Consider the following 576,716-nt stretch of genomic DNA (forward strand, 5'->3'; position numbering starts at 1 on the left):
CCTAATTGCACAAGGAAAGAAAAAAAAATTAAAAACATCACTTCAATCAATCACATAGAAACATCTTTATCATTATTTTTACCAACATATTATTCAAAATACATTTATCACAAATGTAAACTAATCAATTGTTTCTCTTCACTGTCCTCTCTACTCCTCACTGTCCTTTCTACTCATTTGCCATGTCGCTCATTTGTTCCGATTGGGCGCCTTCTGGGCTGATCATTTGTCATTGCCGGTTTCGTTCATTTCCATTTGCTGGATTATGTCTAGGGTTAGCCGGCCGAATTTCAACATCATGAGGTGCTCCGCCTACAGTCCTATTCCCACTGTATTCATCGTAGTATCGATTTTGGTTGCTGTACCTGTAGCGTTCACGATCTTGTCCACATCCTCGATCATTTCCGTTGTTCCACCTGTGTTCGCGACTGTTACCCCAGTTTCTATACGGCCGGTCCCGATTATTGTTCCGTTCGCGTCGCGACGACCAGTCACGCCGTTGATTAGTACTACGGCCACGACTGCGATCGCGCTGCTGTGCCCCGTAATAACTTTGTGCCTGATTAGGCGGGCATTCTGCTGTATTATATTCCAACTCTTGGAGAAGTGTCTTAAACGTTTCCACGTCCTCTTTGCATCGTCCCGCAAGAATGACGTGGCGCAAGTGCATCGGCAATTTGGTGATGCATATCCTAATTAGTTCCACAGGCCCATATGGGTCGTATAAAAATTGATTTGCCTTCAGCATGTGGTCGAATAGGCGTGCTGGGCTGCCGAAACCAGACTGGTTCAAATTTGGCAGCATAATTATGCCATGCTAGACCCTATCTTGTGCCGCTTCCGACCAATAGGCGGAGAGAAAGGATTGTCGAAACTCCCGAGTGGAGTGGCAGTGACGCGCTGCCGACCTCATGCGAATCGCTGGTTCGCCTTCCAAATAGCCACACATATATTTTATCTTATGTGAACTTGCTCAGTCGGGGGGAAGACAGAACTCAAATTGCTCGAGCCACGCTTGTGGATGTATTCCTTTTTGCGAATTTCGAAATATCTCAAACTTTCTCACCGTACGGAAATGTTTGAAATCAAATCCCCGCATTTCCTCCCGGCGAGGCCCTTGAATGTTTCTATTTTTCTCATGTCTGCCCCTCAAAATACATTCTTCCCTGTCGTCAAAATCTCCCTCATGGCCGGAGTCCCTCTCTGCACTGTTCGTATGGCTATTTTTAGTGCTATTGGCGAGTTCGGAATCACACCCAATGCGGCTTTCCAGATGCGCCACGCGTTCTTGTAATTCGCCTGTTACAGCTTTGTGCCGCCTGTTCAATTCGAACTGTCCCTTCTGAAATCTAAGAAGCAAACGCACTTCTTCGGTCTCTGCGAACGCTACTGGTGTAGTATAGTTATCGCTCTCCGTCACCTTCATCGTGCCTACGATGTCCGCTAATGCCGCAATCTTATCATGTATTTGTCTGTTGTCCTCCGCCCCAGTCTACTTCAATTCTTCTACTTGCTGTTCGAGTGCGTGAATCGCTTGACTGTTGTCCGCTACTGTGTTGCTAATGGACGCTGGACAATACGTTTCCCCCTCCTGGACCCTCGAGAGTACCTGCTGGCGTTCCCTTTGGCATTCTTCTCTCAGCGCTTGGAAATTCCTAAGTAGCTGTTCTTCACTCTCTTTCGATTCCGCATCGCGCCTCCGCTTGCCCTGTTCTAAGGCTTGCAGACGATCATTGATTTGTTCAAATGTACAGCCTAATTCTTTCATAATATCACTTTTTATTTCACTTGCCAGATTGTTTATTCTTTGTGAGATATCATCGGACACTCTCTGCATCGACTTGTCGACTTTATTTGTCTGCTGAATTAGTTTTCGTCTATTTGTTCGCCTAGCTCGCGAATCGATTTTTTAGATTTCTGCATCATTTTTTCGCCGAGATCGCGGATCGATTTTTCAGATTTCTGCGCCATTTGTTCGCCTAGCTCGCGGATCGATTTATCAGATTTCTGCGTCATTTGTTCGCCTAGCTCGCGGATCGATTTATCAGATTTCTGCGTCATTTGTTCGCCTAGCTCGCGGATCGATTTTTCAGATTTCTGCGTCATTTGTTAGCCTAGCTCCCGGATCGATTTTTCAGATTTCTCTACGTTTTCTTTATTTTGTTGCAATAAGGCTTTCATGAGTTCTGCCAAATCAATTTGGTTAGTTGGAGGCAAATTAATTTCTGGCTCTGATGTGAGCCCGTTCATCCTGTTTTGCATTTCCTCTGAAGTATTCCCCAATGCATTTTCGGAACCGTCCGATGCGTTAATATTCGAAATCAGTTTATCCCCTTGGTCCATGTTGCTTAAGTTATTGGACCACCTACTTTTAGCTTGGTTACGTGTCTGCATTCGTTCAATTTATACCTGGTACGCGACACACTAATCAAAATAAATATATCCCCGAAAATTTACGACAGTCACACGAAAGGTACCCAACCTAGTACGCACTTTTTCACACGCAAAACAAATTTATATCTTTGATCGAAGTCAATGCAATTTACAAGCGAGAAGAAAAACACATACATATAAAACACACAAATATAGAAAACAAAACAAGACAAACAACACAACGCCACTCAACAACGTGGTGAATCTTTTGAAAGTCTGCTCAGAAACAATGCAGAAGTTGAAACTTCCTGGCAGATTAAAACTGTGTGCCCGACCGAGACTCGAACTCGGGACCTTTGCCTTTCGTGGGCAAGTGCTCTACCATCTGAGCTACCGAAGCACGACTCACGCCCGGTACTCACAGCTTTACATCTGCCAGTATCTCGTCTCCTACCTTCCAAATTTTACAGAAGTTCTCCTGCGAACCTTGCAGGACTAGCACTCCTGAAAGAAAGGATATTGCGGAGACATGGCTTAGCCACAGCCTGGGGGAGGTTTCTGGAATGCAAAAGTTGTTTGAGCACTGCAGAGAAAAAAATTAAGATTATACAACGCTCGCAATCTAACGTTTCAGAGATTCCAGAGTCTAGCGGAATCACAGAATAGGGTCGCCAAGTGTAATGTTGTTGCATTGATTTGTTATGAAAGCGGTGCTGATGGGCAATAAAAGCGGTTTAAAAGCTGTGAGCTATGTGGGGAAGTTAACCTTGCATTACTGAGGAACTGTTTCACCAGGTATCCAGTCTAGCTTACCAAATTCCCAACCAGACTAACATTAATTATAATCTTTTAATAGTCATACGACAACCGGTGATTATATATATATATATATATATATATATATATATATATATATATATATATATATAAAGAATTTAAATAAAAAGAAATAAATCAGTTTATATTTGGAAATTTATTTTAACATTGATCATTGAAATTTCAGCATCTTAAAATTGATTCATAACTAAACTGGTGCCTTATTTAGGATTGTGAAAATGTGAGATTGTAATATTACGGAACACATCAAATATGGAGCCAAGATTGGGAGACTGCATACAACACTGCATTCATAAAATAACACACGAAGAACGTTGAAACATATGCAAGAGGAAATTAACCACAACCAACCGATTCAATTGTCACCCAAAGAAGTTACGTTCGTAGCACAATCCTGTCCGTCATGTACTAACCACACACTGGTATACTAAATTCATACTAACTCTCTGTGCAATCTTCCCGAAAAGAATAACTGAGGGCTACTTTGATGATTACACCACATGCTTCACGTGGTCAACTTGGTTTACACAAAGAGTGTAACTCCACAATAATTTTGATAGTTAAAATAAATTAGATCGAAGAGCAATTTACAAAAGAAAAACCTCGAACTGGTTACTATCGTCTTACTATTAACCTGATGAGCCAAACAATTGTATAAGCACGTGGTACTGATCTCACAAAGTACACCCCACGTGGGTTGAACATAAAGAAAATTTGCTATATTGAAAAATATTGTCAAGACGAGACGTTACAATCTCACGCACATTCGCATTGAAGATTGATGATGCTAGTTAGAGTTACTGATCAACACGTGGTTCCACTTTACTCACAAAGTAGTGACAAAGCAACTACCGGAATATATTCTGAACTTCACACTCGAATTACACTGCGTTGCAATTTAAGATAACATTAGATATTTTAGAGCTAAACCTGAAATAAAGGTGATTAAATTTTCAGTTAGGCTGATCTTAAGAAATCCATTGTCCTACGGACTTAGCAGACACGCGCTTAGCCGGAGATCTTACCACTTCAGACGCTCGCCGCGGACCGACTGCCGAGGTCCCTTCCTGAGGGTGGCTCACAAATACAAACGGAAGTGGCCAGAGGGGCAGCTTCCTATACCAACATGACAAGGGACAGACAGGACCATACTAAGAATAGAAACCTCTGCTTTTAGAAAGCGTAGCTACCTGTTCCGACGTTGGTCCTACTGTTCTCTAGCAGACAGGCTTGTCTGCTACCCTCAAGCATGCAACTAGAAATACATTTGCTCATTCATCCTCTCACACAGAAAGGAAGGGGGATGACAGTATCTTATCATATACAGTATATAAAAGAAAGCGGATTTAGGTTCTGTATGAGACTGTGTGACATGAATTACATATAAACTGTGTTTTAAAGTGTAGTAGTGTGACAGATCGCTCTTGTTTATGTGTAAAAGTAACACGTTCCACTACTCAGTCTCCTCCCAGATAGTCAGAAACGCCACAGTAAATTTAGAAGAGGAATTTATGTTGTAAATGAAAACAGATTTAAGAAATTAACATGAAAGGAATCCAACAGAGACCTTTCACTTTATATTAACCAGTGGAATACTAACATAAAGGGTATGCGGAATAAGGGGATTCTACTATTAATTTGTTACACATCGACTTACAGGTAGAAAATAGGAGGGTCATTCAATAATTAAAGAGACAAATTGGTCTAGAGAAAAAGCATTTATTTTTACAAAACAATACTTTTTCTACATTTCAACATAATCCCCTTGAACATTTATGCACTTGTTGCAGCGGGCTACAAGCTTTTTTATTCCGGAGGCAAATAACTCTTTATCTTGATGTTTGGACCAAGTTACCACAAACTTTTTCACATTCTCGTTGTCCCGGAACCTCTTCGCGCGAAATGCCTCCTTCAGTGCACCAAAAAAATGTAAATGAATACGAGCAAAATCAGAAATGTAAGGGGAATGAGGCAGTACTTTTAAGCCCATTTTGTCGATGGTTTCACGGGTTAATTGAACAATATGAGGACGTGTGTTGTTGTGCTGGAGAATTACACCGCTCCTCTGAGATCCAAGACATCTCTCTCTCATGGCTGGCTTCACCTTGTTCAAACGCAAATCCGAGTAATATTAGCTGTTCATTGTACGCTGCTCTTCGACATAATCACAAAAAAATACCTTTAGCAACCCAAAACACTGTCAACATGACTTTTGCTGCCGATGCTTTGGTTTTGAATTTTTTCTTGACAAGCGAGTTGGTGTGCTTCCTCTCCATGCTTTGTCTTTTTGATTCTGGCTCATAATAGTGAACCCACGTTCCATCACAAGTTAAAATTTTGTTGAGAAAGTGCTCACCTTCTCTTTCGTAACGTCTCTTTGGCTCTGTGCACGATCTCGACCTTGTTTCCTTGTGCAGCCGCGCCAACTCCTTTGGGACCCATCTTGCACATGTTTTGCGGTACTTCAGCTTGTTACAGATAATGTTATGAACTGTACCAGTACTAACTTGAACCTTATGAACTATCATTTCCACAGTCACACGGCGGCCGCACGAATAATGTCATCAATTCGACTTTGAAGTGAGGGAGTTGAAACTGCAACTGGTCGGCCAGAACGATGTTCGTCAGTCACTGACTCGCGACCATTTTTGAACTGCTCTACCCACTTGTAAAAATTTGCACGATTCATACAACCTTCACCATGAACTTTAGACATTCTACAGTATATATTAACTGGTTTCTTGCCTTCAGCAAGTAAAAAACGGATAACAGAACGTTGTTCAACTAATGTGGACGTTTCAAGCGGATTCGACATCTTGAAATGTATTTTTGAGGTTATAAACAAAACACTGTTGATAGATAACGTGATCAGGGTTCATCTCATTGATGCTATAAAAGTATCAAACTTGCCCTACTAACAGGTTTTCCCCCAGACCAATTTGTCTCTTTAATTATTGACTGACCCTCGTCGCAACCATATATTTAAAATTTTCCATAGAGACCCCTTTACTGACACATTCACCCCAGCTACCTATTTAAATCCAACAGCTCACAAAAATGCAGCATTCCACTGTATCCTCTCTATCCCATGTACCAAGAAGAATATGAACAGGGACTTAATTGAGTAACAACAATACTTACAAATAATGTACTTAAATCCAACATTGTAGATAACATTCTCAATAAAAAACTGAGGAAGCAAGACAAATCCCTACTGTACCTAGTAAACAACGTAGACCATAAAGGAAACGGTGCAGTGTACATCTTGTAGGTAAAATCACAAATAGGATAAGTTACATTTTAAAGACAAAGAGTTTTTCTTAGTTTCTCTGTGTCCCACAGATATCACGTTGACGTTTCGCCATTTCAAAGGACAAACAACTGGCCATCATGAGAAGTGGGGCTTATAAGATTTGCTATATAGGTCAGACTGGGAGGTAAATCTGTATTAGAACACCTTAGAAGCTGGAGATTAAAGAAAACAGATTCACACTATTCGGACACGTCTTGAATCAGAAAGAAAGCAAAAGTATTTCCTTTAGTTAATACAGTCACAAATAGTTGTAGAATTAGTCAGTTAATTTATGTTCTGACTTAAGGACTGTTTGAAACGTTGAAAACAAATGTGTCTGCATTTCCCAAGAAGTTGCTGTTTTAATCTGATATTGTGCAAAGAGACAACCACCTGATTTTAAGTATTCTACTTTCACCGATTTTCACAGCCGTATGAAGTTTTCGAGTGACAACACCTCGGAAAGAGTCAGCACGGTACCAGAAGGCAATTCATTATTTCATTAAGGCTGCGCAACTGCTCGGAAAAGATGTTTTATTAGAACTTTTATCATCTTACGTGAGTACGTTCCGACTGCTGGAGCTGAAAATAGGAAAGATATGATCTTATTGTGTAGTATTGTGACACAGTGAGCTAAAATTTATTAGTTGTGGAGTACCAATCACGAATGACAAACTAAAAGCCACTTGAGCGTTACTGACATTTCTCGAACGTGAATTTGACGGTGCAACACATGTGCAGCATAGCTACAGTACGCGACCCTGGCGTTATTCTTTGCCGATTTTGCGTTCACGTGATATGGCACGTAGCTGCCGTAAGTGCGATGCAGGAGCTCTGTAATTGGCTGTTGAGGACTAGACTGCAGAAACGTACCGAGGAAAAAAAAGAAAAAGAACTCAATTAAACCAAAGAAATTCTGGTTGCATGTAAAGGTCATGGGTGGCACGAAAACTGATGTCCGCACGCACGTGAATATGACATGAACTAAAATTGAGCGTAGTAAAACGGAAGCATAACTAACGACCAGTTTAAAATACTATTTTGCGACAAATATTTCTAGCGCTTCCAGCGTCTACAGTACACACAGTTTTTTACGTATATCACAGTTTTGCACAATCATTATAAACCCATCCCTTGTCTATTCTTATCTGTTCAGTTTTGCCTTTTAATATGTCGTTGAACTTACTTGCTTCTGATCGTTATTGTTACAGAGGATTTATTACAAGATCTTTCGGTCTATAACGATGAGGATTTAGAAGATGATGACAAGAAGTAATTCGACCTCACGCTGTTTGAAGAAGGTGGGTACTCATTTGTACACGTGGTTATAAAGGCGCATGCCATTACGTCATTTTTAAAAGCCATCAGACTTTCTACTAGTTTGATACACCCTTCATTTCTTCCCATTTTCGATGCGTTTCTTCAGTCCGAAGTCTGGTTTGTTACAGCTCTCCAATATAGTCTATCCTGTGCATAATTGTTGCAATCTACATCTGTTTGCATCCGTTTACTGTAGTCAAGGTTTGATCTCCTACAATTCTCCCCCCCCCCCCCTCTCCAATTTTCACCCTTCATCTTTATGAAATCGACTATTCCTTGACGTATCTTATCAACAGATCCTTTCTTGTAATCAAGTGGTATCATAAATTTTCCCCATTCAGTACGTACTCATTTGTTATTCGATCTCCCCGCCTAATATTCAAAATTCTCCTGCAGTCGCAAATTTAGAAAGCTTCTGTTCCCTTGTTCGCTGCATTATTTTCGTTTCACTTTCATATAATAAATACTTTCAGAAAAAACCTTACAGCACTTAAAATTGTATTTGATGTTACCACATTTATGTGTTTCGTATAAGCTTTCCTTCCTACTGCAGGTGCACATTTATATCCTCTAGACTTCGCCCAACGTCAGTTATTTCGTTCCCCAAATAGAAAAACTTTTGTAGCAGTTTCAGTGTCATATTCCTTATCCAGTTCCCTCAGCACCTCATTTATTCAAATAGATTCCATTTCCTTAATTTTACTTTTGTTGATGTTCTTCTAACAACTTCTTTTGAAGAACACTGCCCCTACTGTTCAAACTGATCTATTAAATACACAGCTGTAGGCGAAAAAATTAGATAAACCGCAGATCTTAACGTATTTATCTCTTCCTCTCGAATTTCAATTCCCTCTCCAAATTTCTCCTAGGTTTCCTTTACTGCTTGCTCGGTGTGCAAATTGAGTGACATACAGGATAGGTTACAACACTGACTCATTCGTTTCTCATCTAGTTTCGTCATTTGACGTCCTACGGCTGCAGTCTAGTTTCTGTACATGTATTAGATAATCATGAGCTATAAATCTACAAAAAATATGAATGTAGAGCTGCCTTTTTTAAATCTGTCACAGTTTCGGGACTCTTGCATTCGTAGCTCGAGCTTAGAATTGAAGTTGCCAAGTGTTAGAGCGTGGAAGGTAAGACTGCCGAACTTATTTAATTGCTGCGTCAGAGATATTCCTTGCGGACCCTGACGCGGTGTCTATGTAATATGCAGCCAGTTTTGGCGAAACGATAGTACGAATTAATAACAGTTTGTATTTGAGGCGGGGGCTTGCGATTTATGGTCTTGAATTGTCGCTGAACTGTAGTAGCGGATTTGGATCCAAGAAACTATAAACAACAGTGCGTGCGTTCTGCACTGTTATAGGACTCCATGACTGCTGAAATTACTTATTTACACATTAAACCTAGCGGGAACTTCGGGAACTGATAGTGTTCGGCGGGAATAAAACCTTAAGACGTACTACATACAATGATGTATTAAACATTTCTGTAAGTTATTCGCTTTTTTCACAGTTAAAGGTTATTTTTGTATAACTATTTTATAAGCACCCTGCATTTTTAATGGTTCCAAAATTTTGACACGAAATATTTACAGAATAATGGGGAAACTGGTAGAAGCTGATCTCGAGGAACATGTTCGGGTTCCCGATGAATGCAGGAACAGCCGAGACAACACTGACCCCACGACTTGTCTTGGAAGATAGATTTAAAAAAAGACTAGCATTCGTTTATCGGAATTGTAGACTTAGAGAAAACTTTTGACAATATTGAGTGGAATACACTCTTTGAAATTATGAAGGTAGAAGGGATAAAATACAGAGCGAAAAGTTGTCTACAGCTAGTACAAAGCCAGACTGCACTTATAAGAATCGAAGGATATGAAGGGGAAGCAGTGATTGGGAACGGAGTGAGGCAGGGTTGCAGCCTATACATTGTAGCCTATACGCAATGTTATTGTACATTGAGCAAGCAGTAAAGGAAACAAAACAAAAATTATTCAGAGACAAGAAATAAAAAACATTTGAGGTTTTCCGGTAACACTGTTATTCTGTCAGAAACAGCAAAGGGCTTTGAAGAGCAGTTGAACGGAATGGATAATGTTTTGAAAGAGAGGTTATAAGATTTAGCATTAACAGAAGTAAAAAAAGGGGTAATGTAGTGTAATTGAATCAAATCAGGTGATGCTGAGGGATTTAGAACATGAAGTGTGAGACTAAAAGCAGTGGATTAGTTTTGCAATTTTGACAACAAAATAACGGATGATGCCCAAGGTAGAGAGTATATAGAACCCAGATTGGGTACATCAAGGACAGAATTACTGAAAAAGTGTTATTTATTAAGGTCTAATGTAAACTGAAGTACGTGAAATGTATTTGTAGTTCTGAACACGAGCAACCATCAGCTGTATAAGGAAATAACGACAATGAAAAATTGTACTAGACCGGGACTCGAACCCGTGTTTCCCACTTTGCGTGAGAGGTCGTCTTAACTGGCTCGGATATCCGTGCATAAGTCCTGACTAGATCCAAATTTTCGTATGTCGTCGTTCCTGCGCCATGACTTGCACTCGTACACATTAATATCCGTACAGGGGAGGACATTTTAATTGAAAGTCGCCGCCTGGTATCGGCGGATAAATACGATACTGCACAAAGATGGAATGTTTCTTCGCAGTGCATAAATGCATGTCTGAAGTCTTAAAACCATTGCATCATTCTTCTTAACAACACAGGCACTGCAATATCGTATAAATTTAAGTGTTAGCAAGTCTTTCTCGAAGGTATTTGTCTGGAGCGTAGCCTTGTATGGATGTGGAACGTGGAAGACTAGCAGTTCAGACAAGAAGAGGTTTGAACCTTTCGAAATGTGATGCAATAGAAGAATATAAATTCAGTTAAAAAACTATCTAGATCGCAAACTAGAGCAGTTAGTAGAACTGCTTCATACAGATGTGGGTTACAGTAGTTATTCGGAGATACAGCTTGGACAGTATGGTGTAGCGTGGAGAGGTGCATGGAGTTAGTGTTCGATGCATGTTGGCAATATATCCCCCGCTGCTTATCTACTATGTACAACTTCGATGGTATGCAATTTCGAGTTTCTGTCTGGGTTGAAGATACCATTTTATGCACAGGTTTGTGACAACAATGTTGTCTTGTTCTGGTATTCTGCTTACGTCTGCTTGTCCTCCGGACTCCAACCTGTCAGTGTAAATATGAAATAACCAAATAGATTGGAGCGAGCAATATTTAAGAGCGACATTCGAATCTCCATCTCGTCATTCCCACGATGTTCATAAATCACTTAAGACTAATTCCAAGATGGTTAAATATACACGGACGGACGATTTCGTTCCTCAAACGGACGGCCGTTTTCATTCGTCAGGCGGACGGCCGATTTCATTCCTCACTTTCGTCCATTTCGTATCTGTACATCATATCTGATACTCTCGTCGTCGATGCAAAGTTAAATGCAAATTCTGTTGCTCTTCAACTAACTATTCATTTATCACTGCGAGTTTAGGGGCTACAAACTAATACAATCCTGGTCATCAAAGCTGTAACACAATGAAGGTGGCATGGAACAAATGTAAAACTGGCGTGAAGGTTTTAAGTACACTATCTCATAGCTATTTTGCTGCTAGCGTTAAATGTCTCTAGCACATTCTCACCAGCAAAGATATCACGCCCATATATCGCCACTCGACGTGATAACAAACTTGCTGGCGCCAAGCTAAAATGAAAGGACTTCATTAAGTGTATTAAATGTATTTACAGTTGCTTAAAGGAAGTGCCTCTAACTAAGGGCTCACCTCCAGAGGATGTAATGTTTCCTAGTAGAGAAGGAATTATCATATTTCATCAAAATATAAGAGGTATTAGAGATTAAGTTAGTGAACTGCCAATAGATGTTAACTCTGAAACTATTGGTATATCAGATCACCACTTAAATAATTTGATAATTCAGAGGCTTCCTTTACCAGGCTACAGATTAGCTGGCTGTTTCTCAAGGAGTTCCTTGCGGGGTGGGGGAGTGGCTACGTAAAAAACAGTATTTCATTTGAGTCCATAGACGTATCACGACACTGCACTGAACAGATATTTGAAAGTTGTGCAGCATTAGTTGAATTTAGTGAAACTAAACTTCTAATTGCTGTTGTTTATAGGTCCCCTAACTCCATAGCATTTTTGCTTAAGCTAGAGAGAGTTCTTGATTCACTTTGTAGGAAGTACCAGAAAGTAGTTCTATGTGGTGACTTCAATATTAATTTTGTACATGATTGTGTAAGAAAAAGGGTGTTGGTAGATCTCCTAAATTCATATGATCTGATGCAAACTGTGTTTTTTCCAACTAGGGTGCAGGGGAACAGTAGCACAGTCATAGACAATATTTTTATTCATTCTTCATTACTAGATGGGCATTCTGTTAGTGAAAGGGCGAATGGCCTTTCAGACCATGATGCACAAATTTTAACACTAAAAGGTTTTTGTACTCAAACCAATGTCGTATTTAATTACAAACTACGTAGGAAAGTTAATCCAACAGCAATAGAGAGTTTTTCAAAACTTGAAAAGGAACAAGATTGGCAAGATGTTTATAGTGCCGATAATATAGATGATAAATACAATGCTTTCCATAACACATTTCTCATGCTCTTTGAGAGTTGCTTTCCATTATAACATTCTAAACGGGGTACTAGCAGTAATGGACAGTCCAGTTGGCTGACTAATGGGATAAGGATATCATGTAGAACAAAGCGGGAATTATATCAAAATGTTAGAAGTAGTCACAATCAAGCTACGATAGCCCATTACAAACAGTACTGTAAGGTGCTTAAAAATGTTATTAGCAAGGCAAAAGGTATGTGGTATGCAAATAGAATAGCTAATTCACAGGATAAAATTAAAGCCATATGGTCAGTTGTGAAGGAAGTGTCTGGTCAGAAGCACAAGGGTGACGATATAAAGTCAGTTTGCAGTAATAATATTTCTGTTACTGATAAATCAGATATATGTACAGTATTTAACAAACATTTTCTGAGCATTGCTGGTGAATTAAATACAAATTTAGTATCTACAGGAAATCATATAAATTTCCTCGCAATTGCCTTTCCGAGATTGACGTCAGAAATACTTCTCTGTGATACAGACAAGTGGGAGATTGAGATAATAATCAAATCACTGAAGACTACGGACTCTCATGGTTATGATGGAGTGTCTAGTAGAATATTAAAGTACTGTGCTGTACATGTTAGCCCTGTATTTAGCCATATTTGTAATTTTTCCTTTAGGAATGGTCAGTTTCCTGAGCGATTTAAGTACTCAGTAGTAAAGCCGCTTTATAAAAAGGGAGAAAGGGATAATGTAGATAATTTTAGACCTATTTCTATGCAATCAGTGTTTGCAAAAGTTATCGAAAAGGCTGTGTATGTAAGGTTAATTGATCATTTTATATCACAAGATTTGCTATCAAATGTACAGTTCGGCTTTAGAAGTCGTTTGACAACTGAAAATGCTATATTCTCTTTTCTCTGTGAGGTACTGGATGGGCTAAACAGAAAGTTTCGAATGCTTGGCGTATTTTTTGATTTAACTAAGGCATTTGACTGTGTTGATCACACAATATTGCTCCAGAAGTTGGACCATTACGGAATAAGAGAAGTAGCTCACAATTGGTTCACCTCTTACTTTAGCAACAGGCAGTAAAAGGTCATTATTCACAATGTTGATAACGGCTGTGATGTGGGATCTGAGTGGGGTACGGTCAAATGGGGGGTGCCCCAGGGATCAGTGTTGGGGCCGCTCCTGTTCCTTATTTATATAAATGATATGCCCTCTAGTATTATGGGTAACTCTAAAATATTTCTGTTTGCGGAGGACACTAGCTTGGTAGTAAAGGATGTTGTGTGCAACATTGACTCGGTTTCAAGTAGAGCAGTACATGATCTAAGTTCATGGCTTGTAGAAAATAAACTAACGTTAAATCACAGGAAGACTCAGTTTTTACAGTTCCTAACACACAATTCAACAAAACCTGACGTTTTAGTGTTACAGAACGGGCATATGATTAGTGAAACTGAACAGTTCAAATTCCTAGGTGTGATCAAGATAGATAGTAAGCTGTCGTGGAAAGCCCACGTTCAGGATCTTGTTCAAAGACTTAACACTACCATTTTCATTACTCTAACGGTATCGAAAGTGAGTGATATTTCGACACGTAAATTAGTCTACTTTGCTTATTTTCATTCAATTATTTCGTATGGTGTTATGTTTTGGGGTAACTCTTCCCATTCTAGAAGGATATTTTTGGCTCAGAAACGGGCGGTTCGGGCAATATGTGGTGTGAGTTCACGAACCTCTTGTCGACCTCTTTTCACGAGTCTGGGTATTTTGACATTGGCCTCTCAATATGTATATTCCTTATTGTCCTTTCTTGTTACCAATATTAATTTATTTCCAACAATAAGCAGCTTTCACTAGGTTAATACTCGGCAGAAATCAAACCTACATTTGGATCGGACTTCCTTAACTCTTGTGCAAAAAGTGTGCAGGATACTGCTGCATCCATTTTCAATAAGCTGCCACTCGAATTAAAAAATCTTAGCAGTAATCCACGCGCTTTCAAATCGAATCTGAAGAGTTTCCTCAAGGGTCACTCCTTCTATTCTGTCGAGGAGTTCCTTGAAAAATTAAGCTGATTCTCATTGTATTGCTGATAGCGTTTGCTTAAACTTATGGACTGATTTTCTTTCAGGTTCATGAACATTTATTTTTATCTGTTAATACTTTTTATGTTGTAAGTTCATGTACTGACACGTTCCATGACCTTGGAGATTTGCTCCTCAATTTGGTCCTACGGAACTTGACATTTAAATAAATAAAATAAATAAATAAATATGGACTTCCATTAGCTGAATGATGGAATGACGACAACGAAAAATTGTCGGACCGGGAGTCGACCCCGGAATTCCGGCTTATCGCGATCAATCGCCTTACCATTTGCCTATTCGAGCTCGACACGGCCAGACTCAACCTGCCACACGTCATGAATCATGTGTCTACAGCCTGTACATCCAAATGTATATTCCCGTACAGGGGAGACATTTTACCTAAAAGTCGCTTCCCTGGTGATCGTAATTCGGAATAACATAGGCATCGCAATATCTTACTGATCCGCCGACCCCGTGCAAGCGACTTTTAATTAAAATATCTCCGCAGTACTGGAATACACGTAATGAATGTATGAGTACATGCTGTGGACACATAGTTCACGACATATGGAAATTTGGGTTTGGCCGTGAGTCGTGCTAGGATTGTTAAATAGTAAGGCGACCGCTCGCGGTAATCGGAATATTGGGGTTAGAGTCCCTCTCTGGTTCAAATTTCCAGTGTCGTCATTCTATTAGACAGCTGATGGTTGTCCATATTCGCAACTTCGAATACATGTAATGTATTTCGTAACGGCTGTAGTCGGCGCAGTGCCTGTTCCTTCGGACATGCATGTATGTCCGAGGAACTTTGCATCGCAATTCAGAATAACACAGGCACTGCAATATGGCATGAAACGACTGTAATCTTTTTTTCAGCAAAATCACTTACTATGCTAAGTTTATATCTCGATTAGCGCAAATCGCACACCCCTTAAATCTACTGCGTAAATAAGGTGTTAAATTTGTGTGGTCAGCAGCACCTCAACAGGCTTCTCATCTCTTTAATAACTGTCTGAAAACAGAAAAAAATGCTTGTTACCATAGACACTGGGCTTGCTGTTGATGTTTAAAACGAGAGTGTCACCCAGTGGGATTGTGGTTGCTAGTTTCCATAAAATGTCGGACAGATTCAAACGACCGATTGCCTACGCCTCGAAAATATTAACGGTAGTGCAACTGAATTATTCGCTAGATGAAAAGGAGTCTTACTTTTACTTTTAAAGGACCACTACACTCTTCAACAGTTGCCCTGTATACCCACTCGCCAACTGCACTGCCTGTACTCGAATTCTCTGCCATTTTCCGAGGGTCCCTCAAAAAAATGTGTGTGCATTCCTAAGGGGCCAAACTGCTAAGATCATCGCTCCCTAGACTTACACACTACTTAAACTAGCTTATACTAAGAACAACACACACACCCATGTCCGAGGGAGGACTCGAACCTCCGGCGGAAGAGACCGCGCAATCCGTGACACGGCGCCTCAAACCGCGCGGTCACTCCGCGCGGCGGTCCATCCTTCTGCACGATATTCATGTGTACTTTCAATTACTGTTTGTAGAATCCTTTTCTTTGGTTTTTCTTATACATTATCCTGCTCCACAGAACCCCACGTAGCATCTTAATTCCTCTTCTTGCGTGCTGGATCCTGCCTTCCTCACCTGCTTCACAGCTTTCCAAGGTATGGATAATCGAGCCTGCTTTAATATTTCATTGCGGCAGATGCTATGTCCCTTCCATCCTCTACCCCTACTAGATATTCTGTTTTGCTTGTATTTATTCTAAGTCCGCCTCCTTCAAGAGCTTCCATTAATTTCTTTATCGTGAACTTGGCATTCTCCCTACATTGTGCTAACAATACTTGATCACAGGCAGATCATAACGAATATGTAGTTCCATGGCAGAAAGGGTTTCCCCACATCTCTGCATGATTGATTCCATCATTTCGATGTGTATCGCATAAATATTTTAAACAGGTTCAGCTCTGTTTGGAATGGTTCACTCAATTTCCCCCATAGTTTAATTACTGCGTATGATTGCTGGTATGCGTTAATTAGGGATATTTTTTGTGCTTCTACACCTGTCTACTCCACTACTTCCCATACTACGTTGATGGTTACAGTCTCATACGCTGTTTCTGAATCCACCAATATTAGGTGTACTTCCTTAGCCTTAGAATACGTCTCCTCACGCATTTGTCTTAGGCTAAAAATATAAAGCATACACCATCGTCCAAGCGTAAAACGCCCGTCCTCTGGTATCTTTTCCCTCAGTCTCATTCTCCGAAATGTTTCTCAGTGTGGCGCTAAAACGTCTGCTGATAGCCAGTAACAACAGTAAGCCCCTGTAATTGCCTGGGTGCTTCATGTTTCCATCTTTACGGATAACAGATATGTATGATCACACCACTCTCCCGGTATTTTCTCCCCCTCCCCCACAGTCTGACAGAGCAATTTAAATATAAGTCTCGCCATTTGAGGAGACTTCCATTTCCTCAATTCTACTACAACTTCTCCACGTCCACTTGGCTTTCTATTCTTACCTTTTTCATCAACTCTTTTAATTTATCCCCTAATATTGGCTCTAAATTACCTAATGTACTGCTTATGTTGTAGACTTCTTTGTCTTGGTCTGCTCTTTCTTTTACAGAAGTTCTTCAAAGTGCTTTTGCCGCCGTCAACTCTGTAGAGGTTTAATTGTGGATGCAGGACTGCGAACATTTTTAATCTTACTTGTCCTCCACGCATCTCTCAGTCTCCTTTATCCAAGCGAATGATTTCCCCTCATTCTCTTTCCCATGCTCCTTCCTTAGGCTTTCTTATTAATTTCTTAGCCCCCTTTTTATATACCCAGTATCTGTTGTAAGGCGTACCCAGGAGCAGACATAGACTCAGATCACAATATAGTAGTGATGGACTCAGTACGCGTAGAAGTGGGACACAGAAGTACTAAGGAATGACGAGATACGGTTGAAGTTCGCTAAGGCTATAGATACAGCAATAAGGAATAGCTCAATAGGCAATACAGTTGAAGAGGAATGGACATCTCTACAAACGGCCATCACAGAAGTTGGGAAGGAAAGCACAGGTACAAAGAAGGTAACTGCGAAGAAACCTTGGATAATAGAAAAAATACTTAAGCAGATCGATGAAATAAGGAAATGCAAAAATGTTGAGGACACGAAATGGCTGGATGAAATATGTGAAGAAATCGAAAAAGAAATGATAGTCGGAATAACTGACTCAGTATATAGGAAAGTCAAAACAGCCTTCAGTGAAATTAAAAGCAAGTGTGATAACATTAAGCGTGCAGTGGGAATTCCACTGTTAAATGCAGAGGAGAGCAGATAGGTGGAAAGAGTACACTGAAAGCCTCTCTGAGGGGGAAGATTAGCTGATGTAATAGAAGAAAATGCAGGAGTCGATTTAGAAGAGATAGTACCAGAATCAGAATTTAACTGTGGAGATCAAATAAGGCAGAAGGGATCGATAATATTCCATCAGAATTTCTAAAATCATTGGGGGAAGTGGCAAGAAAACTACTATTCACATTGGTGTGTAGAATGTATGTGTCTGTCAATATACAGTCTGACTTTCGGAAAAATATCATCCACACAATTCCAAAGACTGCAAGAGTTGACAAATGCGAGAATTATCACACAATCAGCATTTTGTTTTTGGTCATCAGTCTACTGACTGGTTTGATGCGGCCCGCCACAAATTCCTTTCCTGTGCTAACCTCTTCATCTCAGAGTAGCACTTGCAACCTACGTCCTCAATTATTTGCTTGACTTATTCCAATCTCTGTCTTCCTCTACAGTTTTTGCCCTCTACAGCTCCCTCTAGTACCATGGAAGTCATTCCCTCATGTCTTAGCAGATGTCCTATCATCCTGTCCCTTCTCCTTATCAGTGTTTTCCACATATTCCTTTCCTCTCCGATTCTGCATAGAATCTCCTCATTCCTTACCATATCAGTCCACCTAATTTTCAACATTCGTCTATAGCACCACATCTCAAATGCTTCGATTCTCTTCTGTTCCGGTTTTCCCACAGTCCATGTTTCACTACCATACAATGCTGTACTTCAGACGTACATCCTCAGAAATTTCTTCCTCAAATTAAGGCCGGTATTTGATATTAGTAGACTTCTCTTGGCCAGAAATGCCTTTTTTGCCATAGCGAGTCTGCTTTTGATGTCCTCCTTGCTCCGTCCGTCATTGGTTATTTTACTGCCTAGATAGCAGAATTCCTTAACTTCATTGACTTCATGACCATCAATCCTGATGTTAAGTTTCTCGCTGTTCTCATTTCTACTACTTCTCATTACCTTCGTCTTTATCCGATTTACTCTCAAACCATACTGTGTACTCATTAGACTGTTCATTCCGTTCAGCAGATCATTTAATTCTTCTTCACTTTCACTCAAGATAGCAATGTCATCAGCGAATCGTATCATTGATATCCTTTCACCTTGTATTTTAATTCCACTCCTGAACCTTTCTTTTATTTCCATCATTGCTTCCTCGATGTACAGATTGAAGAGTAGGGCGAAAGGCTACAGCCATGTCTTACACCCTTCTTAATACGAGCACTTCGTTCTTCATCGTTCACTCTTATTATTCTCTCTTGGTTGTTGTACATATTGTATATGACCCGTCTCTCCCTATAGCTTACTCCTGCTTTTTCAGAATCTCGAACAGCTTGCACCATTTTATATTGTCGAACGCTTTTTCCAGGTCGACAAATCCTATGAAAGTGTCTTGATTTTTCTTTAGCCTTGCTTCCATTATTAGCCGTAACGTCAGAATTGCCTCTCTCGTCCCTTTACTTTTCCTGAAGCCAAACTGATCGTCACCTAGCGCATTCTCAATTTTCTTTTCCATTCTTCTGTATATTATTCTTGTAAGCAGCTTCGATGCATGAGCTGTTAAGCTGATTGTGCGATAATTCTCGCACTTGTCAGCTCTTGCCGTCTTCGGGATTGTGTGGATGACGCTTTTCCGAAAGTCAGATGGTAACAATCAGCTTAACAGCTCAATGTATCCAAGTTGCTGACAAGAATAGTATACAGAAGAATGGAAAAGAAATTTGAGGATGTATTAGATGACGATCAGTTTGGCTTTAGGAAAGGTAAAGGCACGAGAGAGGCAATTCTGACGTAGACTAAAGAAAAATCGAGACACGGTCATTTGATTTGTCGACCTGGAAAAAACGTTCGTCAGTGTTAAATGATGCAAGAAGGTTTTCGAAATTTTGAGAAAAGTAGGGTAAACTATAAGCAGAAACGGGTCATATACAATAGCTACAACAGCCAAGAGGGAATAATAAGAGTGGACGTCTAAGAACGAAAACTTGAATCACACGAAGAAAACTGATAAAAGATCTGTGTGGAAAAAGACGGACAATCTTATACAAATCTCGAGATATGTTACATAAGAACCAACTTTCATCAGCTAGTAAGCCGTGTCGGCTCGTCTGGCTCGTATAGATTTGTCTTCCGGGAGCCTTCCTGTGCTTGGCTTCTCCTCAAGTCGTCCGTTAGCATTACCACCGCTCCGCGGCCGGTGTACCGAATTTTCGCGACGTGCGAGTCTCGCTCGGACAGCGCTGTGAGGAAGTTAGGGCTCCGAGCGGAAGCGGTCGGGTCGACGGTTGGTCGATTGTGCGGCAAGTGACCAAGGGCTCTGTTCAGCGATAGGCTGATGGCTGTTGGTTTCCATCGAATGTGTGTTGCAGCTGTACCGATTGTGCTGCCATCCGTCGAAGTGACCTTTTGGTAACGAGCTGTCAGTTGGCGATTCACTTGCAACCTTTTCCCTTGCCTGTGATCTCATCGGGAACGAGCGTCGGTCGGTTGGTCGGTCGGTCGTCTCAGAGGACGACGTGTATTGGGTCTTTGGGCCATTTCTGGGTTTTGTGTGCCCCTGATTACTTGCAGTTCGTCCCTGTTGCTGCACAGTGACTGGTTTTAGTATTGTTTGAGTTACTTTTGGTATCGTTTTTTGGGTGGATCTTTGAAGGGGTCTAACTAGTAGGAGACCTACTGGGATAGCCAGGGCTATTGTCCCGAGTCGTTAAACTTCCTTAAAATTGTGTTTTAGAATTAAATTGGCCATCCATTGGGGGCGTCCATTAGCCTTAGCCGCACAGGGAGATAGCTGTCATGTAGCAGACACTGTGGACTGTTGATTAATGCCCTGTATTACTAAGGTGCAGTTTTTGTATCTAGAGAAGTTTTTCAATGAGCAGTCAATCTTAACACTGTCCGAGACTAGATTTTCCTCTTGTTTAAATGTTTGTCAGATTTCTGGGGACAAATGATAGTTTTATTGCAGTTATCTTTGATTAGTTGTTGGGGCTAAGTATTACAATGTCATTTAACAACTGGTCATTTTTTTAAAGAAAGAGAACAAATTTGCAGAAGGTTCAAGGGCGAATTATTCTTGTGATTTACATGGTTACTGTCTAGGCTGATCTGACACTGACATCAAATTGTCAGTTTTGCAGGCTGGGCTAGTTGGCTATATTGTATGCTGCCCCAGTACGTGGTTGTCCAAATAGTTCAAATGGTTCAAATGGCTCTGAGCACTATGGGACTTAACATCTGAGGTCATCAGTCCCCTAGAACTTAGAGCTACTTAAACCTAACTAACCTAAGGACATCACACACATCCATGCCCGAGGCAGGATTCGAACCTGCGGTCGTAGCAGTCGCGCGGTTCCGGACTGTAGCGCCTAGAACCGCTCGGTCACCGCGGCCGGCGTGGTTGTCCAATCGGCCAACAAATTGTTCCGGTGTACCTCACCAGCCAGCACAATTGACAGCGGGAAAGGAAGCTGGTGCAGTTGTGGGCGGAGACGTATACTAGAGCCGGTACTAGGACGCTATTGTGACCGCTATTCCATGCCGAGTTGCGGTTGCGGGTCGTCGGGCACCTACGCGAAGTTCTTTCACTTACGGCAACGCTCTGTCCCTGGGATCTTCTTAATTTTCTGTTCCTTATTAAATTTGCCCTTGCCTACCTTCCCCTCCCGGAATCAAGCCTGAAAATTGTGTAGCTAGGAATATAAAGTTTGGGATTTTCGCCAGTTTACCAAACGTTTAAGCCCCTACACGCTTGCTTGCTGTCATTGTTTTTACATTTGTTGTATTCCTGGTAACCACCACAGTGGGCTAATAGTTTTGAAGTGGGGCATTTACTCACTTAAATTGTTGTGGAACAATTGTAAAATATCTTATTTCTGTTAAAGGGTTTCTTTTTTATTTTTTTATTTTTTTTGAAAAGGAAATACTTCTACGGCTCTGTATTGATCCTGACTTTGTTGTAATACTTAAAAATTTCAAGACTTTTTCCAAGGCTTATGGCGCTTGGTGATTATTGATTTTGATCTTCTTGTAAATTTTTTAAGAGAGAATTTTAAAGTAAATTCTAAGCGTTCTGGCACTCTGTGGTTATTGCTGTTTATCGTGTTGTAATTTTATTTTAAAAAACCGGTAAAATTCAAAGGACGTTTTTAAGACTGTCTAGCACTATGTGATTATTGGTTGTTGTTAACTGGCTTTTCGCTACATTCCATCGTAAAGGAAAATTTTAAATGTTTTCATGAAATAAATCTAGATGTTGCCAACCACAAGTGAGGTTGAACCTGCAGCTTGCTCCTGCCGCCGTCAATGAAAGAACATTTTAATGGTAGCACAGGGTGGTTGTTGCATTATGTGAAAAGGTGGCGGGGAGTTCGTCTTCCCGCTGTTGACATTACTCGTGGTTTCATTATTGAATTGTATTACTGGTCAATATTCTTGAGTAATATTTTTGTGATTTTGTGGGGGTTTATTAGGGGAGATGGAGCCCAGAAGCTGCCTTGGCCTGGCTTACAATTCATATTCTTCCAACCTGATTGGTGAGCTAGGTACAGTGCTTTCTACTAGTTCTAGTGCTCTAAGTGAGCTTAGTAGCAATATTCGATTTCGTGAAGGGGATCAGCCGAGTCGCAAGCAGGTAGCGAGAGTTCATGCTCAACTTTTCAACTGGAGGAACTGTATCTCTGATTTGAGGGACCTCCCTCTTACTAAGCAATAAGATGACATAGTCAGTCAATTGTTTACTTGCGTCAAGGATTTACAAGTAACTACTAGCGCGATGAGTTTATAAGGAGAGGTGAGAGGCACAGAGAGGGATGGCGCCACGCAGGACTTGGCAGGAGAGGCTGATCAGGATGCTGATGCTTACTCTCCCAGTAGATCGTCTGTAGACTCGTTTGTTAAGTTGCCTAACCCAATTATGAATTGCTATGGGCGTTTCCGGTCTAGCCATTGACCAGCTGTCCCAAGCTGAAGAGCTGTTATGGCTGATTGAAAGTTTTGAGATTCATGCTGATGCCTTGCAGATTCCCTAGTCTGTTACATTGTGTTTATTATACTCTTTGACTCGAGGTTCACTCAGTAGTGTACTTTCGGAAACGCTTAGTAAACGAGGCACTCTAGGAGATCTGAGGAGTCCAGTGATACAGTTAAAGTTACCATCTCACGACCGCTATAAATTAGAGCACTACCATTATTGGCGGGTATAAAGATCTATTGAGAATTTGCTCGAATACATGAAACGTGTGTGCACAGCAGGCCGGCCGGAGTGGCCGTGCGGTTCTAGGCGCTACAGTCTGGAACCGAGCGACCGCTACGGTCGCAGGGTCGAATCCTGCCTCGGGCGTGGATATGTGTGATGTCCTTAGGTTAGTTAGGTTTAATTAGTTCTAAGTTCTAGGCGGCTGATGACCTCCGAAGTTAAGTCGCAAAGTGCTCAGAGCCATTTGAACCATTTTTTTTTGTGCACAGCAGTTGGCGCTTTGCAGGCGACAATCGTGGAACATGACAGTGTGCTCAACATTCTCCAGGGCAGGAGACTGGAAGATCGGTCACGGACTGCATGCGCCCAGAATTGTTGTCTTCCATGAAGGCTTTGAGATTCGCAGACGAGCAGCGCAACCAGGCAAAGGGTTAGATTGCAAGACAGTAAACCCCATTGATTACCATTTAAACCTTCTGGTCGTAAAGCGTGTTTCCCGTATGGAAAAGAGTATCATGTGGTGCGTGACTGTCCAGCGAGGCTAGAGACCTAATAGATGACACTATATGCGCCAAATTGAGACTGGTCGGCCCGAACCTACTAGCTGATGTGATAGTGTCCGCGGCATTAACGGTTGTTCCTTGCCGTACGTTTGAACACAGCCAGAAAGTGGTCCGAGGGCAGTTAGACAGATTCAGACAGTTCAATTTCTTTGTTAGATTACCATTGGTTATTTGAAATATGGCCCCGCCGCAGGCTGAGGGCTGAATTTTCACGGCGTGCGAGTCTCGTTTGGACAGCGCTGGGAGGAAGCTGGGGCTCCGAGCTAAAGCGGTTGGGAGGACTGTTGGCCGATTGTGTGGGAAGTGACCAAAGGCTCCGTTCTGCGAGAGGCTAATTGCTATTGGTTTCCTATCGAAAGTGTGGTGCCGCCGCCGTCGTCGCCGATTGTGTTGCCGTCCGTGGAAGTGACGTCTGGGTAACAAGCTATCAATATGCGATTCACTTGCAACATTTCCCCTAACCAGTGATTTCATCGGGAACGACCGTTGGTTGGTCGGTCGGTCGTCTCAGCGGACGACGTGTGTTGGGTGTTTTGGCCGCTTCTCGTTACTGTATACCGCTTGTTACTTGCGATTCGTCCTTGTTGCTGCACACTGACTGATTTTAGTATTGTCTGAGTTGCTTGTGGCATTGTTTTTAGGGTGGATATGTGAAGAGGTCCAACTAATACGGGTCCTACTGGCATGGACAAGGCAATTAATGCGCCGAGTTGTTAAACGTTGTTTAAATTGTCTTTTAGATTTATATTGGACATCCAGTGGGGATGTCCGTTAGCCCTAGCCGCAAAGGGAGATGGCTATCATCTTTTAGACACTGTGGACTGTCTATTATTGTCCTGTATTGGTAAGGTTCAGTATTTGTATCTAGTGGAATTTTTCAATGAGCAGTCAATCTTAACACTGTCAAAGAATCGGATTTTTTGGGCTTAAGTCAAAAATGGCTCTGAGCACTATGGGACTCAACTGCTGAGGTCATTAGTCCCCTAGAACTTAGAACTAGTTAAACCTAACTAACCTAAGGACATCACAAACATCCATGCCCGAGGCAGGATTCGAACCTGCGACCGTAGCGGTCTTGCGGTTCCAGACTGCAGCGCCTTTAACCGCACGGTCACTTCGGCCGGCTTGGGCTTAAGTATTATAATCTTATTTAAGTGTTGGTCATTTTTGTTAAAAAAAATGGAACAAATTTGCAGAAGGTTCAGGTCGTGAATTAGTCTTATGCTTTATGAAGTTACTGTCTTAGTTGATCTAATACTACTATCAGGTTGTCAGTTTTGCGGTCTGGGCTAGTTAGCCATATTGTATGCTGACCGAGTTCCTGATTGTCCAACTGACCAACAAATTATTCCGGTGTGCCTCGCCATCCGGCCGACTTGACGACGGGAGAGGAAGAGGGCGCGGTTCTGGGTGGAGGAATTCATTGGGACCGCTACTCCGTGGCGAGTTGCGCTTGCGGGTTTGTGGACATTCAAGTTAAGTTCTTATGCGTATTGCGACGCTCTGTCCCGAGGATCATCTTAATTTTCCGTTCCTTGTTAAATTTGCCCTTGCCTGCCTTCTACTCCCAGAATCAGGCCTAAAAATTGTGCAGATAGGAAGGTTTCAAGCCACCAGACAGTTATGAAATTTCACCAAGTTAACCTCTATTGCAAGTTTAGTTCACCATATATACGTTTGGAATTGTTGCCGATTCATCAAACTGTAATAGGCTGACCGGAGCGGGTGACCTGGTCGGGGCTGTAGGGCGTGGCTGGGTAAAAGAAGGTGGCTGTTTTTAGCAATCTTCCTCTTTATTGTTGGTTCTCCCAATACATTTTCCGGTAGCTCAGCCCCGCCGCTCGTGTCGTGGTGGAGACGTGCTGATGCGCGCAGCCCGGGGAACGCGACGCCGTGCTCGGTGAGCAGCTACGCAGGCGGTAGGAGGTCAGCAGCAGGAGGCCCAGCCTAGCTCGCCTCCTGCAGACGCTGAGGCTCGTGACGACGCCGGGAGTTGCCGGTGCAGCAGTGGGCAACGCCCTCCGCTGGCCGGTCCTTGGGGGCAACGTCACTGATGACGACGACTTAACAGCGACCGAACGCCCTTTCAGTCGAACTGATGCCGACGCCCACCTCTGATGCCTTTAAATAGTGCAGACCGCTGCTGAATCCACCGGTTACGCGGCTCCGTGTTTATTAGAATGTTCTCGATGAGTTGGCTAACGCAACCGCACCACACGCGGCCCATGCCTGCGTAATTCTGCTAATGCTGCATTCAGGCTGTTGATGGCTGTCATGCACGTACACACATACCGACGCTCGTTGCAAAACTGTGTCACCTGCATAACGCGCTGGCCGGCCTTCGTCCGCCGTTTGCCGTGAGGCTGGCTCATCACGCACTGAAACACACTAAATCACAATTTCGCACCATATTTCCTAAAAATTAGCGCTTGTCCTCTACAAAACTTTTAAAACCCTGCAGGCCTTCTTGCAGTCACTGATTTTACATTTGTTGTATTCTTGGTTGCCACCACAGTGGCCTAGTTGTTTTGAAGCGGAGCATTTACTCACTTAAATTGTTTTGGAATGTTTGTAAAATACCTTGACCTACTTCTGTTAAAGTGTCTTTTTTTTTAAATTTTGTTTGAAGTGAATATTTCTAAGCGTTCTAGGGCTCTATGTTAATCTTGACTTTGCTGTAATACTTAAAAATTTCAAGGCTATTTGTAAGCTTTATGACGCTTGGTTATTATTGATTTTGTTATAAATTTTTTTGAAGAGAGAATTTTAAAATAAATTCTAAGCCAGACTGGCGCTCCGTGATTATTGTTGTTGATATTACTGTAATTTTCTTTTTAAAAAAGCGCAAAATACAATGTAAGTTTCTAAGCCTTTCTGACGCTATGTGAATGTTGGTTGTTATTAACTGGCCTTTCGCTTGATTCCATTGTAAAGGAAAATTTTAAATATTTTCATGAAATAAACCTAGATGTTGCCAACTACAAGTGATGTTGAGCCTGTAGCTTGCCCCTTCCATGAATTCCTGCCGCCACCAATGAAACAACATTTGAGTGGTCGCAGAGTGCGGTTGTTCCATTGTGTGAAAGGGAGGGGGGTGTGGAGTTTGTCTTCCCCCTGCTGACACCTGTTCATTATAGAACTGTATTGTTGTCTAATATCTTGACCTATTTTCGTTAAAGTGTCTTCTTTAAAATTCTTTTTTAGAAGGAAATATTTCTAAGCCTTCTGGTTCTCTGTATTGATCTCGAGCTTGTTGTAATACTTCGAAATTTCTGGCTATTTCTAAGCCTTCTGGCACTAGGTGCTTACTGATTTTGATATTCTTGTAATTTTTTTAAAAATAAATTCGGAGCCTTCTGCGGTCTGTGATTATTGATATTGAATTTGTTGTAAATTTTTTTTTAAAGGGATAAATTCCAAATCAAATTTTTAAGCCCCTCTGACGGTCTATGAGTATTGGTTGTTGTTAACTGGCTTTTCACTTCATTCCATCGTAAAGAAAAATTTTAAATGTTTTCACGAACTAAATCTTGCTGTTGTCAACCACAAGTAATGTTGAACCTGGGGCTTGGCCATGCCGTGAATTCCTACCGCTGCCAGTGAAAGAACGTTTCACCTAGAATTTACATTCTGACGAACGAGGCAGTTTGCATCTGAAGTAATCGATTTGGATTTGGTCGATCGGTCGCAATCGAACTTTGATTTATGAGAAGAGCGCCGTGTTAAACAGAAATGTAGCACAGAGCGGTATGTGTGTGTGTCGGCAGGTGCCACGCAGAAGCGGATCTCTCGGAGTGTGGCCGGGCTGCTGATCCCTGTACTCAGGTAATGCGCGCCGTGATGGGCTCTTGCCTTGGCCGCTAGTATGGTAAGCTCCATACCCGTCTGACACAGCACATATCTCTCACGTTTACGCGCACTCGGATACTGCTAGCTAAGAGAAAATATAGTTACGTAATTTATAATAGGGGTGTGACAGTCACGTAGGAGGCCAGCGATCATTCTAGTAAATATGCTTAGAACTGTAGTTAAGCTGAATAGGTCGTGTAAGAGGTGATACAGCAGGTGAGGAATCTCTATTGATCACAAAGTGGGCTTCATGCGTTTCGGAATTATTTCCATCTTCAGAAATCGAAGTGCAAAGGTAGCACAAGGACAAGACTATTACCAGTTGTGTATAACATGACATGTCAGACAACTCTCATCTCTCGTGTCACATTACAAACACAACTAGTACTAGGCTTGACCTAGTGCTGTCTTTGCACTTGGATTTCTGAAGATGGAAATAATTCCGAAATGCGTTATACATATTCTGTGATCAACAGTCATTCTTTACCTGCTGTGTGACCCTTTGTACGGTCCAGTCAGCTGAACTACAGCTCTACGCATATTTACGTAATTTATGTTCTGGTTGTTTGCAGGTACTTCTCTGCAGTCATGCTTGACAATGAAACTCCACCGCCACAGTACCCTAGGCCACCATTAGAGGAACAAAGCAAAACGGCGAAGATCATTACTAAAGTGAGTATCGGTCGGTATTTCGTTTTACTATCGAATGATTCAAAAGTGGACGAAATAAAAGTTTAGAAATTAATGGCCTATTTTTGTCAATTGCTTACTAAGGAGGGAATAATTACCAGAGGGATGGAAAGAGCTAATGGGTTAAATGTTGTGCGTTGCCAATGACCTAGCGACCATTTTTGTACCTATCGCAAGAATGTGCATAGTGTAACGATCCCACTGTACAGGGTCAAAATTTCAACATTACACACGGCCTCCAGCACAGAAAAATTGAGCAAATCGATCGGTTCTGTTGCATTAGGTGCAGTCTAGGGTAGGCCTTAGGAGGCTTATAAAAGCACGTTTGTCCATGGGCTATTCCTGAGAAAAACGCAAAAACAGGTGTTTAGCCGTTTTTATCACCATGGGCCGCAATTTTCTTATCAGTTATCAAGACATACCCGAAAAACCAAGGTTTTTGGGCACTAGAACTACCAGTTCTGGGGACGGCTACTGCCATAATTTCTATTTATGGCAACTTGTCGAAATTTTTACCATAGCCCTATGTTATTAAGATGGTGTTCTCTCGGAACTTTGGAACTTTTTCCGATATCATTATCCATTACAGAGATCCAGTGATTTAAAATTGCTGTACTTAGGCACGTAATATATGCACTATTATCCTGTGTGAGGCGTAAGTGTAGTTTGTCATGCGACATTGTTTTTACTTGCAAATTAAGCACCGCAATTTTTGGTACCTTGTAAGCGTACCTTAAAAATGTTGCGTATTTTTATGTTGTGTGAAGTCAACTTGCGTAGGATGGGAGTCCTGCACTCACTTTAAATGTGTTGAAGAATGTGAATCAACTGTCAAACCGTCACTGTCCTATACAAGCAACACACCTTGCTGTAGAAGGGGAAAGAAGGGTACCAGGGGATAAATGCTCCTGCAAGAGCAGAAAAAAGGGGAATATGTATTTCTTTAAGATACTCTGCGAGAAAAATGGGGAACCAGCTGATTCACTCTTCATTCTTCCTTCCTTACCAACAATTTTGTCATGCAAACATATTCGCGCTTTTTTGTGCTGAAAGTGAGTAGAAGGGAGACAATAGAAGAGAGAGAAGACAGTGCTACTGGGAGAGAAAGACAGAGGAAACGATGAAGATGGGAGGGAAAGGGAGATAAGACAGTGATGGTGAGAAAGTAAAATTGCAGTGGGACAGAGAGAGAGAGAGAGAGAGAGAGAGAGAGAGAGAGAGAGAGAGAGAGAGACTGGTGAAGACAATAGCAGTGGGATTCAAAGAGAGAGGAGATAGTGATGATCAGTAAGAGACACAGACAGTAGAAGAGAAAGAGAAATCGATGGAGATAGAAGGAATGGGAGCAAAAGAAAGAAGAGACAGTGAAATTGTAAAGCGACATGAGTGGAGCCCATACATACATCCCGTCCCTGGGACGGGCGAACTTAAACAAGCAAGTAAAGGAGGGAGCATTGTGGACTGAAGTTTTAAACATGTGGGTACAGAAAATATAGGTTGGACCTCCCCTCCTTCCCCCCCACCCCCTCTGGAATTCTAGTTGCCAAGGTGTGATCGAAACAGAGTCAGTGGAAAAGAAAGACAAAAGAAGACAGTGTAAGTGAGAGCCACGTGTTAAAAGATCCCTGGTCTAGGGCTCAAAAGCACGTGTAATCCCTCCCCTAGGACGTGTTTGGAGAGTAGACAATGGTATTTGAAGAAAAAGACAGCAGACTGTAAGGGAGAAAGGAAGACACAGTGGTAATGCTAGAGAAAAAGAGTGAGACAAAAACAATGGCAGTCAACCAGAAAGAAAGTGAAAGTGACAGAAAAGGAGACAGTAATATAGAAGAGTAAAAGAAAGGGATGAAGATAGTGGCATTGGAAGAGACAGCCAGGGGAAAGCACACTAGGGGAAAAAGGAGAAGTGGTAGAGAGACGTGTGTAAACAGTAGCAGTGACAGGGAGATGCTGAGTATGAAGGCTGAACTACAAAGATACACTGTCGAATTTTTTTGGTGAGGAAGGCGGAAAGAGGATTCAGGCAGCTGGTTCTGCATTTTCCGTCAGAGTCTTTGAAAGAGGAACATATTCACCTTTTCTGAGCTCCAACAGCAGTATTTTTCCGCTGGATTAAATATACTCGAAATCTGCTTTAGGTTCAAATGGCTCTGAGCACTATGGGACTCAACTGCTGAGGTCATAAGTCCCCTAGAACTTAGAACTACTTAAACCTAACTAACCTAAGGACAACACACACATCCATGCCCGAGGCAGGATTCGAATCTGCGACCGTAGCGGTCGCGCGGTTCCAGACTCTAGCGCCAGAACCGCTCGGCCACCAGTGGCCGGCTCTGCCTTAGGCTATGAAGACATTCCTTCTCGTCGTATGATGAAAAGGTCTTTACTTTGTATTTTGGTGATGACCAAGTAATTGAGAAGAATGAGGATGACTGGAACCAATTGGTTAGGAAGTTACACAAACGATATCAGAATGGGGTTTAACCATTAATTTGTAGAAAACCGAATATTTGGTGCTGGGGAAGTGAGTCGAAACCCCAAATTAGATTTTGAGGAAGTAAGATTTGTGAACTCTTGTAATATTAACGAAGATGAATCCAGTGAAAGGGAAATTAAGAGGTGCACTGGCCAATACGAGAGGAAGCAACCAAATGGAAGGAAGGAAAGAAGATAAGGGTCTAATGTCCCGTCGACACTGAGGTCATCAGAGATGGGGCATAAGCTCGGATTGTTTCAAGGATGGGGAAGAAAATGGGCCGTGGCCTCTCAATGGAACCTTCCCGGCATTTTCCTGGAGCGATTTCGGGAAATCCTAAATCAGATGGCCGGATGCGGTTTTGAACCGTCATCCTCCCGAATGCAAGTTTAGTGTGCCAACTCGGTAATTTAGATAAAAACGAAGATCAGGACATTTAAAACTATTGTAAAAAGTACAGCAACATATAGAGCAGAAAACTGGGAAATAAGTAAAAGAATTAATATTACTTTTTGCCAGTGAAGATCAGATTTTGGGAGTGTTTCTGTAGGCTGACACTACGGGATGAAGTTAAAGATGAAGACATACGTAAGAGCACGAACCTGGGCACCACTATAACGGATACGATCGAAGCAAAACGATTGAGACAGTATGTGCATGTACGCCGTTTGAGCGATGGGAGATGACTTGAAAAGATAATGAATGGATTCCCAGTAAAAGAAGTCACTTGAAAATGTCATGGGAAGATGTGATAAGAAGAGCTATGTCAAAGAGAAATTTGCAGGCGAAAGTGTGGAAGACAAGCGACTTTGGAAGCAAGGGTGCGAGAAACAACTCGTATTGTGTTGTATTAAGTCTCAATAAAAATAAATTTCTTATTTACAGCATTTCGGAGAGGTAAATGCACAAGAGAGGTTGGTCTTACGGTGCTCTTGATAATGAAAGCGAGGCTAGAGAATGAGTTCGTAGGACTTGTCGAAATAGAAAAAGCACTGGAAAATGTAAAATGATGCAATATGTTCGAAACTCTCAGAAATAAATGTAAGTTGTAGGAAAAGACGGGTAATATGCAATATGTACAAGGCCGAAACGAAAAAATGAGAATAGAAGACTATGAACGACGTGCTTATATTATAGAAGGTGTAAGGTAGGGATGCAATCTTTTGCTCCTGTCGTTTAGTTCATACATAAAGAATAACGACGGGATTAAATGTTCCAGCGTTGGATTCAACGATAAGATTCCCTAATGACATTCCTGTTCTCAGTGAACGTGAGGAAGTATCACAGGAACTGCTGAATGGAATGTACAGACAGAGCACACAATTGAATGGAATATACAGATAGAGAACACACTATGGATTGAGAGCAAACCGAAGAAAGACGAAAATAATCAGAAGTAGCAGAACTGACATCAGCGATAAACTTAACATCAAAATTGATAGCCATGAAGTGGACGAACGGAAGGAATTCTGCTGCTCTGCCAGGAATGACGCATGGCAGACGAATTAAGAGGGACGTAAGGACTAGGTCAGGCAAAGAGGGAAATCCTCTCCAAAAGAAAGTGTATCAGACCTCGACATTAAAATGAGGAAGAAATTTCTGAGGATCTGAGAATGTTCTTTCTGAGCACAATATCGCATGCAAATGAATTCTAGACTTCGGGAAAACTGGAAAGGAAGAGAATAGAAGCGTTTGAGATGTGGTGCTACGGGAGTATTTTGAAAATTATGTGCACTGATAAGAAGTGTGGGGACTCCACGTGGAATCGGCGAAGAGAGAAACATGTGGAAACCATTGACATGAAGAAGAGACAAGATATGTGTTAAGACGTCGGGGAATAACTTCCATGGCACTACAGGGAAGTGTAGAGTGTGAAAACTGTAAATGAAGACAGAGAGCAAATAACTGGGGAAATTGGGTGCAAATGCTGCTCGCAGACGAAGAGGTTGGCACATGAGAGGAATTTCTGGTGGGCCACATCAAACATGCATGAAGACTGATGATTCAGAAAAAAAATGGACAGGTGTGACTAGGACTCTGAGGTTCCGTACAGCCTTAATTATGAATATAGACAGTCCGTCCGAAAGGGGATCGGGAACCTCAACGATTTTTGACTGCTATGGACACTGACACTGGCGAGATATCGGTCCCGGGAATTCCAAGTCTTTCGAAAATGTTTTAATTTTAAGCCAGAAGTCGCATAACAAATGAGAAACGAAATATTTTCAGTGTGACTTAATTATAAATAACAATTTTAAGATCTTTTCTTTTACTTGTACTATGAAACCTTTCTTCTTGTCCAGTTTCATGATTATAGGTCAATGGGAAGTACCCTACAGGTGATTATGAGTGAGTTTGTATCAAAATATGTGACAGGAATAGCTGCATCTTTTGATTTGTACTGGACAAGAAGCTTAATTCTTTACACCACCGAGGGACCGTAGATCTTAGCATCGGGTATAAATTACTAATTCACTGAAGCGCCAAAAAAACTGGTATAGACATGCGTGTTCAAATACAGATATATGTAAACAGGCAGAATACGGCGCTGCGGTCGGCAACGCCTATATAAGACAACAAGAGTCTGGCGCAGTTGTTAGATCACTGCTGCTACAATGGCAGGTTATCAAGATTTAAGTGAGTTTGAACGTGGTGTTACAGTCGGTGCACGAGCAATGGGACACAGCATCTCCGAGGTAGCGATGAAGTGCGGATTTTCCTGTACGACCAATTCGGGAGTGTACCGTGAATGTCAGGAATCCAATAAAACATCAAATCGCCGACATCGCTGCGGTCGGAAAAAGATCCTGCAAGAACGGGACCAACGACGACTGAAAAGAATCGTTCAACGTGACAGAAGTGCAACCCTTCCGAAAATTTGTGCAGATTTCAATGTTGGGCAAGTGTCAGCGTGCGAACAATTCAACGAAACATCACCGATATGGGCTTTCGGAGCCGAATGCCCACTCGTGTACCCTTGATGACTGCAAGACACAAATCTTTATGCCTTGCCTGGGCCCGTCAACACCGACATTGGACTGTTGATGACTGGAAACGTGTTGTCTGGACGGTCGAGTTTAGCTTCAAATTGTATCGAGCGGATGGAGTGTAAAGGTATGGAGACAACCACATGAATCCATGGACCCTGCCTACAGCAGCGGACTGTTCAAGCTGGTGGAGGCTCTGTAATGGTGGAGTGATGTGGGACCCCTGATACGTCTAGATTCGACTCTGACAGGTGACACATACGTATGCATCTTGTCTGATCACCTGCACCCATTCATGTCTATTGAGCATTCCGACGGACGGGCAATTCCAAAGGACAATGCGACATTCCACAGGTCCAGAATTGCTGCTGAGTAGCTCCAGGAACACTCTTCTGAGTTTCAACACTTCCGCTGGCCACCAAACTCCCCAGACATGAACATTATTGAGCATATCTGGGATGCATTGCAACATGCTGTTCAGATTTCCACTCCCTCTCACGGATTTATGGACAGCCCTGCAGCATTCATAGTGTCAATTCCTTCCATCACTATCTCAGACATTAGGCGAGTCCATGCCACGTCGTGTTGCGGCACTTCTGCGTGCTGACAGGGGCCCTACACGATATTAGTTAGGTGTACCAGTTTCTCCGGCTCTTCAATGTAGAAATGTCTCCACATTTGTGAGAAAAAGGGTTTTTAACAGTGGGACTGACAGCAAATATAGTGCGTGCAGTGGCTGCTAGATGCGCAGACAGCAGGGCGCGTGTGGGGAAAACGGTAGTGGTGGGGGCTATGGGCAGGCGCTGTAAGGGAAATGCCGAGTGCTGGAGGAGAAGTAACATTCTAAATTGAAGCCAACGCTCATATTTTCTGTAAATGGCAGACCATCTTCTTGAAGAACTGGCAATCTCATAGAAGTGCGGGTTCTGGTGCCTGGAGAATGGCATATCCTAATCGAGGCGACAGTGGAAAAAACAAATCGCACGTAAACCAGTTTTGAACCTCTTGCATGACATTTTCATGATCAAGGTCGCTGTCTGGTGGTTCCACGACTACTCACATCCATTCAAAAAGCACGCCATGCTGAGACAGTGGCGGAAATGTTGGAAACCAAGCCAATCAAGACGACTTCTTTAGGCGCGAGACCACGTCTACCCCTACAAGCAGTTTTTTTTCCTCAGCACCATGGCATCTACCAGGTGCACAATGCAATGTGTCACAACTCGCAGTGTATGTGCGTGATTCTAAGACCACCAGACGAGTTTACTATACTCACCTGGCCACCAGGCCAGCCCAACAAGAATCTGTGGCGCGACATCGGTCCGGCTGTTCGCGCCACGCGTCCTCAGAGGAGAAACCTAGGCAGCTGGCCATGGCAATGGAATCGGCATGGTTCGACGTCTCTGTCCGTACCTTCCACAACCTCACTCTCTTTCTGGACGTCTCGCAGTGGTAAGCGCTGCAAGAGGTGGTTGTTTAGGCTTCTGACAGCTTTGTGAAAACATCGACCAGCTGTGGAATATGGTATCCCAAGACAGTATTCGCTACATTTATGATCGACTGCAGTCCACAATGAGTGCCAGCATTGTCACCTGTGGTGCCTACACTGTTATCACTCTGGGTGTTTCAGCATGGTAGGCTTATCCAATTCATTCGGAATTTATTAGTCAGACAATACATATTGAGTGAATGGAACGGTTATAGTGTATTTACAGATCACGTTCAACTGGGTGCCAGCCTCAGGACGTCCTTAGAGAAGGGGTGAATCTCTCTCTCTCTCTCTCTCTCTCTCTCTCTCTCTCTCTCTCTCTCTCTCTCTCTCTCTCTGTGTGTGTGTGTGTGTGTGTGTGTGTGTGTGTGTGTGTGTGTGTGGTGGGGGGTGGGGGGTGTTTAGCAGTGTCGGATGTTCAACGTCGTCCTGTTTTCATCGCAATGATGTCATTTTCGACCGCGAAACGGGTGGGAAACAACATCCCAAGGGAAGGGATGGTTTCACTGAAGCCCTTTAGGCCGTCTCCTAAGATCTTTTCGTGTAGATCCTGAGCGGCGGTGTGTCTGAAACTTTTTCCTCAGCCATCCAGCCGTGTGATTTCAGCGCTGGACGTTGTAGTTCCGACCTACATCGCAGAGGCGTCAAAGGAAGGAGTGAAATTTGTGTAAGAGGGCGTTGACGACTTTCACATCTAGTGACACGCCCACAGTGACGTGGTAAAATATCGTGCCAATGTGACATCATTAACACGCCTCACAGCTCATATAAACCTCTCAGCTCTGGTGCTTTTCTCCCATAAGTCCTTACCTTGCTGTTTGAAATGCCGCGAGCCCCAGGATGAGATCGTAGGGCCCTATGCTTTTGCACCATTATAGAAGATTGTTGGCACATTTGAGGCAAATTTCAAACTTCTGCACGGTAATGGGTTTCAAAAAGAGACACTTTAATTACTCTGCGCAGTTTGTATACGAGTAGATACACTATGTGAACAAAAGTATCCGGACACCCCCAAAAACATATGTTTTACATATTAGGTGCATTGTGCTGCCACCTAATCCCAGGTACTTCATATCAGCGACCTCAGTAGTCATTACACATCGTGAGAGAGCAGAATGGGGCGCTCCGCGGAACTCACGGACTTCGAACGTGGTCATGTATTGGTTGTCACTTTTGTCATACTACTGTACGCGAGATTTCCACACTCCTAAACATCCATAGGTCCACTGTTTCCGATGTGATAGTGAAGTGGAAACGTGAAGGGTCACGTGCAGCACAAAAGCGTACAGGCCGACCTTGTCTATTGACTGACAGACACCAACGACAGCTGAAGAGGGTCGTAATGTGTAATAGGCAGACATCTGTCCAAACCATCACACAGGAATTCCAAACTGCGTCAGGATCCACCACAAGTACTGTGACAGGCGGGAGGTGACAAAACTTGGATGTCATGGTTGAGCGGCTGCTTATAAGCTACACATCACGCCGCTAAATGGCAAACGACACCTCGCTTGGTGTAAGGAGCGTAGGCATTGGGCGATTGAAAAGTGGAAAAACGTTGTGTGGAGTGACGAATCACGGTACACAGTGTGGCGATCCGATAGCATGGTGTGGATATGGCGAATTCCCAGTGAACCCTGCCAGTGTGTGTAGTGTCAACAGTAAAATTCGGAGGCGCTGGTGTTATGGTGTGGTCGTGTTTTTACTGGAGGGGGCTTGTACCCCTTGTTTTGCGTGGCACTATCAGAGCATAGGCCTACATTGATGTTTTAAGCACTTTCTTGCTTCCCACTGTGTAAGAGCAATTCGGGGAAGACAACTGCATCTATCAACTCGATCGAGCACCTTTTCATAATGCACTTCCTGTGGCGGAGTGGTTACATGACAATAACATCCCTGTAATGACCGAGCGAGGTGGCGCAGTGGTTAGACACTGGACTCGCATTCGGGAGGACGACGGTTCAATCCCGCGTCCGGCCATCCTGATTTAGGTTTTCCGTGATTTCCCTAAATCGCTCCAGGCAAATGCCGGGATGGTTCCTTTCAAAGGGCACGGCCGACTTCCTTCCCTACTCCGATGAGACCGATGACCTCGCTGTCTGGTCTGCTTCCCCAAACCAACCAACCAACCAACCATCCCTGTAATGGACTGCTCCAAACCAGAGGACTGTAATCAATCATGGGCACAACGCTACAAATAGACAGTTTAGCCTGCACCTCGCTCGCGATGGTAGTTGCCTTGAACAAATCATCCAAGTGCCGAAAGGAGCCGAGGATGCCCTCAGAAACCAAGTGGCAGGCGTCATTCCTGCCAATATATGCCACTATATGTAGCCGATTGCACCAAGTGCGCTCGATAGCCGTTGGCAGGCCTCCTGCACGCCACGGACGAGACCACAGGCAAACATAGCGAGTTCACACTGGCATTCTTTCCCGTCTTGCCTGTTATTTCCATGAGGGGCTCCGCCAGCCGTGTAACATTTGAGCTCCCAATGACAAGCACACCCACCCTCTGCACTTGTCCGGACTGGGTGGGAAAATTGTCCGCTGGCCCAACGTGCTTCCTCAGAGTTATCATGAACACTAGGTAGCACCTCGTACCTGTTGGAGTAGGGAGCCAGCAGCGCGACCAGCTCCCTCTTTCGCTTTCTGCGCAGTGACGCGCGAACTCTTCACTGTCTGCCACCCATTACTGAATGAGGATGTGCTGGTCAGATGTTGCGTATCAGAGGATGTAGCGACACCCGGGTCACCCTGGGATTCCAATGGCACCAAAGATGTCGAAGGTCTCGCCACCAACGCCCCGATGTCGCCACAACTTTGAGCATTAGCCAGGAGCATGTCGACGGTACCCAACGCAGTTTTCAGCTGTTTATGGATAGCAGCCAATTCTCTTTGTGTCCGCACACAACAAGCACAGTCCCTAGCCACATCGTACTGTGTAAAAAATGGATATAAGATCTCAAATGGCGCTACTGAGTTTGGAATGTACGTAAAATATAACAAGGAGAATAATGAAACGGTAAAAATTGCTCTGAAGTTTCTCACTATACCCTGAGATGGCAAGCTCTTAAACTTAAATAAATTTCTCTCCTGAAGTGAATGTATCTACAGTTACCTGTTTTTAGAAACTCTGCTTATCCAAAAGCTATTGCGCGAGATAAGTATGCAAACTAGAAAGTACTGATCAAAATTATATGCTGTGTACCAGCACGAGATTTAAAATTAGTGGCGTAACGTGGATCTTTTGGCGGCGGGAAAAATACACTAAGAAGCCTCCTTACGGAAATGTACCAATATTTACGCGAAAACAAAAAGTTAGCGTAATTTACTACCCACTAGACTATACAGTAAAATACACAGATATAGTTCACTTCTCGAAGTATGTTTGTGAAGTTCGTATCAGGTGACCCACCCATGCCGTTCTCCGCTGACGTTAGTTAATACCAGATAGCACAGACGCCGAAAGGTTTATCGAAGTAGGATAGTAAAGCGGATGCCATACCAAAAAAAGAGGAGACCCGGGTAAACGTAAAAGCAACCCTTGAAAACAAACGCTTTGCAGCTATAACTGGTCCCATTGCTCGTCACTAGAAACCCTGCTTGCTGTGGGAGGGGTATCGAGTAGAATAATGTCTGTGTAGAATGATTTTTCCTGACCCAAACAATACGCACTACGAAAAACCTTATTAATTATCTATTTCATGACAGCTAATTTATTAACAGCTCATAATGAACTGTGAAGAAAACATGGGCACGAGGAGAAATCATTTGATCGACGAAAGAAGGAAGCAGAAGAAGGTTTAGGGAAATTCAGGAATACAGAAATACTAGTCGCTTACGAATGAAAAAAATAGGATGTTCAGGGAAACTAAGACGAAATGACTGGGTGAAAAACGTGAAGCAATCGAAAAAGAAATTATTGCAGGAAGGACTGACTCAGCGTATAGAAAAGTCAAAGCAACGGCGGTAACATTGAGAGTACAACAGGAATTCCATTGCCAAATGCAGTGGAGATATCGGGGAGGTGGAAAGAGTATACTGAAGGCCTCTATGAGGGTGAGGAGTTGTCTGATGACGTGATAGAAGAAGGAAGAGGAATCGACAGGGAAGAGGTACGGGATTCAATGTTAGAATCAGCATTTAAAAGAGTTTTGGATGACTTAAGATCAAGTAAGGCAGAAGCGATTGATAACATTCCATGGGAATTTCTAAAATCGTCGTGGGAAGTGACAACAAAACGACTCACGTTGGCGTCTACTAGGTATGAGACTTGCAACATACCAATATATGTACACCATCCGTGGTCTAGGGGTAGCGTCTCTGATTCATAATCGTGTCCTCGGTAGCTCAGATGGATGGAGCTTCTGCCATGTAAGCAGGAGATCCCGGGTTCGAGTCCCAGTCGGGGCACACATTTTCAGCTGTCCCCATCGAGGTATATCAATAACACCTGTCGCCAGCTGATGGTTCAATTAATTATCAAAAGCTTAACTATTAGCCGGCACGGTAGCTCAGCGTACTATGTCAGGGAGCTTGTTGGCCTCTGTAATATAAAAACTGAGTGGAAGGATCAACAAACGAATTTGACCGGATGTCATGTGACGTCCGCAAAGACCAAACACAAGGATCAACAACGAACAAAACGAAAAAAAAAAATTACGTTCTCGCTCCCGGGTTCGAAACCTTTCACTGCTTATATTTTGACTATCAGCATTGGCGGCCGCAGACTTCCGGCATAAGAAGTCACCCTCACTCTGCCAATGGCCTCGTCAAAGAGGGCGGAGGAGCAGACAAAGATTCAGGGCACTCTCTTGCCCTTGGGGTGGGAAACTGCCCCGAAAGGCAGAAGAATCAGCAATGACCAACGGCAATGGAAACATCTGCATTAAAGACACATAACGTGTATCCAAAGCGCATATGGCCTGTAATTGAAAAAGTGTCATGATGATCTCTCCATTGACAAAAGATTCCGGAATACTCCCCCAATTGGATCCCTGGGAGGGGGCTGCCAATGGAGAGGTGACCATGAGAAAACGCGTGAATGATCAACGAAAGAATAACGTTCTACGAGTCGGGGCATGGAATGTCAGAAGCTTGAACGTGGTAGAGAGGCTAGAAAATATTAAAACGGAAATGCAAAAGCTCAATCTAGATATAGTAGGGGTCAATGAAATTACATGTAAAGAAAACAAGTATTTCTGGTCAGATGAGTATAGGTTGGTATCAACAGCAGCGGAAAATGGTATAACGGGAGTAGGATTATTATGAATAGGAAGGTAGGGCAGAGGGTATGTGATAGGATATTCTTGTCAGAATCGACAACAAACCAACACCGATATAGATAGTACAGGTATACATGCCGACGTCGTAAGCTGAAGATGTAGAGATAGAGAAAGCATATTGAAAGAGCGATAGAAAACGCAAAGGGAGATGGAGATCTAATAGTCATGGAGGACTAGAATGCAGTTTTAGGAGAAGGAGTAGAGGAAAAGGTTACATGAGAATACGGGCTTGGGACAAGCAACGAGAGAGGAGAAAGACTAATGGAGTTTTGTAATAAATGTCAACCAGTAATAGCGAATACACTGTTCGAGAATTATAGAAGAAGGAAGTACACTTGGAAAAGGCCGGGTGATACCGTAAGATTTCAGTTAGATTACATCATGGTCAGACGGAGATTCCAAAATAAGGTACTGGATCGTAAGGCGTACCAACGAGCAGATATAGACTCAGATCACAATGTAGTAGTGATGAAGAGTAGGCTGAGTTTATCACATTAGTCAGGAAGAATCAATACCAAAATAAATGGGTTACGGAAGCAATAAGGAACGACAAAATACTCTTGAAGTTCTCTAAGGCTGTAGATAGAGCAATAAAGAATAGTAGGCAGCACAGTTGAAGAGGAATGGACATCTCTAAAAATGGCAAGCACAGAAGTTGGAAAGAAAAACATAGGTACAAAGAAGGTAAATGTAAAGAAACAATGGCTAACAGAAGATTACTTCAGCTAACCCATGAAAGAAATGTTCAGGGAATTTCAGGAATACAAAAATACAAGTCGCTGAGGAATGAAATAAATAGGAAGTGCAATGAAGCTAAGACGAAATGCCAGCATGAAAAATGTGAAGAATTCGAAAAAGAAATGATAATCGGAAGGACTGACTCAGTATATAGGAAAGTGAAAAAAAAAACTTTCGGTGAAATTATAGCAAATGGTGGTAACATTAATAGTGCAACCGGAATTTCATTGTTAAATGCTGAGGAGAGAGCGGATAGCTTTAAAGAGTGCACTGAAAGCCTCTATGAGGGGAAGATTTGTCTAATGATAGAAGAAGAAACAGGAGTCGATTTAGAAGAGATAGGGGATCCAGTATTAGAATCAGAATTTAAGAGAGCTTTGGAGGATTTAAACTCAAATAAGGCAGAAGGGATCGGTAACTTATATCAGAATTTCTAAAATCCTTAGGGACAGTGGCAACAAAGCAGCTATTCACGTTGTGAATGTAGAATGTACGAGTCTGCCAATATACCGTTTGACTTCCGGAGGAAAGGTAAAGGCAATAGAGAGGCAATTGTGACGTTGCGGTTGATAATGGAAACAAGAATGAAGAAAAATCAAGACACGTTCACAGGATCTGTCGACCTGGAAAAAGCGTTCGATAATGTAAAATAGTGCAAGATGTTCGAAATTTTGAGAAAAATAGGGTAACCTATACGGAGAGACGGAACCAAGAGGGAATAATAAGAACGGACAACCAACAACGAAATGCTCGAATTGAAAAGGGTGTAAGACAGCGATGTAATTTTTCGCCCCTACTGTTCAATCTGTGCATCGAAGAAGCAATGATGGAAATAAAAGAAAGGTTCAGGAGTGGAACTAAAATTCAAAGTGAAAGGGTATCAGTGATAAGATTCGCTGATGACATTTCTATCCTGAGAGAAAGTAAAGAAGAATTACATGATCTGCTGAATGGAATAAACCGATTAATGAGTGCAGATTGAGGGTAAATCCAAGAAAGACGAAAGTAATGAGAAGTAGCAGAAATGAGAACCGCGAGAAACTTAACATCAGGACTGATGGTCACAAAGTAGATTTCTCTTGGCCAGGAATGCCCTTTTTGCCTGTGCTAGTCTGCTTTTCATATCCTCCTTGCTCCGTCTATCATTGGTTATTTTGCTGCATAGGTAGTTAACGCATTCTACTACCTATGCAGCAAAATAACCAATGACAGACGGAGCAAGGAGGACATCAAAAGCAGACTCGCTATGGCAAAAAAGGCATTCCTGGCCAAGAGAAATCTACTAACTTCAAACATAGGCCTTAATATGAGGAAGAAATTTCTGAGACTATACTTTCGGAGCACAGCACTGTATGATACAGAAATATGGACTGTGGGAAAACCGGAACAGAAGAGAATCGAAACATTTGAGATGTGGTGCTACAGACCAACGCTGAAAATTAGGTGGACTGATAAGGTAAGGAATGAGGAGGTTCTGTGCAGAATCTGAGAGGAAAGGAATATGTGGTAAACACTGACAAAGAGAAGGGACAAGATGGTAGGACATCTGTTAAGCCTGGAAAAACATTGGAGGATGTAAAATGGTGCAAGATGTTCAAAATTCTGAGGAAAATAAGAGTAAACTATAGGGAAAGACGGATAACATAAAATATTTACTAGAGAGGAAATACATCATTTTATGGCAATCAGAACTGAAGGCCCGCTTAAGCAAGAGTTAGCAGCTATGAATGTCGACCCAGTTCGTCACGAGAATGTTGAAGAGGTGTGTTGATCTTTGGCACCAGTCTCCACCACTAATCGAACGTGCTAGGAAGATTGGATTCGTACAACATAGACTTATGCTGCAGACAACAAATGACAACCCAGCATCCGTCTACCCTAGGTACAATGAACTCACTCTGTAGAAGAACAGACGTTCGGAGGACAGAGGAGAACACTCTGGCGTGTTTCTACTGTGGATGCCCTTGACAAGTCGTACTCTGTTGCACAGAATGAAGGTGCTTCAGTCTGGAACCGCGCGACCATTACGGTCGCAGGTTCGAATCCTTCCTCGGGCATTGATGGTTAAACCCCATTCTGATATCCTTTGTGTAACTTCCTAACCAATTGGTTCCAGTCATCCTCATTCTTCTCAATTACTTGGTCATCACCAAAATACAAAGTAAAGACCTTTTCATCATACGACGAGAAGGAATGTCTTCATAGCCTAAGGCAGAGCCGGCCGCTGGTGGCCGAGCGGTTCTGGCGCTACAGTCTGGAACCGCGCGACCGCTACGGTCGCAGGTTCGAATCCTGCCTCGGGCATGGATGTGTGTGTTGTCCTTAGGTTACTTAGGTTTAAGTAGTTCTAAGTTCTAGGGGACTGAAGACCTCAGATGTTAAGTCCCATAGTGCTGAGAGTCATTTGAACCATTTGAACCTTTCGTTGACACAAGAGATACACCGTCCATGACTTGACTTAAGCGTAGAGAACATCTTTGGAATGACATTACAATCTTTGACGCTGCCTTGTGACACCCATTTCCGTCTGGCCTTGTGATTGACTCACAACATACTGCCTAATGTACAAATCAGGTACGTTCCTCCATTATAGAATTCGGATGTCATTTATACGATCGTGGCTGCACACATATCTTGTCGTTAATGTTGCCTTTTGTAAGTATAGGTTATATAGCGAATGTATGATGATCGATTTTTTTTATTGTTCTAATTATGTTCTTTTTCATTGCATAGAGATACCTGAAAACGGACTGTTGTTTGACTGAAACTGGGAATTTTAATAAAGTGGCATATGCATACATCTTGTCAAATGAAGAACCGCAAAAGCTGTTAAATGATACTGTATTGAAACGGCCGTTTCACAGCTTATAGCTGCATCCTCAGTTACATACATGAGTAGAAAAATGGGGGAGAAAGTTAAATTAACTGTATTGACCAAATACCAAGTTAAAAAAGGGTGTAGTAAATAATGGATAAGTGTACTTGTGGTTTCGTCCAGAGATCGTGGTGCCATACTAGTCAGCAATGCGAATCGATATCGAAGGCATTAGCGAGAATTCGCTACAACCCGCAACAACAAACTGGAGGCACCCCTGAAGGCCATGCATCTTTCTCAGCATAGCAGTGCTCTCATGCTGAGTCAATATAATGTCGAGCATACAAGATCTCAGCTCCAGTTTAAGGCCTCAGATACAGCAGTCAGCATAATCATGTAAGAAAGTGACAAATTAAATTTATGACGAAATGAACTTTTGTAAACGTTGCATTTTGCATTGCAAGAGAACAGATTGTTATTCTGTGCAGCAAGATATGCTTTCATAGTCGATGACCGTTGTATATTATCGAGCAATTCTGTTGCAAAAATCTGTGTCAGAGTTAAGTAAATATTTAATTCATTTATGTCATAAAGTGAACTAATATTTTATGTGTTCTACTTTGACAAGCCTTCTCCCAGAGCAATCAAAGAAACCACAGTTATGTCCGGACGAAAGTAGTGTCGTCTGGTCACAACAGAACTCACTCAATTAATATAAAATCTAGACCGGGTTTAAATCGACGCCGGCCGAAGTGGCCGTGCGGTTAAAGGCGCTGCAGTCTGGAACCGCAAGACCGCTACGGTCGCAGGTTCGAATCCTGCCTCGGGCATGGATGTTTGTGATGTCCTTAGGTTAGTTAGGTTTAACTAGTTCTAAGTTCTAGGGGACTAATGACCTCAGCAGTTGAGTCCCATAGTGCTCAGAGCCATTTTTTAAATCGACGACCCAACATTCTTAGTCAAATCAAAACAAAAGGTTCCTTAAAGGAAAGTAGTCAGACAATAAAATCGGCAGAACGACTGAACCGACAACCGCAGTCACCAAGGGATCTGATAGGGTCTACAATTCAAAGACTGAAAAATGGAAATTAAAATTAAAGCAATTAATAAAACGGGAATATAATTACATAAACTCACCACTGAAGGAGCAACAGAATGCTATATAGACTCTTGTGGCAGTGGCACATGACGGTATGCAGGCAGAAAAACAGATCAGAATCACGATAAAATCAGAAGCCTAAAGCAAAAAAAAAAAAAAAAAAAATAAAATAAAATAAAATAAAAAGGCATTAATAACCGATAAAGATTGGTTGGGGAAAATAGATATTGAGAAACAGGCTAACCAAAAGACGCTGAAAACTGGAAGAAGGGAGGTATGAAGGAAAGCACCAGAATGTGAGACTCAGTTGTTAAGTAGCCGGAACAATCACAGGCAAGAGTCGATGTAACGTGGAACGCGCGGGATCATGGAACTGACCAGGAAAGCCAGCACGCACAGATTAGGTAATACGTGACACCACGCGAGATAAACAGAAACATTAAATACTACGAATGAACAAGTCAGAGAAAGTCAGGTGGCTGTCTTGCGTAACTGATCAATACAAAGATGGCAAAATATAATCAAACCTGCAACTTGAAATAAAAGCCACTAATCATCTGCTTAGAAGAATGATGAAAACTTTTAGTTCAAGGTGTTCAAGGTGGTGACAGATGTAAAGGAAAACTCAAGAGGAGTGGGGGGTCGAGGAAAATAAAAAAAATGGTAGAATAATATGGAAAGAGAAGTGAATCAAACGTAAATAGGGGAAAACAGAAGGAAATAGGAAATGGGGCGAAAATATGTAACATAAGAATGTATTATAATACTAAGAATGTGAATAAAACTAAGTAATTACATTTAGACAGTCAAAATTTGCAAGAAGATTGCGACGTCTTAATTCGGTTCGACCATTTAAGTGTGTTGTGGGAGACGATTCTTACGACGTATTATACAATTTTGTTCTATAACTTAGGATTTGACCTTTATTTTCATGGTGTAAAATTTTTAAATTATTATTCAAATTGGTGATGGTTGTCTGTTTAACCTCGGTCTGGATTTTATGTGAATTGGTTGTGAGCACTCTTATCCGTTATTTACTAGTTTTCTTTTTAAGTTTGGCGTGTAGACAACGCTGTTAATTAATTTTTCCCCCATTTTTCTACTCAGGCATATATCTGAGGATGCAGCTATAAGCTGCGAAACAGGTAGTTGCTGTGAAGGATCATTTAACAGCTGTTGCGCATCTTCATTTGTCAAGATGTACACTCCTGGAAATGGAAAAAAGAACACATTGACACCGGTGTGTCAGACCCACCATACTTGCTCCGGACACTGCGAGAGGGCTGTACAAGCAATGATCACACGCACGGCACAGCGGACACACCAGGAACCGCGGTGTTGGCCGTCGAATGGCGCTAGCTGCGCAGCATTTGTGCACCGCCGCCGTCAGTGTCAGCCAGTTTGCCGTGGCATACGGAGCTCCATCGCAGTCTTTAACACTGGTAGCATGCCGCGACAGCGTGGACGTGAACCGTATGTGCAGTTGACGGACTTTGAGCGAGGGCGTATAGTGGGCATGCGGGAGGCTGGGTGGACGTACCACCGAATTGCTCAACACGTGGGGCGTGAGGTCTCCACAGTACATCGATGTTGTCGCCAGTGGTCGGCGGAAGGTGCACGTGCCCGTCGACCTGGGACCGGACCGCACCGACGCACGGATGCACGCCAAGACCGTAGGATCCTACGCAGTGCCGTAGGGGACCGCACCGCCACTTCCCAGCAAATTAGGGACACTGTTGCTCCTGGGGTATCGGCGAGGACCATTCGCAACCGTCTCCATGAAGCTGGGCTACGGTCCCGCACACCGTTAGGCCGTCTTCCGCTCACGCCCCAACATCGTGCATCCCGCCTCCAGTGGTGTCGCGACAGGCGTGAATGGAGGGACGAATGGAGACGTGTCGTCTTCAGCGATGAGAGTCGCTTCTGCCTTGGTGCCAATGATGGTCGTATGCGTGTTTGGCGCCGTGCAGGTGAGCGCCACAATCAGGACTGCATACGACCGAGGCACACAGAGCCAACACCCGGCATCATGGTGTGGGGAGCGATCTCCTACACTGGCCGTACACCACTGGTGATCGTCGAGGGGACACTGAATAGTGCACGGTACATCCAAACCGTCATCGAACCCATCGTTCTACCATTCCTAGACCGGCAAGGGAACTTGCTGCTCCAACAGGACAATGCACGTCCGCATGTATCCCGTGCCACCCAACGTGCTCTAGAAGGTGTAAGTCAACTACCCTGGCCAGCAAGATCTCCGGATCTGTCCCCCATTGAGCATGTTTGGGACTGGATGAAGCGTCGTCTCACGCGGTCTGCACGTCCAGCACGAACGCTGGTCCAACTGAGGCGCCAGGTGGAAATGGCATGGCAAGCCGTTCCACAGGACTACATCCAGCATCTCTACGATCGTCTCCATGGGAGAATAGCAGCCTGCATTGCTGCGAAAGGTGGATATACACTGTACTAGTGCCGACATTGTGCATGCTCTGTTGCCTGTGTCTATGTGCCTGTGGTTCTGTCAGTGTGATCATGTGATGTATCTGACCCCAGGAATGTGTCAATAAAGTTTCCCCTTCCTGGGACAATGAATTCACGGTGTTCTTATTTCAATTTCCAGGAGTGTATTTCCATAGCTGTGGCTTCCAGGAGTATAAAGTGTAAAGTGACATGCACCTTATGCCAAATGATAGTTTTTTGAAACCAATTTTTTAATATTGTCGTGGTTTTTGTCGCAAGAAAATTCTCGGTTGACACTGTGTCTTTTTTTATTTCAGGAACAGTAGTAATACTAGAAGTGCTTGTTTATGTGCAGGTATCGGGCACCTTTCGCAGTCTGGTTAGCGGTGCTGCTAGGTTCGTCGGCTTTTATCCGAAACCGACTGCTGCTGCCACCGCTGCTACGAACACCACAGCTCGTCTGCCAGTCGGTGGGACGCATCTGACTACCAACTCCTCACTGTAGACTGGATACTAAACTAAAGTTGCCATTTGTTTCTAAAGTGAAAGTGTCAGTATGCGTGTCTTTGTGCACTAGTGCGTCCTCTCGCTGTAGACTTTGGTCAATCATAATATTTTACAGCCACGTTCTCACCTCCAACTGAAATGGAATGTTATGTATTAAAATATATTTTGCTATATTCAAATACATTTTGCAATACTTACTACAGAATTTAAATCATCAGGAGGCATTTCAAATATTTTCCACAAGAATTTACATAATGATAGTCGTCTTCCTTATAAGTGTCGATTCAGAGTGATATTTTTCAAACAGGTAAGTTCCTGCGCCTTGAAATCCTGGTTAGCGACATGTGGCGGTGGTTTGGGGATGTGGATTCTATGGAGGACTTATGGACTGATATACATGCACCTAATGGATTTGTACTACTGCTAGATTTTCACTTTCCAGTACTTAGAAGGAAGGGGTATCAACGTACTTGCTGAACCTTCACTCTCGAATCTCTGCTTCTGTATCTCACTATTATTTTTTGATCCATCGTTAATACCTGTTTAATGTCATTTTTTTCGTGGACTGGGCTACGTAACGAATATCCGTAGGACTATAAGATGTTTTTTACTTATTTCTCTCGTTGCACAGCAAACTTGATACCGGGTGAAATAATGAATTTTCGAAGCTAGTGCTCGACACAGATGGTAAAAAAAGTCAAGCCCAGCTCAGAGCATAAACTGGACCACGTAAAGAGTGACAGTTCTGCAAAAGCAGTGCAACGTGAATACTTCATCGCTAAAGAGCACGCAGGGCTGTAGCGAGCTTTCATGCGGACGATACGGCCTTTCTGACAACTGGACGACACTTGGACCAGCTAATCGCTAGGATGCAACGGCAACTTGCTGTAATGGAACGCTGGCCGCTGCAAAATAAGATAACGACCAACCCGACGAACACGGCAGCCGTTCTGTTCACACGGAGGAAACCAGTTCTGAACGACAGACTCCAAATAGCTGATCAATTTATCCCATGGTCGCCAGGAGTGAAGTACCTCGGTGTCTACCTTGACCAAAAATTACTGTTTACGCAGCATATTGACGACGAGAAGACGGCGGCCCAGAAGATGGCCAGGTCATTGATTCCGTTCCTGAAGAGTAAGGATCTTAACCCCAAGACTAAACTCCAATTGTATAAGGCAACGGTGGAACCCACAATGTTATATGGCTCCACCTCGTGGGGAACTACGTGCGTCTCCAACTACAACAAACTCCAAGCGCTGAAAACCATTTGCTATCGATGGATCACAGGAGCTTGAAACACGTATGTTGTGTGGCAGCGATGATGAGGCATTGTAGAATCTCTGACCAGAGCTGTTGCGCTCGAGGCGCAGTAGTGCTGTTGCAGTAGTAGCGAGCAGTAGTCGGTCGGCAGTTGTAGCCGAGTAGAGTTGCGATGTAGTTGCGAGAGAGTTCAGTAGTGGTAGCCCAGAGCAGTCGGCGGGCGTCGGCACCGCAATGGTCGAGATTCTGGATGAGGTATATTTTTATTAAATAAGTATTCATGCAGCTTTGCGCTCATCAGATAATCTAGTGTATATTCATTGTAATTGACTTTAAAGAATCGCCCCAATAATAATTTTGATTTCAAAACAATTTTTTAACAAAGAAAAAAAAATCATTTGATTCCCTTGCATTTCCTTAAAGAAAATTTTCAGATAACTTTAAAAAAAAAAATAGTTATTGCGATGCATTTCGTCCAAGCTGTGGCGCAGAATAAGAGCAGATATTTGTCATGCAGACATATTGAGGTAAGAAATTAATTCTGATTTCGCACAGGGCCAAAGACTGACATTCCGGTCTATTTGCATTTTCATTGTCACTGAGATTTTATTATCACTGAATTGACCTTCATTTTGTGAGAAACTTATACTTGGGTCAGATAGCTAATTTTTATTTAATTGTCTTTGTCATTAATGTTTTTGCGGGAAGGTTACACTTAGCTGTGGCTCCATTTCTATTAAGTATTGTCTTTCGAATATTTTTGTGGGGAGGTTACACATGGCGACACCCGGTCCAGGATCGTATTTCGTGAGAATCCTTTGAAAAACAGTCAGATATCTGCTCTTATTTGCTTAAATATAATTAGAAATTGGCGCAACGCTTTTACTAATTTTGTGACTTTCTTTCTACAGATCATCGGCAATTCGTTGCTCTGTTGTATTTGTGTGTTGCTTTTGCATTGTGCTTATTAGTTTTGTGATTAATTGTGACTATAGCAAAAATGCCGCGAAAGACTGTGAATAGTGTATCGCGAGGTATTATGAATGAATTTACCGACCTAAACAATGTGACCGATAGTAATTGTGACACGCAGTGTAATTATGACAATCTTGCGTTCACCGACAATCAGTGCGTTACAGCCACCAATAATGATGATTTTTGTCTTAATGATGAACAAACGAACTCGGTTATGTCCTCTGTTAATTTGACGACAGTCGATGACGCGGGACGCTCTATTGTAATGAGCGCTGCCCAGCTTAACACACCCGGTTTGGAAAATTCAAATAACGTACAGACAAATTTCTCTAATGAAAATGAGCAGGATACACAAAGTACGCCGGATTTATTTAATTCCGAAATAGTGTCTGACAGTGTACATCCAACTGATAAACCTTTTGGTAAATCTCAGAATAACCAAATGGTTACAGAAAACGCGACAATTGCAAATTCACAGACAAACAGTACAGAGAATAGAGTAGGTAATGTTACCTTGGAACAAATTATGGCAATATTGGTACAACAGGGTAAACAACAGAGTGAAAAATTAGATAACAATTCCAGACAGTTAAATGAAAAATTAGATAACAATTCCAGACAGTTAAGTGAACAAATTAGAGCCGTTGCCGCGCAGTGCCATGACACTAAGGAACAGTTACGCGAGGAAATAGAGGCTTGTTCAAAGAAAAATAGCGAAGAAATTAGATCTGTTGCTCAAGAATTAAGGGAAATGCAAACAGCCACAACAGAAACACTTAGAGCGGAAATCAGTACAGTCGCTAAACAATGCTCTGAAAAAGCTACACAATTACGCGACGAGTTTAAAGCAATGACAGTAGAACTTTCGCGCACAATGGATGAAAAGATTGACGCGAAATTCGAACAACAGAACACTCAAATTAACGAACGTCTTTGTCTTCACATACAAAACAGTGATACCCGTTTCCGCAAATTTATTGATGATCAAAATAAAGTAAAACGTCAAGTAATGGAAACAATCACTGCTCAGAGACAGGAAGGCAAACGTAAAATGTTTGCGAAGGCAAAAACATATGTAGACAATAATATTGCCACAGTGTCCGACGAAATTAATACATTCAAACAGTCGAACACAGAATTACGTGATGAAATTTCGGATCTTAAATCAAAAATAGATACACACACAATAGATATTCAAACAGTGACCGACAGACTCGAACAATTAGAACTAACACAGGATTCCGATGTCGTCAAAGCTGACGTTAGAAAACTGAACGAAACAACACGTAAATTGCAAAACCAGATTAATGCCACTGACACTAAAACCGATGATCAGGAAAAAATAATGACTGAAAAATATAATGAATTGGCCAGTCGTATTGATGCTATGGAAAGTAATAATGACAGCAAATCAGACGATACTTCACCGGTTTCATTTAACCAAACACCTGAATTTCAAAATTTACAGCAGACAATTAATGAGATTGATTCATCTAATAACACGTTGCGTAGAAAATTATCAAATTTACAGCAGGAGGTAACAGAGATAAAAAATATTTCAGTTAATAACACATCACAACAGACGCCACCTTGCGAACATTTGTCAGACTCGCGCAACGCGTATCATTTGGGTAATCTACAGAGAGTACGGGACTTGGATTCCGAACAACCACAGTTTAACAGATTCTCTTACAATCCTGATCCTGTTCCATCATACAGAGATGATAATTTCGATTACAAACATTTTCTGTCAGTAAGAAAATTTAAAGTGTTTAAAAACGACAGAACACAGATTCACCCGCTAGATTGGATCCAACAATTTAGCTTTGCTTTTCCACCGACTTGGCCTGTAACGCACAAACTGGAATTTATTTGTAGCTTTTTGGAAGGCGAACCGGCAACTCGTATGAGACCGATCGCGAGACAATGTTATTCAGTAGAGGAATTTCAGAATGCTTTTCTGTCAGCGTACTGGTCGAAGACGACACAGCGCGGAATTAAAGATCAGCTAATTAGTTTGCCAAATTATGAAAACACAAATTTTCCCAGTGTGACGCAATTTTTTGAGCACATGGTGCAGCAAAATCAGTACCTAAGTGAACCATACAGTGAATCTGCACTGATACAATTATGCATTTCTAAACTACCAAGGTCATTAAGGGTGTCACTTCTAACGGGTCAACAAAAAGAAAACATTTCGGCATTCAGGGATCTGTTACAGCTCTTGGAAGTACAACAATCTGATTATTCCTTTGTAAACAAAAACTTTTCATATAATAACCAAGGTCAACAAAAGTACAGCAATTACGATCAGCCACGTAATTTCAACAGTAGAAGTAATAGACGCTTTAGGACTGACAACCACCAGAACTTTGGTAGTAGACAAAATTCTAATTATCGATATCATCAAAATTATGAGCAACAGGAACCACATTTTAGTAACAATAGGCGTTTTCCACCACAACAGCATGAAAGTCAACCGGTTAGCATACCTAACCAACAATGGAATGCACAAGGTCAACCAGGCTTTAATGTTTCGCCGCGTGAACGTATAGTCCCTGGTACAACAAACAGTAACGCACGGCAGCAGAGAAACAACTACGTACAGAAAACACAGTATTTCAATTCCTATCGCAATGCACCGTATAGGAACGACTATTACGACAGACGTAAAAACGATGAGCACAATTTTCAGCGAACATCTAACAACAGTCGGTCATACCAACAGCAGAATTATCCACAAGAACATATTCTCGTGAATGAACCTGACAGTAGGTATCATCCAGAGCGTAATACGTCTGGAAGAAGTAATAGAACTGTTCAAATAGTAGAAATGCCACAACATCCTCCTGATAATAATAACACGTCAGATAGAATCTGACTAGATACTGTACAGGACGCCTCTTCCAATAACACAAGTACTACTTTTGACACGCAAAATGTTGTTCACGAAAATGTAATTACGTTTGACGACATCAGAGACACTCTTTTGCAGGAAAAACCAGTTGTCCAGAAAATTATTTCGCATCCTGTCATCGAAATTAAAATTGGTTCATCGAAATTTTCGGCAGTAATCGATTCCGGATCACCTATGTCAGTTATAAATGAGGAGACTTTTAACGAGTGCAACAAAGAGAATACTTATCCCACATTACCATTAGGCAAAACAAAAGTGAAAGGAGCAGTATCGAGTAAAGGAGTAGACGTTAAATTACAGACGCATTTATCATTTTGTATTGGAGGTCATACTTTTCACTCAAATTTTTGGATTGTTCCCTTATTGACAACAGACGTAATTTTAGGCACGAACTTTCTGGTACAACACGACGCAGTGGTTGATTTTCAGAATTCCTATTTAATGTTAAAAGATGAAAATGTCCAACTGGCTTTAGAATTTCAGCATTCACTATCTGCGGAAGAACAAACAATTAATTGTACTCAGGTCATTTCCGTGTTACGTAACATAGACTGTCATCCCACATTGTTCACGGATACGTACGTACACAACTATAATGCTCTAGACGAAGCTGACTACGACGTAATGCAGATGATTTCCGATAAGGTTAAACAAAGCAGTGCAAATACAGACGACGAACGAACGCAATTACACAAAATTCTTTTACAACAAGCTCCAGTTTTTGACAACATTCCTGGTACTATGTCCGGCTTTATGTATGAATTTCAAGTCAAACAGCACGACACATTTAAAGCAAAACACTATCCCATTCCATATATTCATAGAGAACAAGTTAAAAAAGAGTTGCAGGATATGCTCGATCAAGGAATTATAGAACCAGCAGTTAGTCCGTACATAAACCCGCTGCATATTGTTAAGAAAAAAGATGGCTCACTTCGCCTTGTACTTGATTCACGTCACATTAATGACATTATTATTAATGAAACAGATCGACCACAGACATTAGAGGAACTTCTACAGAAATTTCACGGTACAGCTATTTATTCCACATTAGATCTGAAATCGGGATTTTGGCAAATTCAACTTCATCCGAATTGCAGAAAATATACAGCTTTTCTCTGTTTTGGCGACTGTTATCAATTTTGCAAATTACCATTCGGCTTAACTATTTCTTCTGCAGCTTTTATTCGCGGTTTGAACACAATACTTCCGACAGAACTTAAAGACAGAATCACAACGTACGTAGATGACATTCTTATCGCAGAAGCTAACTGGTCTGAACATAATCTGATTTTAGAACGACTATTGCAAACTTTCCATGCACAAGGACTCACAGTTAACCTCAGTAAATCGCATTTTGGTAAAACTTCTATAAAATTTCTTGGACACGTAATTTCAGCAGAAGGCATTGCGCCTGATCCGGAAAAACTTCAAGCTTTACGTGACATTACTGTTCCTACAACGAAGAAGCAATTACGCAGTTTTTTGGGCTTAATTAACTTTTTTCGTAAATTTATTCATCACTCTGCTTTAGACACGCCTAGATTATGCCAATTAACAGGTAAAAACACTATTTGGTCATGGGATAAGCAAGCACACTCTGAATTCGTGAACTTGAAACATGCTTTGTTGAATGCTCCACTTTTATCGCACCCAGATCTTACCAGAAATTTTTCCATTGCCACCGACAGTTCCAACACAGCTTTAGGCGTACATATTTTTCAGGAAATTGAAAAAGATGGTTCTACAGTAATTAAAAACATCGCATTTGCAAGCCGCATTTTGTCACCTGCTGAACGAAATTATTCCGTTACTGAACTAGAAACATTATGTGTTGTATGGGCTTTTACGAGATTTCGACACTTTCTTTATGGCAGACATACGACCGTTTACACGGATCACAGAGCTATACAATTCTTACTTTCGGCTAAATTTACTCATGATAGATTAAGTAGATGGAAACTTTATTTACAGGAATTTAATTTTACAATAGTTCATATTCCCGGCACACAAAATGTAATAGCAGACGCACTTTCTCGTTCTCTCAGCAACAATCAGCAAGACGTAGCAACCAACTTCTGCAAAGCAAATTTCAGTGTCATGTACATTCAGCAAGTAGCATTTGAAAATTTTATTTCCTCGTCATTACAGGACATAGCACGAGAGCAAAGCAAAGACAATGTATGGAAAGAAATTAAACACCTTTGGCAAGATAAGAATAATGTTACGGTTAGAAACCACTACACTGTACGCAATGACATTGTTTCGCCGCTCTCATCCAGACAGCAACAACTGGTTATTATGCATTCCTGACGAACTGATTAACAAATTAATATGGTACACGCATTTAAGTTACGCACATTACGGAGCCAGAAAATGTTTTCTTATACTGAGACAGAACTGTTATTTTTCGAACATGGAAAAACGTATACGACGAGTTTTAGCGTCATGCAAAATTTGCCAGAAAGCTAAGTCTGACACAACTTCACACATTCCTCCATTATATCCCATTATACCTGTTAAATTAAGACATATGGCCGCAGTAGGCATTTTTGGTCCAATTCCGAGAACTAACAGAGGTTTTTGCTACATCTTTGTCGCTATTGAACTCACTTCAAAATTTGTTACCTTCACTCCGTTACGTAAAGCTACTGCTAAAACTGTTTCGAAAGCATTTGTAGAGCATTTTCTATTTCATGTAGGGCATGTGAAGAAAGTAATTTCTGACAATGGATCACAATTTCGTTCTGCTATATGGACACGCATGTTACGAGCTAGAAACATTTCTCCGATCTATATATCCAAGTACCACGCTTCTTCGAACCCTTGTGAACGATTAATGAAAGAAATTGGCAAACTGTGTAGAATATACTGCCACAAAAGACATGTTAATTGGGACACACACATACACTCATTCCAAGATGTAATTAATTCCATTCCAAATGAATCTACTATGCTATCTCCGTCTGTTATACTGAAAAACGTTGAACCACCAAACAAAATCAAAGAGTCAGTAAATTTTCCTAGATCACGTCGACTAAGACACCACGAAATAATTGACATTGCGCTGAACAACATCAAACGTGCCGCAGAGCGCCGGAGAAGACAGCAAAAACAGGTTTGTAGACGCCGAGACTTTCACGTTGGACAGAAGATATTAGTACGTACACACTATTTATCCAGCAAATTAAAAGGTAAGTGCAGTAAATTTGAACTTCTATACGCAGGTCCATATCGGATTCGCAGCATTCCTCACCCCAATGTTGTACACGTCGAAACTTTGAGAACCAGAAAATCGAAAGGCAATCACCATATCTCCAATGTTAAACCGTTTATTGAATGAACATACTTTATGATTTATCACACTGTAATACATTTTCCAGATATTTATGTGAACAATTATTGATGATTATCGTATTTTTTCTTGGCAAGTGCCCGGCAAGGTAAGGTTAGCAGGTCGCTCTTCTTGTCGTTACACATCAGACCGTGCATATTTTCCAGATGAACTTACACATTTTTATGACCACTTATTCACTTATATTTATGTGACTACTTATTGATGAATATCGTATTTTTTCTTGGCAAGTGCCCGGCAAGGTAAGGTTAGCAGGTCGCTCTTCTTGTCGTTACACATCAGACCGTGCACATTTTCCATTTTTTGTATGTATGATAGTTTTTACGTTTTGTTTGTATGCACTGTGAACGAGTTAAGGTATAACACACACCAGTTGACTTTGACATTTTTGCCCTATGATATCTCAACATCGTGACTGTTTTACATTTTCTTCTTTTTTGCTGCTGCATTGTGATATTCTCTGTACATTTTTTTTGCCTTTGAACACTGTCTATGCTTTTGACATATTACGTTTTTCTGTCATGTTATGCTGTATGCTTAATTGTGTCACCATTAACCAATCATTATCTAATGGGTATATGATTTAAATACAAGACATTAATCTTTGTTCATCAGTTTCAGAAAGAATTATGCGTAAAGGAAATAAATTAAACAGAAATGGGAATTTCAACTACGGAATAGATGAAAGAAGATACAAAACCTTATGAGGACGAGTAAATGGATCAGAATTAACAAGCATTAACAAGAATATACTATACACATCGCAGAATAGCAGTCTTAACTAATTTTTTTCTTTCAGAATACAAGGCGATTGATGCAAGCTGTCAGACAGAACTACACATCTTAGTTTTAAGTGATATAATATGCTAGAGATAAAGAATAGTTATGTAATGAGTAATGAAGTGACTTTTTGCAGATGATAATGAATGCTGATGAAGAATAAAGATGAAGAATATGCTACTATGAATAATGAAGTTTTTTCTTTACAGGTGATGATGATAATGATGGAGTTATGATGATATGAATAATGAAGTTTTTCTTTACAGATGAGGATAATGTTGAAGTTATGAATTTATGCTATGTAGTTATTTAAGTATTTGTTGCAGTTTGCTTTGACAGCAGGTGTTATATTGCATAGTAGGATGACTGAAGATTTTGGAAAGGACAGCTATGGAAAACATTTTTTAAACACATTTCACTACTTGTTAATTCGAAGTTCACTACTTTTCAGCATAGTCTACGTTTCTTCTTTCAGCTTAATAATCCATTTTGTATTTTCCAGCAGAAGCTTTTCATGATACTTACTAAACCTGTTACTTATTATACCGTTCTAATACTTGCATTTTTATTTTTTACCCATTTGTGTCTATAATTTATAAATGTGATCACATATACTGCCTTGTTTCATAACCTTGCTACAGCTGACTCATGACGAATGACGTTACCTATCCTCATTTGCAGCAATAGGTCAAAAGCAAATATTGTTATGCCTGAGCAATTAATTTTCGATCCCAACGCAATGCATTGCTAACAAAAATGTATTACCAGTCCCAAATAATGATAGCAGTTTAAGAGAATTCTGTGTAATGCTGATCAGCTATGAATAATGTCACCTGAAAAATGATTGCTACTGATTACTGTATTGAAATGAACATTAATTAATTATGCTTTGTAACTAGGAATTGAATGCTACTAATTATGCTTTGTAACTGGGAAAAGAATGCTACTGATTACTGTATTAAAATGACCAATGATTAATAATGCTTTGTATTTAGAAAATGAATGCTATTCATTGTTTTGTAAATAGGAAATGAATGCTACTGATTATGTTTTGTAATGCTACTAATTACGCTTTGTAACAAGTAAATGAATGCTACTAATTATGCTTTGTAACTGGAAAAGAATGCTAGTGATTACTGTATTGAGATGATTACTGTATTTAAATGACCAATGATTAATTACTAATGCTTTGTAACTAGGAAATTAATGCTACTAATTACGCTTTGTAACAAGGAATTGAATGCTATTGATTATGCTTTGTAATTTGGAAAAGAATGCTAGTGATTACTGTATTGAGATGATTACTGTATTGAAATGACCAATGATTAATTAATAATGCTTTGTAATTAGGAAATGAATGCTACTGATTACGGTATTGAAATAAGCAATGACAATGTTGTCTGTAAAACAATTTATGAACATTATTCTGTAATACTAAAATACTTGGTACAGAAATGTTCAATAACTAGGCTATGGATACCGCAAACTACTAATGTAATCAAAACTAGTCTGTGATACAATGTCCTTCACCTTCTGACCTAACTACCTGAAATTATTGTAACATCCATTTGTCTTGTCCATCCTCATTATCATGGAGCACTATATTTGGTTTTTGCACTAATTCTACGTTGGTGTGCCTCTTACGAGCGTGGTGTTGACACGACATGCTGTCCACCACCGTAAGCGACGAAGACGTTATTATGGTCCCACTGTTTGGTGTACCTGGCATACTGCCAAATGATAGCATGGAATATTACTACGACGTTTCAGTGTCTTGATACGCTGATAAATACTTCTGGGAACGGAACTGCAGATTGTATCACTTAGTGTTGTGACCCTGTGGAAAGATATGGACTTTCAGTGCAGCTGTGTGCAAACTAAAGTGCTACAACCATGATGCAATCCTTTCCTTTCCTATCCTAATAGTGAAAATCATTTTTAACTAACACCATTTATGTTCATGGCCTATACATTTTTTCGATTTGTGGAACTCCAGTGCGAGTACACTTATGTCACCTGTCGACATGATTTTTTTGCCATTATACTAAAGACATTTTTCGATTTGTTCTGAAGTGCAGTATGTGTGCACTCTTGTCATCTATATTGTATATACTTTTTGTGATTTGATGATTTTTCTACCCTTGCGTTTATTTGTTATAAAAATGTTCAAAAATTTTTCAGTGCATGTGCACTTATGTGAATATGTTTTCAACTGAACTTCAGTGCCTGTGCACTCTTCTCAATTTTCGATATGATTTGTGTTCATTCTGCATACTTTTATGATTTATGTCATTTGTTACTCGTTGTATATACATTTCGACTTTTGCTGATATGTTCTCCACTGCAGTGCATGTGCACTGATGTCCCTTGTCAACATGATTTTGTTCAGAAAATGCTACAGAATCTTACAGTGCGTATGCACTTTGTTATCTGTCAAATAATTTGTATATTTTTCTGATATGTTTTGTACTCACATTTTGTACTATAAGTGAATATTTTGTAAATTGTAAAAGTTAATTAGTTGAAAAAATTTGTTACGATGGCAAGTCCAAATGACTCACCATCGCTGCCAAATTTTTGCCCCCCCAGTGGAGGGTTATGAAACACGTATGTTGTGTGGCAGCGATGATGAGGCATTGTAGAATCTCTGACCAGAGCTGTTGCGCTCGAGGCGCAGTAGTGCTGTTGCAGTAGTAGCGAGCAGTAGTCGGTCGGCAGTTGTAGCCGAGTAGAGTTGCGATGTAGTTGCGAGAGAGTTCAGTAGTGGTAGCCCAGAGCAGTCGGCGGGCGTCGGCACCGCAATGGTCGAGATTCTGGATGAGGTATATTTTTATTAAATAAGTATTCATGCAGCTTTGCGCTCATCAGATAATCTAGTGTATATTCATTGTAATTGACTTTAAAGAATCGCCCCAATAATAATTTTGATTTCAAAACAATTTTTTAACAAAGAAAAAAAAATCATTTGATTCCCTTGCATTTCCTTAAAGAAAATTTTCAGATAACTTTAAAAAAAAAATAGTTATTGCGATGCATTTCGTCCAAGCTGTGGCGCAGAATAAGAGCAGATATTTGTCATGCAGACATATTGAGGTAAGAAATTAATTCTGATTTCGCACAGGGCCAAAGACTGACATTCCGGTCTATTTGCATTTTCATTGTCACTGAGATTTTATTATCACTGAATTGACCTTCATTTTGTGAGAAACTTATACTTGGGTCAGATAGCTTATTTTTATTTAATTGTCTTTGTCATTAATGTTTTTGCGGGAAGGTTACACTTAGCTGTGGCTCCATTTCTATTAAGTATTGTCTTTCGAATATTTTTGTGGGGAGGTTACAAGCTTCATGGTGGACAAGAAACGTCGATATCCCCACCGTACTCCACGAGACCACTATACAAGAGAAGGTCCGTGACAAGGCTCTACAAGTTTTTGACAAAATTGATGCCCTTAGGGACTCCACAGCAGATAGACATCACCAAAGACAGCAGGCTAAAGGACCCATTGAGTACCCAAGCCTAACTGAATGTGTAATAAATAAAGTGTTTTCCTTTTATCCTTACATCCCATCTTAGAAGAATAAATCATCAAGGATGATCTCTTCAGCCCACACTACACTGAAAAAAAAAAAAAAAAGCAGGCTGTAGCAAGCAGCAATAACGGTGCATCACGACAGCTCCCAGAACGTCATTCTGCAAACTCCAAACTCTACAATACGGAGTAATAACATGCAAGATACAAGTTCCACCACTCCGAGACGTGCTAGTACTGGGTACTGTTGAGTAATGCAGAAGGAAGGAAATCCGTCCGTACTTGAGACACCACAGTGCACACAGATCGCTGACACCTATGTTTAAACAACAGCGTATGGCCGCTTAACCTGCTACAACGAAGTGATTTTTTTAGTCATCAGTCTTATGATTGGTTTAAGGCGGCCCGCCACGAATTCCTCTTCTATGCTAACCTCTTCATCTCAGAGTAGTACGTGCAACCTACGTCCTCAATTATTTGCTGGATGTATTCCAGCCCCTGTCTTCCTCTATAGTTTTTGCCCTCTACAGCTCCCTCTAACAGCGTCAAAGTCATTACCTGGTTTTTTAACAGATGTCCTATCATCCTCTCCCTTCTTTGCATTTATATCGGGTCTCCAGCCGGAACATCTCGCCATCTGGACACAATATTTCAGCGGGCCATCTTCAGGTGAGTAGGCCGTCGCACTCTCTCGCTGGCACTGAAATCAAACACGCCGCGGCGGCTTCTTTATACACTGATCGTGAGTCGGCAACGCGTGTGCGAAAATAGCTGCCCTCTAGCTACAGGCACAACAGCGCACCGGTGGTGAAAGCTAGCGGAAACGATAAATCGATAAGAAACATTGCTGACAGTTTTGGAAGACCGAGACAAGGACCGTTGTTTCTTAACGTCAAACAGAACAGGGTTCCAACTCTTACTTAAAGGATACCCCTTATCTCTGTTTATAATATTGTCAGATAGCCGGATTTGAATGGTTTCTTTCACTACACAGTCCCAATACCACGACGCATGGGCAGCCACTTGTGTCTCACCGTACAACATTTATGCCCTTCCGTAAGACAATGTACCGCCACCGTAAATTTTTCTGGCTGAAATAAACGCATGTGGCGATGATACTCGACGCAGCGACCGTGGACCGTACGAAATGTTTGTCGAATATGGCAGCTAATCCTGTATATTCCGGGCTTTCTCAAACACAAATCATCCTTCACTGATCCCAGTGGAGCTCTGGTCTTAGCTGGCGGACGGAATACACTTTTAATATTAAATTTCTTTAAAATTCTACCTATTTTAGAAGTGCTCCCCGCAAAAGATAGGAATGCCACCGATTTGCTTGTATCTTCCGTTGGTTCCCGCGAAGGTCCAATCTGCAGAGCACATTGGTGGAAAGAGTTTACACCATCTTAGATGCAGATAGTCTGACACAAGAACTGGACCATCTAAAAGGTGTGTTCAAGCAGAATTGTTATACTTACAATCAGATTCGACGTGTTATACAGATTGGACCTTCGCGGGAACCAACGGAAGATACAAGCAAATCGGTGGCATTCCTATCTTTTGCGGGGAGCACTTCTAAAATAGGTAGAATTTTAAAGAAATTTAATATTAAAAGTGTATTCCGTCCGCCAGCTAAGACCAGAGCCCCACTGGGATCAGTGAAGGATGATTTGTGTTTGAGAAAGCCAGAAGTATACAGGATTCCCAACCACTGCAGGTAAGTCTATATTGGACAAACATTTCGTACGGTCCAGGATCATTGCGTAGAGAATCATCGCCCCATGCGTTTATTTCAGGCAGAGAAATCTACGGTGTCGGAACATTGTCGTACGGAACAACATAAAATGTTGTACGATGACATGCAAGTGGTTGCCCCTCCTTCGCGGTATTGGGACTGTGTAGTGAAAGAAGCCATTGAAATCCGGCTATCTGACAGTATTATAAACAGAGATAAGGGATACCCTTCTGTTCTGTTTGACATTAAGAAACAACGGTCTTTGTCTCGGTCTTCCAAAACTGTCAATAGTGTTTCATATCGATTTATCGTTTCCGCGAGCTTTCACCACCAGTGCGCTGTTGTGCCTGTCGCTAGGGGCAGTTATTTTCGCGCACGCAATGTGGACACACGGTCGGTGTACAAAGGAGCCGCCACGACATGTTTCATTTCAGTTCCGGCGAAATAGTGTGACGGCCTGCTCACCTGAAGTTGGCGGAAAGATGGACCACCGAAATATTGTGTCCAGACGACGAGATTTCCGATATGAACCCGATATGAATACAACGAATTACTATGCCGGGATAGTTTACAGAGCCCCATCCTCTCCCTTCTTCTTGTCACTGTTTCCCACATATCCCCTTTCTCTCCGATTCTGCGAAGAGCCCCCTCATTCCTTACTTTGTCGGTCCACCAAAGTTTCAACGTTCTTCCGAAGCAGCACATCTCAAATGGTTCGATTCTCTTCTGTTCCGATTTTCTCACAGTCCGTGTCGCATTACCATACGATACTGTGCTCCAAACGTATATTCTCAGAAATTTCTTCCTCAAATTAAGGCCTTTGTTTGGTATTTTTAGATTGCGCTTGGTCAGAAATGCCTTTTTCGCCAATGCTAGTCTGCTTTTGATATCCTCCTTGCTCCGTCCGTCATTGGTTATTTTGCTGCCTAGGTAGTAGAATTCCTTAACTTAGCTACTTCGTGACCTTGAATCATGATGTTAAGTTGCTCGCTGTTCTCATTTATGCTACTTCTCATTACTTTCGTCTTTCTTTGATTTATTCACAATCCATCTGATTGTTCATTCCATTTAGCAGATCATGCAATTCTTCTTCACTTTCACTCAGGATAGCTATGTCATCAGCGAATCGTGTCATTGATATCCTTTCACCTCGAATTTTAGTTCCACTCCTGAACCTGGCGGACGGAATACACTTTTAATATTAAATTTCTTTAAAATTCTAGCTATTTTATATCCATCATTGCTTCTTCGATACACAGACTGAACAGTGGGGGCGAAAGACTACGTCCCTATCTTCGGCCGTTTTCGTTCGAGCACTTCGTTCTTGGTCGTCCACTCTTATTTTTCCCTGTTGGCTCTTGTACATGTTGTATATTATTCGTCTCTTCCTATAGTTTACACCCATTTTTCCCCGAATTTCGAACATATTGCACCATCCTATGAACGTGTCCTGATTACTCTTTAGTGTTGCTTCCGTTATCAACCGCAACTTCAGAATTACCTCTGTCGTACCTTTACCTTTCGAAACAGATCGTTATCTAACATATCCTCAATTTTCTTTTCGATTCTTCTGTATATTAGTCTTGTAAGCAACTTGGATACATGAGTTGTTAAGCTGATTGTGTGGTAATTCTCGCACTTGTAAATTCTTGCAGTCTTCGGAATTGTGTAGATGATATTTTTCCGGAAGTCAGATTGTGTGTCGCCAGACTTACACATTCTACTTAACAACGTGAATAATCGTTTTGTTGCCATTTCTCTAACGATTTTAGAAATTCTGGTGGAATGTTATTTATTCCTTCTGCCTTAAGTTCTCCAAAGCTCTCTTAAATTTTGATTCTAATACTGGCCCCCTATCCCTTTTAAATCGAGTCGTATTTCTTCTTCTATCACATGAAACAAATCTTCTCCCTCATGTCGTCATACCTGGTTCTAAAGGGCTCCGGAACGCCCTATACTTGCAATGTTAAAATAACGCTTATAAATTACGTCTTTCCTCACAAAGTATTTGAGGTAGGAAGTTGAACTTTTTACAGATTATTTATTGGAATATGGGCTACAACTTAACACAGGGATTTTACAAAATTTTAGTTCAGTTATTAAAGATGATTTTTTTTTTCAATTGTAATGAAAATTCACAACATTTTTTGCAATTTTTTATTTATATATTCAAAAATATACAGTTTTTTGGAAAAAGGCTGTGTTAAATTATGCAGAAGGTACTGTGTAACATTTACTGAAAGTTTGAAACAAATATGTTTGGAAGATCCTTAGAAAACATGTAATTAGTATGAGAAAATAAAAGTTTTGGGAATCGAGCGACAAAGATTGGATTAACTTTTTAGTGCATTCCAGGTCCATAGGATGGATTATCTTCATCCTCTGCAAACTCCTCCTCCAGCTTCCTCTTGTTCCTCCTCCTGTTTACTCTCGCTTGTATTTCTAGACTCTTTACAGCCCTGTCTGCAGCCCGAAGGCGTTCCTTGTCTAAAGCAAGCATCGCTCGTACCATGTTAGAACCTATCTTCATTCCCATATTTCTAAATACCTTGCACCTTACAATGTTGCCATCATTGAAAGTCGCAACAGCATCATACACACCAAAGTGAAGTGTTTCTATTCCAACAAATACAGTCTTGGGGATTCTCGACCATATAACACTATTTACACTTTCATTGGGGTTTTGAGTTTTTCCGTAAATACACTTTTTCAACAGTTCAGGTGCTGCTAAGTCTCTGAAAATAGGTTTTATCACCTCCATTATTGCATGAGGCAGACTATGCTTATGAGTGTACACTTCACCAGTTAGCAATCCTTTGTTATATTTACACCAACTGTCTTCTTCTTTGGGACACAAGCTATGATGGGGATTTTCATCGTCTTTATTGTTTACAGTAATAACACATACCTTTGGCTTTCCAACATTTCTCCTTTTCTTAAAAGCCTTCAGAGGATTTCTAATAACTTTACTTTTACTCATTGTTATACTTCAACAAAACAGAGACTCAAGAAACAGAATTAATTACGAATATTTTCGAGATAACGACAGAGTAAATAAACATGAAACAATCGACAATCACACCAGCGATATATATTGAACCATCACAGGTTAGCCACAACACATACTTTATCTCACATCACTAAAATGTACCTGATGAACACGGACGTTAATAATAACACCATTTGACAGCAGTTTAACAGCGCCACAGTGGGTCACGCCCATGTAGAACACATTTCAAAAAAAATTTAAAAATAGTTGTAGTCTTCGGAATTGAATAAATTATATATCTATTAAAAGGTAATAGTCCGCAGATTCAGAAAACGCAAAAAAGTAAAAATTGAACTTTTCATGATTTTGAGCCTTTCCGGAGCTCCTTAAATACCCCTATTTCGGACTGCTCGTCCTTTGTGTGTCTGTTCATTATGACCCCATCACCGACCCCGACGGAACCACGTTTTCGCTAGTAACAGGTTGGCGCTGTTGTCGAACCACGATGTGTTGCTGGCCTCTGAAGACTCCAGCTACGAGACCGCACCCTGCCAGCTTCATCGCTTCACGCCGTCGCCCCTGACAGGTCGCAGCCGTGGCTGACAGTAAATGCAGACCTGAGGGGGCTTCTTCTGGTGAAGGGCATGGCCGATGGCCTGCAAGCTGCCATCTTCTACTTGCTGGGTGGGCGCCTGAGTGCTGCCTCCCAGGACGCACGTGTACCACCTTCCTGCTTGTTGAGGCAACCCTGCGGTTCCGCCTTCATGACAGCCGCCATCCGGAAGATGTGTGGATACAGCTATAAGCACATGTCCCTCTTCGAGTGCGCTGAGGTGTTCGAGTTGACCGCAGTGCGTCCACGGACTCCCGCACGGGGTCCCGCTGCCCCCTCCCCCCCCCCCCCCCTCTCCAAAGGGGCTGCATCTCTTTCTCTGTCAGGCAAGGTGCCTGACCTGCCGCACAGCGCACAAGCTGTTTGGGTGCTGTGCCCAGCATTTTCACCGACGCCTGGGCGAGCAGCCGAGCCTGTTCCCTGAGCACCGGGCAAAACAATTTTCTATGTAGCAAACACATTAATAAAATGTTATTTCAGAAACCGTTGTTTCTCTGGCACCGTCGGGCGTAAGACTGGCGCTCACCAGCCCTCGAAGCCGGGCCTCCGACACATTCTACAGTCACCGCCTGACCTGTCCACTCTCGAAGCCCACTGAACCCTCGGGTGACAGTTACACAGTGAAAGTTAATTTCCATGCAGCTATAACATTTATTTTTATATTTATCTCGTATATGCAGACTGCGCTGATACCAGCTTTCTCCTACCACTCTAATCTCCATCTAAAATGGAAAATTATGCAATGTATGAATACTATCGGTTTCAGGACAGTATTGTCTCTTGGGTGCGCGTCATGAATCGAACGTTGTAAGTACGATAACTGTTGTTCTGCCAATGGAGAATCGATGCAGAGGGTTTTTGAATTAACTTATCCAACCGTTTCGCAGATGTATGTATGTCTGGAGGTGGGAATATTCAGCCGCCAAATGATTGTTAAAATTGATGGTGAAACCTTGAGCTGTCATTTATTTTGCGCAATTCGCTACTAGTTTCGCCCAGTGACCATTATCAAGCTTAGCTGCTATAACGGCAGGAAAGTTATAACCTAAGTTACACAAATGTACTTTGCTCTTTTAAGGCCACCATAGTAGGTAAAAAATTTATCACAATTACAATTTGCGAAGATTTTCGTCGAGAAGCAAGTCCACATCGTCAGCTAGTAACACACGCAGCAGCTCTCGGAGCTCGCCTGACATGTACAGTCTCGACGCTCAATGAGCTGGGTTGACAGTTACACTGTGGAATTAAGTGTGTTACTAGCTGTCGACGTGGACTTGCTTCTTTAAGAAAATTATCATAAGTTATTATTGTGAGAAATTTGTCCTATGGTGGGCTTAAAAGAGCAAATTACTTTTGTTCAAAGCATGGTATACTTTTCCTGCCGTTTAAGTTTTAAGCCTGATAATGATTACTGACCGAAACTACTAGTGAATTGAGCAAAATAAGTGACAGTGAAGGTGTCACCATGAATTTTAACAAGTACGGCAGATATATTATTAAACGAAACTTCCTGGCAGATTAACACAATGTGTCGAATTCGAGTCTCGATCCGGCACAGAGTTTTAATCATCCAGGAAGTTTCATATCAGCTCAGACTCCGCCGCAGAGTGAAAATTTCAGTTTGGATATTATTACATATTTTCGAAAACATTTTGGGCTAAACAGCGATCGATTTTCACAAATGCATTTAGAAAAGATACAAGTTTATATGGAAACTACCTCCGCAGATGAGGAGGAGACAGGAAAGGCACGATGAGATAAAATAAATTATTCAGATAGTGAAGTGAAGCGAAAATTTAATAGTCATGGGGGACTGGAATTCGATAGTAGGAAAACGAAGAGAAGGAATAGCAGTAGGTGAATATGGACTAGGGGAAAGAAATGAAAGAGGAAGCCACCTGATAGAATTTTGCACAAATCATAATTTAGTCATAGCTAACACTTGGTTTAAGAATAATTAAAGAAGGCTGTATACGTGGAAGAGACCTGGAGACACCGGAAGGTTTCAGATTTATTATATAATGCTAATACAGAGATTTAGAAAACAGGTTTTAAATTATAAGAGATTTCCAGGGAAGATGTGAAATCTGACCACAATTTATTGGTTATGAACTGCAGATTAAGACTGAAGAACCTGCAAAAAAGGCACGTTTTAAGGAGATGGGACCTAAATAAACTGAAAGAACCAGATGTTGCAGAGAGTTTTAGAGGGAGCATTAGGGAACGATTGACAAGTACAGGGGAAAGGAATACAGCAGAAGAAGAATGGGTAGCTTTAAGACGTGAAATACTGAAGGCAGCAGAGGTTAAAGCAGGTAAAAAGATGAGGGCTAGTAGAAATCCCTGGGTAACACAAAAGACACTGAATTTATTTGATGAAAGGAGAAAATATAAAAATGCAATAAATGCAGAAAGCGAAAGGAAAACAAACGTCTAAAAAATTAGGCCGACAGGAAGTGTAAAATGGCTAAGCAGCAATGGCTAAGAGGACAAATGTAAGGATGTAGAAGCATGTATCATTAGGGGTAAGACAGATGCTTTCTACAGGAAATGTAAAGAGATCTTTGGAGAAAAGAGAACCACCTGTATGAATATCAAGAGCTCAGATGGAAAACCAGTCCTAAGCAAGGAACAGAAAGCAGAAAGGTGGAAGGAGTACATGGAGGGTCTATACAAGGGAGGTGTGCTTGGCAGTATTATGGAAGAGGACGTACATGAAGATCAGAAGGGAGATACGATACTGCGTGAAGAATTTGACACAGTGCTGACAGACTTAAGTCAAAAAAAGACCCTGGCTGTAGATAACTTTCCGTTAGAGCTACTGATAGCCTTGGGAGAGCCAGCCAGGACAAACTCTTCCACCTGGTGGGCCAGATGTATGACACAGTCGAATTACCCTCAGACTTCAAGAAGAATATAATAATTCCAATTCCAAAGAAAACAAGTGCTGACTGGTGTGAAAATTACCGAACTATCAGTTTAATAAGTGAAAGTTGCAAAACACTAATACGAATCCTTTACAGAAGAATGAAAAAATTGGTAGAAGCTGACCTCGGGGAAGATCAGTTTGGATTCACGAGAAATGAAGGAACATGCGAGGCAATACTGACTCCACGACTTCTCGCAGAAAGCAAGTTAAGGAGGGGCAACCCAGCGTTTATACTGTAGCATTCGTGGACTTACAGAAAGCTTTTGACAATGTTGACTGGATTACTCAATTTCAAATTCGAAAGGTAGCAGGGGTAAAATACAGGGAACGGAAATCTATTTATAATTTGTATGGAAACCACATGGCAGTTATAAGAGTCGAGGTTCACGAAAGGGAGGCAGTGGTTGAGAAGGGAGTGAGACAGGATTGTAGCCTATCCCCGATGTTATCCAATCTGTATACTGAGCAAGCAGTACAGGAAACAAAAGAAAATGATGGAGTAGGAATTGAAGTCCAGGGGAAGAAATAAAAACTTTTAAGTTTGCAAATGGCATTGAAATTCTGTCAGAGACAGCAAAGGACTTGGAAGAACAGTTCAACGGAATGGATAGTGTCTTGAAAAGAGGATATACGATGAGCATCGACAAAAGCAAAACGAGAATAATGGAGTTAAATCACGTGATTCTGAGGAATTTAGATTAGAAAACGAGACATTTAAGTAGTAGATGAGTTTTCTAGCTGGGAAGCAAAATAACTGATGACGGTCGATGTAGGGAGGATAAAAAAATGTAGACTGGCAATGGCAAGAAATGCTTTCCTGGAGAAGAGAAATTTGTTAACATCGAGTGTCAGGAAGTCCTTTCTGACAGTATTTGTCTGGAGTGTAGCCATGTATGGCTGTAAAACACGAACGATAAATAGTTTAGACAAGAAGGGAATAGAAGCCTTTGAAATGTGGTGCTACAGAAGAATACTCAAGATTAGATGGGTAGATCACGTAACTAATAAAGAGGTACTGATTAGAATTGGGGAGAAGAGAAATTTGTGGCACAAACTGACTAGAAGGGGGGACCGGTTGGTAGAACACATTGTGAGGCATCAAAGGGTCACCAATTTAGTACTGGGTGGAAGCTGGGGGGGGGGGGGATTCGCAGAAGGAGACCAAGAAATGAATACATTTAGCAGATTCAGAAGGATGTAGGTTGCAGTAGTTAGTCGGAGATGAAGAGGTTTGCACAGGATAGAATAGCATGGAGAGCAACATCAAACGAATCTTTGGATTGAAGACCAGAACAACAACATTTAGAAAAACATTCTACATCGCAGAAATCACATTTATTGGTGATCGGTTTTAGTCCAAAGGTGGACCATCTCAGACTGTTCTAAAAAGTTGATTTGGGCAGACGGATCCATAGAGTAGGTACTGCAGACGCCTCCAGTTTTTGTCAACAGAGAGGGAGAGAGAGAGAGAGAGAGAGAGGGGGGGGGGAGAGAGAGGGGGGTGTGTGTGTGAAGGGGTTGTGAAGAGAAGGTGCAGCGAAGAGCGGTTGACAGCGTCTGGAGACTTCTGCAGTTCATGTTCCTTACTCCGTCACCACACACAAACCTTGGACTATTGTCTGAAAATGTTTCGCCTATGGACTGAAACAGTTCACCAATAAATATGATTTGTGAGATGAAGACTGTTTTTCTAGGTACAGGTACATTATTGGTGCCTCCCTTGATGGAAACACGCTTATGGTACTTACGGCATTCGATTCGTGAAGTATGCCCAACAAGTACTTGAGGATGAGACAATATTCTCTTAAAATCAGTAGTGCATACGTGAGATAAATATCTAAATGAAATAAAAAAATACATGCCAGAAGATTTAATGTTTTGATAGTCTTAAAAACACTTTAATTTCTGGCATTCGTAATTGTATTCACTGTAATTATCTCTTGGAATCCACCAACAAACGGTAACGTAAGTGTCACCATATAATGTTACTTTGAAATTTTGTGGAGTATCTCGATAACTTCAAACAGCAGCTGTTTGAGTTTGGCCATTGTACACAACGAAACCATCGTCACAATGAGAACATCTTAGGTGCACAACAGGATATATTTGTTATTTATGGGTCGCATAATCATGGAAAAGTTGTAGGACAAATAAGGGATGTTGAAGTCTGGGTCAAGTATGAGTACAACAGATTTGTATTTACTCTTTATTATGCACTCATTTCACATAAAAGATCAATAGGAATTGTTGAAACTTTGTAAGTAGGCTTCCTCGGGACAGACTGCGTCTATCCGTAAGCATCTACCAGTTCTTTCAGCATCTCCGTAGCTCTCTTTCCCGGATCAAACAAACGTGTCAGTATTCGTGCTGCGCTTCTCTGTATGCTCTCAATATCTCCTTTACTCCCATTTGGTACGTCTCCACACACTTGGACAGTCTCCTTTGTAGAATGATTGCATTTCCCTAGTAATCTACCAACGAACGGAAGTTTGCCATCTAGTTTACCTACCATTGAGCCTACGTGATAGGTACATTTCATATCCCTACAAATTGTTACACGGAGTTATTTGTATGAGTAGACCAATTCCAGTTGTTACTCGTTGATAGTGTAGCATAGGATATTACAGGGTGACAATTATTTAACTATATGAAAAAAACCGTAAATTAGATACAAGCAACGGGGTGCACAGGCTTTATTCAATAAGTAAACGTCACTACAGATATTCTGATTTAGATTATCACTTGTTCGATATGTCTACCATCATTGGCGATGATGGGGCGCAGACGAATAGCGAAATTCCGCATGACCCGCTGAAGTGTCGGAACATCGATGCTGTCGATGACCTCCTGAATGGCTGTTTTCAGGTCAGCAATGGTTTTGGTGTTATTGCTGTACACCTTGTCTTAAATATAGCCTCACAAAAAGGAGTCTCATGTGTTCAAATCCAGAGAATATGGCGCTCAATCGAGGCGCATGCCAGTGGCCTCCAGCTGCATGAGAGCCAGAATGTGGCCCCCAAAGTGCACCTCCAGGACATAAAGCACTCTCGTACTTGCACGAACCACGTGCTGTCGAAATCAGGGCCACTTTGGATAATGGAGATGAAATCATCTTCCAAAACCTTCATGTGCCGTTCGGCAGTCACTATGTCATCAAAGAATATTGCACCGATTACTCCGCGACTGGACATTCCACACCACACAGTCACCCGTTGAGACTGAAGAGACTTCTCGATCGCGAAATTCGGCTTCTCAGTCCCCCAAATGCTCCAGTTTTGCTTACTGACGAACACATCACCTGCAAATGGCCGACATGAACAAGGCGCGTGCGCCTGCGCGTACTAATTCCTATAATGCTCCGAGGCCGACCGTGCAGTTTGAACGTCCTAGCGCAAACCGTTCAGAAGTTATGACGATTTTATTTCATATAGTTCAATAATTGCCATCCTCTACGTTTTTAGTTTTGCGAAGTGCATAGTTTTACATCTATCACCTTGTCGCAATGGTAACACCGACTCCCGTCAGATGACCGAAGTTAAGCGCTGTCGGGCTGGGCTAGCACTTGGATGGGTGACCGTCCGGTCTGCCGAGCGATGTTGGCAAGCGCAGTGCACTCAGCCCGTCTGAGGCAAACTGAGGAGCTAATTGATGGAGACATAGCGGATCCGATCTCGTCAATTGACATACGCCCAGAAGAGCGATATGCTGATCACATGCCCCTCCATATCCGTATCCAGTGACGCCCGGAATGAGGACGACATGGCGGCCGGTCGTACTGTTGGACCTTCCAAGGACTATCCGAACTGTGTGTAGATGTAATATTATACCAGTCTGTTTGTGTATTCTATCCGACATGAGATCGCGGTTGACGATGGGCAATCGGATAATTGATCGCTTCTTTTGTTGATACTGGGTAGCACCAAGCACTAACTTCTTCCTGTCGTGCTGCGTGCCTGGGGATCAATTTGAGATGTACGCCGACAACAGGAAGTGGTTACCGTTACGCATTCCTGAGGAGGCAGCGATCGGCGCAAAGGTGGTTTGCACAAGTAGATGTGTCGTGTTCGATCGAGAGGTGTATTCTTACTGCTCTATAGAAAACAGCGTGGAGGAAGCAGCGTTACTGCTCTATGGGCGGTCTGCCTGTAGACCGGTGAATTAAGGCTAGACGCACTCATGCCGCTAAAAGACAGCCAGAGGCTAGCAGCTGGGGATGGAGAGAGATAACCTGTTACAAGAGAAGAAGGCATCCGTTTAATACGGAGGAATGCTCGGGAGTCACGAACGGCGGACATGAGTCGACCTTTCGGCGATCTTCTCACGAGAAACGGCTAGCTACGTTTCCCGCCAGAAAGCAGATAGTGAGACTGGCAGAGTTTTAGAAAGTTCTAGAATTCTAGAATAGTGTTCTATGCGGAGTATGAACTGCAGGTGACTAGGTGGCTGCTTTATGACCCTTGTAGTGAGAGTCACTGCTTTTGTAACGGGCACGATGATTCGTTGCAGGCAGAGAATACGTGGACGTCGCAAGCCTTTCTTGGAAACCGGCGTGTGGCGTGTAAAAGGGCTCTGCTGCGAGTGTCGAAAGGGGTCGCATTGCCCGAGGAGCGGCATAGAGACTTCGCTGACAAGAACATAGGGTGAAGAGTCTCCCTGTTAGAATTTGCGTCACTGGGAGCGAATTAAGCCGTTTCTCTGTAAGCAGAATGGCGATTCTTTGTTTGTCTGTGGACTCTGAGGCACAGTGAAGTGCTTTTTTACGAACAAATACTTGAGTTTCTGTTCCTGGCTTATGAGCAGAAATCTTGACTCTTATCCTGTCTTGTACTGAAGTAGTTTCAGCTCAAGGAGTTTGCGGACGGTATAAAATGTCCATTGTGTAGACAGAATGTATAGGTGCGCAACGTACACTATGTGATCAAACGTATCCGGACACCTGCTGAAAATGACTTACAAGCACGTGGCACCTTCCATTGGTAATGATGGAATTCAGTATGGTGTTGGCCCACCCTTAGCCTTGATGACAGCCTCCAGGCAGCAATCAGATGCTGAAAGGTTTCTTGGGTAATGGTAGCCCATTCTTCACGGAGTGCTGCACTGAGGAGAGGTATCGATGTCGGTCGGTGAGGCCTGGCACGAAGTCGGCGTTGCAAAACATCCCAAAGGTGTTCTATAGGATTCAGTTCAGGACTCTGTGCAGGCCAGTCCATTACAGGGATGTTATAGTTGTGTAAGCACTCCGCCACAGGCCGTGCAATCTGAGCAGGTGCTCGATCGTGTTGAAAGATGCAATCGCCATCCCCGAATCGCTCTTCAGCAGTGGGAAGCAAGAAGGTGCTTAAAACATCAGTGTAGGCCTGTGCTGTGATAGTGCCACGCAAAACAACAAGGCGTGCAAGCCCCCTGCCTGAAAAACACGACCACACCATTACAGCACCGCCTCCTAATTTTACTGTTGGCGCTACACACGCTGGCAGATGACGTTCACCGGGCATTCGCCATACCCAAACCACGCCATCTGATCGCCACATTGTGTACCGTGATTCGTCACTCCACTCCACACAACGTTTTTACACTTTTCAGTCGTCCAATGTTTACGCTCCTTAGACCAAGCGAGGCGTCGTTTGGCATTTACCGGCGTGATGTGTGGCTTATGAGGAGCCGCTCGACCATGAAATCCAAGTTTTGTCACCTCCCGCATAACTGTCATAGTACTTGCAGTGGATCCTGATACGGTTTGGAATTCCTGTGTGATGGTCTGGGTAGGTGTCTGCTTATTACAAATTTGGACCCTCTTCAACTGTCGGCGGTCTCTGTCAGCCAATACAAGAGGTCGGTCTGTACGCTTTTGTGCTGTACGTGTCCCTTCGCGTTTCCACTTCACTATCACATCGGAAACAGTGGACCTAGGGATGTTTAGGAACGTCGAAATCTCGCGTACAGATATATGACACAAGTGACACCCAATCACCTGACCATGTTCGAAGTCCATGAGTTCCGTGGAGCGCCTCATTCTGCTCTCTCTCACGAAGTCTAATGACCACTGAGGTCTCTGATATGGAGTACCTGGAAGTAGGTGGCAGCACAATGCACCTAATATGAAAAGCATATGTTTTTGGGGGTGTCCGGTTACTTTTGATCACATAGTGTACATCGTCTGTATCGCAACCAAAGGCACAGAGCAGATAGTACGCACCATGTTTCGGCAGGTAGGGAAACAGGAGGAGGAGAAGGAGGAGAGGTTAGTGTTTAACGTCGCGTCGACAACATGGTCATCAGGAACGGAGCACAAGCTCGAATTAAGGAAGGATGGAGAAGGAATGCGGCCGTACTCTTTCAAAGGAACCGTCCCGGCATTTGAGTTAAGCCATTTAGGGAAACGCTGAAAACCTAAATCAGGATGGCCGGAAGCGGATTTGAACCGTCGTCCTTCCGAATACGAGTCCAGTGAGTTAAACACTGTGCTGCCCTGCTCGGTGATAGGTAAACAGTCAGAGTAAATGTGTCCATATAATGACCGGCGCCGAGATTTTGGGGAAATTCACAGATGTTCTCCGAACCTGAGAGCTAGATTAAGCGTAGAATTGAACATTCTGTATTGATTTTACACGTATTTGCAATTTGTTGTTGTTTGAGAATAAATAATTTTCCAATATCTATTGGTATCCCTTCTAGTAGGATATCCATTCAACGTTAGCGTTCTCCTAATTAAGTTAGAGTGGAATATGACCACGAGTAGAAACATCATCTAATGTATTCCTTTTGGCGTAGGATGTCAATGGCAGGGTTGTAATCAGTTCATTTACAGGCGTGATATTTTCGTTGCAGACACAACATCGGCAACCACACATATATACACCATATGTACACTAATAACAGCATCATCCGAGAAGGGTCCGAACACGTTTCCGAGAGTGCACCTGAAGCTACTTCTATGTCTGTCGATTACTTTCAATTCAAGATAACGTGCTGTGTTCTCGCTAGCAAGAAGTCCTCAGTCCGGTCACAAATTTCGGTTGATGCTCCATACTGTTCTAATATCGATAATATTTCATACGAATTTTGTAATAATTTTACAATGCATCGACTGTTATAATTAGCCGGTGAACTCCAAGTTGTGCTGGCCACGATGCCCCGCTACCTCCAGATGAGTCTGCCCCCACACTGTGTGAGGTGACTGTACGCGATAAGAGTCCTGTGTAGCAGAATCCTTGCTCATCTTCTGTTGGCACTAGGTCCTAGTTGAAACGTTAATTTCTGCTGTGTTCAGCCTTAAGTCATGTGGAGGTCCAGCAATAAAGCTGTAGGTCACTGACATCGGGAACTAGGACGACTAACCGTGTTTACATCTCTTGGACCACCTTTACCAACGTTGGTATACGTCCATCAGGTCATATCAATCGTGTTGGGCAATTCTCCAGAAGGGTCGATCGCCCTACCACAGGTCCATTCACAATCCAAACAATCCAGTTATTTAGACCACCCGTGGTCGTCCAAGCTGTTATGACATGTCTTCACCGTTCAGTATCCCTGTGCAATGCCCGAAAGAGAAATCCAATAAAGAGGCATTAGCATAGGTAATCACATAGCGGAGAGGGGAGCAAGTTGGCATAGGGGCACGATGGACAATTGGTATTATTTCGTTAAACTACCGTCAGAATACGCCACGGACCAAGGAGTTTGTTAGCGACAATCCCGTCTTCTTTCCACAAGCACGTCAACTCATTTAAAATGCGCGAGGATGGGCAAGCATTATATGTTTTCTTCTTAGTGAAACTAATTTTTCTTAGTCTATTTTGTTGTGTATCCCTAGACAAAACTCTTACTAAACAAGTAAGTACAATGATTAAAGTCCACAGTCTAAAGATTATTTTGACATTGTTAACAGCGATAAATGTTTAAAAAGTTTTCATAATGAAACAAAATATTCCAATGTGGCGATAGGGCACAACGAAGTACTTAAAAAAGGGTACGTCGGCCCAGCGGCCAAGCTGCTCCGCTGTCTTTATGTAAGTCTAAATCATATCCAATGCCATTTTTTTGGAACCAACTTGGGTCTTGTATTAATTTCAAACCGATGACGTGATGTGATTTTTATTTTTATTTCTATTTATTTTTTTTTGATTTTCACCGATGCCTTCAAACATAGCAGGTAGACCTGATCCTAATTCTGTAGGTTGTGGTTTCATTGCTGAAACATGTCCCTTAAATTGATCAAGAACACAATAGTAGGCCTATGTTCTCAAAACAGCGTCTACTAAAGTTTTGAACATGGCTGCGTGGTCAGCGACAATTTACAAAGTATAATTAAATTAATAGTAGCCCTCTGTCGCAAAAATGAAGTCTTTTGACCTAGGTTTCTGCACTGCTATGAGTGCCTTCATCAGAAAAAAGTTGAACGTCAATTTAGCTGACCAACCGTGCTACCCAATGCCTGAAGAAGTCCTGCCATTTGAGAAATGGCAACCAAGAAACAAAAGCCAGAAAACGAACGATAAAGAACTGCAACAGTACTGACAGACACTCTTGTGGTAGATGAGCTACAATGTGAACAACAAGCATCTATAGACGAAAAAAGAAAACCCTTCAAAGGTAAGTATAGATACTCTGCGTAAAAACCTATTTTTTAAAAAAGGTAATTATAGATACTCTGCGTAAAAACCTATTTTTTAAAAAAGTGCCCATGATCAAGCTAAATCATAAACTCCTCAAACAAAACTCAGTAAGGAAGTAGGCATTCCTGAGAAGGTTCTTCAAGATGAAGATAAGGATGAGGACGCCCTTTCTTTGAGGTGTATTAGACCATTTTCTCACAGGAATCCAGATAATGAAAGGATTCAATGGAGGAGTGGACACATCCGCCATGTGTTAAAAGTGACGTGAAAGAAACTTTTTTTAAGAAATGTTTGAACTATGAAGATATAATTGGCCATTCAGACGAAGACAGATAAAATTTCTGAACATACTTTTCAGTCACGGTGTTGTTATAACAATGATGACACAATTTATGATTGTAGTTTTTCTCATAAAGCTTTTGGAGCTTATATTAAAATACACTGTGAGTATTAAAGTCGATAGACTTTCAATCAAATTTAAATAGCCAATCTCATAACTAATTAACTGATAAAATCATATGGGTCAATTTGCCCCAACTGCTGAACCAACTTACCCTGTGCTGTGATCGACTGACCCATGTAGTATTACCATACTAAATTTTTTTTTACGAATACACAGTCAATGGGACGCCATAATTATTTAATTGTGAATGTGCTGAAACAATGCACTAATGTTCTCACATGAAAATATCAATGAAATATTTATAATACAGACTGGAAAATATCAAGGAAAAAAAGTGGCCAACTTACCCTGAACAAACCTAGATTTTACAGGAGACGCGAAACACGCTTATGAGCGCCTTCATTTAAGAGTGCTTTCAGCTGTACAAACCGGTTTCGGTACATATAAAAGTCATATGAACCATACTCATGTTCCTCAAACGCTCAGAACTTGGCCCAGTGCCGTCAACACACCGACACAGATTTTAATTTGTTAACCCTCTGGTATAAAATATATTTCAATGGGTCAACGGTGGAGTAATTTACACTGATGTTACAAAAGTCATGAGCTAGCGATATGCACATATGCAGATGCAGGTAGTATCGCTTACACAAGGTACAAAAGGGTTCTGAACTGATGGAACTGTCGTTCGTACACAGGTTATTCATATGGAACGGTGTGGCCGCACATTGAGAATTATCAGACTTTGAACGCAGATTGGTAGCTGGAGCTAGGCACATGGCATTACATTTCGGAAATCGTTAGGGAATTCAACATTCCGAAATCAACAGTGCCAATACTGTGCCGAGAGTACCAGATTTCAGGTATTACCTCTGACCAAGGACAGCACAGTGGCCGACGGCCTTCACTTAACGACCGAGAACAGCGTAGAGTTGTCAGTGCTAACAGACAAGTAACACTGCGTAAAATAACAGCAGAAATCAATGCGGGACATACGACGAACGTATCCGTTAGGACAGGGCGGTGAAATTTGGCGTTAATGGGCTGTGGCAGCAGACGACCGAAGATAGTGCCTTTGGTAAAAACTTGACATCACCTGCAACGCCTCTCCTGGGCTCGTGGTCATATCGGTTGAATCCTAAACGACTGGGAAACGTGGCCTGGTCAGATTAGTCGCAATTTCAGTTGGCAAGAGCTGATGGTAGGGGTCGGGTAGGCGCAGACCCCCCGAAGCCAAACTGTCAACAAAGCACTTTGCAAGCTGGTGGTGGTTCCACAGTGATGTAGGCTACGTTTACACGGAATAGGCTGGGTCCTCTGGACAAACTGAACCGATCATTGATTGGAAATGGTTATGTTCGGCTACTTGGAGACCATTTGCAGCCATTCAAGAACTTCATGTTTCCAAACAACAGTTTAATTGTTATGGACGCCACTGCACCATATCATTGGACCACAATTGTTCGTCATTGTTTTGAAGAACATTATGAAAAGTTCGAGCGAATGATTTGGCCACCCACATCGCCCGACATGATTCCCATCGAACATTTATGGACCATAATCGAGAGGTCAGTTCGTGCAAAAATCCTGCACCGGCAACACTTTTGCAATTATGGACGGGTATAGATTTACAGCAACTTGTTGAGTCCATGCCAAGTCGAGCTGCTGCTCTAGTCGAGCAAGAGGAGGTCCGACACGTTATTTGCGATATTAGGAGGTATCCCATGACTTGGTTCCTCGGTGTATTACCGGCAGCATGTCCATACGTGGTACACAAACGATGCGTGAATGCTCTCAAGACATGTCGCTTCCAAGATTTTCGCGACCTTCTCACCTTACCCAATCATCTCAGCTTCTCCGGTCCCACAACTATTCCCTCTTTCGTCGCCATTAGGTCACAAGCCGTCCAAGTATCTGAACGGACCTTTCTACTGAAAACAGCGATAGCTGAGCTGATCAGTGTTCGTTTTTGGGTGAACTGTCTGAAATGTACTGTACGTCCAGTACATATTAAAATCTGGGATTAAGAAGACTAACTGATTTTTGTCGTCCATAATGATATACTTATGCCGGGAAAGCGGAGAAACATGCTTTGATTAACCGATTCCGTACTCTGCGTTAATTCTTCGGAGACTTTGGTAAATGACAGTCCATCTCTTCTTTTGTTTATCAAGCTGTTAACTCAACTGTCAGCGAGCACAAGAAATGTTTATAAACGGCTGACCCCCTACGTAAGGGTGATTACGATTCATAGGTGGAATATAGTTTGAAACGTCCCCTTAGAAAAATTGTACATGACTGTGCTTAAACTGACACACAATGTTTTTTAGCGCAACGCAATCTGACTTTCAAAAATCCCTACAAAAGAATGGCCCTGACTAACATTAACCTATACCTTTCACAAATCACTTACCTCACAAAAATCTTCGTTACTCGAACTACTGCAATACAGCGAGTGCCACTACTGCCAGCTAAATAAAAGATTCAAACTACGGAAGGCACTAACTACTGATAGGCATAGTTAGCAAATGAAAGATTTTAATAGAGATCAAACAATGTATTTACCATAATAGTCATAATATATATAGCAGTTCATGACATCCAGTCTTACAAATTTCAAAACTCCGCCATCTCCCTCCCCACATCCACCACTGCTGGCGGCTCACCTCCAACTGCGCAACGCTACGCGCTGTTAACAGCCAACTGCCCAACGCTACAATGGCAGACAACAATGCAAACTAGCCACAGACTGCACACACCACAGCCAGTGATTTTCATACAGAGCGCTACGTGGCGTTACCAATAAGAAAACCTAAACAGCCTACTTACAAGTTGACTGTAACTTAGAACCTGCCTGATTTTATTACGGTAAATTGAGAAAGTATCTCGCGAAACAATTATTGGGAAAGCAACGATAAATACCTTTTATTATTATGAACTTCTCTTCTTTTATTTAATAATGGAAATTGCACTTCAAATACATCTACTTTCCGTTAAGTGAAAATATCATGATGTTAGGAATTATTATTCTGATATCAGATATATTTTTCTGATACGAAAAATTATCTCTGGTATGGATATTAAACATTTTTCTTTCAGACTCAAAATGAATTGAAAATTCTTTTAATTCTGAAATATTACCTCTTCAGGCTGAGGACAAATTTAATGCAAACTTTTGCTCCTGTGGTTTTACGTAAAGATAAATTTTCAACAATCAAGGATAATCGTGCTGTATTAACTGAAAATCGGACTATGTAAATAACCTGCCGGTTGTTCAGAATGTAGAGCGCAAGATATGAAAGAAAACTAATTTTAAGTTACTTTTGGGAATTAAATTAAAATACCACTTGAGCTTCCACCCGTACAAAGCATTGGCCATATTTACATAAATGGCAAGGAGAGGAAAAGGCTTCCATTTCACAGCAAGAAATTTTTTTTAAATTTAACGCTGATAATTATTATTTAACAGTAAGTCAACTTTCATGAATAGGCAGCAAGCCTCTATACATCGAATTGCGGGCAGCAAGATTAAAAAGACAAGCGATAACAAGAAAAGAACATGGCGTCTTTCCTTGATATAGTAATTCATGGAATCTTTGTATGTCACCGAGAAATCTAAACTTTCAATAAACTACTTGCGAGAAATATTCTTTGTAAAGCATACATCACTGTAATTACTTTTACCGTTAATTAGAGGCGTCACAATTGACAGCTATTCTGGAGAAGCCTCAGAATGGAGATTGCTACTAAAGCATCTTCTCCATTTTACCAGCACATTTTATATGAGCCCAAAAAGAAATGTCATATATTTTATATTCATTTCCAAAACTCACTATACGCCTGTCGAGTTCTTTTATGTCTCGATAGCTGTGGCATTACAAAAACAAATAATGAAGCTTTCTAGTGGATCATAGACAGGGCATGGTCACCCTGTAAGCCTAGTTTGGTACAAATTGCTTCAGATGTTACAGATGTGCAACATTACATCGAATGAGTAACGTGTCGCTGACTCTTCCTGCAGCAGGTAATTTACGTACATTGCTCCTGTAGGGGCCGTGACGCAATCTGCAAAGCAAAGCCATAGCGCATGAAATCCAATTGGACAGGCGGTGGTCTGCGCTATGCTTCTTTATCCTCCCTTTCCCACCCCCATCCTCTTCCCTATATGCAGGAAATTGGTTCTTATCTCCACACTATTCCGTTGTCATCCCGTTTTGAGCTATGTTTAAAATTTCAAGTCTCTAGCTTATCGAGAAGTCTGCTAAAATAATTACAAAATTCGTAACGAACAGACAGACAAGGAAGCGACCTACTAATAACATGGTAAAAAATAACACGAACTCACCTCTCTCAGGAACATAGTGCACCGAAAAGATTTTCATACGCTACAACTATAAGAACGGCGAAGCATCCTCGAAGGGCTTACACAGATCATCATGGATATTTATCAAACTGAAAAACTGCCAGAAGATTTTGAAAGTACCCACTCATACACCCATTCCACAAGAAAGATGACAGGACGGACGTAAATAACTACAGACGGATCTTTCTCCTTCGAGTCACGTAAAGGTATTCTCAGCATGTTTACTTCAAAGAACACAAGCATAGATTGAATACAAGATAGAAAAATATCAAGCGCGCTTTCGACCAGGGCACACGTATACGGAAAAAATTTTCAACCTGAAAACAATACTAAAATATGAGGCAAGCCGAAACAGCTCAATCAACTACACTTTCGCCAGCTTCGAGTAAGCGTATGGCTCGGCTGAATAACAGTCGCTTTATGACATCCTAGAAGGGCAGAGGTTAGATCTAAAGACAGGAAGCCTCATGAAGCAAAAAGTCGAAAGCAAAATTTGTGTGTTCGCCAAGAAGCTGGACTGTCACCATTCCTGTTCAAACTGACAGTAAGTAACATCATTAAAGAATGGGAAAAAGGAAAAACCAAAATCTCAGTTAGCCTATACAACTAGGACGGGCTTAGCTTTCGCAGACGATTTAGTGATACTAGCGGATAATAAAATCACAGCACTCAAAAAGGCAGAAGTCTTCAAAGAATGCGCAGAAAAAGATGGCCTGCAAATAAAAAAAAGGTCATTTACACTAAATGTAACTTCCAGAAACTAAGCGAAGTACAGGCAAATGAGGAGGGGCTATACATTTCAAGTATCACGGTGAGGTCTTAGAACCAAAGAAGCTACATAAAGGACAGAGCATTTCATTACAAAAACTCAAGAGAGATTACGACGGGAGAATGTATAGCATCTCAACAAGAAATGCTGGTCCATACATATGGTTGGGCACTACAACACGGTGAATAAACGTGAAGCTCTGTACGCAAGCGAAAAAATAACTTCTCAGCAGAAAAGGTGATCTGAAATACACCGTGAAGGATGAGTGAATGATTATGAGGAAAATTCTTGCCCCAGAAAACAAGAGGGGATGGATACAGCCTGAAATCACGTAAAGTAACAGGGAAGTTACGGAGCTTGGCAGCAGACATTACAAATGAGTACTGAAATTTGATGGATTATACACAAAGTTATGACATATGGAGGAAAATTAAGGAATGTAGCTGAATCCAACAAGCTATAAAGGTCCTAGAGAGCGTCCAGATAGATGCATTGGAAATAGTAAACGGAAAACTGTTCTGTCAAAAGGTAAACTGATGGATAGTACAGTAGGAGAATTATGTTACAAAATATGGACTGGAGAAGAAAAATAATGTACGGAGAGGAATGAGAGCCTTATAGAAGATCAGGTAAAATAAACTAAAAGTACTGCATGAACCAACAGGGTCCACACCCTACTTACAGATTTGATAAGATTCATTTTTCTTGACATGCTGTCTACTTCATCAAATGACACTGAAAAGTATAAAGTTTACTCTTGGCGCCACTGTTATTCTGTGACGTGGACTTCTTGACTTTTCCGTACCACGAACTTCACACCTGTCGATAATCCTATATTTGGAGAGCTGCTAGGCGGCCACATTCGCCGACAATGGTTATAATGCAGAACTGCGATTCTTCGCTAAAGATATCGCGGTCTATTCATCGGCAGACCATGCTTCCATGCAATGGCACTATTCCAAACGCAGCCTTTTGTATGTGATGTCAACGGCAGCTTGTGCATGGACGGTAACTCTCTAATCTGCCTGCTGCTAGTCTGCGCCCAATGGCACAGGGTGACAGAATGTAGCAGGGAATCTATTACTTGTTGTCGGATAACAAGCACGGATGCGAAGAGTTTACGATGTGCTTGGTCCACATTACAGCAGTTCTCGCTTATGGTGGCCAGACGTGGTCGACCATAAGCTTCACGTCGAGTTTTCCAGCCATCACATCCCACGCAGGCATACATTGGGCCACCGTCACATTCGAATGCCCCACAAATTTGGATATTGCACTACGCGAACATGCGGCCAAATGGGGAACCGCCATGACGCCCCTTTAAACTGAGTCAGATGCTGATAACAGTTTCACAAAGGTACGTGGCATTTCTATGCAGTATAAGCAATTGTTAAGCCTCTTATAAGCAAGGCGACAAGAAATATTTAAAAAATTATCACGTAATTTCCTTATTAAATTTTTTCAAAGTATTCAAAATATTAATGTACCCAAGGATAGTCTCACATGTAAGCAGAAACAATTTACTTAGCTTATTACAGTTTGGATTCGAGAAGCGTTATTCATCTGAGAATGCTACTTACACATCCACCCACCAAATATTACAAGCCTTAAGTAATAAGCTACCTATAGCTGGTATTTTTTATAATCTTTCCAAAGAGTTTGATTGTGTAGATTATTATAAACTCTTAGAAAAACTTAAGTTTTATGACCTTGTTAGATTTATACATACTTAACAGACATAATACAAAAATTTGTAATGAATAATTCAAGCACTGAAGATAAAATATCCTGGGTTATTAGGCTGCGTCATGTTTCTTCTAAAATGATCGACGTTTCGACCCCTCATCTGGGATCTTGCTCAGGATCTTCTGGTATCTACTACTACTAGAACACTAGCAGTAGTGGACACCAGAAAATCCTGGGGAAGATCCCAGCAGAGGGGTCGAAACGTCGATCATTTTAGAAGAAACATGACGCGGCCTAATAACCCAGAAGATTTTGTCTTCAGTGACAACGGTCACAAAAGCCTGCAGACTTACATAATTCAGACACTGTTGGAAAGGTAGAAAATTCTAGTGGCTGGGGGAAAGCACGAAGGATGTCCCACAGGGTTCAATTTTTGGTGCACCCCTATTCCTTATATATGTGAATGATCTTCTACTAAACATTAAACAAGGAAAATTGGCATTTTTTCACGTGGTACTAGTGTATTAATAAATCCCATTACAGAGAAACCCACAGACGAAATTTTTAATCGTGTTTTCCATGAATTATTAAGTGGTTCTCTGAAAATGGAATATCCCCAAATTTTGAGAAAAGACGCCATATTGAGAGTCGTACCAGCAACTGATGTAGCACATGCACAGGAGGCAATAAAGTAGGATAGAATGCTCCTGATTTTGGGTGTAAAAATTGATGAAAACTTGAACTGGAAGAAGCATATAACTGAGCTTTTCAAAAAACTAAGTTCAGCTACTTTTGCTCGCTGTATGATTGCTAGTCTTCGAAACAGGCGAATCAATCTCCTAACATAATTTTCATATTTCCACATAGTAATGTCTTGTGGAACAGTTTTCTGGGGTAAACATTCGCTTAGGAAGAGAGTACTGATTGCACAAAAGCGAACACTAAGAATAATATGTGGTGTTCACCAGCGTTCATCACGTATGTACCTCTTCAAGGAGTTGGCATTTTAACTGAACCATCGCAAGAGATGTACGGTAAGCGTTAATGAAATCCGTCACAAATAACCCATCGCAGTCTGAGAAGAACAATGCTGTCCACACTACAGGAAAAAAATGATCTTTATTACCCATCAGAAAGGATTGATTATTTTCCCAGTACTACAAAAGTCTGACAGGTAGCAAAGGAAGCTGTAATCCCAACCTAAATTCATTTCTCCTGAAAAGCTCCTTTCATTCACTGGACGAGTTTCTATTCTTTTTATTTGAAAACTGCTAGTCTGGGAAAAAAGGCCAACCTAGTCTTAAAGTGTAGTGGCATTAAAAGGACGAAAGTCTGTTTTCATTAATGCTAACTTTAATAATAGATACGTATCCTGTAAACTGATGGTTTCCACATCATTGCGATAAAAGATTCGGTCAAATGAGCTATGGAAAATACAAGTAACTAACTAAGTCATCACAATATCTGACACTGTTCACGCATGTTATATATCGTACCAGGCCTGGTACAACATTAAACACGAATGACACAAATGCACTTTGATGGGGTCATTCTGTGCCAGAGAACTGCAGCTCTAATGAGTGTCTTTCAGGCCATTACATTACACGAACGTAGTTTTTCATTTTAATTACCACTTTATCTATTCAATAGTATATGACTGTCTGGTTGTGAAAGACGTGTGTTCAGGCGGACGCAAATGCACGACTGGACGTGTTTCTGTTTTTTGTCCTGATTGCTACCTCTCTTGCTCAAATGCTCAGTGAAATACTGTCCATGAGAAAATGCTTCAGTAACTTTATCTCTCTTATGTTGACATGTTGCGAGTGCATATTCTGGAAGGGATAATTTTGTATATTTTCTTTGTCTTGTAGTGTGGTGTGTAACAGTGTTAGGGCAAGTTACAGGCAGCCCTTTTAACTGTTAACTACGGACAACAGCTTATCAGGGAGAAATAGAATCCGATGTGTGTTGCTGCACTCCAGTTTTCGACACACAACTATTAGCAACAGCTCGTGGTATTTCTGTTTAAGACAGTTTAGCGTCAGGTTAAGACCGTCAGTCTTTTAGTACGCAAACTGCAAATAAATGCTATTTGTGGCAAAAACTTTGTGATAAAGTTGCGTAGAAATTTAAGTTTCTTAAGAAGATGTTCCGCTACTGTCTTCGCACAGCACCATTTGACGTCCGCAAGGATCCTGCAAAAACGTAAAACCGTGTTATTGGTGGCAGTGGGACTCGAGGTGGTCGAAAGAGTGAAAATATGGAGCATGCGAGCAGTGGCGCGCTGCGCCGGTGTCTGGGCCCCGTGTGGCTGTCCTGAGCCCCTGGTGGGGGAGGCGCGACTTAAAAGATGCGGCCCCGCGCGCCGCCGGCAGATGTCCGAAGACACAGCAGACGGCCGTCCGCCGCTGACCGACCCAGCCGCAGCACGCAGCCGCGACAGTCCGTGAGTACGCGCGCGGGCTAGCGGCGGCAACTACCGAACGGAAGCAGTCGATTCAGTCGGCTGCCGCAAAACAATCTACTCATTCATCTGAAGTTTCACGTATCAGTTGAATTATTTACCCATTCTTTTGAGTGAAGCTAGCCAAATAGAAGCAATTGATTCAGTCTGTTGAAGGGGTGGTGCCTATCGCTGAAACAACTGGTTTTGGCTTATATCGTTTTTTTTTCAGTTTAACCTCACTGCTAAAACAGCTCAAAATAATCGGTTTCTGAAGTAACCGATTTTCGTTTTTTTTTATTCCTGTTATTTCCCGTGATTAAAGTACTAATCGAACAGAGATAGAAACATCCCCAGTCTCTCAGGTTAAAAATACATAGAATCATTATATTAAATTAAACAGGAAAATAAAAAGAAAAGTTAGTCCACTCTCCTTCGCTGCTTGCCTCGAAAAGTGATTAGTGGTTGAATAATACACTAATTTTTGAAACTGTGCTCAAAAATCATGTTGTAGTTGAGGATCATACAACTATTTGGGCATTACGAATGCCAAAGGGTGCAGACTAATTTTGAAGAACTCTGTTAATTTAGACGTTTTCAAAGACTGCAAGCAGATAAACACATATTACGTAGACACAGGAAGCAGATCAGCTCCTTTCTATTTTTGTTGTCCTCTACGAATGGACTGTTAATTTTTCAATTTATTACTGGTATAGTAATGTCTTTTCTCTTTTATTATTTCATAGAAATGGCAAACAAATCTTTAATCTTTTGAAGTAAATGAAGCACTGTACCCCATTGCTGCATCACTTCGCAAAATATTTCCCTACTAGGCTCAATGCCATTCTGCAATACCGTGGATGTCCGGCGGCGGTAGCGAATAAGTACCGTACTAGACCGCGTGGAGGTGAGTCTAGAACACTGCACGTACGCGCATACCATAAGCCAGTACACGGCAACAGGGACATTCTTGTCTCAACACTGCTGCGTCAATCCTTAACCTATGTGTTTGTTGCTCGTTTCTCTCGGCATTGTTATTAAAATAGCACAGATCGCTTTTTTTCATTTTCTTTAATAATGTAATATTTCAAACCAATGCAAATTTTACGAATAAAAATAACTCCTTTTTTAAGAAAGGAATCTTTAAAACTGAAAAATTTTAGCACTGCTTCTAAGACTAATCGATATTTCCTTTTTTTACTCAGTTATTAGTAAAAATGAAAAATGCCTGTTATAACCGAGACGAAACAATACCGAAAAATATCGGTTACTAAGTAGTAAAATACTGGTCGATTTTTCCCTGTTGTAGTTGGGTTGGACTAATCACTCATTCGTTTGAGTGAAACAAGCTTCTGGCAGCAACTGACGAAAACCGTTTAGCACATTCAACTCTGAGCGGGCATATTCGTTCGTTTTGCCACTGTCGAATCATTATTGCTGTCTGCACTCTGTTATCCCCTGACGTCCCTTTTATTGCCCTTCCGATTTCTATAGAGTGGCAATAATTAAGCTTTCAGTTAACTTTCTCGTCCATGAGTTTTTTTAATAGCGAACATTGTCTAATCAGAATGCCGAAACACTCAGTGGCGTGGGAATGGAAGAAATTATATGACTAAATGAAATGTGATCCTGAAAGCAGCGATGATTAATATTACGAAAATATATTAAAAAATGAAAAGAAAATTAACGAATGATGACAAATATTTCTGGCAAAAAAGAATGCTTTCGACAAGTGATATCTATGCTTAAGAAGCAAGTGACTGAGTCACTGAACAATTAAGAAAATTGTATTTCATATGCTTTCTATTCACGTCACCTTAGCAACTAGCGAGACAGAACTACCGGTGATCGGTGAAAACCAATGGGAAAAGAGAACGAGGACCAAAATAAATTTAAATTTTGCTTTTTATTGAGCGCCAACGAATAGCTTTCGGTACAGTTTTTCGTCCATGTTTATGAACAGGTAATTTCCGAATACTCTGGCTCAGAATGTCGAAACAATCAGTGGCGTGGGAACGGAAGCAATCATATGACTGGATCAAAAGTGATCCCCAAGATTCATTCAATGCGATTACAGTATCTGCAAGAATGGTTTACACTATGAAACTATATTAATTAAAGAAAATTAACGGATGATAATATATTTCTGGCAGCAAAGGCCACTTCCGATGGCAGTATATGCTTAAGAAGCAAGTAATTAAGTCACCGAACAATTAAAGAAATTGTATTTTATATGCTTTCTGCTCCACGTCACCTCAGCTGCTACCGAAACAGAAGTAATGGTAATGGCTGCAAACCAGTGAGAAAAGGGAGAGAGCTTCAGTAAATTGTTTACTTATTTAAACATAAACTGATAACGTAACAACTGTTATTCGTCTTCTGAACTAATCAAACATTCGTAATTAAATCGAGCAGTACGAAAAATTCGTATTTCACTATCTAAAAACAGAAATATTGAAAATACTTCATTTTTAGAAACACACTTTTTATTCACCTCTCCTTGGAATAAGATACGTTATTTGTCTCTAAGAAGTTGGTAACCCAAGTCATGGTTCACGTATAACCTAAAATACTCAAAAATTATGCAAATGAAATCACTCAAACCCGGCGTCTGAGTGAAAATATTTATATAAATGCCCTAACAGACTTGTGGCAGGGTCTCACATTAATCGGAACTACTCAAATCCAGAGAGTGAATGAAAACGATCATATAGATGACATGGTCACAGAGGCTCGTTTCGTTCGTTTGTTTCATTCGTCTAAAAAAGCCGACTGAACGAGAAAATAGTCAACTGATAGATAGGTTGCTAACACTAGTCGGTCGGTTGTCGCATCACTAGCAGAGGTACCGTGACGTGGAGCCGCCGACGGGGCTGAAAACATTGCCAAGCGAATCCGTCTCTGAAGTGGCCTACAATCTTTTGTTGGTGGAGAGGGAGTCGGGGCAAGAAAAAGGCGACTTGGTCGCCCGAAGAGCTGCACTGGGAATTGGGAAACTACTCGTCTAGGTCGTCGGGAAGATTCTTGATCGGTCGCTTCAAAAACAGAAATCTGAATTTTAAACAGACGTTGTGTCCACAAGTAAACAATTATCACTTCTCATCTCAACAGAATATTAATATATTTATTGCACGCCCAGCTCACAAAGTTCTTTTCCCGTTATCGGTCACGGCCTGTTCAACAACGGTGTACATGTCTTCCACTAGGATAATAATTGGTTTATTTTAAAAATATATGCTATTAGTGTGACGCAACATACCATATAAGGTGATTATTGAATACACTTAATTAAACAGACTGACTGCTGTCGTAGTGCACGATCTGGAACTAAATCCAAACCGGTAGTCTCCTGAATAAATAATTAAATAAGAAATAAAAATTCGTGTGACCTTGATGGAGAACATATTTTGTTGAACCTGACGTACGAATTTTATATTTTTTAAAGAAATAAGTCGCAGCATCCATTGCAAATTTCAAGGTAAATCAGAATACCAATCAAGCTGTTGATGAATCACACTTTTGTTTTTAAATTTCCGTCCTAGGTGGGATCTAATAACCAGTTCTTTAAATCTGCATCCCCTATACGACTTTTATCGTACATGAAAACCACTAGACAACCGCATCAAGAGCGTATGAGTATATCGCGTTTGCAGTGAACTAACAGACTTGAAAGCTCTCTCTAAATGGCGAACATGCAACGCTTGAATCGACTGAAGATGGGACTTTTAAATACCGGAACTGCTCACATGCGCTAAATAAGAAATGTATGAAGATCTGAAGGTAGAATCCCTCATTCGTGTTTCGCCACAAAATGTGAATTCTTAATATGATGATGAGGTCCCATACTCCGAGGAGCGTAGGGAACAATTCGGGAGACACGCACCGCCGACTAGGCAAGATCGTAGCGGAGGTCATTGCCTTCCTCCGACTGTAATGAGGATGAATGATGATGATGAAGACAACACAACAACACCCAGTCATCTCGAGGCAGGGAGGATCCCTGACCCCCCCCGGGAATCGAACCCGAGACCCCGTGCGCGGGAAGCGAGAACGCTACTGCAAGACCACGAGCTGTGGACTTCTTAATAAAACACCCACTATTTTTTCAACGTACTGCCAAAGTAATTTACAAGTAATGGCTACGTAACCCGAAAAGTACTGCTGGTAGAACATCGTGATAACATATAGTGACTTCCACAAAAATGCACAGAAATACCTGGGGATATTTTTTTGATAATGAAAACATGTTATTTTCTATAGGGCACAGTTGTGTGCAGTGGAAATCGTGACCTGTCTGGGTTGGGGGCCATTTGTTAAGACCAACTACAAATATCTTTTTTTCCATTTTTCAAAGCCGACGAAGCTGTTTGCATAATGTTTAATGGCAGCTTCGAGGACGTTGCACAGTCGTTTGATCATTAAAAAAATAGCAAGTAAGTCTGGTGTTTACGTGAAATTCACAACACACTCAGTAAAGGAAATTACAAATGTGCCATTTAAACATTTTTTGTTACTTATGAAGTAATCTAAAGATGAAATAATTCCAATTTAGTGGAGTATGCTGTGACTTCTTATTAAAGAGATAAATAAGGAATTACATTCAAAGGTAAATTAACCAAGTAGATCAAAAATAACTATTGACAATAAAACAGTTGAAAAAATTCTGTTTTAGGTATTTCAGATTCGGTGCCGGTTAAGACAACGAAAAATAGGTAATACAATACAAATTAGAAGTTATGTGCAGAACACGCCAAAGCAATCTGAAAGGAAAAACAATAACAACAACATAAATTTTATAAATATGTGGCTCTACTAGCACTTAGTTATAGAATGAGTAACGGTAAAAAAAGGAGACAGCAAAGATGACTATCCGTAGATCAATTAAATAACGTATATGGATCTGGATAAGATAAGAAACGACGTAACAAGAGAAGAGCTTAAAGTTTTTGGTATCAACGATAAAACAAAAAATGGCAGACAGAAGTGGAAGGATAATTTAAACAGGGCGGCAAATAGCAGAATATTGAAAATAGTTCAAGCCAACGGTTCGAAGCAATATTGGAAGACCTGGAAAGAGACAGAGTGGGTCCTGTGGAGTAAAATTCCTTGAAAGGTAAGAAGAAATAGGGAACTGTAATTATGGCGTTATCCACACAGATGTGCAACTTAAGTCGACGTGTTCAGAATATCAGTGGGTATAACTACGTAAATGAAAAAGTTATGGGTGGTTTAAACTCGTTCAGATCAAACTCTTGTAATGACAGTCACAAGGAAAGGAAAGCACTAGAATTAATTTTTTTCCTTTTCTTGATTGGTCCTTTTTTTTTTTTTTTTGAAATTTACTAGTTATGCTCACTAACCGTCGGCTTGTACATCACGGTCAAAAGAACACGGGCTCCAAAAGTGGTTTCTGCATTTCGTGACAAAGTAAACTAGACAACAAAGACATCATCAGAAAGCTATCCGGACCACTGCTCAAATGAAACTTAGCCTGTAGAAAGCTTCGACAAAATTGCAAGGATGGTTACCTGTGCAAGTCGGAATGAAAATATCGTCATGTCGAAACAGAGCCTACGTTTCCACCTCAACAAATTTTCTGTTGTGCATGTGTACAAGTTTCATTCCAATATGCGAATGTTAAGTTCTGCCGGTTCTGCTTCTAAGCGAAGTATTAGTATATTTGGACCCCCAGTTTTTCATTTATTCAGATGAGACGCGGTACAGCTTTTCCGGATATGTGAACTCACAGCCACTATGAATCAAATCAGACAATCCTCATCGCTACGGTGAACAGCTGTTCCATTTTGCAAAGACTGGTCTTGTCAGGTAGGCAACTTCCGCGAATAGTTGATCCTGGCCGCCCTGCAGAAACAGAGGCGACGGACAGACTATGTGAACTGCAAGAAGAGCTTACTGTTTCTTATATATTATTATATACAGCCCTGTAATAACATAGCTTCATCATCGCGAGAGATTAATTAGACAACAATAGTGTTTCAACTACAAAAACAGTCAGTACGTTCCGTTCCTTACATGTAGAAGTGATCCACTATAGTTGATCGGTACATTTCCTACGAGAGTGTCATGTACCTACACAGCGAATTTATGCACGAGAGGGAAGAATTATTAACATTGCGAAATTCTACGCGCCATATGATGTACAGACGTTGCTGTTGTGGTCTTCAGTCTGAAGATACAGCTCCACGTACTAGAATATCCTGTGCAGCCTCTCCGAATTTGAATCTGCTTACTGTACTCATCCCTTGGTCTCCCTCTACAATTTTTAGCCCCCAATTTCTTAATGCCGTAAGATTTGTTTTGTAAACCGACCCCTTCTTTACGTCAAGTTGTTCTACAAATTTCTTCTTTCCACAATTCGATTCAGTATCTCAGCATCTGCTATTCGACCTGCTTATCTAATTTTCAGAATTCTTCTACACCGCCATATATTAGAAACTTCTGTTTTTTTCTCTTGACTGAACTCATTATCGTCCACGTTCCAAATTTTGTACAAGAATACACTACAGGCAAATAGCTTCAGAAAAGATTTCCAAACACTTTAACTATTAATGAACATTAATAAAGTACTCTTTTTAGAAGTTCTGTGCTTACAATAGCCAGTGTGCATTTTATATCCTCTGTACTTCAGCCATCATCACTTCTCTTACTTCGCAAATAGCAAAAATCATCTGTTACTTTTAGTGTCTCATTTCCTAATCTAATTCACAAAGCATCATCTGATTTAATTCCAGTATATTCCATTGCCCATGCTTTGCTTTTTTATGATTTTCATCTTATACTCTCTTTTCAATACACTATCCGTTTCGTCCAATTGCTCTTCCACGTCATTTCTCGTTTCCAACAGAATGACAATACTCACAGTACCTTCTCCCTGCATTTTTATCCTTTTTAAATTTGTCTTTGGTTTCCTTGACTGTTTTCTCAATGTATAGACAGAATAACAGCAGGAATAGGTCTGATTCCCTTCTCAACCACTGATTCCACTTCAGTTCTTCGACTCTTGTAATTACAGCCTTGTTTCGGAACAACTTCTATGCAACCTTTCGGTAGCTGTATTTTATTTCTTAGAGTGTAATCCAGTCGACATGGCAGCAGCCTCTGTATATCTACTAAAGACATAAACGTAGGTCTGTCTTTCTTCATTTTATAGTAAACGCTATATCACGAAATAGTTTATTCTAGAACTGCTCTATACAGCACGTTACACGATTAGTCAAGAAGCAGTATGACCGTGTACGTACATTTCGCACAGTGAAAATCACGATAAAATCACAGATATTCGACTTAATACGCAGGCGTATCCATCTCGAATAGTATGAAAGGGAGAAAATGATTTCAATGCACAGGTATCATCCATCACATGCCGTGCTGCTGCTTGCAGAGTAGAGATGTAACCGGAATTAGACGAAGAAAAATCATTCGTTTTGTGACTTCTCTAGTTACATTTGAGCAACAAAATAGCACACTTTCAGGCTATACGAGTTATAAAAATAGTAAGAGTTAATTATTTGCGCTTTACTCTACTGATTATTCAAAATAAATTCAGAAATTCATCTTGTTTTTCGATTTTTTTCATTGGCTCACTTCTCTGCGTTAATAAATTGGACTTTCATCAGAATGCTGCTTATGGCCACGTTATAACTTTCCAGCATCACGTCTAGAATTTTTCTGCGGATTGGCTACAGCGTGGCTCGTCACTCATCTTTTTGTACAAAGCAGTTACAGATTATTTAATTTAATACCTAGTTCAATCCCTAATGTACAGGAATGTCACAATAGTTACGTAAAGAAAGACATCCTTTTTATGTACTGCAGCATTGTCTGCTTAAAGAATAGATAAGTTAATGTTTATATTTTAAAAAAGTGAAATACTTTTAACTTTAAAAAATTAATTTTTTTCCTCAAGAACCTAGATATCTGAGGAAAAATTTCATTTCTACAAATAACTTAACAGTAACTATGACGCATTAACTATAAGTTATTTATAAATCAACGTAAAACGAGACAAGCGAGATAAATACCAAAATTTTGATAAACCCTGATACAAAAAATTAAATCTGCTTTAACAAATTACATTACCAGCAAGTTATGCTGTAAGTTATTGGAAAGACTTTATCTGAGAACCGATTTATACGTAATGGGGCAGAAAAATTAGTGCCACGATTCTGAAGAATCCTAATGTCTTTTTGATTATGGTGTCCTGTATACCTGTTCGGTATGCGAGCGACATACGAGGGACAGTCATAAAGCTTCCATTATTAACTAAAAAAAGTTAGGAAGTAATTTCTTGATATGTTTGCAAGTACACGTGTGTAGTTCTGCAACATGCAAAAAAAGGGTGTGTGCGTGCGAGGAGGAGGGGGGGGGGGAGGGGAGGGGGATGCGGGGGGACAACTCATCTCCCCTGTATCAGTAGGCAGCGCCATTTCGTTTTGACTTCCTCTAGCGGCGCACTGTGATACCTGTGGACGGAACAAAACAGTATGTTTATGTTTTTGTGGTGATACCTGAAACTTCATAATAGCTCATCGAATTCGTACAATGTATACTTGACATTTACACTATTTTGTTGATTAATTAAGATTCGCACTTTGAATTAGTGACGTCACGTAAAGAGTAAATGAACACCTGATAATAGTGATCTTCTTGGGGTAGGAGGGGGGGGGAAGGGGTGCTTAGATTTAAGTTCCAGCAGAATAATTTAATGTAGCTTGTCCGTGGTTTATTTTGTGACGCTAAAAAGAATGAATCGTTTCATCACATTTTCAACGCTCTCACGGCCGACTATCTAACCTATCTTTGTCCAACTCGTCCTGTAGGTACATAAATGTCTGTATACTGAATTGTGTATTTTGATCTGAAACCGTAAAAGTGATCCACGGGTAAATAAATACTATTACTACTACTACTACTACTACTACTACTACTACTAAGGTGCTCAAAACATAAGGACGACATCAACATCCGCATGCTATGTCACAGCCAAGTAACATAACTTGCTGCTCTCACTGCCAAGTAACATAGCTCGATGAAACTTGGACCACGAATAGACAGAGTGTCATGCTATGGTATAGGAGGTAACTGAAAGAAATACCCAATGAGACGAACAGAAATGAGCCTTTCATTCAAAGTCAATAGTTACACTGAAATCAGCTTAATTTATGATGATCCCCTGAACATTACAAAAGACGGGAAATGGTTCTTAATAGTGTGGGCGATAACCAAGGACGCCGACGTATGCTCTATAACATTTTCCCGTGCTGGACACAGGTAAGCAGCTTTTGTGGTAGGAGCTCTATTTCTCCACCAGAGCTGCTGATAACTGCTGGAAGATCGTTGGTGGATGTGGATATGCGGTAATACGTCTCTCCAACGCATCCCACATGTGCCAGATGGTATTTAAGTCGGAAGAACAGGCAGGCCAGTCAATTGGCCGAATACCCTGCCGTTCCAAAAACTCCTTCACCTGCACAATTCGATGCGGTCGCGCATTGTCATCCATAAAAAGTCAGGGCGGAATGCGCCCCTGGTAAGACGCAAATGGGGGAGGAGTACAGTGTGCCAATAATGTTGACCGATGGCTGTATATTGTTCAAAGTCTTGGAGTTCAGTACGATATTGCAACATTATGCCTCTCCAAGCTGTAACACCTGGACCATCAAAACGATCATGTTCGAGAATGCAGGACGCAGTCTCATATGGGGAGAAGTGAGATACGTAATGCACCCACGGAACATTGTCTAACACGATCGGTTTTAGCATGGGTTTAAATGATGCTCAAAACAACGTACGGCAAATTTCACTAAACATTTCACACTCGTTTTTGTTTTCAAAATTTAGGTTAATTTTCGTCTTTTCCGTAGGAATCAATAAACAGCATAAATTTTATCGGTCAGAGTTCTATTATTTTTAGGTCTATACGGACCAAGAGAAAGCAGAGAAGTTTTAATGTCTGCTGTAATTTCTTTTCACCACGGAAGAAAGAATTCCACCAATTCCACACCAAAGTAATAACTTTCATGCGTAAAACAGCTAAGCCACGATGAGACTGATTTTTTGACACATCATTTACATAGCTAGCTGCGTCTGTTGGTTATATATTTCAATTTTCCCTTAAATCACTAATTCATGTTTTAGTAATTATTCTCAAGTAATTATACTCAAGCAATTAAATCCTATTTCGTAACACTGGATATCACGCTGGTTAATTTGATTCCAGATTTGTCCGTTTCCGACTCATTGTTTGGCTTTGAAAATTCGAACAAAAACCCATTGAGTAATTTCTAGAGGATCTCGTTTCCTCTCCGCTCATTTGATCAAAAACCTGCAGTAATGTCCAGTCAGATTGTGACAAGATTCCAGAGTGATACAAAGACTGTCAATTTCGTTTAGACTTTCAGAAATGTAAAATTTTGCACTTCAAAAAATGAAAAATGGTAGACTAGAACATCGGTGAGTCACAACTGGCATCGGTCAACTCATACAGATACCTGGATGTTGCAGTCTGTATGGATGAGAAACTGGAACAATTACATAGGCTCAGTAGTACCTGAAGCAGGTGGCAGACTTCAGTTCATTCGTAGATTACTAGGGAAATTCAATCAGCATATTTGTTATAAAACACTCAAGCGACCCGTTTTTCAATATTTCTCAACTGTGTGTGACCCATACCAAGTATTACTGTCAGTGTATATTGAATGTATAGAATGTTCACAGTTTTGTTCACCCATGGGAGAGAGTCGTGGAGATGCTTAGAAACTTGAAAACAGATGCAAACTATACTATGAAAGCCTACTTACAAAGCTTCGAGAATCAGCTTTAAGTGAAGAATCTAGGAGTATACAACAGCACCCTATTTATCACTCAAACGCTTTTGTACATCTTGTTCACGATATGTATTCGCTGACTGTGCCTAAGGCGTGTCGGATTTCGCCATTTTCATAGAATACAGAAATACTTAAACTGCTATCAGTCAAGTAACATTATCGTGATATCACAAGACACACATTACACGTTAGCATAAAACACTTTGTAGCAATATTGGACAGATCCATTTGGGTTAAGCACGAATGGTGAGTGCTTTATTCCAGTGTATTATGTTCGTACTTCGGCATTACCATAACCTTCCTTTACAGATACCAGTGTATGTATTTTTGTAGCCTTTGAAAATGGCGAAAGCCGAAGCACGTAACGCTTAATAAGTGTGTAAATACTGTGGTCAATTTATAAAAAAGTGTTTGAGTGCAATCAGTGAACGCACCATCGCATAGTGCATTTATGCAGTTTATAACCAGTACTTATAGGTACCGTAGGCATCGCCAAGACAGAGTTGGATAACTACATCACGTACCAAGACATTCAAGCAATCTTCATCCTGCGCCTCACTTGCGAATGGAACAGGAGGAACCCTAATAAGTACAGTGTGCCATGCATTTAACAGTGGTTTGCCGAGCTACTACTTGCTAAACTAGTTTTACCGACCATACAGATTGGTTGCAGCATACGTTGCTTTCAGTGCTTGAACAGTACGAAGCAGAAGATGCCATCAGCGATGAATAAACAGCCTTATTTTGCCGCCGCTTACTCAGTAAAAGTTTGTCGTTTAAGGGACAATAGGTTTCAGCGAGAAAAATCTTTAAGGAAAAAAAGTGACGTTTATAGGGTGCAATTCAATGGAACTACAAAATGTACCATTATTTATCACACCATAGATACTTTAAAAATGTTGGAAAGTAACTATTCGAATAAACGAAGAAAGAAAAAGCATGGATGGTGGCCGCTCTGTTCACCGATTGATTTATAAATTTTTATATAGAATAACAATTTATTTCAAATAATAATGCACTGTACACAGACTTTTAATGAACGGTACGTAGAGATAAGAGAGAAAATTTTATCACTAAATCGAATTATTGTACTGTGTTAAACTTTGACAAAATGGAATGCATAGTTTTAACAGAAATTCTTTTAGCACGCAAAAAATATTTCGGACTCGCCAGATTCGTTTTAATCATGCTTTAACCACATTAGCACGCAATCTCGGTCTACGACTTCTCCAGCCGATTTGTCTCCCCATCTTGGGCCACCCTTTAGAGTGGCAATTGCAGCAGGTGTGAACTAGATGGTTCTCAACATCTACACGTGACTCTCAGTGTTTCCATGCTGAGTCCTCTAAACTCCCCCATAACAGACAAAAAATTCCCAAAAATTCAGCAACTCTTCGCCAAGTATCTTAAGCACGATCATTCCTTTACATTATTATTTGTTATCAGTCTTGGAAACTTACAGAGATGGAATTATTTGTTCAGGGTCGCAAAATAATCGTACATATTAAAAAATTATACTACATAAACTAAAATTTTTAATTTGTTAATAAAAACAATAGTCGGACCAGAAAAATAAAAAACTGTTCTATGGGTACCACATTTGCTTCCTTCATGTTCTTTCCATTGTTCTATTTATTTACCGTTAGCGCACCACCTATATCTCACTTCGCAGTTCGCCACCGCGATCCACTACGCATTTCTTTTTACTTACACTTAACTGCCGCTCTGTCATTACCTTACGTGTAATTAGAACAAATCACACCAGGACCGGCGTGTTTCCGAGAGATCCTCAATATATGAAACAGCATATATTCGTAGGCCATACGTTGTAATATGAAATCCACCAAATACGAGCATCAATTAAGACGACGAAATCCATTGCAGCATCTCCTCAAAACTCGATAAGGCCATGAAAGTAGCAAGAGATCCCAAACAGTCGAAACTGGGCATGTACACGTCATAGTGATGTCACCGTGGCAAGCGCAACTTCTCCCACAAAAGATAAAGTGTGTCGGTTTATATGAAGAGAGAGTGATGTCTAGTGAAAAGTATGTGTAGTCTGAACTAAAATATGAGAGCTGGCATTAGTATTAAGGCTAGACAATTAAATACTTCCACAATTTCCCTGTTACCAAAATTTTCTTCCCCAAAAATTTTCCTTTCCCCAAAAGTTCTCCCAAACTGCGAAAAAAAAAAAAAACAGAAGTTGCCGGCATCTCTGTGCCTCCCCAAGAATAATCACGAAACAGCTAGAATGACAACGTACTGAATGCATTAGTAAAATATCTCATGGTCTGAGATAAATAAGCGCAGAAACCTGTAATTTAAAATGTTCATAAATGTAGCTTCTGTATTTCGATACATGTATTGAGGTGATGAATTAGCGACGTGTCACATTTCTGCTTCGAGATACAGCATATTTAAAACTTCTCTTCCGTGGCACGTGTGCAAGTGTGTCCGTTAAACAACCCAGCAAAAAGAATCAATTTAAAGTTATTTATTTCGTAATTGAAACAGCTTTCTGATAATAAGCGTCAGCGTCTCGAAACAGTAACCTTCGAACACGATTAACGTAACGCTGAGTTTCGGGGACGGGACTGCAATCCCTTGCAGCACCGTTGTAGTGAAGATGTCATCTGTTTCTCCCCGGACACTATAACCAAGTTTTTGATGCGTATCTGTGTCTAATTGATCATTACTATGAGTACTTGTCCAATTTAATATTATATTTACTTTCTTATAGATGATTTTGGAATTAATGAAGTAAGCGTAATTTGGCCGTGGGACGTAATTTGTTCGTGTTGAGTAGCACCTATGTGCCTGCTGGCCTTACCATCTCGATCTGAATAACTAATGTTCACATACCTTCATTCCACGATGTACTGCGGAGAAATTTGGAATTTAATCTACGACACTGACACATGGATTAACTGAAGCGTTCGATAACGCTTTGCCAACTCACAATCAAACCTAGATTTCGGTCAATGCTACAGATCACTGTTACCACAGCCTACATCCAAAAACCTAATACAGACGCAAAAGAAATAATATCAGTGCCTCGTCTTTCTGCTTGAGCACGTATGACGTCACATGCCACATCATCATTACTTTACGGCTCGAATTCTACATACAGTAGCGGTAGTCAGTTTTAACATCGGAATTCGTAACCGCTAGCTTTTGCTACTGTGCTACGAAACCAGTACGTGTTTATGATTTCATATCGAAGGAGGGCATACAATTCAAGTATGATCATTGAACAGTGATTGTTTAAGTTGTTTATTGATGTGCCTCGGTAATGCAGTAATCGGAGCCTAAACCTCATAATCTTAAGGTAGTGAGTTCGATCCTCACTCGGGGCATTTAATTTACTTTCGTTCACAGCTAAGTTGACAGCTCTGGGGTTGCCAGGAACGAAACACTTTGTCGTTTGCTATCCATAAGGTTTCAACTCCTCAGCGTGAAAATGTTTACGTCCTGTTATTACTGTTTACATTTCTTTCAGAGGCTCAGACGGTTCTGCGACCGTGTAGGGTGCAGATTGACTTGCGCCTAAGAGTGGTGTGGTTGGGTTTCGGGTTCCGCTGAATAGGTCAAGAGCTCACTATACGGAGGAGGCGGCTACACGGGTAGCCTGGGCTGTGTGGCGTGGACTGGGCGGTCTTTTAGGCTGGAAAACACAAGAAGGGCTTCAGTCACGAAAGGTGCAGGCCGAACACAGGAAGAACGTAGATACAGGAACCGTCGGCATAACAATTGTAAATTGTCGTAGCTGTGTTGGGAAAGTACCAGAGCTCCAAGCGCAAAAAGAAAGCACTGATGCTCAAATCGTTATAGGCACTGAAAGCTGGCTAAAGCTGGAGATAAGCTCAGCCGAAATTTTTACACGGTGGCGTGTTAGTTGCTGTTAGAAGTAGTTTATCTTGTCGCGAAATTGAAATAGATAGATCCTGTGAATTAATATGAGCAGAGGTCGTTGTGGGCAACGAGAATAAAATAATAATTGGAACCTTTTACCGACCTTCCACTTCAGATGATACAGTTGCTGAAAGGCTCAAAGAGTTTGATTTCAATCACGTACCGGACTCATACGATTATAGTTGGTGGTGGCTTTAATTTACCCTCGATGTGTTGGCGAAAATACATGTTTAATTTGGAGGTACCCATAAAACATCATCCGACATTGTGCTAAACGCATTCTCCTAAAAATTATTTCGAGCAGTTAGTTCATGACCCAACGCGAATAGTAAACGGTTGTGAAAACACACTTGACCTCTTAGCAACAAATAATAGTGAACATCAAAACGGATACAAGGATTAGTGAACACAGGGTTTTCGTAGCGAGATTGAATATTGTAGCCCCCAAACCTTCCAAAAGTAAACAAAAAATATACCTATTCAAAAAAGCAGATAAAAATTCACTTGACGCCTTCCTGAGAGACAATCTCCACTCCTGCCAAATTAATAATATAAGTGTAGACCAGATGTGGCTTGAATTCAAAGAAGTAGAATCGACAGCAATTAAGAGATTTATACCAAATAAATTAACAAACGACGGAGCTGATCCCCCTTGGGACACAAAACGGGTCAGAACACTGTTGCATAAACAATGAAAAAAGTGTGGCAAATTTAAACGAACACAAAATCTACAAGACTGGCGATCATTTACAGAAACTCGAAATTTAGAGCGAACATCAATGCGAGATGCTTATAACAGTTTCCGAAACGAAACTTTGCCTCGAATCCTGGCCGAAAATCCAAAGAGATTCTGGTCGTATGTGAAGTATGTTAGCGGCAAGAACCAATCAATGCCTTCTCTGCGCGATAGCAATGGAGGTACTATTGAAGAAAGTGCTGCCAAAGCAGAGTTACTAAACACGGCCTTCAGAAATGCCTTCGCAAAAGAAGACGAAGTAAATATTCGAATCAAGAACAGCTGCCAACATGAGTAACGTATTGTCCTCCGAGTAGTGAAGCAACTTAAATCGCTTAATAAAAGCAAGTCTTCTGGTCCAGACTGTATACCAATTAGGTTCCTTTCAGAGTATGCCGATGCATTAGCTTCATATTTAACAATCATGTAGAACCGTTCGCTCGACGAAAGATCCTTACCCAAAGACTGGAAAGTTGCACAGGTCACACCAATGCTCAAGAATGGTAGCAGGAGTAATCCACTAAATTACAGGCCCATATCGTGAACGTCGATATGTAGCAGGATTCTGAAACGTATATTGTGTTCAAACATTATGAACTACCGCGAAGAAAACGGTCTATTGACACACAGTCAACATGGGTTTAGAAAACGTCGTTCTTGTGAAACACGACTAGGTCTTTATTCGCATGAAGTGTTTAGTGCTACTGCCAATGAACTTCAGATCGATTCTGTATTTCTGGATTTCCGGAAGCGGCTTGTAGTGAAATTGTGTGCTTGTGGAATATCGTCTCAGTTATGTGACTGGATTTGTGATTTCCTGTCAGAGAGATCGTAGTAACTGACGGAAAGTCATCGAGTGAAATAGAAGTGATTTATGGCGTTCACCAAGGTAGTGTTATAGGTCCTTTGCTGTTCCTCATCTATATAAACGATTTGGGAGACAATCTGAGCAGCCGTCTTAGGTTGTTTGCAGATGACGCTGTCGTTTATCGACTAATAAAGTCATCAAACGATCAAAACAAATTGCAAAGCGGTTTAGAAAAGATATCTGAATGGTGCGAAAATTGGCAGTTGACCCTAAATAACGAAAAGTGTGAGGTCTTCCACATGAGTGCTAAAAGCAATTCGTCAAACTTTGGTTACACGATAAATCAATCAAACCTACAGGCTGTAAATTCAACTAAATACCTGGGAATTACAATTACGAACAACTTAAATTGGAAGGAACACACAGAAAATGTTGTGGGGAAGGCTAACAAAGACTGCATTTTATTGGCAGGACACTTAGAAAATGTAACAGATCTACTAAGGAGACTGCCTAAACTACGATTGTCAGCCCTCTTTTCGAATACTGCTGGGTGGTGTGGGATCCTTACCAGACAGGACTGACAGAGTACATCGAAAAAGTTCAAAGAAGGGCAGCACGTTTTGTATTATCGCGAAATATGGGACAGAGTGTCACAGAAATGATACAGGATTTGGGCTGGATATCATTAAAAGAAAGGCGTTTTTCGTTGCGACGGAATCTTATTACGAAATTCCAGTCACAATTTTCTCCTCCGAATGCAAAAATGTTTTGTTGACACCGACCTACATAGGGAGGAACGATCACAAAGATAAAATAAGGGAAATCAGAGCTCGTCGCGCTATACGTGGTTGGAACAACAGAGAATTGTGAAAGTGGTTCTATGAACCCTCTGCCAGGCACTTAAATGTGATTGTCAGAGTATCTATGTAGATATAGCTGTAGATGTAGATTGTAAAATCTGTAATTTCATTTACTACTACCAATCAGAGATATCTACGATATGTGTAAGACAGTCACATATTTTCGTAAAAGTTTTTTGATTAAAACAATAGAATATCGCATGCAAATTGTTAAAATTCTTTAATTTGTTGATCAGGTGACAGGTCTAATAATTTTTACGATTTCAACAACTTACATGGGATCTTAGATTGTTTTTATTTAAAAACTTTTTTTATAATTGCTCATCGCAGTTTCCCAGGAACAGTATTCCAAAAAACACATATTTTAGTGTTGATGAACAACGCACGAAGTAAAAAGGTGCTGACGTATCAACGAGGGAAAAAAACGGAAGAACCTGATAGTGGAAGAATGCACCAGTTGCAGAGGTGAGTGAGGAGGTACGAAACAATCAAATGAGGACGGGAATATCAATGCAGTGGGAGACGATTGTACAGATTACTGGATCCTTCGAGTATTACAGCAACAGAGAGATAAAGAATTTTACGCAGGGTATCATGTGGCTCGGCAGATAAGTTGGTAAGTGTCACAAAAATGTCAAGTAGTGCTATAGTTCGTAATAAACTATTGGTTCCCCGTAACTGCCTGAATGAATCAACTGAAAAGTTAGGGGAAGACAAGAGCATGTCACCTCCAATAGGACCACGTCAAGTAAAAAACGCTGAGCCCTTCAAATTGGTTGTGATAGCTTTAAAAAGAAATTCAAAGGAGAGTGTTGAGTCAGGTAAATGGCTGATAATTTCAAGATAACGCAAAAAATAACTGCACTTAAATTTAATCTGCATCGCGTGTTTCGAGTAGTACCTTACAGCTAGTTCCGAATATAAGAGATAATGTTTGTCACAGATTCACATTCAGCATAATATCTGAAAACTTCAGCTCCTTTTTCTTGGCTGATACGTTCGTGACCTACAATAATACAGGGGTGTCACGTACACTGCACCAAAAACCTACCGAAAAATTTCGTTATGTACTCATCTGGGTCACGTTTCTTTGAGCGGTATGTAAACCAGGCCAACCGCTATGCATTGTTGTTTGTGACACGTGCCCCAAGAGGAAGTTACTGCCTCTTGTGACTGTCAAAGGGAGCAAGAGGGAAAAAGAGTAGTCAGACATGGCTTCAGGCGTATCTTTTTGTTGGACGTATGGAACGCATTGAAAAATGGCGCTTGTCTTGTAGCAGTACGAAGACGCACGAACGCAGCCGAGACGAAACATTTTAATGGCTGTTCGTAGTTCCGTCTCATCCGACGATGATGCGTGGGGTGACTGGAGGAATAGAAGGAAAAAGCGGAAACGCTTCATCGGATGCAAACAATCGGCATGGAATTACTGGGTCACGGAGCTGAGTTTGTTTTGAGGGGAGACTAAGAAACAAGATTAATTTTTCTTACGAGAGCTGACGTAAAACAATTGAGATTTGATGAGCGTTCATTTCAATTGGACCACTCCGTTAGCTACAGACAAGGAGAAGATCGCGATACGGTCTAGCTTCCATCAGATATTTGTAGGCATCGCTCTCCTTTTGATGTGAATGTAGTTTGAGACGTCGTCCCGAAACTCAGCAGTGTGCTACAATATTTTACGGTTTTAATTTTTTATTTGGTCCGTTCACTTATTATATTAATTCAGGTAGACGTAGGATCACGGGAACTAGTTATTAATTGCACCCCTTTGCAACAACTTACTGAAGACAACGCAGTATTTTCTTTTAACTTCCATTTTTACCCGTACTATTTGTTTTTCTGTAAATATATGTTCACTGCGAAAAGTATATTAAGCCCAGATTGCCTTCCGTACATCTTGTTATGTTAAATAAATAAAAAATAAATAAAGAATTAAATTGAAACAGAGCATCATTGTAAGAGATACTACGAAGTATTAATTTGATGACTGGAATTATTTTATTGTAATAATACGATTTACCATGTCCTTTCAAAGTTTCCAAGTTTCTGAGGAAGTCATTTTTGGACTTAACACGTTTTACGCAGCATACTAACCTACCTTTCACCAGTATTATCATCGGAATTCAAGCACCTTATTTTATACTGTGAAAGTCTTTTAAGTCCAAAGTATGTAATGAGAACGATCTTGTTTTTTATTAATTCGTTAATACACTACTAACGGTGACCTTTATGTGCTTCTTTAGGACTTCCACAATTTCGATAACTCATGTATGAGTAATTTCCTGAGGTAAATTTCCTCCAACTAGAAGCAGATCTTTTTCATTTTCAATCTAAAGATACAACTCAAGTCTTGCTGTCACCGTCCATGTCAGACCGGCGCCTGAAGTGACAAATCTTTATTGATAAACTATTTTTTCTTACTGTTAAAATGATTGTTCTGTAAATTCTAAACGAATAACGAAAGAAATTTCATCAGTTCCATCAGTGGTCACAATACGCTGATGCCAATCATCTGTGACCTCCATATATTTTCCTTACAACGGTCCCTTTTTCTTCTTCGATATTGCTCGAAGTATGGTTCAATTCCAGCGACATTCTATTCCTAATCAATAGACAATTAATTTACAATCTAGCGATCTTGATTTCTAACGCCACAGTATTGTAGTGAAAAACCTTCCTGAACCAAAGGAGGAGTATGGTATTGTGGATCTTTACGCATAGAGTACATGCAATATTTAAAAATATCAGACAAGACACACTAATAAGCACATATATAAGGCAGACACGAAAAGAACAAATCTCTTGAAATATGTCGGATAACATAAGCTAATTTCTTCAAACTCTCAGTACCAAAACCATATTACGACGTAGGAACTCGGATCCCTTATATAACGACAAAAATACTTCACTGAATATTTAACACGTCAACAAGTTGCTTTGTGTGATAAATTTGACAACAAATTTTGTTATTACGGTTGGCTTATGAGGTTCATTTAGCGTACTTTTTGAGGCCTTAAGAAAGCAGCTGATCAGCCACAAGTTTTATTTTAAAAGGGATTACCCTAAAGGTAACCTTAGGCTTGAAATTCATATCTTGTGAGAGTTAATTACAAATATTTAATTTAAATGACACGAGGAAACTTTTAGATATTCAGTCTCTTACAGAATATTTTAGTGTCTCCACAAAAGAAACAGAAGAGTTATGACTGTAAATAAATATGCTTAAACGGTTCAGCTTAGATGCTGAAAAAATACTTCCGTAGCCTTCTACAGAAAGAAGTTTGCCGCGAAGAAAATATTTATTGTTCTTCAGGTCAGGAAATCTAAATACCGCAAATTGCACGTAACTGATGGAGTTATTTTATTTCTCTTATTATGAGAGATACTGTAAAGTGGTTTTATTCAACAAATTATTTTTTTGGAAAACTTTTACGGTAGCAGTTTTCTGCTGTCCATCACTATTCAGTGTCAATCCTCGTATTGTCTACACCGTGAATAGTTTGATTTTTGAAGTGTGATTCCAAGTGCATTCCGAGAATAACGTTTCTTTGCTGGAGTTGAGGACCATGGTTTGTCAATACAATACCAGCACATAGTGTGTAGATTGCAGCATAGATTAGTGAATTGTTATTGTGATGTGGGCTGCTGCTTCGGTACTTTGCAAAAACGTTTCTGTTGCCTTCAGTCAATGGTAGAAGATACCTAGGAAGGTAAAATAACATTTTACCTGTATGTCTGACAGTCTGTCTTGAAAAGTTATCTATTTTTTATATGACGAGCGTAATGTCTATTAAAAAATTTTACTCTGAATCAGATACTTTGCGACATAATTAGATCTATAGCGGTGTGCAATACATTACTAAGGACAGTGCACTGGGGTGACTGTTCGTGGTTATATTTTACTTGCTGCATTTTTTAAAGATTCCAATCTCCACAACTGGGTGTAAATTTATTTTGCCCACGTCGCTGGTGGATATCGGACTCACAACCTCGCAGGAGATAGACTCACCTTTTCGGGAACACGACCCATGCTCGTAACATAGTAGTACAGTTTTCTAGGAGTACTACAGGAAAGCATAAGAAGAGCCGATGTTAATGTCGTAGAAACGCGTGGCACCACCATGCACAAGACGCTTGTAAACTGTTCTACTGACTGTAGCTTTTTATAATTTTTGTTTACCTTATTTCGTATTGTACTAGGCCTCTTTGTCACTGCAACATGATCATGAGATACTGATGTACATTATATAACTGTTTTATACAGAATAGAAAAGAAGTACGGGATTTAGAAATTGAAATTAAAATTATGATGATAGTTGTTTACATCGCAGTGAGATCAGACACTGATACTGAAAAAGATATGAGGAGTTTTGATGTTGTGGTCCTCAGTCCGAAGATCTGTTTCACACTGCTCTCATCGCTAGACTTATCATGTGCGAATGTTTTCTTCTCTGAATAACTACTGCAGCCCTACAATTTTCCCCCGTCACATACACACAGACACAAACACACCCACACCCACACACACTTCGCTCCATTGCCAGATTTAATATCACTTGATGCCTCAGTATGTGTTCTGTATTCTGATAGGTCTTTCGATCCAGTAATGCCAAGAATTTAGTTTTTTCCAATTAGATTCGGAATCCTCTCATTAGTTATTCGATCTGCTCTTCTAATATTCAGCATCACCTTTCAAAACTTCTATTCTCTTTTTGATGAACTGCTTATCGTTAACGTTTACTTTCGCACAAGGCTACTCTCTAGTCAAATACATTAAGAAAAGACTTCCTAACACTCAAATTTATATTAAATGTTGAAAACTTTTTTACATAAATTCGTATCTTGGTAAAGCCAGTGTGCATTTTTTATCCTCTCTTCTTTGGCCATCGTCAATTATTTTAAGGTCTAATTTTCTAATCTCATTTCTAAACATCGCATGATTATTTCGACTACAGTCTACTACCCTTTCTCATCTATAATCTCTTATACAAATCTGGTTATACTAGATATGTACATAGTATAAAATTCTTGTCATAATAGGTAACCATATGTAACTTAGTTGAAGGATCGCTTGAATGTAACCATCTCCACTCTGTACTGTTTTCTTGTGAGGATGAAAATTTTGTGAACCAAGAGTGGAGCATGGGGAGTCAGTGTAGCTGATAAGTTCCTGCTTACACTAGCACATAAGTAAATAAAGGGTACACTAACAGGACCACAACCAATATACTAACTCAGATACTGTCAAGATCGAAAACTTTACTGCCTGTGATGAGTTACAAAACATTGATTAAACAAGACTAACAGAATAGAACTTACAAAAACGAGGTTTATGAGGTTAAATTCCTTCAGATAGAAATGAAAAGTATTAAACGTGTTTAATGAAAAGTGAAATGAAAAATTCCGTCTGCTGTTCCACAATGGCCTACTTTTTGTGGCCAGTGTGCATGTAGAAACACAGAATCATCTTCGTAGCCTTGCGGCGTAAAACTCACAAGGGAGAAACCACTTTGCGATATCATGAGCATAGAGGCAGCACTCACAGATACGTTTTTCCTTTAACATTGTAGTGAATGAGCTTCGGTAGCTGAAGTCCTGAAGAATCCGTGTTTATAAACGTATATTAGCCAACGAAATTTTTCATTTAAATTTCCTGTTATTTCATTGAGTTGCTTGGAACAGCCGCAACGGCTATCCTAAAGTTCTTTAAAATGAATGAGGTAAAGAAAATATAGCGACTGAAGTAATGCAACCTAAAGAAGAATAAACACTGTTACCAAAGACGCAACTGAACTGTAAGACAAAGGGAGCTATAGGACGGAGTAAGAAAAGAAAGAAACATCATAATATAGGATATCAGAACGAACCATAGATTGTTTGAGCACTTTCGCTGATCATAGGCACAAAAGAAAGAAAGAATCTTACACAATTGTTAGGAGACCTAAAGGAATCGTTCGGCCGCCTAGTAGGAAAAGGATGTCTTCAAATTGATTTCTTTCCCTGCGCAGTGTAAGAACCGTGTCTCAAGTGTGTAGACTCAAGGTGTCTGTAATGGCTATGGTGTCACATTTGTATAGTACAATGGTGAGAAAGGGAGAGCATGAAGCCCGTTGCTGGTACATAGCATACGCCTCTCGAGTAACACCAAGGAGACCATTGAGAGTAACCTTCCCATCCGACGGACGGATCACAAACATCGGTATCATATGACCTCACTTCATGAAACACTGGAGGGATGTGGCGCAAAGTCTGATAAGTAGGAACTTTCTTCGTCCACCATGACTGGAACCAGCTGTCTCCGTGATGACCGCCAGCTTTCAGGGGTGAATTATCGACCTCGGCTACTGAGGTGAGTATGACAGTGCTATAGTTACCACACTGGAGGATCAGGGGTACACCGTCACACAGATAGCAGTGCTACAGTACCGGAAGATGAAGCCGCAGTTGCTTCAAAATCGAATACAAATAAATTAAAACAATAAAAATAGCTGAGTGGAATAGTTGGAATATAGCACTGTTCTTCATAACGAGGTACAAAATTGGATATATTAGATGATGTTGCTGTATCAGATAAATAAAAGCTATGATGACCCCGAGTTGACGCATGCTTTAATTCAGAAACTGGACTTTTATTCGGAAGTATTTTGTGTAGTTTCTATAACGCTGTTAAGAAGAATGCCTGGAAGGTTGCCTCGATAAGGCTGTAACTTGTGGGACTGTGGAGTCAGATTTGGGTGAATAATGTGCAAAATGACGAGTTGCTACATTTATTAATGGTTCAAATGGCTCTGAGCACTATGGGACTTAACATCTGAGGTCATCAGTCCCCTAGAACTTACAAGTACTTAAACCTAACTAACCTAAAGACATCACACACATCCATGCCCGAGGCAGGATTCAAACCTGCTACCGTAGCACCCGCGCGGTTCCGAACTGAAGCGGCTAGAACCGCTAGGCCACCGTGGCCGGCGTTTATTAATGACACAGTCACTAAAATAAGAAATAATTCTTTCAAAGTGAAGAGTATAAGCTCACATTCCAAGTCAAACGTAGCCAGTCAACTGTACAACCCATTACACGTGATTTTAAAAACTAAAATTTTTTGTAAACCCTCGTCGCCAGTTTTGTAAACGGCTCGTCGCTACTGTTGTGGAGGCCGAGTCGCCACTGTTGTTACGGTAAGCCGAGTTTGTGAGTTCGTGAAACGACTTCTGGTGCAGTACACCGTTAACACAATTTCTCTCTGCCACTATGACACAGCTGTGCCCCAGGTTCAAGAAACAGGATAGGAGAACGAAAGTTCTACAACACTCCGACAAATTAGTAACGAACTTAAAAAGGTTTACTTATCTTTGTGACTAGTTGAATATTGTAGTCTGCAACACTCCTTGTAATATAACACAAAATAGGCCCTCAATGGCTAAGTGCAAATAATCGTAGGTAAACTTCACAGTACATAGCAAATGCAATTTACAACAACTGTCTGTTCTTAAATGAAACAACAAGTTCACTGTTACCAGTCACCGTTTTATTTATTTCCACGACGCGTTTCGAAGGTTTAAACCTCCATCATCGGGTGGATTTACATTAGTAAGTATTACATTTGTGTGTGTGTTGTGTTACGATTTTTGGAGGAACTTGTGGCACTGCCTAGTGGAGAAACGAGACGCTATTTCAGAATATGGTTTAGGGTTACTTTTGACGAAAAATTAAACTGATATCTAATGGTAAACATTAAATAAGTAAACTACAGTACCTTCAGTGATCACAGGTTCCTTTTGCTGTCGTAACACATCACATGTATACTGCCACATTTGTAAACAAATATGGCGTCTGGAATCAGCTGGGTGCAAGGTTCGTATAGCAGAAGTGAAGACATAATCGCAAAGTGCAAAGAATATACATCATAACAATATTATTACAGAATAATTGCTTTAAGCATTTAGCGGTGTTTGTTTTGAGGTGTCAAATATATGTGTGTGTACTTCAGGTGGTATATAAATCCAATTCTGACAAGTTAAAACAGCAAACATTCGTACTCGTTTATACAATCAGGTGAAATGTTAAAATGGCTTAAACTTCATACTTATTGATAACAATTAGGTGAAATGTTACAGACTATACTTACAATGATCATATTGGCTACAACAGTAAAATCATACATACATTACACGCTTTGATTGGGGTTAATAAACAGATGTGAAGTGAGGGGCTGGAGGCAGAAGGAGAGGTAGAGAGAGAGAAAAAGTGTGTGTATGTGTGTGTGTGTGTGTGTGTGTGTGTGTGTGTGTGAAAGGGAGAGGGGGGGGGAGAGAGAGAGAGAGAGAAAAGAGTGATTATATGAGAGGAAACATTTACATGGGAAGGAGTCTTAAGATTGCATGTTGCATATATTAGCTGCCTAAAGGTTGGGGTAATACATTGGTTAATGCTATAAAATATGCAGATAGATACACATTTGTGCCAGTAGTTGATGTACATACAGTTTTAAGCTGACAAGGGGTACAAGATGTTGGTGTGATGAATTATCTGTGAATGAGTTCAATCTCTTGTTGTCTTGGCAGCTGTCAATATTTATGGTAAATATTAGGTGTGTGTGTGTGTGTGTGTGTGTGTGTGTGTGTGTGTGTGTGTGTGTGTGTGTGTGTGTGTGCGTGCATTTTTATGAGTGTAGGCAGTTGCTGAAAACGGAGATGATACTATTGTAAATATTGTCATTTTTGTCATTTAAGATAGATTCTGGTTGTTTCATTTGATGTTTGTATATTTGGAGTGTTTCAAGGATGTCTAGTTTTTTGCCTTTTGGTTGGATGTGTAAGATGCTAATACTTGTGTTGTTAACATGGTGTTTTGTTTCATGCAGGTGGGTAGCTATTGCTGATGTGTGATATTTTTTGTTTTTTAGTGCTGCCATGTGTTCCTTGAACCTAATCTCAAATGATCTGCCTGTCTGGCCTATGTAGAAGCAGACACAGTCCAAACATTGTTATGATGTATATTCTTTGCACTTTGCGATTATGTCTTCACTTCTGCTATACGAACCTTGCACCCAGCTGATTCCAGACGCCATATTTATTTACAAATGTGGCAGTATACATGTGATGTGTTACGACAGCAAAAGGAACCTGTGATCACTGAAGGTACTGTAGTTTACTTATTTAATGTTTACCATTAGATATCAGTTTAATTTTTCGTCAAAAGTAACCCTAAACCATATTCTGAAATAGCGTCTCGTTTCTGCACTAGGCAGTGCCACAAGTTCCTCCAAAAATCGTAACACAACACACACACAAATGTAATACTTACTAATGTAAATCCACCCGATGATGGAGGTTTAAACCTTCGAAACGCGTCGTGGAAATAAATAAAACGGTGACTGGTAACAGTGAACTTGTTGTTTCATTTAATGTCAGTAACAGTCACGGTAAAGCCTAACCTAAAAATGTTCGCATTTAAAGTTAAACTGTCTGTTCACTTCTATGAGTTCACTAAACGACGTTCCCTGTGTAAGTCAGCCCTGGACGATGATCTGTAACCAAGTGGGCGAGAGCTGCTCTTCTACTTTTCGAGTAGGCTTTTGTCAGCTGTCGTCCGGTCATTGGCGTATTGTACTCGGCCGGCAATTAGCCGAGGCGAAGTCGATATCTTCATCCGCAGCACCTCCCGTGGCGTTGCTGGAACTCGTGCAAGTGGCGAGTCTCTACGGCACTGGTACCAGCTCGCATCTTTGCGTCTGTGGTGCTTTTGCCCTGGCTGTACCTTGCTCGGACGGAGCTGCAAAAATCATGATAAAGGTTTACTTTGTTAAGATGTAACTTTAGGAAAACTGAAAGGTGATAAAAAATTTACTTTATCGGTCGCTAGTTTATACTGAATTTAAAAGCAGCCGCTTACCAGATTAATGCTTTACAACAATCTAGATACACAAGTAGTTAAGAATGAACTGCAATATGAAGTAGTAGCTTGAATTTAAATTAAAAGAAATTACAGATCAATGATTTACAATTTTTAAAACAAACACAACACACAAATATTTACTAAATGACTTTAATTTCAACCAATAGTTAAATGGATGGAGCTAAGATATAGATGCATCAAGTAACTTTGACAGTTACGATATATAACAGAAGCAGAAATTCCAGCAACGAGATTGTTTATTGTATCGGTGGAGCCTACAACTGGTAACCGTTACAATGACACATAATATTACTAACTGGACAGCATCACAGGCCACGCGGTTCCTTACAGAACTGGCACTACATAACGGTGTTCACAATGCTACAGCTCAGATAACCTGAAAAAAATCTGAGTCAGTGCTCACCAATAGCCATTATAATTCTACCGTGGAATGGGTTTATTATGTTTACACTAAAGGGTCACAAATCTTAGCAACAACCAGCAACCGAAGTCAGCCGTTCTAGAATACAAAAAGCAGAGTATGTTTAACTTCTCGTGAATTGGCATAGCCCCTTAGTATACAGAAAAGAAAAAACAAACTGGTACATCTGCCTAATATCGTCGTCCTATAGAGCCAGCGCGAGCACGCAAAAGTGCCGCAACACGACATGGCATGAACTTGACTAATGTCTGAAGTAGTGAAACTTCCTGGCAGCTTAAAACTGTGTGCGGTACCGGGACCCGAAATCGGGACCTTTGTCTTTCGCGGGCAAGTGCTCTACCAACTGAGCTACCGAAGCACGACTCACGACCTCTCCTCACAGCTTCAGTTCTGCCAGTGCCTCGTCTCCTGCCTTCGAAACTTTACAGAAGCTCTTCTCCGAACCTTGCAGAGCTACAAATCCTGGAAGAAAGGATATTTCGGGGACATGGCTTAGCTGCAGCCTGGGGGATGTTTCCAGAATGAGATTTTCAGTATACAGCGGAGTGTGCGCTGTTATGAAACTTCCTGGCAGATTAAAACTGTGTGCCGGACCGAGCCGAAATAAAGCTATGAGGACGGATCGTGAGTCGTGTTTGAGTACCTCAGTTGGTAGAGCCCGTAAAAGGCAAATATCGTGAATTCGAGTCTCTGTCCGGCACACTGTTTTAATCTGCCAGGGAGATTCATATCAGTGCATACTCCGCTGCAGACTGAAAAATCTCATTCTGGACCGAAGTAGTGCTGGAGGGAATTGACACCATGAATCCTGAAGGGCTGTCCATAAATCGGTAATAGTACGAGGGGAGAGGGGAGGGGTGGAGATCTCTTCTGAACCACGTTGCAAGGCAATCCAGATATGCTCAATAATATTCATAACTGGGGAGTTTGGTGGCCAGCAGAAGTGTTTAAACTCAGAACAGTGTTCCTGCAGCCACTCTGTAGCAATTCTGGACGTGTGGGGTTTCGCATTGTCCTGCTGGAATTGCCCAAGTCCGTCGGAATGTACAATGGACATGAATAGATGCAGGAGACCAGACAGTATGCTTACGCACGTGTCACCTGTTAGAGTCGTATCTAGACGTAGCAGGGGTCCCATGTCACTCCAACTGCATACGCCCCACACCATTACAGAGTCTGCGCCAGCTTGAACAGTCCCCTGCTGACATGCAGGATCCATGGATTCACGAGGTTGTTTCCATACCCATACACGTCCATCCACCCGATACAATTTGGAGCGAGACACGTCCGACGAGGCAAGATGTTTCAAGTTCGAATGTTCGAATGTGTGTGAAATCTTATGGGACTTAACTGCTAAGGTCATCAGTACCTAAGCTTACACACTACTTAACCTAAATTATCCTAAGGACGAACACACACACCCATGCCCGAGGGAGGACTCGAACCTCCGCCGGGACAGCTGCACAGTCCACGACTGCAGCGCCTTTGACCGCTCAGCTAATCCCGCGCGGCGTAATGTTTCAAGTCATCAGCAGTCCATTGTCGGTGTTGACGGGCCCAGGCGAAGCTTAAAGCTTTGTGTTGTGTAGTCATCAAGGGTACAGGAGTGGGCAAGTCAATAGAGATGATGTTTCGCAGAATGGTTCGCACGCTGACACTTGTTCATTGCCCAGCATTGAAATCTGCAGCAGTTTGCGGAAGAGTTGCATTTCTATCACGTTGAACTATTCTCTTCAGTCGTCATAGTCCCGTTCTTGCAGGATCTTTTTCCGGCCGCAGCGATTTCGGAGATTTGATGGTTTACCGTATTCCTGATACGGTACACTTGTGAAATGGTCGTAGGGAAAATCGCCACTTCACCACTACCTCGGAAATGCTGTGTCCCTTCGCTCGTGCGCCGACTATAACACCACGTTCAAACTCATTTAAATCTTGATAGCCCGCCATTGTAGCAGCAGTAACCGATATAACAACTGTGTCAGACACTTGTTGTCTTATATAGGCGCTGCCGACCGCAGCGCCATATTCTGCCTGTTCACCTATCTTGATTTGAATACGCACGCCTACACCAGTTTATTTGGCGCTTCAATGTAGTTCCCCAAGCACTTCTAATGCGGGCCGTTAGATGTCGAGCCGGTGACAGGAAAAGTGTGTCGTACTCGACCCAGTCTACAATCTGGTGACCTGGCCACAGAACTATGTTGGATTGCAGCTGACGTTCCTGGTTGCTATTGACGAATGTGGAAACGATTACCGGACTGTAGTTGATTCAGTCACAGCTGGTAGGGTTATATTAGACAGACTACAGCAGTACCAGAAACTGTGAAATTAGCGGTACGTTTCTTCTAAATTTAGTGTTGACCGGGCTAAGTTATACTTCAGGGCTGTCTGTCCCATTAGTAACTTTAGTAACGGTGTTTCAGATGTGTGACTAATCCGATCGTTATGATAAACGATTTCGGTACTGTGCTCAAAGGCGGCGCCCCCGTTTAATGTTTGTGCAATTTGTTTAATCAGTAGTCGTTGGCATTTGTATTATGCATAAGTGCCGGTGAAATTACGTGCAAGTGCCCAAGACTAGTATATCATTTATTTACGTAAATCATCTGAAGCTCAGCGAATTTATGGCCAATTACTACTAAAGCGCTTGCGTAATACGGTTGACTGGATGTCCTTCGAATAGCTGCAGCCTAACTGCCAAGTGTTAGATGAGTAATATATACAGTATCTCGTTGTCGGCTACCACTGACTGCCTCGCTGGGGGCTTACGTCTGCCCACTGTTGGAACCAAAAGTAACTAATGTGCCAACAGTTGCACAAGGCCAGGGGTGAACCGGTCTCCTCACTTTTCTCGAACTAACCTAACGATACACGTCTTTAGCCACTTCTTTGTGGGCGGGAGAAACTGTAGCCTTTCTTCTTATCGTGTTCCTGTAGAACTCACTGTGTTATTCTTAGACTGAGATCTTTTGAGTTGCTGCTGCCAATTGAGAATCTGGAAAGCGCTGCAAACACCACATTTGAGAACAGCTGCCGCTTTGATTGTAATCGTCGATGGGCAGACAATCAATGAAGTGAATAAAATGTCGGCGGGCTACCAGAAGCGTCAATTGCTTAAAATGTCGCAAACTTTCGACCAAACAATCCTTGGCCATTGTCAAGTGCAATGGCTGCTGATGGTCGGCTGGTATCTTGGTAGTCTCTAACTGTGCAGTATCTGACATCACTTTTCCCGGGGTTATCGCCGTATGTGTGCGAGGTGCCGGGGCTAGCAGTGTATTTAACACTACATTCTTCTCGAGTCTTCATGTGGAAATGATGCACCAAGCCCCCCCTTTCCTAACTTCGACTTCTGCTGTTGCACATCGATTAAGAAGAAACGCGAACTGACTGTAATCGACCCCGCAAGTGGAGTAGAAAAGAGTTTGGCACCTGCAATAATTTAATTTGATAGAAATTAATTTGATAAAGGAAAGTTTCATTAACGTGGTGAGAAATGAAAGGGTTGCTCTACCGATCTACAGAATTTAAGTTCTGTCCAAAATAACAATTTGATTTATTACGACTAAACTCAAAGTAATGAATAAAACAAATGAAACATTTACAAAACGGCAAATTGGATACTCAAATAAATCATGTGAAGGTGAAGTTGTCCGTAAACTAGTTTGTGACATTTATGACCATGTGGTATCTGGGGACAATTCCTTGCACTCAAATCTTAAGAGAAACACCCAGCCAACCCAACATTAATTGCTGCTACAGTAGTGAGAACTCAGATAGTGAACACCCAAGACAGAACCACGTTAGAAAAGAGGAAACAGGCGCGCTCTGCTGAGCTCTGATTATCGCATAGCAAAATTCCCTAACCTGACGGTGCTGCGGACATACATTACCAAGCTGTCTTCTTAACTGCACGTACACGATCTGGAGGCGATGGCTGGTTGCTTCGACGTCCCGTCGTGGTGATGATAATGTCGCGAGTATAGCCCGAAACAAATTATCGTGGTCTGGTTGTTCCGGACTATAGACTTCCTAGCAATACAAATGCGCTTCTAAGGGCGACGAAGAAGGCTCGCCACCCAATCACTGACGGTACAGTGACTGATTTTAACAAGCGAAGTCACACAGTAACTCCGATACAGTCAACTTTAGCCAAAACTGCTCAAGACAGACAACATAGGCCGCTTGTACGGAGAACGCTCATTTGTCAACTGTACTCGGAAAGTTACGTTGAAGTCGAAACTTCAGCAACTTCGTCAAACAGTATATTAGACAGCCAACAGAAGGCAGGCTGTCCAGAGCAGCGAGAGCTCAGTCTTGTAACCTACCCCGACCGACAGGCGAGAGCCGACCCCTCAAGAGCACCCGTACAAGCCGAACACAGAACATTCCCGCCCCCACGACAGTGGCCGTGGTTAAACGTTCCAATCAGCAACTCGAAAACCGGCGGGTAATTCTACTCTATTGCCGAAGCACTACTTTTCCACCAATGGAGATACTTGGCGCCAATTTCTGCGCCGATTTTGCTATGGCACGGAGTTATCCCTGAGCAAGCCAATAACAGTTATGATTTTGCAGAAAACGCGGGAATTTGCCCGCCAAGACTGCCTGGGAACACAAGTCATTCCCACGCCTCGCAGGTAGCCCGTCAGAAAGTGTTTTCACTAAGTTTAGGCGAAGTAACGGAATCTCTAGCCCCAGCCGCTCCTTCAGGCCCCTGTGGGCGTGTCGCCCCTGCTCTTATGAAAATGGCGGCGTCTGGACAGCATCCACTCGACTCCCTTACACCTGTCGGCATAACCCTTTCAAGATCAGCGGAACCCGCCTGTCACCAGACCACCCGGGTGACGAGAGACGCTGTGTTGGAAGTCCGCATGTGAAGGAATAGCAACTTTTCGCCGCATGCAATTAGACACGAAAATATCCATATCTTCTGAGTTCTCAATACTAGCCTTGTAATGACAATACTCGACCACACTTCCCCAAATCGAATTACTCAGAGTAAGATGTAAATATGAGAAGGGGCAAGTCGCTGTATCTGACTTCACTTTTTCCCGAGGTATCGCCGTATATGGTCATACGTTGACTCTGTATTCGCTGCCCCGTCTTCATCCTCGCTGTGGCCGGATGCCACACTACCCATAACTGTAGGCCGCTGTTGTGAGTGATTTTAATTGTGATGGTTTCTTTAATCCCACTGTCCCAGGAGCCATTATCCACGAGCTACGTCAAGAGTTTCGTCAGCTGTGATTCGCTGACCGTTTTCTAGAGCATTTTCAGCTAAAATAGCTCTTTCGATGTAGTGTAGGCGATAACACCTTTTGTTACTCTACAGTGCCCTCGTTTTCCGACGTGAGATCTGCCGCAGTTGCAGGGTATTTTGAAACACCAAGTGTTCTGAGACCTGCCGCACCTCTAGCTGTGTCAATTTTCGATGAAAACACTTGGTTTTGCGTTTCTTCAGCAGGTGACTCATGTTACCCGGCAGGGATCCACAGAACGACAAGTATGCAGACTTCTTTTCCTACTCCTTGTGGCTGGTCTTATTGCGATTCTTGGAAATTTGGAAATTTGTGGTAAGTTCCTATAGAACCAAACTGCTGAGGTCATCGGTCCCTGGGCTTACACACTACTTAATCAAACTTAAACTAACTTACGCTAAGGACAATACACACACACACACATGCCCGAGGGAGGACTCGAGCCTCCGACAGGGGGAGCCGCGCGAACAGTGGTAAGGCGTCTCAGACCGCACTACTACACCGCACAGCTATTGCGATTCTTAGTTGAGATAATACCGGGTGATCAAAAAGTCAGTATAAATTTGAAAACTTAACAAAACACGGAATAAAGTAGATAGAGAGGTAAAAATTGACACACATTCTTGAAATGACATGGGGTTTTATTAGTATAAAAAAAAAACAAAGTTCACAAAATGTCCGACAGATGGCGCTGGACAGCAAAACGTCAGTGACTGCGCATGGCAATCGTGTATAAAAGGAGCTTTAATGAGAGAGAGAATCAGATGCTCCAGCAGTCGCAGCATGTTGACGTTACCTGAAAAGGCGCTTTTAGTGAAGCTGTATTATCAGAACGGGGAATGTGCTAGTTCAGCGTTACGATCCTATCGCCATAGGAAGGGGATTCGAACGGATAAAGGTCCGTTGACAAATGCAGCTGTGGCGAGAATGATTTCGAAGCCAAGGGGTTGTTTGGACGATAGACCCCGTAGTGGCCGACCGAGCACAAGGCGTAATGCTGCTGAGACAGTTCAGGAAGAAATGGAGACTATAGCGGGTTCGTCTATGCACGGGGAAGTCAGCGCTCGTGCAGTCGCACGTCGCACTGGCATTCCATACATTACTGTTTGGTTGACACTGAGGCGTACCCTCCGATGCTATCTGTACAAAATCCATCGGCATCATGAACTGTTACCTGGCGATTTAGTGAAGCGGAGGGCATTTGCGGTGTGGGCGTTTCAAAAGATGGCGGAAGATGATGATTGGTTGAGTAACGTGTTTTGGACCAACGAAGCTCATTTCACGCTCCCAGGGTCTGTCAACGCCGACAACTGCAGTCTTTGGGCTACCGAAAATCCGAGAACTGTCGTGGAAACTCAATTGCACGACGAGGAAGTCACGGTATGGGTTGGATTTACCACATCTACCTTTATTGGGCCTTTTTTCTTCGAGGAAATGCGTGATTCTGGTTTTGTAACTGTTACCGTGAAGGGTGAGAGGTACGCCGATATGTTACAGAATCGCATCATCCCCAGCCTGACTGATAAACACCTGCTGGAACGGACGATATTTAGGCAGGATGGCGCTCCACCCCATATTGCTAGACGTGTGAAAGATCTCTTGCGCGCTTCGTTTGGTGATGATCGTGTGCTCAGCCGCCACTTTCGTCATGCTTGGCCTCCCAGGTCCCCAGACCTCAGTCCGTGCGATTATTGGCTTTGGGGTTACCTGAAGTCGCAAATGTATCGTGATCGACCGACATCTCTTGGGATGCTGAAAGACAACATTCGACGCAAATGCCTCACCATAACTCCGGACATGCTTTACAGTGCTGTTCACAACATTATTCCTCGACTACAGCTATTGTTGAGGAATGATGGTGGACATATTGAGCATTTCCTGTAAAGAACATCATCTTTGCTTTGTCTTACTTTGTTATGCTAATTATTGCTATTCTGATCAGATGAAGCGCCATCTATCGGACATTTTTTTGGTTCTAACAAAAACCCATATCATTCCAAGCATGTGTGTCAATTTGTACCTCTCTATCTACATTATTCCGTGATTTATACAGTTTTCAAATTTATACTGACTTTTTGATCACCCGGTATATTTGATAGTCGTTGAAGACCTGCGTAGGCGGCTTACCTCATGGGATAAGTTATTGGCGTCAGGTATCGTACTTACACGATGTACCAACCTCTGCCTCACATTACACTTCTGTACTGGGCGATCATGGCTGATGGTGTGCAAATACACTTTTGCGTGCTTAAGATTTCCGTAGACGCTGTGGTCAAGGCTCTGATTCATTTGCGGTGCATAAGGACGTCGAGGAAGGGCAAGGCATTGTCTTCCTCTACTTTCGTAGTGCACTGGAGTTAATGTTTATGCTGCTTATATGTTCCAAGAACGCGGCAAGTTTTTCACCTCCCTGTGGCCAAATGACGAACGTGACGGCAATATATCGAAGGAAATAATTGGGCTTTATTGCGACCGTGTGTAAGGGAACGTCCTCGAACTTCCCCATAAAGAGACTTGCGACTGCCGGAGATAACGAGATTCTCATCGCAAAACCGTACGCCTCAACGTGGTGCTGGTCATCGTACGGAAAATAAGATGAAATACGAGTGTGCCTACGTAGCTCGACCACGTCACCCTCAAAGAACTGGGATGTGCACAGTGATCCACCAATCAAGTGCATGAGCGCTGTTGTTTGAGGGCGCTGCGGATTCTGAAAAGCCGGCCCGGCTACCCAGGCGTGCGCCGCCATTGTGGAGCGGACGGCGCATGCGCGGATGAGCGACACTGCAGGCGCCAGACGCGGTTCGCTCGTTACGGCCGCCTGTATAAGGAGCCTCTGAAAGGAACCGCTCCTCACCCGCAGGCTGACAACTGCCCGCCGCCGGCTCTTTGTCCCTTTCTTCTTGACTTCCTTCGCCGGTACTGTCCGCTTCGTAATCACGCGGGTCCGGCTACATAACGCTACTCATTGCCAAATGCGCTATACCCTTCTCCTTGCAAGCTAGTGCTAGGGAGCCCCATTTCAGTATTTGCTTCTGTTCGATGACGCAAGATGTATGTCGAACGGAAAGTCTACAACGAACATGTAAGGGTCCAAACGCTGTTTTACAACTTCTGCATCTACATACACTACTGGCCATTAAAATTGCTTCACCACGAAGATGACGTGCTACAGACGCGAAATTTAACCGACAGCAAGAAGATACTGTGATATGCAAATGATTAGCTTTTCAGAGCATTCACACAAAGTTGGTGCCGGTGTTGACTCCTACAACGCGCTGACATGAGGAAACTTTCCAAAAGATTTCTCATACACAAACAGCAGTTGACCGGCGTTGCCTGGTGAAACGTTGTTGTGATGCCTCGTGTAAATATGAGAAATGCGTACCATCACGTTTCCGACTTTGCTAAAGATCGGATTGTAGCCTATTGAGTTTGCGGTTTATCGTATTGCGACATTACTGCTCGCGTTGGTCGAGATCCAATGACTGTTAGCAGAATATGGAATCGGTGGGTTCAGGAGGGTAATAAGGAACGCCGTGCTGGATCCCAACAGCCTCGTATCACTAGCAGTCGAGTGACAGGCATCTTATCCGCATGGCTGTAATGGATCGTGCAGCCGCGTCTCGATCCCTGAGTCAACAGATGGGGACGTTTGCAAGACAACAACCATCTGCACGAACAGTTCGAGGACGTTTGCAGCAGCATGGCCTATTAGCTCGGAGACCATGGCTGCGGTTACCCTTGACGCTGCATCACAGACAGTAGCGCCTCCGATGGTGTACTCGACGACGAACCTGGGTGCACGAATGGCAAAACGTCATTTTTTCGGATGAATCCAGGTTCTGTTTACAGCATCTGTGTTTGGCGACATCGCGGTGAACGTACATTGGAAGCGTCTATTCGTCATCGCCATACTGGCGTATCATCCGGCGTGATAGTATGGGGTGCCATTGGTTATACGTCTCGGTCACCTCTTGTTCGCATTGACGGCACTTTGAACAGTGGACGTTACATTTCAGATGTGTTACGACCCGTGGCTCCACCATTCATTCGATCCCTGCGATACCCTACATTTCAGCAGGATAATCCACGACCGCATGTTGCAGGTGCTGTACGGGTCTTAATGGATACAGAAAGTATTCGACTGCTGCCCTGTCCAGCACATTCTCCAGATCTCTCACCAATTGAAAACGTCTGGTCAATGGTGGCCGAGCAACTGGCTCGTCACAATACGCCAGTCACTACTCTTGATGAACTGTGGTATCGTGTTGAAGCTGCATGGGCAGCTGTACCCGTATACGCCATCCAAGCTCTGTTTGACTCAATGCCCAGGCGTATCAAGGCCATTATTACGGGCAGAGGTGGTTGGTTTGGGTATTGATTTCTCAGGATCTATGCACCCAAATTGCGTGAAAATGTAGTCACATGTCAGTTCTAGTATAATATATTTGTCCAATGAATACCCGTTTATCATCTGCATTTCTTCTTGGTGTAGCAATTTTAATAGCCAGTAGTGTAAGTTAGAGGCAACAGAATCGTTCTGCAGTCAGCTTCAAATGTCGGTTCTCTAAATTTCCTCAATCTTGTTTCTCGAAAAGAGTGTCGCCTCTCCTCCAGGGATTTCCATTTAAGACCTCGAAGCACCTCCGTAATAGTTGGGTATTGTTCGAACCTACTGGGAACAGATCTAGCAACCCGCCTCCGAATTGCTTCGATGTCTTCCTTTAATCCTATCTGGCACGGAACGCAAACGCTCGAGCAGTACTAAAGATTAGATGACACCAACGTCCTACATGCGGTCTCCTTTTCAGATGAACCACATTTTCCTAGAATTCTTCCGATAAAACGAAGCCTTTCCTACCGCAATCCTCACATGCTCTTTCCATTTCATATCGCTTTGCAGCGTTACGCCCAGACATTTAAACGACTTGACTGTGTCAAACAGGACACTAATAATGCTGTATCCGAACATTATGGGTATAGTCTTCCTACTCATCCGCATGAACTTACAAAATGGTTCAAATGGCTCTGAGCACTATGGGACTCAACTGCTGAGGTCATTAGTCCCCTAGAACTTAGAACTAGTTAAACCTAACTAACCTAAGGACATCACAAACATCCATGCCCGAGGCAGGATTCGAACCTGCGACCGTAGCGGTCTTGCGGTTCCAGACTGCAGCGCCTTTAACCGTGAACTTACATTTTTCTACATTTAGAGCTACCTGCTATCATGACACCAATTAGAAATTTTTCCTAAGAGTAAGTCGTCTTGTATCCTCGTACAGTCACTCAACTTCGAGAGCTTATTATACACCACAGCATCATCAGCAAACAATCGCAGATTGCTGCCCACCCTGTCCGTCAAATCACTGATGTATGTAGAGAACAATAGCGGACCTATCATACTTCCCAGGGTCGCTCCTGACGATATGCTTGTTTCTGATGAGTATTCGCCGTCGGTGGCAACATACCGGGTTCTGCAACTTGACAAGTCTTCAAGCCACTCACATATCCGGACTTGGAGTTGTTTCTCTACGACGGGGATGCTTATTATTATGCCGGCCATAATGGAGTCTGTTCGATGGTCAAACGACGGTATGTTTGTACGATTCTCCTGCGTGAACGATTCCCTGAACGTGAAATTTGAAACTTCGGCTTTCGTTTTGCTGTCTTCAACTGCCACACCAAGCTGGGTAACAAGTGAGTGGATGGAAGCCCTAGACCCATTTAGCGATTTTACGTAGCCAGATCTTCTGCATGACGGTGGTAGCAGTTATATGCTTCGCGCATATATCTTTTCGGAGACTAACCTTATCTTGTCGTCATTTACGCGTTCTCTTTTGAACCGAGGGTGCAACTGCCTTTGCTTCCTCAGCAGTTTCCGAATCTCGTTATGAAACCACTTACTAGGCATATAATTCTCTAGACCACGGTTACAATCTGCTTAAACTTTGCCTATAATCCCTTCACCATGTAACACAATTCTGAATTAAAAGGTCAACCACTGAAATGGTTATCCGCCCGTCTTTTAATGGTCATCTTCTACAAATTTGGTAACAATTGTAGGACGGTTCCAGTCTTTTAAGGCCTCTACAATTGGGCCTTCAAAAGGAAAGTTAACGGAGGATACTGTAAACGAGGCAAGAAACTTTACAGGCAAATAAGTAGAGACTGTAATGATTAACTGTTGCTGGTGCTTTTTACCACCATTGTTGACCAGTGCTTCTCGATCGATTAGGGGAGTTGGACTGCTCGAGCTCTGTTCAACCCGGGTAAAATATTATCAAGGATAGAGGGGTAGAACTTACATGCCTAGATCAACATCTAACTAATAACATCTCCAAAGGCTGCCCACAAAGATCCATCTGTGTTCCTGCAGTCTGGGATCCGTCGTGCGAAAGCTGCTAAGAAATCTGTCACAGCCCTGGTGACATCTGCCGATGATTTAATGATGCTTGTGAGTGGCATCGTGAGAAACAGTCTGGAAAAGTTGCAATGTAGTTATTCAGAGAGGTACTCAATTGGTGTCTGTTATAGTGCCCAAAAACTACATCGTTTTTTTTTCTTTTCATTTTGTTGAAATGCCACCTGTTAAGAAGCTGACTCCAGTGTCCCAACTGGTGGAAGGGGACCTACAGTTTAACGTGGAATCCGAACCATTTGTCATTCCTGGCGACACCTCACCTCGTTGAGGGACGAAGGCTAGGAAAGTAGGAGAGAGGTAGTGAGGGAACCGAAAGGCGGAAGCGGTTCGTGAGCCATGCCTGGGTAGCTCAGCCAGTTAGAGCACCGGCCACAAAACGCAACGCTCAGCGTTCAACGCTCAGTTTTAATCCGCAAGGGACTGTCAGCATCGTCAGAATTGTACAGTGAAGCACTCACCATGCTTTAATTATTTAAATACCCGTTAGTCTAGACTTTAAAGGCAGTTTCAGTGCCTTTGCTGGTGTTTCTTGTGTCTTCAGCATATGGGGGCTGGTGCATGTGTGTTTCTGAGAAAATTACGGAAGTGAATATGTAAAGAAGTTAAAAATGTTTGCAGGTACAACAACGTACGCTGTTGGACTACATAAATAACGTCTGGAAACCTGAGGTCTCTGTAATAGCTGTTGTTTGAAGCTGTTGTTACCCGACCTGCGAATCGGTGTTGTAAATAATAGAAAGAAAGAAAACAGGACAAATTCATAGGATTTGGTAATGTTATAAAAGCGTTCAACAGTGAACAAGGGTAGGAGATGTTTGAAATTCTCACGAAAATAGGTGTAAGCTGTAGGGAAAGAACGGGCAATGTGTGATATGTGCAGAAACTAAGAGGGAAAAATAAGAATGGAAGAGCAAGAACGAAGTGCTCGGATTAGAATGGGTGTAAGACACGAATGTAGTCTTTCGCTCTTACTGTTCAATCTATGAGGGCTGTTCAGAAAGTAAGCTTCGATCGGTCGCGAAATGGACACCACAGTGAAAACCCGATGAAGCTTTGCACAGATGTGTTGGGTAGTGTCTCTAGTATGACCGTCGATCACATCAAGACGCTCTTTTCAGTTGTGAGCGCACTGTGAGCGAGTAAAGGTGCCTACAACAACGATGTCTCCCGCCAAGTAGGGGGGCCCGCTGACAGGCTTCGCCTTAATGAATGCAGCCCACCTAGCACAACTGCCATGCACTTCCTTCTTCATGGTAATTCTCAGCCGCGCTCTGCAGGGGCAGTGAAGACGCTCCAGCAGCCTTTTCGATGGGAGTGTTCGATCACCCACAACACAGCCCTAATTGACTCGTCCTGAGTATCATCTCTGTTCACACGAAACGCTGGATACGAAGACAGCACTTGGGCGCAGGCTACGCACTATAGACCAGCGCAGAGAATTACCGGAAAGCACAGGGGGCTGCCTTATATGACGACGGTGTTGGAAATTTGGTATAACGCTCCGACAAATGTCTAGGTCGGAGCGGAGATAATGTAGAGAAGTATCTGGAAAGTGTAGCTAACTCTTGCAAATAAAAAGTTTCTGATTTTCACTGTGGTTTCCATTAAGCGACCAATCGGAAATTACTTTGTGGGCAACCCTCCTATGTATCCAAGAAGCAAAGATAGATGTGGCAGTGGAAATAAAATTTAGGATGAAAGGATATCAACGATAACATTCGCTGATCAAACTGGTATCCTCAGCGAAAGAGATGAAGAATTGTAGGGCCTGTTCGAAACAGCGAACAGACAGATGAGCACGCATTTTAGTTTGAGAGTAAACAATGAAGGACAGAAATAATGAAAAGTAGCAGAAATGAGATTAGCAATAAACGTAACATGAAAACTGGTGACTACGAAGTAGACGAAGTTAAGAACTTCTGATACCTTGCAAACAACATGACACACGATCGCAGGATCCAGGACGTGGTAGGCTCCACTAAGGACGGGATGGATGCAGTACACACTGCAGGCGTGTACAAGGTGGAATGCGAATGTGGAGAGGCATACATCGGCGAGACTGGCAGGCCAATAGCAACGCGCATTCGAGAACACGAGCACTATATTCGTCTAGGGCAACACAACAAATCTGCAGTGGCAGAACATCAGCAAGGCTGCGGAAAAGAAATAAAATTCAGCGAAGCCTATGTCTTGGCCAAGCAGCCGGTTATGACGAAACGCAAAATCAGAGAGGCTATCGAAATACTTAAACACCCTAATAACATGAACAGGGAGGATGGGCTCAAGCTTGCCCCATCTTGGCTGCCAGCAATCAGAGCCCAACAGACCGCACTGTCAACACGAGGCGCGGACATTACCGGCGGGTAACTGCCGACGTCCAGCACTTGGTAAACTTCTCATTCGACGGTGACCACTAATCACGGCACATAACACAAGAGCCAACAGACAACAGACGTTACGTTCTCCCTCCCCCGCAATAATCCATTAAAATAAAATTCCCTCTCCTTCCTCCTTAAGCGATCAATGAAACGAACTATAGTTAAAAAGTTCTGGGTTATTAGGCAGCGTCATATTTCCACTAAAATGATCGATGTTTCGATCCCTCTGCTGGGATCTTCCTCAAGATCTTCTGATGTCTACTACTGGAGCCAGGACGTGCTAGGCTCCATTAATGAGAGGATCCTGCGAGAGTGTTTATTGGACACCAGAAGATCCCGAGGAAGATCGCATCAGAGGGGTCGAAACGTTGATCATTTTAGTAGAAATGTGACGCGGCCTAATAACCTAGAAGATTTTAACTACAGTGACAGCGGCCACGAAAGCCTGCAGAATTACATGCAACGAACTACCTTTTTAAAATTATGACGTAATGGCATGCGCAGTGAACAGTAACAACAAAATATAAGGTACACTGCATAGCTAGAAAGCACCAGTACACCCAGCAGAAAGCCGCTGCAACCGTGGCCGAAACGTTGGATTTTCTCCAGCAGCAGTAGTTTTATATATTATGACGCCGTACCATTGCCAGAAAACTTTTATGTCGACTGACTCTGGCCGCGGAAGCCTACGCAATTATAAACATGACACACGAAGGATGAAGCAAGGAGGACATAAAAAGCACAATAACTCAGGTAAAGAAGGCATTCCTGGTCAAAAGAAGTCTACCAGTATCGACCTTAATAATAGGAATGAGTTTATGAGACTGTACGATTGGAGCACATCATTGTGTGGTAGTGAATCATGGACTGTGGAAAAACTGCAAGAGGAGAGATATGGTGCTACAGAAGGATTCTGAAAATTAAGTGGCCTAATAAGGAGCCAGGGTGTTCTCCCCAAAACCATCGACGAGAGCAACATATGGAAACCATTGGCAAGGAGGGGTAGGATGACAGGACGTGTTAAGACATGAGGGAAAAACTAGCATGGTTCTAGATGGAACTTTAGAGGGTAAAAATTTTGGTGGGAACGGAGATTGGAATACATCCAACGAATAATCGAGGATGTAGGATGCATGTGCCACTCTGAGATGAAGACGTTGGTGCAGGAGAGGAATTTGTGGCGGTCTGCATCAAGCAACACAATACAGTGATGACAAAAAAGATACATGCATATCAATCGTGATTCGTTACAGTTTGGGAGTTTTAGCATCTCGTCCAAGATGAAGATTGCGCTCCTGTTGATAAAGGAAGAGGGTGAGTTCAAAAGAGCAACACGGCGGATTGCGTCTTTAGACACGGGTGAGCACTGGGAAGCCTCGCTGACGCTAATCGCTCGCTAAGCGGTTACGCTGCAAGAACGCGTTGCTCCGAGGAGGCGGCAACAGCAAGAAGGAAACCAGCTCGCAGAGATGAGCGAACTGACGCTGCCTACAATGTAAGCCCACTAACACATTACTCGTGCCTCACTGCAACGCAGCCCACCAACTAATTACCTATACGATTCTGTAACCATTGTTAATAAGACGGAAGCTTTTACCCTTCACACTGTTATTACAGGCGCGCCTATAAAGTTCGGCGAGTATTCCTGTGTACATGGTACAATGAACACATAGCATGCTAAATTACAAAACACAATCAATATCTTCACTCTTTGACAGCAATGGTAATGTTACTGTTGACAGCACCTCTAAAGCGAAGTTACAGAACACTGTTATATGAAATTGTTTCTACATCTACATATATACTCCGCTAGCCAATAAGCGGTGTGTGACGGATGGCACAATTCGCGCCAAAGTAATGTAACCCCCCCCCTCCCACCCCCCCACCTTTGTTCCACTCACGGATCGCACGAGGGAAAAACGACTGTCTTAACGCCTCAGTACGAGCTCTAATTTCCCTTATCTTTGAATGGTGATCATTGCACGATTTGAAAGTTGGTGGCAATAATATATGCTCTACATCCTCGGCGAAGATTGGATTTCGGAATTTAGTGAGCAGCCCCTTACGTTTAGCGCGTCATCTATCTGTAAGTTTGTCGCACTTCAAACTTTCTATGAGATTTGTAACGCTCTCGACGTGGCTAAATGTACCAGTCACGAATCTTGCCGCTCTTCTTTGGACCTTCTCAATGTCTTGAATCAGACCCAACTGGTAAGGGTCCCATACACACGAACAATACTCTAAGGCTGGACGAACTAACGTATTGTAAGCAATTTCCTTTGTTGAAGGACTGCATCGCTTTCTGCATAGAAACAGTTCTTGATCGTTAGGAGAGAAATTTATTTTGTACTTATTTGCTGCGCTTAGCTTTTAAATAGTTTTTCTGGGAAAACCTAGCGTAGTTTTCGCGTCTCGTATTTCAGTGAGTGTTTCTTGATTATCAGAGTAGCTCATCAGAAGATTATCTTGGGAATTTGTCACCGTATAGAGTAGGGTAAACATAGTCATGTGTAGGGACTGTGGTTGTTGTGAGCGGACGCAAGGAGAATTGGCCACTCTTCGGGGGCAGGTGGAGGCTTTGTCTGTTAGGCTCATCGAGCTCGAGGCGCAGGCGTCGGCTCGTAGTGGCGTTGGGGCAACTGTGGTGAGACCTATGCCTACTTCGGTGGCCTTGGAATCACATGGAACCCCTGATGTCGCTGCGTCTTCCGGCAGTGAGCATCTTACCGGTCAGCCATCACTCCAGGGTGGATGGCGGACAGTGGTGGGCTCGCGCGTGCCTGGCCGAAAGGCGAAGGTGGGATCTGGCCGCGTGGCAGCTGCCTTACCCCTTTCCAACAGGTACGGGGTGCTTCCTAGTGGTGATGACATGGTTTCCGAGCCACCACAGGATGCCTCGCCTGTTGGGCCAGTGGCCGATTCTCCGGCAAGGTCCCGACAGTCACAGAGGGCGGGCCTATTAGTTATAGGGAGCTCCAACGTTAGGCGGGTTATGGAGCCCCTCAGGAAAATAGCGGGTAGGTCGGGGAAGAATGCCAGTGTGCACTCGGTGTGCTTGCCGGGGGGTCTCGTCCGTAATGTGGAGGAGGCCCTTCCGGCAGCTATTGAACGCACTGGGTGTGACCGGCTGCAGATAGTAGCACATGTCGGAACGAATGACGCCTGCCGCTTGGGTTCTGAGGCCATCCTTGGTTCCTTCCGGCGGCTGGCTGATTTGGTGAAGACAACCAGCATCGCACGCGGAGTGCAAACTGAGCTTAATATCTGCAGCATAGTGCCCAGAGTCGATCGCGGTCCTCTGGTTTGGAGCCGTGTGGAGGGTCTAAACCAGAGGCTCAGACGACTCTGCGACTATAATGGTTGCAAATTCATCGACCTCCGTTATTGGGTGGAGAACTGTAGGGCCCCCCTAGACAGGTCAGGCGTGCACTACACACCGGAAGCAGCTACTAGGGTAGCAGAGTACGTGTGGCGTGCACACGGGGGTTTTTTAGGTTAGAGGGACCCCCCCTTGGGCGAAACGATAAAATACCTGACGGCTTACCAGAGAGAACATCAGCATCGTTGATAAAGAACGTCCGTCCTCAGAGACCAAAAACAGGAAAAGTTAACGTAATATTGGTAAACTGCAGGAGTATCCAGGGCAAGGTTCCTGAATTAGTATCGCTTATTGAAGGAAATAGTGCGCATATAGTATTAGGAACGGAAAGTTGGTTAAAACCGGAAGTGAACAGTAACGAAATCCTAGACACAGAATGGAATATATACCGCAAGGATAGGATAAACGCCAATGGTGGAGGAGTATTTATAGCAGTAAAGAATTCAATAATATCCAGTGAAGTTATTAGCGAATGCGAATGTGAAATAATCTGGGTTAAGTTAAGTATCAAAGGTGGGTCAGATATGATAGTCGGATGCTTCTATAGACCACCTGCATCAGCAACCGTAGTAGTTGAGCGCCTCAGAGAGAACCTGCAGAACGTCGTGAAGAAGTTTCGTGATCATACTATTGTAATAGGGGGAGACTTCAATCTACCAGGTATAGAATGGGATAGTCACACAATCTGAACTGGAGCCAGGGACAGAGACTCTTGTGACATTATCCTGACTGCCTTGTCCGAGAATTACTTCGAGCAGATAGTTAGAGAACCAACTCGTGAAGCTAACATTTTAGACCTCATAGCAACAAATAGACCGGAACTTTTCGACTCCGTGAATGTAGAAGAGGGTATCAGTGATCATAAGTCAGTGGTTGCATCAATGACTACAAGTGTAATAAGAAATGCCAAGAAAGGAAGGAAAATATATTTGCTTAACAAGAGTGATAGGGCACAAATCGCAGAATATCTGAGTGACCACCATCAAACGTTCATTTCTGAGGAAGAGGATGTGGAACAAAAATGGAAAAAATTCAGAAACATCGTCCAGTACGCCTTAGATAAGTTCGTACCGACTAAGGTCCAAAGCGAGGGGAAAGATCCACCGTGGTATAACAATCATGTACGAAAGGTACTACGGAAACAAAGAAAGCTTCATCACAGGTTTAAGAGTAGTCGAATCATAGCTGATAAGGAAAAGCTGAACGAAGCGAAAAAGAGCGTAAAGAGAGCAATGAGAGAAGCATTCAACGAATTCTAACATAAAACATTGGCAAACAATCTAAACAAGAACCCTAAAAAGTTTTGGTCATATGTAAAATCGGTAAGCGGATCTAAATCCCCTATTCAGTCACTCGTTGACCACGATGGCACCGAAACAGAGGACGACCGAAGAAAGGCAGAAATACTGAATTCAGTGTTCCGAAACTGTTTCACTGCGGAAAATCGTAACACGGTCCCTGACTTCAGCCGTCGCACGGACGCCAAAATGGAAAATATTGAAATAAACGATATCGGAATTGAAAAACAACTGCTATCACTTAGTAGCGGAAAAGCATCCGGACCAGACGAGATACCCGTAAGATTCTACAGTGATTATGCTAAAGAACTTGCCCCCTTTCTATCAGCAATTTATCGTAGATCTCTGGAAGAACGTAAAGTACCTAGCGACTGGAAGAAAGCGCAGGTCGTTCCCATTTTCAAGAAGGGTCATAAATCAGATGCGAATAATTATAGGCCTATTTCGCTTACGTCAATCTGTTGTAGAATAATGGAACATGTTTTATGTTCTCGTATTATGACGTTCTTAGATAATACAAATCTCCTTCATCATAACCAACACGGATTCCGCAAACAGAGATCATGTGAAACTCAGCTCGCCCTATTTGTCCAAGAAATTCACAGTGCCGTAGACACTGGCGAGCAGATTGATGCCGTATTCCTGGACTTCAGGAAGGCATTTGATACGGTTCCGCACTTACGTTTAGTGAAAAAAATACGAGCTTACGGAATATCGGACCAGGTTTGTGATTGGATTCAGGATTTCCTAGAAGAAAGAACACAACATGTCATTCTTAACGGTTCAAAATCTGCAGATGTAGAGGTAATTTCGGGAGTACCGCAAGGAAGCGTGATAGGACCTTTATTGTTTACAATATACATAAATGACTTAGTTGACAACATCGGTAGCTCCGTGAGGCTATTTGCAGATGACACGGTTGTCTACAAGAAAGTAGCAACATCAGAAGACTCGTACGTACTCCAGGAAGACCTGCAGAGGATTAATGAATGGTGCGACAGCTGGCAGCTTTCCCTAAACGTAGATAAATGTAATATAATGCGCATACATAGGGGCAGAAATCCATTCCAGTACGATTATGCCATAGGTGGTAAATAATTGGAAGCGGTAACGACCGTAAAATACTTAGGAGTTACTATCCGGAGCGATCTGAAGTGGAATGATCACATAAAACAAATAGTGGGAAAAGCAGGCGCCAGGTTGAGATTCATGGGAAGAATTCTAAGAAAATGTGACTCATCGACGAAAGAAGTAGCTTACAAAACGCTTGTTCGTCCGATTCTTGAGTATTGCTCATCAGTATGGGACCCTTACCAGGTTGGATTAATAGAAGAGATAGACATGATCCAGCGAAAAGCAGCGCGATTCGTCATGGGGACATTTAGTCAGCGCGAGAGCGTTACGGAGATGCTGAACAAGCCCCAGTGGCGGACACTTCAAGAAAGGCGTTACGCAATACGGAGAGGTTTATTATCGAAATTACGAGAGAGCACATTCCGGGAAGAGATGGGCAACATATTACTACCGCCCACATATATCTCGCGTAATGATCACAACGAAAAGATCCGAGAAATTAGAGCAAATACGGAGACTTACAAGCAGTCGTTCTTCCCACGCACAATTCGTGAATGGAACAGGGAAGGGGGGATCAGATAGTGGTACAATAAGTACCCTCCGCCACACACCGTAAGGTGGCTCGCGGAGTATAGATGTAGATGTAGATGTAGATTCTACCTATAAACCGCGATCTAGAGTTCGCCTTGCACGTTACTTGTGTAATACGATCATTCCATTTGAGATCATTTCGAATAGTCACACCCAGATACTTGACGGATGTTACTGCTTCCAAAGACTGGGCATTTTATTTTGTACTCGTACATTAACGGGGATTTTCGCCTTGTTATACGCAGTAGGTTACACTTACTAATATTGAAAGATAACTGCCAGTCATTACACCACGCATTTATTTTCTGCAAATCCTCATTGATTTGTTCACAACTTTCGTGTGATCTACTTTCCTGTAGACTACAGCATCATGGGCAAACAGTCTAATGCCGCTGTCAATACCATCAACCAGGTCGTTTATGTAAATCGTATAAAGCAGCGGAACTATTACGCTGCCCTGGGGCACACCTGATGTTACGCTTGTTTCTGTTGAAGTCACCTCATTCAGGACGACATACTGCTCTCTGTCTGTTAGAAACCTTCTATCCAACCGCATATGTCGTCGGATAGACCGTAAGCGCGCACTTTCTGGAGCAAGTGACAGTGCGGAACTGAGTCGAACGCCTTTCGAAAGTCGAGAAATATGGCATAAACCTGGGAGCCGGTATCTAGAGCCTGTTGTATATTATGCACAAAGAGCCCAGCTGTGTCTCGCATGACCACTGTTTCCTAAAACCGTGCTGGCTTCAGCAGATGAGCTTCTCAGAGTCTAGAAAGGTCATTATGTCTGAACACAAAATAAGTTCCATGATTCTACAACAAATCGACGTCAGTGAAATTGGCCGGTAATTATGTGCATCGGATTCATCATTGTGCAACATACTCTAGATTTACAATACCACCTGACAATTTGTAGTTATTTTGACGTTTAAAGAGATTGTTATTAAGGTTGTAGCTGACGGGTTTGGGAAATATAATGATTCGGGTGTGCTCAAGGATCTGTAAAGGAGCTCATTGGACTACAGCACGCATAGTTCCATAAACGGCATGAGGAGGTATCTAGTCATTCACTTCTGTATGCAGGCTGTAATCCGATTGTGCTTTCCATTCGCAAAAGCTAGTTTACGGAGATTAGAGCGCGAACAGAGCCAAAGAGGATCGGTTTTACCTCGCTCTACACAGCATTGGAACAGGAAATTGCCGGCCGTTGGTGGCCGAGCGGTTCTGGCGCTACAGTCTGGAACCGCGCGACCGCTACGGTCGCAGGTTCGAATCCTGCCTCGGGCATGGGTGTGTGTGTTGTCCTTAGGTTAGTTAGGTTTAAGTAGTTCTAAGTTCTAGGGGACTTATGACCTCAGCAGTTGAGTCCCATAGTGCTCAGAGCCATTTTTGGAACAGGAAAGTCAGTAATTAATACTGTCAAGTGAAGAGTTTCCTGAAAATTTAATCGTAAATGTAGCAGAAAAAGATAGCGAGAATAGGGTTTAATATCCAATCAACAACGGGGTCATCAGGGACGAAACACGGATGGGACACTGGGGAAGGAAATCGGCCATGTTCTTTTCAAAGGAACCATCTTCGTAGTCGCTTTAATAGAAAAAGAGAAATTACGGAAAACCCAAATATGACTAGCTGGCTGAGGGTCTGAACGCCGCTGTTCACTAGTGTGTTCCAATGCGTGAAAGAATCACCCAACAGCGCTCGACGCACCTGTAGCATAAAACAGGTTTCATAACAGATTTCTGTTAGTCATCTCAGTACTATCGCCAATTTTAGTTGCTGCCTAGTTACTCCAATACTCGTCGACCTGCTTGGTTACTCATCTAGAACAAAGTGATGCGACTGATTAAGTTATTCACCGCTGCCACTAAAACAGAGAAGTGTGAAAGACAGGGCACTGTTTGCGTGTAACATCTTGCATTGACGACTACTGGAGGTAAATCAACAGCCGGCAGGATCAGTACGAACACAGCGCCCTATACGAATTACCTGTTGCTGTTACCGCAGCATAAGGCAGCAAGACATCCTCGACGACCAATCCATCATTCACACAGACACCTTTCAGCGCCTAATTTATGCTCGTTGTGCAAAGAAACACTTCTGGCAACCTCCCTCGGACCGTACGCCATGACGCCAGCGTTTCTAATGAATGCTTCCCATTCAGACGTAACATCTGATTCCACCTGTCGAGTAATTCCTTTGCCGAATTCTACACCAGAGAAAATGTAGGTTACTGATGTCTTTTTCTGAATAGCTGGCTGGGTCCAGGAAGTGTGCAGAGTGTAGCAGACGTTCCACCGTCCTGTGACTGTCCGGCAAAGAGTTATAAAGGAGGAAGCTGCGCTTCATTTCTCAGCTCGCAGACAGTCTAACGACGGGTCTGCCGCCATGTGTTTCGGCTTTTCAAAGCACAAAATGCCCCTTAAAATGGCACTACCGTACGTTTTGCTTTTCCTTTTCTCTTGCGGCAATCTCGCCAGCAATTCAAAGGTGTCTCCTTGGGAACTCCGACATCAGCATTTCATCCAAGTCCGTTCCTTGCTGCTTCACGCAGTGGATTATTGTTCAGCAGCTACCGTAGTTTGCTGTGAGGTAAATGTGCCTCCAACACTCTTTCTTAGGAACGAAACAGCTTTATTAAAAGATTAATTGTGGTGTCTAATTACGTAGTGACAGGGTGTTTGTTAGAAAGGGGTTGGAAAAAATATGGAAACAGTAAAAACACATTACCACGTCTATTAAGGTGTTGAAAACCGCCCGCATTCAAAACAGCTTCCAGCCATCTCAGAATGCATAAATGCAGGAATTGTATGGGCTTCAAATCGTTCTTATACCAGTCTTCGTGCAAATTAGTGGCAAATTCGGGTAGCGATGATGGAGGTGAATATTGATCACGCACTATTGTCGCCAAAGTAGATCACAATGTTCAATAACACTGACATCTGATGACTGTGGGGGCCAGGGAAGATGCTACAGTCGATCCTCGCGCTCACAAAACCAATCCTAGACCACGTAACCTGCTTGAGAAAGAGTCTTGTCGTCTAGGAACACAGCATCAGCACTGGAGAACAAACATTGTACAATGAGATGGACCTGATTAGCCAAAAATGTCACACGATCCTCAGCAGTAACACGACCCTGCAGAGTAACCACGGGGCCCATGGCATACTACGATATGGCTGTCCAAATCATCACCGAACCCTCGCCACGTTTCACTCTTGGGACGTAAACAAGCCATAAATTGAAAACAGTGTGAAACAAGCCTCATCCGACCAAATTACTGTCTTTCAGCACCACATAGTCCAGATTTTATGGCTTCTTCAACACCTTCTCCTGTACCGAGCGCGATAGCGTAGTGCCTAGCACACTGGATTTGCATTCGGGAGGACGACGGTTCAAGCCCAGGTCCGGCTATCCCGATTTGGGTTTTCAGTGATTTCCCTAAATCACTTAAGGCAAATGCCGATATCTTTCCTTCGAAAGGGCATGGCCGATGTGCTTACGGTCTTGTGCTACGTCCCTAATGACCTCGTTGTCGACGCGACGTTGAACACTAATCTCCTCCTCTCTTCTCCTCCTCCTCCCGTTTTCCTGTACTGGGCATTTGCTTCACTGGTGAGGGACTTCGGAATCCAAGCTCGCCCTGCAATTGCCTGCTGATCGAGTTCTCTTGGTGTTGTTTTGGTGATGACAGGTTTCGCAAATGCGACACTCATCTCTGTAGTGCCTTTTGCTGTTGTTGTCTTATGTTTTTCGTCACAATCCGTTTCGACGTCCGTCTGTTACGATACCTCAACACACGCTTCCATCCTCGTTGTAACGGACGAAGTTTTTTTCCATTTTCCCTGTATGTGGTATAAATCTACGATGATATGCCTCTTGAAATACCATAAGCACCGACTACCTTGGTTATGGGATCACCCACCGTACGAGCACCAACAATTTACCCACGTTCGAATTCACTTAGCTCCAACACAATGCACTCACATCTACACACAACACTGTTCTGACGACGACTAACATTTTAAACGCATTGAGGATGCCGTTTACGGTCAAATACAACAGCATAAGCAGGAGGCCTGGTTATCATCTGCATTTATATGCAAGCATGCATTTCTCGCAGCTTTTCCATGTTTTCGTCCAACTCCTGTAAGTATCAACTACAGTAAATAATATTTCAGAACTGCATCAGACTAGTAAACAAAACTAATGTTTCACAAAATCGTTCACTAAAAACACAAATACTCTAAGTCCAGTGGGAAGTTGGTCTGTAACTCACGCTCTCGAAATTACACTGGCGGAAAAAAAATCGGAACACCAAGAAGAGTTGTGCGGCATAAACGAAAGTCGGTAGGCGTGTTTATACATCAGAAAGATGACGTCTATTCAGATTTCGCACCAGTCCCTTAACAGTCACGCTAGTAGTGCCACTACGATGATGCAGATCATGTTTACCTTAAATACACGCTGTAACGGACGTGAACGTTAGTTACCTTTGAAACTGGTAGTGGTGAGTTGATGTTAGTGAAGAGTGCCTTTGAGGCATCAAAGACGTCGTTATCAACACCTAACAGAGTTTGAAGGAGGTCGTGTAATAGGGCTACGAGAAGCTGGATGTTACTTCTTCGATACTTGGCAGGAATGTAGCCACTATACAAGATTCCTCTCTGCGGTGGTCACGTGGTCGCAAGAAGACGGGGCTGCGGATGGCCACGTGGCACTTAAGAGAGGCAAGACCGTCGTGTTCGGCATGTGGCTCTGGCGGAGAGTACTGCATCTGCAGCAGCAATTTGAGCAGCAGTTGGCACCACAATGACACAACGAACTGTCGCAGATTGGTTACTTCAAGGACAGTTCTGAGCTACACGCCTTGTAGCTTGCATTCCACTGACCCCAAACCAACGCCCTTTGCGACTTCAGTTGTGTCAAGCGAAGGCTCATTGGAGGGCAGTTGGAGGTCTGCTGTGTTTTCAGGTGAAGGCTCCTTCTGCCTCGCTACCAGTGATGGGTGCTGGTTTGAAGGAGGCCAGTTGAGGGCCTGCAACCAACCTGTGAGTGCGATAAATACACTGGACCAACACCTGGCGCTATGATCAGGGATGCGATATTGTATGGTGGTAGGAGCACTGTCACGGTTATCCTATCATGTAAAGCAGTACGTCCGCTGGAGATTCGACCTGTTGTGCTGACATTCATGAGAACCATTCCAGTGTTTTCTAACAGGATAACGCGCGCCCATATACTGCTGTTGTAACCTCACATGCTTTAGGGAGTGCAGAGATGTTGACCTGGCATGCTCGATCACTAGATCTGTCTCCAGTCGAATACATATGCGATATCATTGGGCGACAACTCCAGCGTCATTCACAAACAGCGTTAACCGTCCCTGTATTGACAGACCAAGTGCAATAAGCATCGAAATCCATCTCACAGACGACAGCCGTCACCTTGAAAGGTCTCTGTTGGATTCCTTTCGCCGGCCGCGGTGGTCTAGCGGTTCTAGGCGCGCAGTCCGGAACCGCGCGACTGCTACGGTCGCAGGTTCGAATCCTGCCTCGGGCATGGACGTGTGTGATGTCCTTAGGTTAGTTAGGTTTAAGTAGTTCTAAGTTCTAGGGGACTGATGACCACAGATGTTAAGTCCCATAGTGCTCAGAACCATTTCAACCATTTGATTCCTTTCATGTTAATTTCTTAAATCTGTTGTCATTTACGGCATACATTCCACTTCTAAATTTACTGTGGTGTTTCTGACTCTATCTGGGAGGAGATTGAGCAGTGGAACGTGTTACTTGTAAACATAAACAAGAACGATCCGTCACACTACTACACTTTAAAGCACAGTTTATATGTAATTCTTATATGTAATTCATGTCACACAGTCTCATACGGAACCTACATACGCTTTCTTTTATATAGTATATATGATAAGATACTGTCATCCCCCTTGCCTTCTGTGTGAAAGGATGAATGAGCAAATGTATTTCTAGTTGCATGCTTGACGGTAGCAGACAAGCCTGTCTGCTAGAGAACAGTAGGACCAACATCGGAACAGGTAGCTGCGCTTTCTAAAAGCAAAGAGGTTTCCATTCTTAGTACGGTCCTGTCCGTCCCTTGTCATGTTGGTATAGGAAGCTGCCTCTCTGGTCACTTCCGTTTGTATCTGTGAAGCACCCTCCGTAGGGGTCCACGGCCAGTCTGTCTGCGGCGAGCGTCTGAAGTGGTAAGATCTCCGGCTAAGCGCGTGTCTGCTAAGTCCGTAGGACCATGGATTTCTTAAGTTCAGCCTAACTGAAAATTTAATCACCTTTATTTCAGGTTTAGATATAAAATATCTAATGTTATCTTAAATTGCAACGCAGTGTAATTCGAGTGTGAAGTTCAGATTATCTTCCAGTAGTTGCTTTGTCACTACTTTGTGAGTAAAGTGGAACGACGTGTTGATCAGTAACTCTAACTAAGATCATCAATCTTAAATGCGAATGTGCGTGAGATTATAACGTCTTGACAATATTTTTCAATATAGCAACTTTTCTTTATGTTCAACCCACGTGGAGTGTACTTTGTGAGACCAGTACCACATGCTTATACAATTGTTTGACCCATCAGGTTAATAGTAAGACGATAGTAACAAGTTCGAGGTTTTTCTTTTGTAAATTGCGTTTCGATGTAATTTATTTTAATTATCAAAATTATTGTGGAGTTACATTCTTTGTGTAAACCAAGTTGACCACGTGAAGCATGTGGTGTAATCATCAAAGTAGCCCTCAGCTATTCTTTTTGGGAAGATTTCACAGAGAGTTAGTATGAATTTAGTATACTAGTGTGTGGTAATTTCATGACGGACAGGATTGCGCTATGAACGTAACTTCTTTCGGTGACAATTGAATCGGTTGGTTGTGGTTAATTTCCTCTTGCATTTGTGTCAACGTTCTTCGTGTGTTATTTTATGAATGCAGTGTTGTATGTAGTCTCCCAATCTTGGCTTCCTATTTGATATGTTCTGTAAGATTACAAACTCACATTTTCACAATCCTAAATAAGGCACCAGTTTAGTTATGAATCAAGTTTAATACGCTGAAATTTTAACGGTACAATGATCAATGTTAAAATAAATGTCTAAATATAAACTGATTTATTTCTTTTTATTTAAATTATGACTATTAAAAGATTATAATTAATGTTAGTCTGGTTGGGAATTTGGCAAGCTAGACTGGATACCTGGTGAAACAGTTGCTCAGTAATGCAAGGTTAACTTCCCCAGATAGCTCACAGCTTTTAACGCGCTTTTATTGTCTTGAATATCAGCATCGCTTTCAGAACAATTTAATGCATCAACATTACAACCTGTACAACACAACGCAAGCACGTTTGTGTGCTTGCATTAAACATTGTGGCGGTAACACCGGTTACTAATGTACCAGCATTTCGCATTTGCAGTGGCTTATCTCGCGCTTACGTTAACCAACGATACTGCAATGTTAATCTCTTAAATATGTCACCTAGACAAATATATACCCGAAATGTACGTCTGCAGGTTTTCGTGACTGTTGTCGCTAAAGTTAAAATCTTCTGGGGTGTTAGGTCGCGTCATATTTAAAATAATCGACGTTTCGAGCACTCTGCTGGGATCTTCTTCAGATCTTCCGGTGTCCACTATTGCTAGAACACTGTCACAGACCTGTATCGCGTTCTCTTATAAAGGGGAGTTTTCCCGCGTTTGTGCTGGAGAGTGGGAGTATTGGTTAAAATTCTTGTGGCTACCATTGGTAGGCCATCGTCATAGGCTAATATTCCCGTGCTGATGCAGAAGAAGGGGCGTTATTGGCTAAACTCTTGTGGATACTACTGGTGGCGCATCGTCATTGGATAGAAAGTCACAATTCTACACTAACGCTAGAGAAAGGTTATGGGTTGAAATTCCTCCTACTGCTATCGCTTGGCCGTCAGCATTGGCTAGGTGCGAAACTTTTAGAGCAAGAGAGAGGAAATGTTTACTCAAAATATTATGGTCCGCCGAGGTGACTTGCAGTGCGTTGTTTATGCTGCTTACACACCGCGGTCGCATATTCACTTCTTTGATGGCTGGGAGCCACGAAACCGGAAGATCCTGAAGTAAATCTCAGTAGAGGGGTCGAAACGTCGATTATTTGAGGCTATATGACGCTGCCTAACACCCCAGAATATTTAAACTTTAAATTCCTGAAATGTCATTACTCTACATAAATTATTTTTTGGTATCGAAATTTCTTTCCGTGCTTGTATTCTGAGTCCACTGAAATATTAAAGTATTTAAAGTGTTCACGGCTGTTTGGCTGCATGGCCTATCAACAATAACACACTCGCCAACATCAGAAATAGCACACTGGCAAAAGATCCCACGTGCTCGAACACTTGCCCTTAAATATTCTCCATGACGTCACACACAACTGGATCCAAGTTAGATAGTGAAATAATGACCACCATTTAAATTTAAAGTTAATTACACATTCATATAGTACCATACTATAGAACGGAGAAAATTACTGCTGTCACTTAGCGATGTCTCGTTAAACATCGACACGCGCAAGTCATTAAAAAAAGCTCATGAAGCATGGCTACATGTGATCTTGCAACGTGACTAGACTTAAAATACGCATCAAATAGCAGATTACGATTGCTATTTTAGTAGGAATATTAAATGGGGATTTGGGAAACTCATTTTACCTTCATAGTATGTGTAACTCAAGAGGATGAACAGCATTGGCACAGTTCCATATCGGCTTTCAGTAGCAGTAAAAACGAAGTTACGTGTTCTCGCCCTAGACGTGCGACCAACTACCGCGTTATCCTCTGTCAAATGGCTCCATTGGATGAGGTACGAATGGGCATGTTGTCAGCACACGTTTCTCCTGGCCGATGTTGGGTTTCTGAACTAGGGAACTCTAACCCGTCGAGCATCTCCTCAGTTTGCGTCACGTTGCTTAGTGCATCCTGTTCCAGTATTCCGACCAAGGATAAATCCCTGGTAGTACTGGGAATCGAACCCACGTTCCCCCAACATGGTAGGAAGCCGTGCTGAACACTCAGCTGCAAAGGCTGACCAAGTCTCGGCAAATCGCCTACAATTATTTACAGATATGCGTGATTCGAAAAGTAGGCCAAGCTCATTATGCTGTTTACAGACGTTGGCAGCATCCACATGACACATCATGTGATCAGATTGCTCCACTCGTTTATTAGTTATTAATTTTATAATTTATCGTAAGTAAAAACAACAGTAACTTTTTAATAACGGTTCTAGAGTCTTGCTTGAAGCTGTAACGAGCTCAACTCATCGATGCCATTTTTCTTATGTACTTCGTGCTTTTGTATCATGTTTGTAGCGTTTGTAATGTAATATCTGTGAAAATATATATAACTGTGTAATTGTAATTTCAAGTGCGTTGCAAAGTTTGGGGGCTCTTTACTCTTACAACAGGCCTATTACAGCTGTTCTGCCATCATCAAGTTGATTATAATTAATGGTACATGTTGTTGTTGTGGTCTTCAGTCCTGAGACTGGTTTGATGCAGCTCTCCATGCTACTCTATCCTGTGCAAGCTTCTTCATCTCCCAGTACCTACTGCAACCTACATCCTTCTGAATCTGCTTAGTGTATTCATCTCTTGGTCTCCCTCTACGATTTTTACCCTCCACGCTGCCCTCCAATGCTAAATTTGTGATCCCTTGATGCCTCAAAACATGTCCTACCAACCGATCCCTTCTTCTAGTCAAGTTGTGCCACAAACTTCTCTTCTCCCCAATCCTATTCAATACCTCCTCATTAGTTACGTGATCTACCCACCTTATCTTCAGCATTCTTCTGTAGCACCACATTTCGAAAGCTTGTATTCTCTTCTTGTCCAAACTGGTTATCGTCCATGTTTCACTTCCATACATGGCTACACTCCATACAAATACTTTCAGAAAATACTTCCTGACACTTAAATCTATACTCGATGTTAACAAATTTCTCTTCTTCAGAAACGATTTCCTTGCCATTGCCAGTCTACATTTTATATCCTCTCTACTTCGACCATCATCAGTTATTTTACTCCCTAAATAGCAAAACTCCTTTACTACTTTAAGTGTCTCATTTCCTAATCTAATCCCCTCAGCATCACCCGATTTAATTTGACTACATTCCATTATCCTCGTTTTGCTTTTGTTGATGTTCATCTTATATCCTCCTTTCAAGACACTGTCCATTCCGTTCAACTGCTCTTCCAAGTCCTTTGCTGTCTCTGACAGAATTCCAATGTCATCGGCGAACCTCAAAGTTTTTACTTCTTCTCCATGAATTTTAATACCTACTCCGAATTTTTCTTTTGTTTCCTTTACTGCTTGCTCAATATACAGATTGAATAACATCGGGGAGAGGCTACAACCCTGTCTCACTCCTTTCCCAACCACTGCTTCCCTTTCATGCCCCTCGACTCTTGTAACTGCCATCTGGTACATAATTTGACAAATTTTTCTAATTTTATAGGTAATTATTAAATGAATTTCATTGTTACACATTTTTACATACGTCTAATGGTTTTCACATTCATGCAATATCGGTTGTTCTGTCACTGTCTATTTGCTGGTTATTTACGTTACTTTGGTGTTATCGGATTGTAATGATTGGTTATCACCTTATCTGACTTATTACTTTATGTAGGTGTCAGATTATATTCTTCATATCAGTATTTTCGTGACAGCTTATTTCATAGATAGTCCAGCGATATTGCATGGTCACAGGCAGTTCTATCATTGCTGTTATGTAGGTGTTGATCCTGGCTATTGGTATACCTTTTCTTTTCCCTTGTGTTGTACCTATACCTATATTTTCTTAGATATAACACACAGAAAAAGAAAAGGTACAACAATAGCCCAGATCAGTACCTTCATAATAGCAATGATAAAAAGAACTACCTGTAACCACACAGTACGGCTGGATTATTTATCAAATAAGCTGTCACGAAAATGCTGATGTAAAGAATATAATCTGACAACTACATAAAGTAATAAGTCAGACAAGGTGATAACCTACCATTTGTTCAGTGACAGAACCACCGATATAGCATGTATGTCAAAACCATCAGACATACTAAAAATGTATAATATTGAAATCCATCGGATGATTACCCATAAAATTAGAAATAAGTACTAAAAATATATACCATTTACTCACAGATAACCTGGTGATGGTAGTTCAGCCGAAATAGGCCTATTGTAAAAATAAAACCTATCAAACTTAACAGTGTGCTTGGAATTATAATTGTACAATGTCCTTAAAAGACATATACTCGTCAAAAGACATAAACTACGTAGCGAGGACAGAAGAATATAAATTATTGAAAATATATATTATTACTTTTTCATTTCGTCCAGCTTAGCTGTCATTTTATCGTCTCCATCCCCTTAAGCCAGCATGCACGCGATGGCCCCATGAAATTCCGTCATCCAGTCACGCAGGCACCTAGATGCCTTGCATTCCTGGCCAAGCTTTCAAATACTCACCACTGTTTCTCGCGCTTTGAGATGGCTCTTCATAATGCAAATTCCACTGTGCACACGTCACTAAGAACGCTGAGATAGACAGCTGTTTGTCATGAAACGTAAGTAGTTTACAAAGGCAGGCTTCAAACACTTCTTATTGAATACCATGAGGCACCTGAAATATTCGCTTACGGCTATTCATTCCTTAGAGTAGTTCAGGGTCCGCTACCACCTATAATTTTGATGATAAAAGTAAAAAAGCACCTAAAGTTACTAATAACTTTCTCACTTGTCACTAATGTTTTGTTCTGCTCTGTTGAAACAATTCATGGACACTTAGTCTTTTGTTGTCGGCAGGTGAAGAAACGAGAGCAACCATGATCACGGCGCTGCTGTACCTGGTGCCTCTGTGGATGGCGATGGTCCAACCAGCTCATGTACAGAACCAGGCGACACAGCCTCTAGTCGGCGATTTCCTGAGGTCTCACTGGTCGCCAGTTCAGCTTCTGAACCACACGGCACAGCCTGTAGTCAGCACAATCTTGAGGGCTCGCTGGTCACCATCTCAAGCACAGAACCAGATGGCGCAGCCTCTGGTCAGTGCGAGGCCTCAATGGGCGGTAGCTCAAGGTCAAAACCAGACGGTGCAGACGCTGGTCAGCGCAACCTCGAGGAGTCGCTGGTTGGAAGTTCAAGAACAGAACCAGACTGCGCATCCTCCGATCAGTGCGACCTCTAGGTCTCACTGGTCGCCAGCTGAAGCACAGCACCCGATGGTGCAGCCTCCGAACAGCGCGATCTCGAGGCCTCAGTTTTCGCTGGCGGCGTCTGGTCGGAGCTATCACACTCTACCATCCAACAACGAAATGGACAATGATGTGGATAGCCAGAAGCCTTCAGTGGTGGTGGGAACTGCAGAGTACGCTCCGCTGACCTACAACCACGACTACTACAGGAACCGCTACTCTGGGAAGTACCAACCACAAGAGGGTGACTACAAGAAGACGTCAGTGTCGGGCAAGCAGGCAGACGGGGGCTACAAATACGGCGCTAAGAAGCGGAAGGATGCTGCCGAGGACTACCCAACAGGGCCGTCGCCACGAGACCGCCTCGGCTTCGAAGATGACGATGACTATGAGGACCATGAGGGAGGCTACGGCTATGGATATGTAGAGGAAGACGGTGAGTAAGCCAAAGTTAATAGTACGAGGGCAGTTCAATAAGTAATGCAACACATTTTTTTTCTCGGCCAATTTTGGTTGAAAAAACCGGAAATTTCTTGTGGAATATTTTCAAACATTCCCGCTTCGTCTCGTATAGTTTCATTGACTTCCGACAGGTGGCAGCCCTGTACGGAGCTGTTAAAATGGCGTCTGTAACGGATGTGCGTTGCAAACAACAGGCAGTGATCGAGTTTCTTTTGGGGAAAACCAGGGCATCTCAGATATTCATAGGCGCTTGCAGAATGTCTACGGTGATCTGGCAGTGGACAAAAGCACGGTGAGTCGTTGGGCAAAGCGTGTGTCATCATCGCCGCAAGGTCAAGCAAGACTGTCTGATCTCCCGCGTGCGGGCCGGCCGTGCACAGCTGTGACTCCTGCAATGGCGGAGCGTGCGAACACACTCGTTCGTGATGATCCACGGATCACCATCAAACAACTCAGTGCTCAACTTGACATCTCTGTTGGTAGTGCTGTCACAATTGTTCACCAGTTGGGATATTCAAAGGTTTGTTCCCGCTGGGTCCCTCGTTGTCTAACCGAACACCATAAAGAGCAAAGGAGAACCATCTGTGCGGAATTGCTTGCTCGTCATGTGACTGAGGGTGACAATTTCTTGTCAAAGATTGTTACAGGCGATGAAACATGGGTTCATCACTTCGAACCTGAAACAAAACGGCAATCAATGGAGTGGCGCCACACCCACTCCCCTACGAAGAAAAAGTATAAAGCCATACCCTCAGCTGGTAAAGTCATGGTTACAGTCTTCTGGGACGCTGAAGGGGTTATTCTGTTCGATGTCCTTCCCCATGGTCAAACGATCAACTCTGAAGTGTATTGTGCTACTCTTCAGAAATTGAAGAAACGACTTCAGCGTGTTCGTAGGCACAAAAATCAGAACGAACTTCTCCTTCTTCATGACAACGCAAGACCTCACACAAGTCTTCGCACCCGAGAGGAGCTCACAAAACTTCAGTGGACTGTTCTTCCTCATGCACCCTACAGCCCCGATCTCGCACCGTCGGATTTCCATATGTTTGGCCCAATGAAGGACGCAATCCGTGGGACGCACTACGCGGATGATGAAGAAGTTATTGATGCAGTACGACGTTGGCTCCGACATCGACCAGTGGAATGGTACCGTGCAGGCATACAGGCCCTCATTTCAAGGTGGCGTAAGGCCGTAGCATTGAATGGAGATTACGTTGAAAAATAGTGTTGTGTAGCTAAAAGATTGGGGAATAACCTGGTTTATTTCAATGCTGAATAAAACAACCCCTGTTTCAGAAAAAAAATATGCTGCATTACTTATTGAACTGCCCTCGTATATACAGCTGTTAGCAGCTGACTCTAAATGCAACGTGAGCCCGAAAATTAGTGCATTTCCTGAGGGCAGAGTGACGTTATTAACAGGTTGTCCTGCCAGTTTCATGCAGTTCACATTGTGTTAACTCGACAAACAGCCATCACTGCATAAGAGTCAACAATATTAGGAAAAGGATAGATAGCTACTCACTCTCAGTGGCCGAGCGGTTCTTGGCGCTTCAGTCTGGAACCGCGCGACCGCTGCGGTCACAGGTTCGAATTCTGCCTCGGGCATGGATGTGTGTTATGTCCTTAGGTTGATTAGGTTTAAGTAGTTCTAAGTTCTAGGGGACCTCAGATGTTAAGTCCGATAGTGTTCAGAGCCATTTGAACCATTTGCTACTCACTGTAAAGCTGAGCCACTGAGTGGGAAGCAGGCAGAACGAAAAGCTTATTACACATTATAGCTTCCGGCCAAAGCCTTCTTCAGCTATGAAAATCCGATCGGAGATGCCGGTGGTAGCTGTTATGTGTGCATGAGATGTGCTTGCTTGTGAGAATGTGTGTGTGCTTTCTTTGCAGAAGAACGCTTTGGCCGAAAGCTATGAAGTGTAACAGTCTTTTCGTCGTGCCTATTTGCAATTTAGCTGGTCATTTTTACGGTGAGTAACACCTTATCCTTTTCGTGTTCCAACTTGGAGTTTCCATTGTATAAGAGTCAGTTAGGACAGAGGGCTTGTACTTGTAAATGCTGTTTCATGAGTTTGGCGGTTTTTCAGTTCCACAGCTGACGAAACAATGTCTTAACGTAGACGTTTTGTCAAAAAGCTTCACATACGACGAAACGTGGTGTTATCACTTGATACTAGCCATTACTTTTATTTATTTATTTTTTGCGACACAATCCAATACGAAGTTTGTAATACTGCATGTTTATGTTTATTGTTCTACAAAATATGTGACGAACAAAATTAAATATGAGGAATTGCTACTGTGCTGGTGAAAGTTCACAATTAATTATATTTAAAACAGTACGCTTCAATAACTTCATTTAAATCAATGTTTCCTACTACCAGAAAAATATGTAAATGTCATTACAAGAATAAGTGTGTACGTCACATTAGGTTTTCAGGCAAAACAATTTTTTTAAAACTCTGGCAAGCGTTATGATTATTTTTATCTTGAGATTTTTTATTCCATTACAGAATTTGCAAAACTGTTTCATGTATAGTTTTACCAAAACTGAATTGCCGACTGGACAGCTACCTCCCTATCTGTTACATTTTTCCTTAGTGCATCTCTCTCATTAAGTTCGCGGTACTTCTATAAACGGCAATCTACTGCTAGCCCGCTCTCTGCGCTTGTGCTGTCAACACGGAGGGATAGTTTGAACCGACGGGAATAAAACATTATCTTTCCGTTCCCAGGTAACGTAGTTGTAATATTAGATTACAGTGTTAAATTTATGGAAAGGTAACGTCCAGCAGTTGGAAACAATTCTTTTTTGGAATGAGATTTTCACTCAGCAGAGGAGTGTGCGCTGATATGAAACTTCCTGGCAGATTAAAACTTAGTGCCGGACCAAGACTCGAACTCAGGACCTTTGCCTTTCGCGGGCAAGTGCTCTAACAACTTTTTTTTAAGTCTTACTTTGTTCGTTTTAGTTCATTACATGTGCTCGGGGCGGACGTCGCAAGACACCCGTTTCATTTCGTCGTTGACCCATTAACTCAGTTTTTTTATTACAGAGGGCAGCTAACCCTCTGACCGAACACGCTGAGCTACCGTGTCGGCTGACCAACTGAGCTACCCAATCACGACTCACGCCCCGTCCTCACAGCTTTACTTCTGCCAGTACCTCGTACTTGCCCGCGAAAGGCAAAGGTCCCGAGTTCGTGTCTCGGTCCGGCACATAGTTTTAATCTGCCAGGAAGTTTCATATCAGCGCACACTCCGCTGCAGAGTGAAAATCTCATTCTGGAAACATCCCCCAGGCTGTGGCTAAGCCATGTCTCCGCAATATCTTTTCTTTCAGGAGTGCTAGTTGTGCAAGGTTCGCAGGAGAGCTTCTGTAAAGTTTGGAAGTTTGGAGACGAGGTACTGGCAGAAGTAAAGCTGTGAGGAGGGGGCCTGAGTCGTGCTTGGGTAGCTCGGTTGGTAGAGCACTTGCCCGCGAAAGGCAAAGGTCCCGAGCTCGAGTCTCGGTCCGGCAGATAGTTTTAATCTGCCAGGAAGTTTCAATTCTTTTTTGATTTCACCAGTTCCCTTTCCCATTTTCCTTTTGCTATTCATCTTAATTTCCTTTTGGTAACAGATGCAGAAATTCGGTTGTAGCTTTGTGTTGCGTTTTCTCGAGCTGTTTCTTAGGCGAGCTTATCCGCGAACTCATTCCCAGGAGTTCCTGCATGGTTTTTGTGCATTCCATGTTAAGGTACTATTCCTCTGACCAGTACCATAATTTTGTATGTGATTTCTTTGATTAATTGCTTGTGATGACTAGATTTTTAAAAAATAAATCCATCTGACCCGTTTTGCTGTTGATGCTCCAGTTCTTGGCTGGTGTGATAGTAATGGTTATTGGCACCCCAGGACCCGTTCCTTACTTCATGTAACTCCCATCGAGCTTGTGGAAGACGTCTTAATTACCTCGAACAATAAAAGTAAGACCGTTGACAATCAAATTAAGAAATGTTTGGCTATTCTGATACTGAGCCGATAGTCCTCTGTGAGTTTGTTCCCCGAGGTACATCAGCTGACCACTATTACTACCTTCAGCTGCCAAAACCTTTTCGTTCGAATTACAGAAGAAAAATTGGCCTTCTACATCTCGACTACTCTCCTGGTCATGCAGTGTTGAGTGTCAGGCAGCTTTAGATCAAATCGATAATCACTACAGTTTTATATGAAGGTTCAAGGAAAGCATTTTCAGGACACAGAGAGGAGAGATACAAACATTCGGACAGATGAAACAACTTTACAAAAATAAGCACTCAGGCCCAACTGACGGTTCTACACAGATGACGAATGATGAATCAGAGTAAAAGAGAGTAGTAGAGGCCCGTAGTAGGAGAATCGATCACTATAGTCCTTCCACGCATGGAAATTGATTTCCAGTTATGTTAGAATCCACACTAATATCGCTATTAGTATCATCCATACACGAAGGACTTACCACTCCAATCTTGAATCTTAGTCAGCTACAGGCTCAGCGTCGTCGTTTAAGGCAAAGAGAGAATTCTGCGTTCCTGTACCTTGGGGATGCGGTCTCACACTGAGTTTCACCAGTATATGTACGATGTTGCGCTTGAATGAACGGAAGCAACTGTTACGGAAAGATAACGTTGTGCTTCCGTCAGTGTGAACGAGTACGGAATCTAACCACTGTATTTTTCAATGCTGTCGTACAAGCAGAGATTTTTTTTAAAAAAATTCTCCTATAGTTTTTTCGTGGTTTTAACCTCAATCACTAGATTCCTACACATTTTTTTTTTATTTTTATCTTATTCTAGTAATTGACTTGTCAAAATTGATCACATCCACTAATTCTAAGGTTTAGTGAGCTGGAGAACTATGACTTTCGATGTCTTGAAAGGTCTGTGGCTTTTCTGTTAGTGAAGTGTGACTCGCATAAAAATGACCCTCACTGCGATAGAACCATGTTCATGTCTCACATCATTTACCCTTTAGAACAACATAAGAAGGTACCCCATCATGTTTAGCTTTATGTACGGTTAATTCATCATGGCCGGCCGCGGTGGTCTAGCGGTTCTGGTGCTGCAGTCCGGAACCGCGGGACTGCTACGGTCGCAGGTTCGAATCCTGCCTCGGGCATGGGTGTGTGTGATGTCCTTAGGTTAGTTAGGTTTAAGTAGTTCTAAGTTCTAGGGGACTTATGACCTAAGATGTTGAGTCCCATAGTGCTCAGAGCCATTTGAACCATTTGCCAATTCATCATGAGTTTACACGAGAAGGACTACAATTAACCCATGACAGAAGAAATGCAATTAAGAATGATCTATGAAGCATTGCTATTCGAGAACATGAGAATTAGCACGGTACGGGGACTACAAGATAGACAAAATAAAACGGGCTCGGAAATTATTTACGATAAGACTGTTGCGGGACTAATCCTTGCTAATGAACAGCATAGCTTTCATTCGCTACAGAACCCGTTTTGCGCAATTTCGCCACTAAGTTTCTCATTTCAGACCTTGCTGGATGTCTAGCCAAAACCCTTCCTGTGTTAAACTCTTGCACAACACGATATTGCAGTGACTGTGTTGTTCCGAAGGAAACTTGCAACGTAATTCGAAATAACGCAGGCACTACAATACAGTATTTATCTACAGACACTGGACGAGCGACTTTCACGTAAAATGTCTTGTCTGTACGGGAATGTACATAATGGATGTACGAGTACAGGTTGTAGACACATAGAAGTTTGGGTGTGCCCGTAAGTAGTGCACAGATAGTGCACAGGATGTAGTGCACAGTAAGGCGACCGCTCGCAGTAACCGGGAAGTCCGGCTTCCAGTCCCGGTCCGGCACAAGTTTTCACTGTCGTCATTCCATCGTATAGCTGATGGTAGCCCGTATTCGCAACTGCGAGTACATTTCATCTACTTCCACAAACAGGTTGCCAGTAATTTTGCTTCGCATGACTCCTGACAATTAACACGTGAGTCCCACTATGTGCTGCATTTAATTGGACGCTAAACGAGTCTACTCTTTTTATTCACGCGAAGATAATGAGGCTGCAAAGCACTCGGGATGGAGCACGCGGAGATGTGCACGTGCCGGAATGTGACGGCAACCGATGGGTGTATCGAAGTCAAGGTTTCCAGCATTGTCTGTGGTGTGAAGTATTCTTGTTAATTAACAAGGGTCAGTTCCACGTCAGACTTATAAATATTTTCTTGTCCAGTTTTATAATAGTACAACAAGAGACCAGCGTGCATCCTATCAAAAAGCACCAAGGGAGTCCTCAAGCTAAAAATTCCTATTTGATGGATAGTTCGCAATCAATACCACATACTGTCATCATATACAGGGTGATTCAAAAAGAATACCACAACTTTAAAAATGTGTATTTAATGAAAGAAACATAATATAACCTTCTGTTATACATCATTACAAAGAGTATTTAAAAAGTTTTTTTTTCACTCAAAAACAAGTTCAGAGATGTTCAATATGGCCCCCTCCAGACACTAGAGCAATATCAACCCGATACTCCAACTCGTTCCACACTCTCTGTAGCATATCAGGCGTAACAGTTTGGATAGCTGCTGTTATTTCTCGTTTCAAATCATCAATGATGGCTGGGAGAGGTGGCCGAAACACCATATCCTTAACATACCCCCATAAGAAAAAAATCGCAGGGGGTAAGATCAGGGCTTCTTGGAGGCCAGTGATGAAGTGCTCTGTCACGGGCTGCCTGGCGGCCGATCCATCGCCTCGGGTAGTTGACGTTCAGGTAGTTACGGACAGATAAGTGCCAATGTGGTGGCGCTCCATCCTGCTGAAATATGAATTGTTGTGCTAGCTCTGCGAGTCGATTTTCCTGGGCTGCGAACAACTGCTTGCTGGATGCGTGCTACATTTTCATCACTCGTTCTCGGCCGTCCAGAACTGTTCCCTTTGCACAAACACCCATTCTCTGTAAACTGTTTATACCAACGTTTAATACACCACCTATCAGGAGGTTTAACACCATACTTCGTTCGAAATGCACGTGAACAACTGTCCTCGATTCACTTCTGCCGTACTCAATAACATAAAAAGCTTTCTGTTGAGCGGTCGCCATCTTAGCATCAACTGACGCTGACGCCTAGTCAACAGCGCCTCAAGCGAACAAATGTACAACTAAATGAAACTTTATAGCTCCCTTAATTCGCCGACAGTTAGTGCTTAGCTCTGCCTTTTGTCGTTGCAGAGTTTTAAATTCCTAAAGTTGTGGTATTCTTTTTGAATCACCCTGTATTTTGAACAGGTTTTAAACGTAGCCCAGGCTACTGCTGTGCTATCTGGTGACGAAAATTGGACTGGATACTGTCATCAACGATGCCTACGATTTTGGTTTATTTGTCGACATATGTCACAGAGGAGGAACTAAGTAGGAGCTACTCATCGAAGTTTAGAACAAGGTGTTAAGTCAGTGGTGCGATTTTCTATAATTCTTATTGCAGGCTACTATGAACACGGTGACGACTACCACCACCACCACGCTCGCCCCGTGCACCACGGCTACCATGGACCACCCGTGTACGTGCCACACCGGCATCATCACCATGGTGACAAGTACCTCAAGTTTGGCATCCTGGCGCTGCTCAAGCTCATCCTGGCCAAGCTCAAGGCCTTCGGGCTGTTTAAGCTCCTGCTGCTCTTCATCATCAAGCCAATTCTACTCTTCAAGCTCGCTCTCAAGTTCCTCTTCATTACAAAGGTAAGTGCGTGATTGCATCAGTGTGTGTCCTCGGAGTCTTTCATCGTGGCACGATTCAATAAAATATTCTCAGTTTACAAGCAGCGTCACTTCGGATAAATCAATTGAGCTTTCGATAGCTGTCTGTCGTCGTCATCAGGAGCTGAAATCCATACTGTGGAGCAATTACCAGCAAGATAGGGATCGTGATGAAGAGACATGGACTGAGACCAGTGTCCTGGCCCATCACCAAGATAAGAGATATGTTAACGTTAAAGACAATGTAGGTCTTAAATTAAGGCCGGTATTTGATATTAGTAGACTTCTCTTGGCCAGAAATGCCTTTTTTGCCATAGCGAGTCTGTTTTTGATGTCCTCCTTGCTCCGTCCGTCATTGGTTATTTTACTGCCTAGGTAGCAGAATTCCTTAACTTCATTGACTTCGTGACCATCAATCCTGATGTTAAGTTTCTCGCTGTTCTCATTTCTACTACTTCTCATTACCTTCGTCTTTCTCCGATTTACTCTCAAACCATACTGTGTGCTCATTAGACTGTTCATTCCGTTCAGCAGATCATTTAATTCTTCTTCACTTTCACTCAGGATAGCAATGTCATCAGCGAATCGTATCATTGATATCCTTTCACCTTGTATTTTAATTCCACTCCTGAACCTTTCTATTATTTCCATCATTGCTTCCTCGATGTACAGATTGAAGAGTAGGGGCGAAAGGCTACAGCCTTGTCTTACACCCTTATTAATACGAGCACTTCGTTCTTGATCGTCCACTCTTATTATTCCCTCTTGGTTGTTGTACATATTGTATATGACCCGTCTCTCCCTATAGCTTACCCCTACTTTTTTCAGAATCTCGAACAGCTTTCACCATTTTATATTGTCGAACGCTTTTTCCAGGTCGACAAATCCTATGAAAGTGTCTTGATTTTTCTTTAGCCTTGCTTCGATTATTAGCCGTAACGTCAGAATTGCCTCTCTCGTCCCTTTACTTTTCCTAAAGCCAAACTGATCGTCACCTAGCGCATTCTCAATTTTCTTTTCCATTCTTCTGTATATTATTCTTGTAAGCAACTTCGATGCATGAGCTGTTAAGCTAATTCTGCGATAATTCTCGCACTTGTCAGCTCTTGCCGTCTTCGGAATTGTGTGGATGATGCTTTTCCGAAAGTCAGATGGTATGTCGCCAGACTCATATATTCTACACACCAAAGTGAATAGTCGTTTTGTTGCCTCTTCCCCCAATGATTTTAGAACTTGAAGACCTACATTGTCTTTAACGTTAACATAACACAGTAGCGCATGGTGGCGGGGTTTGGACATTGAGCGAAAGCAAAGACGGAGGCTTGATGCTTGTAGGGACGCGGGAGCGGAGTTTCAAACGTAGTGCAGGCCGCCCGCGCCTTGTGACGTCACACGGTACCACGGCGCGACGAAGCCGCAGGGAGCTGTCCGACTTGCCTTCCTCTTACGTGCCACTTTGACCCTCTCTGGAAGGTTCCAGACGCTGCCATTGCATCTACATAAGTAGAACCCCGGGCCAGCAGCGGTAGACAGTGATTTTAACTCTTGATGACCGCTGGGACTGCTATCGAAAGCTGTGCTATTTTATTCGAAGCGACGTGGTTTGTATACCGAGAAGATTATATTGATACATCAGTGTTCTGTGTAGTTAAAAAGTATTTAGTGACGAAATACAATAGGTGGTGCCCCAGCATCCCAGTCACTAACAGTTTTGTAATGCGTCAATTAAGAACTGTAGCTGTGCTAGGACCATTTTCACTCTTAAATTTTATTTGAGAAATGTGGAATCAGGCAGTCGATGATCTCGAAACCATAAAAGTGCAACCTACTTCCGGTGCACTTAAAACTGAAAGTTGGATATTTCTGCTGTTTGCAGTTTCCGGCTTTTACAAAAAAAAAAAAAAAAATGGTTCAAATGGTTCTGAGCACTATGGGACTCAACTGCTGAGGTCATAAGTCCCCTAGAACTTAGAAGTACTTAAACCTAACTAACCTAAGGACAACACAAACATCCATGCCCGAGGCAGGATTCGAACCTGCGACCGTAGCGGTCGCGCGGTTCCAGACTGTAGCGCCAGAACCGCTTGGCCACCAGCGGCCGGCTCCGGCTTTTCCAGCTGTTATTGTATGTAAACATTATTTTGGCAGAAGTCGAATGATATCAGTCTCGTGGCAGGTACGTGTCGTAAATGGCTGAACAGAGTTTCCTAACTTCTAATAAAGCACTGCAATTGCGAAACCAAGCAACAGTCTGATTTCTGATATGTTTTACGCTGTCTACGAGGGCTGTTCGATAAAGAATGATCATAATTTTTTATGGTCGTAATTTATCGCGCTAAAATTTAATCCTATGATGTTCTGTTAGCTTAATATGCAACAAACCCGCCATAGTAGTTTCATTGTTCGGACTCCTGGTTCCAGCCTGTGAGAGGCAGGCAAGGTCAGACATGTTCAGTATCACCTACCGCTGCAATGGAGGTAACATGCGAGGAACAATATGCGGCTTTGTCTCAACAAATACAGCTGACGCCTATACAACGTTACAGGAGGGCTATGGAAAGTCTGTTCTTCCCTACAGCGCAGTTCTAAGGTGGTTTAATATGCGGGGAGACAATTAATTTCAGAGGGAGGTGGTCCCGGTCCTCCAGTTACTGCTCTTACGGAAGAAAACATCAACACTACAGCTGTCATTGTGAGAGAGGATCGACGAATTACCTTAAGATCACTTTTTGAAATACTGAACATTTCATTGGATGCCACTCACACGTTGCTGACAGAAAAATTACACATGGCACATGATTGTGCGCGATGGGTTCCAAGACTGTTGATTCCCCAACAAAAGGACATTCGCGTGCTGGTCTGCATGCAGTTAAAGTTGATGTTAGGGGAAGATCCGGAGTTTCTTTCAAATGTAATCAATGCTGTTGAAACTTGGCCACATCATTTTGATCCTGAGAGCAAGCAGCAAAGATCAGTAGTGTGGAAATCTAGTTCATCACCAACCCCCAAAAAAGCAAAAGTGTTTGCTTCCGCTGGGAAAGTTATGGTCGCCTTATTCTTTGATATTCATGGAATAGTTTTTGAGCATGTTGTACCTGCACACACATCAGTAACTGGACAATACTACAGGGATATCCTGAAAGCATTGCAAGTCCATATCAGCCGCGAAAGACCACGTTTCCGTGAAGCAGGCCGGATGCTGCACCACGATAATGCGCGGCCACATATTGCCAATGTTGTTGCTGAATATCTTGCAAAACTCAGCCTGAGGTTCATCCCTCACCCTCCCTATAGTCCGAATTAAGCCCCATGTGACTTTTCTTTATTCCCTAATATGAAGAAACGCCTTCGTGGGAGGCAGTATCAATCATCAGAAGCCGTGGTGTAGGCTGCAGAGGCGATTTTGAAGGACCTCTCAAAAAATGGTTTCCAGCATGTATTTGAAGACTGGCAGAAACGCTGGGACAAGTGCATCGCATTCATGGGAGACTACTTTCAGAAGGACCATCAAAATTATGAGTATGAGTAAAGGTATGGTGTCAAAAAAAAATCATTCTTTATTGAACAGCCCTCGTAGAAATCGTTGATTGGCAAGAGCTTAACGTCTGGTATCAAGTATTTAGTCTTGCACAGCACGTAACAAGATATGAAAGACTCAGAAATCACACTGTGCCTTGTTCGCAGAACAACGCTAATATACTCTTTAGAACACAGGGAAAAATTATATAAATATTTAGCAGTGCAACTTGTAACACAAGCCTTTAAACGTGCAAATAACTTCCTGAAACTGAATTGTATTATTTGTTCCTTTTACCTAACGTTAACTGAAAGCTGCATGTAGGAAATAACGAGAGAGTAAATGAATGGATATATAGCTCCATAGAGGTTCTCTCTTGATAATTTAACTCTCCGCTACATCCAGTAACTTGTACCTTCATAATTGTGGAGCTACAGGTCATTTTGTTCACATTCGCTATGAAACGATACAGCATTCGTGTTATTAGACGTGGACATTTAGTCCCTGTTATCCACTGCTTGTATATTCTAGTAGAGAAAAAGCGTCTTAATATAGATTAAACAGTGACAGCAATAACAATAAAATATATTAATGTTGACCGCTTTATGAATTATGGAGTGATAAAAATTCGTAGCAGAACAAGATAGTGCACTCTTCATGATATATAGGGTGGTCATAAACAGTATGAAAAGGTTGTAAGGATGTTGAAGGGTAGATTGCGCTGAGAAACAATTGTGAAGAAAAAAATTCGATAGATTGCGCCGTTTTCGAGTTAGCCAATCAGGCCGGTACGTGCGCGGATTCAAACAGCGTGCCAGAGATGAAGTCAAATGTGTTCTTCGTTTGGTTTCCAGCGATACAAATGTCGGACATGAGACTGTACTAACGACAGAAACCCCGAGCCAAAGGCTGAGCAGCCTCGTGCGCCGTCATCTACGCTATGAAAACAACTGACACATATTGTATCGGCGGGCCGATCGAATTTGCGCACGTCATGGCCTGATTGGCTAATTTCAATGCTAATTAAATCGGAAACGGGCCAACATATCGATTTTGTTTCTGAACAGTTATTTCTCCGCGCAATAGGTTGCTTTTCAGACTGTTTCTGACAACCCTATATACTGTATATAGCTGCGGTCTACGGTGAATGCTGCCAGTCAGGCAACTCTCAGTAGTAACTGCTGTTCATGTGTAGGGATTGTGCAAAGACGTACTAATAAATTGCAGATAAGTGGCGTCTTCATAATCCTAGATCACAGTAATTCTTGAGAACAATTTCCACTGCTCTTATCCTTTTGGTACCATTAATCCACCATACTGGGAGAGGTAGCACTCACAGTCAAGAGGAATAGGATTCAAATTCTATCTGGTTATCGAGTATCGGATTTTCATTAAACAACTGAACATAAAAGCTGGGTTAGTTTATTCGAATAGCATGTGGGGAGTGTACTTTCCTTTTCTTTTTTCACCATTCTTGAAGGTTCATTTGAAAATACGTGGCCAATTTCCAGGCCCTTTCTTTGACCATTCCGATCTTGTACTCCCTGTTAAACGATTCATCGATTACAGGACGATCTCCCTTTACTTCGTTCTAGAATTGCGTTTTACCAAAGCTACGGTTCTGTAGTTTTGCTACAGTACATAAACGTCGTAGTAAATGGTGGGATTACCGGTATTATTGGTAGCATTGGTAGGGAAAGAAACATAGATGAATGTGTAACAGAGAAACTGGGAGCTGATGGCTTCTTTTTGTTTTCCGTTTGTTTATTTGTTTTGGACATAATTAGAACTGCACGGCGTTCAGGGTTAGGCAACTGTGTATTTTATGTTCTTACAATATATAAACTGCGTTTTGTAAGTAGAACAATTATTGTTTCACTTCCGTGCTATTATGTAATCAGATGTAGGTACAGTTTACATGCACTAAAATGAAAAAAATTATGTAATTGTTGTTGTTATTTTATATTAATTAGAATGTTCTTCATCATGATGAATGCAAAAGTTTCATTTTATTGTTGATAAGTACAAAAAAATTTGACAAATATCAGAAACACGTTTTGTGTAAGCTCAACAAAGTGCTGAAGCGATGTCTAGTATGTTTTCGTTTTGCATTTTTTAAAGATTTACGTATTTTTTAGGAATTTTCGAGCGCTATATGATAAATCTGTGTTCTTTTAATTTTTAATACAACATCCCTTTGTTTCAGGTTACAAATCGACAATTTTCGAATAAAACCTGATTTAGACACTGACAATTTCGATGTTGCTATAAATACTGTTTACTTGCAAGTAACAGACAAGAGTATAACAATGTAGAACAAAACTGTCCCTTTATGTATCCCCACTCAGTTTCTAGATGGTTCTCCGCCTCCAGTTTCTCAGGGAATCTAGTAAGACACCGACCGCACACGCAAACAAAGGAATCGAAATGAACTAACGCCCAAAATATACGCAACACACCTAAAGTAGAGGTTATGCGGTCACGGTTTTCACCGACCAGCTACCAGGAGTACTGCCGTAGCCTGCACTTACTTATGACAGTCTACAGAAAACTGCGGTAGTTCTAGAACACTACTTCCTTTTCATAACCACCCATGCTAGCGTTGCTGCTCCTGGATTACAGGGTTCCGGGTTCGATTACCGGCCGTGTTGGGGATTTTCTCTTCCTGGGTCGAGTTGTCCCGAAGATTCTGTATCTTTTACTCTCCAATGCCATGCATTCAAAGATTAGGTGTGATGCAGTTTCCTCGCCCTCATCACATATCCTACATTTAGAGTCCTCTTCCATTATACCCATTGTGTGTAGGTGGTTTTTGAAGTTACCATGGCCGGTCATCAGTCCAGTCATGAGTTTGATCTCTTTCCTGTTCAATCCCAGGATTACAGAGCTTGTTTTAAAACATGGCTTGGGCATCATTACCTTACCATGTTTTTGTTTATGGACCTTGGTCCAATATCCTACGTGCTGTTTCCTAAGCCAGTTCCGTAGTTCTAATTTGTTCATAGCCTTGGTGATTGTCAAGATAGGTTCCGGTCCAATAAGTGGAGTTGTTGCTCCCACCCTAGCCAATCCATCGGCTTGTTCATTGCCACAGATCCCCGAGTGGACAGGGACCCACACTAGGTACACCCTACTGCTTCCCCCTAGCTCCACCAGAGCCCTGTGGCAATCTGCAACAATCTTAGATCTTGTTGCAGGAGCTGCCAATGATTTCATGGCTGCCTGGCTGTCTGAATAGATGTAGATGCCACGGTCATTGTAGCACCTACTCATATTCTCCTCCACACTTGCCCTGACTGCAGTAATTTCGGCTTGGAATACAGAGGCCAGTTTCCCTAGAGAGATGCTGCTCTCCAGTCTTGGCTGAACCCCATACAACCCCGCCCCAACGAGTTGATCTGTTTTCGACCCTTCAGTGAACCAAACGATGTCCCACTACGGTGTTGAACTGTTTTCTCCCACTGCTCCCTACTTCCAATTATTATGTTGTAAAGCTGGTCGAAGCAGTTCGGAGTATTATATAGTCAGCGGGCATTTCCCCAGCCATACCTATATTTACCTCACTCACTCCGTTAGTGTGTGATTCTGGATATCCGAATGAGACCCAGTTTTGCCAGTTTTAAGTCTGTATGCCCCAGCTGCTGCCTCCATCTTAACGCAAAGGTGAAGTGGAGGCATATCCAGCATGGCTTCCATTCCAGCGGTTGGTGTGCTGCTGATTCCGCCCGTTATGGCTAAGCAGGCCAATCTCTGCACCTTAGCAAGCTCTTTAGCAGCTGTCCTTAGGTTGCTTAGGTTTAAGTAGTTCTAAGTTCTAGGGAACGTTAACTGGAATACTCTCTTTCAAATTCTGAAGGTGGCAGGGGTAAAATACAGGGAGCGAAAGGCTATTTACAATTTGTACAGCAACCAGAGGGCAGTTATAAGAGTCGAGGGGCATGAAAGGGAAGCAGTGGTTGGGAAAGGAGTGAGACAGGGTTGTAGCCTCTCCCCAATGTTATTCAATCTGTATATTGAGCAAGCATTAAAGGAAACAAAAGAAAAATTCGGAGTAGGTATTAAAATTCATGGAGAAGAAGTAAAAAGTTTGAGGTTCGCCGATGACATTGGAATTCTGTCAGAGACAGCAAAGGACTTGGAAGAGCAGTTGAACGGAATGGACAGTGTCTTGAAAGGAGGATATAAGATGAACATCAACAAAAGCAAAACGAGGATAATGGAATGTAGTCAAATTAAATCGGGTGATGCTGAGGGGATTAGATTAGGAAATGAGACACTTAAAGTAGTAAAGGAGTTTTGCTATTTAGGGAGTAAAATAACTGATGATGGTCGAAGTAGAGAGGATATAAAATGTAGACTGGCAATGGCAAGGAAATCGTTTCTGAAGAAGAGAAATTTGTTAACATCGAGTATAGATTTAAGTGTCAGGAAGTCGTTTCTGAAAGTATTTGTATGGAGTGTAGCCATGTATGGAAGTGAAACATGGACGATAACGTTTGGACAAGAAGAGAATAGAAGCTTTCTAAATGTGGTGCTACAGAAGAATGCTGAAGATAAGTTGCGTAGATCACGTAACTAATGTGGAGGTATTGAATTGGATTGGGGAGAAGAGAAGTTTGTGGCACAACTTGACTAGAAGAAGGGATCGGTTGGTAGGACATGTTTTGAGGCATCAAGGGATCACAAATTTAGCGTTGGAGGGCAGCGTGGAGGGTAAAAATCGTAGAGGGAGACCAAGAGATGAATACACTAAGCAGATTCAGAAGGATGTAGGTTGCAGTAGGTACTGGGAGATGAAGAAGCTTGCACAGGATAGAGTAGCATGGAGAGCTGCATCAAACCAGTCTCAGGACTGAAGACCACAACAACAACAACAACAAGTTCTAGGGGACTGATGTTAATTCCCATAGTGCTCAGAGCCACTTGAACCATTTTGAGCAGCTCGGTAGTAGATGTATTTGTCTGCGTGTTGTTGCAGGCGTTCAACGCGCTGACGCTGCCGCTGCTGCTGCTGCCGCTGCTGCTGTTGCTGCTGCCGCTGCTGTTGCTGCCGCTGTTGCTGCCTCTGGCGCCGCTGCTGCTGCTGCCGCTGCTGCTGCCGTTGCTGCTGCTGTTCCTGCCCGTGCCCGTGCTGACACCCGGCGCTGGCGCTGGCGCCGCTGGCCGTCGCCGCCGTCGCAGGAGTGCAGCTGCTGTGCCCCCAGGCTCCGCCAGCCCAAACCTGCTCATGCTGACGCGCCAGGTGCTGGAGGCCGACCAGTGCCTCGAGAGGATCGCCTGCCATCTCGCAGCGCGCCGCTCCAGTCTCTACAACAGATTCGTCATTTGGTAAGCACTTCCATATACCTCTCACATCTTGCTCTAGGTATCAGCGTTATAAACGTCTGTACTTTTAACGAGCGAGGTGCCCGGGTCGTTAACACAATGGACTCGCATTCAGGACAGTTCAGATCTTCATGAAGCCACCCTGATTTAGGTTTCTCGTGGTTTACCTAAATCGCTCTAGATAAATGACAGGATTGTTCCTTTGCAAAAAACACTACTTATTTCTCTTCATATCCTCGAAACAATCCGAGCTTATGCAGCACCTCTGACGTTGATGTTGATGGGATGTTAAACCCTAGTAATCCTACCTGTCGTACTTACTGCATACATTTTTTTCTACTACTATTGTTTGTTCTATTGGACACATCGTTTGTGCAGTAAGATGCGTTGTGACACACCTAGTTGCAAGTACAGACGGGTCAGAGATTTCAGCTGGATAAGCCATTGGCAAGGAAAGCGTTTCCAAAGAAGAGAAATTTGTTAACATCGATTATATATTTGTCAGGAAGTCTTTTCTAAAAGTATTTGTATGGAGTGCTGCCATGTATGGATGTGAAACGTGGACGATAAATAGTTTCGACAAGATGAGAATAGAAGCTTTAGAAATGTTGTGCTACAGAAGAATACTGAAGATTAGATGGGTAGATCAAATAACTAATGAGGAGGTATTGAATAGAACTGAGGCATCAAGGGATCACCAATATAATATTGGAGGGCAGTATGGAGGGTAAAAATCGTAGAGGGAGACCAAGAGATGAATACACTAAGCAGATTCAGAAGGATGTAGGTTGCAGTAGGTACTGGGAGATGAAGAATCTTGCACAGGATAGAGTAGCATGGAGACCTGCATCAAAGCAGTCGCTGGACTGAAGACCACAACAACAACAACAACAACAACAACAACACTGTCCTTGTCCCACCATGTAGAGCAGGGCCAACGTCCCTGTTTAGTTATTTTTTTTCTCTTTTGTTTTGTCTTTTTATACAGTATTGTTAAATTTTAGCAAAGAATGTTATGAAAGTAAAAAATTATAAATGAAGTTATTGAATTAAGTACGGGAAAAAACAGATAAGACAGTTAAAAAGAAAGTGATATTGCAGTGCCCGTGTTGTTAAGAAGAAGGATGCAGTGTTCCTTCGGACATGCTTGCATGTCTCAAGGAACAGGCACTACGCTGACTACACCCATTATGGAATACGTGAAACGTATTCGCAGTTGTGAATACGAACAACCATCAGGGAATGAGGACAGTGAAAATTTGAGTCACACCAGGACTGCGTATCCGTGCACGACGGAACATAACATCGTTCTCATTAACAACACAGGCACTGCAATATCGTGTTTATCTGTCGATACTAGGCAGCGACTTTCAATTAAAATATCCTTCCCTGTACAAGAATTACATATCTGTGTACGAGTACAGGGAGTGACGCACCAGCCCGCATCTCGTGGTCGTGCGGTAGCGTTCTCGCTTCCCGCGCCCGGGTTCCCGGGTTCGATTCCCGGCGGGCTCAGGGATTTTCTCTGCCTCGTGATGGCTGGGTGTTGTGAGCTGTCCTTAGGTTAGTTAGGTTTAAGTAGTTCTAAGTTCTAGGGGACTGATGACCATAGATGTTAAGTCCCATAGTGCTCAGAGCCATTTGAAGTGACGCACCGAACGACCACGTATGGAAGATTGGGTCTGGCTGTGAGTCGTGCACGGATAGCCGAACGGTTAAGGTGACGCTTGCCTAAAGCGGTAAATCCGGGTTCGAGTCCCGGTCCGACGCAAATTTTCACTGTTGTCACTCCCTTATACAGATTTTAACAAAGAAGGTTGGATAGCCACACCACTAACCATGAGTGGAAATGAAGATTTCAGAATGCGACCATCGAGCTCTAGCATCTTCGGTTTGTGACCTCTCATTTTAGTATAGCTGTGCTCTGCAGTGATGGTGATTTCATGAATAGCCCATACTGCAACGACCTGCAGTGCTAGTAGGACAACGTAAGGTCGTTTTTCTAAATTTACAAGAGGCCGAAAAAGCTGCATATTGTTCCCAAATGGAGTAAAAAATATTTGCTACTCAAGTGTTATAACTAATTTCTGTTATACTGGTGATCGTGTATATTTACACTACTGGCCATTAAAATTGCTACACCAAGAAGAAATGCAGATGATAAACGGGTATTCATTGGACAAATATATTATACTAGAACTGACAAGTGATTACATTTTCACGCAATTTGGGTGTATAGATCCTGAGAAATCAGTACGCAGAACCACCACCTCTGGCCGTAATAACGGCCTTGATACGCCTGGACATTGAGTCAGACAGAGTTTGGATGGCGTGTACAGGTACAGCTGCCCATGCAGCTTCAACACGATACCACAGTTCATCAAGAGTAGTGACTGGTGTATTGTGACGTGCCAGTTGCTCTGCCACCATTGACCAGACGTTTTCAGTTGGTGAAAGATCTGGAGAATGTGCTGGACAGGGCAGCAGTCGAACATTTTCTGTATCCAGAAAGGCCCGTACAGGGCCTGCAACATGCGGTCGTCCATTATCCTGCTGAAATGTAGGGTTTCGCAGGGATCGAATGAAGGGTAGAACCACGGGTAGTAACACATCTGAAATGTAACGTCCACTGTTCAAAGTGCCGTCAATGCGAACAAGAGGTGACCGAGACTTGTAACCAATGGCACCCCATACCATCACGTCGGGTGATAAGCCAGTATGGCGATGACGAATACACGCTTGCAATGTGCGTTCACCGCTATGTCGCCAAACACGGATGCGACCATCATGATGCTGTGAACAGAACCTCGTGTCATCCGAAAAAATGACATTTTGCCATTCGTGCACCCAGGTTCGTCGTTGAGTACACCATCGCAGGCGCTCCTGTCTGTGATGCAGCGTCAAGGATAACCGCAGCCATGGTTCAAAAATGGTTCAAATGGCTCTGAGCACTATGGGACTTAACATCTATGGTCATCAGTCCCCTAGAAATTAGAACTACTTAAACCTAACTAACCTAAGGACATCACACAACACCCAGTCATCACGAGGCAGAGAAACTCCCTGCCCCGCCGGGAATCGAACCCGGGAACCCGGGCGCGGGAAGCGAGAACGCTACCGCACGGCCACGAGCTGCGGACGCAGCCATAGTCTCCGTACTGATAGTTCATGCTGCTGCAAACGTTGTCGAACTGTTCGTGCAGATGGTTTTTGCCTTGCAAACGTCCCCATCTGTTGACTCAGGGATCGAGACGTGGGTGCACGATCCGTCACAGGCAATCGGGTAAGATGCCTGTCATCTCGACTGCTAGTGATACGAGACCGTTGGGATCCAGCACGGCGTTCCGTATTACCCTCCTGAACCCACCGATTCCATATTCTGCTAACAGTCATTGGATCTCGACCAACGCGAGCAGCAATGTCGCGATACGATAAACCGCAATCGCGATAGGCGTGATGGTACGCATTTCTCTTCCTTACACGAGGCATCACAACAACGTTTCACCAGGCAACGCCGGTCAGTTGCTGTTTGTGTATGAGAAATCGGTTGGAAACTTTCCTCATGTCAGCACGTTGTAGGTGTCGCCACCGGCGCCAACCTTGTATGAATGCTCTGAAAAGCTAATCTTTTGCATATCACTGCATCTTCTTCCTGTCGGTTAAATTTCACGTCTGTAGCACGTCATCTTCGTGGTGTAGCAATTTTAATGGACAGTAGTGTAAGTTAGTATGTAAATCTGAACTAAATACTTCCTTAAATGACTGTGTTAGTACACAAATATTCATGATCTATAAATACTTTACACGTTTCTGATTCGACTTGAGTAGCAACAATAGTCACGATCTACAGAATGCTACGTGTGGTGTGCAAGTTCTTAGCTTGCAATGGTAAAGTTCTTTGTTGGCATTAGCTATGTAGTGGACTGACAAGGCAGCCAGTCCACAGTGACGGGTAACCGAAAGGCACGCGTACACACACGCCGACTGGCGTTAAGTCTGAAACAGGATACGTGATGAAAGCTATAAAGAAAAGAACGGAGCTTCTCGTATACTTAACTTTAATTCATTGTGGTACATTTCTCTTGATAATACAAGTGAGACTCTCTCCAGATATGGTTAATGGCGCCTTGCTAGGTCGTAGCCATGGATTTAGCTGAAGGCTATTATAACTGTCTCTCGGCAAATGAGAGAAAGGCTTCGTACGTGTAGTCGCTAGCAATGTCGTCCGTACAACTGGGGCGAGTGCTAGTAAGTCTCTCGAGACCTGCCGTGTGGTGGCGCTCGATCTGCGATCCTGACGGTGGCGACACGCGGGTCCGACATGTACTAATGGACCGCGGCCGATTTAAGCTACCACCTAGCAAGTGTGGTGTCTGGCGGTGACACCACAAGCTATGCGAGTTCTCATTTGTGTTATTCTTATGGACGTGTCTATCTGTATTCTTTGTGTAATGTGATCGATATTTTGTCAGCACGTTTTTGGAAGCCTGTCCAATGACTTTTATTTTTGTTGCCTTTATGCATCGTGTGTCACGTGATTGTGTTTAAGTTACCTGTAATCATTACAGTACAGAATAATGTGTTCAGCGGATCCTCATTTTGCACTCATTCTTCAGAATAGTGTCGACTGGCGGACTGTTGCAGGATATTGGAGAGGTTCGAGCGGTGGGTAGCTCCAGAAAGCGCGAAGCCGCGGCTGACGTCCTACCTGGGCGCGTACCGACAAGGAGCCGAGGTGCCCAGCCAGTGCAGACCACGCTACGAGTGCGACAGCGAAGTGCTGGGCCTGCCCAGGGGCAGCCTCCTGCAGCAACTTCTGTAGCTGCCAGCTGCACTACGCTGACGTCCAATCCTGCGGCCTACTACCAGCGCCTCCAGATGTCCAATCCATGCTGGTCTCCCAACGAGCGCCGATAAACGTAACCTCTGAAGGCCAGCTTCTGTAGCCCCTAACATCGATTTCTCCAGGGACTTACCTGCAGGAGTTTCTCGCCTCACTACATCTGATACTGGACCTCCATAACATAGTCTCCAGCAACAGACATCAGTGACGTCCAATGCTGCCACGCCTGTGGTGTGCAAATACAATTGTTTGGAATGGTTACATCATGGCTGGGATGTAGTGATCGCAGTATTGTTAGTAGTATAAATACTCTGTCTCGATTGCACAGTATATTTATCAACGTACGACCAGTTTGAATGCACGAGGAGTATTCAATAAGTAATGCAACACTTTTTTTCCGAAAGCAGGTTTCTAATACACCGTAATATTCCCCGCTCGTGTAGCCACGAACCCTAAATTTCAACATTATCTACGTTCAATGCAATGGACTTACGCTACCTTACTGTGTGTCGGCATGAGACCAAACTACTGGTTGACATCGGACCCAACGTCCTGCTGCATCAATAAAGTCCCCATCATCCACGTATTGCTCCCCGCCGAGTACATTTTGGGCCAAGCAGATGGAAGCTTTTTCTGGTCTTCTGTTAGGCGGTGAGGAACCCAGTGGGATCACACTTTTGGTATCCCTATTGGTGGACGGGTATGTCAGCGCTACCAACAGAGACGTCCAGTTGCGCAGCGAGGTGTTTGTGATCCGTCGATCATCTCGTTCCAAAATACCAGGAGTCACAGTTGTGTGGTGTTTTCTGGCACGCGAGAGATCGGACCTGTCTGTGCAACCTTGTTGTGATGATGACAGACGCTTCGCCCAACGACTCACCGTGCTTTTGTTCACTACCAGGTCCCCATAGACATTCTGCAACCGCATATGAAAATCTGCGATGTTCTTGTTTTCCGTCAGAAGAAACTCACTAACAGCTACTTGGAACGCTTCTCCGCTACAGACGCTATTGTGGATAGCGCCACCATCTATCGAAACTTCGTGACACTATTGGGGCTGAAGCGGGAATATTCCACAATGTCCCACAAAAAATTTCGCACTTTTGCAACCGAAATTGTCCGAGAAAAAGGTGTTGTATTAGTTACTGAACACTCCTTACATTGTTCACCATCATCACATACAAAACGCTTGTCTAGGAATAGCAGTGAATGAGAACACCTCTCTGCAACTTACGATATTGGCAGTTTACATGCTATTCGTAGGGAGTCACTTTGTGTTTGGTGCATAAGGAAACTGGTTATGCGTCAGTGAAAATATTTCGTGGTCGATACATTTCTTTTATACACTGCTAAAAACTATTAGCCTTATCCATAGATCGACTGTAGGAGCTCCTGTCTCGCTGGAAGACTGTGGTTATGTCCCCCCTGGGGTATGTTTGTACGGTACTAACACAGTGGAGCCCCTACTATATCACGAGAACAGGGCACCGTAGCAGCAGATATTATGGTCACACGCGACGGCTCCCCATTTCTGCCACCATCACTCATTGCGCAAAGGTGCCACTGATATTTCCACAACCAGGCATGTGATGTTAAAGAACAGCAATACGTCTACCACACAGTCCCATGAGCGTCCTTCCTAAGACAGTATCTCGAGTGCTTTGTAGATACTTGCTGAGTTGACGACTTCAGCGCATCACAGGGTCCAACTTTCTATGCACAAATTATGGAGATTATTTTCTCTAATACAGTCAGTAATACAGGGATTCACACAAAGCGTAGCTGTATATGACACAGCTACATTTATATACACACATTGACATTGTATTTCTAGTTATAGGTCCGTGCTGCTGCAAAAGTTAGATTGTCTTTATTTAAAAATATTTGCCGAAGTACTGTTTGTTTTAATTTTAAAGTATTCATGATCAGAAAGCTTATATTTTTGTAATTAGGGCAAAGTAAAGAATAACTACAACGAGAAAAGTGACTGCTGAGTTTGGTTACTTGCCATATAGCGTGTTCTTTGCTCACAATAGTTCTACGTGATTTTTTTCATATTTTCTGGCGGAAGAGGCCCCTGACGATGGCATTAGTTTGTCCAAAAATTTTTCAGTAAAGACAGATAACAGTTCTTTGTGGAACGTCGTCTTCTTCCACTAGTCATGGACCGATAAAAATAAAAGTGAGTAGTTTGGGCAAACTTCGATGTTGTATAATGCAACAGATAGCTAAAATATATATGCATACTTTGGATGCACTGTATGAGCGTGACTGACAGTTTCAAAATGTCGCTCGATACTAAAAAAAACACATCTACCTACTAATAAACTGGTCGTGGGACACCGCCATACGGTACCATTCTTTGGATGTCCTGTGTATGCTTAGTGTGAAGTGTACGAAACCTTGTCTGTCGCCTAACAGCTAAACGACGTTGAGATCTACTTTCTAATGTTGTGTTTAGCTATGAAATGGTAAATGAAATATCTGGTCGACACAAATATAATCGAATGTTCGTCCTTTTATTTATTTATTTATAAATGCTTTATTTACTGATTAATTAATTAATTTATTTATTTGAAGATGTATTTATTTATTTATTTTGTGTGTATAAAATGTACAAGAAATAAAACTTTTTATGCAAATAAACAATAACTGAAAAATGCTTTTTTGTGATAGACTAAATAAGACATCACCTCACAGGAAAAAATGTTTTCACAATACAAATTCACCATGTCGAAACTCTGTTTTAGTTGAGTCATAACTTACTGTTGAGCCAGCTTTCTTGTTGCGGCTCTGTTTGTTAGTCTGGAACTACTTTTGACCAGCAGATTCAAGAGTTGTTCCATGTGACAAAGTGCTTCTAATGTGCCACACACTTATGGGGTATTGGAAGTACCTGAAAGTAGACGAAAAAATCTTTTTACTGTAAATAGATACAAAAGCAAATACCAATTTACAGGGTAGATTCTAAAGTCTTAATTTGTTAACATTTGGTGAATCAATATGTTAAAGCTGTTAAACATGTGTTTTAACTGGAAGAAGAAATGTCTAAGAATGTACACCTCGAGCACATCATTGTAGAGAAGTGAATCATTGACCGTGGGTAAACTGGGAAAGAAGATGTTGTTTCAGATGGAAACTAAAAGTTAAGTGGACTGATGCGGTAAGAAATGAGGAGCGTCACCACGGAGTCGGCGAGGATAGGGATGTGTAGAAAACACTGGAAAAAGGGATATGATGATAGGACGTGTGTTAGGGCATTAGGGGTAATGGAGGACCCCGTAAACATCGAAATTTCAGGGTAATAGAGGAATTATACACACAAAAAGTAACTGTTAGATGCGACACTTACTTTAAGATGAAGAGATTGATCATACGAGAAAAAATGGTGGTGGTTCGCTTCAGCCAGAAATAATCCAGCACCCTAGTCAGGCTGGAGGCGTAAGATAAACTAAGGTGAAAGTGTTCAGTTATGTCGCATGTTGCGGCATAAATGCATTTTTTCTTTTTTGTTCGCTCAATAAAAAAAAAGAAAAGAAAGAAAATAGGGCGCACCAGGAAGGAATTATCTTAATAGGACGGAAATCGTCAGATATGATGCACATGTACAGGCAAAAAAAAAGAAAAGATACAATATCAGAAAAATTGAAAGTTTATTCAAGACAAAGAGCTTCACGAACTGAGCATGTCAATAACACTTTGGTCTGCCTCTGGCCCCTATGCAAGTAAATATTTAGCTTAGCACTGATAAGTAGAATTTTTGGATGTCTTCCTGAGGGATGTTGTTGTTGCTGTGGTCTTCAGTCCTGAGACTGGTTTGATGCAGCTCTCCATGTTACTCTATCCTGTGCAAGCTTCTTCATCTCCCAGTACCTACTGCAGCCTACATCCTTCTGAATCTGCTTAGTGTATTCATCTCTTGGTCTCCCTCTACGATTTTTACCCTCCACGCTGCCCTCCAATACTAAATTGGTGATCCCTCGATGTCTCAGAACATCTCCTACCAACCGATCTCTTCTTCTAGCCAAGTTGTGCCAGAAGCTCCTCTTCTCCCCAATTCTGTTCAGTACCTCCTCATTAGTTAAGTGATCTACCCATCTAATCTTCAGCATTCTTCTGTAGCACCACATTTAGAAAGCTTCTATTCTCTTCTTGTCTAAGCTATTTATCGTCCACGTTTCACTTCCATAAATGGCTACACTCCATACAAATACTTTCAGAAACGACTCCTGACATTTAAATCTATACTCGATGTTAACAAATTTCTCTTCTTCAGAAACGCTTTCCTTGTCATTGCCAGTCTACATTTTATATCCTCTCTACTTCGACTATCATCAGTTATTTTGCTCCCCAAATAGCAAAACTCCTATACTACTTCAAGTGTCTCATTTCCTAATCTAATTCCCTCAGTATCACCCGACTTAATTCGACTACATTCCATTATCGTCGTTTTGCTTTTGTTGATGTTCGTCTTATGCCCTCCTTTCAAGACGCTGTCCATTCCTGAGGGATATCGAGCCAAATTCTGTCCAGTTGGCGCGTTAGACTGTCAAAATCCAGATATGGTTGGAGGGCTCTGCAAAACAGGGAGCAAAATATCGTCGAAGTGCAGCTGCGCTGCAAGGGTGCCTCGGATGACAGCCGAAGGGGTGCTGCTACGAAAAGGAACCGCGTCCTAACCCATCACTCCCGCTAGGCGGGCCGTTTGGCGGGCGACATTCGGGTTGGTATCTCACCACTATCCGAGTCGTCTCCAGACAGGTCTCTACAGATCATCGGGTCTCATTTTGAAGCAGGGCTCATCACTTCAGACAATCCTATCCAGTCAATGATATTCCAAACCGAAGACGTGTCTGGAGACGCCGTGGACAGCACTGAAATTCCGACCTGATTGTTGCCCGCCATATGATACTCTGGGGTGTCAATTCATTTCACAGTAGGACCCCTTCGGTTGTCACCCGCGGTAGCCTTAAAGCTCTGCCGTACGTTGACGATATTCTACACCCCGTTTTGTTGCCATTCATGACAAGACAACCCGGGCTTACATTTCAGCAAAATAATGGCCTCCCACACACGGTGAGAGTTTCTACTGCTTGTCTTCGTACTTACCATACCCTACCTTAGCCAGCAGGTCGCCAGATCTCTCCCCAGTTGAGCTTATGTGCAGGGCCCTCCAACCAGCCTGGGATATTGAGAGTTTAACGCGCTAATTGGACAAAATATGGCTCGATATCCTCAGGAGGACATCCAACAACTCTTTCAGTTAATGCCAGGTCGAATAATTGTATTGGGGCCATCGGTGGACCAATGTTTTACTGACTAGCTTAATTTGTGTCGCTCTTTCTCTTGAGTAAATCATACAATTTTCCTGAAGTTGTAATCATTTGTTTGTCTGTAATGTACATCACATCTACCGATTTCCGTCCCATTCGGATAAGTTCTACGTGGTGCGCCGTTTTCTTTTTCTTATTTATTTTTGTCTTAGAGTGTAGTAGCAACTATGATTAGGTAAGTCAGAAATTCTACGTGTACGTTTTTCTAAGACGTTCATCCAATACGAAGACGCGTGTAACCAGTTCCCAATATCTCTGGTAATCCATCAAGGAAAGTGGGTCTGCAAAATGGTTCAAATGGCTCTGAGCACTATGGGACTTAACAGCCATGGTCATCAGTCCCTTAGAACTTAGAACTACTTAAACCTAACTAACCTAAGGACATCACACAACACCCAGTCATCACGAGGCAGAGAAAATCCCTGACACCGCCGGGAATCGAACCCAGGCGCGGGAAGCGCGAACGCTACCCCACGACCGTGGGTCTGCAGCCTGACACTAAGTACTTGAATAATAATAACAAAATCAGCGGCTGTATTTGAATCCAACGTCGTTTATTCTCTTTAACACGGGCTACCAGTTGCGACACCAAATGGTGTCATCTTCAGGCCACAGGCATAACCTGCCATCCACAATCGTTTTCATGTGCAATGAACAGAATCGTATGCAGCGGGCCGAAATTAACCGGATTCCGTACTCCAAGCTTGGAGTTCCAGTTGTTGTCTGACCGTGCTGCGCTTGTTATTGTCACACAAGGCACGGAATCCAGTTAATTTGCCCCGCAGCATACGATTCTGTTCACTGAACATGGAAATTGTTTTGGATGGCAGGTTGTGGTTCGGTCCTGAAGATGAGACCATTTGGTGTCGAAACTGGTAGCATGTGTTAAAAAGAATAAGCGACGTTGACTTCAAATATAGCCGCTGGTTTTGTTAGACTCTAATATATTTGTAAAACATGCATTTCGACGTGTCAGTCATGTGACTGTTGATATGGAATCCCAATTTCGGTGTCATTCTTTCGAAGTAGTTGTTACAAATACTTATAATAAACGAAGCTATAGTCACAAAATGTAAGTTAGTGACTATAAGTACTACTCCGAAGTCCAGAAGGATCGGTTCCCTCACCGAAACGTGAAAGGAGCTTAGCGTACCGAAGGAAGAGGTTGAAATCATGTATTGCTTTAAACCATGTGTGTTCCTGCTGCTGAAATATCACAGGCTGAAACACAGTATTGCGTCAACAAGGAACAGCTTTCTCACACGGTTTTTATCTTCCAAAAGGACCCATAGCGAAAACTGTTCGCAAGCCCTTCGCCAAATTTGAACACAGAAGAACAGTGAAGCGTTCCAGCATGCATACGATACTCAGAAGCCTCACAGATGTAGCACACTTCCACCTGATGGATTCGTGAATAAACAGAACTGGTGATTTGTGGGTCCCGAAAATCAGCATTTGTGTTAAACGAAACCACTGGTTGGACTGTGGTAAGTAGCAGAGGCACTATCGGGCCTTTTTTTATGCGAGAATCGATAACTAGTGAACGTTACGTAACATTTTTGGAACGGTTTTTCACCACAAAGCAGGCACCGAGTTGTTCAAGCAAGATGGGTCCTGTCCACATTGTGCTGAAGAGATAATTCACTTCCTTGATGAGTACTTCAAGAAAAGAGCTACTGAGATGGACCACCCCAAATTTACTGGCGCAAACATGGATTGGCCTCCATTTTAACGTGATCTGGTCCTTTGTGATTACTTTTTTGTGGGTGGCACTGAAAGACACTGTCTACTGCAACTATCCCACCACGCTGGACCAGCTTGAATCGTCGAGCTGTGTGGAAATTGAATTTCCGTTGAGACATTACAAGATGACAAATTATGTTGTTTGTTTGTGCCAGTTCTCTACTGTGAGCGGTGGACCTCTTAGAATACATTGCGAAACAATGTTCTGATGGAATTATATTTTTATAGAGACGTATGAGTCTCAACTTTATCTTAGATAAGGATAGAAGCTGAAGTAATGAATTAGAATTTGTGCCAAGTCCGTGAGGTTCTCTGAGGCACAATACCACGCTGATGTAGTGATTATCAATCTGCCTAGTAAGCTCGAAACTCGTGTTCAAGTCCAGGCCTTGCTATGAATTTTAATTAATTATTTCAGCTTCTATCCTTACCGAACATTGTGAAACAACTGCAAAGACTGCTTGCAGAGGAAGAGTTTATTTATGCGTCGTGACACTCTATGTACAGCGCACAGGGCCATAGGTTAGCAGCTTTTGTAAATAGTATTTCGAAACTTCTGCATAAAATTCTTATGACTTTTCCTACAAACATTTTTTTCCATCGACCTATGTTTTTATATTTCTTTTTTTTATCAGGTAGTCCTTTTCCGGACACACTGTAGTTAGATTTAAGCACTACGGGCCGCGACGGCAGTTATAACTTTCTGTCGGTGTTAAGTGTGTCAAGAGGAGCAAGCTGACGGCGGCTTCCATACGCAGCATAGGTAACATAGCACCATCAGCTTCAAAGACCTCCCCACAAGGAACGAGAGTTGATCGAGTTTTATGACGTAGAGTTCACGTTCTACAGGAGTTTGTAGCATGAAGAGCTGAGTAAAACAAGTCAGATTTTTACTTCGTGGAGAGGAATGTGGCCATTGACATGTAAGACCGCGGCCTGCATCACACGCAATACTTGGAAGATGCCATATTCCATTGCTTCGGTTTGAGTTGAAGCTCCTATTTTGCGAGTTTTATAACTTACGTCCCATGAATTTCATATCACCAGCACATCAAAAACGCATTCTTATATGTACGATTTGTTGTAATAAAATGACTAAACTCGTCATATTAGTGATTAAAGAATTTAGTATTATATCTTCCGTGTTTTTAAAATATCCCAATTCATCGGAACGGCACATGGAAGACTTGTCAGAAACATTCGTTAGTTAATGTCCGTTGCTGACATGACGACAGTTAAAGCCTTGAGATCCTAAAATGAAAGACATGGACCCAATTTCGTAAGTTTGCTGTAGTGTAGTGGAGCCGTGGAACTTGAAGTATGAAGGAATACCTTCGATTCCAGTTATGTGAAAATGTTTTTTTTATTAACCTTTGCGTTCTTAAAAGATTCTGCGACTTTGATTTAATAGATTTATATTCTGTAACATATAAGAGTACTCTATCAGAAATGAGTTTGTTCGATTTTGTGAACATGATAGGGAATTCGGACCAACGAACTGCAGCTCTGCTTTGTACACCACAGCTTGATTTGATCGCAATTCAGTATTCATTTATTCATTCAAAAAATACACACGCATGTACGCTCATGAATGTACACACACACACACACACACACACACACACACACTTACATGAAATGCAGAAAATACTTTTCTGACTTTATTTACAAGAAAGCTTGCTCTGCTAGCAGTGGGATACTTCGCATTTTCTTGTACAAAGTCTCATGTTTCACACGTTCTAAAAATTCTGCTACTAGGTAGAAGCACTGATATAATATAAGTTTTAGAAAAAAGTGACAGTGATTAAATAGTTGTAATTTTTATCTTATGTGGAAGACTGCTGTAAGTTTGCACCGCTTTATTTGTAATCGAAGTTTTAAAAGCTGATGTACTTACTGAATGAACATGAAATTTTTCGTTTTGCCTTAGGATATTGAAGTATTTATCTACAAACAAAGCAACATGGCTAGGAGATGGACAAGAGGGGAAACGTGCGCTAACGTAGCAGTTCTACGCCGTTCATTTTCGTAAACAAACTGTATGATTTGAGAGCCGGATACAGCAACAACTGCCTCTGGAGAACATTGCGATCGGAAATCATGAGGAGTACCATCTCTTTTCTAAGCGGGCACCGACCAAGATACAAACGAAATCTGGCATGTTTTCAGATGAGGTACCCATGGCTTAGCAGATAACACTAAGTAGACGAATACGTAGTCAGTTAGTTAGTTACTTAGATGTTCCATGGCTCATTTGAACGATCGAAATGACGTGTAACCAGTCAATTTACAGGGTTTGTATCCATAATTAGTGTCAACATTAAGGAACTCATTATTATTTTCAGTTCTGCTCATGCAACTACACTTATTATTGTTACTGTTTACCTTTTGTTTTACTGTCTACCAGTTTTTATTTAAAAATTCGCCAGTGGAATAGAAGGAATTGTCCAGGAGAAATTATTTTAAATTCTATTTAAAACTTGCTTAGCTACCTGTCAGACATCTTACGTTGTTGGGCAAATGATCAGAAATATTTTTTGTTCCGTATTGAACTCCTTTCTGAGCCAGTAACAGCTTTAACAATGGGTAATAAAGGTCATTTTTCCCTCTATTGTTATAGGTATGCAGACTGTTCTTCCCAAATTGTGATGCATTATTTACGACGAATTTCACCAGCGAAAATATGTATTGTGACACCACAGTTAAAATGTCTATAAGTGATGAGTTACCCCAGAAAATTATGCGACAAGACATTATTGTGTGAAAACATGCAAAATATGTCAGGAGATTGATACATTTATTTCCAAGATTTAAATTGCATGAAGAGGAAAAGTAGCCAAGCTAAATTTTTTTCAGAAGCTCAGTAATTTACTTCTGCCAGTTCAAGTTTTCATCAATATGTACACCAAAAAATTTAGAGCTTTCTATTTACTGACTGCTGATCATGTGGTACATCAATAGCTATTCTTACTTTATTTGTTATACAGAGCTGAATGTAGTATGATATTCTCAAACCTTGGATTCTCAAAACCCGTTTTCAGAGAACTACTTTATAATTCTTTGGAAAATATCATTCACCAAATCTTCTGCTGTTTTCTCTCTAATGAGTTTCATTATAAAGTTAATATAGTCTGCAAAAATACCAATTTTACTTGTAGAATGTTAAGTGGAAGCGTATTCAAATGTACAAGGAATAGGAGTGGACCAAAAATTGAACCCTGTGGGACTCCTTTCGTGATTATTTTTTTTCCCCTGTCACTGAAGTTTTCTACCTTTACTACAGTGTCAGTGTCGTTCAGTAGAGCCTTTTGGAGTCTGTTTGTTGAGTATTGATTCAAATTGTAATTGTATCACCGGCATGGTCAAGATAGAGTGTCTAACAGAGGATGCCACCAGTGCAGAGACGCCTGCCTGAGGCGCAGACCGGGAGAGCGCCATGTGGCCGGACTTCTTGCCCAGGTCTGGGCCGGTGTGAGCTCCGTCACGGTTCTTAGGGCCATCAACACCGGCAGACACGCCCAGACTGCTCACGACACGTCGCGCCCAACAGCCGCGACCAATGGGCGTTACGGCACGAGGGTCGGAAGTGTGTTTTTGGCCGACAGCCGTATCTGTACGGAGACCACCCGGGGTGTGGCCGGTTACACAGGCACCTGAAAAGAACGTGTTGAAACTAACTACTGCCAGACTTCAGAGAAGCACCAAGACGTGCTAGAAATCGACAGCTTCTCAGATCGACCACATTTCTAGTTACACAGCTGTGCAGTAAAGCTGCGCCACCTTGAAAGCAGCGTGAAACAAGCATGAAATTGGTATAAAGTGTACTACATGCTTGGGTATGTAAGTGGTTACAATATCAGCACAACTGCATAATGTAAGTAGGAGTAACACCATCTACAAGGTGTATCATAATCAATGGTTGAAGTTGAAAGTACACGATACTAGAAGCAAAAAAGTCTCAGTGAACATAGGGTCGAAAATGTATACCTTTAGAGCTACGAGCAACTTTTCATCTTCGATACTGTGAAACAAATCTCTTCTACTGCAAGTTCTTTGCTTTCCATATTTTGGTAAGTGGTAGTATGTGCTCTAAAACGAGTACGTTAAAAGTTACGAGCACTTGATCATTAGAAGAATTGTGTTTCAAAGTAGCAAAGATGAAAAACTGGTCATAGCTCTTAAGTAATGCATTTTAGAGCAAGTGTTTACTGGACTTTTTTTCTAGTTTTGGTCCATACTACCACTTCCCAAAATATGGAAAGCAAAGAACTTGCTGTAAAAGAGATCTGTTTTATAGTATCGAAGATGAAAAATTGCTCGTAGCTGTTAAGGTATGCATTTTCGACCCTATGTTTACTGAGACATTTTTGCTTCTAGTATCGTGTACTTTCAACTGTATACGTTTACGCCATTAATTATGATACATCCTGTATGTTCTGTATACAAGGAAAGACTCTGGACCGTATTTCTCGTTCAGAAATCACATTTTAATGGTGATTGTTTATAGGAAGATCGTGATGTGCCTCGTGTAAGAAACAGGAACGTCTATCAGCACTTGTCGGAATGGTTCAAATGGCTCTGAGCACTATGGGACTCAACTTCTGAGGTCATTAGTCCCCTGGAACTTAGAACTAGTTAAACCTAATTAACCTAAGGACATCACAAACATCCATGCCCGAGGCAGGATTCGAACCTGCGACCGTAGCGGTCTTGCGGTTCCAGACTGCAGCGCCTTTAACCGCACGGCCACTTCGGCCGGCTGCACTTGTCGGAATTCCACAGTAGAGTGATCGTAGCCTATGGAGACTCGTTTGTTTTTCTTCGAAGTTGCTGCTAGCGTCTGTCGGGTTACCACGCCTGTCATGCGAATATGCAATCACTGGGTACAGGAGGGCCAGCTACAACAACATGTAGGACCTCGACTGTCCTAAGTGACTAGTGCCCATTTGCTAACGCAAGGCAGGTGGTTGATGATGCTTTGTCTTCTTCTTCTTCTGCTGCTAACTAGTGTTACCTTTGTTTGTCTGCACTCATTCCGTGGCTGTAGTGAATCAACTGCTGTCCCATCTGTTGGGTGGTTGTCTCAATGGCGATTTCCCTGCAGTCGTCCATGTTTACAAACTTAAGCTAGTGTTGAAGAATCCATTCTTTCCACATGACTCTTCCAATTTCGTTTTCTTGTTGTCATTCGTTTACTTATATTTTGTATTCCACACTATTCCCTCATCGACAAATTTGTTCTTTTGTCCCACGTAGTTACTCTTTGGACCTGTCTTAGTACTTTCATTTCCACTGCCTTTAATTCTTGTTTTATCTTTTACATTTCTGTTCTAGTTTCTGTGTTGAAACAGAGAACACCATTGTTTTTATGTTTTTATTTTCCCCACAGTTGTTAGAAACCTGTTTCTCCATACAGTATTTTGCAGGCCCACGGCTACCCTTACTGAAACAGTCCCTAGGTAGTTGAAGCTCATCATATGTTCAATTCATGTACCATCTACTTCTAATTCACATCGTATAGGTGATTTTGAAATTATCAATTTGTTTTTAATTGAGATTTACATGTTATATTGCTTAACTGTTTTATTAAATCGGTGAAGAAACCTTTGTAAACCATCCTCGTTATATGCTAACAGTACAGCATCATCAACATATCATACAATATTTAACACTTTTATTTCTCATTTTATAGCGCGGTTTCTTTCTTGCTTTATCAATGATGTGTTCCAGTACTAAGTAGAGCAGGAGTGCTACTATTTGGTCTCCTTGGCTTTTAATTCTCGTTTTATTGGCTCTGAGCACTATGGGACTTAACATCTATGGTCATCAGTCCCCTAGAATTTAGAACTACTTAAACCTAACTAACCTAAGGACATCACACAACACCCAGTCATCACGAGGCAGAGAAACTCCCTGACCCCGCCGGGAATCGAACCCGGGAACCCGGGCGTGGGAAGCGAGAACGCTACCGCACGACCACGAGCTGCGGACTCTCGTTTTATTGCATGTATATATATCTTCTATGATTTTTACTAAACCCGTTGGTACTCTCATGTCGATTTAGGTTTGAATTATATACTTTTTCTAATCCTATAAATGGCTTCTAACAAGTCAACGAAGCACAGGTAGGCTGCGTTATTTAACTCTATAAATTTCTCCACAACCTGTCTTAAAGCGAAGATAACGTTTATGCACTTCTGTTTTTCCTGAATTCTTGCTATTCTTCTGGTATTTCTATCCAATTCTGCATTCTGTCTCTAATTACTGATGTTAACAGTTTTGAAGTAGTTTCAAGGAGCGCCATTCCCCGATAACTATGTAATATTTACTTTATTATACACTGCAATTGTAATACTTTATATCCATTCTTCTTCCTTCGTGATACTATTAAGCAAAGTATGAAGCTGTTGATATAATGCCTGTCCCATGTATTTTATTTATTCATTATATAGGCCATCTGGCCTTGGAGATCTTTTATTTTTAAGTCTATTTACTGCAGTGCATATTTCCTCTAATGAGAAGTCTATTTGATTGTCATTTTCTGTAATTTGACAGATTTCAATCTCTACCTTTGCTACGTTCTTACGCTGTAATTTAAAAACAATTTTCCCACTGAATTTTAATTAGTTGTGTCTCTGAAAGTGTTCATTAATACTGTATCATTCTTTTACCAGAAGGTGTCCATTAATTCTGTCTCATTCTTTTGCTAGGCACTCAACAGAACAAAAGACTTGTATCAAGCCAAAATTAATAGGAGTTCCTTGCAAAGTACAGTCTATGTACTACAACAGCACAGCTCAAACTTCCCCTTCAGAGACAAAAATTAGAGAAAGTAAAAGGATCGTACTGATAATTAAAATACTTCCTTTAGATAGGCTTATATCGCGCGCTTGTGCACCTGTAACCACTGTACGTTACAAATTGTGTTTTAAAAGTCGTAATAAAAACAGTCCACAGATATGCCCCGTGTTTTTTCATGAAGAGTTTTGTATTGAGAAACGCAACCGCCTCTGAGCAGTCTGTGTCCGTAAATTGTCGGAGAAAATGGGAGAGACAGCCCAGCAGAGCATGTCTGCTTTTTCTCGTGACTTGCGTATGTCAACGGAAATGGGGGAACAAGAGCTAGGCGAGAAGCGAGACTGACGTTGTAGCGGCCTGAATGGGTTCACGGGACCGTGTCATCAAAACATAACACGCCTCTCAGTGCAACTGCTCTTTGATCGGTGACAGAGAACATTTGGGAGGACGAAGACGAGTGTAGTTCACGTACATTATACACTGAAGCGCCAAACAAACTGGTATAGACATGTGTATTCAAATACAGAGATACGTAAACAGGAAGAATACGGCGCTGCGGTCGGCAACGCCCATAAGACAACAAGCTTCTGGTACAGTTGTTAAATCGGCTACTGCCGCTACAATGACAGGTTATCAAGATTTAAGTGAGTTTGAACGTGTTGTTATAGCCGGCAAACGAGCGATCTGACACAGCATCTCCGACGTAACGATGAAGTGGGGATTGTCCCGTACGGCCATTTCACGAGTGTACCGTGAATGTCAGCAATACGGTAAAACATAAAATCTCCAACATCGCTACGGCCGAAAAAAGCTCCTGCAAGAACGGGACCAACGACGACTGAAGAGAATCGTTCAACGTGACAGAAGTGCAGCCCTTCCTCAAATCGCTGCAGATTTCATTGCTGGGCCATCAACGAGTCTAGATACGACTCTGACAGGTAACACATACGTAAACATCCTGTCTGATCACCTGCATCCATTCATGTCCATTGTGCATTCCGTCTAATTTCGGTAATTCCAGCAGGACAACGCAACAACCCACTCGTCCAAAATTGCTAGAGACTGGCTCCAGAAACACTCTCCTGAGTCTAAACACTTCCGATGGCCACCAAACTCCCCAGACGTGAACATTATTGAGCATACCTGGGATGCCTTGCAAAGTGTTGTTCAGGAGAGATCTCCACCCCCTCGTAGTCTTACAGATTTATGGACATCCCTGCAGGATTCATGGTGTCAGTTCCTTCCAGGACTACTTAAGACATTAGTCGAGTCCGTGCCTGGTCTTGTTGCGGCACTCCTGCGTGCTCGCGGGGGCTCTACGCAATATTAGGCAGGTCTACCAGTTTCTTTGGGTCTTCAGTGTAAGACCTTCAGCTTGTGAATTAAACTACTTTATTGACTAGCCTTCAGGATAAGCTGACGTGTAAGACGTGGAAAGTCAAGTAAGATCACTCTCAGAAGTTGCTTTCGATACATTTGTAAGCTGCTTTAAGCGAGGTGTTTAAAGTACCATGTATATTTACACGAAGTAGTATTGATCAAAAGTACAAGAAAAGTTCCTCCGAGGATATGTTGGGAATTGAAACACGGAACAGTTTGTTACTTGTTAGACACTGAAGACAATGTTGCATGTGGTAACGGATATCACATATACATATACATTCGTATCTGGTAAAGGAGATGATCCTTGTGTCATCCTCGCATTTGGATGCAATTCTACGTCAGTCAGGGCAGTGTATTACGAGTTATTTCAAACATGTCAAGATCATATCATTAACCTTTACAAGACCAATTCTGTGCTACAGTTCTTCGACGGTATCAACAGGAATGTTGTACACTCCAATTTTGAGAGCTGGCCGGAGTGGCCGAGGGGTTCTAGGCGCTTCAGTCTGGTACCGCGCGACCGCTACGGTCGCAGGTTCGAATCCTGCCTCGGGCATGGATGTGTGTGATGTCCTTAGGTTAGTTAGGTTTAAGTAGTTCTAAGTTCTGGGGACTGATGACCTCCGATGTTAAGTCCCATAGTGGTCAGAGCCATTTGAACCATTTTGAACCAATTTTGAGATGACCGTAACAGAAAAATGTAAAGCATAGTGCAGGATGATCTAGGAGGCCGAGGTACAGGCCCAGTTCGACCGAACCATCTTGGAACAAACTGGCGCGTTACATGTTGTCTTCCGTCAGAAGCACTTGCACTGTCTAGTCATCATAAGCAGCCGGACACGTATTAATGAATATTAGTATGGAGAATTCCCGCCCGTCGACTTCCTGATGCTGGAACTGTGCTGAGGACACTTTCAATTAGATTTGTGTGTAGGAATGTCAGTACAGTCTTCCTCGAGAGCCAAAACCGGATGTGATGGTGATGTTGGACACTGGGGACTGTGGCGACACCATACATCCCAAAGCTGAGATCCACTGCGTTCAGGTAGCGATTCTGATCAGGCCACTGCATTTCAGACCGCAGCTCGTGGTCTTGCGGTAGCGTTCGCGCTTCCCGCGGACGGGGTCCCGGCTTCGGTTCCCGGCGGGGTCCAGGGATTTTCCCTGCCTCGAGATGACTGAGTGTTGTTGTGTTGTCTTCATCCATCATTCATCCCCATTACGGTCGGAGGAAAGCAATGGCAAACCACCTCGGCTAGGACCTTGCCTAGTCGGCCGTGCGGGTCTCCTGCATCGTTCCCTACGCTCCTCGGAGTATGGGACCTCATCATCATTAGTCCATTTCAGGAATGTTATTGTCTGAAAACCGTTGCCTCGTAGATATTAATTTATGACAGGGTGCTGTGTCATGAGAATATAGGCTGTTGTAAGCAGTATCTGTATTTTAGCCCTGGGGCTAACAATATTTACTCATATGGAATTACGGACAGTGAAGTAAAAATACACAGAAAAACATTTATCATTCAACGTAATTGTATGTAAAAACTATAACGATTTATTACGTAAGTTATTATTTGTTCTATTTAAAAAAATATTAATAGCTGTGAAACAGTCGAATGATTTCATGTACTTACTTACTCAGATCTTGATCTTGGATGAGGATAGGCGTGAGAGAAATTGTTAGTGATATTGCATTTTGGTTAAATATATCTGTTTATTTGCTCTTAAAATCTTTATTTATGCATCTTAAGCACACCTCCTCCCCATGAACCATGGACCTTGCCGTTGGTGGGGAGGCTTGCGTGCCTCAGCGATACAGATGGCCGTACCGTAGGTGCAACCACTACGGAGGGGTATCTGTTGAGAGGCCAGACAAACGTGTGGTTCCTGAAGAGGGGCAGCAGCCTTTTCAGTAGTTGCAGGGGCAACAGTCTGGATGATTGACTGATCTGGCCTTGCAACCCTAACCAAAACGACCTTGCTGTGCTGGTACTGAATGCAAGGGGAAACTACAGCCGTAATTTTTCCCGAGGGCATGCAGCTTTACTGTATGGTTAAATGATGATGGCGTCCTCTTCGGTAAAATATTCCGGAGGAAAAATAGTCCCCCATTCGGATCTCCGGGCGGGGACTACTCAAGAGAACGTCGTTATCAAGAGAAAGAAAACTGGCATTCTACGGATCGGAGCGAGGAATGTCAGATCCCTTAATCGGGCAGGTAGGTTAGAAAATTTAAAAAGGGAAATGGATAGGTTAAAGTTAGATATAGTGGGAATTAGTGAAGTTCGGTGGCAGGAGGAGCAAGACTTTTGGTCAGGTGATTACAGGGTTATAAAAACAAAATCAAATAGGGGTAATGCAGGAGTAGGTTTAATAACGAATAAAAAAATAGGAGTGCGGGTAAGCTACTACCAACAGCATAGTGAACGCATTATTGTGGCCAAGATAGACATGAAGCCCATGCCTACTACAGTAGTACAAGTTTATATGCCAACTAGCTCTGCAGATGATGAAGAAATTGAAGAAATGTATGATGAGATAAAAGAAATTATTCAGGTAGTGAAGGGAGACGAAAATTTAATAGTCATGGGTGACTGGAATTCGAGAGTAGGAAAAAGGAGAGAAGGAAACATAGTAGGTGAATATGGATTGGGGGAGAGAAATGAAAGAGGAAGCCGTCTGGTAGAATTTTGCACAGAGCATAACTTAATCATAGCTAACACTTGGTTCAAGAATCATAAAAGAAGGTTGGATACATGGAAGAATCCTGGAGATACTAGAAGGTATCAGATAGATTATATAATGGTAAGACAGAGATTTAGGAACCAGGTTTTAAATTGTAAGACATTTCCAGGGGCAGATGTGAACTCTGACCACAATCTGTTGGTTATGAACTGTAGATTAAAACTGAAGAAACTGCAAAAAGGTGGGAATTTAAGGAGATGGGACCTGGATAAAGTGAAAGAACCAGAGGTTGTACAGAGTTTCAGGGAGTGCAAAAGGAAACAATTGACAGGAATGGGGGAAAGAAATACAGTAGAAGAAGAATGGGTAGCTCTGAGGGATGAAGTAGTGAAGGCAGCAGACGATCAAGTAGGTAAAAAGACGAGGGCTAATAGAAATCCTTGGGTAACAGAAGAAATATTGAATTTAATTGATGAAAGGAGAAAATATAAAAACGCAGTAAATGAAGCAGGCAAAAAGGAATACAAACGTCTCAAAAATGAGATCGACAGGAAGTGCAAAATGGCTAAGCAGGGATGGCTAGAGGACAAATGTAAGGATGTAGAGGCTTACCTCACTAGGGGTTAGATAGATACTGCCTACAGGAAAATTAAAGAGACCTTTGGAGAAAAGAGAGCCACTTGTATGAATATCAAGAGCTCAGATGGAAACCCAGTTCTAAGCAAAGAAGGGAAAGCAGAAAGGTGGAAGGAGTATATAGAGGGTCTATGCAAGGGTGATGTACTTGAGGACAATATTATGGAAATGGAAGAGGATGTAGATGCAGATGAAATGGGAGATACGATACTGTGTGAAGAGTTTGACAGAGCACTGAAAGACCTGAGTTGAAACAAGGCCCCCGGAGTAGACAACAGTCCATCAGAACTACTAACGGCCTTGGGAGAGCCAGTCCTGACAAAACTCTACCATCTGGTGAGCAAGATGTATGAGACAGGCGAAATACCCTCAGACTTCAAGAAGAATATAATAATTCCAATCCCAAAGAAAGCAGGTGTTGACAGATGTGAAAATTACCGAACTATCACTTTAATAAGTCACAGCTACAAAATACTAACGCGAATTCTTTACAGGCGAATGGATAAAACTGGTAGAAGCCGACCTCGGGGAAGATCAGTTTGGATTCCGCAGAAATGTTGGAACACGTGAGGCAATACTGACCCTACGACTTATCTTAGAAAATAGATTAAGGAAAGGCAAACCTACATTTCTAGCATTTGTAGACTTAGAGAAAGCTTTTGACAATGTTGACTGGAGTACTCTCTTTGAAATTCTAAAGGTGGCAGGGGTAAAATACAGGGAGCGAAAGGCTATTTACAATTTGTACAGAAACCAGATGGCAGTTATAAGAGTCGAGGGGTATGAAAGGGAAGCAGTGGTTGGGAAGGGAGTGATACAGGGTTGTAGCCTATCCCTGATGCTATTCAATCTGTATATTGAGCAAGCAGTAAAGGAAACGAAAGAGAAATTCGGAGTAGGTATTAAAGTCCATGGAGAAGAAATACAAACGTTGTGGTTCGCCGATGACATTGTAATTCTGTCAGAGACAGCAAAGGACTTGGAAGAGCAGTTGAACGGAATGGACAGTGTCTTGAAAGGAGGATATAAGACGAACATCAACAAAAGCAAAACGACGATAATGGAACGTAGTCGAATTAAGCCGGGTGATGCTGAGGGAATTAGATTAGAAAATGAGACACTTAAAGTAGTTTTGCTATTTGGGGAGCAAAATAACTGATGATGGTCGAAGCAGAGAGGATATAAAATGTAGACTGGCTATGGCAAGGAAAGCGTTTCTGAAGAAGAGAAATTTGTTAACTTCGAGTATAGATTTAAGTGTCAGGAAAGTATTTGAAAGTATTTGTATGGAGTGTAGCCATGTATGGAAGTGAAACATGGACGATAAATAGTTGGGACAAGATGAGAATAGAAGCTTTCGAAATGTGGTGCTACAGAAGAATGCTGAAGATTAGATGGGTAGATCACATAACTAATGAGGAGGCATTGAATAGAATTTGGGAGAAGAGGAGTTTGTGGCAAAACTTGACGATAAGAATTGACCGGTAGGTAGGCCATGTTCTGAGGCATCAAGGGATCACAAATTTAGCATTGGAGGGCAGCGTGGAGGGTAAAAATCGTAGAGGGAGACCAAGAGATGAATACACTAAGCAGATTCAGAAGGATGTAGGTTGCAGTAAGTACTGGGAGATGAAGAAGCTTGCACAGGATAGAGTAGCACGGAGAGCTGCATCAAACCAGTCTCAGAACTGAAGACAACACCAACAAGCACCCCTACATGTTACGAAAATAATGACCTATTTTTTCAGAGTGACACAACGCGGAACACAGTGCGAACCTATGAGCGATTGTTGTCGGCCATTTGCACGGCCGCAACGTTTTATTTGAATATTCCCAATATCAAACGGCACAGAGCTGCAAAATAACTTACAAAGTTTTCATTTTAATTATATTATTTAAGTTAAGACGTGTCATTTTAATTTGTTTACGAAGATTAATAGCACTTTTCATTAAATCCTTGAAGTTGCCGCATAACGGTTACCCTTGTCTCAGCTACGTAAATTCATAGAACTGACTTACTCCGAAATTATCAGTCATAAATATGCCACACAATAATATTTCTATACGCGAACACAGGACGTTAAACCAGTATTAATTTCAATGAAATTGCAATGCAAAAAGAACCTGAAATATTTTTTTAACATACAAGATAGTGTGGTGCTTCACACCGCTCCTTACCTGTTTCGTATTGCGGGCATTAAACCTTCAATTAATAATTCCATAAAAAGAAGACTGTGTAATTAGCTGGTGACAAGCTGTGTTGTGACTTTAGTTTTTGTGGCGTCTTTGATGTGTAACTACACGTATCTGTGCCTACAAGTCATACAGTTTAATGGACTGCACATGTACACGCAATTAAAGCACACCACTTGACGTACAGAACAAAACACAACAGCATATATATAAAAAACAACATAGCACGATGCTGTAAAATGTGTTCTTATCCTTCCGCTTTAGCATTGTATCTCATTGTTTTTAAATCCACAGACACAGTCATTTTGACAGCTGGACTACATGTAGCACTTTGGTACCCACGAGTGATTTCTTCCGCTGGTCTCATGGGATTTTTTACAAACACTCTCCGCAGCTCTCAACCGTCTCTTTCCCTCATTACATGAGGTCTGCCTATTCTGAGCTTAGCTGTTGTTGTGCCTTCGCGTTTCCACTTCACAGTCGCATCACCAGGAGTCGTCTTCGGTAGCTTTAGAACGGATGAAGTATCCATGATGGATCTTTTACGAAGGTGACATCAAACGACTAGGTCAAGTTCGAAGTCACTGAGTTCTAATGATCGACCCTTGGAGCTGTTACTGTTTTCCTGCTGACAACACAGACATCGAATTGGCTAGGTTACACCCATTTTGTGTAGGAAGATCCAGCGTCCTGTGAAACCCTGTCTTCCGCTTAGCTAACCTGGGCAATGAAAAATGGCATTGGTGTGAGTAAAGGCTTGGGGACTCTGTTCTCCGATTTATGATGTTGTTGTAGGAAATTTGTGATGGTTTTGAGATTACTTTTAATATACTATATGGTAGTTTTTCTGTTTATCATCTGAACTGACGATGGATGGTGGTGATGGGTGTGTTATGACTGGGGTGTTGTCCTTCTCCGAGTGAGCTGATGTGATGAAATTGTGGGTTACAGCATGCATTGTAGAATGAGATGGATTTTTGTTTAATGATTTGATGTATAGTGGGATGTTCCAGCGTAACTCGATTCTCTTCGTTGCTGATAAATCTTGGTACATCTGAAATAATGCGAAGTGTCCAGTTCTGGACTCTCTCGATTTTCGTTAGGTTTGTGTTTGGCTCTATGTTCCATACTTCCAAGGCATACACTAGGACAGGTAGGATGACAACTTTCCTGATGCGTAATTTGGAATCTGTAGATAGCCCCCTTCCTTTTAGTAGTGGATATCACTGAATCAAACTGACATGTGCTTTATTGGAAGCCTCTGAGATATGTTGTCGGGACGTTAATGCGCTGTCAATTTTTAGTCCTAAGTAGGTAACTGATATTCTCCATGTCCGCCCCCGGTAGCTGAGTGGTCAGCGAGACAGAATGTCAATCCTAAGGGCCCGGGTTCGATTCCCGGCTGGCTCGGAGATTTTCTCCGCTCAGGGACTGGGTGTTGTCCTAATCGTCATCATTTCATCCTCATCGAGGCGCATTTCGCCGAAGTGGCGTCAAATCGAAAGATTTGCACCCGGCGAACCGTCTGCCCGACGGGAGGCCCTAGTCACACGACATTTTTATCTTCTCCATGACTGATCCTGGTCATTTATTTGGGTGTTTAAATTGGTGGCTTCCTCTTTGCGACGAAGAGGATTGCCTAGCATTTTCCTGCGTTTATTTTTACTTTCCTTTTGTTGCACCATGTAACAACACTGTTCATATGCCGCTGTAGTCTGGCTACAGTGTAACTTATGTTTCGGCCACTGTTATGTAGAGCAGTGTCATCTGCATAAAGGGCTATCTGCCCCCCGCACTTTGAGTATGTCATTGGTATACAGAAGGTATACGAGGGGACCAAGCACAGGTCCTTGGGGCACTCCAGCTTCAATGTTTCTTACGGGAATATCTGCTCCATCTATTGAAGAGTAGAACGTTCTTTTGGTCAGGAAGGGCTTTACGATTTTTAGGATGTGTAGTGGACAGCTGTACTGAGACATTTCATATAACAGCCCGCCATGCCAAACATGGTCGAATGCCTTTTCGATGTCGAGGAAAATGGCACCGGTGCTGCTGCCCTGGTGTTTCTGCATGCATATGTGCTCTACCAAGCGAATGGCTTGCTGTATTGTGCTAAGCCCAGCACGAAATCCGAACTGTTCGGGGGTTAGGATATTGTTGGCTGTAAGGAATTGCTATACTCCTCGCCTACTTTTATACTGGCGGCTCTGGCTCTCGTGACATCTCGCGGTCAATTTCGTTTGTTCAAGGGAGTCCCTCCCGCCAACAGTCTCGTACGAGCTACTTTCGACGGCCCTCGGACACTGGAGTTCATTCGAAAACATTATAAAAGATAAAGATGAATGCCTTTCCGTGCTTCTCTGGAAGGACGTGAGGAGATCGGCGCTTCCTCACCTCCCTCCCCTCCACCGCATACCGACACGCCTTCCCTCTCTCTTCCCCCTCCTTCACTTCTCCCGACAACCCCCACCACCACCAATCTGAGGACCTCTGATCTGCTGGAAAAGAACGAGGCAGCTGAAATAGCGAGTTTCAGCGTGACTGTAGCTGCTAAAGGAAAACCATGCGTAACGGCAACAAACATTTCCGTGCTACAGGGATGCCGTTCTGTGAGAGAAATCTAATTAGCATGAGCCTGCAGATGGAAGGAAAATATAGAACAAAGCTCTTTACAACTGTGAGATCGGACAATAGCACATATCCAGTGGGACCTCATGCTATATCAGTGTTGTTGAAATTGAATGTTCCACACAGACAGTGTAAGTAGCGTGAATAAAAGGACGCTATGTGCAAGAAGCATGAAGCGCCCTTTGAATGTATCCTGATAGCTAAAAGAGCCACGAGCACTTTGAATAAGAAAATGCTATTTGACACTGAAATCAATATAAAAGATAGGGTCGCCACCAACTCTAGCCACACGACAAAGAAGAGGTCGGAAAATTACTTAATTTATTAATAAGAAAAACTCACAAAAGAACATTCATTGTAAAGTCATTGATAAAGAATGGGATGTAGTTATTAATATGATCCAGGCATCCTTCCCGTGAATCAAATATTGAGTAAAGTAAAGAGGGCGTGAACACCATGCGTAAGTGCAGCCTGCAGCAAGATTCGTGAAAACACGATCTATTCCAGAGCATTTGTTTCAGATAAAAAAAGGGACACTAATCACTACACCTGTGCACATGGAAACGCTATAGGTGGGCCAACAAGGAAGACTACAAGGTAAATGGCGAAGGTAACGGCGACGTAACATCGGTACACAAGATAAGATTGAAGGCAAAATTATTTATTCCTTAAAACATTGATGTAGTGCATCTATAGACTGCTGTTGCATGCTAACTATGTACAATTGCTTGTGAAATACTACACGTTTCATAACAGACTCGAGTGCCCACTCGGTCCGCGGAAACAATTTCTATGGACCGTGGCCAAATTTTAATCACATGAGACAAAGAAAATTCACAAATACACAAAAATTACCAAGATCCGGAAAAGATTAGAAGCATACACACACAGTTGTAGGCACATAAACATTCACACTGAACCGAGGGCACTTCAACGTATGCAACTCCTTTGTGCTGCGTTCCTCTCACGGATCAAAGTCAAGACTGCATTGGGAATCAAACTGAAAGTCTACAAAAGCCTTGCATTCCCTGCTGCAACCCAGCAATTAAATCTTTATAAGACGAAATTCGAGACCAAAAGCTAAAAGCTCCCCTCTCTATGTGACAACGCGCCACGCGGTCAGTCCAACTCACCCTTCTTCGACTGGAGCACAGCTGTGTACGCTTCCCGTACCGGCGGCAGACTGCCTCCCGCTTCTCCAGCCTCTTCCACACTCCGCGTGGATCGGAAAACCCCAGGATGCCATTTCCGCCACCAACCTAACGCAGGTGGATTTCTCACAAGTAGCGGAAACCTCTTTGCCGACTTGACCACTACGAGAGTTGGCAATGAAAGGTGGCTACATGACCCTTTCAACAGCACCTTTTAGATTGGTACAAGCTAGGGTGGAGGAGGAACTACCAGCTGCCGTACAGTGTTCTTTGTCAGTCTCGCAGGATGCGGCCTGAGTGTCGAGAGTAGCATCACTTCACGCAGTCTTCCTGGTCTTTGCTATTGGAGTGCGTCTGTAAGAAGTCTCAGTTAATGTCAACATTGATGATTACACCACGGAGACGCAATTTATAGTACAACACACCAACATCTTCTACTACATGCACATTATCTTTTGCGATGCGCGCGGGTCTTTTATGGGAAGTTGCTGCTTTGTTTCTGCTCGACCATTCCTTTTATTCCGCTTATGTTAGCATAAAGACGCCATTTCTCGTCACTGATGCGGGATAGGTGACGAGCAAGCAGAGATGCACGTACAGCCACCTACCGATTTTTGTGATTTTGGCTTAGGGCATGCAGTACCCATACACTCGACGTTTGAACCTTCCCAATTGCATGCAAATGTCTACGATGGTGGACTGATCACATTTCATCACATTTGCCAGTTATCGAGTACGCTGAACTTGGATCGTTGTGGATTAATGCGCTGAAACGATCCACCTTAAAAAGAGAGATCCATTTTCTTGCGGTGCTATGTCCAATGTCATTATCTCCATACACGGCGCAAATGTTACTAGCCCCTCCGCTGCTGTCGCCCCTCCACTGAACTCAAACAGAACACGTCGCAAATGTTCCGATTTCTCTATTTGGCACTCCATTTTTTCGTATCTACTGTCCCATTCAATATCTCCACATGATAAAATGAAAATATGTAAACTCACATAGCAACAGAGAACTACAAATAAAAATGACAATCGATAAATAAACTGGTAGCAACCGGAATACCAATACAAAACAAAAAACTATGAACTCACGCACCAACCAAATACATCACAGGTGCGTAAATATCTTATGAAGATTACCGCAGTTCAGCACAAATTGTTTCATTATTTACCTCAGAAGAAAAATTGAAGTAACTGAGAGTTCAACTCGACAGTAGCTATGTAGTGGCTACCACGCTGCTGTAGGGCCTACACTGTACTGTATTGTATGTTAACCGGGGGCCTAGAAACGACAGAGACGCTCCATCCCCGCCGCAGCCGCAGTGGTCCACAACGCCACGACGACTACCGCAGTCCACTTCACCCCTCCGCCGCCGCACACCGAACAACTCTTTCAGGGTTATTGTGCGGTTCGGCCCCCGGTGCCCCCCCCCCCCCCCCGCCCCATAGGGAACGTCTCACACCAGACGAGTGTATCCCCTATGTTTGCGTGGTAGAGTAATGGTGTGGATGCGCACGTGGAGAACTTTTTTGCGCAGCAGTCGCCGACATAGTGTAGCTGAGGCGGAATAAGGGGAGCCAGCCCGCATTTGCCGAGGCAGATGGAAAACCGCCTAAAAACCATCCACAGTCTGGCCGGCTCACCGGACCTCGACACAAGTCCGCCGACCGGATTCGTGATGGGGACGAGGCGCTCCTTCCCAATACGGAAAGCCGTGCATTAGACCGCACGGCTAACCGGACAAGCTATGCTGTATTACTATTGTTATTATTAGTGGCAATTTTCAGATACAAAGCAAAGTATTCTAATTTCTGCCAGTTCAGAAGTAAGATGTCCGGGGCTGTGGTTTGTGGGTGAAGAGAATGTCATGAGGGAGACAAGTAGATAGGGGAACATGTTTGGTAATAAGTGTCAGCCTTCCATGTGGACAGTAGCTTTCTTTTCTGAGAAGGGGTAGTAGGTAGCACTCGGGATACATTGAGAATTGCTTCCTCATTGTATAAAAGAGGGCTGTTTGAATTAAGCAGTAACAATTATGTCTTCACTCATTAGTCGAGGTTTAATAGAATGGCAACAAAAACTAAATATAATTTTCATTTCATCATTTCAAAAATACAAGCGTTGAACGCAAGTTCTTCTTCTTCCTAAAGTTTAGAGAATTGCTAATGTTAATGACTGGCGGGGCGGGGAAGGAGGGATGCGTGTACTACCTAATATTTGATTGCATCCATGTGTAGTGGTCTCAAGAGAGTTGGGAACCAATGTACAAAGTGATATACAAACATCTAAGTCTATGAAAGAAGTCAATAAACTCAAAATAAGTGAATTGAATGATCAGTTTTTGAGTGGCTCTTCGTTTCTTTTTTGGTTCTACGAGGCCAGAGCTTCGCTAGATGGGATTTTAATGCGCGAACCAGCAGTGCTGGTGATCTGCCGTGACCAGCCGTTTGCTCACGCTTCGCCACCTGCCACGAAGTTGTAGTGCTGACAAGGCCTTCTGTGTCCAATAGTCATGTTGAGTCCCTATTTTAGTTGTCCTGTTTCACACATTTCTTCACACTCGCCCCAGTCGCTTAAAACAGAAGAAGACCGAGCACGCATGTCGCAAGTTTTGCGTTGGCTTTCTCTTATCCGGTTAGATGAAGATACTTATGTAAGGGGGAGGCAGGTTATTGGCTCAGCAACTGCAACAGCTCTGTTGCCCATCTCACAGCAAGAAACAAAGAAATAGTGGTTGCTGGTGACTGTAATGTGGATTTATTGAAATGCTCTGTCAATGAACAATTACTGCAATAACTAGCACTGTCATTCAATTTAGATCCTACTGTAAACTTTGCAAACTACGATATGTAAATCCTCTGAGACTGGTATTAATTATGTCTTTGTAGACAAATCGAGGGAAAAAGTCATATAAAACCAATAGTAGATGGGCTATGTCATCATGACATGCAACACCTTATATTAAATGTTGATACTTGTCAGGATATAAAATCTATTACATTTGAGTAAAGGAGGATAATAAATGAGTCAAAAATTAAGAATTTTAGGAGATTTCTCAAAGACAAAAAATAGATAGATGTTTACAATACTTATGACTAAAATGGAAAGTACAAAGCATTCATTAGTAAAGTTAATTCCTCATTTGAAAATATCTCCCCTAAAGGTAACTCAAATGAAACAGAAGTCTAAAAATAAACCTAGGATTACACAAGGAATGAAGGTATCATGTGGGACAAAAAGTAAACTATACCAACTATGTAGGAACAGCTCTGACATTTGCATTGTAATGCATTACAAAGAATACAGCAAAATATTGAAGAAGGTAATCCAGAAAAATGAGCAGCTTCATTATGAGAAGAAGAAATTTACACGAGGCAACAAGGTAAAAACTACAAGTACTTTGTTTTTGTTACTGACAGCTTTGGGTTATCAGGTTCAGTAAACAGTGCAATGCAATATCTGAGACCAGTCTCTGCAAATAACTTCAGTAGATCGGAAATGACACTCACCTCTCCCCAAGAAGTAATATCCATCATAAAATTCTTAAAATCAAAATATTCTAGTGGTTATGATAACATATGATCAATCACTTATCAGCGAAACATTTCTGGTCTCGCTAAAATATACTGAAGTTAAGCCTCTTTACAAGAAGGGAAATAAAGAAATACTGTCAAACTATCGACGAATTTCACTTTTGCCGGCTGTTTTCAAAAATATTTGAAAAGGTTGTAACTGAACTGGAATATAATGGTGTCACTCGCAGTGCTGAAAAATGACTTGAATCTTACCTAACTAACAAGAAATGAAGGGTGTCGTTGCGAAATAAATGTGACGTAAGTAATCAGTCTTCATCTTTAAATTAATTACATGTGGTGTTCCTCAAGGTTCCATATTGGGTTCGTTGCTTTTTACTGTGTACTTTAATAACCTCTCGTCTGTTACATCGCCAGAAGCAAAGTTTGCTTTGTTTGCAGATGATACAAACATTGCAACAAATAATAAGTAAAGTATAGATTTAGAAATTGTTGCTAATCAAACTTTCACTGACATTAATCAATAGTTTTAATCTGATTCACTCTCATTAAACTTTGAAAAGACCCACTGTACACAGTTCGGAACCTCTAAGAGATTTCCTTCGAGCATGCACGTGCATATGAAGACATGCAGATAGAAGAGGTTGACGGCGTTAAATTTCTGGGATTACAACTCGATGATAAATTCAGTTGGGAAGGGCATACCACAAAATTGCTGAAGCACCTAAATAAGTCTGTATTTGTAATGTGAATGTTGTCAGATGTAGGAGATATAAATATTAAAAAAAACACTTGCACACCTTGCTTACTTTCATTCTTACGTGTCATATGGGATCATATCATCGTGTAACTCATGAAATCAAAAATCGTTTTTAGAGTACAAAACGTGTAATAGGACTCATTTGTGGTGTAAATTCAAGAACAGAATGTAGAATCTTGTTCAAGGAACTGGGTACCCTAACTACTGCTTCTCAGTATACTGATTCCTTAATGAAATTTGTCACAAAAATATGTCTCTATTGCCTACCAATAGCTCAATACATAGTATCAATACTAGGAATAAGAACAATCTACATACAGACCTAAAATCACTTTTGTTGGCCAAAAAAGGAGTCACTCAGGAACACGCATTTTAAATACATTGCCAGGAACCATTAAAAACTTGGTTTCAGATAAAGCACAGTTTAAACAGAGTTTGAAAGACTTTTTGATAGGCAACTCCTTCTACTCTATAGATGAATATCTTAACAAGGTCTGTTATATCAGCTTAAGTAAAAATGTCTCTTAGATTTCAGTTTTTACAGCACTTGGTCACAACAGCCAAGATAAGATATTTAGTGCATCATAAATTTATTAAAAGTGCATAACTATGTTTCATTCTGACTGTGTATTAATTCTGTAAACATTAGCGGCTCCAGTTTACTGTAATGTATTCACATATTTTGACAATCTCCTGACAAATGATCAGCGAAGTGAGTATTATATTGAAATGTTCTACGTTCTTTATGTTATACTTGCTGACATGTTCCAGACTCACGAGAACCATCTCATTTTGGGTCTAGGGAACAAAAACTGAATCTTATTTAATATAGTCTAATTGAATCTCATATAAACTCCTGAACATTTTCAGTACACTAACAATATATACTATTTTCCATACTCTGCTCCTTGGGATTTACGACTTGCTGCAAAATACATCCCAAATGTGAACATTAAGGTGCGTTTACACAGGCAATAGAAATTGCACACTGACGACTATATAGAACGGCAATATTGTCCAGCAGCATGGTGGACCTCACTAATTGCACCCTCTCCAGTATAAAGTCATTAAATGCAGCTCTCTCTGCGTTACTGCAGCAGCCTACATCCACTTGAGGTTGCTTACTGTAATAAAGACTTGGCCTTATCCTACAATTTTTACTTCCTGTGCTTTCATGCACTACCAGATTCATATGTCTCATATCTTGCATGCCAGAAGGATCAGTTTTATTTCTCCCAGTCACTTTAGTCATTCTGAAGGGATGTCTTCTACTCCATTTTCTTCATTTCGACTTAGATTTTCCATAATTCTGTAAAATTCTTCACTCAATGGTTCAAATGGCTCTGAGCACTATGGGACTTAACTTCTGAGGTCATCAGTCCCCTAGAACTTAGAACTACTTAAACCTAACTAACCTAAGGACATCACACACATCCATGCCCGAGGCAGGATTCGAACCTGCGACCGTAGCTGTCGCGCGGTTCCGGACTGCGCGCCTAGAACCACTAGACCACCGCGGCCGGCTTCTTCACGCAGCGCTGCATCACACATCTCACTCCATCCACTCTCTCTTCCCTTTGCACAGTATTATTTGTAAGTGCCTTTACTATATGCAGCCCTTCTGTATTTTCTTCCACTTGTCAACCCACCCTTCTTTGCTTAGCAGTGGTTCTCCGTCTGAGTTCTTGACGCTCATAGAGCCGCCTCTCTTTCCTCTAACGGTTTCTTTAACTTCTCTATGAGCGGCATCTACCTTTCTCTTAGTCACTCATGTTTCTACAACTTTGCATTTCTTCTCTAGCCAGTCTTGCTATGCAATTTGGTACTTTCTGTCAATCTACTTTCTTTGAAATTCTGCGCTCTCTTTACCCGTTTCATTTTGCTGTATTTTTATATTTGCTCCACACATTGATCAAATGTAATATGTCGTGCTTTATCCAAGAATTTCGCTAGGGCCTTACCTTTCTGTCTAAATGATTTTCTGCTGCATCCAGTGTACATCTCTCCAGGCTAACCATTCATCTTCTATTAAGTTTCTTTAGCCTATTTCAGTTAGTGCTTTCCTAAGATTCCCTTTTAAAATCTCTACTACATCTGGTCGTTTCAACTTACCCTAATTTCGTCTTTCTCTGCAATTTCTGCAACTTTTACTTCCATGTGACAGATCAGATGTGCTCAGACTTCACGTCTGCTGCTGTAAGTTATTTGCAGTTCACAATCTGTCTTCTTAATCACTGTCTTGCAATTGTATGATCCACCTGAAACTTTCTAGCCTCGCCGTTTCTTTCACAGATAGAACACTCTTCCATGATTGTTAACCCAGATGTTATAAATGATTAAACTGTGCTTTGTGCGGTACCCTAAAGCCGCGTTCGTTGCCGAGGACGCTAACGCACGCTTGCACTGTGATACTCGAGTCGGCAGTACGCCACTTCGTATCCTGGCGGTGGAAAATTTGTCTGGCCAGGGGTGGAGAGGTATTGATGTAAAGTTCCTGATCACCATTCTTAGTGCCAATGTCCTGGCTTAAACGTCAACCTTCTCCACAGTGTCTCATGATTTGAAGACGTATGTCACTTCTGATGGTGAACCGTCTGTCGGATGGATACTTTAAGCTCGGTGGCCCCTCCGTGCTAATAAGGAGTAGGCTATGTGGCGACACACGGCATCACCCTCTTCCTTCCTTTCATTCATGACAACACAGACACAACACTACACTGTACAAACAGCCAAAACAGTCATCCATATGACGCAGAGACACTATTGACACTTCATAACGGTTGGAGGAAGGTAATGGCAAAGTACCTCCACTTGGACTTTGCCTATAACGGCGACGCTAGAACCCTCCATCTTCTCTCCAACGCTCTTTCCCTAAGTATGGAACAACTTCAACTTTTTGAAATTTGCTGTCATGTGGTCAAAACAGTCATAGATTCTTTAGTCAGTCGATAGCGGTATTGTAAAAATGTCTCAACTGCTCCAGCAACGATGACAATCTTACACTCATGCTCATAAATGAAGGATAATTGCAGAATGTAGTGCCACACAATCGTGACACTGCACAAAACTGGCGCTGTTAGCGTAGGCACATAGGGAACACACACGACACAAATCTGTAAGTCCACGGTATTGGTGATAAGTTGAGAAAACAGTCCCGAAACACAAGTGCTGCGCATGTACCCCGACATCAATATGGCATATGATCACCATGCACACGTACACAGGCCGCACAACGGGTCGGCATACTCTGGATCAGGTGGTCGAGCAGCTGCTGGGTATAGCCTCCCATTCTTGCACCATTGCCTGTTGGGGCTCCTGAAGTGTCGTAGGGGTTTGAAGACGTGCAGTGAAACGACTGAGAGCATCCCAGACTTGTTCAATGGGGTTTAGGTCTGGAGAACAGGCAGGCCACTCCATTCGCCTGATATCTTCTGTTTCAAGGTACTCCTCCACGATGGCAGCTCGGCGGGGCCGTGCACTGTCATCCATCAGGAGTAAGGTGGGCCCACTGAACCCCTGAAAAGGTGGACATACTGGTGCAAAATGACGTCTCCCAACACCTAACCTGTTACAGTTCCTCTGTCAGACATGCAGGGGTGTAAGTGCACCAATCATAATCTCACCCGACACCATCAAACCACGACCTCCATACAGGTTCCTTCCAAGGACATTAAGGGGTTGGTATCTGGTTTCTGGTTCACGCCAGATGAAAGTCCGGAGAGAATCACTGTTCAGACTATACCTGGACTCGTCCGTGAACATAGCCTGGGACCACTGTTTCAATGACCATGTACTGTGTTCTTGACACCAGGCTTCACGGGCTCTCCTGTAACCAGGGGTCAGTGGAATGCACCTTGAAGGTCCCCGGGCGAATAAACCATGTCTGTTGAGTCTTCTGTAGACAGTGTGTCTGCAGACAACTATTCCAGTGGCTGCAGTAAGGTCCTGAGCAAGGCTACCTGCAGTACTCCGTGGCCGTCTGCGAGCAGTGATGGTGAGATGTCGGTCTTCTTCTGGTGTTGTACACTGTGGACGTCCCGTACTGTAGCGCCTGGACACGTTTCGTGTCTGCTGGAATCGTTGCCATAATCTTGAGATCACACTTTGTGGCACACGGAGGGCCCGTACTACGACCTGTCGTTTTTGACCAGCCTCCAGTCGCCCTAGTATTCTATCCCTCATAACGTCATCAGTATGTGTTCTTTGAGCCATTTTCAACATACAGTCACCATTAGCACATCTGAAAACGTCTGCACACTTACTCGCTGCACCGTACTCTGACATGCACCAACACACCTCTGCGTATGTGGACTGCTGCCAGCGCGACCGTGCGACGACCGCAGGTCAAATGCGCCGCATGGTCATACCCTGAGGTGATTAGATAATAGGTTATCAGATCTACAATACTAATTCAAACTGATGTATTGAATCTTCTAATGTAGCTCGACTGGCTACTTCTGGTGAAGGTGACCAGTAAATGCTTGACTGGGCGTCATCAACATGTCTTCTTCGTTTTTAGATAATTAGGATTGTAGCAGGGAACTGAGAATCGTAAAAATAATTGTAATGTAATACTGTTTAATAGCAGTAATTTAAAACGTGAGAATTATTTACGATCTTGGCACTCGAGTTTGTAAGAAAGACCACGTTCGTGTAGTGATCACTGAAGATGCTTTGAAATAACTCGAAACGCGTGAAGTCTCAATAAGAATTTTATTAGAGTCACAAGGGACGGTACTAACCTGTATTGCCTGAATATAAAAGTTGTTACACTCAATGCAAGTAATTTTATAAAACCCACTATTATATATCTGTTCTATTGTTGTTGTTATATAAGATAGGAGCTATGGTGGTTCTCGTAAAATGAAGTTTGATAATTTCAAGATTTGAGAGCTGTGGCTAATTCGTCGGATCAGTTTCCTAAATATGCAATTGTACACAAACTAAAATAAACTTAACTCCATCCGAACAGGTCTCGAAAGATCCTTACGATACTGACCGACTGCCTTGTCATCCTTAGTCTATAGACGTCACTGGATGCTGATATGGAGGGGCGTGTGGTCAGCACACCGCTCTACCGGCCGTTGTCCGTTTTCATGACCGGCGCCGCTACTTCTCAGTCAAGTAGCTCCTCAATTTGCATCCCGCTTGCTAATAGCGCTCGGCAGACGGAACGGTCACCCATCCAAGTGCTAGTCAAGCCCGACAGCGCTTTACTTCGGTGATCTAACGGGAACCGGTGGAATTGTACACGAGCAGATTTTTAAATATGGCTGTTACTGCATAGAGGGCATAAAGGTAGGGCAGGATCATTGTCTCTTGGGTAGAATGTTGTCAGCTAGGTCAGGGCTATAGCCACCGATAGACACAATAAACATAATTACGTTTACAGAATGAGATTTTCACTCTGCAGTGGAGTGTGCGCTGATATGAAACTTCCTGGCAGATAAAAATTGTATGCCGGACCGAGACTCGAACTCGGGACCTTTGCCTTCCTCGAGCAAGTGCTCTACTAACTGAGCTACCCAAGGACAACTCATGCCCCGTCCTCACAGCTTTACTTCTGCCATTACTTCGTCTCCTACCTTACAAACTTTACAGAAGCTCTCCTGCGAAACTTACAGAACTAGCACTTCTGAAAGAAAGGATATTGCGGAGACATGGCTTAGCCACAGCCTGGGATATGTTACCAGAATGAGATTTTCACTCTGTAGCGGAGTGTGCGCTGATATGAAACTTCCTGGCAGATTAAAACTGTGAGCTGGACCGAGACTCGAACTCGTAACCTTTGCTTTTCGCGGGCAAGTGCTCTACCAACTGAGCTACCCAAGCACGACTCAGGCCCTCTCCTCACAGCTTTACTTCTGCCAGATTTTGTTTCATATCAGCGGACACTCCGCTACAGAGTGAAAATCTCATTCTGGAAACATCCCCCAGGCTGTGGCTAAGCCTTGTCTCCGCAGTATCCTTTCTTTCAGGAGTGCTGGTTCTGCAACGTTTGCAGGAGAGCTTCTGTAAAGCTTGGAAGGTAGGAGACGAGATACTGGCAGAAGTGAAGCTGTGAGTACGGGGCGTGAGTCGTGCTTGGGTAGCTCAGTTGGTAGAGCACTTGTCCGCGAAAGGTAAAGGTCCCGAGTTGAAGAGTCTCGGTCCGACACACAGTTTTAATCTGCCAGGAAGTTCCATAATTACGTTTAGTTCAGTTTGAAAATCCTGTTTTGACATTGGTGTGAATGTGAGACGATCTACCGTGAGATGGAAGGCAGCATGTTTGTGTGTTACGGATGACGTGAACAAGAAGGTATTACAGTATGACGTATGTTTTAGTTCGTATTAATTTATAACGAGAAAAATAAATGCAGTAAAAGTGTCTCGCATATTACTCTGCTGGCGTATATTACTGTGCTGTTTTCGACCTGCTGTCCATATAAAGTTAAATTTACTTGTAACTAAAGTAGGAAGTGAGGAATATTAGGGTTTATCGTCCCGCTGACATGGTGGTCATTAGAGACGCATCATGAAACTGGGATAACGAAAGGATGGGAAATCGGCCATGCCTGTGCAAAGGAACCATCCCGTATTTGCCTGCACCGATATAAAGAAGTCACGCAAAACCTAAATCTGGATGACCGGACGCGGATTTGAACTGTCATCCTACCCAAATGAGTTCAGTGTGCTACGTAACTAACATAAATGACTGATAGGCTAATGTAAGTAATTACAATGAATATAACTACGTAACAACTAATTATCATTTAATCATTGTTCCCTTGACTACCCTGTGAACCATCGCAAAAAGTTCTCTGTACAGTTGGCTTTCTAACGAAGATTATGCATTTAAGTACATCAAAGTTTAGAACCGGTTTAAGGAATCGCAATGGCTTTCGTCTGCAGGGATATCTAAATAATCTTGTTCAGGATTGTATTTGAACCCCACTCTTCCCGAGTGTGGAACGCTTTTCTCCAGAATGTTGCTGATGCAGTGTTAGCTGGAAACGAATCTGTGTAGCTTTAGGTAAAACTGGTAGAAGTATGTCGTGTCTTATTTCGTGTCTCCATTTCCTCTTTCCATACCCCTTAAGTGACAAAAGATCGGTTGTAGCAGACTCCATTACGAACGACAACCGTGTCAGTGAGATGGGTCGGAGGCCGATACGGTGAGTGCTTTGTCGTGGATTGGTGACAAAGCAGCGGTTGTCCAAGGAGGTTGGTTACGGTTCTCACCTGCAGGAGACATCAGACTGCGTGTTCCCCAGTGGAGACGCCATTCCGCGAGAAAACGTGAATTTCTTATATTCATCCAAGGGAAGAGTTCTCTATGCTTACTGCAGTAGAAATATAGCGCTTCATGCTGGGAATTCTATTTTCGGACAGCCGTAGATTGTTTCACGGGCCACATCCTTTCTGTAGACCGAACCCAAATATTCTACGTGTTTGAAAAAGGAAGTCATGGCCACCTGATAGCTTCAGTATGAGTTTGTTTTATTGAATAGCTAGACAGTGTTATCATTTGGTCTAACCTATTAACACACCACTGTCATTTAGAAACTGTACAAAGCTATGTAACTGGCAATATCTAAAGAAAGCACCTTACAATCTTTGGGAACGGGCGCGGCCGGGAGCGCGGAGTTTGTTACGATACGTGTAAAAGCTGTCGGCGGGCGAGCTCAAGTTTGATAGATAAGAGCGTGGCTGCACACAGTGTCAACCGCTTTGTAGTTCGTCCGCTAGATGTCGGTGCTCTTTGAGTTCTGCTATTGGAGGGGACACCATGTATGAGAAATTCTGATGCTAGCAGACGACTAACTCACTCTGAAAGCACGTAGCCGGTATTTCCACTGCTCGAAAGCCGTTGGGGAGAAACTCCCGTCATGGGGGAATAAAGGATCTTGTTAAAGACTGAAAACTCAGACACGTTCTAATAAAATGTGAACCCAGTAAGATATTGGAAAACCAGACCACAGAAAAAAAGGGAAAATTATGCGAATACGAGGGTATACGTGCGCCCTCGGTGCGATGAATAGCATTATTCTGTGTTAAGCAACTTGTAACTCTGTGACAACTACACCAGTTTTCATAAACGCAGTGTGAATGGACAGATCTCGTACAGACTTATCAGAGAATTAAATGAAAATTGTGATAAACATTTACATTTTTGAATTATAGTCCGGAATGTTTTTTTCGTACTGAACAATAGGCAAATTTAGCCACAAGATTAATTTATATCGTAAAAGAAGCAGCAGAACTAAAGAATAAGAATAGTTAGTAAAGGAGAAATAGGTTCATAATTTGTTAACAATGGTGTAACCAAAAGTAACGTTTACATGTTAAAAGTGTAGTTCGTGCGAAACCCAGTGCCTGAAATGCTGATAAAATTTTCAAGTGTTATATATATGTATACAGGGTGGTCCATTGATCGTGACCGGCCCAAATATCTTATGAAATAAGCGTCAAACGAAAAAACTACAAAGAACGTAATTTGTCTAGCTTGAAGGGAGAAACCAGATGGCGCTATTGTTGGCCCGCTAGATGGCGCTTCCATAGGTCAAACGGATATCAACTGCGTTTTTTAAATAGGAACCCCCATTTTTATTGCATATTTGTGTAGTACGTAAAGAAGTATGAATATTTTAGTTGGACCACTTTTTTCGCTTCGTGACAGATCATATGACTCACAATTTTAGACGAACAGTTGGTAACAGGCAGGTTTTTTAAATTGAAATACAGAACGTAGGTACGTTTGAACATTTTACTTCGGTTGTTCCAATGTGATACATGTACCTTTGTGAACTTATCATTTCTGAGAACGCATGCTGTTACAGCGTGATTACCTGTAAATACCACATTAATACAATAAATGCTCAAAATGATGTCCGTCAACCTCAGTGCATTTGGCAATACGTGTAACGACATTTCTCTCAACACCGACGTTTTTGAGATTCCCGATTCTCGCAATTTGTCTGCTACTGATGTGCGGATTAGCCGCGACAGCAGCTAAAACACCTACTTGGGCATCATCATTTGTAGCAGGCCGTGGTTGACGTTTCACATGTGGCTGAACACTTCCGGATCCCTTAAATAACGTAACTATCCGGCGAACGGTCCAGACACCTGGATGATGTCGTCCAGGATACCGAGCAGCATACATAGCACACTCCCATTGGACATTTTGATCACAATAGCCATACATCAACACGATATAGACCTTTTCCGCAACTGGTAAACGGTCCATTTTAAGACGGGTAATGCATCACGAAGCAAATACCGTCCGTACTGACGGAATGTTACGTGATACCACGTACTTATATGTTTGTGACCATTACAGTGCCATCTGTCACAAAGCGAAAAAAGTGGTCCAAGTAAAACATTCATATTTTTTTACGTACTACAACAAAATGTAATAAAAATGTGGCTTCCTATTTAAAAAAACGCAGCTGATATCCGTTTGACCTATGGCAGCGCCATCTAGCGAACCAACCATAGCGCCATCTGGTTTCCCCCTTGAAGCTAGACGAGTTTGTTCTTTGTAGTTTCTTCGTTTGATGTTTATTTCGTGAGATATTTGGTCCGGTCACTATCAATGGACCACCATATATATATATATATATATATATATATATATATATATATATATATATATATATATATATATATATACTTGATCATGAAGCAAATATACTTTATTTGCTTCATGTGACCTACGCGAGAGTATAAATTCACCGACCGCCATCGTGGCTCAGGCAGTCTGATTTGGGCGGTACTTGCGAGCAGTCTGTGTGAGTTGGTTGGACAGCGATTTGGTCGTCTCGTGAAAGTATTGAGATTTATCTAAGTGCTGAATTGTGGACTAGAAAATGTTCGCGTGTGTAGCCAGTAACATTTAGTAATATCTCGAGCTGTGGGCTTAGGAGTATATTTGCTACAGGGGGCTATTATTAACTCTGAGACCTTACTGTCTGTATAGAGTGTAGATGCCAGTTGGCATCTGAGAACTTTAACTTGGATCTGAACCAAGTTTGACTTCGAATTTTTCGAAACTCTGGAGTAACTGGGGACTGAGCTAAACGGCTCCGGGGTAAGTGGGGACCTAGTTGAACTACTGCCTGGTTATTTATGTTCCCGCGTAGGATAAACATTTATCCCTGGAAATTGCTGCGGCTCATAACAAAAATAAAACTAATAATTTGGTTAAGCTCCAACCCTTGTGAGTTGTGAACTTTATTGCGCAAATCCCTGCCTGCATTCTGTTGAACAATTTGGGCAAATGTGACAAGTGAACGTTTGCTCCCTCGAAGTTAACGCAGCCAGATTTTAGAAAAATCCAACCTTTCACTGTGGCTCGCGATGGTGTGCTACTAATTAAAACTTTAATAAATAGATAATTTTGCACAGTAGTGCTGGGAGCTCACAACTGTTATAGTGATCTATTGGGTACTGACATCCAAGTGACATTTGTGCGGTTCAGTACTCCAGTTTTAAGTTTACATTTTCAGGATAGGCAGTGCATATAGCAATGAGTGGACAGTGTAGTATAGTCGCAACATATAGGGTGTTTCAAAGTCTTTATATCAGACGTTGTGACTGAGAGATCACGTCATTGGGAACAACTTAGTTTAGAAATAATATGTTTGCTGGTGCTTCCGAGCGACTATCCTCTGTTATGCCCCTCAGAGATGGTAGGGTGTAAGCGCTCTGTAGTGTGCGTATGCCTCGTGTGTTGCCCATAATCCAGTGATCTGCTCCATTTGATAGGGTGTAGGCCCAGCAAAATTTAAGTTACTGTTGCTTGTAAAATTGTCTCCTTGGAAACACTCAACTTATTGTTTTCTGTTGAAAATTAATATTTGAATTTTCCGGGTTGATAGTAAGCTAGACACCTGATTAGTAGACCCACTTGTTCGGTGAAATCTAATCGTTCCAGGCGCAGGACCGAAGTCTTCCACGGTCGGAAAAGTAAGACCCATGCCTCCCGCGCCGTGAAGGATACTCCTGGGGCACAGGACCCGAGCCCCCCCCCCCCTCCCCCATAGTCAGGGAAGAAATCCAGCTCTCCTGTTCAAAGCAGTAGTAACATACATATTTCTAGTCGAAGCTGTACAAGATTCCTCTTCCTCTGTTGCAAGTAATGTGGAAAAACGACTCTGATTATCCTGAGTGTCGCGGTCAAAAGGAAATGAGTTCTGTTGCTTACATATGAGCTACGGACTTTTGTTCAAAATGGTTCAAAAGGCTCTTAGCACTTTGGGACTTAACATCTGAGATCATCAGTCTCCTAGACTTAGAACTACTTAAACCTAACTAACCTACGGACGTCACACACATCCATTCCCGAGGGAGGATTCGAACCTGCGACCGTAGCAGCAGCACGATTCCGGACTGAAACGCCTAGAACCGCTCGGCTACAACGGCCGGCACTGACTTTTGTACCAGTTCGCCGGCCGCGGTGGTCTAGCGGTTCTAGGCGCTCAGTCCGGAACCGCGCGACTGCTACGGTCGCAGGTTCGAATCCTGCCTCGGGCATGGATGTGTGTGATGCCCTTAGGTTAGTTAGGTTTAAGTAGTTCTAAGTTATAGGGGACTGATGACCACAGAAGTTAAGTCCCATAGTGCTCAGAGCCATTTGAACCATTTTTGTACCAGTTCGATTAGCGTTACGCAGAGTACACCATGAGGAGGCGAACTGTCTCACACTCCAGAAGTATTGGTAAATTTATTTACAAATACATATATTTTTTTCTTTTTAAGTATATTTACATATTTATTGTCATACTAGACTACAATGTAAGCCTATCATTAACACTGGAAATATTTTTCATTTTCGTCTGTGCTTCCAGATGCTAATTTATAGGAAACTAATTTAACATATAATATTCCCACAATTTTTCCGTCTTTGAAGTTAAACACTTGTTGCTTCACGAATTTTAGACCCAGACAAGACCTTTCCTTCTTTTTGTTTTTTTGAGGCGTTGCTAGCAATTTTGGTGTCGAGTTGAATTTGTTTCAGTACCCAAGAGATCTGTACTATCAAACTGTTTACTTGGTGTGAAAACTTCCGCAAGTATTGCTAGTCCTCTGTCTATTACAACTTAGTTCTGCCCATGGAGTTGGAGGAACGAGTGCGTTTTCATCTGTATAAGTATTCACTACGAAGTTGCAGAACGTTTCTAGTTTCCCACATGCAGGCATCGCTCACATTAAATCCTGACAAAACAGTCACCAAACGTATCAAGACCCAGAACTGGCAAACCAAATATAGGACAGAAACTTCCTGATTTCATTTCAGGCGTAGGGGTCATGTGTAAGTCCCAACGTTTGTATCTTTCGCAACCAGTTCTGTGTTAGATGATATTTACAACCTCGGATTCTCACGTTAGTTCACACTCCACTTCCGGCATTCATAATGCTTTCTTCAAAGTCTGAAAACATTGTTGACAGAGGTAATTTCAGGCCTAGACTATCGCACTGGACAATAAGTGTTAAAAAGACATGCTGATAAGATGAAGCTTTCTTATCGTTCAACAAAGAAAAATCGTTAGAATATAACGTCCTTTAACAAGCCCATGGATTGCAAAACAATGACTATAAAACCTTGTGCAATATTTGAAAATTCCATCAGCATATAGTGTATTGTGTCATACTGAGTGATACCATAATGTTCTTGTCAATATCATGACGAAATAACAAATCGATCCAATATGTAGTTTTCACACTTAAGGTGTTTACCTGTAGAATAACAAGAACCTCCTGAATACTTGTAGATAATTACTGTGGAGTTTTCCACCTATCTTTGTGAATGGATTTATGAAAGCTCCCGACTTCTTTAATGGTTACCTCTTTCGTGTGTTGTCTTTTCGGTTGATTATATACAGAATTTGATGCTGTCTCATATCGAGCACATCGATGTCTTCAGTGGAGGCAGTTTTAATAAAACTTTTGAAATTCTTAATGTGCACGTCCAGCGCGCTACACTACCTCTTAACAATTTAGGAACCCGAAACCGTAACCTTTCTGAAGTCGCCGTTTCTCTTCCATTGTACTTACAGTAACTGCAACAGCGTTGAAGGATATGTTCACCATGCAGCAATCTGTCACAGGCTTGAGACTGAACCCTGAGCTAACAAGCTACCATTCCGAGGAGGCATGGAGTTCTTGGGGCTACTTCCTACTGGCATGTGGACGTGTTCGAGGAGAGATAGGTCCTGCTGACTGCTATACCTACCTGCTTACCGGAGGCTTGGATCTTGCGCCCGTCGTCCCAGGGCGAGTGAATGCTAATGCCAGACCAGCGGAAACATCAACGAAAATTTTATCTCTCATAAAAGTTGTTCCCCATGACGTGATCTGTCAGCCCTAGACATCCGATGCAAAGACCCTGTGTATCAAAACTCAATAGCAAAAACTTACGTAATTGAGTCGTACTAACCGATACAGCGACCCATTATCATCAAGAGACACAAATGATTAAACATCCCTGTTTTGATCCTAGCAGCGCAATTCTGAATTTGTTCGACGTCTGATGTAGTGATAAGAATCTGGTCTCATCTTCGGGAGGACAGTGGTTTGAAAACCCATCGGACCATACAAATTGGGTTTGTCACGATATCGCTTGAACAAATAATGAGGTCCAAGACAGAAAGACAGTCAATTTAGTTTGACTGATGCATGTACATACCAAAGTTTATTCCAATATGTGTCGTTATAATTATACAGAGTCTAAATGACTCCTAAAACCTACTGATGATACCTGCACTTTAGCTGAAATCTAGATTTTCAATAAGATACATATGATATTACGACCGACGCTGACCTCCTTTCTTTCCTGGATTACACTACTGTTCCCGTGGAATCAGCCCTGATAATATAACGGGACGGTCGATTCAAAAACGACAGGCCGATTTGTTTCGTCTTCCTCCTGCTTCGTCTCTAGCCATCTCTTCGTCCACGAGCCGTTAAAAACCTAGACCCTTTCCCTCTTTTCTTGATAAGAACTCCAGGCTGTACCAGAATCTTGCCGGCCGTGGTGGCCAAGCGGTTAAAGGCGCTACAGTCTGGAACCGCGCGACCGCTACGGTCGCGGGTTCGAATCCTGCCTCGGGCATGGATGTGTGTGATGTCCTTAGGTTAGTTAGGTTTAAGTAGTTCTAAGTTCTAGGGGACTGATGACCTTAGAAGTTAAGCCCAAGCGGGCAGTGTCTCCAATAAATAGAAGATTTAACCTTGTATCGTGGCCAAGTGAAACGTCCCCTTTGAAAAATTATACAAGACTGTGCTTAACCTGATACACAATATTTTTTAGCGCAACGCAATCTGACTTTCAAAAAATCCCTACGAAATAATGGCCCTGACTAACATAAAACTATACCTTTCACAAATCACTTACCTCACGAAAATCTTGGTTACTCGAACTACTGCAATACAGCAAGCGCCACTACTGCTAGCTAAATAAAAGATTCAAACTATGGAAGGCACTAACTACTGATAGGGATAGTTAGCAAATGAAAGATATTAATAGAGAACAAACAATGTATTTACCTTGATATCATAATTTATAAATATAGCAGTTCATGACAAATTTCAAAACTCCGCCATCTCTCTCCCCACATCCACCACTGCTTGCGGCTCACCTCCAACTGCGCAACGCTACGCGCTGTTCACAGCCAGCTGCCTAGCACTACAATGGCGAGTATTACAACAATGCAAAGCAGCCACAGACTGCACACAGCACAGCCAGTGATTTTTATACAGAGGTGGCGTTACCAATAAAAAAACCTAAACAGCCTACTTACATAGCCCCCATGCTCCCCACAAAAAATTTTACAAATTGGTTTGGGCAGTGGCCAATACAGATTTGAAAAAAAAATTTTATAATTACAATAACAAAGAAATCAAATGCACACACTTATGATACAATGTTGGTCAAAAGCTAAAATTTTCTCACAGTCCATAAAGACGGTCCTGATCATTCATCACATTGCAGTGTTTTTCTCAAAGTCTGAGCAGGAAAAGAAAATGCACACGGAAGTAGTGGATTTCCATGCAATCTTGAAGAAGTAGCGTTGTCCTTCCAACGGAAAGACAGTGCTGACTCTTGACATGCTGACAGGTAATGGGCCACAACAGAGCAAACCCACAGCGGAGTCAGTCGAAGTTTTGAAGAAGATTGGTAGGTAGGTCATCACAGAGCAGACCCACTGCAGTCCTGGTAGAGATTACGGTATTGGTGGGCCACCACAGGTGCAGACCCACTGCAGTCCTTGTAGAAATAATGGTATTGATGGATCATCAAAGATGTAGACCCACTGTAGTCCTTGTAGAGATGGCCAGCAGCCATCTGTTGTGACTGTGCAGGTGCACAATCACCATTGAAGAGTCTTGCGGCTAATATAGCAAGTTCAAAAACGACAGGCCGATTTGTTTCGTCTTCCTCCTGCTTCGTCTCTAGCCATCTCTTCGTCCACGAGCCGTTAAAAACCTAGACCCTTACCTTGATATCATAATTTATAAATATAGCAGTTCATGACAAATTTCAAAACTCCGCCATCTCTCTCCCCACATCCACCACTGCTTGCGGCTCACCTCCAACTGCGCAACGCTACGCGCTGTTCACAGCCAGCTGCCTAGCACTACAATGGCTGCTGTTATCCAGTCCCTTGCTGAATTATTAACACACGTGCAAACACTAACAGTCCCTACTTCTCACATATTGTCCATATACTATGACCAACAGAAATGTGTGCAGTGAAATGAATGCTTACAAGTTACTTAGTTTGATAAACTGGTGTCAATTACAATATTATAACATGAGAATACAATTACAAAGGTACAAAGTACATCCGTGTTTTGTGAGCTTCACTGTTACGCATTACACCATTACACAGCACTAGCCTGCATGGGTATGTTTCCTCGTCTAATATATATGGTCTTATTGATCTTACATTTTAAACTAACTATTTACATTCTCTTTTCCGATCTTTTTCAGGTCTGACGATACCCGCTGTTACTAAAATCCTTCTGAGTGTACTGCCGCATCATCTTACAACAACCTTGTTGTTATTTTTTGCAGTCAGAAAAATCTCAATAAGAACATTAATAATAACAATGGTGTGGATTCAAATCTATTTTATTGAAATCGTAAGTGACAGTCACTAAAAAAAGAAAAATACTTACCTGGATCTTGAAATCGTTACTCTGTTCTTGTACTGTTCACGGAAACCAATCTATGAAATGACTAATGGACATCCATTTTTGTGCACAGTTTTATGGAAATGTTCACAAGAGACGTATTTGAAACTAAGTTTCACAATTACAATTGCTCCAAATGACTCCACAGATTGCTGTTTCCATTTCTTTCGCCCGTTGAACAGTTACAAGTGAAAAATCATGTATGCGAACAGAGCAATTTATAATGGAACGATCAGATAAAACTTACAGCAATTATGGAAGATGGGAGACAGGTCCTTTTGAAGAATCCACAGGGGGCGTGTAGCCCACCAGCAAAGGAGACAGCGTAAGAAACTCACGTTCGATTAACACTTGAACATTGCTCGTCAGTCTGGGTGTCTGGGACCATTACGAGGTAAGACTGATAGAGGAGGTAGGGAAGATCCAAAGAAGATCAGCACATTTCGTTACAGTTTCTTTCAGTAAGCATGAAAAGTGGCAAGGTATTTAATGTGTCCCTTTCCATTTAGTATGAGAATTACTTTCGACTAATAGGATAATGATGTGGCAGAATATTAAATAACTTACAAAAGCAGCTGGACTGTAGTAACTGTATGTCGTGACCTCTAACTAATTACAGGTCTTAAGTGCATTAATGTGGTGTGGGTCATGTTTCTCTTTTGCTTCGTGAGTGGCTGCGAACAGGACGCACGCTAGATTTGGGATATGGATGTCCAACAGAAAAAAGCATGCCAGAGCATGCAGTAAGGACTCTGACATCCGCAGAAAACAGAGCAGGCAGCATGAGGTGTTGTCATTATGAAAGTTGCATCGCCAGAGAAGTTCCTGGGGGACGTCTCTAGCCTAGCGATAGAGCAGTGCCGAGGGAAGGGATTTCTATCAGCAGGACACTGACGCTGTGCCGTGTTCGGAATAGTGCCTTCAACAAACAACAATCTCATCTTTCCAAAATAAACATGAGATACTGCAAAACAAGTGCCTAGCCTCGAGTGCACTTTTTTTACTTTCTTAGGACCTATGGTGTGAGGCTAGCTGCTGGGTGCGAAAACGCGGAGTTGGTAAAAATGCTCTTGAGGTCAGGAGGGTGGATCATACGTAGAGGTTTTTTGTTAAGTAAGTGTAGCTTCATTGGACGAGTTTTTCTCGACAGGCTTTGGCGGGAGAAGCAGTTAAGCCATTGGCAGACACAGAGTTCTTAAGCAACAATTGGCAATCATGTCTAACTTGCTGGGAAGGAGCGAGCAGGCTGTACAATTCAGATAGAAAACTAGACAGATCGACACGGGTCTTGGAGCTGAAGAGATCTCTGTGGGCTGCAGTCTTCACTCGGGCAGCCGACTGGGTGTCCAGACTTTGCATCTGCGGAAGGACGACCCTCGCCCTTTACTCCAGAGACCCAGTAGCGACGTAATATACTGCACCTCCGATGCTGATAATTTACAGCGGGTGTATTGGTAATACCGGCACCTTACGAGAATCCTTGGTAATAATATACTCAGATAATTGCAGTTATCTGTCCAAATATACTAGTGCATTCGCAGATGACGGCCGGAGTGGCTGTGCGGTTCTAGGCGCTACAGTCTGGAACCGAGCGACCTCTACGGTCGCAGGTTAGAATCCTGCCTCGGGCATGGATGTGTGTGATGTCCTTAGGTTAGTTAGGTTTGGTTAGTTCTAAGTTCTAGGCGACTGATGACCTCAGAAGTGAAGTCGCATAGTGCTCAGAGCCATTTGAACCACTTTTGCAATCGCAGATGCGTGTGTTTCTCAGTCTAACAGGCAACAATCACTGTATTCGTTGAGTTAGAAACTCGCGTGACATTTCAGAACGCCAGTTGCGTCTATACTGCACGTTCTCAGACCTTTCAAATAACTCTGGGACCCAGCAGGATCAGTTGGTACAAACCATATAGTGTAGTTTTGTGATATTGCTTTACTTTTGCCAGATAGATGCGTTTAATGTTTGAGTTTTATTTTCATAAATTAATGTGCTCATTTAAAACTTGTTTCTGTTTACACCTTCAGTTAATCAGTTTTCCAGTATTATGCAACTCTCGACTTTAGGATCCACAGCTAGGGCCTTAAAATTCCATCGCATTAGTCAATCCGTTAATGCACAGTAACTCAGCTTGTGTCTTAAAGGCGTGTTACACACGCGGCATTTTGCACGCTTGAAAGCGTCACGGAGACACTGAGCCAATTGCAGTGGTAGACGCTATAAAAAATGTGTTCTGTATCGCATTGTGGTTTATTGTTAAAATTCCTTGAGTGTAAGTTTCTAGAAGAGTCAATTATAAAGTGGTTCCTCCTACGCGAAAAGACCACTATAGCAATATTAGAGAGATTCGAGTCGACGCGGAGGGTTACCACCAGTCGTTCCTCTATTCGCCAGTGGAAGAGGAAAAGAGGGAACTGACATCGATACATTAAGTACCCTCCGCCACACACCTTGCTTGTGAAGTATAGATGTAGACGTAAACGTAGTAGCTGATTTGTTGCTAGGAACGACAAAATGACAACTTCTGATCCAAAACTCAGATATCATTAACAATTACAGCTTACAGAACTACCACCTTGATGAAAATGGAAATCGCGAGTACCGATTATTGATACGTAACTATCGCCTTGATATGAGGCTGTGGAGATTCCAGCATCGAAATAGATTTTTTTGTGTAGAATGTTTGGAATTCATTCTCGTGATAGCAACAGTGACAAAATATTGGAAATTTCTTTATAAATGAAAACGCTTGCCAGACATAAATGGAAGCATTATAATGCGGAGCCTGTCCGGCAAAATCCGGACAGATGGCAATCGCAGACGGAAGATGCCTGGACGGCACCTTCCATGTCTAATAGAAAGAGCTGCGCGGGGTAGCCGCGCGGTCAGGTGCGTCTTGTCACGGTTCGCGTGGCTGCCCCCGTCAGAGGTTCGAGTCCTCCCTCGGGCATGGGTGTGTGTGTCGTCCTTAGCGTAAGTTAGATTAAATAGTGTGTAAGCTTAGGGACCGATGATCTCAGCAGTTTGGTCCCATAAGACCTTACCTCAAATAGGAAGACCAGCTGCAGATCCTCGCGCAGATTTTGTCTTTTCGTTCTCCAACGGGTAGTATGAGCTGTTGAGATCTGGTCCATTATACAGACGCTTCTTTTCAGCCAATAGTAAGCGAGGTGGGAGGAGGGAAACGAAGAGTCCCAATTAAGAATAGCTGGAAAATTTTGGAAGGGGTTATCAGTTCTGGTACTTTGTGTTACATAAAAAGGAAACCTCCCGAAAACTATATTGGGAGCCGGGGCATTCAAACAAATTTTTATTCACTTCTGAGAGAATATGGTTCATTGTTTCTGACAAATGTAAAAACAATGGTTCAAATGGCTCTAAGCACTATGGGATTTAACATTTGAGGTCACCAGCCCCTAGTCTTAGAACTACTTAGACCTAACTAATCTAAGGACATCGCACACATTCAAGCACGAGGCAGGATTCGAACCTGCTGTCGTAGCAGCCGCGTGGTTCCGGACTGAAGCGCCTGGGCCTAGAACCGCTCGGTCACAGCAGCCGGCTAAAAACAGTGTGTGTGTGTGTGTGTGTGTGTGTGTGTGTGTGTGTGTGTGTGGTGTTTAGTGATAGAATAGGGCTCATCCAGTTCATCTCCGAAATCCGAAACGCACTGTTCAAGAGGACTAGGGGAACACGTGAATCAAAATCCGGTATTTTAAATCTATGTTGATACAGGCGGTACCTGTGGTCTTACTGCATGTCTTGAGGTCTTCACTTCCAATGTATGCGATAATTAAGTTCGTTCGCCATCTGTTAGCTGTGTCATGCATTACAGTGTCAGTTGACCCCTCAGGAGGAAGTGAGTGCCGGTGTCCCAGTGTTTTCTGTTGAGGTACACAGATGGCAGTTGTTTTGTTGGACGTTGTATTCCACCAAGCCCAAGCAACGCGACATCTTAATGCAATGCAAGTTGCAAGGGCGGTTCGTTTCATCCAAAAAGAGTAGACTTTTCGTTGTGTTGCTGTAAATACCAATTGTCTCTCTACGTGTCATTGCTGGGTTAAGTTACAGGGAGATAGGTCAGTACACAAGGCGAATTGGACGAGGTCGCCGACGCATTACAACGCCACTTGAACGCCGAGCGCTGCAAGACGATCTCGGAAGGGCAACTGGAACCGCTGTGTCCGATCGGACTGTAACGAACAGTTTATGATAAATGATCGTACGATCAAGATGTCGTGTTCGAGCAACCCGCTTGACATGACAACATCTCGCAGCTCGCCTTCAGTTCTGCCGTTCTCAAGTCAACTGGCAACTTCGTTACTGGCGAAAGATGTTATTCACAGACGAGACCGGATATTCTCTGACACAAGGCGTCGGCCGAGTGTGTGGAGATCCTTAGTGAGTGTTACGTCCCAAACGTCCAGGTTCTGTAGTTTTGAGGAGGTATACGTGTTGACAACCATACAGATATCTATATGAAGATCGCATCTGTTCTTTCGGACATGTCAGAAAGAACAGATACCATCTTCATATAGACAGGGCTTACCGGCCAATGATCTTCAGTGCGGATGCACTCACATTGTCCGAACACTTACGGGAATCGGTAGATTGACTACCGCGAGCAACGAGTATAGTGGGCAGGGGCACTGCAAATGTAGTGCGTGGACAGTAAGTTGGGAATGTGGGTCTCACGGGGAGCGTGCCAGAGATAAGTCCCTGCAGTCGGCACTCTCCTCTGTGTCTTCGGTGGCTAAGACGGATAGAACGTCTGCTATGTAAGCAGATCCCGGGTTCGAGTCCTGGTCGGGGCATACATTTTCAGCTGTCCCCGTTGATATTTATCAACGCCTGTAAGCAGCTAAAGGTCTGATTTCATTGTAGTTTCATACAGATATCTTGTCGTTGTCCAAGGTCGCCTTACCGAAAAGCATAAAAACGAAAAGATCCTGTTGGATCATGTGGTGTCCTGAATTTCTTTCTAAAGCCAGGGCCCCTGTGGCAGGCATCAACAAGGCTGTCTTGTGAAGTCTGGACATTGTAGTAATGAAATGGCCGGCGCTGAGTCCTGACCTAAATCCCATCGTGTATGTGTAGGACAACGATGGTCATCCTGCTACATCATAGACTCCCCAAGAACTTCCACGGGCTCTCATTGAAGAAAGGGAAAGGATACCACAGTGTAACCTCCGCAGACTAATACGGAGCAAGCCCCGTAGGTGCAGCCAGTGATAAACGCTCACGGTGGGCGTAAGCGTTATTGAAGCCTTCATACTACAACGAAAAAACCCAGCGTGACGGAATGAATGATTGTTTCCACTTTATTTTCGACACCTTCACTTCAGTTCTTTTTATACAAACGATCGAGGATGTAATGATGTTCTGTTGTGCACTTGATTTCTGAAAAGCAAAATTTGGTGACATACCCAAGACTCTATTATCGGTCAATGGGGTACGGCAGACGCCAAAAGTCATGTTCCCGTAGTTCTTTTGAGCAAGGGATTCCTGCGAGGTGACTGGTAGCAGGTGTGACAAGTGAACCTCAATAGCAGCGAGAAGTGTCGGATGAAGGACACGGATGCTATGGCAGTGCGTACAGGTGCGTGGGCAGCTGGCGGTCTCGTTAAGCTCGCCTGCGTGCAGCGGTGTGGGAGGGCGTGCCAGGGGACCATTTAACGGCGGTGACGGAGCAACTTGCTGACGGCGTTGGGCTGCTCCGCCGCCCGTAACCTGAACGCGCCGCAAACAAAACTCCTCGCGCCGGCCACAGCCAATGATACCCGCATCCGGAAACGGTCGCGGTCAGCGCATCACGGCTTCGCTGCTTCTGCTGCCGCCGTGGCGCATTATAAACAATGACAGGCCGGCAGAGCGTGCACGAAGTGTGTCTTCACAGAAAAGAAAGAGCGCGGTGCAATGGGTTTTAGGCCAGTGTCCTACAAATAGGTGCGAAATTTAACGGGTTCCATAATAATGAACTAAGGATGCTCCAATACGCTGAAGTGACAAAAGTTATGGGTACCTCCTATTACCCTGCGTAGTTCGCATATCGAGTTGGCATGGACTGAAAATGTCGTTGGGTCTCCAGCAGAAATAACCAGCCGTAATACCTCTATAGCCGTCCCCAACTGCGAAGCTGTTGTCGGTGCAGAATTTTGTACACACTGACGCCTTGGTTATGTCCCATAAACATTCGATGTTATTCTTGTCGAGCGATCTGGGAGACCAAATCATTTGCTAAAACTGCCCAGAATGTTCTTCAAACCCATTGCGAACAATTGTGTCATCCATAAAAACTCCATCGTTGCCTGGGCACATGAAGTCCATAAATGGCTGCAAATGGTCTCCAAGTAGCCGAACGTAACCATTTTCAGTCAGTGATTGGTTCATTTGGACCAGAGGAGCTAGACGATTCCGTGTTCCATGTAACCACAGTTCATAACATTTCGGAGCCTTGTTCAGAATTTGGTTCCTTGGCTTCGTAGGGTCTGCATCACACTCGAACCCTACTATCAGTTCTTACCAACTGAGATCGGGATTCATCTGACCAGGTCATCGTTTTCCAGTCGTCTAGGGTCCACCTGGTATGGTCCTGAGGCGATGAGGGGCACTGCAGGCGATGTCATGATGTTAGCAAAGGACCTTCCATCGGTGATCTGCTGCCATAGCCCATTAAAGATACATTGTCTTAACAAATACGTCCGTGGTACATCCCATTTTCATTTCTGTGGTTATTTCATGCAGTGTTGGTTGTCTGCTAGCTTTGACAGCTTCAAGCAAACGCCGCTGCTCTCGGTCGTTAAGTGAATGCCACCGGCCACTATATTGTCCGTGGTGATAGGTAACGCCTGAAATTTGGTATTCGCGGCACACTCTCGACACTGTGGATCTCGAAATACGGAAATTCCTAACGACTGACGAAATGGAATATCCCAGGTGTCTAGGTTGAAATACCATTCCGCGTTCAAAGTCTGTTATTGCCCGTCGTGCGACCATAATCACGTCGGACAACTTTTCAGTGAATCACCTGAGTCCAAATGATAGCTCAGACAATACACTGCCCATTTATACATTGGCACATGATAGTACTGCCATCTGTATGTGTGGCTGTCCCTGTGCCATGACTTTTGTCGCCTCGGTGTGTAGTGAAGTGCGCAGCGGGATTTCGATTAGGCTTCAGAAGAGCCCTTCAAGGAATTAAATTCCACCTTTGGTTTCTCATAATTTTTTATTACAGGACAGTCGGGGTTAATGAGCCCTGAAATATTTGATGTTGGGCCGGAGCGCACATTAGGGAGAAGCTTAGAGTACTAAGTTGACTGCAAGTTGCATGTATTCATAAACTCGAGCAACTCTGCAACTTCAGATAACATTTAAGGCATACAAATTCTATCGCTCATTTCGAGCGAGAGTGTCCGCACGTTCCAACACTGCAGGGTCAGATCTGTGTTAGGCCTGCTGGCAAGCGGGAAATCGGACAGTCGCTACACACTACGACACACCGTGCTTTTGTTTACCGCCTGGTCTTCGTAGATATGTTGCAAGCGCCTACGATTATCTGCGATGCCCTGGTTTCCCGCCATGACTGCTGTGGTGTCACCGCCAGACACCACACTTGCTAGGTGGTAGCCTTTAAATCGGCCGCGGTCCGTTAGTATACGTCGGACCCGCGTGTCAGCACTATCAGTGCAGACCGAGCGCCACCACACGGCAGGTCTAGAGAGACTTCCTAGCACTCGCCGCAGTTGTACAACCGACTTTGCTAGCGATGGTTCACTGACAAAATACGCTCTCATTTGCCGAGACGATAGTTAGCATAGCCTTCAGCTACGTCATTTGCTACGACCTAGCAAGGCGCCATTACCAGTTACTATTGATACTGTGAATAATGTACCGTCAAAAGCGACGTTCACCATTAATGGATTAAAGTTAAGTATTCCACCAGCTACGTCCGTTTTTTCTAAATTCTAATTTCCTTGTCCTGTTCCAGACCTCACGCCAGCCTGCGTGAGCTAAAACGCGTGCCTTCCGTCCTCCTTCTAGTAACACGGTGTTGGCTCTCCTGCCAACCAAAACAACTGCCTTCTCCTTGGAATGCACCTCCGTTACAGACGCCATTTTGAGGACTGCCGCCGCGGGGGATGCTAAGTTCACCGGACTTGGATACGATGTGAACGTATACGCGCTACATCGAAAACGATAGAAACCGTATATCGACTTTTGTGAACTTTCGAGAGATTGTGACAGGGTAGCGCTGTGCTCTGCGCCATTCGTGTAAATGTGTTTTGCGTTCCTTGCGTTTAAAACGTGTATTGTACTGTGTTTGTGTCCTGTGCGTTGTTTTTCGTTTGCTCGTCTCGAATTATGTGTTCAGCATTCGAGAGACTAATGAGAGGAAAGCTTACCACCATGGAATGCTTTGACACTATCATACCACCATGGAATGCTTTGACACTGCATTCAATAATTTCATACGTCAATCAGTACTAGACACTAACCTTTGGCTAAGATTACATTGAGAAATCCACTTCCCCTCGTATTTCATCTCCGGTCGACGATTTTTCTTCAACAATGCCTCATATTTTTCTTTTTAAGTTCGAAATTCAATCATTATACACATGAGTCATTACTGGACACTAAGGTAACTGTCTCTGCGGTCCGAGTGTAAAATTACTTGGGATTATGGTTGATAAAAGACTATCTTGGGATGGACATATAAATTACTTAGCTAACAAACTTGCACGAGTTCTCTTTCAGCTATATAAATTAAGAAAAAAAAGTCAGCAAGAGTATGCTGCTACAATCTAATATGTACTGACAAGACGAATTGTATGAAACCATACTAAAATGTTGATAATAAATAAATATTATTTTCGGCGTAAGCATTAAATACAACAATCACACAATCTAATCTGGTCGGGACATAAGAAGACTTCACTTTTTTACGAGGTGTTTTCAAGGCCACGGCCAGGAATATTTCTATTAATATCCAGCTCTTTTATTTTGGCTAAATACATATATGCTGCCACACAGAGCTGTTTTCAGAATCGCACGTGTCAAAACAGACCACTAGCTGACGACAGATTAGAATCTCGAACGTTCGTAAAAGTCGATAGGTGTGTTAATCGACTAAAGCGTATATACGTCATTATGACGTCACACCATATCCAGGTTGGGTGAACTTAGCATCCTCCTGCCGCCGCCCGGTGTGGCCGAGTGGCTCTAGGCTCTTCAGTCTGGAACCGCGCGACCGCTACGGTCGCAGGTTCGAATCCTGCCTCGGGCATGGATGTGTGTGATGTCCTTAGGTTAGTTAGGTTTAAGTAGTTCTAAGTGATAGGGGACCTCAGATGTTAAGCCCCATAGTGCTCAGAGCCATTTGAACCATATGAGGACTACCTATAGCGCCGACACCGATTGGAATTTCATGAAACCATAGGGGCTGAAGCGGGAATATTCCACAATGCCTCACAACAAATTCTGCATTTTTTCAACCGAAATTGGCAGAGAAAAAAAATGTGTTGCGTTAATTAGTGAACGCCCCTCGCAGGAACCGAGCGAGGTGGTGCAGTGGCTAGCACACTGGACTCGCATTCGGGAGGACGACGGTTCAATCCCGTCTCCAGCCATCCTGATTTAGGTTTTCCGTGATTTCCCTAAATCGTTTCAGGCGAATGCCGGGATGGTTCCTTTGAAAGGGCACGGCCGATTTCCTTCCCCATCCTTCCCTAACCCGAGTTTGCGCTCCGTCTCTAATGACCTCGTTGTCGACGGGACGTTAAACAACACTAACCCCACCCCCTCGCAGAAATGTTACAGTTGAAGCGCCACTGACGCCCCTCTCAGTTCTGGGTCTCAAGTGCCGGCTTGCGTCTCTTGGCCCATATACTGGCCCTACCCGTATCAAGTGTTGCTTTTTGGCGCACCACTCTCGGCCCACCTCTCTCTGCAGCCTCAAGGCAAGCCGCAACAATGGTCGCCTTGCTGGCAATCCGTGGTAGACGTCGTCGACCTGACCGTGTGTGTACTCGTGTTGCGGCAGATAAGCCTGCTTCCTAACTGAAGCTACATGGCGTGGGCGTACGGTCCAGCACGGCAGAGGGAAGAATATGTTTGTCCTCTTGGGCGTTAGAGATGCTGAGACCATCGATTCCGTATTTCCGTGACACTGCTTGGATCCCGACCAACGCGAGTGGCAGTATATTGGAACTTTAGACTGGAGTCTTGATAAGCCACGATCAAATAATTCCAACATATAGTAGACGTTTCTCATATTTACGCGAGTCATAACACAATCTCCTCACAAGCAACCAACATTCGATTGCGATTTGCGAACCTGTTCTTATCCACAGAATGTTCATGGAGTTTTTCCTACCCAGTTTCTGTGATTGCCCTGAAATGCTAATTGTTGTTTACCTATGAATGTAGTACATTTCATATCAATCTGACTCTTGTTTTTCAACCACATTCGTAACGTTGCAGTTTTAACGAGCAGCAGTGTAAATCTAGAATTATTATCGTAAACCAGTTCCAATGTTAAGGTGGTATTTTTTTTTAAAAACATTATTCAGTACTTTTCAGTACTTCTTGTTGCGTAGCTATAAAAGCTAAGCTTTTGAAGTGCACTTATTTTCTCTATCAGTACAAAATTAAAGGCATTAGATGCGGTTTTCTTAGGAAAATTTCGTTTATTAATGCAACTTTGCTAATCAAGATGTAGTCATCGTTGTGATGTGAATCAGTATTCCTACTTCTTTCAATAAATTCATCTGCACTCACTTCTCAAGAAAATTTATTATCCTTAACTTTTCTTCAGTGCTATTCTGTGTTCCCGCGATGACCAAGGTTGGCAGCAAAGTTAATTTGTTTAATCTGATTAACTTGAGTATATCCATGTTTTTTCGGTTCAAATGGCTATGAGCGCTATGGGACTTAACATCTGTGGTCATCAGTCCCAAAGAACTTAGAACTACTTAAACCTAACTAACCTAAGGACATCACACACATCCATGCCCGAGGCAGGATTCGAACCTGCGACCGTAGCAGTCACGCGGTTCCGGACTGAGCGCCTAGAACCGCTAGACCACCGCGGCCGGCTTGTTTTTTCGGGATGTATCAGTTTGGTCAATATAAAATTTGGTGCTTTCATAACAGTTCGGTTTAAAAATGTCAGATTTGTGGTGTTTTTCGTCATTACATTTAAATATGAGGTAATTTTTCTTTCTTTCATTTTATTATTTGGGGAAAACTAATCTGGGTATTTTTTAGCAGAAAACATGTTTGCAATCTGATATGACAGGTTACCAATGTAGCGGGACAACAGTATCAAATAGTATTTGTTGTAGATATGGAGCCTTTATTAATTTTGTTTGTTCTTTATATTGAGGTGGAGTTTACCGATTGTAGGGGAGCTATAACCATTTTTGCAAGCCACTGGTATAATTGTATAATTTTTGTAACGGAATGATTTCCATTTTTTTCAAAGTTGCCCTACAATACGGCTTTTTTCGGGTCACTCCACGAACGATTAGTTTTTCTCGTACAGTAAAATTTTGTTTTCTTTGTAGATTATTCCGGGGAACTTGTTTCACAATGTAAAAAGCTAGTGCTACAATGTTTATTCATTTCTCAACACGAATCACAGCATACCTTCGCAGTTGACATCAAGACCACGACTGTGACGTTTAATTTCCATTTTGTCACCACAACTTCTCATTTTTTGCCTGAAACGTTGGCTCAGCAACCCTCCATAATGAGAGAGACGTTGTTTTCAGAAATAGCTTAAGATGTTAGGATTATCAGCAACAGAGCTTTCGTCTAAATCTTTCCAGAAAAGTAACTCTATTGTGAAACGAACCGTGTTTTATTACTATTTCAATCTGCCGAACCCATAATACACTGTTTCATCTAAGTAACTTAATACATAGAATTTACTGCTTAACACGTACATTTGAACTACCCGTTTAAAAGTTTGTTTTAGTAATTTCTTTAATGATTTAGGCAATTAATTGTCTAATTTATTTTATGATGGAAATTGCTGTTCTGAGTTTTCTGCTTTTCTTTCTTCATAAAAGTTAGTTCATTCTGGCTCCTACTCCATGGAGACAACTGTTTGCACAGTAATAATTAAGTTACTTTTGATGTGCATAACTGATTAGTAAATATATTCACTGAGTGTAGTTAAACCTTCAATGATATGGACAGATCCTTACAACCAACTAGATTACAATTTTTTAGCTACTATTCTTTCTTGAGACAAGGAATAGTTTCAAACGTACTAGTGGGAGCTCTAGATGGTTAAAACCGTAGACGAAGACAAAGATTGGAGTATACCTAATAAATAATTGAGGACTGTGGTGCAAATACTTTCTTAGAAGAGCAGATTGGCACAAGAGAGGAATCCGTGGGAACCGCATCAAACCAGTCACGAGACTGACGATAAAAGGAAAGTAGTTTGAAAACTGTGTCCATGTGTTACCCAACAAAGACTGCCTAAGTGATACCTAATTGTACATATGAATAGTACGTAAGTAAAACAAGGTTACTGATGTACACTAACGACTGGGTACTAAGGCATAACAAGGTGATGACTTTCTGTTTGCCAGTGGCTTTGTCTGTTTGCACCACTTCATCAGATAATCTATATTTATTCCTAAGAATTTTGTGTTCCTTCGCAGTCTACTTTTAATTTAACAGTGTTAGTCTTCCTGTTCAAACTGATATTATCAGTATTCGTTATCAGTTTGGTAAATATATATTTACTGCATATTGGCAGTCGGCAAAATTCCACAGAGGATACATTTGCTTTCTCAGCAAGTAGTTAACTTGTATGCTCTTTTGTCACTGGCTACGATATTTCCGTCATTAGAAATGTTTCCTGTAAGGAGAATAAACGTTAATATACCAGGCTGCCATTGGGATATAGGCAAAATAAGAACACGATGAACTGTAATGCAAATGAGCAAAATTTATTTCACTTCTCTCGCCTGAAAGGGCATAAAATGAGAAAACTACAACGACAGCGCTGCAGTATCAACAGAAGCACGAAAGTCTTGGCGAGTGATGAAAGTGGCGTTGCAGAGACGGATCAGGTAAAATCAGTTGCAGTTTCCCGATAAAATTTATTTGTGTGTCGTATTCCGAGGGGTAGAGAAGCTACTTTCTAGTGGCGACACGTTGCACAAGACCTAGAGTGCGTATCTTGTAGAGACCGAAGCTGAATTATCGCAGAAAATTGAAACAAACAACCTTTAACGCGATAATTACTCCATAGAAGTAAGTAACGTTTTTCAGATGCTTACATATTGTTGCAAGCTATGTGTTATATATATCAGCTTGCTAAAGAGACAAACTGACACGTAGAAATGTTTTTTATTTGCTTATTACAAATATTTTTGATGTAGTCAAGTGAACTATATTGTTGAGTTTTGTCTTATTGCTGTCATTTGTCGATATAAAAATGTTGAGAATTATTCTAAAGTGTAACGTCAAAAAATTGTACGTTACGTATTATGAAAGGATTAAAAAGTTCTAGCATTTTGTGAAGCCATCATCTTCTGGTCCCAGAAGCTTTGTGCTTGACTGACAAATAAATAAAAAGAATGTAAAAAAATGCGCATGCAGCAGCAAGAAAACAGCAACTTTAACACGACACAACCTTCTGAAACAACACCACATCAGAAAACCATGGCAAGCTGTAGAATGAATGGGTGTTGGATGTCAGAAGTCTGACGGTGATAGAGAAGCTAGAAAATGTGGAAAGAGAAATGCTAAGATTCAATCTAGATATAATGGGGGTTGGTGAAGTGAAACAGAAAGAAGACAAGGGTTTCTCGTCAGAGTGTAGGGTAATATCAATAGCAGCAGAAAATAGTATAACGGGAGTAGGGTTTGTTATGAGCAGCAAGGTAGGGCATAGAGTAAGTTGTTCTCACCAGAATCGACAGCAGACCAACATCGACAGCAGTATTTCAAGCAAACATGGTAACGTTTCTAGCAGAGGAGAAAGAGTATGAGGATATTGAACACGTGATGCAGTACGTAAAGGGAGAGGACAATATAATAGTCATAAGGGTATTGGAATGCGGTTGTAGGGGAGGAAGAAGAAGAAAGGGTTACGGGAGAAGTTGGGCTTGGTTGCAGAAATGAGAGAGGAGAAAATTTAGTTGAGTTCTGCATTAAATACCAGTTAGTAATAGCGAATACTCTGTTCAAGAATCACGAAAAAAGGAGGTATACTTATTGGATGATTTCAGTTAGATTGCATCATGGTCAGGCAGATATTCCGAAATCAGATATTGGATAGTAAGGCATATCCAGAAGCAAATATAGACTGAGATTACGATTTGGTGTCCGCCCCCGGTAACTAAGTGGTCAGCGCGACAGAATGCAAATCCTAAGGGCCCGGGTTTGATTCCCGGCTGGTCGGAGATTTACTCACTCAGGGACTGGGTGTTGTCTTAATCATCGTAATTTCATCCCCATTGATGCCCAAGACGCCGAAGTGGCGTCAAATCGAAAGACTTACACCCGGCGACTGGTCTACCCGACGGGTGGCCCTAGTCACACGACAATTTGGTGATGATGAAGATTAGGCTGAAGTTTAAGAGAATAGTCAGGAAGAATCAGTGTGCAAAGAAATGGGATACTGAAATACTAAGGAATGAAGAGACACTCTTGAAGTTCTCAGAGGCTGTAGATACTGCGATAATGAATAGCTCAGTAGGCAGTTCACTCGAAAAGAAATGGTCGCTAAAAATAGCAATCACAGAAGTTCTAAAGGCAAAGATAGGTAGGTATAAGATAGGTATCTGGAAAGAAACCATGAGTAACTGGAGTAATAATTCAGTTGATCGACGAAAAAAGGAAGTTCAAAAATCGGAACGTAAAAGAGCTTTGGACGACTTAATTTCTAAAATCATTGGGGAAAGTGCAACAAAACGACTATTCACGTTGGTGTGTAGACTGTGTGAGACTGGCGATGTACCATCAGAGATTCGGGAAAACTTGATGCACAGAATTCCGAAGATAGCAAGAGCCGACAAGTGCGAGAATTATCCCACAATGAGTTTAATAGGTCATGCATCCAAGTTGCTGACAAGAATAATATAAAGAAGAGTGGTAAAGAAAATTGAGAATCAGTAAGATGTTGATCAAAGTGATCGTTGTCTGATCCTCAATTTACTTTTCTTCTGTATGTCGGATTAGCTTTGGGAGTGGGAAAAGCACTAGAGAGGCAGTTCTGACGTTGCGGCTGATAATGACTAGAGAAAAATCAAGACACGTTCATGGGATTTATCGACCTGGAAAAAAAGTTCGACAATGTAAAATGGTGCAAAATGTTCTAAATTCTGAGAAAAATAGCGGTACGCTACAGGGAAAGATGGATAATATATACTATGTACATGGGCCAAGAGGGAATAATAAGACTGGAAGATGAAGAACGAAGTGTCCGGATTAAAAAGGGTGTAAGACAGGGATGTAGTCTTTCGCTGCTACTGTTCTGTCTGTACATCGAAAAAGCTATGATGGAAATAAAAGGAAGCTTCGAAGATGGGATTAAGATTCGGGGTGAATATATATCAATGATAAGATTCGCTGATTACATTGCAGTCCTTAGTGGAAGTGAAGAAGGATTACAGGAACTACTGAATGGAATGAACAGCCTAGTGAGTACAGAATGCGGATTGAGAGTTAATCGAAGAAAGACGAAAGTAATGAGAAGTAGTAGAAATAAGAACAGGGAGATACTTAACACCAGAATTCGGGATCCCAAAATAGATAAAGTTTAGGAATTCTGCTACCTAGCCAGCCAGCAAAATAACTCATGTCGGACGGAGTAAGGAAAACAAAAAGCAAACTAGTAGTGGCGAACAGGGTATTCTCACCCAAAAGAAGTCTACTGGTATCAAACATATACCTTAATTTGAGGAACAAATTTCTGAGAATGTACATTTGGAGCACAGAACTGTGTGGTAGTGAAACATGGGCTGTGCAGAAACCGGAACAGAAGAGAATCGAAGCGTTTGAGATATCGTGCTACAGAATAATGTTGAAAATTAGTGGACTGATAAGGTACGGAGTGAGGAGGTTCTCCACAGGATCGGCGAGGGAAGGAATAAATGGAAAACACTGAAAAGAAGAAGGGCCACGGTGATAGGACATCTGTTAAGACATCACGGAGTAACTTCCATGGTACTAGAGGCAGCTTTAGAGGGTAAAAACTGTAGAGGAAGGCACAGATTGGAATACAGCCAGCAAATAATTCAGGGCGTAGGTTACAAGTGCTATTTTGAAATGAAAATGTCGCCACTGGAGAGGAATTCATGGCCAGCCACGTCAAACCAGCCATAAGACCGATGATTCGAAAAAAAAAGCTGCCATCCGGTACAAGTTAATAACGTCATGTGAGAAAGAAAATAAACGAAAAAACAACAGAAGACAGCACATAAAGCGATGAAACAGGTCTGTGTAATGGTGTCTTACACAGGGCTGAATACCTTTCCAAGCATCCCACATTTGTTTGGCTCGGACAACTCAGTCTCATGCACTTGGTGTGTTATGTCATTACTAGTCATTTCTGGCATTTGCAGTGCACATTTACAACTGTATGTTAGAGGGACGTGGATTAATTGATTTGTTTGCTTCTTTGTCATCCTTACCTTTTTTATCACCTTGCTCTTGCTCATTTGCTGGATTTACAGTTAGTACCTAGTTTTGTTACTGATCAAGAATTTCACTACTTCACCTCTATGCTGCAATGACAGCACCGCCGAATTACTGAGGGTCGCTACTAGATTTCTCCGAGATTTACAGGTTTCCTCAGAGTGAAATATGTGCTTTTCCGAGCAAGTTGTACTCTACTATTTTTAAAGGCGCCAAATGAATTTTTTGATTATTCAAGTTCAGTTACGAAATTTTATCAACAATTTCAGAAGTTATGATCCTACGTTACCGTGGTCCTTTACCATTCAGTGTGTCCGCCCTAATAGCTGAAACGGTCAGCGCGTTGGAATGCCACGCACGGGGACTCGGGTTCGATTGCCGGCTGGGGTGGGAGATTTTCGCCCCTCAGGGACTGGGTGTTGTGCTGTCCTTATCCTCATTTCATCCCCACTGTCGAAGCGCAAGTCGCCCAATGTGACGTCGCACCCAGTAAGACCTGCACTTGGCGGCTGAACGTCCCGCCTGGGAACTCCCGGTCACTGACGCCATACCATCATTCCCATTTCCATTCAGTGCAATGCCGTACCATTCTGTGATAACCTCTAGTATTTGACAACTCTTCACACGTCCACGCTTCTAAATGTTGCCAAAAATATTAATATTTGCATCTAAATAATTAAAAAACTGAAACCTGTTTATTCAATACTGATATACAAATCATGCTTGTTCACATATGGATCGGTGTTCATAGTTTTCATAAAATAACTTACTCAAGGTAAATTATATTACGGGAAACGTGGCTTGAGCCTGAGAACTCATGGACGATAACGAAGATTACCGAGGTCAGCGACAGCGCCGGAGGTAGCCACGATCGAGCAACAAACATTATAATTCAATGCGCTTTTTCAACTTTCCATAAGCGACTACACAACCAATTTCTTTCGATGCAGAATCTCAGACTGATTCGTCACAAAATGATTTCCGTCAACGAGCAGTTCAGCTCCACTGGAGTCTCTCAAAATTCCCTGCGACTCCTCCGCTACTCCAGTAAATTCAATTTCCCTGGGAATTCCAGATTGTACGGGTTTTCCAGACGAATAACTCCGTGCTACAATGGCAGACACGTCTTTTTTGACCCTCAGTGTGGATAAAGTGCTGATACACCGGTGCTATCAGTTGTGCTGTAGTAGAGACTTGCTGTAGGGGATGCCGTTCCATTGACTGTCGCTTTTCTGTCTTTAGGTAACACGTAGCCTCGGTGTATGTATGCCACACGCGCTCTGCGTTAACAAGGGTTGCCAGAGAAGCTACTTGCCATAGAGGTGTCTCTTCCAGATGTCAGCCACTTGGTCTGGAGGTGCACATCTGATTCTAGAGGAAAGGTCAGAATGGTCTGGACATAGCGCTTATCGACAACGCACTATCAGCTGTGCTGAATAGGGAGTTGCTCTAGGGAGCACTATTCCAATGGCTATCAATTTTTTACTTTAGAGAAACGTAGCTTTAGTCTGCGTACGACATAGATATTAGTCTTGACATGGGCACCCTAAAGAAGTCATTTATTTAGAGGCGCGTCATCTGTTCATTGGCGTTCGAGAGAGCGGCCACTTGTCCTATAGTTGCACTTCTGGTTCTGTAGGAAAGTTTAGAAGGCGATGGACAAAGCGCTGGCCCACAGTCCGCTAGCAGGTGTGTTGAGGAAGAAACTGTCGCAAGGGGACGCTCATTCATTGGCTGGCACGTTTCTGTCTTTAGGGAACACGCAACTTCGGTTTACGTATGTCATAGATGCTCAGCCTTGCCATGAGCATAAGAAAGAATTGGTTTGCTCCACGAATGTGCCAGCTGTTGATGAACGCTCGTTCCTGCTAGAGGACAGGTAGCCAGGGCCTCGGCGAGACGCGGATCCAGAGCCCCCCAGCTGGCGTGCAGAAGAAGCCGTGCTGCTCCAGAGCGGCCGGGCTGCCGGAGGAGCGCGGACACTGGCGCAGCTCGTAGCGCGACAGCAGCGCCGCCAGGCCGGCCTTCATCTGCACCAGCGCCAGCGTGTCGCCTGCAACACGTGACCAGTACCCGTCAGCTGAAGCAGTGTGGACAAACACGGCTGCGTCAGACAATGCCCCCATTTCTCCACAAGGAACAGCTTTGTCCTGGAAGTATAGATATTAGAAAACTCAGGAATCTTGCACAATGGAAGAGAATGAGGAATAATCACTGCAAGTGTACCAAAGGGGTCGAGATTGGGTTCACTCTTCTTATAAAGGGTGGTCCATTGATAGTGACCGGGCCAAATATCTCACGAAATAAGTATCAAACGAAAAAACTACAAAGAACGAAACTCATCTAGCTTGAAGGGGGAAACCAGATGGCGCTATGTTTGGCTCGCTAGATGGCGCTGCCATAGGTCAAACGGATATATTCAAATATGTGTGAAATCTTAACTGCTAAGGTCATCAGTCACTAAGCTAACACACTACTTAACCTAAATTATCCTAAGGACAAACTCACACCCCCATGCCCGAGGGAGGACTCGAACCTCCGCCAGGACCAGCCGCACAGTCCATGACTGCAGCGCCTGAGACCGCTCGGCTAATCCCGCGCGGCCCAAACGGATATCAACTGCGTTTTATTTAAATAGGAAACCCCATTTTTTTATTACATATTCGTGTAGTACGTAAAGAAATATGAATTTTTTAGTTGGACCACTTTTTTCGCTTTGTGATGGATGGCGCTGTAATAGTCACAAACGTATAAGTACGTGGTATTATGTAACATTCCGCCTGTTCGGACGCTATTTGCTTCGTGATACATTACCCGTTTTAAAAAGAACCAATTGCGGAAAAGGTCAATATCGAGTTGATATATGGCTATTGTAATCAAAATGCCCAACGGGCGTGTGCTATGTATGCTGTTCGGTATCCTGGACGACATCATCCAAGTGTCCGGACCGTTCGCCGGATAGTTACGTTATTTAAGGAAACAGGAAGTCTTCAGCCACATGTGAAACGTTAACCACGACCTGCAACAAATGATGATGCCCAAGTAGGTGTTTTAGCTGCTGTCGCGGCTAATCCGCACATCAGTAGCAGACAAATTGCGCGACAATTGGGATTCACAAAAACGTCGGTGTTGAGAATGCTCCATCAACATCGATTGCACCCGTACCACATTTCTATGCACCAGGAATTGCATGGCGACGACTTTGAACGTCGTGTACATTTCTGGCACTGGGCACAAGAGAAATTACGGGACGATGACAGATTTTTTGCACGCGTTCTATTTAGCGGCCGACCGGAGTGGCCAAGCGGTTCTAGGCGCTACAGTCTGGAACCGCGCGACCGCTACGGTCGCAGGTTCGAATCCTGCCTCGGGCATGGATGTGTGTGTTGCCCTTAGGTTAGTTAAGTTTAAGTAGTTCTAAGTTATAGGGGACTGATGACCACAGCAGTTGAGTCCCATAGTGCTCAGAGCCGTCTATTTAGCGACGAAGCGTCATTCACCAACAGCGGTAACGTAAACCGGCATAATATGCACTATTGGGCAACGGAAAATCCACGATGGCTGCGACAAGTGGAACATCAGCGACCTTGGCGGGTTAATGTATGGTGCGGCATTATGGGAGGAAGGATAATTGGCCCCCATTTTATTGATGGCAATATAAATGGTGCAATGTATGCTGATTTCCTACGTAATGGTCTATCGATTTCACTGCATGACAGGACAGGTGGATTGGTCGTCGAAGCACTATACCATGGCCCGCACGTTCACCGGATCTGACGTTCCTGGATTTCTTTCTGTGGGGAAAGTTGAAGGATATTTGCTATCGTGATCCACCGACAACGCCTGACAACATGCGTCAGTGCATTGTCAATGCATGTGCGAACATTACGGGACGCGAACTACTCGCTGTTAACAGAAATGTCGTCTCACTTATTGCCAAATGCATTGAGGTTGACGGACATCATTTTGAGAATTTATTGCATTAATGTGGTATTTACAGGTAATCGCGTTGTAACAGCATGCGTTCTCAGAAATAATAAGTTTTCAAAGTTATATGTATCACATTGGAACAACCGAAATGTTCAAACGTACCTACGTTCTGTATTTTAATTTAAAAAAACCTACCTCTTACCAACTATTCGTCTAAAGTTGTGAGCCATATATTTGTGACTATTCCAGCGCCATCTACCACAAAGAGAAAAAAGTAGTCCAACTAAAACATTCGTGTTTCTTTACGTAATACACGAATATGTAATAAAAGATGGGGGTTCCTATTTTAAAAAACGCAGTTGATATCCGTTTGACCTATGGCAGCGCCATCTAGCAGGCCAACCATAGCGCCATCTGGATTCCCCCTTCAAGCTAGACAAGTTTCGTTCTTTGTAGTTTTTTCGTTTGACGCTTATGTCGTGAGATATTTAGCCCGGTCACGATCAATGGACCACCCTATATAAGACAACAAGTGTCTGGCGCAGTTGTTAGATCGTTTACTGCTGCTACAATGGCAGGTAATCAAGATTTAGGTGAGTGAACGTGGTGTTATAGTCGGCGGACGAGCGATGGGACACAGAATCTCCAAGGTAGCGATGTACCGTGAATAGGATGGCTCCGGTAAAACATCAAGTCTCCGACATCGCTGCGGTTGGAAAAAGATCCTTCAAGAACGGGACCAACGACGACTGAAGAGAATACTTCAACGTGACAAAAGTGCAACCCTTCTACAATTTGTTGCAGGTTTCATTTACTCATATATGTAAAGGCTTTACAATTTTTTTGTGGTGGGTGATGCTTAAAGACGGAAAGACAGTAGATCGGGATCAGCCAACATCTGAAGAGTCTTAATTTTGTTCCAGTTGTTTAAATGATATGGCATAAAGGGGTGGTGACAAATGGGGTTTTTGTTTACACGCAATTTTTTTAAATGTTGAATCGCTTAGTTGTGGGTTACAACATGCAGGTACTCGTTCAGTACTGCCGACTGCTTCTGTAAGTGAAAGTCAAATAAAACAAAGTTGTGTTAAAATTGAGAAAAAATTCATCCTGCCCCTAAATTTCAAAGGCAACTGAAATACCTCCCCCCTTCCCCCCTCCAATAACAAAAAGAACAGTAAAAGACCGTCCTCCCTAAAGTAAGCAAGGAAAATATTTAACTGCAAGTAAAATTCATTAGAGGAGGTAGCACTGGATATTCCCAGGCAGATATTTAAGTGTGTGAAGTAATTAAAGTTCAAAGATAGCGTAAGTAGGCTGTTTAGGTTTTTATGTTGGTAACGCCACGTAGTGCTCTGTACGAAAATCGCTGACTGTGCTGTGTGCAGTCCGTGGCTGGTTGGACTCACTGTTGGAAGATTCGCTTGTGTAGTGTTGGACAGTTGAAGGTGAGCCGCCAGCAGTGGTGGATGTGGGGAGAGAGATGCCAGAGTTTTGAGCAGACGATCTGGACGTGTGTCCGTCAAAAAAAGGAGATTTGTTTAATTGGATGTGACAAAATTACATATATGACAAATTACGACTTTTGAATGCTATTAAGGTGAATACATTGTTTGTTCTCTATCAAAATCTTTCATTTGCTAACTATGCCTATCAGTAGTTAGTGCCTTCAGTAATTAGAATCTTTTATTTACCTGTCAGTATTGGCGCTCGCTGTATTGCAGTATTTCGAACAACGAAGATTTTTTGTGAGGTAAGTGTTCATGAAAGGTATAGGGTATTGTCACTCAGGGCCATTCTTTTGTAGGGATTATTGAAAGTGAGACTGCGTTGCGCTAGAAATATTGTGTGTCAGTTTAGTGATGATCAGAATAAGTAAAGAGAGAAACGTCTGAGTAAGTTCAGTTTTGTCAGCTGTTTGAAAATCAAATAACGTATAAGGTCTACCACCACAGTCATTCATAATTTTTCAAAGGGGACGTTTCAATAGTAGTTTAACTTCAGGTATGAGAGAATATTATCAGGACTAAAGTCTAGAAACTTTCAAAGCAGTTAGTTTACCTCAACGGCAAGAAATATTAAGAAAATAATTCCGTATTATTTATTTAAAGTATAAATAAATAGACGAATAGCAACGGCATTGATTTTATTACGTGAAAAAAAAACATATACTCTATAATGAGACAGCCGGCCGCAGTGGCCGTGCAGTTAAAGGCGCTGCAGTCTTGAACCGCAAGACCACTACGGTCGCCGGTTCGAATCCTGCCTCGGGCATGGATGTTTGTGATGTCCTTAGGTTAGTTAGGTTTAACTAGTTCTAAGTTCTAGGGGACTAATGACCTCAGCAGTTGAGTCCCATAGTGCTCAGAGACATTTGAACCATTTTTATAATGAGACAATATTTTATTCCTGACTAATAACTAGTCGCATTTCTGGATACTAAACTGAAGGCAGATAGAATTTATGAAAAATAGATTTCTTTTTTAATAAATCAGTGTTGTAAGTAATTTTTTCCTTGATAACTAAGAATAACAAAGATAGTAAGAAAAATTGATTGGTAGCCCTGTGATCAGTTAAGAGGTACGCTGAACATGTGTCATTTTAATGCAGAAACGATGATGCAAATGGATCAACGGCGCATGTAGCGCATTTTCTGAACCAAGTTATTTTAGAAGGCTTATTTATCTACAAGATATCGCATGACCAAGCACTTTTTTGAAATTAGTATTCGCTAGATAATACTGTAAGTTGTATCTTGTGTTAATAGCAACGGTGTGGTGCACTTAGATGCGTTCAGTGTATGCAGAGAATCTAATCATTTCAAGTCTCGGTCCGGCACACAATTTTAATCTGCCAAAAAGTTTTTATTTTAATTAGTGATTGTTATGAGAGCGTATGTTATGTTTGTAAGGACATAAAAAGCAGTATATACATTTATGCGCTGAGTTGAACTGTAATATTCGAATCTATTCCAAAGTTACTATTTTACACGTAGAAACAAAGCGTCCCAAGAGCTGGTACTTCTGATCACTGCTGATTCAGATGCGTGCACGTAAATGATTGTACAGTTTTCGTAAATTAATAAGTAAAACTATCTTGAGCTGAAACCAAGTAACCCTAGACAAATAATCCGGGCATTTCCACGTATTTATAATTTCGTCGAGTGTAGGAACTGTCAGTACATGATGTCACACTTAAGGAGTTGACGTATAGTCTGCTACTCAAATACTTGGTGATACTCCTTGTGAGAAGCTTATACTGGTAACAGCTAGGAGTGATCAACCACTGTTTAAAGGTGATTGCTGCTCGAATTCCACTCAATGTAAAACACTATAGGAAGTGACTTGTTGACTAAGATCCACTCCTTGTTAGTGCAAGAAGCGTAGACCGCTGCCAGAATCCACATCTTACAAATCAGTCAAGAATTTTAGCAGCTAACATTACAAGTAGCGAACTAAGAGCGATGGTGTTTGTTAAAATTGTCACTCTGCATAACAACAATAAGTAGCGATATTGACCTTTACTCCACGAAAGCATCTAAGTCTACATCTACATGGCTACTCTGCAGATCATACTTAAGTGCCTGGCGGAGGGCTCATCGAGCCAACTTCACAATACTTCTCTATTATTCCACACTCGAACAGCGCGCGGAAGAAAAGCGAACACCCATGTCTTTCCGTGCTAGCTCTGACCTCCCTTATTTTATTTTGGTGCTATGTAGGTTGGCGTCAATTTTCACATTCGGAGGAGAAAGTTAGTGATTGGAATTTCGTGAGAAGTTCCTGCCGCAACGAGAAACGCCTTTGTTTCAATGATGTCCTCACCAAATCCTGTAACATGTCCGTGACCCTATCTCTCCTATTTCTCGATAATACAAGACGTGCTGCTTTTCTTTGAACTTTCTCGATGTTCTCCGTTAATCCTATCTGCTAAGGATCCCACGCCGCGCAGCAGTGCTCCAAAGAGGACGCTGAAGCGTAGTGTAGGCAGTCTCTATAGTAGAACTGTCGCATTGTCTAAGTGTTCTGTCAAAATAAGCAATCTTTGGTTCACCTTCCACACGCCATTTTCTGTGTGTTCTTTACAATTTAAGTTGTTCCTGAGCATAAGCACATAGGAGCTGTTCCGTCACAGGTGGCGTTTTCTGAAAGTTTGGTATGTGACCTGCTACAAAAAGATGTATGGGTTTATAGTCAATAATACATGTACCTATATATTTCGGTGAAGTGTGATGTTGATGTTTATGTGTTAGTTCTACACTACTGGCCATTAAAATTGCTACACCAAGAAGAAGTGCAGATGATAAACGGGTATTCATTGGACAAATAATTACTAGAACTGACATGTGATTACATTTTCACGCAATTTCGGTGCATAGATCCTGAGAAATCAGTACCGAGGACAACCACCTCTGGCCGTAATAACGGCCTTGATACGCCTGGGCATTGAGTCAAACAGAACTTGGATGGCGTGTGCAGGTACAGCGGCCCATGCAGATTCAACACGATACCACAGTTCATCAAGAGTAGTGACTGGCGTATTGTGACGAGCCAGTTGCTCTGCCACCATTGACCAGACGTTTTGAGTTGGTGATAGATCTGGAGAATGTGTTGGCCAGGGCAGCAGTCGAACATTTTCTGTATCCAGAAAGGCCCGTACAGGACGTGCAACATGCGGTCGCGCATTATCCTGCTGAAATGTAGGGTTTTGCAGGGATCGAATGATGGGTAGAGCCACGGGTCGTAACACATCTGAAATGTAACGTCCACTGTTCAAAGTGCTGTCAGTGCGAACAAGAGGTGACCGAGACGTGTAACCAATGGCACCCCATACTATCACGATGGGTGATACGCCATTATGGCGATGACGAATACACGCTTCCAATGTGCGTTCACCGCGATGTCGCCAAACACGGATGCGACCACCATGATGCTGTAAACAGAACCTGCATTCATCTGAAAAAATGACGTTTAGCCATTCGTGCACCCAGGTTCGTCGTTGAGTACACCGTCGCAGGCGCTCCTGTCTGTGATGCAGCGTCATGCGTAACCGCAGCCGTGGTCTCCGAGCTGATAGTCCATGCTGCTGCAAACGTCGTCGAACTGTTCGTGCAGATAGTTGTTGTCTTGCAAACGTCCCCATCTGTTGACTCAGGGATCGAGACGTGGCTGCACGATTCGTTACAGCCATGCGGATAAGATGGCTGTCATCTCTCCACACGGCGTACCGTATTACCCTCCTGAACCCACCGATTCCATATTCTGCTAACAGTCATTGGATCTCGGCCAACGCGAGCAACAATGTCGCGATACGATAAACCGGAATCGAGATAAGCTACAATCCGATCTTTACCAAAGTCCGAAATGTGATATTACGCATTTCTCCTCCTTACACGAGGCATCAAATTGGTTCAAATGGCTCTGAACACTATGGGACTTAACATCTATGGTCATCAGTCCGCTAGAACTTAGAACTACTTAAACCTAACTAACCTAAGGACATCACACAACACCCAGTCATCACGAGGCAGAGAAAATCCCTGACCCCGCCGGGAATCGATCACGAGGCATCACAACAAAGTTTCACCAGGCAATGCCGGTCAACTGCTGTTTGTGTATGAGAAATGGGTTGGAAACTTTCCTCGTGACAGCACGTTGTAGGTGTCGCCATCGGCGCCAACCTTGTGTGAAGGCTCCGAAAAGCTTACCATTTGCATATCACAGCATCTTCTTCCTGTCGGTTAAATTTCGCGTCGGTAGCACGTCATCTTTGTGGTGTAGTAGTTTTAATGGCCAGTAGTGTACATATTGTTTTTCTCGCAAACTTCAGTAATGAATGATAAATCTGCTTTTGTGAATTTCATGCCTTCAAGAAGCAAGAGATCATTTCTAATACACCTATGGCAGAATTGTAGTGAAAAAAGCAGCAGCAGACAATCTTAGACTTTGTTAAAGAATAGTATTTTGCGTACCTCGGCGTACAGGGTGGGGATCAGGCCAAGTCATGGGGACCAAATCGATTGCGATCAAGTTGTGAGGAAGTATCCCTGCTTCCTATGCAAATGGGCAAGTACCGCAAAAGACAATCCCTGGTCTCAAAGAATCTGGCCATTTAGAATGCCGGATGTTGGAGGGAAAAACGTACTATTCGATTCAAAATTGGAAAATACAACTTCTGCCTTCAACTTACGTAGAACTTCGCAATATTAAATAAGTTAATAAAGCCCACTAGAATGTAGTGTGACTTTGAAGTATGTGGCAAGTATGTGACCGCGGATGTCAGAAGCTAAGACGAAAAGAGATATACGTCAGTCCTGACATTCGGAAACCAAATCTGAATCATTTGAAGACAAAGCGAATGAAGTTGGAAGATCATCTTGAATATCCTTTAAAAAAGTTGTCTATAAGTGTCCTGTCCTGTCGACACACCTTGATTAAGAGTATTAGTAAGAAACACGCCAGATAACTTCAAAGCACTGGATGCCTCAATGAGCTTGATGCTGCACTTTATGGTCTCCCGCGTCAGCTATTTTCTAGAAAATATAGGTGTTGTGGTTAAGGAACAGGGAGAACAGTTCCATAAAATAAAAACTGGAGTACCAGGACATATGGGATGCCAGCATGATAGCTGAGTACTGCTGCATTCCGCACACAGAATGTCTTTAATCAGTGCACAGAAAAAATGCAATCCCTGCTCATACGAACTGTACCTACTGGATTTTTTATTCTTTCATGCGTGTAGTGGAAAGTAGATGGACTTGTGTACCAATTGTTCGCTTACAACAAGTATTTTATTGTTGTTGTTGTTGTGGTCTTCAGTCTTGAGACTGGTTTGATGCAGCTCTCCGTGCTACTCTATCCTGTGCAAGCCTCTTCATCTCCCAGTACCTACTGCAGCCTACATCCTTCTGAATCTGCTTAGTGTATTCATCTCTTGGTCTCCCTCTACGATTTTTATCCTCTACGCTGTCCTCCAACGCTAAATTGGTGCTCCCTTGATGCCTCAGAACATGTCCTACCAACCGATCCCTTCTTCTAGTCAAGTTGTGCTACAAACTCCTCTTCTCCCCAATTCGATTCAATACCTCCTCATTAGTTATGTGATCTACCCACCTTATCTTCAGCATTCTTCTGTAGCACCACATTTCGAAAGCTTCTATTCTCTTCTTGTCCAAACTAGTTATCGTCCATGTTTCACTTCCATACATGGCTACACTCCATATAAATACTTACAGAAACGACTTCCTGACACTTAAATCTATACTCGATGTTAACAAATTCCTCTTCTCCAGAAACGCTTTCCTTGCCATTGCGAGTCTACACTTCCTGACACTTAAATCTATACTCGATGTTAACAAATTCCTCTTCTTCAGAAACGCTTTCCTTGCCATTGCCAGTCTACATTTTATATCCTCTCTACTTCGACCATCATCAGTTATTTTGCTCCCCAAATAGCTAAACTACTTTAAGTGTCTCATTTCCTAATCTAATTCCCGCAGCATCACCCGACTTAATTCGACTACATTCCATATCCTCGTTTTGCTTTTCTTGATGTTCATCTTATACCCTTCTTTCAAGACACTGACCATTCCGTTCAACTGCTCTTCCAAGTCCTTTGCTGTCTCTGACAGAATTACAATGTCATCGGCGAACCTTAAAGTTTTTATTTCTTCTCCATGGATTTTAATACCTACTCCGAACTTTTCTTTCGTTTCCTTTAGTGCTTGCTCAATATACAGATTTAATAACATCGGGGATAGCCTACAACCCTGTCTCACTCCCTTCCACTACCACTGCTTCCCTTTCATGTCCCTCGACTTTTATAACTGCCATCTGGTTTCTGTACAAATTGTAAATAGCCTTTCGCTCCCTGTATTTTACCCCTGCCACCTTCAGAATTTGAAAGAGAGTATTCCAGTCAACAGCTTTCTCTAAGTCTACAAATGCTAGAAACGTAGGTTTGCCTTTCCTTAATCTTTCTTCTAAGATAAGTCGTAGGGTCAGTATTTCCTCACATGTTCCAACATTTCTACGGAATCCAAACTGATCTTAGTATTTTGCAGCTGTGACTTATTATACTGATAGTTCGGTAATTTTCACATCTGTCAACACCTGCTTTCTTTGCGATTGGAATTATTATATTCTTCTTGAAGTCTGAGGGAATTTCGCCTGTCTCATTGTAAGTAGGCTGTTTAGGTTTTCTTATTGGTAACGCCACGTAGCGCTCTGTATGAAAATCACTGGCTGTGCTGTGTGCAGTCTGTGGCTAGTTGGCATTGTTGTCTGCCATTGTAGTGTTGGGCAGCTGGAAGTTAACAGCGCGTAGCGTTGCGCAGTTGGAGGTGAGCCGCCAGCAGTGGTAGATTTGGGGAGAGAGATGGCGGGATTTTGAAAGTGGACGATCTAGACGTGTGTCCAGCAGAAAGAGTAAATTTGTAATATTGGATTCATGGACTGATATATATATATATATATATATATATATATATATATATATATATATATATATATATATATATATATTATGACTTTTGAACACTATTAAGGTAAATACATGGTTTGTTCTCTATCAAAATCTTTCATTTGCTAACTATGCCTGTCAGTAGTTAGTGCCTTCAGTAGTTTGAATCTTTTATTTAGCTGGCAGTAGTGGCGCTCGCTGTATTGCAGTAGTTCGAGTAACGAAGATATTTGTGAGTTAAGTGATTTGTGAAACGTATAGGTTAATGTTAGTCAGGGCCATCCTTTTGTACGGATTTTTGAAAGTCAGATTGCGTTGCGCTAAAAATATTGTGTGTCAGTTTAAGCACAGTCATGTATAATTTTTCTAATCGGACGTTTCGTCATACATCTTGCTCATCAAATGGTAGAGTTTTGTCAGGACTGGCCATCCCAAGGCTTCAGCAGTTCTAATGGAATGTTGTCTACTCCCGGGGCCTTGTTTCGAGTTAGGTCTTTCAGTGCTCTGTCAAACTCTTCACGCAGTATCATATCTCTCATTTCATCTTCATCTACCTCCTCTTCCATTTCCATAAATTATTTTTTTTCTTTTTCTTCATCAGTCTACTGACTGGTTTGATGCCGCCCGCCACGAATTCCTTTCCTGTGCTAACCTCTTCATCTCAGAGTAGCACTTGCAACCTACGTCCTCAATTATTTGCTTGACGTATTCAAATCACTGTCTTCCTCTACAATTTTTGCCCTCTACAGTTCCCTCTAGTACCATGGAAGTCATTCCCTCATGTCTTAGCAGATGTCCTATCATCCTGTCCCTTCTCCTTATCAGTGTTTTCCACATATTCCTGTCCTCTCCGATTCTGCGTAGAACCTCCTCATTCCTTACCTTATCAGTCCACCTAATTTTCAACATTCGCCTATAGCACCACATCTCAAATGCTTCGATTCTCTTCTGTTCCGGTTTTCCCACAGGCCATGTTTCACTAACATACAATGCTGTACTCCAGACGTACATCCTCAGAAATTTCTTCCTCAAATTAAGGCCGGTATTTGATATTAGTAGACTTCTCTTGGCCAGAAATGCCTTTTTTGCCATAGCGAGTCTGCTTTTGATGTCCTCCTTGCTCCGTCCGTCATTGGTTACTTTACTGCCTAGGTAGCAGAATTCCTTAACTTCATTGACTTCGTGACCATCAATCCTGATGTTAAGTTTCTCGCTGTTCTCATTTCTACTACTTCTCATTACCTTCGTCTTTCTCCGATTTACTCTCAAACTATACTGTGTACTCATTAGACAGTTCATTCCGTTCAGCAGATCATTTAATTCTTCTTCACTTTCACTGAGGATAACAATGTCATCAGCGAATCGTATCATTGATATCCTTTCACCTTGTATTTTAATTCCACTCCTGAACCTTTCTTTTATTTCCATCATTGCTTCCTCGATGTACAGATTGAAGAGTAGGGGCGAAAGGCTACAGCCTTGTCTTACACCCTTCTTAATACGAGCACTTCGTTCTTGATCGTCCACTCTTATTATTCCCTCTTGGTTGTTGTGCACATTGTATATGACCCGTCTCTCCCTATAGCTTACCCCTACTTTTTTCAGAATCTCGAACAGCTTGCACCATTTTATATTGTCGGACGCCTTTTCCAGGTCGACAAATCCTATGAACGTGTCGTGATTTTTCTTTATTCTTGCTTCCATTATTAGCCGTAACGTCAGAATTGCCTCTCTCGTCCCTTTACTTTTCCTAAAGCCAAACTGATCGTCACCTAGCGCATTCTCAATTTTCTTTTCCATTCTTCTGTATATTATTCTTGTAAGTAGCTTCGATGCATGAGCTGTTAAGCTGATTGTTCGATAATTCTCGCACTTGTTAGCTCTTGCCGTCTTCGGAATTGTGTGGATGATGCTTTTCCGAAAGTCAGATGGTATGTCGCCAGACTGATATATTCTACACACCAACGTCAATAGTCGTTTTGTTGCCACTTCCCCCAATGATTTTAGAAATTCTGATGGAATGTTATCTATCCCTTCTGCCTTATTTGACCGCAAGTCCTCCAAAGCTCTTTTAAATTCCGATTCTAATACTGGATCCCCTATCTCTTCTAAATCGACTCCTGTTTCTTCTTCTATCACATCAGACAAATCTTCAGCCTCATAGAGGCTTTCAGTGTATTCTTTCCACCTATCTGCTCTCTCCTCTGCATTTAACAGTGGAATTCCCGTTGCACTCTTAATGTTACCACCGTTGCTTTTAATGTCACCAAAGGTTGTTTTGACTTTCCTGTATGCTGAGTCTGTCCTTCCGACAATCATTGAAACAGAGGATGACACGCGTAAAGCTGAAATACTAAACACCTTTTTCCAAAGCTGTTTCACAGAGGAAGACCGCACCGCTGTTCCTTCTCTAAATCCTCGCACAAACGAAAAAATGGCTGACATCGAAATAAGTGTCCAAGGAATAGAAAAGCAACTGGAATCACTCAACAGAGGAAAGTCTACTGGACCTGACGGGATACCAATTCGTTTCTACACAGAGTACGTGAAAGAACTTGCCCCCCTTCTGACAGCCGTGTACCGCAAGTCTCTAGAGGAACGGAAGGTTCCAAATGATTGGAAAAGAGCACAGGTAGTCCCAGTCTTCAAGAAGGGTCGTCGAGCAGATGCGCAAACTATAGACCTATATCTCTGACGTCGATCTGTTGTAGAATTTTAGAACATGTTTTTTGCTCGAGTATCATGTCGTTTTTGGAAACCCAGAATCTACTCTGTAGGAATCAAAATGGATTCCGGAAACAGCGATCGTGTGAGACCCAACTCGCTTTATTTGTTCATGAGACCCAGAAAATATTAGATACAGGCTCCCAGGTAGATGCTATTTTCCTTGACTTCCGGAAGGCGTTCCATAGAGTTCCGCACTGTCGCCTGATAAAGTAAGAGCCTACGGAATATCAGACCAGCTGTGTGGCTGGATTGAAGAGTTTTTAGCAAACAGAACACAGCATGTTGTTATCAATGGAGAGACGTCTACAGACGTTAAAGTAACCTCTGGCGTGCCACAGGGGAGTGTTATGGGACCATTGCTTTTCACAATATATATAAATGACCTAGTAGATAGTGTCGGAAGTTCCATGCGGCTTTTCGCGGATGATGCTGTAGTATACAGAGAAGTTGCAGCATTAGAATATTGTAGCGAAATGCAGGAAGATCTGCAGCGGATAGGCACTTGGTGCCGGGAGTGGCAACTGACCCTTACATAGACAAATGTAATGTATTACGAAAACATAGAAAGAAGGATCCTTTATTGTATGATTATATGATAGCGGAACAAACACTGGTAGCAGTTACTTCTGTAAAATATCTGGGAGTATGCGTGCGGAACGATTTGAAGTGGAATGATCATATAAAATTAATTGTTGGTAAGGCGGGTACCAGGTTGAGATTCATTGGGAGAGTCCTTAGAAAATGTAGTCCATCAACAAAGGAGGTGGCTTACAAAACACTCGTTCGACCTATACTTGAGTATTGCTGAACAGTGGGGGATCCGTACCAGATCAGGTTGACGGAGGAGATAGAGAAGATCCAAAGAAGAGCGGCGCGTTTTGTCACAGGGTTATTTGGTAACCTTGATAGCGTTACGGAGATGTTTAGCAAACTCAAGTGGCAGAATCTGCAAGAGAGGCGCTCTGCATCGCGGTGTAGCTTGCTTTCCAGGTTTCGAGAGGGTGCGTTTCTGGATGTATCGAATATATTGCTTCCCCCTACTTATACCTCCCGAGGAGATCACGAATGTAAAATTAGAGAGATTCGAGCGCGCACGGAGGCTTTCAGACAGTCGTTCTTCCCGCGAACCATACGCGACTGGAACAGAAAAGGGAGGTAATGACAGTGGCACGTAAAGTGCCCTCTGCCACACACCGTTTGGTGGCTTGCGGAGTATAAACGTAGATGTAGATGTAGATATCTTTTTCGTTATCTTCACATTTTTCCTGCAGCCATTTCGTCTTAGCTTCCCTGCACTTCCTATTTATTTCATTCCTCAGCGACTTGTATTTTTGTATTCCTGATTTTCCCGGAACATGTTTGTACTTCCTCCTTTCATCAATCAATTGAAGTATTTCTTCTGTTACCCATGGTTTCTTCGCAGCTACCTTCTTTGTATCTATAGCGTTAGAGAACTTCAAACGTATCTCGTCATTCCTTAGTACTTCCGTATCCCACTTCTTTGCGTATTGATTCTTCCTGGCTAATGTCTTGAACTTCAGCCTACTCATCATCACAACTATCTTGTGATCTGAGTCTATATCTGCTCCTGGGTACGCCTTACGATCCAGTATCTGATTTCGGAATCTCTGTCTGACCATGATGTAATCTAATTGAAATCTTCCCGTATCTCCCGGCCTTTTCCAAGTAAACCTCCTCCTATTGTGATTCTTGAACAGGGTATTCGCTATTACTAGCTGAAACTTGTTGCAGAACTCAGTCTTTCTCCTCTTTCATTCCTTGTCCCAAGCACATATTCTCCTGTAACCTTTTCTTCTACTCCTTCCCCTACAATTGCATTCCAGTCGCCCGTGACTATTAGATTTTCGTCCCCCTTTACATACTGCATTACCCTTTCAATATCCTCATACACTTTCTCTATCTGTTCATCTTCAGCTTGCGACGTAGGCATGTATACCTGAACTATCGTTGTCGGTGTTGGTCTGCTGTCGATTCTGATTAGAACAACCCGGTCACTGAACTGTTCACAGTAACACACCCTCTGCCCTACCTTCCTATTCATAACGAATCCTACACCTGTTATACCATTTTCTGCTGCTGTTGATATTACCCGATACTCATCTGACCAGAAATCCTTGTCTTCCTTCCACTTCACTTCACTGACCCCTACTATATCTAGATTGAGCCTTTGCATTTCCCTTTTCAGATTTTCTAGTTTCCCTACCACGTTCAAGCTTCTGACATTCCACGCCCCGACTCGTAGAACGTTATCCTTTCGATGATTATTCAATCTTTTTCTCATGGTAACCTCCCCAGCTGAAAGCAAGGGGAAACTACGGCCGTAATTTTTCCCGAGGGCATGCAGCTTTACTGTATGATTAAATCATGGTGGCGTCCTCTTGGGTAAAATATTCCGGAGGTAAAATAGTCCCCCATTCGGATCTCCGGGCGGGGACTACTCAAGAGGATATCGTTATCAGGAGAAAGAAAACTGGCATTCTACGGATCGGAGCGTGGAAGGTCAGGTCCCTTAATCGGGCAGGTAGGTTAGAAAATTTGAAATGGGAAATGGATAGGTTAAAGTTAGATATAGTGGGAATTAGTGAAGTTCGGTGGCTTGAGGAACAAGACTTCTGGTCAGGTGACTACAGGGTTATAAACACAAAGTCAAATAGGGGTAATGCAGGAGTAGGTTTAATAATGAATAGGAAAATAGGAACGCGTGTAAGCTACTACAAACAGCTTAGTGAACGCATTATTGTGGCCAAGATAGATACGACACCCACACCTACTACAGTAGTACAAGTTTATATGCCAACTAGCTCTTCAGATGACGAAGAAATTGAAGAAATGTATGATGAAATAAAAGAAATCATTCAGATAGTGAAGGGAGACGAAAATTTAATAGTCATGGGTGACTGGAATTCGAGTGTAGGAAAAGGGAGAGAAGGAAACGTAGTAGGTGAATATGGATTGGGGATAAGAAATGAAAGAGGAAGCCGCCTGGTAGAATTTTGCACAGAGCACAACTTAATCATGGCTAACACTTGGTTTAAGAATCATGAAAGAAGGTTGTATACATGGAAGAACCCTGGAGATACTAAAAGGTATCAGATAGATTATATAATGGTAAGACAGAAAGTTAGGAACCAGGTTTTAAATTGTAAGACATTTCCAGGGGCAGATGTGGACTCTGACCACAATCTATTGGTTAAGACCTGTAGATTGAAACTGAAGAAACTGCAAAAAGGTGGGAATTTAAGGAGATGGGACCTGGATAAACTGAAAGAACCAGAGGTTGTACAGAGTTTCAGGGAGAGCATAAGGGAATAATTGACAGTAATGGGGGAAAGAAATACAGTAGAAGAAGAATGGGTAGCTTTGAGGGAGGAAGTAGTGAAGGCAACAGAGGATCAAATAGGTAAAAAGACGAGGGCTAGTAGAAATCCTTGGGTAACAGAAGAAATATTGAATTTAATTGATGAAAGGAGAAAATATAAAAATGCAGTAAATGAATCAGGCAAAAAGGAATACAAACGTCTCAAAAATGAGATCGACAGGAAGTGCAAAATGGCTAAGCAGGGATGGCTAGAGGACAAATGTAAGGATGTAGAGGCTTATCTTACTAGGGGTAAGATAGATACTGCCTACAGGAAAATTAAAGAGACCTTTGGAGATAAGAGAACCACTTGTATGAACATAAGAGCTCAGATGGAAACCCAGTTCTAAGCAAAGAAGGGAAAGCAGAAAGGTGGAAGGAGTATATAGAGGGTCTATACAAGGGCGATGTACTTGAGGACAATATTATGGAAATGGAAGAGGATGTAGATGAAGATGAAATGGGAGATACGATACTGCGTGAAGAGTTTGACAGAGCACTGAAAGACCTGAATCGAAACAAGGCCCCCGGAGTAGACAACATTCCATTGGAACTACTGGCGGACTTGGGAGAGCCAGTCCTGACAAAACTCTACCATCTGGTGAGCAAGATGTATGAAACAGGCGAAATACCCTCAGACTTCAAGAAGAATATAATAATTCCAATCCCAAAGAAAGCAGGTGTTGACAGATGTGAAAATTACCGAACTATCAGTTTAATAAGCCACGGCTGCAAAGTACTAACGCGAATTCCTTACAGACGAATGGAAAAACTAGTAGAAGCCGACCTCAGGGAAGATCAGTTTGGATTCCGTAGAAATACTGGAACACGTGAGGCAATATTGACCTTACCTCTTATCTTAGAAGATAGATTAAGGAAAGGCAAACCTACGTTTCTAGCATATGTAAACTTAGAGAAAGCTTTTGACAATGTTAACTGGAATACTCTCTTTCAAATTCTAAAGGTGGCAGGGGTAAAATACAGGGAGCGAAAGGCTATTTACAATTTGTACAGAAACCAGATGGCAGTTATGAGAGTCGAGGGGTATGAAAGGGAAGCAGTGGTTGGGAAGGGAGTGAGACAGGGTTATAGCCTATCCCTGATGTTATTCAATCTGTATATTGAGCAAGCAGTAAAGGAAACAAAAGAAAAATTCGGAGTAGGTATTAAAATCCATGGAGAAGAAATAAAAACTTGGAGGTTCGCCGATGACATTGTAATTCTGTCAGAGACAGCAAAGGACTTGGAAGAGCAGTTGAACGGAATAGATGGTGTCTTGAAGGGAGGATATAAGATGAACATCAACAAAAGCAAAACGAGGATAATGGAATGTAGTCGAATTAAGTCGGGTAATGTTGAGGGTATTAGATTAGGAAATGAGACACTTAAAGTAGTAAAGGAGTTTTGCTATTTGGGGAGCAAAATAACTGATGATGGTCGAAGTAGAGAGGATATAAAATGTAGACTGGCAATGGCAAGGAAAGCGTTTCTGAAGAAGAGTAATTTGTTAACATCGAGTATAGATTTAAGTGTCAGGAAGTCATTTCTGAAAGTATTTGTATGGAGTGTAGCCATGTATGGAAGTGAAAGATGGACGGTAAATAGTTTGGACAAGAAGAGAATAGAAGCTTTCGAAATGTGGTGCTACAGAAGAATACTGAAGATTAGATGGGTAGATCACATAACTAATGAGGAGGTACTGAATAGGATTGGGGAGAAGAGGAGTTTGTGGCATAACTTGACCAGAAGAAGGGATCGGTTGGTAGGACATGTTCTGAGGCATCAAGGGATCACCAATTTAGTATTGGAGGGTAGCGTGGAGGGTAAAAATCGTAGGGGAGACCAAGAGATGAATACACTAAGCAGATTCAGAAGGATGTAGGTTGCAGTAGGTACTGGGAGATGAAGAAGCTTGCACAGGATAGAGTAGCATGGAGGGCTGCATCAAACCAGTCTCAGGACTGAAGACCACAACAACAACAACAACCTCCCTCTTGGCAGTCCCCTCCCTGAGATCCGAATGGGGGACTATTCCGGATTCTTTTGCCAATGGAGAGATCATCATGACACTTCTTCAATTACAGGCCACATGTCCTGTGGATACACGTTACGTGTCTTTAATGCAGTGGTTTCCACTGCCTTCTGCATCCTCATGTCGTTGATCATTGCTGATTCTTCCGACTTTAGGGGCAATTTCCCACCCCTAGTACAAGAGAGTGCCCTGAACCTCTATCCGCTCCTCCGCTATCTTTGACAAGGCCGTTGGCAGAATGAGGCTGACTTCTTATGCCGGAAGTCTTCGGCTGCCAATGCTGATTACTTATCAAAACTTAGGCAGTGGCGGGGATCGAACCCGGGACCGAAGACGTTTTGATTATGAATCAAAGATGCTACCCCTAGACCACGGGTCAATTCCGTAATATTGTCCTCAAGAACATGTATAGACCCTCGTTATACTCCTTCCACCTTTCTGCTTTCACTTCTTTGCTTAGAACTGGGTTTCCTTCTGAGCTCTTGATATTCATGCAAGTGGTTTTCTTTTTTCCAAAGGTCTCTAATTTTCCTGTAGGCATTATCTATCTTACCCCTAGTAAGATAAGTCTCTACATCCTTACATTTGTCCTCTAGCCATCCCTGCTTAGCCATTTTGCACTTCCTGTCGATCTCTTTTTTGAGACGTTTGTATTCCTTTTTGCCTGATTCAATTGCTGCATTTTTGTATTTTCTCCTTTCATCAATTAAAATCAGTTTCTCTTCTGTTACCCAAGGATTTCTACTAGCCCTCGTCTTTTTACCTACTTGATCCTCTGCTGCCTTCACTATTTCATTCGTCAAAGCTACCCATTCTTCTTCTACTGTATTTCTTTCCCCCATTACTGTCAATTGTTCCCTTATGCTCTTCTGGAAACTCTGTACAACCTCTGGTTCTATCAGTTTAGCCAGGTCCCATCTCCTTAAATTCCCACCTTTTTGCAGTTTCTTCAGTTTTAATCCACAGTTCATAACCAATAGATTGTGGTCAGAGTCCACATCTGCCCCTGGAAATGTCTTACAATTTAAAACCTGGTTCCTAACTCTCTGTCTTACCATTATATAATCTATCTGAAACCTTTTAGTATCTCCAGGGTTCTTCCATGTATATAACTTCCTTTCATGATTCTTGAACCAAGTGTTAGCTATGATTAAGTTATGCTCTGTGCATAATTCTACCAGGCGGCTTCCTCTTTCATTTCTTATCCCCAATCCATATTCACCTACTACGTTTCCTTCTCTTCCTTTTCCTACTGTCGAATTCCAGTCACCCATGAGTATTAAATTTTCATCTCCCTCCATTACCTGAATAATTTCTTTTATCTCATCACACATTTCTTCAGTTTCTTCATCATCTGCAGAGCTAGTTGGCATATAAACTTGTACCACTGTAGTAGGCGTGGGCTTCGTGTCTATCTTGGCCATAATAATGCGTTCACTATGCTGATTGTAGTTGCTTATCCGCACTCCTGTTTTTTTATTCATTATTAAACCTACTCCTGTATTACCCCTATTTGATTTTGTATTTATAACCCTGTATTCACCTGACCAAAAGTCTTGTTCCTCCTGCCACCGAACTTCACTAATTCCCACTATATCTAACGTATCCATTTCCCTTTTTAAATTTTCTAACCTACCTGCCCGGTTAAGGGATCTGACATTCCACGCTCCGGTCCGTAGAACGCCAGTTTTCTTTCTCCTGATAACGACTTCCTCTTGAGTAGTCCCCGTCCGGAGATCCGAATGGGGGACTACTTTACCTCCGGAATATTTTACCGAAGAGGACGCCACCATGATTTAATCATACAGTAAAGCTGCATGCCCTCGGGAAAAATTACGGCTGTAGTTTCCCCTTGCTTTCAGTATTTTATAGTGTGCGTTTACCAACAAAATCACTCCTGACACGTTCAATTTCTATAGCATATATTGTGTCGTTAGCACTGGATATATACTTTGCTAGAAGTTAAGTGGTTAAATAATAAATAAATCATGCACGTACAGAACTATGTATTCCATAAACAACTTACCCAATAAAAAATTATGATCGACACAGTCGAATACGATTAGTCAAAGATGATTCCAACTAAAGATTTTTCATGAGCTGTCAATTGTCCGCCCCTTGTAGCTGAGTGGTCAGCGGTACGTAATTGCATACCCTAAAGACCCGAATTCGATTCCCGACTGGGCCGGAGATTTTCTCCGCTCATGGACTGGGTGTTATGTTGTCCTTATCATCATCATTTTATCCCCGTCGGCACGCAAGTTGCCAAAGTGGCGTCAACTCGAAAGACCTGCACCAGGCGAACGGTCTACCCGACGCGAGGCCCTAGCCACACGGCATTTCCATTTACCTGTCAATTTTATTCAATGCGCAGTATTAGGTTGAAGAAGTTTTAAATGTGGCCTTTTGTATCCCTGAATCTAATAAGGAGAACAAGCGGCAGCAAGGAGTTTTGTAACTTTTTATGGTATAGTACGTGAAGTTGAGAACTCCAATATCAGTCAGCCAAAGCAAGTCCGTGCAACTCTTAAAAATTCTCGAGGAAATCAAATTTGATGTTCTGTGAGCGACTGTATTTCACTATTGTTAGGTGGATTGTTCGATGGGCATGTGGTTCTGTGGTAGAATGATAGAACGCTCGGCTGTCATGGCCGCAATCCGGGTTCAATTTAGAAAAGCAGAAATGAGGCTCGATCCAACAGTTCAGCGATTACCAGTCTCGAACGCAACCTTTCCTTTTATGCTTCACGGAAATGCTCATAGAACAAGCCCCTTCGTTCACAAATTTGGAACGGCCAGGACTCAGACCAAGTCCAGCCACACAGCAGTCTAGAATTCTACCACAGAGCTACATAACCCATCGAGAAATCAACCTAACTTCAGCGAATTTCAGTCGCTCAGAGAATTTCAACGTCGATTTTCTCCAGAATTTTTGAGAGTGCGTCGACAGCTTGGGTGACAAATTTCATTTCTGAACTTCACGTACCATACATACAGGGTGCTCTAAAATTCCTCTTACAGACTTCGAGGACGTGTAGAGGGTACTGAGTAAATAATATTTTAAACTGGAATCCATGTCCGGAAACGTTTAGTTTTCGTACTCCAACCATTTGAAAACATGTTGGTAACGCGACCACTTTTACAAACAATTTACTAGTCCTGGTCCAGTGTTTGTTTCACAATTCCACTCATTCGTAAACAAAGAAACAAACAGGAAACTTATTAAGTTTTCACAGACACCGTTGTTTACAGCTAAACCGTTCTTGTCTTTTTCAAATGAGGGTTGGCATTCTGATCCACTACAAGTAAGATTCGATGTGGCAACCACCAAGTTCGATGCACGTATTGTACCTACGAATGATTATGTGCTACACACCTCTATCACACCTGGTGTCTCTCCAATCTTTCCTGCAGCGACCATAAATGGTGCGACCGGATCTTCTTCTGTCTCTGCAGGAATCTCATAAACAAAACTCTGCATTCGACCCCAGAGGAAAAAGTCCATTGGAGTCAAATCTGATGACCGTGGAGACCATGTGATTGGACCACCCTGACCTATCCATCTGTGCCCAAATCGTTGGTCCAGAAGTTCCCGAACATGACGGGGAAAGTGAACGAATGCACTGTCTTGCTGAAGCCACATGTCTTGATGGACGTTCAATGGCACAGCACCCAACAACACGCCCATCAAGCAGTTTAGGCCCTTGAGCTTGAAGGGAAGCATGTACGGCCCAAACCATCCAGAATACCTGCCCGCACTTCGATACAAAATCTTTGTTGGTATCACTGGACATGAGTGGCATATGGGTTTTTGTCTGCCCAGCCATGGCTGTTTCGAGAATTGAGAACATAATCCCTAGAAAAATTCATCTGTGATGAGAATGCGCCGTAGAAATACTAGGGGCTCGTTGATGGAGGGGCTTAGAAACTGCATACAAAATTCAACACGTGGTGCAGAATCGACGGGCATTAGTGATTGCACCCTTTGGAGGTAGTATGGATGTAGTTGTTGAACATGCAGAACATACCAGTCGCTACGGGAGCAACATCTATTGTACTCGTACATGCAATTGCTCGTATACTCGTTGGAGAAGTCTCTCCAACGTGATGCATTCCGGCTTTTTTCAATTTGGGTGTGCGGCCTCTCCGTGAAGCAACATAGTCACTCCTGCTGACGGTGAAGATGCCATTTGCGCAATTGTGGTGAAAAGGTTATGTGATCGAGTCTGTCATTGTGGATGACGATCCTGATAAAGGCAAGAGCAGCTCTTCCATTATGTGAGCTTCGCCATTCAGAAGGATCATAACGGTGTATTCTGAAAACGTGTACTCAACCATGTTGCTCTAACACTCACAGAGAAACGAATGATGCTCGAACGAGGTCAGAGTGGTAAGACAGAAGTCAAATGAAATCAGCCGCTCCGACGTAAGGCCCCCGAGAAAGACAGACCGTGGCGCTTACGTCACAGCACGTGACACTGCAGGTCTTACGAGTGCCAGCAGCCGTCTCCAGTGGCGAGCGAGTAACTGTTTCGGACGACTTTAATAATTCTTAAATGCATGCAAGTATACATAGCATACGGAAAAATTAAGATCTTTACTAGGCATCTTCTAATTTACATAGATATCCCGTCAGCCCTGCACGGAGCCGAGCGTCCGCGAAGTGTGGCGGCCAGGCCGACTAGTATGACGTCACAAGTTTTATTTATTTTTATTTGCACGTCTAGTTCCGTAGGACCAAATTGAGGACTAAATCTCTAAGGTCATGGAACGTATCAGTACATGAAATTACAACATACAAGTAATAACAGATGTTCATGAACCCATAAAAAGTCAAGCCATAAGTTTAACTAAACGCAATCAACATTATAATATAGGAATCAGGTTAACTTTTCAAGGAACTCCTCAACAAATGAGAAGGAGTGACCCATTAGGAAACTCTTCAGTTTCGATTTGAAAGTGCATGGATTACTGCTAAGATTTTTGAATTCTTGTGGTAGGTTACTGAAAATGGATCCAGCAGTATACTGCACATCTTCCTGCACAGGAGTTAAGGAAGTCCAATCCAAATGCAGTCTGGATTTCTGGCGAGTATTGACAGTGAAAGCTGTTAATTCTTGGGAATAAGCTGATATTGTTAACAAGACATGACTGTAAGGAATATGTGTATTGAGAAGCCAATGTCCACCCGCCGGCTTAGCTGAGGGGGCTAACGCGCTGCTTCCTGGAATCAGGTAGGCGCGCCGGCCCCAGATCGAATCCGCCCGGCGGATTAACGACGAGGGAAGGTGTGCCGGTCAGTCTGGATGTGGTTTTTAGGCGGTTTTCCACATCCAAATAGCTGAATAGCGGGCTGTTACCCACGGCCCGCCTCAGTTACACTAATCGCAGACATTTGAAAACGTTTGCACTATTTCATGGCTTACACTTGACACAGACAGCTGGGGTGCACTAATTCCATTCCAGGAGGTACAGAGTGGCGACAGGAAGGGCATACGGCCACTCTCCAACAATAACATCGCCAAATCCATAGTAACAAAGCCGACCCCGGGCTGAAGTGGGACAAAGGCCCACAGAAAATGATGATGATTGAGAGGCCAATGTCAGAATATCCAGGCTAGTGAACAGAGTTCAAGAAGAGGTTCGCGAACTTACACCACTTTGAGAGGCCAGTGTCAGAATACCCAGGTTAGTGAACAGGGGTCAAGAAGAGGTTCGGGAACTTACACCACTTATTGCCCGAACTGCCCATTTCTGAACCAAAAATACCCTTTGAGAATGGGAAGAGTTACCCCAAAATATAATACCATATGACATAAGCGAATGAAAACAGCCGAAGTAGACTGATTTTCGTGTCGAACGATCACTTACTTCAGATACTGTTCGAATGGTAAAAATGGCAACATTAAATCCTTAAACAAGATCCTGAACATGGGCTTTCCACGACAGTTTACTATCTATCTCAACACCTATAAATCTGAAATTTTCTGGTTCAGTAATCATATGCCCATTGTGTGAAGTTAAAATGTCGAGCTTTGTTGAATTGTGTGTTAGAAACTGTAAAACTGAGTCTTACTGTGATTTAGCATTGGTTTATTTTCTACAAGCTATGAACTTATGGCATGAACTGCACCATTTGAAACAGAGCCAATGTTGCACACAACATCCTTTACTACCAACAAACAACATCAGCAAACAGAAATATTTTAGAATTACCTGTAATACTAGAGATTATATCATTTATATAACTAAGGAACAGGAGTGGCCCCAACATCGATACCTGGTGCACGTCCCCCGCCCCCCATTTGAGTGTGCCCTCCTCAGACCCCCACATCGCAGCCGTTCTCAATACTGTAAATAATGACCTTTTGCTGTCTGTTCTTAAAGTAAGAGGTGAACCAGTTGTGAGCTACTCCCCGTATTCCATAATGGTCCAAATTCTCGAGCAAAATTTTGTGATCAAAACAATTAAACGTCTTAGTTAAATCAAAAACTATGCCTAGCGTTGTTAAATCCATGTAATACCTCATAAAGAAAAGATAATATAGCATTTTCAGGTGTTAAAGCAGTTCTAAAGCCGAACTGTACATTTGAAAGCAAATTATGTGATATAAAATGATCAATTATACTCCGCGGCCTTTTCAGTAACTTTAAAAAACACTGATGGCATACAAGTACGTCTAAAATTGACTACATTGTCCCTTTTTATGAAGCGGGTTTACTACTGAGTACTTTAATCGTTCAGGAAACTCACCATTCGTAATGGAAAATTTACAAATATGGCTAAGTACAGGGATAATATGTGCAGCACAGTACTTAAATATTCTGCTATGCACTCCATCATATCCATGAGAGGCCTCAGTCTTCAGTGATTTAATTATTGACTCAATCTCCCCCTTGTCAATATCACAGAGGAGTATTTCAGACATCAATCTCGGAAAGGCATTTGCCAAGAAAGTTATATGATTCCCCGTAGAAACTAAATTTTTATTTAATTCAGTAGCAATGTTCTGAAAATGATTGTTAAGGGAACCACACCCTGCCTATCTAATCGATGTTAATTTAGACAAGTATTTGAACCATTTCTGAAAAAACTATTTGATGCAGGACCTTAATATTTTTACTCTACGTTACATGATGGTAATAGAGTCAACTGTACTAAAAATCTACTTTATCCATTTTATCGTTTTTAAGAAATACTTTTATAAATTTATTAACTGAAAATATTAAGTTTTTTCTGCAGAAAATATTTTTTGTGAACTTCCTAATGGGGAAATATTAATGAGTGTAGTATCAGAGGTGGCTTTTCATGTTATGCAGAGTCTCTGAAAATTTCATTCATTTATCTATGATAGTTTCTGATATAATGGGGCATATGTACTGAAAATTGTAGTTTGCGGCAAATTCTGAAATTTGTTATTAATTATAACTGTCCTGCTGCATATGACGGCCCTTCTTTGGCCTCTGGCAGGTCTTCCAGCTTCTTTTTCATCTTCCTGGATGTTTGTCTTGGTTTCTTGGCCATATTAGATGCAGACGTGTCTGCATCGGCTATCCTCATTTTATCGCAAAGTTGCAGCCCAGTGATCATATTTTCACCAGGACTAATTTCCAGCTTTTTCAGTACCCAACACTTTCCAATATTACCACAACTGAATGTAATAACAGCATCATGAACTCCTAGTTTCATTGTATGCATGCCTACAAACACAGTTTTAGGAAAGCGGTTCCAAATTATGCTGTTGAAACATTTATTTGGGTTGTGTTTCTGCCCATGCTGACATTTCCTTAGAAGGTCAGGATGAGCCAAGTCTCTGAAAATAGGTTTAATTGCTGTAATAACAGCAGCAGGAAGAGAATGCTGGTGAGAATAAGATTCTCCAATTGCCTGAGCCCTATTGTATTTGCACCACGAATTTTCTCCTGATGGACACAATCCATGACATGGCTTATCATCAGTAGAGGACTTATGGAAGAATATGGCCCAATCATCTCTCTTCATTGCCTCCAGATTTTCTTTATTTCTCCTAATTGCCTGCCCATAGTATACCTGCAAGTTTTCTATTTCAGTTTTAGTTAACCGACCCTGTCCGGTCAACAATTTTCCATCTTATAATTTTTTTCCTCCCATATCAACGGTTAGTTTTCTCAGCCTTGTTCCCAAACGTTTTTGAATATGGCCTACACATTCTCTTTTGGTAATAATGGCATCTCCATATGGGTTACACTTGACAGTGGGTGGGTTGACAGTAGGTGACAGAAAAGTGGGCGTGGAACATAAACACACGTAGTAGGAAAATGCTCTTTAAATGTTCGAAACATTTTTCAGAAAAATCCTTTTCAGAGTACTTAAATAAACCCTTAATCTATCGAAATATGATGAAATCGGAAAATCGATTTTTTTCGACCTGAACCACGGTGTGGTCCCCTAAATACTGTATACATATCTGACTTAATAGTAACAGAAATATTTTTACTACGAAATGACTTTATACTGTCGACATCGTGCTGCTGACCAGACACTTCCTTCACAACTGACCATACGGTTTTTAACTTTATCCAGTGTATTAGCTATTCTATTTGCGTACCACATACTCTTTGCCTTCTTAGTAACATTTTTAAGCACCTTCCAATACTGTTTGTAAATGGCTATAGTAGCTTGTATGTGACTACTTTGAATATTTTGATATAATTCCCGTTTCCTTCTACATGGCATCCTTATCCCACTTTTACCGCTAATGCCCTGTTTTAGAACGTTCTAATGGAAAGCAGCTCTCTAAGGGCATGAGAAAATAATGTGTTAAGTGTTAAGGAAAGCATTATATTTGTCACGTATAATATGACACTCTTGTTCCTTGACGAGCTTTAAAATGGTTCAAATGGCTCTGAGCACTATGGGACTTAACATCTGTGGTCATCAGCCCCCTAGAACTTAGAACTACTTAAACCTAACTAACCTAAGGACATCACACACATCCATGCCCGAGGCAGGATTCGAACCTGCGACCATAGCAGTCGCGCGGTTCCGGACTGAGCGCCTAGAACCGCTAGACCACCGCGGCCGGCTTAACGAGCTTTAAAAAACTCTCCATTGCCGTTAGATAAGCTTTCCCACATAGTTTGTAATTATATGTAATATTTGTTTGAGTACAAGTTCGTTGCATGGCCCGTATTTCTCGTTGGCCCCGCCCCAAGATGACTACCTTGTTGCATAGCTACCTAGAAAATACGTTTTCAAGCGGCTGTAGCACGGAAATGGTACGGTTTCGGGCGGGGCTTGCATTTCAAAATATTGTGAACTCAGTCCTCTCTACAATCCTTGAAGTTTGTAAAGGGAATTTTAGAGCACCTTGTATAAATAATTGGAAAAATCCGAATGTTGTGTAGACTCCTTGTAAGAATTAATGCTCCCTTTGACCTATAATCACAGTTGCAGTAAAATATCCAAATGAGTGTCCACAGCGGCGCCGCAAGCCGATCGTCGCACTCACCGGGGCAGTTGCGCGGTCCTGCGCCGAAAGGAAGATACGTGGTGGCCAGTGGCGACCCTTGGTGCTTGCCGCCGGCAAAGCGGTCCGGGTTGAAGCGCAGCGGCTCCGGGAAGAGTCGGTGGTCCCTGTGGAGCGCCAGCACCGGCACGAACACCAGGGTGCCCTCCTCGAGCACCACGTCGCTGCCAGGTACGCGGTACGGCTTGGTGCACTGCCGCAGGAGCTGCCCCATCGGCGGGTACATCCGCAACGATTCTGAAAGTCAGAAAAGTGCCACTAGCATCTCACGTTAAGTCATTTGGCGGATATTTAGGTATCCTCCACTCTTTCTGAGACGACTGAACCATCCCGAATCCTAATGTGCAAACTATTTTTCTCTATTACTCACAGTTGTTGAGATGTATGGTTCAAATGGCTCTGAGCACTATGGGACTTAACTTCTGAGGTCATCAGACCCCTAGAACTTAGAACTACTTAAACCAACTAACCTAAGGACATCACACACATCCATGCCCGAAGCAGGATTCGAACCTGCGACCGTATCGGTCGCGCGGTTCCAAACTGTAGCGCCTAGAACCTCTCGGCCACTCCGACCGGCAGAGATGTATGACATCGACTATTTTTGTAAGTGTAATATTGTATCAGAGCAAAACCACACACATGCAGCAATTCTACTAGGGGACTTATTACGACGAGGGCCATTGTAAAAGTAAAGACCGTTTCGATCTAATGAGCCTCTCAGCTTTACCTCCACCATCCTCGCCATCGCGTTGTGGACATTTGGCCACACACGAGGGGATTTATGCGAAAGGCCAGAGCCGCGGGTCAATCTCGCCGATATTTTTGACGGACCTAGCCCGCCGATCTCGGACCCGTCGTTTTCCACTAACGATCAGGAGCCACTCGTCGTATCTAGTCTCTCAGACCTACCCGGAGGCCGGGCCCCGTCCTCTGTGACATTAACAGCCGGATTTTCGTGATTTACCCCCGGACCCAGGACTGAAATGCGTCATCCTCCACAGCTAACGGCCACAGGCGACGAATTTCAGGAGTTGCGACTTTGTCTCGCCGAAAGTACGTTGTACAAAACGGCGTTTTTAGGACATCATTTAATTTTAGTTCATTTTAGAATTTTGGAACTCGTTTATATTATTCAGAAGGAGTTACTATGGACAGTAGTTGGAAGGAAACTGCGCCAGTCACCGCCGATATGTAGCTTATGTATTCAAATATTTCTCGAAAAAAAAGGGTCAAAATGGATTCAGTAAAATATTCCCGGTTTATTCATTTCGAATAAAACACTCGAGTTTTCGATAGCTGTTCCGCTATCGTCATCAGGAGTTGAAATCACTGACTGCCGGAGCTGGCACGGTATACTGCTTATGCTGAAATGTCCATTTCCTTTTTTATTAAATAAAGGGGCATTTAACAAATGCCCGCATCTCGTGGTCGTGCGGTAGCGTTCTCGCTTCCCACGCCCGGGTTCCCGGGTTCGACTCCCGGCGGGGTCAGGGATTGTCTCTGCCTCGTGATGGCTGGGTGTTGTGTGCTGTCCTTAGGTTAGTTAGGTTTAAGTAGTTCTAAGTTCTAGGGGACTTATGACCACAGCAGTTGAGTCCCATAGTGCTCAGAGCCATTTTAGCCATTTAACAAATTTTAGAAATACGCCTGAGACAAATAAGGGAAAGCAACGGGACAAAATTGTATTGACAAAATTTAAGGGGCTCCGGAAAGGCTCAAAATCATGAAAAGTTCAATTTTTACTTTTTTGCGTTTTCTGAATCTGCAGACTATTACCTTTTAATAGATATATAATTTATTCAATACCGAAGACTACAACTATTTTTAAATTTTTTTTGAAATGTGTTCTACATGGGCGTGACCCACTGTGGAGCTGTTAAACTGCTGTCAAATGGTGTTATTATTGACGTCCGTGTTCATCAGGTACATGTGAGATAAAGTATGTGTTGTGGCTAACCTGTGATGGTTCAATATATATCGCTGGTGTGATTGTCGATTGTTTCATGTTTATTTACTCTGTCGTTATCTCGAAAATATTCGTAATTAATTCTGTTTCTTGAGTCTCTGTTTTGTTGAAGTATAATAATGAGTAAAAGTAAAGTTATTAGAAATCCTCTGAAGGCTTTTAAGAAAAGGAGAAATGTTGGAAAGCCAAAGGTATGTGTTATTACTGTAAACAATAAAGACGATGAAAATCCCCAACATAGCTTGTGTCCCAAAGAAGAAGACAGTTGGTGTCAATATAACAAAGGATTGCTAACTGGTGAAGTGTACACTCATAAGCATAGTCTGCCTCATGCAATAATGGAGGTGATAAAACCTATTTTCAGAGACTTAGCAGCACCTGAACTGTTGAAAAAGTGTATTCACGGAAAAACTCAAAACCCCAATGAAAGTGTAAATAGTGTTATATGGTCGAGAATCCCCAAGACTGTATTTGTTGGAATAGAAACACTTCACTTTGGTGTGTATGATGCTGTTGCGACTTTCAATGATGGCAAAATTGTAAGGTATTTAGAAATATGGGAATGAAGATAGGTTCTAACATGGTACGAGTGATGCTAGCTTTAGACAAGGAACACCTTCGGGCTGCAGACAGGGCTGTAAAGAGTCTAGAAATACAAGCAAGAGTAAACAGGAAGAGGAACAAGAGGAAGCTGGAGGAGGAGTTTGCAGAGGATGAAGATAATCCATCCTATGGACCTGGAATGCACTAAAAAGTTAATCCAATCTTTGTCGCTCGATTCCCAAAACTTTTATTTTCTCATACTAATTACATGTTTTCTAAGGATCTTCCAAACATATTTGTTTCAAACTTTCAGTAAATGTTACACAGTACCTTCTGCATAATTTAACACAGCCTTTTTCCAAAAATCTGTATATTTTTGAATATATAAATAAAAAATTGCAAAAAAATGTTGTGAATTTTCATTACAATTGAAAAAAAATCATCTTTAATAACTGAACTAAAATTTTGTAAAATCCCTGTGTTAAGTTGTAGCCCATATTCCAATAAATAATCTGTAAAAAGTTCAACTTCCTACCTCAAATACTTTGTGAGGAAAGATGTAATTTATAAGCGTTATTTTAACATTGCAAGTATAGGGCGTTCCGGAGCCCCTTAATGGACACAGTTTGTCTTTACATTGTGCACATAGATGATCCAAATAACTTTTTACGATTATTCTGCCGCATTGTTACCGTACTTTTCACATTTATCAACAAGTGCATTTTCTTTTGATATTGTTTCATGAGAGTTAGCACATTATACACCACTAAAGTGTCTTGACAATGAACAAGGCCTTCACTGTTTAATCTTTCATTCTGTCTTTTTTATTTTTTTTATCTTCATGTGACCACAAAGAGTTCACTCAGGAAAACACACGTACCACAGCACCATATGACCCAGGAATTACCAAGACAAACTCCACCAAATGAATCACGTTTTTCATGTTAATGATCTTGCTATTGAAATAGGCAAACTTTATACACCACACTGCACTAACAGTTTCATTGTTTCCTCCTACACCTTTTATTAAGTTCTGTACGTGCGAAAGTTCATCGAAGAGTTAGTCTTCGTCAGCAGAAAAATTTGGTACAATAGTTCTAAAAAAGCACAACAGTCGTCAATATCCTTCCTCTGTAGCCGCTCCTTTAGAATGATCACCCGATCAAACACTTTAGAAGGTGAGAGAAATCATAAAAAGCTTTCGTTAATATACTCAATGCAAGAGTCATAGAAGATGTCAGTAGAATCCTGAAATTCTTTAACAGTAATTTCACCCTCTCCTTCCATCTTTCTTAGCTGCTTCTGAACAAAGGATGAGAGAAATTTTTTAGACTTTATACACTGTAACTTTCTCAACAATTTACTTCTTGATACGCCTTTACTATTGTGAATTCTTGTGTCTCAATACATTTAACTGTTGTGGAGAAAGGTTTTAGGTGGCTAACGAGAAAAACAATAGACAGAGAGTTTTCGAAGAGGGGTTAAGGATAGCAAGCATCTGTCAAGGCAAATGAAATTGTATTTTAAAACAGGAAATATCGTTATAATCCTTTCTAATGCTGGTAGCATCCAGAACATTCTTGCCTTTTGCCCGAGTACAGTTTTGTACTCATTTTCAGTAAACTTAGAGAGTGACTGAGAGATTCAACCCTTTCTGTGTATATGTGGAAATGCTGGTAGATTTTGTCCACAATTAATTGACAGTCGATGGGTAAGCAGTTTGTGCCAGTTTGTAAAAAAAAATGTGGACTACATGTGCTGGGCAGTGAACATCTACAATTTTATTCACTGTCTTCTGTTGCAGTTTACAGAATATATTGTTTTGTACTTTCCTTTCTTTACCACCAAAATTAGTGTTAGTCTTGTCTTCAAAACTGCAACGACTTTTCCCTCAAGTTTACATTTCTTTAAAATTTCCAGCACATAATTCTAAGTAGATCTGGAGTTTCTCCAGACAAATTAACCAAGTCGAACTCTTTCACCATGATTCCAGTTTTAGGGTGAAAATACCTTTCAATGAGATAAATTAACTTCACATCCATATGATGCGATGTATCAATCATTACAGATGTGAATAGAGCACTTTTTAGTTCATTTAAAACCTGCTGAGCTGCATATGGTGCAATAAGATTTAAAATGATTGCATTACATTTTGTGTGTCCACGTGTGAAATAAGGACAGTAAACTTTTGGTACAAGTGCTGTAATAAATCCATTGACTTAAAGCTATGGTTATGCATTGCACTGTAGTAGGAAAACTACGCTTCTTGTTCCGCCAACTGCCTATTTATTTCAGTTCCTGACTTTAAATTTACGTAGTAATCACTCACACTTTTATATGCAGTTTTCGTTTGGACAGCCATGTGATGCTTTCTCATCTTAAAATGATTCAAAATGACAGAACTTCCACCATGTCCACATTTGATTTCACCCCGTGTATTCTACAATTTCTCCACTGCCAGTGTAATGAAGATACTCATTTTCTATATTACTGTTAAAACTGCCCTTTCGTTTTGGTATGATGAAACGATAGTGATTGCGGGGATTTAAAATTGGCACGTATATACCATAACGACTGCTAACAACAAACAATCGAAAATACAACGTGAATTGGTATTACAACAGTGCAAAACATTAACAGAGTGATTCAAATGGTTCAAATGGCTCTGAGCACTATGGGACTTAACATCTATGGCCATCAGTCACCTAGAACTTAGAACTACTTAAACCTAACTAACCTAAGGACAGCACACAACACCCAGCCATCACGAGGCAGAGAAAATCCCTGACCCCGCCGGGAATCGAACCCGGGAACCCGGGCGTGGAAAGCGAGAACGCTACCGCACGACCACGAGATGCGGGCGACATTACATTAAGAGAGTGTCGACGCAAGCAAGTAGCTGTGGTGCAAAGTGTCTCTGGACCGAAAAGACGGACTAGAAGGGGACAATCCTTGTTGTTAAGTAATTTTTTGCTTGCTGTATTGTTCTTTCTGATTCCTTTCGAGTTAAAGAGGAAGTTAAGTGCTGAAAGTCATCATAGCTTTAATTAATTGTAGAACGTAGTATCCAGAACAGTAAATAAAATTTGGTATCCATTCGTAAAAGTGGCGCTTCCCTGCGCACAGTTAATTGGAAATCAAACATCTGATGGAGTAAAATACTTACACCAAACGGAATAAAAGGAATCGCGACATTTGAGCGTCCCCAACAAACTTTCGGAACGGTGGGACATCTTATTCTTATTTTTTTTTTAAGAGAATACTCTGTAGAAAAATGGGTCTAATTGACACCCTAGCTTATATAAATACAGTGGCAGGATTTGAAACTTTCCAGATACGGATGGAGTAAGGCGTGAGAAGAAGGCAACTTGGGCAGCCCCGCGGGACCGAATGACGTCACATGGCACTAGCGACCGGGTCCACGTTTGAAACTGCAGCTCCCGTGTCCCTGCAAGTGTCAGAGCTCCGTATTTGCTTTCTCTCCCGTCCAAAGCCCGCCCATGTGCCCTACAAGTGTACCAATGTTCTCTGTTAAAATGTTGCCGCGTATTATAATTTGGGCCGCTTCTTTGATTACAGAAGCCCAGTATTAAGGTGTTTCAGTCAAAACTCGTTTTTTTTTTTTTTTCAAATTGTATTTTATGCCTGTTTTCTAGTCAATGTTCAGCCACGGCTGATTTCTCAAGTTCCCTTTGTCTGATATGTTCTGAATGCTTTCCACAATGCTCGGCAACAGTGCCAATGAGTTGACCTTTGTAAACGCTACCACATTCACAGGAGACACCATACACTCGATGACTCCTGCTGTCTTTAACGGGACGTAACATATCTCTTATCTTAGTGACGGGCCAGAACAATGGTCTCGGTATATGTCTCTTGAGCACGAGTCCTATCTTGCTAGTAGTTGCTCGACAGAATGGAAGAAATGCAGGTGGCTTGGCCTCTTCCGCCAATTCAAAAGGCGTCTTTCGGCGGTGGCACTTGAGAGCTATAGCAATTTTTCTCTTGTTGTAACCATTTTCTCTGAACAGGCGCTTCAAACGCTGGAATTAGGACTCTAGATGTCTGTCGTCAAAAACAATCGTTGCCCTTTGTACTAACTTGTTCGGTACCGCTTCCTTGTGTACAGGGCGGTGAAGACTGTTGGCGTAGGCTGCTTGTGCACTGAATGACAACTAAAACATCCAAGAACGGAAGCTTCCCATCCAACACAACAGTAAATTGAATGAGGTGATGGATATCGTTCATGTGGTCGAGGAACTGCTGCAGTGCATTCTCACCACGAGGCCATATCAAGGAGTTATCGTCAACGTACCGCAGGAAGGAAGATGGCCGCAACCGTGCAGAGCTCTGAGTTTTCTCCTCAGAGTGCTCCGTCAAAAAGTTTGCGACGGCCGGAGACAATGGGGATCCCATGGCTATGCCAACTGTCATCTCGCTGCAGTACAAGAAATGGCTCTGAACACTATGGGACATAACTTCTGAGGTCATCAGTCCCCTAGAACTTAGAACTGCTTAAGGGGCTCCGGAACGCCCTATACTTGCAATGTTAAAATAACGCTTATAAATTACATCTTTCCTCACAAAGTATTTGAGGTAGGAAGTTGAACTTTTTACAGATTATTTATTGGAATATGGGCTACAACGTAACATAGGGATTTTACAAAATTTTAGTTCAGTTATTAAAGATGATTTTTTTTGAATTGTAATGAAAATTCACAACATTTTTTTGCAATTTTTTATTTATATATTCAAAAATATACAGTTTTTTGGAAAAAGGCTGTGTTAAGTAATGCAGAAGGTACTTTGTAACATTTACTGAAAGTTTGAAACAAATATGTTTGGAAGATCCTTAGAAAACATGTAATTAGTATGAGAAAATAAAAGTTTTGGGAATCGAGCGACAAAGATTGGATTAACTTTTTAGTGCATTCCATCCATAGGATGGATTATCTTCATCCTCTGCAAACTCCTCCTCCAGCTTCCTCTTGTTCCTCCTCCTGTTTACTCTTGCTTGTATTTCTAGACTCTTTACAGCCCTGTCTGCAGCCCGGAGGCGTTCCTTGTCTAAAGCAAGCATCGCTCGTACCATGTTAGAACCTATCTTCATTCCCATATTTCTAAATACCTTGCACCTTACAATGTTGCCATCATTGAAAGTCGCAACAGCATCATACACACCAAAGTGAAGTGTTTCTATTCCAACAAATACAGTCTTGGGGATTCTCGACCATATAACACTATTTACACTTTCATTGGGGTTTTGAGTTTTTCCGTGAATACACTTTTTCAACAGTTGAGGTATTGCTAAGTTTCTGAAAATAGGTTTTATCACCTCCATTATTGCATGAGGCAGACTATGCTCATGAGTGTACACTTCACCAGTTAGCAATCCTTTGTTATATTTACACCAACTGTCTTCTTCTTTGGGACACAAGCTATGTTGGGGATTTTCATCGTCTTTATTGTTTACAGTAATAACACATACCTTTGGCTTTCCAACATTTCTCCTTTTCTTAAAAGCCTTCAGAGGATTTCTAATAACTTTACTTTTACTCATTATTATACTTCAACAAAACAGAGACTCAAGAAACAGAATTAATTACGAATATTTTCGAGATAACGACAGAGTAAATAAACATGAAACAATCGACACCAGCGATATATATTGAACCATCACAGGTTAGCCACAACACATACTTTATCTCACATCACTAAAATGTACCTGATGAACACGGACGTTAATAATAACACCATTTGACAGCAGTTTAACAGCGCCACAGTGGGTCACGCCCATGTAGAACACATTTCAAAAAAAATTTAAAAATAGTTGTAGTCTTCGGAATTGAATAAATTATATATCTATTAAAAGGTAATAGTCTGCAGATTCAGAAAACGCAAAAAAGTAAAAATTGAACTTTTCATGATTTTGAGCCTTTCCGGAGCCCCTTAAACGTTACTAACCTAAGGACATCACACACATCCATGCCCGAGGCAGGATTCGAACCTGCGACCGTAGCGGTAGCGCGGTTCCAGACTGTAGAGCCTAGAACCGCTCGGCCACCTCGGCCGCTCGTTGCAGTACAGAAAATACGTTTCCGTGAGGCATGGGGGAAGAGCTAAAGGTTTCAAGTGCCACAGACGAAAGATGCCTTCAGAATTGGTGGAAGAGACCAAGCCAGCTATATTTCTTCCGTTCTGTAGAGTACAGGAATATAGGACGCGTACCCAAGAGACATATACTGAGACCAGAGTTCCGGCGCTCCTGCAAAATAAGAGATACGTTACATCCCTTTCGATACAACAGGGGTTTTCGAGTTCCTGGCGTGTATGGTATCCTATGTGTATGTAGTACCATATATGTAGATGGAACCATTCGCGCAGTTACCGAGCGTTGTGCAAAGCATTCACGACATATCAAACAAGGGTAACTTGAGAAGTAAGCCGTGGTTAACACTTCATAGAAAGGGGGCATAAAATATGAAAAAACGGAGTTTTGAGTCAAACACCATCATACTTTAATTCTGTTATCAAAGAAGCGACCTAAATTGGAATAGAAGCAACAATTTTAAAAGAAAGCAAAGACGTAGGGTTGACGCTCGTGAGGAGGCGGGTACGGTAGTTTCAAACGTGGCACCGACCGCTCGCACCATGTGACGTCACTTGGTTCCGCAGCGGGTTCTAGCCTCTAGGAGCTGCCCAATTTGACTCCCGCGCAAGCGCCACCTTTGGTAGTTTCCAGATACTGCCATTAGCTCTATATAAGCAGAAAACCATGCCAGCCCCGTCTGTCAGTGATTTCAGTTCGTGATGACGCTGTTGGCGAGAGCTACCGGAAGTTCGTAATGACGCGGCTTGTAAACCGAGACGTTTTATTGAAGCATGACAGAGCGAAAGACCCAGAGGGCATACCCCATTCCACTACGGTGAGGACATAATTCGCGACTGTTAGAAAAGATACGGAAGAGGTAATTTACTCGCTTCGCTGTAATCGATCACCTATTTGAAATGTTGCGGTTTTGAAGACTAGTCACGCCACAGTGAGACAACGAATATGGCAGATGAAGTATGAACTTGATGTTAATGCCAAAAACCTTTGTGATTGGTATCTACTTCTGGCATCAGCCTTGTCCACATTCTGTTGGGAGTGGGTAGACGTAGCCACGACAGCGCAACAGCGTGCGAGCTTGTTCAAGACGACATCCAAGCAATGTTCCAAGTCTCACAGCTTACCTTGCGGACGTGCTGACCTGGAGCCCACTAACAGTCACAAAACTGTTGTTGATCTTTCCAACCAAGAACTGGATGACGCCCCTGTTGCTGCACTGAGTAAAGGCCTTAATTTTTCTCCAGTACCGCGATGTTTTCCAATACTGAATATTGTTAGTGGAATAGAGCAGTGCATCAGCCATCTGCCGCATGACGCTGCTGAGGACGTCAGAATAACTACTAGCCGTATCTACATCTACATCCATTCTCTGCAAGCCACCCGATGGTGTGTGGCGGAGTTTACTTTGAGTACCTATATCGGTTCTCCCTTCTATTCCAGTTTCGTATTTTTCGTGGAAAGAAAGATTGTCGGTATGCCTCTGGGTGGGCTCTAATCTCTCTGATTTCATCCTCATGGTCTCTTCGCGAGATATACGTAGGAGGGAGCAATATACTGCTTGACTCCTCGGTGAAGGTACGTTCTCGAAACTTCAACAAAAGCCCGTGCCGAGCTACTGAGCGTCTCTCTTGCAGAGTCTTCCACTGGAGTTTCTCTATCATCTCCCTAACGCTTTCGCGATTACTAAACGATCCTGTAACGAAGCGCGCCGCTCTCCGTTGGATCTTCACTATCTCTTCTATCAGCCCTATCTGGTACGGATGCCAAACCGGTGAGCAGTATCCAAGCAGTGGGCGAACAAGCGTACTGTAACCTGCTTCTTTTGTTTTCGGACTGCATTTCCTTAGGATTCTTCCAATGAATCTCAGTCTGGCATCTGCTTTTTTATATGGTCATTCCATTTTAAAACACTCCTAATACCTACTCCCAGATAGTTTATGGAATTAACTGATTCCAGTTGCTGACCTGCTATATTGTAGCTAAATGATAAAGGTTCTTTCTTTCTATGTATTCGCAGCACATTACACTTGTCTACTGTACACTGAGATTCAACTGCCATTCCCTGCACCATGCGTCAATTCGTTGCAGATCCTCCTGCATTTCAGTACAATTTTCCATTGTTACAACCTCTCGATATACTACAGCATCATCCGCAAAAAGCCTCAGTGAACTTCCGATGTTATCCACAAGGTCATTTCCGTATATTGTGAATAGCAACGGTCCTACGACACTCCCCTGCGGCACACCTGAAATCACTCTCACTTCGGAAGACTTCTCTCCATTGAGAATGACATGCTGCGTTCTGTTATCTAGGAACTCTTCAATCCAATCACACAATTAGTCTGATAGTCCATATGCTCTTAAACGACTGTGGGGAACTGTATCGAACGCCTTGCGGAAGTCAAGAAACACGGCATCTACCTGGGAACCCGTGTCTACGGTCCTATGAGTCTCGCGGACGAATAGCGCAAGCTGGGTATCACACGATCGTCTTTTTCGAAACCCATGCTGATTCCTACAGAGTAGATTTCTAGTCTCCAGAAAAGTCATTATACTCGAGCGTTTTACGCGTTCCAAAATTGTACAACTGATCGACGTTAGAGATATAGGTCTATAGTTCTGCGTATCTGTTCGACGTCCCTTCTTGAAAACGGGGATGACCTGTGCCCTTTTCCAATCTTTTGGAACGCTACGCCCTTCTAGAGACCTACGGTACACCGCTGCAAGAAGGGGGGATGGATAGGTAAACCATCTAAATCCCGTATTAGTTGGGAGAAACGAATGGCTTACGCTTCTTACGTGGGAATGACTGTCTTGCCAGCTGATAAAAGAAATGCGACATTAGTTCAAAGTACCGAAGAATACCATCTGAAGGAGCTGCATTTATCAGCAGATGATACATTTCGGGAGATTAGTCGTCATCCAATACACACTATCGTCAGAAAGACAAGGAAGTTAATAAAGGACTCCGGTATGCCACAGGAAATGACGGAGAAATCTGTGGCTTGTGCTGCCAGACCTCCAAGGCGTTACGGATTGTCGAAGATATACAAGAAAAATGTTCCTCTGAGGCCTATAGCTAGTGCAATCAGTTCACTCACCTACAGACTGGCAAACCATCTGCTAGGGCTATTGCCACCTATAGTGGGGCATTGCAAATATCACGTTGTTAACTTTGTCATGTGTTGAGACCCTCAGGAAAATACATATGCCAAAATGAAATAATGATTATAGTCTGGACGTTGTGTCACTTTTACGGGAGTGCCGGATAAGACACGCTGGAACTTTTGGTCCAACAGTTTCCACCTGAGATCATCAAGATGTTCCGCCATGCCTGAACGACACTTTCTGTACCGCGATGAATATTACAAGATGACGGATGGCACAGCCATCTGATCACCTCTGTTCCCGTCCAACGTGAACATTTTCATAGAGTACTCCGAAGAGCAAGCTCTGAACTCTGTGAGGTTGCAACCATTTTGCTTCCTATGGCACGGTAACGAAGCCCTCGACACCCACTTGATATGGCCTCTTTGGTGAAAACGCACTGAGGTGGTTCTTCGACCACATGAACGGTGTCCATCTCCGCATTAAAATTACTGTCGAGTTGGAGAGGGATGGGAAGCTTGCGTTGTTGAATGTTTTAGTTGAACGGAAAGCCGGAGGCTGACTTTGTTATTCAGTGAACAGGAATCTACGCACACTGATGTCGACCATCTAGAGTATGAATTTCAGCAATTGAAACGAGTGTTAAGAGCAAATGGTTACAGCAAGAGAAAAATTGGTAAAGCTTTCGAGTGCCGCCGACGAAAGAGGCCACCTGATTTGGCGGAAGAGACCAAGCCAAGTGCAGCATTCCTTTCGTCTGTGGAGCAACTACTAGCAAGATAGGAATCGTGCTGAAGAGACATGGACTGATACCAGTGTTCTGGCCCGCCTCCAAGGTAAGAGATATGTTATGCCCCGTTAAAGACAACGAGGTTCTTCGAGTTCCTGGCATGTGTGGTGTCCCCCACGAATGTGGTAATACTTAAGCACGTCAAACCATTCGCACTGTTGCCGAGCATTGAGCAAAGCTCAAAAATCGTTCAAATGGCTCTGAGCACTATGGGACTTAACATCTGAGGTCATCCGTCCCCTAGAACTTAGAACTACTTAAACCTAACTAACCTAAGGACATCACAAACATCCATGCCCGAGGCAGGATTCGAACCTGCGACCGTAGCAGTCGCACGGTTCCGGACTGCGCGCCTAGAACCGCGAGACCACCGCGGCCGGCAATTGAGCAAAGCGTTCACGACATATCGAACAAGGGGAACTTGAGAAATCGGCCGTGGCTGAACATCGTCTAAAAAACGGGCATAAAATACAATTAGAAAAAAAAAGTTTTGGGTCAAATACCACCGTACTGGGATTCTGTCTTCAAAGAACCGGTCGAAATTAGAAAAAAAACATCAGTTGTATCAAGAGACCAGGTGCACGCACTTAAGAAGGCATGGGGGCAGATTTGAATATTGAGCGAAAGCAAAGACGTAGGCTTTACGCTTGTAGGGGCGCGGGAGCGGCAGTTTCAAACGTAGCGCCGACCGCTCGCGCCATGATACGTTACTCGGTCCCGCGATGAGCTTCAAATGGTTCAAATGGCTCTGAGCACTATGGGACTTAACATCTGAGGTCATCAGTCCCCTAGAACTTAGAACTACTTAAACCTAACTAACCTAAGGACATCACACACATCCATGCCCGAGGCAGGATTCGAACTTGCGACCGTAGCGGTCGCGCGGTTCCGGACTGTGGCGCCTAGAACCGCTCGGTCACCCCGACCAGCCCGCGATGAGGCCCACGAGAAAGACAGGCCGTGGTGCGTACGTCACAGCACGTGATACTACAGGTCTTGGGAGTGGCAGCAGCTGTCTACAGCTGTCTCAGACGAGTTTAATAGTTATTGACTGCCTGTTTAAATGCATGCAAGTCCTCGATAGCACATGACAGGATTAAGACTTATAGAGGATATCTTTCCAATTAAATATTGATTTCCCGCGAGCCCTGCATGGATCCGAGCGTTCGCGAAGTGTGGCGGACAAGCCGACTAGTGTGGTGTCACGAGTTCGTTGCAGGGCCCTTATATCTCGCCCTGGTTCCGCGGCTAGATGGAGCTATTAGGATCTGTCCAGCTTACGTTCCGCGCATGCGCCACTCTGTCCCTCTATGTAAGGTACCAAATGCTGCCATTGCAAGTATATAAGCAGAACATCGTGCCAGCCCCGGCACTCCCAAGGTGGCTTCCGCCAGCTCCCTCTCCCTGATGATGTCCTCGTCCCCTTCATCTACCCCTCCTATCAACTTTGACCCTGCCCCGCCCCCCACTTCCGGTGTCCTTTCCTTTCGGCACCCTCCCTCCCTTCTCTTCTCTTCCCTTCTTTTTCCTTTTCCCCGTCCCCTCCCTCCCCCCTCTTCCCCCGGGCTTCCTCTCCCCCTTCCTCCCTCCCCCCTATCTCCCCTGCCCATGGCATCTCTGCTCTCCCCTCTCGCTCTCCCACTACCCTTCCTCCTCCTCCTCTCTTGGCAGGTCCCCGGACTCGCACACGCATAGTGAACATTCGCGCGCCGGAGATCATCGCCTTCTGTGTCTCGTGTGTGTGACGTCGTTTAGTGTTTTTGGTGTCCGCCGTCCCACTACTACGTTCACTTGTGCCGTCGGATTCATCAGTGTTCTGTGCGCCGTGCCAACGTGTTTTCAGTGTTGTTATCGTCACGTGTGAACGACTCCGTGTTTTTTGTGTCTCTGTGACCTCTCTCTTTTACCCGTCACTTTGTTTATTATCATTCTCCGTTCTTATACTATTGTAAACGCTATGGCTGAAGAGCGGCGTAGTGTGCCGCTGCCAGCCTACCTGATTTGTACAGGTTTTAAAATAACAATAAAGTAAAAAAAAAAAAAAACCAGCCCCGGCAGTCAGTGATTTCAGTTCCTGATGACTATGGCGGAGACAGCTATCGAATGCTCAAGTGCTTTATTCGAAATGATGTGGCGTGTAAATCGAGAAGATCTTAAAGAGCTTCTGTGAAGTTTGGAAGGTAGGACGAGGTACTGGCAGAACTGAAGCTGTGAGGACGGGTCGTGATTCGTGCTTGGGTAGCTCAGTTGGTAGAACACTTGGCCGCGAAAGGCAAAGGTCCCGAGTTTGAGTCTCGGCCCGGCACACAGTTTTAATCTGTCAGGAAGTTTCGAGAAGATCTTATTGAAGCATGCCACAGCGAAAGACACCGAGAACACAAAATGAATCTCTCCAGAGTCGTGGACATTCCTGTGAGGATCGTGACGGTTCGGTATGCTACGAACAGGGCAGTAATTCGTAATGCTTGCAAAATAATCTACATAACAAGCAACGTTTTAGTGGCGCTCACCATAGTATTGGGTTTTACAATTCATCTCACCCGTCTTTCTTCGCTACTTTCAAGAGACTTGCATCTTTCCGAGTTCTTTTCTGAATTATTGAAGGTGTCTTAAATTCGTCTTTGCAACCAGAAGAAAATGCTTACTTTTGTAACTAAACACTTTTCGTTTTACTGAAATAAAACTTGATCCAATGGTCTGTAATGGAAGATATTTACAATTTGGTTTGCCTTACAAATGCAAAAACAGTTCTTCACAAAAATTATAGATTTTACTTACGATATTTTATGTCTAATTTTTGCTCACATCAGGAAATGGCATCTGCTTGCACGTCTTTGAAGAATTCCCTTTTTGGCATTGTTGTTTCTTTTAGCGTAGTTTTAGAGACAGATCTGAAATACCTTCAGGAATTATAAAGCAACCACGGGCACTTCTAAATCTTTACTTCATATTTTGTAACTTAGAGTTTATTACACTTCGGTCCACAGTTGGAATAACGTCTAGAAATATTTTAATCATCGCTTTGTCCTCCCCATTTTTTACATTCTTGTTCGTGTAATGCTCAGGTCTAAATTTTCTCAAATAAGGTATTTCACAGTACAATTGTACAGGTTTCTGGACGTGGTCGTTGCTCTACCACTTCACTATACCAATTGCAACTAACACTTGCCGTCACCTGAAATCCACAGGTAAACTCGTGAACTTTATGCACGTTGCCCGTAGCAGAAATCCGCGCGTGTGCGCTCGGCTAGTGAGGCGAGCTACAGATAACGGCCTGTGGGCTAACCGTTGGCTCCAATATTGATTGCAACAGCGAGAAGGAACAACAGTTTACTGTTTATCTGTGCGATTTTAAAACATGTGACAAAATTAACAGACTCATCAATACCATTTCTGAGCCCGACAGGAGTCTTCCCTATCGAAATTTACAGACAGGCCCCCGAAGACTGTGATGCTCGAAGCTTCGGTTCGATAACGGTGTGTCATCTTTAATGGCAGAAGAATGATCAGACCTTCACTTGTACGTGACGAACTTATGTTAAGGGTCCAGCAAAAATTCAACAGAATAGAGGTTTCGTTATCGACGGATTAGGCTTATGCGTTCCTTATATGTCACTATCAGTTCTTTATTAAATCGTTAATGGTGATTTCGGTAATAAGCAGTGTGTACCAGATCGGTGCCTCGACTTTTGGCAGATGAACATAAAAAATAGTTGGCAACAGGACTGAGATTCCTCACTCGGTACGACAAGGATGGCAGGGAGTTTTTGAACTACGTTGTTACTGGTGACGAGACCTGGGTTTCACATCAAGTTCAGACATAAAGCTTCGTCAGGTTAGTACTCAGTCCGCTTACATTTATTCATATTCCGTGAGTTCTTCAAAAGTTGCTGGTATTTGACAAACGACGGAATCTTGAGGAACTGCATTAGAAAATGAGGAAATTTCTTGATACTTTATAGCTGCAACAGTTTTGTAGGAGAATCCGATAACGTTTGTCATATACAAATAAATTCGTTCTGTTGTGTCTTGACTCACGTAATACCAGAGAAACTCCAAATTGTACGGGTTTGTTCTTCGCCTTTGTTATCCACTCACGCAAGTTGCATGCACATGAACCATGGTGCCCTCTCCTTACTCCACCGAGGGGATTTGTCTGTTAAACGGTCACACACGAAACAAAACTGCCAGTAACGGCTGGATCCCCTTCCTATTAAGTGGGCAGTTTTACCCTAGAGGGTAGTGCGACAACAGTTGATTGAAATTAAACTTGAAAATATTTCGATACACGCAAAGTCTTGTATAGACGATGGTTTCGTAGGTGTTTCTGATGAATAATTTAAGGTGTTGCATGAAAAATAAGCATGAGCAATGCCAAAGTTCTTGACGGTTAGTCTTCCACGAAAAAATAAAATTTTGTCAATAGCTACAAAATCTATCATATTAGCGTAAAGTAGTTTTCAGGTCTGAAATCAGCATGACAAACTACATTCTGAAGACAAGACAAACATCGAATCAGATATCCACAGCTAGTTTGTGTAATTTGCTGAGCATAGAAGATAAACCACACCATAAAGTTCTGCTCTATCCCCATGTCATGCACATTTCTTGATTTGCTGTTCGGAAACCTATTGCGTTACTTTACTCGTGTTCCTTGTATCCCACGGAGAATGGTCTCTGGCATGCGGAAAGAAGTCGTAGATGTATAAGGGGGCAGTAAAATGAAAACTAGACAGATTGGAATAAGTAGGCAGATTGTTTTCTATTTCAAATGTAGTCGTCATAACTGTTAATACACTTAACCCACTGTGAGAAGGGACCGTCATTTCCTTCATGAAAAGATATTTGTGGTTGTCTACGGAACCATGATTGTACCTAGGCGTGCACGTCTTCATCAGGAGCAAACGGCCACGAAAGTCTTTTTTCAGGACTCCAAAAATGAGTGAGATCGAGACCCTATGGTCGAAATTCGAAACAACCTTGGCAACATGTGGGTGGTCATCATCCTGCAAGAGAATGATGCTGTCCTTAAATATTCCTGGACCTTTGAACTTGATAGCGCGCTTCAAATTTGGCAAAGTGTGCACGTTACTTTGTGTTTTAATTGTGGCTCCGTGTTCCAGAAAGTCAATGAGCAGCGGTCTGTTGCAGGTAAAGAAAAAGGTCATCATGACTCATGATTTACCGGAGCTGGCGTGCCTGTCGTTTCGACTACGCTGCAAATGTTTCGCTAAGAAGCCCACACACATACCCTATTTAGTCCATACCACGTAAGTACAGCCCACACCTTTATGTAGCCACCAACAATTTGAACACTGCCTTGTTGACAACGTGAGTCCATGGCTTCGTGGGACCTACGCCACATTCTAACCCTACCATCAGCTCTTACCAACTGAAATCGGGACACTCCTGACCAGGCCACGGTTTTCCAATAGTCTAGCGTCCAACCTATAGGCTCACGAGCCCAGGAGAGGCGCTGCAGGCGATGTCGTCCTATTAGCAAAGGCACTCGCGTCTGCTATCATAACTTATTAACGCTAAATTTCGTCGTTATGTCCCACACTGATTTCTGCTGTTATTTCACGCAGTGTTGCTTGTATGGTTGCACTGAAAACTCTACTCAAACGGCGCTTTTCTCGGTCACTGCGTTGTCCGTGGTGAGAGGTAATGCCTGAAATTTGGTATTATTGGCAGTCTTTACACTGTGGATCTCGGAATAATGAATCCCCTAACGATTCCGAAATGGAATGTCGCTTGCGTCTAGCTCCAACTATCATTCCGCTTTCAAAGTCCGTTAATTCCCTTCGTCCGCCAATAATGACGTCGGAAATCTTTTCACCTGAGTACGAATGACACCGACAAGCACTGCCGCTTTAAACCTGTGTACTTGGTAACACTGACTTGCGCATATCGCTATCCGATGACTTTGTCACCTCACTGTGTTGAGTAAGATTGAGATGTTAGAGCCAGTTGAAACTGTGCTAGGAGAGGATATGACGAATGTGTAGATGTGGAGTCATGCATGTTCGATGATATAAACTTCCTGACAGAGCTGCAAATTTGGGAGAGAGCTAAGGGACTTTTGAAGGGGATAATTAACATTTTAATACCATGCCTTGTATACGTTAATACACTAGTTGTACACAGTACAGTGATTTGTAACCACGTCTTTCAACAAAGACCGTGGCTTCTTTGTGAATAAATAAGCAGGAGAGAATATATCCTACCTGCCACCACCATGTCCAGGTAGGCCATCTCTTGCAGAGCTTCGTAGCTAATCTCTCCGCAGTGCCTCCGCAGGGCAGCATCAATCTCCATGCGGGCTCGTGTCTGCAGGTCTGGTTTGAGGGATAGCTCGTGCAAGCAGAAGCACATAGCCCATGACATCATGTCGAAGGCAAGTGCAAACGCAATCAGCACCTGCGCTGCCAGTAAGCTGTCGGTGATTTCTGAAACAGTAAAGAAAAACCAGCACTTATCAACATTCACAGCAGCTCCCATGCAAATATCAGATCTTAACACTTGTTGACTACATTTCCCAGCTCAGCATTGTTTCCCATACGGAGCTATCCATCAATATGTACTGCCCATCATATGCTTACATTCCACCCTCCTTTCCTTCCCTTGTGCCACTTACGAATTTTCCAGAAGCAGCATCTTTGTCTACACCATAACTGCATGCACACCAGTCCATCAGTGTTTCTTCTTAACAGAAACGCTCCCATAGGAAATCATCACTTATTTTCAAGAAGATGTGTTAGTCATCCTACCGTAAAATCTTCGTTTATTTATTTGTCTTCTGACTGAAGAGCAGCCGTAGGTCAAAAGTTTTTTTTATTTATTTATTTATTTATTTTTTTTTTTTACGAGCATCTGATGGATTTGAATCGATCGCGCGTGAGCAAGCTTGAATTTTTCCCGCCTATGACTATGGTAGTGTGAAGTACTCGTGTCGGTTATTCATTGCAAAGGAAATGACGGAATAACTGAAGCAGCGCTACTGCGTCAAATTTTACCAGAAACTGGGCGACAGCCAGGTGGAAACCATTCTGAAGATTCAAACGGCTTTCGATGATGGAGCTGTGGGAATCACACAGATTATGGAGTGGTACAACCGGCTGCACATCGGTGGAGAGAGAGCCACGCTGTTGTCGGCCATCAGCATGCCAAAATGACGAAGTATTTGCCAAATTGGACGCTATGGTGATGTGGGACCGTCATATGACTGTCGGGAAATTGTGCAAAAACTGGGCAACAGCACTTTTTCGGCACATTCCACTGTGACCGGAGATTTGGCCATGAAGTGTGTGTCAGCGAAATTCGTGCCCAAGCTGCTGACGGTGAAGCAAAGGCAACTTCGTGTTGCTGGTCTCCACAAACAGTGACCTAAACTTCGTGAACACCATAATCACTGGTACGGCTACCACCCGGAAACAAAATCCCAGACGTCACAGTGGAAGCAATCCTCATCACCAAGACCAAAGAAGACCCGCCAAGTGCGCAGCAACGTCAAAGTGATTCTGTCTGCTTTCTTTGACTCCCGCGGTGTGGTACACCAAATGGACGCACCACAGGGTCAAACAATCACCACCTTCGCCTACGTGATGCTGTGCGACGCAAGAGACTGGACTTGTGATCAACAAGAAATGGGCAACTCCACCACGACAATGCTCCAGCACATTCCTCGCATTTGATTCGGCCTTTTTTTGTCGAAAAACCAGATTCCTGTGATTTAAAACGCTCCTTACTCTCCCGATATGGCCCCCTGCCCCCTATGACTTCTGGCTGTTCCCCAAACCGAAAAGGCCATTGAAAGGAATGCTATTTCAGATAAGAAAAGTCATTATGGCAGCAACGACGGCCGAGTTAAACTCCATTCCGAAAGAGGCTTTTTCAGCAAGCACCCAAGACTGGTGGCACTGCTGGGAGAAGTGAACATCAAGGAAACAATGCTCCAGGTAAGCTAGTTTTATCCCAGCCAAAGACCCGATACTTTGTTTTAACAGACCTCGTATGGAGGGATGAAATCAATAACAAAGAAAAAACTTCTATACCCTTATACACACTCCATCCGAACAGTCTCTTGTACAATTATCTTAGCAAAGTTAGTCGCTTTGCATCCCGTCTCTCCGCCACTTTACAGATTCTTGATAACCCTGTTATCTATTATTCTATAATCCCCATACTTATTATATGCATACCTCTTCTCCAATACATTTTATGAGATCCAGTATCTAAATAATGTAACAGAATCGGAACAATCACAGCTTCAGTTGACGTACAGAAACTGGCGTAATAGCACTATTATCGAAAGCATCCTAAAAATAATCTGCTGGTTCTTAGTAAACATTGTAACCATCTATATATGATCTCCAGAATCCCTGCCACTTAATCAGATTCGCTTATAAGATTTTCTTCGTTGCCCATGAGGGTCTTCGAATTCAGTCTCTCCCTCCTACAACGTAGTCTTAGAACATAAATCAGCACCAAGCGTTTCTTATCCTGTTTCAAATTTTCTTCTGATGATCATCTGTATTAATGCAACCACCTAGTATGCCATAGCTTAAAACTGGCGAATACTTGCTTTTGTTATGCTATAGAGCTATGTTTTTTCAATTTACTAAGTGAACCTTATTTGATTCATTCTTCGAATGACCATTCGCTTGTCGCAATTAATATCACGACATGACGTGTCTACTGTCTCAGTGCAGACGTGTCTCAAGAGCCCGCAATTTTTCCGAAAAATTCTCAGTTACAAAGGAACGTTGAACCCCTACGTATTACCCATCCAACACAAAACATACAAGGCCTCCAGCAACTACAACTAATAACTAGCTGAGTTTGATTCTCTACAAATGAGTATTCTTCTGAAGCATCTCTTATATTCCAAAATTTATTGTATTTCCATTCCCTAAAATATTCTATCACTCTTTTCTGTCACTCGATTCAAATCCTTAGACACCATGCATTTTACCTCCTTATCTGCATCTCCTTACCCTTTCCTGCATCTTATAAAATCCTCTTCCATACTGATCTGCTGCTTCAGCTGCTTAGAGCTATATGGAGGGGCTCGTTCTATGTGTGGACGAACTATTGTCGTAATAAGAGTCTGTCGATCGAGGACATGACGCAAGGTAAGACGGAAATTGAACGCTATTCTAATTGTGTCCTATTGAATTTCTCTTAACTGCACTAGGGAGAAACACTAACCTAGACCAGGTTGTTCGCCAGAGGTTAAAAACTGTTTCTGTGGAACTCATAAAAATATAGCGGAACACATAGCAAGCGAGTGCGAGACATTACTAACCATTATCGATAACGAGAACCTTTTTGAAGAAACTAATTGTCTCTTATTCTCCCGTATCTGACTGCTGTGCTGATAATAAGATACACGCAACTACTGCTGAGCATTTACACATCAATTTTCCGCAATGTCAGACTGTACGTGAAACAATACGAGTACTCTTCAAAATCTGACTCTGGAATGAACTTAAAATTTCATCTTTGCATAGTACATACCACCTATGTAAATGTCACATGATCCAGCTTCTCGTAGCCCTGTTATATGACCTCGTTCAAACTGTGTGGGGTGTTGATAATGGCACCTTTGTCACCTTAAAGGCTTTCTTGACTAACATAAGCTCACCACGTCCGATATCAAAGGTACCAAATGCTCAGCGTCACTCTTGTGGAACTGCCGCGAAATTTTAATAGACATCATCTTCCATATGTAGAAAGACGCCTAGCAACTTTTGTTTATGCCGCAAACTTCTTCTTGTTACGATTTTTTTCCGTCTATACATACATCATATAGGGTGTGATTCAAAAGTTTTAAGACTTAACTCAGAACTAGAAATTTGTTGGACATTTAAGTATAACGGACTAAAATTCTTCAAAATACGATCGTTCAGCATCAACACAGCGCTGCCAGCGCGTCTTCCACTGTTCGTAGCCCTTCCGGAAGGCCTCGGGCGTCGTGCTGTAAAGGGCTGTCGTAGAAGCCTGCTGGATGGCGTCGATGGAGTCGAATCGCTTCCCTTTTTAGAATCTCTTGTTTCGGAGGAAGAGGAAAAAGTCAATTGGTGCCAAGTCGGCGTTGTAGGGCGGCTGCGGCAGTGTTGTCACGTTGAACTTGACCAAAACTTCGGCGGCGGCGTGCGCCGTGTGAGTGGGTGCGTTGTCGTGGTGAAGAATCCAATAGCCCTTGATCGCCGTGCGGACGCGGCGAACTCGATACTTCAAGCGACGGAGCACTCAGACTAAGAAGACGGTCATTGCGTAAAAGTTCCCTCACTCTCTCCACATTTTGACCCGTTCGGCTTGATGATGGCCTCCCACAGTGGTCGTCGTCTTCAACATTCCCGCAGCCATCTTTGAAACGTTTCTGCCACATTAAAACCATTGCACGGGACATGGCTTCTTCCTTAAAGGCCTCTTGAATCTTCCCGAGAGTCTCCGTGGCGGTTTTGTTCAGTCGCGCCGGCCGGGATGGCCGAGCTGTTCTAGGCGCTACAGTCTGGAACCGCACGACTGCTATGGTCGCAGGTTCGAATCCTGCCTCGGGTATGGATGTGTGTGATGTCCTTAGGTTAGTTAGGATTAAGTAGTTCTAAGGTCTAGGGGTTTGATGACCTCAGAAGTTAAGTCTCATAGTGCTCAGAGCCATTTTGTTCAGTCGCACGCAAAACTTAATCGCATAACGCTGCTCCAAGTGCTGCTCCATTTCCGCCTCTCCCAGTTTTCGACCGAGGTCAATGACACGCACTCACGCTGCAAGCGATGCGCACTGTCCAGGGTTCTGGAGGCAACTGCCGCAGCGTCAGATCGTTCCCTGAGACCCCCCCCCCCCCCACTGCTTCCCCCACCCGCGCGCGCTCCCCTACTCAGAAATAAATCAGTCTTGAAACTTCTGAATCACACCATATAAAGTTTCTCTTAATTATATTTATACGCGCCTGTCATTCTCTATAACGGAGGAAACGGTTCTTCTGATCTGTTGACGTTATTTTGAAATTTGGAGCATCCACTCAATCTTAGAAAGCTGAGCAGTTGCATTTTAGATAATCGATGAGCACTCATGTTAACTATAGTCCACAAGTTTCGGTCTCTTACTGTTCTTTTCAGGTCGCAGTCTAATTGTCTGCAGTATCTACCTGAAGAAGGGAGCATCTGAAAACATGATCACCGGAATCTTCCTCTCCACATTCACGGATTGTTGTGTTACTACATCCCACTCGATGCAAATGTTTGGGATATGGACTGTGACCTGTTGACAAGTGCACCATACCTCTAGTATGAGCAATGTCGCGTAGTTTGAGCCTGTTCCTGATGCTTGGGAATGTGATGCAAACACGTCTTGCAGTGTTCCTAGCGTCCCAGTCAGCCTGCCGTTCATCTAACTTCCAGGCTGGTAAACGTCTTTTATCAGTAATATGCGTTCCTCTGATCTCGTACGCACTATCGTATTGTTCACGCCCCAGCCAGTACAGCGCTGCCATGTAACGTACCGTGATATCCATTGCACATGTCCCGAGAATCAATAGTAAACCCTCGACAGGTGTAGTGCGAGCGGGCACCGATGAGCCTCACAAGGGAACCTCCCCATCGCATCCCCCTCAGATTTAGTTATGAGTTGGCACAGTGGATAGGCCTTGAAAAACTGAACACAGATAAATCGAGAAAACAGGAAGAAGTTGTGTGGAACTACGAAAAAAATAAGCAAAGTATACGAAGTGAGTAGTCCATGCGCAAGATAGGCAACATCAAGGACAGTGTGAGCTAAGGAGCGTCATGGTCCCGTGGTTAGCGTGAGCAGCTGCGAAACCGGATGTCCTTGGTTCAAGTCTTCACTCGAGTGAAAAGCTTACTTTCTTAATTTTCGCAAAGTTATGATCTGACCATTCGTTCATTGACGTCTCTGTTCACTGTAATAAGTTTAGTGTCTGAGTTTTGGGACCGCACCGCAAAACCGTGCGATTGTTATTGAAGTCGCGAGCTATATTTGCTGGATTCATATTGCCCACGGAATATAACTCACGTAGTTAATGCACTATCGTCCAAAGTAGCGAACAGTCAACAGGAATACTCTCTCTTCCGTGCGCTGTAGTCGAATGACGTCGTGTGTTTCGATGTTTCTTTAGGTGTAGCGCCCCCATACTACGGCGCAGTTACTTCGCATCGGACGGACGGACGGACAGATAATAATTGTCTGAAAATAAAAAATTAAACTCTTCTCTCGAAGGAAGACTTGAACCAAGGACCTCTCGTTCCGCAGCTGCTCACGCTAACCACGGGACCACACTGTCCTTGATGTTGCCTATCTTGCGCATGGACTACTCACTTCGTATACTTTGCTTATTTTTTTCGTAGTTCCACACAACTTCTTCCTGTTTTCTCGATTGATCTGTGTTCAGTTTTTCAAGGCCTATCCACTGTGCCAACTTATAACTAAATCTGAGGGGGATGCGATGGGGAGGTTCCCTTGTCAGTAGTACGCTCCGCTGAATTCGTTTCAGTATTGTTCTGTACATGCTTAATCAAACGCGACATGTGCTGGTAGACATCTCTACTTCCTACACCAGATTTAAGACCATCTTCTCACAAAAAAGTGCATTCAAATGGTTGTTTCTGAAAGAGAAGGCCGCTGCGTACTCCTCTCCAACACATAGAATGTATGGAGCTTTACTCCTGCCTATTTTGTGTGGTGGCGCTGAGTTGTTAATCATGAGCACATCTAAGCATATAATACTCTTTATGTCACATGAGTTTTAAATTTTTCCCGGCGAACTGAATCTTCAAACTCACTTCGGGCTTGCAGCCGGTCGTCGTTTAATTCATCGTCCGCTGTTTCGACTGGGCTCTTGCCAGTCGTCTTCAGGTGAGCCATCGAAGACTGACGAGGAGCTGCTCTGTTGCGCAATATATAGCGCGCTGCGAGTACTCCGCGCAACGACAAAACCAAGCTGACAGACGGATAACATTTACCGGCGGCAACGCCCTCGATGATGGAACCTTTGCATAACCGCTTGCCGCGGTCGATGGCGCACTCTGTGGCCTTCGACTGGAAAAAAAAAAAAATCGTGGAGATGGTGGTGTTCCACGCACTGTCCAACTGGTAGCCAGTATCGCGGTTTCTCAGATTTTCTGCCAGGCGTATTTCTACGAAGCCTTTCGTAATGGACTCCGTAAAAGATGTTGTTCTCAGAGTCATAGTTCTGTCATACTCCACTGAATGTCCAGTGGAAATATAATCTTCGGCAATAGCGAACTTGCTTGGTTGCAAAAGGCGAGTGCAGGTTAATGTTCAGTGCAACGTTCTTTTACAGTGTGTGTGTGTGATCTGTTCTATGCAAGCCACACCATGCTGACAACGTATTTTGTAAACTCCGGCCTTCCGCAATAACAAGCCGTCCTGAACTGGTCCCAAAAGGTCTGCAGTCTTAGATGGTTGACAGAAAATCACTTTCATATGAAATTTACAGAGGATTCTTGCTATTTTAAACGAGATGTTGCGGAAGAAGCGCTAAAGATATAGTCGGCGTATTCTCTTCTTTGTCCATAACTGATTCTTGGTTTTAATTGAAGGTGCCCTGTTAATCTGCTGGGTGGAATATCCATTTTAGGTGGGCGAGCTGTTTTGGCAAACTATTTACATCCGAGACAGCGTGAGCTCTGTGTACTAGTGTTTGAAACACACTCACAGCTTGCAACGGGTGAAGACAACTTGGCGCTTGCAAATAAGGTTAGTATAAGAGGGCTTACGGTAAACTGAATTCCCCAGAGAGCCATCATTCTTTCGTCTAAGACATCCAAGAAAGGTAGACAACCATCTTTCTCTGTTTCCATAGCGAACCGAATGCTCTTATGACTGGAGTTGAGGTGGTGAAGAAACTCCATTAATTCATCTCTTCTCCATGAGGCCACATTATGTAAGTATCGTCCACATACCTTCAAATACAGTTGGCATAAGTGCAGTTAATTCATGCGGTCGCTCGTCGCATAAGAAGATTGCTCACCAAGGGAGACTGAGGGCTGCACATGGCGAGGCCGTCAATTTTTTCAAAATATTCTTGGTTGAACATAAAACAGATTGGGGATAGAGCATGCTAAACGTTTGCCAATTAGTGCCAAAGAATCTGCGAGAGGGTCCTTTGTAAAAAGAAATACCACATCAATGTTAAAAAGAAAGAAAGATCAGTGCTGCTTAGACAGAGACCCTCCAGTCTGTTGAAAGGAACAGTCTTCGATGGCTCTCTTGGAGATGACTGGAACGTGCGCAGTCGAATCGTGCGATGAAGTAAACAACGATCGGCTGCAAGCCCGAAATCTGTTGAATACTTCACATCAGTCTGTCAAAAGTTATAATTTTAATTACCAGCAATGTATTTCAATTTTTATATTCAAAGACTAAATTGCAGTAACGTGGTCACTGTCATCCAATCCCCTACTATGGGGATGTAAATAACAGACAAATCACTAGATATCACGAATTTCATGCAATATACTGATGAGAAGCAGGATCACATAACGAGAATGACAGATCGGACGTAAGAAGGATTAGGTATAACTATGTATAACTTACCTATGCTTTCTCCATTTTTTCCTGACTTGAGTCCCTTCTCTTTTAATTCCATCAGCATGTGCATCAAGTCGTCTCTGATAATTCCTTTTCCCTTTCTGTAGTGGATGGTCTCGGTGAAAACTCTGTTGAAGAATTTCATCGCATGAGGATAGAAGTAGTTGCTACCGAGGAGCATGGATACTTGTGGCAGCATGAGTAAGATCATACCGCGGAGTGACCCCTTCCTCGTTTTATCGAAAATCTGTGGAGAATAATATTGCACATTAAACTTTCCAGGCCTCAGGCTATTCGTTTTGCAAATCCTAGTTTCGGTCCTAGGTGAACCAAGCAAGCATACTCAAAGTAAACGCTTAGGAAATTCTCATAACAAAATTGTACTATTTGGAAAACTGTGAAGGATATTTGAGGGCGGAATGTGTGTACTGAGGATATTAATTTTCTTTTATACTGGAATGAAATTATCAGTCTTACACCAGAGTTGTGTAAAATATTTAATCAAACTTTCATTCACACAGAAAAGTGGCCAAATTTTCAGAACCTCCTGTTCCTCAATAGTCACTTCACATGCACATGTAGATATGTGTAATAAAAAGATGGTTATGTACTTGGAAAAGTACATAAAAAAGGTAAAATATGGTCATTATTTTTTAACATAATTTTAAATATTATTATATGAAATTCAATGAAAGTGTACATTGGTGTAATATTCCTCCCATTCCTTGTTTGTTCCCGTCCATCCCTTCCAGTTCCTCGTTCCTGCACAATCCCCACCCTATCCAGCACCCCTCGCCTATTTTCCTACTCACTTCCCCCCCCTCCCAATCACATCTATTTTTGCCTCATATGCCCATTCCCTGCCCTCAGTGGATCAACCCCCACCCCACCAGCCCTCCCCTCTCTCTGTTTATCCCCAGTGCAGCCTAAAACTCGAAAATCTGTTATTTGTGATGAGGATTTGGTTGTTTTGACATGCCCCATCTATGGTCTCATAGGCTGACAGTGGCTTGCTTTATTTGAAAAGTAATAAAAAAATGCGTATCGTCTTCTTTGTAATGACGGGCTTTACATTGGCATGCGTCGACGGAATAGGTGGGCAGAATGCCTAGTATGCTGTGCCCTCTTTGTATATGTCCCATGAAAGGTTTTATTCGTAATGTATACTATGTTGTCATATTATTTCATTGACGATACGAAGCTTGTTGTTAAAAAAATAGATGCAATGTGGTGAGGGATTCTGACGATGTTTTGAATATTGTAAACGCTATGTCCTAGTATGTTTCGATCTTTGAGATTAACGCCATGTGGCGCCAAGTTCAAGTAACACGGGTCTCGAATCTGCTCTCTCCAATCTGACATGCGACGTCTCAGAGTGGCATCTTTTCAAATAACGCTGAACAGCAACTCTACATGAGAGTGTACACTTTTCTTGTGTTGTTCACTTGTATCAGTTTTTCTAAGCATATTGTTTGTACTTAGACCCAATGTGTATTTCCTTTCCCGGTGTTACATTGGTCTTGTAGTATTTATACATCAATTTCACTAATTTTGCAGTTGTATTAATTTTGGCCACAGTCATCTGATGATGATTACTCGAAACGCGTCATAAATAAAATATTTAGCGATCAAGACGTTTTCAAGCAATTATTAAATGCCTAAAAGATGTAAACACCCGACAAATCACTATGGTATAACCAAAACGTACTCTTAATTACTCTCTTGGCCTCACAAACCGCATTCAGTTTCTGGCCTCGTCAAGCTGTCTTCTCCATCCGAAGCATATTTCTGACGTTGCGTGACAAGTTCCTTTTTATGGGAATGGTTTTAAGCGCAGTCCCCAGCGCCTAACCTTGAGGACCAGTCCAGTTATTTTTTCACGGTAAGTATTTTATTTCCTCACTATCCTCCGACACTGCTGCCGGCAGAGTCAGCGACTCTTAATTCCCCGTTTCAGTGCGGACGAGCCTTTAGGAGGTAACTGGCACATTCTCACAAGGGGTAGCGAAAACAAAGGAAAAAAACATATTTTCTGTTTTAAAAGTGACGTATAGTTGAAGGGATGAAATGAAAAACGGCTCTAAATGCCAAAATAAGAAATTTTGAGGTTTTGTGTGAAGTGGGATCTACATGACAAGCCCAGTAACGTATAATAGGCTCAGGTTGCCACGAATGAAACTGTAATGCCAAATGCAATCAATAGATGGTATGCGCTTTAGCAGCCACTGCTGTTAACATGTGACAGGCTCTATGTTGCGCGCACTTCCTCCTTACTATTAGATAAAATGGCAGAGGATGCATGTGTTTGTAACATTTTGAGTAGAAAGAAACGCGAAATTAAAGAAGAAGGTACTGTGTTGGCAATGAGAAAAAATCTTAAAAATGAGTGCATAAGTTGAAGTAATAAATGTATTCCTGCAAACGCTAGACAAGCGCAGAAAGTCAGTCTCGTTACTGATTGCTAACCTACACCAAAACTGGATAGAATGTTCATATTTTAGCTAGCAAAGTTATTGTTCCAGATGATGTAGAGGAGACGACACAGCAATCAAATTTACCGTCAGTAACATGAATGCATCCAACGCTTAGATTTTGAGAAAGATGCAGATTGCAATATAAAGACAGCAAGTCTAAACATAGCCAAAGTACAATGACTATGGTTAAACAAACATAAACATCATGTGGTCAACACAAGAAGAAGTTTAAACGAAGGTATTCTTATTTTGAGACGCTAGTAGCGTCGCTATGAGGATGCAAATCACGTTTCATCTAAATACACTCTGTAACGGCCGTGAGCGTTGGTTACCTTTGAGATGGCACGTGATTAGTTAGTGTTAGTGAAGAATGCCTTTAAGGCGACAAAGACGTCATTATCAACACCTCTCACTGAATTTGGACTAGGTTGTATATAGGGCTACGAGAGGCTGGATGTTGTTTCTGCGATACTGCAAAAGGACTTGGCAGGAATGTAATCCCTGTACATGATTGCTGGCAGCAGTGGTCACGGGACTGTACGTTCACAAGAAGACAGGGCTCCGTAAGTGGCACTACCGACAGGGAAGACAATTGTGTTCGGCGTATAGCTCTGGTGGATCGTACTGCTTCTGCTGCAACAATCTGAACAGCAGTTGGCACTGCAGTGACACAACGAACTGTTACAAACCGGGTACTTCAAGGACAGGTACGAGCAAGACATCCTGTAGCGTGCATTTCACTGACCCCAAACCACCACCATTTGGAACTTTAGTGTGTGAAGCGAGAGCTCATCGGAGGGCCGGAGTTGTGTTTTCTAATGAAATCTGGTTCTGTCGTGTTTCGATTAGAAGTAGGCCAGTTCAGGGCCTGCAACCAATCAATGTATGTGCTAGATACACTGCAGCTACACCTGGAGTTATAGTGTATGACGGCAGGAGCATTCATGTGGTTATCACACACATCCTGACTGGCAATTTTTACTTCAATCTATCCTGCTGAACGACTTCCTTGGGGGCATTGTAATCAATCATGCACTACAGGGTGTCGACATGCTGCCTTGGCCTGCTCGATGACCAGACCTGTACCCAAATGAGCATATGGTCGGACGACAACTCCAGCGTCATCCACAAACGACATTAACCGTCCCTGTTTTGTCTGACCGTGTGCAACAGGCATGGAATTCCATTCCACAAACTGAAATCCGGTACCTGTACAACACAATGATTGAACGCTGGATGCTTGCAATCAACATTCTGGCGATTACATTTCTCAAATTTGGAAAGTTTTATCTCTCGCTTACGTTAACCTGTAATTTTGCAATGTTAATCACATAAATATGTTGCCTAAACAAATTTATTCCAGAAATTTCAGTACAGTAATTACTTTTTGGTGTTGTGATTTTTTTCCGTCAGTGTGTCTTCAACAATATTACATTACAGATCCAACAAAAACCAACAGAAAAATCAAATACAAAAAAAAAAAATCGCAGCAATGACACGAGCTCACTATAACATAAAGCTTGAATCTAGAAACATTATTATAAAAGTTAATATTGTTTTTAATTACAATAAAATTATAAAATTAATAACAAACAAACCACTGGAGCAAAATCAACTTATATGTGTCATAAGAAAAGTTGACGACATGCATAATTGCCACAACAAATTAGATTTAGTTTTATTCATATTTCGCAGCTTCAAACGTGACTATACTCAATACACTCGAGGTATGAATTATAAAACGCCTTCAGTCACAACTTTTCGTGTTTTATTCAGTACACGATGCAATTCGGAGCCTGTGGGTCCATCTTCAGATGTAATACGTCTTTACATGCTTTATTTTTTTTCTCTTGCAAAAGCAACATCCAACTATAAAATTCCAAAACAAAGAAAAATGTCATTTCCTCTTCATAGAAAAACAAGCAAAAACATTCATTTTAATGAATCCCACAGCCTCAAGACAGAGCTCAACCTAAGACCCATAAACCCCAAGTTTCATTGAGGCCTATTGTTAATTGTAAGAATACACCTGCTTCCAAAGTCACCCAATTACTGAACGAAATTCTGAAACAGTACTATACGTATGATAAATCATACTCGGTTAAGAACACAAAGGAATTAGCAACTAACATTAAAGATATAAATATTCCTGCAGGTTCCAGGTTTGCCTCTTTTGATGTAAATAACCTATTTACAAATGTACCAACTGAAGAAACATAGACATACTCTTTGAAAACTTAATACAACAAAAAATTGTCAATTGCAGAAACATCAGAAGTCAAGAACACGTTGCAGCTAATGTTGTCGCACAATTACTTTACATTTAATGGGAAAGAATGAGGGCCTTGCCATGGTTAATAACATATTAAGTTTGCTGGCAGATATATTTCTCAATCATCTGCAAAGTAAGTTCTTTAATGAAAACAATAGATTCAAAAGTAAAATAATATATTACTGGATATATACTGATGATACCTTGCTTCTATTTGATGGAACAAAAAATGAGATCCAAGAAATACTAGCAGTATTCAATTCTTTCCACGAAAACGCAAAATTCACAGTAGAACATGAGGACAACAAAAGCATAAATTTCTTGGACCTTAAAATCACCAAGCCGACCGCGGTGGTCTAGCGGTTCTAGGCGCTCAGTCCGGAACCGCGCGACTGCTACGGTCGCAGGTTCGAATCCTGCCTCGGGCATGGATGTGTGTGATGTCCTTAGGTTAGTTAGGTTTAAGTAGTTCTAAGTTATAGGGGACTGATGACCACAGATGTTAAGTCCCATAGCGCTCAGAGCCATTTGAACCATTTTTTTAAAATCACCAAACAAACAAAAACGTAAGTTCAGCATACACAGAAAACACACATACACAAGAATAACACTGGACAACTCATCATGCCATCCCATCACACAGAAACATGCTGCAGTTAAGTCCATGCTACACAGAGTATACTCTCTTGATTTAGAAGAAAACACCCTCAAGAATGAGATAGATACAATCAAGAGGATTGCCATAAGCAATGGCGACACAGCCAAAACAATTGACAATTTAGACAGACAAATACACAAAAGCAAGACAACGAATGGCCACACTATGAAAGAAGAAAAACTATTCGCCAGTATCCCATACCTGGGCCCCATATCTCAAAAAATAGCTAATCTTTTCAAAAAAGCAAATGTAACAGTTTCATTCTCAACTAATAATAAGTTAGGAAACTTACTCATCCATAACATAAAATCAAATACGGAAACATACAACAACAGTGAAATGTACAAAGTATCATGTCCCAGTTGTCACGGCTACTATATAGGGAACACAGGCACAAAATTCAAAACCCGTTTTCAAGAACATGTAAATGCTTTCAGGCTCAACCACTTTCAAAAATCAGTCATTGCACAACATATGTTGGAAACGAAACATTTCATCAACAATCTAGAAAAGAATTTTGTAGTATTACATAATGAAGCCAATTGTAAGACCCTAAATCTGTTAGAACAACTCGAGATATACCTCCACAAAATCAAGAAACCAGAATCGATGTTAAATGAACAAACAGATTTCGTAAACAAAAGCTGTTTCAGTAATTTTAAAGACCCATTACAAAGTTATTTCCTGCATATGTCAATTGTTTCTTGCATATATCAATTGCTTAATAATTATGTCTTCAGCACCATGAAAAATTCATCTTTGACCACACCATGTACAAAAACATCTATGGAGAGTTTACAAACATGTGTATACCAATGACCCTCTTGAACGAAGTGATATGTACAAAAACGATGGAGAAAAAAACATATGCTGGTGCTAAAACGCTAAAAACGTTTTTCTTGGATCATTTAGTAAGTTTAACTGTTCATTTTTTCCACTATTTCGCTCATATTTTCCGCGTTTGATTACGAAATTCGTACCCTAACATCAAACCTTTTTGTGACAGGAATACGCATTTCGTCTCATTCAAGAGAAAAAATAAAGCATGCATTAAGACGAATTACACCTGAAGATGGACCCACAGGGTCCAAAATACATTGTGTACTGAATAAAAACCGAAAAGTTGAGAGTGAAGGCGTTTTTTACAACAAATTAGGTTACAAACCACGTGTGAGCACAAAGAATTGTAGACGATTGATTAAAAGCTGATATCCAAATGTGGCAATGCTATAAAATCTCCACAGTTGCACTTAATACGAAGACGGCATGAGTTTCCCAGACCAACAGTTAATTTTCTTGTGAATGGTTAACCATAATTTATTATTTCTTAAGTAAGTTTTCTCATGTTGTAAAATCGGATGTAAAAATGTATTCGTGAACTTCGTTAATAATCTGTTTAATACCACACTGATATTTATGACAGTTTGCAAAGTGATCGCAATACTTTTCCATGTCTTCTACTATCATACGTATAGGTGTAACTAACTTTAAACTTGAATAGTGGTCATTATTTAAGTAACTAAACTGGATGAAGTAATGCATGGCTTCATTAATAGCATTCAAGAGTGAGCAGTGGTGATCACAAGATCTTTGGTTGGCAGACCCTTTTGTCTCGGCTTATTGACTGAACTAGTGGCCGATGTGCCACGTGAGTTGGACTTGAAAGTTTTGAATAATTTTCTGCAGGTGTTATACTCGTTAACATTTCAAGGAAGTTTTAATAACTTCATGCGTGCAATTTCCAAGTATTAACAGTAATTTATTGCCCAAATACGGCAGGCTATGTGTATTTATTTAGAATCTTCATTGCTATAACTTATGACGCAATATGGCTGTCACAATCAAACATTGTTACCCCAATTAAGTCCACCATTATGGCATCACAATGGACGTATCCCAGAGTAGAAATTGTGGGAAATTTAAAAAAGAAATCCAAGTGAGTTAGCTAGCACATTGCATGATCTATTTATCTAGCAACTTCTCTGAGTCCCTCCAATCATGCATCTAGTAGCGATATGTTAAAAAAACTCACGTTCAGGGTGACTATGATGACGTTACAGACTTTAAGGAATGGTGAAGAAGTACCTCGTCTCGCAGAAGTTTCGAATGTAGGAGACGAGGTAGTGGCAGAATTTAAGCTGTGAGGACGGGTCGTGAGTCGTGCTTGGGTAGCTCAGTTGGTAGAGCACGTTCCCGCGAAAGGCAAAAAGTCCCGAGTTCGAGTCTCAGTCCGGCACACCGATTTAATCTGCCAGGAAGTTTCACATAAATGTTGCTTGTCATAATGCATGTGAACGGCTTATTTCAATAGTGGTACAAGTCCATTTTTGTTCATTTTGAGATACAGAGTCCTAAAGTCAAATGAGCTCTGAAAAATCTGCAGTTGAGATACCAGAAATTTTGAAGCAAATGGCTTGTTACTAGAGATGAACCTTTCTTTCTGTTTGTTTGGATCATTAATTTCAGAAGCATTATAGGCAGAAAAGTGGAGGTAATGGACTTGCACCTCTATTGAAACAAGCCCTTCATATACGGTTAAAGGTATCTAATCGCGCATCACACTCATCAAATATGTCGCAAGTAGATTGCGGCTGTGGAGCATGTTTGGAAGGTGTATCAGTTTACCATGGAGGGAGACAGTATAGCTGTCTAGTTATAATGCTGTAAGTTCAGAATGATATACACTCCTGGAAATGGAAAAAAGAACACATTGACACCGGTGTGTCAGACCCACCATACTTGCTCCGGACACTGCGAGAGGGCTGTACAAGCAATGATCACACGCACGGCACAGCGGACACACCAGGAACCGCGGTGTTGGCCGTCGAATGGCGCTAGCTGCGCAGCATTTGTGCACCGCCGCCGTCAGTGTCAGCCAGTTTGCCGTGGCATACGGAGCTCCATCGCAGTCTTTAACACTGGTAGCATGCCGCGACAGCGTGGACGTGAACCGTATGTGCAGTTGACGGACTTTGAGCGAGGGCGTATAGTGGGCATGCGGGAGGCCGGGTGGACGTACCGCCGAATTGCTCAACACGTGGGGCGTGAGGTCTCCACAGTACATGGATGTTGTCGCCAGTGGTCGGCGGAAGGTGCACGTGCCCGTCGACCTGGGACCGGACCGCAGCGACGCACGGATGCACGCCAAGACCGTAGGATCCTACGCAGTGCCGTAGGGGACCGCACCGCCACTTCCCAGCAAATGAGGGACACTGTTGCTCCTGGGGTATCGGCGAGGACCATTCGCAACCGTCTCCATGAAGCTGGGCTACGGTCCCGCACACCGTTAGGCCGTCTTCCGCTCACGCCCCAACATCGTGCAGCCCGCCTCCAGTGGTGTCGCGACAGGCGTGAATGGACGGACGAATGGAGACGTGTCGTCTTCAGCGATGAGAGTCGCTTCTGCCTTGGTGCCAATGATGGTCGTATGCGTGTTTGGCGCCGTGCAGGTGAGCGCCACAATCAGGACTGCATACGACCGAGGCACACAGGGCCAACACCCGGCATCATGGTGTGGGGAGCGATCTCCTACACTGGCCGTACACCACTGGTGATCGTCGAGGGGACACTGAATAGTGCACGGTACATCCAAACCGTCATCGAACCCATCGTTCTACCATTCCTAGACCGGCAAGGGAACTTGCTGTTCCAACAGGACAATGCACGTCCGCATGTATCCCGTGCCATCCAACGTGCTCTAGAAGGTGTAAGTCAACTACCCTGGCCAGCAAGATCTCCGGATCTGTCCCCCATTGAGCATGTTTGGGACTGGATGAAGCGCCGTCTCACGCGGTCTGCACGTCCAGCACGAACGCTGGTCCAACTGAGGCGCCAGGTGGAAATGGCATGGCAAGCCGTTCCACAGGACTACATCCAGCATCTCTACGATCGTCTCCATGGGAGAATAGCAGCCTGCATTGCTGCGAAAGGTGGATATACAGTGTACTAGTGCCGACATTGTGCATGCTCTGTTGCCTGTGTCTATGTGCCTGTGGTTCTGTCAGTGTGATCATGTGATGTATCTGACCCCAGGAATGTGTCAATAAAGTTTCCCCTTCCTGGGACAATGAATTCACGGTGTTCTTATTTCAATTTCCAGGAGTGTAGCATTAATAAATAAGTGCCACTACCTTTCTCCCTAAATAGCAGTTTTCCGGCTGGGAGTGACAGTGTATGTACAATACACACGCATTGCTTATCATAATATGTAAATACAATTACTGATCTCTGATCACGAACGTCACGTATTTACTATAGTCTGCATGTGTCTTGGGATGGCGATCTTGAATAGTAGTTGGGCGATACTGAAAAGCAGATGCAAGGGGGTGTTTGGACAACTTTGAAAATTAGTTGAAAGTTGGTAATTGAAAGCGTGGTAACCCTTTTTTTATGAATATTGGCTGTAGCATGTTTTCTAACTTAATACTACCACATGAAAATCAAGAGGGACGCAAAAAGTTCTTAAATAAATAGGCAGTGGAATAAGAAATATATCTCAGTTGGATTTTTTAAATTCCCAGCCGTTTTTACACTGGGTGATGTCCACTGTGGCGTCGTAGTGGAGAACTGGTCTTGGGCAGACTTGCTTGATTGTGGGAGCCATTTTGGGTCATAAATTCTAGCGATAAAGAACCTAAATACACACACACAGCCTGCCCTATAAGGGTAATGAAAGGATAGTCACGTGGATGATAAATTAGATCCTAAATGAGTGACTTTCAAAATGACTGGTAGGAGAGGAAGTCATAAATATTTGGGGCCGAACTGTTAGAATACCATTACCTCTAACTTCCATTAATATGATTTAGAATAATTCGAGTGTTTCTCGTTGATTCATTTTTGTACGACTACATGAACTTTAATTTTGTTTGCAAAGTTTGAGACAGTTGTAACTGTAATTATTGCTGCATTTAATGTTAGAGTTAGTGTATTTATGGTCTAGTTTCCCATTTAACGAAAGATTTTGAAGATCAAAGACTTTAGTTTATGCAACTGTGAGTAGTGGGCCGCTACGCTTCCGAACTCTGAATACTTGCTACTGATTTTGTGAATTGGTGTGTAGTTGAATGATCACTGTTCAAAAATACATTGTATGCTCTGCTCACATTGCATAAATTAATCTTTGTTCAGTTGTCTTAATTCAATCCAAAAATCTGTATGAAGCCACCATTCTCGTATGTGTTGAATAAAAACACCGCTGCAGTTCTATGGTTAGCTTATTACGGAAGCACGACCAGTTTCTAAACGTTAATTATATCATCAGGTGAAGTCAATTACAACATGATGCTGGAGTGCATTTGATATTGAACTTTTCTCACGATTTCTAGACATTTACTCCCTTCTAAAAATAAAAATAAAAAAAAATTGATGTTGAAATATCCGGTTTCGTAAGCATCGTTATCCTATACGATTTTATCTATTTACTTCACATATTTTCAAGATTTTTACTGATTTATATGTCTTTTTTAGGTTTCCATACCTCAGTCGGTAAAAACGGTACACTTGTAGGATCACTTTGTTATCGAGTTGCTTGTCCGTTTGTTAAGACCCATTTTTCTCAGGCACGGGTAGAGTTATCAAGCTGAAATTTGTGTCAAATACTAAGGTCCACTATGGCGTACTAAATTCAAACTTTTAAATCAATGCGCTCAAAATATATGGCCATTTATGTGACATATTTTGACATTCGCAAACTCACTCGTCAGATAAAGTATATATGCAGACTGAAGCAACGAATGGAAATTTGTGCCAATACTGTGATTCGAAACCACATCCCCTGCTCACTAGGCAGATGCTCTAAGCACTACGCCACCCTGGCACAGTCGCCTTGCACAACTGCACGGACTACCGTAACACGCCTCCCTCTTCAACCCAAACTCCCATTCGCTCCTCAGCCCACTTGGTATTGCCCCTAAACTCGAACAGCATTGCAAAGGCTCTCCAACTGTACTGGAATAGCACTTCAGCATACAACGAAACGGGGAATGCCACCTGAAACCCCGGCAAAGGTGCTTTAATCAAATGAAATTAGATGGTATCAGAGACTTTTTCAAGTCCCAAACATCTGTTATGTATATATGCAGACTGAAACAGTGAATGAAAATGTGTACCAAGGCAGGGATTCTAACCTGGGTCTCCTACTCACTAAGCAGATGCGCTAAACACTACAAAACCTTGGGTGCTACTTGCTGTCAGCCTATCTGTACCGCTGATGAGACACCTTTTTCTCAGGGACAGATGGAGGTATCAATTAAAAATGTATGTCAGCTACTAAGATCTAGTCCCTTGGCGGTGAAAAAATTGAACCTTCTAAGCCTATGCAAACAAAAGACACGACTATTTATGCCTCATTTTGAAAGTCACAAACTCATTCATCGTAAGCTGTACGTGATCTATCTGTATACTTAATTAAGTTTGTAAGGAACGTTCAGAGAGCGAATCCTACTCGCACTTGTGCGTTTTATAAATTTTTTCATGTCCAATCTACTACAAACGCATTTGCGGAACATTTCGATGTTGAATATTTGGGCTTTAAAGCGGCGGTGCACAATCGACCCCTTCTGACATAAAAATAATCAAACCAACAACTTTATCCACACCAATTGCACTAGTGCGCTCATACAGTGTAATAAAAAATCATTTTTTTTATGAAATGCTTTGCGATTTTGTTGGTTTCGGATCATCTTGGAACACAAGAATATCTGACTGCTGCTTAGTTTTCGGTTCACACTCATGTACCCCATTTTCGTTGCCCGCTAACGTTATGTTTACAGACTTCGCATTTCGTTGGTCGACATGTTCGAGGATTTCCTTATGCCAATTGACACAAGCCTTTTGTCACATTCTGTGGAATCCATCAGGAAGAGATCTACACAGCTATATGTTGGTGCAGAATCAAGTGCAGTGCAGTATTCAATATGCCTAAAGATGTATCTGTCTTATACGTCCAATCTCTTCAGTCACGTTGCCCAAGCTTACATGTGTTTTGGAACTACAACCGATTTTGGTCGACCTCCAGGAAATTCACGACTGATGGATGCACGACCACGACGGAATTATGTCAAACAGTTCTCTTTTCTGAAGACGACTGCTTTCTAAAACTCGGACGATGTGATTAATAGCACGTCTGATAGGTCTTGGTGATGATAGTGAAAATACCCTCAGATTACATGTTCGGTTTTTCGTAATACAGTTCCATTAAACGCTCAGTGTAAACAAAAACCGTTTAATGTCGATTGCTGTAAGGAAAAGCTCATGTAACTCGACTAGGAAAAGTGAAATCCGTATGCAATATAGTAACAGGAGGCGAAATCTAAGGAGCTGACAACTAATATGTTAACCAAGGTCAACTGAAACCAACAAACGTAGTTGATTCGCGGGCGCCACCAAGAAAATTATCGCTTGTTTATTTACTAACTCTGGGCTTGTCGCCATCTCAGCTTTAAAGGTCGGCGAATAGTTAATGCTGAATGGTGCACAACATACACCGCCTGACAAAAAAGGGGAGCAACCACAAAACATAGACGGTTGTGATCGTAACTTCGTACATGCGCACACCACTAATGTGTATGTAAATGATTAGACTCGTGACGTAGAACGGCCACCATTATTTCATTAGTGTTGTTCGTGTTTAGTGTTTTTACCAAGCGTGGTAGGCTATATACTATGAAGGACTAGATCATACATACTCGCATGAGACAGCGTTGTCGGCATCTGACAGAGTTTGAAAGAGGTCTCACTCTAGAGCTCCTTTAATCTAGAGCTCCGTTTTCCGGCTGTTCGAATCGTACGGTACCCAGATTTGTCCAGCATCCGGATGTGACATTGGCCCATTGTGGGACAGCCTGGGAACGTGAGCCACACTCGTAGTCAAGGTTCTGACTACCACGTGGGAGCATCACCGTTCTGTATACCAGGTACATCTGCACATGCCACCCGAGGACGAATACATCTACATGGTTACTCTGCAATTCACACTTAAGTGCCTGGCAGAGGGCTCATCGAACCATTTTCATGTTACTTCACTACCATTCCACTCTCGAATGGCGCGTGGGAAAAAGGAACACATTAATCTTTCCGTTCGAGCTCTGATTTCTCTTATTTCATTGTGATTATCATTTCTCCCTACGTAGGTGGATGTCAACAAAATATTTTCACATTCGGAAGAGACAGTTGGTGATTGAAATTTCGTAAATAGTTCCCGCCGCAAAGAAAACCGCCTTTGTTTCAGCGACTGCCACCCCAACTCGTGTATCATATCAGTGGCACTCTCACCCCTATTGCGCGATAACACGAAAATAGCTGCCCTTCTTTGCACTTTTTCGATGTCCTCCGTCAATCCTACCTGGTAAGGATCACATACCGCGCAGCAATATTCCAGCAAAGGACGGATAAGTGTAATGTAGGCTGTCTCTTTAGTGGGTTTGTCGCATCTTCTAAGTGTTCTGCCACAAAGCGCAGTCTTTGTTTCGCCTTCTCCACAATATTATCTATGTCGCCTTTCCAATTTAAGTTACTCGTAATTGTAATTCCTAGGTATTTAGTCGAATTGACAGCCTTTAGATTTGTGCGATTTATCGTATACCCAAAATTTATCGGATTTCTTTTAGTACCCATGTGCATGACCTCGCACTTTTCTTTGTTTAGTGCCAATAGGCGCTTTTCGCACCATACAGAAATTCTCTCTAGATCATTAGATCATTTTGTAATTGGCATTGATCGTCTGATTATTTTACTAGACGGTAAATTACAGCGTCATATGCAAACAATCTAAGGGGGCTGGTCAGATTATCACCTAGATCATTTATTTAAATCAGGAACAGCAGAGGGCCTATGACACTACCTTGCGGAACGCCAGATATCACTTCTATTCTACTTAATGATTTACCGTCTATCACTACGAACTGTGACTTCTTGTATCATCCTACATCCGTATTCGGAGATTAGCAGCACCCATGAGCAGGATGTTCAGTGCTGACTAGCGGTTGTGCACTGCCCTGAGTGACCATCGTTGGCGAGTCTGGAGGCGACCTGGGGAGAGGTCCAAGACTTCCAACATTCGTGAAAGGGAAAAAAAAAAAAACGTACACGACTTTAGCTCGCGGTTGGTGACGACCGAGAGACTCCGAGGCACAGCAGTGCATCACGGAGATCCTGCGTCTTCACGTGTTACCTCTCATGCGACAGTATCATGGCGCCATTTTTCAACAGGACAACGCCGCTCTACGCATGGAACGTGTGTCTAAGAACTGCAGAGTGATGGTGAGGTACTCCAGGGGACAGCAAGATCGCTGTATCTGTTCTCGACAGAACATTTGAGGGAGAACCTTGGACGTCAACTCTGTCCAAGTGTCAGTGTCCACGATATAAAGGAGCAGTCACAACAGTTGTGGGCCAGCTTGTCGCAGTATACAACTTTCAAGATCACCAATTCAGAAATACTTCCGCACCGTGCAATGGCAGCAGTCAACCAGCCGGAAAGCGAATCAGGTTTACTAGTGGCAAAATTGAGTACTCCTCCAACGAAAAGAAAATTGAAGGATCCAATTCCTTTCAGCTTTATTTTACGTCGCCACGGTCATCTTTGTAATATTTACATTAGAAGTAGCTTTGTACACTGAAGCACCGAAAAAAAGGCAGAATACGACGCTGCGGTCGGGAACGCGTATATAAGGCGACAAGAGTCTGGCGCAGTTAGATCGGTTACTGCTGCTACAATGCCAGGTTATCAAGATTTAAGTGAAACTTCATGGCAGATTAAAACTATGTGCCGGACCGAGACTCGAACTCGGGACCTATGCCTTTCGCGGGCAAGTGCTCTACCAACTGAGCTACCCAAGCACGTCTCAGGACAAGTCCTCACAGCTTCAATTCTGCCAGTACCTCGTCTCCTACTTCCAAGCTTCACAGAAGCTCTTCTGCGAACCTTGCAGAACTAGCACGCCTGGAAGAAAGGATATTGCGGAGACATGGCTTAGCCATAGCCTGGGGGATGTTTGAAGAATGAGATTTTCACTCTGCAGCGGGTTGCGCACTGATAAGAAACTTCCTGGCATATTAAAACTGTGTGCCGGACCGAGACTCGAACTCGGGTCCCTAGTTCGAGTCTCGGGTCGGCACACAGTTTTAATATACCACGAAGTTTCCTATCAGCGCACACTCCACTGCAGAGTGAAAATCTCATTCTGAAGAATTAAGTGAGTTTGAATGTGGTGTTATAGTCGGCGCACGAGCAGTAGGACACAGCATCTGCAGGGGAAACGATAAAGTCGGGATTTTCTGTACGACCATTTGTCCGTGAATACCAGGGATCCGATAAAACATCAAATCTCCGACATTGCTGATGCCGGAAAAATATTCTGCAGGATCGGGACCATAGATGACTGAAGTGCAACCCTTCCGCAAATTGCTGTACATTTCAATGCTGGGCCATCAACAAATGTCAGCGTGCGAACCATTCAACTAAACATCATCGATAGGGCTTTCGGAGTCGACGGCCCACTCGTGTACCCTTGATGACTGCACAACACTTTACTCCTCGCCTGGGCTCGTCAACACCACCATTGGACTGTTGATCACATTGACAACTGAAAACAAAAACTCGTTTCAAATTGTATCGAGTCGATGGACTTATACCGGTATGGAGACAACCTCATGAATACATGGACCCTGGCTGTCAGTAGGCGACTGTTCAAACTGGTGGAGGCTCTGTAATGGTGTGCGGCGTGTGCAATTGGAGTGATACGTCTAGACACGTCTCTGACAGGTGGCACCTACGTAAGCATTTCTGTATCGAGTCGATGGACTTATACCGGTATGGAGACAACCTCATGAATACATGGACCCTGGCTGTCAGTAGGGGACTGTTCAAACTGGTGGAGGCTCTGTAATGGTGTGGGGCGTGTGCAATTGGAGTGATACGTCTAGATACGTCTAGACACGTCTCTGACAGGTGGCACGTACGTAAGCATCCTGTCTAATTATCTGCGTCCATTCATGTCCATTGTGCTTTCCGACGGACTTGGACAACTGCAGCAGGACAATGCGACAACCCATACGATCAGAATCGCTACAGAGTGCCTCCAGGAACATCCTTCTGAGTTCAAACACTAACGCTGGGCATCAAACTCCCCAGACATGTACATTGTTGAGCGTGTCTGGGAGCCTTGCAACGTGCTGTTCAGAAGAGATCTTCACTCTCTCGTACTCTTACGTATTTATGGACAGCCCTGCAGGATTCACGTTGTCAGTTCCCTCCAGCACTACTTCAGACATTAGTCGAGTTCATGCCGCGCCGTGTTGGGGCACTTCTGCGTGCTCACGGGGGCCCTACACGATATTAGGCAGGTGTACCAGTTTCTTTGGCTCTTCAGTGTACACACTAGCGCGTAAACGCCGGCAGTGTTGCCACTATACTGTGCGGAAGTATTTCTTAAATTGGTGATCTTGAAGGGGACACATTCGTGCAAGCCAGAATGTTAAATGGGCTCATACCGCAAAGTTATTTGCAAAGTTGACTCGATTTTGAAATCAGATAAGCCGGCCTGTGTGGCCGAGCGGTTCTAGGCGCTTCAGTTTGGAACCGAGCGACCGCTACGGTCGCAGGTTCGAGTCCTGTGATGTCCTTAGGTTAGTTAGGTTTAAGTATTTCGAAGTTCTAGGGAACTGATGACCTCAGATGTTAAGTCCCATAGTGCTCAGAGACATTTGAACCATTTTTTTGTAATCACATAGCCTTTCATACGGTGAAGCTAGGATCCATTTATTTCTTTCCCTCTGGCTGCTTCACCTCTTTTGTCATGTAGTGTACTTACCACAAGTCATAGATGAAATAACGTTAAACATCCGAAAATTTTGCATTGGCCTTCATTGTGACAATGCCAGTGGAGAATAACGGCGAATTAATATCTTCGTGTTCTTACTTACCTGACTTATCGCCTTTTGTTTTTGTTTTGGAAATAGACTTTCCAAAGCTACATTTGATTTTTATTTTATTTACTTATCTTTCGTTTTTTGCGACAAGTATCGAGTTGGCAGCCCCATTCTAAAGCCGTTATCTCTGTCAGTAGTCAAGTCGTCGAACTGGAAACCTGAATCACCACTGCTCAACAAAAATTGCGTTGACAGTGGTTTTTATCACATCAGGAAATTGTTGAACCCTTCTAAAACCATGTTTTTGAAGCACCAACGAGAGTGGAAGCGTGCGCACAACTGGCGAATATTATGAGAAACAGTAATACCGCTTCCTACCAAAAATGTTTTTGTTTCATCGTTTATTTAACATATTAATAAGTGGCGTTCGTATGTATTCAAAAGGTGTCGCAGCGGGGTAAATTAACACAAAATAAAGTGATAAGTATTAGTACAAAACAGTGGCACATACACTTGAACGATATGGCCACAGTGAATCTGTTGGGATCATAGTAAATTTTATCTCAAGCTTACCATATCGGCAAAACGTCGAAACTGTGAATTTGGGTCGTCGATAGCTCCACACTCGATACCAAACGCACACATCCCGATAACGTCAGTGGTGAATGATGAGAGGAGGTCCTTGAGCTCCAAGTCGCGACTGGGCTGCCCGTTGATGCGAGCTTTCACCGAGTCTTGCAGCCGTGTGCAGCACTCCTTCACCAGGAAGAAGTCTCGCTTCATGTGCTCCACTGTGAACACCAGGTTGGTTCGCAGACGCATCTCCTCCCACAAGACGCCGGTCAGGATGAGCATATGCTGCCCCAAAGTGGCCGTCTTCGTCCATGGAGTCCCTAGTCTGCAAAAAAATGAGTAATGTTCCATGAAGAATGTGATTGTTATTGTTGTGGTCTTCAGTCCTGAGACTGGTTTGATGCAGCTCTCCATGCTACTCTATCCTGTGCAAGCTTCTTCATCTCCCAGTACCTACTGCAACCTACATCCTTCTGAATCTGCTTAGTGTATTGATCTCTTGGCCTCCCTCTACGATTTTTACCCTCCACGCTGCCCTCCAATGCTAAATTTGTGATCCCTTGATGCCTCAAAACATGTCCTACCAACCGATCCCTTCTTCTAGTCAAGTTGTGCCACAAACTTCTCTTCTCCCCAATCCTATTCAATACCTCCTCATTAGTTACGTGATCTACCCACCTTATCTTCAGCATTCTTCTGTAGCACCAAATTTCGAAAGCTTCTATTCTCTTCTTGTCCAAACTGGTTATCGTCCATGTTTCACTTCCATACATGGCTACACTCCATACAAATACTTTCAGAAAGGACTTCCTGACACTTAAATCTATACTCGATGTTAACAAATTTTTCTTCTTCAGAAACGATTTCCTTGCCATTGCCAGTCTACATTTTATATCCTCTCTACTTCGACCATCATCAGTTATTTTACTCCCTAAATAGCAAAACTCCTTTACTACTTTAAGTGTCTCATTTCCTAATCTAATCCCCTCTGCATCACCCGATTTAATTTGACTACATTCCATTATCCTCGTTTTGCTTTTGTTGATGTTCATCTTATATCCTCCTTTCAAGACACTGTCCATTCCGTTTAACTGCTCTTCCAAGTCCTTTGCTGTCTCTGACAGAATTACAATGTCATCGGCGAACCTCAAAGTTTTTACTCCTTCTCCATGAATTTTAATACCTACTCCGAATTTTTCTTTTGTTTCCTTTACTGCTTGCTCGATATACAGATTGAATAACATCGGGGAGAGGCTACAACCCTGTCTCACTCCTTTCCCAACCACTGCTTCCCTTTCATGCCCCTCGACTCTTATAACTGCCATCTGGTTTCTGTACAAATTGTAAATAGCCTTTCGCTCCCTGTATTTTACCCCTGCCACCTTCAGAATTTGAAAGAGAGTATTCCAGTTAACGTTGTCAAAAGCTTTCTCTAAGTCTACAAATGCTAGAAACGTAGGTTTGCCTTTTCTTAATCTTTCTTCTAAGATAAGTCGTAAGGTTAGTATTGCCTCACGTGTTCCAACATTTCTGCGGAATCCAAACTGATATTCCCCGAGGTCCGCTTCTAACAGTTTTTCCATTCGTCTGTAAAGAATTCGCGTTAGTATTTTGCAGCTGTGACTTATTAAACTGATAGTTCGGTAATTTTCACATCTGTCAACACCTGCTTTCTTTGGGATTGGAATTATTATATTCTTCTTGAAGTCTGTGGGTATTTCACCTGTCTCATACATCTTGCTCACCAGATGGTAGAGTTTTGTCATGACTGGCTCTCCCAAGGCCATCAGTAGTTCTAATGGAATGTTGTCTACTCCCGGGGCCTTGTTTCGACTCAGGTCTTTCAGTGCTCTGTGAAACTCTTCACGCAGTATCTTATCTCCCATTTCATCTTCATCTACATCCTCCTCCATTTCCATAATACTGTCCTCAAGTACATCGCCCTTGTATAAACCCTCTATATACTCCTTCCACCTTTCTGCCTTCCCTTCTTTGCTTAGAACTGGGTTGCCATCAGAGCTCTTGATATTCATACAAGTGGTTCTCTTCTCTCCAAAGGTCTCTTTAATTTTCCTGTAGGCAGTATCTATCTTACCCCTAGTGAGACAAGCCTCTACATCCTTACATTTGCCTCTAGCCATCCCTGCTTAGCCATTTTGCACTTTCTGTCGATCTCATTTTTGAGACGTTCGTATTCCCTTTTGCCTGCTTCATTTACTGCATTTTTATATTTTTTCCTTTCATCAATTAAATTCAATATTTCTTCTGTTACCCAAGGATTTCTATTAGCCCTCGTCTTTTTACCTACTTGATCCTCTGCTGCCTTCACTACTTCATCCCTCAGAGTTACCCACTCTTCTTCTACTGTATTTCTTTCCCCCATTCCTGTCAATTGTTCCCTTATGTTCTCCCTGAAACTCTCTACAACCTCTGGTTGTTTCAGTTTATCCAGGTCCCATCTCCTTAAATTCCCACCTTTTTGCAGTTTCTTCAGTTTCAATCTGCAGTTCATAACCAATAGATTGTGGTCAGAATCCACATCTGCGCCTGGAAATGTCTTACAATTTAAAACCTGGTTCCTAAATCTCTGTCTTACCATTATATAATCTATCTGATACCTATTAGTATCTCCAGGATTCTTCCAGGTATACAACCTTCTTTTATGATTCTTGAACCAAGTGTTAGCTATGATTAAGTTATGCTCTGTGCAAAATTCTACAAGGCGGCTTCCTCTTTCATTTCTTCCCCCCAATCCATATTCACCTACTATGTTTCCTTCTCTCCCTTTTCCTACTGACGAATTCCAGTCACCCATCACTATTAAATTTTTGTTTCCCTTCACTACCTGAATAATTTCTTTTATCTCGTCATACATTTCATCAATTTCTTCATCATCTGCAGAGCTAGTTGGCATATAAACTTGTACTACTGTAGTAGGCGTGGGCTTCGTGTCTATCTTGGCCACAATAATGCGTTCACTATGCTGTTTGTAGTAGCTAACCCGCACTCCTATTTTTTTATTCATTATTAAACCTACTCCTGCATTACCCCTATTTGATTTTGTATTTATAACCCTGTAATCACCTGACCAAAAGTCTTGTTCCTCCTGCCACCGAACTTCACTAATTCCCAGAATGTGATAGCCGACCTTTAATTTCCTGGTCTGTTACCAAGTTTTCAGATTCCCTATGGAAACTGTAAAGCTTGAGCGAAAAGCCAAATTCGTCGACAGCACGCAGATAAACAGTCTGATACAAAGACGAACATTCATAAGCAGTCATAACTCTACAGTGTTGTAATGGTAACGCCCTACTCGAAGCTTCTGATCCTGTAGCAGACTGCTGGTTGTAAGTGTACCACTCACCTTAGCCTGGGTGGTGTACACTTGGCTACCGTAATGTGACATGCAAGCTCTCTATTAACAAACTGTTATCACAATTAAATTAATTTACAGCAATAGGATTGTTTGATTAGTAGTAGATCCCATGCCCATAACTAACATTAACAGTGTTAAATTCATTATTAAAAGTATGTACTGTTAATGAGTTGAATAATAACAGTTTGAGTTCTGTAACACTTAGGATTTTATCAGACATCAATAGCTACAATATCTATCTCTTACACTCATATTACTGAAATGACAAATCTAACTTTTACACTGAGTCCATTAGCAGCAATAGTTCCCCTAGTTATCTGAAGTAGTGAATGTAATACAGATCCCGTATACCATCTCTTCCCTATCAACTGTTTGACGTCCCCTTTTACATCTTTACCACTATTTCAAGACTAGCGTCCATACTCCACACTCAGACTCGTGATTGAACCAATGCGTATTGGCCCCCTAGGTGTGCTGCAGTTCAAAGACAACCAGTGGCCGAAAAATTGGTAGGCTACATCCTGCGAAGGTGATGGTACGCTTTCACGGTTCCGTCTGGCAGTTCCGCTTATTTCAGTCTCTCGTGTACCACAGGATCTGGCCGCAACATACTAATAGTGCGCAGACCAATTTTTCTGCGGTATCTACAAGTGTTCCAGTGCAGTGGTTACGTCTGTCTCGACGCCCCCTGCCGAAAATCTTGTTAACTTCTGTTATTCTGCGGTCGGCAACTCAGCCATTACAACACCTAGCAGTAACCTCCATCAAGACCTACTGTGGAATGATAACATAAAGCGAGTTGCAGGAAAGTTTTTTTTAATTCCGTCTTGTGTAAATGGAATGGGACTGAAGCTGGTTAAAGACGTGAAGAAAATAGATACAAGCCGTAACTTTATTTAATAATTTGATTTAGTTACCAGGTTTGTAGTCTCATTGGCACCCTCTTCAGGTCCCTGCACAAATCGATGAAATCATCAACCTTACAATAGAAATCGAAAACTTTGTGCAATATCAATAGATACTATTTAAAATAAATTTACCATACATACGCACTGGTAAAAATTATAGAAACAGAGATAAAAATATCAAGACTGTAAAATAAAATGCATGACCCACAAACACTGGCACTCAGTTATCATGTACCAGTTCACTATGTTAATAAAAACAGCTTACACAAAATATATTACTAACATAATATTACGAAATATAGTAAAAATTACAATATGTAGTGAACAGAAAAGTCTTAATCGAAAATTACGGTGAGTCATGTCATACAAACAACGGTATCGCATAAAGTGGTCGTACTGTAACAAAATATCATGAGGTCAGAAAATCTGTCGTACTATACAGGGTGTTACAAAAAGGTACGGCCAAACTTTTAGGAAACATTCCTCACACACAAAGAAAGTAAATATGTTATGTGGACATGTGTCCGGAAACGCTTACTTTCCATGTTAGAGCTCATTTTATTACTTCTCTTCAAATCACATTAATCATGGAATGGAAACACACAGCAACAGAACGTACCAGCGTCACTTCAAACACTTTGTTACAGGAAATGTACAAAATGTCCTCCGTTAGCGAGGATACGTGCATCACCCTCCTTCGCATTGAATACCTGATGCGCTGATGCAGCCCTGGAGAATGGCGTATTGTATCACAGCCGTCCACAATACGAGCACGAAAAGTCTCTACATTTGGTACCGGGGTTGCGTAGACAAGAGCTTTCAAATGCCCCCATAAATGCAAGTCAAGAGGGTTGAGGTCAGGAGAGCGTGGAGGCCATGGAATTGGTCCGCCTCTACCAATCCATCGGTCACCGAATCTGTTGTTGAGAAGCGTATGAACATTTCGACTGAAATGTGCAGGAGCTCCATCGTGCATGAACCACATGTTGTGTCGTACTTGTAAAGGCACATGTTCTAGCAGCACAGGTAGAGTATCCCGTATGAAATCATGATAACGTGCTGCATTGAGCGTAGGTGGAAGAACATGGGGCCCAATCAAGACATCACCAACAATGCCTGCCCAAACGTTCACAGAAAATCTGTGTTGATGACGTGATTGCACAACTGCGTGCGGATTCTCGTCAGCTCACACATGTTGATTGTGAAAATTTACAATTTGATCACGTTGGAATGAAGCCTCATACGTAAGGAGAACATTTGCACTGAGATGAGGATTGACACATTGTTGGATGAACCATTCGTAGAAGTGTACCCGTGGAGGCCAATCAGCTGCTGATTGTGCCTGCACACGCTGTACATGGTACAGCTTGTACAGCAGCAACTTCTCTGACGCTGACATTAGAGTTATCGTCAACTGCACGAAGAATTGCCTCGTCCATTGCAGGTGTCCTCGTCGTTCTAGATCTTCCCCAATCGCGAGTCATAGGCTGGAATGTTCCGTGCTCCCTAAGACGCCGCTCAATTGCTTAGAACGTCTTCCTGTCGGGACACCTTCGTTCTGGAAATCTGTCTCGATACAAACGTACCGCGCCACGGCTATTGCCCCGTGCTAATCCATACATCAAATGGGCATCTGCCAACTCCGCATTTGTAAACATTGCACTGACTGCAAAACCACGTTCGTGATGAACACTAACCTGTTGATGCTACGTACTGATGTGCTTGATGCTAGTACTGTAGAGCAATGAGTCGCATGTCAACACAAGCACCGAAGTCAACAATACCTTCCTTCAATTGGGCCAACTGGCGGTGAATCGAGGAAGTACAGTACATACTGACGAAACTAAAATGAGCTCTAACATGGAAATTAAGCGTTTCCGGACACATGTCCACGTAACATCTTTTCTTTATTTGTGTGTGAGGAATGTTTCCTGAAAGTTTGGCCGTACCTTTTTGTAACAAAAAAAATGGTTCAAATGGCTCTGAGCACTATGGGACTCAACTGCTGAGGTTATTAGTCCCCTAGAACTTAGAACTAGTTAAACCTAACTAACCTAAGGACATCACAAACATCCATGCCCGAGGCAGGATTCGAACCTGCGACCGTAGCGGTCTTGCGGTTCCAGACTGCAGCGCCTTTGACCGCACGGCCACTTCGGCCGGCTTTTTTGTAACACCCTGTATTACTATATTACCTTTTTACTGTATTACGTAATATAATGTTAGTACTGTATTTTGTTTCAGCGGTTTTTATTAATACAATGGATGGGTAGATAACAATTCAGTGAGCACCGTTTGTGTGTCGTGCATGTTATTATACAGTCTTGATATTTCTATCTCTCCTTTTTTTATAAAAAACAGAAAATAAAAATTGCAAAATAATAAAAGTTAACGATATCGAACTGAGGCTCTCACTTCGACCTAAATTCATGGGTCTCTTTTCTGGTGTTCTATTCTTTTTAGCGGTTTTCCATTCGTTCACAAATTGTCAGTTACACCTTAAAAGTCGGATCGCTTTCTTCCTTTATAGTATTTTTGCATTCATTATTTCACTTACTTGGTTTTCGGTATTTACACTTTGAGACGCATTTTCTATCTTCATGACATTTCATTACCGTATGACCACTCTATGTGATACCTTTTGTTGTACGACACGACTCAACGTAATTTTCGATGAGCGCTTTTCTGTTTACTACAGTATAGTAATTTGTAGTCTACTATGTTTCGTAATATGTCAGTGCATTTTGTTTAAGTGGTTTTTATTAACACAGTGAACAGGTACACGATAATTGAGTCATCAATGTTTGTTTGTCGTGCATATTATTTTACAGTCCTGATATCTCTGATCTCTCTTTTTATACTTTTTACTATGCATATGTATGATAAATTTATTTTAAACAATGACTATTGACGTTGCTTAACCTATTCGATATCTATTGTAAACTTGATGATTTTGTCGATTTGCTTAGGGGTAGCAATAAGGCACCGAAACTGATGGTTAAATTAAATGATTAAAGTTACGGTTGTTGGTATCTATTTTCTACAAGATGTAGGAAAGGTAAATTCCAGGCTATGGCTAAGGACCTCATGGAAATGTAATTCACCCGGCAAGGAAGTGGTTTATAAAATGTTTATTCAACCAAATCTTCAGTGTTGATCATCATAATGGGTTTCTTATTAGATCTAATAAAGGAGATAGATTTCCGACGAAGAGTAGTGTGTTAATCATTGACCATTGGATTGTTTATAAACCATGGAAGCCAGTTGCTGCACAATACTTCTTCTTGAGGTAATAATACGTTGCGCCACAAAACAACTTACTTGATTAAGGTGGACAAAATTAAGACGCCTTACCTGATAATTCAATAACCCAAGGCTGTGCGGAATTTCAGCACGGCTTGCTCGCTGATGCAGCAGGTGTTACGGCCACACCGTCAAGGCGGTTGCTTTATATTGTCGCCAAGCCGAGTACCTAGAGGCGCAGAAGTATCGACACAGCAGAAAAATGGAGTCTCCGCAGCCTCATTACCTCATAGTCCGAGGTTTTTTTATGATTCGAATATTGTTTCGAGGGGAGAGGGGGGGGGGGCTATGCCAGCCTGTTGTTCACTCATCTTGCAGTCTACAAGCACTGCCAAGTCCCTCCATGGCTGCTTGGCCGGTGTTAGCAGCAGCGCAGCTGATGTGTGGTGGGCGACCTGCCGTCTCAATGGTCTTGCGCCACCTCCTGACATCAGAGTCGCGACAAAGCTGGGCACACGCTGACGGTAGCATCCGGTGGCTGGTTGCGTGTTGGTTCCGACGTACAAATGCTGGCTGCCCTGAGCGATGCCTCGACTACTGTTGAACTCTGAATAGTCAATGTTCACTCGTCAGTGCTGTTTCACCGAAATCACCGTCTGACAGGCTCCTACGCATCCACGTTACACCGCTGCGCGCCGCAACAGCGCGATCACGACCCCGACCTCTGCAAAGATTTCGAATTTGCTTGTAGCTGTTTTCCTGGGAGGTCCATTTCATCTTGCATCTTGTGGTGTCACCGCTAGACACCACACTTGCTAGGTGGTAACTTAAATCGGCCGCGGTCCTGTAGTACATGTCGGACCCGCGTGTCGCCACTGTGGGATCGCAAACCTAGCGCCACCACAAGGCAGGTCTCGAGAGACTGAGGAGACCTCGCCCCCAGTTGTACGGACAACATAGCTAGCGATTGGACGTGCTAAGCCTTGCTCTCATTTGCCGAGAGATAGACAGTAGAATAGCCCTCTGCTAAGTTAACTGGCGACCACCTAGCAAGGCGCCATTTGTATCAGTGCCTATAGCTTACTAATATTCAAGAGAGATGTATTCCAAGGACTAATTAAAAGTTAAGTAACAAGCATCTACGTACTTTTCTTCTTATTCATTTATAAGTTCTCATGTTCCAGACTTCACGCCCGTCTGCGTTAGCCTTGCGTGCCCTATCGGCTACAGCATTGTGTCTAGGCTGTATGGTCTAGACACAACACATCTGATGATATGATACGGCTACAACGGTTAACCTACGCAACAGAAATTACAACGAAACAAGTATAACTGCAAGAATGATTGTTGAACCCAGAAAATGAATGATAAAATATGTAGCTACGAAATTGGCGTCTTTCTCACAGCAACTATCAGTGTCATGTACATTTGGGCGCTGTTTGTATAATTTGGAACATCTATCAGCATTTCTGATGCATCAGGTAGAACTATTTCTCTAACAAGGGAACCTCCCCATCGCACCCCCCTCAGATTTAGTTATAAGTTGGCACAGTGGATAGGCCTTGATAAACTGAACACAGATCAATTGAGAAAACAGGAAGAAGTTGTGTGGAACTGTGAAAAAATAAGCAAAATATACAAACTGAGTACTCCATGAGCCACATAATGGACTATGTTAGCGTAAAAACGCCGTGGTCTCGTGGTAGCGTGAGCAGCTGTGGAACGAGAGGTCCTTGGTTCAAGTCTTCCCTCGACTGAAAATTTTACTTTCTTTATTTTTGCATAATTATTATCTGTCCGTTCGTTCATTGACATCTCCGTTCACTGTAATACGTTTAGTGTCTGTGTTTTGCGACCGCATCGCAAAACCGTGCGATTACTAGACGAAAGGACGTGCCTCTCCAATGGGAACAGAAAATATTTGATCGCAAGGTCATAGGTCAACCGATTCCTCCACAGGAAAACACATCTGATATATTCTATACGACACTGGTGACGGCATGTGCGTCACATGACAGGAATATGTTGTCGACCCACCTAACTTGTACACTTGGCGAATGGGTAAAAAGATTCTTCTACCTTGCCCGATTTAGGTTTTCTTGTGGATGTGATGATCACTCCCAAAAAAGTGATGAAAACATAAGTGTTTGTCACATAAACTGAAAATAAAAAATTAAACTATTCACTCGTTGGAAGATTTGAACCAAGGACCTTTCGTTCCGCAGCTGCTCACGTTACCACGACACCACGGCGCTCCGGCGTTCCCATTGTCCATAATGTTGCCTATCTTCCCTTGAACTACTCGGTTTGTATATTTTGCTTATTTTTTCACAGTTCCACACAACTCCTTCCTGTTTTCTCAATTGATCTGTGTTCAGTTTTTCAAGGCCTGTCCACTGTGCCAACTTATAACTAAATCTGAGGGGGGTGCGATGGGGAGGTTCCCTTGTAAGTACAAATATGCGTTATTAATTCAATGTTTGATAAAAGATGATCTGCACCGGGTACTGATTGTGCACCGCTGATTGTAACCAGCTATGGTCCAGTCTGACGGCTCACCTTTTGCTATTGAATACCACGAATATGTATACAAGTTGTAACGGGTATAAGTCCAGATATTTTTTATGTGTTGTACCTTAGTATGTACACACGTCAGCGTGACCTCGCCTGTCAGTTTTGCGCCCATTTGTCCACACTTCAACTACTGTCCTGCTGTCCATGAGAAAATAAACATTAATGGCTTGCTCTTGCAACATGTACTTGTAGTTACTAATCAACCTAAAAACATATGAAGTGACAAATACTGACGTTATGTTCTTCAATACAACGTCCTCTGTCAGCTACAGAAATATCTGCACTTATACCCATTACACCCAGTAAATACAAGAAAGAGAAGCTAGCAGCTCTGAAAAATGTGTGAAATATTTCTAGAGACTGGGACAGTTGAAATGAACACAAGTTTTGTTAGAAATTTGTTCTACTGAAGAAAATATGTTTTACAGGGTAAACAGGTGTACATTGAGGGTCATTAATCAACAACATCCGAGCCGGCCAGTGTGGCCGAGCGGTTCTAGGCGCTTCAGTCTGGAACCGCGCGACCGCTACGGTCGCAGGTTGGAATCCTGTCTCGGGCATGGATGTGTGTGATGTCCTTAGGTTAGTTAGGTTTAAGTAGTTCTAAGTTCTAGGGGACTGATGACCTCAGATGTTAAGTCCCATAGCGCTCAGAGCCATTTGAACCATTTTTGAACAACATCCGAACCCATTAAGTCAAGTACAAAACAAGTGCAAAATTGTTTATACTGAGGAAAAGGTTCTAAATAAAGATTTCCACTAGTCGAAATGACATGCTATTGATTAGGAGAGAGCATGTTTATATTTGTGTAGTGTGCGCACAGATGCGGATGAAATGAGCAATATCCTAGCCCACATGGACACAGGACTCAAAACCATTCACCAAACCTAAGTTCTGGTTCCAGTCAGAAAGGAAAAGAAATATGAAAGATACCACTGTATGTAACATCCAAAGTAAACACAGAAGACTGTAACAGGAATGTGTTCCCTAAGCAACAGCATTTAGCGATCTCATTAGCAATAGCCGTAACTTGAATGCAGACAGCACACCGACCAAAGGCAGGGCAAAGAACGAACCGTTACCTCAGACTGCATAGCACCGACCAACTGAGTACAGAAATTTCATTGCACTGAATCAAATTCTTGCAGAAAACCGTCAGTTTGAGTGAATGTTCACACAGATCGCTGCATGAGATATGCTCCTTGCCTGGCTAGATGCTAGTCCAAAGAGCTGTGCAACCTATTTCTGCCACTCCAGTTAGTGTTCATCCAAAGATGCCTGTACAAGGGGCAGTATATACATGTGCAATATTTTTATATTTTTATTGATGATTGAAGATAGTGTACCGAACAACATTACATCAATATTTATTTCATATGTAGATTAATATTTATTGTTATTAGGAACAGTATGTTTTTAGTTGATTAGTACCTCGAAGTACATGTGGCAAGAGCAAACCATTAACATTTATATTCCCCGGGCGCAAAACTATTAGTCTATACGGATAGGTAGTCTACTTAATGGTGTAATTATGACCATGCAGGAAACTTCAGGTAGTAAATTACATGAGGTGTCTGAGGTAAGACTGTTAGACCCAGAGAGAAAACCACTAACACGTTAGAGTGGGTAGAAATTAAGGTACCAGTGATCACAATATTCCAAATATATCCCTATCCCCTTATAAATACATGACATTTCAAACTCTCTGCGTCAATCGTCTAGATGTGATTTATCACGTCATGGGAAACAATTCTGTTACAGACAAAATGTTCCCTTACGCTTTCGGCGATGCTAAGCGTCCTTTTCCTTTATCGGTTATGCCTCTGAGAGGCGGCAAGGTACAGGCTATCTGCGACACGTGTATGCAGCGTGTGTTGTGTACATTCCAGTCACGTGCTCCATGTGAAAGGCGATTGGCCGAGCCAATTAAAGTTCTTCACTCACTAGTAAAATATCTTTCTCCGCTTTGGGACACTCATTCTTAAGATTTTCTTGTTGAAAATCAGTCTGTCAATTAACTGATATAGGTAGTAGGCTATGTAGCACGCCTGATTCATAGACCCTACCAGTTCGGTGAAATCTGATGGACCCATGGCCAACGGGGCCAGCCGTTGTGGCCGAGCGGTTCTAGGCACTTCAGTCTCGAACAGCGCGACCGATACTGTCGCAGGTTCGAATCCTGCCTCGGGCATGGATGTGTGTGATGTCCCTAGGTTAGTTAGGTTTAATTAAATCTTAGTCTAGGTGACTGATGATCTCAGATGTTAAGTCCCATAGCGCTCAGAGCCATTTGAACCATGGCCGACGAATACTAAAGGACATCTAGAGTGGCAAGAAAGCGTCAGTGAACATTTTATCTCTAACTATGATTGTTCCCCATAACGTGATCTATCAACCTCAGGCATCTGATTCAAAAAGACTGAAACACCATATACAGGGTGATTCAAGAAGATATGCGAATATCTAACTAAAGAAAAAGTTCACATGAATATAGGTCCGCAAATGATTAGTTACGGAGTTACGGCTAATAAAAGATTTTGCCTGAAATTTAGCAAAAATTTAAATGGCTCTGAGCACTATGGGACTTAACATATGAGGTCATCAGTCCCATAGAACTTAGAACTACTTAAACCTAACTAACCTAAGGATAGCACACACATCCATGCCCGAGGCAGGATTCGAACCTGCGACTGTAGCGCTCGCGCGGTTCCAGACTGTAGCGCCTAGAACCGCTCGGCCACCCCGGCCGGCAGTTGGTAACAGGTAGGATTTTTTAAATTAAAATACAGAATGTAGGTACGTTTGCACATTTTATACATGTACCTTTGTGAACTTATAGTTTCTGAGAACGCATGCTGTTACAGCGTAATTACATGTAAATACCACATTAACGCAATAAATGCTCAAAGTGATGTCCGTCAACCTCAATGAATTTGGCAATACATCTAACGACATTCCTCTCAACAGCGAGTAGTTCGCTTTCCGTAATGTTCGCACATGCATTGACAATGCGCTGGGGCATGTTGTCAGGCGTTGTCGGTGGATCACGATAGCAAATATCCTTCAACTTTCCCCACAGAAAGAAATCCGGAGACGTCAGATCCGGTGAACGTGCGGGCCATGGTATGGTGCTTCGACGACCAATCCACCTGTCATGAAATAAGATATTGGTCGCAGGTTCGAATCCTGCCTCGGGCATGGCTGTTTGTGATGTCCTTAGGTTAGTTAGGTTTAACTAGTTCTAAGTTCTAGGGGACTAATGACCTCAGCAGTTGAGTCCCATAGTGCTCAGAGCCATTTGAACCATTTGAAATAAGATATTCAATACCGCTTCAACCACACGCGAGCTGTGTGCCGGACATTCATCATGTTGGAAGTACATCACCATTCTGTCATGCAGTGAAATATCTTGTAGTAACATCGGTAGAACATTACGTAGGAAATCAGCATACGCTGCACCATTTAGACTGCCTTCGATAAAAGGGGGGCCAGTTATCCTTCCTCTCATAATGCCACACCGTACATTAACCCCCCAAGGTCGCTGATGTTCCACTTGTCGCAGCCATCGTGGATTTTCCGTTGCCCAATAGTGCAGATTATGCCGGTTTACGTTACCGCTGTTGGCGAATGACGCTTCGTCGCTAAACAGAACGCGTGCAAAAACTCTGTCATCGTCCCGTAATTTCTCTTGTGCCCAGAGGCAGAACTGTACACGACGTTCAAAGTCGTCGCCATGCAATTCCTGGTGCATAGAAATATGGTACGGGTGCAATCGATGTTGATGTAGCATTCTCAACACTGACGTTTTTGAGATTCCCGATTCTCGCGCAATTTGTCTGCTACTGATGTATTAGCCGAGACAGCAGCTATAACACCTACTTGGGCATCATAATTTGTTGCAGGTCGTGGTTGACGTTCCACATGTGGCTGAACACTTCCTGTTTCGTTAAATAACGTAACTATCCGGCGAACGGTCCGTACACTTGTATGATGTCGTCCAGGATACCGAGCAGCATATATAGCATACACCCGTTGGGAATTTTGATCACAATAGCCATACATCAACACGACATCGACTTTTTCTGCAATTGGTAAACGGTCCACTTTAACACGGGTAATGTATCACGAAGCAAATACCGTCCGCACTGGCGAATGTTACGTGATACCACGTACTTATATGTTTGTGACTATGACAGCGCCATCTATCACAAGCGAAAGAAGTGGTTCAATTAAAACATTCATATTTCTTTACATACTACACGAATATGTAATAAAAATGAGGTTCCTATTTAAAAAAAACGCAGTTGATATCCGTTTGACTTATGGCAGCGCCATCTGGCGAGTCAACCATAGCTCCATCTGGTTTCCCCCTTCAAGGTAGACGAGTTTCGTTCTTTGTAGTTTTTTCGTTTGATGCTTATTTCGTGAGAAATTTGGCCCGGTCACTATCAATGGACCACGCTTTATATCCAGACTGATGCTTTGGTACAAGTTTTCATCCATCGCGTCAGCCTGCATATATACATATTGAGCAATTCTCAAGAGCTGGTCTTACAAGTATTTTGTATGTTACTTCTTTCGTTCTTGAATTACACTACCTCAGGAATCTCCCAATGAATATCATCCGGCATCTGCAATCTGTATACGTTTAGGCACAACTGCTAGTCCACGCGCCAGTTATCGATCTCTGCAGGTTTTCCTGCATTTCGCCGCAGTCTCCAGTTTTCCACAGGTGTCAGTATCGTTCGCAGCTCTTGGTCTAGTGGCTAGAGTTGCTGCCTCTGGAATCACGGGGTCCCGGTTTCGATTCCCGGCCCGGTTGGGCATTTTCTCTGCCCGGGGACTGGGTGTTTGTGTTGTCCTCATCATGTCATCATTTGTGACAGTGACTAGATTGGCTTGTGACAAAAAATGTACTGTGTAAAAATTGGGACTGTGTATGGGCGCTGATGACCGCGCAGTTGAGTGCACAACAAAGGAAACATCATCATCATAATAGTATCGTCTGCAAACACTCATGTAGCTTCCAACGTAATCGACTAAATGATTTATATTTATTTTAATCAGTAACAGTCCTACAGTACTCTCTTTGGTTACTTAGGAAATTACCTTCACATCTGTCGATTTTATTTTGTGATATAACGTGTTGCGTTCCGCGTGTTAGGAGGTCCCGAATCTATAAACTCGTATTTCGCTCACAAACTATAGCGCAGAACTGCATCGAATGCCTCCAGGAAGTCAAAGAAGACGGCCTCAACCAGGGCGCTTTTGTATACAACACTGTGAATCTCATGGACGAACAGAGCCAGCTGAGTAACGCAAGATCACTTTTTTCGCGGAATTTGTATAGATGAGAAACGTTAGCATGAAACATGTCCCATAACTCTACAATAGACTGACGTCAGTGATATGTGCGTACAATTATGTGCAACCGCCCAACGACCTTTCTTATACATGGGAGTGGCTGCACTTTTTTTTTTCCAAGTGCTTCGTTCCCTTCGTTACTCAAACGACCTACGATAAACTGCTCCTTGAGAGGAGCAACTTCTTTCTTATAACCTCTTTAGACACTCACAGATATCCCATCCGACTTAGACGCCTTGCAACTATTGAGCGATTCTAGTTAATCTGCACCGGCGTTCCACAGGGCTCAGTTCTAGGACCGATCATGTACGCGCAATACACTGCAGACGCACCTACAACTGACTGCGCACAGTCTACAGTGTACTCTGATGATACAGCAACCTTCAGAAGCGACATGAATGCAAACATCGTTCATCGTAGCTCTCTTGTGACGACTTGAGCACTTGAGCAGTTAAGTGCCCTCTTCAACTGAGTGCTTCCTAGACACAGACCTTGGCAGTCACATGCCACACTATTCCTGTAGTCCTGCTACCCATCACCATCGCGGGAAGCCCTTTTCCGTGGCTCTTCACGACTCAATATTCTGAAACTGCGATAGATCGTCGTCTAATGTGGTGCCAGCACATACAACACCTACAGGAAGTATCCGGAAATGCAGTCGTCTCCTTAACAAGCAGTTTTGTTCTTCTTCGATATTTTTGTATCTGGTAAGAGGCAGTCCCACCACGACTTATTCATTTCAGAGTAGTACTTACACCAAATATCTTTGATTATTTTATATCTTTAAAGCCTCCGTCTTCCCCTAATATTTTGGCCTCGACGGCTCCCTCAAGTACCATCGTAATTATTCCCTGATGTCTTAAGACATGTCCTACCATCCTATTCCTTCTACTCGTCTGTGTTTTTTATATATTAGTTTTCTTGCCGTTTCTCCAAATACCATAATTTCCTTTTCTTACCAGTAAATCCATGATTCCTTACAGAACTCACCTCCAGTACACAAAACAACTTCAGACTTCTTTTTATCGATACATTAATGTGTTACACATTTGACTTTAAGCATGTAAGCGAGAGAAAGTTCTGAAAAGGTTTGAAATTATGTATCAAGTTTGCTCGAAGTCGATAAGTGCTCTCATTGTCATACACTTTATGCGTGCAGTCTTGATAATTAGCGTCCCATTTTAAGCAAAAGGTAGTTTTATCACACATCTGAATGTTTATGTCGTCATCTCCAGAAATATGTGTTATATAAATAAAGTGATATAATTTTGCAAGTACATTTAGTGATATATGTGGATACTGTACGCAGAATGAATTAGTAATAGAGTAAGTAGTAAGGAAGTAATACATTAAAACTACGTGCCTGATGCTGCTGTTATACTGAAGACACAGCGAAAATGTAGTGAGCGGTGAAGTTTTTTTCTTTCGCCGTTTTGTGGGAAAGGGGTGTATCAACGAGAAAAAGTTTCGTGGGAATTCGAACTTTCGTATCTTTTGAATGAAGTTTGTTACATGTCGCTAAGTGCTCTCACTCTAAAATACGGGTGAATATATACGGTGAGTCACTAACTATTGCCACCAAGAATAAATCCGAAGGTATGATAGCAGCTGAGAAGTTTGTGGGACATAAGTTGCATGGGAAAACGGGGGCCATAATATGACGTTGGTTTTTTGTTGCTAGGTGGGGACGCTTCAGAAATATGAAGGTGAACTTTGTTTTTTTGAATGGGATGCTATAGTTTGGTTCATACTTTCTGATAGCGGCTATAGAGAGGAATCCAGTGACGTGTAACAGTAAGGTTTTTTAAGGTCAATGAAGGTCACATGCTCTGACAATTCTCTCTCGTAATCTTCAGGTGTAGTTGGAACGTCTGTATAAACAGTGTCTTTTACGAATCTCCACAAGAAAAAACCCAGAGGCTTCAAGTCTGGCGAACGAGCCAGCCACGACAAATCTCCTCCGCGTCCAGTCCAACGATTTGGGATTGTCTGTGCAACTCATTTCTACCCATCAGCGAAAAATGTGCCGGACACCCATCGTGTTGATACAACATTCTGTCGTTTGTTCCTAAAGGTATTTCTTCCAGTAACAGACCTAATGTTTCTTGCAGGAATGTGGTGTACTTCCTACAATTAAGATTTCCTTCGATGAAATAGAGGCCTACAATTCTGTCCTCCAGAATCCCACACCATACATCCACCGACCACGGTTTTTGGTGTGCAACTTGCAGCAGCCAACATGGATTTTCAGTTGCCCATTAATTCATGTTATTTGAATGAATATTTCCATATTTCGTGAATGTAGTCTCGTCAGTAAATAAAATGAAATTAATAAATGTGTCATCCCTCTGAATCTGAAGTTGAACCCATCAGCAGAATTTAATGCGACGCATACAGTCCGCACTACTTAATTCTTGGTGGAGACTGATATGGTAAGGACGATATTTAGTGCGATGCACAACACGAACAACACTCCTCTGGCTCATGCCAGGTTCCCTTGCGATTTGACGCGAACTAACACCAGGATCTCGTACCACAGTGGCAAGAGTACACTTTTCCGTTTACTCGGTAGTAGCTTTCCCTTGCCGGATATGTTAACGATGCATTAAAGATCCAGTTGTTCTCATTTTGTCATATACATATTTAAATGTGGGACGTGTAGGGTGAGTACGTTGAAGATATCTTTCGGCGTGTAAAAATCTAGTACTCACTTAATTTCGTTGGCATTCCCCGCAAATGAGAAGTTCGAAGGAATACACCATTCACATTCGCTTGATTCGGCGATACTAGTCTTACCGTTCCTATTAGTGCTGTATTGCGAAACCGTCAAATGGTGTTTACACGTCAATGGCACATTAGATGGATACGCTGTATTCGCCGAATATTTACAGTTTGCACGGTATACGACAGAGAATTGTCAGAGGATGTGCTTCGATAAATGCCGAAGTAATAAAGTGGTCATCACTTCGGACACTTTCTGTAAAAGGACATTCATCACTGGATTCATCCGGATTTGATAGCCTCTGTCAGAAAATGAGTACCAAACTATAGCATCAAAAAAAAAAAAAAAAATGACCTTCATATCTCTGAAGCGACCCCACCTAGCAACAAAAAAATCAACGTCATATTATGGCCCCCGTTGTCCCATTCAACTTTTGTCCCACGAACTTTTCAGCTCCTATCATACTTTCGGAGTTATTCTTGCTGGCAATACTTAGTGACTCACCCTGTAGTCTGGGCTTTGCGCGAGGTGAGTTACGTTGCCTCAAGAGTCATACACAATTTTTATTATAATACCTGTCTTAATGTGTCGACCATTTAACATAAGATTATACTTCTTAAGTAGCAGATTATGACAGCATTTTAAATTTTTGAATTCGGGTCAAGAAGTATGTGAAATATTGATAGTCAAAATTTTGTTGCCCTTGATGCCTCTAGACAGGCAGCTTGCAGCTGAGACTAGGTGACGTTTACTAATACAGATCACAATTTTCAGCAGTCTGATATAATATCACATCGCAGACGTTTCGATTCTCTTCTTTTGTGATTTTACCGCGGCTGACGATTTGCCTCCAATGTAACATGTGCTTTATTCTCAGCAATTTCTTCTAAAAATTAAGGACCCTACGTGAAAGCTACGAAATTCACCTGATGATGCGAGTATTGATATTGAAACATCCACTGAGCTGAAACATTATATAATCTTTTTTTTTTTTTTTTTTGTGGCCTTCTCAGACTTCACGCTATATGTTCCACCGTAACACGTTCTACATCTATATCTACATGGACACTCTGCAAATCACATTTAAGTGCCTGGCCGAGGATTCATCGAACCACCTTTACAATTCTCTGCTATTCCAATCTCGTATATCGCGCAGAAGGAAGGTACACCTGTATCTTTCCGTACGAGCTTTGATTTCCCTTATTTTATCGTGGTGATCGTTTCTCCCTATGTAGATCAGTGTCAAAAAAATATTTTCGCATTCGGAGTAGAAAGTTGGTGATTGGAATTTCGTGAGAAGATTCCGTTGCAACGAAAAAGGCCTTTCTTTTAATGATGTCTAGCCCAAATCCTGTATCATTTCAGTGACTCTCTCCCATATTTCGCGATAGTACAAAATGTGCTGCCCTTCTTTGAACTTTTTCGATATACTCCATCAGACCTATCTGGTTAGTATCTCCCACCGCGCAACAGTATTCTAAAAGAGGACAGACAAGCGTAGTGTAGGCAATTTCATTAGTAGATGTGTTACATTTTCTAAGTGTCCTGCCAATAAAACGCAGTCTTTGGTTAGCCTTCTCCACAACATTTTCTGTGTGTTCCTTCCAATTTAAATTGTTCGTAATTGTAATTCCTAGGTATTTTGTTGAATTCACGGCCTTGGGATTTGGCTGATTTATCGTGTAATCGAAGTTTAACGGATTCCTTTTAGCACGCATGTGGATGACCTCACACTTTTCGTTATTTAGGATCAACGTTAGACCGCCCTAATGATAGCAGTGCACTACTGTCTGCATAATATTTTTTAAAAAATATCTAGAGACGTGCAGAATCATTGCTCCGTTCATTACCTCCAGTAGCATGTGTACAACTAAAGGATATGCTGGATGCTGGTCAGTTTCTGTTGGCATTCACTGTTTACAGAACAACAGTAATGAATAGTGCTCAGTTCTTCGGATGATAGGTAATGACTAATGTAAGCTGCCAATTTGGTTTAACCGCCCATAATTCCGCAAGAAAATATCTCTAGTACCCATTCATCAGTCTGAAAACTTGTGTAATGTAACTTTTGCACGCCTCATCTAAATATGAGCCTCAGAAGGTTCGAGAATTAGCTAATGGACCTAAAGAAATAGTTCGTTTGTGATTAGTAGCAGCTATCAGTTATATTTCACTTACCATGCTGACCAAATACCAAAACCTACCCACTATTTTCACCCTGTCATATACATCCACTTTTTAACTCTATCAGCATCACCTGATTTAATTCCATTACCTTCCATTTCCTGCTCATTAATCTTACACATGTCACCTTTTTACATTTTATCCAAAACTTTACCCGTTCCATTCAACTGCTCTTTCAGTCCTTTACCGTCTCTTTCAAAATTCAAATGACATCGGTAAATCTTAAAGGATTTATTTTTTCTCCCCGAATTTAACTCCTAATTTCTCATTGTTTCTTTTATAGCCTTTTATTTGTACAGATCGAATAACATGGAGGATGGATTAGAACCGTGTCTCATTCCGTCCTCAATTATTACCTTTCTTTCAGGTCCCCCGACTCTTAACTGCAGTGTGGTTTCTGTGCTAGTTGTAGATAACCGACCACTCGCTCTATTTTATCCCTGCTGAGGTATGGCGCTTTAATTACAACATGAAAACAAAACGACCCTAAAAGAAATTTGATGGTCTCTGACGAAAAAGGAATAAAACGAAGCCCCGAAGTCCGAATAGATGTATGTGATAAGTTGTTTAGAGTTGACTCATTTACTTATTGAGGGAGCAATATCAATTGAGATGGAAGAAAGGAGGAGGACTTAAGTAACAAAACTGCTCCTACAAAAAGTTAAAAATGTGAAAGTATTACGTTCAACAAATAGCAGCCTTGTAATCGGTAAAAGATTTCTGAAAGAATATGTTTGGAGAGTGGAAGTGCGTGCTGTAAGATCTGGGATCTGGGTGCTAAGAAAAGGAAAGAACTAAATTAACTTGAGTTGCGCGTTAAAGACGCATCCTGAAAGTCCAGTGGAGTGATCAGATACCAAATGTTGAGACCTTACAAGAGAGAAGAGGAATTTATTGAACATTATTACAAAGGGTTTAAACTACTGTTCATATATCAAACAATATCCACTCTCTCTGACATTGAAACGCGAAGGCTTGTTTACTTTACTTAATTTCTCTCTATTATTTAGTATGCGTTTGAGACAACTCTAAGCACTCGTCAAGGATGTTCTAAGCTCAGAAAAGTGTGATCAGACTGGTCTACGGTTTCAGGAGGGAAGGAAGCCAGTGTGCACTCCGTGTGCATACCGGGGGGAGTCATTCCGGATGTGGAAAGGGTGCTTCCGGATGCCACGAAGAGTACAGGGTGCAGCCAACTGCAGGTGGTGGCTCATGTCGGTACCAATGACGTGTGCCGCTTTGGATCGGAGGAGCTTCTCTCTGGTTTCGGGAGGCTAGCGGAAATGGTAAGGACTGCCAGTCTTGCTTGCGAGGTTAAGACGGAGTTCACCATCTGCAGCATCGTCGACAGAACAGATTGGGGTCCTTTCGTGCACAGCCGACTGGAGGATCTGAATCAGAGGCTCAGGCGGTTCTGTGACCGTGTAGGCTGCAGATTCCTCGACTTGCGCCATCGGGTGGTGGGTTTTCGGGTTCCGCTTAATAAGTCAGGAGTCCACTACACACAGGAAGCGGCTACACGGGTGGCAGGTTCAAAAATGGTTCAAATGGCTCTGAGCACTATGGGACTTAACATCTATGGTCATTAATCCCCTAGAACTTAGAACTACTTAAACCTAACTAACCTAAGGACAGCACACAACACCCAGCCATCACGAGGCAGAGAAAATCCCTGACCCCGCCGGGAATCGAACCCGGGAACCCGGGCGTGGGAAGCGAGAACGCTACCGCACGACCACGAGATGCGGGCCACGGGTGGCAGGGACTGTGTGGAAGGGAATGTACGGTTGTTTAGGTTAGAGGGCCCCAGGGAATCACAGAAAGGGCGTCCGTCTAAAAGGGAACAATTAAAACACAGTAAGTTAATTGAAGTTAGTTGTAGAAACGATCGGTATTGTACTTGTAAGTTGCGTAGCTGTGTTGGGAAAGAACCAGACCGCCAACCACCAATAGAAAGCACTAAAGCTCAAATAGTTGTAGGTACAGAAAGCTGGCTAAAGCCGGAAGTAAGTTCAGCCGAAATTTTTTCAAACGATTTAACAGTGTTCAGAAAGGGTACATTGAATACAGTTTGTGGTGGAGTGTTTATTGCTGTCAGAAGTAGTTTGCCTTGTAGTGAAATTGAAGTAGATCGTTCCTGGTAAATAGAATGGGTAGAGGTTATACCTGACAATCGGACTAAACTATTAATTGGATCGTTTTACCAACCCCCGGACTCGGAAGATATAGTTGCTGAACAGTTCCAAGAAAACTTGAGTCTCTTTCCAAATAGATACCCCACTCATACAGTTATAGTCAGTGGTGACTTCAATCTACGCTCGATATGCTGGAAAAATTATACGTTTAAAGCCGGCGGCGGGCATAAAACATCATCCGAAATTGTACGAAACGCTTTCTCGGAAAATTATTTTGAACAATTAGTTCATGAGGCCACTCGAAGCGTAAATGGTTGGGAAAGCATACTTGACCTGTTAGCAACAAATAATCCTGGACAAATAGTGAGTATCGTGACGAATACAGGATTAGCAACCATAAGGCAGTTGCTGCTAGGATACATGCTGTAACATCTACAACCATCAAAAAGAAAAGAAAAGTATATCTATTTAAAAAAGCTGTTAAAAATTCCCTTAATGCCGCTTTAAGAGACAGTCTTCACTCCTTCCGATCCGCTATGTAAGCGTAGAAAAGTTGTGGAATGAATGCAAAGAGCTAGTATCGACACAAAGGCTTTCGACACCGTTCCTCGCAAGAGTCTTCTAATCAAACTGCGTGCCTATGGAATATCGCCTCAGTTGTGCCACTGGATTCGTGATTTTCTGTCAGAAAGGTCACAGTTCGTAGTAATAGACGGGAAGTCATCGAATAAAATAGAAGTAATATCCGGCGTTCCCCAAAGAAGTGTTATAGGCCCTCTGTTGTTCCTGATCTATATTAACGACAACGTCTTAGATTGTTTGCAGATGATGCCGTCATTTACCATTTTGTAAAGTCATCAGATAACCAAAATGAATTGAAAAATGATATAGATAAGATATCTGTATGATGAGAAGAGTGGTAATTGACCCAGATAAAGAAAAGTGTGAAGTTATTCATATCAGAACTAAAAGAAATCCGCTAAATTTCGATTACGCGATAAGTCACACAAATCTGAAGACTGTAAATTCAACTAAATACTTGAGGATTACTATTATAAATAATCTTAATTGGAACTATCACACAAATAATGTTGTGGGTAGAGAAAACCAAAGATTGCGATTCATTGACAGAACACTTATAAGGTGAAACAGATCTACTAAATAAACTGCTTACACCACGCGTGTCCGTCCTATTCTGGAGTATTGCTGTGCTGTGTGGGATCCGCATCAGGTGGGACTGACGGATGACATCGAACAAGTACAAAGAAGGGCAGCTCGTTTTGTATTATCGCGAAAAAGTGGAGATAGTGCCACAGACATGATTCGTGAATTGGAGTGGCAATCTTTAAAACAAAGGCCTTTTTCGTTGCGACGGGATCATCTCATGAAATTTCAATCACCAGTTTTCTCCTCCGATTGCGAAAACATTCTGTTGGCACCCACTTACATAAGGAGAAATGATCATCACGATAAAATAAATCAGGGCTCGCACAGAAAAATTTAAGTGCACATTTTTCCTGCGGCGTTCGTGGGTGGAACGGTAGAGAGATGGCTTGAAGGTGGTTCACTGAACCCTCTGCCAGGCACTTTATTGTGAATAACAGAGTAATCACATAGATGTAGATGTAGATCAGTTCGCGAGCTTCCTGCAGGCCGTTGCTCAGGTGTCCCGGAGTGCTAACTCTGTCATCCTCATACGTATGTGCCACCATGCAATTTGTAGTTGACACTTTTGACTTTTAGAGAAGGAACTACAACATTCATTCAGTGGTCGAAAGACATAAAAATGACATGGATAATACAATCCAGGAAAAAAAATAGTACAACTGTACAGACGACGTCTATTTTGATCCGATGACCTCCTGGTTGATAGTAGATGTACTGATAAACTGATAATGGTTTCAACGTCGTACGCCGACAGATAACTGGCATAGCTATGACAGCGCCATCTGTGTCTATCCTTTAACAGGGAATGCTCACAGCCATAAGGCTCAGTGGGGTGCAAACGTGTAAAGCAAGCAGGCGACTATGCCACGGAGGCACACTCGTGCTTCCTACAGCGAACTGACTGAGTTTCAAAGGCGTCAAACTGTGGCCTTTCGAATGGCGGGATGGTCCTTTCGGAGAATTGCAACACACAACTCTAGTTCACCCTTGGTGTATATGGAGGTGCACGAACCAGCGCCCGATAGGTGTAGAATGTTGTTAGACCCGTTCTTCTGCCGTTCTTGCAACCGGAAGGTGATATGTTGTTCCATCAAGGCTGCCCACACACTGTCTGTGAAACTCAACGTGCTTTGTAAGAAGTGGAGCAACTACCCGGGCCACCGCAATCTCCGGAAATGTCTCGAATCGAGTACGTGTTGGATATGATTTGTCGAGAAGTGACTCGTATAACTTGTCAACCAACAACACCTACAGAACCACATGAACAAGTTGAACAGGCGTGGCATGACATACCCTAGGACAGTATTCGCCACCTGTACGATCACTGTATGCCAGAGTCAGCGCCTACATTGGCGCTGGTGGAGGCTACAAAAAAAATGGTTCAAATGGCTCTGAGCACTATGGGACTTAACATCTATGGTCATCAGTCCCCTAGAACTTAGAACTACTTAAACCTAACTAACCTAAGGACAGCACACAACACCCAGCCATCACGAGGCAGAGAAAATCCCTGACCCCGCCGGGAATCGAACCCGAGAACCCGGGCGTGGGAAGCGAGGACGCTACCGCACGACCACGAGATGCGGGCTTGGAGGCTACACCACGTACTAACACGTACTAATATGGGAGTTTCAGCATGGGTCGATATGTGTTACCTTAGAAACGCTTGTTCTATTGATCTGTAAACGTAACAGTTTCACGTAATTCATGTGCACTGTCGCAGCAATAAACACTGAGTGAATTGGAAACCTTTAAAGAGGCGTACCAATCTTTTTTTTCGGCAGTGTACATTGGTGCGTAAGACTTAAGGGTGAAAGTAACTTCCGCGTTATGTGTCACTACCAAGTAACATACAATAGTGGCCATTAAAATTGATACACCACGAAGATGTGCTACAGACGCGAAATTTAACCAACAGGAAGAAGATGTTGTGATATGCAAATGATTAGCTTTTCAGAGCATTCACACAAGGTTGGCGCCGGTGACGACACCTACAATGTGCTGACATGTGGAAGGTTTCCAACCGATTTCTCATACACAAACAGCACTTGACCGGCGTTGCCCTCGTGTAAGGAGGAAAAATGCGTACCATCACGTTTCCGACTTTGATAAAGGTCGGATTGTAGCCTATCGCGTTTGCGGTTTATCGTATCGCGACATTGCTGCTCGCGTTGGTGGAGATCCAATGACTGTTAGCAGAATATAGAATCGGTGGGTTCAGGAGGGTAATAAGGAACGTCGTGCTGGATCCCAACGGCCTCGTATCACTAGCAGTCGAGATGACAGGCATCTTATCCGCACGGCTGTAACGGATCGTGCAGCCACGTCTCGATCCCTGAGTCAACAGATGGGGACGTTTGCAAGACAACAACCATCTGCACGAACAGTTCGACAACGTTTGCAGCAGCATGGACTATCAGCTCGGAGACCATGGTTGAGGTTACCCTTGACGCTGCATCACAGACAGGATCGCCTGCGATGGTGTAGTCAACGACGAATCTGGGTGCACAAATGGCCAAACGTCATTTGTTCGGATGAATCCAGGTTCTGTTTACAGCATCATGATGGTCGCATCCGTGTTTGGTGACATCGCGGTGAACGCAAATTGGAAGCGTGTTTTCGTCATCGCCATGCTGGCGTATCATCCGGCGTGATGGTATGGGGTCCCATTGGTTACATGCCTCTGTCACCTCTTGTTCGCACTGACGGCACTTTAAACAGTGGGCGTTGCATTTGAGATGTTTTATGACCCGTGGCTCTACCCTTCATTCGATCCCTGCGAAATCCTATATTTCAGCAGGATAATACACGACCGCATGTTAAAGGTCCTGTACGGGCATTTGTGGATACAGAAAATGTTCGACAGCTGCCCTGGCCAGCACATTCTCCAGATATCTTACCAACTGAAAACGTCTGGTGAATGGTGGCCGAGCAACTGGCTCGTCACAATACGCCAGTGACTACTGTTGTTAAACTGTGGTATCGTGTTGAAGCTGCATGGGCAGCTGTACCTGTACACGCCATCCAAGCTCTGTTTGACGCAATGCCCAGGCGTATCAAGGCCGTTATTACTGTCAGAGGTGGTTGTTCTGGGTACTGATTTCTCAGGATCTATGCATCCAAATTGCGTGAAAATGTAATCACATGTCTGTTCTAGTATAATATATTTGCCCAATGAATACCCGTGTATTATCTGCATTTCGTCTTGGTGTAGCAATTTTAATGGCCAGTAGTGTAGCTCCACGAAACTTGGATCACACAAAGTAAGAACTACTATAGTATAGTGCAGAAGGTTACTGAATGAATTACCCAGTGAAACGAATAGAAATGAAACTTTTATACAAAGACAATGATTACACGGAAGACACTGCGATTTATGATGGTCCCCTGGACGTTTCAAAAGGCGGGACAGATTCCTTAATAGGATGTATGAGCAGCACCGGCGGCAATGCGTGCCCAGAAATGCGCTCTCACTGTGGCCCCAAGTTTGTTAAGGAGCTGTAGTGGTAGGGGGTTCCATTCCTCCACCGGCGGGGCTGACAACTGTTAGGAGATCGCTTGCGCACGTGAACACGCTGCAATATGTCTCCCCAGCACATCCCATACGTGTTAGATAAGATTCAAATCGGGGGGAACGGGCGGGCCAGTCCATTCGTCGAATATCCTCTCGTTTCAAGAGCTCCTGCATTATCACGCGTGAAAATGAAGTCTGGGCCGAATGCTCCCCTAAAAGACGCACATGGGGAAGGAGTACAGCAGGAATGCACAGACCGCGGCACGCGTGCCATGTGATCTGATGGCGGCCCGCCCTTAGAGTTCGGTCTTGTAACTTTTTCTTTTTTTACTCATCTTCATTTCGGATCGAAAAATAGGGAGCTGGCCTTTACACAGTGTGTTTCCGTAAGAGCGTACAGAAATATAACAGGACATAGAGAATGCTCCTGTGAACAACTTGAGGTAAGGAACGTGGGATCATAGAAGCCAGCTGAAGGAGATATGGAAGTAAACTTGTCTACCGCCTTGTCTAACATTACTGTTTTCCAGCTTATTTATAACTAACACCCCTACAAGTTCATAAGTACTGTGCTGTTTATTTACCGGGTGAACAACCGAGCGAGGTGGCGCAGTGGTAGCACACTGGACTCGCATTCGGGAGGACGACGGTTCAATCCCGCGTCCGGCCATCCTGATTTAGGTTTTCCGTGATTTCCCTAAATCGCTCCAGGCAAATGCTGGAATGGTTCCTTTGAAAGGGCACGGCCGATTTCCTTCCCCATCCTTCCCTAATCCGATGAGACCGATGACCTCGCTGTTTGGTCTCTTCCCCCAAACAACCCAACCCAACCCGGGTGAACAAAAAGTAAGTATAAATTTGAAAACTAAATAGATCACGGAATAATGTAGATAGAGAGGTACAAATTGACACACATGCTTGGAATGACATGGGGTTTTATGAGAACCGAAAAAATACAAACGTTCAAAAAATGTCCGACAGATGCCGCTTCATCTGATCAGAATAGCAACAATTAGCATAACAAAGTAAGAAAAAGTAAAGATGATGTTCTTTACAGGAGATGCTCAATATGTCCACCATCATTCCTCAACAACAGCTGTAGTCGAGGAATAATGTTGTGAACAGCACTGTAAAGCATGTCCGGAGTTATGGTGAGGCATTAGCGCCCGATGTTGTCTTTCAGCATCCCTAGAGATGTCGGTCGATCACGATACACTTGCGACTTCAGGTAACCCCAGAGCCAAAAATCGCACGGACTGAGGTCTGGGGACCTGGGAGGCCAAGCATGACGAAAGTGGCGGCTGAGCACACGATCGCCGGCCGTTGTGGCCGTGCGGTTCTAGGCGCTTCAGTCTGGAACCGCATGACCGCTATGGTCGCAGGTTCGAATCCTGCCTCGGGCATGGATGTGTGTGATGTCCTTAGGTTACTTAGGTTTAATTAGTTCTAAGTTCTAGGCGACTGATGACCTCAGAAGTTAAGTCGCATAGTGCTCAGAGTCATTTGAGCACACGATCATCACCAAACGACTCGCGCAAGAGATCTTTCACGCGTCTAGCAATATGGGGTGTTTTTTTCTTTGGTTCTAATAAAACCTCATGTCATTCCCAGCATGTGTGTCAATTTCTACCTCTCTATCTACATTATTCCGTGGTTTATTAAGTTTTCAAATTTATACTCACTTTTTGATCTCCCAGTACATGTACTTTCTTTATTTCCTTTAAGGAAACAAGGAGAACGAGCCTGGTTACTAGGAAGTTATGATCCAGGTTTTGTTTACAGTACTATGTTGTATCGTATTTACATTGTCCTAGGGAAGAAAGTGCTATGAATCAACGACAGACCCAGAGACGTGCAGTACAATAACATGGAGCCGTACCGGTACAGTTTCTCAGAACTCATTGACATGCACCTTGTAGGTGAGGAAGTAAGTTGCAGTGCTCTTGCCGTTGAAAGGCTTTACAGGAAACGATTTCTCTCGATCGACGAATGCGGGAGGCTGGTTCATTGGACAGAAGAAACGAGGGACCTTGCGACATGAGGACCACTCGCACACCCGATTTTGAAGAGGAGGTGCTGGACGTGTTGCAGCGGACACCACTACAAGTACTCGTCGTATTGCACGTGAAATGGGCGCTGCAAGTACTAGCTTGTGGCGACTACTCCACGAACATCAATTACACCCACATCACCCACAACGAGTGCCTGACTTTGTACCAAGTGTCGCACTAGGTCAGTGTTTGATCGTGATGGTATCTCGAACAGCAGGAGTAGCCATGTATGGGATGAGGTAAACCCTCGCGCTGTATTTGTGTGAATATCTGAGCCGGCATTGTAGGCGACAATCTCATTGTATCATATTTTCTACCTGGCCTTCTGAATGGCCACCTGTTCTTGAGGTTGCGTCACTTGGGGTGATTTGGAACTACTGGGGTGAAATGGAACACGGCATCCATTTCAACAAATCATCTTTGCTGTGGAGTGATACTTTGGTGTAACTAATGGAAACCACCCTCTAGAGTTACCACAGATATTAGTTGCTCCAGTGATATAAAAATTGTATGTGTCAAAGAGGTATGTGATTTTTAAAAAAATAATGTATTTAAGTGTAAACTTTGCTGTTTTTCTAAAACTCTGTAAACAAATTGTTGCACAGCTACTCTGGTAATAATAATACAGTTCTCTGAGATTGGAATGCGGAGGACAACTATCAGTGATGATGTTTGAAAAGTTAGGTTAGGTTTGGTTATGCTATTCATTAGCTGCAGGCATAAATGTAGAAAATCATATTTTTTCAGGGTGAATTGGAACATGCCACGGGTATACAAAAAGAAGATTGGGCCTGCTGGCTATCAAAAATACAGCGAGACAAGCCTGCAGAAAGCTGTCTGTGATGTCAAGGCATGTAAATTATCACTCAGGAATGCATCCAAAAAATATGGTATACCACCTAGTACACTTTCAAGGAAATTAAATAACAAAAATCCTTTGAAAATAGGTGGACAAACTGCTTTGAGCTTAGAAGAAGAGAAGACATTAGTCAGTGGATTATTTAAATGTGCAGAATGGGGTCAGCCATTAACAACAAGTGAGATAAGGGATATTGTAAAGAGCTACTTGGACCGAAGGGGAAGAGAGGAAAAGAGGTTTGAAGACAACAGGCCTGGATATGAGTGGGTGAAAAATCTGCTTTCACGTCACCACAATCTTACTGTTCGTTTGAGTGAAAATGTAAAGAGAGCTAGAGCTCAAGTGAACAGAGAAGTCATAGCAAGCTATTTCAAAAATTTGGAGGAGACTGTGAGAGGTGTTCCACCTAGCCACATAGTCAACTACGATGAGACTAACTTCTCCGATGATCCTGGTGCTATCAGAGTGTTGGTCAAGAGGGGATGTAAACATCCTCATAGAATCATAGACTCATCCAAAACAAGCACATCTGTAATGATATCTGCTGCAGGAGATGGACATCTTTTGCCACCTTATGCAGTTTACAAGGCCACTCATCCGTATCCAACCTGGACAGAAGGTGGAGTGAATGGTACAGCCTACAACAGAAACCAAAGTGGATGGTTTGACCTCAGTATATTTGAAGATTGGTTTCAGACAATAGCTTTGCCGTATCTTAGAAGGCTTGAGGGGGTCAAAGTTCTGATAGGAGACAATCTCTCAAGCCACATTTCCTTGTTTGTAGTCTCCCAATGTGAGAAGGAGAATATTAAGTTTGTGTTGCTCCCGCCAAACACAACACACATCTGCCAGCCTCTAGACGTGGCATTCTTTCGCCCAATGAAGATAGCTTGGCGAAAAGCTGTGACTGATTGGAAGAAAGGCAATAGGGGTGTGCTTCCAAAACGCGACTTCCCTAAGACATTGAAGGCGACATTTCACTACATGGGTGAGAAAATTCGAGACAATGTTATTGCAGGATTTCGTGCTTCTGGTATCATACCTTTCAATCCAGGAAAAGTTCTCTCTCTCTTACCTGTTAGTAGTTTGGAAAATGAGACAGGTGACCCAATGCAGGTATGGTCTGAAGCCTTTGTGGAACACTTGAAAGATGTTCGTTATGGATCTGTTAATTCCCAACCCAAAAAAGCTCGTGGTAGAAAACTGGAAGTTCTCCCTGGGAAAAGTGTCATGTCACAGACAGAAATTTCTGACAACATTGGAGAGGACAGCAAGGAGAAGGAAGCTGATGATCCCAAAGTTTTGGAGCAGGAAACTATAATATCTGAGGCAACGACTGAAGAGGATTATGGACCTGGACCTTCTGAGGCACCTCCAATGACTCTGGCCAAAAACGATTTTGTCTTGGTTAAGTTTCCTGTTACAGAGACTAACCATTGAAAATTATATGTAGGAAGGATTGAGGCTATGGAGCTGCATGACGACATTCAAGTTAATTTTATGAGGAAAAAAATTAGTGAGAAGCAAGAATACTTTTTTTCCCTGATGTTGTAGACATGTGTGTGGTGTCAAAAGCACAAGTTGTGATGAAGGTGCGAGGAACTGATTTTCGACGAGGTAGAATGATATTTAAAACTCTTGAAGGCCTTGACATCATGTAATGTAAAGTGTTGTATTAAGTAATGAATGATAGGGTTTGTTTTTTGTAAAATAATTGTCTTAGATAAGCATTTGTAAGCTCAGAGATTTAATGGTTAATAAAGCTGGTCGCTAATATAAAAAATATTAATTGGGAATAATTAATACAAAGTTGAGGTAGAATAAATGCTTTTTTCTTGGTAAAATGCTTGTTAGATGTGTTTCAATGTTCCAATCCACCTCCCCACATGTTTCAAATGCAACTACAGTTCAAAATATGCAGTGTTCCAAATCATCCCAAGTCTTGGGGTGATTTGGAACACAATTCAGATCAAAATTTGAAGCAGGGTTATGGTACAGCATTTTCATTCATGTAACACATTGCTGTAGGAAGGACTAGAGATGTTATATTTAAAATTTCAAAATTATAGTACAATATTTTGATATTAATTTTCAGTAAAAATTTCATTTTCTGTACCAATTCACCCCAAGTTACGGTTGCTTCGTGCAAAGAGTTCCACATGAGTTGGAGATCGTACCCTTGGCTGTTCGTGAGAGGATGTGGGTACAACATGACGGTGCACCACCTCATTTCAGTGTGGATGTCCGAAACCATCTCAATGCTGTATTTACGGGAACTGTATTGGAAGGGGAGATCCTGTTCCATGGCATTTGAGTTCACCTGATCTGAATCCCCTTGATTATTTCCTATGGGGATACCTACAGTCTCTTGTGTATGAGACCCCAGTGGATACTGAGATGGAATAGTTACCAGAACTGTAGCTGCCTGTGATGTGCTGCGAAATACACCAGTGATATTTGTCAGGGTGTGTGAGAATCTTGTTCGTCGATGTCATTCCTGCATTGAGGTTGATGGCCGTCAGTTGCAGCACATTTTGTAAGATACGGTACAAATTGTACTTTCATTGAGTCAATGAAGGTATTTGTAGTTAACTGTAACAAATATAAATAAAATTTGAAGTAATGTGATTTGAGTTCTCCTTTCTGCCTAAGCTGGTTTCTCCGACCCCAGGCCCCATACTTCAAATTCTTCAGTGGAGCATCCTCTACGTCCTGTTAAATTTTTACCCGCTGTTAAGGACGCAATCTGTGAAACTTAGTTGTTTTGTGTCCAATCTAGCAACCACTGGGGCAGGAAGACCCCAATTCGGCAGTTTTCGCACTTACACACTCTTGCTATTCCCGGTATTGTGTCTCACAGACTCCAGAAACCAACTTGAATAGTCATTTATTCGCAACTTCCCCCAATGACTTCAGAAATTCCGAAGGAATGTTATCTGTCCCTTCATAATTATTTCTATGCAAGTCTTCCAGAACTGCTGAACTTAAACAACGAAACCTTATGCCTTCCATTCGACTCCTTTTTTTTTGTCTTATCACGCCGTCAGACAAGTCGGTCACCTCCACTAACGCACCTGTCAGTTTTTGAAGTTAGGTCTCCTTCTTGTCTCAGTTTTATTTGTTTAATTTATCATTTCCGTGGGTCCATGCTAGCCGAAGCTAGGTCCTCGAGGAATAATGTTGCAAAGGGCTGACTTACCTTCAAATTTTGAACACAGCGCACACTAGTCATTATGCCCCCCCCTCCCCCCCGCCATAACAGCAAAGCATCCATGTTCTAAAATTCTGGACGTACCATGAGAAACTGTCCAACAAAATCGTTTTCGTGGTGCACGTCTTGCGGTGTGGGGAGGCATAATATTGAGTGGGTGTACTGACTCACCGATCAACGTTATTGTGACACTGTAATCCTTTCCCATGTGCTCAAGGGTGAATTCGGCCAAGAGTGTGTATTTATTGAAGACAAGTTTCTTGAACAAAGCTATGTTACTTGGCAGTACACGTCATGCGAAAGTTACTTTCGTCCTTAAGTTTTGCACAGTGCACTTCTTTAAATACTATACAGAAGGATGTGTAATATTCACATGGTTTCATTTTCAGTAGGCTTGCAGCAGAATGGTGAAAAGTGAATCCAAGTTGAAAAGTTTGTACCATTTTGTACAGTAATTGCTCACAGTAGTTGAGAACTTTTATCTGTAATATGTTATTGATTCGTATACGCCTCACAATTGTTTCTTGTTTTATCACTCAGCCTTCTGTGAACTATGCACTCACGTTCCTCGAGGACCTAGCTTCGTCTAGCATGGACCCACGGAAATGATAAATTAAACAAATAAAACTGAGACAAGAAGGAGACCTAACTTCAAAAACTGACAGGTGCGTTAGTGGAGGTGACCGACTCGTCTGACGGCGTGATAAGACAAAAAAAAGGAATCGAATGGAAGACATAAGGTTTCGGTGTTAAAGTTCGGCAGAGTTCTGGAAGACTTGCAAAGAAATAATTATGAAGGGACAGATAACATTCCTTCGGAATTTCTGAAGTTATTGGGGGAAGTGGCGAATAAATGACTATTCAAGTTGGTTTCTGGAGTCTGTGAGACATAATACCGAGAATAGCAAGAGTGTGTAAGTGCGAAAACTGCCGTACAATGAACTTAAAAGCTCATGCATGTTACCTACTGACAGTAGCAATATATAGAACAATCGAAAATAAAATTGAGGATGTAACGTGGTTCAAATGGCTCTGAGCATCATGGCACTTAACTTCAGAGGTCATCAGTCCCCTAGAACTTAGAACTACTTAAACCTAACTAACCTAAGAACATCACACACATCCATGCCCGAGACAGGATTCGAACCTGCGACCATAGCGGTCGCGCGGTTCCAGACTGTAGCGCCTAGAACCGCTCGTCCACCGCGACAGGCGGATGTTACATAACGATTAGTTTTGCTTTAAGAAAGTTTAAGGCACCAGAGAGGCAGTTCTCATTTCGCGTTTGGTAATGGAAGCAAGGCTGAAGAAAAATCAAGATACATTCATAGTGTAGTGTGAAATGGTGTAAGATGTTCGAAGTTCTGAGAAAAATAGGAATAAGCAGCAGAGAAAGACGGGTCATACACAACAAGTATACACAATACCTACAAGAACCAAGAGGAAACGATGAGGCTGGAAGATCGAAAACGAAGCACGAGCATTAAAAAGTAGGGATTGAGAGTAAATTGGAAAAAGACAAAGGTAATTAGGAGTAGCAGAAATGAGACCAGCGATGAACTTAACATCAACCGGGAACCTCGAACTAGACGAAGTTAAGGAATTCAGCTATCTTGGATGGGACGAATCAAAGAGGACAAAAAAAGCAGTTTGCACAGGCAAATAGGACATCCCCAGTCAAAAGAAGTCTTCTATTATCAAATATAGGCCTTAATGTGCAGAAAACATTTTTGAGTATTTAAGTTAGGAGCACAGTACTGTGTAGTATTTCATCAAGCATTGTAGGAAAACCGGAAAATCTAATCTGGTCTCTATTGCTGTCTTTTCCTTCATTGTTTCATGTCCAATCTCGTAGTTATTTAAAACAGTCTACTTTAGATATTGTGTTGTTACTTTTTTAAGCCTTTGAGGTACATTACTGATGTGTATTTTTTCTTTCTTTTCAAATTACGTTTGCAATACTACCGGAAAAGAAAACGAAGCGTTTGAGATGTTGTGTTACGGAAGGATGTTGAAAGTTAACTGAATAGATAATGAATGAAGAGGTTCCCCGCAGAATCGGCGATGGAAGAAACTTGTTGAAAACACTGAAAAGAAGAAGCGACTTGATGACGGGACGTGTGTTAAGACATCAGCATATTACTTCGATGGTACAAGAGGGAGCTGTAGAAACTAAAAATTGCAAGGGAAGACAGATTTTAACACGTCCAGCAAATAACTGAGGAGGCAAGGTGCACGTAATACTCCGAAATGTAGAGGATAGCGCAAGAGACGAATAGCTGGTGGGCCGCATCGAACCAATGATTCTAAAACCAATGTTGGTGGAAAAAGAACCGGAGAAAATTAAAAACTGAAGCAAATAGCTCAAATTGTGAAGGCTATGACGGAGTAGGCAGAAAAGACTGTAGGTCTGCTACCATCGATACTGCTGGCAACCACGCTACTTCCAACCAATTCAGCAAAGGAGGAGTAGGAAAGTAACGTTTATGTCGACTGAACTTGATGTGCAGAAGTAAAATTTTACTCACCTGTCGCTGAAATGCGAGAAATCAGTAACGAGGATTCGGTTGATGAGACTGACGTCTCTCAAGATAATACACGGCGTCATCATCATGTAAAATCCCCCAAAAGGCTTTCCGTCCAGCTGGTGGTACAGCGTCTGCAGCATGGCAGAGAACGACTCCGTGGCGAAGAGAACACGACGAGTGTCGCCGAAGAACAGCTCGGGGCGCGTGCCGGGCACTCCGAGTCTTCTCCAGTAGTTGTTCACAGACCAGAGGTAGGTGTAAGACAGGGCAGCGACGGCGGCTACAAGCGCCAAGCTCACCCAAGTAACAATTACAGCACTCAACATTCTCGTGCTGAATGTTTTTTTCGTCACACTGCACTGGATCACGAATTTAGAGTGTCACACGATATCGGCGAGGAGAAAACATAACATTTGTCCGTCACACGCGACTTCTGACAAAGCCTGGGTGTCACTGTTGTGCATGATATCATGCTTCCGTGAAGCTGTTCGTAGCGAAGGTTTTGTTATACTGAATGAAGCACGGAAACGTCCCGGAAAGTTCTCGTAGCACAATGCACTCAGCCGCTTCCCAACGCGACCACTCTCCATCTACGAGTCAGCGGCACTATTCGACTGAGCAGGAAGTGTGATTTGCGTACCGCGCACAGCAGCTGGCCGGGTAGTCGGCACGCATGTCCACCAGCCAACTGCTCGCCTCCTTTACAAGTGTCGGCTACTTGCGCCTATTTGCTCGATGCTATGACGCACGCGAGAGGCGGCGCAGACCACTCTGGATGACCTTGTGTAGTCGCTTAACGAGCACCGACGTAGGACGCTATCAAGGATCTTTCAAATCATATGGTTGGAAAGTACACGCTCGTAGGGACTTTGGAAAAAATGTAATTGAAGCTTACGCGCGAATATCGCTTTATACTCTGAACTCACACTCAATGACGTATCTCGGCCGGCCGCTGTGACCGAGCGGTTCTAAGCGCTTCAGTCCGGAACCGCGGTGCTGCTACGGTCGCAGGTTCTAATCCTGCCTCGGGCTTGGATGTGTGTGATGCCATTAGGTTATTTAGGTTTAAGTATTTCTAAGTCTAGGGGACTGATGAGGTCAGATGTTAAGTCACATAGTGCTTAGAGCCATTTTTTTTTTTTTTTTGACGTATCTCGAATAGAATGACCTCCACGACAAACAAATCGCACTTTTCTCACATGATCTCCTAAGAGCTATGGATCGAGGCAGTCATGCAGATGCGGTTTTTCTCGATTTCCGAAAAGCATTTGACTGACAAGGGGAGGCAACGACGTTGGAACCGCGGATTTACTTCAAACTTTGTATAATTTTAGCAAGTCATTAAAACAACATAATGTCGGAATAGTAAGGTACACTACTACTCTGAAGAAAATAGAAAGAGAAGTTTTCGTGTTTATTATGTAACTCATGTAACTGTGCGAAGGTGTCTTCCGGAGAGTGTGACTGTAGCCAAGGCCGGCACAATAGCTCAACGTGTTTGGTCAGAGGGTTAGCTGCCCTCTGTAATAATAATAATAATAATAATGATAATAATAAAAGAAGAGTGAACGGATCAACGAAGAACCTGAACGGATGTCATCGGACGTCCGCCCCAAACAAGTACAACGACCCCTGACGAACAAAATGAGATAAAAAAAGCTTGTTCGGTCAGAGGGTTAGGTGCCCTCTGCAATAAAAGAACTCAGTGAATGGATCAACGATGAACCTGAACGAGTGTTATGGAATGTCCGCGACGTTCGCTCCGCACAAATACTCGTACAACAAACAATAACGAACAAAATGAGATTAAAAAAAGAAAGAAAGTGGTTAACTTTCGCACTTTGCAAGAGGATTGTGGAGGAGGCAAGGGTCAGAATCCTACCTATGTTGACTTTTTAAACTGCATTTTTTTCATCACAGGTCCCATTATTTAATTTATATGGCATCAGAGAGGTAATAATGAAGTTGTAGTGAGTATAGTGTTTGACTTTTTACTGTTTCCAGTTAAATTTTCAAGGACGAGGGACAGGCTTGGAAAGCTCAAGTCAAACCTCGATAAATAATAATGCTAATAACGTTGTTCACAATCAAAAATGGCTCTAAGCACTATGGGACTTAACTTGTCATTAGTCCCCTAGAACTTAGAACTACTTAAACCTAACTAACCTAAGGACGTCACACACATCCATACCCGAGGCGGGATTCGAACCTGCGACCGTAGCAGTCGTGCGGTTCCGGCCTGAAGCGCCTAGCACCGCTCTGCCACAGCGGCCGGTTGTTCACAATCAGTAATGTTGTAGGTCACAACACTAATGTACAATTACTCGTCGGATGTGCTCTCGACATCACACGTTGCAGGATGGTAGTTGTCAAACATGGGAAAACGTATACTGAAACTTCATGTAAATACAGTGGGGATGATGATGTTGGGTTGTGGGGCGCTCAACATCGTTCTCATCAGCGCCGTACAAGTTCCAGATCATTCCATTTCCAGTCTCGGCGCTAACCGAACGACGATGAGGTGATTAGTATAGCACAAACACTCAGTCGCCGGGCTGAGAAGATGCACGACCCGGCCGGGAACCAAGTGCCAATTGGCAGTTGATGGTTAGAGTGCTGACACATCATCTGCGTGTCCAGTTATGCTGGCAACTGATGCGATATATATATAGGAATTATATCAACCCGCTCCGCATCAACTACGGCCTGAAGATGGCGCACTGAAGCGCTGAAACTGGTTGAAACAAAATAAAATAAAATCATAAGGACGGCTTTAGGTGTTTCATTTTGTCACAATAGTAAACGACCGTCGTCCCATACACCTCCTGCCAAATGGATGGGCATACAAACACTTCATACAGGTTTGTCTTACGTAACTCGAACGCTAACCACTTGACCAAAATTAAGTCTAACGTCAGAAAGCTAGGCACGGTTACATAAGGCACTTAAGAGACGCGTAAAACTTCTCTTGCGATTTTCTCGGAACTGACAGAGCTATGCACCTTACAACTTGTGCATCATGTTGTTTTCGTTGTCTACAAAATTTGTACAAAGTTTGAAGAAAATCTGCAATCCCAACGTTGTGGTCTCCTCTTGTCAGTACCACACCTACACTTTTTAACAAAAGTGCGATCGTATGGGGTATTAGGCGAAATTTGTCACTAAATTAAGAATTTACTGGTAGGGAGCACGTAGCATATTATCTTGAATGCAGATTCATCGACAGATGTGCGCCTAATTTCCTTTGCACAAGGGAAGTGTGTTGGAACTCTTGCTGTTCCTGTTGTATATTAATGACCTTTCAGACAATATTGATAGTGAACAACATGATTTTCGCTGATGATGCAGTTGTCTCAAGAAGTACTGTCTGAAAGAAGCTGCACATTCTGTCGTATCTTCATCAGATTTTAAAGTGGTGCAAGGATTGGTAATTTACCTCAAAAGTTCAGATATGTAAAAATTGTGCACGGAAAAAAAACTGCCGCGAAAGATTTAAAATGGCGCAAACTCTGTTGCAGAGTGAAAATTCATTCTGGATACAATTCCGCAGGAGGTGGCTAAAACATGTCTCTGCAGTACCCGTTCCTTCTTTCTTTCTTTACCCGGAAGGTACCCAGGAGAAGTTCCGCGAAATTCGAGAGGTATAAGGTGAGGTACTGGTGGAAACTGAGCTGTGAGGACAGGTCGTGAGTTGTGCTTTGCATAGTTCAGTTGGCAGAGCACTAGCCCGCGAAAGGCAAAAGTCACAGGTCCGAGTCCTGGTGCACCACACAATTCTTATTTGCCACAAAAGACTCAGATCAGCGCACACTCCGCTGCAGAGTGAAAATTCAGTCTGGATAGTGTCCTATGGCTGTGGTATTAACAGTGCACAGTTGAAATCGGTGAACTCACAGAAATACCTGAATGTAATTGATTATAGGAATATGAAATGGAGCGATCACGGAGGCTCAGACGTAGATACAGCAGACTGCAGATTTGGGTCATTTGTAGAATATAAAGTTAGTGAAATCAACCTACTAATAAAGGAGATTACTTACAAATCATTCGTGAGATCCACCCTACTGTAGAATATTGGTCATGTGTGTTGGATCTTATTTAATACGACTAATAGGGAATACTGAATGTCTACAGATAAGAGAAGCACGAATGGTCACAGATTTATCTGACACGTGGGAGAGCGTCTCAGAGATGTAGAAAAAATTAAAACTGACAGACACTTGAAAGTAGACGCAAACTATCCCGGAAAAGCCTACTTCAAAAGCTTCAAGAATCGGCTATAAATGATAAATCTAGGAATACACTAAAAATCCCCATATACGACTCGCTTAGGCATAGTGACTACGAGATTGGATTAATTATCCCACACTCAGAGGCATTGAAACAGTCATCCTTCCTGCGCTCCATACGTGAAAGAAACGAGAAAGAGCCCTAATAACTGGTACAATGGGAAGGACCCTGTGCCATACAATTCACAGTGGTCTGCTGTAGATGTACATTTAGATGGCATATTCTGTCGGATATTTATGTCTGGTGGAATGACGCTGTTTACGGCATTCTCTTACGGAAGTTCAGGTTCATCTACAGGGTGTTTCAAAAACATGATACGTATTACAAACTATTATTTTCTCGAAACTATCGATCTCTGCGCTTCGGCTCGGCTATTGGAGAAATGAATAGATAGTCTAGTTTATATTAACAGCCGCAAGATGTCAGTTGTCTTGTGTTTTGCTTGGTAACCGTCATATGTTCAAAATGGCTACTCCGCAGCAGAAATCATTTTGTGTTTTCGAGTTTGCGAAGTGCAATTCCGTGATTTCAGCGCAAAGACGTTTCAGGTTCCGGTACCAAATTGATCCTCCGAATAGGTGGAACATTCGCAGATGGTATCGACAGTTTCTAGATACAGGATGTGTATGTAAAGGAAAGAGTCCTGGCCGCCCTCACGTTCCTGAAGAAAATGATGCACGAATTCAAACTGCTTTCCAACGTAGTCCTTCAAAATCAACTCGACGTGCCAGTCGGCAGTTACAACTGCCTACGAAAACAATTTGGCGTGTTTTGAGACGCCGCTGGTTATGAAGCCGTACAAGTTACAGCTTTTACAAGCTTTGCGTCCTGATGACAAACACAAACGTGTGGCATTTTGTAACGGGAGTTTTGATTCTGTTGACAATTACAACACTTTCGCACAACGCATCGTTTTGAGTAATGAAGCGACATTCCATGTTAGTGGTCACACAATGTTCGAATCTGAGACCTACAGAACCCACATGCAGCCATTGAACACGTACGAGATTCGCCCAAAGCCAATGTATTTTGTGCGATATCCCGATCATCTGTTTACGGCCCATTCTTCTTTGATGGAAACACGGTTAACGGTCAGCATTATCTCGCTATGTTACGAAACAGGTTGTTTCCGAGGCTGCACGAAGGCAACTTCATTTTTCAACAAGACGGGGCAGCTCCTCACTGGAGTCGCCAAGTGCGTGAATATGTGAATGAAACTCTGCCGAACGGTTGGATTGGTCGTCAAGGAGCTGGCGACTTAGCATGTCTCAGCTGGGCTCCACGGTCATCGGATTTGACATCCTCTGACTTATTCCTGTGAGGTTTCGTTAAAGACAACGTTTGTGTACCACCACTCCCACAGAACCTGGAAGAGTTGAAGAACAGGATCCGTGCCGGCCGCGGTGGTCTCGCGGTTCTAGGCGCGCAGTCCGGAACCGTGCGACTGCTACGGTCGCAGGTTCGAATCCTGCCTCGGGCATGGATGTGTGTCATGTCCTTAGGTTAGTTAGGTTTAAGTAGTTCTAAGTTCTAGGGGACTAATGACCACAGCAGTTGAGTCCCATAGTGCTCAGAGCCATTTGAACCATTTGAACAGGATCCGTACTGCCATAACATCAGTAATGAAGGACGTGCTTACCCGAGTATGGGAGCAATTTGAGTATCGATGTGATGTTGTTCGTTTCGTTGATAGAGTACATATTGAACATCTGTAATCTGAACTTGAGAGGTTCGTAAGTATGTGTGTAAATTTTCATATTCGTATGTCTTAAAGTTTAATAAATATATGCATTCCAAATACGTATATTCTTTTTGAAACACCCTGTATTATGCAGACAACTAAGATTTTTAACGCTCAAACGTGTTTCGATACATTTAGCCATTATCAGTGTGCACTTTTATTCAGGTCGATGTGTTTTAAGTACAGTGGAATCTCGATTATGCAGACTAGTTCATCTGGATTACACACGAACCGGATAATATGGAAATTTAGAAAGAAAATAGAATGTCGTGGGTTAAAGCCTATAAATACACGTGTCACATTTCTTTTCACTTGAAGATACAAATTATACGCTATTTTCACTCGGATGTTGACTAGAAACTGAAAAACAACAGTGAGATCTATACACTGAAATAATCACTAAGCTTCTTTTGAGTCAAAATCGTACCCTTCTCTAAATTGTTAGAGAGCTTACCATCTGCAACGCAATGATGTTTCTGTGTGGTTGATTGACGGGTTAGCAAATTATTTTATCTTTAAGCATAATTTTGCTCCATGAACGATTTCGGGATTATTTGTATTTGTTTCACCTGGCAGGATTAGAGCCTTCACGCCCTCTCCTACATCTAAACAGATATCCTTACTGAGTCAACATAACAATACGTATAGTGTAGCAGAAATATGTAATCGTAATTAATAATCATCATAATGACAGTAATTAACTTTCGGAAAATTTTGAAATAAAATCAGAAGTAAGACATCTGTGCGTCAGAAAAAGTGGTTAGAGAATGGAGGAAGGTCATAAATACTAAGGGTATACAAATAGGAAGAAAGCCAAACAGGATCACTCTAGATCATTGGAGGGCAGTGAGAGAGGTGCGCTCCAGGAGCCAACTGCAAGAGCACGGACAGAGCCGAGGAGCCAACAGCAGCCGACGTCTATCTGATAGTTTGTGCTGTAAACACTAGGTGTAAGCATAGCCACAGCAATGTACCTGGCTGAGTATGTTATGGTACAGTGTGTTGTGTGGTTGAAATGGCTAGTCAAAGCAATGTGGTAAAGTGCCGTTCTGTTTTACTGTTCAACTCTAATTGGGAGTGTGATTACTTGTTCACCGAAAGCAAAGGACGAGCACAATGTTTGGTATGTGGTAAAATATTAGGCATAAAAAAAAGTACAATTTAGAACGTCACTACAGAACACATCACTTCAACCAGTATGTAGAGGGTTAAATACGACTTAATTTTCTTAATAATCTACGCGAGCAAGGAACTAAACTAGAGTTATGTCTTATGATGTTGCACCTACGTACGATATAATTAATTACGGTGCCTAATAAACTAATTTTTCCTTTGAAATGACAAATCCGTTAATTTCTTACACAGGAATGTGGTGCCTCCTCTTCCTATGCAGCTGCTTGCGCTAGTTACAGAATAGCTTTGCTGATCGCCCCTTCTTCCCGACTATTTTGAGACGGCGAATTGGTGAAGCAGAATTCGGAAGTCTAGTAGACTAACTGTGTCGACAATTATCACGTTCTTCCGCAAGTTTGAATCTGTCGCGGCGCACTATAACTCGTATCGAAGGTTTGTCAGGTGATATTGTGGAACAATTGATGGATGTCATTTGGAACGTCTTGGTTACATTAGATGAAAGTACATCTACATCTACATCTATACTCCACAAGCCACCCGATGGTTTGTGGCGGAGGGTACCTTGAGTACCTCTATCGGTTCTCCCTTCTATTCCAATCTCGTATTGTTCGTGGAAATAAAGATTGTCGGTATGCCTCTGTGTGGGCTCTAATCTCTCTGATTTTATCCTCATGGTCTCTTCGCGAGAAATACGTAGGAGGAGCAATATACTGCTTGACTCCTCGGTGAAGGTATGTTCTCGATACTTCAACAAAAACCCGTACCGAGCTACTGAGCGTCTCTTTTGCAGAGTCTTCCACTAGAGTTTATCATCTCCGTAACGCTTTCGCGATTACTAAACGATCCTGTAAAGAAGCGCGCCGCTCTCCATTGGATCTTCTCTATCTCTTCTATCAACTCTATCTGGTACGGATCCCAAACCGGTGAGCAGTATTCAAGCAGTGGGCGAACAAGTGTACTGTAACCTACTTCTTTTATTTTCGTACTGCATTTCCTTAGGATTCTTCCAATGAATCTCAGTCTGGCATCTGCTTTACCGACGATTAATTTTATATGGTTATTCCATTTTAAATCACTCCTAATGCCTACTCCCAGATAATTTATGGAATTAACTGCTTCCAGTTGATGACCTTCTATATTGTAGCTGAATGATAAAGGATCTTTCTTTCTATGTATTTTCAGCACATTACACTTGTCTATATTGAGATTCAATTGCCATTCCCTGCACCATGCGTCAATTCGTTGCAGATCCTCCTGCATTTCAGTACAATTTTACATTGTTATAACCTCACGATATACTACAGCATCATCCGCAAAAAGCCTCAGTGAACTTCCGATGTTATCCACAAGGTCATTTATATATACTGTGAATAGCAGTGGTCCTACGACACTCCCCTGCGGCACACCTGAAATCACTCTTACTTCGGAAGACTTCTCTCCACTGAGAATGACATGCTGCTTTCTTTTATCTAGGAACTTATCAATCCAATCACACAATTGGTCTGATAGTCCATACGCTCTTACTTGGTTCAATAAACGACTGTGGGGAACTGTATCAAACGGAACTGTATCAAACGCCTTGCGGAAGTCAAGAAACACGGCATCTACCTGGGAACCCGTGTGTATGGCCCTCTGAGTCTCGTGGGCGAATAGCGCGAGCTGGGTTTCACACGACCGTCTTTTTCGAAACCCAGAGTGCCTGGACATTTTGTTTTGATCGACCTACCGCTTTAACATAAGACCAAAATTTTATAGGATTTTCTTGAACGCCTCTCGCATAGCCTTCCTCACACTACATTTCGCTTCGTGTAATTTTTGTTTGTCTGCAAGGCTTTGGCTATGTTTATGTTTGCTGTGAAGTTCCCTTTGCTTCCGTAGCAGTTTTCTAACTCGGTTGTTGTACCACGGTGGCTCTTTTCTATCTCTTACGATCTTGATTAGCACATACTCATCTAATGTAAATTGGACGATGGTGTTGAACTTTGTCCACTGATCCTCAACACTATCTGTACTTGAGATTAAACTTTTGTGTTGAGCCGTCAAGTACTCTGCTTTTTCTCACTTTTGATAAACAGAAAAATCTTTCTAGCTTTTTTAATATTTCTATTTACTGCTGAAACCATCGATGCAGTAACCGCTTTATGATCGATGATTCCCTGTTCTGCTTTAACTGTTTCAAACAGTTCGGGCCTGTTTGTCACCAGAAGGTCTAATATGTTATCACCACGAGTCGGTTGTCTGTTTAACTGCCCAAGGCAGTTTTCAGATAATGCGCTTAAAAAAAATTCACTGGATTCTTTATCCGTGCCACCCGTTATAAACGTTTGAGTCTCCCAGTCTATAACTGGTAAATTAAAATCTGCACCCAGAACAATAACATGGTCGGGAAATTTACTCGAAATATTTTCCAAATTTTCCTTCAGGTGCTCTGCCACAACAGCTGCTGAGCCAGTGGGCCTATAGGGACATCCAATTACCATGTTTGAGCCTGCTTTAACCGTGACCTTCACCCAAATTATTTCACATTTCGGATCTCCGTCAATTTCCTTCGATACTATTGCACTTTTTATCGCTATAAACACGCCTCCCCCTTCACTATCCAGACTGTCTCTGCGGTATACATCCCAATCTGAGTTTAGAATTACACTACTATTACATCTGGTTTCAGCCAACTTTCCGTCCGTCCGTCCGTGGGCATTGTGACCGTTTATCAATGAGGGCAGTTCTGGGACCTTTCTATAGCCGCTCCTGCAGTTTACTATTACCACATTAATACTGTTATTCCCTGTTGCGTTTTGCGTACTGCTACCTTGTGGCGTCTCAGGAGACGTCTTGTCGGGACTAGGGAGGGAATTCTCTAACCTAAGAAACCCACATGTGCACTCCACCGACTTATCGGGCACAGTCCAGCTGGCCATATTTATTAGAGGTGTTGACAAAAACGTAACAGTAAGGGAGGATCTCCTTGCTCCATGCTCAGAGACACCACGACAGGTGATGACATACTGCAGTGCATGGAAGATGTACTTATCAGGTTTGGTCTACCGTGGGAAAAGGTCGATTCAATTGCCACTGATGGAGCACCCTGCATGGTCGGATGTAGAGCAGGGCTTATCGGTCATCGGAGAAGCAAACCACTAAAACACGAAGTGAGGTTCATACGTGCGCATTGTTTGATTCATCAACAAAACATGGGCCCAAAAATGTCACAACGGCTAATGTAATGGCCGTAGTAGTTTATTAAGAGTCATGGACTGAACTATTGACAATTTAAAGCTCTACTGGAGGATATTGAGTGTGAATTTGGTGACATTGCGTACCTTTGTGAAGTTCCTTGACTCTGTAGAGATAATATGTTGAATCGCTTTTCTGATTTGTGGGACGAAATAGTTTTATTCGTGGAAATGAACGGGCGTCCCATCCATGAATTAACTGATCCTAAATGGATTAATGAGTTAGACTTTCTCACCGCCATCACATCCCGCATGAATAAACTTAATCTTAAGTTGCAGAGATTCAACATACTTATTATTACTCATTTTTATACAGTATTATTGCTTCAAGCAAATGTTGGAGGTTGGGTACCGTCAGATATTTAAAGGTGAGTTAGCCCATTTTCCTAAATAGTCAGCCGGCCAGAGTGGCCGAGCAGTTCTAGGCGCTACAGTCTGGAACCGCGAGACCGCTACGGTCGCAGATTCGAATCCTGCCTCTGGCATGGAGGTGTGTGATGTGCTTAGGTTAGTTAGGTTTAAGTAGTTCTAAGTTCTAGGGGACTGATGACCTCAGAAGTTGAGTCTCATAGCTCTCAGAGCCATTTGAACCATTTGAACCTAAATAGTCAGTGTCGAAATCTAGCTTAACTCAAGATCAACTGCAGGCATTTTCAGGTACTCTTGCGAGTCTTGTAAAGGAATTTTCCATCCGGTTTAGAGATTTGAATGATTTATCGATGGATTCAAAGTATTTGCTGCGCCATTTTCAACTACTGTAATAACTGATGACGTTCCGTCCGCTCTACAATGTGAGTTGCTCACAATTCGATGTGATAGTGAATTGAAGGCTAAATATGAATCACGAACAGGCCTATTACATTTTTATGAACATTTTTGTAAACAAATTTCCTAAATATGCACAAAAAATTGTTCAAATGGCTCTGAGAACTATGGAACTTAACATCTATGGTCATCAGTCTCCTAGAACTTAGAACTACTTAAACCTAACTAACCTAAGGACATCACACAACACCCAATCATCACGAGGCAGAGAAAATCCCTAACCCCGCCGGGAATCGAACCCGGGAACCCGGGCGCGGGAAGCGAGAACGCTACCGCACGACCACGAGCCGCGGACGAAATATGCACAAAATGGCTGCCAAACTGTTATCAATGTTCGGCTCAACATATGGTGTGAATGAAGGTAAATAAATCTGCCCGAAGAGCCACTCTAAGTGACGCACAGTTCTCCGAATTGCGAGTGCGAACTCGATCGCAACAAATATAACTCTTCTTCTTTAGCGAAAAGAGACGCACACCTCCACACTATCTGCTGAATGACATTTCAGATATGCTGTATAAGAACATATAAGCCTATGTTTTGTTTGTGGTGAATTATATTTATTCACTTATTTCTGTGTTTAACCTAGAGTTAGTTTGTCGTTCATTGGTTATGCTGTATTCTAAATAAGCTTTTATGTCGGCCTACTGTATTTTCATGATTATAGGTAGTAGCCAAAGGAGTATTCAGTTATCTGATGTCAAAGTAACTCCTTTTGTTTCCCACGCATAATCTAATAAAAGGAATATAATTAAACGTATTTATTTAGCACCATAATCTAATGTACTGAATAGAACGCGACATTGGAGACCACAGCAATGTCACAAGTTAACGTCTTGTTCGATACGCGTCCCTTCTCCAGTTGTTACGGCAAGCTGTACAAGCAGCTACAAGGTTAATTTCCGCCAGAGCGCAAACTTTGCTCTCTTTCCTGGCTGAGATGGAGCGCTGCTCATTGAGCCGATTTGTACCCGTCTCTGCTCTAGGTAGTCTAGCACTTACAGAAGACATGGCACTTATTATAGACTCAACTGAAAACGTACAAGAACAAATCACAGAACTACAACGTCAAGTAGTAAAAGTAGGATTACAAATATCATTTGAAGTAACACAGGTCATGACAAACATAATTAATGCAACTGGAAAGCTTAAAACCAATAGCAGCCCAGCGTCTAAAGTAGAGTGTTTTAAACACCTAGGAGAATGGATATCAAACAGCATGAAGGAAACGACAGCAATAGAGACTAACATACATAAAATTAAGAGAACCTGTCAAATAACAAGAAATATCTATACTAAGAAATCTTTATCCTGGAACGCAAAACTAAAACACTTTGGATTAATGGTTAGACTAGAAATACTCAATGCATTGGAAATTCTTAACCTGCGAAGGGAGAGCTTGAAAATTAGAAAAAAAAATCAGAGACGAAACCGAAGAACAATACTAGGACCGAAAGGAAGCATCGTATTATAACAGAGGGAGAGCTAATGCAGAACTGTATCTGGAAGTCGAAAAGCTGATCTAACGAGAAAAGGGAGATTAAAAGTTTATGGACTCATATGCAGGATAGACAATGACGGAATAAATAAACAAAACTTTGACTTATTAAACAATTACAAATCGAAAATCACGTGAAATGGGAAGAGATATGGAAGGTATGGACATAATACGAAAGAACACTTTAAAACAAGCAATAGAAAAAGAATGTTTTGAGGACAGGAAAGAATCAAGAATTCGAAGGTAGTGGTCACAAGAAGAGAGGGAACAACATTCACCAAGAATGAAAGATATGGGCCCAAAGGAAACTGCAGTTGAAAAAAAGTAGAAACAACGTTGATTTGTTGTACTCTCTAAAAAGAGTTATTCGAAGTAAGAAAATGACAATATGTGTAGTAATGAATATGTGGAACTTTGCAAAGGTCACTCTTATTAACGTTAAGAAGTTTCTCCATTACACTCTTGTCAAGATCATCTCTCTTGACCATCTTTCAGAATAATCATCTCTTGTCATAAAACGTAAAAGGATGAAAACAGAGAAGAAGTAAATTGGTCAGAGGAAGAGAGAGAAATAGTAGTGTCAGGTAAGGAAAACAAAACTAGAAAGGGACCAGAAAAGCACAGACAGATTACAAAGTGTCAAATATACTCGCTCCCTGTTGGTAAGAATGAAACCAGCTAGGTTATGCCGAGAGGGATACTACGCCGATAATGACAGATTATGTAATCTCCTATTGAATGGAGACGTGTTTTGGATAAGGCGCGCGACAGGGCAGTTTGCTTCACAGACGTAGGCTGAAATGGAGGAGATAGAAAAAAACTGTAGTGGATTCACTATCTGGTGATTACGCTCAGTTTTTCTGAGTTTCCTTTCTTCATCTCCACGCACATCAGCTGCAGAAATGCGCCCAATGAACACAGTACATGTATTTGATGAAGAATGCTCGGAAGTCAACACTTCGAACTTCACAAAAGAAGATTTTGTTCCTGTGCTTGACCCTGATGATGTTCATATGCTCCTATGATGGTTCCGGAGCCAACCGGCCGGAGTGGCCGTGCGGGTCTAGGCGCTGCAGTCTGGAGCCGGGCGACCGCTACGGTCGCAGGTTCGAATCCTGCCTCGGGCATGGATGTGTGTGATGTCCTTAGGTTAGTTAGGTTTAATTAGTTCTAAGTTCTAGGCGACTGATGACCTCAGAAGTCGCATAGTGCTCAGAGCCATTTTTTTGTTCCGGAGCCTCATTTGAACTTTGTTTACCATCTCTTTCTTTAACGTCCCCCCCCCCCCCCCTCCACGTCCATCCCCCCCCTCTCTCTCTCTCTCTGTGTGTGTGTGTGTTATTTTTGTCTTTCATCTGATTACGTTGACCTTTTTTATACAATGATGGAAAAGAATTACACCACCAGGAAGGAGTTTTACGACATAAACGAAACTTGGTAGGTGTGTTTCGACATGTGATAGATGTCTGTTCAAATTTCCTGCGAGTCGTATAAGAGTGAGAGTAGTAGCCCCACTACGAGGACAGAAACCGCGTTTGCATTAAGTATTGAGTTGACGTTAGACATGAATGCCTTTAAAGTGACAAAGACGCTGTTATCAACACCTCACTGAGTTTAATGAACTAATAAGGCTACGAGAAACTGGATGTTCCTTCTGCGATATTGCAGAAAGATTTGGCAGGAATGTAAGCACTGCACATGATTGCTGTCAACGCTGGTCGTGAGAATGCACGGATAAGTAGATCGAACTCCGGACGGTCGCTTGGCACTACCAAGAGGGAAGACCATCTTGTGCCGTATATGGTTCTGGGGCATCGTACTGCATCTGCAATGGCAGTCTGAGTAGCATTTGGCACCACAGTGACATAGCGAACTGTAACAAATCGGTTACTTCAAGGATAGCTCGGACCCAGACGCCCTGTAGCATGCATTCCTTTGATCACGAACACTGCCCTCTGCGACTTCATTGATGTCAAGTGAGAGCTCATTGGAGCGCAGGGTGGGGGTCAGTTGTGTTTTCTGGTGAAAGCTGGATCAGCCTCAGCGCCAGTGATAGCAGTGTATTGGTTAGAAAGAGGCCAGTTGAGGGCCTGCAGCCAATCTGACTAAGTGCTAGACACCCAAGACCTACACCTGGAGTTATGGTCTAGGGTGTGACTTCGTATAATAGCAGGATCACTCTCGCGGTTATCCTACGCGCCCTGACTGCAAATTCGTAAATCAGTCTGGTGATTCAATCTGTTTTGCCCCCATTCATGAACAGCATTCGAGAGGGCGTTTTCCAACAGGATAACGCTCGCCCACATACCGGAAGTGCAATCCAACATGCTATACATCATCGGACGACAACTCCAGCACCACGATCATCAGATTTAACCGTCTCTGTTCGACCAACCACAGTGCAACAGGAATGGAACTCCATCCCATAAACTGACAACCGGCAGCTACACAACACAATTCATACACGTTTGCCTCCTTGCGTTCCACATTCTGGTGGTTAACGTACCAGAGTTTCATATTTGCAGAGCTTATCTCGCGCTTACATTACCCTGCGATCTTGCAATGTTAATCACTTAAATAGGTTACATAGACAAATGTATCACCGAAATTTCGTTACTCTACGTTAATTATTTTTTGGTGTTGCGATTAATTTTCGTCAGTGTATTCTGTTATTGTCTTCCGTATCAGGAATTTTCCTGTGTGGTTAGGTGTTTTTTATACAAGCTGTGACTGAATTTTAGTGTTTTAAGGTGGTCTATATTAATATTTGCGCTGTTGTTGCTGTAGGCTTCCAAGCGGTCGGCAAATGCCTTTTATGAACTACTTTTTAGAGCCCTGCCATCTTCAGAAAATCTTGTTTTAAAATTCCTGCATGTCTGTTCTATGGATTGACTGACAAGAGGTGAATGTTAATTAGTATATGCCTGATCCGTTGAATTTGTCTTTGCGTGTGCCCCGTGTTCTTAGCTGTGTCTGTGACGAGTTGTGTCTTCGGAGTCGTATTTGCGGTCCCTGTTTCTTTAAAATGTTATCTTTTTTGTTTTGTTTGTGGATTCTTGTCCTGCTGTGAGCTGTGTGTTTCTGTCTGTGTGTTAGATTCTTCTGTTTGGTTGTGTAGGGCCCTGTTATTGCTACGGTCGCAGGTTCGAATCCTGCCTCGGGCATGGATGTATGTGGTGTCCTTAGGTTAGTTAGGTTTAAGTAGTTCTAAGTTCTAGGGGACTAATGACCACAGCTGTTAAATCCCATAGTGCTCAGAGCCATTTGAACCATTTTTTGTACCCTGTTATTGTGTGTATGTGTGTGTGTGTTTTCATTAGAGCGCAAAAACCAAACATGATGACTCTCTTACGCAGGTGGTTCAAATGGCTCTAAACACTATGAGACTTAACATCCGAGGTCATCAGTCCCCTAGACTTAGAACTAATTAAACGTAATTAACCTACGGGCATCACATATATCCATGCCCGAGGCAGGAGTCGAACCTACGACCGTAGCAACAGTGCGGTTCCGGACTGAAGCGCCTAGAACCGCTCGGCTTCTTTCGCAGGTGCTGATACTTCTGAATGATATACAGGGTGTTTCAAAAATGACCGGTATATTTGAAACGGCAATAAAAACTAAACGAGCAGCGATAGAAATACACCGTTTGTTGCAATATGCTTGGGACAACAGTACATTTTCAGGCAGACAAACTTTCGAAATTACAGTAGTTACAATTGTCAACAACAGATGGCGCTGCGGTCTGGGAAACTCTATAGTACGATATTTTCTACATATCCACCATGCGTAGCAATAATATGGCGTAGTCTCTGAATGAAATTACCCGAAACCTTTGACAACGTGTCTGGCGGAATGGCTTCACATGCAGATGAGATGTACTGCTTCAGCTGTTCAATTGTTTCTGGATTCTGGCGGTACACCTGGTCTTTCAAGTGTCCCCACAGAAAGAAGTCACAGGGGTTCATGTCTGGCGAATAGGGAGGCCAATCCACGCCGCCTCCTGTATGTTTCGGATAGCCCAAAGCAATCACACGATCATCGAAATATTCATTCAGGAAATTAAAGACGTCGGCCGTGCGATGTGGCCGGGCACCACCTTGCATAAACCACGAGGTGTTCGCAGTGTCGTCTAAGGCAGTTTGTACCGCCACAAATTCACGAAGAATGTCCAGATAGCGTGATGCAGTAATCGTTTCGGATCTGAAAAATGGGCCAATGATTCCTTTGGAAGACATGGCGGCCCAGACCAGTACTTTTTGAGGATGCAGGGACGATGGGACTGCAACATGGGGCTTTTCGGTTCCCCATATGCGCCAGTTTTGTTTATTGACGAAGCCGTCCATGTAAAAATAAGGTTCGTCAGTAAACCAAATGCTGCCCACATGCATATCGCCGTCATCAATCCTGTGCACTATATCGTTAGCGAATGTCTCTCGTGCAGCAATGGTAGCGGCGCTGAGGGGTTGCCGCGTTTGAATTTTGTATGGATAGAGGTGTAAACTCTAGCGCATGAGACGATACGTGGACGTTGGCGTCATTTGGACCGCAGCTGCAACACGGCGAACGGAAACCCGAAGCCGCTGTTGGATCACCTGCTGCACTAGCTGCGCGTTGCCCTCTGTGGTTGCCGTACGCGGTCGCCCTACCTTTCCAGCACGTTCATCCGTCACGTTCCCAGTCCGTTGAAATTTTTCAAACAGATCCTTTATTGTATCGCTTTTCGGTCCTTTGGTTACATTAAACCTCAGTTGAAAACTTCGTCTTGTTGCAACAACACTGTGTTCTAGGCGGTGGAATTCCAACACCAGAAAAATCCTCTGTTCTAAGAAATAAACCATGTTGTCTACAGCACACTTGCACGTTGTGAACAGCACACGCTTACAGCAGAAAGACGACGTACAGAATGGCGCACCCACAGACTGCGTTGTCTTCTATATCTTTCACATCACTTGCAGCGCCATCTGTTGTTGAAAATTGTAACTACTGTAATTTCGAAAGTTTGTCCGCCTGAAAATGTACTGTTGTCCCAAGCATATTGCAACAAACGGTGTATTTCTATCGCTGCTCGTTTAGTTTTTATTGCCGTTTCAAATATACCGGTCATTTTTGAAACACCCTGTATGTGTCGGGTGCCGAACTGTAAGCAATGGCAGTCAAAGATTTTGCTACCTGTCTCCCTTTTTTATTACGTAGAACGAATATCTCTAAACAACTTTACAATTTGGAATTGACAGATTGTTATTCAACATATAGACGAGACGGTGAGTCGCAGACAGGCACAGTGAAAAAGAATACTATAAATATTTAAGCTTTCGGTCGACGTCCTTCTTCACAAATAGAAAACCCGTACAACAACAACAATTATTCATACACACTTAGCCACTGTCTCCGAGCGCTAAGGTCCGAGGGCGACTGCATTTGACGTGAGCCGCCGTCTAGCTGTAGTGTATAGTGCGGGTAAACGAGAGCTATAGGGCGGGGTTGTTATTTCATCCTGGACTAACACTTTAAAAATTGTTGTACATGAAAATGTTAATATCGTACACTAATACAGGACAGAAATTTGCTTTGTCTCGTGTTTCTTCCATCACACGAATTAAACCTTCACACTTTGGAATATTAGTCTAAACGGACCATTGCTGCAGCTTCATTTTTTTCTTTTCTAAAATGTCCCATTGTTTGTAAATTTGCAATAAACTACATCATAGTAACAATATGATGTGTAAGATATTGATCTGAAGTTACGTATAATGGGCAGGGGCTGAGAGTGGTGACTCCACCACTCCACTGGCCTATTTTTGCCCTAGTTACGTTGAAGTTACATGCGTTCCCAGAAATTTATCCAGAAGGGGGTCGAGAATCAAAAATTGCCATTCCTTATATAAATGATTTGGTTAGTTCCGGAATGTGTCATGCCACAAGAACTAAATATTTTTGGTGACAAATTCTGCGTAGTTCATATGGAGTCTTCTTACTTGGTATTCTACTTCTGTTTATGAATAATATTCATTGAAAACGGATAGTCCATTGTGAGTTACGTAAGTAGTCGTGTGTCACACCACCCTATTTTTTTTTTTTTTTCATCTTGGGTATCGTATCTCCTGCGGCCTTATTTCCAGTATGTCGTCGCAATTTGGGATTGTGCAGTTTCTTATCGTAATCTCCTACGAATGTAAGACGAGATGTCAGATGCGGTTCTGTAGCTGGACCTGTAAATTAACGTATCGAAGAGGCCTAGTATTTCACAAGTGAAAATTGTGCTGAACGCGAGAAAGTATGATTTAATAAGTCTTAAAGTTCTTGGTATCGGTGTAATGTCGGCCCGTAACTCCATGTTTATTGGCTCCCGTCTGTTGATTAAGGTCTCAATAATATTATAGTTGCCGTTTCCTATGGTTTTGCAACTGCCGTTGATCAAGAGAGATTTGTGTTCTTGTCTAAAATCCGTAAGCTATCCGCCACGCCACCTGTTTGGCGCTGTTAAGGTGTCGTAACGCACATTAAAAATATTTCCGCTCATGATAAAAAATAGCTCTCGTTGGATGTTTTTTCTATGGAAATAGGTGCTGGACGATCTGCGTCGAATACCGAGATTTTCAGTGTTTGCTCTTTTTGTTACAGACTCATTTGTCTGTCCAATAACAATTCGATGTCAAGTCTAATTTTGTTTAGCATGTCCGTCCAATTTCGCGTCGTCGGTTTGTGAGGTATTATCTTCAGATATATCCGAGGATTTTGTAAAAGCTGATTTCTTCATAATATCTTGTGTCACCGAGCCGTTACCGATGCGCAATAGAGAGGTATTTATTTTATTTTGCTGAGCACCCGTTCCTACAGAAAAGTCATTGATGATGCGTCTCGCCAAGAGGAGGTCTTCCGACGATGATATGGCAACACACATATAATCGGCGTGTGCTGTGGGGTTTCCTATGGCGTGTGTTGTGGGGTTTCCTATGGCCACAGCAACGTTGCAGAGTTGAAGTTTTTAGCAGGGACTCTGCAGCACTCGCACACAGAACCACCGACGCTGTGCATCCTTGCCGAATTGAACGCCCGCTCATTTAGTATCCGTTGATCAGGACAGGTGGTGAAGCGTCTGCAATGAGCCCTTTAATTAGTTTCATCAGAGGTGCACCATATCCCATTTTATACATGATTTTGTAGAGATAGTCATAACTAATGAAATCATATGCCTTGTCAAAGCATAAAAATACGACATGGCAAGCTCTGCTCTACGCAAAGGCATAAATTATGTCGTGGAAATCGCAGGCGGCAGATATTACCGATGGAGACCGTTGTATTCGCACCCGCCTAAAAGTTCATGTTTAAAACTGGTTACATTCGCAGTTGAAGCCCCCAAGTCATGATCTTATAGTTAGCATTAAGAGAGGAATGGTACTCATTTAATAAACATCCTCCCTGTTGTCCGTTTTAGGTAGTGACACGATGACATCATCTCCGAATGCGAGAGATATGTCTCCGACGTTCCAAGACATTTCGAGGAGCGTGGGCGCCAGAAGGTTCCAGTAATGTTCGTATAATTCAGAAAGGGTCCAGACAGGTCCTGCTGATTAACCTATTGCAGCTTTTTTAACAGATTCTTTAACTGTATCTTCGTTAAAGGGTGCATCAAGGTTCGCTTTTCCATTCTACGTCTACATCTACATGAATACTGCGCAAGCCACCTGACTGTGTGTGGCGGAGGGTACTTCTGGTATCACTAACTGATTCCCCCCTCCCCCTCCCTCCCTCACCTGTTCCATTTGCGAAGCGCGAGTAGGATTCTATTCCTTTAAGATCGACACGTTGAATTCTGTCTGCAAGGAAGTTTTGAATCGAAGCGCAAATATTCGGCAAGCTGCGTCATTCGGCCGACAATCTTATTCACAAAGATGTTCGTCGAACTCTAGTTTCCAATATAAATTACTATAATAATCCTGTGCGTGGGTTAAGATATCACGCCTGTCCAAAACGCTATTTTCTAAATGTGGCGCCAAAAATTCACCATCTTCAGTTTGCTTTCCCCACATTATCTATGCCATGATTCCAATATAAGTTATTCGTAATTATAGTACCAAAGTATTTAGTTGACTTTACATCCTTTAGATTTGTTTGATTTATCGTGTAACTGAAATTTAGCGTTTTCGTTTTAGTACTTATGTGTATGACAAATCTGCATTTACATTCATACTCTGCATAACAGTGTGAAGTGTATGGCAAGGTTTCTTCCTAATCTATAAAAAAAAAAAATGGCTCTGAGCACTATGGGACTTAACTTCTGAGGTCATCAGTCCCCTAGAACTTAGAACTACTTAAACCTAACCAACCTAAGGACATCACACACATCCATGCCCGAGGCAGGATTCGAACCTGCGACCGTAGCGGTCGCGCGGTTCCAGACTGTAGCGCCTAGAACCACTCGGCTACCCCGGCCGGCCCTAATCTATCACTTATTCGTATAGAGAATGTGGTGAGGATGACAGCTTAAAAGCCTTTGTGAGGAAACTAGCCGGCCGGAGTGGCCGAGAGGTTCTAGGCGCTACAGTCTGGAACCGCGTGACCGCTACGGCCGCAGGTTCGAATCCTGCCTCGGGCATGGATGTGTGTGCTGTCCTTAGGTTAGTTAGGTTTAAGTAGTTCTAAGTTCTAGGGGACTGATGGCCTCAGAAGTTAAGTCCCATAGTGCTCAGAGCCATTTTAACCATTTGAAGAAACTAATTAGCCTGTTCTTATCTCTGCGGCCTTTACGGGAGCGATAAGTGGGAGACTAGTGTATTCATTAAATCCTCCCTTAATACTGGTTCCTGAAACTTTGAAATCAGGCTCCGGCGGAAGCCTAATTACAAAGTTCCAGGAACCAGTATTAAGGGAGGATTTAATGAATTCACTAGTCTCCCACTTGTCGCTCCCGTAAAGACCGCAGAGATAAGAACCAGTATTAAGGGAGCCTGGTGATTTAGGATAGTTACCGCCTGTCTTCAAACACCTGCCAGTTCAGGTCTTCCAGCATCTCTGCGGTGCTCTCCGAGAGGTGAAACAAACCAATCGTGCTGCCCCTCTTCGCACGCATTCCGTATGCCGTAGCAGGTGAGGGTTCCACATACTTGAGTAATTTGCTAGGATGGATCGCACAAGTGTTTGCTAAATAGTATATTTTTAAACCGATTGCATTTTCGCAGAATCCAGTTAAGGAACCGAAATTTATCTCCTCCATTACCTACGCCTCACCAAATATCCACCACCACTGTATACGAGTATTCGTATATGAGTCAGCGACTCTGTGGTAAACTGGAAAGCAGCTCACCAAGCCATAAAATAGAGAATAGAAGCATACAGATATCGAGAACTCAACATGATAGCCACGTGGGGTAGCAGCGCGGACTTGGGCGTCTTGTCACGGTTCGAGAGGCTCCCGTCGTCGGAGGTTCGAGTCCTCCCTCGGGCGTGGTTGTGTGTGTTGTCCTTTGTGTAAGTTAGTTTAAGATTAAGTAGTGCGTAAGCCTAAGGACCGATGATCTCAGCAGTTTGGTCCCATAGTCCTTACCACAAATTTCCAAATTTTCCAACATGCTATAAAGGCTTTTGTGTATTAACAGCCTAGTATTACCAAAAGTATGGTACATCACCCATATGCTTCTAACCCTAAACGTAAAAGCCAGAAAAAATTAAAAGGCAATATAACTGTTCGTACAGGACGGATAAATCTTCTAAGTCCCGCACAACACATAACAAATGGTCTAACAGAATGGAGGTTTCAATTTCGTCGATATCAGGGCAAAAAGGTATTGCCATCTCTGTAAGAAACATTTTAATTCGTCGCCGAGACACAGCTAAATCCCAGCCTCAGAGCCAAGAATCACCTATCGACGTAGTTGGCATCAGCCCCATCCTTCGTCTTTCGACTTTTCTTTGTTGAACACGACTACATTCATGGCACAGCTAAACAAAACGTAACGACAACGAAGTTGTACTGTCTCATCCAAAAAGCAATGTAAGAGCCAAATAGAGACTGGACACCTCACGAGAAGTTGAAAGAAAAGATGGTCAAGCACATAAAACCCGCTAATCAGCCTAAAGGTGTTTGCACCTGTCCGCCTTAGGCCTAGTCTCCGTGCCGCTGTGTACGCGTATGCCCCACACGCGAGCTGAGGCACTCGTGTAGCTTAATCCTCCCTACACGGCGCGTGGGTGCTAGTGATTCCATCCACACCTGTGTTCACACTGGGAGCCTCTGTTTACGTGTGGGGCAAGCTACAGGCGCACAGGTGTAAAAGCTCCTTTACAATCACGTCTAGTTGGTATGCGGTAACGCGTCAGAAGATCGCAATAAACAGCAAATTGTCACTCTCTGTAGCACTGTGCCCCTCCCCACTGTCTACAGGATATAATCGAGCCAACTCGGTACACCGAACTAGGTAGCGCAGTGGCTAGCACACTGTACTCACATTCGGGAGGACGACAGTAAAAACCCGCGTCCGGCCATCCCGATCTATGTTTTCCATGATTTCCCTAAATCACTTCACGCAAATTCCGGGTTGATTGCTTTCAAAGGGCAGGGACAACTTCCTTCCCCATCCTTCCGCAATCCGATGGGACCGATATCCTCGCTGTTTGGTCCCCTCCCCAACACAACCAACCATCCAGCTCGGTACAGCATCAACAGATGTACTGAGAGACAGCAGAAATTTAGCAATGGGCAAGGCAGATTTAAAACTAATATTTACTAGCTCGTAGCGAATTATATCTGCTACGTAATCAATAAACGAGTCGTAATCAGCCTCGATGACTGCTGGTACTTCTTCATTGCACAGCACCACAGAAAAAAGGTCAGCTGTTTTAATAGTGAGTTTATTATATTAATTTAACAGATACAAATGAAATGAAAGGTAAAGAAAAATCTAGAGATACTGGGTTTCAAAGAAATTGTTTTAGCGGAAACGAAGTATTTTTTCGAAAAAGAACTGTTATATGTGAGGAATTTTTAAATATTTTTTCCTCCCTATAATGAGGAAACTAGATCAGATCGCTGAAGGTGATTTAGGTATTAAGAAGTAGGAACTTGCTTAATTTACTTTGTAATTATTATTTAAGGTGGCGAAGAAATGCCCTTTACTCTACTTAAATGAAAAAGGACAACTTTCTTTCGTTATCCTAATTTCGATTTACCATTTGATAGGTATTGCTTTTTACGTTTTAAGTATCTTAGCAGGTAAAACAAATGCCAACGAAGACGGATCGAAGAGATAAAAAAGAATGAAATAAATTTTTTTAAAAAAGAAGAAAAGTCGCGTGTTTGATAACCGATCGGTCCAGGAATTTTACTGTTGCATTTACAATTTCTTTAACTTAAAAAAGGTAGTAAAGTGACAAACAACGAACCCAAAAATCTCATGTTCGATTTCCCGAAAAAATGTTAAAAGTATCGTGTTCGATTCCCCGGCTGTCCTAGGATTTTTATCAAATTCTTATCACTTCTTTCTAGTCTGGCAGTGTGTGATAAGATAAACGCCGTGGTTCGGTGTCCACGTTAAGCAGTAGCCCCGCCCCCCTCCTCCCCTCCCGCAAAAAAAAAAAAAAAAAGGTTCAAATGGCTCTGACCCCTGTGGGATTTAACATCTGAGGTCATCAGTCCCCTAGAACTTAGAACTACTTAAACCTAACTAACCTAAGGACATCACACACATCCATGCCCGAGGCAGGATTCGAACCTGCGACCGTAGCGGTCGCGCGGTTCTAGACTGTAGCGCCTAGAACCGCTCGGTCACTCCGGCCGGCTATTGAATCAAGAATACAGCCTATCCCTCAAGGCAGACATGTAGGATATTAACTCAACCACAACCGTAACAGAATAGTTAAGAGAATGTTTTGCGATTGACAACAACGCATAACCTAAGATCGCAGGGATTTATCCGCGTGCCTCAAAACGAGCGAAATAACTTACATCCGTTTCGAAACATTTGGTTGAAATCTTATTCTGTTTCTTTTTTTGTTTTTTTTTCCCCCTGTAATCGTGGCAATTGCTTTAAAAGTATATGAAAGACGTAGACCTGAAAGGCACGTCAAAGCTGTACTGGGAATAGCATTATTTTTGCCTGTGATGAACAGTCTTTATGACGTGCGTTGAAGTAAATGAGCTATCCAGATGGAAATAAATCTACTCTGCACCGGAGCGACTAGGATCACCAAAAAGAGCGAGAGCGCGTGAGACGCCAGCCACTACGTACCGCAGCAGGTTTACTCAGATACCAGGCCACTGCGCCAAGGACGTCCACCTGCACAGTGACGCAAACACCAGCGGCAGTACCTGGAATGACGTCTAATAACTCCACGGCGACGACCAAAGCACACAGTAATCGACTTGCAATAACTTCCTTAAACTACAGACATCGAGCGACACGTTAGAAGATGTCTGATAAGAAGTGGCTCAGAGATGCATCTCGTGGATTTTAATAACCATACCTATTTTGCTATTTTGTGGTTAATCTGAGGACTGACTTCAGGCAGCATTCCACACTAGTCTACCGTCTGCAAGGCTGAACAACTGGTACCCACCGCACTCCCCTCCAAATTTTCAAATGTGTGTGAATTCCTAAGGGACCAAACTACTGAGGTGATCTGTCCCTAGACTTACGCGCACACACACACACACACACACACACACACGCACACACACACACACACACACACACACACACATGTCCGAGGGAGGACTCGAACCTCCTGCGGGAGGGGCAGCGCAATACGTGACACGGCGCCTCAAACCGCTCGGCCACTCCGCATGGCACACTCCCCTCCATTACCAAACTGTTACTTCAGCCTCATAATGTGCCATATCAACCCTTCTATAGTTATATTATAAATCTCTTTTTCCCCCAATCAGATTCAGTACATTTCAGAACATTGTATCCGTTCTTCTCTTTACTGTTTACCGTGTAGGTTTCACTCCGTACAAGGCTACTCTTGAGGAAAATACACTCAGAAAAGACTTCCTAATTCTTACATTTATATTCGATATCAACAAATTCTGCTTTCAAGAAACACTTATTTTGCTATTGGGAGTCTGCATTTTGTATCTTCTCTAATTCCGCCATCATCAGTTGTCCAGCTGCCCAAACAGCAAATCACATCTAGTACTATTAGTGTGTCAGCTGCTAATCTAATTTCATCACCATTGTCTGATTTAACCATTAATCCATTACCCGGGTCATGCTGTTGTTGGCGGGGAGGGGGGGGGGGGGGGGGGGGGGAGCAGCGCGAAACGTTGCAAGGCGCCTTAGGCCTTGGGGCTACCCCGCGCGGCCATATAAGTAAAAGATGGAAAACGCGGAGAAACCTAGGATAACAGAGGAATACTTCAATTCATCGGCCAGAGAAGGCAGCAGAGAAGGAAATACAAAAATGTTCAGGTAAACAAAGAATACAGCAACACAAATCACTTAGTAACGAAATAAACAGGAAGTGTAGGTAAGCCCAAAGGAATGGCTGCAAGAGAAATGAGAAGAAGTCGAACATAAATCGCCGAAACTACTTTCAGCATACAGAAAAAACCAAGCAACCGTGGGTGAAATTAAAGGCCCTTGCATTAGTATTAAGAGCGAAAGAGGAATTCCACTCTTGAACTCAGAGGAGAGCTCGGATAGGTGGAAAGAGTACGTTGGTTTCTATAAGGGAGATGAAAGGATATCGTGGGAAGAGGGTGGGGGGCAGTGGCAACCAAACGTCCGTTCGAATTACCTGTGATTACGGAGACGTACAATCAGACTTTCGAACAAATATCATCCGCACTTTTCCTAAGGTAGCAGTGGCAGATAAATGCGAGAACTATCGCACAATCAGCTTAACATCTCTAGCATCGAAGTTGCTGACAAGAATAGGAAACAGAATGGAAAATACTTAAGACTCCTTCATAAGATATGCCGATCCAAGAAAAACGTCAGACAGCTTAAAACAATGCAAGATATCCGAAATTCCCAGGAAAATAGGGGTAAGCTATAGGGAAGTGCTCGTAATATATAAGAACCAGGAGGAAGCTATAAGAATCAAAAGAAGAAGTACGACAGTGATGCAGTCTTTCGCCCCTGCTGTTCAGTCTATACCTCGATGAAGCAAATAAAAGAAAGTTACAGAAGTAGGATTAAAATTTAAGGTGAATGGATATCAATGATAGGATTCGCTGGTGACATTGCTAGCTTCAGTGAAAGTTAGGAACAGTTGCAGGATCTGTTGAATGGAATGAACAGTCGAAGGAGCACACACTGTATACTGAGAGTAAGCCGAAAAAAAAAGAAACAAATGTAATAAGGAGTAGAGGAAATGAGATTAAATACAAATTTAACATAAAAATTAGGAGCTACAAAGTAGACGAAATAAAGTAGTTTTGCTACCTTAGAAGCAAATTAACACGTGACGGACGAAGCAAGGAGAAAATAAAAAGCAGTTTATCACAGACAAAGAGGGCATTTCTTGCCGAAAGAACTCTACTACTATCTGCCACTTAATGTGAGGAAAAATTTTCTGAGAATGCACGTTTGAAGCACATCATTGTACCGTGTTGAATCATGGACTGTGGGAAAACCTGAAAAGAAAGGACGCTATATAAGGGTGTTGGACAGATAGGATAAGAAATGAGGAGGTTCTTCGAAGAACCGGCGAAGAGAGGAACATGTGCGAAGCACTGACAAAAGGAAGTGACAGGATGACAGCACCTGTGTTAAGGTATCAAGGAATAGCTGCTTGGTACTTGAGATAAATGTAGAGGGTAAAAATATATGGGAAGACAGAAACTGGAATACATCCAACAATTAGTAATGGGGGACGTTCAGCTCAAGTGCTGCTCTTAGATGAAGAAAAAAGATGACGGGGTCACTGGATTATGAAATGAGAGTTTAATGGTAGTTGACAAGTTTTGTTATTTGAGAAGCAAAATAAGCGGAAAGGAAACAAATTGCAGGAGAGTGATAAGAAGAAAAAGTTCTATTAATAAAAAAAAATCAGATCTCAATATAAAGCGTAAAATTAAGCGCCAGAAAGTGAAGGTGTTTTGCCTTTTTTTCAGGTATTTGTGCTGAAAATCCGTTATTTGGTATTGTTACTTGAGGGATAAACAGAAAAAATCAGAATATAAACTTTCGAAATGTTGTGTTACAATGTATAGCTGACTGTTAGATGAGTGGACCGGATAACTACTGAAGAGGTACTGAAAAGAACTGACGAAAAAGAAAAGACTAGAAGTAATTCGACACTTCATGAGGCAAAAAAGATAACTTGCTAATAGTTGGAGGGAGAGTAATCGAATATAGGGAATAGGGCTAAAATTATAGTGAGAATCCGAAGTGACTACAATAAGCAGATTCAGGTAGATACAGGTTCAGGAGTTATTCACCACATAGAGTAGAACAGACCAATCGTCAGGTTGAAAACAGCAAGAAGAAACTAATAGCACAGAGAATTTGAAGCATGACTGAGTTTGTTTCGGCTTTCTAGAACACGTACTTCATGACGTATCATACATTCACAGTTTGAGAGAGTGGTCACCAAATGAATTCATAATAAATGACATTAGCTGCAGTTCAGATTTTTAATGCAATGATGGGTGCACATTATGCCTGACAAGCTCACCGTAATTACCGTACACTGCGCACCATTTGAGGAGAGATAACTGCAAATGTCTGCTCTAGGATTAGGTGCCGGTATACACGGTGTAGCAAAACGGTACCAACAAATCCCGGTTGGTTTAGGAGAGTGTGTTGCGGAACGAATTAGGGATAAGGACCCTTATCCAGAAACTCAATTGAATGACACTACAGAGATTCCAGTTAATAGGGAGAAACGACTGTCGGACGACGACCGCTATTTCAGCTGATGCCGATGGACCGTAGGACAATCTTGTGAGATATGTACAGGGGTACATAAAGCTATCAAAAAACCAAGAAAACAACTCACTGTCATGCCTAATACGATGTAAGAAACCCGTTGGCGTTCGAAACAGCGTCCAGTCGTCTCGGTGTGGATAAATACACGTTCTGTACTGTTTGCGAGAGAGTGTTATAGCATTTTTCCTGCAAAGTACTGGAAATTTCAGATAATAATGATGGTGGTGGATTAGACGTGGTACTTAGGGAGAGGCAGGATTCAGTGCGGATGGGGCTGTACTCAGTTACCATTGGTTGCTCAGTAGTCCAAAAGAAACAAATATCCAAACCAAAACCAAGAAGGCTGTCGAACTACACGCCTTACTGGACAGCAGCGGCAAGGTGAGGAACGGTACACTGCCTCGAAAATACGCTAACCTCCAGGGCAGGTAACTGGGGTGTTAGGGGCCACTAGGCAGAAAAATACCGCTGGTTGAACTTCATCAATAAACACAAGGAATTCAATGATTAATAGTAAAAGGTGGGGGGATGGCTAATTAACTTCGCCAGCTCAACACTCCACCCATTACTCTTTGTCTCAGCAACCCTGCGAGCAGCAATGCGCGAACAAATGGCGTGATCTCAAAATAGTGGACGTTTCACCACTAGGTTAATGTTCACTCAACTCAAACGCCCTGTGTCCGGTGAAGAACGAGGTTGTGACCCTCGGAACTACAGCCCCTCGATCCACCAGTGCCTGCATGCCGCCGGTGGTCCCAGCATGTCCTCACGCTGCCGGTCCCAACTGCTGCTCCGTCCCAACCTAACTACCAACACACTCTGACCCGGAAAACACTTGACGCCCTTTCAAAGATAGTACTAGGGTACTAGATATCGATAACCGCTGCTGCTACCACTCGTGGGGAGACAACACTAGCAAACATAGTGGCCCCAGTAAACAAGAGAAGAAAACGAGACGCCACTATCCCTATTAAACGATGCCAACCCTCCAACGGCACCAACGTGAGCCGCAACACGGCTCAGAGGATAGCGTTCACGCACTCTCCAAGTATAATATTGAGACCTGTTGATTGCGGTGGCCAGGTAGGGACGAGAATTCATCATAATTTTCATAAGAACAGTCCTGGATGATGCGAGTCGTCTTGGAACACAGCATCGCCAGTGGGGAACAAATGTACCATGAGAGGGACCTGATCAACCAAAACGTTCTCATAATCCTAGACTGTAATACGACCTTGAAGGGCACCCATGGGGCCCATGGAATACTACGGTACGGCTAATCAAATGGTTCAAATGGCTCTGAGCACTATGGGACTTAACATCTATGGTCATCAGTCCCCTAGAACTTAGAACTACTTAAACCTAACTAACCTAAGGACACCACACACAACACCCAGCCATCACGAGGCAGAGAAAATCCCTGACCCCGCCGGGAATCGAACCCGGGAACCCGTGCCTGGGAAGCGAGAACGCTACCGCACAACCACGAGATGCGGGCCTACGGCTAATCAAATCAACAACGAACTCCGCAATACATTTCACTCTTGGGATGCAAACTCTGTGAGAAGTTGGAAACAGTGTGAAACATGATATAGCCGACCAAATAACTTTCATCCATTGCTCCATACTCTTCATTAACTGATTTTCCCGTTATGGGAATTTGCGTCACTGATGATTCGTTTTTTAATTTCAGTGCACCCTGCTGTTTCCTGCTTCGGGAGCAGTAGCAGTGGAGAGAGAATAAGGTGAGAGGACGAGTTCCCATGTATGTCAAAAGTTATCACTGTGTAAAAAGCTTAGATACAAAAATTTTTTGTCTAGGGCAACATATAGAAGTATGTGCCTGTCAACTTAAACAGAAGGAGGGCTCTTTTATAATTGTAACAGTATATAGGTTCCCTTCAGGAAACTTTCATTTATTCCTGGAAAACGTGGATGCCTTGTTGTGCTATCTGTCAGACAGGGGAAAGCAAATTATTATTTGTGGGGATTTCAATGTTGATTCACTGAGAGAGTGTATAGGAAGAATGACCTGGAAGTCTTGCTTGGTTCTTTCAATTTGACATCTGTCAATTTTCCTACTCGGGTAGTAAAGGACAGCAGCACATTGATAGATAACACTTTTATAGACTAAGATAAGTTATAAAACATAAATTCTTGTCCTGTTGAAAATGGCCTTTCTGATCATAGTGCTGAGCTAGTTACAGTATATGACATAGCTCCATTCAGTAATTCAAAACTACCCTCCAAAGTTGTGCATTCAATTAATGACTCAAGAACTAGAAATTTCAGGGAAAATCTTCAGCAGTTAGACTGGGATGAGGTGTACAAGGAACCCAATGCTAATTTAAATATATCTTATTTCATGATATACTTGTAAGAGAATTTGAAAACTGTTTCCCCAAGAAAGTAGTTAAATCTAATTATAAGAAACCATGCAAAAAACCTTGGCTTTACTAAAGGAATAAAAATACTTTGTAACCACAAAAGGGAACTGTGGCTAACAACAAGAAAGGGTAATGACCCAGAAACAGCCAAATGTTATAAAAACTACTGTGCTACATTAAGAAAGGTTATTGAAAAGTCCACAAGCATGTGCATCATGTCTGAGATTAATACCTCTGATAACAAAATCAAAACAATTTGGAATATTATTACAAGGGAGACAGGGCAACCAAGATAACAGGATGACGGAATTGCCATCAAAGCGAATGGAAACTGGACAAACAACAAGCTGAAAGACGAAAACATTTTGAATAATCATTTTTTAAATGTTGAAATAGGATCTAAATGTTCATTAGAAGAAGCAAGTCAGTTAATGGAAGAGGCCTTACCCACAAAATATGATACAACCGAAATTCCACCCGCCTCTCCTTCTGTAATTAGGAAGATAATAAACTCTTTCAAGAACAAAAGCTCACATGGAATTGATGGCATTTCCAGCAGGATAATAAAAGCTTGTTCCCAAGAGATAAGTGGGTTTATGTAATAGCTCTCTGAAGCAGGGTGTTTTCCCAGATAGACTGAAGTATGCCATTGTTAAACCACTGCATAAAAAGGGGATACGTCTGATGTCAACAACTACCGCCCAATCTCTCTTCTGACTGCCTTATCCAAAATTCTTGAAAAAGTAATGTATTGTAGAGTAGCTTCACACCTTCGAAAAAATAAAGTATTAACAAAATGTCGGTTTGGATTCCAGAAAGGTTTTTCAACGGTAAATACTATATACACTTTCACTAATGAAATATTAAATGCTCTGAGTAACCGGAAGTCACCCGTTGGGATTTTTTGTGGTCTCTCAAAGGCTTTTGATTGTGTAAATCATGGAATACTTCTAGATAATCTCAAGTATTGTGGTATGAATGGGACAGTGCTCAAATGGTTTAAATCATACCTAACTAGAAGAGTGAAGAAAGTTGAAATAAGCAGTTCATATAATATGCAAAAACTGGTGATTTCTCAAACTGGGGAACAATCAAGAATGGGGTGCTGCAAGGTTCGGTCTTGGGTCCTTTGCTGTTCTGAATATATATTAATGACTTGCCATTCTATATTCACGAAGATACAAAGCTGGTACTTTTTACCGATGATACAAGTATAGCTATCACACCCAACAGAGAAGAATTAACTGGTGAAATTGTAAATGATGTTGTTCAGAAAATCATTAAATGGTTCTCTGCAAATGGGCTCTCATTAAACTTTGAAAAAACGCAGTATATACAGTTCCACACAGTGAATGGAATGACATCATTAATAAATATAGACTTCGATCAGAAATCGGTAGCTAAGGAAGAATATTCAAAATTTCTGCGTGTATGCATTGATGAGGGGTTAACTGGAAAAAACACACTGACCTGTTGAAACGTTTGAGTTCAGCTACTTATGCTATTAGGGTCATTGCAAACTTTGGCGATATACATCTCAGTAAATTAGCTTACCACGCCTATTTTCATTCTCTGCTTTGGTATGGCATCATATTTTGGTGTAACTCATCATTGAGTAAAAGAGTGTTCATTGCACAAAAGCGTGTAATCGGTGTAATTGCTGGAGCTCATGCAAGATCATCCTGCAGAAACTTATTTAAAGAGCTAGAGATCTTCACTGTAGCCTCACAATATATGTATTCACTTATGAAATTTGTTATTAACAATCCGAACGATTTCAAAAGTAATAGTAGTGTACATGGTTACAACACTAGGAGAAAGGATGATCTTCACTACTCAAGGTTAAATCTAACTTTGGCTCAGAAGGGATTAAATTATGCTGCCACAAAAGTCTTTGGTCATTTACCTAATAGCACCAAAAGTCTGACAGACAGACATATAGCATTTAAAAGGAAATTAAAAGAATTTCTTAATGGCAACTCCTTCTACTCATTAGATGAATTTTTGGATACAGTAAATGGGTAATTTCCCCAACCAAACAAAAAAATTTTAAAAAATTAAAAAAATAAAAATATTAATTGTCATGTAATATTTTGTGTAAGTTAATATCTTGTATAGACACCTTTTATTAACCTGACACGTTCCACGAGATGGAGTTTTGCAGTGAGTTTCAGCTGTCGTACTCTTAATTTGTGCCACAGCCCTCTTCAGCGACCGTCTGCACTTTCGTCCATGTTGCAACTTAACGGATAGTGTTCTTCCGTTTCCTCTGTATGCGGTATAAATCTTCGATATGGTGCCTATTGAAACACCGAACACTTCGGTTACATAAGCACCCAGCATACGAGCACCAACACTTTGCCTCTGTTCGAATTCACTTAGCTTCATGATAATGCACTCATAACTACACATTAGCCTGTTCTAATCGCGACTGCCACTTGAAACGTTTCGAGAACACTGCACAGTTGCCATTCGTGGTCAAATGCAACAGCGCGGCCTGTAGGCTTGGCTAGTCACTGCATTTATGCTCAAGCGTGCATTTCTCGCGGTGTTTCTGGATGTGTCCCTCAAGGGATAAAGTTTTGTACCAGGTAGTCTAATGCTGTACCTGTGTACGCGAGTTTTCTTCTGTGAATGTGAGAGAGGATAGCTTTTTGTTTCTGGTCTCGACATGTGGTCTGACTTGGCGAGCGAAGGCGTGCTGTTAGTGTTTGCAGTAGCACGCGTGAGAGAAAGTCGCTGTGTGGACAGGTGTTTTGCGGGCAGCAGTGGTCTGGCACGTTTATTGTCGAGTACTGTAGTAAGTTTAATACACTCCACAAAGAAAAAAAAGACACACCATGAAGGAGTTATCTGAATGGGAGGGAAATCTGATAGATGTGACGTGCATGTACAGACAAACAAATGAATACAATTTTTTTTTAAATTGGATAATTTATTCAAGAGAAAGATCTTCACAAACTGAGAAAGTCCAATAACGCCTTGGTCACATCTGGCGCTTATGCAAGCAGTTGTTCGGCTTGTCATTGATTGACAGGGTTGCTGGATGGTCCCTATAGGATATCGTGGCAAAGTCTATACAACTTGCGCTTTAGATCGTCAAAATCCCAAGGTGATTGGAGGGCCAGACCATAATGCTCCAAAAGTCCTCAGCTTGGGAGAGATCCGGCGACCTTGCTGGCCGAGGTCGTGTTTGTCAAGAACGAAGAAAAGCAGTGGAAACGGGACGTAGAATATCGTCGACGTAGTGCTGTGCTGCAAGGTTGCTGCGGATGACAACCAAAGGAGTCCTGCTATGAAAACAAATGCACTCCAGGTCATCATTCCTCGTTGTCGGTCCGCCTGGCGGGTGACAGTCAGTTTGGTAACTCACCGCTGTCAGTAGCGTCGCTGGCCATCGATGCTTAATTGGAAGTGGGACTCATCTACTCCAGTCAATGATATTAGAGACCGAATGTGCCAGACACCACTGCAAACGGGCATGTTGATGTACAGAGTTCAATGGTAGTCGGCGCAAGGGGCGACATGAGCTCAGCCTCTTTCTGTTAGCCGCCTGTTAATCGTTCTTATGGTCACTGATGCACAAGACGCACGAGCTGCACATCGTGTCGATGAGAGTGATGAATTTCGGAGCTCTGAGTGCCTCTTTGACGACTGATTGGTCCTCTAGTTCCGTCTTTTCTCCACGTCAGCCGCTTCCCTCTTGACGCTGTATTCGGCCATGGTTCAGCCATTTCTGAGAAGGTCGTCGAACAGTGAAGTCGTTCCTGCCCAAATGTCGAGCGATTCATCGACTATTTCTACCGGCATCTTTGAGCCCAACTACACGTTGATATCTGCTTATATTGTTCACGCGCCTGTCCGTGAGATATAGTTGTGTATTGTGTTGTGTGTATTGAACCGGGGACCTAGAAACGACGGAGAGGCCTCGTCCCGTCGTAGCCCTCAGCGGTTCACAACCCCACAACAGGCCACGGCAGTCCACCCACCCTATCGCTACCCCACACCAAACCCAGGATTATTGTGCGGTTCAGCCCCCATTGGACATCCCTCCCACGCCCCCCCCCCCCCCCTGGGAAGTCTCATACCAGACGAGTGTACCCCAAATGTTCGCATGGTAATTATGGTGTAGCCGGCCACGGTGGCCGAGCGGTTCTAGGCGCTTCAGTCCGGAACCGCGCGATTGCTACGGTCACAGGCTCGAATCCTGCCTCGGGCATGGATGTGTGTGATGTCCTTAAGTTAGTTAGGTTTAAGTAGTTCTAAGTTCTAGGGGACTGATGACCTAAGATGTTAAGTCCCATAGTGCTCAGAGCCATTTGAACCATTTGAATTATGGTGTACGCGTACGTGGAGGAAGTGTTTGCGCAGCAATCGCCGGCATAGTGTAATGTAACTAAGGCGGAATAAGGGGCACGAACCAACATTCGCCGATGCAGATGGAAAAGCGCCTAAAAACCATCTACAGGCTGGCCGGCACACCGGACCTCGACACTAATCCGCTCGGGAAGCAGCGCGTTAGACGACGCGGTTAGCCGGGCGTGCGAGACATAGTTACTAACTGAGTTCACGAAGTGAAATTCGCAATGACTTTATGGCCTGATATGGGCATGTCCCCTGTTTACTACCTTTGTCAGCTGCGTGTCGAAATTGCGCTGTTGCGTAATGCACTCATCCATGGGCCGCCACAGTTTACAATTTTGCATTTTTCGTCAATACCTGTATGAGTATCAATTTGCGACTAATTTGCATAACTCCTTCGTGGTGATTCTTTTTTTTTTCTGTCTCTGAGTGTATCTTACGTGTAGTGGCACATAGTTATAGAAGGTTTAATACTTGTAACGGTAGATGCCAATAAAGTTGTGACGATATTCAGGAGTTAAAAATTATCGAGCTTGCAGCTGGTTTGCGTTTACTACCATGCACGACATTTTGACCATGCATTTATCAATCATCCTCAGGTGAACCACCGAAGATTGACGCCAGTAATTTATTAGTGCCCTTTGATTTTTCGCACTTACATTAAGATACTGGCGACAGATTACTGGTGACAGATGACGATACTAGCTGACTGGCAGCGCCGTCGCTGGTGGAATTGCGGAAATCGGCTGTTCGCAGAATTGCCACACACCGCGGCCATAGACATTGTCTGTCGTTTCAGAGTAGTTCAGATTGTGGATGGGTTGGGGTTTCATGCATTTATCGAACTGGTACCCGCTAGTACAGTTCATCTGATTTTCCGTCATGCATATTTCCATGGATTCAGGCTCACACAGTATCGGATTCATATTGCCTGAATAGCTCATCCTTCTACAGACAGTGTTCCGATTCGTCCGTTTTTTACCAATACTTCATTCAAGATCGCCAGAAATCATTGATAAATTTCACAATAAAGTGGTTTTTGCTCGCCTCCTAGAATTGCAAGCTTTCTGGGATTAGCGCAGGACAAATGTGTTTTTGCGGAAGGTTGTAATTTACGAAGTATCTTGCCAACGTGGTATGGCTTACTGACAACGTGAAACAACTCTCCATCGAACATCAACGCTGCTTTCGCCGTTTGCAACCGAGAAATTCTGATACTGATGTCCGCCCCCGGTAGCTCAGTGGTCAGCGCGACAGAGTGTCAATCCAAAGGGCCCGGGTTCGATTCCCGGCTGGGTCGCAGATTTTCTCCACTCAGGGACTGGGTGTTGTGTTGTCCCAATCATCATCATTTCATCCCCCATCGACGCGCAAGTCGCCGGAGTGGCGTCAAAACGAAAGACTTGCACCAGGCGAACGGTTTACCCCACGGGAGGCCCTCGTCACACGACATTTCATTTCATTTCTGATACTGATAAACATCTGCAGAACACTTAAGGGAATATGCTAAAACAATAATTTTTGGCACAGCAACGTTGTTTTGGCACTCCATTATTAAAAAATCCGTGGAAATACGTCTGGTGGAAAATATATGAGCTGTGATAGTGGGTACAAGTTTGATAGTGCGTAGAATCCCATATGATCCACACAGAAACGATAAGATGTACTCAACACCATGCCTCACGCAGCTTACACCAGGAGGGCGACGACATTATCGTTCTCTCAGTCGTGCAGGGTCGTACAGCCACGACAACGGAGGTTGAGTCTGGAAGTGGGGTCGTTTGCAGCAAGATATCCAGATGGGTGGTGCGATGGGGTCTGGGGCTCCGTAGACCGTTAGCATGACTACTATTGTTGCAATTTCCGTTGTTACGGTATGAGAGAGGGGCGTGCCGGCAGCTGTGCGATCCAAATGCAACATTGAAGACGGCAGTGCCACCACGTATCCCTTTCAGACAAGTCCAGATTCTTCGTGCAACATCACGATACACGGTATCCGATCAAAAGTATCCGGACACCCGTGTGTAATGCGGAACTACGCTCTAGATGTCACAATTGAAAGACCCGCCAGAATGGAGGCGAGGAGTATTGTTTTGCCAGTAGCGAGGCAGTACAGCAGAATGAGTCAGTTAGGAATGTGGATTAGTCATTGCGTGTCAGATAAGAAGTCCATCAGAGACATTTAAGACTTTCCAGAACTATCAAAGGTGACTGCTGGTGATGTCACTGTGAAGTGCAAACGCGAAGGAATAACGACAGCTGAAAAGAGACCAGACAGATCATATATACTAATCGACAGGGACCTCGAGCATTGGGGGAAAGCCGGCCGAAGTGGCCGTGCGGTTAAAGGCGCTGCAGTCTGGAACCGCAAGACCGCTGCGGTCGCAGGTTCGAATCCTGCCTCGGGCATGGCTGTTTGTGATCTCCTTAGGTTAGTTAGGTTTAACTAGTTCTAAGTTCTAGGGGACTAATGACCTCAGCAGTTGAGTCCCATAGTGCTCAGAGCCATTTGAACCATTGGGGGAAAAAAACGCTTGAAATCAGCAGAAGGTATCACTCGTGAGTTCCAAAGTGCTACCAGAAGTGTAGTTAACACAATGACTGTAGGTAGTGAGTCAGAAATAAAGGGATATAATGGTCGAGCAGCTCCACATAAGCCACATATTTAAATAATCAGTACTAAATGACAGATGGGAAGTAAGAAGACTTGCCTCTAGAGCAAGACATAACAATATTGAAAGGTCTAGATGTATCTTGAGACTATTTCCATTTAGTGTCGCCTGCCGGGGTGGCCGAGCGGTTCTAGGCGCTACAGTCTGGAACCGCGCGGCCGCTACGGTCGCAGGTTCGAATCCTGCCTCGGGCATGGGTGTGTGTGATGTCCTTAGTTTAGTTAGGTTTAAGTAGCTCTAAGTTCTACGGGACTGATGACCTCAAAAGTTAAGTCCCATAGTGTTCAGTGCCATTTAGTGTCCAAAATAAAACTACTTAAATGACGGAAGATAACTTTTATACAGAAACAAAATAATAGTATACGAATTTTAAAGCACTTACTTCAAGAAGAAAGAATCTGGTTACTATATGAGACAAGGGTCGAGGAGGATATAAGTTTAAATTCAAAAGTGAATAACATCAAGGAGGAATGGAATAGTATAAAGGAAGCCCTAATTAAACCAGCAACAGCATAACTGGCGACACTAAAACCTTTTTTTTGTTTTTCAAAAGGGTTCTGTAATAATAGGATGATGAAATATGTAGTCTAATTGAAAATAAGAAACGTCTACTTAATCATGTTAAATTCTTCAAATGCCAGCATCAGAGACTATTATAAAATAAAATCAGCTCTTTGAAATGAAAGATCAGGCAAATCAAAAACCATAGTTGGAAAAATTAAATTGAACATGATTTAAGAGGAAGACAAAGCATACATAACAATGAAACATTCTAAGAAAGAAAATAATGAGGATCTGGAAATAAACAGAATATCTTAATCTAATTGTTTACAATATTACAAACCAAAATACTCAGAGAGTTATGGCTGAAGCAGATAGAAACTTAGACTTATTGCATCCTGCTGTTCCTCCAGCGTTATTAACTGTAAATTCCCATTACCAAATGCCCAGCACCGTGTTCATAAAGGAAATCATGCTCGGACAATATTATCACTATGACTCATTTCAGTTTACCAAATTTTCTTGCCTTCATTGTCTACGACAAGGTGTTTGATAAAGTAAATAGAAACAAACCGTGCGAAATTTTATCCCATCTCATAATATCTGTACAGGGTTTATTCCTGATGAACAAAACACAAATAAAAGTAGTGGGCAGTGACTGGAATAAACAAAGGAGCTAGACAAGTGTGTCCTATCCCACCCATTCTTTTTAATATATACAGGGTGATACTGCTGTCGCCACCGATGGGTTTTATGCAACCTGTAACGCTTTCAGATACCACACATACGATTTTCATAATCTCTCGTAGCTAAGCACCAGCTATTAGTCCTATAGAAAAAAAGTAACACAATGTTTTATGTGTAGTTCTGAAAGCTTTATTAGTCTTCGCACTGGAGACAGAACAAAAACTTTCGCGAACAGCCTCATGGAGCGTCCGACGTTGTCCACTACCCTGTTTGTATGTATTGTGAACAATAATGGACCCGTATCGTTGTGATATGCCCGAAGATACTTTTACAGAAGCTTTCTCTCCGCTAAGAACAACATTCTGCGTTCTGTTCACTAGGAGCTCATCAGTCCAATCACACAACCGGTCTGCTTTCCAGCACGCTCGTCCTTTGTTCCTGCGCCAACCGCCTTCAGGAAGGGAAGGAACACAGCTCAGCCTGGGCGCTGCTGTACAGCGCCTTGTGGGTCTCACGGACGCGCATAGCGAATTGGGTTTTGCTCCCCTACTGTTCGAGTACAGTACCTGTGCTAGATCTCTGATTTCGATAGTGACGAATGAAGCTGCTGATTGCGTCTATTTGTTCTGCAGAACAGAGTGGAATATTTGGACGGAGAGGGGTGACCCGCATTACTGTCCACACACAGTGGGCGCCCCTGGTGCTCGAGACGTTTGTGGGACGCGACGTCCTCGCCGGGGGCAGCACAAAAGCGCTGCCGCTGTCACGTACGGCTCCGCTGCTCTCGCCCGTGCTTTGCAGACCGGCAAAAACTCCGAAGTGTGCCGGCGGGCCTACGTTAATTGCACTGTGGCTAAGCGAGCGTCGGTGGTCAGCACAACCCGTCGAAAATCGCGTCCGGTGTAGTCGGGTCACTCTTATGACGTCAGCACACAGTGGGCTCGCAACGATAAACACCCTTTTAACGCGTTTTTTCGAGTATTAGGTCGGTTTCTTGTCTGTTTGCCTATTCGGTACAAATTCGCGTTTTTTCGAGTATTAGGTCGATTTCTTGTCTGTTTGCCTGTTCGCTACAAATTCGCGTTTTTTCGAATATTAGGTCGATTTCTTGTCTGTTCGCCTATTCGGTACAAATTTTGTAATTGATTTCAAACTGGAAAAACGAATGAGTGATCGTACGGTATTGTTGGCCGGGAGGCCCCATTCGGTAGAGTTCGGCCGCCGTATTGCAAGTCCTTTTTAGCTGACGCTACTTCGGCGACTTGCGAGTCAATGACGATGAAGGACATACAACACCCAGTCCCCTGCCGGAAATCGAACCCGGGCCCCTTGCGTGGTAGGCGGTAACGCTACCGCTACGCTACGGAGGCGGACGATTTAAAACTGATTTCCCAATGAGGTAGCGACTTGGAACTTTCAGCATAGTTCAGAACTGGATGACACTGCCAAATAAACTCGCTTTTTTGTCTAGTGTTTGACGAAGGATATTTTGTGTACCACAGTTATTTCGCCCTTTTTTTTCCTGTTCCACTCGCGAATGTTTCACGGAAAAACGGTTGCTGGTAAGCCTCCATATGAGCTCTAATCTCTCTCATTTTTACCTTCGTGACCTTTCCGCAAGACCTGCGGAGGAATAAGCAATATAGTGACTGACTCAGGTGGAGAGAAACTGAAATAAACCGGAAATTTACCACGCGTCTCTATTGAAATCTGATCAAAATGTTTAAAATCGACAGAAAATTTTCACGCATACAAGACTAAAAAGCAGAAAACAATAATTTAACTTAATATTTATTTAATACAGCACAATTTAACAGGAACTAATAATTATAAAGTAATTGTTGCTAGCCCCATACAGATTCTTAGCACCATCAAATAGTCCTACTAAAAAAAAAAAAAAAAAAAAAAAAAAAAAGACTTACAAAGACCTACCATAACAAATACACAATAGGTAAGATAAACAAAAATAAAGGCATAAATATTGCTTACAAAAGAAATAACTCAATACAAAAGCACATCCAAAACTGAAATCAACACCAGGCAGATACCAACAGTCTGGTATCTACCAGCTCAGTTGAAGAGATTGTGAAAAGATATACATTGGAATGACTGACAGGACATTCGACAGAAGATGTAAGGAACACGTCAGAGTATTTAAATACGGTACAAATCATTCAACATTCGCAGATCGTCTAAAATAAGATCACCAAAGAACAGGCAATATTGAAAAAGATACGAATATCATAAAAATCAGTAAAGACAGACACCTCCTCCCTTTCCAAGAAAATTTCCACACACACACAAAGCGTTAACACAAAATAAACAGTTGCTCATTGACCAAATAAACACTGGAAACCAAACTCCACGTAAAATAATTGATGAAATTACATGAAAAAAAGAGCCTTTTCCATCCTTCACCCCCTCCCACTCTCCACCCCCCCCCTCCCTCTCAATTTTATTTCACTTCTTGCTCCTCACTTTCTGCGAATGGTCTACTTTGCCGTTTCGTTTACCGGAAATGCTGGTAATAATGTGCCGAAGCGTTGTTGGCAAGCAGATAATACTGATGATGCGGTCCGTGCTTGTTTTAAACGTCACGCTTCAAATCCGTGGAATAGTACAATTCTGACTTCGGGAAGTAAATTTCGATTTCGGGGGTTCGAATTCTCTGATCGTAATGGCGCCTGACTGGCGCTCAAATCGGCGCATCAGTAAACTGATCGCCATCCAACTTCAGTTATACAGAAAAAGATAAATCTTGTTATCATTACTGACAAGGGTAATCACAGAGCTTTGTGAATGAGACATAGACAAAGATGTTGATTACCGTTATTACTGTTCAACTCCTTAAAACTCGTAGAAGGGTGCTTACATGCAAAGATGCTGCAAACAAGAGGGGCAACGAAGAAGAAGTGATGACAAAAGATAGGTGGCGAATAGTGCCTCACTCACTTAATTACAAAATAATGTTGTAACTCTCAGCAATATATAGCAATATGTGTGTTTGACATCGTAATAGTTACTTGCAATTGTCTATCGATCTTCTCTAAGACTGTCCGCAGCTGGTGGTGTAGTGGCTAGCGTAGCCACCTCAGGATCACGAGGTCCCGGGTTCGATTCCCGACCGGGTTGGGGATTTTCTCTGCCCGGGGACTGGGTGTTTGTGTTGCCCTCATCATGTCATCATCATCCATGACAGTGGTTAGACTGGATGGTGTAAAAAAATTGGACTGTGTCAAAATTGGACTTTGTATGGGCGCTGATGACTCTGCAGTTGAGCGCCCCACAAACCAAACATCGTCATCACCTCTAAGACTGGGTTAAATAAAAATAAGTGAAATGGTGTCCCCTTGTCTGTCAACACCTCAAAGTTTTCAGTTTCTCCTACAAATGTCTTTGCACCTGGTGTTTGGAAATTCCTTTACTAATTTCTAGGACTTGAAAAGGGGGACGAGTAGATAATATTTCTGAACTGGGATCCATGTCCAGAAACGTACCTTTTCCGTACTACAACAATTTGAAAACTGGTTTGTAGAACGAGCACTTTTACACGTAACTGACTAGGCGGGAGCAAGTAAATCACCTGTTTTATAATTTCTCTTATTAATAGCCAAATAAATTGCTCATGTATTCGTTGACGGATTCTCTTCAATGTGATGCAGTACGGTCACTTCCAACTCGAGTGTGCGGCATCTGCTTGGAGCGCCCTTTCTCAAAGCCGTTGCCTAATTGTGGCGAAAAGGGTATGCAACGGGGTCGGACGTTGTGGAGAACAGATAAAGGCGACGAGTAGCTCTTCCATCACCGTGAGCTTCGCCATTCAACAGGATCAATTCGGTGTGTTCTGCAAACCTGTACTCAACTATGTTGCTCTAATACAGAGACACGTGAAGAGGCTCCAACCAGGCCAGAGGCGTCAAATGACATCAGCCGATCTGACGTACCCAACCCCCACCACGACTACCATACTGCATACCCATCTAGCAAACAAGCTTTCAATCGGCTGTAGCACGGAAACGCTACGTTTCCACGTTTCCGGAGATGGGTTCCCATTCAAAATATTATGTGCTCACTCCCCTCGACCAGTCCTAGAAGTCTGTAACGGGAATTTTGGAACATCCTGTATGCGACAATGGTTCGTCGGTACACATCTTAATTAATCTAATAAAGTTTGAGAGAATTTCAGATTTCTTCATTATATTTAGGAGTGTCTGTCGGTGTAGGCTATCTTTGGTCTTTTTGAAATCTAGAAAATAGTATGAGGACATTTACATTAAATTCCCACGCCTTGTCTTACAAGGAAACATCGCCAGTTTGATCTCATATTTAAAGTAGGAAAAAGTACGCTTGCAAGACATCAGCCCGAGTGATTCCGCACGAAAATTTTGGCAATAATTCTGCTAGTACGCAGTTACGACCTTTTGAATGTTTGGCTTTTAATCATTCACTCGCACCATTTACATGTCACCTACTCCAACCCACAGCAGACGCCTAACACACGCATGCGAATTTCTGTACAGTGAAGTGAATAAGAACTTCGTGTCCATAAAGTCGTTCGACTAACAAGCAATGGTGCTTTGTTCATTGCGTCGAAGTGTGTCGCTTCTAACCTGTAGCTGGTGCTAGAGATCCCTTTGCTTTGAACACTTTTACTTTGCGAGTCACAAATGCAGTGTACATTAATGAAATGTGTCATTAAAGAAGTACTGTAGCGCTGTTCAATGATAAAATCGCTGTTGTGCGTTGTTTTCTTTGGGTTGGGAAGCTGACATTGTTAAAGTGACCATTGTTACCAGGAGATGCGCTATTCTTCTTTGTGATTGTCATCATTAAATTTTAAATCTTTTCATAATAATACTTCAGTTGCTTACGTTTACTGATTTTGCTTTTGTTTTCGCGAACAAGATTTCGAAACACATTTTGCAGACGTCACGCCCTCTCTCCTCCTTTTCCGTCACCTTCAAAATCTCGCGAAGTGGAGGGCTCTGGTTGCTAATCTGCTGTACAGTGCTTCGTGCTCGGGTATTAATCGGTTGCAGTGGAATGGAGCGAGTGACAAGCAACAGGTACGCATCAATGTTTGAAAGCTTTATACTCAGAATGCCATAACTGCGTACTATCAGAATTATGGCTCTAATTTGCCCTCGGGATCAATTATGGGAGCTGATATGTTGCTAGGGTGTCTTTTTCTCCCTATAATATCTACATCTACATCTACATGGATACTCTGCAAATCACATTCAAGTGCCTGGCAGAGGGTTCATCCAACCACCTTCACAATTCTGTATTATTCCAATCTCGTATAGCGCGCGGAAAGAATGGACTCCTATATCTTCCGTACGAGTTCTGATTTCCCTTATTTTAGTCCTGCCAATAAACGCAGTCTTTGGTTAGCCTTCACCACAACATTTTCCTTCCAATTTAAGTTGTTCGTAATCGTAATATCCAGGTATTTAGTTGAATTTACGGCCTTTAGATCTGACTGATTTATCGTGTAACCAAAGTTTAACGAATTCCTTTTAGCACTCATGTGGATGACCTCACACTTTTCGTTATTTAGGATCAACTGCCAATTTTCGCACCATTCATATATCTTTCCTAAATCGTTTTGCAATTGGTTTTGATCTTCTGATGCCTTTATTAGTCGATAAACGACAGCGTCATCTGCAAACAACCTACGACGGCTGCTCAGATTGTCTTCCAAATTGTTTATATAGATAAGGAACAGCAAAGGGCCTATAACACTACTTTGGGGAACGCCAGAAATCACTTCTGTTTTACTCGATCGCTTTCCGTCAATTACTACGAACTGTGACCTCTCTGACAGGAAATAACAAATCCAGTCACATCACTGAGACGATATTCCATAAGCACGTAATTTCACTACAAGCCGCTTGCGTGGTACAGTGTCAAAAGGCTTCCGGAAATCCAGAAATACGGAATCGATCTGAAATCCATTGCCAATAGCACTCAACACTTCATGTGAATAAACAGCTAGTTGTGTTTCACAGGAACGATGTTTTCTAAACCCATGTTGACTGTGTGTCAATAGACCGTTTTCTTCGAGGTAATTCGTAATGTTCAACCACAGTATATGTTCCAAAGTCCTGCTACATATCGACGTTAACGAAATGGGCCTGTAATTTAGTGGATTACTCCTACTACCTTTCTTGAGTATTGGTGTGACCTGTGCAACTTTCCAGTCTTTGAGTACGGATCTTTCGTCGAGCGAACGGTTTCATATGATTGTTAAGTATGGAGCTAATTCATCGGTATGCTCCGAAAGAAACCTAATTGGTATACAGTCTGGACCAGAAGACTTGCTTTTATTAAGCGATTTAAGTTGCTTCACTACTCTGAGGATATTTACTTCTACGTTACTCATGTTGGCAGCTGTTCTCGATTCGAATTCTGGAACAGTTACTTCGCCTTCATTTGTGAAGGCATTTCGGATGGCTGTGTTTAGTAACCCTGCTTTGGCAGCACTGTCTTCGGTAGTATCTCCATTGCTATCGTGCAGAGATGAAGTCAAGTTGCTGATGTTTCCTTGCTGGAGTGAATAAGTGATCTAATGTGGATCTATTTCTGCGGAACAAGCGTTGATGGTTTACAGTTAGTTTTTCAGTTATGGGGATTAACTCCTTTAATAGGCAAATATCTAGTGACACAATTCGTCTACATCTACGACACACAAGAGAATTATTCTTCTTAAATATAGGACAAATAACAGCGGTTTTCCAGACATCACGGATGGTATCTGTATTCTAAAATGTTTCTATTAAGGACAGAAGTTCTAATTCCAGCCTATGAAACCAACACTTTTGAGAAACATTTCCTCTTCGATCCGTTGAGTTGTTGACAGGATACCCAGCTTTTGAAAATCCTCTTTCAGAAGACGACGATATTTCTACACAGTCAAATATTTAAGTGCAGTTTTCTGTAGTTTTGGACAGGTAGAAGCGATGATGTGATTAAAATGTAGAAAGCGAACTTCCAAACAACTATTCCGGCTTGTAATTTTTTTTTAACGATCACTCCATAAATCAAATGTGGTTTCTCTGTTATCCTCGGATGTATTAACGAGTTTCGCATCGTCACTGACAACCGTGTGAACAGCTGCAAGCAAATCCTTGACGGTTTTGACAGCCTTCAAAAAAGATAATAAATTCATGGAAGTATGTTCTGTCTTTGTAAGTAAATAAATGGCAGTTTGTTTTTTCCCATAAGCGTTTCGTTTCGAAGCAATTAAGTAACGACGGAATATGGAAAAAAAAATGAAGCTAATAGATCTTGAAAGTGTACGTTCTCGAATTTAGGATCGAGAAATAATGCTGTGAGCTGTGAGGGCGGGTCGTGAGTCGTGCTTGGATAGCTCAGACGGTAGATGAGTTTCCCACGAGAGGCAGAGGCCCCAGGTTCGAGTCCTGCTCTGGTACATAGTTCTGACCTGCGAAAAAGTTTCCAGTCGACATACGTTTATCTGCAGAGTAAAAATTCATTTTGGTCGCAGGTTTGCTTGACACTGGAGAGAGCGTCAGAGAAAACTGACACGTGGTTGAACATGTACGCCCACTATTCTGCGAATTCCTCCTTACAACCTTTTCAGGGATCAGTATTCAACAAAGTATCTAGGAATATGTTACATCCCTCTCAGTATTACTACCGTAGAAACCGCAAGGACAAAATTAAAGTGATTACGGTGTGTGCAGAGGAATTCAAACACTCTTCTCGCTCTGCGCACGCGAACGAAAGGGAAGAAAAAAAATGGTTCAAATGGCTCTGAGCACTATGGGACTTAACTTCTAAGGTCATCAGTCCCCTAGAACTTAGAACTACTCAAACCTAACTAACCTAAGGACATCACACACATCCATGCCCGAGGCAGGATTCGAACCTGCAACCGTAGCGGTCGCGCGGTTCCAGACTGTAGCGCCTAGAACCGCTCGGGCACCTCGGCCGGCGAAAGGGAAGAAACCCTGGTATGTGATACTACTGAAGTACCGCATACCACGCACTTCACAGTAATTTCATAATATTCATGAGGATGTAGACACACGCACAATCTATATATTTTGGAAGAGCAAAAGTTTCACTCAATGCAATAATTAATATCCCGGAATGTGAATTACTTCGGCTACTAATCGTTATAGTTTATAGTGTTGAATGTGCTTAGTGAGATTAATGAAAAATTCCTTCCAAAGTCACGACCATTATTCATTACTATCATAATAGTTAATGTCATAGCGGTACAGGTGCGGCTACAGCTCGGTACAAAAGCAAGGAATACCTACGGTGAGCCGGCCGGGGTGGCCGAGCGGTTCTAGGCGCTACAGTCTGGAACCACGCGACCGCTACGGTCGGAGGTTCGAATCCTGCCTCGGGCATGGATGTGTGTGATGTCCTTAGGTTAGTTAGGTTTGAGTAGTTCTAAGTTCTAGGGGACTGATGACCTTAGAAGTTAAGTCGCATAGTGCGCAGAGCCATGTGAACCATTTTTGAACTTACGGTGACACTGTTGGACAACGGGTGGCGTCCTTAAAGAGTGAGTGCTTTGCCGAAAATCTCCATCTGCGCGACCTCGAATCTGCATGCCGTTGCACTCAGCAGAACGTTTCAAAAAGTGTACGATAGTTCACTGTGTGGACAATGCCTCTACATGTAAGTCTTCGAATGCAGCATTAATGACACTCGAGAACCGGATCTGGCTTCATGGAGACGAAGAAGAATGGATCCCTTGAGGATAGAGGTCCGAACTGCTGTCAGGGCAAGGCAATCTTGACACTGCTATTAAGTCCTGTCGTTTGTCACTGAATACACACGATGTTATTCACCTTTTCCAAAAGGGGAGATGCCACTTTGCCTCAGTTATTTTGTGAAAACAAGTTCATTAGGAAACAGCTTCCAGGTGTAATCTCCCATTAGATTTCACACCTGGGGCAACAACTGGTACAGCAACGGAATGTGTGGAAATAAGAAGTCTAATCAGAAGGAAATTACCTCATTAACTCACTCCATTCTGTGACGTTAATAGGACAATGTTTTCAAATTAGAAAGCTGCTAAAGGTAGATTATTGCCTTTGAAGCTACAGCACGATCGTTTACGCATATCAGAAGACATATCGACAGCTGTGGTAGCATCAGATGGAGAGAGAAAACCATTATATAAATGTGACCTAAGCCCTCTCTTTAAATACTTCTAGTGAACAAGGAAAAAATGTTGCGATTGGCAAACGACAAAAGGAAGATGGAAGTCGAGTTTAACGCGTAACGTAGTTGCTAATTTCGCGCCTAAATGGAGCATAATAAAATTTAATTTCACATTGAACAAACTGCTGAAAATGTTTAATTACATTAACAAAACTGAGATTAGTTCTCACTAATGAAAAACTGTGATAAGCTTACCAGGGTTAACGGAAAAAGATTAAATAATAACTACTACAATTTTTAGATTAATAAAACAAATAAATAACAAAGTTTTCGTTACATGAAGAAGTGTAATAGCCTCTCATTTTTTTTAAATTCTGGCTCTCACATTTTTTCAGCTGGCGTAATACAGTGATTTCGTGACATAAAGCTGTGTTGCAACTGTGTACAGTGTTAACAGTATATGAGTCGTATATTTTTAAAAGGGTTATTTTGGAATTTGCTGTTTCTTCAGGTATTACATTTGTAACTTCACTGACTAACATTAAACTGGCATCAGTCCGTCAGCTAGTGTATATTATATGGGATTCTAAAAAACAATGTTATTTTTATAGGGGCATCAGTTAATGACTCACGTCGTTTTAAACGCAAAGAGACATAAGTTATGACTCACGTCCATTTGAAAATAAATCTAAGATAGCAGCACTGACGATGCTGCGCATCATGTAATATTTTCTACTTGCACCCCTAGACAGCATAACCAGTAGTGTTCATACGAAACTACACTCCTGGAAATTGAAATAAGAACACCGTGAATTCATTTTCCCAGGAAGGGGAAACTTTATTGACACATTCTTGCGGTCAGATACATCACATGATCACACTGACAGAACCACAGGCACATAGACACAGGCAACAGAGCATGCACAATGTCGGTACTAGTACAGTGTATATCCACCTTTCGCAGCAATGCAGGCTGCTATTCTCCCATGGAGACGATCGTAGAGATGCTGGATGTAGTCCTGTGGAACGGCTTGCCATGCCATTTCCACCTGGCGCCTCAGTTGGACCAGCGTTCGTGCTGGACGTGCAGACCGCGTGAGACGACGCTTCATCCAGTCCCAAACATGCTCAATGGGGGACAGATCCGGAGACCTTGCTGGCCAGGGTAGTTGACTTACACCTTCTAGAGCACGTTGGGTGGCACGGGATACATGCGGACGTGCATTGTCCTGTTGGAACAGCAAGTTCCCTTGCCGGTCTAGGAATGGTAGAACGATGGGTTCGATGACGGTTTGGATGTACCGTGCACTATTCAGTGTCCCCTCGACGATCACCAGTGGTGTACGGCCAGTGTAGGAGATCGCTCCCCACACCACGATGCCGGGTGTTGGCCCTGTGTGCCTCGGTCGTATGCAGTCCTGATTGTGGCGCTCACCTGCACGGCGCCAAACACGCATACGACCATCATTGGCACCAAGGCAGAAGCGACTCTCATCGCTGAAGACGACACGTCTCCATTCGTCCCTCCATTCACGCCTGTCGCGACACCACTGGAGGCGGGCTGCACGATGTTGGGGCGTGAGCGGAAGACGGCCTAACGGTGTGCGGGACCGTAGCCCAGCTTCATGGAGACGGTTGCGAATGGTCCTCGCCGATACCCCAGGAGCAACAGTGTCCCCAATTTGCTGGGAAGTGGCGGTGCGGTACCCTACGGCACTGCGTAGGATCCTACGGTCTTGGCGTGCATCCGTGCGTCGCTGCGGTTCGGTCCCAGGTCGACGGGCACGTGCACCTTCCGCCGACCACTGGCGACAACATCGATGTACTGTGGAGACCTCACGCCCCACGTGTTGAGCAATTCGGCGGTACGTCCACCCGGCCTCCCGCATGCCCACTATACGCCCTCGCTCAAAGTCCGTCAACTGCACATACGGTTCACGTCCACGCTGTCGCGGCATGCTACCAGTGTTAAAGACTGCGATGGAGCTCCGTATGCCACGGCAAACTGGCTGACACTGACGGCGGCGGTGCACAAATGCTGCGCAGCTAGCGCCATTCGACGGCCAACACCGCGGTTCCTGGTGTGTCCGCTGTGCCGTGCGTGTGATCATTGCTTGTACAGCCCTCTCGCAGTGTCCGGAGCAAGTATGGTGGGTCTGACACACCGGTGTCAATGTGTTCTTTTTTCCATTTCCAGGAGTGTATATGCTGCAGTTGTTCTGACTGTTGCTACTGTCTCTGTTGTCCTCGCAGTTATAAGTGAATTGCATTGTTTAGAGGTCATTAGTAATATAATGAGTGCTTCCAAGAGTGCTCTACCAGAATACAACGAATTGGGTCTATTTTCAAACAGCTGCTTAGCTGACAATAAGCATCACACTCTCAGCAGATTTCCGTTGTACCTAACCGATCCTGGGGAATCCAACATTAATTTCCAATGAGAAGACACAATTTCTTACTTTGTAATAGGGATTTCGACAGTGTAACAAGGAAACTAAGAAAACAGGACGGATTGTTTACTGTGCATGACGTGGCAGAAGAAATTGTTACAAATTCGCCGATTTCTTGTTAGAGACTTGCTGCTATTGTAGTACTAGTCGTGGTTGCAGGAGTACTTCTGAATAATCTCAACATATTGGAAGACAAGGTGAGGCCTTATATTGCTCCTGTCTAGAGCCTGTATACCAGGAGGATGACTCATGCGTGCACAGTGACAGGTGGTTTAAAGCGGCTTCAGTCGAGTACCTAGTTCTAATTTTCACCTGCTAGAGAACAGTAGCGGACAGAGACATTCAAGAAACAGGTCAAGAGAATGTTTTGTAAATTGTTCAGTTTATTTCTTGAAGGATTTTCTGTTTATTTATGTTTGTACGGTCCGTAGCTCGTGATCTCGCAAAAGCGTTCTCGCTTCCCGAGCACGGGGTCCCGGGTTCGATTCCCGGCGGGGGCAGGGATTTTCACCTGCCCCGAGATGCCTGGGTGTTATGTCGTCTTCATAACCATCATTCATCCCCAGTTCGGTCGGAGGAAGGCAACAGCAAACCACCTCCATTAGGACCTTGCCTACTGCGGCGGTGCGGGTCTCCCGCATCGTTCCCCTACGCTCTGTCAAGAAGCATGGGACTTCAATTCCAAGTTTGTACAGTTTTTATAGTAGTGTAAATGATACCTGAATATGGTCTAAAGTAAATATGTAGATAATTGTCCTACTAATGAACGCTGTAGTGTGAGAAAGTCTTAAGACAGTGTGAATGCAAACGACGGGGAATTTTGTATCATAATATGCTAAGTATGTTTATGGTAAAAGCCAATTCGAGTGCAAATGAAAATAGTTAATGACGTGAAGTATAAACAAAATATCAGAATGTTAAATTTTTATTTCGGGAAAAAGTACAGTTCGAAAGTGCGGTATTTGTTGATTGGTTAGTCGTGAAAAGCGCGGACTAACGCCGGAGAATAATGTTTTTCTACTGGCCTTCAGGAATACTGACCAATCAGAACGGAGTGTTCTTCGCGTGTCTTTTCTCTTGGAGATAGAGAAAGCTTACAGTAGTCTAAGTTTCAATGGTACTGTCGTGTGTAGTATGAGCTCCGAAGGAAGTTATAGTTTTAATTGTGCTACATGCCTCAAAAGTGCTTTAAAGTGAAGGCGTATTTATTCCAGTGTGTGTTTTTAGAAAGTACGAATTTTTTAAGTAATTTTGTGTGTGAGAAAAGACTAATTCCGGGTGGCATATTGAGCAGATCGGTGACCAAAAACTGGAGTGTATTAGACACTGATAAATTTAATAGTATGGCGTCGTTTCAGTTGCCTGAGGCTGCAGTCGTGTGTGTGAGTTGCATTTGCGTGAGTGTGTGTGTGTGTGTGTGTGTGTGTGTGTGTGTGTGTGTGTGTGTGTGCGTACCTGTGTCTATTGTTGCCGGAGGCCTTAATGGCTGAAAAGCTTTAATTGTGAGAGTCTTTTCGTTGAGCCTATCTACGACTCAGCATCTCTATAGTGAGTAGCAACTTTCCTTATAATATTGTTTCATTCCATCCAGGATTCCATATATATATATATATATATATATATATATATATATATATATTCCTCGAAATGGAAAAAAGAACACATTGACACCGGTGTGTCAGACCCACCATACTTGCTCCGGACACTGCGAGAGGGCTGTACAAGCAATGATCACACGCACGGCACAGCGGACACACCAGGAACCGCGGTGTTGGCCGTCGAATGGCGCTAGCTGCGCAGCATTTGTGCACCGCCGCCGTCAGTGTCAGCCAGTTTGCCGTGGCATACGGAGCTCCATCGCAGTCTTTAACACTGGTAGCATGCCGCGACAACGTGCACGTGAACCGTATGTGCAGTTGACGGACTTTGAGCGAGGGCGTATAGTGGGCATGCGGGAGGCCGGGTGGACGTACCGCCGAATTGTTCAACACGTGGGGCGTGAGGTCTCCACAGTACATCGATGTTGTCGCCAGTGGTCGGCGGAAGGTGCACGTGCCCGTCGACCTGGGACCGGACCGCAGCGACGCACTGATGCACGCCAAGACCGTAGGATCCTACGCAGTGCCGTAGGGGACCGCACCGCCACTTCCCAGCAAATTAGGGACACTGTTGCTCCTGGGGTATCGGCGAGGACCATTCGCAACCGTCTCCATGAAGCTGGGCTACGGTCCCGCACACCGTTAGGCCGTCTTCCGCTCACGCCCCAACATCGTGCAGCCCGCCTCCAGTGGTGTCGCGACAGGCGTGAATGGAGGGACGAATGGAGACGTGTCGTCTTCAGCGATGAGAGTCGCTTCTGCCTTGGTGCCAATGATGGTCGTATGCATGTTTGGCGCCGTGCAGGTGAGCGCCACAATCAGGACTGCATACGACCGAGGCACACAGGGCCAACACTCGGCATCATGGTGTGGGGAGCGATCTCCTACACTGGCCGTACACCACTGGTGATCGTCGAGGGGACACTGAATAGTGCACGGTACATCCAAACCGTCATCGAACCCATCGTTCTACCATTCCCAGACCGGCAAGGGAACTTGCTGTTCCAACAGGACAATGCACTCCGCATGTATCCCGTGCCACCCAACGTGCTCTAGAAGGTGTAAGTCAACTACCCTGGCCAGCAAGGTCTCCGGATCTGTCCCCCATTGAGCATGTTTGGGACTGGATGAAGCGTCGTCTCACGCGGTCTGCACGTCCAGCACGAACGCTGGTCCAACTGAGGCGCCAGGTGGAAATGGCATGGCAGGCCGTTCCACAGGACTACATCCAGCATCTCTACGATCATCTCCATGGGAGAATAGCAGCCTGCATTGCTGCGAAAGGTGGATATACACTGTACTAGTGCCGACATTGTGCATGCTCTGTTGCCTGTGTCTATGTGCCTGTGGTTCTGTCAGTGTGATCATGTGATGTATCTGACCCCAGGAATGTGTCAATAAAGTTTCCCCTTCCTGGGACAATGAATTCACGGTGTTCTTATTTCAATTTCCAGAGAGAGAGAGAGAGAGAGAGAGAGAGAGAGAGAGAGAGAGAGATGCTGTATATACTCTCTCTGGGTAGTTGCTACGTTTCACCCACTGTTTCAAATACCCCCAGACATTTCCTATACGATTAACATCGAGCGATTTAGAGGGAGCAGCGAAACCAGGAGCGTATGCATGCAGCCCTGTGGACAGGGTTGTTCTTATCTTGTAAAACAGAAGTGTACACTGCATACTCATCATGAACGTGCAGAAGAAATGGCAACAACATCCGGTCATCAAGAATATGAAAGAAACGTTGTAGTTAATGTTCACGGTAACCTGAATGGGCAAGCCCAATCCGTAGCACTAAAAGCGCTCCCAGAAATACGCAGAACCACCTCCGGCCTAAATTACACCCTCCACATCACGGGTTAAACGCATCTTTGGTTGTCGGCGCTGTGAAAACTCATCAGACTACCTACACGCCTACAATCAGCTACTGTCGAGGTTCTACGCTTTTTGAACCGTTGAAGACGTGCAGCTGTACTACCGCTGTGAGCAATAGACTTCTGTGAAGTACTACATTCAGAAGGTACTCACGTGCAGTTTCCTTCACAATGTTCGCTCGAAATTTGGTTGAGGTGCACCTGCAGTCGTTGATAGCGGCAATTCTGTCAGGTTTCAAACGGATTGTGATTGTCAAAGTGTTACAGTCGCCTCTGGCCCCTCTTAGTTATGGTCGATCTGCGGTGTCAGTTTGCAAACTTCGTGAAGGCCGTCGCCGAAGCGTTTCAGAATTCAAACTCTGGGATTTCTATACAAATACACTCTCACAGATTTTTTTATAATAAAATGGATGGACTTATTACAAAAGGGGAGTGCATTAATCACTAAGTGTATGTGCGAAAAAAAAAGTTTCTTTGTCCAATATAAAGAAACGCTAAAACATGGATATTATATTCAATAGGTTTCCTTCAAAATTCATAATTTTAGTTAACAAACACCAGCAGTTGCGGCACATACCTTACATTCTGTAGAGGAGTTCTTCGCAGTAGTTAGAGTTTTTCATCGTATTATGTAATCTATATATTTCCTTGTTCTGCTTTTACTTTTCAAAATTTAAATTTTTATCAACAATCTGTGAATTGCAATGACGTCTTTCATGACCGAGTAGCATTTACTGACATAGCACTATGGAAAAGATTAATAAAAATGTTGACGCTAATGTTTGATTTTTGTAATTCTCTGATACGTGCACATACGAGTATAAAGAGACTGGTAACAAAGGACAGAGGAAAAAATGAAACGGTGTTTGTTCATTTAAAACGAAGTTGAGACTCTGTGATGTATGCTTGTTGACTGGCGATGCACCCAGCAGTGTCAGCTTCCACCGTTCATAAGTTGCGGGGAGAACATTAGAACATTACACTGTCTGTCATAAAGATTGTTTGCATTTAAAGCAATCACTGTTTACAGCCGGACCCAGGGCGTTTTGCAGACGTATCAAAGTGAGGTTTCTCTGTGGTAAAATAATCAAAACTATCGTAGCCACATGAAGAAACAAATAACAGTCAGAACTAATAACAGAAAACAGAAAGAAATAAGACAAATGATGTGGCCAACCATGATTTTCTCACTGTGTCAACCACTTCATGTCAGAGTACCACTTGCACTCAGCCTTACCACTTATTTGTTGGATATATTCCAGTCCTTGTCTTCCCCTTCAGTTTTACTCTCTACAGCTTCCTCAAGTATAGTGGATGTTATTTATTGATGTCTTAAAAATAACGGTAAGTTTAGAGTTTGAGATGAACTGAATAAAAATTATGTGAATGATAAAATTGTTGTATGGGACACTGAAAGTAAATAACAGTTCGAGTATCAGAAAAGACATTGGGAGGTTGTCCTGTGTGAGTAAAAAAGGACAATGTGAATTTGTTGACTTGTTAAGAATATAAAGTACAAGGTAGGTTAATAAGACGAGTTAGGTTTTGAAAGGTCAAAGCTGTGTTTCGAGGAGGTCGTTTTGATTTTACTTCCTCTGTTACTGACAACCCTATCGGTCAATGTTGGTTGACAGTCGCTCTAATACATATTGATACTACAATGAAGGATCTTGCTACGTACTAAATGAACTAAAAACTTATTAGAACATCGATGTAATTGTATGAAATAGTGTCGAAAACTTCGGGTTTTTCTTTTCATCGAAAATGCAAGTAGTGTGCATATTCACAACAACTATTTACATCATATTATTCATGAAATTCCTGTCACAATTACACACTACAGATTGTATGATATTTGATGTTTTGTGAGAAATGATTGTCCATTTTTTTAATCTAAATTATGAGTTAAAACTGAACAAAGTGTTTGACACATGGAATTTAAATGTAACAGATACACAAAAAATTCTTGTCTCATATTTGACCAAACTATGTTGCACGGAGAGACAGTTCTCTACAGCTGTCCTTGACACCACACCTAAAAAAAATGTGCAACATGTGTAACTTATTAACACACACACACACACACACACAACACCTAATTGTTTTTATTTTGTCTTACTTGTTTTTATAAAATTTGTGCTTAGCTTGTTTATGGTAATTTTCAGGTGATGTAATAATTGTGAAGTTGTATTCTGATAGGTTTTCTTTCACTTAAATTTAGAGTAGTAGAATTGTGTAGGAATATGTCAAAGAATTTAAAGTTGTAAAATATTATATAGAATCACATCCTTATTATAATCGATATTTTTCTATCCTTTGGACGGGAATCATAAATAAGGAGGAAGGACGCGCCAAGTGAGAGCGTGCGCCAAAATGCTCAAGGTGAAGGCCGCAGTTGCCCACAGTAGTGGACAGGCTGTAGTAATCTTCGCTTGAATGAAGTGGTCATACAGATAGTTCTGCACGGAGAGGCAAGAAGACTATTAGAGCAAATGACAATTGGACTATTCTGCTCTAAATTATAAACTGAGTAAGGTCATTGCAATCGACCCTCACTGACGATACCAGGTCATACAACGCTGAATGTCTTAAAGGATCATTACGAAAAGAAAGAAAGCAAGGCCGTTGGATTGTTGTCCTATCCCTTCTTCTTGTCAATGTTCACCACACGTCCCGCTCCTCGTCGATTCTGTAAAGAATCCTGTCATTCCTTACCTTATCAGTCCACCCAATTGCCGCGCGGGATTAGCCGAGCGTCTGAGGCGCTGCAGTCCTGGACTCTGCGGCTGGTCCCAGTGGAGGTTCGAGTCCTCCCTCCGGCATGGGTGTGTGTGTTTGTCCTTAGGATAATTTAGGTTAAGTAGTGTGTAAGCTTAGGGACTTATGACCTTAGCAGCTAAATCCCATAAGATTTCACACACATTTAATAGCTTTAGTCCACCCAATTTTAAACATTATGTTGTAGCAGAATATCTAAAACGCTTCGATTCTCTTTTGTTCCGGTGTTCCCACAGTCTATGTTTCACTACCATACAACGCTGTTCTTCAAACGTATATTCTCAGAACTTAATTGCTAAGATTAAACCCTAAGTGTACGACGAGTACACTTCTTTCGCAGGGAATGCCCTGTTCGCCTATTCTAGTCTGCTTTTTATGTCCTCCTAGCCTCGTTCGTCATATGTTATTTTGATTCCAAGGTAGCAGAGTTCCTTAACTCTGTCTACATCGTGGTCCCCAGTTCTGATGTCAGGTTCATCACTAATCTCATTTCTGCTACTCCTCATCGTCCTTTTTCGATTTATTGGTTCAAATGGCTCTAAGCACTATGGGACTTAACATCTGAGGTCATCAGTCCCCTAGACTTAGAACTACTAAAACCTAACCAACCTAAAAGGACATCACACACATCCATTCCCGAGGCAGGATTCGAACCTGCGACCTTAGCAGCAGTGCGGTTCAAGAATGAAGCGCCTAGAACCGCTCGGCCACCGATTTCGATTTATTCACAGAAGATATTGTGTGCTCAGTAGATTGTTCATTTCAGTCGTATCATCAGTCTTCTTACTAGTTTGATGCACTCCGCCACGAATTCTACTCCCGTGCCAAGCCCTTCAACTCAGAGTAACACTTGCACTCATCGTAATTCTTTCTCGCTTTCACTAAGAACAGCAGTGTCGTCGGTGAATCTTATTACTGATATCCTCTCACCATTAATTTTAATCGCACTCCTGAACCCATCTTACTCCCTTTCCAATCCGAGCACTTTGTTCTTCTATTATTATACTTCCTTCTTGCTTTTTGTTCATATAATACACACATTAAAAACAGTTTTGCATCACCCCAGTTCCCAGAACCCCTAAAGATAGGCGTTGACTGTGGATATTGTATCAAAGACACAGTTCCTTTGACTGTTCAGACATGGCACTTAACCCGCCCAAAGATGTAAACAACGATGCTTGAGCGGCGCCTATTAGACGGAGGGGGTCCGAAAGCCGATTAGTTCCAGTCATTCCACCAGGAAGGAGGTACGCTGCTCTTGTTTTCTGTAGTTCAACCATGCCTAGACCGACAATACGTCAATCACGTCCTCATTGTTACTTTCTCCCAGGAAGGGCTCTCAACAAGGGAAGTGTCCAGGCATCTCGGAATGAACCAAAGTGATGTTGTTCGGACATGGAGGATATACACAGAGACAGGAACTGTCGATGACATGCCTCGCTCAGGCTGCCCAAGGGCTATTACTGCAATGCATGACCGCTACCTCCGGATTATGGCTCGGAGGAACCCTGACAGCAAAGCCACCATGTTGAATAATGCTTTTCGTGCAGCCACAGGACGTCGTGTTATGATTCAGACTGTGCACAATAGGCTGCATGATGCTCAACTTCACTCCCGACGTCCTTTGCAGCCACGACACCATGTAGCGCGTTACAGATGGGCCCAACAACATGCTGAATGGACCGCTCAGGATTGGTATCACGTTCTTTTCACCGATGAGTGTCGCATATGCCTTCAACCGGACAATCGTCGGAGACGAGTTTGGAGGCAATGCGGTCAGGCTGGACGGCTTAGACACACTGTCCAGCGAGTGTAGCAAGGTGGAGGAGTAGATACAATTTGGGGTCACTGCCCCACCCCACCCCAATCTCAAAACCATCGATCAATTAGTACAGAAATTGGGGTCTAAATGCAATATTCTGTTCCTAAAAATGAGGTACCATACAAAAACAGTAAATTTACTATAAAAACGGTATATAAAACACAACTAATAATGACTAACAGTATAAAGATAACATAAATGCAACAACCTCAAAAACATTCACAGAAATTGGATGTAAATGCAATATTTTGTTAGTAAAAATGAAGTACAAGTATTTACTATAAAAACTGTATATAAAAGACGACTAATAATGAAGTTTAGTACACAAACAGTTTGCTACAACTTGTAATGTCCGTATGGTAATGTATCTATTTTATTTTCCAGAACATATCTTTTGTCATCATGAGGACTCAATGCTTTTTTGTTTATTTCAACTGTATAGATTTCATGTTTTTCACTTTGAATCATATTAATTCTTCTGTACTGTTCTCTGTTGTTAAATAAACAATCTTTATAATCTTCTAAGCTTATTCTATTTTTAACAATACATTTCTTAACTCCTTTAGATTTTTTTTCTATTTTATCACCAACTTTATAAGCATACATTTTTGCTCTTAAACCACAGAATTCTTCCACTATTTCTCCATTGCATTCATCTTTCATTTTTCCTACAACTTTCTTGTTTACTTGTGGAATATTGTAAATATTATCTGTTGGATAATCACTTGTATCAAAGTAATCAATCATCGATTTCATGTCTTCATAGAAATCATCTGTTTTTATATTGTAGATATAACTGTCTGTATCTTGATAACACAACTCAATATTTGCACCATATTTTGGTTTCATTACTCTATAGTGAAAATCATAAATCAGTTCTTTAGATAAATCGAGTATACTCATTCCTACATAGATTGGTTTATTAAATACGATTTTTGTCTTATTCATATGAATGGCAACAAGATTCTCATTAAATATAGTTCTTTGTTTGTAGTTTGGTTTAGCTATTAATTTATCACAGTTTTCACCATCTGAAACTAACTTTATATCCACTCTGTTTCTTATATTTTCCATGGTCTTTCCGAATACTGAATTATTCATCAGTTCGTAGAAATCCTTTTCGAAATCGTTCTTTGATTGCATCCTCATTTGAGTATTCAAATCCATATATTTCTTCAACCAATCAGATTGTTTAAATTTTAATACTCTGTGTATTTTTGTTATTTTCACTCCCAGAGATAAATACTGTTTGAGATTTCTGTAGTGAACTATATAATTATACTTGTCATTTAGAGTAGTCAACAATTTGCTTTCTTTAGTGTTAGGTACAATTTTATTCTCAGGAGCTAATGGTAAATCTTTATGTAAATCATGCAATTCTTTTGGATATTCTAGATCCACTTCGAAAATATATCCGATTTTAGCAGTATCTGAAATTTCACTTATTTTTGCACAATCAAAATTATTTGGTTCATCCCATTTAAATCCACCATACGGTAAATATTGACTCATAGCATAACCATATAGATTATTAGCATCGAGATACATTAAATAATTTGATCCTTTTTCTTCATAATAATCTTTCATATATTTATTATTTGCTTTAGCACATCTTTTACAGCATTGTGATATTCCACCTCTAATACCTTTTTCAGCCATCAAAATCATATCATAATCATGTAATAATTCAAGTGGTTGTTTAGTCATTTTTAACATTGCATCCCAAGATAATCCTGGTGCTGTATAATACCATGGTGGATCTAATTCATAAGCTTTCATACAGGTTTCTCTAAAGTTTTCAAATACATCAGCTAACAATAGAACATCTGTTTTAAGATATAAATCATGATATTCACCAAGATTTTTTATGTTGAATTTATTCCAAACTAGTTTTGCATGTTTATAATCTTCATCACTTATATCACAGTCATTAAGTTCATTGTAAAATTCTTCTTGTTGTGGAAGTTGTGTTTCTTTAAATTTATTCCAGCTATCCATGTAATCATGAGGATATACACCTTTTCTAATAACTAGATCTACTTTATCTTCTGGAAAGAACATTTGGATGTTTTTCATTTTATCTTTTACAAATAGATGTGAATCATATCCTGATAGATTATGGAGACACATTGGAACAAACAGTGGTAACTGACAATTCAAATTACAATAGCTATGTGCAGCACCTCTAAATAAACCAGTTAAATGATCATGATTAAGGACTTTTTTAATGTTATCTTTTAAGTTATTATTAAAATCATCTAATTTCGTTCTGTTAAGATCTAATAATCTTACATATCTTTCAATTGCCTCTTCATCAGTAATATTCTCATTTCCTAATTGATCATTGAAGTATTTTATTTTATTTTCTAAATCATCTTTATAGTTCATCAAATTAGAAGGTAATTCATTTAATCTACCTGCACAAGTGTGACATATTTCAGCATTAGTATATGCTTTTTCCTCTTCTTTTGTTAGTGGCTTCATTGGCTCTATTTGTGAATACATTTCACCTATCTCTTCAACTTCTTCCTTAATCATTTCAATAAATTTACTTCTAGCATCTGGTCCTCTGTATACAACTGGATCTTTATAATATCCATGAGCATACTTTATACAGTAGCAAAATCCACATGGTTTATGTTTTTGGTATTTCATTGTGTATGATTCATTTGGATTTGGTTGACATGTATCAATTTTCTCCAACAAACTCTCGAAATCTGCATATATCACAAAAGGAACTTTCATAGTATTTTGATAATTTTTAAAAGTTATTTTATCTCCTTTCTTTGGTAGTTCTACTTTCAGTGGTTTATTTATTAAGCAATCTGGAATATGTTTCTTCAATAGATCTTCAGAATTGAAATGAAGTAAACACATATCACAGATAAATTTCGATTCTTTATGTTTTGAGATTTGGGCTGAAATAAGTCGAGATAAATCTTTAATCCAACAATAATGAGAATTTTCATTATTTTTAAAATATAATAAATTTACATGTTTTTCCTTCTTACATTTTGTAATTTTTAATGGATACACTTGGTATTTTTCATCAAATGAGTAAATATTAATAGATAAATTCAGTTTAGGTTCAATTTTTGGAATATTATCAATTTCAACAGGAAACGAAATATTAGGTAATTTTTCTTCAAGCTGTATCACAAATTTTTTATAATTACTTGTTCTATCTGGTTTTTTTACATTTCTGTCTATCTACTGGATTTAATGCGGAAGCTATAGACCATAGAAAACATTTTTGATCATTATTTTTTACATTAATACATGCTTGCTTTTGTTTTATTTTTTGTGGTAATTCAATGTAAGATGATCCTCTTAATAGAACATATTTATTAATTCCTAATTGTAAACCAATAATTCTATTTAGTGTCCAACCTGAACCCCCAGCTTGAAAATTAGACATTTTTGTTAAAATTTCTTTCTTCCCACATTCAATTTTTTTTATTGAATCCTTTGCTGTAATTACAGTATAAGTGTGTGTTTGATGTCCAAATTCTTGAAGTTTATTATTCGTATGCATTCTGTACTCACAAAACAAATTAAAATTAATTTTTAAACCATTATGTAGTTTTAAATAATCTTTAACTATTTTCATAATTTTTGGTTTCACTACATTTAAAAAATTTTTAGGCTCAACTGAATTTATTTTATTTAGGAAATTTATGGTTTGTAATCTTTTCTTAAATGCTGTATTAACTAGATAATGTTCAACTGTTTTTCTATCTCTTTGTTTTCCAAATACATTCGTAGAAAATGGAAATATTTCTTTCAGTGGTTTAGATTCTTTATTTTGAATTAATTCATCATCAAATTTGTAGTAGTAGTTTATATTAGGTAGCCGGTTTTGTCTTGAACTAGGTGGATAAAACAATTCATTCTGAAAGGGAAATTCTTGTAATGTAATTAAATTAATTAGTTCTGATTTCTTTAAATTACTATAACCTTTAATACCAATATTTTTAGCGTATGTTTTGAGTTGTTTAATATTCATTGTAGATAACTCCATTTATAAGGAAAAGAACATTGCTGACACAGTAGCGAGTATGAACGCAGATCTTTGCTCTGTTTCTCGATGGGCACAGAACCTAGGTCTGAAACTAAACCCCAAGAAATCCCAGGTCATACTTATATCTCATCCAAAGTTAATCAGTCGGTACTTTCACGAAACAGTCCCTCAAATACACCTCAATGGTACCCAACTACCACACCGAAAAACAGTAAAAGACCTTGGAATAATCTTGGATGAACACCTAAACTGGGAAGAACAAACAGTTACAGCTTGCCGGAAATCGCTCTCCTCCCTACATGCAATTAAGAAATTTAGAAAAATATTTCCAACCCATGTTAAACAAAAATTAGTCCAAACACTAGTCTTGCCTAATCTTTACTACTGTGATGTAGTTCAACACGGCACAAATAGTGAAAATTCGAGACGCCTCGAGCTAATGATGAACGCTTGCGTTAGATACGTATGCAATATACGGTTGTATGATCATATCAGTCCTTCATACTCCCAGCTAGGTTGGATACGCCCACATAAGGCACGCGATCTCCACACGATGTGCTTACTTCATCGATTTCTTAGCCACTGGTGCCCCCAATACTTATCTTCTCACATTAAACACCTATCATCATTCCACAACCGCAATACCAGATCGGATACGTCTAGCATCTTGGCTGTACCTTTACATAACACAAAATCTTTCTCCATGTCATTCTCCATCTCAGCCATATGACTATGGAAGCGCTCCCCTGTGATCTGCATCTTATCCGGAACCACTCAACATTCAAGAGTGAACTCAAGACTTACATATTAGGGACGGTATAGCCACCATTGTTGGGCCCCTCTCAGCTCTTTCTTTCTCCTCTCCATCATAGCTTCGAATTTTACCATTCTATTTCTCTTCCTCTAACCTATCTACCTCTTCTATATCTCTTTCACCCCATTCTATCGTCTTATGTCTCTGCTTGATGAGAATAACTCACAAGCTGCAAGAATATAACGAGAAAATTCCCAACTAGCAATAGGACTGACATTCATAAAAGAAAAATATGTTTAATTTCATATACATAGTCATTATTATTATTATTATTACTATTATTATTATTCTTGATTGTTATAATTAATTTTTGATTGTTATAATTATCATTGTACTACGTTTATAATCTCTATTTTTTTCTTAACATTAATACTGTATAACATGTAATATGTCCTTAATGTTCTGTAGAAACTGAAATTTGTTGAATCTGAGTATGCCTGGTTAGGTGTAAGAGAGGGCCTGAAGGCCCTAATCTTGCCAGGTAAAATAAATGCATAAATAAATAAATAAATAAAAAATTTTTAAGACTTTTTAGTATTTGTAATTTTAGATATATATTTTTTATTCAATTAATATAATTTACAACTAGATATAATAATTATATAATTATATTGTAATTACATTTCATTAAAGTATTATTTTACTATTACCTTTAATATTTATTCCATTAATATATTTTAATAATTTAGATATTATAATTATTCAATAATATATTTTTCTTATCCCTTATATATATACAAAGTAATAATATATTTGACTTACCTTATTACATATAATAATATTCAATTACTATATTTTAATAAATATGGGTATATCTATTTCCTCTTAAAAAATATATCTCATAAATGGATAACCTAAACCTAAAAGAACTAAAACCTAAAGGTAAACAATTAGGACTAAAAGGTTATTCTAAAATGAAAAAACAACAACTAATAGATCTCATTAATAATAATAACAATAATAATCAAGTGAATGAACCAAATGATAGAGAACAACAACTAATTGAATTGATTCATCATATGTTTAAAGTCATGGATTTTAAAGCATTATATATATATATATATATATATATATATATATATATATATAAGAAATTGAGATTATCTCCAATTAATTGTTTAGGTATTTTTGAATACGTTTGAGCTAGATAAAAACAATCTATTCCTTTATGTCTTCCTCTAGTAAAATATTCTCTTACAACATTTTGTTTTTCCAATATAAAGTCATCAAATACTACAACTGAATTATTGAGACATTCATCTAATGGTATAACTTCGTCATTGCTACTGATAAATGATGTCAAAGAGTCACCTGTTGATTCTTCAATTTTTTTACATTTTTTAATAAATTCTTGATATTTTGGCTGATCTAGACTTTTAGAATAGATGTACAAATGGTTAATTTTATTCCAGTTTAACCATCCTGGAGCTAAAATATAATTATCAATCATTAATGTGGTTTTTACACAGCCACTTGGTCCTATAATTGCACATCTAATGGAATTAGGTAATAATTTACCATGTTTATTTTTTAATTTCTTTTCTGGAATTCTTATTTTTGGTTCCCAATCTGTCTTTTGACAGCTAGAGGAGCTTTGTCTGTGACTCATTTAATTACCAATAAATGAGTAGAATAATTCAACTAAGTGATAATTCATCAGTACTCAAAAAACGATTAACTGTTCCTATGAGAGACAACTTTAAAAGTGTAGCATTGGTTGGATTTTATACTACATTTTTAACTCCAAACATTACAACAAAAATAATAAATTATACTGTGATGGTGAAACAATAATTATTCCAACTGGGCAATATACTCTGGAAAGTTTGGAGAAATATATTCATACAAAGAACCCTAATATCCATATTAAAGCAGATGAAAATTTAAATAGAGTTACAATTGAGAGTGATGTTAAACTGTATATGGACACTGAAAAAGAGGATAATACAGCAAGTTTGCTAGGATTTAGTAATCAGACCATTAACGCAAATGAAAAGACTGTTGCTAAAGATGTTCCTAATATTATTCCATTTGAATTAATAAATGTAAATTTTAATCTAGCTGATGGAATGTATGTAAAGCATAATGATCATTTTCATCGTGAAACAAATATTATTGCTTCATTTAAGCCAAATGTTGAATTTGGTGCGCCAATAATTTATGAGCCTTATCATCCTTTATTTGTTCTAATCCATGATAAAATTCAGGATTTAGTGGTAACTATAACAGATGAAAATGATAATCTAATCTATTTCAGTGGTGCTACTGTAACTGTCATTCTAGAATTTTATTCTTAATAAATGAAGAAAATTGAAAGCTACCAATTTCAATCATTCCCAGTGAATGAGAAAACAAAAAATAACCTAAATATTCCCAATAAGGATATAGAAATTAATATACATGTTGGTGATGGATGGTTGCATCCTAATATGGTTCAATTGTACATGAATTTTAGTATTATTAAAAATGATGGAACTGATTATCCAACATATGATGGAAAATCCAATAAGATGCTAATTGATAACTATGTAGCAAAACTATTTGACTTTATAACCATAAAAAAGGGCAATCATGTTTTATCTAGAATTGAACATCCATTTATTTCATCATCAGTTCTGTTGCATTTAACATCATGTGTTACTGATAAAATAAGTATGGAAGGACATATAGTTAACAATGGAAAATTAAGAAAGAAGAAAAATGAAGTATTATATCCATTGGAAATGTTAGGCGGATTTTTTAAAGATTACGAAGAAATGATATTTGAAGGTGTTCTTACTGTGCATTTCACATGGTCATTAAGTGCAAATGATTGTATTTTGAGATGGGCTGATTATAATAATGCTGGAGTTGAAATTAAAGATACACTTCCAAGTGAAGGTAAAATCATAGTTGAGAATATGGAAATTCGTGTACCTGTTGTTAAATTTGAACCTAATTATGAACTTGAACTACGAGAAAATATACTGAAAAATCCAAAAATTCTGATATCATTCTATGAATTGCAAACTGTAGAAGTAGCTGGATTAAATGGTAAGAAAAAATTCGAATTAGACATCACAAATTATTATAACTCAATGGGATTTGATATGCATTACTTTATATTTGTTGTATTTCAAACTAATCGTAAAAATAATCAATTGCTTGATTCATCATTATACGATCATGTTATGTTACAAAACCTATATCTGAAAAATGGAAGAAATGAAGTATTTACTCAAGAAATGTGGAATTTAGATCCACCATACGATTATTTGAAAGCTTATGATTCATTTCGTGATTTTAAAAGGCTAAAACAAAATGGAGATGGAAATGTTGATATTAATCCATATAATTATATAACAAATTATCCTATTTATGTGATTAATATGGCACATAGAAAAAATACAGTAGTTACACAAAAAACAACTATGAAGTTATGTGCTACTTTTAATGATAAAATACCTGATAATACACTAGCTTACATAGTCATGTATGGAAAGAAAAATCTCACTTATGATGCACAACACAGAATACTGACAGAGAACTTTTAAGTGCCTATAAATAATGAAAGAAAAAATACGAAAATTAATTGATGCACTTATTGATGTACTAATGTCATGCTTTGACATTTTCAGAAAAAAAAGGAGACAACTTATAAAAAAATCATTGTCAAAAACTGCAAAACCTTCGGCGCCGTCCATGTTTCTCTCTTTCTCAACTCATCCCTCCGGGGTTTTTTGAAGTTCCACTCGTAGTCCAGGTCCACAGCCAGGTCGATGATCCAGCGTCTTGATGGAAGCTGCCTTCTGGCATCTGTTACCCGTCGTCTTTAGTTGAGGGGGCAGAGCCTTGGACAGCAGCGATGTGATGAAAACGATGATGACTGCACTCAGTTCTGGGGCGTCCCCCACCACCGGCGCTGAGGCACCACCGGGGCAAGAGTATACTGTTTCGAGCTTGTATATATAGTTGGTATCTGCTAATGAAGTTGGTCATACTTTTCATGCCTTTCAACAGTTTATTTTGGATGTAAATAGATGATATCCTTCCAACTATTGTACTTTATTCGAAGCAATGAAAGACAAACAACATGGAAATGTGAGTGTGAACACTCAAATAATCTTAGAAACAGAGTAATTAACGAGTAAATTGATGCATGTTCCCGTGTTAATGTACATGTATGTTTCCACAGTGCCATCTATGAATGAAAATCGGTACTAAAATTGCCAATATAGCTTGAAAAGTCAGTTACTGTAACAGGCTGGTAGAATATCTAAGGAGGTAGTACGCTTTGAAGCACACTTCCTGAAGCATTCTGATAGCCTGACCGCAAACAGCCAGCTAGAGAGAGACAGCAGGAAGAGGTGGGGACAAAGCAAGAAGAGGCGGTACTTGATAACTGGAGGCGGAGTTTGATAGCAGGCAGCCGGCTTTATCTGTAACTGCATTTCCGCCTGCTAGTCAGACGAGTGAGAGGCACCACACAGGCAGGATCTATACTGTATTGCTCCAGAAAACATCGATAAATCTCGAATATTTATATACTAAATGGAGCAGTTTCAAAAAGCGATTCAGGTCGACATACCTGATGTACATTATCCATCTGAATATTATGCACCTGAATTTTGTCAAAATTGTTATGAGTGGTGTAGTGATGGCACTAGATGTTATCCTGATAAACCAAAGCTACATAACAACAAAATATATAGATTTAAATATTTTTGTAACTACTTAAAAAATTTGTTTAAAACTATAGAAGATGGAGCTACAGTGTCGATGTTTACTGCTGATGAAATGGGTAGTATTTTAGAGTTATTTGATGTGTTTAATTATTTTTACAAAGATAAAGCATTACCATAGAAATATTTTTTTGCAAAAATAGCTGACCTGTTAAATATTGAACATCAGATAGAAGTACATAACACGAAATGTAACATAGAAATATGGCAACAATTTTTAGACATGAAACCATCCGAAGTGCTTCAAAAACAAAAGGAATTTCGAACCATTATAACTTAGACATTACCATACGGACATTACAAGTTGTAGCAAACTGTTTGTGTACTAAACTTCATTATTAGTCGTCTTTTATATACAGTTTTTATAGTAAATACTTGTACTTCATTTTTACTAACAAAATATTGCATTTACATCCAATTTCTGTACTAATTGATCGATGGTTTTGAGATTGGGGTGGGGTGGGGCGGTGACCCCAAATTGTATCTACTTGGAGGTTCCCTGCTATTTTGGGGTGGCATTATGTGGGGCCGACGTACGCCGCTGGTGGTCATGGAAGGCGCCGTACCGGCTGTATTATACGTGAATACCATCCTCCGACCGATAGTGTAACCATATTGGCGAGACATTTGTCTTCGCGGACGACAATTCGCGCCCCCATCGTGCACATCTTGTGTATGATTTCCTTCAGGATAACGAAATGCATCTATGCGAGAGTATGTACTACTGGGTATTAGAGGTACCGGTGTGTACAGAAACCTGGACCACCAACTCTGAAGGTCTCGCTGTGTGGTGGTACAACATGCAATGTGTGGTTTTCAAGAGCAAAAAAAGGCTGGAAATGACGTTTATGTTGATCTCAATTCCAATTTACTGTACAGGTTCAGGAACTTTCGGAACCGAGGTGATGCACAACCTTCTTTGATGTGTGTATATTACCTGTGTTCCCCTGCGTTTCTGTGAGTTTGAAACACCTTGCATTATTTTACGTTGTCGAAAGCCTTTCCTATGTTGTCAAATACTATGAAGATGCCTTGATTTGCTGACGTCTTGCTTCTGTTGTTACGAGCAACGTCAGAATCGCCTCTCCGAAGTCTTTACCTTCCCCCAAGTCAAATCACGCAAGGGATCCTCAATTTTCTCATTTTTCTGTTGTTGTTTTTATGGATTACAAAATAAAACATTATGAAAGGCAATTGCCAGTAGAAACTGAGAAAATACCGTGGAAATGACGAAATGATTAGTTTAATATATGAACTAAAGCTGTAGTACTTCATGATATTTAGATCCTTGAATGTTCAACGTGTTTGCTAAACTAATGCTTCAATATCGACAGTGATGGCAAGGATACTAGAAATGCAACAGCTTGACATGTAAACCCTCTTGCCTTATCTTTTACGCGAAACTGTAATTTTCACTACCTTTAAAACCGTCTTAGCGTGTCAGAACTAAACCTACAGCTGGATCGTTATTTTTCGAAAGTTTGATGAACCTATAAACTGATGGGTTACGTGGATCATGTGTTTGCAAACGAAGCTTGACAACTTTACATGACAGATCAACGATTCCGAACTTGGGGATAATTAGCCCTTGAGGGACAAAATTAGATTTTCTTAGGGATAAAAAACCAAATGAGTTGACAGTGTTTCAGTCATGAAAGTAAACTACTTTTAAAACGTCACTACTATCATCATAATTTTGCAAGACTTTAATACTGATTTTATAAGTTTTCAATAATTACTTTTCCCACAATTTCTAGCACTGACGCATGATCATGCGGTGGAGATCACAGGCACCTCACATTGGCCATCGATTACGCTCGTTCTTTATACTTTGAACCGTAAACCTGTGGAACTAAATTGTTATTGTGGTAAGGTGTTATGGGGCCAAACTGCTGAGGTCATCGGTCCCTAAGCCTCCACACTACTTAAACTAACTTACGCTATGGACAACACAAACACCCATGCCTGAGGGAGGACTCGAACCTCCAATGGGAGGAGCCGCGCGGTGCGTGACAAGGCGCCTCAGACGAAGGAAGGAAGTAAAAGTAAGACACACGTAACAAACGCTAAACAGCTCATGAAAATGTCTGCCACAGGTTGTAGATACTTCCCGCAATAGGGCAGAAATTACTTCATTACTTACTTTGAAATATATACAGGGTGATTATAATTAAGGCTATACTTTCAAACCACTGTAGAAATAACACCACTGATCAGAATGACGTGAAATTTCAACGGAATATTATCGGAGAAGGGGGAATTGTGTGAGAGAAGAAAAATAAAGTAATTGCAAAATGTAGCAATAGATGGCGCTGTAAGCATCGTGATTTAATAGTGGTCGACTACAAATGACAAATGAATCATACAACTATGCCCAAGGTGTACGAGGGGAGACAATAAAGTAATGAGACTGATTTTCTTTGCAAGATGTGGCAACCCTGCAGGCTTGCATAGGCACAATATCTTTGACCTTGGTCAATAAGCTGCTTCTAGTCCAAGCAGTACATCGATGCAACTGCTCATTCGTAAGTTGTGCTGTAATAAGTTAATATGTATTTGTGTCTCTCGTCACGGAAATGGAACCGCATAATATTGCGCAACGGTATGCAATTTCTTTTAGCGTTAAATTGGGTGAAAACGCGACAAAAACTTACGGTAAGCTTCAGAAGGCTTTTGGGGAGGAGGTTATGTCAAGACCTCAAGTTTTTCGTTGGCATAAAATGTTTAGTGAAGTCAGAACGAATGTTGAAGATGAAGACCGCAGTGGACGACCTTCAGTCTCACGGACGGATGTCAACTTGGCCAGGGTGCGTGAACTCGTACGATCTGAACGAAGATTATCCGTGAAAATGATTGCGGAAGAACTGAGCATCAATCGAGAAACGGTTCGTCTAATAATAACTGAAGATCTTGGTAATGATAATTGGATTCTGCATCACAATAATAAGCCTTCCCATACTGCTCTGTCAGTACAGCAATTTTTTACCTCGAAACAAATTTCAGTAAGACCACAGCCACCTTATATGCCAGATATCGCTCTGTGCGACTTTTCTTCTATTTCCAAGAGTCAAAACGGCGGTCAAGGGACACCATTTTCAAACAGCACAAGATGTCCAAAAAGCTGTGACGAGGGTCTTGGAGGATATTACAAAAGATGAGTTCAAGAAATGTTACCATCAATGGCAGAAGCATAAGAAAAAGTGTGTGCAATCAGAAGTAAACTACTTTGAAGGAGACAACACTAAACTTGACTAAAACGGTAAACAACATTTTTTCACATCAGTCTCATTACTTAATTGTCGCACCTCGTACGTTTGACGTTAAACTGTACTACTCAGTGAGCTTGGGTGTACGGGTGTGATACTGTTAATTACGTAAGCCCGTCCACCACGGCAAGGTTATATCACATAGGATGGGAACAATCGGTTTTTAATTGTCCTGAGGCCAAAAACCGCATAAAAAGCATGAGTCAAAATCAAATTGGATTGTTAATTTCCGTGTGACTGGCGCAAAATATGTTCAATATGCTGTCCCCCGTTTTCTGCAACAAGCTGAAATCAAGAAACTGCATCTTGACAACTGATCCAAGTGTTTCCGGGGTCACGTTCAGAATGTGTTGTGCAATGCGTTCTTCAATGCAGCTACGTTTGCAACCGGAACACTGAACACAACATCTTTCAGATAGCCCTACAGCCAGAAGTCACACGGGTTAAGATCAGGTGATCGCGACAACCAGGCTCTAGGGAAATGGCGGCTGATAATTCTAGCGTTTCCAAATTGACGCTTCAGCAGCTGCTTAACTGGATTTGCAATGTGCGGAGGTGCGCCATCTTGCACAGAAATTGAGAGCTGGAATGTCGTGGTTGTGCAAAACACACTCATACCGCTTACCAGTGACGGTACAGGTAAAGAGCCGGAAGCACCCGTCTCATCGAAAAAATATGGTCCTATGATAAATGATACCGTAAACCTGTCACCACACAGTGACCTATTCAGGATGAAGTGGTACTGGTTGATTTGCGTGTGTATTTTCCGTTGCCCATATTCGACAGTTCTGTGTATTGATATATCCTGTAAGATGAAAGTGCGCTTCGTCTGTCCACAAAATCTTTCACGGCCAATCATTGTCGACTTCCATGCGAGCAAGAAATTCTAAAGCAAAGGTCTCTCTTGCTGGCAGGTCAAGAGGAAGCAACTCGTACACGTGGGTAATTTTGAATGGATAGCAAAGAAGGATGTTTCGCAGTATTTTACTCATCGTGCTCACCGGGTATGTCCAATGTTCGGGCAATTCTCCGTGCACTAAACGTTTGCGCGCCACCAATCGCCTCCTCCCGCATTGCTGTGGCCACTGCTTCCACTGACGTCGAAACCGTTCGCTTCCTCCCTCTACCAGGTTGAACACCAAATGAACCCGTCCTTTCGAATTTCAGAATCATTTTCTCCAGACCCATGGCAGTCATCGGACTAACGCCATTTTTTTAACCCTTCAGTGTCCGGAACTTCTGCAGAGCGACGTGTGCACAGTCATCATTCTTGTAATACAGCTTTACAAGTAGAGCGCGAGCCTGCATTGAGACAGTCATGGCGAACGTCGCAGACGCGAAAGCAGGAAAAGCCGTGTACCCGGCGTGTTTACACCAACTTCAATGAGTCGTGCGCATGACAGGTGTTTTCATTTACGTATTTGGACACATACAATTGATCAATTATCACAAAATTTTTTTTCTTCTGCCATACTTTTTCCTCCTTCTCCGATCATATTCCGTTGCAGTTTGACGTCATTCTGACCAGTCTTGTTATTTCTATAGCGCTTTGAAAGTTGAATTATAATCACCCTTTGTATGAACTTATTGACAGCAAAACACGGTAGTGCTGTACTCAGAATTGTTATCATTATTGTCGTTATTAGAATGATCAGACACGCAAAGCATTAACAGCCTGAAGTCTTGCCACTTCAGAAGTAAGGAGTCCAGCAGTCCAGTGATTTACAGGGAGTAACTATAGGGCACACATTTTAGGTTGGTGGATTTAAAATGGGAATTCATGGTGTGGGTAAAGCAAAAGCCGCTAGGGAGAGGAGCAGTGCAGAGAAAGAACGCATCGTAGCAAATGTCTACCCTCGCTGTGGATAGTTAGCTTTCGTGACTGAGTCATAGGTAGCACTCACTATTAACCAGTAATTGCTTAATCATTCATTATAGCACACACACACACACACACACAAAAACTAAATATAATTTTAAAAACAAAGGTTTTCAAAGAAAATTCTTTTTCATTCTAAAGTTTAGTTAGACGTCAAAGTTGATGATGGTGGGGCGGGGAAGTAGTTGAGTGGTGTAGGAGTGGGGGGGGGGGGGGGTATTAGACAAGAAAGCTTGGGAACCACAGTGATAGGTAAACCTGTACAATTCTATCTGCATGTCTGTAGTGGTATAACGCAAGCAACGCTGGTTCTCTGGGACATTCGGAGCAGAGCGCTTTTTTTCTTCCACCAGGAGGCAATGACTAGGTGTTTCGTTCAACAATGCCCAAGTGGTACTATTTACGCGTCTTTAAGCGAGTTGAGAGCAACCGTTGGTCGTATGCAATCGAGTCCGATCAAAAAATATGATCAATTTGCAGGTGTTGATGAAATATGAGACTGAAAGTTTTCCGTCAAATGTTAGGGTAATACTGAGTGAGTACTAGGTTCATTTGCAGATGTTGTGAGTAATTTCACTCGAAATAAGGGGATAAATCAGTATTGTCGTTCTTAGTCAGTAGCGTCCAATGTCGACCCACACTATTACTTCTACAGTTATTATGACACGTTTTCATTTTAGGCAACGTGGTCAGGTATCACACGAAGAATATTCTCTCTAATAACCAGCCATTGCTCATGTCCGGTCGCCGCAAAACAAACTGTTTTACAAAAAAATGGCTCTGAGCACTATGGCACTTAACATCTAAGGACATTACACACATCCATGCCCGAGGCAGGATTCGAACCTGCGACCGTAGCGGTCACGCGGTTCTAGACTGAAGCGCCTTTAACCGCACGGCCACACCGGCCGGCAAACTGTTTTACAGTAGCCCCCTTTGGAGTATGTACTTTACCTATATACTCACTGCGATATAGAGCGCAGGAGTATATTACGAGGTGGCATTCGCCTGCAGAAATAGACTGTGAACAGCGAAAATGTTGGCATACAGCGTAAGGGGAACAGTGGACCAGCTCAAGAACAGTGCATCGCTTCACGTCTTTTGCAGGGAAGGCCTGCACGGTGTGGGGGAAGTGGTTTGGCAGTGTTGAAGGGGAAAGGGGGAGGGAGAGAGGGAGAGAGAGAGGAAGTTGGAGGGAGAAGGGAAGGGGTTGGGAAGGAGGGAGGGAGGGGAAGTTGGAGGGAGAAGAGCTGGTACGGTGTCTAGCCGAGAGCAGCCAATCACCGTTGTCTCAGGAGAGCTGGCGAACTTGCTATGCAATGCTTTGTCATTTCGTCTGTAACGTACACATAAAAAACTGTTTCAATGTGGGCTAGTATTAACTGATATTTTAATTTGCCTGCTTTACTTTTCATTGCCTCAAACTCTGAGAGTCTGAGCGTTGAAAGACTTTCATTCCCCCTGCCCAGAAATTATTAACTCTGACATGACAGGTTGATTTAACAAATAAGGTAATATTCGTATAGAATTTTTCAGACTTTTTTTTTCATCGTTCTTCTTATTGGTTTGATGTGGCCCGCCACGAAGTCCTCTCCAGTGCCAGCCTATTCATCTCAGAGTAGCACTTGCAACCTCCATCCTCAATTATTTGCTGGATGTATTCCGATCTCTGTCTTCCTCTGCACTTTTTAGCCTCTACAGCTCCCTCTAGTATTCCCTGATGTCTTAACAGATGTCCTATCATCCTGTCCCTTCTTCTTTCCCAGATATTCCTTTCCTCTCCGATTCTGCACAGAACGCCTTCGTTCCTTACCTTATCAGGCCATCTAATTTTGAACATACGTGTACAGCGCCACATCTCAAATGCTTCTCTTCTGTTAAGGTTTTCCCACAGTCCATGTCTCACTGCCATACAACCATGTGCTCCAAACAGACATTCTCAGAAATTTCTTCTTCAAATTAAAGCCTATACTTAATATTAGTAGACTTCTCTTGGCCAGTAATGTCATTTCTGCCAGTGCTAGTCTGCTTTTGATGTCCTCCTTGCTCCGTCCGTCATGGGTTACTTTGCTGCGTAGGTAGCGGAATTCTTTAACTTCATCTACTTCGTGACCATCAATGTTGATGTTATGTTTCTCGTTTCTCTCATTTGTGCTACTTATCATTATTTTCATCTTTCGTCGATTTACTGTCAGCCCATATTCTGTACTCATTAGACTGTTCATTCCATTCAGCAGATCCTGTAATTTTTCTTCACTTTCGCTGAGGATAGCAATGTCCTCCGCGAATCTCATTCTTGATATTCTTTCAGCTTGAATCTTATTTCTGCTCTTGAACTTTTCTTTTACTTCCATCATTGCTTCTTATATATATATATAAAATGAACAATAGAGGTGAAAGAATACATCCCTTTCTAACCCGAGTGCTTTGTTGTTGGTCGTCCTCTCTTATTATTCCCTCTTGGCACTTACACATGTTGTATACTACCTGTTCTTCATATAGCTTACCTCTCAAATATCTGAAGCATTTCATATTGTCAAACACTTTCATCGGGTCGACAAATTCTATGAACAGGTTTTAATTTTTCTTCAGTCTTGCCTCCACTAACTGCAATATCAGAACTGCCTCTCTGGTGCCTTTACCTTTCCTAAAGCCAAATTGATCGTCTCTATCACTCGCTCAATTTTCTTTTCCATTCTCCTGTATATTATTCTTGTCAGTAACTTGGATGCATGAGCTGTTAAGCTGAATTTCCGATAATTCTCGCACTTGTCAGTTCTTGCAGTCTTCGGAATTGCGTGGATGATATTTTTCCGATAGTCAAATATTACATAGTCAGACTCATACATTCTACACACCTTTTTGTTGCCACTTTCTGCAATGATTTTAGAAATTCTGATGGAATGTTATCTATCCCTTTTCTTATTTGATCTTAGCTCTTCCATAACTCTTTTAAATTCTGATTCTAATAGTGGATCCTCCACGTCTGCTACACTGACTCCTGTTCTTTCTTCTATCACATCAGATTAATCTTCCCCTGACAGAGGTATTCACTGCACTGTCTCCAGCTATTCGCTCTCTCCTCTGCATTTATCAGTGGGATTCTCATTGCACTCTTAATGGTACCACCTTTGCTTTTGATATCACCAAGCTTGTTTTTCGTTTTCTGTAATACTGCGTCAGTCCTTCCGACAACCATTTCTTTTTCGATTTCTTCACATTTTTCATGCAGCCCTATCGTCTTAGTTTCCCTACTTCCTGTTTATTCCATTCATCAGCGAGTTATATACCTCAAATGCGTAGTCGTGGCTCAACAGTAATAGCTTACAACTGACACGTTATTCTCGTTGTTACTTGTAGAAGATAACGGTGCAACCTGATGAGATAAGTGAAATAGGTTTGCTCGAACCATCGGACCATGGGAAACGGTTAAGAACGATATGATCCCATTCATATATTGTTGTTGTTGATGATGATGTTGATGATGTTAATAATGTGGTTTTCAGCTTGAAGACTGTTTTGATGCAGCTCTCAACGCTGATACATTCTGCAGAGCCATTTGGACCTGCTTACAGTATCCGAGACTTTGTCTTCCGCTGCAATTTTACTACCTCCCCCCCCCCCCCCCCCCCCCGCTCTCCACTCCCACAGTTTTCTCACATCAACAGATGCAATCTTTTAGTTAGTTGTGAGCTGTGCCCTAAATTTGTCTCTCGAAATTCTATTCCGTACTTTCTCATTAGTTATCTGATCCACTTACGTTATCTTCAGCGTTCTTCCACAGCACATTTCAAGGGATTCTATTTTCCTCCAGTCTGAACATTTTATGGCCCACTGTTAACTCCCGTACAAGACTAAATTCGAGACAAATATCTTCAGAAAAACTTCCTAACATTTCAATTTATATTCTATGTTAGCGAATTTCACTTTCTGGGAAATGTTTACCTTGCTGTTGCCAGTCTGCGTCGCAGATCCTCTCTGCTTCGGGCACCGTCAGTTGGTTTGTTTTCTAAATAACAAATCCCATCTACCGCTTTTTAGTGTCTCATTCCTTCGTCAGCTTTCCTCTGTATGGCCTTATTTAATTCGACTAGATACCATTACCCTTGGTTTACTTTTATTGATGTTCATTTTTTAAGCTCCTTTCAGGACTCTACCCATTCCACTCTGTTACTCTTCCAACTCCTTTGCCGTCTCTGATGTAATTTCAGTGTCAACGGAAATCAGTAAAGTTTTGCCAAGAAACCCTCAAACAAGTCCCAGTTTCGTTTCATACATGAAATGATCGAACTTTCATTAATCGGCATGGGTGTAGTAAATGATGTTCCGTCCGCTACTCAGTCAGCAGACCAGAAACAATTCTATATCAGCCGAGTGACAGCGCCGTCTTGGAACAACGTTTTAAGGGGTAGAATTTTCAAACTATCACTTTTCATTGTTTTAAAAGATTCTTTGAATCTTCTAAAAGATTAAGCAAAACGCCTAATAAAAAAATGTTCTAGGGAATTCCGAACTCCTCCTCTAGTGCTTCGTATGACCAGAAACGACTTACCTGCGCCAACTCGATACCACCTGTAGTGTCTGGGTGTTGTTAGAAGCATTTCAGGACGATAATACGTGGGCTTAGCGTCAGTATGCGTACGAAAAAAGACTAATCTTTTGCTTCGAATTTTGACGTGGTGTGCAGTATTGTTTTTGACAGTTTTTTGTGTGATCTTATCGTATACAGTTTTGCCTTTCAAGAATGAGTGGTAAGATAGTGTGCTCGGGCAGAAAACTTACGAAAACATCATATCCAACGCGGCGTCGGAGCAGTGTTAATCACAGTGGCCAGAGAATACTTATGGTGCTGAGAGCAGTTCGGAAAGAATCGGTGCCTCTGCTAAGAAACTGAAAGATAATGGCCAGGATTTTTATGTGCATTACGGATTGAGCTTTAGGATTATAAAGTTTCTTGTTCTTTTTTTCTGTATTCTCAACACTTGAAGTGAAAACGTGCAATGTAGACATCTAGTTGTAAGAACCAATTCCTCGAGGCTTGCCGGCCGAAGTGGTCGTGCGGTTAAAGGCGCTGCAGTCTGGAACCGCGAGACCGCTACGGTCGCAGGTTCGAATCCTGCCTCGGGCATGGATGTTTGTGATGTCCTTAGGTTAGTTAGGTTTAACTAGTTCTAAGTTCTAGGGGACTAATGTCCTCAGCAGTTGAGTCCCATAGTGCTCAGAGCCATTTGAACCATTTTTTCCTCGAGGCTTAGGCTCCACAATAATTATTTCTTGTCCAAACGGATCAGGAGTTGTTATAACAAGTAGCAAGTTTATGCAGAACGCACATGATGTCAACCGTCGAGTCGTCCTAGCAATGCGCCTTCTTTGAGTAGGGCTAAACATAACTGTAAAAGTTTTGTGGGATCATGGAATTATCTCGACCAATATTTCAATCGTCCTGTGACAAAGTAGTGGATATGATTTTGATCGCAACAGCGACAGTACGAGACGCCAGTCCTGGGATAGTAGATTAATGGTAAAGATATTTCTAAATACGTAATTTTTTCATTTTTTCATGTCTATGACATATTTCAAAACTTGAAACGCGTTTTTGTCGTAACATGATTTTCAAAATGGCACGCAGCATAACTCCAAAAATTTTCAATGTTTTTTTTTTCTTTTTTTAAATTTAACCACAACTTCGAAATAACATATCAATGTGAACCACGTACAAGATTTTAGATTGCTTAATTTAAATAGTATTTTTTAACAAATGACTATCCTGTTTTTGGAGAAAATTGAACGATTTCATTCAAACACACGCCAGTTACACAAAAATCAATATTTCTACATTCCCTTACGTGGTTCACTAGCTACACTCATGTAGATTATGTGGTACCATCGTTGCCTATACCATGGTGCCGGCCACCACGACCGCAGGTCACATGTCAGACAGCCGGCGGCCAGCCGTTCTCAGCGCAGGTGCAGGGCTGGCGAGTTGGACAGTGCAGGCGCGGCCCATGCGCCTAGCTGCCTCTACGGTAAGATAATAATCAGATATCGATATTTAAAAATACTTTAATTACTGGCCCTAGATACAACGAAAAAAATTATCGATAAGTCGGTATTATGACGGAAAAGATATCGACGCACCGCCCAAAAAAACTATTGGCACCACAGTGTACTGAGCGAGGTAGCACAGTGCTTAGCACACTGGACTCACATTCGGGAGGACGACGGTACAAACCTGCGTCTGGCCATCCTTACTGAAATTTTCCGTGGATTCCCTAAATTGCTTCAGGAAAATGCCGGGATAGTTCCTTTGAAAAGCAACGGCCGACTTCCTTCCGCATCCTTCCCTAATCCGATGGGACTGATGAGCACGCTGTTTGTTCCCCTTCCCCAAATCAACAACAACAACAACAACAATAACTGCACATAGTAAATGGCTCTGAGCACTATGGGACTCAACTGCTGAGGTCATAAGTCCCCTAGAACTTAGAACTACTTAAACCTAACTAACCTAAGGACAACACACACATCCATGCCCGAGGCAGGATTCGAACCTGCGACCGTACGGTCGCGCGGTTCCAGACTGTAGCGCCAGAACCGCTCGGCCACCAGCGGCCGGCTGCACATAGTAAATATATTGCCACTTTTAGAACTGTATAATTAAGTATTGATTTATTATGAGATATTCTGTACATCACCAAGCTAGCAGCTTACTTATGCCCTGCCGATCGGAGTGGCCTAGCGGTTCTAGTCGCTTCAGTCTGGAACCGCGCGACTGCTACGGCCGCAGGTTCGAATCCTGCCTCGGGCACGGATGTGTGTGATGTCCTTAGGTTAGTTAGGTTTAAGCAGTTCTAGGTTCTAGGGGACTGATGACCTCAGATGTTAAGTTGCCGGCCGCGGTGGTCTAGCGGTTCTAGGCGCTCAGTCAGGAACCGCGCGACTGCTACGGTCGCAGGTTCGAATCCTGCCTCGGGCATGGATGTGTGTGATGTCCTTAGGTTAGTTAGGTTTAAGTAGTTCTAAGTTCTAGGGGACTTATGACCACAGATGTCGAGTCCCATAGTGCTCAGAGCCATTTGAACCATGTTAAGTCCCATAGTGCTCAGAGCCATTTGAACCATACTTATGCCCCTTATAGCAAGAACTGAAAGGAAAACGATACACGTTCACGCTTGGCGATAACCTCTTTGCTAACAATGGTAACTGCAGCTAAGTGGCACAATAAAAGGGGCTCAAAAAATGGTTCTGAGCACTATGGGACTTAACATCTGTGGTCATCAGTCCCCTAGAACTTAGAACTACTTAAACCTAACTAACCTAAGGACATCACACACATCCATGCCCGAGGCAGGATTCGAACCTGCGACCGTAGCAGTCGCGCGGTTCCGGACTGCGCGCCTAGAACCGCTAGACCACCGCGGCTGGCAATAAAAGGGGCTAAAAATGGCTCTGAGCACTATGGGATTCAACATCTGAGGTCATCAGTCCCCTAGAACTTAGAACTACTTAAACCTAATTAACCTAAGGACATCACACACATCCATGCTCTAGGCAGGATTTGAACCTGCGACCGTAGCGTTCGCTCGGTTCCAGACTGAAGCGCCTAGAACAGCTCGGCCACCTCGGCCGGCACAATAAGAGGGGGCCGTTGAGTTTATCGTTCTGTTTCATCACATGTCGGATTTGTCTGGAACACTTCATGTTGACTTCCTTGTGTTTTCATTCCTGCAAACGCTAGCGACCTAGGCCTTGCAGTGCCAAAATTGGCTGGTGAAGTTAAAAGTAGCAGTTTCTGTTGGTAGCACCAAGCGCCGATTACGTCAGCATTTCCCCTCACACATCTACGCCTAAGAAAGACCCCAATATTGTAGTTTAGATTTATGTTCATCAGTTTCAGCAACTTTTTTGGAAGAACGCCGAAATGAAGAAATAGTACGCTAGTAGCGCTTTTTTTTCCAACTGTTGTGTTATTTCTACATATCGGATATCTTGTTATTCCATTCACGCAGCATCCCCCCCCCCCCCCCCCCCCACCACAGTGCAATCAGAATTCTTCTTTGTGCCATCTATACTCGTTTCTCAATCAAAGAGAAGGACTGAACTGATTAAATAGTAAGACTCCTCCACACAGTGAAAGTAAAATTATGTTCTTCTACAATTTCAAAATACACTCCTGGAAATTGAAATAAGAATACCGTGAATTCATTGTCCCAGGAAGGGGAAACTTTAATGACACATTCCTGGGGTCAGATACATCACATGATCACACAGACAGAACCACAGGCACATAGACACAGGCAACAGAGCATGCACAATGTCGGCACTAGTACAGTGTATATCCACCTTTCGCAGCAATGCAGGCTGCTATTCTCCCATGGAGACGATCGTAGAGATGCTGGATGTAGTCCTGTGGAACGGCTTGCCATGCCATTTCCACCTGGCGCCTCAGTTGGACCAGCGTTCGTGCTGGACGTGCAGACCGCGTGAGACGACGCTTCATCCAGTCCCAAACATGCTCAATGGGGGACAGATCCGGAGATCTCGCTGGCCAGGGTAGTTGACTTACACCTTCTAGAGCACGTTGGGTAGCACGGGATACATGCGGACGTGCATTGTCCTGTTGGAAGAGCAAGTTCCCTTGCCGGTCTAGGAATGGTAGAACGATGGGTTCGATGACGGTTTGGATGTACCGTGCACTATTCAGTGTCCCCTCGACGATCACCAGTGGTGTACGGCCAGTGTAGGAGATCGGTCCCCACACCATGATGCCGGGTGTTGGCCCTGTGTGCCTCGGTCGTATGCAGTCCTGATTGTGGCGCTCACCTGCACGGCGCCAAACACGCATACGACCATCATTGGCACCAAGGCAGAAGCGACTCTCATCGCTGAAGACGACACGTCTCCATTCGTCCCTCCATTCACGCCTGTCGCGACACCATTGGAGGCGGGCTGCACGATGTTGGGGCGTGAGCGGAAGACGGCCTAACGGTGTGCGGGACCGTAGCCCAGCTTCATGGAGACGGTTGCGATTGGTCCTCGCCGATACCCCAGGAGCAACAGTGTCCCTAATTTGCTGGGAAGTGGCGGTGCGGTCCCCTACGGCACTGCGTAGGATCCTACGGTCTTGGCGTGCATCCGTGCGTCGCTGCGGTCCGGTCCCAGGTCGACGGGCACGTGCACCTTCCGCCGACCACTGGCGACAACATCGATGTACTGTGGAGACCTCACGCCCCACGTGTTGAGCAATTCGGCGGTACGTCCACCCGGCCTCCCGCATGCCCACTATACGCCCTCGCTCAAAGTCCGTCAACTGCACATACGGTTCACGTCCACGCTGTCGCGGCATGCTACCAGTGTTAAAGACTGCGATGGAGCTCCGTATGCCACGGCAAACTGGCTGACACTGACGGCGCCATTCGACGGCCAACACCGCGGTTCCTGGTGTGTCCGCTGTGCCGTGCGGGTGATCATTGCTTGTACAGCCCTCTCGCAGTGTCCGGAGCAAGTATGGTGGGTCTGACACACCGGTGTCAATGTGTTCTTTTTTCCATTTCCAGGAGTGAAGCTTCAAATATTTATCGCAAAACGCCAAAGAAATATAATGTAAAATAAAAATATCGGCACTCCATATTGATATTTCGATAACGATTATCGGTCAAAAAGGTATCACTTATACACATGGATATTTTTTTGGAAAAATGCCAGTATATCGATATTTTATCAGCAGCCCTAATAACAACACCCGGCCGGCGTACCCGCTTCAAACAGCTACACGACAGTACCGTGCCGATCATAATGTGCCCCGGTGCAGTGGGCTCATCGACGGCGGCCATAGTGTCACGCCTTATAAGCGCATGCAGCCCACGACTACAGCAGTCTAATCTTGGACATCCGCTACCGCTGACACCACGACGCCACACCATTTGATCGCCGTCATCAGGATTTCAACCCCGTTCTGGAACTGGACTACACAAGGGATTCTGCTTGAAGGGATTCTGCTTGAAGGGACTCCGACCTGTGTGACATGCACGGACTCAGCTGATGGTGTCCCAGCGGCTACTCTGGACTTTCATTTGTGTATAGTATTATTGGCTTTGGTCTTTTCCCTTGTTATGGAGTAAACTTATTGTCTACTCACGGCTATTGTTATTTCTTGTTCCCCGTCACGACACACCTGATTACAAAGACTTTTTTCTTTTTTCAGGATTCAAATTGGCATCAGTTATAGTTTGTGCCACAGATCGCCTAAAATTCAACGTGCCTCGGGAGAATTGCTGCAGTGTCGCCATTTTGCAATATTTTCCACCACAAAGTTTTTGTGATATACTCAGATATACGCTCAGTAACCAAGCCGTGTATTATTTCCCTTTCAACTTTCCTTCCACCCAAACAAAGTTGTCAAATAAAACCTTTTTTTAGACCGTCACCACTTAATGACTGCTACTCGTCACCTTCGGGCCTGAAAATAACGAGTATAAAGCTAGTTAAAACGTTACCTAAAGTCGAAACCGCCACTCGGCTGATATCTCGAGAAGATTTCGTCACTGACATTCGTAGAGAAACTCTGCATTTATTGAATTTCACCCACGTTTTTCTCTAATTTTCCAAAGAAACAGGCACAGATTCGTACAGGGGATATGTGGCTAATTTTCTAACGAAACAACCAAAGTTTCGCATATGGGGCATGTGGGCATAACGCCACAAGTGAAATAGATGTGTTGTACGAAAGTGGCTTGTCCTAGCACAGGCGTACGAAGCTGTTAAATTAAACTTACTGGAATAACATTGTAAGACGTGTATATTTCTATTGTCTATTGTCAAACCACAATTTATGAAATATGTTTATATTTTATTAATAGGATTAAGTAGGAATAATTAATATTTGTCATGTTGGAAATAATTGTGGTAGCAGGGAATGTCTGCACCAAAGTATTGTTGGCAAGAGAAACCGCAAATTGATATAATTTTAAAAAGGGCAGGAGAGACCGCGTACGGATACATATTAAGAAAATAGCGGGAAAAACCGCGCATTGATACGTTTTTTAATGGTAGCAGGGATTGTCTGGACCAGAAAGCATTATTGGCAGGAGAGACCGCATTTTAGCGTTCGTAGGAAGTCAGGAAGCAGGTCTGAAGCAAGAGGTTGAGAGGAGCAGTTTGCCTGCCAGCCACCAGCTATTATTTACAAGAGATTATAAACGGATGTTCAGAGACATCAGCTAACTATTATCATAAGAGGAACTAATATTATTGACTTATTTTCTTTGTGAAACTCAAGACTACTGAAGGTATGTTTGCGCAATACTTGTTGTAAGATTATTGTAAAAAAGTAAGTCCCATTTGAACGTTTGTAAAATCATTTCATTACCAGCAGTAAATATGTGAAGAAACGTTTTCAGAATATAATTAATTTTTGCCAGCAATGTTGCATTACTGATTATAATCCATCCCAAAAACCATCAACGTAAAACTTTGCAACAATTTTATTGTTGTCAAGAAAAAGTGTAACTATGAATTACGTAACTTCAGTCAAATTAATTAATTAATAACGTCAAATTTGCTATTAAAGAATAACGTCAGCTTTGGTAATAAATACAGCCACTTATTATGACAGCCCACCAGCAGTTAATAGACTATAGTAAACCAGAGTAAGTATATTCATGTCGCAGTTCGATGTAGCAGTCAGATGGCGATCCAGTAACAGTAAAAAAGGTAAGGGACAGTTTTGGGTTATTGCAGATAACGACTGAGGACCACGTTCTATGTTTCGTCAAAATAATCAGAAAATCACTTTTAATAAGCAGCAATTAAATTTGTATGCGAAGATTGAGAAAGAGAATAAATTTCAAAGGGAAGATTTCATTTGTTATTATTAAGCAAGAGATAGAAATCCTAAGGAAAGGTTTCATAGGTTATTGTAGAAGGGAAGGTTGCATAACAAAAGAGATATAGAGGAGACGGTTAATGCGTAAGAAAAGAGATATAGAGGAGACGGGAAGGTTTAACAAAAGAGATACAGAGGAGACGGGAAGGTTTCAACATGAATGAAATTAGTGAACTCAGTGAAATGCAGTGCTGTGAAATGTTATTAGTGGAATCAATTCAGGAATACTGAGTATGCAAGGCAACGGATATGTGATGCATGCCAAATGATAATGTGTGTCAGACGCCGATTTTACCCTGGATGTTCCGTTTATTGCAAGCTGTCAAGTTAACCAATTAGGCAAGATTCTAGGATAGCAAATGTTCAGTGTTACGTTTTGCTCCTAATTTCCGACTTCACAGTCAGAATTTTTCCCACGGAGAACGTGCGAATAGGAGCGCTGATAGAACAGATATGGTACAGGGGGGACCGTAACTTGCTCTGCGTAGGAATATATAGCAACGGAACTAAATTCACTGAAATGAAATGGATAGAATCAATGGGGATGGATTCGGGCTAGGCAAAAATCTTCATTCGTCACGACATGTTCGTTACAATCCAGGTCTTCAGCAATACTGAACGGATTTCGTCTCCATTCATTTCAGTTCTCTTGAAGGACAACGCCCTTCACTAGCCCGGTATTGGGAAGAACGCTTATTAATACAAAAGTTGTCGGTTTCGTGGTACAGCTCAGAGGGCTGTTCGGTAAGAAAGTTTCGTTAATTTACGAAAAAGATGATCCTACATTCGTGTTACATACAACTTAAAGCTACATCTGTCAGATATTTTTCTACAATAACGCCACCATGATTAAGGCACCTCTCGTGACGATGTAGCGTGCTGCCGCCTGACCTAAACCCTGTTCAGACACACTCTTGTAACTCGTCGTCGTCTTCAAACTGCTGTGACTCTAGAGGTTTCTTTTTTTCATTTTCTAAAATAGTTTAAAATCACTAGGTAACAAATCAGGGCTGTGTGAAGCATAATCAAGCCTAGCATTATCGAGTTATCATCCCATACATTTAGTTCTGGATGGCTCTTCCGGGCCTGCTTAGTGAATCACAGTGAATTTCAGAGTTTACTGTAATCCCTCTTTCCATAAAACCAACAGGAAGTACTCCTCTTGTGACCCAAAAATCAGCTGTCATTCGTTTTCGCGCAGAAAATGTTCGGCGGCACTTTGAAGGCTTATGTGGCAAGCTAGTACTGTCGCACTCTGTTGAATGGTTTTCTGTTTCGTCGCCGACATACGTAACCCATATTTCATCTCCTGTCACAACATGATTAAGAAATTCATCTGTTTCTGAATGATACCAGATGAGAAACGTTAATGGGCTCCCAAACTCGTTTTGGTTTGTGGACGTTAGTAAGAAGCCTTAGCACACATCCTGGGGAACGTTTGTGGTAACCAATCTCAGGTTCGTACAACACTGTCCGTGACATCTCAAGGAAAGTGACTGTTACTTCTGTAATCCTGTATTGGCGATTTTCTCTGGTTCTGTCATCAACCTGTCCAGCAAGGTCACTTGTCACAGCAGTTGGAAGTCCTTCCGATCTTCCTGAAACGAAAACGGCCCGATTTTCTTACGGAACTGTCAGTCACGCTCTCTCTGTACACTGCATGATGCTCACTACGAATGTCTACAGCTTTCGTGTTTTTTGATCATAGAAATCGTATTGCAGCACGCCATTTGCAGGCAGGGCTATTTCCGACAGTACATTTACGGCGCAAACGAAAGTTCAGTAATATTTCCGCGGCACTGCTAAATTTGTTGGTTGGTTGGTTTTGGGGAAGGAGACCAGACAGCGTGGTCATCGGTCTCATCGGATTAGGGAAGGATGGGGAAGGAAGTCGGCCGTGCCCTTTCAGAGGAACCATCCCGGCATTTGCCTGGAGTGATTTAGGGAAATCACGGAAAACCTAAATCAGGATGACCGGACGCGGGATTGAACCGTCGTCCTCCCGAATGCGAGTCCAGTGTCTAACCACTGCGCCACCTCGCTCGGTGCTAAATTTGTATTGGGCATATAACACAGCTACTGTGTGCTGAAGTCGCACCTCTAGTCCCACTTCTCCGGGTACAAGACAGTGTCGGAATTATATACCTATATCGTTGACGTCAGTCTGCTGTAGAATTATGGAACACGTATTACGCTCAAGAATTAAGACGTATTTGGAGAGCGAAAATCTCCTCTACTAAAATCAACATAGATTCCGCAAACAGAGCTCTTGCGACACCAAGCTACTCTGTCCCCCCATGAGATCCTCAGCGCTGTTGACAATGGAGCTCAGTTTGATTCCGTGTTCCTTGACTTCAAGAAGTCAGTGCTGTTTAGCGGGAAAAAAGTGCGAACTTATCGAGCATCGGATCAGATTTGAGACTGGATTCAATACTCCCTTGCAGACAGAAGTCAACACATCGCTCTTGACGCAACAAAATCGACAGACGTAAAGGTAATTTACGGAGTACATCAAGGAAGTATGATAGGACCGTTATTGTTTACAGTCTACATTAATGATCTAGTAGAAAACGTCGGATGCCCTCTAAGACTTTTCATAGATGAAGCGGTTGTGTAAAACAAATTAGCAACGCAGAATGACCTGCAGGGGATTGATGAATGGTGGAGGGTCCGGCAGGCGACCCTCAACGTAAATAAATGTAACCATATTGCACATACGTAGGAGAGGAAAGTCGCTACTGTATAACTACACTCTTGATGAGAAACTGTTGGAAACAGTATTTACCGTAACATATCTAGGAGTAGCAATCTAGAGCGACCTTAAATGATATGACCACATAAAGCAGGTAGTATGAAAAGCAGACGCCAGACTGAGATTCTTAGAAAGAATCTTATGGAAATATAACTCATCCACGGAGGAAGTGGGTAATAAGGCGCTTGTTCGGCCGATTCTTATGTATTATTCATCAGTGTGGGATCCTGACCAGGTGGGACTGACAGAATAGAAGAGCAGATGCAACAGAGAGCCGCGCGTTCCGTCGCGGGATAGTTTAGTCGGCGAGAGAGCGCTACCGAGGCGCTGAATAAACTCCATTGGCAGCCGTTACAAGACATGCGTTGTGCGTAAAGAGAGGTTTACTACCGAAATTTCGAGAGAGTACTTTCAAGGGAGAGTCGGACGACATATTACTTCCTCTCACATACGTTTCGCATAATGATACCGAAGAGAAAACTCGAGGAGTTAGAGCCAACACAGAGGCTTCCCTACAATCATTCTTCCCACACGCCATTCGAGAATGGAACAGGGTAGCAGGCATCAGTTAGCGATACTAGATGCACCGCCCCTCCCCTCCTGCCTCACCCCTCAAACCATTAGGTGGCCTGCGGTACGCCACATAACGTGATAAAAATATTACATAACTTCGCAAATACAGGGTGTAAATTTTAAGCTGACGAACCAGAATAACGCGAAAAATAAGCTTCACAGGAGAAAATGTGTGTAATCCAAAGTTATACTTGGATGGAGACACAGCATTGGTCGTATTTTTTTGTTTTATTAACCGCAAAATCGATTTTCGGTCACTAAGTGACCATCCTCAGTGCTAGAAGTTAAAAATTTTCACATAACGATCAGAGAGTATAAAACAGAAAATCACAACTACACCTGCATATGAACATAACAGTTGGTAGGAACATAACTGTAATATACAATTTAAATTGGTAGGCACTGGTGTCAACAAGCTTAGAGCGATCACATAAACTGAGGCCGCTGTTTACATGCACTTGTTCAGCAGACCTCGGTGTGACAGGGCTTGGAACGCCCTCTATGTAACATGTGTCACGTGAAGACTTAATATTACTGGTTTTGCGAGGCATTAACACTAAATAACTCTTGTGCATTTGTGAATCATGAAGTAATTCAAATTTAAAATGTAGGTAAAACACATAGCAGACGAAGGGGAACGAAACATCTAAAATACATTGGCGTATTGTTTTTTAAAAACAAACTTACAAAACAAACCAGATCGATAATAAGTTGTCAGAGTGCATGACAGGTAAAAGAGAAAAAGACAATGAAAAAGAATAATATATGAATAACATGAAATGAGGTATAACACAGGTTTTTAAAAAACATAATACCCACCATCTGGCGTGGGAAGTTAGAAGTACAACGTTCGTGATTTACGTAAAATGTTACGTTGAGACTAAGGAGTCAAATATATAAAAAATAGTAATAGTACGAAATTGCCATTACGTAATAATTTAAATGCCGTGAAACACAATGTTCATTACAAAAAAGTTTGTAGGTGTGGATAAACAATTTTGTTATCATATTTAACCGACAAGCTGATGTACGTCTCGTTTGTCCCTCTGGAAAAACTAGCATTGTTATAACAGTGGTTATAGGCTTCTGCATAAGCACTGGGTCAGAACCCATACATACATGACATCAAATACACATGGTTGCTTACTGTAAAACATAGCATCCACCATTTGGCGTGGGAAGTTAGAAGTATATCGTTCTTGATTTACGTAAATATTACGCTAAAACTGAGAAGTCAAATATATAAAAATAGTAATAGTACGAAAATGCCACTAAGTACCAATTCAAATGCCATTAAACAATATTCATTACAACAACAAAAAAGGTTTGAGGGTGTAGAGTAGCAATTTTGTTATTATATTTAACGACGTGATAATGTACATATCATTCGTCCCATCACTGGTTGTACGCTTCCGCATAAGCACTGGGTCAGAACCCATACGTACATTCACAGGTTGATAAAACAGTAATAAAATTGCCAAGCAACCGATTTTGAATATTAATAAAATAATTTGATTTTACATAACTTATGGTAACAGTGGGACCCATATGAAATAAAAGCAGACTTCAGAAGTACCTATAATTCTAATTGTGTTATTGAAATAAATTTAAAAATATAAGGTGCGAACAAGTAGTATACATCAAACATCGAGAAACCATCATGAGGAGGGACAGGTAATAGTGCCACATATGCCAGATGGTGGGTATTATGTTTTTTTAAAACCTGTGTTATACCTCATTTCATGTTATTCATATATTATTCTTTTTCATTGTCTTTTTCTCTTTTACCTGTCATGCACTCTGACAACTTATTATCGATCTGGTTTATGTTTTGTAAGTTTGTTTTTTAAAAACAATACGCCAATGTATTTTAGATGTTTCGTTCCCCTTCGTCTGCTATGTGTTTTACCTACATTTTAAATTTGAATTACTTCATGATTCACAAATGCACAAGAGTTATTTAGTGTTAATATCTCACAAAACCAGTAATATTAAGTCTTCACATGACACATGTCACATAGAGGGCGTTCCAAGCCCTGTCACACCGAGGTCTGCTGAACAAGTGCATGTAAACAATGGCCTCAGTTTATGTGATCGCTCTAAGCTTGTTGACACCAGTGCCTGTTGTTGTTGTTGTGGTCTTCAGTCCTGAGACTGGTTTGATGCAGCTCTCCATGCTACTCTATCCTGTGCAAGCTTCTTCATCTCCCAGTACCTACTGCAACCTACATCCTTCTGAATCTGCTTAGTGTATGCATCTCTTGGTCTCCCCCTACGATTTTTACCTTCCACGCTGCCCTCCAATACTAAATTGGTGATCCCTTGATGCCTCATAACATGTCCTACCAACCGATCCCTTCTTCTGGTCAAGTTGTGCCACAAACTCCTCTTCTCCCCAATCCTATTCAGTACCTCCTCATTAGTTATGTGATCTACCCATCTAATCTTCAGCATTCTTCTGTAGCACCACATTTCGAAAGCTTCTATTCTCTTCTTGTCCAAACTATTTATCGTCCATGTTTCACTTCCATACATGGCTACACTCCACACAAATACTTTCAGAAAAGACTTCCTGACACTTAAATCTATACTCGATGTTAACAAATTTCTCTTATTCAGAAACGCTTTCCTTGCCATTGCCAGTCTACATTTTATATCCTCTCTACTTCGACCATCATCAGTTATTTTGCTCCCCAAATAGCAAAACTCCTTTACTACTTTAAGTGTCTCATTTCCTAATCTAATACCTTCAACATCACCCGACTTAATTCGACTACATTCCATTATCCTCGTTTTGCTTTTGTTGATGTTCATCTTATACCCTCCTTTCAAGACACTGTCCATTCCGTTCAACTGCTCTTCCAAGTCCTTTGCTGTCTCTGACAGAATTACAGTGTCATCGGCGAACCTCAAAGTTTTTATTTCTTCTCCATGGATTTTAATACCTACTCCGAATTTTTCTTTTGTTTCCTTTACTGCTTGCTCAATATACAGATTGAATAACATCGGGGAGAGGCTACAACCCTGTCTTACTCCCTTCCCAACCACTGCTTCCCTTTCATGCCCCTCGACTCTTATAACTACCATCTGGTTTCTGTACAAATTGTAAATAGCCTTCCGCTCCCTGTATTTTACCCCTGCCACCTTTAGAATTTGAAAGAGAGTATTCCAGTCAACATTGTCAAAAGCTTTCTCTAAGTCTACAAATGCTAGAAACGTAGGTTTGCCTTTCCTTAATCTTTCTTCTAAGATAAGTCGTAAGGTCAGTATTGCCTCACGTGTTCCAGTATTTCTACGGAATCCAAACTGATCTTCCCCGAGGTCGGCTTCTACTAGTTTTTCCATTCGTCTGTAAAGAATTCGTGTTAGTATTTTGCAGCTGTGGCTTATTAAACTGATTGTCCGGTAATTCTCACATCTGTCAACACCTGCCTTCTTTGGAATTGGAATTATTATATTCTTCTTGAAGTCTGAGGGTATCTCGCCTGTCTCATACATCTTGCTTACCAGATGGTAGAGTTTTGTCAGGGCTGGCTCTCCCAAAGCCGTCAGTAGTTCCAATGGAATGTTGTCTACTCCGGGGGCCTTGTTTCGACTCAGGTCTTTCAGTGCTCTGTCAAATTCTTCACGCAGTATCGTATCTCCCATTTCATCTTCATCTACATCCTCTTCCATTTCCATAATATTGTCCTCAAGTACATCGCCCTTGTACAGACCCTCTATATACTCCTTCCAGCTTTCTGCTTTCCCTTCTTTGCTTAGAACTGGGTTTCCATCTGAGCTCTTGATGTTCATACAAGTGGTTCTCTTATCTCCAAAGGTCTCTTTAATTTTCCTGTAGGCAGTATCTATCTTACCCCTAGTGAGATAAGCCTCTACATCCTTACATTTGTCCTCTAGCCATCCCTGCTTAGCCATTTTGCACTTCCTGTCGATCTCATTTTTGAGACGTTTGTATTCCTTTTTGCCTGCTTCATTTACTGCATTTTTATATTTTCTCCTTTCATCAATTAAATTCAATATTTCTTCTGTTACCCAAGGATTTCTACTAGCCCTCGTCTTTTTACCTACTTGATCCTCTGCTGCCTTCACTACTTCATCCCTCAAAGCTACCCATTCTTCTTCTACTGTATTTCTTTCCCCCATTCCCGTCAATTGTTCCCTTATGCTCTCCCTGAAACTCTGTACAACCTCTGGTTCTTTCAGTTTATCCAGGTCCCATCTCCTTAAATTCCCACCTTTTTGCAGTTTCTTCAGTTTTAATCTACAGGTCATAACCAATAGATTGTGGTCAGAGTCCACATCTGCCCCTGGAAATGTCTTGCAATTTAAAACCTGGTTCCTAAATCTCTGTCTTACCATTATATAATCTATCTGATACCTTTTAGTATCTCCAGGGTTCTTCCATGTATACAACCTTCTATCATGATTCTTAAACCAAGTATTAGCTATGATTAAGTTGTGCTCTGTGCAAAATTCTACCAGGCGGCTTCCTCTTTCATTTCTTAGCCCCAATCCATATTCACCTACTATGTTTCCTTCTCTCCCTTTCCCTACACTCGAATTCCAGTCACCCATGACTATTAAATTTTCGTCTCCCTTCACTATCTGAATAATTTCTTTTATTTCATCATACATTTCTTCAATTTCTTCGTCATCTGCAGAGCTAGTTGGCATATAAACTTGTACTACTGTAGTAGGTGTGGGCTTCGTATCTATCTTGGCCACAAAAATGCGTTCACTGAGCTGTTTGTAGTAGCTTACCCGCGTTCCTATTTTCCTATTCATTATTAAACCTACTCCTGCATTACCCCTATTTGACTTTGTGTTTATAACCCTGTAGTCACCTGACCAGAAGTCTTGTTCCTCCTTCCACCGAACTTCACTAATTCCCACTATATCTAACTTTAACCTATCCATTTCCCTTTTCAAATTTTCTAACCTACCTGCCCGATTAAGGGACCTGACATTCCACGCTCCGATCCGTAGAACGCCAGTTTTCTTTCTCCTGATAACGACATCCTCTTGAGTAGTCCCCGCCCGGAGATCCGAATGGGGGACTATTTTACCTCCGGAATATTTTACCCAAGAGGACGCCATCATCATTTAATCATACAGTAAAGCTGCATGCCCTCGGGAAAAATTACGGCCGTAGTTTCCCCTTGCTTTCAGCCGTTCGCAGTACCAGCACAGCAAGGCCGTTTTGGTTATTGTTACAAGACCAGATCAGTCAATCATCCAGACTGTTGCCCTTGCAACTACTGAAAAGGCTGCTGCCCCTCTTCAGGAACCACACGTTTGTCTGGCCTCTCAACAGATACCCCTCCGTTGTGGTTGTACCTACGGTACGGCTATCTGTATCGCTGAGGCACGCAAGCCTCCCCACCAACGGCAAGGTCCATGGTTCAATTTAAATTGTATATTACGGGTATGTTCCTACCAACTGTTATGTTCATATGCAGGTGTAGTTGTGATTTTCTGTTTTATACTCTCTGATCGTTATGTGAAAATTTTTAACTTCTAGCACTGAGGATGGTCACTTAGTGACCGAAAATCGATTTTGCGGTTAATAAAACAAAAAAATACGACCAATGCTGTCTCTCCTTCCAAGTATATCCATTATCTGGTTGTGGTGCACAGGACACTCCATGGAGTCGCCAATCAATAATCCAAAGTTGATTATTTCCGAGGAGGACATCTGCTGGTGCTAAAATTAGCCCGCCACCCCAGCCCCCTGGGGATGGGACGGGAGGCAACTTTAAAATTTTAAATGGAAACCCCCATTTTTTATTGCAGAATCAGATTCTACATAAAAATCTACGTACATTTTGTCTTAAGCATTTGTTTTGATTGTTGGTAGTTGGCGCTGTAATTCAAGAAAATCCATGTTCTCATCTTTGCGTGGAAAATGGTTACGGGTAAATAAACAATACTTATTTACTTCGTAAATTTTGATTCGCTAAAACTAAAACTCTCCCTCTCTCCCAATAGGGTGGGGTTTGAGCGAGAGGAATTAGAGTTTTACAAATGATGACCCACATATTTTTTTCCGCAGATTCGGATAAGTTTTGTTTGGGTCAACATTTGTAAAACTCTAATTCCTCTCTCTCAAACCCCACCCTATGGGGAGAGAGGGAGAGTTTTAGTTTCAGCGAATCAAAATTTACGAAGTAAATAAGTATTTTTTATTTATCCCTAACCATTTTCCACGCAAAAATGAGAACATGGGTATTCTTGAGTTACAGTGCCAACTACCAAGAATCAAAACAAATGTTTAAGACAAAATATACGTAGTTTCTTATGTAGAATCTGACTCTGAAATAAAAAATGGGGGTTCCCATTTGAAATTTTTAACTTGCCTCCCGCCCCACCCCCGTGGGGCTGAGTTGGCGGGCTAATTTTAGCACCAGCAGATGTCCCCCTCTAAAATAATCAACTTTGGATTTTACTCATTTTTTGTGTGAAGCTTATTTTCCGAATTATTCTGGTTTGTCGACTTGAAATTTACGCCTTGCGTACCAAAACTGTCGTCGTAACGAAACATAAATATTATCTCTTCTCAGACTCTATAATCAGTTAATATGATCTGCAAATGTAATTGCAACCTGTTTTTTTTTTTTTTTTTTTTTTTTGCAAAAGGATCTCTCTCTCTCTCCCCTTTTGTTTCTTAATAGTGTAAGAAGACATTTTGTGACGAGGCACGGAAACGTGTACGTTTCATGTAATATTTAGCCTAAATATAATCAAATATTACTTAAAATTTTTGTCAGTTTTTATATGCACCGCCTCCTATATTCATGAAGTGGCAAAATTAATTTCTTTATGCAAATTTTATAGGGGAATATTAGAGCAGAGGTAAGCGCCATTGTTCTAAATGATTACGGCGCAGAGTCGTAATAAATGTCTTAATATTCGCTAATTCTGACAAGTAAAAATAAATGTAGATGTAGGAGATTTCTCCTGATTAGCGGCTCTTCCTTTGCAACAATAAAAGTGATCAATATTTCCAATATTGGATCGTATTTGAGTAAACTGAGTTCAGTAAATTTTTTCGATCCTCGCTTAACTAAATCGCGAGAAATTTCTTCGCCTCGCATCTTCACAAAGGTAAAAATAGTTAACAAACATCAGTTTTAATAATAAATAGTCATATATGTGGAATTTTGTTTGCATGTTGGTTTTGCGTATTGCACTTGCATATAGGTTGCAGTAGTTACTTGGAGATGAAGAAGCTTGCGCAGGATAGACTAGCATAGGGGCTGCATCAGACCAGTCTCTGGACTGAAGACCACAACAACAACATTGGTCCACAAGTTCAAAGTCCTAATATTTACGCATTATTTTGAGTAGTACATTGTAATATGTATGTGGTGGAGTCTTTTAATATAAAATCATCGTGTCGGGCAAATTACGAGTAACTGCGAAAAGCAACTCAATTGAGTTATTATAATTTCAATATATCCATTGTGGTTGACGAACTGCGACTGTGATTCAAATTGACGTTTATCTGGTAATAAATATGCAACCGGTCGCTTTTTTATGATATATTCAACCATGAACATGTTTTCGAGCTACTACAGGCTCATCTTCAGGTGGAGGTGTTACAAGAAAATTATGTTGTATAGTGTTGGTGCTGCTGGCGGAAATGACGGAAATTTAGTAATCGGTGACGAAACATTTACAAATCTGAAGCTTTTGATGTTTTAAGTACTTACAGTGCACTGCCTTGTGATATTCACATGAGATTGCTTCTTATAACGTGCATTATTAAGCTATGTACACAAATAAACACAGTATGTAGCTACACTTGGTTTTACACTGGTTCACAGGACGTAAACATTCGATGTTTTTAGAAGGAATATGGATATGACATATACTGCACTTCACTAAATAATAGTGTTTGGCAAGAGATGTATTGTATTATGATACAAGTATTACTAGTACAGATTTTACATTTCAGTAAATATTGCTAGCAGTATACAGAAGGTAAACAGATAGAGGTAAATATCTAACACATAATAAAAACTTTTTGTAAGTTACAGAATACCATAGTTGTTACACCCAAAGAAGAACAAGATTTATGCAGGAAGATGAATTATTGTCATTTTTGTTGTTTTGGTGCCAGGATATCCCGGCAATTCTCAAAGAAGAGGTTTTGTGTTGACTCAGTCCGTTCATTCAGGATTTTTTGGGGTGGTTTTAGTTTGTGGATGAAAACTTCTAATTGTTCAAGGAGGTCCATCTGTATTCCTTTCTCAGCAATGTGTAGCACAGAAAGACTCTCATTGATATCATCAACAGAGTGTTTATGATGAGCAACATGTGATGCAAAATTGGACTTATTTAAGTTTTTAGACGGCAGCGGTGGCCGAGCGGTTCTAGGCACTTCAGTCCGGAACCGCACGACGGCTACGGTCGCAGGTTCGAATCCTGCCTCGGGCATGGATGTGTGTGATGTCCTTAGGTTAGTTGGGTTTAAGTAGTTCTAAGTTCTAGGGGACTGATGACCTCAGATGTTAAGTACCATAGTACTCAGAGCTATTTGAACCATTTTTTTAAGTTTTCGAGTCGAAGGGCTTCCATATGTTCTTTGTAGCGAGTTGCAAAATTTCTCCCTCTTTGGCCTATGTAGAAGGAAGAACAGCAGCATGTGAGTCTGTACATGCCAAAATTTTTATGCCAATCTCCAGTGGATTTGTTACTGTGAACAATTTTATTTTGTAGTTTATTGTCAGAGTGGAAGGATATTTTTATGCTGTTTTGTCTTAACAGATCTGCAAGTTTATATGGCACTTTGGCAAGGGATGGAAGACTTTGCTATTTCTTTCTTAGTTGGTAATGGTGATGGTGGTTGCTTGAGTTTACTTCGGATTTTTTCAACCAACGTGTTTACCAAAGACGCATTATAACCTTTATTTTGAGCTACAGATTAAGTAAGTTCATTTCTTTACATGCATCTTCTTCACTGATTCGGGGTGCGGAACATAAGGTTTACGGATGACCTGAAGAAAGCAGTTTGATGTTGGTTCGGGTGGCATGTTGTTAATGGTAACATCACTGGTTGTGGGTTTTCTGTGTATTTGGAAGGTATGCTTGTTATTGTTAGTGGAGACAGTCATGTCAAGGAAGTTAATTCCTCTGGTGTTCAACTGTGAATTTAATATTTGGGCGCATTTTATTCATTTCATCTGCTAGATTATTTAGTTCTTCTTTTGGACCATTGAAAAGTATTATAATGTCATCCACATATCTTTTATAATACAAAATTTTGTCAGTCAATTCAGGGTGTGTTAAGAAGAAGTCTTGTTTCAGATTATGTATAAATATGTAAGCAAACAAGCCTGCAAGGCTGCTACCTATTGCCGGCTGTTTTTTGCGTGTAACATTTGCCAATGAATGAAAAATAGTTATGTGAGAAGATTAATTCAAGCAACATCAAGAGTTCATGACTAGTATATGTGTACATAGCTTTATAATGCTCGTTATAAGAAGCAATCTCATGTGAATATCACAAGGCAGTGCACTGTAAATATATGAAACATAAAAAACTTTACTTTCGAGCTCGTAAATGTTTCGCCACCGATTACTAAATTTCCATCATTTCCGCCAGCAGCACCACTACTACATCTAGCTACATTTGGTCCACAACATAATGTTCCTGTAACACCTCCATCTGAATATGAGCCTGCAGTGGCTCGAAAGCACGTTCATGGTCGAATAAATCGTATAAATGCTACTGGTTGCATATTTACTTCCAGATAAACGCCAATTTATTATTTTCCAGTTGTGAAGCAGACACAATAACATTATCTTTATCTTTTCATAGTATATAAAAACCAATACATAAAGAACCACCACAGCTGAATGTAGATGAAGACTTCCCTGATACCCCACATACAAATAAGAAAATTCGATATTTTAACATTTTCTGTGAGAGAGATCCATGCCAGAGAAAAACGATAATGAAATACTCTGCTTGGTCGGTGGTCAATATCATTTCGTACAAGTGCACACCATCGATGGGTATGTTAATGACCAGAATTGAAATTCACTGTGACGAGAGTGCATTAATTTTCTTCATGTTTAGTGTTGTCTCCAGACCGGGTAGAGTATATAAGAGCCAGAAACAACGTCAGATGTTGAGTGATCGCTGTGAAAGACACGGAGAGGGTTGCACTCATGTGAGACAGCATTATCAGCACCTGACAGAGTTCAAATTATGCGTTAGTGTGGGTCTCCGTTTGACCAGCTGCTCCAATCGTGCAGTATCCAGATTTTTTGGGAATTATGATGTCACAGTGGTCCAGTGTTGTATTGCATGGAAACATAAAGGTAGGCACGCTCATTGTCAAGGTTCTGGTCCACCACGTTTGGCCACCATAGAGACGGATCACCGCACTGTGCACAAAACACATCGTGACCCCTTGAAACCTGCGCCTGCAGTCCGAGAAAAATCCAATATTCTGTGTCAGAGGCTATTAGCAGCCGGCCTAGGAAATTACACTTTCAAGCTTAGAATGCTGGTACCACCGGAACACAAATGGCTGTGTTTGGAGCGGCGCGAAGATCGGGAAGCATGAACAGATGATGAAAGGCGTCGCATTGCGTTCAGTGATGAAGCGCTGTTCTGCGCTATCCAGGATTACCGTCGTCGACAATTTTGGCGACGGCCTGAGGAGAGATTAAATGCTCCAAACGTTCTTGGGAGGCACCGCGATGTTACCTCTGATGTCAAGGTGTGGGGAATCATCGGGTATGAGTTCAGATCAAGGCTGACAGTGATTGAAGGCACAACGGTACATCGCGAACATCCTCCGTCCTCTTGTATCACCTCTCATGCGACAGTATCGTAGGCTTTTCGCAATAGGACAACATTCGTCTACACGTGGCATGTGTCTCTATGAATAATCTGCATGAGGTTGCTGTAAAACCTTGGCGAGCAAGATTCCAAGATCTGTCCCCGATAAAATATGTGGTATCAACTGTGACATCCACTCCATCCCGTTGACAGTATCAAGGACATCAAAGGCCGGTTACTACAGTTGTGGGGTAGTCTGTCTCAGGAGAGGATATAACGGCTTTACGCAGCCTTCCCAACCGAATCAGTGCGTACATCCGGGCCATAGAGGATGCAACGTCATACTGGCGAGTACGTTCAAACTGCGAGGTTCCTTGTAGATGAGACGACTCCATTATTTGATCACCTGAATACTATCACACATCCTTTCAGTCTCGTGAAGTTGCGTTAGTATTTTCCTCCCATTTCGGGTCCTGCGATGTTTTTCAGTCGGCTAATTCCGAAAACTCATTAGAATCTGAAAATAGTTTTACGCCCATAATGCAATGTCTGGAGGGGCCACTAATTAACATTAGACAGCTTTTTTTAATGTTCACCTCTAATCCTTGTTCAGCTAGGTGGTCTATCTTTCTTTCTACTTGTAACCAGAATTTCACATTTGTTTACATTAAATCTCATTCCAGCTGTCCCAAGCGACCAGCTGTTCCTAAATTTCCTCCTCCCTGTTTCTCCATGTTATCAAGTCAACTGCGAACACCATTGTTTTCATCTTGTCTTCTCCAGTTTCTTCTGCCCCCTTAATCATTAGCTCATCAAAGACCGCAATGAAAAGGAGAGATGACAATGAACTGCCGCGTCTGTTCGCTGGAATCAATCCGTCATTTCATTTCCCACTTTCACACAACTCAGATTTCCACAGTACATCTCCTCCACTGACCCACGTGTTTGTTGCAAACTGTCCCTGATATGTTGGCGTAACTGTTGTACGTCCGTTTTCATCAGCCCAAACGTAAGCATTATGGCAATTGCATGTGCCATCCCGTGTAAATTCGGCGTCATCTGTGCATAGAACAACATCGCGAAACTGACAATCTTAGTTAGCCTGCTGCAGAAATCAGCGTAAAAACTCAAACCGAGGTGGATAATCATCTGCTCCAAAAGCCATTGCTCCTGTAAGCCTAAAGGGATGGAGCAGCTGTTCAGGCAACGTATTCCATACTAAACAACACTAAACACCAGGCTCATAGTGGCCGTGCGGTTCTAGGCACTTCAGTCCGGAACCGCGTGACTGCTATGGTCGCAGGTTCGAATCCTGCCTCGGGCATGAATGTGTGTGATGTCCTTAGGTTAGTAAGGTTTAAATAGTTCTAAGTTCTGGGGGACTGATGACCTCAGATGTTGAGTCCCATAGTGCTCAGAGCCATCTGAACCATTTGAACCAGGCTCATAGCCAGCGACAGTTGCTCTGTACTTGCCTTGTGTCGGTTCTCAGTGTAGCTCTTCCTCAGTGGTAGATGCAACCACCATCCTTACACTGATTGCATTGGGCCTGCGAACCATCAATGTGTCTCGGGAACCTCTCAACATGTGTAGTGCTCCATGCTACATAGTGCGACCGTCAAGTGGGCACTACAGTCTTACATGCTGTGTATTGGCACAGTATGAATGTCAGGACGGCATAACACTACGTACCTCAAGTCAACTTTTGTGTAACGATGATTGTAGGAGGCAATTTTTGTTTAAATAATTCGTCACAGGCGTAAATTCCAACATTTCCTGTTCTTATACACGTCAGAAGAATAAATCGGTAAAGTCCAAAATTTACAGTTCATTGATTTCATGTGCTTCAGGGTCTGAATAAAGCATATTTGCATTTATGTACTTATTATTAGAATAGGTAATACCACGTTCATTTTTAACTTACTGGTGTAATTGATCATTAGCTCTTGTCTGATAGCTGCCAACTGCCTGAATTCTTTCTTTTGTATTGCTCCGCTATCCTAACTTTCAGTTTGGAGATTGTAGCATTTTCTTACAATAACACGTCGAACTCCAAGTGTGTATCACACGAACCATTTATTGACAAAATGTTATTTCAAGAAACGTTCTGTCAAAATCACTCTGACTGTCCCAACGTAACTAACTAACTGCCCGCCTAGAACGCAGCCTCAGTATCATATATGTCTTTATAACACTGCAAACGACTACAAGTATTAGTGAAATACACTTCATGAATTAATTACAAGGAAAAACGATTAATACAAATAATTTCTCATGTGACATCAATTTCAGGAATATGTATAAATAATGTTTTTCAGTAATAGTGTTGTTAGTTTCAAAGTTTTTCCGTGTTAAATTTCATGAAATAAATTTCTTTAACAATTAGACCTACTATACAAATATGCAGATTAGTGCTAAAGTGCTTAATTATTTTGACTACTAGCATTTACAAACGCTTCAGTGCTGTAGTAATTTTTACATCTATTTACAATTTGCATCTATTTACAATTTCAGGAATCAGACTCGACAATACTAAGTGCTTTTTCTAGAATTTTCTATTAGTTAATTTTACAAAACTGTACTTGCTGAGGGAATTAGATTAGGAAATGAGGCACTTAAAGTAGTAAAGGAGTTTTGCTATTTGGTGAGCAAAATAACTGATGATGGTAGAAGTAGAGAGGATATAAAATGTAGACTTGCAATGGCAAGGAAAGCGTTTCTGAAGAAGAGAAATTTGTTAACATCGAGTATAGATTTAAGTGTCAGGAAGTCGTTTCTGAAAGTATTTGTATGGAGTGTAGCCATGTATGGAAGTGAAACATGGACGATAAATGGTTTGGACAAGAAAGAATAGAAGCTTTCGAAATGTGGTGCTACAGAAGAACGCTGAAGATTAGATGGGTAGATCACATAACTAATGATGAAGTATTGAATAGAATTGGGGAGAAGAGGAGTATGTGGCACAACTTGACAAAAAGAAGGGACCGGTTAGTGGGACATGTTCTGAGGCATCAAGGGATCACTAATTTAGCATTGGAGGGCAGCGTGGAGGGTAAAAAACGTAGAGGGAGACCGAGAGATGAATACACTAAGCAGATTTAGAAGGATGTGGGTTGCAGTAGGTACTGGGAGATGAAGAAGCTTGCACAGTATAGGGTAGCATGGAGAGCTGCATCAAACCAGTCTCAGGACTGAAGACCACAACAACAACTTCCTGAGGGAAGCATCATCATTCTGGATTATTAATCATCGTTTTAAAAAGTGGGAGCATGCGTACATTAAATTTCAAACTATCATATTCTTCTAAATGAAGTAGCATTACTACCTTGTCATTTACAACACGTTTAATTATTGGAAATAGTGTTAGATAAAGAAGAATAATTACAGAAGGAATAAAAACGAACGTAAATATAGTACACCATAATAAAAGGACAAAGTATCGACTAATACGTTATAGGTTTTGTATCGCATAACACATAAATAATTGAGTACCGAGATGATTATTAAAGAGATGTATCGTATAATTCAACATTTGAGTCTCAATCTGTTACATTATGGCTGCTTAGTGCTCACTCAGTCTGCTTTTCCGACATCTGGTTGCTTAATGAAATATATTTTTTGTTGGCTCCGTCGTAACATCTGTCAGTTCGGGACTGGATTTTTGAATCCATGTGTACTAATGTAAGTTCAGAGGTGCTTGATAAAATGGCAGAAAATAAACGTAAGTCGATTGCAAGCTATCCTTAGTTTTTCCCAAAACATTTCAGGCAAACACTGTGACGTTCCTCGTGGTAAAGTCACTTCGCTATCCTGTCCTATCCTTGTATTACTCCGTCTTCACCGCCTCCTTCTTCAAGATATGTTAAACCGTAGTGTTCCTTACCGATGGCCAACTGCCCCTCACTCCAGCTAAACTGGTGTTCAATCTGCGAAGGCAAGAAGCACTTCGATGGAAAATTACTCTGTGATTATCGTCTTTCTCTTCCGCAATAAAACGTTTCTTTCCAGCAATGGAACGTTGTGATGCATAAACCGATGATGGAAAAAAAAAAGAAACATTTCGATCGCTCCGTTTCTAAAGGCGTTCAGACAAACGAAAATGCGCGTCACTTCTGTGATGGCAGGTGGCAGAGCAGAGACCATTCTGGTCGCAGACACTGCAGTTCCGATATCTCCCGCTGTTCTGCTGATGGAGCCGCGATGCGCCGTGCAGACTCATCGCTGGACAAAGCGCGCCTTCACAATCGGCTTCATCTGCCGACCAGGGAGGGCGCTCCGCGAGCATTAACAGCACGTAATGGCTTCGGCCTCCGCAGTTAAATGCCTCCGCGGCTCGCTTTCCTAGAAATGTCTCTCCCACCTGCAGAAGTCAAATGAGAAATTACACGAAGCGATCTATTCCGGTGCCACGAGCTACCAAGTATCTAACGCTGGAATATACCGTGGAATTTGACCTACCCGACATATATCACAGATTCACAATGTTCGCAATGACCTCTTATGTGATGACATTACTTTGTCTGTAATCTGAATTACTATTGTCATACGAATGAAATAAACAGGAAGTGCAGGGAAGCTAAAGCGGAATGACTAGCTGATAAATGTGAAGAAATAGAAGAATAAATGATTGTTGGAAAGACTAAGCATACAGTAAAGTCAAAACAGCCTTCACTGAAATTGAAATCAAGGATGGTAACTTCAAGAGTGCAATAGGAACTGCACTGTGAAACAGGATAGAGTGAACAGGTGGAAGGAGAACACTAAAGGCCTCTATGGGGGAGGGGGGGGGGAAGACTTGTCGATGTGACACTATAAGGCAAAGGAGTTGATAGGGAAGAGACAGGGGTCCAGTGTTAGAATCAGAATTAAAAAGAGCTTGGGAAAACTTAAAATAAGTCAGGAGCGATAGGTAACACACTATCGAAATTTCTAAGCCACTATCCACGTTTCTGTGTCGAATGTATGAAACTGGCTATATAACATCATACTTTCGGAAAAAATCATTCATACAGATCCGAACCCCCCCCCCCCCCGCCCCCCCCCTCCATGAACCATAGCCCTTGCCGTTGGTAGGGAGGCTACTTAAACATAACTAGCCTCACGACGTCACACACATCCATGCCCGAGGCAGAATTCGAACCTGCGCCGTAGCAGTAGCGCGGTTCCGGACTGAAGCGCCTAGAACTGCTCGGCCACCGCGACCGGCTCTTTCTCATGAATAAACCATCCAGTTTGTGTGATCGCCTGAAATTGTAATCATTTGTCTCTATATGTACATCATATCTACCAATTTCTGTCCAACATGGATAATTCCCTCGTTGTTCGTCGTGGTTTTTTTTTTTAAATATTTTTCGAAGGTAGTCACCACGATACTTTCTGCAGAGAACGAAGATAATGTGTTAAATTAATCAACAATGATAGGCGCCTCCACTGCACAACTTAATGCCGAGCGGTTCTAGGCCCTTCAGTCCGGAACCGCGCTGCTGCTACGGTCACGGGTTCGAATCTTGCCTCGGGGATGGATGTGTGTGATAGGTTTGTTAGGTTTAAGTAGTTCAAAGTCTAGGGGACTGATGACCTCAGATGTTAAGTCCCATAGTGCTCAGAGCCATTTGGACCACTTTTGAACAATTTAACAAAATGTTTCCTGCACTAAATAACTTTGTCTTATTACCCGCAAATACTCCTATCCAATGCTGAATATAAAGCAAAACTTAATTTTCAAATTAATAGTGTGCTCTTTGGGTACTGTTTCACTGTAATCTATAAGATATTACTCCATAAATGTCTCACATCATCACTTAATTTCTTTGATAACGTCTTGCAGTATTTAGAATTACCAATTATTTCCGTTGTGAATGTGGATATTTTTTCACAGCACTGTAAAAGGCATGATAATGGCTGTGAAACAGTGACACTTGAAAGTAGGCTTGTAAAACCGAAACCTACGTAGGATAAAATAAACTGCAAAATATGGGAATAAAAAGCGTGTTTTGTGCTAAACTGAGGGGATGTCCTTGTTCTGAAATCCTGGATAGAGATTCTCTTTTAGTCAAGGGGAGGAAGGAAGGAAGACTAGTACGACGACATCACTGGAGACGGGCAAAAGCTCTAGTAGGACAGGGATGAATGAAAAATCCAACGTGTCCTTATCAAATCGATTACCTGGGAGTTCCATCAGGTTTCGGGATTGCTGCCGTCCGCTGTGGCCGAGCCGTTCTAGGCTGTCCGGAACCGCGCTGCTGCACCGGTTGCAGGTTCGAATCCTGCCTCGGGCATGGATATGTGTGATGTGCTTAGGTTAGTTAGGTTTAAGTAGTTCTAAGTCTAGGGGACTGATGACCTCAGATGTTAAGTCCGATAGTGCTTAGAGCCATTTGAACCATTTCGGGATTGCACGAAGATGAAGTCTACATCTCATCACGATAATGCGACTACTAACGCGTATATGAAATGATCTTCAAAAGTACATTTAACTTGACACTACTGCAATGAGTTCACACCACATTCCGCAACACCATACAAACACATAAACCAAAAGATAATACAGATGCAGTACTCACAACTGATGCACCTCACGACGTAAAAGAGAACGTAACGTGGGTCGTGTTCCCTGCGACTGGTCCAGGACCATACGATGCGCCTGGGTCGCTGGTACGGTGTTGAACTTTCACCGCGGTGGCCCGCGCACGCACCGTGGCGGGCGAGAAAACTGCATTGTCTGTTTTGCAGTACCTCTCACCTGTGCGGAGAATGCTCCGCGTCTTGCGTGCACCGCCGTTTTCCTGACGAGCAGCCCATATTGTCGACGTCAGCTGTGTAAACAGAGGAAAACTAAGGACCGCTATCTAAAGTGCTATACCACTCCAAACCAGTGCAAACTATATCCATGATTTTGTAACACACGAAGTACACGGCACTTGCACACTGTTCAGATGAGTGAGTACTGGATTCTCATGGCGAATTTTCGTACATTGTCTTGCAGGTGATCAGTGTCTGGTGCAGAGATTGGCAGGGGAGGCGAACATAAATAAAGACAATGATATGTGCTTAAATACACGTGCTTGGCGATCAGCCACAATTTCGGGATATCTGCCCACAGCGATTAGAGGAGGAACGGCTATTATGTTTCTGAACGGCTACCAGCTGTAGAAGTATGAAACCGGAATTTGATTGCAATATTTACACGTCTGTTATTTGAAACGGATAAAACAATATTTTATTTAAAATAATCTCCATTGCTGTTTATACATTTCTCCCACCTCTCCGGCAGGCTATGAATGCCACGCCAAAAAAAATCTCTTCTTTTGAAGCGAACCAGTCAACTAGCCATTATCGTAGATTTTCATACGAAGTGAAGCACTGTTCAGCGAGAGCGTGTCCCTTTGATGCAAACCGATAATAATAGGACGGAGACAAGTCTAGAGAATATGCCGCAAGCCCTAGTATTTCCCAACCGGACGCCTCGATCGTTCCCCTGGCCAGTTTTGCTGTGTGTGATGGGACGTTACCATGGACCAATATGAGTTTGTGTTACCTGTTTCCATATTCCGGTCATTTTTCACGTAATCCTCGATTGAAATCGATCATTTGCTGTTGGTAGCAATCACTGTAATTGGTTTCACCAGGTTTTAGCAGCTCATAATAGATGACATCCTTCTACTCGCCAGGTTAGCCGAAAGCGCTAATGCGCTGCTTCCTGGACTCGGGTCAGATCGAATCCGCCCGGCGGCTTAACGACGGAGGCCGGTGTGCAGGCCAGCCTGGATGTGGTTTTTAGGCGGTTTTCCACATCCAACTAGGTGAATACCGGGCTGGTCCCCAGGTCCCGCCTCAGTTACACGGCTCGCAGACATCTGAACACATTCGCACTATTCCGTGGATTACACTACCCACAGACAATTGGGGTACACTAATCCGTGCCGGGGGGTACAGGGTGGCGGCAGGAAGGGCATCTGACCACCCCTTCAATTAACCTTGCCAAATCCGATTAACTATGCCGACCCTGCGTCGTTGCAGGAAAAAGCCACAAGCAAAAGAAAGAAGGAAAGAATAGATGACACCCTTCTGATCCCAACAAACACAGAGCATTGTCTTCTTTCCAAAGCGATTTGTTCTTGCAGTGAATTCACCCTTGATTTATGACGCTTAAGATTCTTAAAATACATCCATTTTCATCATCTCTCACTAGTCGATGAAGAAACGAATTTCTTCTGTAACTGGCTAGCAGCTTTCACAAGTGGTCTTTCGATTTGCTTGCTGTCTTTCATTGAGTTCATGCGGAACCCATTTTCCCACTTTATGCACTTTTACCATACCTTTAAAAATAGAAACGGCCTTCTGCGTCACATTCAATTTTTCCGTGAGTTCCTGTTGCGTTTGAGTATCACCTTCATCAAATAAGGCTTTCAGTTCCTTGTCTTCGAACTTTTTCGTTGGTTTCCAGTGCTTGTCGCTTCTCACGTCAAAATCACCATTTTTGAATTTCTTGAACCACTCGAAAAACTGTGTTTTCCCAAGAGCACATTCGCCGAAAGCTTCGACAAGCATTCCATGCGATTCTGCAGAAGTTTTCTTTAAATGGTAACAGAAAGCCAATGCTGCCCGCAAATCGTACTTCGTAGGCACAAACTCAACATGTTTACGGGTTTGACACAGATACCATACGAAGTATGGAACTTGGTTTACAGTGTGTTGACATTCGTCATCAGACGCTACAGGAAGCAGATGGCGCTGCAGACGCGGTCTCACGGACCCTACAACGACGGCTAGCACCATCTAGAAGGAAAATTCCGGTTTCATACTTCTACACCTGGTAAAACGATACATGGTGCACAATCCCTATTCAACGGCTTCCAGGGGCAACAAAATTTGGTTTTCAATATTTCATATAATTATTGACCGAATTTAAAAATCTCCTGTCATAATCTACTCACGACGATGTATAATCCTACGTTACAGGTTTAAGACAGTAAGTCAAGTCTTAAAGTTAGACCCTGTGTGGTACATACACTGGATGAAAGTGGTATATACACTGGACTGCCAAGTAACATAACTCGATGAAACTTCGGCCACACATAGAGCTGCTACAGAGTATTACAGAAGTTAACTCAGAGAATACGAAATTAGACGAACTTAAAAAAACACTTGAAACGTCCCCTTTGAAAAATTATTCAAGACTGTGCTTAAGCTGAAACACAATATTTTTAGCGCAACGCAATCTGGCTTTCAAAAATCCCTACAAAAGAATGGCCCTGACTAACATTAACCTATACGTTTCACAAATCACTTACCTCACAAAAATCTTGGTTACTCGAGCTACTGCAATACAGCGAGCGCCACTACTGCCAGCTAAATGAAAGATTCAAACTACTGAAGGCACTAACTACTGATAGGGATAGTTAGCAAATGAAAGATTTTAATTGAGAACAAACAATGTATTTACCTTAATAGTCATAATATATATAGCAGTCCATGACAAATTTCAAAACTCCGCGATCTCTCTCCCCACATCCACCACTGCTGGCGGCTCACCTCCAACTGCGCAACGCTACGCGCTGTTCACAGCCAGCTGCCTAACACTACAATGGCGAGTATTACAACAATGCAAAGCAGCCACAGACTGCACACAGCACAGCCAGTGATTTTCATACAGAGGTGGCGTTACCAATAAAAAAAACCTAAACAGCCTACTTACACACTTTTATCCAAAGAAAATAATTATACCGATGTCTGCTGCACATTAAAAAAGGAGGGACATGGTTCCTAATAGTCTTCAACGTGCTCCCACACTAACTACAAGGTTGATAAGGAGCTTTCGTGATAGGGCGATCTGTTTTACCATCAGCGGGGCTAACTGTTGAATTATCGTTGGTGCATCTGGGCGTGCTCTAATATGTGCTCTATGGGATTTAAGTTGGGGAAGGGCAGCCAGTCCCTTCGACGAGTACCCCTTGTTCGAAGATGTGTTCCACCCGCTCTGTGCGATGCTTTCGCTTATTATCATATATAAAAATGAAGGCAGGCTCGAATCCACACCTGAAAAGACGCATATGGGGTAGGAGTTGTTGTTGTTGTTGTTGTGGTCCTTAGTCCAAAGACTGGTTTGATGCAGTTCTCAATGCTGCTCTATCCCGTGAAAGCCTCGCCATCTCCGAGTAACTACTGCAACCTACATCCTCCTGAATCTGCTTAGTGTATTCATCTCTTGGTCTTACCCCCCACACTTCTCTCCAGTACTAAATTGGTGTTACCTTGATGTCTCCCTTCTTTTAGTCACGGTGTGCCACAAATTCCTATTCTCCCCAATTCTACTCAGTACCTGCTCATTAGTTGCGTGATCTACCCATCCTAATCTTCACAATTCTTCCGTAGCACATTTCAAAAGCTTCTATTCTCTTCTTTTCTAAAATGTTTACCGTCCATGATTCACTTCCATACATGGCTACACGCCATTCAAATACTTAAATCTATATTCGATAGCAATAAATTTCTCTTCTTCAGAAATGATTTACTTGCCATCGCCAGTCAACATTTTACATCCTCTCTTCTTCGGCCATCATCAGTTGTTTTGCTGCCCAAATAGCAAAACTCATCTACTACTTTAAGTACCTCGTTCCCTAATGTAATTCCCCCCGCATCACTCGATTTAATTCGTTTACAATCCATTATCATCGTTTTGCTTTTATTGATGTTCATCTTATATCCACCGTTCAAGACACTGTCCATTCCGTTCAACTGCTCTTCCAAGTCCTTTTCTGTCTGTTTCATCAGAAAGCCTCGATGTTTTTATTTCATCGCCCCGGATTTTAGTTCCTCCAGTTTTTTGTTTTGTTTCCTTTACTGCTTGCTCAATACACAGATTTAATAACTTCGGGGACGGGCTACAACCCTGTCTCACTTCCTTCTCAACCACTGCTTCCCTTTCGTGCCCTTCGACTCTTATAACTGCCATCTGTACAAATTGTAAATAGCCTCTCCCTCCCTGTTTACCCCTACTACCTTCCGGATTTGAAGGAGAGTATTCCAGTTAACATTGTCAAAAGCTTTCTCTAAGTTTACAAAATCTAGAAATGTAGCTTTGCCTTTCCTTAACTTGTCTTCTAAGACAAGTCGTAGGGTCAGTATTGCCTCGCATGTTGCCACATTTCTCCGGAATCCAAACTGATCTTCCCCGAAGTCGACTTCTGTCATTTTTTCCACTCGTCTGTGAAGAATTCCTTTTAGTATTTTGCAACCGTGACTTATTAAACTGATAGTGCGATACTTTTCACACCTTTCAGCACCTGATTTCTTTCGAATTGGAATTATTATATTCTTGTTGAAGTCTGAGGGTATTTCGCCTGTATCACATATTTTGCTCACCAAATGAAAGAGTTTTGTCATGACTGGCTCTCTAAAGGCTCTCCCCCCTAGTGATATATGCTTTTACATCCTTTCATTTGTCCTCTAGCCATCCCTGCTTAGCCATTTTGCACTTCCTGTCGATCTCATTTTTGAGACCTTTGTGTTCCTTTTCGCCTGCTTCATTTACTGCATTTTTATATTTTCTCCTTTCATCAGTTAAATTGAATATCTCACATGTTACCCAAGGATTACTACTAGCCATAGTCTTTTTACCTACTTGATCCTCTGCTGCCTTCTCCATTTGACCCCTCAAAGTTATCCATTCTTCTTCTGTTGTATGAGTTCAGTGCCGCAATAATGCTGACCGGAGAGTGGGCCATGTTAAAAATGATTTGGAGGTCAGTACACCCATGCAACATCATGTCTCCCCTCACTATAACACCTGAACTACCAAATCGATCATGTTCGACAATGTTCCTGGCCGCATTAAGTGTTCGCATGTCTCGTCATTGAGAGTATGTCCAGAATCACTGTTCAGAATGACTGAATCTGCTCTCATTTGAGAAGAGCAAGCGGCCCTACTCTCATTTGGTTCAGACATTACCCTTTGCCAACATCCCAAACGGTGGCGCCGATCTGTGGTTGCCATCGGCACACGAATGACTAGTCGCCGCGAGGGGTAGCCGCGCGGTCTCGGGCGTCTTATCGCGGTTCGCGCAGCTCTCCCTGTCGGAGTTTCAAGTCCTCCCTCGGGCATGGGTGTGTGTGTTGTCCTTAGCGTAAGTTAGGTTAAGTTAAATTAATTAGTCAGTAAGCCTAGGGACCGACAACCTCAGCAGTTTGGTCCTATAGCCCTTGGCACAAAATACAATACAGAGGACTGGTCATCGGACAGTCAAACTACCCCTATGCAGTCGCAGTGTTGCTGTGGAGGGTGAGATAGCTTGCCTTGCAGTCCTGTAAAAAGTGATTGCAATTGCACCCGCTGCTTGCCGTTGGTGCCTTCTTGCCTGTTGCGCACTATAGCGGTCATCTACTGCTGTGTCTGACCGCGATCGACCTCCTCCTCTCCTTCGGCCAGCAGCAGCTGTGGTTCAGAATGCTCGCCATGCACGCGAAACAAATACTGTGGGCAATACCAAACTTCTGGGCTTCCCACGTCATGCCTCGTTCGCCTTCCAGTTTCCCGATTATGTTTCCCCGTTTGAAGTCATCCCTATGTTGCCTCCGGGCCATGATGTAATAAAGAACACCACCACAGTGCACCACAACTGCTAGCTGATTGGCACATACAGTCATTTTCCGTTCCTACTACTGCCTCCCGTTGCGGGGCCAGCACTATAGTCATTCTGACGTCACGCCATGTCACCTTCAACTGCCAGCTTCCTGTGCACGAGTAGGAGACCGCCGACAACATGCACCTGCACTTTCATTTAGTTACATCTAGTAGATAATATGTTACGGAATGTTATCCAGCTCGTCCTTAAGCTTTGCAGAGCAGAGTATCCTAAAGCAAAATTCGAGGTGCGCAAATTACCCAGATTACATTCGTCCAATATTTAAGAATGAGAGCGTGTAGTGACTTCTAACAAAGATTAAATATAATTTCAAACCTTTTAGAAACTTTTTTTCGCTGAAACCCCCTCTCCCCATACACATCAGTATAAATAAACAGGTAAATGTTCGTTTGTTCAGAATCGTTAATCTCCAAAGTTCTTGCCCGATTGCTTTGAAATTTTGACACAAAGTTGAAATCTAATGTGGGTGTGGTTTTAGGTACGTAGTTCTTTAATATATCTACATTTATAATATATGTATTTATGTATATATATTACCAAACATCAGAAAATGTACATTAGCAATTTACTTCAAATTTTTACACGTTACTCCAATAAATTTTTGGGCACATACAGACTATATACTTTTTAAATATGTAAATATACTAGCTTACCGCCCGCTGCTCCGATCGCGTAGACGATATGGTCTGCAGAGACATTTTTGGTTTTATTTAATCCTATTTTTATGTTGTTCATAAATTGTAACAACTTCTAAGTTTTCACGCTAGCCACAAAAGCACGGACTTTTCCGAAGGTACTTCTCATTAAAAAGCGATTCTGGTAGCTGGAGTCCAAATTTTCCGTTAATCATGCTCTTTTCGTTCTTGTAGAGATACTGACACAGCAACTTTCATCCCCTAACAAATATTTCTTTATATGTGACCGTGAAGTGAAATACTAGTTTTCAAAAATTTAGCTTTAAAATTTTTTTAATGTAACGAAATATTTTCTTAAAAATTTTCATCCCCTATGGCAATCAGTTAGGAGTTGAATTTCCAGAAACATTGAAAAACGTCCTTTATTTAGCTGTTAGAAGTAGTTTAACTTGTCGCGAAATTGAAGTAGTTACTTCCTGTGAGTTAGTATGGGCAGAGGTCATTGTTGGCAACCTGAATAAAATAATAATTGGATCCTTTTACTGACCTCCCAGTTCAGATGACACAGTTGCTGAAAGGTTCAAAGAAACTTGAGTTTGATTTCAAACACGTACCCGACTCATACGATAATGGTGGTGACTTTAATTTACCCTCAATATGTTGGCGAAAATACGTGTTTAATTCCGGAGGTATGCATAAAACATCATCCGAAATTGTGCTAAACACATTCTCTGAAAATTATTTCGAGCAGTTAATTCATGAGCCCACGCGAATAGTAAACGATTGTGAAAACACACTTGACCTCTTAGCAACAAATAATCCTGAGTTAATGGTTCAAATGGCTCTGAGCACTACGGGACTTAACTACTGAGGTCATCAGTCCCCTATAACTTGGAACTACTTAAACCTAACTAACCTAAGGACATCACGCACATCCAATCCCAAGGCAGGATTCGAACCTACGACCGTAGCGGTCGCGCGGTTCCAGACTGTAGCGCCTAGAACCGCTCGGCCACTCCGGCCGGCCCTGAGTTAATAACCAGCATCAAAACCGACACAGGGACTAGTGAACACAGGGTTGTCGTAGTGAGGTTGAATATTGTAATCCCCAAATCCCCGAAAAATAAGCGAAAAATATACCTATTCAAAAAAGCAGATAAAAATTCACTTGACGCCTTCCTGACGGACAATCTCCACTCATTCCAAATTAATAATATAAATTTAGACAAGAGGCCTAAATTCAGAGAAATAGTATCGGCAACAATTGAGAGGTTTATACCAATTAAACTAACAAACAACGGAGCTGATCCTCCTTGGTACACAAAACGGGTTAGAACATTGTTGCAGAAACAGCGAAACAAACATGCCAATTTAAACAGATGCAAAATCCCCAAGATTGGCGATCCTTTACAGAAGCTCGAAACTTAGCGCGGAGTTCAATGCGAGACACCTATAACAGTTTCCACAACGAAACTGGCAGAAAATCCGAAGAGATTCTGGTTGATGTGAAGTATGTTAGCGACAAGAAACAATCAATGCCTTCTCTGCGCGATAACAATGGAGATACTATCGAAGACAGTGTTGCCAAAGCAGATTTACTAAACACAGCCCTCCGAAATGCCTTCACAAAGGAAGACGAAGTAAATATTCCAGAATTCGAGTCGAGAACAGCTGCCAACAGGAGTACGTTGAAGTAAATATCCTCGGAGTAGTGAAGCAACTCAAATCACTTAATAAAAGCAAGTCTTCTGGTCCAGACTGTATACCAATTAGGTTCCTTTCGGAGTATGCTGATGCATTAGCTCCGTACTTAACAATCATATACAACCGTTCGCTCGACGAAAGATCCGTAACCAAAGACTGCAAAGTTGCTCAGGTCACACCAATATTCAAGAAAGGTAGTAGGAGTAATCCACTAAATTTAAGGCCCATATCGTTAACGTCGATATGCAGCAGGAGTTTAGATCATATATTGTGTTCGAACATTATGAATTACCTCGAAGGAAACGGTCTATTGACACACAGTCAACATGGGTTTAGAAAACATCGTTCCTGTGAAACACAACTAGCTCTTTATTCACGTGAAGTGCTGAGTGCTATTGACATGGGATTTCACATCGATTCCGTATTCCTGGATTTCCGGAAGGCTTTTGACACTGTACCACACAAGTGGCTTGTAGCAAAATTGCGTGCTTATGGAATATCGTCTCAGTTATGTGACTGGATTTGCGATTTCCTGTCAGAGAAGTCACAGTTCGTAGTAATTGACGGAAAGTCATCGACAGAAAGCTGGCTGAAGCCAGAGATAAATTCTGCCGAAATTTTTACAAAGGTACAGACGGTGTTTAGAAAGGATAGATTGCATGCAACCGGTGGTGGAGTGTTCGTCGCTGTTAGTAGTAGTTTATCCTGTAGTGAAGTAGAAGTGGATAGTTCCTGTGGATTATTATGGGTGGAGGTTACACTCAACAACCGAGCTAGGTTAATAATTGGCTCCTTTTACCGACCTCCCGACTCAGCAGCATTAGTGGCAGAACAACTGAGAGAAAATTTGGAATACATGTCACATAAATTTTCTCAGCATGTTATAGTCTTAGGTGGAGATTTCAATTTACCAGATATAGACTGGGACACTCAGATGTTTAGGACGGGCGGTAGGGACAGAGCATCGAGTGACATTATACTGAGTGCACTATCCGAAAATTACCTCGAGCAATTAAACAGAGAACCGACTCGTGGAGATAACGTCTTGGACCTACTGATAACAAACAGACCCGAACTTTTCGACTCTGTATGTGCAGAACAGGGAATCAGTGATCATAAGGCCGTTGCAGCATCCCTGAATATGGAAGTTAATAGGAATATAAAAAAAAGGGAGGAAGGTTTATCTGTTTAGCAAGAGTAATAGAAGGCAGATTTCGGACTACCTAACAGATCAAAACGAAAATTTCTGTTCCGACACTGACAATGTTGAGTGTTTATGGAAAAAGTTCAAGGCAATCGTAAAATGCGTTTTAGACAGGTACGTGCCGAGTAAAACTGTGAGGGACGGGAAAAACCCACCGTGGTATAACAACAAAGTTAGGAAACTACTGCGAAAGCAAAGAGAGCTTCACACCAAGTTTAAACGCAGCCAAAACCTCTCAGACAAACAGAAGCTAAACGATGTCAAAGTTAGCGTAAGGAGGGCTATGCGTGAAGCGTTCAGTGAATTCGAAAGTAAAATTCTATGTACCGACTTGACAGAAAATCCTAGGAAGTTCTGGTCTTACGTTAAATCAGTAAGTGGCTCGAAACAGCATATCCAGACACTCCGGGATGATGATGGCATTGAAACAGAGGATGACACGCGTAAAGCTGAAATACTAAACACCTTTTTCCAAAGCTGTTTCACAGAGGAAGACCGCACTGCAGTTCCTTCTCTAAATCCTCGCACAATCGAAAAAATGGCTGACATCGAAATAAGTGTCCAAGGAATAGAAAAGCAACTGGAATCACTCACCAGAGGAAAGTCCACTGGACCTGACGGGATACCATTTCGATTCTACACAGAGTACGCGAAAGAACTTGCCCCCCTTCTAACAGCCGTGTACCGCAAGTCTCTAGAGGAACGGAGGGTTCCAAATGATTGGAAAAGAGCACAGGTAGTCCCAGTCTTCAAGAAGGGTCGTCGAGCAGATGCGCAAAACTATAGACCTATATCTCTGACGTCGATCTGTTGTAGAATTTTAGAACATGTTTTTTGCTCGAGTATCATGTCATTTCTGGAAACCCAGAATCTACTATGTAGGAATCAACATGGATTCCGGAAACAGCGATCGTGTGAGACCCAACTCGCTTTATTTGTTCATGAGACCCAGAAAATATTAGATACAGGCTCCCAGGTAGATGCTATTTTTCTTGACTTCCGGAAGGCGTTCGATACAGTTCCGCACTGTCGCCTGATAAACAAAGTAAGAGCCTACGGAATATCAGACCAGCTGTGTGGCTGGATTGAAGAGTTTTTAGCAAACAGAATACAGCATGTTGTTCTAAATGGAGAGACGTCTACGGACGTTACAGTGACCTCTGGCGTGCCACAGGGGAGTGTTATGGGACCATTGCTTTTCACAATATATATAAATGACCTAGTAGATAGTGTCGGAAGTTCCATGCGGCTTTTCGCGGATGATGCTGTGGTATACAGAGAAGTTGCAGCATTAGAAAATTGTAGCGAAATGCAGGAAGATCTGCAGCGGATAGGCACTTGATGCAGGGAGTGGCAACTGTCCCTTAACATAGACAAATGTAATGTATTGCGAATACATAGAAAGAAGGATCCTTTATTGTATGATTATATGATAGCGGAACAAACACTGGTAGCAGTTACTTCTGTAAAATATCTGGGAGTATGCGTGCGGAACGATTTGAAGTGGAATGATCATATAAAATTAATTGTTGGTAAGGCGGGTACCAGGTTGAGATTCATTGGGAGAGTGCTTAGAAAATGTAGTCCATCAACAAAGGAGGTGGCTTACAAAACGCTCGTTCGACCTATACTTGAGTATTGCTCATCAGTGTGGGATCCATACCAGATCGGCTTGACGGAGGAGATAGAGAAGATCCAGAGAAGAGCGGCGCGTTTCGTCACAGGGTTGTTTGGTAACCGTGATAGCGTTACGGAGATGTTGAATAAACTCAAGTGGCAGACTCTGCAAGAGAGGCGCTCTGCATCGCGGTGTAGCTTGCTCGCCAGGTTTCGAGAGGGTGCGTTTCTGGATGAGGTATCGAATATATTGCTTCCCCCTACTTATACCTCCAGAGGAGATCACGAATGTAAAATTAGAGAGATTCGAGCGCGCACGGAGGCTTTCAGACAGTCGTTCTTCCCGCGAACCATACGCGACTGGAACAGGAAAGGGAGGTAATGACAGTGGCACGTAAAGTGCCCTCCGCCACACACCGTTGGGTGGCTTGCGGAGTATAGATGTAGATGTAGAATAAAACAGAAGTGATTTCAGGCGTTCCCCAAGGTGGTGTTATAAGCCCTTTGCTGTTCCCTGTATAAACAATTTGGGAGACAATCTGAGCAGCAGACTTCGTTTGTTTGCAGATGACGCTGTCGTTTATCGACTAATAAAGTCATTAGAAGATCAAAACAAACTGCAAAACGATTTAGAAAAAAATATCTGAATGGTGCGAAAAGTGGCAGTTGACCCTAAATAATAAAAAGTGTGAGGTCATCCACATGAGTACTAAAAGGAACTCGTTAAACTTTGGTTACACGATAAATCAGTCTAGCCTAAAAGCCGTAAATTCAACTAAATATCTAGGTATTACAATAACGAACAACTTAAATTGGAAAGAACACATAGAAAATGTTGTGGGGAAGGCTAACCAAAGGCTGCGTTTTATTGGCAGGACACTTACAAAATGTAACAGACCTACTAAGGATACTGCCTACACTACGATTGTCCGTCCTCTTTTAGAATTCTGCTGCGCCGTGTGGGATCCTTACCAGGTAGGACTGACGGAGTACATCGAAAAAGGTCAAAGAAAGGCAGCACGTTTTGTATTATCGCGAAATATGGGAGACAGTGTCACAGAAATGATACGGGATTTGGGCTGGAAATCATTAAAAGAAAGGCGTTTTTCGTTGCGACGGAATCTTCTCACGAAATTCCAATCACCAACTTTCTCCTCCGAATGCGAAAATATTTTGTTGACACCGTCCTACATAGGGCGGAACGATCATCACGATAAAGTAAGGGAAATCAGAGCTCGTACGGAAAGATATAGGTGTTCATTTTTCCCGCGCGCTGTACGAGACTGGAATAATAGAGAGTTGTGAATGTGGTTCGATGAACCCTCTGCCAGGCACTTAAATGTGATTTGCAGAGTATCTATGTAGATGTAGATGTAAATGTAGAACCAAGAAGCCAAACACCAATTTTCATAGATTTAGCATTAAAATGCTTTCGCAATGTAATATTTTCATAAAATGTTTCACCCCCTATTTCAACCTCTTAGGTGTTGGATTTCCAAAAACAATGAAATGCGTATGTTTTATTTCTAACAGAGAAGGCAAATACAAATTTTCATTTGTAACTCAGAGGCCAAATTTAAATTTTCATAGATTTAGCTTTAAAAATGCTTTCGTAATAAAATATTTTCATAAAAAATCTCATGCCTCATTTCACCCCCTTAGGGGTTCAATCTCCAGAAACACAAGAATACGTATTTTCTTACTTGCAACCGAGAAGTGCAATAGCAAAGTTCATAGATTAGCTTTAAAAATGTTAGTAATTCTTTAATAATGATATATTTTCAAATAGAGCTTTCACCCACTATTTCAGTCTCACAGGGTTAAATTTCCAGAAATGCTGAAAACGCACTTCTTTACTTCTAACCGAGAAAACAAGTATCTATTCTCGTACATCTAGCTTCTAAGTTGCCTTAATAGCTACATTTTCAAAAAATCCCATCCCCTTAAGGATGGAATTTCGAAACACTTCTTCTTAAACGACCTCTACAGTATAAGCTCCACATCTTCTTCAGGTTTCAAGTTTCTGTCTTCAGCGGCTTGGGATGGATAGTTATGAGACAGTCAGTCTGTGCATTGCCTTTATATGAAACGTTATTAGCAAACAGGGAAGTTTTATTTATAGTTTATTGGTTTATGATTAGAATACTGCTATAGAATCTGACTTTTCAATAACAATAAACAAGACACAAGGGTCAAAGTCAGAGAAAGGCGGGTAGAGCAGATGGACTGAGGGGTGAGAGGAAATGGACATAGAAAACAGGAAGGAAGAAATGGACGGAGAGAGAAGGCAAGAGGAGATGGAGAGGGTTGAGGAGGAGGAAGAGGAGGAGATGGACAGAGAAATGGAGTAGGAGGTGGTGGATTGAGGGAGGAGGAGAGAGGGGACAGGTGGATGTAGAGACACAGTGGGGACAAGAAGGTGGACAGAGAGAGGGTGAAGGAGAAGGACGAGAACGAAAGGAGGAGAGAGAGGTGGACTAAGAAGGGGGTGAGGGGGAGATGGACAGAGACACATTAGAAACGTATGCTTCCTCTTTTCTTTCGTTTCCATTTAAGCAGACTGAGCTACTGCAAAGCGTGGCTGGGTAAAGCAACTAAAATAGGAAAAGGAAGAAAGTTTGTCGCTTGCTACATTTTCCGCTGATCATGCAATAAAGCTGAATCACCAGGTAAGATGTTTTAATTTATTACTTCTTACCTGCTAATTTACAGAAGAATACTGAAGATTAGATGGATAGATCACTTAACTAATGAAGAGGTATTGAACAGATTTGGGGAGAAAAGAAATCTGTGGCACAACCTGACTAGAAGGAGGCATCGGTTGCTAGGACACATCCTGAGGCATCAAGGGATCACCAATTTCGTGCTGGACGAAAGTGTGGAGGATAAAAATCGTAGAGGGAGACCAAGACGTGAATAAAGTAAGCAGATCAGAAGGGTTTAGGTTGCAGAAGTTACTCGGAGATAAAGAAAATTCGCTGGGGATCTACACTGAAGTGATAAAAGTCATGTGATAGCGACATGTACATATACAGATGGCGGTAGTATCGCGTACACAAGGCATAAAAGGGCACCGCATTGGTGGAGTTGTCATTTGTACTCAGGTGGTTGATGTGAAAAGGTTCCCGAGGTGATTATGGCCACACGACAGCGGAATAGTGGTCAGAGCTAGACGCATGGGACATTCCATTTCGGAAATCGTTGGGGAATTTGATATTGCAAGATCCACAGTGTGAAGATTGTGCCTACAATAGGAAAGTTCAGGCATTACCTCTCACCACGAACAACGCAGTGACCGACGGCCTTCACTTAACGACCGAGAGCAACGGTGTTTGCCTAGGGTTGTCAATGCTAATAGACAAGCAACACTGCGTTAAGTGACTGCAGAACTCAATGTGGGTACTTTGCGTGCCACTTCACTTCACCCCTTACCTGGTACAGTCGTGAATTGTTCGCGGGATTGCTGGTAGGTCTCTGTGTGAGCTCGAATCTCCTTAATTTTACTTTCATTCCCTTATTGTGAGATATATGTAGGAGAAAGCAATACACTGGTTGACTCTTCTAGAAACGTATGATCTCGGAAGTTTGATAATAAACCACACCGTGGTACAGAACACCTCTCTTGCAGCGTCTGCCATTAGAAATGACTGAGCATCTGCGTGATGCTTAAGCGCTTACTAACTGAATCGGTTAAGAAAAGCGCTCTTTTTTTTAACTTTTCTGTTTCTTCCATCTATCCTATCTGGTACGGATCCCAGACTGACGACCAATGTTTAAGTATTGGTATAAAGAGGATTTTGTAAGCTACCTCATTTTAGGACGAACTTCACACTTTGAGGATTTTTCCAACAAATCTCAGTTTGTCATCTGCCTCAACCGCATTTAGTTTCATGGTCCGTTCCACTTTCAGTCGCTTAGTACACGTACTCTTACATATTTTATGGATGCGACAGCTTCCAGTGATTATTCTGCAGTCGTCTAATGACAAAATAATAGTTCTTTCAGACTATTTACAGGCAATACGCTACATTTATTTATGTCGAGAATGTTATGTCAGTTCCTGCACCAAGCGTCAATCCTCTGCGGATCTTCCTGCATTCCGCAACAATTTCCTAACATTGTGCCTTCTCCGTGTATTACTGCATCACCCGAAAAAGCCTCACGGAACTTCCGACGTTATCCACCATATCATTCATATACAACTTAAAAGCATCCGTCCAATAACACTCCACTGGAGTGCGTCCGAAGTTACTTTTACGTCGGAAGATTCCTCTCCTTTGCCGGCCGGAGTGGCCGAGAGGTTCTAGGCGCTACAGTCTGGAACCGCGCGACCGCTACGGTCGCAGGTTCGAATCCTGCCTCGGGCATGGATGTGTGTGATGTCCTTAGGTTAGTTAGGTTTAAGTAGTTCTAAGTTCTAGGGGACTGATGACCTCATATGTTAAGTCCCATAGTGCTCAGAGCCATTTGACCCATTCCTCTCCTTTGACAACGACATTCTGTGTTCTGTTAGCTAGAAACTGTTCATTCCAATCACACAGCTGGTCTGATGTTCCGTACTCTCGTATTTACTCATTAGGAGGCAATGCGGAACTACACTGAAGAGCCAAAGAAACTGGTACACCTGCCTAATAACGTTTAAAGCCCCCGCGAGCAAGCAGAAGTGCCTCAACACCACGTGGCGTGGACTCCACTAATGTCTGAAGTAGTACCGGAGGGAATTGACACTATGAATCCTACAGCGCTGTCCATAAATACGTAATAGTACGAGGGGGTGGAGATCTCTGCTGCACAGCACGTTGCAAGGCATCCCAGATATGCTCAGTAATGTACATGTCGGGGGATATTGGTGGCCAGCGACAGTTTTTAAACGCAGAAGAATGTTTCTAGAGCCACTATGTAGCAATTCTGAAGATGCGGGGTGTCGCATTGTCCTGCTGGAATTGTCAGAATGAGCTATGGACATGAATTGGTGCAGGTGATCAGACAGGATGTTTACGTATGTGTCACCTGTCAGAGTCGTATCTACGCCTGTCAGGAGTTCCGTATCACTCAAACTGCACACGGCCCACACCACTACAGAGCCTCCATTAACTTGAACAGTCCACTTCCGACATGGAGGGTCCATAGATTCATGAGGTTGTCGCCATACCCGTACACGTTCATCCTCTCGATACAATTTCAAACGAGCCTCGTCCGAACAGGCAACATGCTTTTAGTCAGCAAAAGTCCAACGTCGGTGTTGACTGGCCCAGACGAGGCGTAAAGCTTTGTGTCTTGCAGTCATCGAGGGTACACGAGTGGCCCTTCGGCTCCAAAAGCCTATATCAATGATGTTTCGTTGAATGGTTCACACGCTGACACTTGTTGAGGGCACAGCATTGAAATCTGCAGCAGTTTGCGGAAGGGTTGCTCTTCTATTACGTTGAACGATTCTTTCAGTCGTCTTTGGTCCCGTTCTTGCAGGATCTGTTTCCGGCCGCAGCGATGTCGGAGATTTGATGTTTTACCGGATTCCTGATATAGCCTACACGGTGCACTCGTGAAATGGTAGTACAGGAAAATCCCCACTTCATCGCTACCTCGGAGATGCTGTGTCCCATCGTACGTGCGCCGACTGTAATACCGAAGTTCAAACTCACTTAAATCTGGATAACCTACCATTGTAGCAGCAGTAATCGATCGAACAACTGCGACAGACACTTTTTTTTCCTATAAAGACGTTGCTGACAGCAGCGTAGTATTCTGCCTGTTAATATATCTCTGTATTTGAATACGCATGCCTGTATCAGTTACTTTGGCGCTTCAGTGTACATCGAACGCCTTCCGGTGTCAAGGAACACGGCATCTACCTGGGCCCCGGCGTCGCCGATGAAGACTAATGCTAGACACTGAAGGAGCTATAGATTTATGAACCTATTGTGTCACGCTCTGAAAGCGTCCCTGAGAAGTCTCGGCGGTCTTATGTGCAGAAAAATGGAATAAAGTATCACCCAAATGCAGTTCCCGTTTACAAATGGTCTCGTAACAAGGCATACCCATTTTTCTACCCAAGTATTAGCCCGGAAATGCCTCGACAAATAAATAAACGTCTTTGTTTGCATTATCGATTATGCAAAGGCATTCAACGCTGTGTGAATCTGATAGGGCTTGATAATTAATCAACTACAATGGAATCTAAATACCCAAATGAAAATTGGCGAGCGTGTTACAGATATCATTAGAATACTGAAAGGTCTCACACAAGGATGCATTTTATCTCCAGCGCTCTTGAAACTGTACTATAAAGTAATTAATCAGAGTACCAAGCATAATAACAATAAAGAATAAAAGACCATTGCTGAATGCTTAAATAACACAAGCTATGCTGATGATACTGTACCACATGCTGGCAACAGCAGAGACCTTCAGTTCCTTTTTGACAGAAATAACATGGTCAGTTAGGTGTTTCAACGTAATATCAATTTCCATTAAACAAAAACCATGGTTATCAGCAAGAAAAGGGTAAAAATTGGAGTAATCAACACATATGGGATTATGTTTGAGAAGGTAACTATAATTAAATACCTAAGATGCGGACTGACAGAAAAATAGGGTCAAATGGAGCGATAAAAGCTAAAACTGACATTGCACGCAGAACATTTCCAAAACTTTAAGCATCTGGGATGCACTAGTGAGCTTAATTTTAAAACTTGCTGGCGAATCATGAAGTATTATGTCTTATCAGTATAGCACATCTTGCAACAGCTTGCGGAGGACAGGCGTAGATATATGCGTGGTAGTCATGATGCAGGATCTGATAGTACCACGAACTTATATTGTGTTATACAGGATTAGAATATTAGCTTAAGTGCTAATTTCACAGTAGTGTTCTATAAGGCACGCAAAAGAATAGTTTTTGTACATATGAGTTACTATAGGTCGAAGAAAATACTGCGTGGTGTGGTGATAGATGAGGGGAGGGTGTTATATAGAAGGATACGACGGCATACTACCTATTTAAAAAAAAAAAATGGATACTGGATTGTGCGCCGTAGTTTTGGTTCAAATGGCTCTGAGCACTATGGGACTTAACATCTATGGTCATCAGTCCCCTAGAACTTAGAACTACTTAAACCTAACTAACCTAAGGACATCACACAACACCCAGCCATCACGAGGTAGAGAAAATCCCTGACCCCGCCGGGAATCGAACCCGGGAACCCGGGCGTGGGAAGCGAGAACGCTACCGCACGACCACGAGATGCGGGCTGCGCCGTAGTTTTGTACGTAGGTTGTTAGCTGTGACCGGTAGATGCTCCACCTCATGTACTACCCCGTATATCACTCACTTCTCTTGGCTTCCCTAATGCAAACGACTGAGCCACAAGTAAGCTCTTGAAAATCAATCACATTAAAACTCATCAAATATTAAGGGTCATCACCAGACTACCATCAATGGGGTGACTGGGCTGATTAAATAAGTAGGGGGAAAATGTATATTATTAAATGTGCGTCTATTTCCTAGGTTTTATACGTCGATTTTAACTCACACATCGACTATAAACCAAGCTTAATTAGACTACTTCCACGCTGATTTAATGAAATCGTAATTGATAACCTAGCTGCAGGGAGTAAATTAGCAGTCAGTTGTATTACGCAATGGTCGAGACCCGCATCATATTAATCGCATACTATACCATCGATGACTACAAGCAAGGCCTCCTTCCTTGGCCGGTTTTTCGGACGCTTTAAACGGTCCCTGTTGCTTGTTGAGGTAACGTTGTTCTGACCAACGTCCAGCTCAGTTCTGTGACGGTTGATCAGATTTGATTGCACCACTATCTTCCTTGTCTCGGAGGTGTGTGGAAGTGGTAGCTTGGGGCACCCAAACGCAGACTGGCCGTTTCCGGGCAGTTTGTGGCGTTTGAAAACTTCGCACTTTTTCCTACGGCGCTGCGGAATCTTATTCACGATAGCTCATTACGATTTGACCTCTCATAACCCTCTTGTCTCTGGTAGACTGCTGGCATGTTATGTGGTCTTTCTGGACACGCCACATCAATTTAACTCCCCCTCGCTGTGAGTGCAGAAGAAACAGAGATCGTGGCAGCTTCGGTTCAAAAAGACGGAAAAATTCTGCAAGTCGAAATGTTGTGCAAATTTCGTGAGTCTACACTATCTGATTAAAAGTATCCGGTCACCTCTATGTAACGCGGAATTGATCACAAGATGTCAGAAGAGGCTTACCCGAGAATATAAAAGGAGGCGGGAAGTTCCGTGTTGTCAGTAGAGCATCAGTAGTAACGATCAGGAGAGTTCAGTGAGTTCGAGCGTGGACTAGACAATGGAAGTCACCTGAGTATCTAATTCAGCATGAACATTTTAACCCTTATAAAGCTGGCTGAGTCGACTGTTCTTGATCTGACTGTAAAGTGAAAACGCGAAGTGACAATCGTACCTAAAACAATACCAGGCCAGGTTCCAGGCCTCACGCGCTAAAGGACAGGGGCCGTCATGCAGGGCAGAGGGTGGTTGTAAAAAACGAAGAAACACTTTTGAGCTCGACGGTGCTACGAGTAGTCCAGCTAACACGATGACCAGGTGTACGGAGCTAAATAGAATGGGGTACAAGGTTGAATAGCTCTGCTCACTGCTAAACAACGCTTAGTTGGTGTAAAGAGTGACGTCAGGGCACAGTGAGTGACGAGTTATTTGGAGTGATGAATCTATTGGCAGACGCTATTCCTTGTGGCACTCTGATGAAAGGGTTTGGGTTTGGCGAATGCATGGAGAACGTTGCCTGCCATAATTTATATCGCCAACAGTGAAGTAAGGAGGAGGAACGTTACAGTACGGGTCTGCTTCTCTTGGTTAGGATGTGAACCCCTTATAGCGCTTACGAAAACGCTGAATGCGGACGTGGCGTGGGATTTTAGGTGAGTCGTATTCGGGATTGGGGTCTTGCAGAAGTGGGGCTCAATTTAACAATTATTTAACTAAGTCTTGATATGTCAAATAACACAACACAATTATCCTTATTACAATAACGGAACAACTTCAGATACAGAAAAAGTTCAATATTGCCCTACAACAGATAACCAGGCAACAACACAAACAATTTACAATGTCTGGCACTCGTCCATAACCAGAAATCATAACTGTAAAACTTACGATGCCAAAGAATACTTAAACAACGTCTAACTACACGTTGATCTGCTATTACTATGGTAGCGTGGCGTTTCGATGGAGTGGGGTTCGGGGTGGGGGTTGTGCAGACGTGGGTCTTAGTATTTTTATTACCACTTTATTTCTACATCTACTTCTACATCCACACATCTACTCTGCAAGCCATCGTACGGTGCATGGCGGAGGATACCGTGTACCACAACTAGTTGTTTCCTTTCCTGTTCCGCTCGCGGATAGAGCGAGGGGAAAACGTCTATGGGCCTTCGTATGAGTCCTGCCACCGAACTTCACTAATTTCCACTGTATCTAACTTAAATCTATCCATTTACCTTTTTAAATTTTCTAACCTACCTGCCCGATTAAGGGATCCGACATTCCACGCTCCGATCCGTAGAGCGCCAGTTTTCTTTCTCCTGATAATGGCATCCTTTCGAGAAGTCCCTACCCGGAGATCCGAATGGGAGATTATTTTACCTCTGGAAGATTTTATACAAGAGGATGCCATCATAATCATTTAACCATACAGTAGCGCTAAATGCCCTCGGAAAAAAAAATGTCTCTGAGCACTATGGGACTTAACATCTATGGTCATCAGTCCCCTAGAACTTAGAACTACTTAAACCTAACTAACCTAAGGACATCACACAACACCCAGCCATCACGAGGCAGAGAAAATCCCTGACCCCGCCGGGAATCGAACCCGGGAACCCGGGCGTGGGAAGCGAGAACGCTACCGCACGACCACGAGCTGCGGGCCTCGGGAAAAATTGCGGCTTTAGCTTCCCCTTGTTTTCAGTCATACACAGTAACAGCACAGCATAGCTGTTTTGGTTGATGCTGCAAAGCCAGATGAGTCAGCCATCCAGACTGTTGCCCCTCCAACTACTGAAAAGGCTGCTGCCCCTCTTCAGGAACCACACTTTTGTCTGTTCTCTTAACAGACACCCCTTCGTTGCAGTTGCACCTATGGTACTGGTATCTGTGTAGCTGAGGCACGCAAGCCTCCCCACCACTGGCAAGCTCCATGCTTCATGGGATCCGATATAAATTATGGAGAACATCGAAAAACGTCTCCGAAATATCCTATCTTCCAGGAGCAAGGTGTGCAACAGAACTTCTGTGAGGTTAAAATGATAATTAAGTGAAACCCTCAGCTGCCAGCAGGTGTTGTTGATATACCTCAATGGGGCAGCTGAAAATGTGTGCCCCGACAGCGACTCGAACCCGGGATCTCCTGCTTACATGGCAGACGCTCATACATCTGAGCCACTTAGGGCACAGAGGATAACGCGACTGCAGGGACTTATCTCTTGCACGCTTCCCTTGAGATCCACATTTCCAACTGTCCACAACCTACATTCGTAATGTTCCTAAAGGATATTTGCCCATTTACTCATTACTCGCGTCAACTAAGGTGACAATTCCCGTAAGAGTTCGAGCAAAGTGTGCGCATTCGCACAGAAGGAGGTCAAAGGCCGGGTTCGAGACCCGGTAGGGGCACATATTTTCAACTGTCGCCATTGAGGTATATCAATAACACCTGTTGGCAGCTGAGGGTTTCGATTAATTATCATTTATTTCTAGAGAAGCTGCATGGTCATCATTGGTATCTGTTCTTTCGGAACAGTTACAATCTTCACATTCTGTGAGGTTTTTGGAAGATAGATGAAGGCGCAGGTGAGGATGTGGGGACGGGTTCTGAGCCGTATCCGCATAAGGAAGAGGTCTCAGATTCGAGTCACGGTCCGTCACATTGTTTCAATCTGCCAGGAAATTTCAGCTCATTTTGTGATTCAGCGAAATAGGCGAGAGAGTGTCAATGATACGATAAGCGAGTTGGTTTGGGAATAGTTAAAACAAAAGCGTTTTTCGTTCCCTGATATCTTTTCACCGAATTTCAATCACCAACTTTCTCCTACGATTGCTAAAATATTTTGTTGACTCCCTTCTACAAAGGGAGAAACGAGCACCGCAATAAACTATGAGAAATCAGATTTAAGTGCACATTTTTCCCACGTGCTATTCCAGCGTGGGATGGGCTGTTTGGGGGAAGAGACCAAACAGCGAGGTCATCGGTCTCATCGGATTAGGGAAGGATGGGGAAGGAAGTCGGCCGTGCACTACGCTACTGCGCACGATACTTTTTAAAGCCTGTACTATGGTAAGTTGACGGGCTTCACCTTATAAGAAAGGATTTTGGTATATATGTTGACCGCGTGTACCCGAATGGAGGCAAAATCAGACTTACACCCACTCAGTAACAACAATGATACGTCAAGCAAGTCTGATGTGCTACAACACGTTAGGACGCAGCAGATGCTACCAATTTGTTAATAATACGGTCGCCAGCCTAATTAGGCATTAACTGAGTTTCTTCCCTGTACAAGTTGATGTACGTGCGTGCAACACTACACGTAATAACACTACGTAATATGGTAAATTTTAGAACCAGAAAATCTACTGAACTAATAATTTCACTTTCTGTACTAATATGGACAAGCCATAAATACACAACATTACACTATAATGTTTACTACAAACTTCGTACTGTCTATTGATCTGATTAAATTCGGGCATAGGTTACCCTAGAAATAGCACTTTCGAAACACACATACAATGTCAATTTTGAAAAAGGTAAAACACTAATAAATTTTGGTTTTATATTGACTTTAACTTTGCTGGTCAAATCAATTCAGTACACTTCTGAATTTAAATGAATAGAAAAGAAAAAAAAAGGGGGGGGGGAACCCTGAAACTGTTATGATCACTGTACTGAAATATTTGATTATCGAAATCGTTAAGCACTCAAGATTTCCAATATAAGAGTTACTACTCTTTTTTGTCTTATTTCTTGCTCATTTAATTACCATTATTTTTGTCTCAGATTAATTAAACTTCATTACTAAACCAATTTCAACATTATATTCCAACTTTGTCGCAACTATATAATTTACCTGTATATTCATTAACAACATAGTTTTTTAAACATCATTCTAACATAGATAGGTCTGCAGGTAATTATTATTAACATAAACTTTAAACCTTCATTTCGGGACACTCGGATTGTACAACATGTGGAAAGGACCCTGTCTAGGTTAGTGATTAGGATAATTAAATGATAGGACAGTTCTGGTAAAAGTTAAGTTGTTATTGAACAGTAAGGAACAAAAGTAACACTGGTACACACGAGTACAGTACTAAAAGTTTCAACCTATTCGGATCGATGTGGCGGTTGGCGGGCGGCGAGATGACGAGGCGCAGAGCACACATACAAGCACAGCTATGGCTCTTGATGTATCGGCACTTTACTTCTTCATAGAGTCGCAATATTTTTCCATTTAGTGCCAATGGAATACTGCCATGCTGTATAGGCGTCGGAAACGGCACATCCGAGGCTCAACGAAATCACGTTTTCCAGGAGAGCCTCCTCGATCCAGAACGTGTTACTCAGACCGATGCCCAACTCCGACTACTACTGCTGAGCCCGTTATGCCGTGCCGCGCCCGTGTGCATTTTCCCGCGCTCGCCTGCCATCCACCTTTTACCGCTCCCCTACAGACAGGGTATTCACCCGAGGTTTTGCATTCTACATATCCTAATACATTGCCTACGTATTGACCAGACGCACAAGTACAACTTTAACATCTTACAACAGTTTCAATGTTTCTTACATTTCAATTTTGTTATAATATTGCTTGCAATTTGACATAAACATTAATATTCAGGTCGAAAGTTGTTTATAGTTTCCTCAATACAATGACATGAAAAGAAAAGAAATTAAATCAGAATATCGATTACACTAATTTATCGAAAATCCGAAGAAAAAATTATTATAGGTACAATAGTATAGCGTTGGTGTTGTTACACATCCCGGCATTTGCCTGGAGCGATTTAGTATTCCAGCGTGGAATGGTCAACATATAATCTGAAAATAGTTCTGTAAATTTTACGCCAGACACAAAAGTGTGAATTGCAGAGAAGTCATGTAGATGTACTATTTCGAAGAAGTAGCGAAACATAAATCGTCTGATGTACAGCATTGATTCCATCTGATTAACTAATTTATCTGTAATCTGAACTCGTTGTTTGGTAAAGCACTTTCATCCCGGGAGAAGTGCTCGTTATAGGTGGAAATGAAGAATCACAAGCAAGCGAGTATTCAATAAACTAGCAGAAACTGCAGACAAGTATTTCTTTTAGTCCATCATATTTCGGGCTTGCAGCCGGATCACGTTGACATCTTGGCACGATATTTCGGCTAACAAACATGCAGCCATCTTCAGGTGAGTACGAGACTGAAGATTACTGGTGCGCGTCGTTCTATATATACCGAAAATTGGCGCGGCGGCGCCTGCGCAGTGGAGAAGGCTAATACCGCGCCCCCTATCTAATTTGGCGCGCTCTGCAGCAGAAGCGGGCCGCGCATGCGTAGTGGTGTACCTACATTTGCGCTATCTGTCGTAAAGCGCCTTCGCGCAGCTGAGGTGCGCTAGTCGAAAGTATAAAATCAATTTTCGTCAGCCGTCGCACTAGATGCAGACCCATGTCTCTGTGAAGCGATTAAAGAAATTACAGGATTCCATGCTTTATCCATCTGAAAGCCGCCGTCTCGATTACTAAGATCTTTTGCCAATCGTATCTCCACGGACTCCTTGATAATGGATTCCCAAAAAGATCTAGTTGTCGCTAAAATTTTTGTTCCACAATAATCCATGGAGTGTCCCGTCGAAATACAATGTTCTGCTATGGCTGATTTGTTGGGCTGTAGTAGACGTGTGTGGCGCTCATGCTCCACGCATCTTTCCCGTACTGTGCGAGTAGTCTGGCCAATGTAGGATTTGCCACATTGACAAGGGATCCTATATATACCCGCCTTCCTCAGACCCAGATCGTCCTTCACAGAGCCAAGCAAAGCCGATATTTTCGTAGGTGGTCGGAAGATCACTTTAACACAATGCTTCTTTAAAATCCTTCCTATTTTAGAGGAGAGGTTGCCCACATACGGAATAAACGCCCTGGACCTGACGACCTCTTTGTCTTCTTCTTGTTGTTTCTCTTTACATTTCTTCTTTGTTACAGCTGTGCGGATTTGGCGTGTAGAATATCCATTCTCCCTGAAGACGGATTGCAATTCTTTAGGAAGGCTGTCCTTATCAGATACCACATGTGCCCGGTGCACCAGAGTACGCAGCAAACCCATGGTTTGTGCAGGGTGGTGGCAGCTTGTCGCCTGCAAATACAGATCTGTGTGTGTGGGCTTCCGGTAGACGGAGTGCCCCAAAGATCCATCGGCTCTACCATTGACAAGGACATCCAGAAACGGCAAGCATCTATCTTTTTCGACCTCCATGGTAAACTGAATATTCTTGTGAATGGAACTCAGATGTTTTAAGAATCCTGCCAGTTTTTCTTCGGCAGGATGATAAAGCATGGGATCCTGTAATTTCTTTAATCGCTTCACAGAGACATGGGTCTGCATCTAGTGCGACGGCTGACGAAAATTGATTTTATACTTTCGACTACCGCGCCTCAGCTGCGCGAAGGCGCTTTACGACAGATAGCGCAAATGTAGGTACACCACTACGCATGCCCGGCCCGCTTCTGCTGCAGAGCGCGCCAAATTAGATAGGGGGCGCGGTATCAGCCTTCTCCACTGCGCAGGCGACGCCGCGCCAATTTTCGGTATACGAGGTGTGGCTAGAAAAAAACCGGACTAGTACTGGTGAAACAATAAAACGAATGCAATAAGGCTGAAAGTCGCGTGGCCTGTCACGTGACTCTCGCTCCGCCTACTGCTCGAGTTTCATCTGCCTCCTGCACTCAGTCTGCCCGTGGCGTCTGTTTTAAGTAGTTGACGTTTTGTCTGTGCGTCGGAAAATGTTGAGTGTACAGAAAGAACAGCGTGTTAACATCAAATTTTGTTTCAAACTAGGAAAATCTGCAAGTGAAACGTTTTTAATGTTACAACAAGTGTACGGCGATGATTGTTTATCGCGAACACAAGTGTTTGAGTGGTTTAAACGATTTAAAGATGGCCGCGAAGACACCAGTGATGACACTCGCACTGGCAGACCATTGTCAGCAAAAACTGATGCAAACATTGAAAAAATCGGTAAACTTGTTCGACAAGATCGCCGTTTAACAATCAGAGCAGTGTCTGAGTTAACAGGAGTTGACAAGGAAAGTGTCGAACAAGTTTACCGATTTTTTCAATGTTTGCATCAGTTTTTGCTGACAATGGTCTGCCAGTGCGAGTGTCATCACTGGTGTCTTCGCGGCCATCTTTAAATCGTTTAAACCACTCAAACACTTGTGTTCGCGATAAACAATCATCGCCGTACACTTGTTGTAACATTAAAAACGTTTCACTTGCTGATTTTTCTAGTTTGAAACAAAATTTGATGTTAACACGCTTTTCTTTCTGTACACTCAACATTTTCCGACGCACAGACAAAACGTCAACTACTTAAAACAGACGCCACCGGCAGACTGTGTGCAGGAGGCAGATGAAACTCGAGCAGTAGGCGGAGCGAGAGTCACGTGACAGGCCACGCGACTTTCAGCCTTATTGCATTCGTTTTATTGTTTCACCAGTACTAGTCCGGTTTTTTTCTAGCCACACCTCGTATATAGAACGACGCGCACCAGTAATCTTCAGTCTCGTACTCACCTGAAGATGGCTGCATGTTTGTTAGCCGAAATATCGTGCCAAGATGTCAACGTGATCCGGCTGCAAGCCCGAAATATGATGGACCAATCAATACGCCGGGAAAACTTCAAGATTTCTTTTAGTTTTTGTGTCCGCAAAGCCACGAATTTATGACTGTACCGACATTAACAGACAAGACCATAACGTTGCTGTACACTTCTTCTCGTAAAAGCCGTAGCAACCAAAATACGAGTCACATTGAAGAAGAGCGTGAATAAACACAAAAATTTATAATGCCATGTGGACTAATGTCAGCTTCAAATATAACTGGTTCTAGGTTGTTTGTATACTCTACAAAAATCCGTCAAGTGCTGATAACAGATGATAATGTCATATGTGACTGAAGTATTAAAACAAAAATCCGTCACGCGAACCTTCACAGCAGAGCTTCTGTAAAGTCTGGAAGATAGGAGACGAGGTACTGGCAGAAATGAAGCTGTGAGTACGGGGCGTGAGTCGTGCTTGGGTAGCTCAGATGGTAGGGCACTTGCCCGCGAAAGGCAAAGGTCCCGAGTTCGAGTCTCGGTCCGGCACACAGTTTTAATCTGCCAGGAAGTTTCATCTCAGCGCACACTCCGCTGCAGAGTGAAAATCTAACTCTGAAATTGTGAGCTATTAACACGAGGGACATGAAAGGGAAGCAGTGGTTGGGAAGGGAGTGAGACAGGGTTGTAGCTTCTCCCCGATGTTATTCAATCTGTATATTGAGCAAGCAGTAAAGGAAACAAAAGAAAAATTCGGAGTAGGTATTAAAATCCATGGAGAAGAAATAAAAACTTTAAGGTTCGCCGATGACATTGTAATTCTGTCAGAGACAGCAAAGGACTTGGAAAAGCAGTTGAACGGAATGGACAGTGTCTTGAAAGGAGGATATAAGATGAACATCAACGAAAGCAAAAGGAGGATAATGGAATGTAGTCGAATTAAGTCGGGTGATGCTGAGGGAATTAGATTAGGAAATGAGACACTTAAAGTAGTAAAGTAGTTTTGCTATTTGGGGAGCAAAGTAACTGATGATGGTCGAAGTAGAGAGGATATAAAATGTAGACTGGCAATGGCAAGGAAAGCGCTTCTGAAGAAGAGAAATTTGTTAACATCGAGTATAGATTTAAGTGTCAGGAAGTCGTTTCTGAAAGTATTTGTATGGAGTGTAGCCATATATGGAAGTGAAACATGGACGATAAATAGTTTGGACAAGAAGAGAATAATGCTGAAAATTAGATGGGTAGATCACATAACTAATGAGGAGGTATTGAATAGGATTGGGGAGAAGAGGAGTTTGTGGCACAACTTGACAAGAAGAAGGGATCGGTTGGTAGGACATGTTCTGAGGCATCAAGGGATCACCAATTTAGTATTGGAGGGCAGCGTGGAGGGTAAAAATCGTAGAGGGAGACCAAGAGATGAATACACTAAACAGGTTCAGAAGGATGTAGGCTGCAGTACGTATTGGGGGATGAAGAAGCTTGCACAGGATAGAGTAGCATGGAGAGCTGCATCAAACCAGTCTCAGGACTGAAGACCACAACAACAACAGGACTTTATGTTAGTTCCATGTTCATGTTTTCTTAATATTATCTCGATTTTTAAAAGATGTTTTCCACTTACAAATATTTTTTAGTTTCACTAAATGAATGATTTTCAACGTCAGTGGGAAATGTGACATCTTTTAAAAAGATTTACATAACTGTAAACCCTAACACGATGAGTTATCATTACCTTGATAGTTGCCCAATATTTCTATTTTTGTATTATTAAAATACAGGCCCCTCTTTATTACGAGACTGGTGAATGTACTTATGTGACTAATGATCATAAACCTCTTATACCTTTGATCGGGTCGTGGTGGAGCTGTGCTATGTGACCCATGCTACTTTTTCTTAAGTACTCCATGCTCTCGCACAGCAAGCCAGATCAACTCCTGTGGCATTTGGCATCGGAAGGCCTCCAAACGAGTGCTACACGAGTTTATTGGGCTTCCCGTGCGAGAGCATTGATTACTGTAAGAACTAGTAGGATGTGTCACATTGTTCTACAACGACACGAAGAGCCAGATACAACCAGCTGCTGGACTATTGGACGATCTTCCTGTTTCTGTAGGGGTACTTCAGGGATCAGCCCTCTCGCCTTCCCTCTTCATCACAGTTATATATGCGGTCACAAGAGATCTGCAGAAAATTGCACCGTGCACGTTACTGTATACCGATGATGTGCTACTGGTTTCTGAAGATAAGACTGAGTTGTTACTTCAAGTCCGATCCACACATGACCGCCTGTCCAATAGTACGACTATGACAGAACATAAAGAAAACACAGTATCTCACCATAGATCTAAATAGCTTGGATTTAAGTACCTTTAAGTGTCTTTTAATCTAAGCGAACGCAAAATTCTCAAGATTGGCTATCTTTTCGGAAGCTAGAAATTAAGCACGAACTTCAACGTGAGGTACATATATTGATTTCTACAACGAATCTTTGTCTCAAAAGATGGAAGAAAATCCAAAGAGATTGTGGTCGTACGTAAAGTATACTAGCGGCAAGACACAATAAATGCCTTCTCTGCGCGATAGCAATGGAAATACTGTCGATGACAGTGCTGCTAAAGCGGAGATACTAAACACAGCCTTCCGAAGTTCCTTCACCAAAGAAGATGAAGTAAATATCCCATTTCGAATCAAGAACAGCTGCCAACATGAGTAACTTAAAAGTAGATAACTTCGGAGTAGTGAAGCAACTTAATAAATGTAAGTCTTCCGGTCCAGACAGTATACCAATTAGGATCCTTTCAGAGTATGTTGATGAAGTAGCCCATAATTAACAATCATATGCAACTGCTCGCTCGTCGAAAGGTCCGTGCCCACAGACTGGAAAGTTGCACAGGTCACACCAATATTCAAGAGAGGCAATAGCAGTAATTCATTAAATCATAGGCCCATATCATTAACGTCGATATGCAGCAGGATTTTGCAACATATATTGCGTTCGAACATTATGGATTACCTCAAAGACACACCTATTGACACACACAGTCAACACGGATTTAGAAAACATCGTTCTTGTGAACGAAGTGCTGAGTGCTATCAACAAGGGAATTTGAAACTGATTCCAAATGACTAGATTTCCAGAAGGCTTTTGACACTGTACCTCACAAGCGGCTTGTAATCAAATTGCATACTTATGAAATATCGTCTCAGTTATGCGAATGGATTCGTGATTTCCTGTCAGAAAGGTCACACTTCGTAGTAATAGACAGAAACTCATCGAGTAAAACAGAAGTGATTTCTGGCGTTCCACAAGGTAGTGATGTAGGCCCTCTGCTGTTCCTTATCTATACAAACGATTTAGGAGACAATCTGAGCAGCCGTCTTGAGTTGTTTGCAGATGATGCTGTCTTTTATCGACTAGTAAGTTCAGAGGTCAAAGAAAAATTGCAAAATGATTTTGAAAAGGTATCTGTATGGTGCAAAAATTAGCAATTGACCCTAAATAACAAGAAGTGTGATGTCAACCACATGAGTGCTAAACAGATTTCCGTTAAAATTCGGTTACACGATAAATTAATCAAATCTAAAGGCCATAAATTCGACTAAACACCCAAGAATTGCCGGCCGCTGTGCCCGAGCGGTTCTAGGCGCTTCAGTCCGGAACCGTGCTGCTGCTACGGTCGCAGGTGCGAATCCTGCCTCGCTTATGGCTGTGTGGGATGTCCTTACGTTCGTTAGGTTTAAGTAGTTCTAAGTCTAGGGGCTGATGACCTCAGATGTTAAGTCCCTTAGTGCTTAGAGCCATTTGAACCTAAGAATTACAATTATGAACAACTTAAACTGGAAAGATCGCATGGAAAATTTTGTGGGGAACATAAACCAAAGATTGAATTTTATTGGGAGAACACTTAGAAAATGTAACAGATCTACTAAAGAGACTGCCTACATTACGCTTGTCCGTTCTCTTTTGGAGTAATGCTGCACGGGGTGTGGGATCTTATCAGAGAGGATTAATGGAGTGTTAAAGTAAATAAATCAGAAATTTGTTTCCTCTCCTCTCTTATGGTGGTAATTGGTTTTGTCTTGTGTGAATTTCTTTGCTCCTAAGAGTTTCTTTTATTTTCCACGATTTTACTCTACCAAGTTTGTGTTGTTGCTGTGTGTCATCTTTTAGATATTAAAGGAAGAAGATCACTATTCCTAAAAGTGTTGTGTTCTTGCTATAAACTTATATCCTAAGTTCACCCACAACAGGTTATGTGCTCAGGTTTGAACGCTTCAGGTTCTGAGAATTATAGTATTCGCTCGCAAGTCTGTTTTTCCATTTACTAGGATATTCGTGAGACTGCAAAATTTTTGGAATGGCAGACACAGCGCTTGAGTGATGGTAGTAGTACAAATATTCGCAAACTGTCAAGTGAAGATCAGTGGGAAACATGAAAATGGCACATTCAACTTTGTTTAAAGGAACACTCTCTTTATTCGATTACAGATGGTACACGTCTGTGCCCGTCATTATCGGAAGGAGACGAACCGTCCGACGCATATCGGCGCTGGCAACGGGACCATGCTCGAGCAGCTCGTATCATTGGAACGGCGCTTGAAGAGGAACTTGCTATCAATGTACGAAAAAAAACTGATGCAAAAGAAATTTGGGATACCCTCACGTCAGTATATGAACAATCTTCGTTGCAGCGACTATATACGCTGTTCGATTGTTTCTTTGAAACGTCAAAAGATGACGTCACGTCTATAACAAAACACACGTCGCTACTTGAGAACATTTTACGTGACTTGGGCAGTGAATTGAAAAAAATTAATCCAAATGCCACTTTGCCCCTTTCGCGCTCCACCATCGTATTTTCAAAACATTTGTACCCCAATATCAGTTTTACAGGTCGACCTGGTATCGTGTTCCTGAACCTGAGCAGACGACAAAGTTTCTTATTGAGAATCTGTGTTCGACTGAGAATTCCCTAGCTACACAGGCACCTGGTGTTTTCAACCCAAAATCAAAATCGAATGAGCAACGTGAGAAACAGAAGAAATTTGCAACAGAGGGGGAGTAACCCAAAGAAGAAAGAAAGTCGTACATATCTGTATTGCAAGAAAGTTGGACACATTATCGCAAACTGACAAAAGCACATGGCCGCAGAAGAAGCAAAAGCGGCAGTTACAACAATAATAATTTGAGTTCCAGTTTAAAAGTTAGCAGCAAACCAAATACATTTCTAGCCACTAGCTTGTTGTCTCGTGTTAATATTGATAGTGCAGATTCTTGGATTTCAGACTCTGGCGCGACGCATCGTATTTCATCAAGTAAACGGCAATTCGCTACATTCGAAAAGTTTCCGATTCCACAGTGGGTACAGACGGCTGGCAAAGACGTCATTTTTGCACATGGGACTGGCAGTATTCTTACCGAAATATTGATAAACAAAAGGTGGGCGCCTTCTCTGCTTGAAAATTTCTGGTACGTACCTGATGTCAGACACCAACTTTTCTCTGGCCGGCAAGCTACACAACGTCGATATAACGTGAGTTATGATGGCAAAGGTGTTATCATTCGGCGACATAGTGAAATATCCGCAACAGGAAAACTAGTTGGTTCAGTATATGCTATGAACATGCGAGTTTGTCCTCCGGATTCATAAATAATGATTAACTTAGCAACTTCAGAAGAACAACTACAATATTGGCATGAGAGACTCGGTCATCAAGATAAACGTCATGTACGAGATGTGCTCTCTCGTTTCGGTATATCAGGTAAGTGCTCTAATACCACATGGTTTTGTGATGGATGTAGTCTTGGCAAATCCCACCGTAAACCATTTAGCCATCACAGAGATCGTCCACAAACTGTCAGTGAGCTGATCAATGCAGGCGTTAATGGACCCATGTCTGTTGACTCTATAAATGGTTTTCGTTACTATGTGATTTTCAAAGATGGTTATTCTCGTTTCTTTCGAATATGTTTCAGGCGAAATAAATCTGAAATTGCTAACAATTTGAAAACATTTTTGAAGGAGTGTGATGCTGTTGGTCATAAGGTAAAAGTATTTCGGTCTGACTGTGAACGAGAGTTTAATTGTATGATGTTAGCTGCTGTGCTATGAGACCGTGGTATTGAGTTTCGCCTTACGTGTCCAGACATTCCTGAGCAAAATGGTGTTGCCGTACAAGCAAATCGACATATAATTGAATTAGCTCGCTCAATGTTAACGTCTAGCAGGTTACTTAAATCATTTTGGATTCATGCGTGTGACACAGCAGTTTTTCTACTCAATCCTACTGGGAAGTCAAGCGTTGAAACTAAAACACCTTTCGCATGGTGGAGTGGCAAAGTGTTTAACAGCATTTTTGTATCAAAATGCTATGTTTTTTGCAAAAGAAATTTCATTCCAAGATCGATGACAAGGCTTTACCTGGCCATTTCATGGGCTAAGTGAATGACAAAGATGGTTACAAAGTGTGGATTCCATCAAAACATTGTGTGATGAAATCACGCAATGTTGATTTTCAACCAGAAAACCTATGTACAACTGGAAATTCAACTGAGTTGGAATTTGACACCGTGCCTGAAGAAACAGGAGAGAAACGTAAATCTACTGTTGATCAGATTGAAGCTAGTGACCAAGAATATTTGAATGAGTTACCAAATCGACGTCCAGTTCGTGAAATACGTCACCCTGTGAAATTTAGTGACTACGAAGTACGATACCAGCCTCACCACTCTCAAGAAGCAATTGCACTAGTTTGTCTGACAAAAGCAAGCCATGAAGTACTCGCAACAACAAACTTCAACGAAGCTACGGAAAGCAGTAATTCCAATAAATGGTAGAATGCGATGAAAGAAGAAATGAAGGCATTTGAAGAAAATGTGGTTGGGCCTTGATAGAACTGCCTAAAGGAAAACATGTTATCGATAGTCGATGGGTACTTCGTATTAAATATAAACATGATGAATCGATTGATCGATATCGTGCTCGCTTTTTTGTGCGCGATATGTTTCAACGTGCCGGACTTGATTATGATGATACACTCCTGGAAATTGAAATAAGAACACCGTGAATTCATTGTCCCAGGAAGGGGAAACTTTATTGACACATTCCTTGGGTCAGATACATCACATGATCACACTGACAGAACCACAGGCACATAGACACAGGCAACAGAGCATGCACAATGTCGGCACTAGTACAGTGTATATCCACCTTTCGCAGCAATGCAGGCTGCTATTCTCCCATGGAGACGATCGTAGAGATGCTGGATGTAGTCCTGTGGAACGGCTTGCCATGCCATTTCCACCTGGCGCCTCAGTTGGACCAGCGTTCGTGCTGGACGTGCAGACCGCGTGAGACGACGCTTCATCCAGTCCCAAACATGCTCAATGGGGGACAGATCCGGAGATCTTGCTGGCCAGGATAGTTGACTTACACCTTCTAGAGCACGTTGGGTGGCACGGGATACATGCGGACGTGCATTGTCCTGTTGGAACAGCAAGTTCCCTTGCCGGTCTAGGAATGGTAGAACGATGGGTTCGATGACGGTTTGGATGTACCGTGCACTATTCAGTGTCCCCTCGACGATCACCAGTGGTGTACGGCCAGTGTAGGAGATCGCTCCCCACACCATGATGCCGGGTGTTGGCCCTGTGTGCCTCGGTCGTATGCAGTCCTGATTGTGGCGCTCACCTGCACGGCGCCAAACACGCATACGACCATCATTGGCACCAAGGCAGAAGCGACTCTCATCGCTGAAGACGACACGTCTCCATTCGTCCCTCTATTCACGCCTGTCGCGACACCACTGGAGGCGGGCTGCACGATGTTGGGGCGTGAGCGGAAGACGGCCTAACGGTGTGCGGGACCGTAGCCCATCTTCATGGAGACGGTTGCGAATGGTCCTCGCCGATACCCCAGGAGCAACAGTGTCCCTAATTTGCTGGGAAGTGGCGGTGCGGTCCCCTACGGCACTGCGTAGGATCCTACGGTCTTGGCGTGCACCCGTGCGTCGCTGCGGTCCGGTCCCAGGTCGACGGGCACGTGCACCTTCCGCCGACCACTGGCGACAACATCGATGTACTGTGGAGACCTCACGCCCCACGTGTTGAGCAATTCGGCGGTACGTCCACCCGGCCTCCCGCATGCCCACTATACGCCCTCGCTCAAAGTCCGTCAACTGCACATACGGTTCACGTCCACGCTGTCGCGGCATGCTACCAGTGTTAAAGACTGCGACGGAGCTCCGTATGCCACGGCAAACTGGCTGACACTGACGGCGGCGGTGCACAAATGCTGCGCAGCTAGCGCCATTCGACGGCCAACACCGCGGTTCCTGGTGTGTCCGCTGTGCCGTGCGTGTGATCATTGCTTGTACAGCCCTCTCGCAGTGTCCGGAGCAAGTATGGTGGGTCTGACACACCGGTGTCAATGTGTTCTTTTTTCCATTTCCAGGAGTGTACTTTTAGACCAGTTGCTCGTTATGACGCTATTCGTGCTGTAATAGCGATTGCAGCAGAAGAAAATTTGTAAATTCGACGTTAGAGCTGCTTTTTTATATGGTGCAGAAATATACATGGCTCAGCCAGAAGATTTCGATAACGGGTCAGGTCGTGTTTGTTGCCTCAAGAAATCACTGAATGGACTTAACCAATCACCTCATTGCTGGAACTCTTGATGGCTGGCGTTAGTGTTTTGGTGTTGATGACAACCTACGAATAGAGCAGTTATTCCCTAATATGGCTCCTTCTCGACCTTCATCAATGGTGAAGGATGACACAGAATTTGCAGGAAATCCACAGCTTATGGAAGTAAGAGGACTGTTCAAAAAATTCTGGAACATTTGTAATTTCGCTCCAATGATGTAATGGAATGAAGTGCAGTTGGCATCCCTGCACGAGCCATTGTTTAATGAGCAATTACCAGAAGTTTCTTCGTTATATGTCCGTTAGTTATTGTTCAGTGCTGCATTGAGTAGAACGTTGCGTGGCACACTTTCGAGATGGCAGAGTTGGAGGAGCAACGCGTCTGCATTAGAATTTGCGTGAAACTCAAGAAAACTTTTACAGAGACACACCGAACGATGCAGGAGGTCTATGTTGATGAGTGCTTAAGCAACACTCTGTATTACGTATGGTTAACACGATTTAAAAATGGCCGGACGGAAGTTAAAGATATCCTCGTTCAGGACGCCCTTCGACGTCTACCGACGACACTCATGCAGAAACGTCAGCATAATTGTGCGTCCAAAACGAAGGATAACTGTCCGAAAGATCAGTTGGATCATGTCATGAAATCCTGATACAGCATCTTGGAATGCGTCATGTTGCCACCAAGTTCGTCCTATGGCCCTTGTGTCAAGACCATAAAGACCTTCGCCTCATAATCTGTGAAGAGGTGTTGGATCGCGTAAATGAGAACGAGACGTTCCTCACGAGATCCATAACTGGTGATGAGACGTGTGTGCCGGCCAGTGTGGCCGAGCGGTTCTAGGCGCTTCAGTCTGGAACCGCGTGACCGCTACGGTCGCAGGTTCAAATCCCGCCTCGGGCATGGTTGTGTGTAATGTCCTTAGGTTAGTTAGGTTTAAGTAGTTCTAAGTTCTAGGGGACTGATGACCTCATCTGTTAAGTCCCGTAGTGCTCAGGGCCATTTGAACCATTTGATGAGACGTGGGTGTATGGCTTATGATGTTGAGAACAAGGTTCACAGTTCGTCGGGAAAGGCTCTCTAAGACCAAAGAAAACTCGTCTGGTCAGGTCAGGTCAAATGTCAAAGCCATGTTGATAGTTTTCTCTGACTTTGAAGGACCAGTTCATCATGAATTCGTACCACAGAGACAAAACGTTAATTGATGGTACCATCGGGATATGTTGCGACGCCTATGACGACCCGAAATGGAGTCGAGACAATTCATGGCTCTTGCATGACGATAGCGCTCCCGCACATTCATCCCTAATGCACAAAAAACGAAATCAATGTGCTGCCTCATCCCCCGTACTCTCCAGACCTGGCCCCTGCGGACTTTTTTTTTATTTCTGAAGTTGTAAACGCCGTTGAAAGGACAGATTTTCAACGATAGACGAAATAAAAGAAAATTCACAGCCGGTGCTTCGCGCGAACTAACAAGAGGCGCACCGAGACTGCTCCCGGAAGCGGAAACGGCGTTGGGAATGATGTATCAATAGTGGAGGAGAGTCTTTCGAAGGAGATGCACAATAAGTAAAAGGTAAGCGTAAGAAAATTTTGTGGACCAAGTTCCGGAATTTTTTGAACATGTCTTGTGTATGTTTTAGTCCTTAATCGCAATTTTTATTTTTGCTGACTAGCTACCGATTTCGGTACACAGTACCATCTCCAGGCTGTCCCCTGATAAAAATTCGCCACATTGCCTTTCGGAGTATGACGACTGTGTGCCAGCGGATGGCCTAAAGATGGTTCTGTGTACCGAAACCGGAAGCTAGTCAGCAAAAATAATAAATTGTGACTTTAGACTAAAATATATACGTTCTTAGTATTGTAGTGGTCGCTGTTCCACCGACAACATGTCGGGAACATATAATCCATCACTTGTTCTCTGGTGGAAGGCGTAGATGTGAAATCTTTACGACAATATGGCGATCCTGTATTGTAGTGATGAGACTTGGTTGACCAAACCCGTGACAGTGAGTATGCCTGTCTTCATGTTCTCATGCAGTCCAAAATTGGGCCATTGCCACATCCAATTTTCGCAAAAATTTGGATATTGCACGTTTCGAGCAGTTGGCCAAATGGAGACCCAAAACGACGCCACTTCCAAAATGTGTCTGGTCGTGGTAACGCTGTCTCACAGGAGTGTGCGGCATCTCCCTGCTCTTCACAGCGATCACACCTGACGCTGTTCGCTGCCCTTTGTATATCCCATCCAGTCTGATAGTAATACTAAACACCTACAACATTAATGCACTCTGGTGGCCGTCCTAGCAGTCACAGAGATTTGCAACTCGCATCATATACGTGCTTACCGATGGTGTGGACGTGAACACACACACCTGTCCACTTCTTCTGGGTGCTTTTTTTTTTTTTGCCAAGTTGTGTAATCTCCATCAACTTTCCATATTCAGTAGGGAGGCATTACACTGCAATATGGAGAAAATGGGAAAGAGAAGTCTATACCCCGCGACAGACATTAGAAGACGTGTCATTCCAACGTAATTAGTGGAGTGTTAAGAAAGTAACAGGTAGAGAGAGAGAGGTCACATGGTCTGTAGAAACGGGTTGGTTGTTTTGGGGGGATCGAGACGAGACAGCGAGATCATCGGTCTCATCGGTTTAGGGTAGGATAGGGAAGGAAGTTGGCCGTGCCCTTTGAAAGGAACCATCCCGTCATTTGCCTGGGGCGATTTAGGGAAATCACGGAAAACCTAAATCACGATGGCCGGACGCGGGATTGAACTGTCGTCCTTCCGAATGCGAGTCCAGTATGTAGAAACGGGGAAAGGACGTGGTGAGAGAACGACAGGAATAAGGAAAACTACACACACGATGAGCTGATCTGATACATCTCATAAAAAACGTGCACAGTTGCAGAGCGTGCGTGTTTCGCGCCAGTGACCGCGTGGTAAACGGTCTTTTGAGAGAAGAAAGCACTTTTACTGTCGAGCGTTTGGCGGCAGTTAGCGGTGAGCGCTCAGCGTTCCCTCTCGGCGCGCGCATCCTTTGTCCTGGGCGCAGGCGACGCGAAGGACAATGTCACGTGTCACGCCGCCGGAGGCCATTGTCGCGCGGGTGAGAGTATTCCACGGGCCCGTGAGCACCGACAGGCCGGCTGTGTGCGTTATAAGGAGGCGTGCGTGGTCCGCGCTGCTTAGCTTCTGCCTTCATGTCGTCCGGCGAGTGAGTCTCCATCTGCAAGTTCTGAGGTACTCTTGAGGATGCTGCCGCTGCTCACGTGAGGGCATTTCTAGTCAAGTCCAGATAAGCAATTGAGCTGTTCTAGTGTAACCTGTAAAATTTGCAACATATTTTCAGAAATCAGATGCCAGTACTCAGTCTCAGCTCAGGTGACGACACTTCTAGTAGAGTCTAGCTTCACAACTTCTCCCCTACGGTGCAATTTGAAAGATTTCCACTATCCTGCCGTAAATTTCCCTGATGTTGACAATAAGTGATTCAGTGGGCTGTCTTGGAAGACAGAGGGTCGGAACAGTGTAAAATTAGTAATAGCTGTCAATCAGAAGAAAGTAAATCTTGTTACAGAACATATATTCACAATAGTGACAGTGGTATAGCTTGAGATCTCATCTGTTTGGACTATAGAAAAGACATGATAATAACCATAGTAAGAAGTGATTTGTAGTGATCAGTAGTCTAGACCTTGTGAAGTTGGTAGTACTTTCTTTCTGAAGATACAGTGATTATCCTCTGACCAAGAGCTGGTCCCATTCTCTTGTGAGAATAACTGAACATCTGAGGACAATGCTGCTCCAGTCCAGAATTACTGGTTCTCAAGTACATTGACACTGGCGAGTACTGTCTTCATTTGGGAGGCTAATTAACTGCTGGAAAGATAAGTCAGTGTGGAAGACGTGGAAGGTACTAGGCAACTGACACCCCTGGTGCCTCCCACAACAGAGAGAGACCTGTGGTTACTCCACTGACTGGAGGATACCATTGACCTTTCTGGAGCTATGAGTGCCGGCAGCAGAATTACCCTCTTGCTGCTGCAGTTGGTGGTAGCCACGAGTGGTTCGGCCCCCGGGACCCCATCGGGCACCATCTCCCGCATCGTGACAGTGGGCGGCGCCTCTGATTCGAGCAGCGCAAGCCTGGAGGAGCGGGGCCACTACTTTGGACACCCTCAGGCTCACCCTCAGTTCCAGCTGCAGCCTCAGTTCCACGCCGAGTACGGCCCCTCTGGGTCTGGGCCCGGCTACCAGCACCATCCCCCTGCATACGTGCACACGCCAGCGCCGCCGCCCCTGCACTGGCCGCCAGAGCCACACCACAACTACCATCCACAAGCAGACTCTCACCACCATGGGCATGGGGACTCTCATCATGCAGATTCTCATCACCACAGCCACGTCGATTCTGATGATCTAGAGGACTATCACCATTCTTCTGGTAAGATTCCACTTGAAATACACTTGCACCAATACTTTTGACATAATTATTCACATAATGCATGTCTCATTGAACCACTCCCAAACCTGCCATTGGCACTCTCTAATGATGCAGTACTCACCAACAAGTAGCCTTTAGGAACCTTGGTGATGGAGGATCTTTTCTTTACCACTCTTCAGCTAGCTGGCTCATGTTGTATGGTGGAAAAGAAACATCTGACCATCAGAATTGATGCTGTTCTTAGTTGAATATCAAATCTCTCTCTGCATTGTCTCACGGGTTGAGAACATGACCTGTCATCCAGCTGAGAAACTCACCTTGATACCACTTAAGAGGTTTACGTTACGTACTAGAAATAATATTCAACTACAATCTCAATTAACAGCTTCCTTTTCGTTTGTCAGCTGAGCTGTTGATTCGTTCTATGCAAAGCGATATGAAAAGGAACGACCACATAAGATCGGTTGTAGGGAAGGCAAATGGTCGGCTTCAGTTTACTGGATGAATTCTAAGAAAGTGTAGCTCATGTGCAGAGGAGACCACGTACAGAGCATTTGTGCCAGTCGTTTTTCAGCACTACTCAAATGTTTGGAGTACCTCTGATATAAAGGTGCAATTAATACCTTCACTGCGTGATAACAATGATGATGTTACTGACGACAGTGCCACTAAAGCAGCGTTTCTAAACATAGTTTTCTTACTTGTTTTGTAAATCAAACTGCCTTTTCCTGCTGCTATTTACTTTATTTATCCCATACGCGTTTCGCCTTTTCCTGTTCTAAGGCATCCTCAGTGGGCTCTATAACGTTACAGTTTTGTTAGTTTTAGATTATTAAACAGTGCACTTCGCGATTTTTTTGTAAACAAGTAATTACTTACGATTTGCTGATCTGCGTTTTCTCACATCTGGTCTCGAGGTCGCACTACCACTTTTATCACAGCCCTCTAATCACAACTTTGTGTTCTGGCCTTCCTCACACTGTTACCATGTTTCTCACTTGTTTTTGTAGTGTACTATTGTTCTTTTGTCACTCGATACAACTATTTCGTCGTACACCACAACGTAAATATTGCAACTCCATTACTTGTTTCATCCTCTTTGGCATGTTTACCTATTTGTTGCCAACCTAACGAAGTATATGTTCGAGACTAATTTTATGATGTTTATACCGTGTGTGTGTATGAGTGAGAGAGAGGGGGTCATAGAGCCGACGACTTTTTTTTGGGGGGGGGGGGGGAGAGGGGGTGTGTACTAGCTATAAGCGAGTGGTTGAAAACTTTGGTGACAGATGATTTGAAAGTTTTCCTATATTCCTCCACCTAAGAAGACGAAGTAAATATTTGAGAATTCGCATCAAGAACAACCGCAAACATGAGCAATTTAAAAATAAACGTCCTTCGTGTAGCGAAGCAGCTTAAATCACTCCGGCCTAGACTTATGACAGTCAGGTTCCTTTCAGAATATGCTGACACTATAGCTCCATACTTACCAATCCCATACAAACGCCCGCTCGAAATATCCGCACATAAAGACTAGAAAGTTGCACAAGTCACACCAATACCCAAGATAGAAAATAGGATTGTTCCGCTGAATTGTATATCGCCAATGTCGACCTGCAGTACCGTTATGCAACATATACTGTGTTTGCAGACTAAGAATTACCTCGAAGAAAACGATTTATTGATAAACAGCGAACACGGATTCAGAAAATACCGTTCTTATCAAGAACACCTAGCTCTTCATTCTCACGGAGTAATAAGTGCTGTCGACAGGATATGTCAAACTAAGACCATATTTTTAGATCTCCTGAAGTCTTTTGACACCGTTCATCAAAAGCGACTCATGGTCAAATAGCGTGCTTATAGATTATTCGTCTCAGTTGTGTGACTGGATTCGTGATTTCCTGTCAGAAAGGTCACAGTTCGTAGTAATTGACGGAAAGTCATAGAATAAACCAAAGTAACATCTGGCGTTCTGCAAGGAAGTGTTATAGGCCCTCTCCTGTTCCTTATCTACGTAAACGATTTAGGAGACAGTCTAAGCAGGCCACTTAGATTGTTTGCAGATGATTCTGTCATTTACCGATCAAAAGCAATTGCAAAAGATTTACAAGACCTCTGCATGGTGCTAAAAGCGGAAATTGACTCTAAATAATGAAAAGTGTGAATTCTTTCACATGAGTACAAAAAAATTGCGAAATTTCGGTTACACGATAGATTACACAAATTTAAAGTGTGTCAATTCAGCTAAATGCTTAGGGATTACAACTGCGAATAATTGAAGTTGGAATGATCACATGGATAATGTTGTGGGGAAAGCAAACCAAAGACTGCAATTTACTGGCAGAACACTTAGAAGATTCAATACTTCTACTTAACAGTCTGGTTACGCCACGCTTCTCCGTCCTCTTCTGGGGTATTACTGTGTGGTGTGGGATCCGTATCAGATAGGATTGACGGATTTCATCGAAAAAGTCCAAAGAAAGGCAGCTCGTTTTGTGTTAGCGCGAAATAGGGGGAGAGTGTGCTACGGGTACTATACTCGAATTGGTGTGGCAATCATTAGAACAAAGGCGTTTGTCGTTGTGGCAGGATCTTCTCATGAAATTTCAATCACCAACATTCTCCTCCACATACGAAAATATTCTGTTGCCTCCCTGCTACATATGGAGAAATAATCATCATAGTAACACAAGAGAAATCAAAGCGCGCGCGGAAAGATTTAAATTTTGTTTTTCCCGCAAATCATTTGAGAATGGAACAGCAGAGAAATAGCGTGAAGGTGATTCGATGAACCTTCTGCCAGGCACTCAGTTGTGAATTGCAGAGTAATAATATGGCTGTAGATACTTCCCAGAGGTTTATTTGGGTGACAGCTGATTCATTATACAAGGGAAGAGGTAGGTTCCGTTCCAAGATTTCTGGAAAGTGCTTGACGTAGCACTCCAGACTGTTAACGAAGGTTCGAGCATACGGAACAGATTTTCAGACATGTGACTCGAAGACTTTTTAGGTTGGGAGGCGAGTGTTCATCAGGGACACAAAAATATAGCCAGGAGTGCCCCGGGGGACTGTAAAAAGACCGCTCCTCTTGTTAACATACGAAAACGATCTGTCGAATACGGTGAGGAGCGACGTTCATCTGTTTGCTGATGACGCTGTTGTGTACGGAAAAATGTCATCGTTGAGTGGCTGTGGAAGGATACAGGATGGCTTGGACAGAATTTCTATTTTGTGTAATGGATGGCAGTTTAATGTAAATATCTGTGAAGTGAGATGGGAATCCCCGGAAGGAAGGTAAGGTTCTTTTCGTGAAACACCATTGAGAAAGTTTACAGAAACGACATTTGCGACCTTAGAATGATTTTGCTGCCACCTACAGACATCTCGTGTAATGAACCGCTAAGACAAGATAAGGTTCATACTCAAGGAAGCAGTCGTGTTTCGCTGCCGGCATTTGGGAATGGAACGGGCTAGAGAACGACTAGCGATGCCTAGTGGTGGTTTGCGGAGTATGTATGTAGACCTTACAGACAGAGAAAGGATAGGAAACGAAATCATCTGTGTCTTTTCAAAGGAGCAATTCAGGCATTTGACGTAAGCATTTAAGGCAACCACTATGGAGCGTTAGCGTGTGCTTACGTTCATATGAATGAGCATGAAATTAAAGAAAGAAAGAGTTTCGGTTTCTTGGTTTTCTCGGCGTGATTGATTCTTTCGTGTGTTTAGCCGATCTGTCGATTCCATTTTATGCATAGCTAGTGCTTCGCCCCTTAATTATCTCGTCTTCGACAGATCGGTAAACGTTAATGTACCTTCTTCGTTCTTCCTGCTCTCCACCAGCACTCAGCGAAGGCACGCAGGTGACCATAATACATATTCGTAGACGACGACAGTAACAAGCTTCCGTTACAACCTTGATCAGAACAGTCAAATGTTTTTCTCACGCTACACTATCGAATATGGAACTGACTGGCCTTCGATTACAAAGATCTTGGCGATTTTAGCAGGTAAAATCAGACGAGAAACAAGTCACATTAAACGTAGTTTTATCAATTTAGTGTCCGTAATGTATTTACTCGGTTCTATAATCACTGCTTGCATACAGGATGTTCCATATCTCTAGGATCAAAGCTGTACGGATGCTAAGAGGTACTAAACTGATTACCTCGAGAAGAGGAGTTACTGTCTGAAACAAATTCAGTATTCAGTTTTCTTTTAGTGATAGAAACAACGTACACTACATAGAAATTGGTGACAACCGGTTTCTTCGCATTCATTACAAGGCCGCTCAAATTTTCGACACGCCCTCGAAAATTCCCCTTGTCTGTTACCCAAGGTGTTCAATAAGTAACTATGCAGTTTATAACTTGCCGTATTAAAGTCATGGAAGTTATAAGAGATGCTGGAAGTGATCCTCTTGAACTTGAAGAGACTGCTGCACACGTTTCTGCATATTCTTGAAGACGTCGTGCTGAACATCGGGAGTGATGTTCCGATGTGACGTATCAGTGCATGCTTGGAGTTCTTGTATGGTGTGCGGATTGCCTTCATAGGCCTTCCCGTTCAACTTACCCCATAGAAAGTAATCTGATGGAGGCAAGTCGGGTGAACGCGGAAGCCAGAGTCCTCGAAAGATGATGCGGTCACCGAAGATTTCCTTTAAAAGTTCATCGCCTTGTGGGCAGTATGGGCAGCCGGCCCATCCTGTTGGATCCAGGCATTCTCAATTTCGTCCCTATTCAGTTCACCTAGGAAGGGCTCCAGAATGCAGGTGCATTATCGTTCCGCATTTATAGTGTTCTAAAATAAGATCGGGCCAATGATGCGTTTACGAGTCACAGCGCACGAAATAACAACCTTTTGATCGTGCAGTGGGGACACATTAAACTCGTGCGGATTCTCCGTAGTCCACACACGACTATTCTGGCTATTCACGTAACCGGAGAGGTGAAACCACGCCTCATTCGTGAAAAACGTTGTGCCAAGAATCCCCTCACCATTCTTCTGCAGGAAGGACAGAAACCAGTTGCAAAAGTTCACACGCGCCGGACGATCGGTGTCTCTCAGTTCATGCACGACCAGCATTTTGTACGGATACGTGGACAGTGATGTCCGGAGAATCTTGTGAGCGGAACCCGCGGACACGTGGGCCTGCTGAGCTAGCCTTCTAACCGATTTCTTTGGACTTTGCACCTGATTTTGGAGCATCATGAACGCTTCCGGTCTTTCGAAACTTGGTGATGAGGTTCCGTACAGCATTGCGGTTAGGCATCTTCACCCCTGGGAACTTTGCTGCAAATTCAGCTTCCACTGCTGAGCTACGCTGGTCTACATCGCGGAACACATGCTCCACAAGAAACACTCTTTGTTCAATCGTCAGCATGATGACCTGTACCACAATGATGTCACACAAGACGTTGGTCTTGTCAGACCGAACCTGGGAACAAATGCAAATACCTGGTCTAATATGGTTCAAATATGTTAAACAATGGAAAATATTGTATTAATAATTGACAATCATATCAGTCATTACTTAGCACACCACAACATGGCACTGCATAGTTACTTTCTGAACACCCGGCATAATAAGCGTCATTTCCTCTTCATTTTCTAGTAGCGATTCATATACCGACGACATCATGCAGCTCTACAGGAAAGAGACATAGAAATGCGATCCGCCGATCAGAGCGGCCGCCGGACTGGACCTCTCCTAATAATCAAACGATGAAATGAGGATGTCTCTTGTTTAGGTCCGCACGGGCATTAATATCGAAGTAAGACTGTGCATAGTCCTATAGAAACCACTTCCCCTAGTGGACGATAAAAGGAACAGTGTCCAGTAACCGTGGCAGCACAGCTCGAACGATCACCATTTAACGTGAATCATTCAAATGGCAAGTAGCAAATACAAATACTGTTCGCCAGGTTCGTCCATTTGCAATGCACACGTTGGCAGGGAATAGTTTCTGGTGGTTTCAGACGAGTATGACGTATAGTCTGTCATCACTGCAGACATACAGAGGATAGACAAAATAATATTAACAGTGGTAGTAATGGGATGGTTGTGTTTGACGGTCAACAACGCAGGTAAGGCAAGTGTCGCGCTGGACTATGCGTTTTCAGTACGGTCTAGCCACCAGTGCAGGTTTTTTGTATCTCCATTCAGAGGCCGAGGTCGACGCACAATGAAACACCTAACAGTTCTAAAGAGGGCAGATTGTGGGGCCCCCAACTAGCTGGAGCATCAGTAACCAAGACAGCTCAAATAAATGGTTCGAATGGCTCTGAGCGCTAAGGGACTTAACATCTGAGGTCATCAATCTCCTAGGCTTAGACCTACTTAAACCTAACTAACTTAAGGACATCACACTCATCCATGCCCGAGGCAGGATTCGAACCTGCGACCGTAGCGGTCGCGCGGTTCCAGAGTGAAGCGCCTAGAACCGCTTGGCCGCAACGGCCGACACCAAGTCAGCCATCTTACTGAATGTTTAAGAGGAACTGTCATCACAGCCTACACAAAACATGGAAAGACATCACCGTGTAACGTAACAATGGGCGCAAATCAAAACTAAATGATACAGATCGTCCTACACTAACACGAATTGTGTCGAAACAACACAAAACTACTGCGGCTAAAGTGACTGCAGAGCTCAATAGCCGCTTCGAGACCCCGTATCTATCGATGCTGTCCGCCGAAAACTCCTTAAAGCGTGTATTCATGGACGAGCTGCTACACCGAAAGCATTAGCGACGACAACCAACGCAAAGAGTTTTAAAACATGGTGTCAGGAGTGTAAATCCTGGACGGCTGATCAGTGGAAACACGTCATATGGTCCGACGAGTGAACGTTTCCGTTATTTGCAACACTGGGCCGGGTTTACGTCTGGAAAACGACAAAAGAAGCCTACAATCCTGATTGCTTGATTCCAACGGTTAAGCGTGGAAGGGGAAGTGTGATGGTGCGGGCAGCCATATCATGGCATTCTGCTGGTCCCAACATTACTCGCGAAGACCGTGTTACAGCCAACGATTATGTGAACATTTTAGGTGACCAGGTGCACCCCATGATTCAAATGTTGTTCCTCAACAATGATGCACCAATTCACACAGCCAGAACAGTTAAATCGTGGTATGAGGAGCATGCAACTGAACTGCAGCGTCTTCCCTGGCCAGCACAGTCTCTGGTCTCGAACATTATCGTACCCTTGTGAGCGGTATTGGAGCGCAGACTCCGGATCAGATTGTAGCCTCCCTCGTCACCGGAGTTAGAAAAGGTTCTGATCGAAGAGTGGCATAACATTCCACTGAAGACCATACAATCACTATATGCCAGTATTCAAAGAAGAATCGCGGCTGTATTACGGGCAAATGGGGGTCCAAGCCCCTATTAATAAACCAGTCCCAAGTAAGTACAAGTGTTCACATTATTTTTACTATCCCCTGAAGCAATTACGCCAATTGAAAATAGCACCACAGTCTAAAGCGGCCTCATCGAAAAAGAATCCAATCTGTAGGAATATCTGCACTTCAGTACTGCGCTGGACTGGATAATATAGGGCAAGCAGAATAAAACTGGCCTGAAAAATATTTCATGCACCTCATGATAGGCAATCCTAGTTCATCATCTGCCTCAGTTGCGGGTGACGATAAATTTTCCAGGTGAGTTTTATTTTGTTCATCCTTTACAATAACATAACTGAGCTCTGGGTACTACATCGTTTGGTCCCACTGCTTGCATATATTGTTTACGGTAGATATTTAATTGTTGCTTCAGCAGTTCTCTCTGTACTGTGTTCGTCAAATCTGCATTTCATCGTTTCTCAAATTCTGTGGCACAAACAGCTACTAGTCGAGAACTTTAAGTTGCTTGCGGCGGTGTGGGGTTGCTCATTTACTCACTTCTCTTAGTGAGCTTCTTAGAACTATAGCTTGCCCTGAAACGACATATAATGGGGCTGAACCAGGAAAGGCTGTTCAAAAGATAGGCCCACTGTATGTTAATGAATTCACGAAGCTTAATTCAAAGGAAAATCCAATATAACACGTGAACGTCTCTGATTTACAAATTGAAGTGTTACGTGTTCATATTCTGTTTGAAACTCACCCTTGTTTGCTTCCTAATATGCAGTTATGGAAATAGATTCTACCTTGAGGAAACATAACTTATTCTTGTTTGACACCCACACATGTTTCGGTGAAGTTTCACCATCATCAGTGGGATTTTATTTTCTTAGTCACATACTGATGTTTATGTGCCCGTCTGACATTTTTAGTACTACTGGTATATTTACCAATATGTGTTTTTTGTTGATTCCTCTTTTTCATGCTTCTGCAGGGTATGATGAGAAAGTATCAGAGCTCCAAGCGTCATAGAAAGCACTGATGCTCAAATCGGTATGGGTACTTAAAGCTGTCTAAAACAGCAGATAAGTTCAATTTTTACAAGGTACTTACCGTTTACAGAAAGGATAGTTTAAATACAATTGATAGTGAAGTGTTTATTGCTGTTAGAAGTAGCTTACCTTGCAATGAAATTGAAGTAGATAGTTCATGTGAGTTAGTGTGGGTGGGGGCTAAGGTTGACAACAGGAATAAATTAATAATTGATTCCTTTTACCGACCCCCGACTCTGATGATGCAGTTACTGCGCTTCAAAGAAAACTTGAGTCCAAGTGGTGGTGATGACGTCAAATCTATCCTCCATGTGTTGGTGAAAATACCTTTTTTAAGTCGATGGTAGCATAAAACGTTGTCCGAAAACGTACTGAAAGCTTTTTCCAAAATTTATTTTCAATGGTTAGTAAAGGGTTGCGAAAATGTACGTGACCTCTCAGCAACAAATAATCTCGAGCAAATGGGGAGCATAATTACAGACACAGGCATTAGGGACTACAAGGTCATCGTAGCAAGACTGAATACCTAACATCCAACAAAAATAAACGCAAATATATCTAGAAAAGCAGATAAAGCTTCATGCCATCCTAAGAGACATTCTCCATTCCTTCCTGTGTGACTGTGCAAACGTAGCCCAGATTGGTTTAATTTAAAAAATAGTGCTGGTGGCAACTGAGAGATGGTACTGATTGCCCATGGTACACAAACGAGGTCGAAACACTGTTGCAGAAACAATGAAAAAAATTCCAAATTTAAAAGTAGGCGAAAACGCCAATATTGGCGATGTTTACTCAAGCTTAGTGCGGACATCAATTGCGAGATGCTTTTCATAGTTTTCACAACGAAAACCTGCCTCGAAAATTGACAGGAATTGAGAGAGATTCAGGTCGTATGTGAAGTACACCAGTGTCAGGAGACAATCAGTACGATAGCAACGACAATGCTATAGATGACAGTGCCACTAAAGCAGATTATTAATCACAGTTTCCCGAAATTCCTTCACCAAAGAAGACGAAGTAAATATTCTGGAATTCTAATCAAGAACAACTGCCAAACTGAGTAACTTAGATGTAGATATCTCTACTGTAGCGAAGTAGCTTACATCTTTAAAAAAAGGGGAAGGCCTTCAGACCAGATTGTATACCGGTTACCTATCTTTCAGAGTATGCTGATGCAGTAGCTCCATACTTAACAATCATATAAAACCGTTCGTTCGTCGAAAGATTCGTACCTAAAGACCGGAAAGTTGCACAGGTCACACCAGTAGTCGAACAGAAGTAATCCGCTGAATTACGGGCCTCTATCGCCAATGTCGATTTGCAGTATGATTTGGATACATATACTGTGCTCGAACATTATGCATCACCTTGAAGAAAACGATTTATTGACAAACAGCCATCACGGATTCAGGAAATATCGTTCTGGCGAATCACCACTAGCTCTTTATTAACACGAAGTAATGAGTGCTGTTGACAGGGGTTGTCAAATTGATTCCATATTTTCAGATTTTCAGAAGGTTTTTGACACCGCTCCTCACAAGCGACTTTTGATCAAACTGCGTGCGTACGGAGTATCGTCTATTTTATCCGACTGGATCCGTGATATCCTGACAGATAGATCGCCGTTCGTAGTATCTAGCGGAAAACCATCAAGCAAAACAGAAGTAATATCTGCCGTTACATACACTACTCGCCATTAAAATTGCAACACCAAGAATAAATGCAGCTGATAAACGGGTACCCATTGCACAAATATATTATACTGGAACTGACATTTTGCCGGCCGCGGTGGACGAGCGGTTCTAGGCGCTTCAGTCCGGAACCGCGCGACTCCTACGGTCGCAGGTTCGAATCATGCCTCGGGAATGGATGTGTGTGATGTCCTTAGGTTAGTTAGGTTTAAGTAGCTCTAGGCTCTAGGGGACTGATGACCTCAGTCGTTAAGTCCCATAGTGCTCAGACCCATTTCAACCATTTTGATTACATTTTCACGCAGTATGGGTGCATAGATGCCGAGAAATCAGTAGCCAGAACAACCACCTCTGGCCGTCATAACGGCCTTGATACGCCTGGGCATTGAGTCAAACAGAGCTTGGGTGGCGTGTACAGGTACAGCTGCCCATGCAGCTTCAACACGATACCACAGTTCATCAAGAGTAGTGACTGGCGTATTGTGACGAGCCAGTTGCTCGGCCACCATTGACCAGAGATCTGGAGAATGTGCTGGCCAGGGCAGCAGTGGAACATTTTCTGTATCCAGAAAGGCCCGTACAGGACCTGCAACATGCGGTCGTGCATTATCCTGCTGAAATGTAGGGATCGAATGAAGGGTAGGACGTGTAACCAATGGCACCCCATACCATCACGCCTGGTGATGCGCCAGTATGGCGATGACGAATACACGCTTCCAATGTGCGTTCACCGCGATGTCGCCAAACACGGATGTGACCATCATGAAGCTGTAAACTGAATCTCGATACATCCGAACAAATGACGTTTTGCCATTCGTGCACTCAGGTTCGTCGTTGAGTACACAATCGCAGGCGCTCCTGTCTGTGATGCAGTGTCAAGGGTAACCGCAGCCATGGTCTCCGAGCTGATAGTCTATGCTGCGGCAAACGGCGTTGAACTGTTGGTGCAGCTGGTTGTTGTCTTGCAAACGTCCCCATCTGTTGACTCAGTGACCGAGACGTGGCAGCACGATCCGTTACAGCCATGCGGATAAGATGCCTGTCATGTCGACTGCTAGTGATACGAGGCCGTTGGGAGCCAGCACAGCGTTCCGTATTACCCTCCTGAACCCACCGATTCCATACTCTGCTAACAGTCATTGGATCTCGACCAACGCGAGCAGCAATGCCGCGATACGATAAACCGCAATCCGATCTTAATCAAAGTCTGAAACGTGACGGTACGCATTTCTCCTCCTTACACGAGGCATCACAACAACGTTTCACCAGGCAACACCGGTCAACTGCTGTTTGTGTATGAGAAATCGGTTGGAAACTTTCCTCATGTCAGCCACCGGCGCCGACCTTGTGTGAATGCTCTGAAAAGCTTATCATTTGCATATCAAAGCATCTTCTTCCTGTCGGTTAAATTTTGCGTCTGTAGCACGTCATCTTCGTGGTGTAGCAATTTTAATGGCCAGTAGTGTATTCTCTGTTGTTCCTGATCTACATAAACGGTTTAGGAGACAATCTAACCAGCCCGCTTAGATTGTTTGCAGATGATGCAGTCGTTTGTCGTCTTGTAAAGTCTTGAAAGTATCAAAACCAACTGCAAAATGGTTTAGACAAGATATCTGTATTGTGCGAAAAGTGGAAACTGACTCTAAAAGTTGGAAGTCACCCACATGAGTACACAAAGGCCTCTGCTAAATTTCGGTTACACGGTAAATTAACTCATTTAAATACTTAGGGATCACAGTTGTGAATCACTTACTGGAACGATAACATAGATAATGTTGTGAGGAAAGCGAACCAAACATAGTCATTGTAATTCTTCTTGTAATATCTAATATCGCACTTTGTACTTTCCAAGTAGCTAAACTCATTTACTTGAATTAATACTTTATTTCCTATCTTAATGCTTGTTTTACCTGTCTCTTCTATTACCTGTCACCATCATTTGAGTGTCTGTATTAATTTTCAGTTTGTGGTTCTCAGATAAAATTTTTAACCTATAGTTCATGTCCTTTTAAGAATCTGCTATGATTACCATAGCATCAGCAAATCGAATACATTGTGTTAGTTTGCCATTAATTTTGATTCCTTTAATGCCTACTTTTAGTGCTTGCATTGCACTCTCTGAGAACAAATGAAATAAATGTTGAGAGAGAGGATGAAAGCCGCGCGGAAAGGGCGCGCGGTTTGAGGCGTCGTGTCACGGACTGCGCGGCCCCTCCCGCCGGAGGTTCGAGTCCTCCCTCGGGCATGGGTGTGTGTGTAGTTCTTAGCATCAGTTAGTTTAAGTAGTGTGAAAGTCTAGGGACCGATGACCTAAGCAGTTTGGTCCCTTAGGAATTCACACACATTTGAACAGAGGACAAAAATGTAGGATACTTTTCCTCATCCTAGCCTCTCTTTTAATTACGTTGATATTTATTTCCACCCTCTGGTTTTTTGGTGGACTGAGAATCAGTCCTTTATGTGACCAGTTTGATATAGTTTCATTCACTTTTCCGAGAGTACCTACCAGTCCACTCTATCGAAAGTTTTCTCTAGTCCATGGAATTGGAAGTGTTTTACGTTTACCTGATCACCTGTTCTTTCTAAGATAACTCATAGTGCCATTTCCAAATCCAAATTGCCAAGGTTGCATAACTTGAACAAAAGTTGCCACATTCCTTCTGAGGTATGGTAGTTGCCTCACTTTTTATTATTTCAGTTGGTAGCGTTCCATCTTCATAGCAGACAAGCAAATTTATGTAATTGTTCCTTTGCCTTACCTCCAGCTTTCTTTAATAACTCAGCAGGGATCTTATCTGTTCCAATCGATTTGTTGTTGTTCAGATTATTTAAATCATTTCTGAATTTTTAGCTGGCAATAAGGTGGTGCTATGGATTCACTTTCCACTTCTTTCGTTGTGCTTAATATGATCTGAATCATCTCTCCCATCTTCTCCGTCATATAGTTCCTAGCATGAGTCAGTTAAATCTACTGGTGTGGTGTCGGAAGTCCCGTCTTTACTTAGGTTCCCTATGACCGCCCATCACACTGGCTGCGAAGCTCAAAAAAATGGTGGAGATGACCTCAGGATGACTCCAGATCGTCTATAGCGGCACTTCGTTAGCAAAGGCGCCTGTTTCGGTCAATACCTGCAATGCCCTATTTCTTTTCAGTTTATCAGAGTTTCTTGATGCAAATTTAATCTTACATGAACATCATATAGACAATGCAATCCCCAATCTAATGGTCGGGTTTCAGATAGCGGCAAGTTTTGTCTTCATCAGCAAACCCATTTTTTAAAATGGAGATGCGATTCTATTGGTTTTGTATGACTTTTGTATCCGATAAAGATTCCTGTCTGTCTCTTCCTCTGCAGCTAAGTGCGCAGGGAAGATGAGGGCCGCAAGGATGACCACGGTGAAATTCCGCGCATCGAGAGGAAGAGGGAGGAACAAGGTGCGTACATCCTCGCGAGACCAATTGAAGAGCGTCCTGAATGAGAAGTACCGATTCCAGTGTTCAGTAAACTGACAACGGCTTGGCAACCAAGTGCCGCCATCTGGGATGGGATGACACAATGACTGGTCAGCACCTCGTGATCCTCTGGGCCTCATTGCGAAGTCACTTCTTGCAGCCCAAGTCTCTTGTATAGGCCTGAGATTTTCTGGCACCAACAGGTCATCTGGAAGTGTGATAATCGCGTTGGTTTACTCGTCTGAATCCAGCAGACGAGGAAAGGTTTCAGTGGTGCAAGAAGAGACAGCCAGGGTTGCAACTAAAATGGATGTTTATTTAGTCGGTCACCGATTTCCAGCTATGCCCATTCTCGAACAAACCAATGTTTACCAAATAATATGTTCGTCCAAACTAGCAGTAAATACAGTGGGTACATATGTGTATGGTCCCAACTAATATTCGTTAACGAATCATTAAAACATTAGCTGGAACTATGCATGTAAGTACCCATTTTATTTTCTGTTATTTTGGACGGACGTTTTACTTGGCAAACATTGGTTGGTTTGAGAGTGGACATACGCCGAATCCTGTCACCGACTGAATAACTATCTATTTTAGTTGCAACTCGGGCTGTCTCATTTTGCTTCACAGTCTAAAAAGGGTTGCTATCCCACATTACCCAGCACGCTGGAGTTACCCAAAGGTTTTCGTGTTCGGTATCCCTAAAAGTTAGGCGGCGATGACGATCAGTCTGGCTTTAAGAAAGTTAAAGGCACCAGAGAAGCACTTCTGATGCTGCGGTTGCTAATGCAAGCAAGACTAAAGAAAAGTAAAGATATGTTGATAGGATTTGTCAACCTGGAAAAAGCGTTCAAAAATGTCAGATGGTGCAAGATGTTGGAGATTCTGAGAAAAATAGGGGTAAGCTATAGGGAAAGTCGGGTAATATACATTATGTACAAAAACCAAGACGGAATAATAAGCGCCGGCCAGAGTGGCGCTACAGTCTGGAACCGCGCGACCCCTACGGTCGCAGGTTCGAATCCCGCCTCGGGCATGGATGTGTGTGATGTCCTTAGGTTAGTTAGGTTTAGTAGTTCTAAGTTCTAGGGGACTGATGACCACAGCAGTTAAGTCCCATAGCGCTCAGAGCCATTTGAACCATTTGAATAATAAGCGTGGAAGATCAAGTGCGAAGTGCTCGTATGGAAAAGGGGGTAAGACGGGGGTGTAGTCTTTCGCCGCTTTTGTTCAATCTATACGTCGAAGGAGCAATGACGGAAATAAAAGGAAGATTCAAGAGTGGGATTAAATCTGAAAATGAGAGGATATCAATGATAAGATTCGCTGATGACATTGCTATTCTGAGTGAAAGTTAAGAAGAATTACAAGAGCTGCTGAATGGAATGGATAGTCTAATGAGTACAATATACGTATTGAGAGTAAATTGAAAAAGACGAAAATAAAGTAGCAGTAATGAGAACAGCGAGAAACTAAAGATCAAAATGTATTCACGAAGTAGATGAAGTTAAAGAATTCTGATTACTAGGCGGGAAAATAATCCATGACGGAGGGAAGAAGGAGGATATAGAAAGCAAACACACAGGCAAAAAGGGCGTTCGTTGCCAGTAGAAGTCTAGTAGTATCAAACGAAGGCCTTGAGGAAGAAATTTCTGAGAATGTACGTTTCGAGCACAGCATTGTATGGTAGTGAGACATGGACTTCGGAAAACCGGAACAGAATAGAATCAAAGGATTTAAGATGTGGTGCTAGAGAATAATGTTGAGAATTAGGTGGACTGATGAGGCAAGGAATGAGGAGGTTCTCCGCAGAAAGTAGCGAGGAATGGAATACACGGAAAACATTGACAAGAAGAAGGGACAGGACGGTGTGACATCTGTTAAGACGTCAGGGAATGACTTCCATGGTACTAGAGGGAGCTGTAGAGCGTGAAGGAAGACGGAGATTGGTAAACACGCAACAAATAATTGAGGACGTAGCTTGCAAGTGCTACTGTGAGTCGAAGAGGTTGGCACGGAGAGGAATTGGTGGCGGGTTTCACAAAAAAATTAAAAAATAACTAAATAAAAATAAAAACCGTAGCTCCACAGAATGATTCTCCCGGGTGTCTTTCAGTGATTCCGTTTCACCACTCAGCCAACCGCGTCCTACAATCATCACAGAGATGTAACTCAGTGCATTGGTATGAAAAAGTTTGTGGCGGAAGGATCCCTGCTGTTGCCTGAACCCACACTTCCTTGTCTACCATTTTATTAAAGCTTTTTACATCGTAATGAATCGTCTTAAGAAGAACTGAGCGTCGTATTTATATCCTTGTATAGGCCGAGTTGCCAGTACCGTCACCTCGCTAATTTGCAGACAGGCATGGCAGTGCAGCTGCTGTACCGAAACATAGTCATCGAGAGAGAAAAAAAAAGCGTTGTCAGAAACCCTTGCTGGACATGATGCAATCACATTTCCTGATGGAACTTTACATGAATGTAATGATAGGGAAGTCTGAAGATTAGTAAACAGATACCAGAGGAATATAGAGACCACATCAAATACAGAGTTATTCATAAGTACCTCCATGATTTCAGAAGACGACTGCGTGAAAACTACAAGAGATGCAGAAAAAACCACGTATCAGTGGATAGCCCGTCTCTCCAACTTTTTAACTCACGTTATAGATGCTCGGCACCGTTTGTGACGTGGCAGTGCCAATACGTCATTGAAGTCGCTGACACAAATTGTCTGGGATGGCTTGACAGCAGTGTGCTTTGATATGTGTTAGCTGGGTTGCCTAGCAGCAGGCGCGAACTAATTCGATGCAGCAGTATGGACAAGATGATCCATCTATATGTTCTGACAAGTCTGCCTCTAGTATGACAACACCACGGCGCGTACTACAAATCGAAACTTGCCAGGTTGGGCTATCCACCGATTTGTGTCGCTTTTCTATATGTCTTGTAGTTTTTGCACAGCCGTCATCCGAAATCACGGAGGTAGTAGTGAATAATCTACTTTTTTTTAGTAACAAGGATGGATTTCATACCAAGCCCCATCACCCACGAACGTGTTCAAAGGTTTACGAAGGAATGCTGACTCAATTCACACCCGGTATAGATGTCCAAGTTCGGCGAAAATAATAAGCAAGATGAGCAACCTTAAACAATAAGGTGTACACTGAGATGATAAGAATAATGGGACAGAGAAATGCACTTATACATATGGCGGTATTATCGCGTACACAAGGTATAAAAGGGCAGTATATTGGCGGAGCTAAGATTTGTACTTAAGTGATTCATGTGAAAAGGTTTCTGACGTCTTTATGGTCGCACGACAGGAACTGACAGATTCTGAACGCGTAGTAGTACTTGGAGCAAGATGCATGGGACATTCCTTTTCGAAAATCGCTGGGGAACTGAGTATTCCTATATCCACAGTGTCAAGAGTCTGCCGAGAATATCCCCGTTTCAGTATCTCTCAGCACGGATAAAGCATTAGCCCACGGTCTTCACTTAACGACCGAGAGCCACACTGCCTTACATAACCGCTGAAATGAATGTGGAAGCGACGAAATTTGGCGTTAATGCGCTATGGCACCGACGCGAGTGCCTTTGCTAACGGCACGACTTCACCTGCAGCGCCTCCCATGGGCTCGTGACCATATCGGTTGGACCCTAGACGACTGCCAGGAACTTTCAGACATGTAACTATATACATTTCGCAAAGTTGCATGCCCACTTATCAAGCACAGTCGTCCATTATTGTTATTTTAGGAAAGTAACAGACTTCGGAACTGCGGAACTGACGCAGCATGGTAGGTGACAAGAATGTACAATGCTAAACTTAAAAAGGAAAACACTTCCAAACGTTTTGAAAAATTGTATTTATTTGGTCACGAGCTACACAGATACACAGGGAAACATTACAGTGTATGTCTCATGTGTTAATGTTGTGGTCTTCAGTCCTGAGACTAGTTTGATGCAGCTCTCCATGCTACTCTACCCTGTGCAAACTGCTTCATCTCCCAGTACGTACTGCAGTCTACACCCTTCTGAATCTGCTTAGTGTATTCATCTCTTGGTCTCCATCTACGATTTTTACCCTCCACGCTGCCCTCCAATACTAAATTGGTGATCCCTTGATGCCTCAGAACATGTCCTACCAACCGATCCCTTCTTCTAGTCAAGTTGTGCCCCAAACTCCTCTTCTCCCCAATTCTATTCAATGCCTCCTCATTAGTTATTTGATCTACCTATCTAATCTTCAGCATTCTTCTGTAGCACCACATTTCTAAAGCTTCTATTCTCTTCTTGTCCAAACTATTTGTTGTCCATGTTTCACTTCCATACATGGCTACACTCCATACAAATACTTTCAGAAACGACTTCCTGACACTTAAATCTATACTCGATGTTAACAAATTTCTCTTCTTCAGAAACGCTTTCCTTGCCATTGTCAGTCTACATTTTATATCCTCTCTACTTCGACCATCATCAGTTATTTTGCTCCCCAAATAGCAAAACTACTTTAAGTGTCTCATTTCCTATTCTAATTCCCTCAGCATCACCCGACTTAATTCGACTACATTCCATTATCCTCGTTTTGCTTGTCTCATAGCAATAATTAAATTAACTAAAAAGTGGACGGGTAACAATTTTTATGTGGAAATATATTTAACAGATGATAAGAGAAAAAATAAATTTATAATTTAAATCTAGTAACTGCAACGAAAACGTGAGTTAAGAAAGGGGAAAAAGAAAATGTGTCTTTTCATTTACTAAGCTGGTATTTTGATCAGTGTCTTTGCCGATTTCCAGTACTTCCAGTAGCATCATCTTCCTCCTTTTGTTACCAAAATGAAAATTTCACATTCTACGTCATAACAATGAATCGTTGTCACCTTAAGATCACCTAACAAGCCGAAAGTCGGTTTGTGACAAATAAATATGAATTTGTAGTCCTTTAGGAAGTGGTTTGCTATTTAATATTATTATCATGTTGGCCAGCCACAAAGGAAATATTCTTTCATGTACATTGCGTCACTGTTTGTACACCCAGAAAGTACATTTTCTACGTAAAAATACAAACTGTTTGCCGCGCGGTCCGAGGCGCCTTGCCACTGTTCGCGCGGCTCCCCCCGTCGGAGGTTCGAGTCCTCCCTCGGGCATGGGTGTGTGTGTGTTGTCCTTAGCGTAAGTTAGTTTACGTTAGATTAAGTAGTGTGTAAGCCTATGGACCGATGACCTCAGCAGTTTGGTCCCTTAGGAACTTACCACAATTTTAAAAAGAAATAAATAAAATAAACTGATTTTTATAGTATACATCATATAGTGTAGAATAACTATAATGCTATCATTGACCGATACTGAGTTCAGGAATGGTACAGGGAGACTGTATGTTGTGTTAGGTGCATCCTGTGCAGCAGTAATTCATGTAGTTATGGTACCGGGTAACTTTCACTTGGCATCCTTCACAAAATTCATTAGTTGAAGATCTACATATCAGACAGTTTATTCGATCCAGCAGAGCAAGGAGGGGTGAACTTTCGGCAAATGATAATATTGCCAGAATGAAGTGTGCACTGATATGAAACTTACTGGCAGATTGAAACCGTGCTAGGGAACGAGACGTGAACGTGGGACCTTTGCCTTTCGTCGGCAAGTGCTCTACCAACTTAGCTGCTCAAGCCCGACTCACGACCCATTCTCCCAACTTTACTTCCGCCAATGCCTCATCTCCTACCTTTCAAACTTCACATAATTTCTCCTGCGAAGAAAGGATATTGCGGAGAAATGTCTTAGCCAGAGCCTGATGGATGTCTACAGAATGAAATTTTCAATCTGCAACGGAAGTGCTCTGATGTGAAACTTACTGGCAGACTTCCACAATGTTTTTTCTTCCAGAAGTGGTAGTCCCAAAAGTTTCGTAGGATAACTTCTCTGAAGTCTGGAAGTAGGAAATCAGTTACTGGCGGAAGTAAAGCTGTGAGAACGGATCGTAAGTCGTGCTTGGGTAGTGCAATTTGTAGAGCACTTGCCCTCGAAAGGCAAAGGAATGGAGTTCGAGTCTCAGTCTGGCACACAGTTTTAATCTGCCAGGAAGTTTCAACGGTAATATTGATCGGTAAATCTAAACTAATGAGTATACTTAGAATCTTGCTAACCATCTGCCCATACAATGGTCACGGAGATGTAACAGAGGCATTGTTGTTGTCCTGTTGTGGATGGGCGCCAATGGATACCACGAGTGCGGCAGGAAACCTCGTCAGTTTGATCTTACCAGTTCAGTTGGCCAAGGAGGGGTTCAGAGATATGACAAAGGCGTTGTGCTGTCCTGCTGTGGACAAGACTATGGTGAAAGGACGCCAGCAGAGACTACAAGCATAGCAGGCAACCCCATCAGTTGATCATCCCAGTCCAGTTGACTGAGGAGGGACTCAGTGCCAATAACCCAGAGTAAGTCCACAGATCGATCAGAAACGTCCTTTGGATCTTGATAACTACCTTCCCCCTCTCCGCCCCCTCTGACAGTCAATGGTCTCAGAAGAGTAACACTTGCGTTGTTGATTGTACTGGTGTCGACAAGTTTGCAGTGAAAGTACGCCAGGGGCGTGACAGATGTGTTGGTCTGTCAGTTTGATATCATGGCCAGGTAGATCGAGACAGGCTTATCCGATAATCCAGACTATAGGATTATAGACTGATCTTCATCAGCAGCATTTGGTTCAAATGGTTCAAATGGCTCTGAGCACTATGGGACTTAACATCTATGGTCATCAGTCCCCTAGAACTTAGAACTAGTTAAACCTAACTAACTTAGGGACATCACACAACACCCAAATCATCACGAGGCAGAGAAAATCCCTGACCCCGCTGGGGCAGCATTTGGATCGAACCGGCCTTCTGCCGCCTTCAGTAGCCACAGAGATGTAACATGGGCGTTGTTGCTGTCCTGGTGTGGACAGGACTGTGGTGAAAGGGTATTATAGAGGACCAAAAGCGCGGCTGGCAACCCCCATCAGTTTGATCCTCCCAGTCAAGTTGACAGAGTAGGGGTTCACGTCGATAATCCAGATTATAGGTCCACGTATCAATTCTCTAAAACGTCCTTTGGACTTGGCCACCCATCTTCCCCCAAAAGCGCTCACAGAGAAGTAACGTGCTTTGTTTTACTGCTATAGATAGGTTTGCTGCGAATGGGTGCCAGTGGGCATCACAAGTGTGATTGTACCATCAATTTGATTTCCCAGTCTGGTAGACTGAGGAGGGCTTCAGTGTCTTAAATCCAGACTGCAGGACTGTAGACTCATCTTCGCGGGCAGTGTTTGGATCTAACTGTCCATCTGCCCCCTCCAGTAGTCACAGAGATGTAAAACAGGCACTCGTCATGGATTGTTGCCGTGGTGTGGACAGGTTCGTGGTGGAAGGGCAGCGGCGGGCGCGACAAGGGCGGCGGCCTGGTGTCGTCGGTGGTGAAGTCGGTGCTGGCGCTGCTGGGCGCCAAGCTGGTGCTGAAGGTGCCGCTGCTGCTGCTCAAGCTGCTGATCGCGCCCGTGCTGCTGCTGGCGCCGTTGCTCTCCGTGCTGGTGCCCGTCTACATCGCCACCACGACCACCACAACCACCACTACAACCACGACCACTACTACCACGACCACCACGGCCGCCACTGTCAGGCGGCGGAAGGGCAAGCTGGGCGAAAGAGACCAGCAGCCGGAAGAGCCGGTGCCGACCACGGAGGCGCCTGCCATGCTGAACGTGACGCAGGCCGTGCCCGAACCGGCCAGGCCCTGGGGCTGTGGCCTCAGCGTCGCCTGTCAGCTGGGCGTCGCTTGGGGTTTCCAGGGCTACCAGATGATGTGAGTCTCTGTCCAGCTCTCCATCTACACTCAACAAGCCATTCAAATGTCTCTGAGCACCATGGGACTTAAGTTCTGAGGTCATCAGTCACCTAGAACTTAGAACTACTTAAACCTAACTAACCTAAGGACATCACACACATCCATGCCCGAGGCAGGATTCGAACCTGCGACCGTAGTGGTCGTGCGGTTCCAGACCGTACCGCCTAGAACCGCTCGGCCACTCTGGCCGGCGACAAGCCATTATAACACCTAATATGAAGGGTGCTTGCTACAAGAGAATCGTTACCCAGTTCCTTCTGTGAATGTCTTTTTCTTCCTGAGAGTTTCCTACACCATGCAGCGTCTTTCACGTCCAAGTTCTCATCTACTTGTATTTTTACAGTCCTAGTGTTGCATAGCTCTGTCCTGCATTGGACACTAAACTCCATTTGTTCCAATATAGCCCAGATCCTGTCACAGTGCCATAATTCAGAAAACCATTCTTCCTCTGGCATTCGTCTAAAATGTCCATACCATGTTAGGTGATTGTTCCCAATTGTGTCTTCAGTATCCTTGATAGCTCCAATCTGTTCTCGTCACACTTCTTATTTTCTCCCTTCTTGTTACTTCACAACTTCGTCTCCAATGCTTCATTTCCATTGCTTTTCATTTCTTCTGATTGGCCCTGGAGGTTTCCGACAGTTCAGCACCATACAGAGCAATGCTCTCAAATATAGTTTTGTATTGCCACCTTTCCGTTTCCTACTCTGAGCTTTATTTTCTCGTAGCTTCCATCCCTGCCCAAAATGATATCCCTAAACATTTGTATGATCGACTTCGCTTTAGCCATAAAAGATCCTTTCCTATATCTCCGATAAACAAGTATTTAGTCTTTGTGGAGTTTATTCTCGTACTCCACTACTCACACCCTTCCTTAAGCTGTTTAACATATAATATATACCTTCTTCTTCCTCAGCGAAAACTGTCCGATCGTCGACGTTATTTAGGGAGAACAGGTGTCACAATCTATTCTATTTCCCATATTTTTGCTCTTCATTTCCAATTTTTCAGTCCTTCATTCAAAAACGTTTCGAAGAGGGTGGGCGCTAAGCAGCGTCTGTCCTTTGCTAAACTTGATTTCTGTGATAGTAACTTCCCAACTTTAACACAGCAAGTATTATCAGAATACAGCTTTCTAATGGCGTGTTTAGAACATTTATGAATATTCTTATTATTCATTGCTTCCCACATACTAGAAAGTAGTACATTGTGATAGGCATTTTGCAAGTCTGTGAAGACCATGTGTCTAGAAGTTATGTCACATTTTCTTGTCAGTCACCTTTGTAATGTTGTAAATATTATCAGTGCAAGAACTACCTGTATGTTCCACTTCCTCAATATTTCTCTCAGTTCTAGTTTTAAGGATCTTACCATATGATCTCGATACAGAAGTGAGAACTGTGATGTCTCGATATTTTGCGCAGTCAGCCCTGCTTTCGTTTTTAAATATGTGATGAAGCCTTCTTTAAAGTCGTTCGGAGTGGCCGAGCGGTTCTAGGCGCTGCAGTCTGGAACCACGTAACCGCTATGGTCGCAGGTTCGAATCCTGCCTCGGGCGCGGATGTGTGTGATATCCTTAGGTTAGTTAGGTTTAAGTAGTTCTAAGTTCTAGGGGATTGATGACCACAGATGTTAAGTCCTATAGTGCTCAGAGCCATTTGAACCATTTAAACTCGTCAGAGATTCCCCGTCGACTAAGAAAGAAATGAAGTAGCTTCGTGAGATATTCAAACAATACATTTGGCCTGGTCTTCAACAAATCCATATAAATATCTCCAAGTCCTTTGCACTGTGGCCGCCGTTGGAGCTAGAAAAGGAAAATGAAAGATGCCCTCCTGCCTCGAAACCTAACACTGTTGAGGTCGAACAAATCAGTAGTTAGCCAATTAATCTCGACAGAAAACAAAGCAGAAGAAGCCTGACACAAATAAGCGGAAATAATGTCAGCTAAGTGCCCATGTGGTTACCGCCCACATACGTGCAAGAAGGGATGGAATCTCACCAGCTGACGAATCTGACATAGGTGGCCCTTCCAGGACGATTGCTCCCGCCAGCACAGCCCAGTCAATCGCTGACACAAACAAACCTCCCCACCAACGGTAAGATGGTAGTCCGTAGGGAGGCTGCACCTCTTTTTACTAGCCCGTATTCAAATTTACCATTTTCGACATTATTATAGAGAAAAGTGAGCATCGTTAGGACAGACAAAGTGTGGGCATCGTTTGGGGACGTTAAATAATAAGATGTAGATTTTAGGACAAACAGGAAATTTGTTCCTTATTCGGAGTATAAACGAATGTGCCCAGGTTTGTTTGCAAGGCTCTGGAAAACCATGCTAAGGGCGAAGAATCATGCGGATCTGAAGTCCGTAAAGGGTTTTGGGATGAAATACGTCCTGGTTAGCTGGGAGCAGGTGCAAGAGAAAACTCGTGGCTTTGAGTTTGTGCCCTACGGTGGCGGCCAACAGACAACAAGTGCTTCCTCTCCCACAATCCCTATTGGCTGCAGACAGCTAGTGCACAGTGCGTAGCAGGTCATTTTTCTCAGCAACAAACAAACCGCTGCTGAAGTGAAGATCCTACTTGACACTCTCACCAATAATGTTCTTGAACATCACAAGAACATATAAAAATTAAAAATTCGAAATAAGTATCACACTGGTTGCGCGACCTACATGTTTTTGTGTTATCACTTTTTTCTTTTTCTTTTTTTGCATCGACTGTCTTCTCACTGTTGTAATGTAGCCTGCTACAGTTATCTGTACTATACCATTTTCCCTAATTTAGATCTGTACTTACACCACCCAATTCCCTGAATTATTTGCTGTATATATTTTCAAATTAAGTATTCGCCCAAACATTTTACGGTCTACTCTTCCATTTAGTACCTTGTAAGTTATTCCCTGATGTCTTAACACATGTCCTATACTCGCCGATTCTGTGGAAAACCTCCTCCTTTGTTATTAGTCCATTTAATTTTCAGTATTGTTCTGTAACAGTACATGTGAACTGCTTCGATTCTCTTCTGTCCTGGCTTTCCCACTTCGACGTAATTCTGTGCGCTATGCGTAGTTCCTCAGAAATTCCTTTTTCAACTGCTGACCTATGCTAGATAACACTTATATCTTCCTTGCTTGTCATGCGTTTTTCTTACTTCCATGGTTTTTGAGTATCTCTTTTATACTGATCCTCAGTATTTTCGTCTTTTATTGATTTGTCATTAATCATATTCTGTGCTTAGCAGGCTATTCATTCCATTTTGCAAACTGTGGTAAGTTCCTTTGGGACCACACTGCTGAGGCCATCGGTCCCTAGGCTTACACATTACTTAATCTAACTTAATCGAATCTCCGACGGGGGGAGCTGCGCGAACCGTGGCAAGGAGCCTGAGACCACGCGGCTTAATACAATTCCCGAGATCCTGTCTTCTTCCTCAGCTTCATAGTGATAATGATATCATGTGATAATTTTACCATTGATAACTTTTCATCCCGAATTGAAACTTACTATTTTTTATTCCCTTCATTGCTTTCTCGATACACGGGCTGAACAACAAAGAAACATTGCATCCGTCGCTTACACACTTTATAGCCGTAGCACTTCTCTCTTGATCTTCCATTCCATATGGAGATTATTCCTCAACAAATGTAAAGCACTTTACACTGGTGCGTAAAACTTGAGGAGGAAAGTAAGTTAGGCATAATGTATCACCCCCCAAGTAACATAGCTCGATGAAACTTGGACCATATAGAGAAAGAATTTTCACAGTAGAGTACAGGTGGTAACTGAAAGAAATACATAATGAGATGAACAGAAATGACACTTTTATCAAGTCAGTGAGATTCATGATGGTCCTCTGGAAATTACAAAAAAAAAAGAGGTATTTAATTGTGTGACTGATCACGACCGACGACAATGTATGCTCTGCAACGAGCTCCCATGCTGGTCATGAGGGTGGTTAGGATTTCATTTGGTAAGTCGTTCCATTGCTCCACCAGCGCGGCTGGGTGGTCGTTGCAGCATGCGGACGAGCTGCAGCACGTCTCCCCAACGCATCTCACACGCTCACGATGGTATTTAAGTCGGGTGACCCAGCGGTTCACTCCACACCCCATACCCCCCCCCCCTCCCTCCCGGATATCTTCTCGTTTCAAGATCTCCTCCACCTCTTGTCGCCCATTGTCATCTACAAGTCATTGCCGAAAGCACCCCACAAAAGACGCACGTGGGGGAGCAGTACAGTGTCACAATAACGTGAAATGGAGAGTGCACCGTCTCCCAAAATTTGGAGATCAGATGTTGTCTCGGTATATCATAACACCTGGACCACCAAAACGATCACGGTCGACAGTGCTGGACGCATCTCCATGTGGCGAGAGCTGGGAATAAGCAATGCACTTGAGAACTTGCCGAATACGCTCATTTCGCTGGTCCATGTGTGACGGTGTGATGAGGCATAATGTTACATGGGCGTACTGACCTCCATATCTTTGAACGCGGTACACTCACCGGTCAACATTGTTGTGATTCTGTGTTCCTTCCACACGTACAGCTTTTCAGGGGTGCATTTGGCCCTGACTTCATTTTTATGGATGACAATGTTCAGCCGCATCGAACTGCGCAAGTGGAGTAGATCTTGGAACGAGACTGTATTCGACGAGTGGATTGACCTGCCCGTTCCCCTGATGTAAATCCCATTCAGGACGTGTGGGATGCGTTGGAAAGACGTATTGTACCACTTCTACGTGTATCATCGTGCATCCAGTTCTTGTTAACCGCGCTGGTGGAGAAATGAAACACCCAAAGTTGTGGCCAGCCTGGGAACACGTTGCAGACTATGCATGCCGTCTGTGATAATCACATGCCGTATTAAGAACTGTTTCCCGCCTTTTGTAGCCGGCTGCAGTGGCCGAGTGGTTCTAGGCGCTACAGTCTGGAACCGCGCGACTGATACGGTCGCAGGTTCGAATCCTGCCTCGGGCATGGATATGTGTGATGTCCTTAGGTTAGTTAGGTTAAAGTAGTTCTACGTTCTAGGGGACTGATGACCTCAGATGTTAAGTCCCATGGTGCTCAGAGCCATTTGAACCATCTGAACCAACCGCCTTTTGTAGTAATCCGGGGCCATCATGAATCGCTGTGACTTCAGTCTAATTTATTGTCTTTCAATAAAAATATCATTGCTGTTCGTCTCATAGCGTATTTCTTTCTGTTACCTTCTGCACTGCACTGCACTGTACTGTAGAAATTCTATGTGTGATCTATGTTTCAACGAGCTATTTTCTTGGTTGGTGATAAATTATGCGAAAGTTAATTTCGTCCTCAAGTTTTGCGTACCAGGGTAGTTTCAATAGCTTTTCCGAACGACGACGATTTAATTTCTGAGAGGAGATTGGTTTGGGCGTTAGCATTCACTTAGTCCAGGGCTTAACAACTGGCCGGTTTTGAGCGCGAGTACTCGCGTCTGCTCAGGCACGTGCTCGCGAGCTGGTGCAAGGTCGCGGAGTAGGGAGGGAGGGGAGGGAGGGGAAATGCGCGCGCACGTTTGAATGTGATCTCGCGTTCTTAGCAGATTTAACTAGCCATCTGAATGCTTTGAACATTTTACTACAAGGTAAAGATCTGCTAATTACTCATTTCATAGATCGAATACGAGCTTTTAAAATGAAATTGACACTTTGGGTGAGTCAGCTGGAAACAGGAAACCTAGCTCATTTTCCTAAATTATCATCCACGCAAGATGTTCACAAAACTGTGAACGTTATTCACATAGTTTAGTTGATCAGCGCTTTCAAGGTCTGACAGCACTAGACAGCGATTTTGATCTGTTCTTTCCATATTCAGCGAATATGTAAGAGATTCGTCCTGAGCTGCAGCAAGAAATTATTGACCTGCAGTGTGACAGAGAATACAGAGACAAATTTCAGAACAAGAAAAACATTTTGGAATTCTACAGACACTTCCCTCAGGATAGATTTCCTCGTTTGCACAAACTGGCGGCTACAATAATATCAATGTTCGGTTCCACGTATGTTTGTGAACAACTGTTCTCTGCAATGAAATGTAACAAGACGCGCCTGAGAAACGCATTGTCTGATCGAAATTTAAACTGCACGCTGCGCCTAAAATGCACAAGAACAATTACTCCGAACATAGACGCAATTGTAAAGGGCATAAAGTACAAGATAACCGAGAATCCCACACTTCAGTGACACCTTTTATTGTGTAACATTTCACAAATTAATACGAATGTAGAGGCATACACTAAGCTAATAAAATTATGTGGCACGTGTACATTCTCCTTTATTTGTTTCATTTGTCGCAGTAATAATTCGTGAGTGATATCCCTGCAGGTGGCCGCGGATTTACATCGACTGGCGGCAGCTGTTGTGTGCCCCACGTGACTCTCCCCACTCTCCGCTCTGGTCCGGTAGTGGGGGTAGCGTGCTCGCGCTGCTCCGTGCTCGCGCCTTGCTGCTCACAGCTTGCTCCGTGAGCAGGTATGTTGTGAAGCCCTGACTTAGTCCGTTGCTGAACTGTTTCAGGACTGACGCTGGTATCCCTCTTGGCCTGATGAATGAGTACCGGGAGGAGTTCCTGTCTGGAGCGCGGTCTGGAGTCTGCGAGGACAGGGTGGAGCAGTGCCGGATGGACCTGGAGCGAGAGGGTCGCCTGGAGAGACTACCTGGTGGAGAGCTGGCGCTGCGCTAGACCCTGGACTGCAGCAGATTCCAGCAGGCGAAAACTGCAGTTTCTGTCCACGCTCCCGTAGATGGTCGATAAGAGCTACGTTTGGGGAGGGCTCATTGTGTTGACTACAAGTGTGACTGATACAAAGACGATTTGAATGACTTTTGTTCCAGTCTCCTGTCTGTGTCTGTAATGATCCTCTGAAACAAGGATCGAATTCAATTGTTACTCGAATATTGACGTATATATTCCAAACAAATATTTTCATTGCAACTACGAGAGTTTCTGCATACAGCAAATTCTGAAAGTCTAGAGGTGAGTGTAGGAGTCACAATTGCAGTGTGAAGCGGTGCTCAAATGACAGGAAGGAACAGTCTTAGAATAGGAGTGACTCAATGTGTGTGTATAACTTGTAATGCGATAATTATGAGCTACCACATGATGAGGCAATGCTGTCTAGATAGACTCTTCAGCACCCTACGACTGTGGAATGTATGTGTACCAGTAGTATGACTCCTCTTGAACATAGTGACCAGTTTTTGCTGCTAGTATCATCTCAATCGTACAGTGTGACTGTAATGTGTTAAACACAACTGCTTCGCGCGATAGGCATTGTCACTGAGTAGCAAGCAACAAATGGTGAGTGAACTGTATCCAAGCCTTTCCTCGCTGCCTCACAAATAAGCACTCCGTCGAAATGGATCAGACTGGCCTACTGAGTGTACTGGCTCACCTGAAAAGTATCAAGGAGAGCATAATTGCATTCCGTGAGATAGGTAACCACGTGTTGTTGGAGGAGGAGTGGTAGGGGCTCGACTGAGATCTGAGTTGAACTGGGCTCACGCGATCGCCTTTCGAGCCATTCTGACAGCCTTAGTTCCTGTCACAAGTATATTGTTCGTCGGTTCGGTGCCTTATTGGCGGTGAATTGCGAAGGATGAAATACTGTCACAAATCATAAACTTTAGCAAATAGTATTGTACGTCATAAGCGGTATTTAAATGATTTGAATAAAGGTTTTAAAACAGGTTTTTATATTTATTAGGGATTAAACTGTGGAGACATTTTATTTATTATGAAATAGATGCATCTCAGAAATATCATAACACATATAAACGGCTTGTTACAGTTGTACAATACTCTCTAGCCTATCAATATGTTTCATTCATCACTCTGACAATAAAGTTTCTGTAATTTACCAATATATTTTTCATTAACAACACATTCCATTATGATCCATTTCCATGATCATCACTTTTCAATTGACTTTCAACGTTACTGTGTAAAACAAAATAGTGATATATCTAGTGAAATTACGTGCAGCACATCGTACATTGTAATCGTTATGCAAACACTCCTGTTTTTAGGATCAGAATTTTCCGAGGTATTGTCCACCATTCGGATGTCCGGGAGTGGAGTGCCAAGGAGGAGGTGAACATGAAAAAAATATTGAATAATCAACGGAAAGATAACGTTCTACGAGTCGGGGAGTGAAATGTCAGAAGCCTGAACGTGGTAGGGAAGCTAGAAAATTTGAAAATAGAAATGCAAAGGCTCAACCTAGATATGGTAGGGGCCAGTAAAGTGAAATGGAAAGAAGACGAGGCTTTCTGGTCAGATGAGTATAGGGTAATATCAACAGCAGCAGAAAATGGTATAATGTGAGAAGGATTCGTTATGAATAGGAATATACGGCAGAGAGAGTGTTACTGTGAACAGTTCAGTGATAGGGTTGTTCTTATCAGAATCGACAGCAAACCAACACCGACAGCGATAGCTCAGGTTTACATGCGCACGTCGCAAGCTGAAGATGAAGAGATAGAGAAAGTATATGAGGATACTGAAAGGGTAATACAGTATGTAAAGGGTGATGAAAATTTAGAAGTCATGCGGGACTGGAATGCAGTTGTAGGGGAAGGAGTAGAAGGAAAGATTACAGGAGAATATGGGCTTGGGACAAGGAATGGGAGAGGAGAAAGACTAATTGAGTTCAGTAAAAAAATTTAGCTGGTAATAGAGACGAATCATAAGAGGATGGATGAGGTATATTTGGAAAAGGCCGGGGGATAAGGGAAGATTTCAGTCAGATTGCATCATGGTTAGACAGAGGTTCCGAAATCAAATACTGGATTGTAAGGTGTACACAGGAGCAGATATAGATTCAGATCACAATGTAGTAATGATGAAGAGTAGGCTGAAGTTTAAGGGATTAGTCAATAAGAATCAATATGCAAAGAAGTGGGATATGGAAGTACTAAGGCATGACGAGAAGCGCTTGAAGTTCTCTAAAGCTATAGCTACAGAAATAAGGAATAGCTCAGTAGGCAGTACAGTTGAAAGGGAATGGACATCTCTAAACAGAGCAGTCACAGAAGTTGGAAAGATAACCGTAAGTACAAAGAAGGTAACTGTGAAGAAACCATGGGTAACAGAAGAAATACTTCAATTCATCGATGAAAGAAGGAAGTACGAAAATGTTCAGGGATTTCAAGAATACAGAAATACAAGTCGCTCAGTATTGAAACAAATAGGACGTGCAGGGGAGCTAAGACGAATGGGTTGTGTGAAAAAATGTAAAGAAATCGGAAAAGAAATTATTGTTAGAAGGACTGACCCAACATACAGGAAAATCAGAAGACCCTTCGATGGAATTAAAAGCAAGGGTGGTAACATTAAGAGTGCAACGGGAATTTCACTGTTAAATGCAGAGGATAGAGCGGATGGGTGGAAAGAGTGAGTTGAAAGCCACTATGAGGGGGAAGATCTGTCTGATGTGATAGAAGAAGAAACAGGAGTCTATATGGAAGAGATGGGAGATCCTGTATTAGAATGTTAATTTAAAAGAGCTTTGGAGGACTTGAGATCAAAGGAGACAGAAGGGATAGATAACATCCCATCACAACATCTAAAAACATTGGGGGAAGTGGCAAGAAAATACTATTTACGTTGATGTGTAGAATGTATGAGTCTGGTGACATCCCATCTGACTTTCGGAAAACCATCATCCACACAATTCCGAAGACTGCAAGAGCTGACAGGTGCGAAAACTATCGCACGATCAGCTTAACAGCTCATGCATCCAAGTTGCTGACAAGAATAATATACAGAAGAATGGAAAAGAAAATTGAGGATGTGCTAGATAACGATCAGTTTGGCTTTAGGAAAGGTAAAGGCACCAGAGAGGCAATTCTGACGTTGTGGTAGAGAATGGAAGGTCCGCAGCTCGTGGTCATGCGGTAGCGTTCTCGCTTCCCGCGCCCGGGTTCCCGCATTCGATTCCCGGCGGGGTCAGGATTTTCTCTGCCTCGTGATGACTGGGTGTTGTGTGATGTCCTTAAGTTAGTTAGGTTTAAGTAGTTCTAAGTTCTAGGGGACTGATGACCATAGATGTTAAGTCCCATAGTGCTCAGAGCCATTTGAATCATTCAGAGAATGGAAGCAAAAATCAAGAGACGTTCATAGGATTTGTTGACCTGGAATAAAGCGTTAGACAATATAAAATGGTGCAAAGCGTTGAAATTCTGAGAAAAATAGGGGTAAGCTATAGGGAGAGACGGGTAATATACATTACGTACAAGAGCCAAGAGGGAATAATAAGGGTGGATGACTAAGAACGAAGCTCTCGGATTACAAATGGTGTAAGATAGGGACATAGTCTTTCGGCCCTACTCTTCAATCTGAATATAGAAGAAGCAATGATGGATATAAAAGAAAGGTTCACGAGTGGAATTAAAATTCGAGGTGAAACGATGTCAATTATATGTTCCACTGATGACATTGCTATCATGAACGAAAGTGAAGAATTACACTATGTGATCAAAAGTATCCGGACACCTGGGTGAAAATGACTTACTAGCGTGGCGCCCTCCATCTGTAATGCTGGAATTCAATATGGTGTTTGCCCACCCTTAGTCTTTATGACAGCTTCCACTGTCGCAGGCATACGTACAGTCAGGTACTGGAAGGTTTCTTGGGGGAATGGCAGCCCATTCTTCATGGAGTGCTGCACTGAGGAGAGGTATCGACGTCGGTTGGTGAGGCCTGGCGCGAAGTCGGCGTTCCAATTATAGCAAAGGTGTTCTATAGGATTTAGGTCAGGGCAGGCCATTGTGACCGAGCGGTTATAGACGTTTCAGTCCGGAACCGCGCTGCTGCTACGGTCGCAGGTTCGAATCCTGCCTCGGGCATGGATGTGTGTGATGTCCATAGGTTAGTTAGGTTTAAGTAGTTCTAAGTCTAGGGGACTGATGACCTCAGATGTTAAGTCCCATAGTGCTCAGAGCCAGAGCCATTTAGGTCAGGACTCTGTGCGGGCCAGTCCATTACAGGGTTTTTATTGTAGTATATCAACTCCGCCACAGGCCATGCATTATGAACAGTTGCTCGATCATGTTGAAAGATGCAATCGCCATCCCCGAATTGCTCTTCAACAGTGGGAAGCAAGAAGGTGCTTAAAACATCATTGTAGGTCTGTGCTGTGATAATGCCACGCAAAACAACAAGGGGTGCAAGCCGCCTCCATGAGAAACACGACCATACCATAACACCACCGCCTTCGAATTTTACTGTTGGCACTGCACGCGCTGGCAGATGACGGTCACCGGGCATTCGCCATATCCACACCCTGCCATCGAATCGGGACATTGTGTACCGTGATTCGTCACTCCACACATCGTTTTTCCATTCTTCAATCGTTCAGTGTGAATGTTTACGCTCCTTACACCAAACGAGGCGTCGTCTGGCATATATTGAGATGATGTGTGGCTTATGAGCAGCCGCTCACCATGAAATCTACGTTTTCTTGCCTCCCGCCTAGCTGTCATAGTACTTGCAGTGATTCTGATGCAGTTTGGAATTCCTGTGTGATTGTCTGCATAGATGTCTGCCTATTACACATTACGAGCCTCTTTAGCTGTCGGCCAATACGCTTTTGTACTATACCTGTCCCTTCACGTTTCCACTTCACTATTACACCGGAAACAGTGGACCTAGGGATGTTTAAGAGTGTGGAAATCTCGCGTACAGACGTATGATACAAGTAGCACCAAATCACCTGACCTTGTTCAAAGTCCGTGAGTTCCACGGATCGCCCCATCCTGGTCTCTCACGATGTCTAATGACTATTGAGGTCGCTGATGTGGAGTACCTGACAGTAGGTGGCAGCACAGTGCACTTAATATGAAAAACGTATGTTTTTGGTGGTGTCCGGATACTTTGGATCACGTAGTGCTGAATGGAATGAACAATCTAATGATAACAAGATATGGATTGACAGTAAATCGGGAAAAGACGAAAGTAATGAGAAGTAGCCGAAATGAGAACAGCGAGAACCTTAACATTAGGATTGATGGTCACGTTATAGATGAAGTTAAGGAATTCTGCTACCTAGGCAGCAAAATAACCAATGACAGACGGAGCAAGAACGGCATCAAAAGCAGACTTGCACTGGAAAAAAGGGCATTCCTGGCCAAGAGAAGTCTGCTAGTATCAAACGTAGGCCTTACTTAGACGAAGAAATTCCTGAGAATGTAGGCCTGGAGAACAGAATTGTTTGGTAGTGAAACGTGGACTGTGGGGAAACTGGAACAGAAGAGAACCGAAGCATTTGAGATGATGTGCTACAGACGAATGATGAAAATTAGGTGGGCCGATAAGGTAAGTAATGAGGAGGTTCTACGCAGAATCGGAGAGGAAAGGATGTGTGGAAAACACTGACAAGGAGAAGTAACAGGATCATAGGACATCTTTTTAGACATCAGGGAATGACTTCCATGGTACTAGAGGGAGCTGTAGGGGGCAAACCTATAGAGGAAGACAAAGATTGGAGTACACCCAGAAAATAATTGAGGACGTAGTTTGCTAGTGCTCCTCTGAGATGAAGAGGTTGGCACAGAAGAGGAATTACTGGCGGGCCGCATCAGACCAGTCAGAAGATTGATGACCCCCAAAAAAATTGCCGAACAATCATTTTAATAAGTTGTGGTTGCAAAATACTAACACGATTATGTACGGAAAGACTGGATGACTGGTAGAATCTGACATAGGAAAAAAATTTGAGTTCAGGATAAATAAAGGAACACGCAAAGCAATTCTGATATCATGACTTACATTAAAAGATAGGTTGAAGAAAGGCAAACCCAAATTTGCAGCAAGTTCATTGATAGAGAGTGTAATTATAAATGAAAAGCATAATATTGTATATGTTGTACAGGATTAATTTATTTAGTTATCCTGTTTGCGGCTTACAAAGCCAGCATCAGGCTTTAGCTAACTGTCCTCGTCAAAGAAGTTACAACATTTGTAAGCAACATTGGAAAAGATGTTACTCTTCTAGACTGAGGCACTACAGCAGCTTAAATGTCATATTGGACAACGCAAAGGTAATGCCATTAAAAAGTCAAGATCTAAGCAAACCAGAGAAAGCATTAGGATTAGGCTCGAGAAACAGTACCTCTACAACAATTCAAAAAAACAATCCGAATAAAAAGAAGTTGTTACTGCACGATAGTACTAAAGAATAGTTTGAAAGGTACGTATGGAAAGAAATAGAACCAGTGTAAAAACAAAAAGAAAAGAATTGACAATTTTAACAACTGGAGTATAAAGGCAACTACAATAAAACAAAACAAAAATCAGGAGAATGGAGCAATAGAAAAGACAGTGTAAGAAGCTTTGGAAAACTGTGAGGACTAAGTGAATATCGTAACAGGGGAAGTACTGAGCTGGTCATTTAATACTGAAGAAGCATTGTGGGCCAAAAGTTTGCCAATTTCCAGTGGTTCCAACACGTTATGTTTTTGGCATTTGTTTGTTATGTAGAGTACCTGTGACTGTGGCTGATAGCATGAGCTCTATATTAATCCTTACCTGCGACACAAAGTGAAAATCTGTTCCACTCTGCCACAATACCTGTAATGTGTAACTTCGCTGCAAGTCGACTTGAAATTTAATCACGTTGCACATGTAAAGCGCTGTAAAATAAATCCGTATTTAGTAATACGCGATAAGTGAAATGCTTCCACATAGATTTCAGAATTAATCTCGCCACTGTACAATGTGTGTAAGAATGGTTGTACACAGCAAATTTTCCATCGAGAAGAGAAAAATATGAGGGCCAAGAATTAAGTAAATAGCCTGGCTAGGGAATCTTCTAAGGCTGGGGGATACAAGAACTACAAAGAAGATCTTCCAGTGAAGGCCAACAGGGACAAATTAAAAGGAAGACCACGTAAGCAATAGCTGGATGACGGGGAAGGAAACATATGAGCCCTAGGAATCAGAGAATGGAGAAGGAAACTAAACAAGAGGGCAGAATAGAAGAAAATTGTTAAGAAGGCAAAGACCTACGCCGGATTGTAAAGCAACAACAAGAAGAAGATTAGGTAAATCAAAATCCTATTTCAGCTTAGTTCCTGTATTTTAAATGAGAAAGCGGGTAGGGTTAAAAAGACATTATTTGAAGGCATAAACATGATCTTATTAAACACTGTTGGACTAACAATGACTTGCACAAGCACGAACACATAAAACTGTCGTTGTAAATTACAGAGTTTCAACAAGATATAGTTTCTCCATTAAGCGCATTTGAAAGGATGAAGAGAGAGGTAATAATTCCCTGAGAACATGTAAGGTGATCAAAAAATAACTGCCCAGACAATGTTATATTAACCCTGGACTGAATGTCTCGCGAAATGAAAAATAAGTAAGTCACTCATAGCTAGGCTCTGAGCGCTATAGGACTTAACATCTGAGGTCATCAGTCCCCTAGAACTTAGAACTACTTAAACCTAACTAACCTAAGGACGTCACACACATCCATGCCCGAGGCAGGATTCGAACCTGCGACCGTAGCGGTCGCGCAGTTCCAGACTGTACCGCCTAGAACCGATCGGGCACACCGGCCGGCACTCATAGCTAGGCACTGGAAGATAATGCAAATGCACTACCTCATTCAGCATACTCCGAGATGGAGGAAACGGCATCCCCATACTATCAATGCCAACGGTAGGAGCCGATTATAAGAAGTCGTGAGCAACCAGAAGGAAGCAAGCAAGTAAGTAACATTATCTACTCGTACCGTCATTAACTATAGTAGCCCAGAGAGGTAGTCTCCTACCACGCGCTCAGGAACAAAACTCCCTGAGGCAAATATTACAGATGCTGATACTGCAGCCACTTCTCCTCATACAGACATCTTGCACATAGTTTTCTCAAGCGAGCTCTGTGGGAATGATGCCGCACCTAACAGGAATGACCTGTTTAGCGCCTGTGTCGAGAGAATCTCAACACCCTGCGAAAATTCATATGGTCCGGTTAAAATTACTTGCAAGTTAACGTATATCACTTGCCGATACAGTGTTGCCACATCCGCTGCCGGCTACCGCTCGGTAACAGACGACACACAAACACGGCGGGTCACGTCATAATTGGTGTTGATGTGTAACGCGTAGAAATGTTGGAAGTGGAGGCCGCGTACATGAAGCAAATTGGAGATGTTCTGTCGACAGCCGATTTTAAGTGACCAATGACTGAACTGCGGTAGACGGAGCACCTTGCAGCCCTGAATTTTAAGTCATGTCCTAACTTAACCATAGCTTCGTGATGTACAATGTATCCGAGAAAACAGCAACCAACTATCTGCGGCAGAACTAAAATCACTATCGCTTCGTTCACGGCGTTTAGGGTAAACTCTACGAGCAAGCCTCATAAAAAAAAAAATAATAAGTTTGTTTGCATAACCATCCGCCGCAGCAAAATGTCAGTTTTAGGGGTGAAAGCAAACTGTAATTTCTCGCTGCCACTGGTTGCCTGAAACTATCCTCACACTGGCGACACGGGATCACGCTTTACCAATCGATAAAAATAAATGGCGAGTGACGAGGGCCTCCCCTCGGGTAGACCGCTCGCCTGGTGCAAGTCTTTCGATTTGACGCCACTTCGGCGACTTGCGCGTCGATGGGGATGAAATGATGATGATTAGGACAACACAACACCCAGTCCCTGAGCAGAGAAAATCTCCGACCCCGCCGGGAATCGAACCCGGACCCTTAGGATTGTCAGTCTGTCGCGCTGAGCAGGCATGAATGGCACTTGGCTGCAGATTATAGGGGACACAAGCAGATTTCAAACGAAAAAAGAATGATAGAAAGAGAAATAATAGCAAATAAAAAGGTCAATACGATGATGAAAATGATACGGCAAAATATTACAAATAAAAAAATTACATTTAAATCAGTTAGCTGAATAAACATGGTGATAAACGTCTTTTGATCAGACTTAGAAAAATAAAAAATTTTGCTGCACTGGAGCAGATTCAAACTACTTTTTTTTTCCTTTTTTTTGCCATTTGTCACGATCGATCTTTTATGAATTGTCAGACTGCATTACATGCCAAGCAAATCAAATTTGTTCCTTTTTATTCTGTCTATTTTGTTCAAAAACACCGTAGACAAAAAAAAAAGGAAATACGAAAGCATTATATACCATCAAAACATCAAAAATTTGTTTGCACGTTAGGAGAATAGTACTCTTGGCCTACTTGTTAATTACAAAAAATTACATAAACTAACACTTCGTGGTAATTATCTCCAGATACTTCAGTAAAAGATAATTGCTAGAATTATCTCTCAGAAATGCAAACAGTGCAGCTTCACAGTACCTTCGGAGACACCGCAGCCTACTCTGCATGTCCTTGAGTTCATCCTCGACTTCCAGTGACAGACCAGCATTTGCCTGGGCTGCGGCAACGACGGACGCTGCTGGAGGAAGGGAGTCCGCTACGGCGGCTGGGAGCTTGTCCAGTGTGCCTGCCGTCAGCTCCCACAAAACCTTGTCGACCCTTCCTGGGCTTCTTCTTCAAGCTCTTCCTCCCTTCGTCCCCTTCCACTGTCTCTTCCAACAGCTCCCTCATTATTGTTGTTGCTTCTGGCAATTGCGCTAATGACTTTTAGCCTCTATGAATTCTGTTCACTTCTGCTGTGAACCAACAACTAAGTGTGGCTGATTGATTCTTAATTTTCATCTGTACAGAACTGGGATGAGCCATCATAGTATGTATTTTGTTCACCGCTTTCTTTCGCTAAAATCGTGCAGACACTTATCTTTGCTGCTTCTTTCAGCGATTTCTTCACTTCCTCTTCTTCCCTCTGTGTTGCTCTTATTTTCCGGTCCTTATTTTGTGAGACTACTCATTAACCAATTTCTTTCGATTTTTTTATGGTGCCTTCCCGAACAGCCCCATTTTTAACCAGAATGATACCTCTTAAACTTTTTATGACACTCACTCCCCCATAGCACGAAACATGTGATGGTGGCTGTTCTTGTACAATAATAGGCTAGATGTCTCACTTCACATGAACCATATGACTGAAGCTGTAATGACTAGAGAAACGGGCGCGATAGGTGGTAAAAAAAAGCGACAAACTACGTGTAATTCACAGCAAAATGTTAGTTTAAAATCTCTGAAAATATATTCAATGACTAACATTGTCTAAACCACAGTCTCTGAACTGCATGTTAGATTTATACACTAACCACTATGCTATGCCACTACACTGAAAATTGCTGTTGCATTTATGATTCTGCTGTCCCAGTGGCAACGATTAATTGACAGCCTTCAAAAATTCGGCTTCACGTAATCTCGAGCGAAGCTCATCTAAGCTAAGCCGATCTCTGTGATTTTAATAAATATATATATGACAATAAATCGCGCTTTGTGCGGAAGGATCGAGTAGTGTTTGGTTAGTGCTACGTATGAATCGTGTGTATTTCGTTATCATTGTTTTGTGTGTGTGTGTGTATTTGTTTGTTGTTTGTGTGTGATTACCGTCTGTGATGAAATGTGAAATCAAAGGGCCAGGTCCAGGATTCGGGATCCAAACACATTAAGAAAGAAAGCCAGACAAGGAACTGGAAGTGAATTGACCAATTTTTGTGGCAGTTTGGCGACTACTAAAGGTTCGGGAGTGACGTTGAACGCTCTGATTGGAGGAAACTCGCTACAACGCATCAAGTGTGAACTACCAAGTAATTTTAATCGGACTATAATGTATCTTCTATATGGCGCTGAAACAAGGACTATGAGGAAGAAAGACAGAGAAAGGTTGGAGGCTTTTGAGATCGGGACATGGCGGAGGAAGGAAAGAATAAGTTGGATGGACAGAATAAAAAATGAAGAGGTACTGAGAAGAGTGGAAGAAAAAAGACAGTTACTAGATGTTATAAAGAGAAGAAGAAGAAATTGGATTGGGCATATATTAAGAAAGAATGACGGAGTGATAAAAAGCAGTTTTAGAAGGTTATGTAGAAGGGAGAAGGAAGCGAGGAAGGAAGAGATTCCAGACACTGGATGCATGATGGACGGTACAACATACAGCAGCCTTAAGAAGGAAGCAATAGATCGCAGAAAATGGAGAGGCAAAGGACCTTCTAATATAGCAGATAACTGATGATGAAGATAATGTATCTGCTGTATCCCCATCTTCTAGAGAACAGTCAGCCCTCTCAGTCCGTTCACAAACTGGATGTTTACCATGCTGTTACACTGCCGACGTCTTCAGTTCGAAGACTGTCTCCGCTCTGTGACTCACACCATCTCAGCGTAACAAAGGTACCTACATGCATTTCAAACCGCTTACTGTAGTCAAACCTTAGTCTCCCACTGCAATTTGTGTACCAGTTGTTGACGTAAGCAGAAACGGAGCGATTTATCTCCCGTCCAAAAGGCATGATCCTTGGCTTCCGGGAAAAGAGTGGAAGTACACTCCTGGAAATTGAAATAAGAACACCGTGAATTCATTGTGTCAGGAAGGGGAAACTTTATTGACACATTCCTGGGGTCAGATACATCACATGATCACACTGACAGAACCACAGGCACATAGACACAGGCAACAGAGCATGCACAATGTCGGCACTAGTACAGTGTATATCCACCTTTCGCAGCAATGCAGGCTGCTATTCTCCCATGGAGACGATCGTAGAGATGCTGGATGTAGTCCTGTGGAACGGCTTGCCATGCCATTTCCACCTGGCGCCTCAGTTGGACCAGCGTTCGTGCTGGACGTGCAGACCGCGTGAGACGACGCTTCATCCAGTCCCAAACATGCTCAATGGGGGACAGATCCGGAGATCTTGCTGGCCAGGGTAGTTGACTTACACCTTCTAGAGCACGTTGGGTGGCACGGGATACATGCGGACGTGCATTGTCCTGTTGGAACAGCAAGTTCCCTTGCCGGTCTAGGAATGGTAGAACGATGGGTGCGATGACGGTTTGGATGTACCGTGCACTATTCAGTGTCCCCTCGACGATCACCAGTGGTGTACGGCCAGTGTAGGAGATCGCTCCCCACACCATGATGCCGGGTGTTGGCCCTGTGTGCCTCGGTCGTATGCAGTCCTGACTGTGGCGCTCACCTGCACGGCGCCAAACACGCATACGACCATCATTGGCACCAAGGCAGAAGCGACTCTCATCGCTGAAGACGACACGTCTCCATTCGTCCCTCCATTCACGCCTGTCGCGACACCACTGGAGGCGGGCTGCACGATGTTGGGGCGTGAGCGGAAGACGGCCTAACGGTGTGCGGGACCGTAGCCCAGCTTCATGGAGACGGTTGCGAATGGTCCTCGCCGATACCCCAGGAGCAACAGTGTCCCTAATTTGCTGGGAAGTGGCGGTGCGGTCCCCTACGGCACTGCGTAGGATCCTACGGTCTTGGCGTGCATCCGTGCGTCGCTGCGGTCCGGTCCCAGGTCGACGGGCACGTGCACCTTCCGCCGACCACTGGCGACAACATCGATGTACTGTGGAGACCTCACGCCCCACGTGTTGAGCAATTCGGCGGTACGTCCACCCGGCCTCCCGCATGCCCACTATACGCCGTCGCTCAAAGTCCGTCAACTGCACATACGGTTCACGTCCACGCTGTCGCGGCATGCTACCAGTGTTAAAGACTGCGATGGAGCTCCGTATGCCACGGCAAACTGGCTGACACTGACGGCGGCGGTGCACAAATGCTGCGCAACTAGCGCCATTCGACGGCCAACACCGCGGTTCCTGGTGTGTCCGCTGTGCCGTGCGTGTGATCATTGCTTGTACAGCCCTCTCGCAGTGTCCGGAGCAAGTATGGTGGGTCTGACACACCGGTGTCAATGTGTTCTTTTTTCCATTTCCAGGAGTGTAGTTCTGGAACGGCTAAGTTTGTAAACTGCCCATGTGCCGCTATGGTTAAAGTATACCGTGTATGGCAAAATGGCGCTATGCAAAACTGGTGCCCGAGGGAACTGTGGTGCACAACTGTAGATGACGGGGGTGACATAGAGCTGCGACGATATGTGCGGGCGAACAGACGCGCAGCTGTTGAGCAGCCGGCCGACCTGGTGAATCAACGATGCTACCAATAGTGTCTCCAGTAGTGTAGCTGCGTATGGTCTCCGCAGCAGGCGCCTGGTTTACGCACCCATGCTGACGGCTGTTCATTGGCAACGAAGGCTGAAATTTGATCGCCAGTACCTCAACTGCGTGTTCAATAAGTGACGACAGGTGGCCTTTTCAGGTGAACCACACTTTACGCTGCATCGGATAGATGGCCGTTGGCGTGTACGGCGTGGCTCGTCGGAAAGCAGAGACCCTGCAACAATCGTCGGAAAGGTCCACGCTGGAGAAGGGAGTGGTATCGACTGGATAATATGTAGTCATTCTGAAAGGTACAGTGGATCAATAGAAGAGTACATCTATGCTTGGGGACTATGTCCGCCCTACATGGAGTTTGATTTTCCTCGACATGATGGCATTTATCAGCAGAACAATGCAACGTGTCATACAGCTCGCAGTGTTCATGCGTGATTCGAAGAGCACCGGGATGATTTTACTATGCTCCCCTGACCCCAACTCCCCCCTCCCCCCATCCCACGCACCACCACCCCCCGCTCACCCCCAGAATTAAACGCAATCGAGAGTCTGTGGTACCACCATCGATTGGGCTGTTAGTGCCATGGCTCCTTCAACCGAGAATCCTAGCGACGTCTGTACTCCAAAAGATGGTTATTGAGGCTTTTGGCAGGAGGTCACATTTATGGACTGAACAGTGTAGATCAGTAAACGGAAACGTCCCATCACACAGGTATAAAAATAAAGATGTTACGACCGCGGCGTCTGTTCGCCCACAAATGTCGTTCATTTTGTTCTTCCCAGTCATCACAGTGTTCCCTATGCCTTTACGACAGAGAGAACCGGAGGGAAAGTGACGTGAACTCCCTGATCACCAGCCTTTGCGCCAATGTCCTGGATTAAATTCCAAACGCCGGCCGGAGTGGCCGTGCGGTTCTAGGCGCTACAGTCTGGAACCGCGAGACCGCTACGGTCGCAGGTTCGAATCCTGCCTCGGGCATGGATGTGTGTGATGTCCTTAGGTTAGTTAGGTTTAAGTAGTTCTAAGTTCTAGGGGACTGATGACCTCAGAAGAGTCCCATAGTGCTCAGAGCCATTTGAACCATTAAATTCCAAACCTCTCTGCAGTCAAGTCATGAAGTAATGGCATGATGAGAGCATCATCTGCAACACGAATATGACACTACAATACACACACACGAATTACAGTCACTTACACTTAAGAGGTCCGCAGCTCGGGGTCTTGCGGTAGCGTTCTCGCTTCCCACGTACGGAGTCCCGGGTTCGATTCCCGGCGGGTCAGGGATTTTTCCCTGCCTCCATATGACTGGGTGTTGCATCGATCATCATCATTCATCCCCATTACGGACGGAGGAAGGCAATGGCAAACCACCTCCGCTAGGACCTTGCCTAGTAGAGCGTTGTAGGTTTCCCGCATGGTCCCCTACGCTCCTCGGAGTATGGGACCTCATCATCATCACAGTTAAGAGACACACTTGGCAGACAGCTTCTATACATCGCTAAGGGAAGGTGCCTGTGGGCACCACGGACAGGGAAAGCCTTTCCAATCAGCCGGCTCAACCTGCCCTTCATGCCACACGACTTCGCTTAAACGTAGTCCTCCAGTTCAAGGAAACTGCCATATGCACACTACCATTTGGCGTACACATGAATTAAAGTTATGAGCGACAGCTTAAAGCAAAATAATGCACTTCTTTGAATAGTCACAGATAATGTGACTGTCTGTTCACACTTTAACAGACGATTACTGTTATGAAATGCTATTACCAGGCGTTCTGTGCCAAACACTCAGTTACATTGTCGACACTTCGTGTAAATTTGGAAAGTTTTCCAGAGCAACAGATTTTGTTTGACACCGGTTGTGTGGCACCCGGCATGCACTTCGTCTACACAGACTGGCTACTGAACGGTGGAGAAGTGTTGAATGTGCGTCGTCACTGTTCAAGGTTAATCGGCGACAAAGGCAGGATGGGAGCTTCACAAATCTTCTATACCACGTCAGACGCTGAGACGTCGGTTTCAGTCGCTATTCAGTGTTCGTCGCTTTGTTCTTGAGTTTTTCGCACCTCGCCGGCAGTGCAGCAGACACACCCGCGATATCGGATGTGTCGAGAGTCCCCATTCAGCTGTCCGTCTGGGGCTGGGGCGCCTTCCGACTCCTGCGACTGTTTTTGCTTTCTGTCTTCCGGGACGCCCACGTTCGACACGGTGTTCTAGATTGACTCTCCCCTTGTAATGGAACTGTCTTTTAGGTTCAGCTCCCACGGAATTCCTCTCCTCGACAGCCTAGCGAGTCGATCGCTTACTACATTCGAATCTCCAGTGAAGTGGCTCAAACGTGGCTCCAAGCTCCTTCTAAGATAAAGCGTATTCATCGTTAGAAAAAGGACAAAAGAGACGCACAAAGCTGACACAGACTACGAGGGCTATTAGAAAAGTAACGTCCGATAGGTTGTGAAATGGAACCGACAGTGAATATCCGATGAAGCTTTGCTCAGATGTATTGAGCAATGTCTTTAGTACGCCTGTCGCGTGCGTTACGTCGCTCTTTTCAGTTCCGAGCACACAGTGAGCACTTAAAGATGCCTAGAACAATAGTGTTTCCCGCCAAGTACGGGTGCCCGCTGAGATGTTTCACCTGATTTCATGCCACTCCACATAACTTACCTGTCATGCATTTTCTTTTTCTAATAATTTTCGGGTGCGCAACCGGATCCCGTCACCATTCTGCCACGCTATTTCGGCCCGGAGACGTCCGGCCATCGCCCGCATCTCGTGGTCGTGCGGTAGCGTTCTCGCTTCACACGCCCGGGTTCCCGGGTTCGATTCCCGGCGGGGTCAGGGATTTTCTCTGCCTCGTGATGGCTGGGTGTTGTGTGCTGTCCTTAGGTTAGTTAGGTTTAAGTAGTTCTAAGTTATAGGGGACTTATGACCACAGCAGTTGAGTCCCATAGTGCTCAGAGCCATTTGAACCATTTTGAACGTCCGGCCATCTTCAGGTGAGTAGACGACTACTGAAGATCCCAGGTGCATTCACGGCATTCATGCCGAATCTCGCTCAAGCGAAATGTGCTGCCATCTTTCAGCGCATGCGTCAGGCGATGATATGCGCGGGACAGCCTAGTTGTGTATGCTGCCCTTGGTGTTGGAAAAGAGTGATGATCTAATCACTGAGTATCAAATAATCCTGACGATTCCACTCTGAATGGATAATTTTAACTGTAGGATTCCAATTTTTATCCAACTGAAAACCGTTGCCACGATTTGTATGATTATCGACCCCTGTGGTGGCTAATCTTTTATGGAGGACTTTGAGAAGAAATCACTTGGGTCTGATTTTATAAAGCCCGTCGTTTTCTTGCGGTATGTAGATGATACATTTGTTGTATGGCCTCACTTAAACTCTCATTACATGAGGACGTTATGTTTACGATGAAGACTTTTAACGGTAACACCGATCACCTTAAACTGCAATCGATGCTAACGTTAAATCTCTAGGAGGAATTTTTGAGAAAGTTGTGACCGTGAGGTAATCTAATGAACCAAACGGGGTAGCCGCACGGTCTGGGGCTCCTTGCCAAGGTTCGCGAGGCTCCCCTCGTCGGAGGTTCGAGTCCACCCTCGGGATGGGAGTGTGTTGTCCCTAGCGTTAAGTTAGCTTAAGTTAGATTAAGTCGTGTGTAAGCCTATGGACTGATGACCTCAGCAGCTTGGTCCCGTAAAAACTTATCACAAATTTCTAAATAACCTAATGAGAACAGAACAATCAGACTGGCATTCGTTTCCAAAACACTCCAGCAGAGTATAACCAACAGTAAACAGGTGGGTCACGAACAGATGTTCTCCCAGCACAAAAGCAAGTTTTAATATTACGTATTAATATCGGTCGTCAGCCTAAGTAGGCATTCTTGTTTAAAGCAATACAATAAAGCAGAAGGCAGTGCTAAGTCCAACTTAACCTTTCTTGATACACACACTAAACTCTTTCTGCATATCTGTTTACACTACACCACAGTAACCTAAAACTGCATATAAATGTACTATTAACTTGGAAGTCAGACAAACAAATGGCCTATTTTGCAGTGAACACATAGTGCGTAGCGGGGCGATCACTCTGTTGTAGAAATAATTCAAAAGCCAATATTGCTTAAATACTGTTTACTGGATAACCGGTTTCAACACACTAAAGGTGCCATCATCGGATCTGTGAAGATATAACTTGACAGGTTTGAGGGAGGGCTTACACGATTTATACTATATACATTACCATTAGTACAGTGTCACATACCTGAATGTAGATTAACATTTATAAACCATTTGGATATAACGATAGATGATGCAGACCAGTTGATGTAAAATCATTGTCACAAAAAATAAAAAACAACTGCTCTCATGGTCATTCTTTTCCATATGATATGTAAAACCGAAGTCACAAGATAAAACTATTTGGCACATGACCGCTGCTAGACTAACAACTGTCGGCATCACACTGCCCTATTCCGCGCAGGTTTACCTGCTGCGATTCTAGTGGTTCACAACCGGCCACTAGATAGCGCTGTTCAAGCAGTGCACACACAGACCCACGGTATAACCACTCATTACTACTACAATACAACTTTACTATTACTGCTAATCAAATACTCATGCAAAGCACACTTTCGCGTACACTTACTGTACATAGTATACATGCTATAATTACTATACATACTTTAAAGTACGTCAATTACAGAGTAAAAACATCTGAAGAAAAGGCATTATCCATATTAGCGCCATACAAAACTACATATTATAATTTACCCTTATTCATATGTGGAAGTCAGGAATTACACATAGTAAGATGCTCATAACACGACTTAAATACTATGTGACGACTGCTTAAAACTTATAAGCTGGGCTTCACCTGTCTGGTCACTACGGCCTTAGGTAGTGTACGCGCTACAAAAAGTACTAATGTGTTATAAAAAGCCCTCACCATCTATACACTCATTATGAACGTAGTACGGACCGCCTTTAAAACCTGCATAGGCACATGAAATGAAGCAAGGCCAGGTCAGAAACAAATCGAGGGGACACGCGAAATCCGAGAGGCCGTCAGCACCAGCCATAGGGGGCAAAGAAATTCTGAAGATGGCTTGTACATAAGCTGAAACCGCTCAATAAAGAAATATTTTTGCGATCCCGACTGTTCATTCTAAGATGGCTCCCCCACTATGACGCCACGAGCAACATCGCCGTGCCACTCCAAAACACTGGAAGAATGGGACCTCCCCACTAATCGCCGACATAGTCGCCCACAATGGTCATCTCGGAAAATGCAGGAGAGTGAAGCATTGCTCAACACAATACGCCATTCATCAGCAGACCATGCTTCTCGGGCAGGGCACGGCTCCAAACACAGTCGCTTGTGTTGTGATGTTAACGGTGGGCTACGCATTGCACAAAATATGTGCCTCCAACGGTGACAGATTACATAAATGCTCTACATGTATATTTATAAGATTCTATATTGCATACATTATGCTGTACATGCTCGTACGATGTATTTTCTGCGGTGTACCAAAAATCCATACAATACAGTGTTCAAAAAAAGTGTGGAATACTTTGAGAAATGGTAGTACTCATCGAAACAAGAAAAATAAGCCCAATAAACAAGGATATGGAAACGCTTACTCTCTAAATCCAATAAACATGGGTCCGGAAATTCATACTTTCTGCGACAAACAAGTGATTATAGGGGATGTTCAAAGAGGCATCCACTCATGACAGCGCACCCCTATACCCTCCGGCGTAAGGAATGACGCATCGTTTGAAGAATACGCGGTTGTTGTAGTACCTGTTGGCGCGCATTGAAATTGTGACCCTGCAGTGTCCGCAAATCGTTAATTGGCGTGGCGTAGACCAATTACTTCAAGTGTTCCTATAACCAAAAGTCTCCGTAATTGAAGTCTGGGGAACGAACAGGACAAGGTGGTGGGCCCTCCCGATCAATCCAGCGGCCCTGAAATGCTTGCGTCAGCAGTGACGAAAGTTTGCTGGTGCGCCATCACGCATGAACCACATTTGTATTCGTTGCTGCAATGGCACAGCCTCCAGCAAGGTAGGCAGTACATTAATGAAAAAGTCCAGATAATGCTCCCCAGTTCACCTTTGTGGTACCACGTGTGGCCCTATTAATCTATCGCCAAGTGTGCCTGCCCACACGTTCATTGGGAATCGATGTTGATGCCCTCTTTCCTGAATTGTTTGGGGATTTACATCTGCCCATAAACGCTGGTTCTGGAAATTCAAAACATCATCGCTTGTGAACCATGTCTGATCGGTAAATAAAATCCTGGATGTGAACACACATCTGCATCATACAAGACCCCCGGTTGCTATGACGTTCCTGTGGCCTTAGGGCCTGAACGTGCTGTATTTGATTTGCCTACCCCCCAGATAAGACAGTGAGACACGCCTTCCGCTGCTGCTAATCGTCGCACACCTGTCCCAGGGGTTTCTGTCACCGAACGTATCACACGCTCGTCCATGTCAGGCGTGCGGACTGTCAAGTCTTTCGAGGTGCAAGGGTATCTATGTCCCTCAGAGGCTGGAGAAGCTTATCAGAGGACTCTCTACCCTGTGAATACTTCTCAGCGTAGAGGGCACGGGCTCGCAGGCAACGTCAGTTTGACAAACCATAACAGACTATCATATCAGCCATTTCATTTGCCGAGTAGGAAGCTTCCATTGTTAACAAGTGGTGGAAGCGAGAAAATGTGAATGAACTACTTAAGGTTTTTAACATGGCTGTCAATCAACGACTGTTGTATAATACAAACTTTTGAAAAACACTTTATGCTGTAACATTTACTTCTAATTTTGTTCGAAGAAGGTGTCCCTTGTGACACCGAAACCTAGGTCACAAATTAATTGTGCGACTGAGGGTTGTGTTTTTCAAAATTTTGAATGAACTACACCATTTGTATGTACAAATAACATAATAGCAATAAACAGCAATAATAAGCGAACACGCGTTTGGAAGAAGTTGAAACACCATGAGACGTACCCAGAGTTGACAGTACTGTCCAATAAGGCACACAAACACAACGAAAACTGACGTAGCCTACAATACGACTCGATCCACATAGCTGACTGCAGACCACTTGATGGTAGATAGAGTAGTGTAAGACACCATAATACACTGCCGACCTACTTGAAGGAGCGCCAATGCAACGGCTGTGCTAGTATCCGCAACCAAGCGTCGCTCAGCCCTTCCACATGTTTATCTCAGTTTATTGGACTTATTTTTCTTGTTTCGGTGAGTACTATCACATCTCAATGTATTCGAAACGTCTTGTAACACCCTATATAAAGGGCAGTGTCCTGACTGACTGATTCATTATCGCCCCGTCCAAACCCCTAAGGGTAGAAACGTGAAATCTGTAGGCGTCGTTTAAGAAGGGATTTTTTGGAATTTTAACTCAAAGGGGATGAAATAGGAGATGAAGTGTTTTCTGAAAATGTCGCTGTTAAGGCAATTTTGAAGCCACACCTACGAAAATTGGTATTTCGTTTCTCGGACAGAAATAAAGAAATAAAGATTTCAACATTTTTGGAAATTTAACCTTATGGGGTGAAATAATAGGTGAATATATCATTATTAAAGAACTGCTATAGTATTTTTAAAGCCACGTCTATGAACAATAGTATTTGGCTTCTCTGTTACAAGTAAAAAAATACGTGGTTCAGTGTTTCTGGAAATTCAACACCTAAGGATGCAATAAGGGATGAAAATTTTTAAGAAAATATTTCATTACATTAAAAAAATTTTAAAGCTAAATTTATGAAAACTGGTATTTCACTTCTCGGATAGATATAAAGAAATATTAGTTAGGGGATGAAAGTTGCTATGTAAATATCTCCACAAGAACGCAAAAGGCATGATTAACAAAAAAATTGGTCTCTAACTACCAGAATCGCTTTTTGGTCAGAAGTACTTTCGGAAAAAATCATGCTTATATGGCTTTAATTAGAATGAAAAACTTATAAGGTGTTGCAGTTTGCAATCAACATAAAAATTCGGTTAAATAAATAAAAAAATCTCTGCAGGCCATACAGTCTAGGCGAGCGAAGCAACGGACGCTAAGCTAGTAATTAATAAATAAATAATTCCCTGGTCTAGCTGCTGCAGTTAGTCCCAGAACAATGGAGGGAAATCTCATGTAGAATATTGCAGGGAGTCCATTACTTGATCTAGGATGGCAGGTGCAGAAGCGAAGGGATTACTATGAGCTTGGTGCACAATAACCCACTTTTGTCTTGTGGTGGTCAGACATGGTCGACCGAGATGTTGACGATCAGTTTGCCTACCCTCACGTTTCCCTGAAGTCAAACATCGGACTACGTTCATAGCCGATTGTCCCGCAAATCTGAATATTGCGCGAGTCGACCAGTCTCCGCAGTCGGGGATGGTTCGTCTGGTTTGAATAAGAAATTCATTCTACTACTGCATAATGGTCCGGAATATTTTAATGAGTACACAGTACTTTCTTTCGCAGTTCTGAGTATCTACATCTGTGTCCATATCTACATCTACAAACGTACTCCGCAAGCCAACGTATGGTGCATGACTGAGGTTATCTTGTGCCACCACTAGTTATTTTCTTTCCTATTCCATTCGCTTCGCAAACAGAGCGAGGGAAAACGACTGTCCATATTCCTCCGTAAGAGCCGTAATTTGTCTTATCTTCGTCAACTTTAAGCGAAATATACGTTTACGGCAGAGGAATGGTTCTGCAGTTAGCTTCAAATGCCGATTCTCTAAATTTTCTCAACAGTTTTTCCGAAAAGATCGTCGTCTTCCCTCCAGGGATTCCCAATTGAGTTCACGAGGCATCTCCACAAGATTCATATGTTGTTCGAACCTACCGGTAACAAATCTAGCAGCCCACCTCTGAAGTGCTTCTAGGTGTTCCTTTAATCCGACCTAGTGGAATCCCAAACACCCAAGCACTATCAAGAATGGGTCGCACTACCTTTATACAGGGAGGTCCCGTGTGGAGGGCGTTGCAGTCTAATAGGCATTCCTGACGCAGAGAAGCAACTAAAAGAATTGAAAACAAATAAGCCTCCAGGTCCGGATGGAATACCACTTGGGATTTGCAGAGATTATCGCGTATCTCTCCCCCAGTGAAAAATCCGAAGTCGGATGACATTATCTGAAAACTATACATCGGGTAATACGAGTAATAGTGGGTAAGACAAGTTTGTAGGCTCAAAGGGAGACATTAAATGACACTACACGCGATCTCCGGACCCCGTCCCCTTGGATGGGCCGTGGAGCAACTTTCAAATCTTAAATGGAAACACCCATTTTTTATCGCAGATTCGGATTCTCCATAAAAAAGTAATCAAGTTGTATCTGAAACATTTTTAAGCCATTGACACATGGCGCTGAAATCTAGAAAAAAGTAAAATTGGGGAAGAACTCTGATTTATTTAGAATTATCCGAGAAAGACGCATCAAATCGATAAAAAAATGTGCACCAATTCTTTCGTTGCGCCAAATTAAGCTATTTCTTTACAAAATGTAAAGAATTCTTCAGAAAACCGATGATAAGGATATTGGCCTGGAATTCCGCGGGTCCTTTCTTTATCGTTCTTATATAAAGGAGTCGCCAGTGGCTTCGGATTTTTCACTGGGGGAGAGATACGCGATAATCTCTGCAAATCCCAAGTGGTATTCCATCCGGACCTGGAGGCTTATTTGTTTTCAATTCTTTTAGTTGCTTCTCTGCGTCAGGAATGCCTATTAGCCTGCAACGCCCTCCACACGGGACTCTGTGGTAAGGTCAAACGACGATATGTTACTACGATCCTCCTGCGTGACTGATTCCTTAAACTGTAACTCTTATGTATAAAAATAAATGATAAGTTGAATATTGTGAACTTTAACAGTCCTGAACAGAAATGGTTTCTTCTCTTTAAATTCGTGTCTGTCTGTGTTGTAGTCCTGAACAATACAAGTGGTGTGATTACGAAACGCTATCTGATAAAATGGATCGGCAAACTACCTGAAATTATATAACTGTACTTGAATAGACCTTCACCAAAATAATCAGAAAACGTGAGACTGTATGCTAAAGAAACTGTCCTTTGAAATCGTTTACTGTGCAGTGCAATGAACAGTGAGTTCTACGTTGCGTGACGTCAAAGGGCTTGACTTGAAATTCCAACACTTAAAGCTGACAGAGTAAAAAGTGTTTGATGATATTACAAAACGAATTTTGAAAGAATAAATAACCAAAAATGGTTCCGAAAAATTTACTGTGATTCTTCATACGAAACTGTCTAAGGAAAATTCCAAATACTAGATAATACAAAGTCAAATGAAACACTGCACTGTAAGAATATGTTTGTCTGCAAAAGAAATGTAATCTAAATCGATCTTTACCTGGACCTGATAGTAGCTTGAAATGCAATTGTGAATGCTGTTATTATCTTGACTATAATGTAACTGGCCCTAACAAAGTTTCGTGCCTGACGTATGAAAACGGAAACTCGGTACTGCTCGAAGTGATGAATATAAAAATGTAGCATAGGAACGAACCTGCCGGCCGCGGTGGCTGAGCCGTTCTAGGCACTTCAGTTTGGAACCGCGTGACCGCTACGGTAGCAGGTTTGAATCCTGCCTCGGGCATGGATGTTTGTGATGTCCTTAGGTTAGTTAGGTTTAAGTAGTTTTAAGTTCTAGGGGACTGATGACCTCAGAAGTTAAGTCCCATAGTGCTCAGAGCTATTTGAACCATTTGACCCATTTGAAGGAAGCAGATATATAAAAGAAAGCATTGCGCAGTACAATACAAGGATATTTCACTAATCTAACTAGGGGCATTCCTCATCGTACCTCTCACAGATTTTGTGGACAGCGAGTTAAAAACTGAACAAAGATCAAGCATGAAAACAGGAAGAAGATACACTGAACTGTGAAAAAAGAAGCAAAATACAAACAGTGAAGCTCTAAGCTCAAGATGTACAACATCGAGAGAATTATTAGCTACGCGTTATCGTTATGTAGTCACGGTGTTGCACTGCAAATTGGGAGATCCATGCTCAAATCTCCTTCGTACAGTTCACAAAATTATGAACTTTCCGTGCGGTCATTGACGTGTCTGTTCGCTGTATTCGAATTTGTATCTGTGTCGTGGTGTAACGTCCGTTTTTCGACAGCGAGGTGTAAGGAAGGGACCTGCAGACATACCTACCTCCTATTTGTCCTGCACAAGTACTACATATTATGATTCTACGTTCCGTTTCGGAAGTTTCGACTCTTTAATTCCTCTCTTGTAACATAGTTCAACCCGTCACTTTGTTGTTTTCCTTCCTGTGACAAGTCTATGTGGCATGTCGCCCGCTCTCACTGTTAATCACATTTATTTGCGACGGTGATGTATTGTTACCATATGAGTCATATTCTAAAAGCAATGTATAGTATGACAATTCCCAGGACTACAAAAGGAGAACAGACATGTCAATGACCGGATGGAAAGTTCATAATTCTGTGAAATAAAGGGGTCACGAAGGAGATTTAAACACTCAGATTTCCTGCTCTGCGGTCCAACATCATGACCAAACTACCATGAGACCGTGACTTTTTGCAGTTCCCTCAATGTCGCACATCTTGATCTTGGACGTTGATTGTTCATATTTCGCTTCTTTTTTCAGATTTCAGTAGACCTTCTTCCTGTTTTCATGCTTGATCTGTATTCAGATTTCGACACTCTACCCAATCGACCATTTCACCAATAAATTTGAGAGGGGTGAAATGGAGAGTTTCTCTGGTAAGCACGCCATGCTGTAGCTTTAGCCTCAGAGTACCGCAGAGTACAATGCGGCGACACACGTTTTCAAAACCAATTTTTCTCGAGGAGCGTTGGAAGAACTTTCATTCACTAAATGATGGTACGCTTCCTCCAATTTACTGATTGTTCAAAGATTGGAAGGATTGGACCCGAATGAAGATTAAGTACCATTCGTAAAATAAATAAGACAATTTATTTAAAACTACACAACAAGACTGAAACGTTATCTTCAGAGAGCATTTAAAATAATTTTAGTAGTGGTAACAGAATTTCGACTAATATAGACCAAGAGCATTTAGGTTTCGTTAGAGCTTTGAAATAACAACTGAACAATTATTACAAAGTGCTAATATCAAACTGTCACGCAAATTGTTCGCTACTTTAAAAAAAATTATTAAGCGATTTTCAGACTTTACAGTAATGATAAATAACTTTACTAATTAGAAACCCAAAAGGGGAAAGATCAAGTGCACCAAGAGCTGTACCAAAGCTGAAATAAAACTTTATCAACAAGAGCAGTTACAGAATAACAGTGTTATCATAAATATAGCAACATTAGAGTAAGTGCAAACCGTCTTAGCCGCCCAGGCGTGAGCATACCATCACGTCCGGCAGCGACTGGCCAATCGACCCGCCGCCCTTTCCTTTAGGCTGAGCACAGTGAGCAGAACATGTATAAGACATACAAAATAGTCTCTTAGATATACATAAACTACTGGCCATTAAAATTGCTACACCACCAAGATGACGTGCTACAGACGCGAAATTTAACCGATAAGAAGAAGATGCTGTGATATGCAAATGATTAGCTTTTCAGAGCATTCACACAAAGTTGGCGCCGGTGGCGACACCTACAACGTGCTGACATGAGGAAAGTTTCCAACCGATTTCTCATACACAAACAGCAATTGACCGGCGTTGCCTGGTGAAACGTTCTTGTGATGCCACGTGTAAGGTGGGAAATGCGTACCGTTTCCGACTTTGATAAAGGTCGGATTGTAGCCTATCGCGATTGCGGTTTATCGTATCGCGACATTGCTGTTCGTGTTGGTCGAGATCCAATGACTGTTAGCAGAATATGGAATCGATGGGTTCAGGAGGGTAATACGGAACGCCGTGCTGGATCCCAACGGCCTCGTATCACTAGCAGTCGAGATGACAGGCATCTTATCCGCATGGCTGTAACAGATCGTGCAGCCACGTCTCGATCCCTGAGTCAACAGATGGGGATGTTTGCAAGACAACAACCATCTGCACGAACAGTTCGACGACGTTTGCAGCAGCATGGACTATCGGCTCGGAGACCATGTCTGCGGTTACCCTTGACGCTGCATCACAGACAGGAGCGCCTGCGATGGTGTACTCGACGACGAACCTGGGTGCGCGAATGGCAAAGCGCCAATATTTCGGATGAATCCAGGTCCTGCTTACAGCATCATGATGGTCGCATCCGTGTTTGGCGACATCGCGGTGAAACCACATTGGAAGCGTGTATTCGTCGTCGCCTTACTGACTTATCCCCGGCGTGATGATATGGGGTGCCATTGATTACACATCTCGGTCACATCTTGTTCGCATTGACGGCACTTCGAAGAGTGGACGTTACATTTCAGATGTGTTACGACCCGTGGCTCTACCCTTCTTTCGATCCCTGCGAAACCCTACATTTCAGCAGGATAATGCACGACCGCATGTTGCAGGTCCTGTACGGGCCTTTCTGGATACAGAACTGCTGCCCTGGCCATCACATTCTCCAGATCTCTCACCAACTGAAAACGTCTGGTCAATGGTGGCCGCGCAACTGGCTCGTCACAATACGCCAGTCACTACTCTTGATGAACTGTGGTATCGTGTTGAAACTGCATGGGCAGCTGTACCTGTACACGCCACCCAAGCTCTGTTTGACTCAATGCCCAGGCGTATCAAGGCCGTTATTACGGCCAGAGGTGGTTGTTCTGGGTACTAATTTCTCAGGATCTATGCACCAAAATTGGGTGAAAATGTCATCACATGTCAGTTCTAGTATAATATATTTGTCCAATGAATATCCGTTTATCATCTGCATTTCTTCTTGGTGTAGCAATTTTAATGGCAAGTAGTGTACATATAACAAATACATGCCAGTGCAAGGCTCGGGCAGCAATATCAATTGTGAGTTCAACTTAGAACAGATCGATGAAACAAAATCTTCAGGTGAGCGAATTAAGAACGCAATGAATAATTAGCGTTAAAATGTTATCTGCCTCTCCTTCCACCGGAATGGTAAGCGACTCGCGAGGAGCTCCAGAAAGAGATCAGGTTAGACTAATGACAAATTTTGTCAAGGCTGAAGAGAGCGCACAAAAGTCGCAGAAAGTGCCAGAGAATTTAAGTACGCTAGCTCACAGTGCTTTTAAAAATGAACGCGCACACCCCAGGACGAATGCTTTATTACTCTGTCGGCTAATTTGCACTTTAATCTTCCCGCGAAATGGAAGCAAGTCGCACAACAGAGCGGACGCAAGCAAGTATGTCCGCTCGATTTCACAGTTTAAGATGCACAAATACAACAGTAAAATCAGTATCTACAGCACTAGTGTCTTACACAGAAAATAATCAGCAACATTACTACTATCTGGACCCACGGGTTAACGACCAGTTAGGCGCGGATGTTATGATCAATCATACGTAGAATACCTCAGATAGGACACAAGTGCCGCTAGTCTGGCAACGCTTACAATGGAGGGAAGCGGAGCAACTTGGGTCAGGTACAGTACAAGTAGTGATCGTTATGATTCTGTCGGAACCGCTACCACGGAGCCATGAATTAGCCTTCGACTTAACCTGCAGCGACCACCACTTAAGTGCAGCACAGAAACGGTACCGTAGTTCGAATAATTCCACACCAAGTGTGACCTCAACGCGAATTCTTAAGTCGTCGGCACACGGACCGTGCTGCCGAACGTTAACGTGGAGCGCGCGGAGTTCAACGTGCTGCTGAACGCTCAGGACCGATGCGACTTGTGGGTACGGTACGTGGGCCCCAACGTGGTATACGCGATCGCGACGCACTCCAGCGGCAGTTGACGGATGTTTCTAGTTCTTAAATCACACTGTTTACTCAACGGGCACGCGTAAAATTCCCACACTAGCTCTATTAAAACGCGCGTTTCCTCCATCGTCCACGAAAAGGAAAGTACCATGTCCAATCAATAAGGACACAGGCTTATAAAAGTTCCATTACAAACAGTGCGTTACAATCGATTAAATTTCGTGCATGCAGCCACGCAAATATTTCGGCCGCGTATCGTCCGGCCATCTTCAGAGTGAGTCACAAGCTCACTCTGAGGATGGCCGGACGATACGCGGCCGAAATATCAGTGGAGGAAATTTTATTTGCGCGGCTGCATGCCCGAAATTTAATCGATTATTCATTACGCCGCGAGAAGTTGAAAATGCACAGTGCGTTACAAATTTGGAATACTTCTGCGCATAAGATAAACATTATTTCATCATTCCCACATTTTAGTAAAACCCCAAGGTCAGTCTTACTTGATCATTGTTCCTACCCAGTAGCAGAGTCTTTGCAACATGTGAATTACGATAGCGTAAAAGAAAAAGGAGCAAAATATCTTTATACAAGTAGCGCAAGCTGTCCTGTAGATTAAGCCAATCGAACAAAGTCACCCCTCAAAAAAAGGTGAACTTATATTTACATAACATCAGATGTTATAGTATATACTTATATTAAATTAATAATAAAGTATCAGAACCTAATAAAAACGCTAATGTTACGAAAAAAAATTTGGGGATGTCAAGACACGAACCACCGCCCCATCAAACAACTCTTTACAGAATAATTACGCTACTCATTACACTTTCTTTTTTTTTTTAATAAAACCTTTATTAAAAAAAAAAACAATGTTACACATTGCAAATACATACTAAGTTATACATACATGAAGTTATTTAAACAAAGCGGTTTGATCATTGCAATTGCGCTGACATTAATGAAAGACAACAGAAGATTGTGTTACTGACTAAATCACCAGAAAGAATTAAATTAAACATAAACACTTGAGAATGGCGGAAAGGAGATATATAATAAAGTTGACTAGCCTTGCAACTACACTTTCTGGATATTAATTGGATCTAAGTATTTGAAGTGATCAGATCTATATAATCAGTCTTTCACTGCAAAAATGAACAGGGCAATGTGCCAGCCATTGAATATTACATTTATCGGATAGAATCTTATGGTTTTAACCAATCGATAAGGAGATTTCTATAAAAACTGTCTATTTCCAAATTTCTAGTATAAGCCAATAATGCACCTTTCATGTTTTGTGTATGGCACTATTAGACACACAATATCAATGGCACATAAGTTCTGTACATTAGCTTATAAAGTTCAAAAAACTACTCTCTGAAGTAGAGAAAGCACACATCATAAATATACTGTAAAATCTTAAATAGTATCCTTAGGGTATCTACAATACATCACTGTCAACACAGTCTTCTTGTTTATATTAACCAATGCCCATTCTTTCAAATACAATTTTTAGCATATTACCGAACTTTTTCTTGTGATTCGAATAGCTTCTAATTTTGTGGAACTCACACAGCATGTGTACCTTGAACTCTATGATGCTATCGGATCCTAATTTGTTAAGGACGTAGTTAACGAAATTTCCCAGCAACCAGTACACAGCGTTATTTTTTGCTTCTGGGAAATAGCGTGCTTCAGGCCTGTTTATCAATGACAGCGATATATACTCAGGGGATGTTCTTGTAATCAGAGCTATTTGCTCCCGGATCCACTTCCAACTATTCATGTGACCACTGCAAGTATATCGATGAATTACTGTGTCAACTAGATGGCATTGTTGACATAAATTTGTTTCACAGAGTCCGATTGCGTGCAGTCTTTCATTGGTGCTAACTATGTTGTTAACTGTCTTGTACCATGACGTTTTTATATAAGACGTGAGCACATTGGAACTAATGTTTTTCCAAATCTCAGTCCACTCAATGTTTGGAAACTGTCGTTCTATTTTGTTTCTTTCTTCGCTTTTCTTTCGTTCCCGCATTATGGCTCTCGATGTTAAGTGTCGGGACTGCCTGAGTTCGACACTGACATAACTAAACTCAACATAGAAAATCCTCACGTGCTGTAAGCGACTGTTGATATTCTGCACGTCAATCGGGGGAAGCAGACTTGGAGGTTTAATGATCTCGAAAAGTTGGCTGGTGATGCTTTCTCGCGAGCCTCTTATTAAATTAACTTGCCTTTTGATAAAAAGAGCAGAGGCTTTATCCGTTATATCAGTTAATCCTAGTCCACCATTTTTAGGATCCAAAGTGGCTACTTTAGCAGGTACTCTGAACACTTCACCTCTCCACAAAAATTTTGTGATTTTGGACATTATTCTTCTCGCTATCATTCTCGGTATTGGAAACAGCTGGGCAGTATAATAAGCCTTAGCAAGGATGCATGAGTTGATATACTGTGTTCTTTGAACTTGGTTCATATATCGAGTTAAATTCTCTACAATGGCTCCTTGCACTTTATCTGCTGCAACTTTCCAATTTAAAGCCGTCATTTTCATAGGGCACGCTGTCAGGGTGATCCCAAGTGTTTTATGTTGTCGGACTAATTTTGCCCACTCGACGTTGATATTATCAAAACCTCTGAGATTTAACATCTTACTTTTTTTTCCGTTTTCATTGGCTCCAGATGCTCTACAGTACGAATCAATCACTGTTGCTAGCGTGGTTACCTCGTCATTATTCCTTATAATGACCCCTATATCGTCAGCATAGGCTCTTATAACTGTTTTGTTTCCTGATAATGTTAAGCCTTTTAATGTAGCATGGACATGTCGGAGGAAAGGTTCTAGCGAAATTGCGAAGAGCGGCATGGACAGAGGACTTCCTTGAGGAACACCTCGTTGTATTTGCATCGGCCTGGATTGTTGACAATTCACCGCTATTTTAGCATTTATTCCAGTTGCTATGTTCTTAATCAACTGTATAACCCTATCGTTGAAACCTATTTTCTTCAATGTCCGTAGAAGATATTCATGGTTTACTACATCGAACGCCTTATAAAAATCTAAAAACAATAAAGCACACTTTATGTTTGTTACAGAAGTTATTGCAATGATATCCCTGAATTCCGCTAGATTTTGAAAAATGGTTCTGCCTTGCGCACAGTTCTGATGTTCACTAATAATTTTATCTGTAAGGCATGAAATTCTCTTGTTTATTACTCTAGCTATTAATTTATAATCAGAATTCAGCAGTGAAATTGGACGAAAATTATTTAAATCTTTGTTTCCATTATTTTTTGGCACCAGAACAATTTTACTCTCCTTAAACTCAGCCGGAATCATTTTACCCTGAATAACCTCATTTACAATGTCCGTGATTTTCGCACCTACTATTGGCCAGTAACGGATGTAAAACTCCGCTGGCAGACCATCCGGTCCTGGGGATTTTTTTGGTGGCGAGGCGCACAGAGTCTCATACACGTCTTCTTCACTGACAACCTCGAGAAAATTTTCGTTGTCATCTTCTGTCAGCTGTGGGGCTAGGATGTCAAGGAATTCTTCCAAGGAAGCATCACTACTTTGATGTACAGAATATAGCTCGCAATAATAGCGATAAATCTCGTCCATGATATCCTGCTGGGTTCTGAGAATCGTGCCGTGTTTTGTTCGAATTTCTTCAATAAAAGTCCTTCTCCCGTTTTTCGTATGCTTCACTAAATGATATAGGGAAGTAGTTTCATCTGCTGACACCGAATTTGCCTTCGATTTTATTTTCAACCCTTCCATTTGACTTCTCTTGATATTAAGTAACTTGGCTTTGACTTTTTTTATGTCTGCTATCCGAAGTGAGGAACCTGCTGAGACTTGATCATATAGATCTCTCAAAACGGAATAGTAATACTCTATAGTGCATTTCATTTCCCTTGCGCTCTGTGCACTGTATTGAATAAGAACTTTCCTCAACTTTGGCTTTGCCATTTTAACCCACCAGTCAATAGCAGTGGCATATCTACTACGGGCTCGCAGGCATATTGCCCATGTTTCTTTAATCAGATCTTCTAAATCATGATTAACTAACAAGGAAGTGTTCAAATTCCACTGATTCTTGAATCGGCGAACCGGCTGTCTTGTTAGATTTATGCAAGCTAAGACACTTGAATGGTCTGAAAAGTACGTAGGAATGGTTTCTGCTTTTGTCACGGAAGTTACAAGATTTTTAGAAATATATAGTCTATCAATCCTGCTACGTGATGTTGCCGTGACATAAGTGAACTCAACAGTGGAGGGGTATTTGATTTCCCATATATCCTTTAATTCTAAACCAGTAACTAATTGTTTTAGTTCACTTGAGAAATTAAAATTAGGTAACTGATCTTTTCGATTTAAAACACAATTAAAATCACCTCCAAGTAATAACTGTCTTGGTGATTTCCTTAACAAGTATATCAAGTCATCCTTGAAGAAACGTGCCCTGTCAGCTCGATGAGAACTTCCTGAAGGGGCGTACAAGTTGATGATAGTCACATCATAGATATTTAGTCCTATTCCCCTTCCGGATTCCAGTCGTTCCACCTCTCTTACTGTAATCCCTTCCCTTACCAAAATAGCTGTTCCAACACTTGTTTCGGGAGACACATTTATGTAACTGACAAAACCGGGAATTACCAAATCCGAAATTAGAATTTCTTGTAACAGGGCAATATCAGTCGCGGATTCGTATAAAAATTCCTTAAGGGCCTATAATTTCAAACCGGTCGTGATTTTATTTATGTTTATAGTGGTGACAGAATAAGATTGCGTCATTGTGCTGTCACTATGTAGTTGTTTGTTGAACTAATTTAGTTTACTGTGGTTCAGGGTTCAGTTAAGCTGTAACAGTTGTCTCGGAAGGCTGAACATGGAATAACACTTCAATCAGTTTGTTAGTTACTGTCCCGTTTTTTTCTACTTCTGATGTTTTCTCTTGTACAGCAAGCAGACTGATTTCCTGGTAAACTTTCTGATTTTTCCTCCAGTGATTCGTGTACGACCGTTTCGAACTGAACATTCTTTGGGCTTGGGTCGCCCCTATTGGATTTTCCCTTCCCTTGGTTACGAGCTACATTCTCATTTGGTTGCGTCGGTATTTTACTTCGCGGCTTATCTGGAGCAGCAGCAGACGCTTTAGCAATTTCGGTTGCCGGCGCCTGCCCTGAGGTGTTGACCGTGATTTCAGTTTGGCCACCACTTCCTCGTTCTTTATTAATTTCACTCACTTTCTGATCGAGGAAAACAAATGGAGACTGCAGTTTTGCATCCTCTCCCTGAATTTGTTTATTAACAGATAGATTCTGATCTTTGCAATCGGCTACTGCACCTGTTGTTTCTTGCAAATTAATGCTGCTTACACCCCTTTCATTTTCTGGTACCGTATGTGTATTATCTTTCTGTTCATTAGTTTCCATTCGCATTTTGCCTTCAGGTTCCTCTGCCTCCTCATCGCACTGTTTTTGCTTGCGAAGTGAGGGAGAGGGACAAGACAGCTCGTCCTCTGAACAACTATCAGTTATGTCCAGAGGTCGTTTTTTCGGTTGCATTTCAGTTTCACGAGTAGTGGCAACGGGGTTTCCTTTTGTTGTTAACGGGGGAAATTGACTGTTATCGTGAAGGGAGACATCAGCTTGTCCCGCTGCGTTAACATCGTCAACCAGTTGTTCCGGGCTATTTTTGGCAACAGATCATTTAAGGTAAGCTTCTGACGCTGTATCAAATTAGTTTTAAGCACAACAGTTCGCCGCGGACATTCCTGTCTGAAGTGGCCGGTTTCGTTACATATATGACATGTAGCTTCCTGACCTGTATAAACAATTTGTGCCTTATACCCACAAACAGTTATGTGAGACGGAATATTCGTCTTAACGTCCATCTCTACACAGCGGACCCCGTTAAAACACTGCAGTTTAAAGCGAGGCGACCATCTTTCATTTGCAATTGATTTAACGTCTCCGTAGTTTAAAAGAGCTTCCTTAATCTTATCATCTTCAATTTCAATGGGGAGATTCAAGACACGAACGGTTTTGTAATGAATGTCCGCTCTATAGATGGAAACCTTACTTTTATAACCATTTCTATGCACAAAATCTACTTCATAGCCCCACTTTCGTAACACTTTATCAACAGTCGACGCACTGATTAACTTGACAAAAACACAGTATTTTTCCTGATCCAGTTGCCAGGTATGAACGGTTTCAGAATTTAGACCAATTACCTGTGTAATCCAGTCATCTATTTCCAGGGATGTCGGCTGAACAGGACGGGATTCTTTGTCAAAAGCAAATACCAGAGTATTCTTCCTGAGGTTTGTAGCCATGGTTAATCCAGCGAAGCAATTTCGGTTAAACAACCGAAATTCCAAGTAGCAGCAGCAAGACCAGAAAGAGCGATCAGATCACAAGGAACAGGAACGAACACGGAGATTAACGGACGGACGGCACTCGGCGGAGCACAAGTACAGCGATGTAAACACTGAAGTGCAGCGCAACAGTTAACAGCGGCCACTCGCGAGCGCGGCTGAAACGGAACTGCGACTAAACCAACATCAGACCTATGGCACGTAATCATATTATGTTACGCGTTGCTGAAAACGTTAATCATAGATATGTTACTAATTGAAATTTAATTATAACAAATTGTACCAAGAACAATGCGTTTTGGTTGGATCTTCAGTGTGTCGCTGCCTTCAAATAGCCTACTCTCATAATACGCAAGTTACAATAATTCTTTTCCCACGAATGTGATGTGTCTTATTATTTTATTGGAATGAATCACACTGTTAACAACGGTTTTTCCAGTGATTCTCAATTTGCTAGTGCTCAGAAACGGCATATATACATATAGGCTTGAAATGAATGCCAATATGGCGCCTCACAACTCTGTACTGAAGGGAGACAGCGTGCTTGTGACGTAGGTCGCGTTGTGACATCTCATTGGTCAACGGTCAGGTGCACGCTCAGAATATCTGACATGCCAGATATTGCTCTGCACGTTCGGAAAGACTCCCGAGCGTGCTATTCCACGGTACGACGCCAGAAACTCGGTACGCTCAACGCTCAACGTTCGGATGCACGGTCCGTGTGCCGACGGCTTTAGTCTGCGTTGAAGGCAACTGATCCGCGTGGCGGCGGCAGGAGGATCAGCGGACGTGATTCCAACAGGTCACACCTCTAACAACCGATCCTGTTGCAGACAGACTGGACCCTTCGGACAGCTCTGTTCCGTTCCAACCAGACGTCCCAACCGGCGTCACACTCCCCACGCCTCGCGTTTCTTGTGAACACGATGTCTTCTATCGGCCCCAGGAGCCTCGATAGCCAGAACTCCAAGGGTTAACACGTACTGCTTCAATCCACAACAGACACTCAGCTCCCTGCGCCTGGCCTCACGCCATTCTGTCAAATCCCCCTTTTCCAGCACTCGCACCCTCTCACTGACCCGTTCTGAGCACCAGAATCCCTGCCTCACGGCTCAAATAATTTAAAAGAGTCTAGTATTCAAAAACTATATTGTGATTCTGATACCTTCCTTAACAATTACAACCAGCTTTCCTAAAAGTACTGCTTATTACAAATATACCACTTCCATGAGATTAATTATTGAAATGGTACAGCAGTGATAAATCTATAACTTGTGCGTACAAGCCATGTGAATTGATAACTTTGCTTATTCATGCCTGAAAAATGAAAGCAACTAACTGAAACCAATAAAGAAAAATCTCGCCAAAACTTTCCGTTCCCCCAACACAATTTAAAATACATGCAGTCAAGCAGTGTGGGTACAATATGAAATCTTGCTTTCGAATAATTAACAGAATATGTCTCAAAGGTTTAATTAATGCTAAAAGACATTAAGAATAAATTTTCTCTGTGTAAATAAATCCGTAAAGTAAGGAGAAAAAGTCACGACTTAATATAAGGGACGTATTTTTGTGCTGTTCCGACACAGAATGTTCCAGAAAAATGTGTATACATCGAAACTTGATTTAAAAAAAGTTCTGTAAAGCAAGATGAAGTCAGTCGCCGTAATTTTTTTTGGACTATATAAAAGCAGGACCTGTCATTTCTTTCTCTCTCTATCGTTTGTTTTCGACGGCTGTTTCATAAAACGTAAGTGTCGCTCTCGTATCTGTAACTTTCGGTTAAATAATTGCGTTAATTTAATTGTAAAAGCCGGTCATTGTGGCCGTGCGGTGCTAGGTGCTTCAGTCTGGAACCGTGCGACTGCTACGGTCGCAGGTTCGAATTCTGCCTCGGGCATTGATGTATGTGATGTCCTTAGGTTAGTTAGGTTTAAGTAGTTTTATGTTCCAGGGGGCTGATGCCCTCAGATGTTAAGCCCCATAGTTCTCAGAGCTATTTGAACCATTGAATTTAATTGTAATAACAGTGTTTGAATCAAGAAACCTACTTTCCTCTTTCATTAATGTGACATCGCAATTTATTGTATTTTAGAACTTTTTCAAGCTGCAGCGAGGAGAGCTGCTGACGAATTGTTTGGTGGCCACAATTGAACGCTACTAGTGTTCAACTGGCATTTACTATATTAAACTTTTATTTTAGCGTCCCTGTGCTCTCTTATACCCATCTTTTCTGTCAGTATCCGAGCAATTAATCACGCAAACTGCGTGATTTTGAGATCGGTCACTGGCCTCCAAGCAATGTCGTCGGTTAACGTTCTGGTCGCTCTGATGGGAATATGACGCTGGATGGCTGAATGGAATTTCATTATTAAAAAGCAAAAATTTTCATTGTACCATTCTATCATTTCAGAAGCTTTGCCACCAGCAGAAGTGATTAAAAAGGTTTATAGTACCAGATTTTTTAAATGTAAGTAATATTATAAACATTACCTGTAAATGAAACTTCGTGGCAGATTAAAACTGGGAGAGCACTTGCCCGCGAAAGGTAAAGGTCCCGAGTTCGAGTCTCGGTCGGGCACACAGTTTTAATCTGCCAGGAAGTTTCATATCAGCGCACATTCCGCTGCAGAGTGAAAATCTCAATCATTACCTGTAAATCTTCACACTTCTCAAAATAATCCTTACCTAATCATGTTCCCAAAATTCCACATCCCCTGTATCTTTTCTCTATGCTGTGCAATCTACACCTAGAGCGCTCAGTAATGTGACCAATACCTGGCTCACTCACTTCTCATGCAAAGCTACCGCAGAGACAATACTACTGACAATCAAAGATAAAAGTGTTAGTACTCAGAACCATTAAAAAATGGTTCTGAGCACTATGGGACTTAACTTCTGAGGTCATCAGTCCCCTAGAACTTAGATCTACTTAAACCTAACTAACCTAAGGACATCACAGGTCGCGCGGTTCCAGACTGTAGCGTCTAGAACCGCTCGGCCACAGCGGCCGGCTCAGCACCTCTGTGGCGTAACATATTGATTAAGAATGCCCGATGTACGAATGTGAAGTATGACACATCAAATAAAAATATAGAGCTCATATCACATTCCTTGTATACCAAAAATAAACTAGAAACTTCACAAAACGCGAAATTTAAAAATCCAGCTTTCCTTGTGCTGTCTTCTATTGCCACACCAGACTGGCAAGCTAGTGACTGGATGGTAGCCATTGACGCGCTTGATAATTTTACGTGGGACCGGAATATTTTTGGGTTCTTACTAAGAACTATATTATTCCGTAAGACATTAACAAATCGTAACAAACAAAGTATACTGAAATATTGATTTAAGAGTAGTTCATTTTCTTGCCGGCTGCCCTACAAAACTGTTCTTGTTACGATGCTATTGACAACTCTTTGGAGAGGGTCATATAGGTATTCTTTTCGGAACAATCATTCCACATCGCCGCAAGAAGCGCCGCCTACAGGGATCGAAATGCTCTCAGTATGAGCTGTTCTTACAAATCGTTCTCTGTGCTACTTTTCTTCTGATTACTAATTCCCACGAGCAGTGGAGTTCTTAGCTTGCACTACTTAGGCACGGCTAATGGAAAACTGGTGACGTGAGCTGGTTGAATTCTGCTCTCATACTGTTTCGTTTCATTTGTAGAAAATAATGACTACTACGAGTTCATTGTCCATTCCGCGTGGGGCGATATTCACAGTTCTTTTACTCCGCAGGAGCGTCAGAGAAAGGTTCATCAGGAGGGGGAGAATTAAGACACACTCTGGCGGTTGCGAACGGAAATGAAGACGTCCACACAGGCCCGTTTCTTGTGGGACGGCGGGCAGGTGCCCCTCTTGCACGAGTAATCACCGCCTGATGGAATCCGCTTTGAAGGTCTCTCCCCCCGCAGCGATGCCGGCCGTGCCTTTGGTTGCATGCAGAACCCCGGGACGAATGGAAGCTCCACATCGCACTTCTTCATCCGGTATTGTTCCCGCACAAAAGCTACAACTTCTGCAGACGCCATCGAGGTGATAACCAATTACAGGTCCATTACAAATGCAATGTTTTTCGTCCGACGTTCCTCACGGAGTGAGAAAAAAGGTCAACGACTTCACGAGGTATTTTGGACGCAATGTGTTCGTCGTACTTAAAGGAAACGTCGGTAGTACCAAAGAAACATGGTAGGGCATTTCATATTTGCAGTAGACGTTCAAAAATCGTGTTTCAAAGTGGTACATTCAGAAGACACGGTGATATGGAAAACTTTGAATTCAATACGCCAATCGGTGGTACAAGTTAATAAATAGCAAACATTACCAGACCTCTTACCGAAAAGGTAGTCAATGTTATGTTTGCGAACTTCAGCAGTTGTTTCGAAAAAATGGGCTGTCACTACATACGGTGCAGTAGTTATTTTATTTATTTATTTATGCATTTATTTTACCTGGCAAGATTAGGGCCTTCAGGCCCTCTCTTACACCTAACCAGGCATACTCAGATTGAACGAATTTTTTGTACAGAACATTATGGACACACCACGTGTTATACAGTATTAATGTTAAAGAAAAAGATAGCGATTATAACAGTAGTACAAGGATAATTATAACAATCAAAAAATAATTATAACAATCAAGAATAATAATAATAATAGTAATGACTATGTATATGAAAGTAAACATATTTTTCTTTTATGAATGTCAGTCCTATTGCTAGTTGGGAATTTTCTCGTTATGTTCTTGCAGTTTGTGAGTTTTTCACATCGAGCAGAGACATAAGACGATAGAATGGGGTGAAAGAGATATAGAAGAGCTAGCTAGGTTAGAGGAAGAGAAATAGAATGGTAAAATTCGAAGCTATGATGGAGAGGAGAAAGAAAGAGATGAGAGGGGCACAACAATGGTGGCTATACCGTCCCTAATATGTAAGTTTTGAGTTCTCTCTTGAATTTTGAGTGGTTCTGGATAAGACGCGGATCACAGGGGAGCGCGTTCCATAGTCGTATGGCCGAGATAGAGAATGACACGGAGAAAGATTTTGCGTTATGTAAAGGTACAGCCAAGATGCTAGACGTATCATAGAACTCCAGAGTTTGTTGTTGTTGTTCTTCTTCTTCTTCCTCTTCTTCTTATTTTTCTTATTCTTCTTCACTTCATGGAGTAGGCTTAAAGAGACTCTTCCATCTTAGCTAAAGCCATCTGCTCCTCGGGCGTCCAACATCTATCTTTCCTATTGGTTTACATTTGATCACTTGTTTAACTAATCTTAGTTGGTACGGTGCTTCCATTTCATGCATTACTATTCTATTTCTTTCATCTATAGGCGTATAAAAAATTCTTCTCTTATGAGACGGTTTTATAGCTAATATCTGAGGATATATCTTTTAAAGTTCCTTAAAAATTTCATTTCAACGGATTGTATTCTTTATTTGTGTTCCTCAGTTCAAGCCCACGTTTCGCTTTCCTATAGCAAAATATGGGCGGCCCTTACTTTGTTTCATTTCAGTTTTGTAGCCTTCCTTCTCTTGTCACCCAGTGTTCCATTCCACTAAAAAATGTGAATACATCGGCCTGTTCCTTACTGAATAACAAGTGCTTTTCTCGCACAAGTGGCCACTGCTTCATGGCATCCCCTTTGTACAACTTATAAATTATACTTTGTCGAGTTGTAAGTCAGATCTGGAAGCTGGAGAGATCTGTAGAGACTGAATAAGAGTCCCTAACGACTCTTTCCACCAACCTGTCGTCTTCTAAAGTTGTGTCCCCAGCGCAGAAGACAGCTCGTCGGTCGTGGGATCTCCTTCGACGGAGGCTGCTATGCTGTCATCTCGAACTTGAACCTGGGTTTGTGCTTTTTTTGTGGGATGCCACTAGCCTAGGCTAGTCTCGGTATCTAACAGAGGGCAAGATTTATGGTACTGACAACGACTGTAGGTGACACCTCTCATTACTGTATCCTCTCGACATAGCTTCCTTAATAGCACGGTAACTTTTCTGACAGCTTCCGCTATAGAGTGCGACATGTCGGTCCGAAACAGAGATACATTTCCAGCTCTGAAGAACACCCGAAACAGGTGACTAGCGCAGCAGAAGTACTTCGTCTCTCAGGCACGCCAAAGCGACCCGAAGATATCCGAAGCACTTCGGTTGTAATATCATTACTCTTACGTTTCTCGAAACTAGTGAAATTTAATAAACAAAAACGGTAGACTCGTAGGGTCTCCATGGGAGACTGTCATACTGAAAACTGGGTTAAACACCATGAAAAGTATATAAACAATTAATAAGAGAAGTTAGGCGTTTTGGCGTCTAACACCCGAATGTGCCAACCAACCAGAAGCAGCAAGTTCAGTACAATTGGTGGACTCACCCACGGGAATAGTACATACTGTACCATCTGCTGCTTGTACCTCACCGCATTTTTGTTCCATATGCTACTTCACGTGTATCAAGCTGCATCAAGGCGAGTGTCTAGCAAGATAAAATACTGACGACCACAGCCAGGAATATCACAACCTCTTCCCCTGCCTGATACATTAGGGTGCGACTCTGGAAAGGGTACTGATATTTAATCCACCCTACGCCAATATCGAAATGAAAAACTGTATCCTCTGGAAAGCTATAGGCTGAAGTACTGTGCAAAAACCCAAGTGGCGAAAATAAGATCACTGACAGTTTGCTATTCTGCCAGCAAATTTGCTCTCCCTTCTTAGACATGCGGGGTAGCCGCGCGGTCTTGGTCGCCTTGTCACGGCTCGTGTGGCTCCCCCCGTCGGAGGTTCGAGTCCTCCCTCGGATATGGGTGTGTGTGTTGTTCTTAGCGTAAGTTAGCTTAAATTAGATTAAGTAGTGTGTAAGCCTAGGGACCGATGACCTCAGCAGTTTCGTCCCTTAGCAACTTACCACAAATTTCTCCCATATTATGTAAATCCTCCCACGCTACCCAAGTTGGTGTCGAAATTTACCTGGGTGTGGAATGCTACCACCAGTATTCTGACAGGAGGCCGCTGCAAACAGCACATGCTATAAGACATTCGACTGGCTTGAAGGTTAAAATAGCGAGAAACAAACTCAGCATGAAGTGGATACTGGTCCACTTCTAGAGTCCATCACGGCGTGGAACTATCAGAAGAACTAACCCCCATCGACAACTAAAATCAATGTCTGAGAGTTCCTTATTCCTTAATAGACTGTGGACTGAAATAACAACATCCGAAGCAAATCTTCTAAAACTGGGATACCCAATAACACCTGACGTGCGCAGTTGTGGTGAAGGCGCCAGAAGCAAACAGAACAGCCGCCATCTTGATTTCAGGTTTGTGATGTTGATGTGACCTATTTAATGGTTTCTGTTTTCATACTTGCGTATTACGAAAATATGAAATTTAAGTGATACACAACTGTGGTGTCACCGCCAGACACCACACTTGCTAGGTGGTAGCCTTTAAATCGGCCGCGGTCCATTAGTATAAGTCGGACTCGCGTGTCGCCACTATCAGTGATTGCAGACCGAGCGCCGCCATACGGCAGGTCTAGAGAGACTTCCTAGCACTCGCCCCAGTTGTACAACCGACTTTGCTAGCGATGGTTCACTGACAAAATACACTCTCATTTGCCGAGACGATAGTTTAGCATAGCCTTCAGCTACGTCATTTGCTACGACCTAGCAAGGCGCCCTTATCAGTTACTATTGATATTGTGAATCATGTACCGGCAAGACCAACGTTCACCACTCATGGATTAAAGTTAAGTATACCACCAGCTACGTCGTTTTTTTCTAAATTCTAATTTCCTTGTCCTGTTCCAGACCTCACGCCAGCCTGCGTGAGCTAAAACGGATGCCTTTCGGCCTCCTTTCGTAACATGGTGTTGGCTCTCCTGCCAACCAAAACATTGGCGACGAGGCAATACCGCGTTCTTATCGATATTGCCCTGATTTACTTGTGTAATGGCTTCGCCACAATCTCCAGATGTACTGTCCGAATTTTATCGCTTACAGAATCAGCAGATGCAGGTCTTACTGGATGTCCTTGGACAGCTCGTCCAGGGTCAACGGGCAATGCAAAACGATGCGGCAGCCGCCGCTCCACCGCTAACGCAGCCACAACACGCTGTTGCACCAACTTTTCGACCTTTTGATGCTGCACTGGAAAGCTGGACGGAGTGGTCACGCCAATTTGGATTCCATCTCACCGCCTACAGACTTCAAGGTAACGAGCGGCAGCCTTTTTTGTTGTCCTCAGTAGGGGTGAACACGTACCGTGTGATAGTCAAATTATTTCCCCGACGCGACGTAGCAATTCTGTCCTACGACGAAATATTGTCTGCATTAGATGCATATTTCAAAGAATCAGTCAATGTAGTTGCCAAAAGGTATACCTTCTTTCGTACAAAATGTACAGCAGGTCAGACTAATCGGGAGTGGGTTGCAACTTTGTAAGGCCTTACTAGGGATTGTGCTTTTGAGTGTCAATGTGGACTCCCTTATTCAGATACTATGGTGCGTGATGCAATTGCACAGAATGTTTCTGATGTTCGTATAAGGTAACAGATTTTGAAACTAGTCAATCCCTCCCTTCAACAAGTGGTGGACATATTGGATAGGCAAGACACACTTGACTTTGCTCAGGAATCATTTGAAACTTCGCCAGCTGTGTGTCACATTAACCGGCCCCCCGGGCGAGCTGCACGGAACAGTAAACAGCCCTCGCGCTCGTCCGCGCAGCTGCCGCCAAGCTCTCCGCTACGTTTGCCGCGCCAGCGAGCACGTGCAGTGCTAAAGTCATGCCCGCGGTGTGCTACTAGACATTCGCGTGAGAATTGGCCGTCACGACAAGCTATTTGCTTTTTCTGTAATAAAAAAGGACATGTTCAAAGTGTTTGCCAGAAAAAGCTAAGATCGGACACTAACAACCATTCCAGGCCCTTTGCTTCGCGCCAGAATCGAACCAAGAATACACGAGCTCGTGAACCTTCGCCCATGGACATTCATGTAGTTCATTCCACTCCGCCCAGTGCCACTCTCTCTAACAGTGACTGTATTCGTCCCGCAAATAGTGTGCGCCGACATCGCCGCAAATCGCGTCAAGTCGCAAGTGCTTCTGTACCAGTGTCTGTTCACGTTGCACGAGACAGTCGCTCTTGTCGTCAGCAGGACAATAAACTTTTTGTAGATTTGGTCGTTAACGGCAAAGTGATACCATTCCAGCTCGATACCGGAGCTGCAGTTTCACTGATCAATCAAGACACAGACTAACAGCTGGGCACACCTCCGTTGCGTGCCACAAATGTTAAGTTAACTAGCTATTCAGATCAAGGGATCCCTGTGTTAGGACAGTGCAGCCTTCTTGCAACATACAAAGGACAAACAAAACTTGTGTCATTTTACATCCTTCGTTCTTCTTCTGCAGTGAACTTGTTTGGTTTCGATTTATTTCAGTTGTTTAACTTGTCTATAGTGAATCAGGTCCTATCAGTGAACCAGACTGCGCTTTCAGACAGTGTTTCTCTTCTATGTGAAGAATTTGCAGGCATTTTTGCACCGGGCCTTGGTTGCGCTAAGAACTATAAAGCACATTTGGAACTGAAAGTAAACGCGCAACCGAAATTTTTCAGAGCGCGCAATGTAGCCACGCATTGCGTGATGAGGTCGCAAAAACATTACACGATTTGGAATCGCTAGGTGTTCAAATGGCTCAAATGGCTCTGAGCACTATGGGACTTAACTGCTGAGGTCATCAGTCCCCTAGAACTTAGAACTACTTAAACCTAACTAACCTAAGGACATCACACATCCATGCCCGAGGCAGGATTCGAACCTGCGACCGTAGAATCGCATGGTGTAATTGAACGTGTGCAGGCTTCTCTCTGGGCATCACCCTTAGTAATTTTGCCAAAACCTTCGGGAAAATTGAGACTTTGTGTGGACTTCAAGGCAACAGTGAATCCACAACTAGTGATTGCAACTTTTCCTTTACCCCGCCCGGAAGATCTTTTTGACAAACTGTGCCCGGGTAAATATTTTTCGAAGTTGGACCTAGCAGATGTGTACTTGCACATACCGATGGACGAAGAATCCCAGCGCGTTTTGGTGGTTAACACGCATCTTGGTTTGTATCGATTCAAACGACTGCCATTCGAGTGTACATCCGCCCCTGCATTGTTTCAACACTATCCCAAACTGTTTATGCGTCGGTCCCTACTGCAGCAAACTATCTGGACGATATTGTGATCTCCGGAAAGACGGAAGAAGAACATTTAACCGATCTCAGAACATTATTTCAGGTCTTGCGACAAAATGGTCTTCGCTTGCGGAAGGACAAATGTGTGTCTTTTGCTCGCGACTTGCCCTACCTGGGACATGTACTCAATGCCCAAGGCATACATCCCAGTCCCGAGCACCTCCGTGCCATACAAGACTTGCCTTCGCCGCAGAATTTGAAGCAGCTACAGAGTGTGCTGGGAAAAATTAATTATTATCATCGCTATGTGCGCCACGCCTCTTCCATTTCAGCTCCGCTTCATCGCTTACGCCGTAAAGGTGTTCCGTTCGTCTGGACGACGGAATGCGAACGCGCCTTTCGCCAGTTGAAATCGGCGTTGCTTTCCAATATTTGCCTTACGCCATTCGATCCCCAGTAACCCCTTTTGTTGATGGTGGATGCATCGGATTTCGGGATCGGTGCTGTGCTTGCGCACAAAGATGGATCGCACGATAGCCCTATTGCCTTTGCGTCCAAATTGCTCTCGTCTGCGCAAAGAAATTATTCACAGATCGAGAAAGAAGCACTGGCTCTCGTATTTGGTGTTACAAAGTTTCATGATTTCTTGTATGGTCGTCACTTTACCATCATCACAGACCACAAACCTTTGACATCGCTTTTTCATCCGAACAAGCCTGTACCTCCACGTACAGCGCAGAAATTCATTCGCTGGTCTATTTTCCTCTCGCAGTACCGCTACGATATCTTGTATCGGTCCACTGCTAAGCACGGAAACGCCGATGCGTTGTCCCGTTTGCCTGTTGCTGAGGATAGAGCATTCGATTCCTCCGAACTTGCTTTCATGTTCATTGATTCGGCAACCGATGACGTGGTTGAATCCTTTCCGATTGATTTTTGTCGTGTAGGTACTGCCACAGCTGCCGACCCTGTCCTTGCTACCGTTCTGCGTTTTGTTGCTACGCAATAGCCCTTGCCAAAGTCACGGATCGGGGATCCGTTGGTTCGCCGATTTTTTGCTCACCAGGAGAGACTTTTTGTACGACGTGGTGTTTTGCTGTTGCGTTCTGATAATGATCAGTCCAGGGTCGTGGTCCCACGTTCGTTACAGTCCTCTGTCTTACAGCTTCTCCACCAAGGACATTAGAGTATAGTGAGAACGAAACAACTTGCTCTTCAGCACTGTACTTGGTTCGGAATCGATGCTGCGATTACGAATATGTGCTCTTCTTGCATGGTGTGTGCCGAACAACAATCAGCACCACCGCGGAAATTCTTTGCATGGCCAAAAGCCACTTCCCCTTGGCAACGCTTACACATCGATTTTGCTGGTCCATTCTGGAATACTCGATGGTTGGTTGTGGTAGATTCATTCAGTAATTTTCCTTTTGTTGTCAGGATGTCTTCCACGACGTCACCTGCCACCATCCAAGTGTTATCTGCTTGAATTGCAGTTTCTTCGAAGATATCCTAAAGTGAAGTACTGAGCCTAGATATAAACAAATAAGTGGAAAAAAGTGTCCAAAGCAGCTTCCCCTCAAGGTCTAAAGGGGACTCCCTGGTCCCTGGATTCAGCATTCTCCTGAACTCTTGCACAACCAAATTTAAACAGCATTTTAGGCTTCTACTGCTCTGTAGCGGAGTGCACGTGTCACCCGCTTCACTTATTATTTATCAGTTCACCATTACCTTTTCAGACAATAGAAAAAGTTTTGGCATTGTGCTAAATTTTACTTTATTTCTCATATATATTGCCAGGTAACTTTTTGAATAGTGAAGTTTAAGATTGATATTTTGATCAAACCGCCTCATTTAGGTGTTTGGTTAAAATTTTACTTGGTTTGAGGATGTAGTTGCGTAAACTGGACGCCCTTTAGTTGTCTAAAATGGACCGCTTACATTTTCAAGTTTGAGGCCTACCTGTATTAGTACGCACTCTTTTCTATTGTAATTGCATCGCAGCTTCGAAGAGGATAATGGGGAACGCTGAACACAGAAAGTGGTCCTTCTCAAATAACAAAAGCTATTGTTGCAGTTCAGAGAAAGAAGATGGGTTGCAAAAGACCATTAAACAATTTAATGTTCCAAACACGATACTTATGACGTTGTCCAAAATGAAATACGGTACACCTCAGCAAGCGGGGAAAAAAATAATCAGACCTACGATTTTGGATAAAGATCTTGTAGATGAGCTGGTTTATTATTGTCTTGCCATGGAAGTTCCTTTGTTTTTGCCTACTAGTCATGACTTGTCAAGAATGGCCGTAAAACTATCAGAGAGAAATAACGTTTAACGCGCCTTTCAGAAAAGAAGTTGCTGTGAAAAAATGGGTTAATCTTCTTAAATGACACAAAACCATACGGTCAGGAAGAAGGCAGCGGGAACATCCTACAGCAAACTCTTGGGTTCAGCAAAGACTACAGAGTGAGAAATTCTGTAATCTTCTGAATGATGTTATATTACACCTACTCTGAAACCAGATTGGGTTTGCTCTGATGTAATAACATTTTCTACATTTATGTAGTGCTGGTATGATTATTTTTAGTAAGGTTCCACTTTTTGGCAGTTCTAAAATAATTTTTCTTCATAATAAATTTGCATTATATGCTCTAAAAGTAAACTTTAAAAGCTAGATAACAATGTGAAGTAAATATTTTTTACTGTTTTCTATTTTTTTAACATAAAAAACGAAATGGTGCGCCGTTTTAGGATACTTTCCTCTATTACTAGTGTATTAAAGCATTTTTTTTATATTTTGTTGTAATTTAATTGTTTATTATTATAAATAGTATTAAAACCATTATTAAAATCGTATTCATCTGTCACGTGGAAGGAGTGGGAGTAACTGACTCCACAGTTGGACGGAGGGTTGGGGAGGGGGGAGGGAGACGGAAATAGTAGCTATTTGTGGTCGAGTGTACGTATGATGTGTACGCTAGGCTGGTTACTTCCATTGTACGAGAATTGTGTTTCTGATGAATGGATCCGCGCCGGCATTTGTAGAAGAAAATGGTAAAGGAAAACAATAAGGATAATAGGAAGGAGAAGGATGAAGAGAAGCAGGAGGGAAGGAAGGAGAGAAGAGTAGACGGAAGGTAGTTGGTTGTGTTGGGGAAGGAGACCAGACAGCGAGGTCATCGGTCTCATCGGATTAGGGAAGGACAGGGAAGGAAGTCGGCCGTGCCCTTTGAAAGGAACCATCCCGGCATTTGCCTGGAGCGATTTAGGGAAATCACGGAAAACCTACATCAGGATGGTCGGACGCGGGATTGAACCGTCGTCCTCCCGAATGCGAGTCCAGTGTCTAACCACTGCGCCACCTCGCTCGGTGCACGGGAGGTAGTAACTACAGTATTTGTCGCCGAGTGTAGCTATGATGTGTACACTCGGCTACTGTGCCGGTGGACGAGAATTTCGTTCCTGATGTGTAGATCCGCGCCTGCGTTTATAGAAGAAAAAGATGAAGGAAGAAGAAGGAGAAGATGAAGGATGAAGAGAAGGAGGGAGGAAGGAAAGAGAGGTGCGTAAAGGGTGAGAGCAGCTATAAAATAACGGTAAGTAACGTCTTAGCCCAGCTGCTTTGTACACAAACACTGCACGTCGGAAGTGAGTAGGAATAACCTAACCGCGCCCAACATGTTGAGAAAGACGCACGTTTCGTACTCAAGTGGACAAGGCATCGGCTCGGTCGGAGTACCCGTCTGGGCAGCTTAGTTGTCGTCTGCCATGTCCGAGCGCTGCAGCAGCACAATGGACGCAATTCCTGGTGCCTCGGGGCCACACTCGCCTGGGAGATCGCTCAGGAGGACATTAATTCCGCCGATTCGTTCCACCTCTCAGCGACACACGTCACGTCTGGTGTGTCTCTACCCTCCAGCTCAGGATGAATGATGGCCGAGTGTGCCCATGACGTGTACGCTCAGCTATTTCCGCTGCATGAGAGTGGCATTCTTGGTGTTTGTCACAACCACAGGCCAACATACCATCCGCAATAGGAATTTCCTCTTGTCCAACACATATTAAAAATGTGAAATGAATAAGGAGAAACTTCTTTCGCTGTAGTAAGAATAAAATATGATATGTTCAAATTGCTCTGAGCACTATGGGACTTAACTTCTGGGGTCATCAGTCCCCTAGAAATTAGAACTACTTAAACCTAACTAACCTAAGGACATCACACACACCAATGCCCGAGGCAGGATTCGAACCTGCGAAGATAGCGGTCGCGCGGTTCCAGACTGTAGCGCGTAGAACCGCTCGGCCATCCCGACCGGCAAAATATGATTTGTTCTCAACTCACGTCAGTATTAGTTACGTCCTCGAGATTTGGACGCCTATCAACGTTAGCAAACTGCTGGCAGTTGAGATTTTGTCTGGTACCTTTATGGGTCCGATACAGAAGAATTTAGAATAATACCTGCATAACGGACAAGTAGCAGAGTTTGAAATGTCGAGTATCTTGAACAGTGTTTTTCGTATTGTAATTCGTCTTTAAAGTAGGTGGCTCAAGTGCTGTTATAAAGAAATAACGCTAACTAGAGGCTGCAAAAAATAAAACAAATTGTACTTCATCGGTAAAAGTCTGGAGTCCGACAAAATGATGGATTGTTGCTTATGTTCTGTCCCCGAGTCTACGGTGAAGGAAAAGAAATGAAGAATCAGGAAAGACATTACAAGAATGTGGAGCAAATCCCTGTAGCTATCTAAAAATATAGTTTTTTGACGAGTTACGTTACACGTACAAGATGCGTTTCAGGAATTGATTCCCATTCTCAAGTGCTGTTGCAGTTAACATTAGTTGAGCTGCTGGATGGGATGCTCGGGTGTGTGTTGGTTTGCTTCTGTTCCCCCGCAGTCGTTTCTTATGGGCTTAACGTATTACGCATCCTAGATTGCGCAGAAATTCACCAGTACACAATCGTCGTTCACACTGTTTGCTTTACCTTAAATCGTAACACGGTATTACAGTAGCATAATACCTTAAGACCATAAAAAGGCAATGTGCAGACGAGAAGCAGAACGACGCACATGCAGACAGCACATACGGTACTGAAGTAATCTCCTATAACAACTGAACACGAAAATAAATTACTGACACATGTCGTGTAAGGTTCAAATGGTTCAAATGGCTCTGAGCACTATGGGACTCAACTGCTGAGGTCATTAGTCCCCTAGAACTTAGAACTAGTTAAACCTAACTAACCTAAGGACATCACAAACATCCATGCCCGAGGCAGGATTCGAACCTGCGACCGTAGCGGTCTTGCGGTTCCAGACTGCAGCGCCTTTAACCGCACGGCCACTTCGGGGTGTAAGGCAGGAAGCACACGTAACCACTGAAGTGCGTTATTATTTAAAGCGTTATTGATACAGTTACTGGCTGTCGGTAAACATCCTTTGTGACGTGAGACCTGAGTTTCTCCTGGCGTATACAACTTTCAAATAACTTCCGGGAATTCAGCCAGGTAACACTTTCAGCGACCGCCGATATTTCGGCGGGAGAACACCCCGCCATTTTCAAGGCAAACTGCAACGGACAGGCGGCGTGCATGCAAATTTAATACCTCGGTTCTGCGACAGAAGCAGGAAAGATAACACACACACTGAACACTAGTGCCACCAAAGATGACCAAAGTCAGAGCTATCGATAGTGAGACTATGAATTCACAGGTGAGGCAGCATTGACTCTGTTCCTCTGTTTTTTGACAAGGGAGAGAGCCGGATTCCAAACAGAGTTTAAACAGAAACCTCCATCCCTGTTAACGAGGTTGCTCGCTAGTTTAATCTCAACTGCCTCCTTAATGACACTGTCCCAATAGCTGGACGTGCATGCCAATATCTCGGTGTTATTATATAACATGGGGTGACCAGTATCCAAGCAATGTTCGGCAATAGCAGATCTATTTGGCTGCTGTAATCGTGTGTGCCGTTTATGCTCAGTACATCTGTCCTCCACGGTCCTGATAGTTTGACCAATATATGCCATACCGCAGCTACAGGGAATACGATACACACCTGCCTTACGCAATCCAAGATCATCCTTAACGGAACTCAAAAGTGCTCTAATTTTAGATGGAGGTCGGAAAACACATTTCACATCGTATTTCCGTAAAATACGACCGATCTTATTGGACGTGTTTCCTACGTAAGGCAAAAAGGCAGTAGTCTTAGGTGTTGACTCAGAATTATCATCAATCACCCGATGTACAGTTGGTCGATAGCGCAACGCACGTTCAATCTGTCTATCACTATAACCATTTTGACGAAATGTAACTTCAAGATGGGACAGCTCAGCTGGCAAAGTCTCAGCGTCAGAAACGACATGTGCCCTGTGTACCAAGGTACGAAGTACCCCTTCACGCTGAGCCGAATGGTGACAACTATTAGCTTGTAAGTACAAATCGGTGTGAGTACGTTTCCTGTAGACTGCATGTCCCAATGATCCATCATCCTTCCTCCTAACCAACACGTCGAGAAAGGGAAGGCAACCATCCTCTTCCACCTCCATCGTAAAACGAATGTTCGGGTGGATCGAGTTCAGATGTTCTAGAAAGACATTCAAATTTTCCCTACCGTGAGGCCAAACAACGAAGGTATCGTCAACGTATCTAAAGAAACAGGCGGGTTTTAAAGGCGCCGACTCCAATGCACGTTCCTCGAAGTCTTCCATAAATAAATTTGCGATCACAGGAGACAACGGACTACCCATCGCAACTCCATCTGTCTGCTCGTAATACTGGTCATTAAATAAAAAGTAAGTGGATGTCAACACATGCCTAAAGAGATTAGTTAAATCAGCACCAAACCTGGCTTCAATTAACCGCAACGAATCAGACAGAGGAACACGAGTGAAGAGAGAGACCACATCGAAACTCACTAAAATATCAGAGTCATTCAGCCTCAGTCCCTCCAAACGACGTAAAAAATCAGCTGAGTTCCTGATATGATGTTCACACTGTCCTACTTGTGGACTCAACAGAGAAGCAAGATGCTTGGATACACGATATGTCGGAGCGCCGATGTTACTCACTATAGGACGGAAAGGAACCCCTTCCTTATGAACCTTTGGAAGGCCATATAACCTAGGGGGAACGGCACTATAGGTGTTAAGCCTCTTGATTGTGTCCTGCGAAAAACCACTTTTCTTCAGGAGGCTGTTGGTCTTTCTCTCAACACTTTTCGTGGGGTCAGCATCGATTCTGCGATACGCTGAATCAGATAGTAAACGTTGCATCTTTTGTACATAATCAGGTTTATTTAAAACAACGGTGGCATTGCCCTTGTCAGCAGGTAAAATAACAATACTGGGATCAACTTTGAGAGAGCGTAAAGCAGCCCTCTCTGCTGCTGTTACATTACTCTTGGGTGGACGAGCCCTAGTCAAAACACGGCATGCCTCCCTCCTAACTTCCTCTGCAGCGTCAGGAGGTAGTTTGCAAACTGCCTGTTCAATTGAACTAATAAAATCAACTACCGGCAAATTCTTCGGAGTGGGTGCAAAATTTAAACCCTTCCCTAGCACGGATAAGGTTGCGTCGTCAAAAGATTTCTCTGTGAGATTTATCACAGAACGTCGAGATATAACATCCGACTCCGCGCGATGAAAACGTTCAAACTTTGCCAAATGCCGGGCAGTAACGGAGTTGTACTCCCAGTCAGCTTGGGTCCATGAGGCACCGTCCAACCAATCCCAAGTGAAATCAGACACTTCAGATGCAACCATTAAATGAAAACGATACAATTCTTTGGAAACAGAATCCAAACGTCGACGAGTAAAACGAATCCTTTCGCGAACAAGAGCCAAGCCAGCACGTTGCTTGATACGATTGGCGGCAGGTGAATTAATATGGTGCACAACCTTAGCAAATGTTGGGACATGATTTTCATCACAACACCTCAATAAAAACGACAAAGCACATTGCAGTCTAACTCGACAGCTACGAAGTTTATCCAACTTACGTAAACACCGATACATTTCCTCCCCGTAGAGGTAAACAATGTGAGACCAACTGTACATCGGGTGATTGATGATAATTCTGAGTCAACACCTAAGACTACTGCCTTTTTGCCTTACGTAGGAAACACGTCCAATAAGATCGGTCGTATTTTACGGAAATACGATGTGAAATGTGTTTTCCGACCTCCATCTAAAATTAGAGCACTTTTGAGTTCCGTTAAGGATGATCTTGGATTGCGTAAGGCAGGTGTGTATCGTATTCCCTGTAGCTGCGGTATGGCATATATTGGTCAAACTATCAGGACCGTGGAGGACAGATGTACTGAGCATAAACGGCACACACGATTACAGCAGCCAAATAGATCTGCTATTGCCGAACATTGCTTGGATACTGGTCACCCCATGTTATATAATAACACCGAGATATTGGCATGCACGTCCAGCTATTGGGACAGTGTCATTAAGGAGGCAGTTGAGATTAAACTAGCGAGCAACCTCGTTAACAGGGATGGAGGTTTCTGTTTAAACTCTGTTTGGAATCCGGCTCTCTCCCTTGTCAAAAAACAGAGGAACAGAGTCAATGCTGCCTCACCTGTGAATTCATAGTCTCACTATCGATAGCTCTGACTTTGGTCATCTTTGGTGGCACTAGTGTTCAGTGTGTGTGTTATCTTTCCTGCTTCTGTCGCAGAACCGAGGTATTAAATTTGCATGCACGCCGCCTGTCCGTTGCAGTTTGCCTTGAAAATGGCGGGGTGTTCTCCCGCCGAAATATCGGCGGTCGCTGAAAGTGTTACCTGGCTGAATTCCCGGAAGTTATTTGGAAATTCTTTGTGACGGATAAAATGACATCTCTGGAACGTAATGACTAAAGAGTCAAGATTAAGGGCATAAATTCAACCATTGCTCAAATTAGATTTTTGGAAAAAATTTCAGAGAAAACACGCTCATAAATCATTTCACTCAAAGAACTTCAATGACATTTTGAATAAATACGATTTCGTATTTTCTTCATAGAAATGCTGAACAAATCAGATGAATGCTTTGCTCCATTAAACGAACGAATCTGATGACCGATTTGCCCCATTAAACGTTGTAAAAATCGTTAATATAAGACAGCTGTGCTGGAGCAATAATGTTGTAATGCATTAGTCATTCAAGCGGACCACTAATATGAGGCGCAGTCAAATGAAAACGAGGCAGACGGAATCAAATGAAAACGAGGCAGATGGAAGAAAAGTGAGTAAGCTGTTTGTTATTTCAAAATTAACCGTTGTAATTGTTAACACAGTTATCTCAAACGGACAATGCCTGCATAGAAAAACGTTTGCGGTGGTCTATAGAACCGTGATTGTATCCAGGCGTGCACTTCTTCGTCCGTAGGAAATCGACGGTCACGAATGTCTTTCTTTGTGTCAAACTTCTGCAGTGTAGTAGAAACAAACGTTGGCAGCATGTAGGCTGGCACTGTACTGCAACAGATATATGCTGACCGTCAATGTTCCTGAGCGTTTGAACTTGAGGGCGCACTCAGCTTTTGCAAAGTGTCCAAGTACCGCTGTGCGTTAATTGTGGTGCCGTGTTCTACAAAGACAATGAGCAGCAGCTCTCATAATCAAAGAAAAAGGTCGTCATGATTTTCCCAGGGTCATTATGCCTTGCACGGCTTTGAAGTTTTTCGGTCGGGGTAAATCTATGGGCTTCCATTGTTAGCTGTGGTGCTTACTCCGCGGCTCAAAATGACGACATGCTTTATCTGCCGCGACTATACGGAACAGGAAATGATCTTCTTCATCGTGGTACTGTTCCAGGTGCTGAAGCGACGTGAACATTCTGTTCAAACTTCTACTCCTCTGTCAGGGTGTAGGAAATCCACTGCACATTTATTTTCCACATTGACGCTGCAAAAGCTTAAACGCGCCATCAAGTCTAAACTCCAAGGAATGTTGACGGATGGCTTCATTCTGCTGCAGGAGAATGCCCCCCTCCCACCCCTCCCTACCTCCCCCTTCCCCCTACCCCTTCCCCTTCCCCTCCCCCCCTCCCCAAATGTTGCCAAGGTTGTTTCGACTACACTACAAATGTTCCACTGGGAAGCCCTCACATATTCCACGCATCCCTCCTCCAACAACTTCCATGGTTTTGGAGCCCTTCATAAAGACGTTCATGGCTGTCAATATGCTCCGGATAAAGAGGTACACCCGTGGTAACGATCATGGCTCCGTAAGCAACCACAAACATTTCCCCATCTTCTATCACAAGGGGATTATTTGATTAACAGATTATGGAGATTAATTTTCAAATAATAATCGTTTCAGTTAGTTTTTCCATCTGTCTCTTATACATAGCGCAACACAATTACCGGATTACTTTTTTGAAACCCCTTAACTGTCTCCCGCTGAGAAGCATAAGTTTGAAATTTGGCTCAAAGGTGCCTGTAATATTCCTCCAAATTGTGCAAAATCTTGGTATCCTGTGACCTAAGCCTAGGGCTCAGCGACACTAAAAACTGCAAGGTGTCCACACATGCGAGAAACAAGTCCACAGCTCAGAAGTTCATGCGAGGTGTAAGGTGGGTTAATAATGTCACATTAGCACCAAATTTCACACGATTTCTACCCAACACCACCATGGACGTGGCATGCGATTGGAAGATAATCACACCCCTTCTTACCCACATTTCACCCCTTCTTTTGACGCCTCTGCGATGAAGGTCAGAACCGTGATGCCCAACGTTTAAATCACACTATTCTCTTTGCCCACTAAAACATTTCAGACATACTGCCGCTGTGAATCGAAACTAAATGCCCTCAGAAGAGAGTCCGCAGCTCGTGGTCGTGCGGTAGCGTTCTCGCTTCCCGCGCCCGAGTTCCCGGGTTCGATTCCCGGCGGGGTCAGGGATTTTCTCTGCCTCGTGATGACTGGGTGTTGTGTGATGTCCGTAGGTTAGTTACGTTTAAGTAGTTCTAAGTTCTAGGGGACTGATGACCATAGATGTTAAGTCCCATAGTGCTCAGAGCCATTTGAACCATTTTTTGAACCCTCGGGAGATGACGTAAATGGTGGCAATGAAACCACCTGACCCCATCCCCCGGAAGACTCAAACCTTCTACAAGAACATTGTGGGGCTGGAACCCCATTCAGTGTGACCTGACCCTTTTGGAGTGCAGTAAGACCACAATTTTTGCTCTCGTGTACAGCGATGAACCACCATGCGCCGTCTAAAACCAACCGGCGACATTTGAACGTGATCCGAAGCAGCAAAGTGTTCAGATGCTTTTTCACCCCTGTTTCGCGCTCTCTTGTGCCATGATCACACATGATGCAACATTGATGTATGCGTGAATGAAACGGCAAAAGGTCTTTCTAAGAACCCCTCCCCCCAATTCAGGACTACCCTCGGTGCAACTTTCGCACCATTGTAACTGTTCAGAGACTTCGACAGCCATTCAAATGGGTGGTACTCCAGTGCTGCTCTAGTGCCTGAGGTCAGGCATGCAGAGTATAAGGGTTGTCGAAGGGTTGCCTGTCACATGCGCTGGTGCATGAACGGAGGGCCACTCTGGTTAAAGAATGTCGAAGTCTCTGTGCAGGTGCATTTTTAAAGTGTGTAATGAAGGTGTCTGGGTAGCACTGAGATACTTGTCGAACTGAGGGGAGAGGGGGCTTAGAGGGACTTATTATCCTTTTTACTCAAGCATGTGTCAATTTCGCACCCCTCTTCCCCGTGATCATGACACAGGAGGGCGCGAAATGAGAGGGCTGAAACCGTGTAAACAGCATTTGCTATTTATTTATTTATTTATTTATTTATTGTTCCGTGGGACCAAATTAAGGAGAAGTCTCCATGGTCATGGAACAAGTCAATACATGAAATTACAACACGATATTAGAAACAGATAAAATGAAATATAAAAAAACATATTCAGGTGACAAGTAAGTTTAAATAAAGAAAATCAACAATGTAACACTGGAATTTGCTTAATTTTTTAGATCTTCCAGGAGCTCCTCGACAGAATAGAAGGAGTGAGCCATGAGGAAACTCTTCAGTTTGGACTTAAAAGAGTTTGGCCGACTGCTAAGATTTTTGAGTTCTTGTGGTAGCTTATTGAAAATGGATGCAGCAGAATACTGCACTCCTTTCTGCACAAGAGTCAAGGAAGTGCATTCCACATGCAGATTGGATTTCTGCCTAGTATTAACTGAGTGAAAGCTGCTAACTCTTGGGAATAGCCAAATATTGCAAACAACAAACGACATTAAAGAAAATATATACTGTGAGGGCAATGTCAGAATTCCCAGACTATTGAATAGGGGTCGACAAGACGTTCTCGAACTTACACCACATATAGCTCGAACAGCCCGTTTTTGAGCCAAAAATACCCTTTTTGAATCAGAAGAATTACCCCAAAAAATAATACCATACGACATAAGCGAATGAAAATATGCGAAGTAGACTACTTTTCGTGTTCAAAATGGTTCAAATGGCTCTGAGCACTATGGGACGCAACTGCTGTGGTCATCAGTCCCCTAGAACTTAGAACTACTTAAACCTAACTAACCTAAGGACATCACACACATCCATGCCCGAGGCAGGATTCGAACCTGCGACCGTAGCAGTCGCACGGTTCCTGACTGCGCGCCTAGAAACGCGAGACCACCGCGGCCGGCTACTTTTCGTGTTGAAGTGTCATTTATTTCAGATACTGTTCTAATGGTAAATAAAGCAGCATTTAGTTTCTGAACAAGATCCTGGACATGGGCTTTTCACATCAGCTTACTATCTATCCGAACGCCTAGGAACTTGAACTGTTCCGTCTCGCTTATAATATGCCCATTCTGTCTGATCAAAATATCGGTTCTTGTTGAATTGTGAGTTAGAAACTGTAAAAACTGAGTCTTACTGTGATTTAACATCAAATTATTTTCCACAAGCCACGAACTTATTTCATGAACTACATTATTTGATACTGTTTCAATATTATACACAAGATCCTTCACTACCAAGCTGGTGTCATCAGCAAACAGAAATATTTTTGAATCACCTGTAATACTAGAAGGCATATCATTTATATAAGGAAATGTGTGGCAATCAACACCCCAAGCGCGCCGTCTTTTATATCGCCTCCTCGACCCTTCGTGTCGATTCTGAACGGCGGTATGTATGAAATGTTTTCCTCGTCCAACCATACGAAGACCGCGTGTTTTATTCGCTAGGTATCGCGGTTCTGCCCTTCATCGCAGAGGCGTCAAAAGAATGGGTGAAACGTGGGTAAGAACGGGTGCGCCGACCTTCCTATCGTGTGACATATCGTCGATAGCGTTGGGCAGAATTCTGGTGAAATTTGGTGCCAATGTTACGTCGTTAAGGTTGCGTCATTACCCCACCTGATTCCTCAGATGAACTGAGCTCTGGCCTCTGACGCTTGTCTCCACACCTTGCTGTTTGGAGCGTCGCCGAGCTTGAGTGTGCCGTCACAGTCTAACATTCTGCGTGGTGTCTGTTTGTTCTAAGTCGTGTCTCCCTACCACTTTCGCGCTACTACGCTCTGAGCGTGTTTTTTAGGGAATTGACTTGTTTGAACCTAGGACCCGTTGCTGGTAAGGAGACGCCAGACCACACACGACATGTAGAGTTCAGAAGAGTTCAGTGAGACTACCGATGATATAATCAAAAACTTAATGATTTCAGCGACAGCTCAATGCACTCCCTGTAAAAGAATCTTAATACTAACTAAATTTAGTGGAAGGGGTTCAAGGCTTTCCTATTTTTAGTTATCTGGTAAAATAACGTCGAAAAAGCAGTTAAGTTTACCATTGGAATTTCTATTCTACTCACAAAACATTGTTTACAAATTGCACTATTGATAAAAGAAAATATTTTAATACAGGATGATAAAAACCAACTGCGTTCAACAAAAATTGGTTTCCAAGTTCTATAATGGATTGAAGGATGACCTATGCCATATCACATCTATAACCTAGGTCTAAATTAAGTTTCATAAAAGATAAAACTATCAAAAATGGTCTACATTGACCCTCAATTATCTTCAGTTACTTATTTAACTTGTAAATTACAGTAGCTGATGTGGCTTCTCAATAAGTATATAACAGAAAAATCATCGCGTTTCAGATTTCAACTTCAAGTAGCAAATGTGAATACCACGAAGTTTAATTGACGATCGACACTAGTATTACGTAAAAAGGGGATGTAACAGATGAGAATTCTGCAGTTCTGAGTGAAACCTTATGCACTGTTATGCGGCATCGCGTGCGTTCATTACCTTGTCGGTGGTTAGGCAGCGTTAGGGGGCGGCGGGCAGTGCAGCTCCACACACCTCACCGTCTCACAAGAGGAAGGCCTCAGACACTGCCAACCGATTCGCCTCAAATTTTGCAGGTCGCTTGTGTACAACCCAAAACGAAGGAATCTAAGATGTTTTGGGTCAACACCCCCGCAATTTTGAGAAAATCATCCCGAAAGGTTATGACGCGCAATCGACTCAAAATTGGAGGGATCGATGGATAATTGTAAACAGAGCATTTTTCATCATCAGGTATGGGGTCTGCAAACGCAAACTTTTCCAGAAATCGGGGAAAGAAACGTTTACAACTGTCGCTTCTGTACCCTCATGGTAAACACTTTTCGCCAGCAGTGGCGATAGCGCAACGGCCAAGGTAAATGCCGGCACCGTAGCTCAGCGTGTTCGGTCAGAGGGATGGCTGCCCTCTGTAATAAAAAAAAACTGAGTTAATGGATCAACAACGAACTGAAACGGGTGTCTCGACGTCCGCCCAGAGCAGATACAACGAACGAAAACGAACAACATGAGATTAAAAAAAAAAAAAAAAAAAAGGTAACTGGCTGGGAATCGGACAACCCGGATTCGAATCTTGAAGAAACCTCGCGGATATTATTATTTTGGTTTGTGTTTTTCCATATCTCAATTGATAGGGATAGGAGGGGTAATAAGGTAAGTAAATCAATAAGGAATGATAATAATACGGTAGGCAAACTAATTTCCCAAACGCTGTGTGTTAGTAAAGTATTAAACTACACTCCTGGAAATGGAAAAAAGCACACATTGACACCGGTGTGTCAGACCCACCATACTTTCTCCGGACACTGCGAGAGGGCTGTACAAGCAATGATCACACGCACGGCACAGCGGACACACCAGGAACCGCGGTGTTGGCCGTCGAATGGCGCTAGCTGCGCAGCATTTGTGCACCGCCGCCGTCAGTGTCAGCCAGTTTGCCGTGGCATATGGAGCTCCATCGCAGTCTTTAACACTGGTAGCATGCCGCGACAGCGTGGACATGAACCGTATGTGCAGTTGACGGACTTTGAGCGAGGG

At 42.6% G+C, this 576,716-nt stretch overlaps 2 protein-coding genes across 3 annotated transcripts; one reads left to right on the forward strand and one right to left on the reverse strand.

The window, feature by feature from the left end:
• The first annotated feature begins 87,367 nt into the window (after nt 1–87,367).
• LOC126235942 (uncharacterized) lies at nt 87,368–171,431 on the forward strand. Its single transcript, XM_049944911.1, has 5 exons — nt 87,368–87,429; nt 147,205–148,029; nt 155,558–155,814; nt 164,328–164,677; nt 169,319–171,431. Exons 2-5 carry the CDS (start codon nt 147,225–147,227, stop codon nt 169,494–169,496), a joined length of 1,590 nt encoding a protein of 529 aa, XP_049800868.1. The 5' UTR covers nt 87,368–87,429; nt 147,205–147,224; the 3' UTR covers nt 169,497–171,431.
• An 835-nt stretch (nt 171,432–172,266) lies between these two features.
• LOC126235943 (cytochrome P450 6k1-like) lies at nt 172,267–342,715 on the reverse strand. Of its 2 annotated transcripts, none has more exons than XM_049944913.1 (6): nt 342,026–342,715; nt 306,189–306,513; nt 288,347–288,587; nt 279,993–280,214; nt 261,229–261,483; nt 172,267–172,413 (listed from the first exon to the last, which is right to left on the reverse strand). In XM_049944913.1, the coding sequence occupies exons 1-6, from the start codon at nt 342,349–342,351 to the stop codon at nt 172,394–172,396; spliced, it is 1,389 nt and encodes a 462-aa protein (XP_049800870.1). In that variant the 5' UTR covers nt 342,352–342,715; the 3' UTR covers nt 172,267–172,393. The 2 variants fall into 2 exon arrangements, with proteins under 2 accessions (XP_049800870.1, XP_049800869.1); XM_049944912.1 differs by lacking the exon at nt 172,267–172,413 and adding an exon at nt 231,886–233,262.
• Between the last annotated feature and the right edge of the window lie 234,001 nt (nt 342,716–576,716).

This window comes from Schistocerca nitens, chromosome 2, assembly GCF_023898315.1.
Source record: "Schistocerca nitens isolate TAMUIC-IGC-003100 chromosome 2, iqSchNite1.1, whole genome shotgun sequence".
NCBI classification, from domain to species: Eukaryota; Metazoa; Arthropoda; class Insecta; order Orthoptera; family Acrididae; genus Schistocerca; species Schistocerca nitens.

Excerpts from the sequence above, each read along its gene's own strand:
- LOC126235943 (XM_049944912.1), bottom strand. The coding sequence starts at position 342,351 with ATGTTGAGTGCTGTAATTGTTACTTGGGTGAGCTTGGCGCTTGTAGCC. Across the intron at positions 280,215-288,346 it reads AAAAAATGGAGAAAGCATAG|AAATCACCGACAGCTTACTG; the intron begins GTAAGTTATACA and ends TTACTGTTTCAG. Across the intron at positions 261,484-279,992 it reads CCTGGACATGGTGGTGGCAG|AATCGTTGCGGATGTACCCG; the intron begins GTAGGATATATT and ends TCTGACTTTCAG.
- LOC126235942 (XM_049944911.1), top strand. The coding sequence starts at position 147,225 with ATGATCACGGCGCTGCTGTACCTGGTGCCTCTGTGGATGGCGATGGTC. Across the intron at positions 155,815-164,327 it reads AGTTCCTCTTCATTACAAAG|GCGTTCAACGCGCTGACGCT; the intron begins GTAAGTGCGTGA and ends GTGTTGTTGCAG. Across the intron at positions 164,678-169,318 it reads TACAACAGATTCGTCATTTG|GATATTGGAGAGGTTCGAGC; the intron begins GTAAGCACTTCC and ends GGACTGTTGCAG.